The sequence below is a fragment of the Astatotilapia calliptera genome, chromosome 3, assembly GCF_964374335.1.
Source record: "Astatotilapia calliptera chromosome 3, fAstCal68.1, whole genome shotgun sequence".
NCBI lineage: Eukaryota > Metazoa > Chordata > Actinopteri > Cichliformes > Cichlidae > Astatotilapia > Astatotilapia calliptera.
Window position 1 is genome coordinate 27,854,581 of NC_137424.1, and position 524,650 is coordinate 28,379,230.

At 39.5% G+C, this 524,650-nt stretch overlaps 4 protein-coding genes and 3 long non-coding RNA genes across 12 annotated transcripts; 3 read left to right on the forward strand and 4 right to left on the reverse strand.

The window, feature by feature from the left end:
* Positions 1-55,199: 55,199 nt before the first annotated feature.
* Positions 55,200-416,230, reverse strand: sorcs2 (sortilin-related VPS10 domain containing receptor 2). 6 transcript variants are annotated; one of them, XM_026160578.2, is made up of 28 exons: positions 415,785-416,230; positions 330,759-330,826; positions 270,449-270,548; positions 143,512-143,676; positions 138,886-138,959; positions 128,615-128,679; positions 120,003-120,121; positions 115,658-115,747; positions 99,060-99,239; positions 92,331-92,477; positions 90,288-90,390; positions 84,032-84,108; positions 83,751-83,842; positions 73,930-74,037; positions 68,648-68,768; positions 68,318-68,451; positions 66,346-66,465; positions 66,026-66,197; positions 65,759-65,945; positions 65,227-65,360; positions 63,512-63,635; positions 60,662-60,774; positions 60,253-60,375; positions 60,013-60,112; positions 59,859-59,906; positions 59,562-59,664; positions 58,351-58,599; positions 55,200-57,191 (listed from the first exon to the last, which is right to left on the reverse strand). In XM_026160578.2, exons 1-27 carry the CDS (start codon positions 416,118-416,120, stop codon positions 58,389-58,391), a joined length of 3,414 nt encoding a protein of 1,137 aa, XP_026016363.1. In that variant the 5' UTR covers positions 416,121-416,230; the 3' UTR covers positions 55,200-57,191; positions 58,351-58,388. The 6 variants fall into 6 exon arrangements, with proteins under 6 accessions (XP_026016363.1, XP_026016352.1, XP_080155917.1 ...); XM_026160567.2 differs by having other exon boundaries at positions 58,454-58,644; XM_080299791.1 differs by having other exon boundaries at positions 58,442-58,644.
* Positions 257,366-302,960, forward strand: LOC145426215 (uncharacterized). Its single transcript, XR_013906941.1, has 3 exons — positions 257,366-259,413; positions 300,022-300,086; positions 301,671-302,960. It is a non-coding gene; the product is annotated as an uncharacterized LOC145426215 (long non-coding RNA).
* A 24,378-nt stretch (positions 416,231-440,608) lies between the features above and the next one.
* LOC145426216 (uncharacterized) lies at positions 440,609-446,423 on the reverse strand. Its single transcript, XR_013906942.1, has 3 exons — positions 446,348-446,423; positions 441,021-441,483; positions 440,609-440,733 (listed from the first exon to the last, which is right to left on the reverse strand). It is a non-coding gene; the product is annotated as an uncharacterized LOC145426216 (long non-coding RNA).
* A 6,661-nt stretch (positions 446,424-453,084) lies between these two features.
* On the forward strand, positions 453,085-456,628 carry grpel1 (GrpE-like 1, mitochondrial). The gene is made up of 4 exons (XM_026160554.2): positions 453,085-453,262; positions 454,248-454,395; positions 454,744-454,825; positions 455,516-456,628. Exons 1-4 carry the CDS (start codon positions 453,195-453,197, stop codon positions 455,860-455,862), a joined length of 645 nt encoding a protein of 214 aa, XP_026016339.1. The 5' UTR covers positions 453,085-453,194; the 3' UTR covers positions 455,863-456,628.
* Positions 456,629-460,766: 4,138 nt separating this feature from the next.
* Positions 460,767-463,912, reverse strand: tada2b (transcriptional adaptor 2B). Its single transcript, XM_026160535.2, has 2 exons — positions 463,643-463,912; positions 460,767-462,103 (listed from the first exon to the last, which is right to left on the reverse strand). Exons 1-2 carry the CDS (start codon positions 463,910-463,912, stop codon positions 460,892-460,894), a joined length of 1,482 nt encoding a protein of 493 aa, XP_026016320.1. The 3' UTR covers positions 460,767-460,891.
* A 25-nt stretch (positions 463,913-463,937) lies between these two features.
* Positions 463,938-468,703, forward strand: cfap184 (cilia and flagella associated protein 184). The gene is made up of 3 exons (XM_026160548.2): positions 463,938-464,869; positions 467,647-467,994; positions 468,084-468,703. The coding sequence occupies exons 1-3, from the start codon at positions 464,147-464,149 to the stop codon at positions 468,396-468,398; spliced, it is 1,386 nt and encodes a 461-aa protein (XP_026016333.2). The 5' UTR covers positions 463,938-464,146; the 3' UTR covers positions 468,399-468,703.
* A 5,302-nt stretch (positions 468,704-474,005) lies between these two features.
* LOC145426060 (uncharacterized) lies at positions 474,006-478,396 on the reverse strand. Its single transcript, XR_013906831.1, has 3 exons — positions 478,229-478,396; positions 474,504-474,597; positions 474,006-474,223 (listed from the first exon to the last, which is right to left on the reverse strand). It is a non-coding gene; the product is annotated as an uncharacterized LOC145426060 (long non-coding RNA).
* Between the last annotated feature and the right edge of the window lie 46,254 nt (positions 478,397-524,650).

The following is a 524,650-nucleotide window of genomic DNA, read 5'->3' on the forward strand; positions in this document are numbered from 1 at the left end:
GGGCGAGTTTCCCATTCAAATGCATGTAACAGTGAGAAACGCATTGTCTTGGCGAAAGAAAGAGGTTTTCAACAACTTCATATAAATCGCTGTAACTTTTGATAGAGGTCTCAGACAAACATGTTTATGGCTTTATCTTATAAAACTCAATATCTCCGTGCTGGGCAAACAGGTTTTGCAGCCGTTTGAGCTAAGATTTTAAAATTATTCACATAATGAAAACCTATACTTTGTTTCAGGCGAGTTTCCCATTCAAATGCATGTAACCGTGAGAAACACATGGTCTTGGCGAAAGAAAGCGTTTGTTAACAACTTCATATAAATCGCTGTAACTTTTGATAGAAGACTCAGACAAACATGTTTATGGCTTTATCTTATAGAACTCAATATCTCCGTGCTGGGCAAACAGGTTTTGCAGCCGTTTGAGCTAAGATTTTAAAATTATTCACATAATGAAAACCTATACTTTGTTTCAGGCGAGTTTCCCATTCAAATGCATGTAACAGTGAGAAACGCATTGTCTTGGCGAAAGAAAGCGTTTGTTAACAACTTCATATAAATCGCTGTAACTTTTGATAGAAGACTCAGACAAACATGTTTATGGCTTTATCTTATAAAACTCAATATCTCCTTGCTGGGCAAACAGGTTTTGCAGCCGTTTGAGCTAAGATTTTAAAATTATTCACATAATGAAAACCTATACTTTGTCTCGGGCGAGTTTCCCATTCAAATGCATGTAACAGTGAGAAACGCATTGTCTTGGCGAAAGAAAGCGTTTTTGAACAACTTCATATAAATCGCTGTAACTTTTGATAGAAGACTCAGACAAACATGTTCATGGCTTTATCTTATAAAACTCAATATCCCCGTGCTGGGCAAACAGGTTTTGCAGCCGTTTGAGCTAAGATTTTAAAATTATTCACATAATGAAAACCTATACTTTGTTTCAGGCGAGTTTCCCATTCAAATGCATGTAACCGTGAGAAACACACTGTCTTGGCGAAAGAAAGCGTTTTTCAACAACTTCATATAAATCGCTGTAACTTTTGATAGAGGTCTCAGACAAACATGTTTATGGCTTTATCTTATAAAACTCAATATCTCCGTGCTGGGCAAACAGGTTTTGCAGCCGTTTGAGCTAAGATTTTAAAATTATTCACATAATGAAAACCTATACTTTGTTTCAGGCGAGTTTCCCATTCAAATGCATGTAACCGTGAGAAACACATTGTCTTGGCGAAAGAAAGCGTTTTTCAACAACTTCATATAAATCGCTGTAACTTTTGATAGAAGACTCAGACAAACATGTTTATGGCTTTATCTTATAAAACTCAATATCTCCGTGCTGGGCAAACAGGTTTTTCAGCCGTTTGAGCTAAGATTTTAAAATTATTCACATAATGAAAACCTATACTTTGTTTCAGGCGAGTTTCCCATTCAAATGCATGTAACAGTGAGAAACGCATTGTCTTGGCGAAAGAAAGCGTTTGTTAACAACTTCATATAAATCGCTGTAACTTTTGATAGAAGACTCAGACAAACATGTTTATGGCTTTATCTTATAGAACTCAATATCTCCGTGCTGGGCAAACAGGTTTTGCAGCCGTTTGAGCTAAGATTTTAAAATTATTCACATAATGAAAACCTATACTTTGTTTCAGGCGAGTTTCCCATTCAAATGCATGTAACCGTGAGAAACACATTGTCTTGGCGAAAGAAAGCGTTTGTGAACAACTTCATATAAATCGCTGTAACTTTTGATAGAGGTCTCAGACAAACATGTTTATGGCTTTATCTTATAAAACTCAATATCTCCGTGCTGGGCAAACAGGTTTTGCAGCCGTTTGAGCTAAGATTTTAAAATTATTCACATAATGAAAACCTATACTTTGTTTCAGGCGAGTTTCCCATTCAAATGCATGTAACCGTGAGAAACGCATTGTCTTGGCGAAAGAAAGCGTTTTTGAACAACTTCATATAAATCGCTGTAACTTTTGATAGAGGTCTCAGACAAACATGTTTATGGCTTTATCTTATAAAACTCAATATCTCCGTGCTGGGCAAACAGGTTTTGCAGCCGTTTGAGCTAAGATTTTAAAATTATTCACATAATGAAAACCTATACTTTGTCTCGGGCGAGTTTCCCATTCAAATGCATGTAACAGTGAGAAACGCATTGTCTTGGCGAAAGAAAGCGTTTTTGAACAACTTCATATAAATCGCTGTAACTTTTGATAGAAGACTCAGACAAACATGTTTATGGCTTTATCTTATAGAACTCAATATCTCCGTGCTGGGCAAACAGGTTTTGCAGCCGTTTGAGCTAAGATTTTAAAATTATTCACATAATGAAAACCTATACTTTGTCTGAGGCGAGTTTCCCATTCAAATGCATGTAACAGTGAGAAACGCATTGTCTTGGCGAAAGAAAGCGTTTTTGAACAACTTCATATAAATCGCTGTAACTTTTGATAGAAGACTCAGACAAACATGTTTATGGCTTTATCTTATAAAACTCAATATCTCCGTGCTGGGCAAACAGGTTTTGCAGCCGTTTGAGCTAAGATTTTAAAATTATTCACATAATGAAAACCTATACTTTGTCTCGGGCGAGTTTCCCATTCAAATGCATGTAACCGTGAGAAACACATTGTATTGGCGAAAGAAAGCGTTTTTGAACAACTTCATATAAATCGCTGTAACTTTTGATAGAAGACTCAGACAAACATGTTCATGGCTTTATCTTATAAAACTCAATATCCCCGTGCTGGGCAAACAGGTTTTGCAGCCGTTTGAGCTAAGATTTTAAAATTATTCACATAATGAAAACCTATACTTTGTCTCGGGCGAGTTTCCCATTCAAATGCATGTAACAGTGAGAAACGCATTGTCTTGGCGAAAGAAAGCGTTTTTGAACAACTTCATATAAATCGCTGTAACTTTTGATAGAAGACTCAGACAAACATGTTCATGGCTTTATCTTATAAAACTCAATATCCCCGTGCTGGGCAAACAGGTTTTGCAGCCGTTTGAGCTAAGATTTTAAAATTATTCACATAATGAAAACCTATACTTTGTCTCGGGCGAGTTTCCCATTCAAATGCATGTAACAGTGAGAAACGCATTGTCTTGGCGAAAGAAAGAGGTTTTCAACAACTTCATATAAATCGCTGTAACTTTTGATAGAGGTCTCAGACAAACATGTTTATGGCTTTATCTTATAAAACTCAATATCTCCGTGCTGGGCAAACAGGTTTTGCAGCCGTTTGAGCTAAGATTTTAAAATTATTCACATAATGAAAACCTATACTTTGTTTCAGGCGAGTTTCCCATTCAAATGCATGTAACCGTGAGAAACACATGGTCTTGGCGAAAGAAAGCGTTTGTTAACAACTTCATATAAATCGCTGTAACTTTTGATAGAAGACTCAGACAAACATGTTTATGGCTTTATCTTATAGAACTCAATATCTCCGTGCTGGGCAAACAGGTTTTGCAGCCGTTTGAGCTAAGATTTTAAAATTATTCACATAATGAAAACCTATACTTTGTTTCAGGCGAGTTTCCCATTCAAATGCATGTAACAGTGAGAAACGCATTGTCTTGGCGAAAGAAAGCGTTTGTTAACAACTTCATATAAATCGCTGTAACTTTTGATAGAAGACTCAGACAAACATGTTTATGGCTTTATCTTATAAAACTCAATATCTCCTTGCTGGGCAAACAGGTTTTGCAGCCGTTTGAGCTAAGATTTTAAAATTATTCACATAATGAAAACCTATACTTTGTCTCGGGCGAGTTTCCCATTCAAATGCATGTAACAGTGAGAAACGCATTGTCTTGGCGAAAGAAAGCGTTTTTGAACAACTTCATATAAATCGCTGTAACTTTTGATAGAAGACTCAGACAAACATGTTCATGGCTTTATCTTATAAAACTCAATATCCCCGTGCTGGGCAAACAGGTTTTGCAGCCGTTTGAGCTAAGATTTTAAAATTATTCACATAATGAAAACCTATACTTTGTTTCAGGCGAGTTTCCCATTCAAATGCATGTAACCGTGAGAAACACACTGTCTTGGCGAAAGAAAGCGTTTTTCAACAACTTCATATAAATCGCTGTAACTTTTGATAGAGGTCTCAGACAAACATGTTTATGGCTTTATCTTATAAAACTCAATATCTCCGTGCTGGGCAAACAGGTTTTGCAGCCGTTTGAGCTAAGATTTTAAAATTATTCACATAATGAAAACCTATACTTTGTTTCAGGCGAGTTTCCCATTCAAATGCATGTAACCGTGAGAAACACATTGTCTTGGCGAAAGAAAGCGTTTTTGAACAACTTCATATAAATCGCTGTAACTTTTGATAGAAGACTCAGACAAACATGTTTATGGCTTTATCTTATAAAACTCAATATCTCCGTGCTGGGCAAACAGGTTTTTCAGCCGTTTGAGCTAAGATTTTAAAATTATTCACATAATGAAAACCTATACTTTGTTTCAGGCGAGTTTCCCATTCAAATGCATGTAACAGTGAGAAACGCATTGTCTTGGCGAAAGAAAGCGTTTGTTAACAACTTCATATAAATCGCTGTAACTTTTGATAGAAGACTCAGACAAACATGTTTATGGCTTTATCTTATAGAACTCAATATCTCCGTGCTGGGCAAACAGGTTTTGCAGCCGTTTGAGCTAAGATTTTAAAATTATTCACATAATGAAAACCTATACTTTGTCTCGGGCGAGTTTCCCATTCAAATGCATGTAACAGTGAGAAACGCATTGTCTTGGCGAAAGAAAGCGTTTTTCAACAACTTCATATAAATCGCTGTAACTTTTGATAGAAGACTCAGACAAATATGTTCATGGCTTTATCTTATAAAACTCAATATCTCCGTGCTGGGCAAACAGGTTTTGCAGCCGTTTGAGCTAAGATTTTAAAATTATTCACATAATGAAAACCTATACTTTGTTTCAGGCGAGTTTCCCATTCAAATGCATGTAACCGTGAGAAACGCATTGTATTGGCGAAAGAAAGCGTTTTTGAACAACTTCATATAAATCGCTGTAACTTTTGATAGAGGTCTCAGACAAACATGTTTATGGCTTTATCTTATAAAACTCAATATCTCCGTGCTGGGCAAACAGGTTTTGCAGCCGTTTGAGCTAAGATTTTAAAATTATTCACATAATGAAAACCTATACTTTGTCTCAGGCGAGTTTCCCATTCAAATGCATGTAACAGTGAGAAACGCATTGTCTTGGCGAAAGAAAGCGTTTTTCAACAACTTCATATAAATCGCTGTAACTTTTGATAGAAGACTCAGACAAATATGTTCATGGCTTTATCTTATAAAACTCAATATCTCCGTGCTGGGCAAACAGGTTTTGCAGCCGTTTGAGCTAAGATTTTAAAATTATTCACATAATGAAAACCTATACTTTGTTTCAGGCGAGTTTCCCATTCAAATGCATGTAACCGTGAGAAACGCATTGTCTTGGCGAAAGAAAGCGTTTTTGAACAACTTCATATAAATCGCTGTAACTTTTGATAGAAGACTCAGACAAACATGTTTATGGCTTTATCTTATAGAACTCATTATCCCCGTGCTGGGCAAACAGGTTTTGCAGCCGTTTGAGCTAAGATTTTAAAATTATTCACATAATGAAAACCTATACTTTGTTTCAGGCGAGTTTCCCATTCAAATGCATGTAACCGTGAGAAACGCATTGTCTTGGCGAAAGAAAGCGTTTTTCAACAACTTCATATAAATCGCTGTAACTTTTGATAGAAGACTCAGACAAATATGTTCATGGCTTTATCTTATAAAACTCAATATCTCCGTGCTGGGCAAACAGGTTTTGCAGCCGTTTGAGCTAAGATTTTAAAATTATTCACATAATGAAAACCTATACTTTGTTTCAGGCGAGTTTCCCATTCAAATGCATGTAACCGTGAGAAACGCATTGTCTTGGCGAAAGAAAGCGTTTTTGAACAACTTCATATAAATCGCTGTAACTTTTGATAGAAGACTCAGACAAACATGTTTATGGCTTTATCTTATAGAACTCATTATCCCCGTGCTGGGCAAACAGGTTTTGCAGCCGTTTGAGCTAAGATTTTAAAATTATTCACATAATGAAAACCTATACTTTGTTTCAGGCGAGTTTCCCATTCAAATGCATGTAACCGTGAGAAACGCATTGTCTTGGCGAAAGAAAGCGTTTTTGAACAACTTCATATAAATCGCTGTAACTTTTGATAGAAGACTCAGACAAACATGTTTATGGCTTTATCTTATAAAACTCAATATCTCCGTGCTGGGCAAACAGGTTTTGCAGCCGTTTGAGCTAAGATTTTAAAATTATTCACATAATGAAAACCTATACTTTGTCTCAGGCGAGTTTCCCATTCAAATGCATGTAACCGTGAGAAACGCATTGTATTGGCGAAAGAAAGCGTTTTTGAACAACTTCATATAAATCGCTGTAACTTTTGATAGAAGACTCAGACAAATATGTTCATGGCTTTATCTTATAAAACTCAATATCTCCGTGCTGGGCAAACAGGTTTTGCAGCCGTTTGAGCTAAGATTTTAAAATTATTCACATAATGAAAACCTATACTTTGTTTCAGGCGAGTTTCCCATTCAAATGCATGTAACAGTGAGAATCACACTGTCTTGGCCGTTTGAGCTAAGATTTTAAAATTATTCACATAATGAAAACCTATACTTTGTCTCGGGTGAGTTTCCCATTCAAATGCATGTAACAGTGAGAAACACACTGTCTTGGCGAAAGAAAGCGTTTTTCAACAACTTCATATAAATCGCTGTAACTTTTGATAGAAGACTCAGACAAACATGTTTATGGCTTTATCTTATAAAACTCAATATCTCCGTGCTGGGAAAACAGGTTTTGCAGCCGTTTGAGCTAAGATTTTAAAATTATTCACATAATGAAAACCTATACTTTGTTTCAGGCGAGTTTCCCATTCAAATGCATGTAACCGTGAGAAACACACTGTCTTGGCGAAAGAAAGCGTTTTTCAACAACTTCATATAAATCGCTGTAACTTTTGATAGAGGTCTCAGACAAACATGTTTATGACTTTATCTTATAAAACTCAATATCTCCGTGCTGGGCAAACAGGTTTTGCAGCCGTTTGAGCTAAGATTTTAAAATTATTCACATAATGAAAACCTATACTTTGTCTCGGGCGAGTTTCCCATTCAAATGCATGTAACAGTGAGAAACGCATTGTCTTGGCGAAAGAAAGCGTTTTTGAACAACTTCATATAAATCGCTGTAACTTTTGATAGAGGTCTCAGACAAACATGTTTATGGCTTTATCTTATAAAACTCAATATCTCCGTGCTGGGCAAACAGGTTTTGCAGCCGTTTGAGCTAAGATTTTAAAATTATTCACATAATGAAAACCTATACTTTGTTTCAGGCGAGTTTCCCATTCAAATGCATGTAACCGTGAGAAACGCATTGTCTTGGCGAAAGAAAGCGTTTTTGAACAACTTCATATAAATCGCTGTAACTTTTGATAGAAGACTCAGACAAACATGTTTATGGCTTTATCTTATAAAACTCAATATCTCCGTGCTGGGCAAACAGGTTTTGCAGCCGTTTGAGCTAAGATTTTAAAATTATTCACATAATGAAAACCTATACTTTGTCTCAGGCGAGTTTCCCATTCAAATGCATGTAACCGTGAGAAACGCATTGTATTGGCGAAAGAAAGCGTTTTTGAACAACTTCATATAAATCGCTGTAACTTTTGATAGAGGTCTCAGACAAACATGTTTATGGCTTTATCTTATAAAACTCAATATCTCCGTGCTGGGCAAACAGGTTTTGCAGCCGTTTGAGCTAAGATTTTAAAATTATTCACATAATGAAAACCTATACTTTGTCTCAGGCGAGTTTCCCATTCAAATGCATGTAACAGTGAGAAACGCATTGTCTTGGCGAAAGAAAGCGTTTTTCAACAACTTCATATAAATCGCTGTAACTTTTGATAGAAGACTCAGACAAATATGTTCATGGCTTTATCTTATAAAACTCAATATCTCCGTGCTGGGCAAACAGGTTTTGCAGCCGTTTGAGCTAAGATTTTAAAATTATTCACATAATGAAAACCTATACTTTGTCTCAGGCGAGTTTCCCATTCAAATGCATGTAACAGTGAGAAACGCATTGTCTTGGCGAAAGAAAGCGTTTTTCAACAACTTCATATAAATCGCTGTAACTTTTGATAGAAGACTCAGACAAATATGTTCATGGCTTTATCTTATAAAACTCAATATCTCCGTGCTGGGCAAACAGGTTTTGCAGCCGTTTGAGCTAAGATTTTAAAATTATTCACATAATGAAAACCTATACTTTGTCTCAGGCGAGTTTCCCATTCAAATGCATGTAACAGTGAGAAACGCATTGTCTTGGCGAAAGAAAGCGTTTTTCAACAACTTCATATAAATCGCTGTAACTTTTGATAGAAGACTCAGATAAATATGTTCATGGCTTTATCTTATAAAACTCAATATCTCCGTGCTGGGCAAACAGGTTTTGCAGCAGTTTGAGCTAAGATTTTAAAATTATTCACATAATGAAAACCTATACTTTGTTTCAGGCGAGTTTCCCATTCAAATGCATGTAACCGTGAGAAACACATTGTCTTGGCGAAAGAAAGCGTTTTTGAACAACTTCATATAAATCGCTGTAACTTTTGATAGAAGACTCAGACAAACATGTTTATGGCTTTATCTTATAAAACTCAATATCTCCGTGCTGGGCAAACAGGTTTTGCAGCCGTTTGAGCTAAGATTTTAAAATTATTCACATAATGAAAACCTATACTTTGTCTCAGGCGAGTTTCCCATTCAAATGCATGTAACCGTGAGAAACGCATTGTATTGGCGAAAGAAAGCGTTTTTGAACAACTTCATATAAATCGCTGTAACTTTTGATAGAAGACTCAGACAAATATGTTCATGGCTTTATCTTATAAAACTCAATATCTCCGTGCTGGGCAAACAGGTTTTGCAGCCGTTTGAGCTAAGATTTTAAAATTATTCACATAATGAAAACCTATACTTTGTTTCAGGCGAGTTTCCCATTCAAATGCATGTAACCGTGAGAAACGCATTGTCTTGGCGAAAGAAAGCGTTTTTGAACAACTTCATATAAATCGCTGTAACTTTTGATAGAAGACTCAGACAAACATGTTTATGGCTTTATCTTATAAAACTCAATATCTCCGTGCTGGGCAAACAGGTTTTGCAGCCGTTGAGCTAAGATTTTAAAATTATTCACATAATGAAAACCTATACTTTGTTTCAGGCGAGTTTCCCATTCAAATGCATGTAACAGTGAGAAACACACTGTCTTGGCGAAAGAAAGCGTTTTTCAACAACTTCATATAAATCGCTGTAACTTTTGATAGAAGACTCAGACAAACATGTTTATGGCTTTATCTTATAGAACTCAATATCTCCGTGCTGGGCAAACAGGTTTTGCAGCCGTTGAGCTAAGATTTTAAAATTATTCACATAATGAAAACCTATACTTTGTTTCAGGCGAGTTTCCCATTCAAATGCATGTAACAGTGAGAAACACACTGTCTTGGCGAAAGAAAGCGTTTTTCAACAACTTCATATAAATCGCTGTAACTTTTGATAGAGGTCTCAGACAAACATGTTTATGGCTTTGTCTTATAAAACTCAATATCTCCGTGCTGGGCAAACAGGTTTTGCAGCCGTTTGAGCTAAGATTTTAAAATTATTCACATAATGAAAACCTATACTTTGTTTCAGGCGAGTTTCCCATTCAAATGCATGTAACCGTGAGAAACACATTGTCTTGGCAAAAGAAAGCGTTTGTGAACAACTTCATATAAATCGCTGTAACTTTTGATAGAGGTCTCAGACAAACATGTTTATGGCTTTATCTTATAAAACTCAATATCTCCGTGCTGGGCAAACAGGTTTTGCAGCAGTTTGAGCTAAGATTTTAAAATTATTCACATAATGAAAACCTATACTTTGTTTCAGGCGAGTTTCCCATTCAAATGCATGTAACAGTGAGAAACACACTGTCTTGGCAAAAGAAAGCGTTTTTCAACAACTTCATATAAATCGCTGTAACTTTTGATAGAGGTCTCAGACAAACATGTTTATGGCTTTGTCTTATAAAACTCAATATCTCCGTGCTGGGCAAACAGGTTTTGCAGCCGTTTGAGCTAAGATTTTAAAATTATTCACATAATGAAAACCTATACTTTGTCTCGGGCGAGTTTCCCATTCAAATGCATGTAACAGTGAGAAACACATTGTCTTGGCGAAAGAAAGCGTTTTTGAACAACTTCATATAAATCGCTGTAACTTTTGATAGAGGTCTCAGACAAACATGTTTATGGCTTTATCTTATAAAACTCAATATCTCCGTGCTGGGCAAACAGGTTTTGCAGCCGTTTGAGCTAAGATTTTAAAATTATTCACATAATGAAAACCTATACTTTGTTTCAGGCGAGTTTCCCATTCAAATGCATGTAACCGTGAGAAACACATTGTCTTGGCAAAAGAAAGCGTTTGTGAACAACTTCATATAAATCGCTGTAACTTTTGATAGAGGTCTCAGACAAACATGTTTATGGCTTTATCTTATAAAACTCAATATCTCCGTGCTGGGCAAACAGGTTTTGCAGCCGTTTGAGCTAAGATTTTAAAATTATTCACATAATGAAAACCTATACTTTGTCTCAGGCGAGCTTCCCATTCAAATGCATGTAACAGTGAGAATCACACTGTCTTGGCCGTTTGAGCTAAGATTTTAAAATTATTCACATAATGAAAACCTATACTTTGTCTCGGGTGAGTTTCCCATTCAAATGCATGTAACAGTGAGAAACACACTGTCTTGGCGAAAGAAAGCGTTTTTCAACAACTTCATATAAATCGCTGTAACTTTTGATAGAAGACTCAGACAAACATGTTTATGGCTTTATCTTATAAAACTCAATATCTCCGTGCTGGGAAAACAGGTTTTGCAGCCGTTTGAGCTAAGATTTTAAAATTATTCACATAATGAAAACCTATACTTTGTCTCAGGCGAGTTTCCCATTCAAATGCATGTAACAGTGAGAAACACACTGTCTTGGCGAAAGAAAGCGTTTTTGAACAACTTCATATAAATCGCTGTAACTTTTGATAGAAGACTCAGACACACATGTTTATGGCTTTATCTTATAAAACTCAATATCCCCGTGCTGGGCAAACAGGTTTTGCAGCCGTTGAGCTAAGATTTTAAAATTATTCACATAATGAAAACCTATACTTTGTTTCAGGCGAGTTTCCCATTCAAATGCATGTAACAGTGAGAAACACACTGTCTTGGCGAAAGAAAGCGTTTTTCAACAACTTCATATAAATCGCTGTAACTTTTGATAGAAGACTCAGACAAACATGTTTATGGCTTTATCTTATAGAACTCAATATCTCCGTGCTGGGCAAACAGGTTTTGCAGCCGTTTGAGCTAAGATTTTAAAATTATTCACATAATGAAAACCTATACTTTGTTTCAGGCGAGTTTCCCATTCAAATGCATGTAACCGTGAGAAACACATTGTCTTGGCAAAAGAAAGCGTTTGTGAACAACTTCATATAAATCGCTGTAACTTTTGATAGAGGTCTCAGACAAACATGTTTATGGCTTTATCTTATAAAACTCAATATCTCCGTGCTGGACAAACAGGTTTTGCAGCAGTTTGAGCTAAGATTTTAAAATTATTCACATAATGAAAACCTATACTTTGTTTCAGGCGAGTTTCCCATTCAAATGCATGTAACCGTGAGAAACACATTGTCTTGGCGAAAGAAAGCGTTTGTTAACAACTTCATATAAATCGCTGTAACTTTTGATAGAAGACTCAGACAAACATGTTTATGGCTTTATCTTATAGAACTCAATATCCCCGTGCTGGGCAAACAGGTTTTGCAGCCGTTTGAGCTAAGATTTTAAAATTATTCACATAATGAAAACCTATACTTTGTCTGAGGCGAGTTTCCCATTCAAATGCATGTAACCGTGAGAAACGCATTGTCTTGGCGAAAGAAAGCGTTTTTGAACAACTTCATATAAATCGCTGTAACCTTTGATAGAGGTCTCAGACAAACATGTTTATGGCTTTATCTTATAAAACTCAATATCCCCGTGCTGGGCAAACAGGTTTTGCAGCCGTTTGAGCTAAGATTTTAAAATTATTCACATAATGAAAACCTATACTTTGTCTCGGGCGAGTTTCCCATTCAAATGCATGTAACAGTGAGAAACACACTGTCTTGGCGAAAGAAAGCGTTTTTGAACAACTTCATATAAATCGCTGTAACTTTTGATAGAAGACTCAGACAAACATGTTTATGGCTTTATCTTATAAAACTCAATATCCCCGTGCTGGGCAAACAGGTTTTGCAGCCGTTTGAGCTAAGATTTTAAAATTATTCACATAATGAAAACCTATACTTTGTCTCGGGTGAGTTTCCCATTCAAATGCATGTAACAGTGAGAAACGCATTGTATTTACGAAATAAAGCGTTTTTCAACAACTTCATATAAATCGCTGTAACTTTTGATAGAAGACTCAGACAAACATGTTTATGGCTTTATCTTATAAAACTCAATATCCCCGTGCTGGGCAAACAGGTTTTGCAGCCGTTTGAGCTAAGATTTTAAAATTATTCACATAATGAAAACCTATACTTTGTTTCAGGCGAGTTTCCCATTCAAATGCATGTAACCGTGAGAAACACATTGTCTTGGCAAAAGAAAGCGTTTGTGAACAACTTCATATAAATCGCTGTAACTTTTGATAGAGGTCTCAGACAAACATGTTTATGGCTTTATCTTATAAAACTCAATATCTCCGTGCTGGGCAAACAGGTTTTGCAGCAGTTTGAGCTAAGATTTTAAAATTATTCACATAATGAAAACCTATACTTTGTTTCAGGCGAGTTTCCCATTCAAATGCATGTAACAGTGAGAAACACACTGTCTTGGCGAAAGAAAGCGTTTTTCAACAACTTCATATAAATCGCTGTAACTTTTGATAGAGGTCTCAGACAAACATGTTTATGGCTTTGTCTTATAAAACTCAATATCTCCGTGCTGGGCAAACAGGTTTTGCAGCCGTTTGAGCTAAGATTTTAAAATTATTCACATAATGAAAACCTATACTTTGTCTCGGGCGAGTTTCCCATTCAAATGCATGTAACCGTGAGAAACACATTGTCTTGGCGAAAGAAAGCGTTTTTGAACAACTTCATATAAATCGCTGTAACTTTTGATAGAGGTCTCAGACAAACATGTTTATGGCTTTATCTTATAAAACTCAATATCTCCGTGCTGGGCAAACAGGTTTTGCAGCCGTTTGAGCTAAGATTTTAAAATTATTCACATAATGAAAACCTATACTTTGTCTGAGGCGAGTTTCCCATTCAAATGCATGTAACCGTGAGAAACACATTGTCTTGGCGAAAGAAAGCGTTTTTGTACAACTTCATATAAATCGCTGTAACTTTTGATAGAGGTCTCAGACAAACATGTTTATGGCTTTATCTTATAAAACTCAATATCTCCGTGCTGGGCAAACAGGTTTTGCAGCCGTTTGAGCTAAGATTTTAAAATTATTCACATAATGAAAACCTATACTTTGTCTCGGGCGAGTTTCCCATTCAAATGCATGTAACAGTGAGAAACGCATTGTCTTGGCGAAAGAAAGCGTTTTTGAACAACTTCATATAAATCGCTGTAACTTTTGATAGAAGACTCAGACAAACATGTTTATGGCTTTATCTTATAAAACTCAATATCTCCGTGCTGGGCAAACAGGTTTTGCAGCAGTTTGAGCTAAGATTTTAAAATTATTCACATAATGAAAACCTATACTTTGTTTCAGGCGAGTTTCCCATTCAAATGCATGTAACAGTGAGAAACACACTGTCTTGGCAAAAGAAAGCGTTTTTCAACAACTTCATATAAATCGCTGTAACTTTTGATAGAGGTCTCAGACAAACATGTTTATGGCTTTGTCTTATAAAACTCAATATCTCCGTGCTGGGCAAACAGGTTTTGCAGCCGTTTGAGCTAAGATTTTAAAATTATTCACATAATGAAAACCTATACTTTGTCTCGGGCGAGTTTCCCATTCAAATGCATGTAACAGTGAGAAACACATTGTCTTGGCGAAAGAAAGCGTTTTTGAACAACTTCATATAAATCGCTGTAACTTTTGATAGAGGTCTCAGACAAACATGTTTATGGCTTTATCTTATAAAACTCAATATCTCCGTGCTGGGCAAACAGGTTTTGCAGCCGTTTGAGCTAAGATTTTAAAATTATTCACATAATGAAAACCTATACTTTGTTTCAGGCGAGTTTCCCATTCAAATGCATGTAACCGTGAGAAACGCATTGTCTTGGCAAAAGAAAGCGTTTGTGAACAACTTCATATAAATCGCTGTAACTTTTGATAGAGGTCTCAGACAAACATGTTTATGGCTTTATCTTATAAAACTCAATATCTCCGTGCTGGGCAAACAGGTTTTGCAGCCGTTTGAGCTAAGATTTTAAAATTATTCACATAATGAAAACCTATACTTTGTCTCAGGCGAGTTTCCCATTCAAATGCATGTAACAGTGAGAATCACACTGTCTTGGCCGTTTGAGCTAAGATTTTAAAATTATTCACATAATGAAAACCTATACTTTGTCTCGGGTGAGTTTCCCATTCAAATGCATGTAACAGTGAGAAACACACTGTCTTGGCGAAAGAAAGCGTTTTTCAACAACTTCATATAAATCGCTGTAACTTTTGATAGAAGACTCAGACAAACATGTTTATGGCTTTATCTTATAAAACTCAATATCTCCGTGCTGGGAAAACAGGTTTTGCAGCCGTTTGAGCTAAGATTTTAAAATTATTCACATAATGAAAACCTATACTTTGTCTCAGGCGAGTTTCCCATTCAAATGCATGTAACAGTGAGAAACACACTGTCTTGGCGAAAGAAAGCGTTTTTGAACAACTTCATATAAATCGCTGTAACTTTTGATAGAAGACTCAGACACACATGTTTATGGCTTTATCTTATAAAACTCAATATCCCCGTGCTGGGCAAACAGGTTTTGCAGCCGTTGAGCTAAGATTTTAAAATTATTCACATAATGAAAACCTATACTTTGTTTCAGGCGAGTTTCCCATTCAAATGCATGTAACAGTGAGAAACACACTGTCTTGGCGAAAGAAAGCGTTTTTCAACAACTTCATATAAATCGCTGTAACTTTTGATAGAAGACTCAGACAAACATGTTTATGGCTTTATCTTATAGAACTCAATATCTCCGTGCTGGGCAAACAGGTTTTGCAGCCGTTTGAGCTAAGATTTTAAAATTATTCACATAATGAAAACCTATACTTTGTTTCAGGCGAGTTTCCCATTCAAATGCATGTAACCGTGAGAAACACATTGTCTTGGCAAAAGAAAGCGTTTGTGAACAACTTCATATAAATCGCTGTAACTTTTGATAGAGGTCTCAGACAAACATGTTTATGGCTTTATCTTATAAAACTCAATATCTCCGTGCTGGACAAACAGGTTTTGCAGCAGTTTGAGCTAAGATTTTAAAATTATTCACATAATGAAAACCTATACTTTGTTTCAGGCGAGTTTCCCATTCAAATGCATGTAACCGTGAGAAACACATTGTCTTGGCGAAAGAAAGCGTTTGTTAACAACTTCATATAAATCGCTGTAACTTTTGATAGAAGACTCAGACAAACATGTTTATGGCTTTATCTTATAGAACTCAATATCCCCGTGCTGGGCAAACAGGTTTTGCAGCCGTTTGAGCTAAGATTTTAAAATTATTCACATAATGAAAACCTATACTTTGTCTCGGGCGAGTTTCCCATTCAAATGCATGTAACAGTGAGAAACACACTGTCTTGGCGAAAGAAAGCGTTTTTGAACAACTTCATATAAATCGCTGTAACTTTTGATAGAAGACTCAGACAAACATGTTTATGGCTTTATCTTATAAAACTCAATATCCCCGTGCTGGGCAAACAGGTTTTGCAGCCGTTTGAGCTAAGATTTTAAAATTATTCACATAATGAAAACCTATACTTTGTCTCGGGTGAGTTTCCCATTCAAATGCATGTAACAGTGAGAAACGCATTGTATTTACGAAATAAAGCGTTTTTCAACAACTTCATATAAATCGCTGTAACTTTTGATAGAAGACTCAGACAAACATGTTTATGGCTTTATCTTATAAAACTCAATATCCCCGTGCTGGGCAAACAGGTTTTGCAGCCGTTTGAGCTAAGATTTTAAAATTATTCACATAATGAAAACCTATACTTTGTCTCGGGCGAGTTTCCCATTCAAATGCATGTAACAGTGAGAAACACACTGTCTTGGCGAAAGAAAGCGTTTTTGAACAACTTCATATAAATCGCTGTAACTTTTGATAGAAGACTCAGACAAACATGTTTATGGCTTTATCTTATAAAACTCAATATCTCCGTGCTGGGCAAACAGGTTTTGCAGCCGTTTGAGCTAAGATTTTAAAATTATTCACATAATGAAAACCTATACTTTGTTTCAGGCGAGTTTCCCATTCAAATGCATGTAACCGTGAGAAACACATTGTCTTGGCAAAAGAAAGCGTTTGTGAACAACTTCATATAAATCGCTGTAACTTTTGATAGAGGTCTCAGACAAACATGTTTATGGCTTTATCTTATAAAACTCAATATCTCCGTGCGGGGCAAACAGGTTTTGCAGCCGTTTGAGCTAAGATTTTAAAATTATTCACATAATGAAAACCTATACTTTGTCTCGGGCGAGTTTCCCATTCAAATGCATGTAACCGTGAGAAACACATTGTCTTGGCGAAAGAAAGCGTTTTTGAACAACTTCATATAAATCGCTGTAACTTTTGATAGAGGTCTCAGACAAACATGTTTATGGCTTTATCTTATAAAACTCAATATCTCCGTGCTGGGCAAACAGGTTTTGCAGCCGTTTGAGCTAAGATTTTAAAATTATTCACATAATGAAAACCTATACTTTGTCTGAGGCGAGTTTCCCATTCAAATGCATGTAACCGTGAGAAACACATTGTCTTGGCGAAAGAAAGCGTTTTTGTACAACTTCATATAAATCGCTGTAACTTTTGATAGAGGTCTCAGACAAACATGTTTATGGCTTTATCTTATAAAACTCAATATCTCCGTGCTGGGCAAACAGGTTTTGCAGCCGTTTGAGCTAAGATTTTAAAATTATTCACATAATGAAAACCTATACTTTGTCTCGGGCGAGTTTCCCATTCAAATGCATGTAACAGTGAGAAACGCATTGTCTTGGCGAAAGAAAGCGTTTTTGAACAACTTCATATAAATCGCTGTAACTTTTGATAGAAGACTCAGACAAACATGTTTATGGCTTTATCTTATAAAACTCAATATCTCCGTGCTGGGCAAACAGGTTTTGCAGCCGTTTGAGCTAAGATTTTAAAATTATTCACATAATGAAAACCTATACTTTGTCTCGGGCGAGTTTCCCATTCAAATGCATGTAACAGTGAGAAACGCATTGTCTTGGCGAAAGAAAGCGTTTTTGAACAACTTCATATAAATCGCTGTAACTTTTGATAGAAGACTCAGACAAACATGTTCATGGCTTTATCGTATAAAACTCAATATCCCCGTGCTGGGCAAACAGGTTTTGCAGCCGTTTGAGCTAAGATTTTAAAATTATTCACATAATGAAAACCTATACTTTGTTTCAGGCGAGTTTCCCATTCAAATGCATGTAACCGTGAGAAACACACTGTCTTGGCGAAAGAAAGCGTTTTTCAACAACTTCATATAAATCGCTGTAACTTTTGATAGAGGTCTCAGACAAACATGTTTATGGCTTTATCTTATAAAACTCAATATCTCCGTGCTGGGCAAACAGGTTTTGCAGCCGTTTGAGCTAAGATTTTAAAATTATTCACATAATGAAAACCTATACTTTGTCTCAGGCGAGTTTCCCATTCAAATGCATGTAACCGTGAGAAACACACTGTCTTGGCGAAAGAAAGCGTTTGTGAACAACTTCATATAAATCGCTGTAACTTTTGATAGAGGTCTCAGACAAACATGTTTATGGCTTTATCTTATAAAACTCAATATCTCCGTGCTGGGCAAACAGGTTTTGCAGCCGTTTGAGCTAAGATTTTAAAATTATTCACATAATGAAAACCTATACTTTGTTTCAGGCGAGTTTCCCATTCAAATGCATGTAACCGTGAGAAACGCATTGTCTTGGCGAAAGAAAACGTTTTTGAACAACTTCATATAAATCGCTGTAACTTTTGATAGAAGACTCAGACAAACATGTTTATGGCTTTATCTTATAAAACTCAATATCTCCGTGCTGGGCAAACAGGTTTTGCAGCCGTTTGAGCTAAGATTTTAAAATTATTCACATAATGAAAACCTATACTTTGTCTCAGGCGAGTTTCCCATTCAAATGCATGTAACCGTGAGAAACACATTGTCTTGGCGAAAGAAAGCGTTTTTGAACAACTTCATATAAATCGCTGTAACTTTTGATAGAGGTCTCAGACAAACATGTTTATGGCTTTATCTTATAAAACTCAATATCTCCGTGCTGGGCAAACAGGTTTTGCAGCCGTTTGAGCTAAGATTTTAAAATTATTCACATAATGAAAACCTATACTTTGTCTCAGGCGAGTTTCCCATTCAAATGCATGTAACAGTGAGAAACACACTATCTTGGCGAAAGAAAGCATTTTTCAACAACTTCATATAAATCGCTGTAACTTTTGATAGAAGACTCAGACAAACATGTTTATGGCTTTATCTTATAGAACTCAATATCTCCGTGCTGGGCAAACAGGTTTTGCAGCCGTTTGAGCTAAGATTTTAAAATTATTCACATAATGAAAACCTATACTTTGTTTCAGGCGAGTTTCCCATTCAAATGCATGTAACCGTGAGAAACGCATTGTCTTGGCGAAAGAAAACGTTTTTGAACAACTTCATATAAATCGCTGTAACTTTTGATAGAAGACTCAGACAAACATGTTTATGGCTTTATCTTATAAAACTCAATATCTCCGTGCTGGGCAAACAGGTTTTGCAGCCGTTTGAGCTAAGATTTTAAAATTATTCACATAATGAAAACCTATACTTTGTCTCAGGCGAGTTTCCCATTCAAATGCATGTAACCGTGAGAAACGCATTGTATTGGCGAAAGAAAGCGTTTTTGAACAACTTCATATAAATCGCTGTAACTTTTGATAGAGGTCTCAGACAAACATGTTTATGGCTTTATCTTATAAAACTCAATATCTCCGTGCTGGGCAAACAGGTTTTGCAGCCGTTTGAGCTAAGATTTTAAAATTATTCACATAATGAAAACCTATACTTTGTCTCAGGCGAGTTTCCCATTCAAATGCATGTAACAGTGAGAAACACACTATCTTGGCGAAAGAAAGCATTTTTCAACAACTTCATATAAATCGCTGTAACTTTTGATAGAAGACTCAGACAAACATGTTTATGGCTTTATCTTATAGAACTCAATATCTCCGTGCTGGGCAAACAGGTTTTGCAGCCGTTTGAGCTAAGATTTTAAAATTATTCACATAATGAAAACCTATACTTTGTTTCAGGCGAGTTTCCCATTCAAATGCATGTAACAGTGAGAAACGCATTGTCTTGGCAAAAGAAAGCGTTTGTGAACAACTTCATATAAATCGCTGTAACTTTTGATAGAGGTCTCAGACAAACATGTTTATGGCTTTATCTTATAAAACTCAATATCTCCGTGCTGGGCAAACAGGTTTTGCAGCAGTTTGAGCTAAGATTTTAAAATTATTCACATAATGAAAACCTATACTTTGTTTCAGGCGAGTTTCCCATTCAAATGCATGTAACAGTGAGAAACACACTGTCTTGGCGAAAGAAAGCGTTTTTGAACAACTTCATATAAATCGCTGTAACTTTTGATAGAAGACTCAGACAAACATGTTTATGGCTTTATCTTATAAAACTCAATATCCCCGTGCTGGGCAAACAGGTTTTGCAGCCGTTTGAGCTAAGATTTTAAAATTATTCACATAATGAAAACCTATACTTTGTCTGAGGCGAGTTTCCCATTCAAATGCATGTAACAGTGAGAAACGCATTGTATTTACGAAATAAAGCGTTTTTCAACAACTTCATATAAATCGCTGTAACTTTTGATAGAAGACTCAGACAAACATGTTTATGGCTTTATCTTATAAAACTCAATATCTCCGTGCTGGGCAAACAGGTTTTGCAGCCGTTTGAGCTAAGATTTTAAAATTATTCACATAATGAAAACCTATACTTTGTTTCAGGCGAGTTTCCCATTCAAATGCATGTAACAGTGAGAAACACACTGTCTTGGCGAAAGAAAGCGTTTTTCAACAACTTCATATAAATCGCTGTAACTTTTGATAGAAGACTCAGACAAACATGTTTATGGCTTTATCTTATAGAACTCAATATCTCCGTGCTGGGCAAACAGGTTTTGCAGCCGTTTGAGCTAAGATTTTAAAATTATTCACATAATGAAAACCTATACTTTGTTTCAGGCGAGTTTCCCATTCAAATGCATGTAACAGTGAGAAACACACTGTCTTGGCGAAAGAAAGCGTTTTTCAACAACTTCATATAAATCGCTGTAACTTTTGATAGAGGTCTCAGACAAACATGTTTATGGCTTTGTCTTATAAAACTCAATATCTCCGTGCTGGGCAAACAGGTTTTGCAGCCGTTTGAGCTAAGATTTTAAAATTATTCACATAATGAAAACCTATACTTTGTCTCGGGCGAGTTTCCCATTCAAATGCATGTAACCGTGAGAAACACATTGTCTTGGCGAAAGAAAGCGTTTTTGAACAACTTCATATAAATCGCTGTAACTTTTGATAGAGGTCTCAGACAAACATGTTTATGGCTTTATCTTATAAAACTCAATATCTCCGTGCTGGGCAAACAGGTTTTGCAGCCGTTTGAGCTAAGATTTTAAAATTATTCACATAATGAAAACCTATACTTTGTTTCAGGCGAGTTTCCCATTCAAATGCATGTAACCGTGAGAAACACATTGTCTTGGCAAAAGAAAGCGTTTGTGAACAACTTCATATAAATCGCTGTAACTTTTGATAGAGGTCTCAGACAAACATGTTTATGGCTTTATCTTATAAAACTCAATATCTCCGTGCTGGGCAAACAGGTTTTGCAGCAGTTTGAGCTAAGATTTTAAAATTATTCACATAATGAAAACCTATACTTTGTTTCAGGCGAGTTTCCCATTCAAATGCATGTAACCGTGAGAAACGCATTGTATTGGCGAAAGAAAGCGTTTTTGAACAACTTCATATAAATCGCTGTAACCTTTGATAGAGGTCTCAGACAAACATGTTTATGGCTTTATCTTATAAAACTCAATATCTCCGTGCTGGGCAAACAGGTTTTGCAGCCGTTTGAGCTAAGATTTTAAAATTATTCACATAATGAAAACCTATACTTTGTCTCGGGCGAGTTTCCCATTCAAATGCATGTAACCGTGAGAAACACATTGTCTTGGCGAAAGAAAGCGTTTTTGTACAACTTCATATAAATCGCTGTAACTTTTGATAGAGGTCTCAGACAAACATGTTTATGGCTTTATCTTATAAAACTCAATATCTCCGTGCTGGGCAAACAGGTTTTGCAGCCGTTTGAGCTAAGATTTTAAAATTATTCACATAATGAAAACCTATACTTTGTTTCAGGCGAGTTTCCCATTCAAATGCATGTAACCGTGAGAAACACACTGTCTTGGCGAAAGAAAGCGTTTTTCAACAACTTCATATAAATCGCTGTAACTTTTGATAGAGGTCTCAGACAAACATGTTTATGGCTTTATCTTATAAAACTCAATATCTCCGTGCTGGGCAAACAGGTTTTGCAGCCGTTTGAGCTAAGATTTTAAAATTATTCACATAATGAAAACCTATACTTTGTCTCGGGCGAGTTTCCCATTCAAATGCATGTAACAGTGAGAAACGCATTGTCTTGGCGAAAGAAAGCGTTTTTGAACAACTTCATATAAATCGCTGTAACTTTTGATAGAAGACTCAGACAAACATGTTTATGGCTTTATCTTATAGAACTCAATATCTCCGTGCTGGGCAAACAGGTTTTGCAGCCGTTTGAGCTAAGATTTTAAAATTATTCACATAATGAAAACCTATACTTTGTTTCAGGCGAGTTTCCCATTCAAATGCATGTAACCGTGAGAAACACACTGTCTTGGCGAAAGAAAGCGTTTGTGAACAACTTCATATAAATCGCTGTAACTTTTGATAGAGGTCTCAGACAAACATGTTTATGGCTTTATCTTATAAAACTCAATATCTCCGTGCTGGGCAAACAGGTTTTGCAGCCGTTTGAGCTAAGATTTTAAAATTATTCACATAATGAAAACCTATACTTTGTCTCGGGCGAGTTTCCCATTCAAATGCATGTAACAGTGAGAAACGCATTGTCTTGGCGAAAGAAAGCGTTTTTGAACAACTTCATATAAATCGCTGTAACTTTTGATAGAAGACTCAGACAAACATGTTTATGGCTTTATCTTATAGAACTCAATATCTCCGTGCTGGGCAAACAGGTTTTGCAGCCGTTTGAGCTAAGATTTTAAAATTATTCACATAATGAAAACCTATACTTTGTCTCGGGCGAGTTTCCCATTCAAATGCATGTAACCGTGAGAAACGCATTGTCTTGGCGAAAGAAAGCGTTTTTGAACAACTTCATATAAATCGCTGTAACTTTTGATAGAAGACTCAGACAAACATGTTTATGGCTTTATCTTATAGAACTCAATATCTCCGTGCTGGGCAAACAGGTTTTGCAGCCGTTTGAGCTAAGATTTTAAAATTATTCACATAATGAAAACCTATACTTTGTTTCAGGCGAGTTTCCCATTCAAATGCATGTAACCGTGAGAAACGCATTGTCTTGGCGAAAGAAAACGTTTTTGAACAACTTCATATAAATCGCTGTAACTTTTGATAGAAGACTCAGACAAACATGTTTATGGCTTTATCTTATAAAACTCAATATCTCCGTGCTGGGCAAACAGGTTTTGCAGCCGTTTGAGCTAAGATTTTAAAATTATTCACATAATGAAAACCTATACTTTGTCTCGGGCGAGTTTCCCATTCAAATGCATGTAACCGTGAGAAACACATTGTCTTGGCGAAAGAAAGCGTTTTTGAACAACTTCATATAAATCGCTGTAACTTTTGATAGAGGTCTCAGACAAACATGTTTATGGCTTTATCTTATAAAACTCAATATCTCCGTGCTGGGCAAACAGGTTTTGCAGCCGTTTGAGCTAAGATTTTAAAATTATTCACATAATGAAAACCTATACTTTGTTTCAGGCGAGTTTCCCATTCAAATGCATGTAACCGTGAGAAACACATTGTCTTGGCAAAAGAAAGCGTTTGTGAACAACTTCATATAAATCGCTGTAACTTTTGATAGAGGTCTCAGACAAACATGTTTATGGCTTTATCTTATAAAACTCAATATCTCCGTGCTGGGCAAACAGGTTTTGCAGCCGTTTGAGCTAAGATTTTAAAATTATTCACATAATGAAAACCTATACTTTGTCTCGGGCGAGTTTCCCATTCAAATGCATGTAACCGTGAGAAACACATTGTCTTGGCGAAAGAAAGCGTTTTTGTACAACTTCATATAAATCGCTGTAACTTTTGATAGAGGTCTCAGACAAACATGTTTATGGCTTTATCTTATAAAACTCAATATCTCCGTGCTGGGCAAACAGGTTTTGCAGCCGTTTGAGCTAAGATTTTAAAATTATTCACATAATGAAAACCTATACTTTGTTTCAGGCGAGTTTCCCATTCAAATGCATGTAACCGTGAGAAACACACTGTCTTGGCGAAAGAAAGCGTTTTTCAACAACTTCATATAAATCGCTGTAACTTTTGATAGAGGTCTCAGACAAACATGTTTATGGCTTTATCTTATAAAACTCAATATCTCCGTGCTGGGCAAACAGGTTTTGCAGCCGTTTGAGCTAAGATTTTAAAATTATTCACATAATGAAAACCTATACTTTGTCTCGGGCGAGTTTCCCATTCAAATGCATGTAACAGTGAGAAACGCATTGTCTTGGCGAAAGAAAGCGTTTTTGAACAACTTCATATAAATCGCTGTAACTTTTGATAGAAGACTCAGACAAACATGTTTATGGCTTTATCTTATAGAACTCAATATCTCCGTGCTGGGCAAACAGGTTTTGCAGCCGTTTGAGCTAAGATTTTAAAATTATTCACATAATGAAAACCTATACTTTGTTTCAGGCGAGTTTCCCATTCAAATGCATGTAACCGTGAGAAACGCATTGTCTTGGCGAAAGAAAACGTTTTTGAACAACTTCATATAAATCGCTGTAACTTTTGATAGAAGACTCAGACAAACATGTTTATGGCTTTATCTTATAAAACTCAATATCTCCGTGCTGGGCAAACAGGTTTTGCAGCCGTTTGAGCTAAGATTTTAAAATTATTCACATAATGAAAACCTATACTTTGTTTCAGGCGAGTTTCCCATTCAAATGCATGTAACCGTGAGAAACACACTGTCTTGGCGAAAGAAAGCGTTTGTGAACAACTTCATATAAATCGCTGTAACTTTTGATAGAGGTCTCAGACAAACATGTTTATGGCTTTATCTTATAAAACTCAATATCTCCGTGCTGGGCAAACAGGTTTTGCAGCCGTTTGAGCTAAGATTTCCAAGTTATTCACATAATGAAAACCTATACTTTGTCTCGGGCGAGTTTCCCATTCAAATGCATGTAACAGTGAGAAACGCATTGTCTTGGCGAAAGAAAGCGTTTTTGAACAACTTCATATAAATCGCTGTAACTTTTGATAGAAGACTCAGACAAACATGTTTATGGCTTTATCTTATAGAACTCAATATCTCCGTGCTGGGCAAACAGGTTTTGCAGCCGTTTGAGCTAAGATTTTAAAATTATTCACATAATGAAAACCTATACTTTGTCTCGGGCGAGTTTCCCATTCAAATGCATGTAACAGTGAGAAACGCATTGTCTTGGCGAAAGAAAGCGTTTTTGAACAACTTCATATAAATCGCTGTAACTTTTGATAGAAGACTCAGACAAACATGTTTATGGCTTTATCTTATAGAACTCAATATCTCCGTGCTGGGCAAACAGGTTTTGCAGCCGTTTGAGCTAAGATTTTAAAATTATTCACATAATGAAAACCTATACTTTGTTTCAGGCGAGTTTCCCATTCAAATGCATGTAACCGTGAGAAACGCATTGTCTTGGCGAAAGAAAACGTTTTTGAACAACTTCATATAAATCGCTGTAACTTTTGATAGAAGACTCAGACAAACATGTTTATGGCTTTATCTTATAAAACTCAATATCTCCGTGCTGGGCAAACAGGTTTTGCAGCCGTTTGAGCTAAGATTTTAAAATTATTCACATAATGAAAACCTATACTTTGTCTCGGGCGAGTTTCCCATTCAAATGCATGTAACCGTGAGAAACACATTGTCTTGGCGAAAGAAAGCGTTTTTGAACAACTTCATATAAATCGCTGTAACTTTTGATAGAGGTCTCAGACAAACATGTTTATGGCTTTATCTTATAAAACTCAATATCTCCGTGCTGGGCAAACAGGTTTTGCAGCCGTTTGAGCTAAGATTTTAAAATTATTCACATAATGAAAACCTATACTTTGTTTCAGGCGAGTTTCCCATTCAAATGCATGTAACCGTGAGAAACACATTGTCTTGGCAAAAGAAAGCGTTTGTGAACAACTTCATATAAATCGCTGTAACTTTTGATAGAGGTCTCAGACAAACATGTTTATGGCTTTATCTTATAAAACTCAATATCTCCGTGCTGGGCAAACAGGTTTTGCAGCCGTTTGAGCTAAGATTTTAAAATTATTCACATAATGAAAACCTATACTTTGTCTCGGGCGAGTTTCCCATTCAAATGCATGTAACCGTGAGAAACACATTGTCTTGGCGAAAGAAAGCGTTTTTGTACAACTTCATATAAATCGCTGTAACTTTTGATAGAGGTCTCAGACAAACATGTTTATGGCTTTATCTTATAAAACTCAATATCTCCGTGCTGGGCAAACAGGTTTTGCAGCCGTTTGAGCTAAGATTTTAAAATTATTCACATAATGAAAACCTATACTTTGTTTCAGGCGAGTTTCCCATTCAAATGCATGTAACCGTGAGAAACACACTGTCTTGGCGAAAGAAAGCGTTTTTCAACAACTTCATATAAATCGCTGTAACTTTTGATAGAGGTCTCAGACAAACATGTTTATGGCTTTATCTTATAAAACTCAATATCTCCGTGCTGGGCAAACAGGTTTTGCAGCCGTTTGAGCTAAGATTTTAAAATTATTCACATAATGAAAACCTATACTTTGTCTCGGGCGAGTTTCCCATTCAAATGCATGTAACCGTGAGAAACACACTGTCTTGGCGAAAGAAAGCGTTTGTGAACAACTTCATATAAATCGCTGTAACTTTTGATAGAGGTCTCAGACAAACATGTTTATGGCTTTATCTTATAAAACTCAATATCTCCGTGCTGGGCAAACAGGTTTTGCAGCCGTTTGAGCTAAGATTTTAAAATTATTCACATAATGAAAACCTATACTTTGTCTCGGGCGAGTTTCCCATTCAAATGCATGTAACAGTGAGAAACGCATTGTCTTGGCGAAAGAAAGCGTTTTTGAACAACTTCATATAAATCGCTGTAACTTTTGATAGAAGACTCAGACAAACATGTTTATGGCTTTATCTTATAGAACTCAATATCTCCGTGCTGGGCAAACAGGTTTTGCAGCCGTTTGAGCTAAGATTTTAAAATTATTCACATAATGAAAACCTATACTTTGTTTCAGGCGAGTTTCCCATTCAAATGCATGTAACCGTGAGAAACACACTGTCTTGGCGAAAGAAAGCGTTTGTGAACAACTTCATATAAATCGCTGTAACTTTTGATAGAGGTCTCAGACAAACATGTTTATGGCTTTATCTTATAAAACTCAATATCTCAGTGCTGGGCAAACAGGTTTTGCAGCCGTTTGAGCTAAGATTTTAAAATTATTCACATAATGAAAACCTATACTTTGTCTCGGGCGAGTTTCCCATTCAAATGCATGTAACAGTGAGAAACGCATTGTCTTGGCGAAAGAAAGCGTTTTTGAACAACTTCATATAAATCGCTGTAACTTTTGATAGAAGACTCAGACAAACATGTTTATGGCTTTATCTTATAGAACTCAATATCTCCGTGCTGGGCAAACAGGTTTTGCAGCCGTTTGAGCTAAGATTTTAAAATTATTCACATAATGAAAACCTATACTTTGTCTCGGGCGAGTTTCCCATTCAAATGCATGTAACAGTGAGAAACGCATTGTCTTGGCGAAAGAAAGCGTTTTTGAACAACTTCATATAAATCGCTGTAACTTTTGATAGAGGTCTCAGACAAACATGTTTATGGCTTTATCTTATAAAACTCAATATCTCCGTGCTGGGCAAACAGGTTTTGCAGCCGTTTGAGCTAAGATTTTAAAATTATTCACATAATGAAAACCTATACTTTGTCTCAGGCGAGTTTCCCATTCAAATGCATGTAACAGTGAGAAACACACTATCTTGGCGAAAGAAAGCATTTTTCAACAACTTCATATAAATCGCTGTAACTTTTGATAGAAGACTCAGACAAACATGTTTATGGCTTTATCTTATAAAACTCAATATCTCCGTGCTGGGCAAACAGGTTTTGCAGCCGTTTGAGCTAAGATTTTAAAATTATTCACATAATGAAAACCTATACTTTGTTTCAGGCGAGTTTCCCATTCAAATGCATGTAACCGTGAGAAACACATTGTCTTGGCAAAAGAAAGCGTTTGTGAACAACTTCATATAAATCGCTGTAACTTTTGATAGAGGTCTCAGACAAACATGTTTATGGCTTTATCTTATAAAACTCAATATCTCCGTGCTGGGCAAACAGGTTTTGCAGCAGTTTGAGCTAAGATTTTAAAATTATTCACATAATGAAAACCTATACTTTGTTTCAGGCGAGTTTCCCATTCAAATGCATGTAACCGTGAGAAACGCATTGTCTTGGCGAAAGAAAGCGTTTTTGAACAACTTCATATAAATCGCTGTAACCTTTGATAGAGGTCTCAGACAAACATGTTTATGGCTTTATCTTATAAAACTCAATATCCCCGTGCTGGGCAAACAGGTTTTGCAGCCGTTTGAGCTAAGATTTTAAAATTATTCACATAATGAAAACCTATACTTTGTCTCGGGCGAGTTTCCCATTCAAATGCATGTAACAGTGAGAAACACACTGTCTTGGCGAAAGAAAGCGTTTTTCAACAACTTCATATAAATCGCTGTAACTTTTGATAGAAGACTCAGACAAACATGTTTATGGCTTTATCTTATAGAACTCAATATCTCCGTGCTGGGCAAACAGGTTTTGCAGCCGTTTGAGCTAAGATTTTAAAATTATTCACATAATGAAAACCTATACTTTGTTTCAGGCGAGTTTCCCATTCAAATGCATGTAACCGTGAGAAACACATTGTCTTGGCAAAAGAAAGCGTTTGTGAACAACTTCATATAAATCGCTGTAACTTTTGATAGAGGTCTCAGACAAACATGTTTATGGCTTTATCTTATAAAACTCAATATCTCCGTGCTGGGCAAACAGGTTTTGCAGCAGTTTGAGCTAAGATTTTAAAATTATTCACATAATGAAAACCTATACTTTGTTTCAGGCGAGTTTCCCATTCAAATGCATGTAACAGTGAGAAACACACTGTCTTGGCGAAAGAAAGCGTTTTTCAACAACTTCATATAAATCGCTGTAACTTTTGATAGAGGTCTCAGACAAACATGTTTATGGCTTTGTCTTATAAAACTCAATATCTCCGTGCTGGGCAAACAGGTTTTGCAGCCGTTTGAGCTAAGATTTTAAAATTATTCACATAATGAAAACCTATACTTTGTCTCGGGCGAGTTTCCCATTCAAATGCATGTAACCGTGAGAAACACATTGTCTTGGCGAAAGAAAGCGTTTTTGAACAACTTCATATAAATCGCTGTAACTTTTGATAGAGGTCTCAGACAAACATGTTTATGGCTTTATCTTATAAAACTCAATATCTCCGTGCTGGGCAAACAGGTTTTGCAGCCGTTTGAGCTAAGATTTTAAAATTATTCACATAATGAAAACCTATACTTTGTTTCAGGCGAGTTTCCCATTCAAATGCATGTAACCGTGAGAAACACATTGTCTTGGCAAAAGAAAGCGTTTTTCAACAACTTCATATAAATCGCTGTAACTTTTGATAGAGGTCTCAGACAAACATGTTTATGGCTTTATCTTATAAAACTCAATATCTCCGTGCTGGGCAAACAGGTTTTGCAGCAGTTTGAGCTAAGATTTTAAAATTATTCACATAATGAAAACCTATACTTTGTTTCAGGCGAGTTTCCCATTCAAATGCATGTAACCGTGAGAAACGCATTGTATTGGCGAAAGAAAGCGTTTTTGAACAACTTCATATAAATCGCTGTAACCTTTGATAGAGGTCTCAGACAAACATGTTTATGGCTTTATCTTATAAAACTCAATATCTCCGTGCTGGGCAAACAGGTTTTGCAGCCGTTTGAGCTAAGATTTTAAAATTATTCACATAATGAAAACCTATACTTTGTCTCGGGCGAGTTTCCCATTCAAATGCATGTAACCGTGAGAAACACATTGTCTTGGCGAAAGAAAGCGTTTTTGTACAACTTCATATAAATCGCTGTAACTTTTGATAGAGGTCTCAGACAAACATGTTTATGGCTTTATCTTATAAAACTCAATATCTCCGTGCTGGGCAAACAGGTTTTGCAGCCGTTTGAGCTAAGATTTTAAAATTATTCACATAATGAAAACCTATACTTTGTCTCGGGCGAGTTTCCCATTCAAATGCATGTAACAGTGAGAAACGCATTGTCTTGGCGAAAGAAAGCGTTTTTGAACAACTTCATATAAATCGCTGTAACTTTTGATAGAAGACTCAGACAAACATGTTCATGGCTTTATCGTATAAAACTCAATATCCCCGTGCTGGGCAAACAGGTTTTGCAGCCGTTTGAGCTAAGATTTTAAAATTATTCACATAATGAAAACCTATACTTTGTTTCAGGCGAGTTTCCCATTCAAATGCATGTAACCGTGAGAAACACACTGTCTTGGCGAAAGAAAGCGTTTTTCAACAACTTCATATAAATCGCTGTAACTTTTGATAGAGGTCTCAGACAAACATGTTTATGGCTTTATCTTATAAAACTCAATATCTCCGTGCTGGGCAAACAGGTTTTGCAGCCGTTTGAGCTAAGATTTTAAAATTATTCACATAATGAAAACCTATACTTTGTCTCGGGCGAGTTTCCCATTCAAATGCATGTAACAGTGAGAAACGCATTGTCTTGGCGAAAGAAAGCGTTTTTGAACAACTTCATATAAATCGCTGTAACTTTTGATAGAAGACTCAGACAAACATGTTTATGGCTTTATCTTATAGAACTCAATATCTCCGTGCTGGGCAAACAGGTTTTGCAGCCGTTTGAGCTAAGATTTTAAAATTATTCACATAATGAAAACCTATACTTTGTTTCAGGCGAGTTTCCCATTCAAATGCATGTAACCGTGAGAAACACACTGTCTTGGCGAAAGAAAGCGTTTGTGAACAACTTCATATAAATCGCTGTAACTTTTGATAGAGGTCTCAGACAAACATGTTTATGGCTTTATCTTATAAAACTCAATATCTCCGTGCTGGGCAAACAGGTTTTGCAGCCGTTTGAGCTAAGATTTTAAAATTATTCACATAATGAAAACCTATACTTTGTCTCGGGCGAGTTTCCCATTCAAATGCATGTAACAGTGAGAAACGCATTGTCTTGGCGAAAGAAAGCGTTTTTGAACAACTTCATATAAATCGCTGTAACTTTTGATAGAAAACTCAGACAAACATGTTTATGGCTTTATCTTATAGAACTCAATATCTCCGTGCTGGGCAAACAGGTTTTGCAGCCGTTTGAGCTAAGATTTTAAAATTATTCACATAATGAAAACCTATACTTTGTCTCGGGCGAGTTTCCCATTCAAATGCATGTAACAGTGAGAAACGCATTGTCTTGGCGAAAGAAAGCGTTTTTGAACAACTTCATATAAATCGCTGTAACTTTTGATAGAAGACTCAGACAAACATGTTTATGGCTTTATCTTATAGAACTCAATATCTCCGTGCTGGGCAAACAGGTTTTGCAGCCGTTTGAGCTAAGATTTTAAAATTATTCACATAATGAAAACCTATACTTTGTTTCAGGCGAGTTTCCCATTCAAATGCATGTAACCGTGAGAAACACACTGTCTTGGCGAAAGAAACCGTTTGTGAACAACTTCATATAAATCGCTGTAACTTTTGATAGAGGTCTCAGACAAACATGTTTATGGCTTTATCTTATAAAACTCAATATCTCCGTGCTGGGCAAACAGGTTTTGCAGCAGTTTGAGCTAAGATTTTAAAATTATTCACATAATGAAAACCTATACTTTGTTTCAGGCGAGTTTCCCATTCAAATGCATGTAACAGTGAGAAACACACTGTCTTGGCGAAAGAAAGCGTTTTTCAACAACTTCATATAAATCGCTGTAACTTTTGATAGAGGTCTCAGACAAACATGTTTATGGCTTTATCTTATAAAACTCAATATCTCCGTGCTGGGCAAACAGGTTTTGCAGCCGTTTGAGCTAAGATTTTAAAATTATTCACATAATGAAAACCTATACTTTGTTTCAGGCGAGTTTCCCATTCAAATGCATGTAACCGTGAGAAACACATTGTCTTGGCAAAAGAAAGCGTTTGTGAACAACTTCATATAAATCGCTGTAACTTTTGATAGAGGTCTCAGACAAACATGTTTATGGCTTTATCTTATAAAACTCAATATCTCCGTGCTGGGCAAACAGGTTTTGCAGCAGTTTGAGCTAAGATTTTAAAATTATTCACATAATGAAAACCTATACTTTGTTTCAGGCGAGTTTCCCATTCAAATGCATGTAACCGTGAGAAACGCATTGTATTGGCGAAAGAAAGCGTTTTTCAACAACTTCATATAAATCGCTGTAACTTTTGATAGAGGTCTCAGACAAACATGTTTATGGCTTTATCTTATAAAACTCAATATCTCCGTGCTGGGCAAACAGGTTTTGCAGCAGTTTGAGCTAAGATTTTAAAATTATTCACATAATGAAAACCTATACTTTGTTTCAGGCGAGTTTCCCATTCAAATGCATGTAACCGTGAGAAACGCATTGTATTGGCGAAAGAAAGCGTTTTTGAACAACTTCATATAAATCGCTGTAACCTTTGATAGAGGTCTCATACAAACATGTTTATGGCTTTATCTTATAAAACTCAATATCTCCGTGCTGGGCAAACAGGTTTTGCAGCCGTTTGAGCTAAGATTTTAAAATTATTCACATAATGAAAACCTATACTTTGTCTCGGGCGAGTTTCCCATTCAAATGCATGTAACAGTGAGAAACGCATTGTCTTGGCGAAAGAAAGCGTTTTTGAACAACTTCATATAAATCGCTGTAACTTTTGATAGAAGACTCAGACAAACATGTTCATGGCTTTATCGTATAAAACTCAATATCCCCGTGCTGGGCAAACAGGTTTTGCAGCCGTTTGAGCTAAGATTTTAAAATTATTCACATAATGAAAACCTATACTTTGTTTCAGGCGAGTTTCCCATTCAAATGCATGTAACCGTGAGAAACACACTGTCTTGGCGAAAGAAAGCGTTTTTCAACAACTTCATATAAATCGCTGTAACTTTTGATAGAGGTCTCAGACAAACATGTTTATGGCTTTATCTTATAAAACTCAATATCTCCGTGCTGGGCAAACAGGTTTTGCAGCCGTTTGAGCTAAGATTTTAAAATTATTCACATAATGAAAACCTATACTTTGTCTCGGGCGAGTTTCCCATTCAAATGCATGTAACCGTGAGAAACACACTGTCTTGGCGAAAGAAACCGTTTGTGAACAACTTCATATAAATCGCTGTAACTTTTGATAGAGGTCTCAGACAAACATGTTTATGGCTTTATCTTATAAAACTCAATATCTCCGTGCTGGGCAAACAGGTTTTGCAGCCGTTTGAGCTAAGATTTTAAAATTATTCACATAATGAAAACCTATACTTTGTCTCGGGCGAGTTTCCCATTCAAATGCATGTAACAGTGAGAAACGCATTGTCTTGGCGAAAGAAAGCGTTTTTGAACAACTTCATATAAATCGCTGTAACTTTTGATAGAAGACTCAGACAAACATGTTTATGGCTTTATCTTATAGAACTCAATATCTCCGTGCTGGGCAAACAGGTTTTGCAGCCGTTTGAGCTAAGATTTTAAAATTATTCACATAATGAAAACCTATACTTTGTCTCGGGCGAGTTTCCCATTCAAATGCATGTAACAGTGAGAAACGCATTGTCTTGGCGAAAGAAAGCGTTTTTGAACAACTTCATATAAATCGCTGTAACTTTTGATAGAAGACTCAGACAAACATGTTTATGGCTTTATCTTATAAAACTCAATATCTCCGTGCTGGGCAAACAGGTTTTGCAGCCGTTTGAGCTAAGATTTTAAAATTATTCACATAATGAAAACCTATACTTTGTCTCGGGCGAGTTTCCCATTCAAATGCATGTAACCGTGAGAAACACACTGTCTTGGCGAAAGAAAACGTTTGTGAACAACTTCATATAAATCGCTGTAACTTTTGATAGAGGTCTCAGACAAACATGTTTATGGCTTTATCTTATAAAACTCAATATCTCCGTGCTGGGCAAACAGGTTTTGCAGCCGTTTGAGCTAAGATTTTAAAATTATTCACATAATGAAAACCTATACTTTGTCTCGGGCGAGTTTCCCATTCAAATGCATGTAACAGTGAGAAACGCATTGTCTTGGCGAAAGAAAGCGTTTTTGAACAACTTCATATAAATCGCTGTAACTTTTGATAGAAGACTCAGACAAACATGTTTATGGCTTTATCTTATAGAACTCAATATCTCCGTGCTGGGCAAACAGGTTTTGCAGCCGTTTGAGCTAAGATTTTAAAATTATTCACATAATGAAAACCTATACTTTGTTTCAGGCGAGTTTCCCATTCAAATGCATGTAACCGTGAGAAACACACTGTCTTGGCGAAAGAAAGCGTTTGTGAACAACTTCATATAAATCGCTGTAACTTTTGATAGAGGTCTCAGACAAACATGTTTATGGCTTTATCTTATAAAACTCAATATCTCCGTGCTGGGCAAACAGGTTTTGCAGCCGTTTGAGCTAAGATTTTAAAATTATTCACATAATGAAAACCTATACTTTGTCTCAGGCGAGTTTCCCATTCAAATGCATGTAACCGTGAGAAACGCATTGTATTGGCGAAAGAAAGCGTTTTTGAACAACTTCATATAAATCGCTGTAACTTTTGATAGAGGTCTCAGACAAACATGTTTATGGCTTTATCTTATAAAACTCAATATCTCCGTGCTGGGCAAACAGGTTTTGCAGCCGTTTGAGCTAAGATTTTAAAATTATTCACATAATGAAAACCTATACTTTGTCTCAGGCGAGTTTCCCATTCAAATGCATGTAACAGTGAGAATCACACTGTCTTGGCCGTTTGAGCTAAGATTTTAAAATTATTCACATAATGAAAACCTATACTTTGTCTCGGGTGAGTTTCCTATTCAAATGCATGTAACCGTGAGAAACGCATTGTCTTGGCGAAAGAAAGCGTTTTTGAACAACTTCATATAAATCGCTGTAACTTTTGATAGAGGTCTCAGACACACATGTTTATGGCTTTATCTTATAAAACTCAATATCTCCGTGCTGGGCAAACAGGTTTTGCAGCCGTTTGAGCTAAGATTTTAAAATTATTCACATAATGAAAACCTATACTTTGTCTCAGGCGAGTTTCCCATTCAAATGCATGTAACCGTGAGAAACGCATTGTATTGGCGAAAGAAAGCGTTTTTGAACAACTTCATATAAATCGCTGTAACTTTTGATAGAAGACTCAGACAAACATGTTTATGGCTTTATCTTATAGAACTCATTATCCCCGTGCTGGGCAAACAGGTTTTGCAGCCGTTGAGCTAAGATTTTAAAATTATTCACATAATGAAAACCTATACTTTGTTTCAGGCGAGTTTCCCATTCAAATGCATGTAACCGTGAGAAACGCATTGTCTTGGCGAAAGAAAGCGTTTTTGAACAACTTCATATAAATCGCTGTAACTTTTGATAGAAGACTCAGACAAACATGTTTATGGCTTTATCTTATAGAACTCAATATCTCCGTGCTGGGCAAACAGGTTTTGCAGCCGTTTGAGCTAAGATTTTAAAATTATTCACATAATGAAAACCTATACTTTGTTTCAGGCGAGTTTCCCATTCAAATGCATGTAACCGTGAGAAACACACTGTCTTGGCGAAAGAAAGCGTTTGTGAACAACTTCATATAAATCGCTGTAACTTTTGATAGAGGTCTCAGACAAACATGTTTATGGCTTTATCTTATAAAACTCAATATCTCAGTGCTGGGCAAACAGGTTTTGCAGCCGTTTGAGCTAAGATTTTAAAATTATTCACATAATGAAAACCTATACTTTGTCTCGGGCGAGTTTCCCATTCAAATGCATGTAACAGTGAGAAACGCATTGTCTTGGCGAAAGAAAGCGTTTTTGAACAACTTCATATAAATCGCTGTAACTTTTGATAGAAGACTCAGACAAACATGTTTATGGCTTTATCTTATAGAACTCAATATCTCCGTGCTGGGCAAACAGGTTTTGCAGCCGTTTGAGCTAAGATTTTAAAATTATTCACATAATGAAAACCTATACTTTGTCTCGGGCGAGTTTCCCATTCAAATGCATGTAACAGTGAGAAACGCATTGTCTTGGCGAAAGAAAGCGTTTTTCAACAACTTCATATAAATCGCTGTAACTTTTGATAGAAGACTCAGACAAACATGTTTATGGCTTTATCTTATAGAACTCAATATCTCCGTGCTGGGCAAACAGGTTTTGCAGCCGTTTGAGCTAAGATTTTAAAATTATTCACATAATGAAAACCTATACTTTGTTTCAGGCGAGTTTCCCATTCAAATGCATGTAACCGTGAGAAACGCATTGTCTTGGCGAAAGAAAACGTTTTTGAACAACTTCATATAAATCGCTGTAACTTTTGATAGAAGACTCAGACAAACATGTTTATGGCTTTATCTTATAAAACTCAATATCTCCGTGCTGGGCAAACAGGTTTTGCAGCCGTTTGAGCTAAGATTTTAAAATTATTCACATAATGAAAACCTATACTTTGTCTCAGGCGAGTTTCCAATTCAAATGCATGTAACCGTGAGAAACGCATTGTATTGGCGAAAGAAAGCGTTTTTGAACAACTTCATATAAATCGCTGTAACTTTTGATAGAGGTCTCAGACAAACATGTTTATGGCTTTATCTTATAAAACTCAATATCTCCGTGCTGGGCAAACAGGTTTTGCAGCCGTTTGAGCTAAGATTTTAAAATTATTCACATAATGAAAACCTATACTTTGTCTCAGGCGAGTTTCCCATTCAAATGCATGTAACAGTGAGAAACACACTATCTTGGCGAAAGAAAGCATTTTTCAACAACTTCATATAAATCGCTGTAACTTTTGATAGAAGACTCAGACAAACATGTTTATGGCTTTATCTTATAAAACTCAATATCTCCGTGCTGGGCAAACAGGTTTTGCAGCCGTTTGAGCTAAGATTTTAAAATTATTCACATAATGAAAACCTATACTTTGTTTCAGGCGAGTTTCCCATTCAAATGCATGTAACCGTGAGAAACACATTGTCTTGGCAAAAGAAAGCGTTTGTGAACAACTTCATATAAATCGCTGTAACTTTTGATAGAGGTCTCAGACAAACATGTTTATGGCTTTATCTTATAAAACTCAATATCTCCGTGCTGGGCAAACAGGTTTTGCAGCAGTTTGAGCTAAGATTTTAAAATTATTCACATAATGAAAACCTATACTTTGTTTCAGGCGAGTTTCCCATTCAAATGCATGTAACCGTGAGAAACGCATTGTCTTGGCGAAAGAAAGCGTTTTTGAACAACTTCATATAAATCGCTGTAACCTTTGATAGAGGTCTCAGACAAACATGTTTATGGCTTTATCTTATAAAACTCAATATCCCCGTGCTGGGCAAACAGGTTTTGCAGCCGTTTGAGCTAAGATTTTAAAATTATTCACATAATGAAAACCTATACTTTGTCTCGGGCGAGTTTCCCATTCAAATGCATGTAACAGTGAGAAACACACTGTCTTGGCGAAAGAAAGCGTTTTTGAACAACTTCATATAAATCGCTGTAACTTTTGATAGAAGACTCAGACAAACATGTTTATGGCTTTATCTTATAAAACTCAATATCCCCGTGCTGGGCAAACAGGTTTTGCAGCCGTTTGAGCTAAGATTTTAAAATTATTCACATAATGAAAACCTATACTTTGTTTCAGGCGAGTTTCCCATTCAAATGCATGTAACCGTGAGAAACACATTGTCTTGGCAAAAGAAAGCGTTTGTGAACAACTTCATATAAATCGCTGTAACTTTTGATAGAAGACTCAGACAAACATGTTTATGGCTTTATCTTATAGAACTCAATATCTCCGTGCTGGGCAAACAGGTTTTGCAGCCGTTTGAGCTAAGATTTTAAAATTATTCACATAATGAAAACCTATACTTTGTTTCAGGCGAGTTTCCCATTCAAATGCATGTAACCGTGAGAAACACATTGCCTTGGCAAAAGAAAGCGTTTGTGAACAACTTCATATAAATCGCTGTAACTTTTGATAGAGGTCTCAGACAAACATGTTTATGGCTTTATCTTATAAAACTCAATATCTCCGTGCTGGGCAAACAGGTTTTGCAGCAGTTTGAGCTAAGATTTTAAAATTATTCACATAATGAAAACCTATACTTTGTTTCAGGCGAGTTTCCCATTCAAATGCATGTAACAGTGAGAAACACACTGTCTTGGCGAAAGAAAGCGTTTTTCAACAACTTCATATAAATCGCTGTAACTTTTGATAGAGGTCTCAGACAAACATGTTTATGGCTTTGTCTTATAAAACTCAATATCTCCGTGCTGGGCAAACAGGTTTTGCAGCCGTTTGAGCTAAGATTTTAAAATTATTCACATAATGAAAACCTATACTTTGTCTCGGGCGAGTTTCCCATTCAAATGCATGTAACCGTGAGAAACACATTGTCTTGGCGAAAGAAAGCGTTTTTGAACAACTTCATATAAATCGCTGTAACTTTTGATAGAGGTCTCAGACAAACATGTTTATGGCTTTATCTTATAAAACTCAATATCTCCGTGCTGGGCAAACAGGTTTTGCAGCCGTTTGAGCTAAGATTTTAAAATTATTCACATAATGAAAACCTATACTTTGTTTCAGGCGAGTTTCCCATTCAAATGCATGTAACCGTGAGAAACACATTGTCTTGGCAAAAGAAAGCGTTTTTCAACAACTTCATATAAATCGCTGTAACTTTTGATAGAGGTCTCAGACAAACATGTTTATGGCTTTATCTTATAAAACTCAATATCTCCGTGCTGGGCAAACAGGTTTTGCAGCAGTTTGAGCTAAGATTTTAAAATTATTCACATAATGAAAACCTATACTTTGTTTCAGGCGAGTTTCCCATTCAAATGCATGTAACCGTGAGAAACGCATTGTATTGGCGAAAGAAAGCGTTTTTGAACAACTTCATATAAATCGCTGTAACCTTTGATAGAGGTCTCAGACAAACATGTTTATGGCTTTATCTTATAAAACTCAATATCTCCGTGCTGGGCAAACAGGTTTTGCAGCCGTTTGAGCTAAGATTTTAAAATTATTCACATAATGAAAACCTATACTTTGTCTCGGGCGAGTTTCCCATTCAAATGCATGTAACCGTGAGAAACGCATTGTATTGGCGAAAGAAAGCGTTTTTGAACAACTTCATATAAATCGCTGTAACCTTTGATAGAGGTCTCAGACAAACATGTTTATGGCTTTATCTTATAAAACTCAATATCTCCGTGCTGGGCAAACAGGTTTTGCAGCCGTTTGAGCTAAGATTTTAAAATTATTCACATAATGAAAACCTATACTTTGTCTCGGGCGAGTTTCCCATTCAAATGCATGTAACCGTGAGAAACACATTGTCTTGGCGAAAGAAAGCGTTTTTGTACAACTTCATATAAATCGCTGTAACTTTTGATAGAGGTCTCAGACAAACATGTTTATGGCTTTATCTTATAAAACTCAATATCTCCGTGCTGGGCAAACAGGTTTTGCAGCCGTTTGAGCTAAGATTTTAAAATTATTCACATAATGAAAACCTATACTTTGTCTCGGGCGAGTTTCCCATTCAAATGCATGTAACAGTGAGAAACGCATTGTCTTGGCGAAAGAAAGCGTTTTTGAACAACTTCATATAAATCGCTGTAACTTTTGATAGAAGACTCAGACAAACATGTTTATGGCTTTATCGTATAAAACTCAATATCTCCGTGCTGGGCAAACAGGTTTTGCAGCCGTTTGAGCTAAGATTTTAAAATTATTCACATAATGAAAACCTATACTTTGTCTCAGGCGAGTTTCCCATTCAAATGCATGTAACCGTGAGAAACACACTGTCTTGGCGAAAGAAAGCGTTTGTGAACAACTTCATATAAATCGCTGTAACTTTTGATAGAGGTCTCAGACAAACATGTTTATGGCTTTATCTTATAAAACTCAATATCTCCGTGCTGGGCAAACAGGTTTTGCAGCCGTTTGAGCTAAGATTTTAAAATTATTCACATAATGAAAACCTATACTTTGTCTCGGGCGAGTTTCCCATTCAAATGCATGTAACAGTGAGAAACACATTGTCTTGGCGAAAGAAAGCGTTTTTGAACAACTTCATATAAATCGCTGTAACTTTTGATAGAAGACTCAGACAAACATGTTTATGGCTTTATCTTATAGAACTCAATATCTCCGTGCTGGGCAAACAGGTTTTGCAGCCGTTTGAGCTAAGATTTTAAAATTATTCACATAATGAAAACCTATACTTTGTTTCAGGCGAGTTTCCCATTCAAATGCATGTAACCGTGAGAAACACACTGTCTTGGCGAAAGAAAGCGTTTGTGAACAACTTCATATAAATCGCTGTAACTTTTGATAGAGGTCTCAGACAAACATGTTTATGGCTTTATCTTATAAAACTCAATATCTCCGTGCTGGGCAAACAGGTTTTGCAGCCGTTTGAGCTAAGATTTTAAAATTATTCACATAATGAAAACCTATACTTTGTCTCGGGCGAGTTTCCCATTCAAATGCATGTAACAGTGAGAAACGCATTGTCTTGGCGAAAGAAAGCGTTTTTGAACAACTTCATATAAATCGCTGTAACTTTTGATAGAAAACTCAGACAAACATGTTTATGGCTTTATCTTATAGAACTCAATATCTCCGTGCTGGGCAAACAGGTTTTGCAGCCGTTTGAGCTAAGATTTTAAAATTATTCACATAATGAAAACCTATACTTTGTCTCGGGCGAGTTTCCCATTCAAATGCATGTAACAGTGAGAAACGCATTGTCTTGGCGAAAGAAAGCGTTTTTGAACAACTTCATATAAATCGCTGTAACTTTTGATAGAAGACTCAGACAAACATGTTTATGGCTTTATCTTATAGAACTCAATATCTCCGTGCTGGGCAAACAGGTTTTGCAGCCGTTTGAGCTAAGATTTTAAAATTATTCACATAATGAAAACCTATACTTTGTTTCAGGCGAGTTTCCCATTCAAATGCATGTAACCGTGAGAAACACACTGTCTTGGCGAAAGAAAGCGTTTGTGAACAACTTCATATAAATCGCTGTAACTTTTGATAGAGGTCTCAGACAAACATGTTTATGGCTTTATCTTATAAAACTCAATATCTCCGTGCTGGGCAAACAGGTTTTGCAGCAGTTTGAGCTAAGATTTTAAAATTATTCACATAATGAAAACCTATACTTTGTTTCAGGCGAGTTTCCCATTCAAATGCATGTAACAGTGAGAAACACACTGTCTTGGCGAAAGAAAGCGTTTTTCAACAACTTCATATAAATCGCTGTAACTTTTGATAGAGGTCTCAGACAAACATGTTTATGGCTTTATCTTATAAAACTCAATATCTCCGTGCTGGGCAAACAGGTTTTGCAGCCGTTTGAGCTAAGATTTTAAAATTATTCACATAATGAAAACCTATACTTTGTCTCGGGCGAGTTTCCCATTCAAATGCATGTAACAGTGAGAAACGCATTGTCTTGGCGAAAGAAAGCGTTTTTGAACAACTTCATATAAATCGCTGTAACTTTTGATAGAAGACTCAGACAAACATGTTTATGGCTTTATCTTATAGAACTCAATATCTCCGTGCTGGGCAAACAGGTTTTGCAGCCGTTTGAGCTAAGATTTTAAAATTATTCACATAATGAAAACCTATACTTTGTTTCAGGCGAGTTTCCCATTCAAATGCATGTAACCGTGAGAAACACACTGTCTTGGCGAAAGAAAGCGTTTGTGAACAACTTCATATAAATCGCTGTAACTTTTGATAGAGGTCTCAGACAAACATGTTTATGGCTTTATCTTATAAAACTCAATATCTCCGTGCTGGGCAAACAGGTTTTGCAGCCGTTTGAGCTAAGATTTTAAAATTATTCACATAATGAAAACCTATACTTTGTCTCGGGCGAGTTTCCCATTCAAATGCATGTAACAGTGAGAAACGCATTGTCTTGGCGAAAGAAAGCGTTTTTGAACAACTTCATATAAATCGCTGTAACTTTTGATAGAAAACTCAGACAAACATGTTTATGGCTTTATCTTATAGAACTCAATATCTCCGTGCTGGGCAAACAGGTTTTGCAGCCGTTTGAGCTAAGATTTTAAAATTATTCACATAATGAAAACCTATACTTTGTCTCGGGCGAGTTTCCCATTCAAATGCATGTAACAGTGAGAAACGCATTGTCTTGGCGAAAGAAAGCGTTTTTGAACAACTTCATATAAATCGCTGTAACTTTTGATAGAAGACTCAGACAAACATGTTTATGGCTTTATCTTATAGAACTCAATATCTCCGTGCTGGGCAAACAGGTTTTGCAGCCGTTTGAGCTAAGATTTTAAAATTATTCACATAATGAAAACCTATACTTTGTTTCAGGCGAGTTTCCCATTCAAATGCATGTAACCGTGAGAAACACACTGTCTTGGCGAAAGAAAGCGTTTGTGAACAACTTCATATAAATCGCTGTAACTTTTGATAGAGGTCTCAGACAAACATGTTTATGGCTTTATCTTATAAAACTCAATATCTCCGTGCTGGGCAAACAGGTTTTGCAGCAGTTTGAGCTAAGATTTTAAAATTATTCACATAATGAAAACCTATACTTTGTTTCAGGCGAGTTTCCCATTCAAATGCATGTAACAGTGAGAAACACACTGTCTTGGCGAAAGAAAGCGTTTTTCAACAACTTCATATAAATCGCTGTAACTTTTGATAGAGGTCTCAGACAAACATGTTTATGGCTTTATCTTATAAAACTCAATATCTCCGTGCTGGGCAAACAGGTTTTGCAGCCGTTTGAGCTAAGATTTTAAAATTATTCACATAATGAAAACCTATACTTTGTTTCAGGCGAGTTTCCCATTCAAATGCATGTAACCGTGAGAAACACACTGTCTTGGCGAAAGAAAGCGTTTGTGAACAACTTCATATAAATCGCTGTAACTTTTGATAGAGGTCTCAGACAAACATGTTTATGGCTTTATCTTATAAAACTCAATATCTCCGTGCTGGGCAAACAGGTTTTGCAGCAGTTTGAGCTAAGATTTTAAAATTATTCACATAATGAAAACCTATACTTTGTTTCAGGCGAGTTTCCCATTCAAATGCATGTAACAGTGAGAAACACACTGTCTTGGCGAAAGAAAGCGTTTTTCAACAACTTCATATAAATCGCTGTAACTTTTGATAGAGGTCTCAGACAAACATGTTTATGGCTTTATCTTATAAAACTCAATATCTCCGTGCTGGGCAAACAGGTTTTGCAGCAGTTTGAGCTAAGATTTTAAAATTATTCACATAATGAAAACCTATACTTTGTTTCAGGCGAGTTTCCCATTCAAATGCATGTAACCGTGAGAAACACATTGTCTTGGCAAAAGAAAGCGTTTGTGAACAACTTCATATAAATCGCTGTAACTTTTGATAGAGGTCTCAGACAAACATGTTTATGGCTTTATCTTATAAAACTCAATATCTCCGTGCTGGGCAAACAGGTTTTGCAGCAGTTTGAGCTAAGATTTTAAAATTATTCACATAATGAAAACCTATACTTTGTTTCAGGCGAGTTTCCCATTCAAATGCATGTAACCGTGAGAAACGCATTGTATTGGCGAAAGAAAGCGTTTTTCAACAACTTCATATAAATCGCTGTAACTTTTGATAGAGGTCTCAGACAAACATGTTTATGGCTTTATCTTATAAAACTCAATATCTCCGTGCTGGGCAAACAGGTTTTGCAGCCGTTTGAGCTAAGATTTTAAAATTATTCACATAATGAAAACCTATACTTTGTTTCAGGCGAGTTTCCCATTCAAATGCATGTAACCGTGAGAAACACATTGTCTTGGCAAAAGAAAGCGTTTGTGAACAACTTCATATAAATCGCTGTAACTTTTGATAGAGGTCTCAGACAAACATGTTTATGGCTTTATCTTATAAAACTCAATATCTCCGTGCTGGGCAAACAGGTTTTGCAGCAGTTTGAGCTAAGATTTTAAAATTATTCACATAATGAAAACCTATACTTTGTTTCAGGCGAGTTTCCCATTCAAATGCATGTAACCGTGAGAAACGCATTGTATTGGCGAAAGAAAGCGTTTTTGAACAACTTCATATAAATCGCTGTAACCTTTGATAGAGGTCTCAGACAAACATGTTTATGGCTTTATCTTATAAAACTCAATATCTCCGTGCTGGGCAAACAGGTTTTGCAGCCGTTTGAGCTAAGATTTTAAAATTATTCACATAATGAAAACCTATACTTTGTCTCGGGCGAGTTTCCCATTCAAATGCATGTAACAGTGAGAAACGCATTGTCTTGGCGAAAGAAAGCGTTTTTGAACAACTTCATATAAATCGCTGTAACTTTTGATAGAAGACTCAGACAAACATGTTCATGGCTTTATCGTATAAAACTCAATATCCCCGTGCTGGGCAAACAGGTTTTGCAGCCGTTTGAGCTAAGATTTTAAAATTATTCACATAATGAAAACCTATACTTTGTTTCAGGCGAGTTTCCCATTCAAATGCATGTAACCGTGAGAAACACACTGTCTTGGCGAAAGAAAGCGTTTTTCAACAACTTCATATAAATCGCTGTAACTTTTGATAGAGGTCTCAGACAAACATGTTTATGGCTTTATCTTATAAAACTCAATATCTCCGTGCTGGGCAAACAGGTTTTGCAGCCGTTTGAGCTAAGATTTTAAAATTATTCACATAATGAAAACCTATACTTTGTCTCGGGCGAGTTTCCCATTCAAATGCATGTAACCGTGAGAAACACACTGTCTTGGCGAAAGAAACCGTTTGTGAACAACTTCATATAAATCGCTGTAACTTTTGATAGAGGTCTCAGACAAACATGTTTATGGCTTTATCTTATAAAACTCAATATCTCCGTGCTGGGCAAACAGGTTTTGCAGCCGTTTGAGCTAAGATTTTAAAATTATTCACATAATGAAAACCTATACTTTGTCTCGGGCGAGTTTCCCATTCAAATGCATGTAACAGTGAGAAACGCATTGTCTTGGCGAAAGAAAGCGTTTTTGAACAACTTCATATAAATCGCTGTAACTTTTGATAGAAGACTCAGACAAACATGTTTATGGCTTTATCTTATAGAACTCAATATCTCCGTGCTGGGCAAACAGGTTTTGCAGCCGTTTGAGCTAAGATTTTAAAATTATTCACATAATGAAAACCTATACTTTGTCTCGGGCGAGTTTCCCATTCAAATGCATGTAACAGTGAGAAACGCATTGTCTTGGCGAAAGAAAGCGTTTTTGAACAACTTCATATAAATCGCTGTAACTTTTGATAGAAGACTCAGACAAACATGTTTATGGCTTTATCTTATAAAACTCAATATCTCCGTGCTGGGCAAACAGGTTTTGCAGCCGTTTGAGCTAAGATTTTAAAATTATTCACATAATGAAAACCTATACTTTGTCTCGGGCGAGTTTCCCATTCAAATGCATGTAACCGTGAGAAACACACTGTCTTGGCGAAAGAAAACGTTTGTGAACAACTTCATATAAATCGCTGTAACTTTTGATAGAGGTCTCAGACAAACATGTTTATGGCTTTATCTTATAAAACTCAATATCTCCGTGCTGGGCAAACAGGTTTTGCAGCCGTTTGAGCTAAGATTTTAAAATTATTCACATAATGAAAACCTATACTTTGTCTCGGGCGAGTTTCCCATTCAAATGCATGTAACAGTGAGAAACGCATTGTCTTGGCGAAAGAAAGCGTTTTTGAACAACTTCATATAAATCGCTGTAACTTTTGATAGAAGACTCAGACAAACATGTTTATGGCTTTATCTTATAGAACTCAATATCTCCGTGCTGGGCAAACAGGTTTTGCAGCCGTTTGAGCTAAGATTTTAAAATTATTCACATAATGAAAACCTATACTTTGTTTCAGGCGAGTTTCCCATTCAAATGCATGTAACCGTGAGAAACACACTGTCTTGGCGAAAGAAAGCGTTTGTGAACAACTTCATATAAATCGCTGTAACTTTTGATAGAGGTCTCAGACAAACATGTTTATGGCTTTATCTTATAAAACTCAATATCTCCGTGCTGGGCAAACAGGTTTTGCAGCCGTTTGAGCTAAGATTTTAAAATTATTCACATAATGAAAACCTATACTTTGTCTCAGGCGAGTTTCCCATTCAAATGCATGTAACCGTGAGAAACGCATTGTATTGGCGAAAGAAAGCGTTTTTGAACAACTTCATATAAATCGCTGTAACTTTTGATAGAGGTCTCAGACAAACATGTTTATGGCTTTATCTTATAAAACTCAATATCTCCGTGCTGGGCAAACAGGTTTTGCAGCCGTTTGAGCTAAGATTTTAAAATTATTCACATAATGAAAACCTATACTTTGTCTCAGGCGAGTTTCCCATTCAAATGCATGTAACAGTGAGAATCACACTGTCTTGGCCGTTTGAGCTAAGATTTTAAAATTATTCACATAATGAAAACCTATACTTTGTCTCGGGTGAGTTTCCTATTCAAATGCATGTAACCGTGAGAAACGCATTGTATTGGCGAAATAAAGCGTTTTTGAACAACTTCATATAAATCGCTGTAACTTTTGATAGAAGACTCAGACAAATATGTTCATGGCTTTATCTTATAAAACTCAATATCTCCGTGCTGGGCAAACAGGTTTTGCAGCCGTTTGAGCTAAGATTTTAAAATTATTCACATAATGAAAACCTATACTTTGTTTCAGGCGAGTTTCCCATTCAAATGCATGTAACCGTGAGAAACGCATTGTCTTGGCGAAAGAAAGCGTTTTTGAACAACTTCATATAAATCGCTGTAACTTTTGATAGAAGACTCAGACAAACATGTTTATGGCTTTATCTTATAAAACTCAATATCCCCGTGCTGGGCAAACAGGTTTTGCAGCCGTTTGAGCTAAGATTTTAAAATTATTCACATAATGAAAACCTATACTTTGTTTCAGGCGAGTTTCCCATTCAAATGCATGTAACCGTGAGAAACGCATTGTATTGGCGAAAGAAAGCGTTTTTGAACAACTTCATATAAATCGCTGTAATTTTTGATAGAAGACTCAGACAAACATGTTTATGGCTTTATCTTATAGAACTCATTATCCCCGTGCTTGGCAAACAGGTTTTGCAGCCGTTTGAGCTAAGATTTTAAAATTATTCACATAATGAAAACCTATACTTTGTTTCAGGCGAGTTTCCCATTCAAATGCATGTAACCGTGAGAAACGCATTGTCTTGGCGAAAGAAAGCGTTTTTGAACAACTTCATATAAATCGCTGTAACTTTTGATAGAAGACTCAGACAAACATGTTTATGGCTTTATCTTATAAAACTCAATATCTCCGTGCTGGGCAAACAGGTTTTGCAGCCGTTTGAGCTAAGATTTTAAAATTATTCACATAATGAAAACCTATACTTTGTTTCAGGCGAGTTTCCCATTCAAATGCATGTAACCGTGAGAAACGCATTGTCTTGGCGAAAGAAAGCGTTTTTGAACAACTTCATATAAATCGCTGTAACTTTTGATAGAGGTCTCAGACAAACATGTTTATGGCTTTATCTTATAGAACTCAATATCCCCGTGCTGGGCAAACAGATTTTAAAGCTGTATGAGCTAAGATTTTAAAATTATTCACATAATGAAAACCTATACTTTGTTTCAGGCGAGTTTCCCATTCAAATGCATGTAACCGTGAGAAACACACTGTCTTGGCGAAAGAAAGCGTTTTTCAACAACTTCATATAAATCGCTGTAACTTTTGATAGAGGTCTCAGACACACATGTTTATGGCTTTATCTTATAAAACTCAATATCTCCGTGCTGGGCAAACAGGTTTTGCAGCCGTTTGAGCTAAGATTTTAAAATTATTCACATAATGAAAACCTATACTTTGTCTCAGGCGAGTTTCCCATTCAAATGCATGTAACCGTGAGAAACGCATTGTATTGGCGAAAGAAAGCGTTTTTGAACAACTTCATATAAATCGCTGTAACTTTTGATAGAAGACTCAGACAAACATGTTTATGGCTTTATCTTATAGAACTCATTATCCCCGTGCTGGGCAAACAGGTTTTGCAGCCGTTGAGCTAAGATTTTAAAATTATTCACATAATGAAAACCTATACTTTGTTTCAGGCGAGTTTCCCATTCAAATGCATGTAACCGTGAGAAACGCATTGTCTTGGCGAAAGAAAGCGTTTTTGAACAACTTCATATAAATCGCTGTAACTTTTGATAGAAGACTCAGACAAACATGTTTATGGCTTTATCTTATAAAACTCAATATCTCCGTGCTGGGCAAACAGGTTTTGCAGCCGTTTGAGCTAAGATTTTAAAATTATTCACATAATGAAAACCTATACTTTGTTTCAGGCGAGTTTCCCATTCAAATGCATGTAACCGTGAGAAACGCATTGTCTTGGCGAAAGAAAGCGTTTTTGAACAACTTCATATAAATCGCTGTAACTTTTGATAGAGGTCTCAGACAAACATGTTTATGGCTTTATCTTATAGAACTCAATATCCCCGTGCTGGGCAAACAGATTTTAAAGCTGTATGAGCTAAGATTTTAAAATTATTCACATAATGAAAACCTATACTTTGTTTCAGGCGAGTTTCCCATTCAAATGCATGTAACCGTGAGAAACACACTGTCTTGGCCGTTTGAGCTAAGATTTTAAAATTATTCACATAATGAAAACCTATACTTTGTTTCAGGCGAGTTTCCCATTCAAATGCATGTAACCGTGAGAAACACACTGTCTTGGCGAAAGAAAGCGTTTTTCAACAACTTCATATAAATCGCTGTAACTTTTGATAGAGGTCTCAGACACACATGTTTATGGCTTTATCTTATAAAACTCAATATCTCCGTGCTGGGCAAACAGGTTTTGCAGCCGTTTGAGCTAAGATTTTAAAATTATTCACATAATGAAAACCTATACTTTGTCTCAGGCGAGTTTCCCATTCAAATGCATGTAACCGTGAGAAACGCATTGTATTGGCGAAAGAAAGCGTTTTTGAACAACTTCATATAAATCGCTGTAACTTTTGATAGAGGTCTCAGACAAACATGTTTATGGCTTTATCTTATAGAACTCAATATCCCCGTGCTGGGCAAACAGATTTTAAAGCTGTATGAGCTAAGATTTTAAAATTATTCACATAATGAAAACCTATACTTTGTTTCAGGCGAGTTTCCCATTCAAATGCATGTAACCGTGAGAAACACACTGTCTTGGCGAAAGAAAGCGTTTTTCAACAACTTCATATAAATCGCTGTAACTTTTGATAGAGGTCTCAGACACACATGTTTATGGCTTTATCTTATAAAACTCAATATCTCCGTGCTGGGCAAACAGGTTTTGCAGCCGTTTGAGCTAAGATTTTAAAATTATTCACATAATGAAAACCTATACTTTGTCTCAGGCGAGTTTCCCATTCAAATGCATGTAACCGTGAGAAACGCATTGTATTGGCGAAAGAAAGCGTTTTTGAACAACTTCATATAAATCGCTGTAACTTTTGATAGAAGACTCAGACAAACATGTTTATGGCTTTATCTTATAAAACTCAATATCTCCGTGCTGGGCAAACAGGTTTTGCAGCCGTTTGAGCTAAGATTTTAAAATTATTCACATAATGAAAACCTATACTTTGTTTCAGGCGAGTTTCCCATTCAAATGCATGTAACCGTGAGAAACGCATTGTCTTGGCGAAAGAAAGCGTTTTTGAACAACTTCATATAAATCGCTGTAACTTTTGATAGAGGTCTCAGACAAACATGTTTATGGCTTTATCTTATAGAACTCAATATCCCCGTGCTGGGCAAACAGATTTTAAAGCTGTATGAGCTAAGATTTTAAAATTATTCACATAATGAAAACCTATACTTTGTTTCAGGCGAGTTTCCCATTCAAATGCATGTAACCGTGAGAAACACACTGTCTTGGCCGTTTGAGCTAAGATTTTAAAATTATTCACATAATGAAAACCTATACTTTGTTTCAGGCGAGTTTCCCATTCAAATGCATGTAACCGTGAGAAACACACTGTCTTGGCGAAAGAAAGCGTTTTTCAACAACTTCATATAAATCGCTGTAACTTTTGATAGAGGTCTCAGACACACATGTTTATGGCTTTATCTTATAAAACTCAATATCTCCGTGCTGGGCAAACAGGTTTTGCAGCCGTTTGAGCTAAGATTTTAAAATTATTCACATAATGAAAACCTATACTTTGTCTCAGGCGAGTTTCCCATTCAAATGCATGTAACCGTGAGAAACGCATTGTATTGGCGAAAGAAAGCGTTTTTGAACAACTTCATATAAATCGCTGTAACTTTTGATAGAAGACTCAGACAAACATGTTTATGGCTTTATCTTATAGAACTCATTATCCCCGTGCTGGGCAAACAGGTTTTGCAGCCGTTGAGCTAAGATTTTAAAATTATTCACATAATGAAAACCTATACTTTGTTTCAGGCGAGTTTCCCATTCAAATGCATGTAACCGTGAGAAACGCATTGTCTTGGCGAAAGAAAGCGTTTTTGAACAACTTCATATAAATCGCTGTAACTTTTGATAGAAGACTCAGACAAACATGTTTATGGCTTTATCTTATAGAACTCATTATCCCCGTGCTGGGCAAACAGGTTTTGCAGCCGTTTGAGCTAAGATTTTAAAATTATTCACATAATGAAAACCTATACTTTGTCTCGGGTGAGTTTCCCATTCAAATGCATGTAACAGTGAGAAACGCATTGTATTTACGAAATAAAGCGTTTTTCAACAACTTCATATAAATCGCTGTAACTTTTGATAGAAGACTCAGACAAACATGTTTATGGCTTTATCTTATAAAACTCAATATCTCCGTGCTGGGCAAACAGGTTTTGCAGCCGTTGAGCTAAGATTTTAAAATTATTCACATAATGAAAACCTATACTTTGTCTCAGGCGAGTTTCCCATTCAAATGCATGTAACAGTGAGAATCACACTGTCTTGGCCGTTTGAGCTAAGATTTTAAAATTATTCACATAATGAAAACCTATACTTTGTCTCAGGCGAGTTTCCCATTCAAATGCATGTAACAGTGAGAAACACACTGTCTTGGCGAAAGAAAGCGTTTTTCAACAACTTCATATAAATCGCTGTAACTTTTGATAGAAGACTCAGACAAACATGTTTATGGCTTTATCTTATAAAACTCAATATCTCCGTGCTGGGAAAACAGGTTTTGCAGCCGTTTGAGCTAAGATTTTAAAATTATTCACATAATGAAAACCTATACTTTGTCTGAGGCGAGTTTCCCATTCAAATGCATGTAACCGTGAGAAACGCATTGTCTTGGCGAAAGAAAGCGTTTTTGAACAACTTCATATAAATCGCTGTAACTTTTGATAGAAGACTCAGACAAACATGTTTATGGCTTTATCTTATAAAACTCAATATCTCCGTGCTGGGCAAACAGGTTTTGCAGCCGTTGAGCTAAGATTTTAAAATTATTCACATAATGAAAACCTATACTTTGTTTCAGGCGAGTTTCCCATTCAAATGCATGTAACCGTGAGAATCACACTGTCTTGGCCGTTTGAGCTAAGATTTTAAAATTATTCACATAATGAAAACCTATACTTTGTCTCGGGTGAGTTTCCCATTCAAATGCATGTAACAGTGAGAAACGCATTGTATTGGCGAAAGAAAGCGTTTTTCAACAACTTCATATAAATCGCTGTAACTTTTGATAGAAGACTCAGACAAACATGTTTATGGCTTTATCTTATAAAACTCAATATCTCCGTGCTGGGCAAACAGGTTTTGCAGCCGTTTGAACTAAGATTTTAAAATTATTCACATAATGAAAACCTATACTTTGTTTCAGGCGAGTTTCCCATTCAAATGCATGTAACCGTGAGAAACGCATTGTCTTGGCGAAAGAAAGCGTTTTTGAACAACTTCATATAAATCGCTGTAACTTTTGATAGAAGACTCAGACAAACATGTTTATGGCTTTATCTTATAAAACTCAATATCTCCGTGCTGGGCAAACAGGTTTTGCAGCCGTTTGAGCTAAGATTTTAAAATTATTCACATAATGAAAACCTATACTTTGTCTCGGGTGAGTTTCCCATTCAAATGCATGTAACAGTGAGAAACACACTGTCTTGGCGAAAGAAAGCGTTTTTCAACAACTTCATATAAATCGCTGTAACTTTTGATAGAAGACTCAGACAAACATGTTTATGGCTTTATCTTATAAAACTCAATATCTCCGTGCTGGGAAAACAGGTTTTGCAGCCGTTTGAGCTAAGATTTTAAAATTATTCACATAATGAAAACCTATACTTTGTCTCAGGCGAGTTTCCCATTCAAATGCATGTAACCGTGAGAAACGCATTGTCTTGGCGAAAGAAAGCGTTTTTCAACAACTTCATATAAATCGCTGTAACTTGTGATAGAGGTCTCAGACAAACATGTTTATGGCTTTATCTTATAGAACTCAATATCTCCGTGCTGGGCAAACAGGTTTTGCAGCCGTTTGAGCTAAGATTTTAAAATTATTCACATAATGAAAACCTATACTTTGTCTCGGGTGAGTTTCCCATTCAAATGCATGTAACAGTGAGAAACACACTGTCTTGGCGAAAGAAAGCGTTTTTCAACAACTTCATATAAATCGCTGTAACTTTTGATAGAAGACTCAGACAAACATGTTTATGGCTTTATCTTATAAAACTCAATATCTCCGTGCTGGGCAAACAGGTTTTGCAGCCGTTTGAGCTAAGATTTTAAAATTATTCACATAATGAAAACCTATACTTTGTCTCGGGTGAGTTTCCCATTCAAATGCATGTAACAGTGAGAAACACACTGTCTTGGCGAAAGAAAGCGTTTTTCAACAACTTCATATAAATCGCTGTAACTTTTGATAGAAGACTCAGACAAACATGTTTATGGCTTTATCTTATAAAACTCAATATCCCCGTGCTGGGCAAACAGGTTTTGCAGCCGTTTGAACTAAGATTTTAAAATTATTCACATAATGAAAACCTATACTTTGTCTCAGGCGAGTTTCCCATTCAAATGCATGTAACAGTGAGAATCACACTGTCTTGGCCGTTTGAGCTAAGATTTTAAAATTATTCACATAATGAAAACCTATACTTTGTCTCAGGTGAGTTTCCCATTCAAATGCATGTAACAGTGAGAAACGCATTGTATTGGCGAAAGAAAGCGTTTTTCAACAACTTCATATAAATCGCTGTAACTTTTGATAGAAGACTCAGACAAACATGTTTATGGCTTTATCTTATAAAACTCAATATCTCCGTGCTGGGCAAACAGGTTTTGCAGCCGTTTGAACTAAGATTTTAAAATTATTCACATAATGAAAACCTATACTTTGTTTCAGGCGAGTTTCCCATTCAAATGCATGTAACCGTGAGAAACGCATTGTCTTGGCGAAAGAAAGCGTTTTTGAACAACTTCATATAAATCGCTGTAACTTTTGATAGAAGACTCAGACAAACATGTTTATGGCTTTATCTTATAAAACTCAATATCTCCGTGCTGGGCAAACAGGTTTTGCAGCCGTTTGAGCTAAGATTTTAAAATTATTCACATAATGAAAACCTATACTTTGTCTCAGGCGAGTTTCCCATTCAAATGCATGTAACAGTGAGAATCACACTGTCTTGGCCGTTTGAGCTAAGATTTTAAAATTATTCACATAATGAAAACCTATACTTTGTCTCGGGTGAGTTTCCCATTCAAATGCATGTAACAGTGAGAAACGCATTGTATTGGCGAAAGAAAGCGTTTTTCAACAACTTCATATAAATCGCTGTAACTTTTGATAGAAGACTCAGACAAACATGTTTATGGCTTTATCTTATAGACTTCAATATCCCCGTGCTGGGCAAACAGATTTTAAAGCTGTATGAGCTAAGATTTTAAAATTATTCACATAATGAAAACCTATACTTTGTTTCGGGCGAGTTTCCCATCCAAATGCATGTAACAGTGAGAAACGCACTGTCTTGATGAAAGAAAGCGTGTTTTGAAAACGTCATAAAGATAGCTGTAACTTTTGATAGACAGTCGCCACATATTTATGGATTTGCCTTATAGAATTCAACATACCCGTGTTGTGCAAACATGTTTTGCAGTTGTTTGAGCAAAGATTATGAAGTTATTCACAAAATTAAAACTCTGACACTGTAATCCAAAATCTGTTCCACTTAGAGGCATGCACACCTCGTTTTCCAACGATTTTACATTGGAGCGGCAAGATCCAAATTTCCTTTGACCATTTCATTCTTTGCAAGCACTCAGATGAAAATCCACCTGAAACTCTTCAAATAATCAGTATAATGTCCTTAACCACATAAAATCTGTCATAGGCACAATACAGGGCTTGCTTTGTGGCAGGTGAATCGGCAGTTATCTGGCTGGCATTCAAGCTCTAAAGCTTTTACCCAGGCCTTGCTTCCACCTCAAACTCCCAAGGTCAAGGTCCCAAGTACCTCTGGGAGCAGTCTGACCAGGCAGAGGAGGTAGAAGCTCAACATTATCTTAACTGACTTTGATTGCATGAACTTGGTCACCTCATTGTATTTTGTGTGATGCTCGAGCGGTCCAGGCTGATTTCCATCCTCTACATTGGCAGTATACACCTTATAGTAACTTTTTACTAGATGGCCACTGTGCAGCAGTCATACACTGCTCTTTACTTAGTAGCCATCAGTACTAACCTGTTTATCCTGTACTAACCTTCAGAGGATCTTCCTTTTAAATAATAAAGTCTACCTCAGTCTGCAGCCTTTTTCACAACATGAAAAAACAATGATTGACTTTTAGTTAGCAAAACACTGTGACAACAGTTGTACTGGATAATATTATACAAATTAAAGAGACATACACGTTATGGGAGTGATTTATTCCATGATGCAGGTTGAGTGCACTATGCTTCCTGAAAAGAACACAGTTGATTTTAATTGCAAAACCAAAAGATCGAACAGAACAGAGAAAAATGAAAGGATAGAGTCGTGGTTATAATTACACTGCTGTTTCACATATGCTGTGTACCATATGTGAAACTCCTTGACTACTACACTGGAACATCATAACTCCCATTTTCCCCTGTGTTTAAGGGGACATTGATACAAAGATGACACATCACTAGAAAACTAAACAAAAATATGAGCAGATTATGTACAAAGATGAATCAAACCAGGAGGAGTGAACACGATCTGCTGCATCGAATACAAGATGGACCAAAGGGTGGTGACAAGACCTCTTGACACATCTGTAGACTTGTTCAGCTGCTGTCTGGTGCATTGTGAACAGCAACTGCTCACATTAGTTCAATTAAAAAAAACATAAAATGACTGTCAAAAGGTAACAGAAACACTCATTTGTGTTTTACATGGGCTGGAAAAGAAAAACTGACAGTATATCAAAAATATCCATCTACATTGCTGTCACTGTGTAACTGTGAGCATCTTCATAAGACAAGAAAATTATTTCCAGTTAACAATAAAGACAGTGAAATATTCCATGACATTATAATGAAAATACCCAAAAATGTAAAGCAGGCAATGATGCTGAGGAAAGTGGAAACAGTGAGATGTTGTTCAAACCTGGGAAACTCTGTGGCAGGAAACTCCAGAAAAAGAGGGGTAAAAAAAGTGATGTATTTTGGTATTAGTGTAAAACACACACACAAAGGGATATTTACAAAGCGTAAATCACCGATCATATTTACACATTTAAAATGAACCAAACTTTTAAGGAGACGTGATTCCACCACAAGCTTTGCCTAATATAGGCTGATACAATAAAATATATCAACTACAGCTTCCCTCCAATGACGGCAACCTTTGTCTCCAGGGGGTCTGCTCTGACCCAGAAAGTGTTAGGACGGGGATGAGGACAAGGAGAAAGGGCTATACTGTTTCCAGAAATAACTAAATAACAGGAAATGTCACTGAGCAGATCTGCGTCTGCTGTTTCAGGCACCATGGGACAGACAAAGGTGAAACTGATCAGAAACATCACAGACCACACATCTGTAAATTTTGTTACTTTTAAACAGGAACACTTGGAGATGAATGTTTTTTTTCTTTTTCTTTTTGTTAAATAAACAAAGCTGTGTGTACATACAGTATATTCCAAAGAAGCTGAGCTGTAAGAGTACTTGTCAGTGGAGATTTCAAAAAGTGCAACACTGCCCTCTTGTGTTTGCATGTGTACACCCATCACATGCAAATTCACAAGGGTTTATATCACATCCTACATTCCATTGAGATTATTATTGCCATTGACGAGAGGAGCAGAATGATAACTGTGTGTGTGTGTGTGTGTGGGAGGGGGGGGGTGCAACAATAATGGAGGGGAACAATGCAAACTACGTTTAGTGCTCACAAATCATTTTAGCACACTAGTCTCTGGTGGTTTCAACTATCTCTCTGACTTTCAGTATCAGTGGAAACCAGTCTTGTGAGACATGCTTGCCGATTGTACCTGTGTTATCAGACAGACAGTGTACAGATGAGCCTTCAAACTGAGCCACTGGCCCTTGTGTCCAGGGTCTCCAGGGTTGGCACAAAAAAAGGGGTGATTACTGAATAGAGTCCCAACACCATGGTCAGCCACTTCCCCAAAATAATTAACACAATACCCAGAAGCAGGAGAGTGGAAGAGTCCATGGAAGAGTGAAGTGACCTGACAGAGGAGGAGGAGAGGGAAAATCTAAAGACGAGAGAAGGAAAAAGGCAGAGTGGAGTCCCTGTGCTCATTAGCCAGCTCGGCTCGCCTCAACTAGCTCTTCAGCATTGCCATGGTGGCCATCAGCTGGTCTGCTAACTGTGTAGCTCTCTGCAGTTCATGTTTAGGACCACACCCGAATGAGTGCCTGGTAAAAAAGAGATAAAAAACAATATGAGAGATGCTAAAGAGACATATAAAATATACATAAAACACATATGTAAGCCAGTTATGTAAAAGTGTTATATATGACATAAAGCAATGTATAGTATTAGACGGTGTCCTGTGACATACAGTTCTGGCTCACGCATAACACCAAAACTTCCAAAATGCACCATTTCACAAAAAAGCAGAAAAAATAGTAAAGCACATAATTATATAATTACAATGTAATAATTAATTTGCCTTCTTGGATAGTAAACTTGATTTAATTCTATGGTTGATTAATTGTTTGAATAATTCTGGACTTCATTAAGAATTCCAGCGTGCTGGCTCAAAATTGGGTATAAAAACACAAATTACGTTTAAGTTTTTCCTTCAAAAATCATTAGTTGTTCCACATGCTCTAATCAGTAAAATTCCTATATATATTTCTTTATATTGTTAAATAGAAGTCACAGGACCAAGTTGGCCAGTTGCAATTTGCTAATCTCAGTGTCTTTCTTAAGCACTCCTAGTAGACCAAACCCTCACAGGATCTACATGCTGACAGGGATTTTTATACAATTTGCTTTATTACATGAAACAGAGGTAAAAAAAAAAAATTTCTAATCTTATATAACAGAACACAATCAGGCTTTAAAATTAAGAATGATTTACTTTTGTCACAATGATAGTCGTGACAAAGATAGTTTAATATGTAAATATACAAAGAATGCACTTATTATTGTCAGGAAAGAAAAATGATTACTTTAATGGTGACCGCCATTAACAATCCACTATATCTATGATCACAAATCAATTCATTACCATCATAACCATAGCCATCATATTGTTTTGTTGTTGCACTGTATTTTATGAGAAACCTTGTCATAAAATTTATAGAAATTATTATATAGAGACATCAGGTCATGTATGATAAAATTAAAAGAATTTTGGCAAGTGTACAAGTATAACTCAGTAACACTAACATTTCAGATTCCTTAGGCATTATGTAGTGCAAAAATTACTGAATGTCATGCAATATGATTAGCTGTGCTTGTTGATGGCCATGAAATGCTATGTGACTACTTTAGAAGCAACGATAATAAACCTCAAAGAACTGCAATGGCAGTAAAAATAACAAAAAGGGGGAAGTCCTTCAGTACCTTGGTGTGTGTTAGCTGCTGGTGTTAGTGGCTTGGGTTTAGTAGCAGTGGTTAGTAGTAGTCCTTATTAGGGAACGGAAGGCGGGGCTACCTCCTGCGTTACCTAGAGTCTGTGAGTCCAGGTCGTCATCGATGTACTCCTCACCCTGGATGATTTGCTGGGTGTCCTCACTGTGATTGACAGGGCTGATCATCTCCTGCTCCTTTACACTGTGCATCTGGGCGTAGTTGTGGGTGCATGGAAGCTTCCTGAAAAACAATGGGGGATATGCATCCTCAGGCCTAAGCCAAGGACTGTGGGATTTGTTGTTTTTGTAAGACGGGGCTGTATAGTCTTCCATTGCGTTCTTTAAGTGACTTTTTGTGGATATTTGTGTTAGAGACACAAGGAGGTGCTGCTGGTGGGTTACTGATATGACAAGAAGCATGCACAATGTGAATTTGCATTCAACTGTTTAGGGTTGTATGACTTCAAACATCATGAGGTGTATGCAACCATCAGGGAATATGATATTTTTATTAAAATAGCTGGTGGTAGCTAAAGATACTGGACAGATGGATACATTTTAGTTCATGCACATCATTACAAAATTTCAATATTGTAGCAATCTAACTTAAGGGATGTTTCAATTTGTGTCACTTACTTTGGTATGGAACCTGAACATTTGATGGATTTCCACACTACCCACAATGGATTTTAAATAGTCAGGTTACAATTAAAATTCAGATTTTCAGCTTTAATTGAGGACGTTTAACAGAAGTATTACATTTATTGTGTAGGAGTTAAAGCCATGTTTAGACACAGTCCTTCATTTTCAGAGGCTTAGAAAATCCAGGGTGATTTCACCAGATGCTGTGTGGTGTATCTCTTGAGATACTCCACTTAGACTTTAGTTCAGCTGCCTTCAGTTACTGCTTGTAAGTGGGTCTCTCTGCATTCTGCTTAATTTATCATGGAATAATGAAAGAATAGCCCTCACCTAGCTTGTGAAGCTGAAAGTCTGCATTTCAATTACATCTTAATTGTTTCATTTACAATCCACTGCAGTGGTGCACAGAGGCAATATTACAAATATTATGTTACTGTACAAAACTACTGACTTTAGAGCTCACCTCATGAGTTTTTCTTTCAACGTTTGATTTCCATTCTTTGTCAGGTTTTTTTGTGCCTACGTCGTTAAGGTGACAGCACTGTAAAATACATGACTCACCTTTTGAACTTATAGAGGATAAAGGCGCCAGTAGCAATAAGACCAATGAGGAAAATGACAGCTAGAGTCCAAACACCGGCACTTCCAGCTGCTCCATGGTAGCCTGGATTGATGAGCACACAGTAAAGAATGCATCACATTTCTACAATCAAAGGACAAAAGGTGAAAACACAGCAGAGCACAACACCAACAGACCCGGATGCAGGAAAAAGAAAGGCCCAGGAGTCAAACCAAAGACTAAGCTGGTGATGCTAATTGCATTTATAGAGAAAGCAGGTATATTATTTATCAACGCACCATTCTCTGCCTCTGTAACTGTTGAGTCTTTAGTAATATAACCTAGTTCTTGGAAATAAACCAATAGGATGCAATTATCATTTAAAATACTGTATACATTTACAAACTTCACTTAATATGTACTGAAGTGCAAAATACATGTACCAAAATATACCTGCATTTGGGTCAGCTAGCATCACGAGCACCTGTAGGCCTCCTCGTATCACAAAGCTGACGTTGTTGTCGTTGAAGACCTGAATGATGGCTGGAATACGCTAAAGATGAGATTAAGTGTATTAAATGTAACTGATGTTACTTATAAAAAACAAACTTGCTAGTCTGTGTCTCCACAGAGTAAAACATGCCACCACCCGTGTTCAGGCATTGGATATGTTTATTATCAGTGATCACATACCTTATCTACAAACAAGCTTCTCTTGGCTGGTTTGGTGTCCAGTGGGAGAACATACAGGTTGGCAGAGGTGGGGAGACCTGGTTTGACCACAGTAACTAGGGAATTCTGAGGTACACCTGTAATCTGGGGCCACAAGATGAAAATGCCAGTCATGTCTTAAATCTGCACTAATCCAATAACTGTATAATTCATATCCTACAGTGTTTAGTGTTAATCAGCAAAGGTTAGCATGCTAACTATGATTATATTATTATTATGTGATTATAACATGGACTATCATTATCTAACAGTAATACTTTTATGTTTTGTATTTTTATAGGAGTACCAGACATTAGACTGGACTGTGCGCTATGAAAAGACAAGAAGTTAGGTTGCGTGACACTACCATCCATTCTCTTTAAAGACCTACCTTAGCCAGTATTTTGGTGACCACCTGGCCAATGTCATCTCTCCACTCTGGGATATTTGGATTGAATCTGTCTAGGTTTCTGCTGAAGCTCAGAGGGATGACTTGGAAGTTATCTGCAGGAGCAGTCAACAAGCATCATGGCTATGATTTAAATTGATCAAATAAAACCTAAAATATTATTTTAGCAAATAAATAAAATTAAAAAGAAATTGCAAATACCTACACATTACGCTGTTTGGACTGATGTGTAACACCTTGGTGGGAACATATGTGGTAAAGAAATCAGTCTGCCTATCCATATGTGTATTTTTTTGCATGAACTAATAGAAGTAGTGTAGCTTGTTGAGAAGCAGCATTTCAAATATGTATAAAACTGTGTACAAAAATCACAAAATAATTTGAGCAACATAATGAAACCAAAGCAAAAAGCTAGTTAAAATGTACTTGAGTTCAGACAGTAAAAAAATCCGAGTTAAACTAAAATAAACTCCCTCTATCTTCAAATATTAAAGCTTGCTTATAAATAAAACAAGCACATCTCTTTGTCAAATGAATTCTAACTTGCTAACTCTGATACACCAGCAATAAAATCATGAGATCATACAATATTTTCCAAAGATGGAAAAATGTCAATTCAATTTTATTTGTACAGCGCCAAATCTCAACAACAGTCACCTCAAGGCGTTTTATATTGTAAGGCAGACCCTACAATAACAGGCAGCAAATTTGTCTCTGTTTGTCTCAGTGACTCTTAGACCAGGAATAGCTTTTAAGTTTTGACTTTACTATCCGAACTCTGACTGAAAAATTTAAGAATGTTGAAAGCTCACTCTCAACAGTAGAAGCCGAGATGTGGTTGAAAGCTATGAGAAAAAGCCTACAGTAGGACAAAGATCTGAATTCAATTTTTTTCAGATTTTTCTTAACTACCTTATCCAAAAGAAAGAATGAACATGTGCATTAAATTTAAGCTAACAGCATTGTTTATGTTAGCAAGAATGAATGACCTCTCTGCACTGAAACATACTTGTTATTACAGTTTTTCTCGATTGCTTAAACACTATCTTTTGAACTCAAATTTCAAAACCATAATGCTATTTTTCAAAAAGCACACCCATTTCCCTGAACTATAAACACAGGGGAATTTAGTGCAGGGAAATACCCTGCTTTAATACATGAGTCAGATTTGGTGAACTGTTATTGGAAAACTGTACACACAAATCCCTTTGATTTTCAGTGCTTACGCCATGTAGTCATTTTGAAAGCACTAGCATTCAATGATGTTGACTTAAGTCAGCACAGCTTGAACTCAATTAGTGGAAACACTAAGAGTCAAAATGTATCACACACCAATCAGAAACTTTGAGGGCCAAAGTCAGCTCATCCGGGTCTGAAAGGTCGAGGAGGAGGAGGCGAAGGAGGTCTAGGACATCAGGGAAGAGGAGGTGGAGGAGGAGGAGGCAGAGGAGAAGGAGGTCTAGGACAACAGCGACAAGGAAGGGGAAGAGCTAGGGCAAGGAGACAAGCGGTCTTGGATGAATTTCGAGCCACTTTAGTTGACTGTGTCCTTGTTTATGGTATGACTATGAGGGAGGCTGGGCAACGAGTACAGCCAAATTTGAGTCGCTTCACTGTTGCCTCCATCATCAGAACCTTCAGGGAGGAAAACAGGTAGGTGTAAGACTGTTCTGTACAGTAACTTCAGTAACTTTTGAGTTACTGAACTCAAGTTTTTTGAGTTTCAGTATGTTTCCATTTTTGTCCTGAAAAAGGTTATTTGACAGTTACAGTAAATGAGTGCTTCTATTTTTTTGTAGGACACAGAGGGGACCACCTGGTGGAGGCCGGTTAAATTGTCAGAGGAGCAAGAGAGGGAGCTTGTAAACATGGAAGATGCCACTAATGTAATCCCCCTGCGAGGAGGAGATTGATTGAGGATGATCATAATTTTCGAGGGATAAATGCCATTAGCCTCTCCATATTGACCACATCCTCCGAAAGAACCAATTCCAGATGAAACTGGCATAGATTGGTTCTTTTGAATGATAGTCTGAAAGAGTGAAAAACCAACAAGTGAGTTCTGATATTGTATGAAGTATTGTGTTACATCACAGCATGATAGTTTATGCTGCCATTTGTGCACTCTTAAACTGTGGTTCAGGGTAACTCTATTGTGTTAGTCAGGTTTTAACCTGACCAAAAGGAGACGCATTGGTTGTGTCTTTTGTCTTCATCATGTGAAAAGGTTTTTGAGGGGAAGAACCACAAGCAACATGACTTGCCAGTTCTGGAAATATTGTTTTTAATTTATTGCACCAATGTGTAAGACTATGTTGTAGTGTGTGTGTTTGAGGCCTTGTGTGTTATGTCTGTGGGCAAAATTTATTTTTTCAGCAAGTGAATGGTTTTGAGTGTAGAGCTTCATTTTGACCTGAAAATACGATGTTTGGGAAATTGGGTGAGACGTTATGGATTTGTGTTTACTGTTTTGAGAATACGAGGCATAGTTTCGAGAAACCACTCGAAAAAAATACTGTAATCTCTGGCTCACTTCCACAACATGTCTTTGATCCTGTCCTCCTTCTCTCTCCCCAACCAATCGTGGCAGATAACCGCCCCACCCTGAGCTTGCTCGTAGGGGGTCATATGGGGTTGGGTTTTTCTGACAATAGTGCCTTGAAATGACTGTTGTTGTGATTTGCCGCTGTATAAATAAAATTGAATTGAAGAATTGAATTAAAATGAATATTGTAATTCTATTTTGGCCAACAGACAAATGTAACTTTCTCAGAACCTTTGATATAATAACCTCTTTCTCTTCACCTCTTAGCACATACAAACATACGTTACCGTAAACTCGGACAGTTCTTGTGTCCTGCACCATGGATCGGCTGTTTGTGGCCTGTACCGTGACTGAGACTTTGCCTGTTCCTGGGAAACGAGTCAGAAGGTTGTTCTGCAGAGTCAGGATGGGCTGCAGGAAAAATTCACAGTATTAGTGATAAAAACATGTGGAACATCTGGAAAAACAAAAAAATGGAGGTCTGGAGGTCAGAAATATTCAGAACATTTTTGGGTTTATTTAATAAACCTATGCAATATGAAACCTGCTGTGCATAATAAATTTTGAGACTATTTTAATTCATTGCTATAGTCACTGGGCCACAAATTTGCTCATAGCTTAAATTAAAATTGGTATTGCAATTGTTCCAAGCGAGGAACCCTAACAAGAAACCCCCCATATTGTACTCTGGGTCCAGCAACCTACTGCCTTCTTGCAAGAAGGCAGTGCACAATGTAACTAGTTAATACTTAGCAGCTACACAAATTTTGGTCTCTTTGTCACTGTAAAAAGAAACTGAAAAGTTTATACATATCAGAACATAATAAAAATCATCTGTTCTTTACCAGGTCTTAAAATTAAATAAATAAAACTTCAGGCAAAGTACAAAACATTTCCTATAATGCTGTGTCATTGTTTATTGAACAAAACCTTATCCAAAATGCACAATCAGAGTGTCAAATTTAAGTACACCCTTACTAGTTCCTTGGGAATTAAAAAGATAAGTAGCCACGGGGGGCTGCAAATTAAATGCACGTCATTAATTTAATTCGGGAACCCAACCACGGCCACAAAATCAGATTTTTTTGGCAGTTTTCTGGTCTGGAGGAAGAAGTGGAATAAATTCAAGACATTCTTCCTAGTAGTAGAGATCTTGGGAAATTCACCCCAAGGTTACAGTGCAATGCTCAGAGAAAGTGCAAAAACCACCAAAACAACCAACCAAGCAAAAAAACAATCCAAGAACTACATCTCAGACTCTACAGGCCTCAGCTACCATGTTAAATTCAAGATTTAGAAAAAGACTGAACAAGTACAGTGTGTCTGGAAGGGTTCCCAGGAGAAAGCCTCTTTCTAGAAAGAACACAGCAGCACTCATTATCTTTGCAAAATTTTATCTGAACAAACTACAACACTTCAGCAACTGTGTTTTTTGGACATATGTGACTAAAGTGCATATGTTTGGCCATAATGCATAATACATAAAAACCAAACATTTCAGCACAAACACCTCATACCAATTGTCAAACCCAGTTGACAATTAGGTGATTCTTTGGGCTCATTATACAGCAACTTGGCTTAGGCACCATGTAGTCTGCTGCTGCTATTATTTATTATTGTTTGCTGGGTTTTTTGTTGTTGCTACGGTATTTAAACGTAGAATGGGAGGCAGAGCCTTCAGCTTGCAGGTCCCTCTTCTATGGAACCAGCTTGCAGGTCCCTCTTCTATGGAACCAGCTCTCAGTTTAGATCAGTCTTAGAGATTTCTTTTTTTGATGAAGTTTTAGTTTAGTTTCCAGCATCAGGCCTAAAGTGCTGGGGAGTGCTTCTCATGACACACTGTTTCTTCCTCTTAATCACCACTTTTCACGTTTGTTTGTACACCACCCTGTATTCAATCCTTAGTTACTTAGCTGAACTAACGCAATTTTAATGGAATTCCACAGATTTTACAGTTAGAAATGAATTTATAAATGAATGACAATTGAAGTTTTTCCTTTACCTGCATGCTGTCTCCTATCCACCAGTAAAAGACAGTCAGGTTGGCCTCACTGGGAAGGACAGTAGCAGTGAGATTGACCTCATGGTTTCTCCCAGCAATGGGAACCACTTCTAGGTGTACTTCCTGTAGTGGGGCTACAAGAAATGAAATTCTATTAAAATAATAAGAAAGGGTCAGACTCTACAGGCCTCAGCTACCATGTTAAATATTAAAGTTCGTGTCAGTAGAATTAGAACATTTCTAACTGACAAATAAGAAGTGAAAAATGAAGTGAGATTCAGAACGGTCTCCACCATATTTGGCAAAGCTAGACAGATATGAGAGGAGCGAACCAACTGGCAAAAGATGATTTCATCACGTTTTTTCCCTGCTAGGTATTAATAGAAATTCAGGACAAATGAGTATAGATGTTTGTGACAGGCAGTGTGAGCTTCAGTGATGAGACATCAGCAAAAACTCCACCTCCAAGAAAGAAAATACATTTTAGAGGCTGTCTAATTAAAAGACAAGGAAGTTCACCAGGAAACCCAACCTGTGACCTGGATGTACATGGTAGCCTCATCGTGTCCAGCCATATTCTCAGCCTTCACTTTGACCTTGTAAATGCCTGGATTTTCATAACGGTGCTGGATGGGTTCATCAGTCACAGTCAGGTTCTGGTAAATTGTCCGTACCCCATCACCAAGATCCACCTGATACTTGGTGCTGCTGGTGTCACCCTGTTAAAGAAAGATAATGTTCAACAAACTGAAACTGAATAAATGAGGAAAAAGTAAAAAGAAAACAACTTTTGTCCTACCTGCTCCTGGTGGACAGTGAATGTGATGTCATCCCCAGGTGCCACAGCCAGCATCTGCCCTTTTATGCCAACTCGTAATCCTTTAGGCGCGAGCAGGGGGCAGCTGTGCTTTTTAGAGCTCTGCTGCTTGTTTGGCTCCCCTTCACATGAGTTAGATATCATCTTCCTGTAGCTGAAACACAGCAGAGGACAGAGTGTGAAGTCAGGCGTGCACTCTTACTGAAAGCAAGATTAGAGAGTGAATAACAATGCTGGTAGGTGTGAACTTGAGACAGAGCTGGAGCTGGGTTGGAGAAAACGTAAAATCAACAAGAACAGACCCAGTGCTGGACATGTAGGTCTGTCCTAGGTGGCAGTCTTCAGGTGGTGAATCTGGATCATACCAGAAGTCAGCAATGCAGCGGTCAGTTTCCATGTGTGATTGCTCGAATCCATAATCACTACAAAGACATTTCAGCATCATAAAAATTAATAACTGTTCACTAAGCAAGAAAGTTATGCTGGTCTGAGCAAATACTTGAAAAAGTAAAGGCCTCAAAGATAACACAGCATGAAGTACATTTATATGGATACACCATAATAACATGGGAATGGTTGGTGATATTAAAGTCCTGTTTGTGGCACATTAGTATATGTGAAGGGGCAAACTCCTCGAGGTGGGTGGTGACCATGGTGGCCATTTAGAAGTCGGCCATCTTGGATACAACTTTTGTTTTTTCAATAGGCCATGTGACACATCAAACTTATTGGTAATGTCACAAGAAAAACAATGGTGTGCTTGGTTTCCACGTAACTTTATTCTTTCATGAGTTATTTACAAGTTTCTCTTTGTTCACAGTCATTGACATGTCGAAGAGGTTAACACGTGAGGAGCGGATCGAAATTGTGTTGATATCTGGTGAACGCAGTAACCGGGTCATTGCAGCAGATTTCAATGCAAGACACCCTACGGGACCACCCATCTCCCATGCTACAGTCAGCAAACTGCTTGCTAAGTTTCGTGATTTTTGCCAAAATGTGGACGCAAGCAAACTGTTACTAATGAAGAAACATCAGTGGCTGTCCTAGCTTCATTCAGCAAGAGCCCACAGCGTAGCACTCACCGCATCTCACTGGAGAGTGGCATTAGTTGAACATCCCTTCGGCGGATATTAGCTTCTCACAAACGGCACCCTTACAAAATCCAGCTACTGCAGCATCTCAACGAGGATGACCCAGATCGGCGCACAGAATTTGCAGAATGGGCAAAACAAAAACTGGAACAGGACCCTCAGTTCACGCAGAAGATTTTGTTCAGAGATGAGGCAAACTTTTATGTGAATGGTGAAGTTAACAAACAAAACCACCGCTATTGGTCTGACACTAACCCATATTGGATGGATCCCTCCAAGACTGTTGGACCAACAAAAGTGATGGTTTGGTGTGGTATATGGGGTACAACGATAGTGGGTCCATTCTTCATCAATGGAAACCTCAAGGCCACTGGATATTTGAAATTGCTACATGATGATGTGTTTCCCTCTTTGTGCACTGAAGCTGGCATGTTCCCTGAGTTTTTCCAGCAAGATGGTGCTCCACCACATTATGGGTGCCAGGTCCGAGCATTCCTAGATGAACAGTTTCCTGGAAAGTGGATTGGTCGTGGTGGCCCGAAGGTCTCCCGATCTGACCCCCTTAGACTTTTATCTTTGGCGCCATCTGAAGGCAATTGTCTATGGTGTGAAGATACGAGATGTGAAGCACCTGAAACTACGGATACTGGATGCCTGTGCTGGCATTTCTCCTGTGGTGTTGCTATCAGTGTGTGAAAAGTGGGAGAAGAAGGTTGCATTGACAATCTAACACAATGCAGCACATTGAACACATTTTATAAGTGGTCAGAAACTTGTAAGTAACTCATGAAAGAATAAAGTTACATTGAAACCAAGCACACCATTGTTTTTCTTGTGACATTACCAATAAGTTTGATGTGTCACATGGCCCTCTTCCTATTGAAAAAACAAAAGTTGTATCCAAGATGGCCGACTTCTAAACGGCCACCATGGTCACCACCCACCTTGAGGAGTTTGCCACCTCACATATACTAATGTGCCACAAACAGGACTTTAATATCACCAACCATTCCCATGTTATTATGGTGTTTTCCATATAAATGGCCCACCCTGTAGTGTGCACAGTGTCCTTTATTTGCATTTATAAACAATACATTTGCTTTTGTTTCCGCATTCTACTTTCAGATACAATAATAGAGGAAATATGATGTAATCTGAAACCAGTTCAGTGCATATTTACCAGTTGTAGTCTTTCTCAGTACACTGGCAGGGTTTGTTGGTCAGAGCTGATGTGTAGCTTTTTCCTTTTATGCAGAATGCAGTGTCCTTCCTCTTCCTGAACGTCCGCTCCTGGCCCATAATGCACTTTTCCTCCTAAGGGTGATAAAATCCATGTGCACACTCTGTAGCCACTTATATGTTTGTACAATCTGATACAACCAAACACAGCTCGAGAGCCATGACCTTAGAAATAGATAATTTCCCTTGGAAACTTCAAAAAGCTAGAATCTATAACACAGCTTAAATCATGTGAATGTGCTGCATCTCTGTGTGAGTCCGTGTGCATTACCTTCTGATCTGTGAACTGCCAGGAGTCATAATCAGACTCAGTGCACTGACGGGGAAAAGACTGCCTAAAGTCCACTTTCACCAGCTCCCAGTCTGACCTATAGCTGATGTGGCCAAACACACTGCAAGAAAACACACACACACACACGCAGTATAACGAAAAAAGCCTTTTTTTGTCGGCACAAAGGAAAGTCTGAACATCAGGCTTTTTTCATTTTTTAGCATCAACACCTAAATGGTAAAGACAGGATATTTCCTTAATGTTCTGCTTGTTTGATAAAACATTAACAACGTTCTTGCTTCCAGCTGTTTGTTAGATTCTTTCCTCTGTGTTTCCTCAGAGTCACTGAGTTGCACTCACTTACACACCTGACACAAACAGCAGCAACTTCATTAATTATTCTAAGACTGGTAATTCACAACATGTGCTTTTCTAAAACACAGAGTGGCAGTTTTAAAATGTAAGTATTTATTTTACAGCATTATTGTGGCATTATTGTGTATGATGCAAGGGGCAACACTGAGATAATCTTTACCTAAACCATCTTGCAGCTTTACAAATGGATTGTATCTCTATTGGAAATGTAGCTCAAGTGATAAAGCCTTTTAGCAAAGTCACAGTTCCCCATCCTTTCCACTAGATGGTGGTGTTCTACAGGAAATCACAGGTGATGCGCCATATTCCCATTACTGAACTCAGCTGTTTAATCTGTGTGTGTCTGTTAGAACATTTTTAAGCATACTGATGTGACTCAAATCAGTCACTCTGACATATGTTATTGGTTTGCAATCACTTCGTTGGAGTGCCGCGCAAGCAAGACTAATGTTGTCTTTACCAGCGTCGTTAAAAGGTAGTGACAGATGTCTCGGCTGCAGATTCACATATGCTGATGTTCCACTTTTTACCTCTGTTGTTCTTCTTGCTCTTACTTGTTTGATTTGGTCAAATACGGATTATCCTGCTTCTTAAATTTGGTGGATTTTTAAAGCAATTATCTGATTTAAAATTATTCCATGCTGTGTGGTACAGACTGTCAAAAAAGTTTGGATTTCAGTTTTGCTAAGGTAAAATTTGAAGTCTTATTTAGTAACAATTAGCAGGATCTGTGCTAATATTAGCTGATAGCTTACGACATCACCCTCCTGATCAAATATGGTAACCTCTGACTCCAAAATAACGACATGGCAGCTGCCCAAAAATACTTATCTTGAGTCTTTAATCTAATAAGTAGCTACAAACTGTCTATCTTTGTATACAGTCTATGATCACAATACGCCAATTTCAAAATTCTGAAAACCACCTATGGAGGACAAGGAGAAGATCCTGCCTTAGTAATGTGGATGAACGCATGTTTAACATTTCCATCCGTGAGTCTTATCTAGATTTTGTAAACAACATTTTGCTGGGTCACTGCAAACCTTTCAGTGTACTTCAGTGTAAAAATGTTTATTGCTTTATTTGTGTATTAATTCCCACCAGCTGTGGAGTTAATTTAGTTATTTCTTTGTCTACTGTTGAATGGGCGCTCCAGAGCATTAACACTTCTGTTAGTGGACAAACAACAGTCCAATCAGCTCAGTGAACACAAATCAAAACTTATTACAGTTTTTTCTGATTGCTTAAGCACATTTTTTGTAACTATTGGCTAATTTTGCAAAACTCTTCACACAAATAAGAAAACCTGTCACCCAATAATCAAAACATTGTAGTTCTCTTGCAAAAGCAAACACAGCTGGATTAACTCTTCACACCTTCGTAAAAATGGTGTTTCCGTATCAAACAGTACACACAAGCCATCATCTACTAAGCACACAATGCGCCAACTGCACACTGATGGTATGAATACAAAACACATCTGGCCTTTGCTTTCTCTGCGCACAAGGTAGGCTATGTCAGTTTGAGCTCATACTTCTGTCATAGATCCATAAGCATAGAGGGATCCAAACTTCAAGTACTGGTGTTTATTCAAACACATCAAAACAAACACAAGTGTTCATTTCCAAGTATAGGATTATTTGCAATCGCCATAATGACTATATGGGTTACTTGGTCTGCAGTGAACATGCTTCCTCTGCCCCAGCATCTGGTCATCTAGCAATTCTGTAAAGTAACAATTTCAGTATTTTTACATCAATGGTATTGGTGTGTTTCTCATTGGCATATGGCAGTGCTACAAATCTTTGTGCGAAGTGACTGTACTAACCGATTCTCATTTCAAGATGTCCTTATGGTACTTGCTACAGTGTAGCGGCTCGAGTTAGGCTGGACCCGTTGGCCAGCTACCCTCAGGGTCATTCCACGGTTGATGACATGGTCCACTATTGTAACTCTGATGTCATCAGCAATTCTATTTCTTACTCTTCCTACCCTTCCTCTCCCCCTTCCTCGTCTTCCTCTTGCTCCTCCTTGTCCTTGCCGTCCTCTTCATCCTACTTCTTCACCTCCACGTCCTCTTCCTCGGCCTCCTCTACTTCTCACTCTTTCTGCTCCCTCCATTGTACTCCGCACACACAGCTTACCTGTATTATAGTGCTTAGGCTGATTGCAAAGTGAACTAATTATCTAAAAAAGTTTTCACATGTGAAAGTGTGCCAGACAGTTGGCAAATTAGTGTTAATGATAGCCATACATGTGTATACTTTTGCTAGGAGTGTGTTGGAAATTTGGTAATTGAGTGTTGTGCAGTGAATTGTGCCTACAGTTTTGCAAAGTGTGTGTTACAAAATTGCAAACTGAGTGCAAAGCAGTTTTTGTGCTTTTAGTTTTGCAAACTCAGTGAGTGGTTTTGCTATAAGTCTGAATAGTTTTAGAGATTGTGCTACAGGAATCACAGTTAGTGTTTAAGCATTCAGAAAAAACTGTAACAGCTCCCTTTGTTAAACAAACAGAGCTAAGTAGGAGAAAACACATGTTTGTACATTGTTTTCAGGAGAGTTTTGTTACAGAATGTGATTAGATACAAACCAGTGATGTGGTTTTCTATTATGTTTCTTACAAGTGGTTTAGAAGCAGCAGAATGAGGTGATTTCATGATCTCACAAAGCAGTATGTGCAGTAGAAACCCGCCTGTGCTGTCCTGATATTTGACTGGGTGTTATTAGTATGAGTGGTGGACGAGCTCTACTCCCCACCTGTCCTTGGTGCTAAGTCACTGTTCAAAGACTTCATTACGGGATGGCAGCCTCCGCCATCAAAAATCGAAACTCCGTGGCAAGGATATAGACCCTGGCTAATCTATCAGACATGAGCTGCCCTCAACACCCTTCCTTGGCCGCCGACCCTATCTCGCTGGAGTCAGTTGGATGGCACATATATATGTGTGTGTGTGTGTGTGTGTGTGCGTGTGTGCGTCTGAGTGTGTCTCAGCCCAGAGGCTGTGTGCCTGACATCTCTGATAATGGTGAGTGAGCTTGAATGTTCGATCTCTCCTCCTCATGTGTGTGTGCCTGCGCGTGTATCTGTGCGTGTGTGTGACAATCTCTTTGCCCTTCTCAGCAGATTACTGCTAGGAGTGAGTCTTATCTGTGTGCCAAGGTCTGGAGTCTAAGATGATGTGACAAGTGTCACTCCTGCTAACTTAGAGATGGAGAGATTTGGAGAGAGCGAGTGAGAGAGAGAGAGCAAGCAAGAGAAGACAGACTTTACGCCTAAAAAGATATGAACGCCTGACATCTGCACCTAAAGCTACCTGCAGTTGATATTCAGTACTCATAGAGTGAGAAGCCAAAGAAATCGAAAACTGTAGTGGTACCAGTTTTCAAGAACAAAAGAGTTATAGTAATTACAGACTGATGAAGATGATACCGATAAGCTATGAATCCGTTGATGGTAGATGTAATATTTTCTTTGAAAGTGCTGATCAGGAAGTACAGAAAAGGTCAGAAGGTTTTGCAAAATGCTTTTGAGGATTTCGAGAAACAATATGATAGGTTGCCAAACTCTATGCTACAGCATTAGGAAGTCAGGATTGGCAGAAATGTACGTGAGGCCAGGACATGAATGAGGACAGGGAGACAGGTGGAATTACAAACAGGTACTGGCTTTGACCCCCTTCTTGTTTACAACAGTGATAGACAAGCTGACAGATGCAATCAGGCAGGAGTCTTTGTGGATAAAGATGTTCACAGTTAACACTGTGATTGTGTAGGGAGGAGTAGGTGGGAGAGCCTGGAAAGGTGGAGGGATACGTTGGAGAGAAGAGGAGTGAAAGTCAGAAGAAGCAATGTGAATGAGAAAGAGTGACAATACAAGGAGCAGAGGTAGTGAAGATGGACAGTTTCAACTAATATGAGGCTGATGCTCAAATTTTTGTTGGGAGAGACCAAATGGACAGTATTAGAAATTAGTATATCAGAGAGACGGCTCAGGTTGAGTACTTTGAAGACAATGTTAGAGAGGCAAATAATGAGATAGTAAAGAGTTTGGACAAATAATGCTGTATATCAAGCTGCCAGGCAGAAGAAAATAAGAGCAATCACAGAGGAGGTCCATGGACCTAGTGAAGGAGGACAAGCAGAGCGTTAGTGTAAAAGATGAGGATGCAGGGGATATGGTGAGACAGAGGAAGGTGATTAGGCTGTGTTAGAGTGTAAAGGTTCTCAGGCCTTGGTTTAGCTCACTGGGATGAGCAGGCGCCCATAGGCCGTTTGGCTGAGAGTGGCAAATCCGAATCTGAATCCGACCCCTGTTCATACAATACTGTCTTTCAAGCTGTATATAAAGAAATGAGGGCTTATGGCTCAAGACTTATGCACAGCACCGTAGACGCTAACTAAGCTGCCTGTACTGCTGTACTAGTCTAAGCCTGCTCAGGATGCGTTCACAAATACTTAGCAGACTATGGGAGTAATATGTCAGCAGGTGAGTATGTAGGGGTCCTCTGCTCCCATCATTCTCTGCTTTAATGTGAAACTGAAGAGAAACTAGGTGCCACTCTCCAAAAAGGGGGACTGCTTTATTGGAAAAGAAAAATGAGCTCCTTTAAATGTACTCTATTACCCGGTAGACCTTTCAGACAACTTATTAAAAACGTATACGAGTACAGGAAGAGTTAAGGATACAATAAAAGGTAAATTGTAGGAGATGTAAGGTATTTAAATTCTTCTCCACAATGCTGAATAGATATGGAATATGAGAGAATATATTGTCAGCTACATAAAGGAAAGTTTGAATTTGTATTTTTTTAAAAGGCACCTAAAATTTCAGACCCTTTTCAGTTAATTTAACTGAACAGTGTGTTTTATCATTCTGGCAGAAGCACTGAAATTGAAATTTTCACTCACGTCATGACCAGGGTCTCATCTCCTGGCTCACTCAGAAGTCCATCGACGAACACGGAGGTGCTTGTAAAGTTGTGAATGTTCCACGTCCGTCCTTCATCAATACTGAACCTGTGGGAAAGGATGAAGTGTTCAGAATCACCAAGACAGAAGCAGAGTCTCATGAAACTGTCTTCAGATATAACAAAAGAGCCTTGCCCTGATGTCAGCAAATGAAATCTTAAATAACAATCAAAATACTAGAAATCAACATTAGACTTATCATTTGGTACTTCTAATGTTGATTTCATTTGGTACTTAATGAATTTAGATTATGTTGCCCTTTATACTGTCTGTCTAAAACCTGCGTGATTAGCACAACTAGCTAAATGCTGAATACCTAGTGCATCCTAGAAAACTGGTGTATCCACTTCATGGTGTAATTTCAGTTTATTTTCAGTACAGTTTCTCACATTGTCCCTCTGTTTGGTTCAGAAAGCTATCAGATGTTAAGGTAACTTTTTCAGCTCATAGCTAGCTTGTAGCTATTGTTTGCCATTGTTTACGGGCCTGGCAGACTCACTGAAATTATTAGTTCTTTAAACCAACTGCAATATGGATAAAATTATTTATCAGATACTAAATTTTATGTACCGTTAGAATCAATACAGAGCACATGTACTGTTTTATATTTGAAATGTAGCTCTGTTAAAACATTTCTGAATTAAAAGTATTATTGTCTTTTGAGATAAAAACAACTAAGATTTGTGTAATTCATTTTTGAAAGTAATCGCATAAAATTTTGGCAAAGCCATGGAAATATGGTTATGATCAACTACCTAACATTCATATTAGGTCAAACAATACTTTGTTTGCAGAGTCTTGACATGTTTTCTATGTGGGATAAATGGTAAATGGTAAATGGCCTGTATTTGTATAGCACTTTACTCGTCCCTAAGGACCCCAAAGCGCTTTACATATCCAGTCATCCACCCATTCACACACACATTCACACACTGGATACTGCACACATTCTTACCAACAAAATGCTTATTTTATCCCATTCTGTTGGTTTTTGTCTTTTGCCCTTCTCCCCCGTCCCTCTTCTCAGCTGTTTCTCTTTCCCTCTTTCTTTCTCCCCTTCTTTCCCCCAGTCAAGTCTGTCCCATATTCAGTAAGTGAAAATAAAATAAACAATAAAAGGTGAATCAAATGGACCATTACGGCAAGGCTGGGGTGGTTAATTTGGTAAAGTAAATCCGTTGGGCATCTTTCTTTGCCTTTAGACAACAATTCTGATGGCAAAAGAGCCAAACGGGACAGGCAAAAAAAAAAAAAACCATACAAAAAGTGATTGCAAAATGTTTGATATTCTAAACATGGGAGCAGCTAGGTGCTTTCCATAGCTATGGTCTTTCACCAGAATTATCTTAGTGAGATAATAAGGTGGCTGTAGCTTAGGAGGCAGAGCAGATCATCTGCTAGTCAGAAGGTTGGTTCTTTAATCCAAGGCTGCCAGACAAGATACTGAATCACACAATGAGTGAGGAGTTTGAACTTTAGATTAAAAAAAACCCCCAAAAGCTTATGCAGTAGAAAACTGTTCAATTTAAAACTGGTTAATATGAGATGAGGGTGTACCTTTTGATTTCCTTCATGTTCACTTCAATTCAATTTTATCTATATAGGGTTATAGACAACAATAGTTGCCTCAAGGCATGCCATGTTGTAAAAACCCTACAATAATAGATACCCCCTCATAAGCAAACTCTTGTGACAGTGGGACAGAAAACTCAATTTTTAACAGAATGAAATATACGTTTACAACAGATATTTTTAGTAGGTTAAATGAAACATCATTCGAAAGTCATGGAAATTCATTGGTAAAAATGTGTATAAGAACTGTGTAATTTGTTTTTTATAAGTAAAACTATGTAGTGCCAAAATGCACATACATAACAAAGTTGGATCACTGAAGTTGTCTATACATAGAAAATTGACAAAATATAATTCATTGCTAATTAAGTGCTTTTTATGCTTTTAGTCACAATGAGATCCTTTTTGTGAAACTCAAATGTCTGTTATTCAAGTTTTCTTTAGTCCTGTCTAAAATGAGGTTTGTGAAGCAAGCAAGAAGAGCCATCTGCCCAGCTTTATTTACTGTGCCGACAACTCATGCCATCAACAGTGGCAGCAGTACTGAATAAGTGTGACTGTGTGATGGAGAGGGATCAATGTTGAATCGAGCAGTGTGTGGCTCGCTCTGCGGGCTGTGTTTTAACGATGTCCTAACAAGGAGTGCAATAAGATAATCACTGGGTAAACAGGCACTGTGAAAGAAAAACAGAATGGATATACAAAGCCATCAAAGCTAGGCCTTGCTAGGCCTTTTTATGCGTCAAACAAAGGGTTCTCTAATCTAACAGTGTGTGAAGCCACTTTCCAAAGGCAGAATCAGTTACGTCTTGGGGCCTTTCAACTTTAATTCCTTAAAATTGATGAATCAAGGAGTACTGAGGTGTGAATGTAAGCAGGCTATGAATTTCACTCAGACTCTGTTCCTTCATTTCTACTCACTACTTCTTGTAACATCTGACGTGTACAACCAAGCGCAACATCATGAAAGACTTCTGACAGTTCAAGTTTTATTATCTACAGGACAAAGACACTAATGGGCACCACCAAGAGAGTTCTTGGCATTAGAACAAGAAAGCAGAATAAAACTGCCAAGGGGACGGTTCGTCCAAATTCCTTGCCTCTGAGTTTGGTCATTTGGATTAACTATAAAAACATTTGCCCTTCAAAGTGATCAGACAGCAGATCACAGGTAATTCGAGGCATGCTGAGACCCTAAAAGTCTTTCACCAGAATGATTTTGTTATTTATCAGTAATAATGGTATGAGTGATATGGATGAGTGAATAGTAAATGAGGCGCTAAAGGCTCTTTTAGACTTTGGTTCATTTGACCGAGGAAAGAAAAAAGACATTGCTATCTAACAAAACACATAGTTACATAAAATGAGGCATAACGCAGTGACTAGACAGGTTTAGTGCCATCATCCTGCATGATCAGTTCTTATCATAGTAACTAAATATGATATATATTTGAACTGCTTTTTGTCAGCTTTCTATACGTATAAATACGATCCCTAAAGACCATGGAAACTTTGACCAGATGGCAACTGATGATGGACTCGTTGAGCAATAATGCCTTTTTTCTCTTTTAGAGTTATTCTTTTTATAATAAAGAGCTTTATGTCTGTGAAGGTTCTCAGTCATCCAGGTCATTGTAGTCAAAGGAGCTTGCAAAGAAAAGCGTCCTAATTACTCCAAGTTTGTGTTCCAGAGGGTGATGGGAGTCAAAGAGGAGGTACTGGTCCGTGTGTGTGGGCTTCCGGTTCTATGTTAAGGTTGCCGTTCTCTTCAATGTGCACAGCACAGTCCAGGAAAGGCAAACAGTCGTCCTTTGTGTCTTCCCTGGTGAACTTGATGTTTTAATCCACAGCGTTAATGTGCACAGTGAAGGATTCCACTTCTTGTGTCTTGATTTTGACCCAGGTGTCGTCTACATATCTGTACCAGTGGCTGGGTACTCTTCCTTTGAAAGAGCCAAGAGCCTTCCTTTCCACTTCTTCCATGTAAAGGTTGGCTACAATAGGTGACACGGGGGAGTCCATGGCACAGCCATGTTTTTGTCTGTAGAAGCCTTCGTTGTATTTGAAGTATGTTGTGGTAAGGCAGAGGTCTAACAGTGTGCAAATCTGATCGGGTGTGAAGTTGGTCCTGTCTTCCAAGGAGCTGTCTTCTTGTAGTCGTTTTCTGACAATCTCCACTCAAAAGGAAGCACTCAAAACGTGCGGCAATCCTAAATGGGCGTTCTTAAAGTCAGCAAAGAGGCACAGAAAAGAAGATCAGACACCAGCGAGGGAGGATAAGAAGGACAGACGCAACAACATTGTCATCCTCTATGTAGCCGGTGTATCAGAAAAACTCAGGAGAGTTTTCTCCAAGCATGACATCCTGGTGCATTTCAGACCCAGCAACACACTCAGACAAAAACTGGTTCACCCGAAAGACAAAACGCCAAAACACAGACTTAACAATGTGGTGTATGCTGTACAGTGCAGCGAGGAATGCCCAGACCTCTACATTGGAGAGACCAAACAGCCACTTCACAAGCGCATGGCACAACACAGAAGAGCCACCTCCACAGGACAAGACTCAGCAGTCCATCTGCATCTTAAGGATAAAGGACACTCTTTTGAGGATGCCAATGTTCACATTTTGGACAGAGAGGACAGATGGTTTGAAAGAGGAGTGAAAGAAGCCATCTATGTCCACTGTGAGCGACCATCTTTGAACAGAGGCGGTGGTTTACGACACCAACTGTCTGCCATCTATAATCCAGTTTTGAGTTCCCTCCCCAGACGCCTTAACGCCCACTCACATCCTGGGCCATCTGACCTCAGGAATTCGCATGATAAGGTGGGGCCAGGTTTCACAATGAGCTCACCCGAAACCCTGGCTGATTGGGACCCACACCCATTTTCACACCTTGGCTCAGGCGATTAAAAGATCATCAATCAGGGGGTCCTTTTGTCCCTCTGTGGGGGGATACTCCCACTAGGTTTAAATCTGGGACTCTCCCCCATTTAACCTTAGAACTGAAGAAGCTTCTCGGATGAGAGGTGAAACGTCTTCAAGCAACTTAAAGAAGTCCAGACGCTTTTCTTTGCAAGCTCCTTTGACAATAAAGAGCTATAATTATATCTGTGTGGCCTGGCTTAACCTCACAGAGACAAAGAAGCAAAGCTGATAAAAAACAATGGGTAGAAAGGAGAAAGACCCTCCTACTCTCCTGGCAGAGGTCCGAAGGATCTTCTAGGAATCACTCAACCATCCATTATCTGTTGCTCTCTAAGGCTCTCAGTGTAAGTTACCACACCACCTTACCCCAGTAAGAAGAAAACCTCTTTTATTGTACAGAAAATCCAGGGTTAACCCTGAAGTGAAAATTCTGCTCCCTCATTCACCAAACTAATTAATTATCTCGTTTCCATCTTTTAGTAATATGAACTGAGAAAAGTCAAGCGTGCAGCTGCCAAGATGCCACTTGCCACCAGTTTGGCCATATTTCAGAGCTGCAATATCACTGGAGTGCCCAAAAGCACAAGGTGTGCAATACTCAGAGACATGGCCAAGACGACCACCACTGAACAAGACACACAAGCTGAAACGTCAAGACTGGGCCAAGAAATATCTCAAGACTGGTTTTTCTAAGGTTTTATGGACTGATGAAATGAGAGTGAGTCTTGATGGGCCAGATGGATGGGCCCGTGGCTGGATTGGTAAAGGGCAGAGAGCTCCAGTCCGACTCAGACGCCAGCAAGGTGGAGGTGGAGTACTGGTTTGGGCTGGTATCATCAAAGATGAGCTTGTGGGGCCTTTTCGGGTTGAGGATGGAGTCAAGCTCAACTCCCAGTCCTACTGCCAGTTTCTGGAAGACACCTTCTTCAAGCAGTGGTACAGGAAGAAGTCTGCATCCTTCAAGAAAAACATGATTTTCATGCAGGACAATGCTCCATCACACTCGTCCAAGTACTCCACAGCGTGGCTGGCAAGAAAGGGTATAAAAGAAGAAAAACTAATGACATGGCCTCCTTGTTCACCTGATCTGAACCCCATTGAGAACCTGTGGTCCATCATCAAATGTGAGTTTTACAAGGAGGGAAAACAGTACACCTCTCTGAACAGTGTCTGGGAGGCTGTGGATGCTGCTGCACGCAAGGTTGATGGTGAACAGATCAAAACACTGACAGAATCCATGGATGGCAGGCTTTTGAGTGTCCTTGCAAAGAAAGGTGGCTATGTTGGTCGCTGATTTGTTTTTGTTTTGTTTTTGAATGTCAGAAATGTATATTTGTGAATGTGGAGATGTTATATTGGTTTCACTGGTAAAAATAAATAATTGAAATGGGTATATATTTGTTTTTTGTTACGTGGCCTAATAATTATGCACAGTAATAGTCACCTGCACACACAGATATCCCCCTAAAATAGCTAAAACTAAAAACAAACTAAAAACTACTTCCAAAAACATTCAGCTTTGATATTAATGAGTTTTTTGGGTTCACTGAGAACATGGTTGTTGTTCAATAATAAAATTATTCCTCAAAAATACAACTTGCCTAATAATTCTGCACTCCCTGTATACAGGCAGTGTGCTAGGGAGTCTTCTCATTTCTCAGCCTGCTGCCTTTTCATAATTAGCTGATATGAATGCCTTGTGAGAGCTACAGAGTGTAAAAAAAAAACTCATTCAAGTTTGAGTGAGTGTATGAGGAGCTGGGGAATTATCGGAAATGATTTGAGGGAGTGTGTGTGTGTGTACAGTCACTTATAAAAGTCGAGATGCACTCTTCAAGTGTCTGTGAAATGGCATGGCTTTGATGCACACAGTTGTAGCTATCTTACCCCCGCTTGGGAACATGGTGTAATCATTTTGGAGAGTCAAAGGCACTACAGAATCTGGGAACAAGTCATATTTTCAGGATTTGGAAAGATAGTATGGAGTGTATAAATTTGGAGGACTTTATGAAGAAGCATTTCAGGTCAAGAACAGTTCTTAATATACAAGTACTGACAACCTACCCAGTCCTCCACCTATACTTGTTTACTAATATATTTTTCCTTTTCTTGCCATTATACACTTTTTTGTCATCTTTGCTTGCTGTGTGTGATAGGTTAAACCAGGCCACAGACTTACTGAAAGCTCTTTAATATAAAAGGAATACATTACCCCTAAAAGAAAAAAACAATCACATTACTTCCCTAATGTGAAGTAAAATAAAATATATTCCAGTTTTTACCACTAATGACTACCTTCTAAAGCAGTTAATAGGAGAAGTTCACATTAAACTATGAAGTATAATACCAAGGTTCAAAAGAAAACTTTCTAAGATTAAAAAAACAAACAATGGGACTGGACAAAATCATAATGTTGTCTCTCACATGTACACAGAAGAAATACTTATCCTCAAGAGTTTCACTTCTAGGTAAAAAAGGTTAATAATAAATCTTAATAGTGACGCTTATAAATACAACTTACACTTTCCAATACATTACTGTTCAGAAGTTCAGAAGTATGCCAGATGACATACAAAGCAGAAAAGACACCATTCAAAGGCTGACCATGAACTGCAGTGTCCCAGGTTTTAGGATCATTTTTCAGGGTGCACTGTATATGCAATTTATAGCACAGCAAAGTACTGTGGATATAGAGAAAGGCTGCATACTAATGTATAACGGATAAAAATGTGTTTTGTGTGTGGTATAAAAATGTTGTTGTTGATAATTCTTCATAATGCAATCAGTAATTTTGTTTATAAAGGGCAGTATTTTCCAACTTTTTGGAGCCACAGCACATATTTCACATTAGAAAAACCACACCACCAAACAAAAATGTAACAAAAAACATATTGATAATTTTCTTACGCGCACCAGGTATAGCGGAATTGGCTTGGTTTATCCTCAGTATACCTTTTTACGTTCTTCTGACGACTACTCAAACATTGATATATATGCAGCTAGCATGCTGAAAAGGCAAGTGTTTTTAGTTGTCTCTAGGTCTCTGTTCTCCATACCTCATGAACACCTAATATGCATTACATGCATTACACCAAGTCAGCAAAATATTCAGATTCTTCACATTTCCAGGGCATTGAAAAGTGGAATGCTGTCAAAGCTGTTTGCCTTTCTGAATAATGCACAATCACCCCTTTGATATCTGGGTTTAGGCTATAGGAACGTGGGCCTGTCACTCCAAACTCTCCAGATGTTTACACCTGAAAAGAACCCCTTGCTGTCACTTTTAAATACAGTAGCCAACTTTAATTTTCTAACTTGTAGGTTTAATCATTTGCAGGGGCAATATTTTTACTTCAACCACATAACAAAGTATTTTTCAGAGCCTAAACCTAACCAGGTGTAGTGTTACTTAGACTATCAACAAAACATGAATGAAAACCAAAGGAAGCAAAGTTTAAATACACAGCTACAAAAAGGATACAAAATAAGATGTACTGCACTAATCCACTAATGCCAGTGCTGCTTCATCTATTATTCATGTGCACGATATTTCAGCAGTCAAGGCGCATATGGAAAGGGTATATCTGGCACCTCTTTAAAGACATTCGTATCAGAATGTCAACAGGCTGGCAGTAACTGATGCTTTGGGAGGGATCACCTAAAATAATATAGGAATAAAACCAAACTTTCATGGAAACAAGTCTCAACTACAAAAAAGAAAGGAATAACCTTTAGACCTTTATTATAACATTGCTAGTTAATATGGTTAAGTGGCATGCATTATTTTTCCATTGAAGGTATGATTGATTATAATAAACTAGTTTGCAAAGAGTAAACTTTGATTTGGCTTTGGCATTTGTCTGGCAGATGCACATTACCCTGCCATGCCAGCTAAATTAAGCATGAAAATCAAGCTTGGATATAGAATTATAGCTTTAAAAAGGCTACATAAGGACTTGCAGGACTGAAAAATTATCCTTTTTTCTAAAAGTCTGTAAATGTGACCGGCAACTTAAAGAACAAAATTGTATTTTGTCATAATAATAATAATAATAATAATAATAATAATAATTATTATTATTATTATTATTGTTGTTGTTGTTGTTGTTGTTGTTGTTGTTGTTGTTGTTGTTGTTGTTGTTATTATTATAGGGTCTTTATGTTACAATATAAGGCATCCTTGAGGTGACTGTGTTTTTGATTTGGCACCATACGAATAAAACTTAAAATTGGAAAATTGAACAATAATGTTTAGTGTGTGGCTCTCACTCTTAGTGCTATAACATAGACGTGAAAGTGAGAATTTTGGGGGGGTCAAGGAATTCATTTCTGACTCCAGAACAAACTATACAAAAGGAGTGAGTCTTGGAAGTAAGAAATATCAGATTACATTATTTTGATTTTACATAATAAAGTGGTAATAATGAACATTCACACTTCTATTACTTAAGAAGTTCCCTTTTTACCCAAGCCAAAGTGAGGGAAGAATGTCAAGGATTCTGTTCCTATCCGAAAAGTCATTTGATTTAAATTTGTGATAAATGCTTTTCTTTTTTCTTTTTTTTCCTGAGCACTGTCTTATCTATGCGCCCTCATTATTTGATCCTTATTTATTAAGGTCAGTGAGATATTATCTTGCTGAGGTAGAAACTGTATTTGTGAACTAAGGGGAAGGAGAGAGAATCGTTTTTAAAAAATTCAAGGTACCGTACCAGAAATCGAAACTTTTTCAAAATCTACAAGTATGCAATTATACTAAGCAACATTTATATAAGAAATGCACCCAAAACATAATACTTTGCAGGGGTTGTTACATTTGCAAAAACGGTATAAACATCTCAATTCAACGTCTGCATAACAATGATCGCATGGCATTTTGAACATCCACTGACTGACTCTACATTGGAGTGAGTGTTTCTTTACTGTTAATCATTTTTACTTTTGTCTCCCGTTGATTTAACATCTCCTTGATTACTTCGTTTTTTTCCATTTTGTCAGTCATGCATATAAAACTAGGGCTACAATTAAAAGCATACTTATTGATTGACTGTCACAGGCTTCTAACGGATGATCACTGTTACCAGTGAATTTCAGAATAAATCATTCCATTAACTTTCATTATATTGATTATAACTGATTTTGGTGACACTAAAAGGCTTTAATAAGAAGCCAATCATGAAAAAAATCACACTCCATTAAACAATGTCTTATAGCAGCAGCAAGGAGTAAGCATTACTGTCTTTGTCTGTAATCTTACTTGAGTATCTTGAGGGGAATCGAGGTATCTTTGATGGCAACGATGACACCACCGTGGTCCAGATACAGGATATGATGCTCCTCCTCAAACACCTTTCAAAAGCAACATATTTAGAAATAACAAAAGGCATGACAGTCAAAGGCTAATAAACAATTTGAAATGATAGATATAATATACTTTTTTATCCTCTCAGATTCTCCTCAGTGGAAAGCTGAAATGGTGAGGTCAGAATGGGAAGAGTGAAGCAGTATAAAAGAAGAATTAAGATAGAGGATGTGTACCTGTCTCCACGTCTTTCCGCAGTCTGAAGAGATATACATTTCTTCCTTATACTCTACTAGCTTGGAGCCCAGGTTACCTGAAGGCACAATGAGGAATGGAGAATTTTATCAGGCATGAAGTGAGCCTTCATGTGGGGCAGGCAACAATAATGGATTCAAACTGTGTTAGGGATGCTAGAAAGGGAATAACTGAAGAGACAAAGTCACAAAGGTTGAGCGCTCCTCGAGAACTTTTTATTGCTGTGTGTGGGGTTTTTTTGTTTGTTTTTTTTACATTTGGCCAAAAGGAGAGAATATGTTTGAATTCTGAATCTGCCAAAATTAGCTAAGTTATAAAAAAGGATTTATCTCTTTCTCTGATCAAAGCTGGAGGCGTATATTTGAATATCGGAATAGATTTTCTGATTTAGTAAAGTTACGCTTTAAACCCGAATATCTTAAGGATTTAGAGTTTGTACTTCTTTTTTAAATTAAAATGTAGCTACAATGTGTGTGCTTCAGTAACACGTCACTAATTTTAATAACTTTTTTGGTAATGTTGTTGCTATAAAGTTTCCAGACAACCAGTGAAGACCCCAACAGGTTATACAGACGTATGATGTATGTTTTGTGAAAAATTAATTTAGCCAATGAAGATGTCACCCACTGGTTTCTGGACTAATTCGGAAGGTTAAAGGTTATTTTTTGGTTATTTTTTTCAGATATCAGTGGAAGAGTGCTGGAGAAGTGGGCAGCCCTGGTACCTCCTAAATAAGAGTCCACGTATTTAGGAGCCAGGTTAAGGCAGGTACTTAAGGGGCCAGGATGTCTCCTTCTCCAGGCCTCTGTCATCTTCCCCCAACCTATGAGGGTCATACACGATTCCAGTAAGGACTCGAGGTGGTATACCGTAGGCTATGGTTATAGGGCCATACACAGTCCAAAATCAACCAGAATCGGGTTTGCCTCGGGAATTTGGTTGAAGCATGGTGGGTGAGTATTAAGTGTGTGAATGGGAATGTGCAAATGTAGTACCACTTAAATTAAATATAAGTGCAAAACAATGACTACAACTATGCCTTACAGTATGCATCCACTGATTCTAAGTATAGATTGGACAGAATAATAAGTTAGTGGGGCAATATCTGACGGTGTGCTCTGAATGCTGATGTGAGGTCATGTGATACTGTAGAGAGGGACACTTGTGTTGGTGAAGAGAACACCAGTTGCTGGTGGTGAAGAGCTGCTGGGAAATGGCTTTTCAGGCAGCCCATTACAAACCCATACCTGGCCTGTAAACTATGAAAAGAATAGGCCTGATTTTACTGGCATTTGTGCTAGTGCAACACTAGCATTTGTGCTAGTGTTGCCTATCCTGTCCTGAATGCCAGCTGGTTAATCCAGTGTCTATGCCAAAATCACCTCGACACCTCCTAACCCTCATGGAAGTCCCAGTCAAGTGTATTATTATGAACTTACACAAGGTAAGAGCTTTATTACAGGGGACCAAGTCAATTCAAATGAACTTATTCTGCTCTACATAAATAGACAAGAGCCTATTTAGGTCACACATATTCCCAAGTGGGGATTGTTTATTATGAAGTTGTGTGAACTGACAGAGGCAGAGCAACTTAGATTTACCATTTCAACTTCCTAAAAGCATGGAAGAAGGCGAAGCTTGTGTCTCTGGTGAGCTAGGTGAACGTGCTTCCCTGTGATAACCATCTCTCACCGGCTGAGAGTGCATATATAGCTAAGTTGCAACTGAGCTATATCTGATGCGTTTTTTCACTGGGGCCAGGTTGCACTAACCTCATAAAGTATATTTTGGTAACTTTCCCAAGGCTGTCAGTTCAGTTACAACCCTATAGGCTGCAAAAACACCAAAGCAAAATGGTTCTCAAAGAATTGAAGGCAATGCTGGAGATGGGGCATATAAGAGTCACTCAGTTTCTGATATAGTCCCATTGTTCTTGTTGTGGTTGTCTAAGGGTGGGCCTAGCTTGGAGAGCATGGCACACCTTGATGCAGCTCAGTGTCCTGTGGTAACTGTGGGCAGGGATAGCTCAGTAGGTAGAGTGGTGGCCCCATGATCGGAAGGTCGGGGGTTCGATTCCCCTGAACAGCTACCCTGAGGTACCCCTGAGCAAGGTACCATCCCTACACACTGCTCCCTGGGCGGCCAATGGCTGCCCACTGCTTCACTGAATGAATGGGTTAAATGCAGAGAGGAATTTCCCCACGGGGATCAATAAAGTACACTTTCTTTCTTTTCTATATAAATAAAATTCAATTCAAAAACTATACTGTGTGTCTTTGTTTCTGTGAGAGTTTTTTTTTTTTAAGCAGAAATGGGCTTTAGTAGAAAATCAAAAGTGTGACTTAAATGGCTTGTTTTCTCTTTTTCACAAACAGACACAGGCAGCTTACTCACTGACTTAATTTCATTTTCAAGCCTTTTTTGCTTTCTGTCAGCAATGCCCCCACAAAGACAAATATAGTAAAGTATCCAATAAATAAAATTGCTGGCAGTTTAGTAAACTCCACCTTGTGTAAAAGTCCCCAGGCATGAAGCAGTGTGGCAGCAGTTTTATACTCCACCACTGCACAGACAGAAAGGAACAGCCAAAGCTTTTCCCTTGGTAAATTAACTGTATTTTTTCTCTGGAGGAAAGGGGTTTTCTTGCCTAACCATGCAAACTCTTTACATAAATACTGTGCAAAAATCTTGAGCCACACCTTATTTCTTTATATTTTGATAGGAAAATGGGAAATTGCTGGGAAATACAATATAAAAGAAAAAAAAACTCAAATTTGTTCAGTTGTAACAAACTTTATTCACCTTTATTCTTCAGCACAGCCTGAATTCTCTTAGGCAAGCTTTCTTTTTGTCATTCCTTTAAGTTGTCTTCAGGAATAGTTCTCCTTGATACTTGAAGGACATTCCAAAGATCCTTTTGAGATAGTGGCTGCTTTTTCTCTGTTCTCTGCTAAGATGACCCCACACTGATTCAGTTACATTGAGATCTTAGCACTGGGGAGGCCAATACATGACTGGTAACGTTTCATCGTGGTTTTTTTATAATTAGGTATGTTTTTACTGCATTGGCAGTTTGTTTGGAATACTTGTTACACTGAACAACAAACCATCTGTGATGGTTTGGTACTGAATTTCAGTCAGTGGTGTTGGAGATCTTGTCAAACCTGATGAACTTATGAATACAGAAAACACTGTCTGATTTTGATCTGGCTTGCAATATCAAAAGTGCCTGGAAAGCAATTGGCTAATGGCCAATCATTTTTCAGCCCGATAATTATCCCAAACCCACTTCCAATGCTGTAAAAATATACCTGGATAGAAAAACGCACAGTTGAACACTATCACACATGGAACCCAGAACTTAACATTACTGAAGCAGTGTGGGAAAGGAAAAAAAGGCAGCTAACATCCTTGGAGAGTTTAGGCTGTGCGGAAGAATAAAGGTAGTCATCTCGAATCTTGACTTTCAAGCTAGACAAAATTGTACAAACTCTGGGTTTTGCCTTTTAAATTATATTTACATGATATTGTATTTGTACAGGTTTCAATAGATCGCTACATTGGCAAATGAAGACTCAAGACTATTTCATTGGATGGATGGCATGGATAGACTTTTCCATCTCACTTTATATTAGGGGCTTGCTGCTGTACTGCTTCCATGTCACTCTACCCATCCTCCTCATTCACACCAGCCCTTTGCATGTCCTCCATCACAGCATCAGCAAATCTTCTCTTTGATCTTCTTCTCTTCCTCCTGCCTGGCAGAGCCATATTTAATATTCTTTGTCCAGTATATCCACTATCCCTCCTCTGCACATGTCCAAACCATCTCAGCCTTGGCTCTTTGTCAACCTGAGCTGTCCCTCTGATACACCGATCTACTCTGATATACTGTAAGTTTCGGGCTATAAGGCGCTACTTTTTGCACAAGCTTTGAACCCTGCGGCTTTTAGTCAGGTGCAGCTTTTCTATGGATCGTCCATGACTTTTGTGATATCGTAAGACGATTGTTTTGGTTGTTCCGCTGTTGTACGGCACTACGTTGCCTGGCGGAAGGGCATGTGATCAGACACACAAGAGTACAAGGGTACAAGAGTGGTAACACTGGTCACATGTCCGTCCGCCAGGCAACGTAGTGCCGTATGAAGTAGCGCGAAAAACAAACTTGATTAGCAAGGCTCTCAGCGAGGGAAATAGAGCTGCTGCACGTATAAACGAATCAATGGTGAGACGCTGGAGACGCCAGCGTAAAAAACTAGCTCAGTCCAAAAAGACGAAAAAAGCTTTCAGAGGAAATAAGAGCAGATGGTTTAAACTTGAAGACTGGATGAACACACAGAGAGCAAACGGGCGAGGTGTTTCAACTGTGCAGATCTGATTAAAAGCCAAAACAGTCGCCAACGAAATGAAGATAGAAAATTTCAGAGGTGGGCCATCCTGGTGTCACAGATTTATGAAACGAAAAGGACTGTCCATCAGGGCACGGACGACGGTGTGTCAGCAACTCCCTTCCGACTACGCAGAGAAAATAACAAACTTCCGCAAATTCACACTAAGAAATAAAAACAAATGTATTCCATCGGACCGGATGAGATCATAAACATGGATGAAGTGCCGTTGACGTTTGACCTGTTAATAAGCAAGGTGAATCAACCATCACGGTGAGAACCACTGGCCATGAGAGAACAAATTTCATTTGTGTGCTGGTCTGCACAGCATCAGGGTTTAAACTTCTGCCAATGGTGATTTTTAAGCGAATGACTATGCCAATAGAAAAGATCTCTGCTAAAGTCAACAAGAAAGGGTGGATGGTGGAAAGCGTAATGAAGGAGTGGCTGCAAGAGTGCTATGGGAAGCGACCTGGAGGATTCTTTCCCCCAAAAAAAGCGTTGCTTGTTTTGGACAGCATGAGGGCCCATATCACAGATTCTGTGAAAGCAGCCATTAAGAGCACAAACTCGATTCCAGCTGTGATTCCTGGAGGCACAATGAAGCACCTGCAGCCACTCGACATAAGTGTGAATTGTGCGTTCAAAGTAGCACTACGCGTTCAGTGGGAGGCGTGGATGATGAGCGGCGATAAATCATTCACCAAAACTGGTTGCATGCAAAGAGCAAGTTTTGCCCAAGGCTGTCAGTGGATTCTGACAGCATGGAGAAGTGTGAAAACATCCACGATCACCAACAGATTTTGAAGGGCTGGACTGCTGCGTGATGTAGAGGGGGACACCGCCATGGCCCTTCAGAGGGTGTTCAACTCCGACACTGACAACGAGGATTTCTTTGGTTTTGAAAGCGACAACGAAGGAGAGAAGCGGAGAGTGGATGACGAAGCCATCCTAAGCCTGTTTGTTTCCGACACTGGAGAAGAGGACTTTGGTGGTTTTAGTGCGCAGGAAGAAGAGAAAGATGGTGGTGAATGACTGACTTTTCTTCTTGTTAAAGCTGTGTCACTGCACCTGAGCCTAAAAGGTAGGCCGAATCTATTTTTCTGGTGTGCTGTAGGTCATTGTTATACACTACATTTGTTACTCGTTTATAAAGCACAGTACATGTTTCGTACTTGTAATTACCTGTACTTGTATATATTAATCAAAGGGATGTGTTCCCAAACAGCCATCTCTTTCCTGATAATCCCCTTTGTGCATATTCTCTTACATATGGTAAGTAAACATTAAAACACCTGCGCCTTTCAGTCAGGTGCGGCTAATGTATGTACAAAACAGAATTTTCCCCTGATTTTAGCTTGTGCAGCTAATATTCAGGTGCGCTTTGTAGTCCGGAAAATACGGTACTCATTTCTAATCTTGTTTATCCTGGTTACTCTCAATGAAAACCTGCTCCCTACTCTCACTATAGATCAAAATGTTGTCTGCAAACATCGTAGTCCACAGAGACTCCTGCCAGACCCCAACCTGACTCAGACCTCAATCACCACAGAAAACAAGAAGGGGCACACAGCTGATCCTGGATTTAATACCACAGCCACCTTGAACCCCTCTGTAATTCCTATGACACATTTTGCCATTGTTTTGCTGTCCTCATACATCTCCTGCACCACCCTCACATACTTCTCTGCAAATCCCAACTTCCTCTCAGCACCCTATCATACACTTCCTCTAAATCTACAAAGACACAGCCAACCCCTCTAGAACATTCAAGAAACAAGTTACATAAAGTGAAAACAAGTGGAGGAAGCTCATAAAAAATTACATAAATAAAAATAGGTTTACTTACCAGCACCCATAATAAGACCGGGAGCAGAGTCTTTGGTGTGGACAGTCCCAGACACATAGGGGTTGTCTGCCCAGCGCAAGTGGAGGTGGAGGTGACAGTCCGGCTGCAGAGGAGACACATGTAGAAAGAACTTAGGAAGCACTCAGATCCACCCACCAAAACAATGTTCAATGTGGCCCAAAGTACTTAGAGTAAAATAGTGGGTCTACTGAATACCGGAGCACTCGCTCAGCAATATTTAATGAGTCTTACGACAGATACCTGATTATCCCACTGCAAACTAATCGCAGTTCAAAAGGGTTTTAGTTCTGTTAATCAAACTGTATTTGTGACAGATATTTAATGAATGATAATTCATTTCAAATATGAGAATCAGAGTGGAGAGTCACCAGTGCAAACGTTAGGCATTTTATGAATTACATTTCCACTTGTTGCTTCAAACCCTAATGCCGAGGATGTTGACTGCAGTTTCAATAGAAATGTATTGTTTTGCACAAAAGATTGTCATGAACTGTTTCTGATAATATATCAAAAACCAGTGTTTGCAAATAGCTGGAAAGCAAGTTTGATCTATAAGAACCTGAAGACTTGTTGGTTGCATCAGATCATTACTCACCAAGATCCATCTCTGTTTTATGAATTACAAACAGTATATTACATCACTTTGGCTCATTCCAAAATAGGGTTTTCAGTATGCTTTCTCATAGATTCCAAAGCAGTGAAGACAAATTGTTGGTTAGGTAGCACAGGACATATTCTTCAGCAGTGTAAGTTAAGTACCATCAGAGGTGTAGTGCTGTTTGTCTAAACACTGTTTTAAAAAATGTTAGTGTGTCTGACTTTACCTGTACCAACTGTACCTACAACTAGCTGTTTTACAACTACTCTTTCAAGAATTTCTGAAATAAAAAGAAGGCTGGCGATTGGCCTATAATTAACTAAAACAGCAAGTGCTGGCTTTTTAAGTAATGGTTTAATTTTTGCCACCTTAAAAGCCTGTGGCATGTAGCATGTTACACTGATCACATTTAAGATCGACGCAATCATTAATGGTAGGAGTTTTATAGGAATGGGGTTTAAGAATGGGAACAAATTAACCTTTTATACCCTATGTAATTTTGCCAGTGTCTGGCTATATGTGCTTTGTGCAGAATTGCTCAGTAAATATATAAAAATCTTTTAGCATCTGCACATTTCTTTGTGGTGCTTCGTGGAGCACGCAAACTACAACACACCGCATTCCGAAACGATAAACTTCTCCTGTGTATAGAGGTCATTTCTCTTAACCAGTCTCTGTCAGGTAATGGCTACAGCTGACAGCACGTGCCTGTTACACTGACATATAGATAGTAGATAGTACATCTGCTATCTGGCTTTGTCTATCTCTGTGAGTTGTGATGTCAGTGAGGCAATACATGTGATGTCAGCTTTTGAAATAAAGCCGCCTCTCTGACTGATAGATGTAATAACTGGAATCCAGGCAAGGTAATTCTGTTGAGGTATGGAAGAGGCTAAAGGGAAGAGAGGTCAATATCAGAGCGACCAACCACGGCTCAGAGATGGTAAATGAGTCTCAAACTGATATCTGTGTCCTACCTCCAGATGTGTCAGCTGACTGAAGCGATGGTTCAAATAAAAGAACAGACTCACACCCCCTCTATCTCCCTGCGAGGTATGATGTATGGATATCAGACTGCGGGTGAATCATTGCTCTTTGCTGACTAGCCTACCCCTACAGCAGCAACTTTGACAAGATGGATGGCAAAGCTAGGAGGGCATCTCAAACACATCCTTCAATGTACAACACTCATCCTTCCTTCGCTTACTTTATGCTTACACTCTGAACAACCTAGTCAACAGGTCTGAACAGTCTGATTGATTGCTGCTTGTGCAAGATTGCATCTGCACTTCAGTTTATAGATACAAAGTCTAAGCCAAGTGTCTACTACTACTATGTACAATATGCATGACTATGTGCAGTACTAACGTACTCTGTAAAAATCTGTATTGAGTACAGACTAGTTTGGTTAGATGGATGCTTACCGCTTTGCAACTGACAGGTTTGCCATTCATGTCAGTGGTAGGTGGGGCCAAGGGTTCCCAGTCACGTCCTTTGTTGTAAGTTATTACAGTTGCCACTCTTCCATCAATTTTCTGGTTTGCCAAGAAGACTCCTTTGATTCCACGTACCTGACAGAATGAGATAGATTTTTCATAGCTTGGGTTAATTTTGCAAAAAGTTATTTCTGTTGCCCTTTTAAAGAAATCTTTGAACATGATGCAAGTCATTTTGAAAAAAAAATGTGGTATATATGTAACTACTGCTTAATCTTCTGTCAGCTGCTCCCTCTAGGGCAGGGGTGGGGGAACTCCAGGCCTCAAGGGCCGGTTCATTACTTGGCCTCTGGAGAACTTCAAGACATGTTGAGGAGGTAATTTAACCATTTAAATTAGCTGTGTTGGGTCAAGGACACATCTAAAACCTGCAGGACACTGGCTGTCGAAGCCTGGAGTTCCCCTACACCTGCTATAGGGGTTACCGCAGCAGATCATCTCATCCTATCCCTAGAAGGTCACCCCGAATGACAATCTTAATATATTCTACCATCTCTATCTCTGCCTCCTGTCTTTTTATTAATGTCACCATCTCCAAAACATACATCATACTAGGTCTCAGTACCCTCTTACAAATCTTTCCTTTCATTGTGTTGATGCATGCTCAATCATCCAGGTAAGGAAATCCCCCAAAACTGATTCTGGATGATCATGTTTACTGTAAACCAACACATACCAGTATGTAAGATTTGATCATTATCATCCACTGGAGCACAAACTGGGTGTCATCAGGGCTATACAACACAGAGTGAACACAATCCCCACGGATACAGCAGCCAGGGAAGCAAGAATCACTTGGATGTGCGAGGAAACATTTGTCCCACTGAAAAAATTACGTCCAGATGAACAGAATCAACTTTATGGGCTTTCCTTTTATTCTTGCTACCTCTCACAGAACAAGAATTTATGTTAACTACTAAAACAAAATGTGACACAGATGCTAAAATAAAGACAAAGTTGTAAATTCAATCAGCTGACTGACAGCAGCTTAACATTGGCTAATACTAAGCTAGAGGTCATGTAAAACAAATTAGGCTGTATTAGCCAAACCCTTGTATGTAGTTCAACAAGCAAAGGGAATGTTCTCTTCCAGCTGAGTCACTCAGTAGAACACATGTGGTATGGGATATCTCGCAGGATCTTTTTGGTGTAGTGGAAGTAGATCTTTTTTCTTTGCTCACTGCCCCTACTTCTCCATAACCAACTATTATTGCACCTCTGGGGATGAATGCGATAGCGCATGTTCCTTGACATGTTCCTGTATGCCTTTCCCCCAAAGGAAATGATACCAGTAATTCAAGAAAGAGTGTCTCAGCAGTGCCTCTCTCAGATTCTAGTGGCCCCTTGGTGACCAGCAAAGCTGTGGTATGCAGAGATAATCAGTGTGTTGGCAGTGAGGCCGTCCTCTCTGCAGGACCTCCTCTCTCAGGTGGGAGGGGAGGTGATTCATCCATGCTCAGAACTATGGCAGCTGCATACTTGCCTGTTGAGAGGTCAAACTTGGTAACCAGGTCTTCACCCACATGTGGCGGCAAAAATTTAGAGTGCTGGAGCTTCATATACTAGAGGCTTGTATGCATACAAACAACAGAACTTTGAGCAATGGAGCCAAAACCGACGCATTCTCCCATTCCAGTGCTCTATTGTGGATGTTTTAAAATTCCTGCAGGGACTGCTGGATAAAGGTCTTACCTTTTCTATCATTAAATTTTTTTGACATCTATATGTGCTAATCATAATTGCTTTAATGGGGGTCACAGCAGGTATACAGTGCACCAACTGAATCTTTAAGTCTGTATATATGAAGTTCCTTTCATATAAGACTACGTTGCTTCTTGCTTTGGGTTCTACAAAGCCAGTTGGTGACATTCATGCTTTGCCTTCTTGAACACAGTTTTCTGTTGGCCTCGGAGTTATACTATGTATGAATGTAACATTTACCTAAGGTTATTCCTGTGGCTTGTAGCTCTCTGAAATTTGAGCTTCTGAGTTTCTGCCTCCTTCCTTTGGCTTCTGAGGAGCAGAGGAGGCTGCTTTTTCTGTGTCTGGTGTGAGTACTGAATATATACATTGACTGCACTCAGAATGTGTGTTTATCTGACCAGTTGATTGCCTGCTTTGCTAATCCAGTCAATAGTAGAGCTCTTTCTAAACAGAAGCTCTCCCAGTGGATTATGAAGGCTTACTGGCATAACGCTCCAAGAGTCTCTCTTTGCCTCTGGGTGTGAGAGCACATTTTATTTATTATTATTGTATTATTTTAGGTATTTATTCTGTTATGTTGCCCGGTCTTATAATAGAATACACCTTGAGGCGACTGATGATTTGGGGCTAAATAAATAACGCTGAATTGAATATGAGGTAATGAATGAGAATTGGGAAATTCAGGGGCTCTTTTTAAAGGGGTCATTGTGGATGATATTTATGCTGCAAACATGTTCAATTCTATCACTTAGAAGTGATCGCTCCTTCATTACCTTATTTTGTCCTTTCTGCTTAGTCTACAATGCACTAGGTCCCACTTAGGTCTGGTGGCTGCTTTCCGGGGCCTGTATATATTTCCCACACTATATGTGTTGTACCAAGTAAAATGACTGAAAAGGAACAAAGTGTGATGTCTGTAACTTCTGTTCCCTCAAGGAGCAGAATGAGGTAGACTTTCAGGATACTCCTCTGTGTAGCATAGCTCAGTGAAGGGCAGCTACAAAACTGAGGGATGACTGCGATGACAGGGTTGTGTAAGTGTGGGAAGAGCTGCGCATATGTCATCACATCATCTGCCTTAAAGGTGTGAATACAGGTGTCTTTGGCCAGGGCATGCAGGGGTGTGATAACCCACAATATACAGTATGTGTTTTACCTCATTGATGTCCTACAAGGAACAGAAGCTATAGACATTAACACTTTGATTTATTGCTTTTTTATGTGTGCTAGTTCAGTTTTTAATATTACCGGTACTGGTTTTATGTTGTAATCTAGATAAAGGAATCTAAAACTGGAATTTAACGTAACTTTGAATTCCAGAGTCTGAGTCATAATATCAAATAGAATATGCCGTTTAACCATCATTAAGGTTTAAACCACTGGACTGTTAAAGTTTAATTCACAGAAATCAATATCTACTGCATAGTTTTTGTGGCTGTGATATTGTTAGCTTTAGGTTCTGAAGATAAAATATAAAAGACTGAAACAATAATGAACAAAAACATTTAGACCAAGCCAGGCAGCATATCAGATATGTCTGCTTCTATAGCCTTCCTCAGCTCTCAGTGGCACTGATGTCCACACAAGAGAAACAAATCGTTTAAATCAAAGTACATAAGCCTGCCTGTATTCTCTTTGTACGTCTGGCTTCAAACCTCTTCCTGTCTGTATTTTATAGTCCTTCTGCTTCAATCTGTCTTTATTCATCCCACATATATTGTTCACCTCTCTATCTATATCTACAGCCTGTGACGAAAGCGCAGCCCAGAGCAAGGGATGACACATGGGAAGGAGGAGATGATCCACTGCCTATTCTTTCCCCTCTAACGCTCCCTCTCTCTTTCTTCCTCCACCCTTTGTGTCACGTCTTCTGTGCCCATTTATCTGGAGAAATTGGCAAAAGACTCAGGACATACACAAATGAACAAATGCATAGCATAGCTGCCTTGTAATGTGAAAGTTTTCCTGGCATGCTTAATGTGGAGAAGAGTAAGGAATTAACGTTTAACTTGGGTTTATACAGGGAGTGCAGAATTATTAGGCAAATGAGTATTTTGTCCACATCATCCTCTTCATGCATGTTGTCTTACTCCAAGCTGTATAGGCTCGAAAGCCTACTACCAATTAAGCATATTAGGTGATGTGCAACTCTATAATGAGAAGGGGTGTGGTCTAATGACATCAACACCCTATATCAGGTGTGCATAATTATTAGGCAACGTCCTTTCCTTTGGCAAAATGGGTCAAAAGAAGGACTTGACAGGCTCAGAAAAGTCAAAAATAGTGAGATATCTTGCAGAGGGATGCAGCAGTCTCAAAATTGCAAAGCTTCTGAAGCGTGATCATCGAACAATCAAGCGTTTCATTCAAAATAGTCAACAGGGTCGCAAGAAGCGTGTGGAAAAACCAAGGCGCCAAATAACTGCCCTGCCCATGAACTGAGAAAAGTCAAGCGTGCAGCTGCCAAGATGCCACTTGCCACCAGTTTGGCCATATTTCAGAGCTGCAATATCACTGGAGTGCCCAAAAGCACAAGGTGTGCAATATTCAGAGACATGGCCAAGGTAAGAAAGGCTGAAAGATGACCACCACTGAACAAGACACACAAGCTGAAACGTCAAGACTGGGCCAAGAAATATCTCAAGACTGGTTTTTCTAAGGTTTTATGGACTGATGAAATGAGAGTGAGTCTTGATGGGCCAGATGGATGGGCCCGTGGCTGGATTGGTAAAGGGCAGAGAGCTCCAGTCCGACTCAGACGCCAGCAAGGTGGAGGTGGAGTACTGGTTTGGGCTGGTATCATCAAAGATGAGCTTGTGGGGCCTTTTCGGGTTGAGGATGGAGTCAAGCTCAACTCCCAGTCCTACTGCCAGTTTCTGGAAGACACCTTCTTCAAGCAGTGGTACAGGAAGAAGTCTGCATCCTTCAAGAAAAACATGATTTTCATGCAGGACAATGCTCCATCACACGCGTCCAAGTACTCCACAGCGTGGCTGGCAAGAAAGGGTATAAAAGAAGAAAAACTAATGACATGGCCTCCTTGTTCACCTGATCTGAACCCCATTGAGAACCTGTGGTCCATCATCAAATGTGAGCTTTACAAGGAGGGAAAGCAGTACACCTCTCTGAACAGTGTCTGGGAGGCTGTGGTTGCTGCTGCACGCAATGTTGATGGTGAACAGATCAAAACACTGACAGAATCCATGGATGGCAGGCTTTTGAGTGTCCTTGCAAAGAAAGGTGGCTATATTGGTCGCTGATTTGTTTTTGTTTTGTTTTTGAATGTCAGAAATGTATATTTGTGAACGTGGAGATGTTATATTGGTTTCACTGGTAAAAATAAATAAAGGCAGCACGGTGGCACGGTGGTTAGCACTGTTGCCGCACAGCAAGAAGGTCCTGAGTTCAATTCCAACTTCATTTCTGTGTGGAGTTTGCATGTTCTCCCCGTGTTTGCGTGGGTTCCCTCCGGGTACTCCGGCTTCCTCCCACCGTCCAAAGACATGAAGGTTGTGGGGATAGGTTAATTGATAAATCCAAATTGCCACTAGGTGTGAATGTGAGTGCGAATGGTTGTCTGTCCCTGTGTGTTGGCCCTGCGACAGACTGGCTATGACAGCTGGGATAGGCTCCAGCGCCCCCCGCGACCCTGAAAAGGATAAGCGGAAGCGAATGGATGGATGGATGGTAAAAATAAATAATTGAAATGGGTATATATTTGTTTTTGTTAAGTTGCCTAATAATTATGCACACACAAAATATCCCCCTAAAATAGCTAAAACTAAAAACTACTTCCAAAAACATTCAGCTTTGATATTAATGAGTTTTTTGGGTTCATTGAGAACATGGTTGTTGTTCAATAATAAAATCATTCCTCAAAAATACAACTTGCCTAATAATTCTGCACTCCCTGTATGTCCCCTGATCACTCAATATGGGTTAGAAGAGCTGTCCAGAAAAAATGACCCAGCTTCCTAAGCTTTGTAGCTTTGCCTGCCACCACCATGACCTGGGCTGGAAAACAGTTTGATTAAAAGATCCAAACGGGGTGCATTAATGGGTGGGTTATAAGGACACAGTGTACCCCTTCTGCAATCAACAGGAATTTTCTGTCATAAAAATAGTTTTTACATTTTGTCATTTTTTCTCCCTATTTCCCTCTTAAACCCACAGGTCTGCTTACAAAACTCTTTATTTTAATACTGTTTTGTGGAACTATAACAACTTTTTAGCCTGACTTCCTCATAAGGGACACATATAAAAACAGAAGACTTTAAAACATGTATTAAGATTCAGAGTCAAGAAACTGGTGTTTAGTTTAGAAAGAAAACATAGAGACGTTTGAAGTAAGAAACTACTTTGAAAATGGCCTGTATTTATATAGCGCTTTACTAGTCCCTTAAGGACCCCAAAGCGCTTTACACATCCAGTCATCCACCCATTCACACACATATTCACACACTGGTGATGGCAAGCTACATTGTAGCCACAGCCACCCTGGGGCGCACTGACAGAGGCAAGGCTGCCGGACACTGGCGCCACCGGGCCCTCTGACCACGACCAGTAGGCAACGGGTGAAGTGTCTTGCCCAAGGACACAACAACCGAGACTGTCCAAGCCGGGGCTCGAACCAGCAACCTTCCGATTACAAGGCGAACTCCCAACTCTTGAGCCACCATCGCCCCACTCGTTTCTCACAACAAAAAGTTAAAGTGCTTCCTAACATTCACATTACTCTTTTCTATTTTAAACTTTGCGCATGTTCAGGTCAATGAACATGCGCAAGGATATGGTTAACAATATTCTCTGTTTTTCTTGTACTGATTGTGTATTATAATACAGTTGCCCAGGCTTTGGATGTTATTTCATTAGAGAAATAATAGCAATTTGACAAGTAAATCACTTTTAAAGTGTTTTGAGTCTTTGTGCTTTAAAATTACAACCCCATCTTACCTCCAGAATGTCAATGAGAACATTCTCTTCTGGCTGCTTGGTGCTGCGAACATTTTCCAGGACGATGGAGTAGTAGATGCCTTCGGGATCTGACTGGTACAGGTTGTATGTGTCTGACTGGTACCACTCCTGGAGGGCGAGGAAGACCTGGTTCTCATCTGTGCTCACTATCTGAACATCCTAGAGAATGAAACAGAAAAATTAGTGCTCTTGGGAGTGAAACAAGAGAAAAGAAGCGTAAAAGAAGGAAACTGAATAAAGAGAATAAAGGGGATGGAATAACAAAGTAAGCTCAGAGAAAGAAAAGAGAAAATAAGGTAATAATGACAGATAATGAATACAAGAGAAATGACTGACAAAGAAAATGAAAGCAAGTAATGACAGATGGAGAGAAGACAGAAAAAAGAAACTGAATAAAGAAAAGAAAGGAGAGTGAGAATAGATAAATCAGTAACAGAAGCAAGTGTAATTCATAGAACTTTGACAGTGATTTGCAGCAAGCCAGGGAACATAATCGGATAAATACAAATGTAGAGAGTGAGGAAAAAACTCAACAGAAAACGGGGGAGATGACGAATAAGGGTTCTACCCACTGAACACTGTTTCCTGGAGTGTAGAATACCGTTAGGTGTATCTGACAAAGCTCTTGAGACTCTGATGAAAATGGTTTCATCACTCATGAAAGACTGTAATGAAGGATCAAAGAGCAATTCAGCACTTTCTCTCTATTAGTGATTACATTAACATAACATTTGGAGACGAAGCCAAGAAGGTGTGTCTATAATCACTGACACGCTTCCATCTTGTTTATGAAAAACACTCAAGCTCAATTACCCTTAGATTTATGGTGGTGGTTCCAAGTAATAGCAATATTGAAAGCCATATGCTGATCTTCATATTCATAAAGGTACTCTTTCTGAGTCACTCAGCAGCTTTCTGCAAATTGCCACAGTGCTGATTATGGACGGATGCTGTCTCAGGACCCATGGTGACACATTTGAAAGGACTGGGTACCTTTTAGCTTAATTTTTTTACTGTGCAGAATTAACATTGTGACCTGAAAACCACTAATGCTTCCCTGAAAGTAAAAAAAAAGTTCGATTTTTGAATCCAACAGAACTGTGAGCAATAAAAGACTTAACAACTTAAACACTTGTAAACACAAAGCTTTTAAACAGGACACATGGTATGGTCTTATAAGAGACTCTTGAGTCTTTTGCTATTTATGGCAATGCCAGCACACCTATTGTACCACAGTGTGAGATTGGTGCAAAAAGTGTTAAGCAGCTTATTAAATACAGCCGTATTTGTTACTCTGGGAATGGGAAGAGACAATGTTTGTATATAAAGAATTCTTCTTCTTTTATTTATTAAGGGACAAAGGTTAGCCAAGCCTGCCTGGCCAAGTGTGGAAAATGTAATTGTATTGCATTTGTATCCTTGAGCAACATACTGAATCCGTGTGTAAGTTCAAACAATAATGTAGACAGAACAATAGCAAACAAGGCAAGCAGTGCTTGTCTTGTGAAATCTAAAAATTGACATTAGTTCAAATGCAGCTGTTACGGTTGTTGATATGGCTAGGAGACGCTCCCTGTGGGAGAATGCTGTTGTTTCCCTTTCCCCCTTCCTGTCACGTCTTTCGGGTTCTGGGTGACGCAGCTGAGTAGCGTTACGGCTCGTTAGCCACGGGATCAAAACGGCCGTGTCTCACACGCTAGCCCCCCCTTCCCTGCGACACGCTACGGCAGCTCGGAAAGGTTGAGCGGACTTCTGGAGGCTCTGAGCGGCGTGTGTGATAGTGTTTCTGTGCCCCTCTGCTGTTTGGGATATTGAGATCGCGGGGGACTGCCGTGGAAGCAGGTAGGGGGTTCTCCGCCATTTTTGTTTGACCAGTTTTCTCCCGTTTCATGGAAAGCCAGGGAGGTCGGGGTATTACTTCCCTGATCAAGAAAAAGAAAATACGACACCTGACCTCCCTGGTGTTTTGTTACTAGAATGGAGGAGGGTTTTTGTTTGTTATTTTGGCCTCGGAGACTCCGAAGCTTTTAGCTTCCCGGCTCAGCTGTGTGCTGCAAGTATTTTGCTTGGCTTGGTGAAATAAACCCCGTGAGCCTTCCAGTGACTGGTTTATGCGCGGTTACACTCTTTTCCCGTGTTCTTCCACTATTCCGAGAAAAGGTTGCACCTCTGGCCAGTGGCTATCCCGGGCTAAAGGGGACGGGGCGTAACAGTAACACAGTCTCTCTCCTTTCATCTCAAACAGCATTCTGTCCCACAGCCCCTCACCTTTTTGCATCTATCCTTCAAATCATTGCCAACTTGGGTTGATCTGATATCCTCGTGTTGGTGTTGTTCCCAGATCATCATACTAAATGTTGTTCCAGGATCAACATTGCAAGTGACCAATCAGAATGTTGTGACGTCATAGTTTTGCGACTTCGGGAAAAACCGGCGTAAAACAAAAAACTGTACTTAAGCTGCGTGAAACCGCCTCTGTCCGCCGATCAACAGACCCTGACCCTAACCCTAACTGTAACCCTTTAATAAACAGGAAACAGAATTGATATTGTCCTTGCAACATTGGAATTTCATAAATGCACGAATGGCTTGGCGCGCAAAGGAATAATGTCACAACAATGTGATTGGTCACTTGCAATGTTGAACCTGGAACAACATTTTCATGATGGTCTGGGAACAACACCAACACGAGGATATCAGATCATCCGCCAACTTGTGGCTGCAGTTGACTATTGACAGTGCAAGCAGTCTCGACTCTGCTTTTGGCCAGATTCAGGTGCGTGTCCATATCCCGTTAAGAATGGCTTTAACTTTTCAAGTTCAAATGCAAACTGTGGCTGTTTGTGCATGGTGTGTGCATGGTGGACAAATCTCTGATCAATTCCCCTCTTTGATGGGGAATTAATGGGAAACTGAGATGATGCCTCTGCTTTCACTGTTCTGAGATCAGTTGCCAGAACAGAACTAGGACTAGCAATTAAACAAGCACACACTGATACCTCAGCTTTCTTTGTACTAACCATCTTGGTCAACATGTGTGATGAAGATGAGTTGGGAGTAGTGTGAAAGGCACATCAGCAAGAAAAGCCTTGATGGTGCAGGGAAACCATCAGCTCCTGCTAAATCCTTCTTTATAAAACAGTCAATTTAAACAAATAAGGTGGTTTCCAAATACAACATCTTGTATTTGTTTATAATTCCATATTCACACTTATCAATGTCACACAATGCTTAAACCTATTAATTCAGATGTGATTTTAAAAATGTTAGAAATACATTTATTCTTTTTAAAATTAAGATTTAGGTCTTTTTCTGAGCTAAATAGTCCTACCCTACTGAAGCTTAAAGAGAATATAAAGTATTTAAAATGGGCTCAGTTTCAAACTTCTGCAAATAGACTAATGTGACTAATGGGGAATATTTTTCTGCAGGAGTACTTTTACTTTTTGAACCCGACAACACAAACTTTTGTGTCTTGAGGGGTTGTCATAATGTTTTCCTACTTTTGCTTGATAAATGGCTCTGAAAGAAATTCCTCCAGCAATTTTCATTGTCAGCAAATGGAAAATATTTGGGTGACAAATACAAAAGTAATATTTTACAATTCTTCAGCCGGGAAGGAGTGCAAAGAGGTGAAGATGTACAGAAAGAGTCTATCAGCATTTATTAAAGAATATCAAACAGGCAGCACGAGACAGATTAATCTGGTCTAACGTCCCTTATTAAACAGGCAACTCATTCCAACTCTAAATTAATGAGGCATACAGCAAAGTACAAGCTCTTTTTTGAGACACATAAGATTGGTGTCTGTGTGAAATTGGCTGTATGTTAGTTGGACAGGGACTATCTACGAAGTGCAACATCAAACGGCACAATACCTAAATATTCAACTGTAACTTCACTTTTTCTGTATACAGCCCATCTCTGCTGGTTCCACCTGTCCCCAGTTACTTCCCCGTGTCCTTTTTAGTCCTGGCTTTGCCTCACAGTCCTCGTCTGGATTTCTGTTTCATTTGTCTATTGGACTTTGAGTTCTTCTGGACTGTCTTATATGCTTTTTCAGCTCAGTTAAGTTTGTTTTTGTGGTCATTCTTATTCCTGCCAGTGTCTGCTAACTCAAAACAAATTAGTCTTTATTAACATCTACAGACTTCTGGCACTGCTCATGCATTAACATGCAAGACTGCTGCTCAAATTACACAAGACTGTGACAATGGCAATCAGTAAGTTAAACATTTAACCATAAAACAATGTCAAAATGCCTAATCAGCAAATCAAGTTGCCAACACTCAACCACAAACCATCAAAGAATATAACTATTATATGATGAAAGTAGAACATCGTTTGTTATGCTGCACGTTCCAGGCAGATATATTGTCATTCCTGTATAACACATTACCATGCAACACTGCCTCTAAATGAAAAAATAAATGAGCAGTCTTCATAATGACACCATCATGTTTCAGTTCAAACACAAATATTCCACCTCATTTACTTCTCCTTGCATCTTCAACTCCATATACCTTTTCTTTCTTTCTTCTTTATTCCAGTCCTCCATTAAAGCCCTGCGCTGCAGCCTGTTTTTGGCTGACAGTTCATCTGAGGCAGCAGTATGGAGCTTGGGAGGAGTTGGAACTGAAAAATGTCTAAACTTTAGCTTCAGATGCCTTTTTAACATTCAGAGATAGTCCTCCACCTACCAGAGGGACTAAAAAAACAACACAAAAAGAAGAAAAAAAACAATCATACACCAACACCAAGGACTGTTGGGGTGACAATGTAAATATATGCAGACAGTATTCATGGAAATGCTTGGGTGGAAGACCTCAATTTAGTGGCCAAACAGAGTAGGAAGGAAAAGAATATCCTGTGACTCAACTCAGGAATCGGATGTGATAAAGATGGAAAAAAGCACTGTTGTCTCAATATAGGTAAGGGTTATTAAAAAGGGAAACACATGACCATATTTAATGGCCTGAGATACTACAGTGGGGCAAAAAAGTATTTAGTCAGCCACCGATTGTGCAAGTTCCCCCACTTAAAATGATGACAGAGGTCAGTAATTTGCACCAGAGGTACACTTCAACTGTGAGAGACAGAATGTGAAAAAAAAAATCCATGAATTCACATGGTAGGATTTGTAAAGAATTTATTCGTAAATCAGGGTGGAAAATAAGTATTTGGTCACCTCAAACAAGGAAAATCTCTGGCTCTCACAGACCTGTAACGTCTTCTGTAAGAAGCTTTTCTGTCCCCCACTCGTTACCTGTATGAATGGCACCTGTTTGAACTCATCATCTGTATAAAAGACACCTGTCCACAGCCTCAAACATTCAGACTCCAAACTCCGCCATGGCCAAGACCAAAGAGCTTTCGAAGGACACCAGGAAAAGTATTGTAGACCTGCACCAGACTGGGAAGAGTGAATCTACAATAGGCAAGCAGCTTGGTGTGAAAAAAATCAACTGTGGGAGCAATCATCAGAAAATGGAAGACATACAAGACCACTGATAATCTCCCTCGATCTGGGGCTCCACGCAAGATCTCATCCCGTGGGGTCAAAATGATCATGAGAACGGTGAGCAAAGATCCCAGAACCACACGGGGGGACCTGGTGAATGACCTGCAGAGAGCTGGGACCAAAGTAACAAAGGTCACCATCAGTAACACACTACAACGGCAGGGAATCAAATCCCGCAGTGCCAGACGTGTTCCGCTGCTGAAGCCAGTGCATGTCCAGGCCCGTCTGAAGTTTGCCAGAGAGCACATGGATGATACAGCAGAGGATTGGGAGAATGTCATGTGGTCAGATGAAACCAAAGTAGAACTTTTTGGTATAAACTCAACTCGTCGTGTTTGGAGGAAGAAGAATACTGAGTTGCATCCCAAGAACACCATACCTACTGTGAAGCATGGGGGTGGAAACATCATGCTATGGGGCTGTTTTTCTGCCAAGGGGACAGGACGACTGATCCGTGTTAAGGACAGAATGAATGGGGCCACGTATCGTGAGATTTTGAGCCAAAACCTCCTTCCATCAGTGAGAACTTTGAAGATGAAACGAGGCTGGGTCTTCCAACATGACAATGATCCAAAACACACCGCCCGGGCAACAAAGGAGTGGCTCCGTAAGAAGCATTTGAAAGTCCTGGAGTGGCCTAGCCAGTCTCCAGACCTCAACCCCATAGAAAATCTGTGGCGGGAGTTGAAAGTCCGTGTTGCTCGGCGACAGCCCCAAAACATCACTGCTCTCGAGAAGATCTGCATGGAGGAATGGGCCAAAATACCAGCTACTGTGTGTGCAAACCTGGTAAAGACCTATAGTAAACGTTTGACCTCTGTTATTGCCAACAAAGGTTATGTTACAAAGTATTGAGTTGTATTTTTGTTATTGACCAAATACTTATTTTCCACCCTGATTTACGAATAAATTCTTTACAAATTCTACCATGTGGATTCATGGATTTTTTTTTTCCACATTCTGTCTCTCACAGTTGAAGTGTACCTCTGGTGCAAATTACTGACCTCTGTCATCATTTTAAGTGGGGGAACTTGCACAATCGGTGGCTGACTAAATACTTTTTTGCCCCACTGTATGTCCCACATTTTTTTTCATCAATAAATCCTTATTGTAACAAGGATACATGCAATCTTAATTGTCTTTTAATTTTTAACACAAAAACAAAAAGCAGAATTGGTGAACAAAAAAAAGCCCAAAAGCGTTTTTGGTCGTTTCAATGTGGACACACAACTCTGTGAAAATGATTGAAAACACTAGTGTGGACGTGTACCGTTTTCAGACGAAAACGCTGTTTTCAAATCTATCTGGGCTAGTGTGGATGTAGCCTTAGTGGGTTACCATGTGGCTGTGAGTGTCCTTTCCACACTCACATGCTTGATTTGCCTGCCTGATTGCGTGAGGCTGATCTGCCAGTCAACGATCAAGAATTCTGGAAATTGGCAGATTCTGGTCCCTTGTGGTGGGTGAAACTCTTGAAGTGGCAACCACTAGTGCTGAAAAATGAAGCAATTACAGAACTGATAGTTTCTCAGGTTCCCACTTGAGGCTTGTACTCATACACTCCCATGTGTAAAAAAAAAAAAAAAAAAAAAAAAAAAACAACAAAAAAAAAAAAAAAAACAGCCCCATTTGCTTAATATATACAGTAAAACCTCTTTACTCTAAGCTAGTAAAATACCTGAAGATTTTCATGAAATTAAATCTGCCATACGCTATAATATTAAAGTTCATTTGATGATCTGAACATTTTAGAGTAATAAATATGAAAGGAAGGAAGAGGGAAAATATTCTTTCACAGCGGTGTATTTCACTGTGTACTTGATCCAAACTCAGCACAGTGCTAATAACACTAGAAAGGCAAAGGCAGAACACTATAATGAGACGGTGCAGAATGTAAAGCTCAATTTATATTTACACATGAAAGGAAACTGTCTGGGTGCACATCCTGAAAAATCTACCAATCCTGTGTGGAGCAAAAACAAACCACAAGAATGAGTGAAAATAAGGATCCCCTGACTTTAAATTGTACACACTAGCAGAAGGCGGCATAAAATAAAATGAGGAAATTGTGAAAGTGAAAGATGTTTTCGTACATCTTGTTTTACATTTAGGTGAAAGAGACAGCAGGTTTTAATAATGTTATCAGACAACATTCACTATTAAAGGCATACGTACAAGACTGACCATCAATCATCTCACCCTTGCATATCCTAACAATCCTTTGTTTTGGATTTTCACAGTGACTTATACATTGTGTGCTCTGACTGCCTTGCTTCAGCCGTGCCTCCTAAAAGTTTTGTTTCCATACGTTGATGTTTACAGTCTATATAGTAAAAGTATAGTAAGAGAAAAAGGTTTAACAGTAATCACTTATAATCATGTAGCCATGATTGGTGTACAAGCCTGTGACCACAGTGTCTACATGGATCACTGAGAACAATAGCTGAGAAGTCTTACAAAGGCAGGACAACCATGTTGGTCATGTTACCAAATACTTCATTCCTTGATTTTTTTTTTTTCCCTGTCTTACCTTTTCAGGCAGCCATTCAGAAACATACAACAGGAGCTCTAAATGGTTACCATTGTGATGAAGTACACTAAAGGATTCACTCAAATATCCAAATAATTGAATTCAGGTGTTTCAATTACTGCCATGGCCACAGTTGAATAAAACCAAGCAGCTATGGACTGATTCTTATATAGCGCTTTGCTATTCTCCCAGAGTAATCAAAGCGCTCTATACAACGTCCCACATTCACTTTCTTCTAAGCTTTTAGTGCCTCCTAGCTAACATTCATACTCCAATGGATGGATCGGAGAGCAACTTGGGGTTAGTATCTTGCACAAGAATACTTGGCATGGCCTGCTGTACTTCCTGAGCTACAGCCACCCTGCAGCTAGGCATACGCTCAGAAGCGTAGTGGTCACATACAATCACAGAGTGGGGTCAGCGGATGCTGAGACACAATCCCTCCTCTCACCTCATCTAACACCTCAGCTTGTTCCTTTCTCTTTGACCAACAGTACCACAGTTTCCACTGGCACCCTGCTGGCCATCAGGGTGGAAACTGAATTGAAAACACAAGTGTCTTAAATTGAATTTCAGGCCACGTGCTAAAAGCAAATGCTTGGTTGACATGTGAAGGAGATTTATAAACTTCTATTACTTATGCCCGTTCTCAATACTCCTGCCGGTGGCTCATGTACAATTATTTCAGACATCTTTCTGACAGATTATACTCCATCACTGTCCCATTTCCTACAGTAACATCACTGAGCCTTGGTCAGAATGGTGCGAGGAACGTCTTGCTCATTTAATTAATGGGGGAAAAAAAAAGAAAAAAAAAGGACAACATCTGATGCCAGATTTCCCCCGGCAGTCAGCTGGGACATAATAGCCTCTTCAGTGGGCTCACCCTCTCTCAGCAGCTTTGAGCTCATTTCCTTTCACACTCTAACAGATCACATTAATCACATTAAAATCCCCATCATGCCCCGTGGACATTACTGAATTCAGTAAAGAGGTCTTTGATACAGTCGGCCCACACATTTCAGCTTTCTAAAAGATTTAACTGCTTTAAGATCTCATCCAGCTGTCTTACACATACCTCTTAAAGATAAAATCAATTCTCTTAGTAATTATAAGCACTCACTCAAAATGCTTACAGGTCAAGCTTTTATTTCTAAATACTGAAAAATTAGCTGTCATGGGTCACAGAGTTTTGACTGTTGTCCTGATGTGAAAAAGTCAGATTATTTTTTAAGATATTATTTTTATTTCACATTTATTATGTACTGCTTCTTCACTGCAACATTCTGCCTCTGCAGCAGAACACACCCTTGCAATCCTGAAATGTGGTATTGACAGCCACAAGTGTTTCTTTGGACTTCTGGCTTCACAATGTCATTGACAGCTCCTGAGATTGTTTGGATTTTCATTTTATTCAACTCAGCTTGTACCTGGTAATACAGATGCACATAGGATTCTTATACATCCTATTCTGTCCCCTGCGTGCGTGGTTCTGTTGCACGAAGTGACAGATAGCTAAACATATGCAGCAGGCACTGAAAGCGTTAAATGATGAGTCAGATGTGGAAGTAAAGTTGAGGGCTGTTTACTTGTTTGTCTTCACCAATGTACATCTTACAGTGCTTTCCCAGAGCTTGTGAAACTACAAAAATACAAAACAGAAATATGCTCAATGAAAATAAAGAATTATGCACAAGCCAAGCCACAGAAAAATTCACTTGACGGTAGTCTCCAAGCTAACCACTAGGAGATGCTAAAATGCTTAATGTGCACATAACATTATACATCCCATTTAACAGACTTTAAGTCTCTCATATCTAAAGACATTAGAGTCATAATAAACTATTCATGTATCTTATAATGAGATTCCTTTTAGGATTACTTTCCAGTCGTGTTGTTAGAAATTTACAAGAAGAAAAACTGGAATAATGGAGCAGCAGCACGAGGACGTTTAGCCCACAGCTGACCTTGTGTTTGGAATGGGTGGTTCTGGAAAAACACTCCTTGCACACAAATAATCTCTGACTCAACATGTCACCAATTAAGGCAAATGGAGAGTGTTGTTTGTTGACAAATTCTTCAATTTCAATTTTATTTCTACAGCACCAAATCACAACAACAGTTGTCTCAAGGCGCTTTATGTTGTAAGGTAGACCCTACAAAAATACATACAGAGAAAAACCCAGCAATCACATGACCCCCTATGAGCAAGCACTTTGGCGACAGTGGGAAAGAAAAACTCCCTTTTTACAGGAATAAATCTCCAGCAGAACCAGGCTCAGGGAGGGGCGGCCATCTGCTGTGACCAGTTGGGGAGAGAATTCTCTTGCATATGTATAACTATTACACATGCAAGTCCAGAAAGTTTAAATAAAGTTGTTGTTTTTTTTGTGGTTTTTTTGTTTTTTTTAACATTTATGCATCCATTCCCTTCCACCTATCCAGTTCAGGGTCATGAGGGCTGCAGACTTTCCCAGCTATCATAGGGCAAGAGGCAGAGTACACCCTGGACAGGTCGCCAATCTGTCGCAGGGCTAACACAGAGAGACAGACATTCAGTCATTTTAAGTAACCTTAATACATCTACTTATATCAAAAGCCTGACATGTTCAACAGAAAACATCTGTTTTCTGGTAAAATGAGGCATTTAATAAAACCAAATATTCAGTTCCGTCATCTACAGTATGCCCTACAGCTATTACCTCATTTAGTTGTTTTTATTTTTATTTTGAGATTAAAGTAAAAAAATCTTTGATTTTGCCACTTACATACACCCTACAGCCTGTCTTTCTCCTATGAAATTGGCTGCACATAAAAATAAAGCCTCATTTTACTGCTTTATCACTCTTCAGAAATTCTGCTTTAGAGAAACTTATTGTGCTGTAGCTGCATGCCTCTATTCATTCAGATGGGTATCTGTTGTCTCGTAAGTCTTTACTGGCTTGTGGATTCAAATAACACAGGGTTTTTTTGTGTTTTTGGTTTTGTTTTGTTTTTTTTAAAAATAGAAAGTGTGTCATTGCAACTAATGTGTATATACATACAGTTAGGCCCATAAATATTTGGACAGAGCCAACATTTTTCTAATTTTGGTTCTGTATATTAGCACAATGAATTTTAACCAAACAACTGAACAAAAATATTAAAAATGTGATGAACTAAAGCATTTTTAACAATATCCCTTCATTTCAGGGGCTCAAAAGTAACTGGACAAATAAATGACAGTTATTTATTTGTCCAGTTTATTTGTCTAGAAAACCCTATGCTGGCAACAACAGCGTGAACTCTTAAACTCATGGACATCACCAGATGCTGGGTTTCCTCCTTTTTTATGTTCTGCCAGGCCTTTACTGCAGCTAGTTTCAGTTGCTCTTTGTTTGTTGGCCTTTGTCAGAATGTCTGTGAAGGTTCTCAGTCATCCAGGTCATCGTAGTCAAAGGAGCTTGCAAAGAAAAGCGTCTGGACTTCTTTAAGTTACTTGAAGACGTTTCACCTCTCATCCGAGAAGCTTCTTCAGTTCTGAGGTCAAATGGTGGAGAGTCCCAGATATAAACCTAGTGGGAGTTTCCCCCCACAGAGGGACAAAAGGACTCCCTGATGATCCTCTAATCGCCTGAGCCAAGGTGTGAAAATGGGTGTGGGTCCCAATCAGCCAGAGTTTCGGGTGTGTTCATTGTGAAACCTGGCCCCACCTTATCATGCGAATTCCTGAGATCAGCTGGCCCAGGATGTGAGTGGGCGTTAAGGCGTCTGGGGAGGGAACTCAAAACTGGATTATAGATGGCAGAGAGTTGGTGTCGTAAACCCCCGCCTCTGTTCAAAGATGGTCACTCACAGTGGACATAGATGGCTTCTTTCACTCCTCTTTCAAACCATCTGTCCTCTCTGTCCAAAATGTGAACATTGGCATCCTCGAAAGAGTGTCCTTTATCCTTAAGATGCAGATGGACTGCTGAGTCTTGTCCTGTGGAGGTGGCTCTTCTGTGTTGTGCCATGCGCTTGTGAAGTGGCTGTTTGGTCTCTCCAATGTAGAGGTCTGAGCATTCCTCGCTGCGTTGTACAGCATACACCACATTGTTAAGTCTGTGTTTTCGAGTTTTGTCTTTCGGGTGAACCAGTTTTTGTCTGAGTGTGTTGCTGGGTCTGAAATACACTGGGATGTCATGCTTGGAGAAAACTCTCCTGAGTTTTTCTGATACACCGGCTACATAGGGGATGACAATGTTGTTGCGTCTGTCCTTCTTATCTTCCCTCGCTGGTGTCTGATCTTCTTTTCTGTGCCTCTTTGCTGACTTTAAGAACGCCCATTTAGGATAGCTGCACGATTTGAGTGCTTCCTTTACATGTGTGTGTTCCTTCTTTTTTCCTTCCGGCTTAGAGGGAACATGTTCTGCACAGTGGTGTAGGGTCCTAATTACTCCAAGTTTGTGTTCCAGAGGGTGATGGGAGTCAAAGAGGAGGTACTGGTCCGTGTGTGTGGGCTTCCGGTAAACTTCGATGTTGAGGTTGCCGTTCTCTTCAATGTGCATGGCGCAGTCCAGGAAAGGCAAACAGTCGTCCTTTGTGTCTTCCCTGGTGAACTTGATGTTTTTATCCACAGCGTTAATGTGCACAGTGAAGGATTCCACTTCTTGTGTCTTGATTTTGACCCAGGTGTCGTCTACATATCTGTATCAGTGGCTGGGTACTCTTCCTTTGAAAGAGCCAAGAGCCTTCCTTTCCACTTCCTCCATGTAAAGGTTGGCTACAATAGGTGACACGGGGGAGCCCATGGCACAGCCATGTTTTTGTCTGTAAAAGCCTTCGTTGTATTTGAAATATGTAGTGGTGAGTCAGCAAAGAGGCACTGAAAAGAAGATCAGACACCAGCGAGGGAGGATAAGAAAGACAGGCGCAACAACATTGTCATCCCCTATGTAGCCGGTGTATCAGAAAAACTCAGGAGAGTTTTCTCCAAGCATGACATCCCGGTGCATTTCAGACCCAGCAACACGCTCAGACAAAAACTGGTTCACCCGAAAGACAAAACGCCAAAACACAGACTTAACAATGTGGTGTATGCTGTACAGTGCAGCGAGGAATGCTCAGACCTCTACATTGGAGAGACCAAACAGCCACTTCACAAGCGCATGGCACAACACAGAAGAGCCACCTCCACAGGACAAGACTCAGCAGTCCATCTGCATCTTAAGGATAAAGGACACTCTTTTGAGGATGCCAATGTTCACATTTTGGACAGAGAGGACAGATGGTTTGAAAGAGGAGTGAAAGAAGCCATCTATGTCCACTGTGAGTGACCATCTTTGAACAGAGGCGGGGGTTTACGACACCAACTCTCTGCCATCTATAATCCAGTTTTGAGTTCCCTCCCCAGACGCCTTAACGCCCACTCACATCCTGGGCCAGCTGATCTCAGGAATTCGCATGATAAGGTGGGGCCAGGTTTCACAATGAACACACCCGAAACTCTGGCTGATTGGAACCCACACCCAGTTTCACACCTTGGCTCAGGCGATTAGAGGATCATCAGGGGGTCCTTTTGTCCCTCTGTGGGGGGATACTCCCACTAGGTTTATATCTGGGACTCTCCACCATTTGACCTCAGAACTGAAGAAGCTTCTCGGATGAGAGGTGAAACGTCTTCAAGCAACTTAAAGAAGTCCAGACGCTTTTCTTTGCTTTCTGTCAGAAGTTTAGTCTTCAACAAGTGAAATACATAGTTGGGTTGACTGACCTAGGGGTGACCTAGCCAATCAAGACATTTCCACTTCTTTGCTTTAATAAACTCCTGGGATGCTTTGGCCGTATATTTTAGGTCATTGTCCATCTGTATTATAAAACACTGCCCAATCAATTTGACTGCACTTAGCTGGATTTGAGCAGACAGTTTGTCTCTGAACACTTCAGAATCCACTCAGCTCCTTCTGTCCTGTGTTACATCATCAATAAACACTAGTGTCCCAGTGCCACTGGCAGCCATGCACACCCAAGTCAGCAGACTGCTTCCGTAGGACCTACTAGGCACCAACAAGACACTGTCTGGTCAATGATACACTGATAGTTAAACAAAGTGTTAAAAACCCCAGAAACATGATCACATTCCGAGTGGCCAGAGGAGATGGAAGCAGAGCAAAAAGGAACAATTATTACTTGTGATTTCACACCTGTGTGGGTGTGTGTGGGTGGGTGTGTGGTTAATCCATCACTTGGGTCAGGTCTCACAGGACACAGTAAAACTGCTTTCTCTCATGGCCTCTGCATTTTTTATCTGCCAACCTTTCAATTATTAACAGTGGAAAAACATGGAACCCCTTACTCACACACACACTTTCTCCTCATCTTCCCCCTTCAGTCTCTCTCTCACCATCCCTCTCGCCTGTCTCTGTTTCTTTGCCCTGACACCCCACCCCATGTCGCTCGACCTAAAAGCTTCGCAAAGCGTGACCTATCTGCTCACCCAAGTAAGAGGACACATGTAGAGAGACAGAGGGAGCGATGAGCATGAGAGTAACTAGGGCATATTTTATCTAAACACATACTTACACACAAACTAATTTATCCACTGGCTTCCCATTACAGCAGATCCCCAGATGTGTGTTTGTCTGTGTAATTCAATTCCTTTCACCTTAAGGATCACGGAAATTGTGGAGCTCTTGGTGCTGAAGTAGCCAGACAATTCAGGTTATAAGATTTCTGTAAGTGGTGGGGTTAGTATTTTACGTATTCGTGTTGCTAAACACCTTGCATAAGATTATCAGTGACAGACTAACGATCGCAGTGTCTGGCTAAAAGGGCTTAGTTTAAAGCCAAGAAAAATAAATAAATAAAAACAAAAATCTTGAAAGATTTCCTCAGGCTTACCATGCAATCAGATGAGTTCAATAGCACTCTGGCAAGTGTCACACTAAAATGGTTCCCTGTGCAGCTGATGCTGACAGCAAAGGTTCCAATACTGGCCTGTATTGAAGTGGAGCTCATTTATCCTCTCTGGCTATGTGAGTGACATAAGATGCTGCTGGATCAATGCTGAGGTGTGAATATTTTATGGAGGTTATCATGTATCAGGGCAGTTCCAGGATTAATTTGAGTGCAGGTAGTGTACTAACACTTGAGACCAACAAAGAAGTGGAACATATTGGAACAAGGGGTTTGATTTTAAAAGTTTTGAATCCATAGAGTTAGGAACATGAAATTTCACACTAAACCCTTTGTATGGGGAATGGGACACATTTACAGTATATCATTCTAGCATGCCTTCCTGTGTCTGAACAGATAATAACAGAACTTTGAAATAATGGACCTTCCATGATTCTCAGTTACCTGCAACAGTCTGTGGACTGTGGACTTTCTATTTCAAGGATACACAATGGATTTCAGCAAAAAATCCAAAGAATGTGATGGTTCAAATGCATTGCTTGTCTACTCCTGGCATCAGTGAGAATATTATTAGCTTAGAAATTTAGTGCAGCGCAGCATGATACAGACTTGAACATAAATTATACATTAAGATATAAAAAAAATAAAAATACACACATATAGTGTTTTGATAGTGAAAGGATTACCAAGCAGTAGATGAGGTCAATGAGACTGACCTAGTTAGTCACATGGCTGTTTTCAAATCCTCAGTTATAGGATAAAACATAGTAACGTATGTGTAATGTGAAAGGGTACTTCAAGAGTACTTCCACCAGGGCAGGGATAGCTCAGTAGGTAGAGCGGTGGCCCCATGATCGGAAGGTCGGAGGTTCGACTCCACTGAACGGCTACCCTGAGGTACCCCTGAGCAAGGTACCGTCCCTACACACTGCTCCCCGGGCGCTGCATTGGTGGCTGCCCACTGCTTCACTGGGTGAATGGGTTAAATGCAGAGGAACTATTTCCCTATGGGGACTAACACGCACACTTTACTTTACACTTTTTACACACTTTACACTTCACCAGTAAATCAAGTAATCACACAGCAAATATGTATAAGTAATGTGGTGTGTACAAGGAGTGGTAGGCCAGTCTGGTCTAATTTAATGAACTCACATAGGTGAGTATCCCAAACTTTTCTGGTACTGTCTTATTTAAATTCATCATTTCCAAGTAAATGTTGTAACCGTGTGTGCTGATACACGGGTATATATGGTGTACGCTAGTCCCTCAAATATTGTACAAGATACAATAGTGCGGGGCTCTAGCGATGGAGTATCATGAAATACTGTTGTGAACCTGGTCACACATGGAATGTGAGCATAAGTGTGTGCAAATATCAGAATACAAACTGCAGTTCACTTAATGGTGTGGGTTTCATCAGTAATGACTTTACAGAACCTACACATTTAATGTCAAAAGTAAAAATAAATCTGATTCCACTGAATTCTTGTAATTATTCTTAGCTAAACAACTATAAATGAAAGTGTTCAAAACACTGATCCCTGAGGGATGCGTGCATAATTCAGACTGAGAAGTCTTTCAGGGAGCAAACTGTGTCAACCTTAAATCAATATTAGCAAAAGATGCACCAATTTTCTCGTCCATTACCTTTGGTAAGGCATACTTAGGAAACCTCATCTGGACAAATTCATTCCGTCGGTAGGACACATAGTGCTTGGTCCGATTGCCTGTGGTGACCTGGGAAATAAGCAAAAACAACAGCAACAGCATGAATAACAGTCTAACAGTTCTACAGTTATAATATAGTCAAACAGTTTTAAATTTTTTATAGACATACAACCCATAAGTATATTACTTTAAAGGGAAAGCTGCTGAATGCGCTGAGATTAAAAACGAGGCAAGAGTGAAACAGAAAACAATTTGAGTGACACAGCATCAAGAGACATATTAAGGCTGAATTCATCCAGTCATTTAAATATTGTCCTGCAGAAAAACAATCAAATGTTCAACATCTGCAAATGTCCAGCTGACTAATTGTGGAGGTGGAGGTGCACAGTTCACCATCTGTTGCCGGTGACTCAGTCTGTGCTGATAGGTAAATGCAAAGAAACTCCTGCGCATTGCACAGACCTTGGCATTCAACTCACAAATGGGTAAAAGGCTGAATCATGCCGTCGTCCTGCTGAGTGCTCAGACGATGAAAAAGCTCACATAGCACGAACCAGAATACTCAAACAGGTGATTCTACAGTTTAGCAGAGGAAGTTGGGAGAAAAGAGACCGCACTGGTGACTGACAGTGGATTGGAACAAGAGCTGAATGTGTCATATCCCAAGTGACAGGCTCAGAAATGAGTTAACCATGTTCTGAAACAGGTGAGCAGCACTGAAACTCCTTTTTTTTTTTTGTGTTAAAAAAACCCCATTTTTTCTTTTGTCAAAATAAAAAGGAAAGGTTTATAACTTTGCATTCAGTGCTTCTATTTTTGACTTTGCCTTTTTTCCCTTCATGGAGATGTCAGTCTCTGTCATCTGAGTTCAGACTGAGCTGTGATTATTGCCATTGCTTGTGATTGAAAGGAGCAGGTAAGTTCCACTTTTCTTTAATGATAAGCATTGCAGAGGGATCAAACAAAAAAAGCCATTTTTAAAAAATGAGAGCTACTGAAGAAAGTGTCATGGACTGAGGTTTCAAAAGGAATCACTTTCTAAAGGACGGCTGGCAGAGTGGGATGAGAGCTGCATTCTCAGCTCTGACTCTGCATATTTATGTAGTGCCTTAATGTTGGAAAAGTACCCCGAAGATCTGTTTATACCATTAAGATTTTTTTTTTTTTTTTTGGACAAAATTTATACAAAGAGCCAGAGTTTCTTGTGTTTGTGAAACTTGTGTGAATAGCTGAATGTCAGAGGTTCAGTACTTCATTGCAAATCAATAAACTTGTCAGTTTCAGAAAGAAATGTTTTGGGTGAACCCCCAGCAGCTGAAAGGATTAGGACTGCAGGCTGCCAGTTGTTGAAAACGCCTTCACTTAAAATAACAAACAGGAAACCAGCAAACTAAATGAAACCCAAAATCATAATAAAAGAACAGAGCACAGTAAGGAACATGTGAACAAGAAGTTACTAGACAACAACCAACCAACTGAAGGAAGGGTTAAAACAAACAGGTGAACTTAATGAACAATGAAGGGCTTTAAAAAACTGAAAACCTCACGGGAAATGTTCACCACATAACAGCACACTGAAAGGAGAAAAAATAAAAAAAAGACTGACAAAGCACATGAAAAGCTGGCAATGCAAGTGACAAGATGTATTTGGTCTATCATCACCTCCATTTTTTTTCTTTGTCTATATGTACCTTGTTTTAGTTTCTGTACTCAGTATAGAGACTTGTGTTTAGGTATCATAATCCACAACACACTTTTTACATTAATTCTCAAAGTGTGGAGCTCTGAAAACTAATTTTCCAAAAGGTATTCCATTATTTGCTGTTCTGGACGCTTTCAAATCTACATAGTTATTCAGTTAGGTTTGAGATTATTCTAATTAGGACCTCATAGATTAAAGGTGACCAGTCAGAGCACTTTGTATCGTACTGTATTGTATTGTACTTGATGCATGCTCAATCATCCAGGTAAGTCGATCACAAAAGGTTGATTCTGTTCATCTGGACGTAGCGTTTTCAGTGGAAGAAACGTTTCATCACTCATCCAAGTGACTTCTTCAGTCTCAGTTGACTGCAGGTTTCCCCAGCCGTATAAACACTACATTTGCACAATAACTGAAACCATCTTTTGCCATCTTACAAAGCTGTGATTGCAGCCATTCCCCAACTCTCTCTGTTAATGGTATTCATGGCCTTTGATCAATGGGTTTTGATCAGTTGTTGATCAATGGTTATGATAATTTTCATATTAATGATCAAGGAACAGACCTCACCTTATAAAGTTGGGGATGAAAGTATCAACAATTACTTTAAAGGGAAAGTGACACATGCAGTAAATGTTCGCACACATACATCACTCACAGAACTGCCAGGTGTTGGGTTTCATTATAGGTAAACACGTAAGAACTGCTAGTAAAGATTGTTTGAGGTGTTGTTCTTCAAACCTGATATCTGTATGTAATGCTTGAAATATTAGGAGGATTATCCCTTAAGGATAATGGGCCAGTCTACAGTGACCTGATGAGTTTTCATTCTTCTCACAGATGCAAACACTCATGCACACATAACTTTACACATAGGGGGACAACACCCAGAGAGAGCAACTTTGTCCTACTGTGGAGATTGTCCTCTAGCATACCAGCTCATGTCTATTCTCCATGCAAATAGAATTGAACTATTGGCCACTGCAGAGTGTGCAGTACTGTACTGCATGGCAAATCAATTATAGACAAGATTAATTCCGCACACTATCACGAATAGAAATTCTTTTTCCATTTCAAGTGACAGCACTGTATGTTATCTGGGCAGCAAGAGTTTATCAGTAAAACAGACATAAAGCTGCAAATTCAGCTGTAAGCGCAAACACAGCTGCAACTGAATAGATACACTGACAGATACAACATATACACAAATGCTGAAAGAGAAATAACTGGGGAGATGCAGGTTAAAAAAAAAAAAAACTTGCTCAGTTTTTCCTTACTAGTATTATGTATATAGAACTATCTCATAGTATAAGACTTTAACTTTGTTGTTTATTGCTTTTTTATTGTAGACTGTAGTAATTTTATTCTTTTATTCTGCTGATTTAATGCAACAGTTTCTCTCGTGGGATCATTAAAGTATCTATCTACAGAGTGCTGGAAAGTAAATGCAACAAAAGCCACAGTATAGGTGCCTCTGCCTCGACCCTTGGAGGCTGCCTAGATTTTGGGTCCACTTTAGAGACGTACAGTACAAAGAATGTATTAGTCAGGAGACAAGTTTTGTTTCTGGCAAAAAAGAGGAAGAAAATAGAAGTTTTCACTATTTCACTAAGCTCGGGAAAAGATCATAATATCAATCATAATTTTTTCCTGAGACCTATGCATAACCTGAAATCTCAATTTGACTGTAATGCAGACTATATGATTATAATTCTGATAACACTCTAGCTTAAAATAATGTTTAAGCTTGGCTAAGCTATGCAATTTATCAGTATCACATCTTGAACACCCTGTGATAAGAAAAATACTAGCTTGAGAAAAATGTATTGTTCAATTTTTAATCCATCTATAAAATGATGGCCTCTACGGTTGAGTGACCAACGGATAATCCTCCTTTTGAAGTTCAGTTACTGTTTTCTAGCTCACCCCTGCATTTCCTGTCTCATGTTTTCCATATCATATAGCTTAGTGGTCAGGTTGCTGTTTGCATGTTCTTCCCATGTCTTTGTGGGTTCTCTCCAGGTACTCTGGCTTCCTTCCACAGTTCAAAGGGTTATTGAGTGATTCTAAATTGCCCATAAGTGTGAATGTGAATCAACATGGTTGTCTGTCTCTCTGTGTTAGCCCTGAAACCTGTTTGCGGTTGCAGGGCTGGAATAGGGTCCAGACTTCCTGAATTGGACAGGCAGAGGAGAACAGATGGACTATATGATCATGCAAATGCATAGGTGTACACATTTCCTCTCCCACAACACAAATAGTATTTATTAAATGTGTACAAAAATGCTGTCTACTGTGTGAAAAGCTGAACGAGTTCAAATGGAACAAAGACAAAACAATAACCTGCAACACGAGACATTAAAATAGAATTTGAAACCATCAGAGGAGCAATTCCTGTCTTCTCATTAATGCAGCAGTCAGATGTAATGTTGAGAATATTAGGTGCTGTGGAATCTAACAAATGCATCAGACAAAATGGAGTGGATACGTGACAGGATTTAAAATTTAGTTTGAATAGAATGGCAGTAGTCTGGAATATGAGAGAAGATAAGTGACATTTATATAGCACAGTGTTTCAAAGTGTAAAATAAAAACATTCATGCACATGTATTCCTCTTTTACCTTGACAAATACGTAGTCATCCTGCACCAGCAGCGAGTTGTGATCAATTTTTCCAAGGAACTGTGCCGTCACCATTTTGTCCGAGCAGTTCTGAATGAGGCAGGTGACATACAAGTAGCCTGGAGTGACATGGACAGCAACAGGACAGGAAACAGTGACACAGTCAGGAAACAGGAAGGGATAATTACTGCTGGAAATTTTAAACAAAACACATTGGCATTCTAGAATATCTTGTTAATAATTGCAATGCATCTTTGTAATTTCTGCCCCCACACCCTTGAACAGGTCCAGGCAGATCATGGATCCTCTCTGTGCCTTGCTCTGCCTGACGTCTCTTCCTGTTAAAAGTTCTTCCTTCCCACTGTCACCAAGGGCTTGCTTACCAGATGGTTGGTTTTCACTTTTGTTGGCCCATAAAGTCCCTCAACTGGACTATTTTGAAAACACATTATAAAACTGAATAAAATATAGTGTAAAATATATTTTTTATTATGTCTCAGCTACTTAATATCTGATGTGTTTAAATGTGTTGTAAAAATAAAGTAACTTAACTTGAGTAGGTTGAATATTCACAGAGATTTATGATTATTCAAACAGCATTCACAGTAATGGTACTTATACTGTACATGGAAGCTAAATACAACTATAGCTTTTAGCTGACATAATAAAAACTGTGTAATCTATGTTAAGTAGAGAAAGTAAAAGAGAAAAGGCTCAAGAATGGGGAAAAAATAGGATAGAATACAATAGAAATAAGCATAAGCTGAAGACTGCAGCTTCTGCTTTTCTGTGGCTGGCTGTTAGAGGGAGTGGAAGAAAATGTATGAGAGGAAAAACTAGGCGAAAAGAAAAATGGAGACATCATTTTCCAGACTCTATAAGATATGACAGCTTCCCCATAGACATACAGTCGTTCTAGGATCCAAATGGCCAGGAGGGATTACCCTCACACAGGCACACAGAGAGGCTAGCGCATGGTGCAAAGCTCAACCACTATTGAATTTCAACCAGCAGCTGCATCAGCAGCATCGACTCCTGAAATGCAGCCGCTATGTTCCCCCCAAAGGTGACAAGCTGGCAATAGAGAAAATACTCACACACACACACACACACACACACAACTTCACACTCTCAAGCCTGCATCCACACATGTGCGAGGTTAGCAGTTCAGATGCACTGGCTGAATCCACATTTATGGTTTGACCTTCAATTGATTACATCAGACACTCGGAAATAAGTTAAAAGTATCAGCTCAGATATAACTTAGAGCTTAACAGCATCTGAAGTGAATTAGACATTCATCAAACTGACCTTGATCTTTCAAAAATACAGGTTCTTACAGGACTCACTGAAACTTCAAATCACCATATGGCAAACAGAATCTATGCTTACTTCTCACACATGTTTAACATAAAAAAATAGATGATAGAAAATAGACTCAAAGAATTTCACACATAACTTTGGAAGTACTAACAATTACTACGACCAGATAATGAAACAAAGGGCTTCAAGCTACGTCACGGAGGGCAACTTAAACTGTGTGTCACATATATCAGTGCTGCTTCTGCCCTGCATCAGTGCCTTCTGTTTCAATTCATCCACCAACCTCCACCAAAGCTCAAGAAGAATCACTCCCTCGTTTCTGCGAGAGGCCTGGGAGCCTGAAGGTCTTGCACAGTATCTTTCCATTTCCCAAGACTGTGCGGTTCTGCACAGATATCTCAGATGTCATTCCTGGAATCTGCTGATCTGCTGGGTCACTGCTCCAAGTGTTCCAGTTACTATGTGGACCACTGTTGCCTAAACTTTCCAAATTGTCTCTCAGCCCTGGTATTTGCATTGTTTTTCATTCTTCTTGTGTTTCTTGTTCCTGATGTTGCTATCACTTGGTATCGCTACATCGAACACTACGACTGTCTTCCTCTGCTTGTCCACCACTACTATTTCTTGGTTGGTTGCCCATCACCCGTTTGTCTGTCTGTATGTGGAAGTTCCACAGAATATTACCATGGTCATTCTCAGGGCATATCTCATTTTGACTGTGTGTATGTGTGTGTGTGTGTGTGTGTGTGTATATATATACATATATACATATATATATATATACATATTATATATACTGTATATATATATACATACACATACACACACAAAGTCAAAATGAGATATGCCCTGAGAATGACCATGGTCTCTGTATATATATATATATGACAGAGAGGATGACTCTTTCTCCATGTCCTTTGCTAAACAGAATGGATATTAATCTACCTGGTTTAAAAATTCATAAAAGACAGTTTTACAGATGTCTGTGTTATAATGCACCATATCAAGTCACCTTCATTCACATGTGGTACATCCTATCTTCTTTATATTGATGTCTTTTACTACTTTTTTCTAAAGTATTATCTTAGTAGAATAAAATCAACATACAACTACATAAAAGAAAATTCAAATCGGTTCAGCCTCAGGATGACGCAACTTCATATCGCATGACTGAGTCAATTCTTTTCATCAGCACTGTACTTTTCCTCCTCTGCTTTGTCTTTGTTCAGGAGGTGTGTGGTCTAATAAATGGAGTGGCTAATTTATTGAAAAGCTCAGACATTTAATCAAAGCAGCATACGGTGGAGAACTCATTAAAAAACTATTAGATTGGACTAAGTGTTCAATTCCAGCTTGTGGCACACTCATTTCTTCATGCCACTTGCTGTCCTCACATACCTGCAACCACACTCACATGGTGAAATTGGGTAGTATGACGAGGAAAACAGCAACAGGGAAACAAGGCATAGCTAAAGGGATATTATTGAGACTGTGACTATTTAAAAAATACAGAAAGCAATACATGTAATACTTGTAGAGACATGTACACATTTACAGTACTCCTAACATTACAGCGTCAATATGTGCATGAACAAGATACTCTCATGCTTTCTTCCCCTTCAATCTCCCTAATGACAAACTAATATACAAAGACACACTACCAGCTAGCATCTCTGTGCACACATGGCTCATCCATCAATCGACCACCCCATCTCCTAGGAGACTTTCCTCCCACCCCTCCAGCCCTTCTCAAACATCAGACAGCAGTCCTGGGAGCTGAGGGCAGGGCCACAGTTCCTCATCTCTCCTGTGTCCTTTTTGGTAGCATGCCACTGTTTAACCTTGGCCATGCTACGCATGACAGGGTTGGAGCAGAGGATTTGGGGGAACAGGGTGAACAGATTGGTTTAGCATGCCTGGTCGCTCCCGCCTTCCTCAACTATCTATCTGGGCACAGAAGCAAGGAGAGGAAGAGGGAGGAGAATGAGAAAGATGAGGCCATGTGCCCCAGGAAGAGCTCCCCTAACTGGGCAGTCAGCCCAGACAGACAGCCTCTCATCTTCACTATCCACAAACACAGGGAGCTTTGTTCAGCCCGACAGATTTCACAATGCAGGCAGCATCTTTCTGTGTGTGGGTTAAAAGATTGCTCGTCTCCTCCTCAAGAGGTTCAGATTTTAATGGCCATTTATAATAGGGAGGTTTATTGAGAATGGAACAGCAAATATAATAAACACATCCTTCATTGTGCCCTTCAGAGTCTGCCACTCCTATCTGACTTTGCCTGCTCAGGTTTATTTAGAGGTTATAGTTTAGAATTTAGGATTATAGTTTGGGAGACTGAGAGAAGATGAAGTCAAGATGTGAATAAAGAGTCTGAACATTTGCCACCTTCATTGACAAATGCACAATCTCAAATACACATTTCTATTACCCTCTTGGCCCTCTGTGTGGAGGTGTTCGTCTGTCACTCAGGAGATATGATAATCCAAATTCACTGGTGTGAGTATTTAGCTTATCCATTAATTCCCCACTGACCCCTCACACATAAACACTACCAACACTCCCACACCAAGGTCATTCGGTAATCTCTTCTTTTACTTGCTTTTACATTGTAGTGCTAGCGCTGCCTGGATAGGTAAAACACATTATCCTCTACCTCAAGAATTCTTAAAGAGAAGTTGATCCTCATGTCATAGTTGAACTGAATGAGGCATCAGTCATATCTGGCAAGGATATTTCAAGAAACAAAATTCATTACCATCAATCCGGCATAGGGCCATATTGGCCTGTGCAAATCCAAATCACTCCTTACAGATTTACTAAAAAGGCACAGTGACGGTTTTGCTTTGATTGTCATGTGACCTAAGATTGGTTACGTCTTTGACTTTGAATCCTTAGTTAACATATCTGAGGTTGAGTTTCTGTTTAGGTATTTCTGTACTCTATTGCATGAAGTTTTAATTCTTATTTTTTGAGGTTTAGATTTTTGAGGGGTTTTTTTTAGGATCTCTGCCTGGGTTTTATTACTCTCATAAAGCTTTTCAATTTTCTAATATTATTTCTAGTGCTGTCAATAGATTAAAAATATTTAACTAATTAATCTCACAATTTTCTGTAATTAATCACAATTAATAGCAATTACTTGATCAATAGCCTGGTTTCAATTACTTTTTTTTTTCAACTTAATATTTACGCTTGTAACTGACATTTATGCAATATAATGAAGTAAATGCAGAATAACCACAAAGAATGTATGCTTAAATTCAAAGAGAATTTAAATAGTTTTCTTGCATCTTTTAACACAGGTTATTTTCTGTGAAACTTTTTTAAAAACCTATATACTAATAGGTAAGTATACACCAATATATAATATATATTAGTGCTGTCAAACAATTAAAATGTTTAATCAGATTCATCACAGGGTTACAGTGGATTAATTTTGATTAATCACAATTAAATATCATTCATTTTTATTCTATATTAATCGCATTTCATTTTGCATGAGCAAACAGACTCAAGAAAAAAGGGAGAATGTACGCACTTTCATGTTGCAATCCACTTGGCAATTGTGTCAGTCAACATGTCTGAGGCAGTGTTGCCAACTCCTCAGTAAGGAAAATCGCTATTGGTTGTCCTAAAAGTCGCTAAATGACATCATAACCTAATTTGCATAATTGGTCATGCTAATATAATTGTAACCTACGCTGTTGGAGACAGAAATAACATCGTGGAAGAAACATAAAGTGAGCAAAAAACGTCCTAAATGCATTTAGAATTTATTTAGAACTACAAATTAAATTTCGTTTAACAATTATTGTTTTTTAATGTCACAATTCCAACCCTGCTCCTTTATCCGGGCTTCGACTGGCAAAAGTGACCCGAAATAGGCACTCTGGTGGAGTTACTTTATGTGTGTGTGTGTTTATAAGTAGTTTTAAACCTTGTGATCCACAAAACAGCATGAGAGTAAAAGAAGAACTGACTGCATTACAGTCAGTGCGGGAGCAGCGGCTTCGCTCATGCGCGGTTCATTTGCAGTTTGGACGCATAGGTGTGAACATCTCCTGCAGCTGGGGGAGGACTATCCTCCGCCCGTGAGCGCTTTAGCACGGGTGAGGTGCCCACGGCAGCACTGCTGCTTGTTGAGAGTAAGAGCAATACGCCCTTTCACGTTAAAAAGTCGTCATAAGTAAGTCTCCAATAACACCAGAAAAAGTCGCCAGATTTGTCGCTAGAAGCTTTTTAGAAAAAAGTCGCTAAGGGGGTCTGAAAACCCGCCAAATATAGCGACAAAGTCGCTAAGTTGGCAACACTGGTCTGAGGTAGACTTACTGAGTCCCCGATTCTCCGTGAGTGGTTTGTCGCAAGCTTGGTGACGCGTTAGCCAAAGTCCTAGCAGCATCCCCGGCTAACGTATGCTTCACGTCAGTGTGATATTTTAAGCTGGAAGTGCTTCGGTAAAAAGAAAATTCCTTCTTGCATAATTTGCATAATACTTTATGTCGGTTGACTGCAGAGGTGTGGACTCGAGTCACATGACTTGGACTCGAGTCAGACTCGAGTCATTAATTTTATGACTTTAGACTTGACTTGAAAAAATGTTCTAAGACTTGTGACTTGACTTGGACTTTTACACCAATGACTTGGGACTTGAATTGGACTTGAACCGGTTTACTTGAAAAGACTTGATATTTCACCCCAAATATAAAATTTAACATGCATATTATATAGAGATTGAAAATGTGACGTCATTCACGGGTAGAACCGCAAAGGATTCTGGGAACTCGTGGCAAGCGGTACTAGCGCGCGCAGGCTTTCAATTAAAATCAGTTATACAGCGATAAAAAGAAACACAAAAATGTCAAGAAGCTGTTGTATTATTAACTGCAATAGCCGGTCACATGACAGCCACGGGAAGCCGACGGGTAAAGAGATCGGTTGTTATCGGATTACGTCGTTGAAGAGAAATTGTTCGAGCCATGTTTCCGAAGTAACAAAGACCCGACGGATGGCCTGGATTGCAGCCATTCAAAGATCAAATATAACGTCCCAGAACACTCCAGCTCACAGGTTAGTCTGCTCCAAGCATTTCCACAAAGGTCAGTCTGCTGTTGTAGTTAATGCGTCATTTTCATAACATAATTAGTGATATAGGTTACAAGCAAGTCTGGCGCTGAACAGAAATTGTCGCGCTATGCTCCTTTATTTATTGTGCATAAATAGTGAATTGTCCTGACACAATATTGCGTTTCGCTTCTGTTATTATGGTACATTGACAAAAACATATACTTTTATTCACAGGATAAAACAGGTTTTTTGTATCACTAATTGCCCAGTACGATTACAGCATACAGTATTATTGTCACTGCTACATTTCTGTGATGCTACCAGAAATTATTTCCACTACTAATTAATTACCGTTGAGCTCAAAGGTCCTATTAATAAACGGTTAACGAATGTGTATTTATGACGACAATTTGTGAGACTGGTAAACTTATGATACGTACGATGGTCTTTCGTTCTACACGGTGCATTTCAAGGTCCTGTACCCATCCGTCGGTAAACGGTACCTGGGCTTGTTGCAGTGACCTGAAGTTACTAAACTTCATGAGTGTATGCACTCACTCCAAGAACCGTATGATTATAAATATGCATATAAATATGCTACGATGAGATAGCTGACTTCATCTAACTAGCAAATGTTGTCCAGGCTACGTTGGTGATACAGTTTTTTTTTAATGTGTATGATATTTTTGTCATGCGATTTTAAAGCCGGTCCTACAACCGCATCCAAGAATAACATGCAGCTTATCTCAGAACTGTCGGTGAAAATTATTCTTGGAGCTAGGTTTAATTGAGCTGCATTTTAAAGAGGTGCAATTTCACAATTTGTGTATATTTTCTAAGTTCACTATTTTGTCATGTGTTGAGAAAAACACAGATTTTAAAATTACATGGTCTAATATTTACATTTAGCATAACTGCAACATTATTTTTTCGTTGTTTTTTTTTTAAAGACTCGAAAGGACTTGAAATTCAAAGTTTCAGACTTGTGACTTGACTCGGACTTTTACACCAGTGACTTGAGACTCGACTCTGACTTGCCTGACATTACTTGGGACTTGACTTGAGACTTGAGGATAAAGACTTGAGACTTACTTGAGACTTGCAAAACAATGACTTGGTCCCACCTCTGGTTGACTGTTCCGTCTTGTTATTTCTTTAATACTCAAATTTCCATTGAGAGGGCCAATGTGCATCTTCCATATTGAGTTGATTGGTTCAGCTGCCCATCACTACCAGATCAGCTGCCCATTTGCGCATGTGCAAAGGTAACTCTATTTGGACAAACTACCCGAAATGCATTGACAGAAACATTTTAGGGATTTTGAGTCATTCTGCACTCCAGATGCGTTAATTGCGCTAAAAAAAAGTATCACATTGACCGTGATGGCAGATGAATTTGCATTAACATGTTAATTTTCACAGCACTAATTATTTCCTTTTGGTTTTGCCTTAAGGCTATTATTAATTCTGTCCTTCCCTGAATTCAGAGTGAGTTCTCTTGTGCCTTTAGTTGGGTTCTTTGTTATTTTAACAGTTTAAAATTAGTTGTCTCTTGTGTCTTCCTTTAAGCTTTTTTTTTTTTTTTTTTGCCTGTCCCGTTTGGCTCTTTTGCCATCAGAATTGTTGTCTAAAGGCAAAGAAAGATGCCCAACGGATTTACTTTACCGGATTTACTTCCTTTAAGCTTGACTTCATCCCCTGTGATTGTCTTGATTACTGTCACCTATGTCTCATTACCCTCCTGTTTCTAGTTAAAGTGTATATATAGTCCTGTGCTTCTCCTTAGACTTGTCTGTAGTTTTTATCTTCCTCTGTTTGCTCTTAGTTTTGCCTGTTTCCCTGCAAAGACCTTAAAGTTCTGCTTGTATTCGGATTTGGCTGTAGGCATTGCATTCAACCTAATAAAGGTTCACCTTTTTGTTTAAAATCCTGTATTTTGGTCCTCTACCCATCAGCTTGTGATAGTGCCAGTTAATGTATTTTAATAACATGCTTTTAAACCCAAGAAAGAATACACCTGGTAGCATTTCAAATTTCAAGTCTCTTTGCTGATTAGCTGTTTGCTATTAGTAGTATAAAATTGGACCAAAGCTAAACCTTGTGCTTTATTTTACCTCTAGATTTATATCAACTTATAGAAATTCTAATAAACTTTGATCTTCTCTGACCAAGTGCTAACATTATAACAAGATGAGTGGGCTAGTGGAAGATCACTGCACCTCCACTTGTATCTTGCATCTCCATGTGCACCAGATCAGGATCCACATCCACACCAGATACAGACCTGGAACACAGAAGACAATCATGTCAGATGTAGATCAGACTTCAAGCTTAAAACCACATATGACTAGTCCAAGCAACACAACAGTAAAGCACAGTCAATACAATATGTTTTTTTAATAATAACAATTTGTCACTTTAATGTTTTTAGAATTTTACTTCTATATTTCCCTTTTTTACATTTTCTAATTTTAATATTGGAGCAAGACAGAAAATATGGAGAAATAAAACATGGAACAAATGGCATGACCGCACAAATTCGCTGCATTCTGTCAAATGATGTGTGTTTTAGATGTTCACATAACATGGTGAACCCAGGAAAACGTTTTTATTCATGACTCAAACCTGTTAGGGTGGTGGATGGATGTAAATGTAGAAACATTTAAGTTTGAGTGTATCATTTTAATCTTTTAAATTCAAAATCAAAGGTTAAGAAATGCTTTCCACTGTTTTTATGGAATTACCAATGTTATATGTCTAAGTTTGCAGGGGAAGACCATCTAGAACTAAACCATTCAATCATAATTTTAGACAACTTGTACACGTTGATTTCTACGCTAATTTTATTTTAGCCAATCCAGACAAAGCCCCTCCCACTACCCTGAATTCGATAGGCAGAAAATGTATGGCTGGATGGATAATATGTTATAATGTACAGTCACTGTCCACAACCCCTTTTTTCACTGGTCAGCACTTCCTGGAAAATGCACTTATCCTAACTCATGTTAACGTAGTATACTTTAAAACCATCAAAATGTTCATATGCTCCTTTTTAAAAGCACACGGATGTATACAAAAGTGCATTTGCTCTGTCTGCCCTTCAGTGACTGGTAAACTAAACAGTTCATCTGAGTAGAACTGCATAATGTAGTCTGTAAAATATCCCCCTGGCCAGTAAAGACACAGTGGAGATTTAAAACCTTGTTACTTTTCCTATAAAGAGATTTTACAAGCAATTAGCAGACTGTGAGGGGAAGGGGAAGCAAGGTAGGAAAAGAGTTATGAGGGGTAAGGAATATCAGTCATATTGTAGGTAAAGAGAGAGCTCATAGAGGACGCTTCAGAAAAAACACTACCCACGTGAAACAGTTTACTTAAAAAATCTTATGTATTACTTTAAATAAGTTACACATTAATAAGTAATAAATAAGTCACATTTCTTTCAGCATTAGAATAATTATCACTCACTGCTTGTTTTTCATTGCTGGGATGATACACATACGTCTCATACTCTATACATGGTGCAGGTAAAATATATATTTCTTATTAAAAACATTATTAAAAGTATTCTAAAAATTATTTGGTCGTACTAAATGCAAATGACATTTCAAAATTTTGCCAATGGTACGTTATTGTTTGTACAATACATAAAACTTAACTTGATTGAATGGAATAAAGTGGTCATTAATAGCCAATTCAAAATCAAGTCTATTATCCAGAAAGTCTTTTCTGTTTAACAAAAACAGCTGCCAACAAATGTGGTTCATCTACAAAACCAAGTTTGCTTCTGGGCTCAGTCCAGTTACTGCTAGTCAGATGTCTATGGAATGGGTACATCGTACAAATATAAGAGGTCACCACAATTTAAACAGTGGATGATGAAAAGCGACTGCAGAAACAAGAAGAAGAGAACTCATTATCCATCTGTTAGCCTGATATCAGAAAGAATGTTCAGCTTGTTAAGGGGCATATGAAGGAATGACTGGCAGCAGAGACTATGATGAAATGTCAGTGATGTATAGTGATTTATACCAATGACAGTTAAACTTTTCTAATAGAGCGACTGAAGTGAGCACAGCTTAGAGTAGGGGGTCCATTTCAGCTTATCACAGCGGTAAAGAGAATATAGGAGAACTACTTATGTAAGCCTTAGAATGGGACTAGGGACCAGCTATCAGCTACAAAACAGCACGTCCATATTTACCTTCAGTATGGTATTGTGTCCACTTTAACAGATTTCTTTTTAAAGACTGACTTTTACCCTGGACAGCAGAGTATCCAAGAAAGGAGGGACAGAGCGCAATAACATGGAATAACATGTCCAGAAGCAGAATCAAACCTGGATCTCTGGAGTAGCCTTTCAGCATATAGTTCACCTGTTTAATCCACTCTAATAGATTTCCATTGGCATGTACCTCAATGTAATTTATTTTGCGTTGACACTAATGCACAGCAATGCCGAAATACTCCTTTTGCCAGGTTTTAGGATGTTCCTCTTCTTGTTAGTCGCCAATCAGGCTTTAAGCAAACACTGGGCATTTGAAATGTCCTTATCAATAGCTAAATCTTTGTCTGCCTGACATTTGCAGTTTTCTTTTCTTTTCTTTTTTTTTAACTTTCTGTATTTATTTTTACTGTATATATACTTTAAGGTTCTGGACCTGATCAAGAGTCTTGCTGCTTGTTCCCATCTATTAGAAAACCCATGAGCAAACGTCCCATGTCCTCCTTGACCTATCTTGGAAACTTGCATGTTTCTTTGGATAGAAGTGTCAGCTCCAAGCATGCAATGTGAATTCAGACTGAAGGTGAATTTGCACTTTGAGAAATGTTACCCCTCGGCCATCTAGTGAATGATTTCAATGGACTGAATGGCTTTAATGGAATCTTCTACCACTGCCGTGCAGATGACACCCAGTGACACTTTTCTGTCAAGCCCAAAACCTTGACAGCCTCTTGACATTGTTGTACCCAAACTGTGGAACAGCCTTCCTCAGACTATTAAAACAGCAGATTCTGTTATTTGTTTTAAAACAACTGCTGAAAACTCATTTTTTATAGGTTAGTGTTTCCTTAATCTTTTCACCTTCATTTTTTGGCCATAGTTTGCAACCATGCATGCATGTATGTGTGTATGATGGAACAAAAGAGCATGTCTGTTTTTGTGTCTGTATGTTCAAACATGTACACTTATCTCCTGTACATATATATCTCTGTTTTGAAAAGTGCTATACAAATAAATTCTTCTTCTTCTTCTCGTTATTATTATTATTATACAAGCTGTTTTCTTCACCTATTCTTAAACATTTTACTTTTGTTTTTAGTTGTCAGCCTTGCAATGTCAGTTTAATTTCAATAAACAGCTTTTTCATTTTATTGAGAATGACAAACAAAACGTTTACAACCTAGCATCACAAAAACAAGGTCCACTGGAACACATTTAGCTAGACCAGCCTAAAGGCAGATTGATTTTAATGTGATATTTTTTGTGTGATTTATGTGCACTTGCAGGAAGACTTCTGGTCTCTGCTATTCCTGTTACAGCTGATATGACTGGCTAAATTCAGATCCCAAAACTCTAACAACATGCATTTACAGTGTGTATGTATGTAAAACCTTAGCCACATATATAAACTTTTGAATGGAGGACCACAATCTTTATGATATTAGTGGTATGGAGCTCAGTTTCCTATAATCAATAGTTATATAGAAAACAAAAACAAAACAAAACAAATCAAATAAACTAAAAAAATAAAACCACCAAAACAATTCTTGGTATTTAGTTAAACATAGACAATTCACAGGCAGTCACACAGACAGACAAAATTGCACAGGAACCATTTATTGGAAAAACAATAGTCAGTAAAGTCAGTAATTCATCCATTCCATATAGACAATTAGGACCAAGCTTTGTAAAGATCAAAGTAAAAGTTTTGTAAAGACCAACTGAAGCAATAGGCCACTGGCTATATGATGGCACTTGGCGAGGGGTATTAAGTCAAGCGGTCAGCAATTTTTGCCAGTTTAATCTGCTCTTATATTGTATGGTTAAATGGTCACTCTGTTTTCCAGGTGTTTCTGAGTAAATATTGGATGGGTAGCCAATATTTAAAGGTTAAGATTTTGGAGCCATTTTTCATGGTTTCCAAAATATGAATTTTGAAAACAAGTCCATAACTTTTAATCTTGTGCCACTATTAAGTCAAAACCAAATGTTATTCACAGAAAAACAAAAAAAAATGTTTAATCCACAAGTTACAGTAAGAATTACATAATATAGCTCTCATTGCAGGGGTCTAAAACCCAGAGCCAACTCTTACTTGAGTATGTAACTTAAGTCTAAAAAAGGAAGCACTTAGGGTGTTTCTCTTCCTATATGGCACCCTTCCACAATCTCTCAATTTTTACATTGCAGAGAGGATGATTTGTGAGTTAGCACTGGTGGTATAAATCATAGTTGCTTGGGTGTGTGAACCAGCTCATTTAATATTTGCAAAGAGAGGACAGGAACTCCTTCAGAAATGCCTTTCTGACCTTTAAAAGATGGGAAAGAGGGACTCAATAGTATTTGAATGCTGCACATTTGAACTTATAATTTTACAATAATGCCTATTTTACATGAATGAGTAACATGAAGCTTAATTCAAATGGGAGAAAATGGTAAAAGAAAACAGATGAATAGAAGAATGAAAAAGGAGATAAAATATGAAGACTAGAGTTAGGAGGAGACATACTGGAAGATATATGATCGTGAAAGCTGTGAAATATTACATGTGACAATAAGAGCCATTTACTTTCTTCTGCTTTCTGTTTCTCTCTGGGATGAGATGACAGCCTTATTATAAAACACTCTGCAGTAATTTCCCACAATTTTGACCCCTGTGCATTACAACCAACGTGAGCATTGAAAGGATAGGAAACACCTGACCTCGAAAAGATTCCTATCCAAGCAGGTTTTTCAGGTTTGCTTCTGAGCAAAGTTTCTTTTTTTTTTTTAAAGTATATTGCCTCACATCAGCTCTACCAATCTATTGAAGGTTGTTTACCTTGGTTAACTTTAATAGATTAATGATTGTTAAGATAGAAATCCACAGTTTTCATGCAAAATGCAATGCATAGTTGTACTTGGGATGTAAATTACCCCTCTCGTCTAAGTTGTTGCATTTGCTAAAAAGTTTGTTTTATCCCTGGTGGGAGTCATTTTCACATATTTATTAACTCTTAAAAGAAAAATCTGCTGCTCTTAGTAAATGAAACAGGATGCCTCCTTCCTGCCATCTGGAGATTTATGTATAAAAGACAATGGTGCTTTGCAGGAAAACCGAAAAATCTACCATCACAGCAACCTCTCTCTCTCTACCTCTTGGTGTGTTTGCTTGTTGCTCTGTGTATATGTGTCTGCTTACTCCACGTTACCTTAGGGGGGCAGGATCCTCCTGGGATCTCAGCCCTCGCCCTGATGTGCCTCAAGCAATCAATCACCTGTGAATCAGCTGGCAATCAGCTGACTGCTATTTAAACTGGGACCTGACCTTCAGTCTCTGTCTGAGTGTTGTCCAACTGTCGTAGTGATTGCCTTGCCCATCTGTAAGTCTCTTTCATTATTGTTAGCACAAAGATTTCAAATGTTAGCTGTGGTTACCTGTGGAGAGTGTTTTGCATGGCTGAGAGAAGAGATTCTGTCCTGGGAACACTGGAGATCAGATGCTGGATTTTGTAAATACAAGACTTTTGAACTAAGAACTGCTGAAAGACTTTATAAATAGCACAACTCTCCTGCACTGTAAATAAAGCCACTGCAATGTCATTGATTTCATAATAAATATTAAAGCTGGTCAAATAATGCCAGTGAAAGCCATTTAAAACTATTTATATTGTTCTATGAGAGAGAGCGAGAGAGAGAGAAACACACACACACACACCTGGTCTTGCCCCCCCCCTCTCTCTCCACCACTTGGCAATGGCCAATTTTTTTTTTATGTTTGTGTAATGTTAATCCACCAATGTTGTTGGTTGTTCAAGCTCTTTAAATGAAATTATATTATTAATGTTAGAATATAATTTTGTTGTTTTTCATTCATATTTTGTTTCATTTTCATCAAATTTAATGTTTTACAATATAAAACAGAAGAAAATTTTAAAGCATATTAATTTTCTTTGATTAAGTTGGCAAATTACTGAAAATTTTCTGAACAGAACATTTTGTGCTTGAATGCTTGATTAATTTCTGATAAATCCAGTCTGCCAGCTCAAATGTGGGTATAAAATGTGAATTCAGTTTGAAATTCCTCCTCATTTTAAAATGGGAACATGCAGAGAGCTCTTTGAAAAGGGAATAGTCTACATTGAAGCACTTTGTGATGCTGTGATGGTCTTTGAGACAAATAGAGCAAGACTTCAAGTGTTCTCACAGTGTGGTCAAGTGTGCTTTGGAGTCTGGCCCTTACAGAATGCACCAAGGAAGAGGAAGAAATGAAAGCTGACTGAAGCAGATCTCAGGCACCTTAAGACTTTAAGTAGTATAGACAGAAGGAGGACCACTGCTGCTTCAGGCAGCAAAAAAGGTAAATGTTTTTAGATCATATTATAAGAAAGTCTCCAGACTGACCATAAGCAAATGACTGAATGAACAAGGCTGAAGGGAAACTTAACTTCTAAGAAGCCATTATCTGTGCAATGTCACAAATTGCACAGATTGCAAACATCCACAAAAATTTTGATGCTAGCATAATATAATGAACAAAAAATTCTAGCAAATCACCTTGGTTCATCAAGATGTAGACTGAAATGGATTGCTCATGGGTTTATATACCAACAAGAGAATGACCCAAAACATATTTCAAAACTGTGCACAAACTATGTGAAAAAGGAATCTAGAGAACTAGAACTGTTGGACTGGCCAAGTCTAAGTCCAAACTTGAAAAATATTGAGCAGATTTGAGATTTGGTGGATTCGAAGACAGGTTGGACAAAAGTTCCATTGGGAAACTTTGTGGGACAAACCAAAAACTATTTGTTTTTGACAGATTTTTAAAATATGTATTTTCCTGTTTTTATGACAGGTGGTTATCTATCCATCCAGCACATAACAGCAGGGTGCAAGATGCTAGCAGGCAGGGCATACATGGAACGCCATAACCAAGTGATTTGGATAGTATACAGGAACACCTGTGCCAGGTATAGCAAGGATGTTCCAAAGTCAAAACGGGATTTGCATTCTCAACGACCAAGGTAAGTTTCTGTGGAACTTCCAGATACAGACGGAAAAACCGGACATGGTAGTGGTGGACAATCAGAGGAAGACAGTAATAGTGATAGATGTAGCGATACCGAATGACAGCAACATCAAGAAGAAGGAACACGAGAAGTTGGAGAAGTACTAAGGGCTCAGAGAAGAGCTCGAGAAGATGTGGAGGGCAAAGGTAACAGTGGTCCCAGTGGTAAACGGGACCCCAAGCTGGGCAAGTGGCTCCAGCAGATCCAGGAACAACTGAGATCTCTGTCTAGAAGAGCAAAGTCCTACACTGTAAAAAAAATCCTAATATAAAAGTATTTTACTGTGTATTTTACAGTTTTGTTCTGTTCTTCTAGAATATCATTAAATTTACATAAATGGACTGTGATTTCACATTTTAAATGTAAATTAACGTAAAATCACTGTAATGTAATAAAACATAATTTTCTTGTTGTCTAAATGTATCTGTCTGTACATATATGCATATTTAGATTGTTAAAATACATTCACAAATGTATCATGATTTCACAAATATTTGTCCGTTATTTGAAAGATTGAACTGTTAAATTCAAATGTAATGCTATGGAAAAATATATAAAATCATCATTGATCACAATCTTTTTCTACAGAATACAGAGTAAGTATGTATCTGTCAAGGTAAACAGGATAAGGTTCATCACAATCACCATCTTATGTTGGCATATTTAAATTATACATAAACTGATGTGGATGTCATTTCTTCTTCAACTGAAGGGCAAAATATAAAATTAAGGGAACAATTGTAATAATTCATATACTTAACGTTTTCTAATCTAGTATTTGACTTCTGTGGAGCAGCTGTAGCCCATTAGAGTTAGTTAGTGAGTTTTAAAAATGTTAGTAAGTGTAATTTTTTACGAAGCCCCATCTTCTCATTTTTATACTAATGTAACCCCCAGTTCTGCGCTTAATGAGTATTACTACTTTCAAAGAGACCTTTCTATTCTGGCGCCATAGGTTCTTATTGGATTGTGTATAATTTAAAACCTGAAATGAATGAAATTCTCATGGACTCAAACAAAGGACATGTCTTTGTGCTTGTCCTGTTAGGTCACTCTGTAGCATTTGATACTGTTGTTCACAATATTTTTCAACATAAATTTAGATTAAACTGTTAATCTCTGTTAAAATTGTTAAAGAAAATACATTCCAATGGTTTAAATTGTATGTACCTGATAGATTTTGTTCATGTAAGCTGATAGTCTTCTCCACAAAGTTTGTCATGGAGTTCCACAGGGTTCTGTGGTGGGATCCATACTTTTTTATATTATACATGCGTCCCTTAGAGATATTATCAGAAAACACTGCATACATTTTTATTGCTACGTAGATAATACCCAGTATGATTCATTTTCGAAGCCAGATGACACAAGTCATATACTTTGGCTACTGGCATATTTTAAAGACATAAGGATGTCCCATAATTTCCTTCCAATATTCAGACAAAACTGAGGTTATTATATGTTTAATTGCATTCTGAATCTGGTTGGCATTACCATACCAGGATAAGTCATATATAATGCACATTATATGCACATTATGACTAATGTGCATATTAAACAATTATGTAGAACTTGTTTCTTTCTTCTGCACGATATCTCTGTCTTATATCTGCATTCATTATTTTTATGCTGGACTATTGTTTTTTATCGTTATCAGGTCATTCTTAAAGTTCACTAAGCCCCCAGTTAATCCAAAATGCTGTTGCCAGAGTACTGACAGGGATAAAGCGAGTTCATTCTTGTCCAATATTAGCTTCTCTTCAGTGGCACCCAGTTAAATCCTTCAAATAGAGCCTTCAACTTTCAGCAGGCCTCCTTCCTGTGGAACCAGCTTCCAGTTTGTTTTCATGAGACATACAGCCTCTCTACTTTTAAGAAAACTTTCCTTTTTGATAAAGCTAACAGTTAAGGCTAGACATATGACCCGTTATGTAGCTATAGGATCAAAGTCCTAAGAGACTTGATGCGATGAACTAAGCAGTTCTTCACCATTCAGCTCTCACTCTCCCCACATATTTATATACCAGTGGAGCCATATAACTACTTTTGAACTTTTTTTGATAGATAACCTGGCATTCCCTGAGCCCTGGCTCTGCCAGAGGTTGTCCTTTCTACAACTGCAAACTTGTCTAGGGGTTGCTTGATTGTTGAGGTTTTCTCCAGAATAATGTAGGCTTCTTACCTTACAATGTGACTGTTATTGTGATTTGGTACTAAATTGAACTTAAGTGAACTGAAATAACCTTAAGCAGTTCAAATTTTCTTTTCGTCTGTGTTTATTATAGCCTTCAACACCCATCTCAAAGTAAATTCAAAATAAAGTCCTTGTACTTGTATTTTCATTCCTCTCTTCCTTAACTTATCGGGATCCTTGCAAAACACTGACATATGTTCAAGAACCAGTATTAATCATCTTTGCATAAAGAAACAGAAAATTTTCTGTTTGGTTGCAACCTTAGTTCTCACAGTTTCTAAAACTATATATCAGTGAAGAAGTTATCAGAGGCCTGTAGAGCAAACCTAGAGACTGAGTCAGGCAAGTGTGGTACTGTCAGGTTTATCCTTTGGTTTTCAGGGTAAACACAAAGGTTATCTTCTTAATGGGTACACCGCCATGGTAAGATATGCTGCAGGCCTAATATGCTCTGGTGCATGTTATCCTTTAGAAAAGACACGAACATGTACAAAACCACAACATAATTACCAATCAGTTCTTTCCAACAAAATCCCTAGAACTTCAGTATTTAGGTAGTAGAAAGGAGTGTAGTTCTAGAGATAGTATTTGTCTTTATCTGACAAGCATCAATAAGAAATGGAGATTCTTAGGGAACAACGGCATTCCCTTCTTTTTAAATCACACATTCTTATGTACCAACTTGCAGATGTATTATCTGTTTAACATCTTTCAATATTTTTAATATAGTCTCTTCATTTGTAAATTATACTGCTTTGCTGCAAGTAGACTAGTCCGTGTCTATGATTAATCAAATTGCACAGTTTTATGTGACCAGACTCATAAAAAGAAGAATCTGGGTTGACTGATCCACCTTCAGTTACTGATGTTGCTGTTGTTTGAATAAGTGACTCGAAATAAGAAAAAGATATCCTGGGTATCATGAACTTGCTTAGTAATGCTGGCCCCAGCTGTGATACAAACACAGCTGCATTCTTGGCATCTTATCCATCAAATGTTATAAAATTAAGTTAGACTGACCAGAAAACTCTGTCCTTTGTCACTCTCTCCTGCAGTAATGTCCACTTGCGGCCCAGATCTGCTGAAGCAAAGAGCTGGACAAAAAAAACAAAAAACCCCACACAATTAGACAGAAAAAAGCACAATTTCCATGTAGCATAATGTATCTCCAGATTATTGCCAGCTGTTTATTTTACAATGGAGGTCACTATAGAAAATTATTCATCCAATCAATTTACTACATTTCATACATTAAAACTGAGCTCACATATTAATCATAACAGGTTTGGCAGCCGTGTGTGTCAGCGTGACAAGGTGTGTGCATTGAGTGTGTATTAGCTGACACACACACACACAAACAACACTTGCACCTTCTCATTCTGCTCAGCTCCTGCCTATCTCACTCATGGTCATCGGAAAATAAATGTAATCAGTGACAACAAGCTAATCCTAAAGCACATTCTTTTGTCGCTGTGAAAAAGAGAAATGAAGGTTGACCTTGATGTAAATATGTGTCTGCCCTCACAAACCGTAATTTGAAAATGATCCTCACATCATTCTCCAGCTAAATGATTTTTTTTTGTTCTGTTTGAATGGATTCCTCGTTTCCATCTGCAGCCTGCCCATATGGAACAGATTAAAACCTAATTGAATTTCTTGCTTAATTATGTGTAAATTATTGAAGTGGAGGAGGAGTTGAGCCAATTCAAGCTTATTAACTATTCAAACTTATGTCTCACCTACTTAAATATCTTGAGCTTCATTTCCATTTTGGTTTTCAGGGTCTTTTTATTTAAGCCCAAACACCACTTTTTACATTGGGTTTTAATTACTTAATTAAATGTACAGCACTTTGTGTCAGCTGTGGTTGTTTTAAAGTGCTTTATAAATAAAGTTGATGATGATGATGATGATGTTAATTCAGTCGGTGCAAAAAATAAGGACTTTGATGAATACAAGTAGTTGTTTGGTGGTTTGTGCAACAAAACAAAATGAAATTACATTTTGTTGATCTTGATAGATTGTTAAAGTGTTAATTTATTAGTTTTTAAAAAGGTATTATCCAAAAAAATGAATTCATAATATACAGATAAGTACAAAGACTGTGGCAGATAAACTAAACTAAACCATACTGATACCATATGAAAACAAACTGCCCTTTAATTCAATATTTTTAGTGTATGATTGGTGAATTACCCAGGTGTGGTGGTAGACAACAACGTGAAATATAGCTGCGCTGTCTCCAAAAGTACCTGGATGATTACCTGGATGAATACCTTACCTGTATGATTGAGTATGCATCAAGACATAGCTGTGCTGTTTCCACATAGGCGACTATAGTCAGCTAACATAATAACATAAAATAAAATACTTTGCTCTCTACGACAAAAATATCGCTATCTGCACTTTGGGCTTCCGACCTTTGTATATCACTGCCAGATCAGATATACTACCTTTGCACTACCTTTGTGTTATCACCATATCAGCTGTTAACATTAGCTTTGCTCAGAATTGGCCATTCCACATGTATCCCCAAGTGATACATCTTTAAATTCCTTGGCTCTGCTTTGATCCCCTAACTAAAGCTACTGCTATAAAACAGTCAAATGCAGTGAGATGAACATCTCTCATTGCTTATTAATAAATCTGTTGATTGAGTGTTTCTAACCTACATGAGAAAGCAGCATTTTTGACCAACACTATTTTCATCTTGCAGGTTCTCTACACTGCTGCAGGCTTGAATGTCTTATCCACTGAATGATCTCATCTCTCAGCAAAAAGACATAAGTAATTCATTGGACAGCAATACGATGCCCTGGCTTTCGTGTTGGCTCAGACTGGAGTGACATGTTACAACTATGAAAGCAATTAACTTAAGCAGGATTAAAAACAACATAAAAAGCCATGCAGCTGAATTATTATGTGCTCTACAAGTGTGCATTGACGGTCATTAACCAGCACCTCAGGATCCTCCATCATAGTTTAATTGTTTCTGTCTACTGTTAGTGCTTTTAATGATAGTGAAACTAAAAAAATATATAATGAAAAGGTTTTACATAAAATCGATATTAATCTATATTAATTGCACATGAAGTGAAATGTTTGTCTTTATATGCCTGTTTTGTTTTAATTTGGGTGATTATGGGTTTTGCTGTTCAAAATTAAAAAGTATGTGAGATAATGGATTATCTCGACTTAATATTTCCTTCTAAATTTGAGTAAATTATGTGTGTATCTCAGTCTAGTCGAGTGCAAGCAACTACATTCGAGGCTGCTGACTTGACAATTGTCCAGATGACCTTCACTGGGCAATCCACAAGGACAGTAAGCCCCATAAGGTCATTGCTGAATGTCTAGTCATTCGCTGAGTGCTGCATAGAATGTATGGAAAATTGGAACGCTTTGAAAGGATGAGTGGGGTAGGGAGAGGTGGACAAGAAACAGGGATAACTGCAGCCATTAGATGTTTGCTGAGAAAAGTCAGTGCAAGATCTGACAGCAACGTAATAAATATACATATTTAAACTTTTACCTTAAAAATAAAATTTAAAGCAAAAGTTTTACATTCAGATTTCTATATACAAATAGATTTGTGGGTTATTTATAATTAAAAACATTGTTTTATGATATACGTTTTTATTTCTTCTTAGAACTTGCCAAAGGGTTTCCAACTAGAAGCCAAGTGTGACTACACTACAGAGGTGTGGACTCGAGTCACATGACTTGGACTCGAGTCAGACTCGAGTCATTAATTTTATGACTTTAGACTTGACTTGAAAAAATGTTCTAAGACTTGTGACTTGACTTGGACTTTTACACCAATGACCTGGGACTTGAATTGGACTTGAACCGGTTTACTTGAAAAGACTTGATATTTCACCCCAAATATAAAATTTAACATGCATATTATATAGAGATTGAAAATGTGACGTCATTCAGGGGTAAACCGCAAAGGATTCTGGGAACTCGTGGCAAGCGGTACTAGCACACGCAGGCTTTCAATTGAAATCAGTCACACAGCGATAAAAAGAAACACAAAAAATGGCAAGAAGCTGTTGTATTATTAACTGCAATAGCCGGTCGCATGACAGCCACGGGAAGCCGACGGGTAAAGAGATCGGTTGTTATCGGATTACGTCGTTGAAAAGAAATTGTTCGAGCCATGTTTCCGAAGTAACAAAGACGTGACGGATGGCCTGGATTGCAGCCATTCAAAGACCAAATATAACGTCCCAGAACCCTCCAGCTCACAGGTTAGTCTGCTCCAAGCATTTACACGAAGGCAAGTCTTCTGTTGTAGTTAATACGTCATTTTCATAACATAATTGGTGATATAGGTTACAAGCAAGTCTGGCGCTGAACAGAAATTGTCCCGCTATGCTCCTTTATTTATTGTGTTTATTGTGCATAAACAGTGAATTGTCCTGACACAATATTGCGTTTCGCCTCTGTTATTATGGTACATTGACAAAAATACATACTTTTATTCACAGGATAAAACAGGTTTTTGTATCACTAATTGCCCAGTACGATTACAGCATACAATATTGTTGTCACTGCTACATTTCTGTGATGCGTACCAGAAATTATTTCCACTACTAATTAATTACCATTGAGCTCAAAGGTCCTATTAATAAACGGTTAAGGAATGTGTATTTATGAAGACAATTTGTGAGACTGGTAAACTTATGATACGTACGATGGTCTTTCGTTCTACACGGTGCATTTCAAGGTCCTGTACCCATCCGGCGGTAAACTGTACCTGGGCTTGTTGCAGTGACCTGAAGTTACTAAACTTCATGAGTGTGTGCACTCACTCCAAGAACCGTATGATTATAAATATGCATATAAATATGCTACGATGAGATAGCTGACTTCATCTAACTAGCAAATGTTGTCCAGGCTACGTTGGTGATACAGTTTTTTTTAATGTGTATGATATTTTTGTCATGCGATTTTAAAGCTGGTCCTACAACCGCATCCAAGAATAACATGCAGCTTATCTTAGAACTGTCGGTGAAAATTATTCTTGGAGCTAGGTTTAATTGAGCTGCATTTTAAAGAGGTGCAATTTCACAATTTGTGTATATTTTCTAAGTTCACTATTTTGTCATGTGTTGAGAAAAACACAGATTTTAAAATTACATGGTCTAATATTTACATTTAACATATAACTGCAACATGCTTTTTTCATTTTTTTTTTAAAGACTCGAAAGGACTTGAAATTCAAAGTTTCAGACTTGTGACTTGACTTGGACTTTTACACCAGTGACTTGAGACTCGACTCTGACTTGCCTGACATTACTTGAGACTTGACTTGAGACTTGAGGATAAAGACTTGAGACTTACTTGAGACTTGCAAAACAATGACTTGGTCCCACCTCTGCTACACTATATCGTCACTGTGTTTGGATATGGTTATTGTTTAATTCATTTCACTTTAATTCAAGAATTACAGAACAGCATTACTGTGGTATGAAAAAACAACATATGACGTTTTTTTTCTGAGTTTAGTCGTAAATCTTGAGATATAATGCGCTGCTGCACGACAAAAGATTTGGTAACGTAACACCAACGATAACTCCTTGTGCATTTATTTCAGCTACAGAATCAAAAGTTTCTTTTATGTTTGTGTCTACAACCCACCCTGCCCTCCTTGCAATAGGCCAGCAGCTTGTCTTCTTCCTTGGGGTGGAAGATGAGCGTGTCAGGTGTGAAGTCGATGGACTGCCGCTGGAAGGAGGAACCTTCATCTGTGCTGATAAACAGCATTTGATCTCGTTCATTTATAGAGGAACCCACCAGAATTACCTGTAAGAGATGATAGAGAGAACAGCGAAGAAGAAAAGAAAGAAAAAGAAGAAAAAAGAAGGTCACAGGTGATACGGTCCAAAGCATCCTGCAACATATTTGGTGCTAAGTCAGCAGTCTGTTGAAAATATCCTCCTCATATCAGTACTTGTCCATGTTAATTCACCTGCATGCACTGAAAACCTGATAAATATGAATGCATTCACTTCCATGCATGCACATTCATTCAAGGCCATCCTCTGGAACAGAAAAACTTTCCATCAACCTTACAGGCGGCTTAAACCATGGCAACACTCTATTGATTATCTATTCAGACTTTTATAGCTCATAAAGTGAAAACATTAAATACAGGGGACACCAGGAACTGCCAACCCACCAATCACAATTATGTCCCAGACACTTGCAATAAGTGTCTCAATAGGGGAAATCGATAGGAACTAATGAACCAGTCATGTTCATTAACAGTGTGTGAGAGGTGGGAAGCTATCCCATGAGGGTTTTTGGTTGTTTACAGCAACTCCTTATAAAAAGTGTCCTCAGTCAGAGAAATGCAATAAAGTAACTAGCTGTATTGTTACTTAACAAATGTTTCAGCAAAGATTAATGGATGCAAACTAGAGATATAATTTTAATGAAAGGGATATTCAACATGTAATGGCTATTTAAAAAAATAAGTATTATGTGTGGGCAGAAACAATTGAGCAAACAAATAAATCAACTCATAGGAAATTGTCAAGGTACTTCCAATGCTTTTAATTCTTATTTTAAGACTGTATGCTTTTGTCCACGTACAAAGAAAGAAAAAAATCCCTTTTTAATGCCTATATTCCTCCTTCACTTCCAAAATAACCTTAATATTCAACCTTGCCGAAAGCAATTTGTATTCAATGGTATATTTAATAGTGTTTTCAAAGGTTACAGTAGCTCCTTCTAGAGGGAGTTCAGTACTTTAGTATTAGAAAAGAAAAGCTTCATATTTGTATGCTTATACTTGGGTAAATTTATTACACAAACCTGTAATAAATGCCTCTTACACAGCATGTTTGGCTCATCAAAGCGGGGAAAGCACAGTTTTAATAATGTTCACTTCAGTGTCCCAGTAGGCCAAGAAACTTATGGGTTATCTGCCTGATCTGGATTTATTTCAGGGCCTTGTGTTACAGAAGATACTTTTAGTAATTTTTGAATAACCAGTCCATCGATCTCTTTGGTCAAAAATCAGTCACACCTGCTGGAGAGCATCCACACACTTGATGCTTTGACAACTAGACCTAAACTCAGAAATCGAATGGTTCCTTTAAATCGCCAGAAAACAAAAAACAGCAGGAAGGATGGGTTTTTTTCAGCAGGAAGCCAAAAAACCCCCAAAAAGATCAAATAAAATAAAAAAGTATACTGTACAAGTTTAAAGCTCTTTAGGGCAGTGATTACACAAAATCTTGAGAGAGTACTTGAGAGATTTCTGTCTCCCTATCAAAGCAGGTAGGGAATAACCTGGAAATTTCAGGTTACATATTTGCTTCTAGAAGAGCATTGCTCATGTTCACAGAAATCTACTCCAGTAGTATTTCCTCTTTGTCCTTGCTGTCGATCTTTTCTTTTATTATCCTTTAATCCAACCTCTGTTTTGTTTTTATCTAAAGAAACACAAAGCTGGTGTAAAACCAGTGGCTATGTCCATCTTTTATACTGTCCGTTTCTAGAAAAAGAAAAAAATCATTACTACTTTTATAGCTAAACTAACACTGTGCTATTTTATTTTTTGTCCATATTTAATGTGTTCAGTGATTTGTATTATGTATGCCTATTTTCTGAACACATTTCTGGCAAATCTTCACCTGTCATTTCTTTTTATAGTCATCAGAACAGCTTCAATATCACAAAAGCCCTTACCCTAAACCTATAACTTCTTGATGCATGCTCAACTTTTCTCCCACAAAAACGCTAGGTCCGGATGAACAGAATCAACTTTTGGAGACTAAACCTATAACCATAACCTAATTGTAAACCTGACGCTAAAACTTGAGGGGACTGAGATTTTGGTCCCCTTCAGGGCTGTTGGTCCCCAGAAAAATGTCTAAACAGGTACACACGCACACACACACAACCCCTATTAGGATTCTCATCATGACTTCAATTAAGGAGTGTGTGTAGAATAACACATCTTTCTGGGTTGATACTTGAGAACTGTGTGTGAGTTGGGTGTAACTTCCGTTAGCACCACAGTCAATTAAAAGCTTGGTGTTTGTTTTGCAGGCAGAGCATGGTCAACAAGGAAGAGGAGTAGAATGATGATGTTAGAACAGCAGGAAAGAAGACTTTATTTCTTATAATACAGTTAATTTAGAAAATGTCAGCTGGGATTTGCTCAGTGTATTTGTTGTTTACAGCTAAAAAGCTCCACTGAAAAGCTCAAGTTCACCCTGTGGATGTAGGAAGTCAGCAAACAATTACTATCCTTAATTTCTACCAAAATGACCACTCCCAATCTCATATTTACATGTGTTTACAAAGTCTTTTGGCTTCTATGGTATAAAGCCTGATGACAGCTGTTTTGGCACACACTTTTGCCTCATGTCCCTGTGGGGCAGGTCCATCAATCGGTCAGCCCTCCTGTGCCAACATGTCATCATTTAAAGGATATCACTCGGTTTAACCTAGTTAAGCTAAGACAAACACTGAACATCCTCAGGACACACACGTACACAGTCCCACCTCACATATAGACATCATATCAACAAATGGAGACAAATGAGATGACAAATGCTTGAAAAAGAAGCATAAAGGTGCACCGGATCTTATGAATATGATTGTGTCAGTTGGTGAAGTTGCATAGTCTCACCCAAAACAACCTGAAACTCGCTACTCAGAGGTACTGAGTACTATAAGCTTAGCAAAAAACAAAAAAAAGTTACAAATAAATAAACAATAAAAATCTGTACTACCACAAAGGTTATGCTCTTGATGTGTTTGCATTTGTAACTAGATTTCTGTAGTTTTAGCAACAGTGAAACACAGATCATCATGCAACGAAGCTAAACACAATTATACTTTTAGATAGTATTTTTAATTATTCGTTTTTTATGAAATGCTTTTCATTCAGTCTTTAAATTTGTTTGCTTGCTTTGTCACAATGTCCACTACTAAGCCTATGGAAGCTTTTGACTAACCTTGATGCCATCAGATTATCTTTTTTTTTGTCATCAGAGATTTAAATGAAAACACACTGTTTAACTGAAAGTATCTGTTTGCACAGGAGGTGTGGGCTGTTAGTAGTCAGGCTGAGGAGGGGAAATGCTGCTCAATTGCATCATGGGACTAGAAACAGAATGAGAGCGTTTTTGAAATCTAGTAGGAGACACACACAGCGCTTTGAGTGCTCAGACAGAGTAGAAAAGCGCTATATAAGAACAAGTCCATTTACCATTACCATTTACACACTGAGGACTCCAAGTTGAGATATTTCTAAGCTTAAAGTGTATTACTAAATCACTTGAGAAATCTTTGCAGTTCCATTTGATTGTACTGGTCTTTTTGAGACCTTAGGTGAAAGGAGTTTAAAATTAAATTCAAAACCTTAGCCAAAAAAATAAACCTTTTCTATTCTATGCACTATTGTGAGTTGTGCATTTTATGTGGTACTTAAACGTCTTGTAACCCCTCCATATTCATGCATTGTTCCCTTATTGGGTTTCAACCTGGGAAACTCAAAATGGGACAAAATTGCTAAAACGAATCTTAAAATTGTTTTATCTTTTATTATTCACCACAGAAACCACAGAAAATAATGTAGGAGTTTGTAAAAGATGAGTGTGCCACTGATGCACTCATCCTCATGGCGCAGTAACCTGACTTACCAACAAGTGGCAGTCTTGTCAAACTGTAGGCTCGGAGGAATGCCTTCAAATCTTTACAGAGTTGAAACTGAGCTTGACTAACCAACTGACAGATAAGAAGGTGAACTTTTCAGTGAGGCTTCAAAAAAATGGGATCGGGGGAGGGCAGACAGACAATTCCTTTCGCACAAGTTATGATCCTCCACAATCAAAGGACTTTGATACATTCTTCCTTCATAACGATTTCCTCCGAGTAATAGCTCAAGCTTAGCAAAGCACAGTGCTCCTATTGTGCATGGCAGATAAAAGCAGACTCTAAACTTCCTGTGTCTGCTGTGGAGACTTCTGGGGTGTGACACATTAAGGGGACTTATAGGAACAAAACTCAGCTCTTTTTAATCTGCAAAACGGCTTAAACACCAGTGTGGCTTTGGGAAGAGCTTGCGTAATCTATGCGATGTTTGATAATCTTTCGATCACAGTTGCTCAGATTATAGAGCTGATACTCTCTGATGTGTGTCAACAATGATCAGTTCCTGCTGTCAATTATAAAGCAGCACAATCTTCTTGGCAGCTTAAAACAGCTTATAAAAGAGTGCTGGTGTGCAGTTGGAACATGAACAACATGAAGGTCTATGCCCAGAGAAGAATGAGAATGTGCATTTGTTTTGCATGACACATCTTTGAACAGCTGAAGGGTTTTATGGCTGCAGGCTGATATGGCTGATGAAAACCTCAAGTCTTGAGAATGGAGAAAGCTTTTGCACGATACAAGCACACCGGCACAAATGCACACCTATGCAAATGAATTGTGTACTTACTGTACATGTGCACAGAAAAATGAGAGAAGTCGATGAAGGATACCGTTTGAATTGTTATTTTGCAAATATTATTTGTGAAAGTAATAAATCAATGAAGAACTCCACGCCATGTTCAAGGTAATTATCTCAAAAATAGCTTTCAGTAGTCTTGTTATCCTTATATTCAGCCTGCTATCTATAATTCACAATACATTTTTGTTTCTCGTAACTTTGTTATGAACTCGTAGGAAAGATTCAATGGCCTGCCATGTAGCCATGTTTTGGAAAACTGTAAGTGAACCTTCCCAGATTTCAGCAATGAGTGACAGACAGATATAAAAGAAGATAAACCTAATTAGTTAGGACCTAGTCGTATAAATCAGAATGTTTCTTTGTTATTGACATCTGGGTCAACACACATAAACATACCCGTGCAGTTCCTGGTACAGTTCCTTTCCACTCAATTACATATATAAATTGCTTGAGTTCTAGCTTCCACTGGGAGAGAGGGCCCCATGTGACCACAGCTTACTGAGCCATGGTCTGTTAGGAAGACCTGGGAGGGGAACGCAGCATGGGAGGCAAGAGGATATCACCAGACAGCATAACAAGTTTCAGAAGATGCTCAGTTAGTCCCTCCCTTTAGTCTTGTGGTGGTTATTAAACTAAACAAGGATGGATGGAAGTTTTGATCAGACAACCACCTTTTATTTATGACATGAGTCTCCCTCGTGCCCTACCTGAAGTACTGCACATCTCTGTTGTACCATCTTAGTTTAAGATTTGTTTGCAGTGTATTTCAGGATTGTTTCATATCACCAATGAAACAAATCCTCTTCAGGTAGTTCTTGTCATATCAAAATATAGTCATGCTATTTGGACAGAGTGTGAAATCAAGGTCATCTTGCTGAAGTGGTTTGCATAAGGACCAAACAGCCATTTCATTTGAATGAATTAGCAGGGCATATAGTGCCTGAATACCTATAATAATGTTCTTTTTGTGGAGGATTAGGACAAAGAATATGAGAGGCTCATTTTAAAGCCTAGAGTAGTTTGAAAGTTTGAGAGTATTGTATGTCTGTTTGATCATTTCGAACATTTTTAACTTTCTAGAAGACTGAAAAAGCAATGTTACCTTAAAAAACTGTTTTTGACTCCAATCTCAGTTACTCAGCAACAAGCTATGAAATGACCTTGAGTTGAGACTGTTTTGCCCAAGGTCAAGATTGTAGCATCAAACTCCACTTCTGTCTAAACCCAATAACAACTATGACATTTCTTATTGAGTTAGAGGAGCAAAAACGATTTTTATGATACTATTTGGTCTTATATTCACTTTTATAATATCTTCCACTGTGGTAATTCCACTAGTTTAAGTGTGGTTTCAACTTTGTCAATATTTTCAATCAATCCTCAAGCAGGTTAATCCATAATGTTGAATGGATATTGTATCACTTCAATATTCATTCCCAGTACAATCAGTTTCAAATTTAAAGACTTAGCAAAAGCCTCTTGCTCAGAAGCCAGTCCTGACTCTTTCCAGCATTTTTGTCCCTGCACTTCTCTAAGGTGAGGTGAGAAGTGGTTAGAATGGGGAATCAGAAAGCCAAACATGAACAACACATTGTCAGAGGTGTCAGAGATAGAGGTGTGAGAGGTCTGGCAGTGTGTTTTTTGGCCAGCTTTGCGACAGTGTGACAGTCCGACAGTCCATTAGCTTCCTCCCAGGCAGCTCCATTTGTGTTACAATGGAGGTGACCAGTTTCAGCAAAGTCCCACATCTTGGCTTGAGTTTAGATGAAAACACACACACACACACACACACACACACACACACACACACACACACACACACACACACACACACACACTGAGGGTGTGGAAAATCACCAGTCTGAGAGGACCAGTAGTTGAAGAGCATGAAGTTCAAATGCATATTCTTTATACCAAACTTTACAACCTAATGCACTGAAAAAATAATATTGAGAGGCTGGCAGGGGCTGTAAATGTGACAGGAAACACACCCACGTTTTTTTTTAATACAGTGACAAATAATGTGATTAAAGTAATGCATTAGTAAGTAATGCATTACTTTAATCACAATACATTTTTTAGTAACGCAGTAATGTAACGTGTTTTTGCTGAACACTAGCCCTATCTTCAGTCCTTTTCAGTTCATGTGCTGGAGGGAGGACAGTGGTGCAACAGTCTACATCTTTTAAGTGGAGTGGAGATGAACATTACTTTTATTTTTATTGTGCAAAAACATCTGTACAGTCTCAAGCTAATGCAAAGCTATCCAAGAACCCAGAATGATGTTAAAGTTAAGTGTATGCTAACACTAGCCAAGCAGCTTGGCCTACTCTTCAGCAGCTAACAAAGATAGTAATGAGTAGTCATGCTGGGAACATTGTAGCCTCCATTTCTCTCTGTACATGATTCAAGAGCAGAATAACTGTGGCGATCACTTTGAAGTCTCCTTGGGCTTTTTCAGCTGTGTTGTGTTGGTGGTTTTGTATGTCTGTCCTCTGTCCAATGCAGGGATGTGCATTGGTGTGTGGAACAAGTAAAGTGTACTATAGTAATTTCTTTCCAGTGATGACCTGAACACTGGTGATAATTAGTAAAAGAGACATCAGATTTATATTAATTGATTTTCTCATCATGCAAATGTACTTAAAGTCTACTGTCTCATGCTACAGTTTGTAATGCTAGTCCTTGTGAGTTCAGCATTCAGACACTTGAACCTGTTGCTGCAGGTTCCAGTTAGGGTGCTGACCCACCAACTCACAGTATTGGTGGGTCAGACAAGAACAAGGACTACCGTCTGAAGCTGCTGTCCAACACTGTGGATTCCCAGTCTGTCAGATTCATGATGCAGGTCAATACTGATTTTACTCCTTATGGGGAGTTGATTTATGATTTTACTTATGGGGTGGCTGTGGCTCAGGTGGTAGAGCAGATCAGCTACCGACTGGAAGGTTGGTGGTTCGATCCTTGGCTTCCCCAGTCTGCATGCCAAGTACTCTTGGGCAAGATACTAACCCCAAGTTGCTCTCCGATGCATCCACTGGAGTGTGAATGTGTGTGAATGCTTAGATTGCACTTAAGTACAGTTCCTTCTGTACATTGTATGAGTGGGTGTGAATGAGGCATGTTGTATACAGCACTTTGAATGCTCCGGGAGAGTAGAAAAGCAGAAGAAGCAGTTCTTTTCCATTTAACCCACATTTGCTCATAATTTATGTATATTTCTCTCTATTCATTCATTGATGCAGACATGCATTAATATATAAAAATATTTTTAAAAAAGAAGTTTTAGAGACAAGCTTACTGTCATATATACCATAATTCATGGATGTTAACACAGTTAAAACTATGTTTCTATTTGATTTGATCAATGTGTACTTTATCAGTGTGCCCACCTAAGAAAACATTTGATCCACTCACTGCTGGCTTAAATAACCACTGTTTATACTTTATAATACTGTCTATTTAATTATGTGCAAACTGTGTGAAATGCACACCAAAAGTTTAAACTGACATGACGTGAGATGTAATTTTCATGCAGAACCAGGTGTAATCCTACCTCTAACCATTTTAAAAAGATTTTTTGAAATGGCTGTCAAAGATACATTTTTTTAATTGCTCAGCTTTGCTTGCTTGTTGTCATGTCATTAAATAATATTTCACAATTAAAACGAAAAAGAAAGTGGCAATTCCAGTAAGTGTGTGGTAACTCTGAGATTGACACGGGTAGATACAGTGCAGAATGATGTGGGTTTGTTTCGTGTGGGGCCTGTCCCAGATTCAGCCCTGTAGCTTCTCCCTCCATTTGAAGCCTCCCAGAGCACAGAGATTGGGACTGACATAGGCCTTGATATACTCTTCTCCCTTTTTGTGTGATTTTTTTTTTTTTTTCTGTTCTACAGCAGCTTTTGCTAGCAGGGCTGGACTGGGACAAAAAACTTTGACTAGAGACCGGCCCACCAGGTATTATAGGAAAAATCATAAAGCCTTTGAATGAAAACAAACACTGTTGTGACAGTGATGTACACTGTTTTGATGGTATATGTATGATTTCTATACGTTGTACATCAGATAAAAACTTTGGTTGTAAGATTCAGATAATTATTTAATAAAAGCTAGATATTTTAAATGAGAATAAGAAAGAAAAGTATGTCTTTGCTGTTGTTTAGCACGACAAACGCTGGTTTCCTCTTTGTGGCGCAAAGTGGGATAAACAAACACGAGAGAAAAGCCGATCAGCTGATCATTGATCAGTTTCACGAATGACTGAGAGAAGAAGAGACAGCTGACAACGTAAAGACAGAGAAAAACTCCAGCTTTGTGTCTTTTTCCATTCTAGCTGAAGCACGGGACAAACTGCGTTCCTTTTCAGCCTCAATACGAAACGCGTAATATTTTCTCTGAATACGGGACGATTCCGTTTTTTAGGGGTCGGTTGGCAACTCTACTAACTAACCTTATCAATAAAATAAAGTTCACTATCAGTAACATAGCACCCACCCAGCTGTAGAAACTCAAATTCAAATTCAAATTTTATTTGTCACGTACACAGTCATACACAGTACGATATGTAGTGAAATGCTTGGACAACTGCTCGTGACTCCGTCATGCTAGCTAGTACGCAGTACGAGTTATTGTAACTGACGGCAAAAAGTCAGCACAACGAAAATAAACTCCACCTAAACTTGGTTTATATCTGACCCAGATAGACTGCAGGCCATAACTTCTTACCTGAAGTTCAGCTCACCTGACACTCGGACTGGCGGCTGCCTCGGGTCTCTCCTCCTGCCTCACCTTTCCCTCATCCACCTGGCCTCTTGTGGCAGCTCCGCCATAGCGACCAAACAACTGAGTTATTTTTACACATCTGCCAGCATCAGGCCAATCCACCACCTTTCATTGTTTATACTGTTATAAAAATAAATAAATAAAAAAAATCATCGGCCCATAAAAACGAAAAATCACCTTGCCCGGTATGCCCGATGGCCAGTCCAGCTATGTTTGCTAGTATGAATATGTCTGAAAATTTACCTACAAATTAGATGCATAATAGGTGTGAATCATTAGTTTGGCTATATTAAAAAACATCGTTTTCCAAAACAATAGGCAAAGACTCAGTATTCTGCCTCCTACTCCCTCATAGCCATCATTGTCTCAGAATGCAGGATCTATATTTGCCTTTATCTTTGTACAGCTCTGAAGTGAACACATATTATCTAAAAAACATTTAAATAGGCTGACTCCAGCAACTGAATCTTAAAGCAAGAGAGAAACTTCAGTGTTGGGCATGGAAACAGTAGTTTCACATCCTTCAAATCCCCACTCAAGACCAATATAATATCATTCAAGGTTTTGTAGACAACATACAAGACATTTTCATTTGGTCAAATTATAGGTAGACTGTGTAAAATCTCATCAACAGATGTCAGGAGATTGCAGATTCCAGTCATATGAATTTTGTTTTCTTAGTTCTCCCAATTGAAGACATAATCCTAGCAGCACTGGCTGCTGTACTACAAACAACTCTGGCGACCTTCATCTGTAATGAGTGTAGGATGTCAGCCTGTTGTTTAACTCAGCTGGTGTCCATGTGTATTTACTCTGGAGTGAGCTGTACAACTTAATGAAAGCAGTCTGATATGAGTTGATGAGTCAGCGAAGCTCACTTCTGTCCGATGGCGGCGATACTGAGGGGAGTTGTTGAGGATATATATTATATAACCTGCATGGATACATTTATTCCTTCAATTTGCAAAAAGTCCCCCTTCATAAAGGATTTCAAACATGACTAATTGCTTTATAATGGTTTACTCATTCTTTATCAATCAGTTATCAAAGAACAAGTTCTGCATTGGCAGATTGAGGTAAATCCCTGACATTTATCATTTTCCTTCAGAAACTCACTTCAGACTACATCAGAGTGAAAAAAGAAGCCTAACTTAAAAAGGCATTCATTGTTAGAAATTTTAACTGATTTGAAAACACCATTGTCTCAGCGCCATTACATTTCTCTTCTTTTTATATTTTCTCTGACTGCATGATGCTCTTTTTACCTCAGCTGTTTCCTGTCTTTCTATGTAATTTTCCTCCTCACTTTTGGATTCGTGTACCTTTAGTGTTCTCCCCGTATCGCCTTCTTCTCCCTGACTCACTGTTGATGATAGACAGCAGGTCTAAGCTCTCCATTAGAAGTTGGAGACAATGATCAAACCTCAGGAAAGCTCTCTCTCCTTTTTTAATTACATTCCTCTGTCAAGTAAAAAGAAGAAAAGAGAGCGAGAGGGAGGAGAGGAACCTCTGAGCAATTATTCTAGACTTAATTACATAAAGTGAAAAAACTCCTTCCTGCCTGAAGCTGTGAGAGAGAGAGAGGTCTTCACTGTATTCCACACCTGAAAGACTTCTGTTACTGATGACTGCCATTCAGATGCCAACCACCTACACACGCATAGAGTCCTGTCAAAAGTATTTTCCTGATTTCTTTATTTTTTGCATTTTTGTTACACTTTAAATATTTCATATCATCAAACAACTTGTAATATTAGAAGCTTGAGGAAGGCTGTTCCACAGGGTGCTACAGCCTCACGAGCACGATCACCTCTAGTTTTAAAATCAGAGCGACAGTCAGTTAGGAGACCCTGGTTAGAAAATCAGAAACAGACTGCATGAATAAGGTCTCAGAAGCTCTGCTATATAAGCAGGGAACTGTCCATGTAGAGCCTTATATGTCAATAATAATAGAATTTTATAGAATAAAAAAGTAAAATAATAAAGTGTATTCTGAATTTCAATGGAATGAAACATGTCAGCACACTCTCAACTGTAACGGGGTAAAAAGGTCACCCGCAACCTCTCTTCCAGCTTATTCTTCCTTATAACCATCAAGAATTGGAGGCGGTGCTGAGCCTTTTCCACCACAGATGTTGTATTAGCTAACCAACGACCCTCAGAGATATGACTCCATCATAAGTTGATGTGGAGAGGGGTTGGGCTAACTCTGTGCCTCCATGATGACATTTTGGTTTGTTTGGTATTGAGAGTAAGGTTTTTACACAATGCTGCCAGCCACTGCCCCTCATTCCTATAGATACTCCAGTTAAGAGCCCCAATAAATTGGTGCCATTCACAAATTTTATTTTTGCATTGAATTAATGAATGGCAGCATGGTGGCACGGTGGGTAGCACTGTTGCTGCACAGCATGCTCTGGGTACTCCGGCTTCCTCGTACAGTCTAAAGACTTGCAGTTAGTGGGGATAGGTTAATTAATCAATCCAAATTGCCCATAGGTGTGAATGCGGGACTGAATGTGAGTGCGAATGGTCGTCTGTCTCTGTGTGTTAGCCCTGCGACAGACTGGTGACCTGTCCAGGGTGTACATAAGAAGTGAACTTTGAGTAATTTCTGAGCCACTGCTTTGTTAGAAACTATTACACAGAGCGGCCAAAGCACTTGGCAAAGCAGACCTGGCTAAAACGATCCTTTTCGCATGCGGAATAAATCATTTCCATATGGTTTAATTAAATCCTTGAGTACATCGAATAAAATGTCAGATTTAGCTGTTTCTCTGCTCAAAATACAATATCATATGAATACATACTGCACGCAGAAATACAATATACATGTTTTAAACTTTGAAAACATTCGGAGCAGATTATAACTATTACATTACTGTTTGCTGCTTTTCAACCATCAAGCCATTCAACAGTTTTGATTGTTTCCATATAAGAAAACTGGACTCTGGCACCGCTATAGATAGAAAATAATCAACTCAGTCATTTAACCATTTTCTTGCTTCCTATTTCTAGTATTGTGGAATGTTTTCTAGAATTTCTGTTTAAAACCACACTGATAAAAACAGTTTTTCTATGATCAATTAATACAATCTAAAAAAAACTGCTGTAATCTGCTCAAGGTTCAGACTAGAGCCTGTCCCAGGACACTTTCGGCAAAAAGTGGCATGAAAAGCTTCTATGTCTATCACACAAATGCATAAACAGACAAACACTTTCACACTCTGCCTCAGACAGGCATTAAATTCAACCTTCTGGCTGTCAGGTGACTTTGCAAAACCACTGAGCCACTCTGAGCAAATTCCCTCCTGTTTAATTCCAGCGATGCTGAAAACAAACCCCACAACCTCATCATCAAAAGTAATGCAGCCACAAGAAATAATTCTGCTCTCTATTTTTCATTACTGCAATCATTTGCGAACACAGCAAGACCTGTGACAAGATTGAAAGAGGGCATCTCATTTCCAGTTTCAGTTGGTTCGTCTTGAAAAGTTAGTTTTGAAAACAGTTTTCTGTAGTAATTTTTGTAGGATGTGTTAATGTAAGTCCTGGAGACTCAAGACTTTAGCTGAGAGACAACTTAAAGCCGGACATCTCCACCAGGTTAAACTGTGAAATTGCTCCCTTTATTTACTAATATTAAAATGATAATGTGAAAACATTGCCTTATGAACTTAAAATGCATCTACTTTGCATTTTCTCTAAAGAAAAATTGTCATATATATATATATATATTTCAACAGCATGTTATTGATGTTTGCTTCCAGGCAGCAGTGTTAAATTTTCCAACTTGCTTTTGAAATAAGCTACTGTCATTGATCACACACTACCTAATTTGAAGTGTGCATCTACTGAAACAAGGTGCCAGCAGCAGCATTAGAGTACAATAGTTGTGACACAGCATTCTATTCAATGACACAACATAAGTCAAATATAAGCACAAAAGTAGACTAACTAGTCTTGATGCATTCTCAATCATCCAGGAAAGTAAATCTCCAAAAAGTTGATTCTGTTCATCTGGACGTAGCGTTTTGTGGGAGAAACGTTTTGTCACTCATCCAAGTGACTTCTTCAGTCTCAGCTGACTGCAGGTTTCCCCAAATCTTATAAACAGTAAATTTGCACAATGACAGAGTAACATAGTGTACGCTGTTAAGTGCCCGGAGTATTGCCAGGATTTATACATCAGGGAAACCAAACAACCTCTGGCAAAGCGGATGGCACAACACAGAAGAGCCACCTCGTCGGGCCAGGACTCTGCAGTCTATTTACACCTACAGGCCAGTGGACACTCTTTCAATGATGAGGATGTACACATCCTGGACAGGGAGGAACGCTGGTTTGAGCGCGGAGTCAAGGAGGCCATTTACGCGAAAAGGGAAAGACCATCTCTGAATCGAGGAGGGGGCCTAAGAGTACATCTTTCGCCGTCTTACAATGCTGTGATTGCAGCCATTCCCCAACTCTCTGTGAATGGTACTCATGGCCATTGATCAGTCATCTTTGATCAGTGGGTATTGGTCAGTGGTTGTTGATCAATGGTCATGAGAATTTGCATAATTATGAATAAAGAACTGACCTCCCAGCCCAGGGCTGGTTTCAGTCATTATGCAAATTTACTGTTTATAAGATTTGGGGAAACCTGCAGTCAGCTGAGACTGAAGAAGTCACTTGGATGAGTGACAAAACGTTTCTCCCACAAAACGCTACGACCAGATGAACAGAATCAACTTTTGGAGATAGACTAACTAGTGTTTTCCCTGAAGATTTTAAGTAAAAATAGTTATTATTATTATTGTTAAAGGGTTAAGCAGTCATTTTGTAAAGTACAAAAAATAATAAAATAGTCCAAAAAAATGTATTTCAACTTTCTGCTAAAGCAACAGTTCTAAAAAAAATCCTCCACCCTTCATGATTGTCAACTTATAGTAAATAGTTGAAGCAATAGACTGTTGGAGTAGTCACAGCAGAGATGTAATCTGGTCCAGTTCATCTTGTTAAAATGTAAAAGCCCAGACCTCCTTCTCCCCATCCTGCTCCTCCAGCTTGTCCAAGGGAACAGGGCACAGCACAAAAAAGGGACACGGACCCATCTTCCTGCAGGCCCACCACTCGCAGGAGGTGTGCATTGTAAGCCGGACGGCGGCTCTGGCGGACCAATCACCCGGCTACCAAGACTGTATTTTATTTTACTTTAATTTATTTTGGTTAAGTAATGGTTAGGTAATACTCTCTGCTTGCCTTTTCATAAAACTAACCACTTGCCACTGCACTAAACATGAAACAAAGGAACACGAATAATAAGATAATCATAAATAAATACAAAAAATAAAAATACAATTCCTAAAATATATAAACTATGGAGAAAAAACATTTAAAAATCAAATTTAAATATATTAAATAAGAACATAATGAATCCAAGGGATCATGACAATAACAGTGTGAACTAAGTCATTATTGCAAAGAGGGGTTAAGGATTATATTGCTGCTGAGGGACACATAAAAAACAAGAAATGCCCCAGGTGCATTAAATGCAAACACTGGAGTGATAACAGAGAGCTGTATGAAGGGGGGGGAAAGGTTACCAAGTCAGTTTTGGGTATTGACATTAAAAGTGGCCAGTTTGTCAGCTGCTGCACCACTGAGGTCAACTGGCTAACCATCACCGCCTGGAACTGCCACAAACACTTAGGATTGTGTCCAGAACAGAGGGTTAGAGACACTCACCGAGAAAACAACAGAAAGGGTTGCCTTGACCTTGCAACCTTGTGGTGGCAGCAGTAGAAAATATTACAGAGCAGCACAACTTTGGAAAGTGACTATCAGGTAGTAATATGGAGATTAAGAAAAACTTGTTATAAAGACCATAGAGAAGAGATGTAACTACCTGAGACTTGATTCTCGATTCATTGTATTCTTGAATGCTGACGTCAGTGAGCTGGAATCCACACGTGGTTAAGTTATGCAAGCTCTACAGAATATTTATGCCTTTTTGGTGAGGGTGCAAAGGCCAAGCATGTACACGTTGCAATCAATAAATTTCTTTCAATTTTTTTTAAATTCAGCATGTAGATATTCCTGTTCTGTGGTCATTGCTGTAATAAATTATTTGCATCTTTTATAATTTAGGACATTGTCAGTAGATCACCCACAGACATTTTCACTCCAATTGGCGCATGTTTGCAATTGCGACAACACGCTTATTAGCCACACTTGGTAAATCTCTAGCTATAAACCCTAGCAGTGCTCAGGAGAACTAAAGTTTAATGATCACTCTCTGTGGGCAGATCACTTCTTTTTATAATCAAGTGAACTTTGATGCCGACCTCAAGATTAATTTACTATTTAGCTTGATTGATGCTAGAGAAGCAGAAAAGATTCAGTTACAAAGATGAAGGGAGATGAATGGAAGCCGAAAGACCGAGAGACAGCCGATAGGTTACAGCAGACAGACCTCTGCACTGCCCTGACCGACACAATTAAAAACATTATGCTGCCAAGACCCTCTCACGCGACACACACACTAGTCTGCCAGACCTGCCCTGACAGCTTCGCCTGGCAAAATTCAATTACCACTTATCACCAGTGACAGGGGGCATCACTCTGACTGGCATACATATATTCCTGGTGCTGGACACACAAGAGAAGTGTAGCTTGGTGAAAGCAGGGTCAGTAAATCACAACATGGCAATGTACAGCACAGAGTGGAATAACAGTCAACACAGTGGTAAATGAAGTAACACAACAATGACTTCTGAATATTCTGAATATCATTTTAGTACACGTTTGCCAAGGCCTAAATAACTTTCCTCAGAACTGGATGACAGTTATGTTCAGGTTTAGACGTGTGTAAGGTGTGGCCCTTTTGAACACTCTTGAATGCATGGTTAGTTAAAAACCTGGGAGACTGTTACAGAAGCCAAGTTATTACAGCCATTCATAAACACCTACCAACAAGGACTCAAGGTAGTCTATGTGTATGCCAGTGCTTCCTGGCAACATAGACTTTATCTTTGTGGGCTACCCACATATATTTGCAGCCATATAGTATAATTTTCTATTTATTGTTCTTTTTCCCCCTCACCTCAGTAATGGACACTTTACTTTCAGTTGCTGCTAACCGGCTGGATCTGTCCTTTCTTGTGCTTTCCAACATAAAGGCTGATCAGGTCACTGTTGTGCTAATCTCCAATGCCTCCCATCACACAGACTCCAACTGCACCATTGTGGATGGTGACAGAAGTCCACTGAAGATCCAGCTCTCATGGCACATAATATATTGATGCCTACTTATAGGTGTCTTTTAGTGGTGATATCGACTGGTGAGTGGGTTTGATTTTAGAGACTTAAAAAGTCTGGCTTGGGAGGTTGAAAAGGTGATGATGGGTTGTTGTTGTGTTTCATTTGCTGCAGAAGTCAGGTGGTGAAGCTGGGAGTGACATCACTCAGAGATCATCACTGCTACGTTGGGCAGAAAAGACCTTCTGGATCTCAAGGGAATAAAAAAGTAGAGTTTAAAGTATAGTAATAGTATTTCTTAATAATACAACTCAAGACGTTTTCAGTGTGATGTCATTAAATCTGGTTCAATTTGTCCTGTTGAAGACTGAAAGACGCTGCATTTATTTTTGCTTTCTTTCCTATTTTTTTCTTTGTGTGTGTGTGTGTGTGTGTGTGTGTGTGTGTGTAGGGGGTAGTTTCTGCTTGTATTTCTGTAAAAGTCACCACACACCAGTGGGCACTCCTCCACAGAAAGAGCCCTTGGTAAACCACTAAATATGCAAATATTCCCTGCTGAGGAGGCTGGTATCGTGAATTATCCATATTTGCATCATATTTCTATCACCATCCATCACTTATTGCTACATTCTAAGATGAAGCATAAGTTCAGTCAACTGTGCTCTCTGCATAAATTTGAAAGCAAAGCAAAAAAAAAAACCCCAAAACAAAACAATAAGCAGGTGTGTGAGTTTTTTGTAATAAATACCTAGTTTTGCTAAAAGGTTAAATTGCAGTGGCTGAAGGTTTTCCAAAGCAGTTAATTTTGTAAGAACCTCAACAATATCTCAGCTACTTAAAGTACAAATTGCTCTTTTCTACCACAAGGTCAATTATCCATGCTATAAGAGCTCTCAGGATGAAATGGCCACAGCTCTCAATAAGTGGAGTACTCTTGTGGTCACCTGACGTGTTTTAACAGGGTGGAAAGTACACAGTAGGTTCTGAGCTTTAAATTCAATCTGATCTCAACCCGTGAGTTAGCGAAATGGACCCGAAATGTGCTTAAACAAGAACACAAGGGCGGATAATGATCTTAATTGCTGGAGAGAGGTTTGATACCATATGCGTGGGAACAAAAACCCATTAGCTCAATTATTTCACAACAGTGTTGCAGGGCACTTGCGTGGTGGAGATAATTGATTTGAACAGATATGGAGTATTTAATTGACAGTGTTTTGGGAAATTTGACAAGAACTGTTTTTTAAAAGAGAAAATAAGTGATTTCACAGCAGAATCAAGACATTTATTTTATGTGATTTACCCCCTTTAGACAGCTGAAACACAAGGGGAAAAGTGCACTAAGAAGTGCAAGGCATCCACTGAACACTTTATTCCAGGAAGAGCCCCAGATATTTTACTATCATTGCTTTCCATGCTTTCACTTTTCTCTCCTCCTTTCAATGCTCCTTTTTCCTTAATAAACACTTAATAACCCAACTAAACCTAACTTAAGCACTTAAAAAGGAAACATCACAATGCCCTTTCCCCTAAATCTGCTTTACATAAGCAGTAGCAGTACAATGCTCACATCAAGCAGCGCTTGTTACCAAGCTTAAATTCTTGGCCCTGATCACTCAGGGCAGCAATCTCCCTGTTCCCCTTCTGATTGCACTGGGCACCGGGCTGAATGTTCATACCTCAACATCCAAGGAAGAGCTTTAGAATTTTTTTGTTGAATTAATTGTAATTGTTAGGTTCTCAAAATAAACCTTAGACTCCAACGTTAGAACAGGCTTCCCCCCGCGGTGTGCCATGTAATAAATACTCACAAACAAACTGGTGGCTGTTGCAACTTATATCTAAAAATCTATAGTTTCAAAACACACGACGCTCAGCTAAAAACACTTCACACGAGTTGAGTTTCCTGAGATTTACAGAATTTACAGAAAATGCACTATTTTGGAATATATATCGTTATCGTGGTGTGAAATATCTTATATCAGGATATGAGATCCTGGTGATATCGCACAGCCCTAGTAGTATAAGCAGTGTGTTGGTCAATGGTAATTATCATCTGTTAAAACATCTTGTGAGGTTCCAACAGTGTGTAAGGACAGGCACCATGAGAACACCAGGGTAGCCCAGGACATGTTGCAAAGACAACTCACTTGACAATAAATAGTGTAAAAGTGTTTTTGGTTTTTTTAATTGAATGTGCTGAAAGGAAAATGAATAATGTAAAGCAGAACAGCTTTCTTCATATTAGTAAATAATAAGATTTATTGGATCACTGGAGCGTTTGCAGCATGCATTTCCATTTCTGTTCAAATCTTCACAATTAATAGGACATTCTGCTATTTTTCTCTTTGCATACATCTATATGCTTTTTCCCCTCAACAGGCTGAAATAAAAAGGATAAAGGCATGCAAAATGCACTATCCTGACAGCTTCTGGAAAATATTCCACATACTCTTCACCTCAGTTTATACCATTATTTCTAATATCCTGAACAGACTGGAACTTAGAATCGATTTTATGAATAAGCAGTTGGAAAAAGTGAGCTTGACATCCTGTAGAGTAAATTTAACAGGCAGCAAAGAAGCAGCTGGTCAGGTCTATCTAACTGTGCAGTTTACTTTCTTTTAAAATTTCCAAAAAGTTTAGACGAGGAGGCATATCTGCACATACCACAGTTATTAAATAAAATAAGACAGAATGTTAGATTTCCAAGGTTTTGCTTTCACTCTCTGGCAGGATACACTGTAAATAAAAAAACAAACAAAAAAAAAGGAAAAGAGAAAGAAAATAAATAACTTCTTGCAAAAAACAAAAATCATGGATTTGCTACAAAGCCATTTATTATTATGGGTTATGGTCTAAGGTAGCATTTTACAAACCTATAAATGTCAACTGCTCTCCAGAGTACACCTCTGTAAAAGAGGAAAAGTAGCCTCATATTTAATTGCAAACAAGCAGAACTAACATTTTATTATGTACAGTATACCTGTTCAAATCTAAAAGCAGGTTGTATGGCACTTCATATTGTGTTGGATGAAGTTTCATTGCTGAAATAAAAAAGAAAACTAAACAAAAAATAACCAGGACTAAAAACTGAAAGGACTCTCAGACTGTCTGTAGGAAGACATAATGAATAAGAAGATGTGCAGAATCCTAACCACACAATATGACCACATTTGTAGTAAGCATTTTGCCACAGATAAGTCAAGTGTGCATATGTTAGTTTAAGATGAAGATATTGCTGTAAGTTAAGTGTTTGGAGAGTATAAAACATGTGCTATATTAACACAGTCTGGGAGAGTGCAGCGGATTGCTACCACAGTTTCCACAACCTTTCTTACAGCTAACTCAAAACGGTGTGGTAAATACGTAAATCTCTTGTGGTAAAATGATATCTCTTGCAAAATCTAATATGTTTAGACAGCTAAATGCATTTTGTTAGCACTTCAGATCTCAGCTGGATGTTTTCACCTCCAGTGCTGTGGTTTTTAAAGGATTAGGGCAGAGCAGGAGCGCTCTGCCTTCATGGTTGATGACAGAAAAATCTTGGTTGCCGGTAACTCATCTGCACTGGTTTGATGAAACACACGGAGGGTTGATCTGAATCAGTGTGCTTGCATGCTAGCAAAGCATGTGGAATGAAGAGACGAAAATGAAGATGAAAAATATGCTTCTTGTTGCAGTCACGCCACAAGCTGTTACTGAGCTATACTGTAGACTGAGGTATTGATTCAGACTTCATTAAGCTGTAAAGGAGACAGATCTGGTAAAAACACATCTGAAATCTGTCAACTGTAGGCTTTGATGCAGTTAATAAATGTGGGGGGTTTTTTTTTTGCATGTTGAAAAACTGTTAACCCAGGGTACAGAAACAAAATAAAAGACAAGAGATCTTTTTTTAGCAGTTGACATACCACTGAAGAGAAACCAGATCTATATGAATATGAACCAAAGTGCATTGGAGAAGGCTATGACAGTGAGAAGATGGAGATTCATTCCCAGCCACAAATGGCCTGTATTAAGAGGTGTATCAGTAAGGAAAGGGTGGCTTGGTTGGGACATTAATGTCTGCAGGAGTGCAAAAATAAACACAGACAGGAAGAGAACTGACCAAGCATTTAGGAAACCATCCCTTCATAGAAAAACCACAAAACATCTTCCACTGAGAATCTGGTACATGTGTATAGATGTGCTGCAATCTGTGGGCATTAAGACATTATAAGAAGATATTTCACCCCTCTGTCCAATAGAAGAACTTCAGTTTTAAGACAGAAGTATCTTAAAACTGCTAACTACTGCGGCTCTCTTCTCTTGTTAACTCAACTCCAGCAATTTAGCTCTGCCACACAAAAAAAAAATCCCAAAACCACTGCTGAAGTGAGTAGTGACCAAATACCAGCTACATTGGGCTCAAATACCACTGTTTACATAAATACAAGCATTCTTGCTGAAAGCAATTGCAGACTTTCCCCATCAAAAATAATTTCTTTTCAGTAAGCAGAGACTCTGATGTGCTCAGTGAGTGTTTGGTGACTAATCTTCACTTGGGAAGAGAAATTATTTCCAAAATTTCCATTGAAAGACTGGAATTTTAGCCAAAGTAAGATTAGTCATCATCGGTTTGTCTGTCAAAGTTAAACATGTCCCTTGAGGACTATGTACTGTAAATGAACTGGTTCTTATATAGGACTTTTCTACTGTGCTGGAACACTGAAAACATATCATGAAACCATTCATGAAAATTCACACTCTGATGACTGCATCAGAGAGCACACATGGACAGAATATAGAAATATATGGAAATAAACTTTTACTTTAAACAGTGTACAGTACATAGTTTTCTAGAGTAAATATAGTTGGACAGTAACGTGTAAACACTGAATTTTGTAAATTCCACTTCTCTTTGATTTGCCACAATCAAACAAAACACACACATACACACATTCTCATTTTGATATCTTAGTGAGGACATCTAATTTGCATTATGCTTTCCCTAGCCCAGGGGTCCCCAACTCCCGGGCCTCAGACCGGTACCGGTCAGTGAGTCGTTTGGTACTGGGCCGCGAGAGCTGAGGCTCAGGTGTGCAATGTATAGTTTTCAGGGTTTTTATCGGTTTTCAGCGTTATTTTGTTATCGTTTTTATCGTTTACTCGATTTTCCTGGGTCTTTTCACGTGTGTTATGAAAATGTTTTTCTTTTTTTCGGTACCAGTACTAGTTTTATTTTGTTGTATTTATCCGCGACACCTTAAAGGCCAGTCCATGAAAATATTGTCGGGCATAAACCGGTCCGGGCATAAATGTTTGGGGACCGCTGCCCCAGCCGATTACCCTAACCCTAGGCAATACAAATGAATGCTTAACCCTTACCCTGAACCTAACGGTTGTTCTGATATCCTCGTGTTGGTGTTGTTCCCAGATCATCATACTAAATGTTGTTCCAGGATCAACATGGCAAGTGACCAATCAGAATGTTGTGACGTCATACTTTTGCGACTTCGGGAAAAACCAGCGTAAAACAAAAAACTGTACTAAAGCTGCGTGAAACCGCCTCTGTCCGCCGATCAACGGACCCTGACCCTAACCCTAACCGTAACCGTAACCCTTTAATAAACGGTAAGCAGAATTGATATTGTCCTTGCAACATTGGAATTTCATAAATGCACGAATGGCTTGGCGCACAAAAGAATAACGTCACAACAATGTGATTGGTCACTTGTAATGTTGAACCTGGAACAAGATTTTCATGATGGTCTGGGAACAACACCAACACGAGGATATCAGATCATCCTGAACCTAACTATAACCCAATTGTAACTCTGACACTAAAACCACATTTTGAGTGTCAAAAATGCCTTCGAACTCGTGAGGACAGGCACTTTTATCCTCATAAGTGACTGTTGGTCCCCAACAAAGATGTCTAAACATTTTTTCACTTTGAGTGACTATAAAAATGCTACATAATCATCTGGTCTGGTCCATTTATCTCCCTCTTTTCACCAACTGTCATTTAAATGCCTCTGAGTGACTTTTTGCCAGGTGAGAGTGAGCACAGCCTACAACATTTTTTAGCTCATCTTTGTTTACCAAACTTTGTTTTAACCAACCACCTTTTTGCAGTTCTTATTTGTTATGTGTCATCGGCAACTCTGACATGAGTCACTGACCACACTGCTGAAATCCAAAGTTTGGATGGCATGCTGTCTTCACTCCTTCCTTTTCTTAGTACCACTTTTTGGCTGTGGTTTATTTGGTAATTAATAATTCGCTACACTGATGGACTACTAATAGGATCAAAGAGAAAGAAATTGGTGCATAGTTAATGGTTAACAGATTGGCAGTCATTTTCGACAAATGACAGAGAGGCAAAGAGCAAGGTTAGGATACAAGTTTTTCCATCATGCTCCACTGGCATCAAGATTTTAATTTATAAATTCAAGAGGAAAATGTATACTGTATTAGATTTTAGTTCACAAGATAGAGCTATGACGTAAACATACAGTGGAACATTTGGTAATTTGGAGGGGTGCTGCTACCTTCTGAGCCTCAGGGCATTTCCCCAGCACTGTCAGGGGATGTCATACATTTCATTTATGAACAGTTATTATTAAATTAATTACAGTTATAAGGAGCAGATTCATGTAAATTTGTTTATGACAGACATTGAGGAGTTCATATCCTCAAACAGTGTAAGCCAGGCTAATATTTGTCTGGTCTTGACTGCAGCCACAAAGGTGAAATTCTGCAGTATTGCTGTTGCGACTACTCCTGCTCCTGACCGTATTTAACCTATCATTGTTGTTTTCCTTGTCCTGCTCTTCTCACTCAATGACTTTGAGCTGCATTTCTCCTTCTGCAACTGGCCTGTGAGCCACCCATGCCATGTTACCAGTTCAAACCTCTGGACAACGAGACAAAAAACTGTTTTTTCTGGGCCAGTTAAAGCAAAAGTAGCCTGGCTGAGAATAAATTGAAGCTATGAGCAGATGTGAGAGATAAAAGAACAATGCACCTTTGCCTTAAAGTTTAAATTTAGATGCTGAAGTGACTGCATGCAACAGTAAGTCAAGACTTAAAAGATCAGAATTATTAGAAATATCTGCAGAAACTGGGCTTTCCAGTAAAGACCCTGTTGAGACCGAACAATAAAATTCAAATTTTTCTTTCCTCCACACGTAGAACTTTACAAGAACAGGCTTGCTGCAAGACCATCAGTGTATGAAACGCTCCTCCACAGACCTCCACATGTGCTTGCACTCTAATCTGGCACACTCTGATAAAACACTCCATTTTGCCAGGTTTTATCCAGCAGCAGACAAAAACTCCTGGCATCACTATGAGGCAGCCAGACAAAGAGGAGAGCGAGTGGGAGTCAATGAAGTGATATTTAGTCTGGGTGTTTGTTTTGTGTTGGCTCTGACCGGAGCTCGGATGACTTACTGGAACCCAACCACACAGTGAGTTTATTACAAAGGTGAAGGGACAGTATGAGGGAAAGAGAGGTAAAGTGAGAGGGCGAAGGAGACAGAGACAGACTGGTAACACTTTATAATAAGAATGTCAGACCTAATCAGAATTCATACACTGACCTAAGCTAAATTAACACAGCTCTCGATCGCTGTTACTGCATGCAAAAGTAGATAAGTGTCTATTTATATAACGACGTGTATAGCACAAAGAATATATACTGTGAAAAATGCCTTTCTGCTTTATTGATGGTGTGGCACAAATTAACAATCATGTATCATCCATCAAAAAGTATCAGTTGACTTAAATGGATTTTTCCTGTGCAGGGCAGATCATTAAAAATATAAAAAAAGAGATTTCTTACAATTTCTTGTGATTGGTAAATGGTCCGAACTCTAAACAAAGCAATATCAACGTTTTCACCTTATTGCAGATTCAGGCAAAATAAGATAAAAAAACAACAACAACAACATAAAAGCCCTACAACCTATTAGGTTGTTTATAGGAAACTGTAGGTTATGATTTCTAAGACTGCGAACAAGAATTGGTATGCACAAGTATGCATGAACAGCCTATGGTCCATTCTGTTGCTAGCCAACAGCAGCTCCTCGGAAACTCTTGCCACACAACTTTAGGCTGTCATCATGCCTTATGCTGAAGACTTTTTCTTTCCCTTCAATATACACACAACAAAACTGCATCAGGATGTTGACCAGTGCTTAATATTCCAGGTAAAACTAAAACACAGGGAATGGTTGCAGAATTAGAAATCGAGGGATTATGGGAAATGTTAATTCATAGCCATATGTATGTATATTTATATAAAACCTTTATTTCTAAATATTATTCTGGTACCATTTTCTTGCCAATTTAAGTTGTTGAAACCCATGAAATGAATATGATTGATTTCTGTTATTAATTGATTAAAAACTGATGTGCCAAAGTAAATAAAACACAAAATGTGTAGAGAAAACTTGTGGCTACAACCTCATGCTGCCAGAAAGAATTATTCTCCTTCATTTAGTGTGATACAGGATCTTAATGCTACTGCACTGTCACCCAGTTGTGCAATAAAGTTTGGATGTTACATTTATGGTATGGTTTGTTGCCATCACATTTCTGTTTCATTAGTATGAGTTGTTCTAAGTCTGTAGGATGCAGTATCAGTATCTGATCTACCCTGTGTGTGGGCTCCTGGCATGTGGGTGCTGTGGCTTTGAAAAGTGCTGTTCCTTGCAAGACTACTGTGTTAATATTCATGCTTCTTAGAGCATGTATGAGACCTTTGAAAGTTAGTGTGCTGAATTGATAACCTCTAAAACACAGGAGAAATGAAAATCTTGAAAATCCAAGCTAAAAAACACCATTCATTTAATCTAACTGTCATCCAACTGTACGTATACAGTACGTACAATTTACATACACTCTTTATTGGTATAAATCTCATCATAATTTTGGGCTTTTGATTATTTTTTTAACTATTATTTTTCCAGGGTGCGACAACCTCAGGCAAAATAATACATTTTAAAAACAAAACGTAGGTGCACAAATTTGAATTCATTTTAGGTTTTCTCTAATCCAGAAAAGATCTAAATTATACATCCATCCATCCATCCATTCGCTACCGCTTATCCTTTTCAGGGTCGCGGGGGGCGCTAGAGCCAATCCCAGCCGTCATGGGGCGAGAGGCGGGGTACACCCTGGAGAGGTCGCCAGTCTGTCGCAGGGCTAACACACAAGGACAGACAACCATTCGCACTCACATTCACTCGCACATTCACACCTAATGGCAATTCGAATTATCCAATTAACCTATCCCCACAAACTGCATGTCTTTGGACGGTGGGCGGAAGCCGGAGTACCCAGAGGGAACCCACGCAGACACGGGGAGAACATGCAAACTCCACACAGAAAGACCCCGGCCTGATGGTAGAATTGAACTCAGGACCTTCTTGCTGTACGGCAACAGTGCTAACCACGGTGCCACCCTCCTAAATTATACATACATGCTCAAATGTTTCAACAGATTCACTTTACAAGACATGCTGACATTTCAAAAATATACTTTAATGTGACTATGTCCAATACCTATAAACTTTTCAGTAATGATCAGAATTGACTACAACTGGTAGTTTCTCGTTGCCAAAATAAAAGGGAATTATTTGACTGCACTCGTTGAACTGACCACTTTGCTAAGGTCTGAAAAAAGACTCGAGCTGTCACTCTCAGTCAAGAAAATTGGTTTGGATATACACAAACAACCCATGAACCACCAGGGCTCAAGCCTACGAAGAACTGGAAACTGCTGGAACACCAGCGTCACTGACTCTTCTACATTCAGATTTAAATGTATCAACCAAGAAAAAAAACCTCTTGTTCCACAACTGACAGCTTAAAGCCTGAGATTTGCAGATACCCAAATGGGAAAGCCACAATGTTTTATGATCAGATGTAACAACGGCCCAACTGTTTGGCCACAAAGACAAGAGGACAGTTTTGAACAAAGGCAAAAATATTGCTGAGTCAAGGAGTTGATAGAAATAAAACAAATAAATATCTCATTGATGTGAATAGTTAACACATGCACATTTTAACAGGACCCCAAAGAACAGACACAAAGGCAGATGAAACTGTCAACTTGTTGTACTGTGACTCTCACATCTGAATTAACACAAACAAATGAAATAAATGAAAATGCTGAGGATATTTTTTAATAACAACACACAATATCTCAGAGGCTCACTGCTCCTTATTCTGTTATATGTTTTGCTGTAAGCAGGTGCCTTGTTGTTGTATTTTACTTTTGATAAACAGACAATTAGACCATACACTGATGCAGCTTCTACTTTCTAAAGGTTTGTGAGACAAGAATGGAAAACTGGAAGGCGATGGGAGGTAAAACTGACATCTCTGCTTTCCTTTCAAAGGGCACCAGTGCAGGCTTTCCAAAGTGGTTTTTCAGGACCATCTGTTTTTATTGACCCTTCATCCTTGACTTTGATAATGCTCCTCTGTCTCTCCTCTATATCTCCTGCTGCTGTTTCTCTATTTGTCCGCTTGTCCGGAATAATGAGGTAACAGTGACAATATTAAGACAGCAGACAAGCAAAGCTGCCAATGTGACCAAATTGCCTTTGCACTGCTAATTTTATTCACTCACAAGTTGCCCCATGGGAAAGGAGAATATCTGTAGCTTACTTCAACTTTTCCATTAGTAATCAGTTTGTGTCTCAGGCTCAGTGGCATCAAAGCTCAAAGCTATAGGTAGTGGCTGAGCAGGGGCTAATTTATGTATCCACTTCAAAGTCCAGGGTGTAATTAGGTTTAATAAACGTGGTTTCTAAACAAAAGGAGGAGAACGCAGAGCAGAGCAGTGTTGTCGGAGGGTGCCGTCAAAAAAGTTTGTGAACAATGAATGGATTTAAACCAAAAGGCTCGACACACTACAGCCTCACCGTTTAAGTCAAGCAATTCAGGATTACACTGCGAAAAATTATCTTTTTAATGATATCTTTAATCAATTCATTATACTTTAAAGGGACGGCATATTCAAAGAACAAAAAATTCTTGAATTCTTTCATTTCATTTATCACAGTTTGCTATAGACACTTCGGTCTACGTATTCTTGGTCTCCTTGAATGTGGAAAATATCATATAAATGCAAAGTTTACGATAGCAGTGCTTTTTTCATATATAACTAAAGTGGAAGTTTGTCTGAGCTCACCTAAATGTACATTTTGTAGACAAGGAGCAGGACTTGTGACATCACAGTTACATGAGAATGAAACCTGGTGGCAAATGCTAAATTACACAAGTGTTACATACAACACTGAGTTTGGTATATGTGACCAGAATAAGGCACGGCGGGACCACAGATCTTGAATTTGAGCCATCTTTATTCAGCACTTCTCACCACAACACACACCAACCCCTGAGTCCCCGTCTTTTAACATGGCGGGCGTGATTGCGGATGCCATCCGCACGGCACCGCAGACCACACCCCACCAAGTTTGGGTAGATTAACATTGTTTTAATAGAAAATAGATTGAACATCAAGTTTTCAATACATGTTATGTGTGGATTGCATTGTGTAATGACTTGTCCGTTTGTTTGGAAGCTCTTGTTTGCAGAGCTCTTATCTGGATTTTACAGAAATGTTTTTCTCTTGGCTGGGGAATAGATCTAAACGAAATCATTAGAACAAAGGACAGTTGTGCATTTTTATTTTAACAAAATGTAAAATATGCAAAACACTGTGCAAAATAAGAATGCACTGACATTTTTTTTCACATGTACATGCACTATAAAGTGAAAGCAACAAGTTTATGATGCCTTTCCGAGTTCTGTGAAAAGGTACCAGTGGAACAATATAAGGGAAGGTGAGCATTTGAAAATCAATTTTCGGCAAAAACATTTCAGGAAACTGAAATGACATCAATGCGTTACTAATATTTCGAAGACTTACTAGATGTTTCTCTCCACCTACTACAGTGGTTCCCAAATGTTATGTTGAGATACACGGGTGTGACAACCATCACAATATGCAACTGTGAAGAATGAATTGTACTGGATTAGTACTTTTTACTGCATTTCAAAAGGTGGTACCATAAGCTACCAGTCTTATGATCTTTAGCTGAATAATCCTAACACAGCACCAAGGAAGCTAGATATGCACTTGGTAAATCAGCATCACTTCTGACAGAATTTAGCACTGGATCTGAACCAGAGGCTGCAAGACTGTTGGATTGTGTGAAATTACCCAATAAGGCATGTGGAATGGCAACACTTGAGGTGTCATGTTTGTTCAGATGCTGCAGAAGGTTTTTTCTGACCTAATACATGTAAGTTATCCCCCAGGATCATGTCTAAATTGAACTCAAGATAATGAAAGTTCTGAACTCAGTTTTTATTGATAAAGGATATAGAGGAGTTGGTATCTGTCTCAGTATTTCTAGTTCGTTGTTCTGTGACTTCTAGTTCTTAGGTTTTGTTCCTGTGTCTCTATGTTCAGTGTCAAGTCTGTGCCTCTGTGCCTGTTGTGTGCTTCCTGTTTTATTTCCATAGTCCCTGTCCAGTGTGCAGTGTGTCTGGTTTTGCTTCCCCTTGTCTGGTTAGCTCTGATATCTCCCAGCTGTTTCCCTCCTGTCCCCCATTCCCTGATTGAGCAAGTGTAATTTAACCCCTGTGTTTTCCTTGCTCTTTGCTGTGTTGTACCCTCACTTTGCTGTGTGTTCTCTTATCGTGGTCCTGGTTGGTTTTCCTATCTCAATTTCCTTAGTTTTTAGTTTCTTGAGTCCACTGTAGTTTCTATTTCATGTTTAAGGTTTATGATTTGTTTTGTAAAGTTAACTTCTTGAAAAGTGTTTCCAACGAATAAAGTTTTGAGTTTAAGTCCCGTGTCTGAGAGTCCTGCGTTTGGGTCCTGCCTCCTTCCTGCTACACAGCACTCGACACGACACATCTGTCACACACACTTTGTAAATAAGTTAACTCTAGCTTCCTCACACAGTCCAAAGGCAAGCACATGGAGTTAGGTTAACTGGAGATCTTAAACTGCACATAGGTGTGGCCCTGCAACAGGCTGGCGACCTGTGTGCGGCTCGATAGATGTATGGAACTAAGATTGTTCGTCAAATATGTTCACTGATTCTTTGCATATTTTACATTTTAGCTCAAACATATATAGCTGTAGTTTAGTGTGTTTCCAGTGCAAATCTAACAGGGTGCAGTCTCAGAAAAATTACATATTAGTAGAAGCTCATGGAGGAGGTGTTTTGAAATAGGAGTCTGGAGGTAAAATGGCCGGTTTCATAGAGAACCTGAACTAATGGGCTGCATACGGGGCTAGTAGATAGGAGGAAGCTGGGATAACAATAAGTTATCTAACACTATGCCAGAAGAGAAGAAAGAAATGAAACATTTTTTTTCCCATTTCAGTCCTTTTGCTGTGCTTCCCAGGGCTATCACTACTGCTTTTTAAAATTTTCTACCATTTTATTTGTGGTTTAAGTCGGCTACACAGTTATATTTAGATCTGTTTTATGAAACTATTGCCACTGCATCACATTTTGTTGTCATCTCTATTGGCACTCAAAGATCAAGGGAGCTGTACTATTTAACTCAGTGTACCAGAGGCAACAGGCAATGTGAACAAGTTCCCATACACCATATAAACAGTCTCAAAGCCCATTTAATCATCCCCGGGACTGCATGCTTCAGAATATGACTATAATAGACTGTGTACAATATTTTTCTGGTTTAGCTTTTCAATACCCTATAAGCAAAAAATAAATAGTATAAAAATAATAAATAAAACAGTGATTCTGACTGACTTGTGTATAACACTGTGTGCAGTGCGGCACATCCAAGCGTGGGCTAACACAATTAAAGCCTCTAGCACTCTGCCACAATAAACAGTTGTTAGTGGATTACTGGGAATCAATAGCAAGTAGTCGTAAAAAAAAAACAAAAAAAAACAGCATGCGTGTGAGAGGAAAACCTACAGGACTGCATCTAACTGCACTAGCATTATAAATAGCAACATACAGAAACAAAAATGGAAAAAGCCCTAGGTATTTTAAACAACAGGGCGTTTATTTGTTGTTGCTCCTCATCCCACCTCAGATGAGGAGCCTGGAGGAAAGCCACTTCTCTTTTGCCTCAAAAACAGCCAACTATGGTGGTTCTCAGATTAGAATTCCTTTTAGTGGTATTCTTTGGAGAACTTCCACGCACATCCAGCTAGTGGGAGACTCCAAAGTATGCCATGCCCAGCTCTTGCTATAGGGATAAGGGATAAGCGTCGGAAGGAACTGGAAAATCCTTCCTCAGAGAGGGATGCTCTGAATATCCTTCCTAACCTGCTGCGACCACAAACGGTCCTCATATGTATGAAAGAACAAAAATAAATGAGCATGCTTTTTGATGTGTTAAAAAAAAGCATGGATAGAGATAATTAAATTCTCTGCTGCAGTGGGTAGGTGGCCCCAAATTGGAAAAGTAACACAATCAGTCTTAGAGCCCCAACTCCTATTGTGTGATTTCATGTGGACTTTTTCTGAAGATTTCGTGTGCACTGGTTTTGGACCTTCTACCATTATAACAAGGCCTGCATGTGCTTTTTGTTTTGCACAAGCATTGTAGTTCATTCGAAAGATGTTTAGTGAATGGTTTGTATGGCTCACAGCCGCTATTTAGAACTATATAGAACTCTATAGATAATGACTTTGTGTCCTTATTTGAACGTAGCTGTGAAAGGAACTCGAGTCTCATCTCTAATTCCAGCAGATTATTAAAAGTATGCTTTGTACAAACCCAAGCACTGTTGCATTTACGTGCTGTACTAGTAAGGCCTTATAAGTGCAGTGTGAATTGTGCATAGCGTTCTAGTAAAGCATTACTGTAATAGAGAGGGACGGCGGCTGTTTGTCGCAGGAAATGTTTGCGACAGGCTGCCAACTCTTGGCCTTAAGGCAATATCTTCTTTTTGTCTTTTACTTGCACCTTGCATGTACCTTGGAGGGCTTGTTTTGTTGATACTGTTCCAGTTACCTTAAGTCACAAAAAGCAATCCCATTTTCTTGAATTTATTTCAAAGTCAGGGTGAAGCTCCCGGCATCCAGACAGTTCATAAGACTTGAGTGCTTGGATGTGTTTTCACAGTGTTGGTTCTGCCGCTTTTTATGTCCAATCCAATAAAGGCACTTCAAGCTGCTCATGGCTACAGCCAATACTAGTCCAAAATGTTTTTCATCTGGACTTTGACAGTTTAGTCACTGTATAAAAGTATGAGGAACTGCCTTCTGCAAGGAGATAAAGGACCTACTACGATGCTCTCTCTCCTCGGTCTATTAGGAAAGAAAACTAAAATAAAAAACCGTCATTAAGACCTCTTAGCTGTAGGCCATATCAGGTTGCAGACGTGAGATTAAGTGGGTGCTCTTCATGTGCGACAAAACGCTCACTCTGTGTGTGTGTGTGTGTGTTTGTGTGCGTGCTGCTTGGAGTCTTTTGTTACCCTCTCAGGCATGTTAGTAAGCTAAGCAGAGTGTAGTAAATTAGGTGAATGATGAGCGTGAACAGTTGCACTGTGCCACTTCTTTAATCAGTCTAATTATTATAATCACACTCAGACACTCTGCCAGTTTTGTTTGGCATTTTTTGTGGTCTATTGTTCTTTCTGTTATCGATTTTATTTTTGTACATTTTCTATTTGCTTCTTTTTCTTTTAAACTGACTTTGTATACCTTCTTCCAGATCTCATCTTTTCTTTGTATGCTTTTCTGTCTTTTTTTGTTCTGTCTCCTCTTCTGAGTCGTGTGCTTTTCTGTTCTTTTCTGTCCTTTTTTCCCACCGTGTGTCTTTTGCTAGCCTATGTTCTCTCCTCATGTCTTTGATTCCTCACCTCTCCTCTCTCATTATCTCCATCCCCATCTGTTTTCTTTCTCTCTTCTCACCTTCTTCTTCTTAAAACTTCTACTCTTCCGAACAATCTCCTGTCTTTTATCTTCTCTTCTCTTCTCATTTCCTCCTCTCATCTTTTGCACTATCCCATCTTCTTTCCTCCTCTTTCCTTTCTTTCATCTTTTGTCTTTCTCACCCTTTTTCCTTTCATTTCTCCTTTGTTCTTCTTTGTCTTCCCATTGCCCCTTGTCCACCCCCGCCCCTTTCTAACTCCTCTCATAAGTTCCTCTCGAAACCTGTCTGATTACCTCCGTGGGATCCATAAAGGGAATGGGGATGTGTGCTCAAGCTAATGATAATTAAATAGACTCATCATCAAACAGTCATTATGGCAGCTTGCCCCACCTGCCCTTGCTCAAAATGGCAGCTGACTGCCTGACACCAACCGTCTGTTGCAAATTTTAACAAAGAAGCACTCTTTCATCCTGCAAGTCTACTTTATTTGCACATGAAACTAGTGCACCGGGTCAGTTGCGTGTGGTAACTTTTACAGAAGGAGAGAAAATATAGCTTTATCAAAGAATGCTGTTTGAGATAAAAGAAAAGAGATTTCCTTACTTTGCTACATTTACATGTACAGTAAGCCATCTCATTTACAAATGTCACTGAACCCATTTGTTCTTTGGGCAGTAAATTACTGTGTCTCCTGTGTTATAAAGGGGTTTTGGAATTATGGTGAGAAAACGACTGATACTGATGGCAAATTTTGTAAATTCTGCTCTTTAAGTCAAAGTCTTGGCGTTAGAAAGCGGTGCTAAAACTAAATTTCTACTATGTTTATTAATGACATTTAAGCCCATTAATTCACCTAAACCATCTATTTGATACTTCTTTACCAAGAGAAAGTTTGAACCCAGCGGTGTGTTTCTCCCTTAAGTTGTTCAGCTAAGTCGAATAAACCTGCATGCTGTAAAAAAAAAAAAAATCAAACCAATTACGCCAAATAAGTCTGCGCAATCAAGTCCATTCAATTAACTAGAAAAATACAGGTTGGAAGCCGTTGAGGAAGTTAAATTAAGCAATGGTTTTACTTTCATTAAACTGTAGGCAAAGCAGTGACAGTGTGTTAATTAATTTGCTTTCATGAATTATGGAATTATGTGCACGACTGAATGAAAACAAAAGTGGAAAGAATAGGAATAAGAGAAAATAAGAAAATGTCTTGCATGGGTTTAATTGCATTTGCATACACTATCATCATAAGTTTTATAGAAAGCTAAGCAGAAACTATACCCCTCCAATCAATCAATCAATCAATCAATCTGCAGCCATTCTTTACTGTAGAATTGTAAAATTTGGTCACTACTAAAGTTATCTTATTATTTACTATTAGCTGACTATCACAAGAAGCTGAAGAAGTTTTGGGAACCACTTTAACAAAAGTAGCAATAAATACTATGAAAATACCTCATTACACATGAATCTCCATCACTGCCAATTTCTACAGCAAGTATCAAAAATGAAAAGATTCATTCTACAGAAAAAATGTTTCTATGGATCAGTATTACTGCTGCAGACAACTGTTTAAAGTTGAGCTTGTTTGAAACACTATATATTCTGTTTAATCTACAGTAAAGCATTATATTCATAATTCATAGTTTTGTAGTGTCTGTTAATTCCACAGCAGATATTAATCAGCTTAGAAGTATTATATATATATATATATATATATATATATATATATATATATATATATATATATATATATATATATATTTTTTTTTTTTTTTAATCACAGCTGAATTAAAAGCCTTGATCACTGTGTGATGTGTTTAGTATCAGCAAAAGAACTGGTTAATATTTGGTACACCAAATGATTTTTAGGGCGATCGTGGCTCAAGAGTTGGGAGTTCGCCTTGTAATCGGAAGGTTGCCGGTTCGAGCCCCGGCTTGGACAGTCTCGGTCGTTGTGTCCTTGGGCAAGACACTTCACCCGTTGCCTACTGGTGGTGCTCAGAGGGCCCGGTGGCGCCAGTGTCCAAATTTGCTGAATCTCTCATTGGTCTCCATGTCAAAAGCCAGAGATTTTTCCACCGTCTACATAGGCAAACAACCAGCTCCAAGCTGCTTGCCTCTTAGCTTAAAAAGCCATTGTTAATGGGACACAGACACAACCATCAGAATCAAATACATATGTTATTGGCTTGATAATCAAGCAGCATTAATTCTGCTTCCAGAGACAACTAAAGCCGCAAAATGGCAGTGATGTAAAGGATGGATGCAAACAAGCACGACAGAGGCCGCTTACGGCCATACCACCCCAAGGACTTAACAGCTTAGAAAGAGTGCTTGTCTGAATGGGTGTAAATGAATTAGTTGTATAAAGCGCTTTGAGTGCTCAGAGTAGAAAAGCACTATATAAGAACCACTCATTTATGACAGAACATTGTTATAGTTAAAAGCAAAAATCTGCTTTACGTTGGTATTTTAATTTTTGTCTATTTTTAGATTCCACAACATACTCACTGCTAGCCCTCCTTGCCCTTGCTTGATGGAAAACTGTTCCCATAACCTTTTGTTCCCCTAGTCTTGATTTTTCAGGGTTTTTAAAAATCATTTTTCTCTTAACCATTATTCCTTTTATTTCTCAGACCTCATCACTTCCTTGTATTCCACCTCAGCGTCTCCTTGCCCTTTTCTTTCTTTATTATATTCCTCTACTCCTGCACTTTCATTGTGATTTGGACTACAGATTAATAGACACCCGTGTTTTAATAAAGTCAGCCATGACCTCCTATCGGCCCCCTCCTATCTGCTGGACCTCAAGGCTTATTGGAGAAGCGATAATAGGAAGATGAGAGAATGTGAGACAAGGTTTGAAAAGAGACGGGTGGTGATGGTGTGGGGGTGTCATTGTCATCTTGGAGGATCGTGACGGCTGCATAATGGAAGGGGAGGGAGGGCAAACAGACCAGACAAGGAGAGCAGGATGTGGTGCGCAATATGCAGGTTGGACACTGTATCTGTGTCAGGGTCAGCTCTCATTACAGCGCTGACCATAAGATGGCAAGCTCTGACCGTGTGTCCGTGTCAGTGAGGATGTCATTCAGGGAGTATCTGACACCTGCAACAATGAAGTTAGATTGTTATTACAGAAGTGGGGGTGGGAATTATGAGGAGAACAGTGTGTTGTGGATTATAAAAACAACCCTATGGTATACACAAGCAGCTCACATGAGCCCACAATATCAAACCTTAACAGGCTCCATTCTTTACTGTTATTAGTGAACAAATGATTTCTAATAAGGGAACTACATCATATTTTCTCATCTCATTTCCTCCTCATGTGCTGCTCGCATGGCTTTCTACAAAAACAACACAAGGAAAAAGACAATAAATGTAGACCCAGAGATAATGGTGGCACCAGGAGAAAGCACAAAGATCATAACAAGATATGTAAAAAAAATCTAAAATATGTAAAGACTGTCCAACATTCACAAAGAGGTTTAGAATTCACCAAGAATATTGGTTCTGAATTTGCTGAGATTTCCATCGCAACAGTGTAGTTTATTCATAAAAGTGTCAGTGATAAAGGTCAGTGGTTCTTTACAGAGCAGGATATCATCTGACCCATTCCCACCTTGATGGGTTACAAAGTGGGGACGGTGTCAGCAAAACAAAAGAACTGACAAATAAAAAAATACATGGAGTGATAAATTCCCATTTCTATTGAAGCTCTGAGTCTGATGTTAACAGTACGAATCCACTGAGCCAATATCTCTTTAGTAATCAACCTAATAATCAGCCTTTGATGGCGGTAGTGGTGCAATTTCTTGAGAATATTTTCTTGGTGCAAATTTTGTTCTTAATATCAAACACTTCAAACAATCATAACGTGCAACCTCCTACATTGTTGTTATTCGTGGACGTCTCTCAATGGCTACAAATTAAAATTATATTTGTCACATACACAGTACAGCATGTTGTGAAATGCTTTTGTCCGAGCTGTGGACAGGCTGCAGACGTAGCCACACCATTCCAGTGCTTGGTTTTAGCATAAAATTATTTTTAATCATATAAATACACCACACAGATCTATAACCAACCCTTTACCACAGAAGAGACACCAAAAAGGTTTAGAATCACTATCTACACAGCATCAAGCAATGCTTATACTGAAAACGCTAATGCTAGGTTGGCCATGAAAGAACTTTCTGCAGCCATTAACAAACACCAGAATAAACACCCCGAGGCTGCTTTTATTGTTGCTGGCGACTTCAACCACACCAACTTAAAGACAGTCCTCCCCAGATTCCACCAACATGTCTCCTGCCACACCAGAGGAGACAAGACTTTAGACCATGTGTATTCCAACCTGGCTGGAGCCTACAAAGCCACACCCCTCCCCCACATTGGACAATCGGACCATCTCTCCCTGTTCCTCACACCTAGGTATTCACCACTCATCCAACGTGTGAAACCTGCTGTGAGGACAATTAAAGTGTGGCCAGAGGGGACAGACGCAGTGCTCCAGGACAGATTTAAAAACACAGACTGGAATATGTTCACCCACACAGACCTGGACCAGTACGCCTCATCTGTACTGGATTACATCTCCGAAACCACAGACAGTGTCACCACCCAGAAACGGATCACCATGTACCCCAACCAGAAGCCTTGGATGAACCGGGATGTTCGTCTCCTCCCGAAGGCCCGCAACACCGCCTTTAGGTCAGGGGATGCACACGCCTACAGTACAGCCAGGGCTAATCTAAAGAAGGGCATCAAAAAAGCCAAACACCATTACAAAAAGAAGGTAGAAGAACACTTCCCCAACTCCAACCCCCGACGCATGTGGCAAGGACTCCAGACCATCACAGACTACAGGACCACCAAACCCTCCCCCGCATCCTCTGATGTCTCCTTCCTCAACGAGCTCAACAACTTTTATGCTCGTTTTGAGCGAGGGAACCCCACAACCACAACCAAAGCAGATGTGACGCCAGACCACCAACCTCTGACTCTCTCCCCCACCGATGTAGGAGCGGTGCTGAGCAGGATCAATGTCCACAAGGCTGCAGGCCCTGATGGCATCCCCGGGCGTGTTCTCAGAGCGTGTTCTGGGGAGCTTGCAGGAGTGCTCACAGACATATTCAACCTGTCCTTGGCCCACGCTGTGGTACCGGCCTGCTTCAAATCCACCTCCATCGTCCCGATACCCAAAAACTCCAACCCATCTTGCCTCAATGATTACCGCCCAGTAGCACTCACCCCCATCATCACTAAGTGCTTAGAGCAGCTGGTCCTAGCACACTTCAAATCCTGTCTCCCCCCCCACCCTGGACCCCCACCAATTCGCATACCGCCAGAACAGGAGCACAGAGGATGCAGTCTCCATCGCACTGCACTCTGTCCTCTCACACCTGGACAACAACAACACCTACGCCAGAATGCTGTTTATAGACTTCAGTTCAGCGTTCAATACAATCCACCCCTCACAACTCATCAGGAAACTGACAGACCTGGGCATCAGTTCCCTCATCTGCAAATGGTTACTGGACTTCCTGACCAACCGCCCCCACATGTCCGGCTGGATAACCACTGCTCATCTACAATCACAATGAACACCGGTGTACCACAAGGCTGTGTGATGAGCCCTTTCCTCTACTCCCTCTTCACCCACGACTGCAGACCTGCTGATGGTTCCAACACCATCATTAAGTTTGCAGATGACACCACGGTGATTGGCCTCATCAGTGACAACGATGAGGCCGCCTACAGGGAGGAGGTGGATCGTCTGGCTGAGTGGTGCGACACAAACAACCTGCTGCTTAACACCGAGAAGACCAAGGAGCTCATCGACTACAGGAGGAATGCTGACCCACATCCACCCATCCACATTAAGGGGACGGCTGTGGAGCGTGTGAGCAGCTTCAAGTTCCTGGGAGTCCACATCTCCGAGGATCTCACCTGGACGACCAACTGCTCCAAGCTGGTCAAGAAGGCTCACCAGCGCCTCTTCTTCTTGAGGACTCTGAGGAAGAACCACCTGTCCTCAGACATCCTGGTGAACTTCTATTGTTGCACCATCGAGAGCATCCTGACTAGGGATGGGTACCGGTGTCTGGTTCTGACATAAACGGTAGTAACCAGACCAAAAAGCAGCGCACATTTCGGTGCTTTTTTTTCCTGAGCTGTGATACACTTCTAGCCAATCATTTTACGTTTCTGAGGATAGTAGGCGGGTCCAGGTACGTACGTTCTTTTAGAGCAGAGCTACAGATTAAAATGCCCAAGGCGAAGCGGTCAAAAGTCTGGCTGTACTTCACAGCAAAATATGCAAACTCAGCAGCCTGCAACAAGTGCTTTAAGCTGATACTGTGATACTGTCAAAGGAGGTAACACCTCAAATCCGATGAAACACCTGGCGATGCATAGCGTTTTTTTAAAAAGCCGAAAAATGCGCCGTATTTGATAGCTTGCTGCGAGACCTCACACCGAGCACATCTACTGCAGGTGGGTTGCCTGTTATCGGACCCGGAGTTAGCAACATCCCCCAAAAACACGAAGAGGAGAGTCCTGGCCCCTAGCCCTGCCAGTGTAGTGATGTAGTGATGACGGATGATGATGGCAGCAGCAGCCGTTCTTCTCTGCGTGAGTAGCTTAATGTTGTTTGGGTGCAATTTACGTTGAGTAGGCTAACCACGTTATTACATTAATGCATGTAAGGTGAACTAGCAAACATCATCATAGCTACATGCGGCTGTCTTCTTGTTTGATGGCAGATGCTCCCTTCACCCTGGCCAAAAAGGCTAAAATGACCAAAGAAAAAGAGGGAAACAGCTAAACATGAGAGGTTTTTGGACAAAGTTTGTGTTTTTTCCATTGTTTAAGCACTGCTTCCAGTCAAGAGTGATACCATATATGCCCCACAGCTGCAGAAAAGGCTAACATTGTTATCTTTTTACAAAAAAACAGCTGAACATGAGAGGTTTTTGGACCAATTTTGTGTTCTCCATTCTTTAAGCACCGGTTTGAGCACCATTTAAGCACCGGCACCGTTTCAAAAGTACCGATTTGGCACCGGTATCGGATAAAACCTAAACAATACCCATCCCTAATCCTGACCAACTGTATAACAGTCTGGTACGGGAACTGCTCTGCCTCGGACCGGAAGGCGTTGCAGAGGGTCGTGAAAACTGCCCAGCGCATCGCCGGAGCACCACTTCCTGCCATAAAAGACATCTACAGGAAGCGGTGTCTGAAAAGGGCTGGGAAAATCATCAAAGACCCCAGTCACCCATCACATGGACTCTTCACCCTCCTGCCCTCTGGGAGGCGCTACAGGAGCCTCCGGACTAAGACCACCAGGTACCGGAACAGCTTCTTCCCCACAGCTGTCAGACTCCTGAACTCTGCCTCCTGACATCTGACCCATGTTAAACTCATGGACTGAACATACACACACCCACAATGGACAACTGTACCCTCAAACACACAATAATAACATGGACTGAACCACCACTCACAACCACTAGCACTTTATATAGCCTCTGTAGAATTATCCACATATCTCACTTATCTTAACTGCACTACTGTATAGCTCTGTGTAAATAATACATTCAATAATTTTTAATCCTACAACTGTTTACAACTTGCATAGTTCCCATTTCTGTATAGCTGTATATCTCAGATTTCTGTAAAGTTATTTATCTCATATTCTGTATAGTTTTTCATATTTATATCCTGTTCATATCCTGTACATAGCTTGTACTCACTACAGCCTGTACATACTTATAGTTATAGAATATTCACAACATACAGTACTTCATACCGTGTACATTATAACATACCATAATAGACCCATTTCTGTAATATACTTACATATCTATATTATTGCTATTATATATTGTAATATATCTATATCACTAAAGCACTTCTGGATGGATGCAAACTGCATTTCGTTGCCCTGTACCTGTGCATGTGCAATGACAATAAAGTTGAATTCTATTTTCTATTCTATTCTAAAAGGAAAAGGTTTGACATAGCTAACAGGATCATTAAGGTAATGTTAAAACCTAGTACAATTTGTACTAATACACCGTAAAATTAATAGTATTTTTTAATGTAGAATCTCCACAGCCTAAACTATTACATTATTTAAGTTAGTTGTTAGTAGCTGGTGTGTCACCTTTAAACAGAAGTTCACATTTACTACTAGGATGGCAATTTAATGGCAAAATGACATAGATGCTCCTCATCCTTGCTTTTATAGGAAACAACCAGCATACAAGCAGTCGACAATCTGCTTAGCCAGAGTTTCCTATTTCAAAGAGACACATCGTAGACAAGTTGCACTCACTGGTGCAGATGGGCTCAGATTAACTCCAACATGTTGCCAATCTGTCTGCATTTATAGCTTGGATGGAAATTATTGGCAAACCTTTCCAGATTTGACTGAGAGTGATTACAATGAGTCCATGTTGGACCACAGTTGTTTGGAGACAGGTTGCCTCCTGTCATCCCAGCATCTGTATGTGAGAGGCTGGAGGTAGAAATGAGTTTAGAATGAAGCAGCTTGGTAATAAAACATTCCTCAAATTAATAACAGATTTCTCATGGCATTTTTCCCACCTTGATTTCAGACTTGAACAGACTGTATCACTTATTTATTTCCTGTCAAAAAGAAAAACAAACCACCAACTTGCCGAATCAACTCCATGTTTCTTTTCATCTCCTTTTATCCACTCCCTCTTCTCGTGTCATTCATTCTCCTTCAACCAACATTTAGTCTATAAATACGAATTCCACTACATCTGTGTTGATCCCACAGTGAAGGCAATGTCAAGTTATCATTAAGTCACCCCTATATCCCAACACGCACGCACACACACACACACACACACACACACACACACACACACACACACACACACACACACACACACACACACACACACACACACACACACACACACAAAACAACAACAACAACCACTCTACCATCACAGGCTGCTGTTACTGATACTGCTTGTTTTCAACTAAACGGAACAGTAGGGGGTAGGTGGTGAGGCATCCATGTGGGTTCAGACAAACACTCACCTATGTCTGGGAGTAGATACACAAGCCGACACCTTGACACATACTTGAAAACAGAGGACACAAGTACATTTGCATAAACAGACACATGGACTAACCACTAGCTGCCAGAACAGAGCAAAACTACACATACAAGCTCATAGAATGCACACGAACACTGTGGGGAAATCACAGTGATCAAAGGAAGCATCCCATGGAGATTTCTTCAAAATGTGCATCAAGATGGCAGTCGGCTCCGCCTTCCTCTGATTGCAGTGAGCTCCTTAATGGCAGACCCGTTCTGCCATCCCCTTCAATGTTTTAAACCCCGGTCTACTTCACTCTATCATCCTCACCCTATTACTATGCTGTTAAAGATTTAAACTTGTGTTCAAAACCAGAGTGTGTGAGGGTAATGGTGAGGGATTTTAGGGGTCGGCATATGCAAGCAAATCTTCCAGGGTTACATTTGGGGACAGATGATTTGAATAATGCCAAGATGTGTCGGTGAGAAAGACATCCACACATTTTCAGCTAATGAAAAATCTAGAGGTATGTGACAGCGGGGAACATGCAAGAACTTATATGAGCATGGGCGGGACAGTGACTGGCGGCAACGCAAAGGGCTGTGTGTGACAGAACTATCTCACTGTTTGCTTGGGGGGCTTTTGATAATCAAATGATTTTTAAAAATGCATGAAGCGTGTAAATAAACATGTTTTCAGTTGCTTAAACTGCAGAGATTCTGTTAGAATTGCCATGACTACATCAGACCAGTGTTTCCCAAGATTATCTGGCTCCACCTGATTAGTACTCTTAGCGATCAGCGTGAGTAACGGGCAGAACAATTACATTCTCTTCCACTAGAGGGCAGTACAACTACCTGCTCTAATTTAATAGGTTGCCAACTGCCAGTAAAACGGAAGAAGATGAAGAAGGAATTACATAATAGTCATGCTGTTAGTGAGACAACGCAGTGCGTAATAGCAATAAATAAATATCTGAAAAGAAAAAGTAGTCAGTCTGACCTGGTTCCTGGAGAAAATTCCAACCCAGATAAAGGCCCAGCTTGAGTAGTGGTCAAAAGAATGCAAAAAAGGTATACTGGGGACAAACCGAGCCAAGTCCGCTATGCTTGGTGCGTGGAAAATCATCAGTCTGCTTTTTGTAACATTTTTGTTTGTTGGTGTGCCATGTAATTTTTCTAATGTCAAGTGTGTGCCGTGGAAAACACTGGATACGACTACCATGAATTTCAAAGTTCCACTATTCAGTATATCTATATAAACACTGACTACGCACAAAAGATTGATTTGTCCACATCTACTTAAGGAAAAAATGTCATGAAAATGCCCCAAAAAAATGTATGTCTTCTTAATTTACCATTTTGAGGTCTGCAGAAACATACTGGAATTTGGTAAATAGATTGGCAACAAAATTAGCAGGCTAATAAGGCCACAACAGCAAATTAATGCCACTATCTTATCTCAAACTTGATATACTAATCAAAAATGACTTTACTGATGGTAATCATTCCTTTCAAACATCCATAGGTACGAGTTAAAATACAAAAGTCAACAAACATTTGGTGCCTTGAATACATAGCTTGTAGTTGTTCTTAACAGATATTTTTTTATTTGTTTAAACACTGTGCAATCCAACAAAAACAAAAGTGTTAAACTCATAAAACATTAAACTGTGAACTTGAATTTGTCTTCCTGCAACAATAATTTACATTGAAATCCTTTCCCCTCAGGCATCAAGCAAAGACACCTACACTAGGCAACAACCTTTAATAAAATCAAAACTGATGTCAAGTTTTATATTTACTTCACAGCTATTTGGCTGTCACTTTCATATCAAGAGCAGTGAGTGTAGCAGTAGGTGACAGCTCTGTTACAGCGCTCCTGTAACAGATTGAGAATGTATTATATAACGGTGAAGGATAAATAAAGATCAAGTAGAAATAGAGAAAAAAAATCCTTATATTTCCATAAGCATTAAAGATTAGCTGTTAGCTTCTTCTGGTTGAAAAGATGCCCATGTGTATCGACAGGAGAAAAAAACAAACACACTATCTAAATGGATTTTTTAGAACTAAAATGAAACTCAATCTGAGAAGATTTTTTAAGCTTGCTGCTGTATATCTCTTTAGCCTGTTCACTAGAGGCTGGATCAACGTGATATACGATCATAAATATTTCTGTAAGAGATACAGATGATAAAAGAATGAAAATCTTTCAGTGTTTACTGCTTAGTTCAACTGACCCGCCAATCATTTATATGGGGATGTTTGCCTTCGGACACTGCTTACTCCATGTCTCCTAACCAAAGAGAAGATAAAATAACACTGTTCCATCAAGCTTAGCTAAAGCTATAAGGTGAGGAACTGAATCAGTTTGTAATTGCTCTTCCAAGTGGCAGGTACAATATACGTGATTGCTTCACCTAAAAAAAAAATGCATTAAAAACCACATTGTAACTCTGGTCTACTTCTTGTCCACACATATTGCAAACAAATTACAAAGGTGACAATCTCAAGTCATTTGTACTGACTCCTTTATTAGGCAGTTTTGTCGACTTTCACCATGACTCATGAGGCCAATATGCACATGGGAAATAAATCAAAGCACACTTATTCAAGTACCTGACTGTACCACTCTACAGCAGCATAATGCTCTTTAAAATATTGATTTTCATAGTTGAGATCATGTAATGAAATGAGTGCCTGCCAGCTGGAATTTCCTATTGAAGTCCCACTTTGTAAAAGGACTACAGACACGTCAGCAAACTCTTGGCAGAATGGCTACAAATCCATCACTGCTGACTGTTTACGTCAAGTTAAAATTCTTGTGAAAAGTCCATACTGTATCAGTGTTCCAGTTTCTGATGACACGATTAACTCAGTGTTAACTTAATTGGAAGAATGCATGAATTCTAACAGGTATAATGTGTTTTCCTGTTTAATGAGAAGTGTCATATTTGGCATAAGTATGTGACTGGTCTAGTTAATTACAGGAAAACAAAAATATAAAATATAGGTAAGGGGTAATGTCAGATAATGATAGAAGGCAAATATTTACCTATCATTAGTCATCTAGTCATCCTCAAACTTGTCAGGTGAAACAGATTGCAGTACTTCAGCATCATTGATTTACCCGTACAAGTTTATTCATCTTTCTTTGTAAACTTGCCCTGTGTGAACAATATTATTATAATTTTGAATACTTCTCCAGCCGCCTTCTTTTGGGAAGAAGAATACTTACTTTAATTACTTACTTTAATTAAGTATGTAACTTTTTCATTAGCTTAGAGATCAGACTGCACAAAACCCTTGGTGTTTCTCAGCAGTTCACGCACACAGTGCTCTGTAAGATCACAAATTAACTTTAACTTTTTTGGATATATGAGTTAGAATACTGAAATATCTTTCAAAATAATGCCAATAATCTAATTTACAGAGTGTTGAAGTAGGTCAGATAACCGTCCAAATTATTGTTACCCATCCCTTTGTTTTACATGCCTCATATGTCGAACAGAAAAAATATGTGTATGATATATGAATTATGCTTGTGGCACAATAATAGTAACCTCTCAGGGTCATATGCTAAAAAACATTTTTCTACTTAAACCTGCCACCCTATGAAACTAGGACTGGATCAACCATCAGAGCAATGCAGTTCTCCATTGTCCTTTTTAAAATATCATAAATTTGGCAGACTATATTTACTTAGTGAGCTGGCACAAGCTGTCATGACAGAAATACTTTAATAAAACATCATAATAAACTAGGTTTTCCCCAGATCAACACTACACCATAAATAAATGGTATTTACTGTTAATGACATTTTCAAATTCAGGCTCATCAACATATATACTAAAAGTTCCTGGTTGGTGGATGTTGCTGAAAGTAAGCAGAGTACGTGTATTACATCCTGCATGCTTGAAACATCATGGATCACTTCATTTAAAGGGATTTGCAGAGATTAAGGCAACATCAGCGGAGAATAAGACGTTTATATATTTTACAGGCAGATGTGAACAAAATGACATGGTTTGTGTGCCGATATGCTAATTCAAATTATCCTCTGCTTGCCTGCTGTGAGGAGTACAATCATATTCGACACGCGTGTGAGTGAATCACAGGTTTGCAAACACGCACACAAACACACCTCACCAGCTGCACTGATACACACAGAAACATGAACACAAATGCACAAACACGACTAAATTCATGTCATTTTTGCTGCACCTGTGTTGTTGTATCACAACAATAATTGAAATAACAAACAAAACCAGCACATTTTGACTTTTTGTTCTACAAAAGACGGCCACACAGCGGCAGATTGTAGCTCTATTTGCCTTGAGGAACTGGATATGTTCTAACACATTCTGAATGCTGCTCAAAGGGTGGCGATGTCATAAAATCTAGGTTTATCTGCAAGATAACAATTGATTGCAAGACATATGGACATTATCTGCTTTTTCCTTCATGTTCAGTCCAGTCCTTGTACCTGTACATTTTCAGAGGAATGACTGATTTTGCGTTTTAAGTCACTTAACACTGATCTATGAATCATTCAAGCTTAAAAAGCAACCAAACTCAAACTAGGACAAATAACTATTCATCACATGGCAGATACCTTAATTTAAACTGCGTCTTTTGGCACTTCATAACTAGCAAATATATAATTTTTACCAATTTCTTTAGTGACAAATGTTCACAATAACATAGAGAGGCATATCATAGTATTTTTGCACCAACAAGTTGATTCACAAAGGTCTATATGGTGTATCTGGACATCGTATGCAGTCTCTCTTTATATTCCAAACATTTTTGGTTTGAATCATTATCAATATATAGAGAGGAGGTCAGGAAAGAGCGAGTGTCTCCAGTCATCTGTAAAACATAATGTGAGGTCTGTCAAGGTTTGGGGCTACATTTTGGCCAGTGCTAAATTGCTGCACTAACTAAGTTTTTAACTTAAACCAAGACATTAGTGGAGTTTTTTATATATGTCTTTATGCACGTTAATCCATAATAATATGGTGCTGCTAAATTACCAGAACTAAGACAGGTCAGCCGTTCTGTAAGGCACTTTTATAACATACATTACTGCATAGCTACAGAATATACTCACTGCTTTATTGTTTTGTTTGTGTGATGCACATGAAAGGATCTAACATGGCATTCACTTTTGAATCTATAGAATTAATTGGTGTAATTATTAATTCACTAAGTCTCTAATAAACTAACAGCTGCAGTGCCTTTACATTCCTTATATTTTTCCAGGGTGGTATTTTTTCCACATTCTTCTTTGCTCTGTGCCTCTTTTCTCCTCCAATATAATTGCCCTAATTCGCTGGTGCATCTTCAGTCCTGGTGTAAAATGTCAGCAATTGATTACTGTGGTAACAGGTCACAGCCATGGTGAGTGGCTGAGATTGGATGAAAGAAACAGACATCGATCGGGAGCTAAACAGCAGCACTGTCGAGAGCAAAAAGCTATTACAGTTAATCTGGTTTTACACACATGATGGTCTAGAAAAAAAACTTAAAAAGGAGGAGAAGTTATATTAGAGTTCATAACTATTAATTCTTTAAAAATGAGCCTGTTTTTAAGTAGGATTCATAAACAGTATTTGTAGCTCAACAGCTAAATTGGTTATTTGTCAACAAAAAAATATTTTGTTAAACTTTATGGAAGTTAAAACAGTTGAACTGTACTCAAAATAAGTTGATAAGCTATTTGTAAGCCCGACCTTCCAACAGGGCCTCCAGGGATAAGCTCTGATAGCCAGTTTAACTTTGTAGTCATTTCAATCAGACTTATGACTATTTGTCAGCCTGTAAAATTTAATGAGGCAAGCTCCAAAGAATGTTCTAACAGACTGGTGTGAAAAATAAAAATATCAGAAGGAAATAAAAAGCTTAAATCTAAAAAAAATGTAAATAAAATAAGAGAATTCTAAATATTCTGATAGCAGGCGTCTCAATTTTAATTAGCAAACCCAGAGATAATTTTGTTGATTGCAGATGCTGAAAGAATTTTGTTTGTTAAGTAACAAATAAAATGCTCCAGGCAGCAGCTTATTACAAATCTGGCTAATTAAAATTAATTATGTCATTTAGCTAATGGCAATGATGCCTAAAATACTCTTATGCCTGTGCTGAGTGGAGATCAAATGAAACACCACTTTAAAACTTGCCATTTCTACATCTTTAATATATGAGAGACATATTGTTGACAAGTGACTTTTAAATGATTTAGCTGATTATTTTATATTGGTTTTATTGGTTACTATTTATTGGCATTACATTTTTCAAAATCTCAAATTTTAGATTTAACTGCTTATTTTCAGTTAAATAACAAAAGACTTCAAGCTTTAAAGTATCTTTTATGTCATTATTTTTATCAGATGTTAGAGGGTATTGACAGAACGTCTAGTTCTCTAACAATGCTGTTTTTTGTTGCAATTTTAGTAGTACCATAAATCACACTGACCTACTGTGCTCCATGTTTCAGAGATTAGTCACCTGCCAATGCTAGGTCTGTTAGTCTCCTGCCCATTTTTAACACATTTAAATTTGTCTGTGACAAAGTGTCAAGGTTTTTAAACACACAATCTTTAGAATAATTCATCTTTGGGTCAAAAAAGAGAAAGAAAAGACTTGCATTTAGCTAGGAGAAGGTAGCAATTTAGAAGTGGAGCTGAGAGAATGATTTATCCTCCTTTAGTGGGAAAACTGTAACAAAACGCTACTTGCTGGTAGAAACAAACTGCCCCCTGGGTTAGTAAGGGAATAGCAAAAACCCCTTGGCTCAACAAGGCTTTAATATAACAACTCTCCCTTTCTGTTGTCTCTTTTGGAGTGCAGCAGAGTGTTCAAGGGCAATGATGGTTGATTCACCCTCCTGTTCTGCTCTAGTTGGGATGTGGTCAGAACAGATAGGCAACAGATAAAGGACGAAGCTTGAAGAGAAGGGAAACAGTGGTGGAGATTGTGGCTTTCTCCTTGACTGACCTGATCTATCTGTGTTAAAGCAAAGGACGCCAAACGGGCCCTCCCAGAATGTGGGCCAAACACTGTTCTGTATGAATACTGCTGAGGTTTTCTGTCATAACCTCCAGCAGACCAACAGAGCAAAAGGGAAAGGACACTGAGGATTTAGTGGATGTGCTTGTGAAGAAAGAAAAGTGAATGAAAATGGGCAGAATTGATATCTGTTAATAAACTACTGTCTTACTGTCAGCAACAGCTTGCTAACTTTGATATAACCTACCACCAACCATTAACACCACAGCTTCTCTATAATGATCAAGCATGGGTGCACATATCACATTACAATTTATTTTGGATTTTCTCTAATCGATATAGGGTCAAACTATACATACATCCCCACTAATATTTGGTTAAATGACCCTGAGCGAGTTGCACATTGAGCAGAAACTTTTGGTAGCTATCAACATGATTCTGGCATAATTCTGGCTATGGATTCTGGCTATGATGATGCTTGGAGAGGACCATTCCAGAAGTTTCATGTTAGCCTGCCTTATACATTCCAAAATCAGTTTTGATGGATCACTGTACTTTTGGAACACCCAATTGTGGCTAAGTTTCACATGTCTAGCTGCTAATTTTTAAGGTGAAGTTGAAGAATTTGGAGGTAGTCCTCCTTCCAAATCATTCCACTCAATTTGTGCAGTGTACTACTACCGCTGGCAGCAAAACATCCCCGCTTTAATCTCCATTGTCTGTGGTTCAGGAAAATGTGTGCGGTAGACAGGAGATGGGGGTTGGTGACTTTAGAGTGCCCTTTTGGTCTTACAGCAGGGAGCAAAATTTAAAAAAAAGCAAGACAGCAGTGGAGGATGGATGAGCAGTTGGACAGATAGATGGGGGGAGGGATGGAATGAAGGGCCGAACGAATGAAGGATTACCAGCTAAGCGTTCAAACACCTGCTGAGTATGTAATTGGTGGGGAGGAAAAAGCACAGCCTTTTGCCTCGTTCAAGTCTGCCTAGATCCACTCTGTTTCCACTGCTGTGTACTCTCATCAAACCTGTCCTCTGGGGGGTTTATAGGTTTCTCAGTTGGGGCCAGACACATGGACCTTAAACTGCTCTAAAATAACAGGTACTCCTTTAAACTTACCTTTACAGACTTTGAGTCTTTGTCTCCTGTATTTTTGTTGTTGTCGTTGTTGTTTTTTAGCCTTCAGTGAATACCAGAGTACATGATGAAATATCTGGTGTTGTTTGCAAGGTTTTCTTCCACAGAAAAATTGAATTAATGTTCATATACCATTTCCTTCCACAGAAATGGGCTGTCGTGACCGGCTGTGTCTTGCACTGTGGAAATAACATAACCTAAGCTGGAAGCATTCCCTTATTTCTGACATGAGTTTGAATTATCGTTTTACATTTTAGTGTTATTATTATCATTAATGGTAGTAATAGTAGTAGTAGAAGTAGTAGTCCCCATAGTACTGCTAAAGAGATTTCTTGCAATCTGTAATACAATCTCAGTAAATAGTATTTTGGTCCTGTGATTTATGAAACATGGATGTCATTAGCACTCTGTTTTGAGGCCTCTTTAGCTTTTTTATTCTCTCTCTTTTTTAAAACATGATAGTTTTGCTTTATGTTTGTGAAAGAGACATATTTGAGACAGCATGTTTTGTTGCTTGATCAACAGGAAGAAAGAAAGGAGAAAAAGTGGTACACAGTCTTTGGAGAGATCTTTAACTCTGACTCGTAACAGCTACTTTAAAAGGCTGTAATGGACCATTTCTAGGCCCACCAAGAAAGACTCGTCCATGACAGCTCTAAAAGGATAAATAGTGAAATAGAATGGATGAAAGAGATATCCTTTATCTTCTTACTTTCCAAACAAATGTTAATTATGCTTCTGCGTCAGATCTATAACGTAACTTATGCCATAACTGGAACCCCATTTTAAACATAGGGGCCACCTTCTATGAAATGCAACTACATGTCGGGCTGGGCAGGCCTTGAATGATGGTACTTAGGCAGTTTGTAGGGTCAGTGGAAGCAAGATGGAATACATGTGTATGAATGACAGAGAGACAGATGGAAAGGGGGAGGAGTAGAGGAAGGGTGTGGGCAGATTTTACATAGGTAGAGTTTGAATACTTGGGGTCAACCATTCAAAGCGATGGACAGTGCACAAGCAAACGAAGAAGACAGTGCAAGGAGGGTGGGTTGGATGGAGTTGAGAATGAGGGGTGATTTATGCCAGAAGGATAGCAGCAAAAGTAAAAGGGAAGGTTTACAAGATGGCAGTGAGACCTGAGACAGAAGGCAGAGCTGGATGTGGTAGAAGAGAAGATATTCAGATTTTCATTGGAAGTGACCAGGAGAGGCAAGATTAGAAATGGTTTATCAAGAGGGGCAGATCAGCTTTGGAGACAAAGTTAAAAAAGCAAGGTTGAGGTGATGTGGACATGTGCAGAAGAGTGGATAAAGGATGTTGAAGATAGAGCTGACAGGCAGGAGGAAAAGAGAAAGACCACAGAGAAGATTCATAGATATAGTTCAGGACGATAGGCAGAGGTTTGTCTTGATGATTCTAGAGACAGGGTGACATGGAAGCAGATAATCTGCTATGGCAATACCAAATCGAAAAGAAGAAGAAGGAGAAGAAGCAGAAAGCTTTGTCAACTGTTGGAGCAGGTATTATGGATATGTCTGAAAAACCAGTATGTCTCTACACCTGGGATCAAATTCATAGATGTCCACTTATCATACAGGGCAACAAAGCCTAAAAGTAAAATAAAATTATGCACATGCACACTATCACACAGGTTTATTCCAACTAAACAAACAGCATTATTTGTTGTCCTGTGGTGAGCATTAGTATTCTCTGCAGCGCACACCGAGCAGGACACATCATCTGACAAATCCCCCTACACATTTCCGTCCCAGGAGGAGCTGGTGTCTAAATAAACATTACAACAGTCTCCATGGGGATTAGCCTAATGTGCAGCGATGTAGCACCAGTGATATGTCGCTTTAATTGTCCCCTAAATTAAACACGCAGCGGTTTATCTTCAAATCTCATAAATCTTATAATCCTTCCTCACTCTCCATTGCATTTTATCAATCAATGATGAAAAGCCCCCCTTAAATAATACTTCCTTCTTGTGAATTTTCAAAGAGCTCTCTTCTCCTGCTTGCACCTATGCTCTCAACTTGAGCTAGTTTGTAAGACAAAGTGTATCTGATCACAAGTTTGCACACATGCCATTTTTCATCAGTGGAGGTAATTTATTAGCCAATTAGGAATGATGAAAGCACACAGTTCTGGAGTCAGTGATTACTGCCTCAGTGTAATAATGAAATTTATCATTCTTACTGAAAAGCCGAGAGGAAATGTTTCCTCTCATAAGCTACAAAGAAAATGCTAGAGGCTGGTAGGGGGGAATTGAAGCGACAATTATAACCATTAATTCCTTTCCTCCTACCCTGTAGACAGTATAATATTCAGTCTACATCACCTCAAAGGTGTTTCCCTTGCTGGGGACATGTGGCCAGACACAGGACCAGGAAAACAAATGACTCACGATCAGGAAAACAAATGAGAATCCATTTGTGGGATTACTGATTAAAGGGCTCACCCTCATAGCTGGCAAAGATGTGAGGCCTCAGGGCCAGACTTTAGCCACTTCTTTACACTTTGTAACCAAGAAGATGTCCGGAAATTGGCAACAAAGGGTACCATAACCAGTGAACGATTGGGACAAGTTTCTGAAATATCAAGACAGGATGACACGATGAACACTGAAAAATTGCCTGTGTCATGGCCTTTTCCAGATAACTAAAATTGAGAGTCTGCCTGGTGTTACTATGACCAGAATGGAATGGTTATGATCCAACACGCTCTCATCCCAAAATGTTACATACTGACGCTATGTGACAAATCTGTGCTATGTTACGCTTCCGGGCACCCAAACCATCTGTATATTACACGTTCCGAGGCATGAGAGTGGGTTGGAATGAATCTATAAATGTAAGGTTATGGTTAAGGTTAGGCGTGGATAAGCTTAGGGTTTAGGTTCGGGTTAGGGCTGCAATAGAAAGCCACGAAGCAAATAACAAGGGAAGCGCATAGAAAGCCACGCTTAAATTAAGAATCCGGAGCACTCCATAAGGACGTGGAGGGGTACCTTTCACGTTAATGTGCACCTCAGGCCGTTACATGTTGTGAACTACAATACTCAGATCAGAACAACAGTTTCTTCAATGTGTTTTCTTTTATAAGATAAAGATTCTACAATAATACATAGAATATCCCAACAATCAGATGTCCCGCTATGAGGAAGCATTTGGCGACAGTGGGAAAATAAAAAGCAAAAATGAACTTCCTTTGAACAGGAAGAAATCTCGGACAGAACAAAGCTCCAAGGGCCATCTGCCATGGCCAGCTGAAGGAAGGGAGTCAGGACAAAAGATAGACGATAAATAGAAGAGAGCTTAAAAGTTAATTTATTCTTACACCTTTGCCGCTATTACAAATTGGGGATATGGGGGTACCTCCGTTGAGAATAGGGATGGGTATCGTTTAGGTTTTATCCGATACCGGTGCAAAACCGGTACTTTGGAAACGGTGCCGGTGCTTAAACGGTGCTCAAACCGGTGCTTAAAGAATGGAGAACACAAAATTGGTCCAAAAACCTCTCATGTTCAGCTGTTTTTTTTTAAAAAGATAACAATGTTAGCCTTTTCTGCAGCTGTGGGGCATATATGGTATCACTCTTGGCTGGAAGCAGTGCTTAAACAATGGAAAAAACACAAACTTTGTCCAAAAACCTCTCATGTTTAACTGTTTTCCACTTTTTCTTTGGTCATTTTTTTGGCCAAGGTGAAGGGACTATCTGCCATCAAACAAGAAGACAGCTGCATGTAACTACGACGGTGTTTGCTAGTTCACCTTACGTGCATTAATTTAATAACATGGTTAGCCTACTCAATGTAAATTACACACGAACAACATTAAGCTACTCACGCAGAGAAGAATGGCTGCTGCTGCCATCATCATCCATCATCATTTCTGCTACACTGGCAGGGCTAGGGGCCAGGACTCTCCTCTTCGTGTTTTTGGGGATGTTGCTAAATCCGGGTCCGATAACAGGCACCACACCCGCAGTAGATGTGCTCGGTGTGAGGTCTCGCAGCAAGCTATCAAATACGGCGCATTTTTCGGCTTTTAAAAAAAACGCTATGCGTCGCCAGGTGTTTCATCGGATTTGAGGTGTTACCTCCTTTGCACAGTATCACCTTAAAGCACTTGTTGCAGGCTGCTGAGTTTGCATCTTTTGCTGTGAAGTACAGCCAGACTTTTGACCGCTTCGGCTTGGGCATTTTTAATCTGTAGCTCTGCTCTAAAAGAACGTACGTACCTGGACCCGCCTACTATCCTCGGAAACGTAAAATGATTGGCTAGAATTCAAAGTGTATCACAGCTCAGGAAAAAAAAAGCACCGAAATAAAGCACCGAAATGTGCGCTGCTTTTCGGTCTGGTTACTACCGTTTTGTCAGAACCGGTGCCATCATGGCACCGGACACCAGTACCCATCCCTAGTTGAGAATTCTGAAAAATGAAGTAGGATAAAGGTAGCAACATAGTATTTTTATACTGTACATCATTAATTGCATTTGCCACACAAATATCCACATTATTAGTTACGCAATATAATGTCATTGACATAACTGCGGTATCTGTAACTCTGTAACAGGCCCCAGGGCAGAGATTTTTTGGAGCCCTTGTACAGCATCTCTCTCTCTCTGTCACACACACACACACACACACACGCTTGCAAAAATAATAGCATATAGTAATAATTGACAGTATCAATAGCACCATGGACAATAACCACAGTCAGATGTAAGAGAAATGGATACATTTATCCAAGCGTGCGATATAGACACATTGTATTCTCCAATGAGGTTACAACAAGCTATTATGTTAAAGTAACATAAGACAAATGAAATGTCTATGTATGAAACCAAATACAGAAGCATTAACAACAGGTCCTCACAAACTGCCTGTGGTCACTATACCAAAAAGACACACTCGTTTATAAAATTCAACATTCAAGCAGCTTCTAGGTCAATTACACACGAAGATATTGCAGTATAGATACATATTTTCAACATATAATTGCCAACAATCTTTCAGTCCTTTGCATAAATACATCTTTATTTTTAGGTCTTCTGCTCAGCAAAGTCATTCACAAGACTGCTCAGATACTCACTCAGCTCTCTTCTCTCCTTCCTCATTTGAGCACCACTTTGCTGCTTTGGATTACTGAAAACAATTTAACATGCGGTGCAACAACTAAATACACTAAGAGAGATTTTCAGAAAAAAAAAGTTGCATGGTTTATGAACAAAAGGTTTGCAGCATTTTGCACAAATGACAAATGAGAGCAAGGTCAGGAAGTACAAGCAAAATATTTCTCAGCCTTGATCTTGATCTGCCATCAAGTCTTTTTTAAACAGTGGAGTATAAAATGATTGAGTGAATGTTTCCATAAAGAAAGTGTATAATGCATTAAAACAGTTAGGCTTTGGTTCACAAGATACGTAGAACCATGAATTAAAAATGTAGTGCAGGTCTTATTATCTGAAGTCAAACTTCTGGTGTATAAAAACTGTATATTCAGTATAAAGCTTTTTATGCATGCATTTCATATGCTTATTTTAGATACTCCAAATTTTCCATTTCTGCGTTTCAGATGCCATCTAGCTTACTTTGTTGTAATCATATTAATTTAAACATGTCAAAAGGAAAAAGCTCAGTTCAGTAGTACTACTGACCCACAACTGCAGGCCCAAACCCTGCCAGAACCTTTATCAAACTCTGGCATCTGCCATATTTATTTTTGACATCCAGGAATTTCCTATTTTTTCATGTTGCAGCATGAAATCAAACGCATATCAGCAGCTAAAAACATAAAGCAAAAAGATTTCCTTGAAACTCTTACCTGAGGAGAGTTGCAGAAGGTCAGGGACAGGGCAGACATGCAAGAAAGCAGAGAGAAGGGAAAGAAAATCATTAGTCAAAGGTCAAACTGTGTATGAAATCACCACAGGAGATGAAATCTTCCATTTAGAAGCCTCCCTGTGACTTTAACACAGCACCTGTCACCCCGGTAGGAATGAATAGTATTTAGTAGGCAGACACGCAGATGCTGAAGGGCCTCACTTGAGCCCAATGAGCCTTGCATCACGAGTCAGCCCGCCTCAGTCATTAGCCACTACTCCCATTTGTGAAAGGTCAATGAAGCAGCAATCCGTCCATCACGCATGATATTTTGCCACACGTCCTTCACAGGCAGCCAACTTGATAGAACCCAAGATTTCACTGTGTATTTAAGCTAATGTCTTAAGTGGTGAGAGTGTAGAAGCATTGAGACTTGAACAAGCATTTCCTCTGCATTTTTTCTGAACTCTCATATTCATACGGCCCCTGGGTAGAAGCAGCTATAAGCCAAAGAGAGGAGCATAACGCTATTCATCAGTGTAAGTGCTGAACACTCATAAGATGAAATGAGATGAGATACAAAGTGTATGAATGACTGGTGTGTATGCGTGTCTCGCTGTGAATCACTCTTCTTTTTTCTCTGCAGTCAAGCTGTTTCTATTTAGATTCCTCTGTTTTTTTCCTGACAGCTTCTTTGCCACAGAGGGATGATATGACAAGGCAGGATTGAGAGGATAGACTCCTAAAGAGGTATGTGTCAAACAAAGAGATATGGGAAAGGAAGATTTGCCAACAGAGGGATATTATTTAATAAAAAAGAAAGAAAGAAAGAAAGAAATGGGTTGGATATCTAGGCAAAAAGAGAATTGCCAGTGCTCACTCAGACTGACAAGTCTTCCACATGGAAAATGAAGTGGAAATGTCGTGACTCATACTCAGAATAACTCGGAGTCAAATCTCTATCTGTTCAGTTTGGTAACAAAACCTATCAGGAACATTGTTGGAAAACAGATCTTTTTAGTTCCACCAAATTTGAATGTAGAATACTTTGAAATATTATTTAAGGACTTAGAGGTTCAATAATACAATTACAATCTAAACAAAGCTAAATTCCAGCACTCTAGAGAAGACATTTGTATTCATATTTATTTCCATTATATTTGAGAAAGGGATAGAATATGGGGAAAATACTCACATATGGCATAACCTTTTGAGTCACAACCCTGGATTTGTACATACTTTCTCATTGCCACAATACATGTTCACCCCTCCTTTGAACTGGAAGGTTTTTTCCCTATTATTTAATCAGACATGCCTAATACAGTTAGTATGAGGTTTACATTTACTCAGTTTTGTGTTCAAGCACTGTATAGAGAAATATAAAGCACATTGTAAAACCAGTTCATTAAATACAATATTGTTTACATGTGGTTCCTGTATAGATGAATACATTTGTTTTCTACTACCACACTTTTAAAAAGTTACATATTGAGTACTGGACTTAAATGTACAGCCGAGTGTGAAGTTGATGGGATGAGACTTAGTACCTCAAACTCAGGGGCCGTGGGTGTTGGTTAGAAATGGGTTGGGAATGAGTTACTTTTTCAAAATGCAAAGTTTAAATATTTCTGGATCTTGCTCATGAGTAGAGGAAACATGGAATGGGAGACTAACACATGGACTGGTGAAGCAGCTTCATCTATTATTCAAAAATGGCTCCGGTAGGCATTTTTGTTATCATTCTTTTGGTGTATTTGTTGACATAACAGCGGCATGGCAACAAACCCAAAAATGTGTATATAAAAAGAAGGAGGAAGCACTAAAAGTCCAATTGTTACTGGAACATTTTGATCCTACACATGGTCAAAGAATACATTTGTAAACAAGTTTTGATCCACATATTTGCTTTCTGCCACTGCATCACTGCTTCTAAATGCCAAAACATGCTGAAACATGATCTATCAGTAGTGCTCAGACTACCAGAGGATTCTAATGGCTAAAGCTTGATATTTAAACGAAGGACTTTGTTAGAGATTAAGCAACTTCATGGATATTTATTTTTAGCAATGTGTTTTGACTCCCAAACCCTTTCTCATCATTAAAGGAGTAATCCCCTTTGGTGTGTTTTGTTGATGTTAGGAAGTAGGCGGGGGGTCAAATGTAACAATCAAATGGCCTCCTAAATAAAAGAACTTCCAGCTCTTCTTTGAAACAACGTTTGTCTTAATATGTTTAATATTAAATAATAATATATTTTATTATTTGTTGTTTTTGGAAATTCTGTTACTGGTTGGTTTGAATACCAAACAAGTATTCCTAATATTCCTGACCAAGCATTAGTATGTCATGATGTGGGAGTAATACGAAAAACAAAGATACTGATAGAAGGGACATTAGTGAGTAGTAACAGTTTCATTTTACTGTAAGTTGTCATCCACACAATATTTAAAAGACTCAGTCAGATGTCATATGACAGTTATATAAATGGACATTTTTATGAAGCTAAAAAAATCGCTGGTGAAGGCAATAAGCCCCTGTTATTCACCCAGACTAAGTTCACTAGAAGTTCACCATCAGTAGTCGTCACCTCCCTCCATCATTCCTGCTACTGCTCCATTTCCCCTGGTCACATAACCTCTCACTAACAGCCTCATCCGTTCTGAAATATTTAACAAAACACAGCCACCACTTGCCCTCAAAAAGCCAAATGAAAAAAATATGGTCGTCTTTAGACGCATTTTATATCACAGTCACACGACAAAGTTTATATTCAAAGGCTTAAAATGACAATAAAAATATAGCATGTCCTTCTAAGGTTATGCATTGTTAAATAGCTCTCTCAGTTTAAATAACTGAATCAACACGCCAAGTGCTTCCTCATAGGGATCATTTAATTTTTTTATTATTTGTATTACTCTGTATTATTGTAGGGTCTTTACATTACAATATAAAGCACCATGAGGCAACTGCTGTTGTGATTTGGCGCTATATACACTCAATTCAATTGAATTGACTCAACAACCAAAGCTAAAGCTTCTCAGACCTTGATATTGTCTGGTTTATGCTAAATGTGGACTGGGAAGATTAATTCAACGTGCAACATAAACATATTCTCTTCAAGATGAAGCAGCAGAAAACTGAGAACATGAATATTTCACCTGATCACTTCTCCCACATTCTGTCTTTGTGCTAAGTGAGAAAACCCAATAACACTGCTTGGAAACATGTGCTTGGGGAGTACACAGGCGTGGAGAATGTGTGTACCCAACAAACAGCTCATTAATCTCTGGCCTGCCAGCCACGAGGGCAAATAAATTTCCCTCATATGAGGTATCCTCAAGCGTTGCCTGTCAACACAAAAACACAACACGTATGAGGCATCTGTCCCTGCATCTTCATTGAATATACATCTGAGTCCCAAAGCTTCTGCTGATTCAAATAGAAACCACATTGATAGAAAATGACTCAAACCAGGCTTAGCTACCTACACCTCAGAAAAAAGAAACAGACAATGTAAAAAGTGATGCCGAACATACACATATTTATTTCATGACGCAATCATAATTTACTTAACATTTGCAGAATACTGAAAGGTAAGCAGGACCAGAGTCTGAGTTTGTAGGAGGGCTTAAGAGAGAAAGAGACGCACTGAAAATTCTTCATTCAGTTCAATCAATATTATAAATTTTTTGCAAGGTATAGATGCTCCTCCTTTTAGATGAGGTCAAAATAATGAGCTAAAGACTAACTACCTGAATTAAGAATGGATTACAATATGAAATAAGTATTTATAAATCCTCTATTAACACACTAACTTACAACTAGCTCATTTCATAATGTATGTGTATAAATGTAGTTCTAAAAACATTATTAAAAATACCACAAACCATTAACAGCTCCTAAATATCTTGTTTGTACTTGATGTAATTCTTTATTTCGAAATAGTTTTTTTTTTTTTTTTTTTTCCGAAATAGTTAATCCAGCATTTATAAAGAAGAAAAATGCTGCCATTAAACATGTTATATATGAGCTTATTAAGGAAGACTAAACCATATATTTCTAAATGCCATGCTAAGGAGTTAGTAGCTTAGCTGATCCAGCGTGTGATGCAGAACAGCCCGGTGGCTTCTAGGCAGTTCTACTTTAATAAAAGCTTCATCTACCCAAATCCATCTTAAAGTATGTGACTCTGTCCAGCAGAGCAAAAGATTCAAATGGTTTGAGAATGAAAATTTAGTTTGTTCTTTGTGCTTTATTTCACCAGAAAGAAAAAAAAAAAGCTTTCTCAGGCCAGCATTAAAAGTCAATACAGAAGATCACTCTACCCTGGAGTAAGACAATGGCTATAAATTGGTTAGAAACCACCTCTAATGTTTCCAGTGGGCCCTGTGAAACCACAGCTAATGAATTCATGTTGATTTAATGAGCTATGGCCCAAGAGCTGAGCTGACTTTGCTAGATTAATGGGCACCTCAGCTAGCGCTAATGGCTAATTCTGCACACGGTAGTTGGCTTCTTTCTCTCAACAACTACCTGCTTCTTAGCCCATTCATCACAGCAGGGATCTCCATATGTGGAAACATATATGTAGCAGTTCATATAAACTAAATTATTAAATTAAATTTTTAATTTTCTTATCCAAAAAACAAAATAAAAAATAATTTCTTTGTGTTTTCCTCAAACTGCCTCATTGTCTATCTGACTTTAATTGCTAAGACTGGATTCCAAAGCAGGCAACTCTGTGGGAGGCCTAAAAGGCCTCAGAATTGCAGAGTTGGTTGTACATAGTTTTTGTAAATTAAAATGTGTTAGATACTTTCCACTACTTAAGTAAATTATTAACTCAGACTTTATTATTACTTAATGCTGTGGCTCATCTTTGCAGAAGAGCACTTAAGACCTTAAAGCTAAAGTGTCTTTTATTTCAACAGATTTCTCACTGTCAACAAATTCCATTAAAAGACAAGACACTGTAACATCTTAGCTGGTCTCTGCATAGTTTCCTTTTTATCCTACCATTTGTGGCACTTAAGGTACCAGTATACTTCATCATAAACGCAGTCTAACAGATACAATCCAATTTTTCTAAATCATTACATCGCAACCAAGGGACAATCTGCTTTGTCACTTCATAGTTATTGGCCAGGCCTGTGGAGGTCAGCACACAAGGAACAGGTAAAGTACAGGCAATAATACGAATAGCTTATGCCGAGACTCTGTGAAAATGTGTGCTTTCATCAGCTCAATCAGCTCAGAGGGAGCTGTTTGGTATAGGCAGAGCAAGCATCATTTTCTCAAACTTATCCAACTGAGGCTCACGGAGGAGGGCTGGAGTCTATCCCAGATGTCAAAGGGTGAGAGGTAAGGTGCACTCTGAATAGGTCATCAGCTAACACAGAGAGACAGACAACCATTCACACGCACATTCACACCTACTGCCAATTTAGAATCCTTAATTAACCTCGTGTGGATGTCTTCGGACTGTGTGAGGAAGCCAGAATACCTGGAATGAGCCCATGCAGGCACAGGGAGAACGTGCAAACTTCACACAGAAGGGCCTTAACAAGCTGGTGGATTAACACTCAGAACTCCTTGCTATGAGGTAACAGTGCTAACCACCACACTGCCATTCCTGAAATTCCTTTTTTTTCACATAAAACAGCAAATGAGCTATCTCAGGCTTTAGATACATAATGCTTGACAGTAGGATTAATAAATAGTTGGCTTGTATTTATTGGATATTCCTGCAAAAAGTAACATAGGTTTTTTTTTTAGATAATCTGCATTACCTTATAGATAAAGTTAATCAGCAAAAATGTTATAACAGTAACACTTTGCTTAAGCTTAGGGTTAGGATTGTAAATGATTAATGCGTCATTCTCAAATGGTGGTGGGCTCCCTCTAGTGGTACGTGGGAAGTCTCCCAAAAACATTTTATGTTTAAATAACATACCATATTCTGATTGAGGGATTGAAACGTACAGCCCTGTTATCACTTCCGACATAAATGAAGACAGAAAACTAAACAGCAGTGACGTTTGTAGGGTTACTGAAGTTGGGCTAGCTGGTATATAATGATGTGCTACATGGTGGCTAGCTACACAGCTATGGTTAGCATAACATAAACACAGGGTAGAGGGAGGGTGAACGCTAACTTGTTTCCATTTGATAAAAGCTAACGTGAGGGTTCCCGATGGTTAGGGACAAATGCAATCGCATGGCAGGATGCTGTAAACGGACCAAACTTCGGTCAGGAGAACAACTGCAATATAAGGTTAGTCATTAATACACTGCTGCATGGGCTGGGCTGTAGTTACATTGTAAGGTTTTAAAAACTGAGCTTTGAAATGAATAGTGGTAATAGAAAGTGAGAGAGGCCGACAGTGATCACTGACTGTTTTATGAGGTGGTACTCCTTGTGAAAAGTTTGAGAACCACTGGACATGCTACAGTGCCCATTCATTAACCTGCCTCCTTGTCTCTTCTGACTTGGAACTGTATGCGTCACATTGGATTTTGCATCAACACTGAACACTGAACTAATTTCTGTGTGTGGGATCACCCACTCAAGATATAGCTTCAAGAAATCCTATGTTGGAGTTTTAGTGCATATGTACTGTGTGAACTGGTCAACTGGTATGTGCACAGTGTTGTGAAGATTGGGCTTATGGAAGCCTCTTAACAAGTTGGTCTCAAAACCCACAGATGGAGCTGAAATATCATTACAGCAAGCTGCAGGTATAATTCAGCTGGAGCTCTGCGATCAAAAAACAAAGGAAAAAAAGTGTGCTCTGTGTTAGCACAGGTTGCATTGACAGAAATGTATCCCTCTCTTTGGTGAAATACAGCAACAAACAACAACAGTGAGCACAGAGGGAGAGAAATGTGAAATTGATCAAACAAACACTATTATCGCCTGCTTAGACGCAGCTATTCATTTTTCTTTCTATCGTCTGGCACCCACATTGAAACAAGGTTATTTGCAGCTTTAAAAAAGAACTAACAAAGGCAAAGCCTGCCATCAGCTAAAGGCAGGTGTGTTTCCTCTGATGATATGGCAACATCAAACTGATAGAGTCGGTAGCCTTTGTTTTAAAAGTAACTGGCAGAAACAGTGGCATGCACAATGGAAATTATGCCCACTATCTCCCTATTTCAAAAGAACGTTACATAAATGGGTAAAAAACAAGGTCAAAAAGAGGAGGAAGGCAGTAACCTGCCACTTCTACATCCTGCTAGAGTCCTACTTTGCGACGTTCACAAATAAAAACTTCAAAGCGATATCCCTTGACCTGTCTTTAAACATATCATCAAGTCCAGGTTGGCTTCAAACAATATGCAAAAAGAGGGCTCATATAATGAAGATACTGCTCTTAAACCAAATCCAATTCACCTTGCGCAAAGTTTATCTGAAGGAAAGGCAGATAATAAATTAGCTACAGAAGTGACATGACAGCTTCATCAGTTTGTGATGAGATCACATTTTTAATCATGTCCACTAATAAAACACCTTGAAAAGTGTGTTTCATTGCAAGAGTCAGAATGTGCAAATGAGGTGGAGGGTGTTATGATGAGTGTAATCAGCATTACAGAGCAATAAAGACTGTTGTATCAGATACTGGGTAATACAAAACAGCATCTACAGTATATTCATTCGCTAAATGCAGCATGAATTGAGGATAGAGCAGTAAAAACCTATTTGTGCTGCTTGTTTATAGCTTAGTATTAGTTTGACCTGTTTCACATGAAGGACATCAAAGCATTTACTATCATCTCTGTGTTCATTAAGACACTGATGCTGGGTTGGAAAACATTGCCAGTGCTGTTGATGACTTACTCGCCAAGCTGGGAGTTGTAGTGAGCTCATGCTAATGAAGACTTTGGAGGGTTTGATTAGTGCTGAATAATATTTAAAACCATTTTGTGCTGGTCTCTAATATGGGTTTGAAATGTTCGCACACCACAGCAGGTAATTTTGTTTTTATTCATTAAAACATGTACTGTGACGTCGCAGGTTGGAATGTGGCTAAATGTGTAACAAGTTTCAGAGAGGTCAGAGCAGCTTTACTCAAACCGTTTAGTAATTATCTTGTAAGATGAAAATGGATGACTAAATAATGTGTTGGTAATTGTGGTCACAATTTGACAGGATTGTGCTGTCTGGAATCGGACAGAGAAAGTGTTCACAAATAACTACTGTGGAATTTCACTGTTAGCTAGTGTGTATATATATATATATATATATATATATATACATATATATATATATTGAGTGCGAGAGGAACTGACCTGAAAAATAGGATCATGGCCAAGCTCGAAACCTGGATCCCCCGTAGCCGGTTACCAAGATTACGTGAAGTACCCTCAGAAGGTCTGCTAGATGATGTTAATGCAGCACTACGGGCAATACCTACAACCACGATTACCGACACTAACAAGCTGATCTACAATACGGCAGCAGTGATCAGTGAGATGCTTGGCTACAAGTTGAACAGCCACAAGGGGCAGTACCCTCCATGGAGAAGGAGGCTAGAGGGCAAGATCAAAGTAGCACGGAGGGAGGTTAGCCAACTAACGGAGTTGCAGAAAGGTGCGACAAATAAGGTGCCTAAGAAATACAGCAAGTTGTCCATACCTGAGGCCTTGGAAACTGCCAAGCAAAGACTCACAGCCTTGGCCAGCCGCTTGAGGAGGTACACCAGAGAGATAGAAGGCAGGAGAATAAACCAGCTGTTCTCCACAGAACCAGCAAAGGTGTACTCTCAGTGGCAAGGGAACAATAAGAGAACAGCACCACCAAGGCTGGAGACGGAGCAATACTGGAAGAGCATATGGGAGAAGGATGCAACCCATAACGGCAATGCTCAGTGGCTAGAGGATCTGAGGGCAGACCACAGCGACCTCCCTGAACAGGGTCCAGTAACCATCACAGTGGCAGATATCCAAGAAAGGGTCTCCAGTATGAAGAGTTGGACAGCACCAGGGCCCGACATGGTTCACGCCTACTGGCTGAAGAAGCTGACTGCACTCCACGAGCGTCTGGCAGCACAAATGAACCAGCTGCTAGTTAACGAAAGACACCCGGAATGGCTAACTGAAGGCCGGACGGTCCTGATCCCCAAGGACCCCAAGAAGGGACCGGTCCCCTCCAACTACCGACCAATAACCTGCCTCAGTACTACATGGAAGCTCCTGTCAAGCATCATATCGGCTAAGATGAACAGGCACATGGGTCAATACATGAGCGGGACACAGAAAGGAATTGGCAAGAATACCAGAGGTGCAAAACACCAGCTACTGGTAGACAGAACAATCAGCCGAGACTGCAAGACCAGACTGACCAACCTGTGCACTGCCTGGATTGATTACAAGAAGGCCTATGACTCAATGCCCCACAGCTGGATACTGGAATGCCTAGAATTGTACAAGATCAATGGGACCCTAAGAGCCTTCATCAGGAACTCAATGGGGATGTGGCGTACAACACTAGAGGCCAACTCCAAGCCCATAGCACAAGTTACCATCAAGTGCGGGATCTACCAAGGAGATGCTCTGTCCCCACTGCTGTTCTGCATAGGCCTGAACCCCCTCAGTGAGATCATTAACAAGACTGGCTACAAAGAGAGGGAAGGTAGTCAGAACTGAGGGGATTGAACTACCAGAAGGCAACATTGCAGACATAGAGGACAGTTACAAGTACCTGGGGATCCCGCAGGCAAATGGGAACCATGAAGAGGCCGCTAGAAAGGCTGCAACCACCAAGTACCTGCAGAGGGTCAGGCAAGTCCTGAGGAGTCAGCTGAATGGTAAGAACAAGATCCGGGCCATCAACACGTACGCCCTGCCCGTGATCAGGTACCCTGCTGGGGTAATAAGCTGGCCAAAGGAGGAGATAGAAGCCACTGACATAAAGACAAGAAAGCTCCTGACCATGCATGGAGGGTTTCACCCCAAGTCCAGCACCCTGAGGCTGTACGCTAAGCGGAAGGAAGGGGGCCGGGGACTGGTGAGTGTCAGCACCACAGTCCAGGATGAGACAAGGAACATCCAAGAATACATTGGGAAGATGGCCCCAACTGACCGAGTGCTCAGTGAATACCTCAGGCAGCAGAAACCCAAGAAAGAGGAGGGAGACGAGGAACCATCATGGAAGGACAGGCCCCTGCACGGTATGTACCACCGGCAGATAGAGGAGGTGGCTGATATCCAGAAATCCTACCAGTGGCTGGACAAAGCTGGACTGAAAGACAGCACAGAGGCACTAATCATGGCAGCACAAGAACAAGCTCTGAGTACAAGATCCATAGAGGCTGGGGTCTATCACACCAGGCAAGACCCCAGGTGCAGGCTGTGTAAAGATGCCCCAGAGACTATCCAGCACATAACAGCAGGGTGCAAGATGCTAGCAGGCAAGGCATACATGGAACGCCATAACCAAGTGGCCGGCATAGTGTACAGGAACATCTGTGCCGAGTATAACCTAGAAGTCCCGAGGTCAAAATGGGAGATGCCCCCAAGGGTGGTGGAGAATGACCGAGCTAAGATCCTGTGGGACTTCCAGATACAGACGGACAAAATGGTGGTGGCTAACCAACCGGACATAGTGGTGGTAGACAAACAGAAGAAGACGGCCGTAGTGATCGATGTAGCGGTTCCCAATGACAGCAATATCAGGAAGAAGGAACACGAGAAGCTGGAGAAATACCAAGGGCTCAGAGAAGAGCTCGAGAGGATGTGGAGGGTGAAGGTAACGGTGGTCCCCGTGGTAATCGGAGCACTAGGTGCGGTGACTCCCAAGCTAGGCGAGTGGCTCCAGCAGATCCCGGGAAAAACATCGGAGATCTCTGTCCAGAAGAGCGCAGTCCTGGGAACAGCTAAGATACTGCGCAGGACCCTCAAGCTCCCAGGCCTCTGGTAGAGGACCCGAGCTTGAAGGATAAACCGCCCGCAGGGGCGTGCTGGGTGTTTTTTTTTTTTATATATATATGTACACACATGTATGTATGTATGTATGTGTGTGTGTGTGTAAATTCCCCTCTTGCCCCTGCGGGCAGCCTACACTTCAAGTTAGTCCACTCTTCAAGTCCTACCAGAGTCTTACCAGAGGCCTGGGAGCTTAAGGGTCCTGCACACACTTGAAACATGACAGAGTTAATAAACCCATCAGAAAGTGTTTACAGAGGTCATTTTCCTAGAGACTTAAAACGGAAAGTCTTTTTGCAAACACAAGGGTTGGCCAGAATGAAAGTTTAAGGTACTTGTGCACTGGCTTTACATTTCAAAGCCAAAGCTAGTACCGTCTGTGATAATGTCTACAGTTCCACACGCAGTGTTTTGAAGATTGTGACTCGGCTACATCATCCTGTCATTTGTAGCATGTAGTCAAAACTGAAAATAGCTTGAAATAAAATAAATGAATTAAATATTTGTGGAATTGTTTGATTCCTATTATGTTTATAATAAAATATTTGAGACAAAGCTAATGTGCAATGAGAAATTAGCTAGTAATTAGCTTTGCAAAGGTTTTTAGCCTTTAGCTTTTTAGTTACTTGTTTTTTAGCAACTCAGGTACTATTAAAATCATCATCATCATCATCATTATCACTATTAACATTTTTTTTACATAGGTTGAGACCAAAAAGAGCTAGGACAAGAGTGACTATTCATACTTATGAAGAAGTTCAAATGACTGGTTATGGTGTTCTCATACAGCCAACCAGCTTTCATATGTTTTCTACTACCTGTAACAAAATAAAATAGTTGAATAGTAGGTTTAGTAAAATAAACCTGTCTGACGTGGATCAGGTTCATCTACAAAATATACAGATCCAAAGTAAATCTGAAGTCACATGTCTTTGAGTGGCATGATATGCTTTTTAATTCCAACTGAACCCGCACAATTTTAAAAAGCCTGTTGCCATTAGCAGCCCCTCTGCCAATCATCTTTAAGCATACCGTCAAATCCAATTAGCTTAAGAGTGTCCACCTGTCAATCAGTGCTGGCATGAAGGCTAACTGATGCGCTCCCAGCAGGGCAATGTTGTTAAATAGCTTCATCACATAGCACTGGATTATGAACTAAAGCTAAGGCTCAAAGGTTATTTCAATATTGAGGAGGTGCTCTTTCAAAATAGAGCCAAATAATATACAATGAAAAAGAGGATGACTGATGTTATAATCCTTCATGTTTGGAGAGTGATACACAGGGTGTTGATCTGACTGGAAAATTCAAACACAGGCAACCTGTTCAGCTTCACCCTTCACTTTCAGAGTGGCTTTTATAGATGTGTGTGCATCTGCCCATATGATCTCCCACACTGATATTCAGGCACCTTTAAACATATTTCAAATCATCTATGGATCTGTCATTTATTCTGAAATGGTGATAAGATACTGAGCTCTATGATAATCCCAGTAAATACATGCTGCAGTCTGTCCACCAGACAGACGCTTGACCACAGTCTGCACACATACACTCATCAAACATAATGGTTTCCCTGTCCCCTCTCTGTCTCCCTGTGTGGGACAGCGAAAGACAGCTTATCACACCCCCTTGCACTGTTGCATTTCTAAATACACATCCCGACAGTTTGACTTACATCTGCAAAGGGAGTTTCAGTTTTATGTGTGTGCGTCTGTGTGTCACATTACTCTCTCTCAGACACAAACGCACTGAAGTGCCACACTTGCGCACACTGTAGGATCATGCGCTCGCCTTTCAAGTAGCTTTGCCTCATCGCTTGCATGTTGAACAGAAGCTGCCACTGTTCTGTCATCTGTCAGGAGAAATCTACAGTCTTTTGATACATGAGAGAAGCATCAATCTGCATACGGAGAAGCTTTGCAATGTAATATGCACAAGCAATGCTCTGGTTTAACTTGCTATTGAACCACACATGGAAAATATTACATGGTGCATTGCAGCTGATAAACATTTCCACATTACCAGTCATCACGAAGAAGCTTTATTAATACTATACCACCCTAAAGATATTATTTCATTATGAGGAATCACATGTGATGCAGTCAGCTATGGTCATCATTATAGCGATGATCTTTAAACTGCCTTTTAACTCCTTTTAGTGTACATATATTGATTTACTGTACATGCTCTGTCACCGCTGGTTTTCTCTCTTAGGATTTGGCAGTATTTGTTAGGAGTTTATTATATTCCTTTCCTATGAAATTCACTTTGCATAGCTGTGTGGTACGTTTATGTCCAGTGTGTAGCAGATGGTTCACAGGTGGGATAAAAAGTGCATGCATGTGGGAGGTTCATGCAAATGAGGCAGCACAAAGTGAGAAGTTGTTTGGTGCAAACTAGGTCATGTTGAGCCAAGACAATCTGCTGCCACTTTGTTGATTTTATCACTAAGAGAAAACTAAATGTTCCAAGCCACTGTGCAGCACTAACTGAATAATGTTTTACATGTATGCAAATGGATTTAAATTGGCATAAAATTATGACTCAGGTAATTGAGTACATTGATCTGACTTTAGAAGTGCCACATTAAAGTTTGATGTTCTGTGCCGTTACCTTCATTACATGCTTCAAGATAACCACCCACCTCTACTCTGGTCACAGTGGTCTTAAACTTGGCATTCTATCATTTACTAGGATGGTAATTTCAGCCAAGTGGCGGAGGGCTTTCGCTTTGGTGGCCTCAGAATCTCATCTCTGATTTTTGCGGATGATGTGGTTCTGTTGGCTTCATCGGGTGGGGGCCTCCAGCTCGCACTGGAACGGTTCGCAGCCGAGTGTGAAGCAGCGGGAATGAGGATCAGCACCTCCAAATCTGAGGCCATGGTTCTCAGCCGGAAAAGGGTGGAGTGCCCACTCCGGGTCGGGGATGAGTTCCTGCCCCAAGTGGAGGAGTTCAAGTATCTCGGGGTCTTGTTCGCGAGTGATGGGAGAAGGGAGCCGGAGATCGACAGACAGATTGGGGCTGCAGCTGCAGTAATGCGGACGCTGCACCGGTCCGTCGTGGTGAAGAGGGAGCTGAGTGTAAAAGCGAAGCTCTCAATTTACCGATCGATCTACGTCCCTACCCTCACCTATGGCCACAAGCTGTGGGTAGTGACCGAAAGAACGAGATCGCGGATACAAGCAGCAGAAATGAGCTTCCTCCGAAGGGTGGCTGGCCTCTCCCTTAGAGATAGGGTGAGAAGTTCGGCCATCCGGGAGGGGCTCAGAGTAGAGCAGCTGCTGCTCCACATCGAAAGGAGCCAGCTGAGGTGGTTCGGGCATCTGACAAGGATGCCCCCTGGGCGCCTCCTGGGTGAGGTGTTCCAGGCATGTCCCACCGGGAGGAGGCCCCGGGACAGACCCAGGACACGCTGGAGAGATTATATCTCTCGGCTGGCCTGGGAACGCCTTGGTGTTCCCCCGGATAAGCTGGAGGAGGTGGCTGGGGAGAGGGAGGTCTGGGCCTCTTTGCTTAGGCTGCTGCCCCCACGACCCGGTCTCGGATAAAGCGGATGAAGATGGATGGATGGATGGATGGTAATTTCTTGATAATACATTTATTAATTGTGCATCACTGAAAATCCAGTCTGTCACATTTTGATGACAAAGGACATTTTAAACTTATGCTTCAGCAGGAAAACCCATCAGCTGATCAGAAACATTCAGTAATTAATGATCAATGATTGAAGTATATGATTAAACTAATATGACCTGGATGACTGAGAACCTTCACAGATATATGATTGGACATTGCTTTAGTCCAGAGGCAGAACAAAAAAGAAGAGAGTTTGGAGAACAGTAAGCACAATCAGAGTATATGATTATTTCCCTCTTCTCAGCCAGAGATCTGCCACCAGTTCCTTTTAAACGTGGTAATGGTAGGCAGTGTCTGCTCCTTGGGTTCAATTTGTGATTAAAAATGCCACTTTTAGATTAGGCCACTATGGCAACATGATGCTATACATTTACAAAGTTGTCAAAACTTTGGAAAATGTTCTACTTGATGCCACTTCACCAGTCCTTTAGAAAGGTTAATGGCTAAGTGCTGCACATGGGAGCAAAGAGACAGTTGCTTAAAGAGCTGTAAGAGCATTGCATAGTTTATTTATACATTTTTGCAGAAGAGCTTTCCTCATTTTATATTAAATTGTACAGCAACTATTTTAACTCAAATTCAAGCATATTTTCACTTTTCTATCCCTTCAGTTTCTCAGAAACTGTGAGACTGTACCCCTGTACCTCCGGGTGGCTTAGAAAACAAGAGCATAGGGAGGTGGGACTGTGTGAAGCAATTGGAGGGTCACACTGAGTTTTTCAGGACAGTGACATGTTTAGCTCTGAATCTGAACTCTCCTGGACAAAAACACGCACAACAATCAATAATTTAGAAGTGGCTTTTATGTCAGGCCTTCACTCTTCACTTCAGAGGATGTTGGGGATGGAGTAAGACTGATTTTAGAGGACAAAGCAAAGGATGAAAAAGACATTGTTGTGTCCAAACCGAAAAGACCTATAATAATATCAAAATATGCCATCCTCCATTGCTAATGTGGTTATAGTTAAATGCAATCAAAATACCAATACGCATGTAAGTGGGATCTTGCTGGTGTGGTAGACCGCTGCCTCTGTGAATCTTGTACCTGTGCTGCCATAATTAGTGCCTCTGTGCTGTCTTTCAGTACATCCTGGTAGGATTTCTGGATGTCAGCCACTTCCTCTATCTGCTGGTGAAATATATCATGCAGGCGGCTGTCTGTCCATGATGGTTCTTCTCCTCGCTCCTCTTCTTTCTCAGGTTTCTGCTGCCTGAGGTACTCACTGAGCACACGGTCAGTTGTGGCCATCTTCCTGTTGTACTCATGTATGTTTGTTGTCTTGTCTTGAACAGTGGAGCTGACACTCACCAGCCCTCAGCCCCCTTCTTTCTTTTTAGCGTACAGTCTCAGGGTGCTGGATTTAGAGTGAAACCCTCCCCATGCAAATCTCCTGCTTTGGCCAGATTATTATCCCATCTGAATACCCACACCAGCAGGGTATGGGTATTCAAAGCCTGCAATATATTTATGTATCTTGATAGGGTCAAAATATAGTGTGCAATCATGCGAATATGGCAACAGACGTTTTCTTCCAAGAAATTTGATTTTTTTAGTTGCCAATCAACCTTCCTACCCAAAATATCACGTACTGACTGGCGACAAAGACAGCTTAAAAAAAACAGCAAATTGAGTTATGTTGTTAGGGAAATGGACTGGAGACATGATGGATATTGCAGGCTTATGGGCTATCTATCCAGAGGGTCATGCTGGGAGCTGTGATCAGTGATCAGAACATCATATAAACAAAACTAGTGCATAGCTCTACACAAGTACTGAACTAAAACAAGAAATGAGACAATTGATCACTCTGGAAGAAACTCGGGAACTGTAGCAGCAAGTAAGAATACAGAAAAGTGATAGTGGTGAGCATACAATTTTACAATCTGATCTCTGTAGCGGAGTCTAAACAGCAGCAGGAACAAAGGGCCTTCCCCAGTACTTCCTAATACATAGATATAGCAGCCTGCGGCTGAAGGTGCTGCACAGAACACACAAGTTGTCTTGCAGAGGTGGGAGGTGTTGCCCTTAATGGCCAGCAGTTTGGCAATCATCCCCCTCTCTCTCACCACCTCCACTGGTTACTGAAAACACCTCCTCCAGATAGAGCTGTCTCTTCCTGTCTGCTGCTGTGATAACACTGCCCCAGCAGACCACTTCAAAGTCGCTGACTGATGCCACCAGAGACTCACGAAACACTCCCCTCAGAAAATACCAGAGTGTGCTCTCTGTACTCTGTGCTTTTGAGGTGGGCACCACATCTCAGCCCACTCTGTTCTCTCCCTGAATAATTAGTGGTCCGGTTAGGGAATACCTTTCCATAATAATTGGACTTGAACTTTAGTTGGTTATGAAACGGAGGATGTCAATATGATACTGATACAATACAGATTATATAATATTATATAATTACCTCTATGGAGGTTATGCTTTTGGTACTTTTTACATTCATGTCATTCTGTCTGTAAACACAACAACTTCAAGAGTTTTGATTGAATTCTGACGAATGGGCCATGTAAACACTCAAATCTGCCTTTCATCCACCAAGGTCTGCAAGGTAAACTCAATGGTTTATTGGTCGAAACTATGATTCTTAAAAGTGTGGTGTGTACATATAGAAAGTGCTTGTTACATTTGACCTCTGACCTCTAAATTGACCAAACTCAAATAAGGTCAACTTTCATAAAATGCTTTTTTACTTTAAAACTATGCTTAAAATCCATTTCCTTTGTTTGTATTGGCAGCATTTAGGAAATTATACAGGCATGCAGTGACTCTAAATATCACCTTATAGTTTGCATCCAAATATCAGGCCACACTTAACCTCTGATCCCAGTTTTACATTTGGCAAATCTGCAACAAATCTGCAAACTTTTTAAAGTGCATTTAAAAAGAACAAGGAATACAAAAATGAATTTATACAAAATACAGTCAAATGTAATTAGTGCCAAGAGCTGCCTTGGTGGAGGCTTGGGTTGCTGTAGCTCAGAAAGTTGGTGGTTCAGTCCCTGGCTGCTCCAGTATCCTGGGGCAAGAACGCGAACCCCAAATTGTTATCCATCAGAGTGGGGTGGCTGTAGCTCAGGAGGTAGAGCAGGTCACTTACTGATCAGAAGGTTGGTGGTTTGATCCTTGGCTCCTCTAGTCTGCATGTCAAGTATCCTTGGGCAAGATACTAACCCCAAGTTGCTCTCTGATGCATCCATCGGAGTGTGAATGTAGTTAGAAAGCACTAAGTACAGAGAGAGTGCTTGTGAGAATGGGTGTGATTGGGTGAACGTGGCATGTTGTATGGAGCGCTTTGAGTACTGCGGGAGAGTAGAAAAGCGCTATATAAGAATCAGTCCATTTACCATGAATATTAGATAAAAAGCACTTAAACATAGGGGGAAATGAGGCAAGTTGTATAAAGTGCTTTATGATATGTCTTGTTTACCAGACGTATCATAAGTGTACGTAATTATTAGGTCGGGTAAAAATATTAATTTACCTTAGCTTTGAATTACAGTTTGAATATAGTGATTAATGAGTAAAGGAGTGATCTCATTGTTATTATTAAACGAAATTATATGAGCACCTGCCAATTCTACAGTTCTCATTCACATCACTGAAATGATTTCTCACCTTGTGTTTTTGTTGGCACAAGCTTCCGTTAGATTATTATAGACTGACAGGAATTCCCAAGAACAAAAAGGAACAGTGACGCCACCTCAGTTCCAGAGTACTCAGAAGCGGTTACGTGCCTTAAGGCGTACGGCTGTGCGTCTGTAGATTGGGTTTAATTGGGAAGCAGTGACCTTTTCTACTAGAGAAAACACACACAAACACGTTCGCACAAGCTGTATAAATTCACATTATTAGTTGGAGCAAGGCCCTATTGAGCTGGGAAAGGCACTGAGTCACAGCCTCATGATTCAACGACAAAATTAATTAAGAGGACAGATACTGCTGTGTGGCTAATTCATGATTCATGTTAATAAGCATATAGGGCAAATCCCCCCAATATGTCTCTTTTACTGACACGTTATAAGATGCAAGATCTCTACGAAATTATATTTAAATAAAAGTAAAATATTTGAATAAATAATTTAGGGTAGTTGTCATGGCTGCTTGTTATATCACCACATTATGATTACTTTCAATTTGAGACTAGATGAAAGAAGACCTTTCTGGGACAGTTAGTGACTGATGGTGGATTACTTCTTTGTCTGACAAATGCTGTGTTACATTTTTTCTAAAATCATGGCTCTAAAGCTGTTCTAAAGTTAAATAGCAACATTCAATTATAAACACTCTTATGAATGCAAATTAAAACTTTTACTCACTGTGAGTCACATGCTTCTACTACAGTGATTTATTTCCATTGCACTTTGATAGACTTTGTTATCGATATTATTACAAAAACTTTTCTACCTCAGCGAAGTGTGTTAACGTTTTTTTAAAGACATTTAAATGTTAATGGAAATTCACATAAAAACAGAAGGCAGGAAACAAACAGCACTGGAATGTTAACACAGCAAAATTACAGGGTAGGCACTAATGATCCCTCCATATGGTTAAGGGACCGAATAGATTCCTATAAGGAAACTATAATGCTACTTATGTAAATAATATCAACATAAATTGATCAATTTCATTTAAATGTACCATGTTTGATATTTTTTAATGTATCTAAAATAATAACTAGCAAAGTATAATATGAAGAGCAGTCTCTTCAAGCCAGATATACAGTCACATAAAAAACAAACAAACATTAGAATATTCTGAATTGAACTCCGGACTTTCTTGCTGTGAGGCCACAGTGCTAAACACCGTGCCACTGTGCTGCTTTTCTTCTTCTTCTTTTTTTCTTTTTAACTGTAATTGCTCATATCACAAAAGGTTTGAGTAGCGTTTTAAAAACATGAGGTTTAAGCAAGCAGAATACTGCTTCAGTTTTATGACAAGTCCCTTTTGTTTATTTGAATAGCTCTTTGTATTTGAAGTTAGAGTCATGTAAATGTTAAAATATTTTTGATTTATATTACTTTTTTTTTTTAAAATGCAAAGAATTTTTCTCAGATAAACTCAATGACTGCAAGACCAACTCATAATGAGTTAAGAGTTGACATAGAATGAATTGTTCTTGAGTTTTGAATTTTTAATGGGATATTAAAGATGGGCAGAAAATCCCATCCAGCATCTTTATGATATAGAAAGAAGAAATGACACCCGCCTGGAACACAGTTGTGATTGTTTATAATGAGGATACAAAGTTATCCTAATTAACTTGATAGTTATATGTGCATTATATATGCTATACAGCCATTACAGTGAACATAGCCTCTCCCCCATTTGTCTTCCACTTTTTGTCATAGTCATTACCGACAGTAAGTACTGGAAATTCATTTACACACACGCACGCACGCACGCACGCACGCACGCACGCACGCACGCACGCACGCACACACACACACACACACACACACACACACACAAACAGCCACATTCATAACATTTACATATTCATAATATGAAAGCAAAGCTTTGTAATCATGCATTGTTTGCCAATGATGTTTACAACAGTGCAGACAGTCAGACATCATTACAGTCTAAATACTGTGAATTAAATTAAGCAAATGTGGTCGCCCAGCAAAATGGATTTTCAAATGAATGGTGGCTAACGAGCTGCAGTTCTGTTTAGTTAGTGGAGCGCTGAGCTGCTGTACCAACAGCAAATGTCTGCTTATGCACAAGCTGCTGATTCACTTGTTTATTCAGCAAGAAGGGTCATTTTATTTGATTTTTTAAGAAACACAGTGAAAAGTTAAGTTGTAAGAGCTACACAGCTAAAATAATTAACAGCAATATCTAACATCAACACTTGATTACCGGCCATACAGACCAAATGAGCCTCAAACAGCAAGACGATACTGAATTGATTTAGGGTCTGTTGTGTCATGATTTAAGAGAATGAATATGCTACTTCATATTTCAAACATACAAAGTACTGCTTTGATTTCAGGGCTCTAGACTAACTTTCTGCCACGGTTGCACCCTGAATTTACGCTTAACACCGCAGTTTTATATGTGCACCTTTTTTTTTCTTTTTTGGGGGGGGGGGGGGGGGGATTGCTGTCTATACAGACAATATTGATTTGTAAATGATTAACTAACAGTCTTGTCAACAGAAAGTTCTTTATTTGGAGCACATTTTTACAAGAAAGATAAGTTACTGAAAAAGTGCTTGTGCTTAAAGTGCGTTGGCACTCTTTGGCAACATTGTAGACAATGTTAAACTTCATCATCACATTGGCCTCCTCTGACGACCTGTTTGCTGCTGCCTGCTGCTGAAAGGCAGTGGGGAGAGGGGACACTTGGGCAGTGCAATTATTGCAGCATATAATGTGTTTTCTGGATACACTGTGCTTTTTCAGCGTTCAGAGATTGATGGCTCCATGTCAGACCACTGGCTATGAATTTGAGACGGATCAGGCCTTAACTTAACAAAATATTTATCAATAGTTCATCTTTTCTAATTACCCAGAGCTACATCCACTTCTGTCAGGCCTAGGCTACTCACCAGCATTGTCCGAGCACATTTAAGTTAAAAAAAAAAAAGACAGCGGCCGACAGCGCTGTAAACAACGGTAGACTGGTGGGTAATAAGCGAATGAATAATGCCGAAAACAGATTTGAGATGGGAAACTGTTCTTGAAGTAGACACAGAGAGAGAGAGAGAGCTGTGCATGAAGTGTGATTTTATCGTGGTGGAAGCAAAACAGCTAAAGTAAGACGGAATAAATGACGACATTGATCAAATATGAAGCGTAGTTTGGATCTTCTTTTGCTGCTGGTTCAGTGAATTTTGGTTGGAGAGACAAAACCTGAAAATCAGATTCTAGCGCAAAAAAGACGTAAACACAAAGCGCGGACCAGCCGACGCATCAGAATCTGCGAGCTCTCGGCTTTCAGCCCCAAGGGCGTGTCTGTGTATGTGCCGTCGGGAGAAAGCTTATTCTGATGCGTCGGCGGGACCGCACTCTGTGTTTACGTCTTTGTGGAATCCGTTTACCTGCTCTCATTTACTGTTTGGTGGTTGTTGAAATAGTTTTGTGAGCTTTAACCTGAGATTCTGGTGTTTCTGACAAAATACATTTATATTTAAAAGTCGATTCAGGAGTTAATGAATCGATATAGCTTTATTCAAGCTACTCACGTCTCTCTTCCACCTGCACTTTCAAACGTATATACAAAGGACTAAGGGACAACTACAGGACCACAGGCAATCATAGAGGTCCCGCCCATGACTATCTCTGATTGGGACACACCATAGGGGCATGATGTGTGTCAGTTGTTGACCATACAGAGACTTTCAGAGTTGCCGAGACTTTTTTTTTTTCCTTCTAGTGGAACAGTTGGTCGCACCGGTGCAACCAAGGAATTTTTTTAGTCGCACCATCAAAAAATTTGGTTGCACTCTAGAGCCCTGGACTTTATATACACTACCGGTCAAAAGTTTTAGAACACCCCAATTTTTCAAGTTCTTTATTGAAAATGATGCAGTTTATTGTCTCATTGCACTCTGAAATGAAAGCATAGTACAAATAAGCAATTGGAGTTAAAAAAGAAATCATGGAATCAATCAATGCCTTTGTACCATTTCAAGCTATTCACTGGACTTGAATGACTTGAATTGCAATAAATAACTGGAAAAATTGGGGTGTTCTAAAACTTTTGACCGATAGTGTATATGTATACCAACAGAGGGTCAATGAAAACCAATTTCTGAATGCAAAAGTAGAGGATTCAAAAATTTTCTTGAAGGAAAGTAATGTTTCTTAAGATTTACATAGGTTATTCAACATTTTGTTTGCTACAGCACAGAGAACAAGAAGATAAGTTAATTTCACGTTGGATGTTTCTGTGGCTCAGCAACTCATTTATCAATCCCCCAAACAATCTACCAAACCATTCAGCTCTGCTTATTTGTCCTCCAGCCTGAATAACAGACACCCCAAATTGAAGCCAGAATCTTCAGTTGCTTTTGATAAAGAGTTTGCCACACATGGGAGCACAAAGGCCGGCTGTCATTATGATGTAAACCCAAAACCTCGCAACATTCTCCACTCTCCCCCTCTTTCTGCCTTCTTTCACCTGCTTCTCTTTCCTTCTCATTTCCTTTCTCTCTAGCTCACCTCTGATCACCTTTCCCTAAATTTTGACACTGACTCAGAGGAATTAAGCTGGTTTAACGTGTGTCTGTCAAACTGACAGGGAATAAATAGGTTTTTTTTTAAGTGTCAGTGAAGAAGGCAAGGTCAAGATGTACGTCAGAGGACAGAACATCTGCTTTGCCCTGATTCCCATGAGTCTTCCTGCTGGCAAAGAGAAGCATCATGACAGCCGCAGCCAGAGGTTAAAGCACCAATTAGCTACAGTTAATGAAGCCTCATTAGCCTCTGATAAGTTACTCCCCCTCTTTTTCTCTCTCTCTTTCACACCTCTCCATTAGTGCTCAGATATAAACTCTGACTGACCTCACACAAGAAAAAGAAAGTGATATACAGGCATATAGAGAGACTGACCGACATTATTATTCCACAGGTTCACAATGCTGGGTGCACAGCTCATTTAAAACTTTAATCCGGAAAGATGTAATCTAAAAAATTGCAGTGAAACACTTATTTTCAACCTGGTAATAAGTTGCTCTTTCTGAAGGTGAAGCTCCTTGATTAGCAAAGACTTGTGAAGCCTTAAGCTTAATCTTAAGCATTGTCGCTGCCAGTATTTGGTTGTTTTGAACTCAAACGTTATGCCTACGACAGTGGACCATGTGTCATGGACACTGCCCCTCAAAAGTTGACAACTTGTCAGCAGAGTTTATGTTTAATTCCCCTTCTGGACAAAAAGTGGTGATTAATTTACAACATAAACTCAAATGAGCTAATTCCTATCAAGAAATATCATAAAAAGGTAAAACATCAAGTGAGTCAAGTGCTGTTTTACAATGGACTTACATACAACTGTATTTCTATTTGCATCTAGATGAGTTACCCCTCAGAGGTCATTAGAAAGAATGTAGGCATAAGCAAACTGCACACTGGCTTCAGTCTTCAGACTCAACGTCCATCTTTTATATATAGTCTATGCCAGGGCTGCCCAATCCCAGTCCTCAAGAGCTACTATCCTGCAGCTTTTAGATGCATCCCTACTCCAACACAGCTGAATCAAATGGTTTGATTACCTCTTCAGAATGCCATCATGTTTGGCAAAGGCCTGATAACAAGCCATTCATTTGATTCGGGTGTGTGGGAACAAGGATGCATCTAAAAGCTGCAGGATGGTAGTTCTCGAGGACCAGGATTGGGCACCCCTGGTCTATGCTCTATCCCATTAAACCTGAATAGAGGACTAACTAGACAGACTGAAAACAGCTGTATCAGAGGTCAGGTGCTTTCAGTGTGTCTTACATAAATATGTTCTTTATGGTTAAATTCTTATATTGAGACAGATCTTATGTCAACAGCAGTCGCATATATTACAGCCATTAACAATGTGTTTATGTGAAAGGACACCAACTTTAAGAAATAGGATACTCTGACCGTATTCTAATAGCCATGATGTTTTTCCTATTGCATTCTTCCTTTGGGAGTGTATGAAATTACAGCGATGAGTTATTGAAGCACCCACAAATTTTAGGTAAAAAGAAAATGCAGCCTTGATAGAAAACAGGTAACGTTGGTCAGTAGAATATTGTATTATAAAGTGCTAACATTATACTGCAGGGACTTTGTGGGTTACACTGATTGGAAAGTCAAGTACATTATCTATAATATGAGCTTGTTCATGACAACATGTGCTTAACTCAGGTTGTAGAAACAACCCCACCCCACTGCCTAGTGGATACAGAGCAGAGGGCAAGCAGAGACTAAGGGAGAGGTGGGAGCAGAAAAATAAAGCTTGTGTCTAAGCTTGTCCTTCTGCAAAGTACAGACACCACACACACACGTGCACACAGCCATGCATACACATAAGTCAGCATCATTAAATCGACCCCCTGCTAGTTTTTCCCAAACAGGGGAAAGCCCAGAGCAGTGAGAGGTAAAGAAGCTCACATCAATTAACATGGAGGCAGGCATGTAGGATGAACTGAGGGACAGAAACGTATTACTCGCATCAAAGGGCGAAAGAGTCATGACCGGTTACGTGTGCGATTCAAAGCACCCCTGCTGGAAGACATATTTTATGTGTGTACGGTACATCACTGCAGAATCTCTAATGATAAATGTTCTACATGCTTTAAAGTGCACTATATATTATTGCTTGTTATGAGTCAATACAGCAAACAGGCAGGAAATGTAGTGGTTTACAGTGTGGCAAGCTTCTTTATTTGTGCAGTTTAGGTGAAGGAATTCCTGGGTGTAGGAGGGAGATAATAAGACAAATAAGACAACATATATATATATATATATATATATATAAATAAAACCATATAAAGATGCAGTCTTTATATGGTTTAGATTTTTCCATGATTCTTCTATGACTGTCAGCCGTTGTCTTGTGTGCAAAGGAAGCAGACAGTATGTTAGCTATTTTTACTTTAGATATTTGTTAATTAGTATTTTGGCTACAGCTATCAGTGTTGGGCAAGTTACTTAGTTAGTAACTGAGTTACAAGACTCTAAAAGTAATTAATTACTTGAAAAGTAACTATTCCGTTACTTAAAAAAAATGTTTAACCATGGGGTCCAGGGTATAATTAGCCATTTTTAACTACTTTTGATTTGACTTCTACATTTCACCTTTAAAAACTATTTACTTTGCCTTGTTTGGTATCATTCTTTTCAGCACAACCTCACGTGTCTGAATTTACAGTTATGTTTTCATTTTGACATATTGTATTAACACAATTGATCTAAAATCAGTCAAAAAAATATAAACTGCGAGTAGAAAAAGTTATATTTTTTACTGCAACAACCACAAACATGTTTATTGAATCATATTTCATAACTTTAAATGCAAATATAAATTGTCAATTTTAAAAATCATGTGCACAAGTTTTGCAAACAACAAAGTTATTTGCACCCATTTACCTTTTACCCTTCTTTTATAACCATTTCAAACTATTTACATAACAATCAGGTGTTCTACATTCAGTATGATGCCACAAAAATGATTTGTGCCACTCCAAAGAAATAATTTCTGTCCACTATATATGACGAAATTATTCAGGGAAAAACACGCGTATATATTGTTTATCATGACTCTGGTTTTTACGTGGCCTATCAACACAATTTAAAAACTGGTGTATATCACCTTGTTGCTTTGCCATCTTGAAGTGGTCATGTGATTGGCTTACCACAACTACTTTAGTGTTCCTCAGTCAAACAGCAGCAGTCATGCGATTGTTTTGCCCCATAGCTCCAGGTGTTATGCCAAAAAGTGATCATCGGGGAGAAAGTGATTGTCGTCCGCGGGAGCGCGCGCAGCTGCTAAACGCTGTAGTGCCCAGATTACTTACGTAGTCAGCTACTTCCATGCAACTGATATAAGATGCAAGTAAGCTGAACACAGCTTCAGCCGTCTGTTTGTTGAAAAATAGTGACGTGACCGTACCGCATTTTCTTGTTAGTAATGGTAATGGTGTTGTAACGATGGAAATAGTAATTAGTTAGATTACTCGTTACTGAAAAAAGTAACGCCGTTAGTAACACACACATTCACGTGTGTGGATGACTGAACGTGTAAAGCGCTTTGGCGTCCTTAGGGACTAAATAAAGCACTATACAAATACAGGCCATTTACCATTTACCACTTGTAACGCTGTTATTCCCGTCACTGACTGCTATGTTGTGTTTTATGGCCAAAACTTCAATATTTACACAAAATAAGGAGTGCTTATTTCTCAGCTAGTGCTGGCAACTTGGTTAGCAAGATACATGCACTAACCAGCAAGGGTTAATGGATGTTAATGGATATCTATTGAAAAGTACTAAGTACGAGATTTCATTCACCAAAACTGAAACACAAACTTCTTTGCCAGCCTGTAACCACCATATTATTGATCCATTCTACTAAAATGCTAGCTACTGGCTACAAGCCGGTAAATCAGACAACTGTTTGCACCAGATTGTAGACAAATGTTTTAATGTTGTTTAGCCTTTTAACATGGTAGGGTAGATGGAGGCCTCAAGTGACCTCTGGAGGAACTACTGTTATTAACACGTCCAAATAGGTATGATTGGGTCTGGTGAAATAATATTTGTGTTGATGTGATACCTTGCATTTCTAAACCAAACTTCAATATGCTAGTGATCACACGTTCCTGCATTTAGGATGCCCCAGGGACCCAATGTGACCTTTGAATCTCTTGCAACCTCATGCAAATTGCTTTTGCCGAATCACTTTTGTTTTGCATTTTATGTTTATGATCTTGGATTTTTACCAGGCGCTTGCCTGAATTGCTTGGCTGTATAGAACTCATTATTAAAACTACAATTGTCGTACAGTGTTTTATGTGTAAACCAGTATGAAGGCATAAAAACGTATGTGTGGACACTGAATCAGAGGTCTGTAATAAAAGTGGTCTATTAGGGAGACAGCTCACTGGTGTCTTAATTGAAGGGGCATCGGGGATCTCTTGTAGTTGTTCATGTGTCGTTAAACTCAGATTACACGCTGCACCGTTGGGTTTTCTCACTTTACTGCCTTTGGTGATCAGACAACAAAAGCAGTTACTAAATGAACAAACATTAACACTATGTGTTGTTTGCAAAGCCTCGCCGACCACGAGATGAGCCCTAGAGAAGCTATCAGTGCTTCAGGCATTTAAAAAATGCCCTTAGAGGCATTTGGTGTTTCTGATAAAAAAAGCTGATTGATTTGATAGAGCCAGAATTGAGAATGAGTCTTTGGGGTGTACCAGTGATATTATGTAGAAAGGGAATGATGTGCCACACACATAAATACTCTGTTGCTTACCTAAGTAAGATTTATATGGTGCTATGCACAGTGGAATAAACAAAGCAAAAACATGCACAGTGCACCGGTGGGTATCTCTGCCTGAGAGAACTTGTTTTCCAGCAAAGAAAATAAAGTCCTGGAAGAATATCAAAGTGGAACTTTGTGCTGCTGAGCTGTGTGCTGGTGGAAGTTGTTTCAATGCTGCAAACCAGCAGGGACTGAAGTCTGGACAAAGACAGCAGCACATTGTTTATTTGCAGCAAGGCAGGTTGATAGCCCTAATCAACGGTCTCCTCTTTTTACGTGACACTTGTTGTTTTTCAGACATTGTAAAGTTACATGAACCTCAAGTGACCCAACACTTCCACTAGAGACAGCCAAAGAACAATAAGAAAGCCAGAAAGAAACCACAGAGAGCGCTTGTTATCAGTGTAAGCCAACCATCTGAGTTTACTTTAAACACAATTTTTTTTAAAATTCTGTAGAAATTTACATCAAAATAGAACAAAGCAGGAGCGCTATATTTGGTAGAGAAGTCTGTATAAAGATACACACCTTTAGTAATCAGGCATTCTGTTTAAATCAAGACGTTTATTTAATCCAACAGACTTTCTGAAGAGAAATAGCTGGATTAAAGCTTCTCTGTGCAAGGGCCATTACATGCCAAGCGAACCCACGAATCTGAACTTGTCGTGTGTAAGTGTTGCATTTTTTTGCCCTCAAAAAACATTGAAAAGAATGAAGCAGACAAGTTGACAAGCAATGACGAGTGGGTCCTGATGTTTTTTGGCAAGAAAAGGGAGAAATGGTAAAGCAGAAATATGTTACTATTTGGATATTTAATACCAGTGCACATTTTGAGCTATGAGCATGATTGTTGCCAGTCATCTGATTGGCTAAATCTATTTAATCCAAAAAATGATCTGACAAATTTGAAAAAAATCTAGCTTGATGTGAAAAATAAATGCAGCAAATCGGTGTGAACTGCAGCATAGGTAAGTCCAAAAGATATTTTAACAAGAGTGGCTGCACATGTTAAAAAGTTTCAAATAATTTCCAGAATCCTTTTTACAAGGGTTTTCCTTCTCTCTGTGATAATAGTTAGAGACAGACAATATTTTCAATATGGTTATCTGAGGTACATACAGTATATCTGGCACTGAGTGCACAGCAACACCAACTCTTGTTCAAACTTACAGTAAAAAGCATTTAGCATGTAGAAACTGATTCATATTCCTGATCACAGTGCCTTTAAGTTAATACATGTTCTGGAGGCCAATGCACTGTGCAGCCTGTACTGCAGAGTGTAAGTCAGCAAAATGTTCAGTTGCTGAATTTACTCGTTAAGTCAACAAATGCGTTCACCAATGCAAAACAGGCAGTCTCTCTGAAGACAGCCAAGCATTACTCTGACATGACCACATCTACACTGAAAGTAAGCTAATCAATCATCAAGTCACTTGCCTCGTGTTGCTACTGAGCAGACCAGCTCCCAAAGCCTTAAAATACGTGATTCCATAATCAAGGGAGCATTCTGATTAAACACATGAAACATTTTCTACTGGTACCCCTGTGTATCTTGTGGGGGTTTAAAATTTTCATAATTTTAGTTCATTCCCCAGAAACTGTCTTCAGTTATGAAAACTATTATATATATATTACAACTATTATAAAGCTATTTTTCAATTTGCCAAGCTGCGACATGTTCACTGAACAGAATTCCCAGTAATACCATGATTAAAATGGGTGTAGCATTTGTTGTGCTTCATTTAATGAGAATTTTCAGAACAAGTTCAATAGCATAACATCAGTGTCACTGACTCATTGTTACAGTGCAAAGTTATCATTTACTCTTTATTTTACAGCTGAGTAAAAATATCCAGTTTCCCTAAAGGTTATCAAATAGATTGGTGATGAGGATAATTATATTCTGTTTCAGTATTTCTTATCATTTCCAGGACTGTTCCTTTTAGCCTCACAGTTTTTCAGCTGTTATTGACTAAATTTTCAAATAATAGCCTAGGGGCTTTAGAGGTTAAGCCACTGCACTTTTTGTAGTCAGGCAGATAACTTCTCCTAAACAACAGATAAACCAGATCATAAAAAACTGTTATAGCTAAAGTAATGAACATTTAATGATACTTTTTTTAAAACAGTTTTAATAGGTATTCCATCCCTCTTCTCAGATATTATCAGAAGCTTACGCCTGTTATTTAACTGATGGAATCACTCATCTATTTAAGCTTCTTCATTATATCACTATAAAGTTGGGGTGCTCCTGGTGACAAATTTCCTACATGATTAAAGGCAGGTGGAAAAAGCAGACTAGTTAGCTAATCTGTGTCATGATTGGCTGTTTTGTGTTTGTTCTCCCTCCGTCCAAAGCCCCCGTCTCTGCCTCTTCTTGTGTGTGTGTGTGTGTGTGTGTGTGTGTGTGTGTGTGTGTGTGTGTGTGTGTGTGCATGGACATGTATTCTCATCTTTATGCCTATGCTGGGATCCCAGGAGAGCTCCCACACACACTTGCAGTTAATCACCTGCGGCTGAGCTTCAGTTGACCCTGGATTGTTGAGTGACTTGAGTTAGTGACAACCCCGCCTATCTGTGGGGACTTGGCTTTACAGGCAAACAATGGACCCTGTTCAGCACGTGGTGTCACTTCAAGGAGAGCAACTGGATCGGAATGCGAAAATGCTTCAGCACATGTCAAAGGAACAGGCGTCAGTGGTACAACATGTTGACAAAATCAAAGATATGCTTATTTTTCATAATCCTTATGTCACCCATGCTGTCTGCCCACTTCCTCTTTCGCCGTCGCTAGGACCCAGTATGAGAGTGTAAAAGCGGAGGTTTTTTCACTCAATGTGCTCTCAATGTGCTCTTGTTTTCCACCGACAAAGTCCGAGCTATTCAACTAACTGTGCTAAAAACTCCTTTATGACTGGGTTATTGAGAGAGGGATCTCTAGTGGGGCTAAGCGGTTGGACCCTGAGCTATCTTATGAGGAGTTTTTGGCAAAGTTCCACTGTGTGTTTGATAAAGGATCAAACCCCCCAAGCCTAAAGGAGAGGCTGTGGAGGAGTGCATTACGGATTCCCCTAGTCACTTCTACCAATGCTAATTTGTCCCTCCACGTTGCCTTTTGGAGCTGGATTTTCTTTGTTTAAAAGAAAAAGAAAGTCACTTCATCCCTAAATCAATTCTCAACAATATTATGGTAAATGGTAAATGGCCTGTATTTATATAGCGCTTTACTAGTCCCTAAGGACCCCAAAGCGCTTTACATATCCAGTCATCCACCCATTCACACACACATTCACACACTGGTGATGGCAAGCTACATTGTAGCCACAGCCACCCTGGGGCGCACTGACAGAGGCGAGGCTGCCTGACACTGGCGCCACCGGGCCCTCTGACCACCACCAGTAGGCAACGGGTGAAGTGTCATATTACCATAAAAATATACTCTTCCCCTTCTACTCTCTGAATTTGAGCTATTACAGCTCCAAACCTTCCTGGGGTTCAGAGACTTCTACGAACAGCTTATTCGGGATTTCAGCTGAGTGGCTTTACCTTTGACCCAACTGACCTCTCCCAAGGTTCCTTTTCAGTGGTGTCCCTCAGCTCAACAAGCTTTTGAGGCGCTGAATCAACGCTTTGCCTTGATATTGCAAAGATGTCCAGGAGTACGTGTCTGCTTGTTCTACCTGCACAAAACAAGGCTTCCAGTTAACCACCAACCAGCTTACTAAGACTTCTCCCCACACCCAGTCAAGTGTCGTTGGTCTGGGTTCCCTAAACAGACCAACAGCCAAGCGGAGAGGGCCAATCAGGAGCTACAGGCCACTCTCTGCAGTGTTCCTTCTTCTAATCAGTCTTTGTGGAGTTCACAGCTTGCCTGGTTGGATTATGCTCATAATTTACTGACCAGTGCGGCAACTGAAGCTTTAAGTGGGATTAATAATCTTGCGAATATGTTTTTCTGTGTACACTTTTTGGTCGGACAGAGGGGGAGGAGGTGTTTTCACCCATGTGAGATGCACTGCTGTGCAAGTCCTCTAAGATCCTGACTGCACGTTACTGGAAGCAGATGATGTATATGACTGCCTAATGTTGATTGGTTGATAAGTGGGTTGGAAAAGAGCAGGAAGTGACAGTGGAATTCACCAAACAGGCGAACAGCAAAAAAAACTTAAAAGACAAAAAAAATACAGCATTAAAAGGACAGACAGTGAATGCATTCACACTTTTCATTGTTTGTAACACTTGTTTCACTTCAGCTCTTTGTATGTTCTAACTTCACCCTCCTTCTTCCTCCTGGCTCACAGACCAACAACAACACAAGCAAGAGCAGCCCGTAGACCAACCCAACACATTGTACACTGCCTCCATCTGACAACAGAGCTCACTGCAGGCAGAGTGACAGTCCTTAGAGCAAACGCACTCGCTCTGCTCGATCATAAATGTACATTAATAAAATTTGAATAATTATTTTACCCCACTCATATTTCTAATCACAAGTAACAAGTGCAACTTCTACTAATCTAAACTTGAGTTGATAGACTTTAAAAGTGTGTTTTCATAATAGATGATACCATATAATATAAGTATTCTATGTATCTATCCTATGCACAGGACATGAGTTACACTGAAGACAGCATTAAATTGCCAAATCTTAAACACTTTACAATACAATACAATAAGCAGTACATGACTAAGCCAATTCTGATATTGTTCTGACTAAATATCAGTAAAGAGTTCCCAAATAACTTTATCCACAGATTGGGAAATATTTGAATTTCTTCAATGAACCTTTTTTGGTCTATTTAAAATCAACAATAGGAGGCAATTAAAAGGAATATGAAATGTGTGGGAGCTGATTGCTTTGAATTATTGATTTGTGTGGCTGTCAGGGAGCAGCTTGTGTTTGAGCTATGAGGTGCAGAGGATCAGAGAGCTGTCTCGCTTTGCTCTGTTGTTAGCACTGCCAGTCATCCTCATAGCATACATTCATCTCCATTCAATATGCTGTCATCGTTCTATTCTTGTTCACACAGCATATCCCATTACCCCTCCAACATACACGTTCACACAAGAAGCACGAGGCCTCAGTGCACCGATGCATTAAAAAAAAAGAAGCATACTTTTGTTTCATTATTAATTTGCTTATTTATTCCTATCATCAATAAAACATGGCGATGGGGCTAGAGACCGACGGAGCGATACAGAATTAAATGAGCGTAAACAAACAGGGTTTGAAGGAGATCACATCTCACACAAATTGCCTGCTGCTTTGTTCATGCCAGCTGCACTCACATAGCAGGTGATCATGTTGGGCAAAGTGAATCAGAGTATTTTTCAAATTATGATTTTTTTTTCTTATTTGCAGCAGAAACTCCTGCAAAATGGTAAGGCCATGGAAAGTGATAATTCAGCCTTTCACAACAAAATCTGGACATGTGTGAGGATAACTAAATTCAACTTAATTTAGCTAGAAAAGTGTTCAAAAGTGAAAGTGTAGCAGGCTGAATCAGATCTACAGGGTGGGCCATTTATATGGATACACCGTAATAACATGGGAATGGTTGGTGATATTAAAGTCTTGTTTGTGGCACATTAGTATATGTGAGGGGGCAAACTCCTCAAGGTGGGTGGTGACCATGGTGGCCATTTAGAAGTCGGCCATCTTGGATACAACTTTTGTTTTTTCAATAGGAAGACGGCCATGTGACACATCAAACTTATTGGTAATGTCACAAGAAAAACAATGGTGTGCTTGGTTTCAACGTAACTTTATTCTTTCATGAGTTATTTACAAGTTTCTGACCACTTTCTGACTAAAATGTGTTCAATGTGCTAGATTGTGTTAGATTGTCAATGCAACCCTCTTCTCCCACTCTTCACAGTCTTTATTCTTTCATGAGTTATGTACAAGTTTCTCTTTATTCACAGTCATTGACATGTCGAAGAGGTTAACACGTGAGGAGCAGATCGAAATTGTGTTGATATCTGGTGGACGCAGTAACCGGGTCATTGCAGCAGATTTCAGTGCAAGACACCCTACGAGACCACCCGTCTCCCATGCTACAGTTAGCAAACTGCTGATTTTTGCCAAAATGTGGACGCAAGCAAACTGTCACTAATGAAGAAACATCCGTGGCTGTCCTAGCTTCATTCAGCAAGAGCCCACAGCGTAGCACTCGCTGCATGTCACTGGAGAGTGGCATTAGTCGAACATCCCTTCGGCGGATATTAGCTACTCACAAATGGCACCCTTACAAACTCCAGCTACTTCAGCATCTTAACGAGGATGACCCAGATCGGCGCACAGAATTTGCAGAATGGGCAAAACAAAAATTGGAACAGGACCCTCAGTTCACGCAGAAGATTTTGTTCAGAGATGAGGCAAACTTTTATGTGAATGGTGAAGTTAACAAACAAAACCACCCCTATTGGTCTGACACTAACACACATTGCATGGATCCCTCCAAGACTGTTGGAACAACAAAAGTGATGGTTTGGTGTGGTATATGGGGTACAATGATAGTGGGTCCATTCTTCATCAATGGAAACCTCAAGGCCACTGGATATTTGAAATTGCTTCATGATGATGTGTTTCCCTCTTTGTGCACTGAAGCTGGCACGTTCCCTGAGTTTTTCCAGCAAGATGGTGCACCACCACATTATGGGTGCCAGGTCTGAGCATTCCTAGATGAACAGTTTCCTGGAAAGTAGATTGGTCGTCGTGGGCCAGTTGAATGGCCCCCAAGGTCTCCCGATCTGACCCCCTTAGACTTTTCTTTTTCTTTCCCTCCCCATCTCCAGCTGCCTCCCCCTTCCCGCTCCACCACAACCACCCACACATGCAGGGCCTTGGAGTAGGTGTATGTCACCAGCGTGCAGAGGAGGCTACCCCCCCCTCTGTCCCCTTCTGGCTGCCTCTGCCTCAATTTTATCCCACAACTTAGAGATTCACATTACTCACACTTTCATTACACATATATATAGGATCTTGGGGGTGGGCACGATACACGGAGTCCAAATTACCATCAGGGTGTACACCTCACCCCCGGCATCGTTGCCCACCTCTCAATTTTGAATACACGTAGACATTGAGGGCTAGCAGGAGGGACTATGCGCTTACCTGCTGCTCTCTGGCAGGTAGCTCCATGCCCTCCTGGGTTTTAATTGCACCTTAGAACACACATGCATCAACACTACAATGAGCGGGTGGAGGGAGGTTTGGAGTCTTCTCTCACCCCCGTTCTCTGCGGCCTGCTGGAGCGGGGGGGCTAGGAGGAGTTGGTCGTCCGACTGCGGTCTGGAGTGTGGGGCCTCCCTGCTGCTGCGGAGTCGGGGCGGTCTGCCTCTCCCCACCGCAGGGAAAAGGGTAACACCACCTGGGTCTGGGTGCAGTTCCCCCCTCCAGGGGCAAGGGTACCTAGACCCGGTTCGTAGAGTACGCTTGGGGAGTGTGATCGTGTGTACAGCGTCAGCGTCTCTTTATGTCTGTCTCCACGTTGGTTGAGTGTGGAGTAAGTGCATATGAGAGCATGAGGGAGGAAATGGATGTTTGCGTCTGTGTGTGCCTGTATGTCTGTGTCTATATGTCAGGTTGGGTATCACACGCCACCTCTCTGGGGACATCTCAGGCCCTCCAAGGTTTGGAGGCCTATCTCCACCCACCACCACTTCCCCTGCCAGTGGCGGACTCCCTCAGGTATCGGTGCGTTGGTGGTTCTTTGTGTGTGGGGGTGGGCGTACGGGTACACACCGGCTCACTCCTTGACGGCCGCTTATCGGGGCCTGGAGCCTGGGGCTCGCTCGGGCCACTTCGGAGGTGGGGTGCCCCCGGCCTCTCGGCCTGGGGCTCGGTCACTCAGGCACAGCTGGCTGCCGGCGGAGCTCACGGGCGCGTCACTGCAACTCCCCCTGGCTTCTGCTCCGCGGCTGCTGAGTGAGCCCTCATCTGGGACTCTCCTCAGCTCTTACTGGGACAGTGGTGCGGCTGCCCCTCTGTTGGTCTTCCTTGGTCTCTTGTGTTCTGGGGGCCTCTGGATGTCTGGAGTTTTGATCTCCTCCATACCTGCTTCATACCCTGGAGGACGGGGCTGTGGCTCCCCACACTCCCTAGCAGATCGTTACATGGAGAAACCTTTGGAATGCAAGCATGCTGATCCACACAGGTATGCACACAGGTGTACACACGGGTATTCACAGACGCGGACTACAGCTTTCTTGGCTGCTGCCTCAAAGCACATTGTGCGCTGTCTATCTTGCGTGCTGCACAATATCGTTTATTATTTAGTATCTACTGATATCTACTGCTAGCTAGTTTATTGTGATGGTGCCGTTTTTTTTTTTTACTATGTTGCTCTTTGTTGTTTGCTTTCTGTTCTGTTTTTTTTCTCCAAACAGGTGACCCAGGTTTGTTTTTTTTTCTTTCTTCCCCCCCTTCTCACCGTCTCTTCTCCCCTTTGGTTTTCTTTCTCTCCCTCTCTTTCTTTCATTCTTTCTCCCTGTCCTGTCCCCTTTGTAGCAACTGAAAATAAAATTAATTCATAATTATAATAAAGGTCAATCAAATGGACCAATATGGCAAGGCCATGATGATCCACTAGGTAAAATAAATCCGCTTGGCATCTTTCTTGGCCTTAAGACAACAATTCTGATGGCTAAAGATCCAAACGGGACAAAAAAAAAAAAAAGACTTTTCTTTGGGGTCATCTGAAGGCAATTGTCTATGGTGTGAAGATACGAGATGTGCAGCACCTAAAACTACGGATACTGGATGCCTGTGCTGGCATTTCTCCTGCGGTGTTGCTATCAGTGTGTGAAGGGTGGGAGAAGAGGGTTGCATTGACAGTCTAACACAATGGCAAGCACATTGAACACATTTTAGTCAGAAAGTGGTCAGAAACTTGTAAATAACTCATGAAAGAATAAAGTTACGTTGAAACCAAGCACACCATTGTTTTTCTTGTGACATTACCAATAAGTTTGATGTGTCACATGGCCGTCTTCCTATTGAAAAAACAAAAGTTGTATCCAAGATGGCCGACTTCTAAATGGCCACCATGGTCACCACCCACCTTGAGGAGTTTGCCCCCTCACTTATACTAATGTGCCACAAACAGGACTTTAGTATCACCAACCATTCCCATTTTATTACGGTGTATCCATATAAATGGCCCACCCTGTATATTTACCTACAGCCCTTCTCTATTGCAGGACATAACACAAGAGAACAAGGGGTCAAACTGACCCTTTAATCTGTTACAATAAAGGGACAAGGATTATCTAACTTACTACAATTAAACATTTGTTTTATAAAAGTAGGTATTCAGTTTTACACCTGGGGCGCTTGAAACTTCAAGGCACAGTAAAATTTGCAAAAGACATCTTCTTGACAAGTGTCTCCAGCAGTGTGATGTGCATGTCAGAATGACATTTCTCCTCCTCGCCAGAAGGCATATGTGACACAACCCTGAGCGGTTGGCAGTGTTCCTGATTTGCAATGTGTTTGCTATTTCTACTGACACTTAATAGTATTACAAATGTGATTTACACACTCCGTTTTGAATAACTGATTTATAGCAAAGAGGGTTTAGTTATGCTTTGTCATCGTTTCCATCCCGCTGTACTTAGTGGCATCCACATAAAATCCTACTAAACTAAACTAAACTCCTAAACTAGATACATTTCAAAATACTTCTGTTAGTAAAAAGAACAACACATTCATGTTTGAGGCAGAAACTGACAAATAACTGTTTGCAAGTTATCCAGTTACAGTTACAGTCACTGTGATATTATTCTTTCGTTTTAAATTCCACTTTTTAAAGCTTCAGTGTTTGGTTTTCTTCCAGGGTAGTTTCTTGTGGCCAGAGGTTCCCAAAAATCCAATTTACTCACAAGGACACCAGTTTAAAACATGTCACACATAATATTTATTGATATTGAAGAATTAATAATAATGTAGCAGTAAATGGAGACCAAAAATGAAAGCTAGGCAAGAGATGAGTATAGCAGGTAGGCTATGGACATGAGTCAATATGTGTGTGTGTCTTGAGAAAAGAATGAGACAACATCCTTCTACCAAAATTCCAGCAACTGGTCTTAAAGGTTAAACTGTGATGGTTAAACTGAGAAGCAAGATGCTTGGTGGTGCATTAATGTCCTCACAAAGCCAAAGATGACTGCATTTCTCCTCCTGCATGGAGAACTGAACAAGCAGCAACCTAGAAACACTGGTAACATGAACCTTTAGCCAAAATATTAAAAACCAGTCATCCAAACAACTGTCAAACTTGGGACTCGGCACCCAGCAATACACCGGCTGAGATGATAATGGATCAAGAGAGACGGAGAACAAATGGACAGACAAACAGATAAGGATTAACCAAATTAGTAGTAAGATGAACAAGTTTTCTTAAGGTTCATAAGTGAGTAAATAAACCATCAAAAGAAAATAATGGGTGGAATGTTCTCGCACTCTAATAAATTACATGCAAATGTTAATGCAACAGTTACATTTACTGGATATCACTTGTTTTTCTTCTTTTTTCCATTTGCATATTAAATAAACCAATTTGTGACTGAGCTGCAGACTTTCAGCTATAGTTCAGGGCTTTAACAAAAGCTTTCCATTAACTGTTTTGGAATTACAGCCTTTTTATACATAGTTAGTTTAAAGTAATTTGACTAACTAATTGGATGGAATGGACATTACCAAATGCTATATTTCCTCCCTTCAGGTTATATGTTTGGCCTTAATGCAGCCACCTTCAGTTACTGCTTATCTGAGGGTCTCTCAGTTTTGTCTCCAGTACAAAAAGATGCCAGTGGCAGCCATACACATCCATGCCATTACATAGCCTCCACCATGTCTGATAGATGATACTGCCATGCTACAACTCATGAGCGGTTCTGTCCTTCTCCATGTGGACTAGTTCGCACAGAGCACTTTTCTACTTTTCTAGAGCTGGGCGATAGAACGATAACGATATGTATCGCGATATAACTTTTTCTCGATAGAAAAATTAAACTATTGCGATAGACCTCGCCGCTCTTGTCCTCTTAAAAAGAAAAAAAGAAAAAAAAAGAACAGCCAATCCAAATTAAGTAGCGCAGAGCCGAACCAATCACAGCCGCAGCGTCACGTCACGTGACTTGTTACGTACAGCACAAGCGCCAAGCCGCACATGTGTATTTGTTTGGGAAGCAGCCAGCCACCGTACCACCCGGGTAATGGAGGAAATGAGTGTGCCGACTAGAAAAATCAACCGAGCGTGACCGAAGGTTACCGAAGAGAAAACAGATGATGGCTCCAATGCCGGAGAGATTGTTGAACGGAAGAGCCATAGAAGTTCCGTAGTGTGAAGGTATTTCGGCTATTTCAACTCTGACAAAAAACAGAGCAGCGCGCACTGTAAATTGTGCCGAAAGCAAGTCTGGAAATACAATAAACTGGTGCATGCGCTACGTCCACACGTACCTGGGTATTTTTGAAAACGCAGATTTTTCTATGCGTTTGCACCTTTCGTCCACACGTAAACGGCGTTTTTGGTCACTGAAAACTCAGTTTTTGCATTTACGTGTGGACTAGAAAAACGGAGAAAACGCAGCGTCAAAGGTGTGCGCATTTTTTGACGTCACACTGTGCGCCACGTTATTGTTTCGGTGAAATGAATTTCTACAATACTGTTACTGTTAATTCTACTCTCTGCAGTGTTTAAATGCTTACATATACACACAGTTACTGTCCCTCCACACATACGACTCAGTTCTGCTTCTATGCCCCAGCTTTGTTTACTTTTTCCCACCGAGGCTTCTAGACTTCTGATTGGCCAACATTTCTGCACGGTTAGGAATCTAGCGTCACCTGCTGCTTTGGCATGTTCATAGCAGCGTTTTCCTTCATTTCTGCCTTTATGTGTGGACGGGATTATTTTTTAAAACGAAAACGGAAAATCTCCGTTTTCAAAAACACCCGTGTACGTGTGGACGTAGCCTCAGTCTCTGACTGGAAGCGCTAATTCGTCATTCAGCTTTTGTCAGACTAAAGTAACTGTTAAAACTGTTTGAAAAGCTAAGCTATACAACAAGGAGAGATTGAGAATTTCCTTTTAGTTCTCAGTTTATTTGATATTGACAAAAGTTAGTCAATTTTGTCTGTTCTTCTGTAAAACAAACTAAGATTTATTTTTCTGAAAAAGTCTCATGTTCCTTAAGTACATCTACCCTGTTGAACTTATTATGGGAAATAAATATTTAAATAAAAACAAGCTGCTGATTATTTCACATTTTACTTGTGAGCAACGGCACATTTAAATCTTTTCCACTTTTCCCAGAATACGCGCTTCTTTAGCGGTTTGGACTCCTTCTGACATTTCTTTGGAGGTGGAGGAACACCAAAGTAACTGCTTAAAGGAACTGAAGAAGCTTCTCGGATGAGAGGTGAAACGTCTTCAAGCAACTTAAAGAAGTCCAGACGCTTTTCTTTGCAAGCTCCTTTGACTACGATGACCTGGATGACTGAGAACCTTCACAGACTTAAAGGAGCTTGCTTTTTCAACATCTTTAAGAGCTCTAAACAAATGTCTGTCCTCCTCCAGAAAATCTTATGTACGCAAACAAGCATTGCAGCTTCTTATCTGGTGCGCATTTTTTATTTTGACAGCGCATGCGCATCTGCGGATCACTTATGTGCACCCCTGCTTATAGACCTCACTGCATTGGCACACTGTATCACCAGCCAGTGAGACTGGCAGTGGGGTGTATTAAGACACACGCTTTGCACCCAAACACAAAAGAGACACGAGCACACTTACAGACAGATTTAGTACATCATCTTTATCTTTCCCTGCCAACAACCCCCACACACACTCACACTTGCAAATTAACACTCTTCTGCTGTTTATCATCTGATTCAATTAAAGCAGCGGAGGCGAAGGGATCAGAGCCCCTGGGACAGCATTTTAAATGGGCACAAAACAAATGAGCTGAGGTTCAGCCACTGACATTTAAATGAGAGTAATGAGGCTGCTTGTCATCAACACTCCTCTGCCAGCCAGAGTATCAGCTGCTGCTCTGTTGTCTTTTCTGTCTGATGCTCAACTTCATCTCTACAACTTTATATTTTATCTTTATTTCATCCTCCAATAACATATTCAGAGCAGTGTCATGATGATCTGGGTAACTGATAAAATGCTCACCTTCACTCCCCTGCTATGATATTTGTTCTTCTTTCACAGCACTGTTTATTATCTCTGAATCCTGGCCCTGTAAATGCAACACATTCAGTCTGGTTTGCAGTTATCATCTGAAGCCTTTGAGCCCAGAGTTTAGCATCGCTCCCTAAAAACATGAATCACTGGCTCTTATTTATTCCACAGTTGGAAAGCAAAGACTGTAGTGATGGTTCATTTTTAGAATATAGCACAGATGGGGCCAGATGATGCACTTAAAAGTCAGTTATACATTTTTGTGAGATTCGATCATAAAGCTCTTGACTGATAAGAGTTTGCTAAGGTATTATAAACAAGTTCACCCCCCTGAAACCAAACATAAAACTTAAGCTGACAGAATTTTTCTCACCCGTTCTGTTAAATAAAACATTCCAATGATTCCTAATTTCTTCCCAGGGACAGAAATGAGGGTATCAGTATACAGTAATAGTCTCTTTCCCTAATGGTCACTGTTTTGTCTTGATTTGATTCACATTACTTTGCAGACTGCAGCAAGCCACCAAGAAGGGTGGAGAAGGTCAAGCGTATGTTTTTTTCAGCAGCCAATCAGTTCTCGCCTAAGCCTGAATTTAAAGAGAAAAAAAAACTGTATGGCAAAATATCATGGGAGCTCATTACCAGTGTTGGGGGCGGTCACAGCAGTCGCTTGAGAGGTGACATGTTGTAAAATCATTTTAATGAAATGCTGAATCCAGGGGCGAACAAGACGTACATTCAGTTACTAGCTGGTGAAAGTCACTCAGACGTACACACAGGCCCAAAAAACTGTGATGAAGAGGAGATGCAGTTAAGCAAATGGTGACTCTCGAAGATGCACAAGGAAAGCTTGATTCTGACTAATTGGAGTGTCTGGCTCTAACCTCATTTCACTTCAGCAGCTTGTTTATCATGCAAAAAGGTTGGAAATTCCATGTTGTGGACCTTCAGTATTTAAATCATTGATAGTCTGTGTTGGTGGAGCAAAATTAACCAACTAGTTACTGCATTTAGTTTATTACTTGTTTTACCTAATAGTTTAACCTCGATTTTTCAAAAGTATAGAAACGAAGACACTATACTGCTACTGTTCTATCGAAATTTTAAACAAATATCCTCATATGTGGCTCTAATTTTTCTAAGAAACAAAAATTAGGTAAAAAAAAAATAAAAAAAATCTGGTAATTCTTTGTTTTTACATTCATCAGGTCCCAATCAGCCCAAATATCAAAGAGAAATTAAAAATGCATGCCGTGGAAGAGTTCAGGTCTTAGGAGGATAAAGTTAGCACACTACTGGAGAGCTAGAAGGATCGGATTGGCTGGAAGCCAAATCTTCTTTACATTTTAGATCTATTCTCTGTGATTTTTGTGCCTGGGTTATTTTTTATATCACCTTGCCGCATGTGACTTTCATCAGGGTGATCCTTGCTACAGCCTTTTTTTTCCTTGGAAGTTGAAAGTCTAGTTAACAGGCTTAATGTCTAGAAGCCTGTTGCTGAGCCTGTTGATGGAAAAAATACAAAAGAATGATCGAAGAAATTAAATATTACAATGCACCAAAATGATTGGATATGATGTTTCAGCATCCGCTTTGCATCTGCTGTCATGAACAATAAAATAATAATTCAGAGGTAACATTTTTAATCCCTGAGAGTAATATTTTCAAGAAGAAATGATGGAACAAATTTTCAGCTGAGACTGAAGGTGGGAATGATTCAGAAGCATCCAGCAGATTCCAGATTTCCTGCAGCTGACAAGTACAGCATATACAGGTTACCATGGGCACCATGGCTTACTTCCACAGTACAAAGACATGCAGGTTGATTGGTGATTTGAGACTGGCTGTAGGTGTTTACGTGAAATCATGTGGTTATGTGTCTCTCTGTTTTAGCCACGTATAGGTCAAACAATAGATTAGGCATACAGACAAAAAGCAAGACCCAGCACATAAAATGGAGCTGGGATGATGTTGGGTTGCAAAGTGGCAACTGTGGTTGAACAGTTGGAACACATCATCTACAGTGCTTCATTAATGGCAATCCACCACTCATTGCTTTGGATTCCTGCTGTTTTGTGTATTCAGGTCGAATGCAAAAAGATTAATTTCTTAGCTTCTCAGTTATCTTGTCGAAAATCTGTACATTGTAAGAAGAAGGCCTTGTTTTGATTTTATAAAACTGACATCAAAGGGTGTTGTTTCTAGCTTAAAAGATCTGTTGTATAACAGTGCTGTAAATATGCCTGTTTTATGAGCACATTCATGAATAGGAATGATTCCTAATACATTCTCCCTTTTCAGATATGGTTTACTTGATATCAGACATCATATTATAAATCCTATAACAACAATAATGTGATAAAACAGGTGAATGTAAAAACTTTTTTTTTTTTTTTTTAAAAAGGAAGGTTAAATCAAACAGAAAAAGGCCAGTGTACAGAATTTTAGCAGGAAAGGCTATTTAGCAGAGATCCTGCAAAAACACACTGAGAATGACAGGGAAGTATAGAGCTAAAGAGTAGACAAAAGGCAGCAACTATGGGAGAAGAGCTGTTGCAGCAGCAGAGCACAGTACCTCAGCTTCTCCCATTGATTTCAGCTCTACAACAAATTGGACCATTTTTCACATCATCCTGCAGCGGCACCACTTGCCTTTTTATTTATTCCCCCATTCAGCAGAGCCCCCAGCTCTACATGAAACCAGCAGCGCACATACACACACACTGTCTGGGGAATGCATGTGTACTGTAAAACATGACACAAATACATTTCTGTCACCGTTAACAGGATGTTAGTCTAATAACAAATAAGAGTGGAGTGTAGAAGAATTATGTTATAGATAAAGTATGTTGCATATGTTATGAACTAATCCCCTGTAGGAGTTTAAATGTGCATTTTCAAACTTACTGTTTTCCTTGTGACTGCAAATCATAAATTAGCAACCAAAGTTTTAGAAAACCTGTTGGTGTTAAACTGGTCCCTCATTCAATAATGAACCTGTAAGTTGTCCTTGGCATTTAATAGGATTTAATTGGATATTGCCCTCCTTCAAAGCTCCACAGTTTGTTTGAAAATGCAAGAGAGAAATGTTCTGCTAACAAAAACTTCAGCCTTCATATTGCTAAAGGGAATATGTGCTCTTAGGCCATTTAGAGAAGAGAATTCTCTCCCTTTTATTTAAATGTTTAGTACAGTACAATGCAGTAGAGGGGTGAAAGCTTGGAATGAGATTTCTTGATAAAAGCACATCTGGAGCTTCGAGTGCAGCTTTAAGATCCAGCCAATATATCCCTAGATTTTTATTTCACACATTTAATTTAATTATCCCAAGTCATAGCTGCACTACTCAGTGTTTTCTTATTACCTATGGATTTATTACTGCTCTTCAGCTTTTTCATAATCTTTCAGCTCATCATTTTGGTTTAATGGTCTAAACTTTGTGTTGCTAAATTTGTTTCTTGTCACAGGATGCAGCTGTATGCTCTGCTAAACCCACTAAACCTGTTCCACAATAAACGAGCAAATGAAATTTACTGACTAGCTTCTGAGCAGCACTGTAAGCTACTCCCATTTACCTGCCACTTTGGCTGCTTCATCCCACAGTCACTTCTATTTATGCTTGCTGTTATGCCTGCTTAGACGTAGAGAAGAAGTCAAAACTGGAAGCAAAGACATTGCAGAGGAGTTTTTTCCACAAAAATCTCATCTTTTGATACTGTTGCAATATCGCCAGCTGTATAAGTTTCTGTACAGATATATTATTAAAATGCAGGTAAGAACCGACACAATCATACACTTGTGTCTTCGACACGACTGCAAAATTAAGAGGTGGGCAGCTAACAAAAGTGGATGTAATGTTAATTTGATCAAATTTGGTGCCCAGTGCCGTTCACAAGGAAGAGCAAGTTCCTTGTGAAAAACTTAAATCTTTCCTTTTGGAGTTTTTCATGATCAAAAAAAGAGCTTAAAGTACAGTGAAAAAAAGTTTAGTGTAATGCTACTTTGCCCACTCATCAGGACTTGGTTGTTTTCATTGTCATTAAAAGATTCATAATTTATAATAAGCAATCTATCTGCTGTCCTTCTTCTGATTCATTACAGGCTGTATTTGTAGCAATGAAATTCTAGACTGCAGTCAGTTGATTTCAGTAGACACAACCAATGATACGTGCTGGTTCGCCACAAGCAATCACTATATCAGCAAGGTTCAGGTAGAGTAAGCTAATACTCACTTTATTTTTTTTATGCTTGTGCTTTCACATGTGGCAAAACTGCTGCTCCATATATGGAGTCTATGTGTTTAGTTCAGAACTCCCATTCATACAAATCTAAGCATTTTTAGGGCTTTAGGTTACTGAACTGAAATATAGCAAGTGGCAGATAAGTTCCAACTTTATCTTCCACTTCTGCACATCTTGATTCTGTTGAACACAACAATCCAAAAAAGAACTTCTCCAGTCTCTTTTTCACCTTTCTCCTCAATTCAAAGTCACCGTTGCTCCCGTTCTCTCTTTCTGCCTACTTCTACCTGCCATCTGTATCAATCTCTCTCTGCACTCAGACTGACAGATCGCCTCCTCAATGCTTTGTACCCCTGGCTCTGCCTGGGGAGGTGTCTTCACCACATCACCTTGGCATCACTCTACTTCCCAACTCCCACTCTTCATCTCTCTGCCTCCTCCTCCTCCTCCTCCTCACAACATCCTATTGTTCTGACTTTAAAAGCCAAAGAGTGATAGAAGACTTAATAGGAGCTAAAGCTGAAGTGACAGTTTGGTGTCATCGCTGGGCGTTTAGTCCGTTTGAGAAATGTCAAACTGTTGTATGTGAAGGTGGTTACTGAGTGTGAACATAATGGATGACTGGCTTCAGGCGCAGTCTGCGAGCTGTCGAGCTGTCCGGCTCAAGCGCTGCCCTGTGCATTGGCCTGCACTACATTGAAAAGTTGAGGCATCTCTGGATGTCTAAGAACTGTTATTTCAAGTTTCTGTTCTCATTTGATTGACCTGCACCTCTGAACTTAGCGTGAACCAGTATAAAGTACTGGCATAAAGATAAGGATGAAGACGATGATGGAAAGACACCTCTGCTCAGACATCTGGCAGAATAAGAAATTTAAATCTTAGAACAGATTTAGTAGAAGAATGGTCTTTTGTGAAAGTTGCAACTTTAAACAATAATGTACAACTTTCAAGTTGCCTTAACACCAAGACAGAACACACTAGGATAGGGATACAACAATACCAGAAATAAAGCAGCCATTATTAAGAATACTTGTAGGATCACACAGTTCTTGATACCAAGTTTGATACCAACTCCGACTCTGCTCCTCTTATCAATTAGCTGGAGCAGAGCAATTTCAGTATCTGCACTCGTCACCATCTTCCACATGCAGTTTTTCCAGTGGCTGTGGGCTTCTTTCTTTTTCTTCACCATGTAAAAACAGACTAGCACACCTCAGCTATAGAAGAATTGCTGCCTCTGTACATATGCTGTCTACGGTAACAAAGAAAAGCAAGTACTATTATTGAGACTTTTGTTATTAAATGGTACTATTGTTTCCACTCATCCCGATCAGCTATCAGGCTATCGCTTCTATCATATATCCCCTCCCAGCTAGAAGGTCCTGGGCTTGATTCCATGGCCTGCTGATGCCTTTAATACTTTAAAAAACTGCATTAGCAAGAATTCATGCCAAAAAGAAGAAGCTATTGATTAGCTCTGGTCAGGGAGGAATAAACCAGTGAGTAGGTGGTTTATTTTTAATAAAAGGCAAATATTGGCTTCATCTGTTGCAAGGCAATATATTGAATTGGCCTCCGCCTACGTCAGCGCAGGACAAATATTTGCCTTCACAACTCTAAAGATGCTGAAAAGACTGATATATGAGCAGAGGTGTCTTTACTTTTTTTGTGCCATCACCATGGTGACCACATCACTCTATCGCAGGTGTATGCTCACAGTGATTAAACTCTAAGTTGGTTTAACATTCACAGTCAACATCAGCTTACAGGTAACACTGTGTATATCATTAGACACAGACCCCATGGAGATGAACAGGGCCCTTTGGATGTTGGCCACTGAGCTGAGATAAGTTGTATTGTATTATATGGAGACAGTTTTATTCATTTCTGAGATCAAATTCTCTCCATACTGTACAAATCAATTTCTCTAAAACCACTCCTCCTGTTTTTGCATGTCTGATCATAATTATACCAAATTATATCTAATATTTGTGTGCCTCCTTCTAAACAGATTTTTCCAACCACAAACACACAGACACACACATATAGTCACCCATAATGTGATAATAAGTGTTTCTTTCCCCACATGGTAGACAGATAACTGGAAGCTAACAAGGGGCATGTGGGGAGCTGACAAACACACATGGACACACACACACATAGACAGGAAAACGGGGGAATAAAGAAGCATATGCTAGAAAGAAGTAACAGGGAGTGAAACGAAGGAGAAAGTGGTAAATTTGGAGCTTAAAAATTAAGAATGAGTGAGAAAAAGAAGGAAAGAGAGGGCAGTAGAGGGAGCAAAGAAAGAAAGTGAAGGAAGTTAGGAGCGAGAAGAGATGGAGAGGAATTCAGCCTGGAGCATTAATGCAAACGTCCCCGCATTTATCCTTAATGAACCACACTGCAGCTCTTTCAGTTGAACCCTATCGCTGTGGTTGTATGGCACTGTCCAAGTTGAAAATGTATTGTGCATTCGTAAGGGCCCCACTGAAACTTAATCTCCTATTGGATTCTCATCCACTACAAACCTACTGCTGGTGCTAAAACACAAGCATGCCTCCCACCAAGAGCTGGAATATTCAAAGGGGGAAAAATAAGATAATAAATAAGAAGTTTTAAAGTTCCAGGTGTGGATTTTTCTAAGGTGAACACACCAAAAGTTTGTAGATATAGACTGTTGTTTGCTCCAGGCTCTGGGAAGAGAAACCCCTGTCTGGTACACACACACAAACACACACACTCATATGTAGTAGCAGGAGTCTTAGCAAAACAAAACAAAAAAGTATTGATGTTAGACATGTGCATTACTGATGGGCATGCCTTTCTATTACTACCAAACTTTTATCTGTCATAGAAAAGATGTGAAATGTGTGCTTCAATAAAAAGTGGCAGTCCCACTTGAGTTTAAGATGTATGAAATTTAAACAAATTAAAATCCAGAAGTGAAATATTTAAAGAACCTTATTTTGCTCAGAATCACTGTAGCAAATGATCAAATAACTAAAGATCAAAGCTGATGACCCAGCAATTTTTAGTGTTCACAACTTTCAACAACTACCTCAAAAACTTTTCAACAGATGATCGAAACTTTGAAGTAAAAATTTATCATTCATAAAGTAGTGGACTTATATACAGTGGGGCAAAAAAGTATTTAGTCAGCCACCGATTGTGCAAGTTCCCCCACTTAAAATGATGACAGAGGTCAGTAATTTGCACCAGAGGTACACTTCAACTGTGAGAGACAGAATGTGAAAAAAAAAATCCATGAATTCACATGGTAGGATTTGTAAAGAATTTATTCGTAAATTAGGGTGGAAAATAAGTATTTGGTCACCTCAAACAAGGAAAATCTCTGGCTCTCACAGACCTGTAACGTCTTCTGTAAGAAGCTTTTCTGTCCCCCACTCGTTACCTGTATGAATGGCACCTGTTTGAACTCATCATCTGTATAAAAGACACCTGTCCACAGCCTCAAACAGTCAGACTCCAAACGCCGCCATGGCCAAGACCAAAGAGCTTTCGAAGGACACCAGGAAAAGTATTGTAGACCTGCACCAGACTGGGAAGAGTGAATCTACAATAGGCAAGCAGCTTGATGTGAAAAAATCAACTGTGGGAGCAATCATCAGAAAATGGAAGACATACAAGACCACTGATAATCTCCCTCGATCTGGGGCTCCACGCAAGATCTCATCCCGTGGGGTCAAAATGATCATGAGAACGGTGAGCAAAGATCCCAGAACCACACGGGGGGACCTGGTGAATGACCTGCAGAGAGCTGGGACCAAAGTAACAAAGGTCACCATCAGTAACACACTACAACGGCAGGGAATCAAATCCCGCAGTGCCAGACATGTTCCGCTGCTGAAGCCAGTGCATGTCCAGGCCCGTCTGAAGTTTGCCAGAGAGCACATGGATGATACAGCAGAGGATTGGGAGAATGTCATGTGGTCAGATGAAACCAAAGTAGAACTTTTTGGTATAAACTCAACTCGTCGTGTTTGGAGGAAGAAGAATACTGAGTTGCATCCCAAGAACACCATACCTACTGTGAAGCATGGGGGTGGAAACATCATGCTATGGGGCTGTTTTTCTGCCAAGGGGACAGGAGGACTGATCTGTGTTAAGGACAGAATGAATGGGGCCATGTATCGTGAGATTTTGAGCCAAAACCTCCTTCCATCAGTGAGAACTTTGAAGATGAAACGAGGCTGGGTCTTCCAACATGACAATGATCCAAAACACACCGCCCGGGCAACAAAGGAGTGGCTCCGTAAGAAGCATTTGAAAGTCCTGGAGTGGCCTAGCCAGTCTCCAGACCTCAACCCCATAGAAAATCTGTGGCGGGAGTTGAAAGCCCCAAAACATCACTGCTCTCGAGAAGATCTGCATGGAGGAATGGGCCAAAATACCAGCTACTGTGTGTGCAAACCTGGTAAAGACCTATAGTAAACGTTTGACCTCTGTTATTGCCAACAAAGGTTATGTTACAAAGTATTGAGTTGTATTTTTGTTATTGACCAAATACTTATTTTCCACCCTAATTTCCGAATAAATTCTTTACAAATCCTACCATGTGGATTCATGGATTTTTTTTTTTTCACATTCTGTCTCTCACAGTTGAAGTGTACCTCTGGTGCAAATTACTGACCTCTGTCATCATTTTAAGTGGGGGAACTTGCACAATCGGTGGCTGACTAAATACTTTTTTGCCCCACTGTATTTTAACCAGTTTCTACACTGAACACATAAATGCTGGTTTGCCTTGTATACAGTGTAGCCGGCAGTTTAGCATCTCTCAGATACAACAGTAGTCATTGCTATCTCTTCATCAGCACAGATTTCTTTTTCTGAATGGAAAACCCTTCCTGCTCAGCACCTTGCTGTTCTTTCTCCCATTATTTCCAAAAACAGGCAGCAATCTTTACTGGAATATAAACCAAACACTCCAACAATTTTTATATGGATCCAAATAAAACCAAAGATGTACATAACAAAAAAGCAAAGCAAGTTCAGTGCATTAAATATCCTATATATTTCTTAACGATTGGCGGCAGCCAGTAGTATTCGTATATTAAAATCCTGAAATAAACAATTCCTCTCATTCCTAAACACATCTTGCATGTTATGGCCCCTGCTAAGTGAAACTGAAAAGAACATACACATACAAGTCCTCTATATCAGGTACTGTATTTGAACCAAAACACCCTTTGTCACGCCCCATACCCTTACCCTCACCTTTATGAGAGCATCTGAGCTGGAACCACACAAGGACAAAATGACAAAGCTGAGGAGAATATGAAGTACCACTATGTGTGAAAATTGTCCATTTTCAAAGCTCCAATTCTGAAGACAAAGTGATGCATGTGGGTAGGGAATGCATTTTTTTCTAATACTGATCAAGACAGACAGGAGGAAATAAGCTGGGAAATCCTTTCCAATAGATGGAGAGTTCAGCAGAGCAGGTCTCAGTAATGTCTTTTGTTATCTAAGCCTGATACGATAGACTTTTTACTTCCACGAGGCTGCCACATTCACATGTTATCAAAGTAAAATAATCTGTTTTGTATTCCTGTTCATCTTTTTTCACTATTATTTATTTTGTTTTTCGATAGCCACCACCAGTTTACCTGAAAACAGCTTGACAGCTTGCTTGTCAGATGACAGAATGATCATGTTTTTTTGCTGTCAGTGTAGCATTTTCATCTAATGTGTTACTGATATTTGGAGGTAAACCAACTGGGACTGATGAGAGTTAAAGTCATCTTTAAAAGATTTTATGTCTTTGGTAAGTTCTTTGTCTCTTTCACAGCTTCCTTTGGTGGAACAAAATATAACAATAAAATAAATAAAATATAAATATAATAATATAATATAATTTGACAAATTCCCCCTATGTTACTTTGTGTTTATATTGTACTTATATTTATGTTACAGTCAATGCAGATTGCAGTGGATGGCTTGCTAAAGTTACTGCTAATTTTAACCCTGTATATAATGATGGGTATTATTCTTTGTGCCTTTATTTTTGTAGCTCACTTTTTACACGTCTTAATCCATCAGAAAGGGTGGTTGTAGGAGGTAGGGCAGGTCATCTGCTAATTAGAAGGTTGGTGGTTCGATCCTTGGATCTACATGCCAAATATCCTTGGGCAGGATACTAAACCCAAGATGCTCTGCACGAGTGTGTGACTAATAGCTAGTAGTGATGGGATTTCCAGCTCTTTTTAGAGAATCGGCTCACTAAAAAGAGCCGGCTCTTTCGGCTCCCAACCGGCTCTTCAGGTTGTTTTGTTGCTTCAATTAATTTATTATTAACAATATAAAAAAAATTATGGACGAAAGGAATTACTAATGTGAAAAAAATGTGGTTTTATATATATATGCTTATATATAAATATATACGGTGGCCCATAGAGACAAAGCACATACAAACTCCAAAACACATTTCTAGCATTAACTGAACTGCCAAAACAGAGCTACCTAGATCACTTAAATTACACAATTGAAAGCATATGTGTATTGTTTCTGTATTTATACACAAACACCCATATATATTAAAATAATTATAAACAAATGTTAATTTACCTGTTACTACCACACATCACTTCCTGGCTTATGTAGCCACTAGGTAAAAAAAGCTCAACACATAGCAACCTGGAGCACTTCTGTTGTGTTTTGTACGTGTTTTGGAGTTTGTACGTGCTTCGGAAATTGTACGTGCTATGGAGTTTGTACGTATTTTGGAGTTTGTACGTGCTTCGGAAGTTGTACATGCTTCGGAGTTTGTACGTGCTTCGGAAGTTGTACGTGCTATGGAGCTTGTACGTGTTTTGGAGTTTTTATGTGTTTTGGAGTTTTTACGTTTTTTGGAGTTTTTACGTGCTTCTGGGTTTGTACGTGCTTTCTCTCTAGGGGCCACCATAAATATACTTTTATTTATTCACTCCCATAAAATATAATAAATAAATCATATAATACAAAAACCAACTAGTCACAGTTCAACTTTTAACTATATAAATGTTCAGCTTTTTCCTTTTAAACAAATTTAAAGTGAAACAACACAAAACACTGCAAACCACAACACAATTAAATATAAATATGAAAAAATATGAAAACAAAAAGAAGATGCATGAATAAACTGCATTAGTGAGATAGCTAGAAAAAGTGCTTGTGTGGTTGGGTGTGAATTAGGGTTGCCAACCGTCCCTTAAAAAACAGAATCGTCCCGTATTTAGAAACAAAAGTACACGTCCTGTATTGAGCTAATAAGGGACGCACTTTGTCCCGTAATACAGTGAGAATCAAAAGTAGTCTATAACTTTTAATGGAATTAACGCTTTGTTGGGAAACATAATTCCCAGCCCCTCTCCTGCTTTGTGACCAATGAGCTGACAGCACACTTATGACAATTCGAGGATGACAAGTCAGATTACCGCTTATCTCATTGGTCGAGGAAAGGTCGCATACGGAGAAAATACCGGAAGACAACAGATGACCACAACAAGAAGCATGGCCAACAGGGAAACAAACGCCGACACTGCGGTGCAAGTCTCGGACGTCAGTACACCTAATGCTGGGCTTACACTGTGCGATTTTTGGCCCATTTTGAGCCGATTTTTGAGTCGTGCGACCGATTTGGTGATCGGCCCACTTTTGGCCTTCATCGTGCATCGTGTAGTATACGTGGGGTAACGAGAAGCGATTAACACCTCGAGCAGTATGGGCTCAAAATGTGGTCATAAATATTTTGTACTTGTAAAAAAGATTTGTATGTGTAAAAAAGATTTGTGTGTGGACTTAGAAAAAAAAACCCTGCAAGTTACAAGTACGGATTTTTGACCCTATTTTTCTTCCCTTCATCTGATTGGTCAATGTCATGTCAATCACAAATGTAACAATCCAATCAGAGAACAGATGGGTTTGGCTGTCGGAGGGGCGCTGTTTTGAACTGCAGGTCCTTGAAGGGTGATACCGTTTGAAGCTGGAGGATCGCTATATAAATATCCGATAGCAGCTAGGTCCCCTAACTTTCAGTAGCTGTTGAAAGGATAAAGTTGTGGTATATCAGTGGTTAGAAATAACATTATTACTTTAGGATTAGTTTAACACAAAGTCAGGGCTGACCCAGGACCATTGCTGTGAGTCACAGTGAAAAGCAGATATGGTATGTAAACACTGGTTTGTTTGTTTTTAACCCTCTGGTTAAGGTTAATATGGGCATGTGCAGTGAATATCAGCGCTATGTGGCCAGAAGTGTAATAATATAATTTATTTTGTGTAATAAACAACTGCAAGGATAGATGATTACAACAAATAGATGACTAATACATAAAAGTAATACATAGATGAATAATGATGATGAGTTAAGATGCGTAATCATGGGAACAAGTGGGTTTACAAACAGGAGCAGCTGATTAGCATTAGAAAAGCTGAAATAATACCTCAACTGAAGCCAATTGTACTAAATGCACAATATGTGCACTGTTACAAGAATGATTTTGTTCTATTGTTTTCTATTAATTTATATAATTTTAAGTTAAGCAGGACAGAGTTCTTTTAAAGAAAGATTTACTTATATTCTCAAAAGTTAAGCATGACAGGCTTCTGTTTAAGAAAGAGACCTGTTTTACTGTGTTAATGTTATTTTGAGCTAAAAATAAATGGCTAAATGATCATTTGTTTCCCATATGGTCATATCACAAAGAATATGCATCTGCTTAAATCAAATTCAAGTCAAATGGTTAAAAAATAATTTCACACACAAAAAAAAGAGCTACCACACTGGGAAGGGTGAAGACAACTGGGTTGCCCGGCCCTGGCCACAAGGTGTTCCTTATTTATTTTTCAGGGAGTTGGCAACCCTAGTGAGAATGGATGAATGAAGTTTAATGAAGATGCGGAGTGTGTATCTATCTATCTATCTATCATATATATATATATATATATATATCTTAAGTGGGAAATACTAAAGGCTTTAGGAAATCCATATTCAAGGGCTGAATGCATTCCACATTGATTCGTTGATGCTTTCAAAAAGTTATGTTTTTTGACAAAGTAAACATAAACACATTTTGTATTTTAATTATATATATATATATATATATATATATATATATATATATATATATATATATATATATATATATATATATCTTAAGTGGGAAATACTAAAGGCTTTAGGAAATCCATATTCAAGGGCTGAATGCATTCCACATTGATTCGTTGATGCTTTCAAAAAGTTATGTTTTTTGACAAAGTAAACATAAACACATTTTGTATTTTAATTATTTTAATTTAAGTTTGATTTTTATGACAAGCCCAAAGACTCCCCAGCCCTCTTTATAAATCCCGTATGAAAATAGATCTGATCCCAAGTGTTCAGCGCTGACATTGAGCTCTCCTATATCTTTGACATGGAGCCATATCTTACTCCTCACTTGCTGAGGGTGTCATGGCAAGTAAAGCCTGGCAAATTTATCAATTTATATTCAGTGCCACTTCAAATCCGAAGAAGAGTAGTCCCAGAGAAAAAGATCCGTTTTCCAGTTCTAGACCTTGGCTTTCATCACGTCTCTCCACCCCTCTCTGTCTCGCTCCCTTTCTCTTTCACTGTGGGTTGCTTTTCTATCCCTCTTTGCACAGACCTGAGAGAAGGTATGTGAAAAAAAAAACTGTGAAAGAGAAGCTGGAAAATAGCAAAAGTGTGCAGAGATGAGAGGTTGTGAATGAAGCGATGAGAGAATGTAAACATGGATATGTCTGAGAGAGGGTAAAACCAGAGGCATAATAAGATATTTTGGATGTATAGAAATAGAAATCACTGTAAAAGCACAGCAAGAGATCTACCAAGAGAAGACGGTAGATGCAGTATACAGTTCCTGATTTTACACTCAAAGCCAAACCAAAACTCATGGATTATTTACATGGTAGATGCTACTAGTTGGTATTGCTTATATAAAATATTCCTTGCAAATCAAGTTTTACTCTGGATACTGTTGCACATGTCCTGTGCGGAGTAGTTATTAATTTAGTTATTTTAGGTTGCTATTATTTTAGTTTTCATTCACTGTACATAATAAAATGCTAAATTGCTTCAATATGCTGTGACTAATCCTGTCCTGGTCTCCTGTAGAGTCAGGGCCCACTAGTCTAGTCAGACTTCTCCATGCTTTGAAAAATGATGCTAAATAAGTAGCTAGCACAGCATTTTAGGTCACATACACTCCATTTTGAGCGCAAGAGAACGAAATTACTAAATTCTTAAACTTGAAAAGAAAGAAAGAAAAAACATTTTTAAATAAGGGGAAAATATATTCTCTAAACATTTAATGAACTGATCTGATTTGCACCAATCATTAGTCTTAGCTATTTGATTAAGGTTAAGGAACTGCTATTGCCATGCTTACAAAAAGGAGGAAGACGTGCTAGCTAATCACAAAATTGTGTCATCCATACACACTCTGTTTCTGCCTTAGAACCTGTCATTATTCCTCCAGCCTGTCAAAGGTTCTGTCACTTGAACATAAACAGATGTCACTGTGGGGCATTTGATAAAATGATTGATGCTATTGTTCTCCTTCCAAGGGTAAAGCTTATGCAAGGTTGAGGTGTGAGGGCTCGGGTGATGGATGGATGTGTACTGTCTATGTATTGTGCTTTTGTGTCTTAGCGTTTGCAGGAGCAAGTAATGGACTTTCTTGTTTTTATATTTGTCTCGCATGTGTGCCTTAGACAAATGAACACAAATCGATAAAAGGTCAGTTTCAGGGATGTAGGGATGTTGCGTTAAATGCAAATAAAAACAAAATGCAAATATACAAAGAATCAGTGTATCAAAAACTAAAGGAGAAATTGCATCGATTTCCTCTTTTTTAAAAAAATATGTGCTCAACTTGAAATTGACAACAGTAACATGGTGCTGTTGCAGAATCAATACATGCCTGTGGTGTAAATTGCTGTAGTGCAATGGCCCATTAACTCAGCAGGATAGGATGTGGTGCTGGTAATGTTAGAGGTGTGAGTAAGTTCACTGTTTCTCTTATGCTTTTCCTTTCTAGTCTGCATTGAAAAAATCTCCAGGTGATGACTAACTTATGTTCCTGATATGTGTTAACAGACCTTTCTGCATTTAATCATACTTGTTATTAATCTCTGGCTCTCTTCCACAGCATGTATTTTGTCCTGTCTCCTTCTCTTTCCCCAACCGGTCGTAGCAGATAACCGCCCCTTCCTGAGCCTGGTTTTGCTGGAGGTTTCTTCCTGTTAAAAGGGAGTTTTTCATTCCCACTGTCGCTAAAGTGCTCGCTCATAGGGGGTCATATGATTGTTGGGTTTTTCTCTCTATGTACTATTGTAGGGTCTAGAGGCAACTATTGTTGTCATTTGGTGCTATACAAATAAAACTGAATTGAATTGAATACTGGCACAACGTTTACTTTGAAACTGCTTTATTTGAACCATGACAGAATGTCTCGATGGGACATTAAACCAACAGCCATTCAAAATCTTAATGCCTGATGGGAGAAATCCCAGTTTTTTCAGATGAGGACTTTTAAGAGCACTATCTAAAAGAATGCATTGCTTTTCAATATGAGACAGATCTGGATTACATTTTGGACAGTTTAGCAAATTGGCTTTTTTTTTTTTTTAATCCAGAGCTTTGCCACTGTAATACCTGGAGAAGGTGGTTAGATAAGACATGGTGACGTGATAATAGAATGACGTCCCTCTTTATGTCATTTAGGATTAATGGTAGCTTTACAAATACAAAGTCATCAATTCCATATTCAATAATGCCTCTCTATTATTGAACATGGAAGCTAGAGTTTGAATTGTGGCTAGGCTGTTTTTCACTTCACACTAGCCCATCTTAAATCAGCAACTATGCTGCTGAATCTTGTTTATGGGGGATTTTTTTCTTTTTTGTTTGTATTTTAGATTTTTAACTTATACTGTATTTACTCATAACAAAGTTTACTTTTTTCCACCAGCATCCAAAGCAGTAATATTGTCTAAAACCAATATTCTGGGTGGTAACAGATTTACTGGGTTTTGAAAACTGGTCCTGAAAACCACCAAACCTGAATATCTTCCATGCATAAAAGCTTATTTGCATGTTTCAGTTAAAGTCATACTTTAGTTTTAACACAAGTCCTTCTAAATGAATCCACTGTGACATGCATTGGTGTGCAAAATGGGAAAGCAAGGATGCAAAGTCAAAATACATGTCAGCTTCTTGACACAAAAAATGTGAAAAACATGCCAGTCCCAGTCTGAAATATAAAAATCCCACCAAAAATGTGACGGATATAGTTAATGAATAATGTACACGCCAGAGGACAAGGGATTAAAATTAGCTGCAGCTGAGTTTCTGCACGTTACTTCAACACTTGCATTTCCCTTTGAAGTTCATGGATTTATTCTACATGTTCTGTAAGAAGTGTGGTTTGACGTGAAGTGCCGAGAATAATCTTCAAAAAGACTATGAGACACAACAAACACTTGCACGCAAACACACAATTTTACAGCAGAGACAAGATATTTGTTGATGCGGGTAAGTTTTCCTTTTATTGTGTACGTATCACCCTGTGCCACTGTCTTATTATTCCACAGTAAATCTCAGCATTACATCATAAGCATGTACATCCACACGCATGCAAGAAAGGGACAATGGGATGTAACACCTGCCCCTCCTCCACCTCCTGCATAAATCAACCATTTCTGCCTCTTCTTGCTTATCATTCTTCACACATGCACATACGAGTGCATTCATTGCTCGTGGTCAATCAATCTGGAGCTTCTACTTCATGCTGTCATCTGCAGTTAGCGAGGAAGAGTAGGAAAGGAGGGGGAGGAAAGTCAGGAATGGATATCAAAGGAAATATAGTGGAAGAAGAAAATAGGAAGACGGCAACTCTGATATATTGTATCATTGTGGTGTTAATATTCGGGATAGTGCTGGTGTATGTCTATCTATCTATCTATCTATCTATCTATCTATCTATCTATCTATCTATCTATCTATCTATCTATCTATCTATCTATCTATCTAGACAGACAGACAGACAGACAGACAGACAGACAGACAGACAGACAGACAGACAGACAGACAGACAGACAGACAGACAGACAGACAGATAGATAGATAGATAGATAGATAGATAGATAGATAGATAGATAGATAGAGGAAGAATAACATCATATAGCAGTGGTGAAAAGGTGAAAAGTGATAAAGTATTTAAAAGTAAATGATATAATTAAATTAAAGATAGAAATAGCTATTACATTTGAGAATTGCTAAATGTAGGAAACTATTCTCTGATGGAGAATACATGAATTTTAATTCTTGGTGTAAATGAGGTCTTAAAGCCCATTTGGCACATTTTGCTTTTCACTGCCTTGAAAAACTTGAAAAAAAAATCTGCTAAAGGTTTTCAAAGCTGCTCAGTTTGTAAGTTAATTACTATTTATTACTGAAAAGTTCCAAAAATGCGAGAAAGTCAAGTTAGTTCATTTGAACAGCAAATATGTTGGCCAAAGTCGTACAGAGGAAGTATCTGAAACATATTTAAAAATAATAGTAATACATTTTATTTTAAAAAAAAACAACCCAATGCAAATATAAGTTAAAACCAATGCATGCACTTTCTTAATTACTTATCCAACTCAGGTAATGGAAGTTGGAGCCTATCCCTGGCCAAATTCCCAGTTCATTGCACAGACAAAGAGACAGGATGCAAACACTTAATCTGACTGTGATTTAGAATCTCAGTCATTTAGAATGACCAGCTAAACTAACATGCATGTCTTTGGATTGTGAAAGTGAGTAGCTACAGGAAACAAACTCCACACAGACCCCAGCAGGCCAGTGGATTTCTTTTGTGAGGTGACAGAGCTGCAGTCATTCTTAAATTATTTATAAAAGCTAAAAACAAGAATATTAAAAGCAAATAAAAAATAAAAGAAACAGTTAAAATAACACAGATGGTTATAAAACTAGCAATAAATTGGATAAGTGGAAGAAAAATGTATGTATGTATAGATGGATAGTAGTTATAAATTAACGGATGGCAGAGTTTGAATGATGTCTCAAGATTCAGACAGGCATGATGCCAAAAAACAGCCAAATTATTTTCTCTTCTAGTTTAACTAGAAACAGCAGACTTACAGGGTGATGCAACGAAGATAAAAAAGGAGAGGAAAAATTTACTTCCAAGTACAAACAATCAAAAAAGAGAAAAATAAAAAAATAAGTAAAAAAAAAAAAAAGACTGTGGAAAAGGTCAAAAATGTAATTCGGGAGGGGACATTATAAAAGGATTGGTGGCAAGCACATTTATTTTTAGATACCTCGTTGAAACAACTAGGCCAGTTGAAATACTATGTCAGAGCTGATAAGCTTTCTTTTTGGCAGCAATTGTCATAGTGCTGATTCATAAAATACTTCTCAAATGAAAAATGGCTGTATCAATAATACAGCGACTAACAAACGGCAAAAAAAATGCTGATTTTTGAATGTCTTCCTCTTGTTTTGTCTTCCCTTCAGTGCGCTTATATTCTGTGTTCTCTGCTCTTACGGTCTCTTCAGTCTACTTCAGCTGCATTGAAATATTAAGCGAGCCCCATTAAACTCCAGAGTACAGCAGAAACACACCACTCTAAAATTCAGAGACAAGCAGAGCATACAAGCCTGCAAAAGCAGCATAACAGAAAGCTCAGAGCCCAGACTCCCTCCAGGGTGAGCCAGCAGATAGCAGTATGAGTCAATGGATCTGGCTCACTGCCTATTGATCCAAATTGGTGGATCGAGGTCAGGTCAATCCATTTAGGCCCAGCAACTGAGGGGCTGACAGCAGCAGTGCTGATCCTCTTGGGCCTCTGCTGCACAAGAGACCAGCTGGACAGAGCATGCGGGTCAATAGCTACGATCAATGCTAGGTTAAAGATGATCACAGCTAATGTTATGCTATAATCTGAATAGACTGTGGAAATGTGATTCATCATGCTCTGCAGGGACCTGTAGCAGTAACACTTTGGATGAAATGTGAGACTGAACAACCAGACTGAATAGCAGCGCAAAACCAAAGAGGGGCTCATCAATCAAGGTCAGTGTAGAGACAGCGGCTGGATTAAGTTGCTGTGTGTTTAACAGATGCTGAATTTTAAATATATTTCAGAAAAAAGGGAGGAAGCAATAGAATGTAATCTTCATGGTCTTTTATTAGTTTATCTTCTACTTACTTCATGTTTCTTCATATTTAATTCCACTCAGAAAGAAAGTCTTACTTTGTATCCTGAGATATATGCAGGCTGAAAATAAAACAGAACACAGCACCTGGTGGGTTATAAGAGTCCGCTTAGCCTCAAATGCTGCCTGTTTCTCACACGTGTTTGATACTGGGTTTTACTTCAAAACGCCTACATGAACTGTGGCATTCTTCCATGTGCATACTTTCAAGTATAATCCAATACTCTATCTTTCTCTGTGGCACCAGATGATGTAAAGTATTCTTTCTCATTCAAAGTGACGTGCTACTCGCCTCTTTGACTGAGTTTCAGACCCTAGCCTTTTCTAAGGACTGAAAGGAATCGTGTAGAATATGAAATTGAACACTGCTGCGATACGATGGTGTGGGTGGACCAAAGGTCTGTAGTGGAATTTAGAGTCGATAACCCTCCAACAAGCATTAGCATTAGCTTCTGCGCATTGGCTAACCTTGCCTCCGACTGTCCTCGGTTCACATCATGCACTTCAGGCTGCTTATCAGCTTGTGCGCAGGTCTCAGATCTGCGTCTGGGCAGAGGATAAAGGAAAAACTGCTCTATGTTACACCTAACATGGCTGTTGGGAAAGAGGGGAGACGTGGGAAGAGGAAATAACAAGGTAAGGTCTGGTTATCACGGAGCTATGCTGTGGTTTGGCCAGGATAGCGTTCTGCAGAGTAACACACACATTTTTGGTTAAATAGTGTCAGCGGTTCACTTTGCACATCTTATTTTTGTGTTAAGAAACAGCAGAACCTTCAGTTTTTGCCACTTTGTCACAGCTCCGCTCTGCTGACAGCAACATTAGTATGGGAGCCATTTGCACAAGAGACTAGCTTAACTTTCTATTTCCAAGTCTTTTCACGTTGCCACTTTCTCAGAGAGAGGATGGACAAACAGTTGGTTAAAACCCCAGAGGCTGAGAGCAAAGTGCACCATCAAAGTATGTCTGTAAACCTACTGCATTATTGATGATTAATTACACAGAACGCAGACAGGGTGGGCACGTCATGGCTGTCATAACTGAAGTGTCAGCAGTTCTTAACCCTCTCGAGGCAGGCGTTGCCTATTTGCAACAGTTAAAAACTAACAACCTGATTACCCCACATGCATATTTTATGAGTTTTTTTTACTCAGAAGTACCACTGCAGGACTTGGTTGTGCATTAGCAACAAAAAGTTTAATTTGAGCCTGAGAGGGTTAAATTGTGCTGAAATAGGGAAAGTAACATGAATGACAAAAGGCTTTTAAAATAGAAGAGGGCTTTAAAAAAAAATCTGTGGATAAACATTCTAGTCACTGGACTTGGATTTATTGTAGGGGTTGTCTGACTGTCAAACTATTGCTTATATGAACTTACTTGTCAGTTTTTGCTCTGTCATTTGTTATAATCTAAATGGCAGTGAGACCAAAAACTCAATAAGAAATTGTTTACTGAGTAACTTTTGCACAGTCGGCACAATCCAACTTGTTTTTGCACTGAGAGGGAACAGACATTACCCTTTTCTAATCCCGCTGAACATTCAATGGCATAAACATTGGACTAATGTATCTAATATCTAAGCTATTAATATGCATTGGGCTGAGTTGAATCCCCTTACAAGGTTTTTGTCCAGATATAATCAACCTTTTAACTTCTCAAATAGATTTGAGGCACACAAAAACTCCTCTCACGCTTCCACATCCACAGCTTTAGGGCATTTTACATTACATTGCTGTTCAACAGCTTTTACCAGCATTTTGTTCATAATTTCTATGAAGTCCACTCCTCTTTAATAACACTCTACAAAGAAGCCAGTGATCCAGTTACTAAGATTTCTTTTTTTCTTATGAAAAGCAGAGTTGACACCCAGCAATATACTGTAGACAGACAACCAGACAGCTATTTCATGTTCAGTAAGAGCAAAGGAAGGCATGGTCTATCTGAAATTACAAATTGTTCCTCATCACAGATGTATCATCTGAACATAATGCGTCCACATCTGAATATCTTGATATTCTCTTTGAAGCTCTTTGAACTGCCAATCAGTGAAGTGCTCGCAGTAGTTCTGCAATATCATTTTCTTTTTTCCCTTTTTTTAAACTTATATCTGTGTTTACTCATCTTGATGTCTTTTTCTTCCTTACTTTGTTCTTTCTCAGTCTTTGTTCTTTTCTAGTCTTCTGCTTTCCTCAGTAGGTGACTAAAAGTATTTTCCAAGACTATTGTCAATTTGTTCTTTGTGTCAGACTAAGAAATTGTCTTGGTTTCTTTTTTTTCTTTTTTTTTTTTTGGGGGGGGGGGGGGGGGTGTCTATCCAATACTCCGTGTTGCATTTAAAACAACAAATGCAGTTTATCAATGAATGACTGCTTTGGGTTAGCTATTCCAGTAGAAAACATCCCACTGTGGCAATATCTGTACCACAGTGTGTTTAAACTATAAAGTTCAGGCCTTTGGTGACAGACCAGGAATTATTTCTTTCAACAGGGTCAATTTTGGTCAGATTTTCAAATAGTCGTGGTGGGAAATTGCTCTAGGGTGAACACTCCATATCAACTACTGTGGGTTAGAAAACGGCCCAAGAAACATCACTCACACATAAAAGGGGTGATGGAACCAAACAGGGTTTCTGACAAGACTACAGGATGAATCCTCTCTTTGCTGTGGATGGCCTAATGAAGCAATTAAAAGCACAACTCTATAAGTGCATGAAAAAAGTCTACATCAATCATTATATCATATCCCGAACCCCCATGCTGATCTTATAACTTCCTAAAACTTCAAAGACTGATAAAGATTTGCAGCGCTTGCATAAGGGCACCAAAAGGGCCAGTTAAAGCAAAGGAAGATGCCTTAAGCTGGTTTGCTAAGTCCTTATCTCTTCTTTTGACTTATCTCCTCTCTATATAAAGAAATGTTTAAACTCTTTGACCTCCAGACAGATTCTATCACCTGAAGCAATAGTTTTTGCTTCCAGCAGAAGTTCTGTCACTTATTAAGTGAATAATGGTTTATTTCACTTATTTAAATTTGCGAAAGTTTTTGTCTGGGGAGTGAACTCCACTGGAACCTTGCTTATTTCCAACTCACGCTCTGTATTCATCCATTAGGGTCAAATCAAGGTTCAGTATCTTGCCCAAGGATATGTTGGAGGAGGGCACAGAGCACAAAACTTCAACCTTCAGATTAGTAGACACCCCACACTTCCTCCTGAGCATCATCGTTTAGTGGATGATTTTAACGTGGAATGGTATGATGCAAAGGGGGAAATTTTAATATTATTGTTTCAACGTCACTTTGGACTACTGACTTAATGTTGCTCACATTTTATTATTTACTTAAATGCATCCTCAATTTTAGCAGAACAAATAGTTCAGCAAATAATCAGCTGCAGGCATGACCAGTCCAGCCACTAGAGTACCTTTCTCACTCTTTCAAATACTGTCAAAATAAAACAGCCCACTCTTATGGAGTAGAATACACTTTGCTGTTCATCATCATTGATGCTTGAGGTCAGAACAGAAAATTCTGAGGAGATTCCACACAGACTTTTGGATAACGACACTGGCTCAGGAGGTCGTTTGTCTTAAATACCCTCTGAGCTTGAAGGGATTCTTCCAGGTGATGCCTTGCTTCTCTGAGATTTATTGAGGTGGCAGTTTTATAATCTGCAAACGAATGGTATTGCAATGATGGTGTGTTTGAAAGCTGCTGTTTTCTGAGTGTAGGTTTTTAAAAAATATTCTTTGTCATCAGGAGGCACGCCATCTCAGCAGGGATCAGATTTAGCTAAGCCATTAATGGACCAGCAAATCACCTTCAGAATACACTGCGGTCTACAGGATTGTATTAATTTGTTCTCCCACCTTGCATGTCGTGTACCTCTCCTGCTCATTATTTGCTAGTTCCTTCATTCTGATTTTCTATATACAAATATGAACTACTTTAGTAGCCCAATTAATTTTTATGTATTTCTATAATTATGGACAAGAAGTTTGACAATTTGAGTCTGTTCAGTTATAAAATGCATAGTCAGTGAAGCAAGAGGGATGGTGACTTTTTAACTCTTTATTGGTTGTATTTCCTTTTTTCTTTATTTTTTCCCAAAATATAAATAAAATTTCTACATAATACTTCAGACTATTGCAGGATTAAATTGGCACCTGTGATTTTACTGGTCCCTACTAAACTATTCATATGCACTTAAACAGATAGGGCACCTAAACAAAACATAAATAAATTGTTCTGTGTGTTCTGTGCCTTTAAATGTCTTCCTTCCTGATTAGGGAGCTGGCAGCTGCTGATTGATTCTCCTAGTCAAGTGGCTGTTTTAAAAACCCTTTCCAGTAGTTGTCCCTCTGCAGCGACTGACAGCAGCAGCAGACCTGTCCTTGGCCTCCAAACCCTCTGTGACATTCGCCCTTTGTGTTTCCCACGAATTGCTACATTTTGTCTATAGTTTGCAGATACGTTTCACTTGTAGAATAGCATCTCCCTTTTTGGAATAAGCTGGTTTTGTTTGTTATGTTGGCCTGTGTTCACCCCGGAGTTAAACCTTTCAGTTTGGTAACAATAAAATCACCCTTAACTTGTAAATTGGGTTCTGGGTATGGCTTTGGGGACCAGGGCGGGCTCACCTTCCTTTTAACCCTTATGTTGCGCTCCTATACCCCAAGACCGGGACGTAACACTTAGTGTGACTTGTCCTGACAATCAGAGATAACTACAAATATTACTATATTTGTCTCTCTATGCACCTCTTTTCTGTCTTCTCTTTCCTCTCACCTTTAACTGCTCACAGCTGTTAGCTACCTGCCCCTGAGCCTTGTTCTGCCAAGGCCTATTCCTGCTAGAAGGGGATTTTTCCTCCCCACTATCAGTAAATCGCTGCTTGTAGAAGATTATCTAACTGTTGAGGGTTTTTCAACTCTAATCGAGCACTCTACAAGCCTCACTTGCCCAACCACACACACATTCATACACATGTTTTTTTTTTTGTAATCTGCACAGTGCAGGGGTGTGTGACTAATTTTTCAAAGGGGCCACTTGAGAAACTGGAACTTTTGTGTAGGGCCACACCAGTAAGCTAAATTCAGTTCTGCTCAATATTTTATCCCCCTATAAACTGCTACTGGTAAGAGCAGATTAGTAGTTATAATTAAGCAATGGAAATGTGAGATAGACTTGCTAAAAGCACCAACATTTTATCGCCATTTAATCAGTATTCCTAAAAACACAAGTGAACAAAATGTTAATGTGAACCTGACTTTAACGCACTTGTTCAAGCTCAAAACAGACTAAGTTCTGTCACTGTGCAAGTTAAAACAGAAAAAACTACAGATGAAATACTTACACTACAAGCCAAATAGCAATAGCAGTTTGCATAAAGTTAAAAGACAGAAATTCTGCAAAAACAATATCTTATGTTGTAATGCTAAGGGCACCAGAGAGGTGATCGAGACTGAAGATATGCGTCTGGATTTGTTGAACTTTATCACTGCAAATTTTTGTCCTTTGTGAGAGAAAAATAAAAATCCAGCAGTGATGTTAACTTTAAACTCTGATTTCCTTCAGTGTCCTCGATCTGTCTTATTAAGATTTGCCTGGAGAGAGAATAAGTCTATCAAACACATCATCGAACTGCTGACCATTTTTTTAAATTTTGTGGGAAAACTCAAAGCTGATCATAACTGTTCCATTCCTGGATGTGTAAAGCTTGGTAAAAAGTTCTTGTTGCTTTTGCAGCTTTGCTATCAAAGTCTGTTTCAGCAACATTTTCATGTATGTTTAGTCTCACAATGGTAATAAAAACTGTAATCCTTAAACACCGCAACCTGCTTTCCAGAAAGCAATGACACAGCTTAACCTCTGACCTCAGTAAACAGTCCATGTCGTATTCTGCACTACCAGCATTCTCTTGCACACATGTATGCATGTAAATTTGAAAAGGAAAGAGCAATCACCTTCAAAATAAAAGCAACAAAGCGATTTGTCTGATTCCCTTCATCATCGCATAAAACAGTAAGTGGTCTTAAGGTTATGATTAGCAGCTGAAATGGGACATACATGGTGTATACTTATTTACATCTGAAACCTAATTTTCCGATTTTCTAATTGGCCAGATGTGGCCTGCAGGCCATGCAATGCCCGAGTTGCCCCAGCAGATGCACAGGGGACAACTTCAGGTTTTAAGATCTTGCCCAAGGATACTTCAATATGTACAGTAGTGGAATCATTGATTGAACAACTTACCTTATGACTTGTGGATGGCTCTCTTTACCTCACGAAGCACAGCTGTGATAATCAACAGCTATAGTTGCTGGGCCAATACCACATAAATGTAAAAAAAAAAGAACGAGAGTTTCCCTCCTGGAGAATTATGACCTGACTGATGTTCATTTTTTTCTATTAAGCGTGTTTCAAGTAGGTCCTTGTTGGGATGTCTGTGAGTGCAGATTGAAAGGTATAGCAATGTGCCCACATTGCTGTGTATACAGGGCAAGAGTCAGAAAACTAATGCTCCTGAAAGCAGACTGGATGAATTATGAAGACAAATTATTCCACTGGTTTAACTACATAAAAAGTGCAAGTGTTATAGTTTTTGACCGAAGACTCTTTGAATAAAACTACACTAAACAGCGAGTGAGTTTGTTTTTAGATAAGGGGGGAAATGCAAAACTATAAATAACAGTATACCCAAGAGTTTTTATGGCAAACATTAAATAAAAAAAACAATAATTTTATCCCGTTTTGTTGTTTGTCGAAAGTGAAAATCGTAACTTACATTACAATTTTTACATATTAACTGGGCAGTCTTTTTTTTTTTTTTATTTAACCTCTATTTATACAGGTCTCTCTTGTAATTGAGACCCAATGTCTCATTCACAAGATAGACCTGTTTCAGACAAACATATTAAAATTACAATAATAATAATTACAAAAATAATTTAAAAAAATACATAAAACAATAAAATAGCAAAATATGTCTAATGTACACAGTCATATTAAAAACAAGTTGCCAGAGATGATTTTGAAGTCTGCAAGTAACATCCTTCTGCAATGTAAAGATGTGCTGGCAGGAATCCAGTTGATAAGTACCTCTAGAAAGAAGCTTTTGGGTTTAAATTTAGTGTTAGCTTATACTTGTAAGTGTAAGCTAATAGTCAACAACAAGGAAATGAACTTCTGCAAACACTTGAGTAGCTGACAGCCCCCTGGAGACGGCAGAAAATTGCTAAGGGATAGTGAGTTGAGCTTCTAGTCTCAAAGTTTATTTACAACTCTAGTGGTGTTGAAACGTGTCAGGGGTCTTTGGGAGCCCTCTTGTACAAAGGGCCTTGAGCGGATATTTAATGGAGCTCTCAATGAAGAGAGGGAAAGAGAGAAAGACAGGATGACATTGTCTCCGTCTGAAGACTCACCTCTTTCTAATTGCCTCAAGTCGTATTGATTACCCAAGACCCCTCACACACCTCTTCTATGTGATCCCTTCACTCTGTGTAATCCCCACACAGAGCTTACAGACCAGGTTGTTTGCTGTTTTCTGATGTGATTAGCAGTATTGATCAAAGTGTGTGTGTGTGTTTATTTGTGTTTGGGGGCACCTTGCGTGTTTGATCACTCAGTAATTGGATGCTAAAAAGATGGAAGGAAAGAAATCTGCTTAATAATATTCATCTGATGATCATGCATCAAACATCAAACTTTCTCTTGCAACAACACCACATATATACCCACACACACCGTTTCCAGAAACCAGCACTTAAGCTGGGCTTCTATCACCCCCTCGTCAGGCCTGGAGGTGTGTTTAAGCGGCAGTTTGAGCCCCTGCACATTACCAGACATCTTACTGTGACACCACACACTCTTACTGCCAGTCATTCTTATTCCCTCGTCTGTCTTTCTGTCCCTAAGGGAAATGAAGATGACTTCATCCCTGTGCAATTAAATGCTCTCATTCTGTCTGGCCCTCTTCTATTTTGTGTATGTGTGTATGTCTGTGTGTGTGTGTTAGTGAAATGGATGAGATGTCAGATCCTGTGCAGACAGTTGGAGTAAGGACTAGACCAGAAAGTGAGCTAATCTCCTTCCATCCCTTCACTGATTGGAAGAACCCTGGACCCCAGCAATAACGCCCACCAATTAGACAGGCCTCCACAGTTGGCAGTTGTATCTGAGTGTAAGTCACCTACTGGACCTTTTGGCTCTCACTTGAGCTTATTGGAGGTTTGGAAATTCACTTTCTAAGTTCTAAGCTGCCCGTGGACTGAAAAACTGTGTATTGAATACCAAAACAAGATTGGTCTCCATGCAATTTAAACTCATGTACTACATACATAACAGTATGTAGTAAATAAAGTTAGTCATGATTATAATGTGTGTATCATTATATCTCTCAAGTTTTTTGTCTGCTGGGTTTTATTTTATCTATTGAACACAATAATTCTCAGCATCCTAGGTGGATTTCTTCTGTATTTTGAATCATTTTTAAATTTTCTTAATGTATCTGCACTGTACAATGTATCCCAAAGTCTGATGCTAAACAGTGCATCACATATTGTATAACCAATTCTAAAAATAGACCACCTCGGTCTGAATGGTATATTGGTGTGAAGCAGGTACAGCTTCCATGCAATAAAATGAAATCATAATCACAATCCCTAAAGAATCGCACCACTTTCAGACACAAGGCTCAGTTTACTTCACATGAGAATCACTATGTAGTCTTCTGACGGTCTGAAGGAACAATAAAAATAACTCTAATGATGTCATCAGGGATTCAGCCTGAAAGTACAAACTTACGATTGGAAAGCTTCTGTTTTTGAACTGGGAATATGGAGCTTTATAAGAAAAGAAAGATCAAATAATAAACAAGGGTTCAACATGGGCTCAAAATGCCATCCATACCACAAGTTGAGTGCTTGGCTTCAGATGGATACCTAGCTCCGGATAGTTTGAGAACATCAGGAAAATGTTTCCCAGTTTCAATGTGTATTTGTGACAATATGATGCGCATCCAATTTAACTAATTATGTAGCCTCCAGATGAAAACAATCAATCCAATGCACACGTATCAAACACACTGATTGAGAGTTATGCTGACAAAGGCAAAATCAATCAAAGTTTCCAGGCTAACCTCACTGATTCAAGGCACATAACTGGACACCACCATGTTTGCTATGCTTGTGCTGTTAGTGCTTCTTGGAGCATTATAACAGACTTATCTGACAAATATCAAAGCCCGCTGTATGATATACACTGTACAAGAAGTTTGTGTTTAAGTCTTGGTGAGAAAAATCTAATTTTATGAGTCTGACACAGACCACTAATAAGCAGATATTTATGTTTTTGCTTTGTGTTGTAAGCTAATAATTTATCACCCCATCCTTTCATCCAAATATGATCCCCTCTGTAAAGGCTCTTTGCTTACATTCAGACAACTGAAGAATTGAGGTTCTAAGGGCATGACTCATACAATATAGGACAAATGTCATAGGCCAACTATGCATAACACCTACATGGGCTGCTCAGCCACAGAAACCCGAGCCATGAAGCTCCCAGTGCACAATTTGTGTGCTGATTATAATACAAGAGGAGGTTTGAAACTATTGTTATGGAGGCATTGTTATTGAGGGCGTTGACTACTTACAGGTGATTATAAAATAAGAGGAAAGAAATTTTACAAAGTGATTGTTGCATAAAATTAGATCCACAGTAGAAAATAGTGAGCTCTTTAAAATGACCCACTGGTTTCCTAGTTATGTGTCTTCATGCTGATGTGCTGAATCTCATTCCAAACATTAGATCACTAGTCAAACTCTGCACAGTGACCTACACCGTGTGTACACACCAAACTAAACCGAAATGAGCACTTCAACTCTACCTGCAAGCTCACAAGCTAGCTAACACAGAATGGCACAAAACAGGTAATTTTATGGTGAAAGTAGACAACTTCAAGAATGCTTTTACAGTCAGTGCTTCTTAACTTAGTGCAAAGAGAGGCCAGTGAATTCATCCACCACTTATATACCTTGCATTTTGAAACCACACAACATAAGAAATATGGAGCCATAAACAGGGAATTTAGTCTTTCAACAAGGTGTAAGCTGATAAGAAGCATGCAGCTTCAACAGGAACAGCAAAAAGTTGTTTCTGTGAGCAAACTCTCAAAGTGATGGAAATGTAAAAAGTTTCATTATAGACTAATTTGTGTGATTTTGTGTCCAGCACATTTAATATCTTTGGGATTAAAATAAACCCATGTCAACAAATTACACTATACTGCTAAAAATATTTGCTTGTCTACCGTCACATGGAACGAGGTCTTCTGGGAAGGCTTTCCACAAGGTTTAGGTGTGTGTTTATGGGGATTTTTGACCATTCTCCCAGAAGTCTATTGTGAGGTTGTGAGGTCAGACACTGATGTTGGACAAGAAGACCTAGCTCGGAGTCTCTCGGAGTCTAATTCATCCCAAAGGTGTTCTGTTAGTCAGGACTGTGCGCAGGCCATTCAAGTTCTTGACTCCAAATTCAGTCATACACGTCCCTATGGGCCTTGCTAGACCTAGCAGTCTGCAAGCCTAGGTGCTTGATTTTATACACCTGTGACATTTATTCAATAATTTGGATGGCTGAGTGATTGCTGAGTGACTGCACAAACATACATATACTATATTTATATATATACGTTATCGTGATCCTAAGTGATTCTTAGTAAAACTTAATCTGACAGCTCTGGATCTTAAATGAATAATTGTTTCAAATGACACATTTTTCACTAGATTTCTCCAATTTCTTACAATCTGGCTGTGCAGGTGTTCATTTAGACCTCCAACTCGTACTATTAACAATGGACAACATAACCGGGGGAAAAAATGCATGCAACTACCGACCTTTTTCTTGTTGGTTGGGCAAATGTAGAAACTTGTCACCACAATGGTTGTTCCTGGCATCAGGTTGAGTTTGGTGTAGGTGGTGCCATAGTCAGAAGACCTAACAAAATTGCAGGCGAAAAACAAGAACAGGTACAAGTTAGTCTGGAAACATTTAAGAGCATTTTTTTCATAGTTTTCCTTTTGCAGTAATCCCATGAGAGGTAGGCAAAGATGCCTGGGAAAGCAGCTGCTTATTCTCTCAAACTGTCCTAAAGGTATTGTATCAGTTCTGTTCACCATATCGCTACTTTGCAGTCTGTGGTCTGAGCCAAGTGACAAATCAGAAACGGCTGGGAAACCTGTCATTGCCACAGTGGTGTAAAAACACCCTTGGGCTAGCGATGAAGTCCTGACCAATCCTTAAATCTGGCAGCTTTAGCAGGAGGTAGGGAGTGCTATGTGCGGTCAAGAGTGATAGTTACAGTAGCTGGATCATTTCTCCAGCCCCGCTCAGACATACCCACAAAGCACAGTGAAAGTGATTGTTTGTGACAGGTTTTGACAAATGATGCAGGTTTCAACTTGACAAAGCTTAAGGGGGCTTAACTCTTTTATGGATAATTAATGTCTTAAATTTCTGTCAGGAAGGAAAAGATAAACAAAACTAATACAGGAGATTTTCCCCTCTACTTTATTATGTAGACAAGGTAAATTAAGGTTTAAGACACTGGTTTGAGTAAACAGAACACAAAACAAGTGTACATCAGACAACTTTCTAGGCTTCAAAAACAATGCAAAGCATACAGGAAGAAAGATGCTACAGCATTTAGCTGGAGGTTGAGGGTTCAACAGGAGGGAGCCTTGAAGAAGAGGACTTGATGAAAGAGAATGATGAGCTAGCACGTCAGCCTGGTTAAGGATGAGAGGATTTACTCCTTTGCGCAGTGGGACATCAACCACTGACAGACACTCACACACACAGTAAGACACATACACCCGAAGCTCTGCCAAGCCATTCAGCAATCAGCTCTCCCAGAGTGCTCTGATACAGCTGGAGAAAATGGAGTGGCATAGCAGGGGTGAGCTATTTCTCTGTGGTGAGCTGGCAAGTGTTTTCATCTTCCTCGTTGGCCCGTGTGCCATATTTAACCCTGGATCACTTGGAGGACATGAACAGATCTCGTGCTGATGGCTGTGCTAGCAGCAGAGCTCTGTGCTTATCACAAAAACCCAGTTGTAGATGGAGTAAAGGCCTGCTAGGCCTGGTGAGCAGAGGTCCTCTCAGAGGGTGGATAATTTGGGTGTAAGTGCAAAAACCACATTAACTAGTCACATTAAGTCCTAATTAGCAAGAAGGATGATGATCAGCACTTTATAAACAGTGCTCGGAGAATCTGTTTAAACCATTTGTTCACGCACATTCATTGCCCTCCTTTAAGGAAGACTCTAGATTCCATTTGTGCCTGTCAACATATGAAAATCTATTTACAAAGAATCAAAAGATGCTGCAGATCCAACTGCTAGGAAGGCATTCAGTAACATTTCCAAGTGCTTTGTATGTGACAGGTAAGAGATAGGTTGTTACCCAGCCTTTAGAGCTGGGTGAAAATATATCTGGTCACTCTTGATATTGAAGCTGAAATGAATGCTAGTGCATAAGAATTGGAATGTTATTCTTGTATTTCTGCAGGAGTGAAAACTCGGTCCCACAAGATTTCCTATGCTCTGTTGATAAACACATTAGCAAAATGTGTTGTGTTGTGTCTTTCTATAAAGACACAACACATTTTGCAACTCATTTAGACTGATGCTTCTTCTGTAAGAGATCTGTAAGAGATCTGTACTTCTGTTAGAGATCTGCAGAAATCCCCTTAGCTGCTGAACATTTGATAAGGATAACTTTAAAAACCTAAAATTGTCTCCTTAAAATGACATTACAATGCATCTACACTTTTTGCCAAGAGCACTTTGATTCAGTTCAATTCAGGTATATTTATATAGCACCAATGAGGGAAGCTTATCTGTTTACATACCACAAATCATAGCAAAAAATAATGTAAATCATAAAAAAAAATCAGCTTCATTTGGATAATCACCTTCTCCACAATAAGAGGAGAATACATCAACTCTATTACTGTACTGGGTATTACTTCTCCATTTAACACAGAGGCCTCCAAAACCTCCTTATTACACATTTATAGTGCTTCATTAGCCAGGGTGTAATGAAAGGCCAGAGCTGGGGTGGGCATTCTGCCCAGAAATACAACTCAACATATGGACCTTGACTGTCCCTTGTCCCCTAGCTTTTTTGTCCTCAATACCCTGTTTTGCCCAGCATCTGTTACAATGAACTTTTTTCTTTCCATATATCTTCCATCTGATGTTAAAGATTAAAGGTATGGACTAATTTTTGTCAAATGCTCAAATTACATGTGTTTATTAATTTAACATAAACACACGTCAAATGATCCAAGGAGTACAGCTCTCTCTAGCTGGAGTGCACTGACAAATCCTCCAATCACAATGAAACATTAAGACATTCTTATGAATTATGAAGTATAAACAGGTATATTTCACCTAGGTTTACATTCACAGATACCCTGAGCCAGTTAGGTTAGGGTACTGCATTTGAACTGGCTGCACCTCTAAGCAGTTATTTAAGAAGTTATTGAAATTCTGAAAGTCTAACAACAGGCCATAGAAACTATACATATAGAATCATAAGTAAAATATCACAAAAGTGCTTCAAAGTTTGGCTATTTTTAGTGCCAAAACAAAAAAGTAAGAAAAGGCAACTTAAAAACAAAAAAACTAATCTGAGGAGTCATGAGGCAAAGATATGTCACTTAGGCTACATTCACACTGCAGGCGAAAGCGCATCAAATCCGATTTTTTTGACCCTATGCGACCCATATCCGATCATGGTATGACAGTGTGAACGGCACAAATCTGATATTTTCAAATCCAATCTGGGTCACTTTCGTATTTGGTACTGAATCCGATACATATCCGATGTTTCAGAAAGCGACTGCTGTGTGAATGGTCATGTTGCATTAAATCCATCTTTTACGTCACTGACACAAGACAGACGCCAATTATCAGCGCCGGAGAAGCACCCGATAGGACATCGCGAACGCTTCCTGGCCATCCGGTGAAAGTGCTGGGAAGACAACGTTGGAGAAATGTTAACATTTTATTTGTACTGTATAACCTGCAGATTCTGACAGAAATCTGCAGCTATACTTTGAAGCACCGCTCCTCTCTAAAACAGCAATAAGGATAATTATTAGGTTATTATTAGGGGGGGCAGGGATAGCTCAGTAGGTAAAGTGGTCGCCCCATGATCGGAAGGTCGGCGGTTCGAATCCACTTAACGGCTACCCTGAGGTACCCCTGAGCAAGGTACCGTCCCTACACACTGCTCCCCGGGCGCCTGCTTAGTGGGCTGCCCACTGCTTCACTGAGTGAATGGGTCAAATGCAGAGAAAAACAAGTAATTTCCCCATGGGGATCAATAAAGTATCCATTATTATTATTATTATTATTATTTACATTATTATGTAATAACTTAAAGCAAAAATTGGGAAACGTGAAGTCCGAAGTCTTTATATTAAGGGCCATCAGTCAAACAATATTGTTTGCTCTGGGTCTAAACAGAGCGTGTTGTGTGTGACATCTTCTTTTGCGCATGCGGGCCGCTTTGAGCGTTCACACTGGAGCGCGTTTGCGGTCGCATTTTATTTGTAGTGTGAACGAGCAGACAAAAAGATCGGATTTGATCAAAATATCGGAATTGAGCATTAAGACCTGCAGTGTGAACGTAGCCTTATAAAGCTAATATAGAGGTTGGGTAGGGGTTAGAGTGTAAAGTCAGCTGTCTCAGCACCTTACATGCTGAGAATAATGATGTTGAGTTAATAGGAGAGCTCATTTTATACTGTCTACCACCAAGACCTCTGGATTAATAGACTAGTAGAGAGCTATTGTAGATTAATGAGGAATAATTACTTTTAAACAGAGTAGGAAGCTGATGAGAAGAGATATGGACGAGGACAGGGAGCAGGAGAGGGGAGAAGAGTTGAATGAGAAAATGAAAAAAGTTTAATCTGTGGTACTCAGTGTAGCCCTCAGTCCTGGCAATTTAATATTAACAGAAAAGTAGGATATCAAGGCACACGCTGACACAAAATAGTCATTAATATTACCCTTATGTTATTTCATGTCCAAGTCTTCATGTCAAACAGCATAACTGTGAGAAAACATTCATTTTTGATATGCAGTACAAAGGCTTAAACAAGTTGCCGCAGACACAAGACAATTGGTAGAAGGCAAATAGCTGAAATAATAACAGCAGAAAAACGGAAACTACTATAAAACAAGAGTGGAATATTAAAAAAAAACAAAAGGGGAGAGAAGGGAAATGTCTGCGAGAATGAATGTGACAGTGACAGACACTACGGGTGAAATTGTATTTTCCTTGATCTGCTTGAGAAAACAGAGAAATGTGGAAGCACTTTAGGGTGGCGACAGGTGCTGATTCAGATTTAATGTCCTAATATGTCAAGGTTGCTCCCAGCGCTTGACATCTCAGGAAAGAAAAATTGAGTGTGTCAAGAAAATGTCTGATGCAATGGAATACCAAAATATAGAGAGCACAGGAGAATGGATATAAGGAAATGGATTCATGATAAATCCATCTAAAGATCTTCAAAGTGTTAGCTGGTGAGGCGTTATGATGAATATGCGACAGAAGGAAATGCATCCTTCAAGGCTTTTCTCTTCTGAATTCACATGCATTTGGCGAAACATCTGCTGTCTAAGAAGAACTAAGCTAATAAATAGCTTCAAACAAAGCTAACGAAGAACAGAGCAGTGGGTTGGTGTATTAAAGGTTAGCTATAGACATATACAGTAGTTGGCTGAGTCTCATCATGCTGTTCAGTGTCTGATTTCTGCTAAGACAGACAGATACCGTCAGTCTGAATCAGGTCTGGAAAGCCTGATGGCCAGACTGTTAGGGCTGATGACACTCATCACTGATTGGCTGACATACAGATTTCCCAGAGAGGCTAACTGAGGGCAACGTCCTCTGACAAGAGGATAGGATTGAGCTGGATCTTAGTTTAGTATAGAATATGTCACAGTTTCAAGTCTTACACCACAGAAACACAAGAAAAACTCTGCAGTGCATTATGCAGTTGCTCTGTTGACAAATCTGATGAAGTATGAGGATAAATTTGCTTCCTTACCAGAGTATCACTAACTGACGCTATCAACTGCATCCTACTGTATGAGAATTTGTGCCAAATTTAATCTAGAGCAGGTTAAAGTTTGGGTCATGAGCGATCATTGTGATCGTAAGCGTTGCTATTTTTCTTTTTGAAAGAGTAGAGAATTCATGCGAGATGGGAGCTTTTGATTTATCGCACTAAAGGTAATTGCCATGAGTGGTGTCAAAGAATACAGCAGAGAGCGAGTCACCATTAGTGTTAAAACTGATTTACTGGTTTAAAGTAAGCCATCAAATACCAATGGGCAGATTGAGCTTTCAACAAGTGCAATCACATTTTATGCTTTCAGATGATAAATGGAAAAATTACTGTTTCATGACACAGCTTTATGGACGATAAAAGTAAGATGTATGAACAAGAAACGTAGTGGTGGAAGTCGGGGTTGGGGTTGTCAGCGTCACACATGGACAGGTCAGTAGTGTTATCGCCCATTCTACTTTAAAAAGGAACCGTCTACTCGACTGTCATTTGTCTGTTTATTTTCGCTTCTTTTTGCAGCAGTAGAATGGCTGAGGATGATAAAGCTCAGGGAGTCTCAGGTGTACCCTGGACAAAGGTTTTATGGCCATCTGCTATGGCCTGATTGTGTCAAAGCCTTGGTTTATTGACTGCAGAATAGACTGTAGAATGAAATAGCACGTCTTTCAGAGATCTACTCCGCTCAGATATACAGAAAATAGAGAAATTGAGTAGAGAAGTTGTGCTGTGGCAAAACTTTACATGTATAAAAGAATGGATTTTTTAAAAATATTTGTCTTTGAGTGTTTTTGGTGAGCTGCAAAGTCAGACAAATGCAATTTAACACTCAGTCTTTTGGTGTTACAGCTACCAGAAAGCCGGGGAAAGTGTGAACCTGTTTTGACAGGGAAAGCAAAAAGACAACTGGTCTTGTTATGACAGTGGCAGACGTGTCAACCAGACTGGCCACAAATCATAAAATCATAAAATGACAAGTTGAACTGTCTACAGAAAGGTGTTAACAGACACATAAAAACCCTAAAAGATCAATCAATCTTTAAACCACAGGCTTTTAAGATGGTGGTATTATGTTAAAAGAATCTGCTTGACGTTGCTGTATTTGCTACTTATACACTAATTTTTAACCTTCTTCTAATTTCCTACTTCTAAAAAGTGAGATTATTGTACTCATTGTAAAAAATCTTAGAAAAATGGTGATCAACCAAATATTTATTTGCTGAAATGCTAGTCTATGCATGTATTACTTATAGTTTAGACTGCTGTAATTCATTGTTATTATGTTTTTCTAAAAATTTCTTTAAAAAGCCCTTAGCTGGTCCAGAAGGATGTAGCAAGAGTACAGGGACTAGAAAGATATTTACTTTTCTCCAGTGGCTACCTATTAAATCCAAAATTAGATTTAAAACCCTTCACCTCTCATAAAATGTCTTGAATAACCAGGTCCCATTTTATCTTAAAGGCTGATAGTACCATATTGAGAGCACTAGAATGGGAGCCATTCAGATTTCAGCTGCCTCTTCTATGGAGCTAGCTTTCAGTTTAAGAAACACTCCCCTCTCTCCTTTTAGGTCTAGTCTTAAAGCATTCGTTTTTGCTAAAGCTTGTAGTCAGGGCTCGACAGGATGCCTTGAACCCATCCCTTAGTTACACTGCAATAGGCTAAGGCTGCTTCACTCCCTTCTTTAGCTCTCTCAATATTTATACACCACTATTACATTTAATCACTGGTAATTAATTTTAAAATCGTATGTGTGTCTGTTGTAATGTCTCCCACCGGTGTGCTTTCCCCTGAATCTAGTCTTCTCTTACATACATGAAGTTACACAAACACTGGGGTTGGAGAACTGGAAATGCAGGTGGTTGGGTCTGTGTTTCCACAAGCCCCGCTAGTTTAGAAACTTATTCTCATTAACAACAAAAACAAGACGGACATCTTTTACTTGCTAGCAAGGGAGGCCCCGGCCGGTGTCTCAGAAAGCACTCTGAATCCTACCGCAGACTGACCCCAACAACAGCCTCCGCTGCCTTTTATTGGGAAAACAGTTCACACAATACACATCACAGCAAAAGCACCTCCCACCGTAAACCCCCAAATGGTTCTAAGACAAGAAACAGAATCTTCACAAGGGATGTGTCTACAATAATCCTAAGTGGCTGGAGAGGTGGTCAGAGACAAAGGAACGTCTTGATCCTATAGATTGATCTAAGACCTTACAAATTTAAGAAACACAATGACAACATTCAACAATTAGACTTAACACAGGTTGCCTGGCACTAAATACCCCTTTGTGCAACCCAGTATCATAGCAAAACTTATAATAGATAAGCTAATCAACTGTCTTTATTTTATGCACCTGGGGAAAGAGATATTGTATTTCAAACCAACATGACAACAATCACAATAGTAACAATACACCTATATTCAATAATTGTACTACATTAAATGTACAACCTCAATTCCAATGAAGTTGGGACGTTGTATAAAATGTAAATAAAAACAGAATACAATGATTTGAAAATCCTTTTTAACCTATATTCAATCGAATACACTACAAAGACAAGCTAATGTTCAAACTGATAAACTGTATTGTTTTGCAAATTTTCACTCATTTTGAATTTGATGCCTGCAACACATTCCAAAGAAGCTGGGACAGGGGCATGTTTACCACTGTGTTATGTCACCTTTCCTTTTAACAATACTCAATAAGCGTTTGGGAACTGGAACTGGGGTTGTACTATCGACATGGCTAGATACCACAGGTTCATGACAGAGATTTTCCTTCTCTCATCCTTTACTTCCCAAAAACACCATGAAGAACATTTTGGATTTTAAGTTACACCTGTCTACATGCCGTCAAAGTGCCATTTGATGTCCCAGACGGTCATGTGGATTGCAGCAAAGAGAACATGGATGATAATGCACTGCTTTGTCCTGTTTTGGATAGAATATGAGTAGGCACTTGTAGATACATATCTGATCTGACAGTTGCGCACACTGCAAGATGAAGGCTCCATCTCGCAAGTTATTGTTTATGCTTTATGATGAGAGTAATTTAGCTCATTTGCATTAGAATCAAAACACATAGTAGCAGAAGTTTGTAAGATGTGGGTTACATTTGTGTTCAGGTTAGTTACTAATGCCTGAGCAGCAATTAGCAATTTCATTTGGAAGAGCCTCCTACACTGCAAGTAGTCTGAGCAGGCAGTTAGCCAGGATACAGTGATTCATGCTTAGTAAGGGCACTTCACAGTGGCGGATAGTCTCTTGAAGTGCACAAAATCACTGGAGCATAGATATCAGCAGCAGAGTACTGCTGCCACTTGAAAAGCTGCTTATGGAAGTCTCCTGACAGGCCACTCTGCATCTACTTTTCTTGTTTATATAGCGAAAATGACATAATATTATAACAAATACATCACCAACAGATTGCACTTAATTAGGCAGTTTTCTTAAGAGGCTACTTTTATATTACACCACTGAACCTGTTCTTTCCCAGGCTCTGTGGTGACTGAATCACTGGCCTTTCTCTGTCAGTTGTAATGAGTTTCTTTGCAGCCTTTTGAGTAAAACCCCTTGAATAAAATAATAATCAATCTGCTACTATCAACAAAGGCTGTGATAGCACATGATGAAAAAAATAAATCACAAAAAAAAGAATCCTTCATAAATTACTTTCAGGACACCCATATGGAAAAGATATATATAAATCTTATAAAGTTTGCATCTGTCTTGTATGAAAAGCATGAAAGAGTGAAAACAGATATAAGATCCCTTGAAAAAGTATAAATAAATAAAACTTGTATGTTTTGGATACTTACTAAAACAATATATGAAAGTGGCCACTTTCATGAGTAAAACATGAAAGCCTTATATGATTATATGAAGTAGGCCAAATCTGATGCAAGTTTTTTCTATTTCTTTTCCATATGGGCAGGCTTGAAATTTCTCTAGCAAGATATCTACAAGGATGCACATATTATATGCCCATATTTAGATCATTTCCCTTAAGAAAGGAGCTGAAATGGTTATAACACCCATAAAAAAGAAATATGTGTGTGTGTATATATAAAACACTGTACTATCAAGAGAAATAACCACACTCCCTGGATCCCATCGGCAAAACTCCTCTCCCAATGAGCATAATTAGCAAAAATGGAAACACACAAATCCTTAAAGAGCGTTCAATTCTCCAGCACACATTCGGGATTTCTGATGATGGATATGGACTATTATGCTTATCATAACAGTCCATATCAGGTTGCTATGGAGGTGCCTGTTATGGAAGACGACCAGTTAACTCCCTCAGTACGGCAGAAATAACATAGAAATTCAACCAAGATAAACAGCATTGTATTTGGATGGTGGTAATAACTTTTCATCTACACGCAATAAGTCCTCCAACATGAACATTAATATAGGTTTAAGCAGCAGAATATCGGCCAGTGGTTAAAGATGTCTAGAGTTTGTGGCTTTATAACTCTGTTGCAGAGTTGCAGGTGGAATACATCTGTACTATACTCATTTTTATTTATTTTATTTATTTTTGGGGTTGGTACTTAAGATTAGACATACATTACCTGCACCTTTAAAAAAAAGTCAAGTGTAACGTTTATATATGTATTCCCTGTAAAAGGGCGTTTCTCATTTTTTTAGGATTTAATGTTGCACCTTGGGCTGAGTTTGTTTTTTTCCTATGCAGATTTAGTTTGGATTGTGAAACCCTTAAATGCATTTTTATAATACCGTTAGCAGTTGTTAGAATACTGAATATTTTTACAGCCACGCTAGCAGTGTGCTTGTAGCATATTGGTCCATCATTTTGATCCAGGTATTTCATAATACTTTTTTACACAAAAAAGAGAGATATGTGAGCTTTTAGTAAACCTTATTACATGTGTATTGTGACTTTCCAATTTTCAAAATTTGAAAGTTGGTTATTGACTGCAGAACAGATTGTAGAGTTAAATAATTTAATGCCAGAAAAACATGCTTTTGTTCATTTGAAACTGTTTACACTTGGCATTGCTTTGACTTATTTTTTTTTAGGATGTATAAGGTGTTGTCAGGACAAGCAAGCGGATAACTCAAAGCTGTGAGAACAGTGCCAGCTGATAGATTATCTATATCTGAGTCTCACAGTAAAATCCTTGAAATAATTTGCCATTTTTCAGAAACAGTGCTACAACTTTGAATGTAAATCTTTCAATCTTGCAATTTGTTCCTAGCAGTTTCTCTGTGTCAGAATACTTCCTTTAAAACCTACTGAATGAGATGTGAGGAGTGCTGCTAGTAGCATGATCATTGCTCCCCCATCTCTCCTTCTCCTGGCTGAGATTAAACATTTCCTACAGGCCTCTCCTAAGCACATAACAGTGGAGGCACTGGAGATACCAAGCAACATTCCCAAGCTCCATCAATTCACTTTTTCTCTGAAGCATCCACCGCGTGCCCTTCTTTGCACTCAAGTCCCAGCTGAACTGAAGAAAGAAGAGTGATAAATGAAAACATTTATCTAGATGACATTCCCATCAGCACGCTTTGGGACAAGCACCCTGAACACCGCAGCACACTCTCCCAGAATTCACAAGCAGCACTGCTGTGTTGGCTTACTTTGGACCTGAGGTTTAATTTTTAAGATTTTTTTTGTTTTGTTTTGCTTTTATCAGCTTGTCTCCTGAAGTCAAAATAAGCAGCTAGGATCAACTCCTTTGAGTGAACTTGGCTGTGAATACTTAAACAGATGAGCTTGTTTACAGACATTCTCATCATTTTGCCATTTCAATCACTATTGTACAAATGATTAGATCAGCTTCTCTGCACTTTATTTTCTTGCTCCATACCCATCCAGAGCCACAGAGAAAGTGCAAAGGCAAATAACACTTTCTAGCTTAATTGCTTTTACTGAAAATGCTAAAATGTGCTCTTCCTCCGGCTTTTGGAAAATACTGATCGCTCCCACTCCCCAAAAGCCAGTTGCTAATCTCATCTATGTGATAAACATATGAGCATTTTGTTTCTCTTTACGGGGAAGATTCAGCTGTTAGATTGTTTTAGAGAACAATTAGGGTTTTACTAATTTCATTTGATAGATTTTCTTTTCTGTCTTCAAGCTTAAAGTTATTGAAGGAGTTATTGAGGATTTGATTACTCCTCGCATTGATTAAAAGTGTAAAAACTGATTTCTGTTTACAAAAATGACAAAGTTTATGATGTTCAGGCTTTTGCCTTCTTTTCAGAGGCATTTTAGACCTGAAGAATATATATTAATTAATCCATGCTTTACACCTTTCACCACTTGCCTGCAACCTATTTTGCTTCTCTCTCTCTGTCCTACTCAAAACTTTTCTTGTTACATTGGATGAAGCACAGTACTGGTCCACAGTCCAGACTGCGTTTTGTTGTTTGGACTCTATATCCTTCTAACTAAAGATGAGAGGGACCATCCAGCTTGTTATTAGCCCTCAGTTCAGTCTCTGGAAATGTACCATCAGTGCTGAAATGCGTGTACAGGTTTTACTGCATCTGCTACCATCCAGGTGACATCTTTTTCAGGGAAGACCTTGCATACTTTAGTAAGACAGTACTAAACCACATATTGCATCTATAACAACAGTAAAAGAGTCCAGGTCATGGACTGGGCTGCCTGTAGTCCAGACCTTACATGAACTGAAGATCTGGTACATTATGAAGCAGAAAAAGTAGAACAAAGAAGACCCAGGATTGTTCAGCAAGTAAAATCCGCTGTCAGGCAAAGCAGTCCTCTACCAAAAGTCCAGCAACTGATCTGCTCAGTTTCCAGATGTTTCCAGATGTTTATTGCCACACAATGGTAAACATGGCCCTGTTACAGGTTTTTCGAGATGTGCCATCAAATTCAAAATGCCTTTTTTTTCTTAAAATAATACATTTTCACAATTTACACATATGATATGTTGTCTGCATTCTATCATAGGTTTATGCGATTTGCAAGTCATTGCAACCTGTTTTTATTTACATTCTACACAACATCTAAGCTTTTGGGGGATTGGAGTTGGTGCTTTGTTTTTTATTTTTTCCGTGTGCATATATAGTGTATTATTTTTAATCAGTGCATTTATTTAAGTCTTACTTACCACCAGAATTTCCCAGAGGAACCCACCCGAGGGATTAATAATCTTATCTTATCTTATCTTACCTCTCTAACTGGAGGGCCAGTCTGTCACATACACATTTAGTGAGACTGAAGAATGAATACAGCTTCTAGAAAACACTACATCAAAGTCAGAAATATGAAGCTCAAACTGGGTTGAATGGTTATAATTACCATTGTACGCAATGCCCTATGTTTGAGATACGCACCTTCTGGATGCAATAAAAATGTGACTAATCTAAAACTGGAAGCAGTGCTGACATCAATAACACCCACAAGGAATTGATTCATTTCACCCATTTTTCCATTATGTGTTTTTCTAAGAATAAAAGCAGTCTTTGCCAACAGCAAGTCATTCATTTTATTACTGTACTGATGTTGTACTGACAGTGGTGGATTTGCCTGGAAAACCACTTTACAAATCCTGGTTTTGGTGGGATTGTGCACAAAGCTTCTGAAATTATATTTATTTTTGTTTAGTTTTTGCAACCCATAAATGGTTTATAGCAATTATGGCTCTTTATTTAATCTGAACCCCAAAGGATCTCTGTACTCATGCTGCAGAGTTCAGCTCACGCCACTGGAGAGTGACTATTTAAGAAGGACTTTTGCAAAAAAACAAAACAAAAAACACATTTAACAAGGGCAAATAAAACTTTTCTTTCAGCTTTATTGTTTTCTTTTAGTCTTTGGTGCTATAACTGAAACTATACAGTAGATTAAGTAAGAGCAGAAATGAGATTCAGGCTGTGTTCAAAATAAACAAATTAATGAATAAATAAATGTATAATTAAGGGATAATTAACTTTGCTATTGCACATGAGCAGGCTGGGTGATGCCATAATTATCTATTGGTATTTTTTTTTAGAAATAAGTTTGAGCTTGTGCTACTTTATTTAATCAGTTGTTAAACTTGAAGACAAAATTGTGACTTGTGATTCAATTGTCACAACCCGGCTCATAGGAAGTGACAAACAAATGGGAGACCACACACAGGCTTTTAAAGACTGTAAGACACATTTAATGAAAATAAGGTAAAGCAACTTAAACACAAGTTAAAGGACATAACAGCCATAACTGAAACTTCCAAATAAACATAACACGTGCCAGAGAGAGCCAAAAGCCAGCCACCCTGGTTCAGTCAAGGTGTCTTTATATACACTGGGACTGGCCTCTCAGGTGTGCTGCATCAATAATTGGGTCAGCTCCACCTACCTGCAAGAAACAGGAAAAGGAAAAAGAAAAACACAAGGCCAGCCCACTGGCCGTCACACTTCCCCCCAAAGAACAGCGTCTCACCCTGAATTGGCAAACACATTTACATTATGAATTTGCAGCTAGAAGAACTAACATATTTTAAATTCATAACATATACACACACACACACATGCACCCTCACTTTCAACACCTTTTGTATGCTCAAAAATCATCTTCAGTTCAACTCCAACCTCAGCAACCTTGGTACCTAGGAGCAATTTAAGAGGAAGGAAAACGATACTGGAGAGGACATACTTCAAGCATATGAGGAGTGAAGCTGCTGGTTACAAAGGGGCACGGGACAAAGCATCTGCCAAGACATTATCTTTGCCCTTAATGTGCTGGATATCCAAATTGTAAGGCTGCAGAAAGAGAGCCCACCGCATGAGCCTCTGATTTGGGTTCTGCAATGTGTTCAAGAAAGTGAGAGGGTTATGGTCAGAAAATACCTCAATTGGCCGAGCAGAATCTAAATATACCCTAAAATGCTGCAAGGCCAAGACTAATGTTACCGGAACAGGGAACTCTTTGATGGCCAACACCTTTGCATCAACTGGCCTCACATAACCTTGGCCCACAACCTTACCAAGATAGGTCACAGTTGCTTTTGCAAATTCACATTTTGCCAGGTTGATAGTCAGATTTCCCAGAACTAATCGTTCAAACAGAGTGCGAATGCGATCCAGATGATCCTCCCAGGTGTTACTATATACCACCACGTCATCTAGGTAAACAGCACAGCCTTCCAGCCCATTAACAACCATATTCATGAGTCGCTGAAATGTAGCTGGAGCATTGCGTAAACCAAAACCCATGACTGTATATGAATAAAGACCAGATGGCGTGATGAAAGCAGATATTTCCTGAGCTCTGGGAGTCAGCGGCACCTGCCAATATCCCTTCAACAGATCAAACTTGCTCACATATTCTGCTGCACCAACTTGGTCAATACAGTCGTCAATATGAGGCAAGGGGTAGGAATCGGGTTTGGTCACTGCATTTACCTTACGAAAGTCTGTGCAACAACGTGGTGATTTATCAGCTTTTTCAACCAACAAGCATGGGGAAGCCCAGCTTGATGACGACGGCACTGCAATGTTGTTTTCCAACATGTAATGAACTTCCTTATCGATTATTTTCCTCTTTTCCTCAGAGACCCTGTAGAACCTCTGCCGAATTGGTTTTGTATCACCCACATCAATATCATGCTCTATCAAAGTTGTTTTAGAAGGTGTGTCTCTAAACAAGGTTGGATACCTTGTAATTAATGCAGACAATTCTGCACATTTGTCAGCAGGCAAATGGCCCAATAGCACATCCAAGTTCTGAAGAGATTCTGAATTCTTCAGACGGCCAAGCAATAAGGGATCATCAGGTGCTGCCACATCCTCCCCCCCACAAACTGACTTCGCCACTGTACAAGCCGACAACCCTGGACTCGATGTAGAAGGAGAAACGAAAGAGCCCGACAGACCGACAGATAAGGGACGAACATGATAGGGTTTCAACAAATTAATATGGCAAAGTTGATTTCTTTTCCGGCGATCCGGGGTATCAATCAGATAATTCTGTTCAGACAGTTTTTGTACCACAGTGTAAGGCCCAGCAAACCGTGCCTGGAACGGTGACCCTGCAATCGGCAGTAAAGCCAAAACCTGGTCACCTGTACTAAACTGCTGCTCTCCCGAACGCCGGTCATAAAAATATTTCATCTTGACCTGAGCCTTTTTAAGGTTTTGTTTGGCCAACTGACCTGCCACATACAGTCTGTGCCGAAAACCATTAACATAATCTATCAAGTTCACTGGTGGTTCACCTGACAACCACTTATCGCACAGCGCTGTCAACGGTCCCCGAACTTTGTGGCCAAAGACCAAGTCATTTGGGCTAAACCCAGTACTCTCCTGGCACACTTCACGCGCTGCCAACAGAAGCCACGGTAAACCTTCCTCCCAGTCACTCCTCATTTCGGTGCAATAGGCACGTAACATGGACTTCAGTGTTTGGTGGAAGCGCTCTAAAGCACCTTGGCTCTGTGGATGATAAGGAGAGGCTTTATTATGCACAATATTCAACAGCTTAAGAACTTGTGCAAAAAGATGTGACGAAAAGTTTGATCCCTGGTCACTCTGAATAATCTTCGGTATGCCAAATACAGAAATAAACTGTGTCAAAGCCTTCACCACAGACTTAGCTGTGATGGTACGCAACGGATATGCAGCAGGATAACGCGTAACTTGGCACATTACAGTTAACAGATACTCCGAACCAGATTTTGATCGAGGAAGAGGGCCCACACAGTCAATGATCAAATGTTCAAATGGGTTACTCACAGCAGGGATGGGACAAAGTGGAACAGGTTTAATAGACTGATTTGGCTTACCTACAATTTGGCAAGTATGGCAGGTCTTAATGTAAGCTGAAACATCACGCTTAAGACGTGGCCAAAAGAAGTAGCGCAAGATGTAATTATAAGTCTTCGTCACACCCAAATGCCCAGATTTGTCATGAGAACACTTCAACACCTCGTCACGGTATTTAGTTGGAACCACAATCTGGACAACTGGACTCCCAACACAGTCCAACCCTTGCGGAATCCACCTACGGACTAGCACCTCCTTCTGCAGAAAATAACCAGAGGCCGCACTTCTAGCGTCATCACTAGGTTGCACTTTGTGAAACAGCTCAGTCAGTGAAGCATCAGCACGCTGTGCGTGAATTAACTCTTGCTGGGAAACTGACAAATGTTCAGGAACAATCAAATCTGGTTCAACCTGACACTCTTCTGCTTGAGTTACAGGCTCTGCATCCCTTTTAGCTGCAGCCCTCGTAACAGCACAAGCTGCAAAGTCAGAAAAACCCTGTTCACACTCATGGGACTCATTCAGAACTCTAGATTTAACAGGTAAAGAATTGTCAGCCCAGACTCGATTTCCAGCCAAATCATTCCCCAAAATCACATGTACACCCTCAAGTGGCAAAGCAGGACGAACACCAAGGCAGATATCATCATCCACAAAACTGCATGACAGCCTGACCTTATGCAATGGGGCACAGATAGTGGTTAAACCCATGCCTTGAACAAGCACACACTCACCAGTATCAGTAACCTGTGAAAATGGCAACACGGAGGCTAAGATAAAAGAATCCTTCGCGCCTGTGTCACGCAAAATCTTTACAGGAACTTTATGATCATCACCCGGGAGTGATACAAACCCATCTGACACAAAATCCTCAAACCCCGAATAGCTCTCTGAGTCAGACTTAGTCGAAACTGGCGTCTCCCGAGAGACTACTGAAATTTCCCGAGCAGGAATGGTAAGAGCCGCAGGCTTAACCTGTTTACCTGTACGTGCCAACTTGCTTTTCAACAAGGGACATTCTGCTTTCCAGTGTCCATCGCCATGGCAGTAGTTGCATGCTTGACCAAACTTACTGGGCTTCACACCACCAATGGCCTTCGCAGGGTCCGATGACATAAACTTAGTTTGACCAAAAGCTCTAGCGGGAGCACCAACTGAAAAACAGTTTCTACCAACCTGCCCCTTATGTGCCAAGATATATTCATCTGCCAATTTAGCAGCGTCAGAAACGGTTGTCACTTCCCGTTCGGCAATGTAAGTGGCAACCACAGGAGGAACACACTCTTTAAACTGCTCCAATACCATCAACTCACATAAATCCTGGAAAGTTGTCACTCCCAGTGCCGAACACCATCTGTTGAAGTGTTTAGTTAAATCCCTCGCAAACTCTATATGCGACTGCTTATCAGACTTCCTCCATGATCTGAAACGTTGACGGTAAGCTTCTGGTACCAACTCATATGCCTTCAGAACTGCATCTTTAACAGTAGCAAAACTCTGACAATCAACTGCACTGAGTGCTGAATAAGCTTCCTGAGCCTTTCCAGTCAACACAGACTGTAACATAATCACACAGTCAGCTTCTGGCCATCCTCTCAATTCAGCAATGCGTTCAAAAAGGGAGAAAAAGGCATCTGGCTCTCTTTCATCAAATTTCGGCACCAAGCGCAAATTACGCACGACATCAAAAGTTTCAACTCCTTGTGGAGAAGACTCTTTAGCCTCAACACCACCTGATAACTTGCCCGCTTTGATTAGGTCTAACCGATACTGCTCTAACTCCAACTTTTCCTTTTCTAAAGAATACCTTACACGGTCTTTCTCCATTTGTAAGAGTAACAACTCCTTTTGCTGCTCAAAAGACAAAGCAACGGCAGTTGAGACCACAGACTGATCAACCTCAGCCACTAAGGTCTGCATTTTACGTGACAACACGCCTTTCTTTACTAATGCAGCCTTCAACACTCCTTTAATCTCATCTTTCAACCGTTTATCTCCAATGTCGACATCGTAATGTTCAGCAAGTTTCAGGAGTTGTTCTTTAGTACAACTATTCAAGAGTTCCTCCGATGGAGACTGAACAAAAGCATCAACAGTAGCCATAACAGCAAAGTATTGATTCTCGACATGCAATTTAAAACAGCACTCTCCCACTAACTGCCTAACCAAAATCTACTTAACTAAAGCCTAGTCTTCATGCAGTTACTTACGGTGGGTACTTATGCACTAAAAACCACCAGGAAGAGAAAGGCAACTGCACAAACAGCGACCCCCTCAATCCTGGGGACGTGCTCCCGAGACAACTGCTCTAACCGTGTTCACCGCAACAGAAATTTCAATGAATGTTTCTCAAGGGAGAAACACTCCTTCAACCTAACAGGGAAAGCACTGATTTCAACTTTGCATATTCAATAATCAACACAGCTCATACGCTCCAAAGTTGACACAAGACAGCACATCAACACTAGCTCAAGTCTACAGTAAACAGTATTAACATGACTGCCTCCACTCAATCTGCCTAACCCAAATGGCCTCCCAAACACAATACACAGCAGACCCAAAATATCAAAGCACCACAAATAACCAAACTGATCAGCAATCAACTCAACAATTGCCTACAAGGCAAGACCTAGCCAAGACAAGCAGCTGCAAACAGACCAGCTCTCAATCAAATGTTAGAAAGCTTACCAAACCAGGACGATCCCGGACGAGCCCCCATTTGTCACAACCCGGCTCATAGGAAGTGACAAACAAATGGGAGACCACACACAGGCTTTTAAAGACTGTAAGACACATTTAATGAAAATAAGGTAAAGCAACTTAAACACAAGTTAAAGGACATAACAGCCATAACTGAAACTTCCAAATAAACATAACACGTGCCAGAGAGAGCCAAAAGCCAGCCACCCTGGTTCAGTCAAGGTGTCTTTATATACACTGGGACTGGCCTCTCAGGTGTGCTGCATCAATAATTGGGTCAGCTCCACCTACCTGCAAGAAACAGGAAAAGGAAAAAGAAAAACACAAGGCCAGCCCACTGGCCGTCACACAGAGTCTTTCCATTTGTAGTTAACGTGTGTGTAACATCAGTTCATTAGGAAGTGAGCAACCTTAGCATACTAGCTGTAATAGTAGCATGTGGGTGCATCTGCTGTGAAAAAAAATGCTGAAGGGGGTTAGGTTTAGGTACTGCAGTCAGTTAGATATGCCTAAATTTCAGTGTAAATTATTGAAATCTAATGAACTGCATTGGCTAATCTAAGAAAGGAAATGATGTTCAGCTTTTTTAACTTCTGACGCGTTTTTTCTTTTCATTTCTTTTTTACACTTAAGCCACTTCAATGGAAGAACAAACATACAGCTGTATAAAAATGAATATGTTTACTGAAAACAGTTAGGAAGAAGTAAGAAATAAGAAATCAGTGACTTGATTAGATGCCTTGTTTTTTTTATGTGTTTCATTCCATATTCTGTAAAGTGAAACTTTAAAGTTGAAAACTTCCATCTGGAACAAATGTCTGAATACAATATGACAAATACAGTTCTAACTTATGTATCCTAATGGTATTATTCTTTTACCGAGGACATCACTAGGTTGATATTAGCATTTAATTCAAAGCACTTCAGTGTCTTTACCATAACAAAGCTGCTAGCATGTAGTAAGTCTACACTAAGATCACTAATTTACGTAACTCTAGTACTGTTCTGGGGATGAAAGTAGATAGTTCAGTGGACAATTTTATGCTTCATATTTTTGGGGTTATCTGAAGATATAACGTGCTGAAGCAGTCAGACAAGCAGACAAAAGTAGGAAACAGTAGGAAAATTTTCAAAAAGAGGCGATGGTAATAAAAAAGCACACACCTGTGTAAAAAAAAAAACAACCACAATCACACACACTCTCATTCAGTCCTTTAATCTATGCTTAAGTGCTTTAGCGAACATTCACACACTCACGCGGATGCATTAGATCCAACTTAGAGTTCGGTATCTTGCTAAAGGATACTTTGACAAATGGAGTGGAGGAGCCAGGAATCAATATACCAACCTTCCAGTTGGTTGATGACTTCCTCTATCACCTGAGCAGCCCATATTGTTAAGTGACAAAATTCAGTTTAATTGTATTTATCCCATGCCAAATTGCAGCAACAAGGCAATTTATTTTAAGGTAAAGACCCTACAACAATACTGAGAGAACCTCAATAATTACACGACTTCTGATGAGCAAGCACTTGGTGACAGTGGGAAGGAAAAATTCAGGAAGAGCCAGGAATTAATAAAGTATTTCTGATTCTGAAGAAACTTCCGACAGAACCAGGCTCAGGGAGCTGAGAAAGGAGACTGTGTAAGAGAGCCAGAGATTAATACTAATTATTACACTAAATGCAGAGTGCTGTATGAGTGTGGTCATTTGATTCATCCTTGACAATAACCTTTAGTTAAAAAAAAACGGTTTTAAGGCTAAGCTAAGGCTTGGCATCTGATAGCAAAGTGCTCTATAATCTTTAAGATAAGATGGGGCCTGATTAAATTTGATTCTTGATTTAACAGGGAGCCAATGAAAAGAAGCTAATATAGGAGAAATAGTCAGAGTGCAATCTTCAGGTGTTGATGAGACGATGGATATTTCAAGAGAAAAAAAGGCTGAACATAATTAAAAGTAACTGTTTTGATCCACCATTCATCACCTGATATAGCTCAAAGATTCCTGACTTCAAAGACCAGCTGTTGCCTCCCTATTGATAACGGTGGCTTCACACTGGGAGCATGATTCTTGACTGCCTTTGGGCATCTCAGAGAAGTCCACATAAAGGCCAACACTACTGCCTTGCTGGCAGTGATCAAAGGCAAATAGACAGACAATAATAGACAAAAGATGCAGAAAAGGCGCCTTGATGAGGTGATGAATAGTGCCGTGTGTATAACTTATGACCACAAGACCCTTCACTGACTGTTTTGATATGAAGCCTTCCTTGGCAGGAAAATCATAAATGGAGAATCAGCAGGATTATCTGTGGCTCATCTTTATTTGTCTTTCCTTTCTTTTAAATATTTAAGCACTGTGACCTTTGAACTCTATAAGAGAAGCCTGACAAGATTGCCAGACGCCCACACATGCATGGGGGGTCGAGTTAAGGCCCCATGGGAGAGGGTCAAATACCAAAGGCAGGCAGGCCAGACACAAACCAATTTATCTCAGTAACTGACTCTGACGGGACTCTGAAACTAATCAGCCACTACTGATTACTGTTATATTGAATGTCGATAAGTGTTTAATGAAACAGTGACATTTTTGGAAATTTACTTTTTTCAGACAGTTAAATAAGAAAATAAATACTATGGAAGCGAAAAATAAAAATGTTGTACTCAGGACATGGCTTGTGCAGCTTGCCATACACACTATACCAACATATAGCAGTTATACTTGTTGTTTGGTAATCTAAATCAGTATAAAAATGCACATTATAGTTTTGGGTGACTCAGATAATATTGTGTATGTACGAAGAACATAGCTCTTTTAAGTTGTACAGTATAATTGTATGCAAAAATACATGGAATAGCTCATGACAGCACTGAGTAATTAGTGCAAATATTTAAAAGAAAACAAAAACACAAGATTGACACAAATCACATGAAGATATTTTTTACTTTTGGTTTGCCAAAAAAAGATCTGAATATTTTAATATTCTAATTTATTCTAATCTGCAGTAGAGAGCGCAGAGACAGTCTCGCGGAGACGCTCCTCGCACACTGGAACTATTTCAGTCTGCATCTTTTACCGGACTGAAAAGAAAGAGTGGGCCAGGCAGACTGTGCAGTAAGTGGGCTGATAACACAGAAAGCAAGTGGTTTCCCAGGGGGCCGTCTGAGCACACTGCAGTGCATTCACATCTAATCTTCTGTCACCCTCTAAGACACCCACCTACAGATCCCCCTCCCAACCCCCACATCCGCCCCCGCCCACACACACACACACACACACACACACACACACACACACACACAGATAGTATAGAGTACACTGGCTCAGCTATACAGTATTCTTAACCCAGACGTCATCTACATCTATTATAATGCATCATGTCTCAACACGGACCTATTTCAAGTTAAACGATTTGATTGGGTTCATCTCAAGGTTTCATGAACAGTCACCCCCGTGTGACATCTGTAATTGTAGTTCACAAAAACACTCCCATCTTGAGCAATAAAAACTAGCATGCATCACCGTGAAGGACATTCACCTCTTAATAAATAAAAGGCAACTGAGACGGCTCTTAAATGTCGTGAATGAGTTTACAGGTCTATAAAGCAATGCTAACTCGCGGGGTAATCTTTATTGCAGTCGCCTGCCTTCAGTGAGGTTCTGAGCGAGCAATCCACTAACCCCTACTATTAATATCTCTTCTGAGCACAAAGGAAGAAGAGACACCATTAAAACGCTGCTGGAAGGATTTGACCCAAAGCAAGCAGGGGCGGTGGTGGTGGCAGGAGCCTTACAGAAAAATATAAGAATAAAAAGCACACTTTTATATACGTGTGGAAAATAGAGGGAAAAGTCACTGCAGCAGAATAAAACTGGAGCGGTCACGCTTATCTATTTTCAAACCAAGAAACTGGGAGAATGGTTTTCTGGTGAGAATAGGTTATCATCAAAAATTTTCATCTTTGGTGCATCCTCGGGTCACCACATTTCTTTCTCTTTTTGACCTTTTTACAGAAACTGTTGGTGGAATCACTTAGCAAATCGAGGACTTTATCAGACAGGCTCCGCAGACTGAGCTGGACCACAGTGCAGTTCCCCCCACAACTGTCAGTTCGTGCCCTCCTCTGTCCTTCATGTTCTTGCATGTACAGTCCATGTAATAAGTAAATGTAGTTCTCAGTCTCTGTCTGGTCTACTTTAGGCATTTCCCACTCCCAGTAGTATCTGATGACATATTGCTTTACATTTTATCTCTGGTTCACCTCCATCACAAGGAAACACTATCGTCTTGACTCTCTAATGCAGTATATTTGTTTCTCTGTTTAAACTCCACATGACCTCTGAAACAGATGACATGAGGACCTCTGTCTTAGACATTTCTCAGGTCTGGAGGGCATTTTGTGAGAATTTAGGAGCTAAGGTTGGTTTAGGGTTTGGATTTCATTCCCAGTTTAATAATGTTCATAGTCAAAATGGTCCAGGCAGTTGTCTTCTTTTTCACTCTGTTTGTCTTATGTGTCATAATAATACCAAAAACGCCACTTAATGTGTATATTAAAGTCAAAATAAAGCAATATAGAAACACAACAGATAAAATAAAGCCCATAAAAACTCAATTTAAAGTTTATTCGAATAAAGAAAGAATTCTAAGAATGTGATGGTGCGTCACAGTGAATGTTTTTATGCTTTTTATGAAGCATTTCTTTGATGTTTTAGTTCCTGCAATTAGGGTGTACACCACATTTGATGCATTTTTTAGCAGCATATTCATTGTTGTCTAATTTTAGTAACTCTTCAGAGAACAATGTGTGTTAAATTGCTTCCACATCAGAAGTACTATTGTAAATATCGTCTAGTTGAATGAGAGATGCGTTGTTCCTTTCTTTTTGAGGAGCTGTCCATGGTGCTGAGATTTTCCACCACTGCCTCTCTTTTGACAACATCTTGGCTCCATTTACATAGTATGCTATCCTGGGTGGGCAAGCCAGTGCTGTTTTATCACCTTGCTTACTCATTGTAGTGGGAGAAGCAAATTTGAATTCAAATACAGCCATGTTTGGATGTCCCTGCCTAAATGTTTTGTCGCTGTTCACTGGATGCAAAATGTCAGGCCACTTCATTTGTGTAATTGCATCTAAAAGCATACTCGCCTCCTTATTGGATGAGTAGAAATAAAATTTTCAAATTTGCAGACAGCAAGCTTTTTTTCCCCTGTGTGAAGTAATAAGATAAGAGAGTTGCTGGCTCAAAATCAAAAGTGACATCACTTGATAGTAGAAGAATCGGTATTAGTCCTGGGAGCCATAAAGGAAAATCAGACAGCAACACAAAGAGGCTAAATAGTGCTGTTGCATGTCAAACTATCAGCAGAAATCAAAAACTTCAAGACACAGAGATAAAACCAGAGCCAAGGTGAGGGCATTATCACAGGGCAGAGCGGTATGCAGGGGCAGACAGAAAACCTAAGTCAAAGTGAATGTGAGACTGTGAGAGTAATATAGAGAGGTAGCGGAGGTAAGGCTGGGCAGGGAGGTTAAGTGAATTTCATCAGAGTGTTCTGTCTGAGGCAGAATCACAGACAAAGTGCAGTGGAGTATGACTGCACCGCCGTGCACCCGCACTAGACAGTACACCACAATTTGCTGTCCAACAGCCAGTTACAATCTATCAGTGGGTCCACACGGAAAATGGAAAAGGGAGGTGCTCCAAAGACAGCGTTACTGAAGGATCTGCAAAAGGACAAAAATGTTTAAAAAAAAGTTGAAGGGGACTTTAGCGTCATCATTTTTGAGGACTTACAGCAAACACAGTTTTGTGTGTTTGCAATCGTGGCTCAAGAGTTGGGAGTTCGCCTTGTAATCGGAAGGTTGCCAGTTCGAGCCCCGGCTCGGACAGTCTCGGTCGTTGTGTCCTTGGGCAAGACACTTCACCTACCGCCTGCTGGTGTTGGCCAGAAGGGCCGATGGCGCGATATGGCAGCCTCGCTTCTGTCAGTCTGCCCCAGGGCAGCTGTGGCTACAACTGTAGCTTGCCTCCACCAGTGTGTGAATGGGTGGATGACTGGGTGTGTAAAGCGCTTTGGGGTCCCTAGGGGGGACTAGTAAAAGCGCTATACAAATACAGGTCATTTACCATTTGTTTGATTTTAGTGAGAGACGCTCAAAAAACAGCAACAGCCTTTATCAGACATTCCTGACATTCCTACATTTCAAACTTCACTAAATCTTTTGTGTTAACGATTTCAACTACTGATCATATCGCATGTTAGGATTAAGATCATTTTTAACTGCAAAACCAAACTGATGTTCATGTGTAAATTCAGAGGCTTTTGTTGAGTGGCCAAGTACACACCTGTAAAAAACTGAAAGACCCGCATACAACTGAAAAAAATAAATAATTGTTCAAAAAAGACAATAATATTAAAGAAAACTTGAAGAAATGATGTGGGATAATAAAACCTAGAACCCAAACATTGTCTCACTGAGGAGAGAACCACCATCGTAGCTCCAGAAAGTTGTTTTATATTAGCACTGGCACACTGAGCCCAGGTGCTGTCTGAGTTGCTGATTGCCATCAATCAGGCCTCCTCTCAAGCGCTAACACATTCTCATTTTTGAGTTCTCACATAATGCAGTTTTGTCAGATGCCTTCTGTGACTCTTCATACGGTGTCCCCTGACGTCAGCGCCCTGATATCACAGTCTTTGGAGGGTGAAAGAAGTACTTTCAAAAAACACCAAGAAAATCTGGACAGTAAAGATTCAAAGATCATTTAGACCATTCAAAAACGTAGCAGACATAAGAGGGTAAAAGCAAAAAACTGAAAAACAGTTACATCACACGCATTCAGCATGACTGCAATAGAAAAGCTGCAGTTATTTGACATGCGAACATGTGCCATCCTCTGCTGCCCAATTACATCCATACAGTACATCCATTGCCCAGCTTTCTTTATTAAACATGACATGTTGGGTCTGTTGTTTAATCACCTCTCCTCACTCTGTGGCTGACTGCATGAGACAACAATCATCTTGTGGACGATCATCCTGGAGCCAATAAGGCGCAGTTAACCCAGTCAGTCTAACTCACACCTGACTGCTCCCCGTGCAGCTGACTGTAAGGAAACCAATTAATGCTGCTCTGCGTTTCTCCAGGGAAACAGGCAGTCAGGACCACCTGTGAAGCTGTGTGTGTGTGTGTCTGTGAAACAACAGGTGTACTTGTCTGTGAAGTCATGTACTTGTCTGTGAAGTAAAGGACTTTTTGAAAAGTAAGAAGAGATGATCTGCTCTGGCTAGAGCGGACTAATTGCCATGACTCATCAGCGGGAATCAGCTGACATTTCATTTAAGTGAAATTGTTGCATTTGCATTGGCTTCAGTCAGCTTGAGCTCTACATTTACTGCATTGGGCAGGGATAGCTCAGTAGGTAGAGTGGTTGCCCCATGATCGGAAGGTCGGGGGTTCGATTCCCCTTAACAGCTACCCTGAGGTACCCCTGAGCAAGGTACCGTCCCTACACACTGCTCCCCGGGCGCCCAATGGCTGCCCACTGCTTCACTAAGTGAATGGGTTAAATGCAGAGAGCAATTTCCCCACGGGGCACAATAAAGTATTAAATCAAGTCACAGGAGACTTGTGTTGGAAAGCTATTTGCATAAATGTATGTGTCTGTGTGTTTACATTACAAATCACAAAAGTGACTGTGAACATTAACATCAAGTTTACAGTTTTTTCTTATTAGGAATTAATGACTCCATAAACCAGAAATTCAAGTTTGAAGCTCTACAACAATTCTAGTTTACTACAGTTAGATGTTCATTTAAGAATTCGCTGTTGCAATGTTATTGTCTTCAACAAGAACAACAACAACAACAACAATAACAATAATAACAAACTGATTCTCTTACCATTAAAAAAGTAATTCAGTTGTTGAGTGCTGAGTTGTTGCAATAGCACATTGGGTAAAAACCCCCAACCCCCAAGGAAACAAAAGGAGCGAATAAAACCAAATACTATGGGATGGATAAGAGTTAAGGGGACATGGTTGTTGAAACATTATCTACCTTAAAGCCACCCTGCCAGCCCAGACAAGATTCCCAATCAAAGCCGTCACATAAGCCTGTGAGACTAAAAGTAGCAGCTAATCAAATCGATCCTTCATTTCCCTGCTGGGCTGCTGCTTCCAGAGCATGATGGATGCACACCTCGGTTTCATTAAAAAGCTGGTTCCTCCTTTTTCTCAACACAAAGGCAGAATAAATAGGAGCCAGAGCTGACTACAATACCTCAATCAGAACCCCTGTGTCATCAATAGTCATTCAAAATTAGGAAGAGCAGATGACAGCATGTGATACTGTTGTAAGACCTCAAGTACAGCTGTAGTGGGGCTTCAGAAATAGCCCCAGATTACATTTTTAAAAAAAATTATGGTATATACTTCCTTCTGACATTTAAATACTCAAAGGTGAGAGTTTGAAAAAGAAATTTGAATCAATTTAAGAGATAAAACCAAACATAGCCATAAAACAGAACACATGAAACAGGAAAATAGTGCTGAAGTTATGCTCAAATATTGTCACCTTCCAATGCAAATCTTTGTTTTTAAAGATAGTACTGTTTCAGGTCAACATTGTGCATCTTTGCAACACATCTCTTTAAAATTGTTGTTTTGAAAGGCTAGTCTAAATCTGTTCTAAACAAAAACAATCAAAAACACATACAGAAAACAAACTCATGTAGCACTAATGTCTTAATGTCTAATCTCTGTTGATCATACAAACAGCAGTAACAACACTTTAATAAAGTCAGTTAAATGCGATCCAGGATCTGATGGCTTGGAGGTTCTTTTAGATCAATCTGCCGTATACATCGATTTATACCCAACATTGCTAATTATTTCAACTGTCACACACAAGGCTGAAACCAAAGGATCAAAATGGGTTACATAGACTTCCTATCATCAAGTTATCATTGACTTATTTAGTAGAGACCTTCATTGGGTCTGCCTTTGATCCAGTTTGGACTTTGGGGAAGTCACTTTTAAATGTGATGCAGACTGATCAGAGCAGGTGCTTATTTAATCACTAAAAAGAATTGAGTCTTTAAAGTCTTTCCTTTGATTGGTTGCTACAGCTTTAGAGAACTTTTTCATTTTAGGCCCTTTTCTTAACATGCCTTTATGTTTTTGAAATGCCTTTAAAAATAGCTCATATTAGAAACTGTTTCACTTATGTTTTTATTATCATGAACAATTACAATTATCTGAATTTCACATTTACATCTAATGCCAGAGCTGGGAGTACTCAATTCTGATCATTTTTAATATCAGCTGTGCATTTTTAAACTGGTTTCCTGCACATGAACATTCTTTGAACAAAAGCTTTTGAACAAAGGTTTTATCTATGTTTTCTATGCCTTGTTGTGGTAAAGTATTTTTATATTTATATTTGAATAAAATTTTCTAATTTTTGCTCTCTTTACTGTGACAGTTGTCCCTGTGCTATCAAACATGGAACTAATTCTGACCATTTTTAAAGCACTGTATCAAAATTTAGAAATTTGCCACAATGGTTTCACTATCAAAAGTATTTTAGTATGTAATGCTAACACTACAGCACTGTAACTATATTTATCAGCCATACCTATAGTGTACACTTTACCTATACTAAAGATATAAAAAGTCTACGTGTAAAAATATAAGATTTCAAACACACTACTGAATAGAAACATTGTAGTTAAATATGTTTTCGCTCTTTATTCTGGTGATCGAGTTCCTAGATACAAGAAGTAAGCAAAGTGCTGCATAATCACAAATGTGTCAATACAGATGGACGGCTGTGGCCCAGGAGTTAGAAGTAGGGGTGTCTACCAGTCACAAAGTATTTGGTTTAATCCACAGTTACTCTGGTCTGCATACTAAGGAAATTCTGTCATCAGGAAATACTAATCCTTGAATTCCCCCTGATGTATTCATCAGCGTGTGACTGTATCCATGAAAGTTAGACAAGGTGCTTAGATAGAAAAAAGAAAAACACTTTTATGAACATGTATGTGATTGAGTGAATGAGGCTTGTAGTAAAAAGCACTCTGAGTGCTCATTTTCTAGTAGAAAAGTGCTATATAAGTACCAGTCCATTTACAGGTGTTCAGCATGGTGACACTTTTAAGCACTGACATATGGCCACTAAGGGCAGTAGTATATCCTTGCACCATATCAAGATACAATCAGTACCTGGCTTCAAAAACAGCATAAGCCCAAGTTTCCATATACACAACAAGCAGAACCTTAGACCAGATGGGCTACAGCATCAGAAGACCACTTTTGTCAGCTAAGAACACTAAACTAGAGATACAATTTGTATGGGTTAAGCAAAATGGACAATAAAAAATATTGCCTAGTCGGATGAGTCCTGAATTTTGCTACGACATTGAGATGGTAGAGGTGGAATTTGGTGGAAACAATATGAAATCATGAATCTGCCTTGCCTTGTATCAACAATTCGGACTGGGAGAGGTGGTCCACATTATATGTCCATCCATTTATGGCCACAGTGTACTTATCTTCTGATAGTTGCTTCCTGTAGGGTAATGACCCATGTTTCAAATGGCGTATTTAAGGTTAGAAAACATCATCTTTAATTAGATGTTTTGGTTGGTTTTTACTTAATTTCTGTCTACATGATTGCTTCTTCACCACTAACTGAAGCTTTTCCCATCGCTCCTGCTGCAGTCCTGTACATCGGAATGTTCATACCAATGTCTTCCTTATCTGTCTCTGATGGCAGCGTTTTGATTTCAGTATCAAAGCCGAGGGCTGTACGGAGTCTGACTCTGTCCCTGAACTCTGCTTCGTCTGCCTCTCTTAGCTCCCTGTGGATTGTCCGCTCCATTTCAAACACATCATGACCTGAGCTCACCCGCAACCACTCAGGTATACACACTTCTCTCCAGACACACACATTAAACAAATGAACTGATAAACGCAGACCATCGTGTCACCTTTTTGAGTATGCATATTTGTATAAGATCAACTTGTTATTGTTTGTCGACACTGTCCTCGAGTCAGCATTTCATGTTATGGAAACACACTCACACACACCTAGGCAGCCTCTCTCACCTTCTGAGTGCTCTGCCTCTCTTAGTTAGGGCTGAAGAGGCTTTTTGTAGCCTTGAAATAAGAAGCTTTTCACAGTGTGCCTGACAGAGAGCACCCATGAGGGAGGTTGGATAGGTCTGGGCTGAGTACAAGGTGAGAGGGCTTCGGGCTGACATGCCCACAGTGTCCAATTGGATTAGACTCTGGATAAAAGTGTGGTGGAGGGGGTCACCAAGAGGTGAGCACACTGGCTCTGGGGACCACAGACTGATGCAAAATAAGCAAGATGTCACAACAAGGCCAACCATGGCATGTAGCCAAACATGAAGAGGCATGGATGGATTAAATGTACATTTTGAATTGATGAAAAGTGCTTTTTGCTCCACTAGGAGTGGTGAGTTTGAAGAAATTGGCTTATTTTGTCTTTCCCACCAACATTTTGCTCCCAAGAAAGAGCCCTCTGTAGCAGTTTGCCAATTTTTCATAGTATTTGCTATGAATATTTATTGTATCTAAAGGGTTCACACATGTTAAAGAGAGCTTGATAATGGAGATAATGGAGATAATCGATATCTCCATTATCAAGCTCTCTTTTTCACAAAACAGTCCAGTCTTCATGTCCTGTGGTGATTGGTGATTTCCTAGCGCTGAAGCCACCATACTGGATCAATCAGTGTCTATCTAATAACTTTTTTAGCTACATGCTAGAATCCCGATATCTTAAATCCAGAAAGGTAAGTGTTATGTCAAATAAAAATATCATATTTTTAGCTTTTAGGGAGGGTAAATGGACTGGTTCTTTTAAAGTGCTTTTCTACTTGACCACTCAAAATGCTTTATATAACATGTCTCATTCACACAATCACTTATTTCTATGTCTAAGTGCTTTTTAGCTACCATTCACACTCCAGTGAATGCATCAGGAGCAACTCAGGGTTTAGTGTCTTGCCCAAGGATACTCTGGCATTCAGACAGGAGCAGTCAGGGATTAAACCACCAACCTTCCAATTAGTAGATGACCTGCTCTTTCACCTGAATCAGTCATGTTTAATATTTAAGGAGGTAAAGTAGTGCTTCTTAACCCTCTCAAGGCAGGCATTGCAGATTTGCAACAGTTAAAAGCTAACAACCTGATTACCCCACATACATATTTTATGAGATTTTTTTACTCAGAATTACCACTGCAGGTATTCTTTTGTGCATTAGCAACAAAAACTTAATTTGAGCCCGAGAGGGTTAAAGGAAGAACAAGGGTGTTCAATGTTTTTTTCCACAAGCCTTCTCTAACACCTTTAGGTAAAACTGCCACAGTTTTAAAAAAAAAGGCTGGGAGCTTGTTAACAGTGCTTACTGCGTTTGCTATTGTCTACTAAACAAACTTGTAAGAATGTTAGCTTATCTTCTTCCTCTTCTTCTCAGAGCACAAAACTCACCTGCGGCAGGTGGGATAGGAGATGGATTTGGAGATGCAAAGATTTTACTGTACCAGAACATGGATTTGAGTGGCTGCATTTCACATCTATAACAGGTGAAACACTGTTCCTTTTGCAGCAGAATATATAATAAATGAATTTTGCCAAATTAGAAAGGGACAATTTATATAATATCAGATCATTAATGAGGATTAATCTGTCACTGTTTGCATTTTCACGTTTGATCTACCCACATGGGTTGCTGTTTCAGCTCTACTGTCATCCATATGTTGACTTCACTGGATATTATATTCTTTTATCCTCCTTTTGTTTACCAACCAACCTCTAACCCACCCACCACCATCATCTCTACATTTAGTCATTGCATAGTTTAGTCTGGCTGTCAATGGTAAGAACTATGCTATAGGTAAAGGCCAGACGATTTAAAAAATATTAAAAAAGCATAGATTTATAGACCAAGGTGTAGAACTGAAGGTTTAATAGATTGCAGATGTAGTGAGGCAGAAGATGATGGTTTGACTCAGCGCACTTAAACAGACTTGAACTTTTGACTTGGGAAACATAATAACTGAAAATAAAGGTGGATAGTCAAGCGTTAATGCCCTCTAATACTGAGATTATGCCATTTTACATCCTGGTTATAAAACTGTTTTGCACTGCAGCTTTATTACTATACTACTTATTTCCTGGTGGTGATGCAGTTGTAGACAAATATCACTGTCCCCCACCCCCAACCAGGTGTCCATTGACTGTGCCCATTTTAAAATAAAAGACAAAAAAAGTGTGCAATTTTATTTTGTTCTGCTAGATCACACAGACCCAGGTTTAAAAGAACTTTAGCATATTACACAGAGGACAACAAGCTGCCAGAGCGTGGAGAGCTTCATTAATGCAGAGTAAAGAGCCAAGGGCTACAATAGCAAACACACAGAGAGACAGCATTTGTCATAATTATCTCCTTTTTTGTGCCATTTGAGCCAGCGTGCGGTAATTCATTATGGCTCTAGCTCTTCATACAGGGAAATGTTTGAAGAATAACGTCCGACATGAGGAGCTGTGATGGTCTGATGGGGGCAGAAAAAAGCTCATTACCATTATTATGTGTGCATACAAAGGTTAGACTGGTTATTGAGGTCCAGCAGCGGCCTTTTAAAAAAATCAAATAACAGAAAACGCATGTTTGTTCTGTCAGTTAACATATTATTCTGTAGTACATCATTTTTACTCCATTTGTGTAGCATAACTTGTTTTCACTAAACATTGTGTCAGAGCTGCTTTTGACCAACAACATTAAGGTAATGGTTGTCACATCTTAGTTTATTAGCATGTTTGATCAGCTCTGATTGGTGTTGTCTTTGAAAGAATGATAGACAAATGTCATATTGAGTAGGAATATGTCCTACTGACTGAGTTTGATTATGTTTCCAAGTTTATTTACGAGTTTTATTTACTTTGTCTTAAACAAACTGCTGTTGTTTTGAAGTCCAACTTTCTGTCTCCTCTTTATTTTTTATGCCTTCACCTCTTTCCATGATTGTATGACAACTATAGGCTCTGCAACTACAGGATGTCCAGGCTGTATAAAATGATGAAAAGACAACATTTTTCTGATAACTACAAAATGAATTAGCTGACACAGGCAGATGGGGTAAGCTAGGGTAGAAAGGGCTTGAAATGAGCAAAAAACAGAATAAAAAAGAGTAAAAGTAACAGAGATAATGTAAAACCAAAATAGAAAAGTAGGATATTGGAAAATTTGTCACAGCAAGAATGCTTCAAGGACTGGAAGACAGCAGGGAATGACTGGGCAGTTTGTAGTGACACTGTCTCTCAATAGTTGTCTTGGCTCAGACCTCGGGCAGGATCTCTAACCCGGCACGCCAATGGGAAAAGCAACTTCAGCCAACAAGTCACCAGGAAGCCACCGCTATCCATTTCACAATTAAAATATGCTGAGGGGGAGCTGGGCTTTCCTCAGCCGGTGGGTCCGAATGCCTGCGCTCACATTCGTCTTCCAGTCGGCAGGGGGAGAGAAAGCATCAGGCTAAGAGGATTACCCCAAATCCTTGCTGATTTTTCTTTTTCTGTGGGTTAAAGAGGAGCCAAATGTCCAAACCGGCCGCCAAATGAGCATTATGCAATCTCTCTCTGATTGTCTGCGGTTTTGGGGCTTTTTGTTTCCCTGAAAGGCTTCTTGTTCTAAGATGAAATCCTAATGATACGGGGTAGGCAATAATGTGCTTCAGATCACCTCAGCCATGCAAATGAGTGCTTTCAGTGAAAATCTGGAGTTTCTTTAAAGTGAGTCCTCCGTGACGTACAACAATCAATTCATTCATGTGGACATGCACTGTGTGGCCGCTTCTGGTGAAGCAGCAGAGCCCAGCCTCTTTCAGAGCAATCCCTGTCATCCACTTAGAAGTGAACAAGCTGTCCTCCCTCTTTATTTTGCCTTTCCTCTACTCTCTGAAGCATTAAGGATGCTGAGAGGGGAGAAGCATTAACCTTGATGTCTCTGAGTGCCTCTTTTTTTCTATGCAGGGCAAAAGGCAACCAGACAAGGAGAAATGTTCAAACCCAAACAAAAGCAGCATACAGTAAAACAACAATACTCTAAAATGACTGTTTTAGCACAGATAGTGTAACTGTTGCTTTTGCCTTGTGAGTCTGCACATCATAGAAAAAGGTATCTTTTTAAGGAGTCTTTACGAAAGTTGTGCATGTAGATCAAAGTGGAGATCTAAGCCTGCTGCATAGATAAAACAATTAAATGCCAGTACGGTCATGTAATGGCTGTGTGGTTTGCAGGAAAAAACAACCCCAAAACTAGGAAACGTGGTGCCAAACAGTACCATGAGGGACTCCACGGCGACGAACAGAGGGAGACTCAGACAATAAATACACGCCAGGTGATGAAGGGAGAGGAGACAGGTGGGAACACAGCGGGAACAAATGATGAGACAAAAAAGTTAAAATGAATATAAAGCACACAAGACATGATACTATCAAAATAAAACAGGAACTAATTAACACAGAGACACAGACTCGAGTATCCGAACTGACAGATGGGACTAGGAGAGAACGGTTATCAAAGGAGCTTGCAAAGAAAAGCGTCTGGACTTCTTTAAGTTGCTTGAAGACGTTTCACCTCTCATCCGAGAAGCTTCTTCAGTTCTAAGGTCAAATGGTGGAGAGTCCCAGATATAAACCTAGTGGGAGTGACCCCCCACAGAGGGACAAAAGGACCCCCTGATGATCCTCTAATCGCCTGAGCCAAGGTGGGAAACTGGGCGTGGGTCCCAATCAGCCAGAGTTTCGGGTGAGTTCATTGTGAAACCTGGCCCCACCTTATCATGCGAATTCCTGAGGTCAGATGGCCCAGGATGTGAGTGGGCGTTAAGGCGTCTGGGAAGGGATCTCAAAACTGGATTATAGATGGCAGAGAGTTGGTGTCGTAAACCCCCGCCTCTGTTCAAAGATGGTCGCTCACAGTGGACATAGATGGCTTCTTTCACTCCTCTTTCAAACCATCTGTCCTCTCTGTCCAAAATGTGAACATTGGCATCCTCGAAAGAGTGTCCTTTATCCTTAAGATGCAGATGGACTGCTGAGTCTTGTCCTGTGGAGGTGGCTCTTCTGTGTTGTGCCATGCGCTTGTGAAGTGGCTGTTTGGTCTCTCCAATGTAGAGGTCTGAGCATTCCTCGCTGCACTGTACAGCATACACCACATTGTTAAGTCTGTGTTTTGGCGTTTTGTCTTTCGGGTGAACCAGTTTCTGTCTGAGCGAATCAGACAGAATCAGTGCTTCATGCTCGTTTCATGTTCGTTTAGCCAAATATTTTTTTAGCATCTGCCTTATTCATCACAGAGATGCAGTCTTCCTGCAGTCTATTTTTTTCTTAATTTGCTTTGTTATAGTTTAATAATGGTTTACATTCCTCCTGTGTCAAGCATCTTGAGCCGCAAAAGCATCTTGCGCAAACAAAACTAATCAGGATTTTGATAGACAGACTTTTCTATCAATATTGCTTTTTAAAATGATTAATGTGAATTATTTTAGCCATGATAATAATGCTAGAAAAATAGAGATGGCAGATAGAGATTGCATATATTGATGATATATATTTAATGGAGCAAGAGTCTTCAGTAGGGACAAAGAAGTAAAGATTTGCTGTAGTTGCATATTTAACAGAAGCGTTAATAGCATATTTAAGCTTCTTACACTGTATAGTAATCACTTTTTTGTAATGTTACCATCAAAAACTGTTTTATTCAGACTTAGAAGGAAATAAATGAGTAGTGCCTGAACTGTAACGCTCTCATATCAGAGTTATCCTGCTCCTGAATATGTAAATATAGTTGTTGTTTTGTTTTTTTCATTTTAAAACAAGTACAAGGTAAGATAATTTCACTTGATCCCAATGCAAACAACTATGTTTCTAGTTCAAATATTCTTCCTTTCACCAGTTTCTTAACCAGCTGGCTTGGTGCTAATTGAGTAATATGCATATTCAAGATGTTCCTTTAGCACAAATCCTTTGATATTAAATGAAGTGTAAGATACACAGAGAAAAAGATTTGAGATTTATTTTAAAAAACATGCATTCATAATGGAACATTTTCTCTGCAGAAAAATATAAAAAGTCAGTGTAATTTTACAAATGCAGTTTGACCCGTAGTGCGGTAGGTCCACTGGATATTAAATTGTCTAAATGGCTCCCGATCAACACAAGTGTCTCTGATGTGGAGATTTCTGTCGTTGAAAAGCCTCTCTATCGGTTTAGTCAGTTCATTTTTAATGTTTTTTGGGGGAGAGCTGCTGATGGACAAAGAAAATAGCCTAATGCACCAGATATGCTGACATCAAGCAGTTACACAGACAGGCTGAGCATTACCCTGCAATACGGATGTAACAGAAATGATGATAATGACCTTTGTACAATAGTTGTCATTCATAATCACAACAATCCTGGTGAAACTCAATAACAGATAAACTTAATGAAGTGATCCGCTGTTATCATGGAAGCAATTTTAATCATAATATAGTAGATGAAAAGCATGATCATAGGCTAAAAGACAAAGATCAGGAGCGCTATATGTATAATATTAATCCTGTGTTAATTTCAGAAAAATGAATGAAAAAGAAAAAATGATAGAAGATAGTATTATTGCTAAAACTTTCTCACTATCTGCTACCACACACACACACACAACTGACCAGCCATGAAGCATACAAAATGCATATATATATATACACACATATATACATAATTTCACAAATACAGAAAAAATCCACCATGCTTAAAGCAGCCTACACATACTGTGCATACACTTGCCTCTACATGTGTAGGCAAAGATATTTATACCGGCAAGATACTTGTGCATTATGTGTCCATTATGTGCATTTTCACACTCCACATAATGTACATGTTATGTAGATTAGGATAATGAGATAAACACGCCCACACAGTTTATCACTGCATACAGAACACTATAGCACACGTACTTCTAAATATGCAGAATACAGACACGTACAGCTAGATACTGCTACCACAGAATCTGATTTGAGGAGGTTCTTATTTCACTGTGTGTTATACTTGTATAACTATGCATGTGACAAATAAAGAACCTTCTGAATCAGGTGTGACTTTTTCTCTGCTCTTTTTGCAGCTTTCAAAGGTAGCGCATCAAAGTGGACTTCAGTTAAAGTAATTGTTTCTTCTGTCAGAATTATGAGCATGTCTCTACAGTTGGGGTGAAAAGAAAGCAAAGCCATATGGAACAGGTCCAACTTTACTGACCCATAATGACCTCAAATTTACAAGCCCCCTCTGTAGAATACTAACAGTGTCTTAAGAGTATAACTCTGACATTTTCCATTTTGTTACTGTCAACAAAATCCAAGAAATAATTTTGCAGACTCTGTCACCTGCAGTTTGAAACCTTTTCGTTTCTACTTAAGAAAAAGTAGAATCTCATGGGAAAAGGTCAATAAGTGTTCCAGGTATAAATAATATTATAAATAATTCCCCAAGAGTTTGTTGTTTTTTTTTGAAAAATAACAAAAGAGTGCATTTGAGCTGATTTTCACTTTATTTTCCTTTGCTTGACGTGTGTTTTTTTTGTTTGTTTGTTTGTCTGATTTTAATAGCGTGTACTTGATGCTTAGTTCAAGTTGAGGCTCCAAAAAGTGCTTGGTCTGGAAAAAAATGATATTATATATTGATTGAGTTAAACTATTCCATGCCCCTGCTGCCCTCTGTATAAATGGTATGCCATGGGACCATCGCAAGCATCCATTTCTGACTAGTAGTGAGGGAGCTCAGTCTCTTTTGCCATATCAGGTGTCACAGCACTGACACCAAAGGACGTCTTGCAAGTATCTCTGAAGACGAGCAGTTTTGACAGAATGGTACTATTTGACCCTCCGAGAATGAGATATCTTCATTCCAGAACATGATTCCTCTTGAAGCACTAAGCAGAAAGGACACAAATTCAATAATGCCCTAATATAATGTATGGGGATCAATGGACCCTTGTCCTTGAACATAGACCCATCTAAGACATGGAAACATTTTGTGAGGAGGTCTTATATAACATCACATAAATCTGTCTTTAGTGCCATCCTATCTGACTGCTAGCTATTCTTTAAAGTTAAAACTTACTGATGGTGCCAGTGGTAAAACACAGGCCTTAATCCAGCTAATAAACATATATATTGGGATTTATACAGCAGGTAAAACCTGTATCGTTAGCAGGCATCATAATTGGCTTATCATTTGTCAGAGGCTAATCAATGCACTCTGATAATTTAGTCACATAAGCCTTTATCTTCTGTTTGGTATTCAGCCATCTAATGCAGTGTTATTCCCCTTGAAAGCCCACTTCATCTATCTCATCTCCCACAAACTGTCATTGGCTTATAAATGCAGGTTGAGATATGCAAAAAATGCGGAGGTGAGTCATACTTTGAGACACACTTTCAGTGAAAGCAATAAATATCAGTTCTTTAGGTTATGCAACATATTCTTAAAAAAATATGTGAAACACATGCATACTAGTGTGGATTCTTCTGTACTTTCAGATCATTGCAACCTCATTTCATCAATGTTAGATTATTCACTACACAAACTCTGACTCATTCCTTCATAAAGGCCTGAGCACAATAGGTAGAATCTATCTTTTGATGAGACAGAGTAGCAAAGTCCAAACACTAATACCTGATAAAAAGGCAGGTGTCCATTTTTGTTCATTTGTGAGTATAAGTCATGCACATTTAATTACCATGTTAGTTCAGCTCACACCTCAGAAGACTGCCGCACAATGCACTAATGAGACCAAATATTATAACTAGCCATAATAATGTGGCTCACACATTTATCCATTTTTCTCACATCTAGTTTGTTATTAAAAGAAGTCATTGTTCACTTGCTGTGCCTGCTGATTTTTTGCTTTTACAGACATTTAAACTAAATTGCAGAGAAGCTTTCTTTTGTGAGCCAGGATCTTTTTTGATACTTTTCTTGATCACACATTAAAGACACCAGCATGAATTTTGTGTCTGACTAGTAAATACAGTACTAGCATGTGTTTTACAAATGGAAGGCATTGTCAGAGTAGAGTACTAGGGAAATGCAGAGATTAACATGACTAAAACAGACAATTCAAAGGTAATTGGTTAATTTGTCAAGCCATCTCTCAAACCCCAGACCACTCTGCGGTACAACTTTTAAAATGCTTGACATGAATGCTTGATATGACATGAATTCCAGGAACATGATTCCTGGAATTCATGTCATCTCAAGTCTCGGTTTTCTCATGTTTATGTTTAACGTTTGTATGTAGAGTTTTCCAAGTCTAGCTTGGCTAGCCATCCAGTTTAGGTTATAATTTAGTTTTCGCCACTGCCATTTTGTTTCTCCGTTTTTCTAACAGCCAGAATAAAAGGCTCGCTTTTTGTTTAACTTCAGTTCTGTCCCTTATGATTTCTGCTTTTGGATCTGCTCCTCATAAACATCGGCCATCCTGGTCGTGACAAAATTAAACTCAAAGAGTCATGCTGACTGATTTCATCTATTAACTACAGCAGCATCTCTTTATTATGCAGAAAAACTGTGTTGTTAAAAAAGGACTTCTTTTTCCTTATGCTTATTCCATGTGTAGTTAAACCTTTTCTTACACTAACAGAAAGAGGGGTTTTGCTGGTCCAGTTAAGGTCAGAGTTGGCTGTATGTGGCCCACAGTATAAAATGAACTTGACATTCTTGATCTAGATCCTCATCAAGTAGATGAAGATTGGGCATGTATTGTTGTTTTCAAATTAGTTAGGCTTTGTACTTGGCTTTTCTACTCATTATGGTAATATTTAAAACATTTTAATATCATTGTCATTATTGTCACAGTTTTACTTACTTACTAATTAGTATTAAGTGCAACCCACCAAAAATGTCTGATCATAGGATAACTTTACAAAGTGAGAAACAGTTTTTCAGTATAACGTACCACTTCTGTGTAATCACAACAGAAGGAGATGAAATAAACTAGTGAAATATAGTAAAATGTTAATGATTAGTTCAAAATATGTGTTTATTTTCTTTTCTATATCTAATGTAAAAACTTTAAAAAAAAATGGAAGCATATGGAATTACTCTAGAATGACCAAATGTGGAAAATCTAACATACATGTATATCATTGAAACTGTAACAGTAACTGTAACAGTGGCTAACAGTGGTATGCCCATTCATATGAACACATGCTATATTGCTAAAAGACACTTAGGTGCATAAAAGCATAACTCTGCAAACTAGTATGTCACAAAACTAGTATGTCTGTTTTGTGACAATTGGAAAAATTTGCTATTAAGAGGAGTATTTTCTGCAAAGTGTCGTGGTCGGCATAAGAACAGAAGGGAAAATCACAGTGGGAGGATGAGGAGACCATCTCACGCCGTAAGCTGGGCCAAATGCAGCTTTAATTAAAACACCATTTAACCATTCAAAACTCTTCCCCCGCTTGGGTGCCAATGAGAAAAGCTGCTAAGAAGCTCCAGCTAGATTAAAAGCTCACTCCCTTCAGTGCAAAATCTTGTTAAGTTATCTTAGTCATTTTATGTAAGGTAGTGTGCTTTTTTTCCTCCCTGGTGAGCTTTTCACATTCTCAGGGTATGAGTCAAAGTCATGTGGTTTAATTTGCCCAGGAAAAACGGCAGGTGAGGTGAATGAACGTAAGCAGCAATCATAAGTCGCTTAGATTGTCTGGCCAAAAGAAGAATAAAAAACATGGCCCAGCAGTCAAATATAATTAAATCTCTTGTCAGATGCAATTTTGATTTCGCACTCTGTATTTACACAGCTGACGGCATTTAAATGAAAGTATTAAACATGGTATGCCGGAGCACTGCTGATGTTGTTGTTGTTGTTTTTCAGAGTTACTGTAGTAGTCATGGTGACAGCAATGACCAGGCACTTTGTCTACTACAAAGACAGCGGAGAGTGTTTGTAAAGGGGGTGGCAGCTATCAACTCAGGCTCCTGGGAAACAAAGTCTGTGTAGTCAGCGTTTGGCTAATTTCAGCCTCTGGTCCAGTCAGCCACCCTCTCCAGGCGCTATGCCCAGACCTCACAGCCTGTAGTGTGTATCTGAGTAGAGTGGGAGGATGCTGGCAACTTGAGCAGCCATCTTGAATACAGGCCATATACTGTATGTGTTCGTGTTTTATTGAGTCTTGCTTAGCTTTTCACCCTGCTTTCAAATCCAGCTATATGGTAGCATGTGTGAGCATGGCAGAGTGTGTGTGTCAAGGAGACTGACAAGTGGGCCCCAAGGGGTCAGTAGGAGGAGAAGGAAAGCATCTCTGACCACACTGCCCTCCTCCTGCCACTATCAAAGCCCTCATGCACCAGACCGGTCTCTTCGCCGCCCTCACACCTCTCTGAGCATTTTTTTTTTAAACTTTTTCACTCAATAATTCTTTCTCTCTATGCCAAAGCCTTGGGTTTTGAGCTTCTCACTTTATAATTCAATATCGAAGCACACTTCCTGCAGAATCCCAAGTTGCACAAGGTACGTTAAGTAAAACTCCATCTCCAAGCTGCAGATATTCTAAAAAAGCATTTTGCTACTCAGATGTATTCAGCTACTGTTATGTAGAATTAATTAAAGGTTTTATCAGTGCCACGGCTCTCTTAGTTTTAAAGTTCACTGCACAAGGATTACATTTTTTCTTATTTTACAATTAATGTCACAGAATCGACTGCATAATATACCATATATTAAATGTAGAAGGCAGTGAATATACATTAAAATAATAACACAAACTGCAAAACCTTAAAAGGTCAATATACAGACCATTATGTATTCACTAGAATCAAATACCGCTAAAAGAGGTTACCTGTCGTAAGGTTTTGAAACAAAAGGTTTTTGAGGTCTAAGTCATAGGTACTGGTGCTAATCCCAGCTCTATATTTTGCAGACATATGAAAAATGTGAGTACTTTTTAATGTGTGTTGTCAGAATGACTATTTCCTTTATTCAACTGCCACGACTTGTGAGAAAATTTGAATAAAAACCAAAAATCACATATTCTGCTTGCCTAGGATTAGAGTTAGGGTTAGGGTGAGAGCTAAGGCTGAGGCTGGGGTTCCCACCAATGATGACTTACTCCTTAGAGAGTTAAAGCAGGATGTGAGTTTGTGAGAATATATACTGTCTTTCTTTAAAATATGATTTTTGAATATCCATGGAGTGCAGTGAGCTGCCTTTAATTCAGTACATTCACAGCTGTCAATACTACATGCTTATAAGTAGGCATGGGAATTGATAAGAATTTAGCTATTGATTTGATTCTTTATCGATTCTCCTTTGGTTCCCATTGGCTTTGCTTTGAGAGTCACCACCGTTTGCATAAATCCAAAGACTTTGCATTTGTGCAAATTAACTGCATGCTGTGTGGTCACATGTTTGTGCATGTTGGCGGTATTTCCGTTCCCTTCTCTTGTGATCAGTGCTGGGGTCATTACTGAACAAAAGTAATTATTAGACATATTACTTTTCTTTAAAATAATGCAGTACGCTACTTAATTACTCCCAGGAGAACACATTTTTACACTACTGGTTACATTACATTTATGTGTTTTTCTGCAAAATGGCCTCATAATTACAATTTCACAATACAAACCTGAGGTTACGGTCTCACACACCAACACGAATCTCTATTCTCTATTCTTATATTTTACACCACCGTTGCTTGTGAAGCTTGCACACAAGAATTTCACTCACAGGTGTTGTACCAGTGAACCAGCAATGTGATGTGACAATAAAAGTGATTTGATTTCTACGTTAGAAACATGAACAGGTAGAAACGGAGGCTGCAACCTGACTGCTCCTCGATTTGCTACCACTTGCCTAGCTTAGCATGATGCTGTCTGTGCAGCTGCTTGCACAGACAGCATTATGCTGCTTGTTTTAGCAGCATAATACAGTTGTTTCGGCTCTGGATAAGCTAATCACGCTATGATCCTTCCCTATGATCCTTCCTACTTCGCACTCTAGTCCTTTTTGTGCAATAAAAATAAAACCAATGTCCATACCCACTGGGAACCGGTTCTTCTTTCCCATCAGTACTTATAATGTTATTTAACTATATTACATTTTCTTTAATTTATTTATAACCTTTGTATAACATTTCTGTGTTTTTACTTCCTTCAATTTGTCCCTTATATTAAGTTCATTTTAGCTTGTAATACCCATTCTGGGTTAGGATTGTGTTTATTTAGTCTGTGTTGTCCCTATTTTTTATGTTTTTCATCACAACTCACTCAGCTTCCCGAGCTGTCTTCTCCTGTTTGCTTTAGACTCACCAGCCTTTACTAGCCTTTAAGACACTTTACTACGGGTGTTGGCCAGAGGGGCCAATGGCGCGTTATGGCAGCCTCGCTTCTGTCAGTCTGCCCCAGGGCAGCTGCTTGGCAAGTCTTGGCAGGGCAGCTGTGGCTACAACTGTAGCTTGCTTCCACCAGCGTGTGAATGAATAGTGGCCTTGAAAAGCGCTATATAAATCCAATCTATTATTATTTAATTTCGATCTGTATGTGTGTGTTTTTTTAATTACATTTTTCCGAATAAAACGGTGGGAAAAGGGAACAGAAAAAGGATCCAAGAGATCCAAGCCTTTTAAAATTAACAAAAAGGGATAATTTTACACTTTTTATTTCAAATGTACCTAAACACCTTAATTACATCCAAAGAGACACATAGAGAAAATCAGAATAAAAAAACAAGTATAAGACTGATGAAGCATGATGAGATTCATCACATCGTAAAGTATCCTGCTGGTCATTTCAGCACCCTAACAGCCCTTACAAAGTTCTGTAACAATAGTAACACCCCACATTTGTTTCCACTGATTGCTCTCTCTTCCACTCTGTTCCTGGCCAAATGTAAAATTGGCCGCCAATCTGTTAATCTCTGAAGCCAGCTATGGATCTCACATAGAAGGCCCACTGCCTCAAAGTGTTCATGGGTAAATGAAACTTTTGTCCCTCTGTCCTCCACCTTCAACCGGCCCTCATCAGCAGGTCTTTACCTAAAAAGAACACGTGACTGTTATGGCCCTTGCCAGATTACTTAGTGGATCAGCCCCCTTTGCTTGGACACATTCCTGTATCCTTTCGCCTGCTCAGAAGCTCTGGATCAGAACTATCCACAGAGTTTAGGGAAGGTTTTACAGCTGCACTGTCTAACCAAATGCCACCTCTTTGGCACAGACAAATGTTGGCTCAGATTACGTAATAATGCTTTTCCCCTGAAGCACTTTCACAGAGAGATGCCCAGCATGCTAACTGTCTTCGGGAACAGAAGCTACATTTACTGCTCCAAGAACCTCAGAGCATGTTCCAAGGGCCCGAGCTGACTTGCTGTAAAACTTTACAGACATTTTAAAAACCTTCTGTACAGTTCAAATCCAATGGCAAGTTGTAACTTTGAATAGCAAAACATTTTTCACAAAAAAAACCTGAATTAAACTACAGAACAAATAAACTTTATTTTGCTACCTCCAATTAGCCAAAAAACCCAAAACAAAACTGTTATTGCAGATTTTAAGTTTTTAATTATGAAGTTGAAAAGGAAAACGAGCCGACATCTAGCTAGGGATTAGAATTGATTATAATTTTGTAATTCTTAGTCCATTTTCAACATCACATGAATTCTTATCGGGTTCTCATTGGATCCACTTTGAGACTCACCACCATTAATTGCATGCTGGTATTTTAATCTGATATTTTGCCTCTTAGTTGTAATCAATGTTGGGGACATTATTACAAAACAATTAATACATTACACATATTACACACAGAACACTGTCCGTAAAACCAATTCAGTATGTTACTTAATTACACCCAGAAGAAGAGCAAAGCTGTTTGTTTTACTCCTCGTTATATTACTTTTGCATTTCTGTGGAAGATGGGCTGAAAAGCATTGTCTCATAATTACCATCTCGCAATATAACCCTATATGCTACAGTCCCACACACCAACACAAATCCATATCGCACACATACACGCACTTTCTTAGCATTTAAGTAGGAGCACAAAGCCCACACAGAGAGACTTCAGGGTGAAGAAAAGGTAGAAGTTAATTTGTTACCTGTTGAAGTTCAGGGTCTGAATGCTGGGCTGGGATCAGGATTCACTCAGCTGTAGCATCATTCTGGGTCCTTGGCTAGCTTAGCGTTAGCATGCTGTTTGTGCAGATGTGTGCAATGAGCCACACAGGGTTGCGCTAGAACAGAGGTTCGCAAAGTGTGGAAAAAAGAAAAAAGAGTGCTTGGACACTGCTAGCATAATGGACAGGTTTTTGACAGGGCTCCCCCACGAAAGCCAAATATGGTTCCAAACCAACTCCCTTCCAAGCCAAAGACTAGAAAATATGATGAAGCATATCTTCCCTTTGGCTCCACCTGCACAGGTGCCACGGCAGGTATCTGCGCAACAGAATTAGTTTCCCCTGCATAGGGAGCACGCGCTGGGCTCTCCAAATCACGGACAAACAGCATCCCACATTCTTGATTTTTAGTTCACAAACACTTGTTGTAATGACTAACTACTCCTGACATTTTGGAGATGTTAGCTCTTTATACAGTAAAGTTACCGTGGGATACAAATAACATCAGGCTGATCCTGCCACAATTTGTTCCCCCTCCGTATTCCTCATCCACACGTACACGCAAAAACTGAGTTTTAAAAAACCCTCCGTGTGTGAAAGAAATCGCAATGGAGTTTGAAAACAAAATATGGGTGTTCGTGGTTGGAGGATGTATTTGTGCGGGGGGGCATTTTTCTTGTAAAACAAACGGGGGCCCAGCAAAAAAAGTTGGGAACCACTGTGCTAGAAGCTTAATATCGTTGTTTCTGCCTGGATGTCGTTTTCACTTTACTTTCACACTCTAGTCCTTTTTGTGCCATAGAAATAAAAGTAATGTCCATATCCAGCTGAAGTATGTCACACTATTTTCCTCCTGATATCAGCTGATTGTAGCAAGTGCAAGAACCATGAGTGGATGATAGGCCGGCAGACTAACAATTATGAACTGAAGTCTCGACCCTAGTGAATAAGTTGCTGGTTGTTCTCATCTGCAGTTAATACCAAATTGATCGTTTTTGTAGAACTTTTATACAAGCTATGGCAATCAGTCAATCAATCAAGGCTTTATTCCCCACATGCAGGTTGCCCTGCAGTGATGCAAGCAGTGCTGTGGTGACTAAATCAAAACAATGAACTAAAAAACAACACAAGCTTTATTTTTCTTTATTTGTACTAAAGCTTGTACGAAAAGGATACAAGAATAAAGCAAAAATACCCGAGATTCTAGCACCAGCTTTGCTGATTTAGTCTCCATATGTAAAAAGGAGTCACACTTATTTAATCCCACCCCTGGTCCATAAGTCATCATGTATTACTTATCCAGCTTACTTATAAATATAAACATGGACAACAATAACAATATTATCATATTCTTACAACTCCATGTTTTTACCTCAAAACATGAATAAATAAATACATTTTTAAACATTGTTTCCATGTGAATTTAATTTGCTATTTTCATATAACATTCGTTTTGTTCAATTTTAATGATAATTTGTTTTTATTAAGCCAAATTTTCAATTTCAATTCAACTATTCATTTGTGTAGTCATCTCTTCCAGTATATGTCTCAGCAGAGCAGAAAATATTACACAGTGTCAGTTTTAATACTGTTAACACGTATGTCGAGTTGATGTTATTTTCATTTTTTTTAATTAATACATAATGATCTATTGGATCAAACAGTCTACCACATTTTCTTTTTGTTGTTGTTGTTTGTTTTTATCTATTGAGTTTGTGATGTAATCTATTGAGTCTAATAATGATAATAGTGATTTAGAGTCAATCCTTTACTTACTGGCATACTTTTGCAAAACAGGTTTTCAAGGGTTTTTGAAAACTGAAGTATTAAAGAAACATGCTTGTAGTTTGTAAAGTGGTGTCTGTTGCCAGATTTGAGCTGTGGTATAATTTTTACTGTTTTCATTTTGTCAGGAAATACATAGGCTTGAAATAATAGATTAAAAATGTTTGTAAAGGTTTTTTTTAATGCCCTAAGTGACCTTTTTTAAGCATAGACATACAAATATCATTACAATTTTAAGATTTCTTATTATCAGATTTGAAAATTTCCTTTTCATTCATAGCCACACGGAACACAGAGAAAACATTTCTACCTATCAAAGTATCCAGATTTCCCTCTGTTAGCCCAGGATCAGTGATTTTTCTTGCTAAATTTGGTCAACAACAAGAAAGAATTATTTTAAGCTGTTGGCCACAACATCCATTTTATATTCCTCTTTGTCACTGTCAAGCAATTTGAAGGAAGTCAAGCGACTTTTTAATGTCCTTAACTTCCTCAGCCATCATTGGTTTTCACAGGTGAGTACCTTAGTCAGCTGATAACCGGCCAGCTATAAGTTCCAGCAGCTGTTAGTTTAGCAACTTGTTCGCTAGTTAGCAAATAGCTCTGAAATTGACAAGCGGAAGCGCGTGGATGGTTGGAACAGAAAAAGCTTTGATCAGTGGTTGTTGATCAATGGTCATGAGAATTTGCATATTGATGATCAAGGAACTGACCTCCCAGCTCATTGTTCCTTCAGTGAGCTGGTTTCAGTCATTATGCAAATGTACTGTTTATAAGATTGGCGAAACCTGCAGTCAGCTGAGACTGAAGAAGTCACTTGGATGAGTGATGAAATGTTTCTCTCACTGAAAACGCTACGTCCAGATGAACAGAATCAAACACTTGAAACACTTCCTTTATTTGAATAAATCAGGTGCCCTCTGAAGATGTTATGTAATTTCTTGACTCAGCACTCTTCTCATACTTCACAGAACCACCATTCAACATTTCACTTCATCATGCATGCTTAGAAAAAGTGCCTAACCCTCCTGCCTGCATCCTCGGTCAGGCCCGCAACTTCACATCAGAAGCTCATACAATGGTTGCAGTGCGCATATCTTAACAACATCATTAAGGCAGTAATGTCCATTGTTTTATGGTAATTATCCATGCCTTGTTATTGAAAGGCTCATTGTTCTGATGATGGCCAGGTCATAAATAAACTTTATGAAGAGCTCTGTGTGACCACTAAACTGCTACTGATGATGGAGAGATGGGGAATGCCAAGGCTATTCAGATAAAAGAGTTCGCCCACTCTGGTGTGACAGTGTGTGTGTGTGTGTGTGTGTGTGTGTGTGTGTGTGTGTGTGTGTGTGTGTGTGTGTGTGTGTGTGTGTGCCTGGTGAAAGAATTCCACCTCCTGTGGAATGTCAGGCTTTGTGAGGACACAGTCTTCAACTTCTCTTCTTTGTTCTCAGCTTCAGCTTTAGAGATTTGTTACAGGTGCCCAGGGTCCACTGCCTTCTGTACATAAATTGATGCTCTTATGATTCCAGAGAAAATAATTAGGACAAAAGGATATTAATACTGATTATTTATTACTTTATTTATTACTTAGAGTATGTTGTGGTTATAGTGAAAATTTACAACTTCTCTTAAAACAAACCCCAAACCTGAAGTCAGTATTAAGATAAGGCTTAGGAGGGTGCTAGCTTAAGTTTCTCGGCCAGGTTGGAAGCTTTTGTTTTGTACTGTGTTTTGTTTTGCTGACTTTAATTTCATTTTTATTTTTTGTCTTTGGTTTAGAAACCTAAAACAGCTAAGTTAAACTTATTGATTCAAATTAGGAAAAGATCGGGGTATGGGTTACAATATGTCTCTGAACAGTTATAACCCTGCATGTTGAAAACTGACTTTTTTAGCTAGCTAGTGTATTTAAATGTCCTCAATAACCATCTCTATATTTAAGAGGTTCTGAGGTAGAGCCTGCTGTTGCCATAACCTGGTGTATCACAACAATAATAAAAGCCATCTTGTGTGTCTCTCTGAGATGCTGACAGCACTGTTGCACCAGCAGTATTGGATGCTCTGGTACTGAGAATAGGCTGTTGTTTTACCGAGCATTCCTGTTGGTATTAAAACAATTTGATTAACTCCTAATTGCTAAGCTAAAAGGACAGGCTTGAAGCAGGTATTAAATGAACACTCTGAGAGGTGGAGATATGCACTGGAGAAGAGAAATGAAGTCAGTAAGTTTGTCAATGAGAGGGAAGCATGTGGAAAGGTGAACATGGAGTGAGTAGAGCTAGTGCAGGTAGATGAGTTTAAATACTTGGGTTAAAACATCCAAAACTATGGAGAGTGCACAAGAGAGGAGTGCAGGCAGGGTGGAGTGGATTGAGGTGAACATCAGGGGTGAATTGTGAGAGAAGGATACCAGCAGGAGTGAAAAGGACGTTTACAAGATGGTACTGAGACCTGCCATGATGTATGGTTTGCTGACAAAAAGACAGAGGTGGAGTAACTCACTGACGTTTGTCAGTGAGAACCTTAAAGATATTAAGATTTTCACAGGGACTGACCAGAACGGACAATGAGTATATCAGAGGGACAGCTCATGGTGAGCGGTTTGGAAACAAAGTTAGAGAGATAAGGTTGAAGAGGGAGCTGACAGGCAGGAGGATAACAGGAAGACCTCAGAAGAGGTCCATGTAGTGAAGCAGGACAAGTCGAGAGTTTGTGTGACAGAAGAGGACTGGTGATAGGGTGAGGAAAAGGCAGACCACTTGCTGTGGTGACCCCTAAATGGAGCAGCTGGAATAAGGAGAAGACTTTTTGAGTACCAAGTCTCTCTTACAATGCCTTTAGTATCGTCTAATTTGGCTACAAATGGACTACTTGATGTATTAGGGCAGGGGTGTCCAACTCCAGTCCTGGAGAGTGACTGTCCTGCAGCTTTTAGATGAATCCTTGTTCTGACACAAATCTTCTAAAAAAAGGTACTAAAACATGAAAACCTTTATGATGACAGTCTTATTTCACAGCTTGCAGCAATCCTAGCGAATACCCCTGTCAGTCACGTGTTTCATAACTGAGTAAACAGTTAAAGTGCATAGAATGACACTTGTTTAAAGTAGCTTGTAAGCAAAAACATGTTCCTTGAACCATTTTTTGAGCTTCAATAGGAAATATTATTTTGGACCTTATGTTGTCTTTTTATGCCAATAAAAGTAGAACAGTGCTGTTTCAACAGGAAATCTGGATTGTCCATAATAAATGAAACATTCAAGACCACAGTCCTTCCTCTAAAGTCCCAACTTTCTTCACCTTCATTCCCACTTAACCAAATCATTCACGCACCCTTGTATTGTACAGTAATTATGGTACAAGGTGTTGGTTTACAACACTCAAAGCTACTTAGCACTGACTACCATTGGCCAAATGGGCAGTTTCAGCTTTATAGTTACACAATCAAAACCCATCCAAGTACATCAACTGCTTTTATTAGATTAGAGCAAACCGCCAGCCATTCACACACACACCTGTCATTTCATTCCAGAAGCAGTTTTGGTGGGGAAAAATACCAAACTTGTAGGCTGTGTGATTGTTTTTCATTGCGGTGTCACTGTGTCTGTCGTCAGCTGAGAGAGCAAACCTGCTCCAGGTACAAACTAAAGGCTCAGTTTCTGTTTTCTGCTGTATACATCTTAGACTTTGTTTGTGTGTGTACATGTTTAAACAAGAGTGTGTACTTCCAGATAATTTCCAGCTAACTTCTCCACACCCTGCTGATCATGCAAAATAAAATATTTTTCAACTGAAACTTTGGCTTTACCCCGACACGCCTTGCTTGTGAGGATAAAGCCTTGCGTGCATGACACCCTGCTTGCATGTACTTTTCTTTAACAGCAGCCCCTGGATTTGCGTTTTAAGTGACTGAATACTTTTTTTCCCTCTAATGTCCGAACCAAGACGGGTACATTAAAAAGATAGGACAGTTACTTCATAAAGAGAATAAAAAGTAGACAAAGCTATCTATATTTTGAGCACCAAATGCAAAAGGTTAAACAGGTTTGATGTGCATTATTCTACCGTATGTGGTCCAGAATTCAGAGTGTCCTTTTAGCAGAAAGATAACAAATGGAAGGCAGATAGCGGTGACAAAGAAAGAATGATTGTATGACAGCCTTGAACTCTCTGGCTATGAACTCTCACATTTTCCCTCTCTCCTGCTCTCTTCCAGCTGTGTGCAGTTGTGGACATGTATTCATTGCAGGAAGAATGTTTGAGGAAATGGGAAACGTTTTCCAGATGGTTGGGCTCATGGCCCTGCTCAGCTGCAGCAGTGTGAAAATGATCTGACTGCTACCCATACATATGCCAAAAACATGTGGAAACGTGCTTAACATACATGTAATAGAGGCGTGGGCAGTTAATTTTCCCAAAGGGCCACATGAGAAACTGAAAGTGTTGGCACTGCACCAATAAATTAAAATCAGTTCTGCTCAGTAGTATTTTTATTTCTTCATTAAGTGCTACTTATTAGAGTAGATGTTACAATCAGACAATGAAAAACAAAACAGACATAGTTAAAAAAAACTAATTAATCAAAATTCCAAAAACCATTTGTGAACAAAAAATTGCATGTTTCTGCAAAACGTCATAGACTTTCAACTTTATACAAAGTGCTATTGCTAATGTTATTGTTGTTTAATTACTCCATTTGTAGTGTTTTTTGTATTCAGTGAAAAGAATCCTCTTTTTTTTTTTTACTTGAAAAAGTGAATTAACACTTTGAGAAAAGTTTACTTGTTATTGTGATTTTTGGGGAAATCACAAAGCTGGGATGACTGCTCCATCCCTGGATGTGTAATGCTTGCTAAGAAATCCTTGTTGCTTACGCAGCTTTGCTAGCAATAGTTCACATGTGCACATTTACTTTGGCTCAGTTAAGTTTTTGTTTTACTCTGCATGTTTAGTCACATAATGGTGGTTAAAATTAAAGTTTATAAACAGAACAATGTGCTCTCCCCAACTAATCACATTTACCTCTGATATCAGTAAAAAAAAACAACAACAACAAAACCAACTTTGAAATCCATGTCTTGTTAAAAGTTTTACATTCTGCAATTATATTTCATTTTTTAATGTCAGGTGACATCTTGCAGGGCTAGGAAACTCAGATCTTACATAAACATAATAAAACTGATAAAACTGTATCATGATGTAGACCTCTCTGCTTTGAATCATACTTGTTATTAATCTCTGTCTCTCTTCCACAGCATGTCTTTAATTCTATCTTCCTTCTCTCACCTCAACTGGTCGAAGCAGATGGCCCCGCCCCTCCCTGAGCCTGGTTCTGCTGGAGGTTTCTTCCTGTTAAAAGGAAGTTTTTCCTTCCCACTATCGCCAAAGTGCTTGCTTATAGGGGGTCATATGATTGGTGGGTTTTTCTCTCTATGCATTATTGTTTTTTCTCAAAGTGTTAATCCACTTATAATATAAAGCACCTTAAAGGTGACTGTTGTTGTTATTTGGCACTGTATAAATAAAATTGAATTGAATTGAATGATTTCCCACAAAAAAAGAGTCAGTCATTAAGCCCTTCTTTGATGGGGAGTTTGGTGGGTGAAAGGTGGAAAAACTGCATGATGTATATTTATTTCCCATTAACAAAGACTGTATGGTATAATGTGCTATACATGGCCACGTTGCAGGACCAATCAGATAGTGAGGTTTCCTCCACCATCCTTTACATCCATCTCCATCTACTAAGCCCCGCATCCATATTCTGCTTGTTTTGTAAGCATCGCACCCCAAACTTTAAATGTTATTTTACAGTGTATTTGTTGCTTATTACCAACAAATTTCAATAAATGGTAGAAAGAGTATGACCTTTTGTTTAAAGTGCTTAATATTACTTACTCTTACAATTATAATTTGTCTGATGATGTTTCATAAGCAAAACAAATGCTTATATGTTCACTTTTTAGGGGAAAATCACTGCTAACTTTGGAGAAGAAAGTTAGCAGTGATTGGTGCCTTTTGGTAATGGCTTGTGTTTTGGTTTCATATCAGAAGAGCATAAAAAAAATTACAGGTCGAATGAATGAGGGGGTCACACATGAGTATGTGTAAAACAAGAATGAGTTCCTAGAATATACTGTCTATCCATTCTCAGAGTATTTCAGTGAGATTCATTTGTAAGTGTTGCACTTGTGAAATGTTGCAGAAATGATTATGTGCTGAATAAAAACAGAACACAGTGCAATCAGTGCTCACTTTCTCATTGCTTTCCTATCCCACATTGCTAGCTGCTGTCATGAGTGTATTTTGTGTTTGGGTTTCAAAAATCTTCCAAATAATTGCTTTAATTGGTTCAGCCTGTTTCAGTGGTGCAAATTCCAACAGTACAGCAAGAGTCGCATTTAATATTTTTATTAAGACTATCCCCACGCTATCATGTGATCTACTAAGGTCAAATGACCCAAGAACTGAGTTAAAGCGTCTGGGAAGGGATCTCAAAACTTGATTTTAGATGGCAGACAGTTGGTGTCGTAAGCCACCACTTCTGTTCAAAGATGATTGTTCACAGTGGACATAGATGCCTTCTTTCACTCCTCTTTCAAACCATCTGTCTTCTCTGTCCAAAATGTGGACATTGGCATCCTCGAAAAAGTGACCTTTGTCCTTTAGATGCAGATGGGAGTCGAGTCTCGTCCTATAGAGATGGCTTTTCTATGTCATGCCATACCTTCTTTACACTCTTTCATCAAGTAATTTAATCAGAATGTTTCTAAATCTTTAGTATGGTTTAAGATTTCTTTGTTTATCTTAATGTTTCAATAAGTTTTATACAGATCTAGATCCTCTCAGGACATTGGTAAGACCCCAGAGAGCTGTTTTCTGGTCCGAACCACTTGTGTTTAGAGAACAGACTGCCTGCTTACCATCTTAAGTAACCAGCAGACCTCTGTCTTTTTCCTTCTCTCCCTCTCTTTGTCTTTCTCTCCAGGCTGTGAAATATTCATGAAAGAGGGAGGTGATGAGGTGGTGGAGGTGAAGTGTGTAGGGATGAAGGGAAGACGATGCTCTAGCCTCGATTAAGTATTTACACCACCCCTGACCATCTGGACGGAGGCAGAAACACAGAGAGAACAAAGAGACAGAAGAGAAAGAAATAAAATGTTCTGAATTAATCTAAAATAAATAAAGTTGAAGTGAGGGGAGGATGAGTTAAAGAAGGAAAGAGAAGGACAAGGGAAATGAAACACGCTGTCTTGATTAAGCCCAAAAGCGTGTGTTTCTACTTTGTGGCTCTCTCATGGTTTAGTTTGGGGAAATGTGATCTGGACCCCAGGGAGAGCTAATCATCAACACATTTGTAATGGTGGAATGACTGTGTGTGTGTGTAAGGTTGCACACACACACACACACACACACACACACACACACACACACACACACACACACACACACACACACACACACACACACTCCGCTTCTGAAACAAACTGATTAAGGAGGCATCAAAGTGGGAAGTGAGCTAGAGCTGTGATGCTACCCCTGGACTAAAAAAGCCTCAAAGCAACAACTTCAAAACACTGAGTCAAATTAAAGCAGATACACAATTAGCTGTATGGATTTATCGCTGGTTTCACTGCCTCTGTACTCTCTACTTGCCTCTCTATGTTACTGTTCACTGCTTTGATCAGCCACAACTTTAAAACCACCTGCTTGCATATCCAACAATACGAGCAGATGCTTCAGCACCTGTAGGATTTCCAATTCTTGCAAGACTTTCCCTGGTTATTCCAGGGTATTGACGGAGTGTATAAAAAAGATGGCTTCAGCCCATCTTGACATTACTGTTAGTCACAAGGTAGCTGTTTAAATTTATAGAAGTCCATAATTTGCTTCACTAACTTTGTCTCTAAACTGGTCACCCTGAGCTGTCCTTCTGATATACTCTTTTATAATCCTCTCCATCATGTTCACTCCTAGTGGAAATCTTAATATCTTCAGCGCTGCCACCTCGCTACAATTCACAATGTCATCTATGAACCTCATAGTCCACAGAGACTTCAGCCTGACCTCATCTGTTTATCTGCCAATCACCACTGCAAGCAGGAAGCAGCTCAGAGGTGTAATTGCACTCCCACCTTGAATCATTGCTACCGCACACCTCAAGACAGTGTTGCTGTCCTCTAGGTGTCTCCATCAACAGTCTTAAACCAAAAACATTGCATCTGTATTGTTCTGTAGTGCATGAAGCTATAATGCTGCTCACTGACTGTCACTACTCTTCTTAACCTTGCTTTCTCATAGCTTCATCATATGGCTCATCATTGTTATCCCTCTTTTACTTACAACACCACTGCACATCACTCTTGTTCTTAAGAACTGGCAGCAATACACTCCGTCTGCATTCCTCATGCATTCTTCTATTTCCTTTTCACTCCCCGATATTGTGTTAAAATGTGGTCAAAGAATCCATCGCCCTCTGTCCTAGACATCCCCATTCTTTCCAGCTCTGTAGCCAAGCTGACAAAGAGTCAGGGTTGTGTTTAACCATACCTTGTAATGACATCATGAATTTCATTACAAATAAAATTTGTTAATGTTTTAATCTTATCTTTTATCTTACCTTCATGATGAATCTATCACCATTATCTATCACAGGCCTTCAAGGTGTCAGTAATTAAACTATTACTTAAAAAGCCATCACTGTAGCTGTGAAGCTAATTATAGGCTAATCTCCATTTGTCTTTTATCTTAAAAATTTTTGTAACACTAACTGTAAAACAGCTAACTGATCATTTGCAAAGGTTAGTAAGGTAGTTTACTATAAGGTTGTTTATTAGCTCCTCTTACTTTTCTTTAAAGAGTACTGGAAACCACATACATTATAATATACTCTTAGAAGTGAAAATGAATAAAAAGAGAAACAAAGAAATCCATACACATCTATAATATTACACAAAAAAATTTAATTTTGGCTGAACTGATGTTTTCCATATTTATTTATTAATTTTAAAATTGAACATCATCTATTAAAACTGGCTCTGTGGTTATAGTTGATAAGACAGTTGTGCATATCTGACAACTGAGCAGTACATGATGCACATGCTGTCAGCAGTTGTGTTTGTGAAACCATGGTGTGCTTGATGTACTGTACATAGAAGTGCCAGGCTGTCAGACGATCTATTCATCCATAATGAAACAGTGAAGCCCCCCAGCACGATGGCTACCAGCCCTCTTCGCCTCTTCAAAAGATGTGTGAAGATGGCATGAATTATAAATACCCCCTCCACTCTAACACCAAAACCGTGTTTATGGGAGTGTGTGATGAGCATAGGAGGACATGGATTACATATTGGTATCCTGGGTTAGATCATTTTAGAGTAATGGATGAGAAAGTGAAAATGTGAGCAACATGGGTTTTTAAAGTGCAATTAAATATTTATTTTAGGAAATAAAGTAGTAAAAGTTTAGTTGGGGATAAATATATTTTAAAGCAAAACTGAGGGTAAAATGCTTGCATTTGACTAGTGTGAGCTGCAGTCCCATAAGCAGTAGCTCTAAGAGGTGAAGCTTTAAACAGCCAGTGTTTGAACCAGTGTGCAACAAGAGCAATTGTAGTATGTATCCTCCTTTTATTTGTTTTTGTATAAACATGAATTCACTCATAATCTGACCAAAATATCACATTGTAACACATACTCGCCACCAGATCGCAAACAGAGGACAGACTCTGCCCAACATGTGAAGTTCTACGTATCATCTAAAAATAAGAAACACTTGCACGGAGTATTCAAAGCCAAAAAAGTGAAGTGCACATCTGCTCCTTCAGTGTGAGGATCAAAAAGGTTTACTGAGTTTTTCATGGCTCCACTCAGAGCAACACAGAGTCTAAAGATGAGTTCTGTCAGCCTGCAGTCGTCACGTTGTTTGGTAATGCACTGGCAAAATCCTCACATCTTTGCCTAATCTCCAAGCGCCTTTCTTTCTGTTTGCTCTGAAGCTCTACCTGATGTAAAAAATAAATAAATGAATAAATAAATAAATAATACATGGTAGAAGACCTTACATATCCTGTTTTGGTGTCCTTGAGCAAGACTGAGTGGGAATATATCGTGGGTTTATGTATTGCTTGCATTCTCTACACTGTCCGCCATTGTCAAACGCTTTAGAGACCAGGACTGAAAAATATTAAAAGCTGAGTGATGGAGTAGAATTTTTTTTACATTATATAGGGTCATCGGTGCTTCCAGTAGCTAGCTATTTAATTCATGTTCATATCTTGAAATTAACGCACTAAACGTTTTGATTTGCGCCTGACTCCAAAGTGTTGTGGTTTCCACATTTGCCTTATGAGCAACAATCCATGGGTGAGTCCTGGGAAGAAACACAAATTCTTTTAGGGTTACAACAGGAAGGACCAACCCAAAATACCCTGCCAAATCAAGCACGCAACACTGTGATGTGCTGTGGCAAGCCTTTGTCAAATTAAGCAGCAGCCAAAAGTAGCTTTAAAGGTAATGGAATGAGTGTTTTACCAGAATTGACAATCTGATAATAATACATATTTTTGTTTGACTGGCTACTTTAAGTATTTTAAAAGAGCCAGAATGAGCAGGATTTAGAAATTATGTTACCCTTTCAGCAATGTTTCAACTAGTTTTTGTATGTAACACCAAGCATGTTTTCAAAAAGTCAAAGTGTGTCAAGACTACAAAGACAAACAAAGCTTCAGAGTTCTTGGAGGGAGATTAGAGCAGCGAGCAGGAGGCAAAGAAAACTGGTTTTATCTACAGGCTTGAAGGTGGACATTCAAAACACATGTTCAGACATCACATTTAGACCTTAGTTGCTTAGAGCTAAAACACCTAACCCACAGTAGTACAAAACTCTGACTGCAACTCTGGCGAATGGAAAAATATTATGACATTACTGCTGATACATAAGCAATTATTGGCCGAGGCCTAAACAAAATGAAAAGACAATGAATCAGGGAAAGACAACCTGTTGCCAAGAGGTATTCGCGTTGCCTTACACGGATGAATCTGAGTAATCTTTGTACAAGTAAATATTCTATTTTAACATGTGGACTTGTGGAAACACAAGTAAAAGATTCATGCCTGTTGCCACTTTTCCCTTCTCCCTTCACAAAGAGCCATTCTCATGAGTCAAGATGTTTGGAGCTGTTTTATCAGCCATGCTATAGCATGGGTCCTTGAGCCAGTCATACCAAAATGAAAGACAGACATGTAGAAATCCTCCAGTGTCTTCCAGAATAAATATAAAGATAAATATAAGGAATAAGACAAAGAAAAATAAGGATTTTTGTTAAACTACAAGATTACCACTTGTTTATCTGTTTGATTAAAAGAAAACAGTCTTGACTGTTAGAGAAAAACTGCAAGGCAGCTCAATGTGTGCAGTTAGCCAATGGCTTAGAGGCCTTTCCCATGTTTTCTCCAAGGTAACCACATCACGACATGTTTATGCCTTTGTTTTGGTAAGTCACGGTTACTCACGGATGATCTTTAGCATTCAGTGTACCAGGCTAGTCTCACAGAAACATTTGAACATATATTTTCAATTCAAGATTCAAGGCTCTTTACTGTCATTATGTAAGCACATATTAAGGCAATATAGCAATTCAGGCATCTTATACATCACTTTGTTTACCTGGAGAACAAGTCCCAGGTCTGTCACACAATGCCTTGTCACTCTGATATACACCTAACCAAGTAGTTTTGGTGACTAAAATTAACCGATCAGTAACAAAAACAGTAGCAAGTTGAATACAATGGGCACAAATCTAGCTTTGTGTCCACTGTCAAACCACTTTCGTGGATCAAAGACTTGACTTCAAGTTCCATCACACCAGACATCTCCATAATTAAAATGTCTGCCTTTCTGTGCAACAGGATTGAATGTGGATGTCATTCTTGATTTTTGTCAGCTGTCCCCCAAATCCAATTAAAAGCGTCTCAAAAAGTCAGTAAGCAGCGCTTGAGTTTAGGTCATTTTGTTAAACTGCTTTTTCTGACAGTCAAACAGTTATTCCTATATGAAAACGGTAAGTGTGTGAAGTGTCGGGGTCAAGCATTCAAGGCCATCATAGTACAATTAATCACTGTTACTAGTAAATACAGCAGAATCTTAATGCTAACTTTGGTCCTTTTTTTAAGAGTATACATGAATCTAATTTGTATCCAAGATTGTTGGGTCAGTCATAAATATTAAGTGAAAGTGTTCCACTAGGTACCAGTATATTTTGCTTATAGTCACAAGAAAAGCCTACTCAGGCGATAATACGACCTCAGTTCATTAACTCATCTGTCCTGGAAATTCTTTTCTCCTCTCACTGTTGTTAACTTTACCCCCGTGTGAAACCTGGCTTCTAGATGAACACCACCTGACAGGGTAAGACGGCAAACCCATTCATCCTCCCCCATCTTTCTCATTTGATCCTACAGCCTTGGGACTTCAAAGCCTATAGGCCGTAGAAATGTGGTTGTCTATGCACCATCCCAAACTAACAGCTACAAAGGATTTGAGTTACACCCCACAGATAATGCCTAACAAGACACGGTCAGATAGCTGTATGGATACTGCTAATTTCATGGAAATTCCTGTTTTTGGACAGTGATGGCAGCAGGCAGGAGGCCAGCTTCTCCTCTCTCTAAATTCAGTGTGAACTAGATCTAAACTGGCAGTGATTTGGAGGATTTTTTCTTTCTTGAATGAGCTGTCCAGTAGAGTCCCCAGCATTATTCATACAGTGCAACAATTAAATCATCAACAGGGGAAGGGGAAAAATATGTACATTATTCATATCAGTCCTCCAGGGGGACAAACAGTCAGAGCTAATGAGAGGCTGAAGCTTTGAAGTCATGGAGTCCTCGGTGAGGTGAATGGCATGAATTAAGTACAATCATCAGACACATTTTGCTCTATATGAATATCTTCTAGATGTCTAATTTTAGCTAATATTTTGTCTGTGTTCTAAGTTTTTATTAGGAAATTTGAATATAATTAAGTCCCTCTACCCCATTATCTACAAGGTCAGGCTCAGTTCCATTTCAGCACTCAGAAAGCTGTGGGAGAGGAAGTAAATTTAGTTGAAGGTTAATATTCTATGGGAATATATGTTTGCAAACAAGATGTACTTGTTGTCAAGTGGTGTGGAATGGATACATTGTATTTTCCACTGTTCAAATGTGAGAGAAGTGAGAAGGGTTTTTGGTGAGCAAGTGCTTTGCTAAATAGAGGAAGCAGTGCCAGCCAGACTTGACCCCTTTCCCTGGCACTGCTGTTGCCAGCCATCCTGCCCTGTGCCATGCTGATATGCTATCTGCCCAAACAGATGCCCGCTCTGGCCTCACAGCGCCACTCTCCGGTCCACCACTTTAGTTGTAGCTGCCTGCTGATGTTTTGTCCGCCCTAGCGCTCTGTTTCACCCTTGTCTCACCCTTGTCTCCTTGAAGAGGCACAGCGGAGAGATAACTAGACCAGTGCTGACCTTCCTGTTCAAGGGAAGCGATTTGCTGATGAAAGGTCTGCACGACAGTGGGGCCAGACATGACATAAAGACATCCAGCAAGAGCACACATGGTGTCTAAACGATCAGCTTACCGCCACAGTGAGCTTTCCAGGACCTTGGTGGAGTCAGCGTGGTAGTACTTGGTTAGGATAAGGATGACCTGCAAAAACACATGGTGGAGAGAGAGACATTTAGACAGTTATTTAGAGAACTTTTTAGTTAGTGAAATTAGAGCTAAGTTTTAGGTAGCTGCGATTAGACTTACAAGCAGCTGCCCAAAACCTCAACATGATGACAAGGCGAGGCTTTATCTGCACTACTTCAAGTCACTAAGGTGGACTTAGTGATTCTAGTTTTTTGTACTAGTAATGTTCGTCGTGACTAATAAACTAGCTGTTTAAAGGGGAAAAAATCTGATCTGAGCATAATCAAACAGATTAGGTTAAAGCTATTTGAAACTATTAATTACACTCATCTATAATCAATATAGATCACTTTCCACAAGCTATAACACTGCAAACAGCAACCACACCCCGTATCACATTAGTTAGCATTAGCTAGCAGTGTGGCCGACCTTAGCAGTGCTTTCACCTGCAGTCTTTGTTTCCTGAATGATAATGTCCATACCTTCATGCAGACTGTGGTTACACATGGTTTTGATTGCATGGTTATACGTGGGATTATTCTGACACCAGTGACATACATCATTTTTTTTACATCAAAGCAATGCAGAACCAGGCCTCTAATCGCATCAGTTTACTTTTCTTCACACTCATTTATAACTTGTCAGAGAGAGAGGGAGAGAGAGGCACAGTTGTATTTCAGGCTGCAGGTGGCAGGTTTGTGGCAAGTGGCATCACAATATCTTTGACCCAACGGGTAACTTCTACATGAACAAAATAAGAATAATGCATTTAATACACTAACAGGGTAACTAGGAATTTTAGCCTTTAGATTTGTGTGGTTAAATGGCAGTTATGAGACAATGATCATGTTATGGAGAAACGCAAAAGTAAAGCAATGAGTAAAGTGTAAAACAAATTGCTTTCTCCTGAGAGCAATTGAGGAATGTATTGCATTATTATTAAGAAACGTTTTCTGTGTAATTTGTGCAATACATTACCTACATTTTGAGTAATGATCCCAATACTGACCACAGCAAAGAGCGGAAATAATAGTAATGGATTGCATTTATATAGCACTTTTCGAGACCCTCAAAGTGCTTTACGATTCCACTATTCATTCACTCTCACACTGGTGGAGGCAGCTACAGTTGCAGCCACAACTGCCCTGGGGCAGACTGACAGAAGCGAGGCTGCCATATCGCACCATCAGCCCATCTCCAGTAGGTGGTAGGTGAAGTGTCTTGCCCAAGGACACGATGACCAAGAGAGACAGAGCCGGGGATTGAACCGGCAACCTTCCGGTTACAAGATGAACTAACCAACCCTCTGAAGCACCCTCGTCTGACCTTCAACATACAAATATTTAACCACACAGCATGCAATTCATTTGCATAAATGTAATTCAATTCAATTCTATTTATACAGCACCAAACCACAACAACAGTCACCTCAAGGCGACCTCACAATAATACACCCCAACAATCACATTACTCCATATGAGCAAGCACTTTGGCGACAGTGGGAAGGAACTTCCTTTTAACAGGAAGAAACTTTTAGCAGAACCAGGCTCATGGAGGGGCAGCCATCTGCCACGACTGGTTGGGGTGAGAGAAGGAAGACGGGACAAAAGACATGCTGTGGAAGGGAGCGAGAGATTAATAACAAGTGTGATTCAATGCAGAGAGGTCTATTAACACAGAGTGAGTGAGAAAGGTAACTGGAAAAAAATACTCATGCGAATGCTCCAGCAGCCTACACCTATTGTACCTCAGGGTCACCTGAATCTAATGCCTTTGATATGCTGCTTAGTGGTGGTGACTTAGAGTAACTGAGAACCCGATGAGAATTGATAAGGAATCAAATCCATAAATGACATCAGTATTGGAACTGCTAAATTCGTAATAATTCCCATCCCAAATTATATCGTGTGTAATTTTCTCCCTTGTTTTTTGTCACTTTTGTATTGAGGCTCAAACACTCTTTGAGGGAATGTTTTTAATCCATACTTATATTTGAAAGCACCGCTGGTCAGTCAATACAACTGCATAAATGTGACGAATGAGTGGCCACTATTGAAACTAATCTCTCATATTCCTTATTTCAAGCATATGCAACCGCAGGGGAACTCCATCTGCACTGCTGCTGATTTTTATGCTGAGTTCTGCTTGAAGCTGCTTGGAGAAACTATTACCCTGAACAAATAATAGCATTGCTTGCCACTTTGCTTCCAAAGAGAGCAAATACAAAGCTTTTCTCCTCCCCTCCTTCGTGCACGTATGAATTAGCTTAAGCAGATTTTTGGGAGGGATGATTTGAAGATGAAATGTTTATTTTAAGTTAAATATAGATTTATTTTGGGCTTAGGGGACAGTTATACTATGGTTCTGATATTTCTCATAAAATAAAAAAAAAGATTAATATATATATAATATATATAATATAAATTAATATATTACTCATATGGCCAAGACATTTTGATCCAGGGCATAATCTGTGTGTGTCTGCACTGGATCAGAGATGCTTGTCTTTCATATTTTTTAGAACTCCTGTTCTTGACATCAAAGTCTACTGGGATTTGTGTTGCCATGGCAAGAGTACCAGTGGGTCAGGGATCACAGGAGGGCCTGGAGTTGTGATTGACAGGCTGGCTTACATTTCGAGGAGCAAGTGAAAATCCCAAGCGTGTCCTTAGGCAGAGGGGACTTGATTGGCCAAGGGGTCCAACCCACAGTCAGCTGCCAACAGCAATTCGTGAATGTGGCTGCTCTCAGAGAATCAAGCTGCAAACTGTACGACAGACTTTCCTGATACATCTTAATGTAGAAAGAAAGCACAGTCTGTATCACCATATTTTCTGTGGTGACCATACATAATTTTGGGTTTTATTTTCAGGTTGAAGGTCCTTGAATTTTTAAAAAACAATGACTGAAAAGACTGGGTGGCCTCTAAAAAATGAAGCAAGTACAGGAGGCAAGCGTCTGGTTGATTTCTTAGTCAGATAGGATGAAAGCAGTACTGTCTTGCTTGGCTGACTTAATAAGATGCTTGGCTGCAGGCCAACCATTTTATCAAATATATTTTCATCCCTGTCAGAACATTTAGCCTCATAAAATACCCTCTAGCATAAAGTAATGCCCAGAGCTTTCATAATGCCCTCTTGTGTCAGGAACCTCTAGCATTTAGGCTATGGTTAATAAAAAAGAAACACTGAAAATTTTAAAAGTCCTTCCTCTGAGGCATGGCAGGTGTTTAACTGTGTCTTGAAAGACTTTTCGTTGGTTGGTTTAGCTGTGGAGCTCCACAGCTGGGGAGAAACAGAAGCTTTGACTGTTCTACACCAATTTCCACAATGCAGACTGCCATCAAAGCCTCTCAGTGGAATCTTGAGGTGCTTGGCTCAAAGCAACCCAAACTCACGAGTCTCAACCCCAGTGGGGCTTGGCTTCCAAAGATGTTGATGGATTCCAGAAAACTGGAACAGAGGACATCTCCTTGAGCTGCAGGCTGCTTCCTGGGACTGATAACAACCCTGGTAGCAGCTTCGGTGTCAACGCCCAAGCTGCTTTCTGACTTTCACAAAAACTTTCTTTCCTGATGAGGGATCAGCATCCATATCTGACTGAGCATTCGTGTGGCCCTCTGAGTCACACAGCATGTAGCAAGTGTTCTCCAATTGCTCGTTGGCCTACTGTGACTCAAGCGGTGTCTCTGGAAACAGGCTGTCCGCCTCTGCACAGCTGTCCTTGTCCTAATGAGACACTGGTGCAAAGCTTCACACTCTTACTATGCAGGCAGACAGTCCCTTGACACAAGGATTAGATCTATCGTGCAGTACACTTAGTACTTTTGCTCCCCAAGCCATTCTTGCTTTTTTTTTAATCATTCACGTTCAAGCCTCCGGCTCAAGCCTTTGTTTTTATTGTAATATTGATTAACTTTTTTATATTGTTCATTAGATTGCTGAGAATCAAGCTGAAAGCTCGGCCCAGAATCTAAGTTGTCATGGATACACATCCTAAGATGCAGCAGGCACGTTTGTGGGCACCATACAAAAAGGTACTTTTACCTCTGCTTTATTTTATATCGTCTCTTATCATGTCACTATCACTATATTGATTTGCAATACTGGAGATACAGCAGAACAGCTTAACAATACATAAAAGCACAGCGAATTGGTTTCGTGGTTCAGCCAAGCGTTGCAGCGTATTCTGTCAATACATGCAGAACAGACATCATCTCCCAGAGCTAAGTTGGAAAAGCAGATCCTCATGAAAATGCATACCTCTACAGCCTTTTGGATTCTTGCTCACACACAAAATACATTTTGCCTGCGGCTTCTGAGTAAGCCCTGTCTACATTATACATCTATAATTATAGCTTTCTAAGAGTGGTACACATCAATTCCATCCACTGTCATGTGCATGAAAAGGAGAAGTGAAAAGAAAAACATCTTAACATCAGACCTGTTAGTCTTAGGTTTTCATCATTCATCCACATGGCCGTGCCAACAAAATATTCCGTTTCTTGATCCCCCTGTAGTGTCAGTCCTCAAGGCCCACATTCTGTTCAATTGGAAAATGATTTTTCTTTGGGGATGAAGTGGACAGGGCAAGGATGTATTTGGCTATAAATCACTACTGGCAGGAGGCAGGGAGAGCGTTTATTTGGCAGTAGCGTAGCTAGCCACATTGACAAAACTGCAGAACAACACAGGAGCCAGATGCTTGTATTGCCTCTAGTGTATGGAGCAGTATGTTGACTATGACTACACTTGGCAGATACAGCGCATTGGACTAAAGGGCAAAATTGGCAAGGGCTAAGAATCCAACCAGAGCAGTATGAAAAAAAATCCTCGTCTTTTTAGAAAATACAGCACAATGCCTGCCAGTTGTAATTCTATTCAAATAAATCACAGAATCATTGTAAGAATCAACAAGTACTATAAAACACGTCAAGCTAAAATGAGCTGGGAGCCTATTTTCTTCATGAGTAATGACAGAAACGTGCCTCTGCATCCTCGACTTAATTCCATAATTAATTCCAAGGAAGTTTGGGGTGACCTCTGCAACCTACTGAAAGAAGCATTCCACTCTCGTAACCATTTTGTAATACCAGAACTACAGTGATCCACTACAGACAGTTTGTGTGGTTTTTTGTTTGTAAGCTAGCAGACAATGAGATAATAGCCTTTATTGGGAAAAAGTCAACAGGGTGGTCAAGACCCCGGGATGACTCCATGCAAAACAAGAGCTACAAGAGCCCCCATTGAGAGTCAAGCTCATAGCCGAGCTGACCGTGAACTCCAGCTTGACAGCTGCTGTTTGTCCATGCGACATTCCCATCACTATGTGACAGTAGAGTGTTATCAATCAGCTATTGAGGACAAAGTGGGAGAAAATGTTTAAGGCAAAAAAGGACTGAGGGGAAATAAAGAAAGACAGACTCTGGAGCTCAGGAGAAAGAATGCACTCATTCATTTTTAAAGTGAAAACAGTGAAATACAAGTGCTCCCTCTAAGTGTGCGACACCCCCCTCCCCACCTCATCCCTTCGGGGCGCTTCACATTTTCCAGAAACGGACCACACGCATAAACAATTCATCACAGTCTGGAATAAAAGGGAGGAACTCATATTTTAACCCCCCCCCCCCCCACACACACACACACACACATATGCATAATATGTTAACTTCACTTAAATTTCATTGAGGTTATTAGTAAAGTGGAGAATCAAACAGGATGACCTAATCATTATGACAGAGTTACAGGGACGTCTGAAGCAGGAAATTATAGTTGCACACTTTAGATTTTCCTAATTTTTGGATGATTCTGAATAACATTCAAGGCGAATGTTAGAGAGATGAAATGATTCCCCACTAGTCTTCCAAAGCATCTGGACCCAATGTTCAAGCACAGGTCAATCAGGACTGGACTAGCTCATTATAATACCCTGTCAAAGAAAACCCTAATCTTAGCCCAAATCCTAATCCCTAATTTATCCAATACAGGACATATGCCAGCTAGACTGTGACTTAATAAGCTTAGACTTGTATATTAACAAGAGATTAATTCTACTGTGGCAGTTGACACATAACATTGTCGTTCTGTGCTTCATCAGCACTAGCAAATAACATTGTAGCTTAACAACAATATCCTGGCATTTCCCAAACAAATTTGGGAAATAAATTCACAGACTCAGGCCTTTGTAGTCGACTGTCATCTAGCTAATCACTCAGATGTTCTGAGATGCACTTCTATATACTGGCAAAGTGTTGCCAGCCTCTCTGCCATAATAACAGAGACAAAGAATGTGAGTGTCCTTATAACTCTGGATAGTTCTATTACTCTGTTGGTAATTTCGGGGAAAATACCCTATAAGTGAAAGTCAGTTTGACAACCTACTTTTACACTCGGTTCAAAATTTAAGTAGGACATTTCATTGGCTTTACCATATCCTCTCCAACATGCTCTTCTATAGGATAAAGTGCTTCATTCATCCAAATACTTGCCCATTAGCCCCTTCCTTGATATTCAGCAGAACTAATAGGAGTGAGTGGGTACATCAGGCAGAAACTGTTTTTGACTTAGACCTCAGACACTTTTTATCTGAGGCCAGCCAGTGCCCCCCTCACTCGTTACCATTTTAAAAGTAGTCTGAGATTGCCTCCATCCATTAATCGGCTCAGGTGGAGGAGAAGAGGGGAGGGCAATTACATGGACCTTTGCTTCTGCTTTCCTTGTGCTCTGTCCACACAAAAGACTTTTGCTGATTTTACTCTAACAACTTGGCCCACTCAGGTGGAGTGGGAGCGCATCTGGAGGCCAGATGAACTGTGGGAGACAGTCGTGCAACTAATTTGATGTTGTTATTCTCGTCTCCTCTACATACGCTATGTGAAATGTTTTGAATGGTTAAAGAGGTTTCTGAAATTGTCTCTTATTCTTCAACTCCTTTATAATTATTGGTCATGTTTCAGAAATCACAATAATGGACCACCTCTACTATTAAAATGTGAAAAAGGCATTTTAAGAAAAGCATCTACTGAAGCAGAGAAGAAAACTTTACAGAGAGCTCCAGTTTAACAGAAATATTCTGGACACTGCAAAATGAAAAGGGCATGGCATTTACTTTGTCACTTGATTTTAGTTGTGGACTTATACAGATGCATTTGCTAATACAGGAAGCAGCTGCAGTACTTTTGTTTGTTTTTTTTAATTCACCATCTATAGAGTTTCAAAATGCACTCAAAGTGACACTTCTAAAAAACCTACTAGTTTCTCTCAGTTTTCTTTTCTTTCAGAGACCACGTTTCCTGAATCTTACTACCAACGATTAGGGTTTTGTCTCTGTAAAATAATAGCAAATTCAGTCAAACTTGTCCTTGATTTGCTTCATGTTGGATCTGAGAGTCATTTGTATATATCTTTTGGAATCAAAATCTTTTTATCACTTTACTTTCTCTTTCTACCTGTTCACCCATCATTTGGCATTTTCTTCTCTTTGATGTCTATTTTTTGTGGTTTCCATCTTCCCTTTTTGATCTCTAGTCTTGCTTAAGTCTCTGCAGTTTTCTTCTTCTTTTTAAGCCTCCTCCTCTTCCATATTTGAACAATTGCTATAATTGGGCGCTGATCAAATTGGCAGCCTGTTATCCAAGGAAGAGACTGGAACAGTTTAGGGTTGGCGATGTTCACACAAATGCACGTGCGCATCCTGCCCCAATTCTCTTAAATTATGGGGTGTACGCACAATAGTGGCTATCTTTGGTAACACATATTACTGTAATTCCACTGCAATCTCAAGAGGGTATCATCAAGACACATTTTAAAAATATATTCCCAAACAACAATTATTTGTCCATTCAAATAAATATTTCTGCACATGGAATTGTGAAAATAATGTTGCCAGTTAAGAACCTAAAAGACTGACTGACTGTGCTATCCCACAACTAATTGGAGCTAACAGCACAGAGTGAGCCCAGTTCCTTAGATGTGTGATAATCCACTGTTGGGAGCCCAAGGCCTTTGGGACTGAGACAGAAAGTAGCGGGGGTGGGAGAAGAAACGATAAGAGAAGTATAGGATATAGTGGGTGAAGGGAAGATAAAAGAAAATGGCACAAAACCAAAAGACAAAGAAAAGAGCTGAAAAGGGAAAACTGTTGAGAATGGGTAAGTAGGAAAAAGGGCATCACATGAAGCAAGAAAAGACAAGGTTTAGAGTCAGAGAACAACAAGATGGAGAGAAAGGGAACAGACTCACAATGGGTAGCACAGGGAAAAAAGGCTAAAGGGGCATTAGAAATAAAATAGGACACTGTCATTGGTTGTCTGAGGGCTCTAATGGTGACAGTAAGTGATGAAGCTGAGGGACTGAGATGAGCTTTCTGGCCCTAAAATCTGTTCAACAATTTGAGCAAGTTACTGGGGACGATGTGATTGGGACCAAGAACCTAGCTTAACTTGTCTCTAGGTAGTCAGCCCCTGTCCTGAAAGGTAAAACCAACTGGCCTCATCTAGCTGTGTACTGTCAATCTCTAAGGCAAGCAAAGAAACAAGAAGCTGGACATGTTCTCAGGCTTTTACTAACTACTAAGGATGGGAATAGTAGAAAATTCCTAAATTCCCAGTAGTTCAACTCCTTGGAACCGTTAGTCTGCTCGCCCATTGCTTCCACCACAGCTGATTTCAGTTTGGGTGCAGGAAAATGAAAATAGTGGCACAGTCGGTAGCATAGATATGGATTACTTTCATTTTTTTTTTACTGTACAAAAGGATGAGATGAAGTGCAGCACAGACTCATGGACAGAAACAACTGCTTTATGCTGCTAATACTATTTAGGTATTAGGTTTTTTTTTTTTTTTTTATCAATTCCCATCCTTACTAACTACCAAATAAGTATTAACACCTTTTATGTCTTCTGTTTTCTCTAATCTGATCCAGCATGGAAAAGGTCCTTTCTTTATTTCTGTATTTAGATTCAGACTGCAGTGTCACAAGTAGGTGTTTGTGTACAATAGCATCATGCCCTTTCGGTATCCTTTGAGTAAATGTCCAGCAGCTGCGCAGTGCAAGAGAGTTTGAAAGTTGTGCTGCTAAAATATCCCATCTGATTCCAGTGCCTGCAATATTACACAACGGTCAAACATAGCCTTTAAAATATGGTTTCTGAAACATGATTACAGCTTTTCTATGCCAGGCAGTTTGTCAAACTCATATGGCAAAGACTTTAATATTATTCACCTATTTAGCTCTATCAACTGAAAATAGTATCACTCTGGTCACATGGTGTTTGCCCATTGTTCTGATTGGTACTGTAAATAAGTACATTAGAGTGTGTTTGAATGTATATGATAGGAACATAGATGCAATCTAACATAAATAAATAACTGATTTATAGCAGGACTAGATTGGGATTTTATTTCTTGGATTTGTTATTGCAAGCAAATTCTTCCAAATATTTTTCAATTTTTCTTTTTATTTTGTAAACGAACAACATTAATTATAGAACATTTAGAAATCAATACAGAAGAAGACAGAGTTTTGCAAAATCTGCTCAAACTGCTAAAATACAAAAGCACTTAACAGCTACAAGTAGGAGAAATTAATTGTGTTTTTTTTCCCTGTTTGTTCTCCAGACTTCACTTTGTTCCCTTCTGCAGCTGTTACATGCCCACAATTTCAGCTTCTTCTTGCCAAACTGCATTTTATTAGGGTTTGAATCAGACTTTTCAGAACCAAAAGAGCAAATGATGTAGCAAACACAGTTTTATCCCACAATATTGGTGTGAAGCGAGCATTGTTCAGATAGATAGCCAGATAGGGCACAAAATGAGAAATCCATTTTCTATTAGCAGCTTCTACATTATAATAAGTGTTCTGCTGCAAACACTGGAAGCCTCAGAAATCCATATAAAATAAATGAATAACAATGTGTCTGACTAACACGAAGTGGACCAAATAATCACAAACTTGGGGTAAAGTTTTCCTTTAATATTGACAGTACATTACCATCATATTCACCTGACATGCAAGTACCTTTGAATATAGAAATAGCGATGATCTGTGATTTTTCTCTTTCGTGGAGAGTATTGCAGAAAGAGAAACTGGTGGTGTTCCATCTGAAAGAAGGACCAGTATGTTTGTGATGTTTCCTTATGAAGCCTTGAGTTGAGAGTTTTCTTGGTATGAGTGGGAATAATCTAGTGGTTAATGACTTCCCATTGGTATTAATGTCCATGGGTGTTGTTTAAACATTAATACAACCAGTTCCTGTCCTGTAACTATACAGTTTAAGGAAAGTCACATCTCCAAAACCAGAACTTAATAATTAATATAGTCACTGGGTAAAATGCTCAAAATCTTGTTTAATCATAGCAACATTTTCTGAGTTTATTTAATGTAAACTAAGGTTGTATTTAATTTAAATTAAACTAGCGCTCTTTTAATAAAAAACAGCGAACAATAAAACACATAATACATAAAAATAAAAAATTAAAACAGCCCTAAATTAAAAAACAAGATAAAACAGCATAGAATCGACTAAAACAACTAAAATAAGACTAAAACTAAAACCAACATCTCACAAGGTGTCAAAGGCCACAGTGAAACAGTCAGAGAAGAGATCGTTCCACAGTTTCTCCTCTATGTTTATGCTCAGTCCTGGGTACATTCAGGAACAGCTGATTAGCAGACCTGAGAGAGCAGGTAGGCGGCTCAGAGAGATAAGATGGGGCTAGGCCATGGAGGGCTTTAAAAGCAAATAAAAGAATTTTAAAATGAATCTTAAAAGGAATGGGCAGCCAGTGAAGTGAAGCTAAAATAGGGGAAATGTGCACAAACTTTCGAGTGCCAGTTAAAAGACGAGCTGCAGCATTTTGTACTCTCTGTAGATGAGCAATGTATGAAGCACTGACCCCTGCATAAAGTTACTTTATGGCAATCCAGCCGAGTGCTAACCTTAAGCTAACCTTACTTTCTGAGAGAATGACATTGCTAATGTTATCTTATCAAATGTTACTGCGCACAAAAATAAATACTCTTTAAAAACATTGAGAAACACTTAACATATCAAGATCTTTTATACTAAAATGTTTTTACTGATGTACATAATGTAATTTGGTCAACAAAATGTAACAAAAAAATTATCATTTTTTGAGGGATGGATTCAAAAGCACAGCTTTTGGGGCCGTATATTTTAATACTTAACCTTTCAGCCTATATTTGTGTGCGGCTGTGTGTTCTTTGTGTCTACCCTGGCTACCTTTGCTGTCATGGTGGGATCAACAGAGGCTCCCGTCCTGGCTCGGGCTTCTTCCCTTTCAGCTGATACAGCTGCTTGGCACAGCTGAACAGATGTCACTTCAGTATTATCATAATCCCCATCCCTCTCTCTCGTCCTATTCTGCCACGTTCTTCGTGTTGCTTTTTGGCAGTTGTTTTTGCTGTGTCATACACACCCATTACCAGCTCTTTTGTTCCACTCCTTTGCTTCGCTTTATACAAGTAAGCACATCTTGTATCCAACACTGAAGTCATCAGCCTAAAACCCCCGATCATTAACAAATTAAGCTATTAACGATTGACTGTTGCCTGAGATTGTTTTTTTAATGACAGTTAAAGTTGATCTGGGTTAGCGGTGCATTGTGGAACTCGTATTGAATGCAACATTAAACACAGTGGAAATACTTTCAGGGCCTAACTCGAGCAAATGTATTCTTGGAGCTACTCTAATTACATAAAGGAGATACATTATTAATCCATGCACATTATTATACGTAGTGTTTTCCCTGTTCCCAGCTACTGGGGTTCAAGCACAGTTTATCCTGAATAATTTGCGTAAACCTTCATGTGAAAATGAGCTTACAGAAATGGCAGCAATTTGTAACTTGGATGTTATTAAGCATGTTTACAGTTCTGCTGATTCTTGAGGAGGCTGCAGGCCTTTACTGCAACATTTTTCCACCTTGTCATTAGGTACCGTTAATGTTATTTCATAGGCCAGTGTTTACTCCCCTGGAAATGAACAGGGTTATTACCGTACCACCAGTCAAACCCAGAGGGATATATTATGGAAATTACAAAACTGAATAGAAATAGCTTATCAACATAAACAGTTGGCTGAGAAAAAGCACAGTTTAAAAAGAAGCAAATCTTGCCTGAACTGAAAAATAATCAGAGTTAACTGTAAACGTCTAAACCCAGACTTTCTCCAGACTGGTCACAAGGCTTTTGCCAAGCATTTGATGCAAGTCACCCAAATCAATATGGGAGTATGCTATTTACATTTAGCATGCATTACTAGAGATAGAACAGAAGCAAAGATATCAGTGAAGCTATAGATGTAACACAGGGGTTATATTTCACTATTATTACAATATTGATACAAGTAGCAACCATATCCGATCGTTCAGTCTGACATCACTAGCCGTGTCTGGGCCTAAACTCCGCTGCAGGTCCATATATCAAATGATCACTGTGGCATTACTGAGAGTTAAAACACTGTCTTAAGTCTTTCATCTTTAATAAAATGATCAGCGTTCTGCTCTACCAGGTGTAACAACTGAGTTTAACATCCAGGCATCCATGAAAAGGGAATTTATGACATTTAACGGAGTTAGAAGTTAGCAGGGAGTTAGCTCGCTAGCTTCCATCTAAATACAATATAGCACGTCCTGACTGCGGGGTTTTGGAAACAAATTAAAACGTACAGCTTTCTTATTACTTCCAACATAAATGAAGACAGAAAACTAAACAGCAGTGACGTTTGTAGGGTTACTGAAGTTTGGCTAGCTGGTATATAATGATGTGCTACGTGACCGCTAGCGACACAGCTATGTTAGCATAATATAAACAAGCTAACTTTTTTTCCACTCGATAAAAGTTAACGTGAGTGTTCTCGGTGGTCAGGAACAAATGTAATCGCATGTCAGGATGCTGTAAAAGGACCAAACTTCAGCCAGGAGAACAACTGAGATAATCCATCCACAATACGAGGTTAGTCATTCATATACTGCTGCATGGGCTGGGCTGTAGTTACATCCTAAGGTTTTAAAAACTGAGCTTAAATAAATGATTAGATTAAACATGTTAACAACACAAAAGCCATATTAAATGCAGACTACTTTAGACCCGGAAGTAGGATTCGTCACGTCATCACTTAATAATCGGATTGTCACATTTAAAATGCAATTTTTTTCACTACATTCCATACGTGTGTAGTCTTAACTATCTGACAGGAAATGATTCCACACAGACTGGACTACATGCGACATCTATGGAATATAATTCAACTGTAACTTGGCTCTTGACAACAATTTTAGTGAAAAATTCTAATAATGTTCAGATTAACAGACATTCAGGTGTGATGGTATTTACTTATTGATTCAAATAAGTTTACAAGTCTACAGCTTGTTTGCTTGTTAAAATCAGCAAGCAAGATTAGAAATGTTCACACCAGTGACTGTATAATCCCGCTGTATAGAAATGAAGCCAAATTTTCCCACTTGTGGGGGCTGCAGTCTTGCATTTTTGGAGCCAGAGTGTGTGCAGAAGTGACTTGGGGTGGAGTTGCTGCTTTGAGCTCCCGCCTACAAGCCTCCCTGCACTTTTTATGTAGTCCAACTGCTCCAGTTTTAATAATCTCTGCTGATGGTTTTAATCGTTAAATTAAGCTAAACACAACCGCACTGCTATATTTAAAAAAGAAAGGCAGCATTGTCTACAGTTATTGGTCCACGCATTTTACTCTCATGGTTGTATCAACAATATTTTCTGCTGAGGAGATGTCAGCCACTAAGAAGCCATACTTCACATTGTGAAGGAGCAGCTGCAAACCAAGTACAGCTCCACAACACTGGTAGCAAATCCCTATGAGAAGAGTGATGCTGGTGCAACAACTCACTTTTAGTTCAGCTAAAGCTGCCACTCCAAGGCAAAGCTTGCTGTTTGCTGTGTGGTGGAAAATGTGCTACCAGTATAAACGCACTATACAATAAGGTAACGCCAATATTCGAAGAGGTAAATGTGCAGTAGGTACCAGATCATCTAAAAATATATATATCTGTTATTTCTAGACTGATTATTCAAATTTTCTCCCTGAAAAGATTTCAGTTGATCCAAAATCCCAAAGGGAAGACAGGAACTAGGAAGAGAGATCATATTTCTCCCATATTAGCTTCTCTTCCTTATCCCCGTTAAGTGCCAAATGTTAAGGTCCCATCTTGAAGGCCTATTTTACCATACTACCTCAGAACTATGATCCTTTCAAAAGCAGAATGAGTGCTTCTCTTGTGTAATCAGTTCCCATTTGGTTTCAGGAGATAGACACCCCCTCTACTTGTAAGATTAAGCTTTGAAGTTTGCCTAGCTGTATAGTTAGGAATGGATCAGTTTAGTCTGTTACTAGATATAGGATAGTAGGAGATTTCTCATTATGCACACCTTCAAACACCCTTGTGTGCAAATGCCGCGATACTATATTGAGTTTCAAGTCTCTATGCTCCTTTTCCTGTCATCTCTTTCCCCCTGAACCCCCAACAAATAACTGCCCATCAGTGAGCCCTGTTTCACCTGAGATCTCTCATTAGAGAGATCCATGATTCTGAACTGGATAAACCATTAAGAAAATGAATGTCATGGATGTATCACAAGGCCATTTCTGCTCATAAGAAGTGCTTTCTTCTAGAATTTCTAATTGGATTTATTAATGTTAAGCAGTGGATTATACTATTGGCACCAAGGATGAATTTCAGTAATGGAGGATTTTGTCCAGATTTGACTGAATTATGAGATGAAGACAGTAAACATGGATCCCTGCCACATCTGGTACTAGCTGTACCAGCATGTGAGTGTAGTAACAGCAGTAACACTGGAAGTTTAAATAGTGTTTATGGCAGTGCAAATACAGCTATTCCTACTTGCTGCTTTTACACAATTTGAAATCCTTTTAATTTATGTGAATTTTTTTTTTGCATAGAATTGAAGTAATTGATTATTGGCATAAATAATGGATGCCAGATTCCCAAAACATTTGCCTTTACCTTAAAAAAGACCTGTTTTATTTTGGCACCAGAACAGGAAGCAAGCAGTAATATTTAAACAAGGAAACAGAACTAAACTAAACATAGCGGCATGACAGAAGGAGAAAACAGGAACGCTGAGCAAATGTATTATATGAGACTGAAAACACTGAGCAAACATAAAGTGGACATATTAACAATAACCACACTAAGAATCAAATAGAAGATATTTAATAATAAACAGAACTTGAAAAGGTAAAGACATAAACGCTGGGTCAAAGGCCCGGGGCCATGACAAGGGCTATGTAAATATAGTAGGACTAACACGCTTTGTGCAACCAAACAGCACATTAACATGGCTAATTGAGTTTGGTGCTTTTGGCCACAGAGCTTCATTACTCTTCAGCTGAAGCAAGACATGACGTCTCAACACTGATCTCAGTGAGATCATCCAGTCTTTCTCTCTCTCTGTCTCCCTCTCTGTAGCTCCATCATCACCGATGGCAGGGACATTAATTAGGTTTAGCTGGGGTTAAAACAGTACAATAATGAATTATTTCTTCCATTCTGCTGACCTGTATCTCTACCTTACAGATGCTTCTTAACTTGATTTCATTTAAAAGGCTGCCGTCTTTTTTTAAATTTCACTTTTTATTATGTAAAGATTTGAGGGTAGGTTTGACACAACCATGAAAGTGCTTGCTTTGGAAAAAATGCTGTGGCTTGGTTTTTAGTAAGAGACAGAACAGAGGAACAGAGGTCTTTTAAAATCAGGAAAAAGTTTGTGGATTTGTGAGCCCTCTAGTCACATGGAAGAGCAGTCTGGGACTTTCACAGGGCATTACATACAGTTTACAACAACAACAGTAAAGTAAAATTGAGGGAATAGGTAATGTGGTGACAGCTACTGCCATTAGCTATTATGGAAACAAACACACTCATTATCAGCAAAAAAAATCAGTAGTGGCTACATATTGTGTACCAAGACAAAAATGAAAGGGATGTCTGAATATGTCACCAGCTTTATTTTCCACACGCATTATGAATTACACTCACAATCTGAAATAGCAGAAGGCACCCTGTATTCTTACAGTCTTCTTGGAATAAGAAAAACACCCACAAAAAACACCTGCGAGGTTTTCTCTCTGTAGCCTCACTCACTCTTTTGCATTTAGGATGCTTCTCCATCCTTAAAAGAGTCTTAAAAGAGGTCATGTTTAGTCACAACCGCGCACCCTGGCTGCTGTCACATGCCATCACATGGCCATGTCACACACACATTCCATTCATCCTTTCCAGTCCCCTTCATCTCCATCTCCCCAAGGGGAAGACCCAGAGTTCTGGTCCTACTTCAATGTCCTGTCACACTTCATTTAGCCTCAAAGGAGAAGGAGGACTGGAGTGTGATGTGGGTGCAGCTTCTAATATATACATTACAGCAGCACACAAGTGTAGTAGTACACGTACTTTGTGCACCAGTATACGCAAACAAAGTCCGAAGCGCTTTCTGCTACTGTAAGCGCTTTACTAAACTGTTCAGACAGCTGAAATTCACTCACATGCTTCAGGTTTTCCGTGCTCTTCTGTTACTTACTGCCCTTTCTCATTGTTCAATCTTTTTCTTTTTCCAATTCAGGCCATGGCCACCCAGCTATAGAATGAGGTCAGAGCAAGTGTTAAAGTCTAAACAAGTAGAAACACCCTTGCTGCTTCACCCATTGAGGGGTGCAAATGTACTCTGACACATGGCTGAGCCATGCTGTCTGTCAAACCTCTGAAAGAGTTTTGAGGCCTTGCAAACCTTTGTTCACAGGCCAAGTCTGTGAAGTAAGCAAGAAAATCATTAGGAAAACCATATGAGATGTGTTGTAAACCAAGTCTTGGCCAAGGGCTGATACAAGCCACTGAAGCCACTGAATACTTTCCAGGTTATACTGTACACTATACAGTTGCCCACTTTTCAGCACACCCAAGGTGGCACTGCATCCCTGCCAACAAAAACCTGGACTCTCCTCTGGATGCCAAGTTTAAATGAAAACATTTTAGAAGGAATCTTTGTTGTGCTTAAAGCATGGAAATGTGGCTATGGAATCACCAGCATCACTGCTCATTCTGCAGCTTTTGTTTCTTAGGTTGTTTAGTGTGTTCTTGTTAATGAGAACAGATGTGATGAAGCAGATGTGGGAGCCCATTTTCATCCCCAGGGTATCAAAAACTGCTGTTTTGTCAGCGCTGCTGGCATCTAGCATTGCTTTGATATTGCTGTGTCAATATTGGAAATAACTAATTCACCCCTGAGTTTTCACACATAGAAGTTGCGTAAAGACCCATTACGCCAATGATTTGAAAACCTCATAAACACATATTTTATTCACAGTACAATACAGAAAACATATTAGATTATTAAACTGAGAAAATTGACAGCAACACAGACAGATGGATGTTTACCATTGTGTAGAATCTCTTTTTCTTTTAAGAGAAGAAATTTAAAGGCCAGTCACTTTCTTTCCAAGCTCCGTAGATTACTGGATGACTAAGAACCTGCACAGACATAAAGGGTATTTTGTTCATATTCGTGCATGAGTCATCCAAAGAATGAGAATGGATGTCCAAATAATGTATTGGGTGGATACACACAAAAGGTGATTTCACCCAGAAAAACACTGCTTTCATGACTTGAACTAGTTGAAGAGAGTGCACAGGCCAAAGAAGTTGCGAGAACTGTCCAATTTTATATAAGTATTTCACAGAGGCTGCTCTAGCTCTGGATCCTATGGAAGAGAATTAGTAAAAAAAAGTGGACACGTCTTTATTTTCTTTTCCAAAATTCTGACTTTAATGTCATAATTCTGAGAAAAAAGTCAGAATTCTGAGATTAAAGTCACAATTCTGAGATTAAAGTCAGAATTCTGAGAAAAACAAAGTTTGAAAAAAAAAAGGTCAGAATTCTGAGATTAAAGTCACAATTCTGAGATTAAAGTCAGAATTCTGAGAAAAACAAAGTTTGAAAAAAAAAAAGTCAGTGGAATTTTTTTTTTTCGGCGGCCCTAATCCTCTTCCGTAAGGTCAATGATGAGAATGCAACATCTATCCCAAATTTTCACATTTAAAAGACAAATCCAGTTTGGTGATTCCAAAATAAAGTCTTTCTATCCTGGCTGGGAAGCTGGAAAAAATAAGTATACAGTATGCAAACTGTGTGCAAATTGTGTCCAAACACAATCTCCAACAAACAGCAAGCCACAAGTGAAATGGCTCAGCTGCCTTAGTTTTCAGATAAGAGGAAAATCTCCCTGAAGAACTGAATGATTACCTGAAGCAAGCCAGTGAAAAGCAGGTAAAAGAAATTGGCAAAACAAACAGTATTTCCAAAGATTTTGAGTGCGCCCCCAAAATAAGTGTTAAAGAACACTCAACAGTTTGCTAAAGCCTTCATCCATGTTTCTATCCAAACACAAGTACAAAGAAGATAAAATGTCTCTTTAAGACAAATAATTTATTTGAATCTAACAGGCTTGCGTAGTCAGATAATTTAATTCATACCAAAAACACTCAATCGCTCAATTGTAATGCTGTTACCGTAAAATTTTTGCAGAGCAGAGTACACTCAACTCCTTGCCAATCATCTGTGAATGCTTAGTCTAGCCAGAGCTAAGATAGCAATATCAAGGCCACTGAAAAATAAAATGGAATGCAGCACAGGCAAGCACTCACACTCTCACACATACCAACAACTCAGTCCAACTGCATTCTACACATGTCATGTTGCTCTCACTGGTTCCTGCACACAAACCACATGGCTGCATGACATTACGACAACTTCAAACCCCACACGAGCCGAGAGGTGAACACCAGATGCTCGTGCTCTTTCACTGGTGTGGGAAATGTCAGCTGTGCAGATGGTGGAAGGTTTTTTATTTCTTGGGGTCCGGTTGTGACCTGTCCCCGTGGTGCGGTGCACAACATCTCATCCATAAACATAGCGGTAGGCGGTGGGTGTTGTGTTCAGCCTGCCAGACTGCAGATGAGATGCCAAGCTACTGTACAGTGCTTTTTATTATTCATCTCAGGAAGCACTCTTTGTTTTGAAGCCACACAGATGAAGAAAATAATAAAAAGTGGAAAATGAATCCATCCCTACAAAAAAAAAATGCCCTTCATTTAACAGCACATCATGTAAATGCATTCTTTATTGCACAAAATCTTTTTCCCCCATTCTTGATTAGTTTCACTTTTGTCTGTTCTTGGGGAAAAAAAACACCTGGAGTGGAAATATTCAAGGACGTCTCCCAGCACACATTTTCTCTCCTGTTTTTAGCTGCTCTTTGTTCTCACACAGGCTAGGAGATGTCACTGTGTGCATGCATTCAGTCGTCAGGACCAGCATGATGATTTAAACAAATTTAATGTAATAGAAGTTGTTGTGGTTAATAAAAAGGTGACTAAATTAAAAGGTCTGGGAGTATTATTTAGTCAACTAAACAAAGGAACACATAGAAAAAGCCTCCAACATTAATCACTGTGTGACTGTATCTATATTTCTTATGCTGCATTATACCTGCATGATAAGAATGACTGCCTGTCTTTGTGATAAATGACTGAATAATCACCCCGACTGAATCACAATCTACCCGAACACTGAAATTCCTTCTGCTATTGTCTTCTATTTAAACTCTAATTTTCTAATTTGACATTAGGCCTAAACGGTCTGAGCAGCACTACTTGCTGATATTGACGAAGGAACGTAATGAACAAACTAACAGCATAATAAAATAACAAAGCTGAGCTAAATAAAAACACTGAAAAGTAATGCAAGCAGATCAGAGAATAATGATGTAGTGGTGTTTTTAAAAAATAGAGTTCTTCCGTTAAGCATCACAAAACGGATAAGTGGAAAAACTATTATATAAAAGATTTTTAAAAAAGTTACTGTAATTCCAGAGTATTTTTTTTTTTATAATAAAGCATGATTGTGGCCGGCCAGTGAAAAGGTTTCTCATTAAAGGGCTATGAAGGAATGTATTTATATAGTATTATAGAGTAATATCTATATTAAGCTCTGACTCTCTCTCCCATAGTTTGCCTTTTGTTCTCTCTGTCTCTCCTCTCTTCCCTTTCCCCTCCCCCCTAACTGGGCTTGGCAGATGGATGCCCATTCCAGAGCCTGGTTATGCAGGAAGATGTCTGATAGTTGGGAATTATAGAATAGAAAAGAATAGAATAGCTCTTTATTGTCATTGTTACAAAAACAATGAAAGGCAGTTTGGCATCTCTCCACGTGTGTCAAGTACACGATAGCGTAAGTATTTACACAATAACACAGACAAATTCACATTTACACAAGAAAGAGATGTACAAGTTATACATACACCTGCATACATACAGATACACCCATGCATACATACACGCACATACATACATATATGCACGCGTACATACATACACACACATATTTTCACATGCACGCTTACATATATATACACACACATACATGCCACTGACGAGCAGGTGCATTGTGAGGTGCAGTGTGATCAGTGGTATTGCACATTGAGGGTGCGGTGCTGTTGCAACTATAATAAATAGTGGTATAATAAATACAGTTTAAAGAGGTAGGAATGTTGGTTGCATTAAAATATACGTAGAAATACAGTTTATAAATAAGGTGTAATGTCCATGGGTGTTGGCAGTGCAGTTATCCTCCAATCAGGGTGGAGCTAGGGCATGTTTGACAGCCTGTGGGTAAAAACTTCTATGGAGTCTGTTTGTCTTTGTCCTGGTGGACCTGTAGCGTTTACCTGAGGGAAGGGGGGGGGAAAGTGAGTGTCCAGGGTGTGAGGGGTCTTTGATGATGATGTTGGTCTTCTGCTAAGGTCTGCCAGTATAAATGTCTCTGAGGGGGGTTAGTGAGGTGCCAATTGCCTGCTCTGCTGCAGTTTCCTCTTGTCCTCCGCGGTGCAGCAGTTGAACCTGAGTGTGCAGCAGTAAGTCAGAAGGCTTTCGATGGTGGAGCGGTAGAAGTTCACTAGCAGTCTCTGGGGTAACTGGACCTGACGCAGTTTCCTGAGAAAGTACAGCCTTTGTTATGCTTTCCCTACCTGTTGTGGACCAGGTAAGGTCGGCCGAGATGTGGATTCCGAGAAACTTAAAGCTTTCTACCCTTTCTACCTCCTCCCCACCAATGTAGAGGGTAGAGTGTTCAGATCGCTTTGTTCTTCTGAAGTCGATTAGCATCTCCTTGGTCTTCGCAGTTCAGATGCAGGTTGTTGTTTTCACACCATTGCTTCAGATGCTGAACCTCCTCTCTGTAGGCTGATTCATTATTGTTCTCGATCAGTCCTATGACGGTGGTGTCATCAGCAAATTTTATAATGGTGTTATTGGTGTGGATTGGACAACAGTCATGGGTGAAAAGTGAGTATAAGAGGGGACTGAGGACACACCCCTGTGGGACACCTACATTCAGAATGAGGATAGAGGTGTGCACTCCCATTCTGACGTTCTGGGGTCTGTTGCTCAGGAAGTCCAACATCCAGCTGCACAGTGAGCTGCTGAGTCCTAAGTTGCTTAGTTTATTAATCAGTTTGTGGGGTTGAACTGTATTGAAAGATCTGTATTTCTAATATTGTAGGGTATAAAACACTTAGAGCACTTTGTTGTGAACTGGTGCTATATAAATTAAAAATAAATCAAGTGAATTGAATTTAGTTTAATTAAACTGATTAGATGATGAAGTGAAGTGATATGTTGCAAGAAAATATCCTTACAAGCTGCATTCACCCAATCCAACACACATTCATACAGTAATTTATTCTGTAGCTTTAAATGCATTTTGCCTATCACTCTCACAAGAATGAATGCGCTGGGGCAATATTGAGTACTTTGTCTTGACCAAAGACAGTTTGATGTGCGGACTAGAAGCTGGTGGATTGAATGGCTGCAGCATTTCACTTTGTCAATGTAAATGAAGCGAAACTGAATCCCAGCTCTGTGCGCTGGAATGACAATAAAACAAACCGGACCAGGCCGAATCACACTGTCCCCTGGGCAACAACATGTGGCGTGTCAAGAGAGGGCTAGTTTACTTCAGTGGGGTTTAGTTAAATTATGTGTTCCAAACCTGTGGAGTGGCAGTGAGCTTATTTTGTTGCCTTTTTCATAGCATAGAAGACCAAAAGACATGGTGGTGGTTTATTTAAGGACTGTATTTGAATACAACTACAATGTGAGGAGTGAAGGAGCTACAGCAGAATATTTATTAGTGACTTTGGAAAAGATGACTTTATAAAAAGCTGTGGTGGGATAAATTCATGACAGGCTCAAAAGGCTGTTATTAATGATGTTGCTGCTTCAGTAAAAAATGTTTTATTAGACGGCAATTTGTATTAGACTGACAACTATTGATTATCATCACACATTACAAGGTCAAACTTCTTGGGATTTACATAAGCTCTGAATTTACATTGATATCTGGAGTATATTCATGAGTTATTGTGGAAAAGTTTGAAGGAAACTAAAGAAGGAAGTCAAGCAAATCTTTTGATTTGGGATGGAATTGTTATGTGGGTTGCTATTTCATTAACACTGACCTAGACCTAGAATGCAAATCTTTTTAGCAAAACTGCCTCTGCCTTAATAATAGTCACATTTCAAAGGTATTGCAGAGCCTCTTTTTTGACCGGATAGTTGAGAAGATGGGAAAGCTGGGAGAGAATATAATGACACACAGGAAATGGCCCAGGCTTCTTCGGTAGCATTATAGAAAATTGGAGGCCTGCTCAACCAAGTGAGCTATCCGAGCGAACATACCCATGCAAGACCACAGTGGGTAGCGGTGGAAGAAGATAAAATGAACTGAACTGTGTTACACTGTGGAGCACAGCTGGGACCTGAGTAGGGCAGCCCACACATAGAGTGTGGACATGCTGTGGGCATACTGCAGCCCACAAATGGGCCCTACGTTCTAGGGGTTAGTGTTCGGATGCCACTCTGTGACTTTGGCGAGGAAGGAACGACTAGCAGGTCCAGCGGGCCTGTGGTGTAGAGGTTAGCCCGACAACTCGGAGGCCAGTCAGTTAAATAGAACAACATTTGGCGTTAACAGAACAAGCCAGGTCTCCACGGCTCTACCCTATTCCTACATACATGTGCCGGGGACAGGTAGTCACCAGCGCCAGCCTGTTACAATGGTAAGGCTGTAATGGCTGCCGCTGCACGCACACTTGGAGACTCTTCAACTACTACAATAATAGGATGACACCCCTTACACCCCTTAGCGGGGTTGTTACAAGCCGTGCAGCCGATCTGTGCTTAGCATGGACAGCCCACAGTCAGCTCACTCTATGGGTTACAACATTTCAGTACCAGGGCCCACATGCCTAAGAATTATATTTGATACTGGTACTCCCTCTTCTAATTTTTAATTCAATAAAATAAGAAAATCCAAATGTAAGGCATTGAAAAAACATGTTTTAGTGTCAGTGTTAAAAGTATTGTCGTATCAACCAAGAGTGCAGTGCAATACCACAAAAAGCAGTTTTAAAAAGCTGTTGAAAAAAAAAACCTCAAGAAAAAAGCTTATCAATTATGTCTGCTTCCCCTATTAAGAATTTCCAGTTGCAAGAACACATGGCCTTCATTACCACCATTCTAAAGAGGTTAGCTGTCAGCCCTCAAAGTAATTCAACAGAAGGTAGAAAGGTTTTGTGACAACCTATTTGTGTATACTGTAGACACCTTCATATTCATGAGATCAAATCAAGGACAGTGGGGATTACACATTGAATGCAAACATCAAGCTTTCTATGGACACCATGTCCCTGCAGTGCAACATGAAAAGGAATACATTTACATTTACAGCAACAAAGACTTCTGTCTGCATATAGTCTTATATTAACACCGAGACAAAGAAGGGTGAAAGAACAGAAGAGAAACCAAGGCAGAAATAACAGGATTTAAAAGATGCGGTGTGGGAGATCCATGACAAAGAGAAAACAATAATACGTAGAAGGAATAAGGAGTTATTGCTCGTTGTAATGTGAACACATAAACATTTTTGTATGCTGAAAAGCAATTTTACTTTTAAATGTTCATCTTTTATTGTTCTTTACCTCAACGCTGATGGAGCGTGGCTGACCGAGTTGAAATTGAATTGACAGAAGCAAAAAACTGTTGAGGATGAAAAAAGTAAACTGGCAAGCAGCTACAGAGGCAAATGAAAAGTGACTGTGAAATTCAGGGAGACAGAAGGATGCGCTAACAAGACATGACACAAATGACAGTGGCCAAATGCACAAGCGCAGAGTTTGATATAAACCCTTGTTTTCGCTGTAGCTTCTCAAACCTGTCACTTTAACTTCTCAGCAGCAAATTCTGTGTAATATGGGCACCAAAAGCAACAGCCACACTGGACTGTGTTTTCTGATATATCCACTCTCTGAGCAGAATAACAAAGAGGTAAACTCTGACTCTGCCTAGTTTGTAACCCAGTGCCCCATCGCCAGTCAGAGACAAGCCTCCCACAACATGCTCTGGTCCTGGTCCAGGTTCAGGTGATGCCCTCTGCCTGCAGAGTGCTGCTTGAGCTTCTTAACACTTCACCTCAACCGACTGGCTCCACACACAGCTTGTGATATTTAAGCTCACTGGTAGAGGTGAGGTTTGCTACAGGTGGTGGTGGAAGCAAAGAACACAATGCAGGTGCTTTGAGGTGCAGTTCGCATGATACTACACAGCGATTTGCTGCTCTACGAATCGTTTATAACAAGACCGCTGCACAGCATGATGTGCAACGGTCTCGCTGCTATGAAAGAGTATGTTGTGCCGGTACTAATGTCTATCAGGAGGAAGCCTACTGCTCTGACTGTACCACAGCTGCTGCCTGAGCTAACAGCACAGAACCTCTTTTATTTACCTTAAAATGGAAAGTACATCACTTCCTGTGTGCCAGTCACAGAAAAGACATCTGGTGTAAAAGCTTCATGAACTGGGACACCACTTTCATGTTATGTCATTGTAGCATAGAGAATGACGTAAAGGACTTCATTCAAATGAAAATGTCACAGATGATTACTTTAAAAAGCAGCTTTACAGGAGGAGACATTTGAAAAAAGATGACAGATTTGGTGCTGAAGTAATTAAATCAAATGAAAAAAAAAAGATTTTTCGATAGGGGGGAAAAAGGACAGTAATAAAATTTAAAACCATGGGAATAACAAATATGTAGAAAAGTAATGCCTAAAATATTTAGTTATCGCAAGTTTTTAGGGTACATAATAATCCTACACACTTTTAACATGAAGTCCAAATACTGTTTTGTATCACTTCCAATATGTGCACACACTGATTTGCATCTTCAAGAGTTTCTTGGCAGCACAGTGCACACTCTAGTTATAATAGATATGTGAAGACTTGTCTGAGCAGACTGTTGGCTGAATAACATGTGTAAATGACTACTGGTGATCAGACGATATTACTTTTAATACCACCTATTTGGATAGTATTGGGACTAAGAGCTTAACATTCAAGCCAAAGAGTTTCTCTCCTAAATGATAAAATGATATGCTGTTGTCAAACTGCCTGCTTGACAACAGTGTTGCATGGGAGCATGCAAAACTGTTTCAAGACTCCTGCCTCTGAGACATTGTTTCAGTTTAGCTGAAATGAGCTTGCAATTACAAATTATTGACCTGAGGTCAGGAGTGAGAGATGGTTTCATGGGCCGTCCAAAAGCAGCGACTCTCTGGCGTCAGCACAGCGGCACCAGTCCAAACCTCAGATGATTATTTCATCTCTCCTCGTGTTTTTTGGTTCTGCAAACATCCTGCCGTCCTGGCTTTGGGTGTCTTTCTTGTCAGAAAAGGGGAGTAGGAGGTTTTGAGATGGAAGGGGGGGAAGGGTAGCAACACACAGCAGGCGATGTGTGGGAGTAGGTGGAGGGCAATATCATGGTATACAAAGAAGTGATCATTGAGAAAACAGATCATAGATAAACAAGAGACAAAAAAATTAAACAGTGTCTTTGTGAAGCTTTAGGCTTCAGGATAAGATGGGAAAGTTTGATGGGGAGAGTTAAAATGGAATGGGGAGGAGGGGTATACTGGGAAAGTACCAGTGCATTTGCATGTCCCTTGGTGGAGGCCCTCTCCCCTCTAATCTGCTAATCTGACACTTCCAGAGGCCAGGCATGCACACGTTAGACACTCATATTGGTCTGTGCGCCTGAGTGTCAGCTCACACACACTCCAGACATACACACACTAGAGACTGAATGCCAACATTAGTCAAATAGATTGAAGGCACACACATAATTATACAGATAAACAAACACACACAAAGAAATGCTAAATTAACATCTACACCCCCACACAAACACAAAATGTAGATCGCTGTTTCAACACAAGCAGTCAAATGTGTGTGTTTGTGTGCGCATGCATAGCTGTGGCTATGCATTGTGGGTTAAATAAGACAAGCTGATCTGGAGTGTGTAATTTGCAACAAATGGCTCATTCTCAAATTACAGGTGACTGCAGTATTGAATGTAAGTCTAAGTGGGCCCATTAAGGCCAAATTGGACTAATTCAATCCACAGATCTAATTCAGTAATGCCATTGTAGGGTTGTTGGTCACAGTTGTGGAATTCAGTGGAGTTCATTTGGGGGCAAATTGAGCTTAAATTCATGAGTTCTTTTGTTTGTTTGTTTTTTAACTGCTTAGGGCTCTATGGGCCACCATAGTATACTTCAAACATTCAAAAGTTGTCTCCAGTTGGATCCACGACAAAAAAGAAAATGCCTAATGTTCGTGGCCGTTATCATAGCAACACGTCATCCTGTGACATAATTAATATGAGACACGAACGCTACAACAAAGATGGATATCGAGGCGATGATATACCTGCTCCTCGATCTGTGACTTTTCGTCTCGGGATCACGCCGTTATTTTTTTTTTTTTGCCATTTTCCTCGTTGCCGGTTTTGATTTTTGTGAACGAGATGCTCTTATGACTTATAGAGTGATGCTACTGATCAGTGAATCGGTGGCATGCAGTCTGACCACGTCACATTCTTGTACATGCTCTGATCGCTTGGAACATCAGCCGTGCAGGTACAGGTCATAGTACCCATGGAAAACCCTGAAAACCGTGCTGAGTTGATTCGAGTATGTACTAATGGAAAAGGCGCATAAGTGTTCTTTGATCTAAGAATATTGCAGTTATTGCAATAAAAAACCTAAAAGGAGTTCACAAAAGGAATTCTGCAAAGGAAATGGTGACAGATTCAATCTCATTGATTTGACTGCGATCTGAAGGGTAAATTCACTCTTCTAAAATTACCAGTAATTTGAGACAGAGGTTTAAAACTGTGTGAGATTTCACATATGTCTCCATGGAGACATGACATAGAGAGGAAATCCCACAATATGTGCTCCATCTGCAGAATTGAACTTCTGGATCTATGACCCTTAATGGCCACATATGATGGCCATAAAAACATGATGGAGGATTCTCTACGTTTGGTACTTAAAGTAGTGTCGAAACATGAAAGAGTAGCAGCACGCAAAAACGGGTAATGTGTCTCATCCGCATCGGTGCGTGAAGATTGTAGTTCTTTATATGAGCCCAGTGTGTTTATGTGTGAGTGAATGTCTCATCTGCATCCATGCATGTCTGAAAAGGTCATCTTTAATCAGGTGTTGCCCAGACAGGACCTGAGAGTAGCTCGCTACACTTCCTCCCTGTATTAGTGAAACAACAAAGGAACCCACACACTGATCTGCTGCGCTTACTACAGTAATCACTTATTTACCTCCCTCCTCTGGGCTGTTTGATGACCTTGAACACAGCTGTATACCCGTGTGTTTATGTGTCTTTGAATTAAAATCATGCACAAGTGTGTTTCTTTTTCCCTAGTGTTTCTGCACTACTCCAAGGTAACCAAACATTCAACCCTGCACCACACAAGCTGCCATCACAGCATAGCAACTCTTCACCTAACCCACGTACACACATACACACACACACAGACATAGACGCCGCATACATTTGGGAAAACAAGTGAAAGAAAAAAAGAACATGCTAGAAATGAGGGAGCCGGCACGTCTGGCCTGTTCCGACTGGCTGAGCAGCAGTTGAAAGTTATCCCATCTAACAAACATATCACACCAGCCATGGAAAACACACAAACATACACAAAGGTATACACACCCATACAACCTTTTGTGGCTGGACAATAGAGTGTAACCTTCAATCTATGGCAGTGAAACACATGGTGCAGCAAATAAAGTGAGTTCCTTACATCGACTGTGTCACTGAGGCAGCCAAGGAAGTCAAAGTGGTGTAACACACGGAACAAAAGGAAATGTTGAATAGCTTAAAATGTAACACGAGCAGGAGAGTTTTGCTTAGGCATCCATTTTTATAAGTCTGTTGGTTTGGATTTGTTATATCTTCCTTAAATAAGCCATTACAGCAGTGGCTTTTATTTTCTTATCAAGCTGCAATTTGCAGTTTTTTGTATTAAAAGCAATCTTGGGTATAATTTCGACAGGGGAGGGAGGAAATGATGCTCCACAGCCCACACCTTTGAAACATCTGAAATTTGAAAGCTTTCATGAGACAAACCTAATTAATTTGCAAATTGGCAATCCAACATTTTCACATAGTTTGGCCAGGTGTGTGCAGGGAGAAACAATTTAATTTGTATTCTTCTCAGAACTGTTTCAATCAGTTTCTTGTGCAAGAAAAAAAGCCTTACATTGTTCATATGAGCTAGTCTTAATACTCTGATGCTTTAAACTCATTTATATGTGTGGTCAACATGCAAATGCTGTTGTTGGTATTATAGGCTTTGACAAGTAAAAACGACACATGGACATAAAAAATTACATCATTGTAAATCCAACAACTGTCCATAAACGGAGTAGGCTTCAAACTTCTTAACATACACCACCTTTTTAGCAGTCCATCCTTCTGTAGTTAGGGTATTGTTTAAATGCCAAAGAAATTAGAGGCTGTTACATGTCAGATGAAGCTATCATTTGCAGGTTTCCTGTCATAATGTTTTCCATTTGTTTATCCAAACAGGAAAATAAAACAAAAGGAATAAAAGGAAAATTGAAACCCAGGTTCTTATTCTTGTGTGAAGAGCAACAAGTCAACTATGATATATGCGTTACAAAATAAGTAACACCTTGACAGCTGATGGAAGGCAGCTTACTATTCACAAGTATGCTGACAGTAGAGCTTTTATTCATGTCAGTTATACATCTTTTGTATTTCTCTCCTTCCAGGTAGCCTGAATAGTCAGCATCCCTGCCACAAGAGAACAACACGAAATCTGATTGGATGCTGTAGGAATTATGGAAAACTATCAGTAAAACTTAAGCTTGTTGCATAAAGGGGATTTCTTCAATTTACATGCTATTGTTCTTTGTTTGCCAGAGAGACAGACAATAGGGCAGGATCATTAGACATTTATGAATGCCTCCCTCTTGCTCTCTCTTCCTCTCTCTCTCTTGCTCTCTCTCGCTTTCTGATCACATGTCAAGTTCAAGCATTTCATCTCACACTTGACTGAAGCCAGCAGTCACAATGAATTAGGGAAAGACGGGCAGATTTTGGTGTTAGCTGAGGGCAGCATTGGGATAATGTCTACCTATCGTGACCTAACTTGATCTACCATCCTGGCAACAATGCTGCTATGAATGATTTAAACTGTGTATGAAAGAGCGCAAAGCTTTTGTTTGGCTCTCCCACAGGACCCATCCTCCATTTCACCCTTCCAAAAACAAAATGCTGAGTGTAACTGACTGTAAAAAGGGTGTGGCTCAGTAAATGCATCAACCCGTTTTTGTTTCACCCAAGCATCTTCCAAGAAAATCTGGAGCTAATATATTAACCAAGACCAATACAAGAAAATGCCCAAGGTGCACAAAACAAGGACAGCCATGGGGTGATTAATTGGAATACCTTTGGCCATGATTTGAGATCAATATGAGCTTTTTTCCTCAATAGAACTCAGGGAAAGATGTCAGTGCTTAAGGGCGGGAATAGATTGCACACAATAACATTTCACTCCTGTGTGCTAGGCAAAATGAAATATCTAAGCAATTAGTCAATTAAAGTCCAGAGCAAACAAGGTGATTTCACGCCAGCTTGAGGCCAGTCATTGGATTTTAATCATTACAAGGCATTCTGGGAAAGTCTCCAGATTTGGTGGTTTGTTGTTTAAAAAAAGTCTGTCTTTCCTTTTTTTTTTTTTTTTAACACGTCTCATTTAAAATACACTGAATTGACATGTTAACTAAAGCAGTCACTTACTAACACAAAGTATATGAAGGCAGTGGCAGACTGTTCTCATATTCTGCAAGGTAAAATTTATGTATTTGAAAAGGTGCCTGGTGGAATTGAGCAGAGCAATAGAACAGCCTCACATTACGCTTCCCACTAGAAAGGTCAACAAGGTAAAAAGGTGCTATTCTAAAGAGAGAGAATACAGGCATAAAACTGTATTTTACCACTAACCCTGTCATCAGAGGTACATCATTTAAGTTCCATCCTTGATCCTCTTTCTCCTCCTACAAACCATGGCTTTCCACCATTTGCTGTAGTTAATACACTTAAAATTACGGTGTGTCAAATTTTCACTGCTATATGTCAGTAGATTCCAGTCAACTGAGTTCTGCTTTTTTTTTTTCCTGCTCAAGTGTAAAATCCTAGCCAGCTGGTGTAAGACAAATATGTTTTAGTCCACCAAAAAAGATCAAAAACATTCAATTTAGACTGCACCCCATTATGGCCATGGCCAGGCAACCTGTTTTCGCCACTGTTTGGACAGGATCCGACCCAGAGTATTTTCCCTATTTGTGGAAGCCTCAGTCTACTGTTTACCTCAGCTTTCAATGCCAGGGGAGAAGTATCCACTCTATTTACTGGATACTGAGGTGGGTTGTTTTTGATATAGTCAACTTTTCTATGGATAAGACTGCTGTTTTTGCCAATAATAGCCTCTGTTCACTATCCAGTGTTAGTGAAACAGTCTTTGAACTTGATGTAACTTTGTTGGACTCTACTACTCTGGCGGAGTGAATAAAATGCCATACAATGTGACATTGTAATCAAAGGACACTCAAGCCTAACATTAGCTGGCTAACAATGATATGAACCTTCATATCTAGAGTCTGAAAGTTCAGACACAAACTGAGATGTCCCTGCACAGAAGGCAAAAGCCTACAATTTCATTTCTGCTATGCAGAGGATAAGTCAGAAGGGAAATGTTCTTCTCATCCACTGTATTTAAATGTTGCGGTGGGTAGACACAAACCACAAACCCATTCATATGTGTTTTTTAACAGATTAATTATAGGTTTATGAGAACAATTTGTTGGAAGTCATATTTACACACTCATCTCTGAATATTTATGAGTACAATGTTCTTTTTTTCTATTACATAAGCTCAAAAAACTGCTGACTGCACACTGAAAAAACAAAATTTAAAAGACTGTTGTGATCAGAAGTCAACAGCATTTGTAGAGATCTGATAATAGTTTACTTTCAACTGAACCAGTTATAGATCAGAATAACAAGCATTTTTTTAGCTTGGGTAAAAAACATTACAATCTATGTGGACAGATACTACAGAGATGAAAGCAGTGGTTCAATTACAATTTTCACACTTTCACATTTTCACAAAACAGTAATCAGAAAACATTTCCTAATGTTTCAAATGTGGGATTAAATTATTGCAAGTGTGTCAAATCTTAATGTTATTGTGGAACTAGCAACTTTAGGCGAACAGTATACTAGCCAGTGATGACTGATGGTTAGAGCTGCTAAGTTATGGAACAAATACTGAATTTATTTGTGTTCAATAACACACTAACTACACTGAGAGGTATCACTCATTTCCTACCTTTAACACTAATCCTTACTATTAACTTACACCTAGGTGGCCAATAAAGAATCTTATATTACAGGCAGAGTCTGCTCCACATGCAACTGAGATTTTTGATCCACCAGCATTTTGATTTCATTTCAATTTTTTGTTCCATTGGCTCCTAGCTTCATCGAGGACTCTGCTCTATGATGTTGCTTTTGATTGGAGTATGATGAGCATGAAATCATTGTTATTTGCTGATGTAACAAAAAATTAAGCATTGGTTAGAGAATGTTTTAATCTGTCTCCTGTTAATGCAGCAGCTTCATGAATTACTTGAGCTGAATACTTTGATTATACTAACCTAAGCTTTTAATTAATAAAAATAAGAATAGGTTGATTATTTTTTTCTATAAGTGCAGAACCCCTGCTAATTTTCTCTTTTACCATAATGTCCTTTTACGATTCTTTAATTTCCTCTACACCACTCTCACTCTGTCTGCCTTCCCCTGCCTTTATTTTCGCTCAACTTGCCTCTCCATCATTCACCTGCCTCCCTCAGTCTGTCTCCCAGTGAGCAGGTGAAGAAATCAATCACTGATTTATTGATTCTCTCTGCAACAGCTCACACCCAGTCAAGAGAGTTTTTAACATCGACCGGTGCTTCCATGCCTGCATACGAAGGTTTGTAGGAAGACTGTGCAGAATGAGTGTGTGTCTGTGCTTGTGCAAATATGTGAATGCAATTTCAAATAAGAGTTCAAACAAGGAGGAGACGCAAATATCTTCCATCCTCTTTTCCTGTGGTTCGACTTGTGCTTATTCTTTCAGCCTCTCTTTGTTTCCTCTCTATCTCTCAATCACACGTACTGCTTCTGCTGCCCATGTCATTATTTAGTGAGTCATTGTGACTATAGAGATTTCTAATGATAGGGCAGTTGGTTGCAATGCTGTTATTAAGATTTTACAGTATGCAAAAACACATGCGCACACACATGCAAACACACACACACAAGCCCATCATTGTCCTGTCACAGCCACAAGCTATTTTGGGAAGCTTTGCCCACAGCTTTCTCTGCAAATGCCTGCCCTCCCTCTCCTCCCACAGCACCCGTCAGGCCTCTGTCACCCTCTGTCACCATGCCAGCCAATCAGAGCTTTCTGTGAACGGCTTCAACAGGAAGCAAAGCTGACAGCCCACCAATCAACTAATAACCACTCTCTGCAGCAAGACGTTGACAAGGCTCTTTGTGGATATGGATGCAGTACTTATGGCTATTTATGGTATAATTACAGTTTGATTACATGAAAACACTTTGCTTTGATAAGAGACCAGGCTAGTTGGCAAGGTACACACAGCAGGGATGGGGGAAGAATCAGACATTTATGCATTCCGATTGTCTTTTGAAAGATAGCACTGATGCACAAAACTACTTAATTGGAATTTTAATAATGGCCTCGTGAATAGATTTTTTTTTCTGTGAATAGTGTGCACAGCACAATTATTGTGAGGCAAATAATTTAATACAGCCGAGGTGTGTAAACCAGCTGGACTGTAAAATGTAAAGAAAACAGGACAATTACACCTGCTGTATGAGAAGAATTACTCAAGACTAAGACAAACTAAGCAATACAACTACTGCAGAAACTTACCCTTTGTTGAGGTGTTGTTATCTTTAACAGCAACAGTAAAATCTTTTAAATTACTGGTTGTGCTCCAAATTTTAATGATCTTTGGGCATCACCAGTCATTACGCAGTTTGGATGCATACAGCATGACTGACATATTCCTCACTCTGTCTCTCCATGCTATCTTTCTGTCAGTGGCCCAAAACCTCATGCATGCATGATTCAAACAACACTGACTGTCTTATGACAGTGGTGCATGTGAGAGGTCTGAGGATTGAAATTAGCAGCAAGTTGCTCTAGTTTACATGTTGTATGCAAGAGGAATTCCAGATGCAAAGATTTAAATACACAAAGGGCAAGGGTTAGGAGTTTGCCAACAGCATCCCCAGAGCATTAAATGATTTAATACAGTATTGCTTTGAAGTCAAGCTCAGCCCCCATCCCTGAAGATCAACTAACCTCAGTGACAGCCCACAATACATGATGCCTCAGCTGATACCCTTCTACACATCCAAGTTGCAAGTCTATTGCATGGCATATTATTAAAGCTTATTTTGCTTGCCCACAGTTATTCCACATCTGCAAACTGCTTTGCAAACCACCTTCATTCCTGGGTGAAAGGGACACGGTCTGGTTGCCTTTATTTTCTATCTTGTATTGCTATGGTGATGTTCAATACAGAGAGTAAACCCTGCGCTTATTTTGAAAGGGTAAGAAAGTTTGTATGAGAAGGAAATCTATGCTCCTACATGAGCTTAAAGACCTGAGTGAGTCAGGGCTATTTGGGCAGTATATGGATGACCTCATATTAGGCAGCAAATGTCAGAATGATTTTGCTGATTATTATTATATGTAAGTCCATTACAAAAGCTGTAACAAAGACCACAAAGTCCCTGATGAGGCCATCAGTCGAGTTCTTAATGACTATTAAATAATTTAGTTAGTGCAAGTTGTGTGGGGAAAACGTCTATAGATAAAAAACAAGCAATCCTGTCACGTACCCTGATAGTCCAATTGCCCTAGTAAAGTTTCAAAGTTCACTTCACATACCCAGACTCTACTCCAAAACGTACTTGAGAATTCGTATGGTTAACTGCTGCTGAAAAACACTGACACTTAATTCTTAGGACTCATTGGTGAACACGGCCACTTCCTGCAGCTCTGTAATTGCCTCTGCTCCTGCAGAAAGGACACCTGTAATCATTATGGCAGCCTCACCAGTACAAGCCACAACAAAAACAATTCATAAACAGATTAAATGAAAGAGGCAGTGCAGAGGAATGAGGTGGAATTGAGGTTAGGTTAGGCGAGAAGACAGAAGACTGAGCAGAATGAAAATGTGAAAACTCAGTTAGGGAACACAATTCTGAAGCCAACTGTTGATAAATGAACTAACACCTTTTATAAATCTGCTCTGCTTTAGAGACGTGTGCTTATTCCAGGCCGCCTCAAAGCACCCTCCTGCTTCCTCTTCCAAACACAAATAACATCCACTTGTATGAGGCCTCTTCTTCTGATGTTGTCTCCCAAATACTCGGCAGACAAAGCCGTCTGGAGGAACTGTTTGTCCCTGATGTTGTTATTTCCGTGTAAATCATTAACCAGCTTTTTGAATCAAAGAAGCTCGGAGGACAGCGTCTGCTGAGGCTGGCTGTCAAGCAAGCTGCTTCACGCTACTATTGCAAGCTTCATTTCTGCCATCGTCATCTGGCTGTGGAGTGTGTACCTGACAACATTGCAAAATAGGACACAGTGGAGCTGCTTTGATGGTATTTGCTGCCGTTTCCCACTTGATGTTCTGATTGAAAAAGGAAAATTGGTGGTGCAAAGGAACTGGGGCTTCAAATAAAATGGCTCAGTCAATGGGGAAAGGTTATTGTCATTGTCATTTTAAATATTTAGGAAGCATTTCTGATCACCGTATTTCAGTTATTCTTTTGTCTTTTTGATTTTTCTTTTGTGCAAAAGCTTCTGAACTACTTGTAAACATATTTCTACTACATGGACTTCTGAGCTACACCTGGGCTCACGCACACAGCGTAAAGAACGGTCATTCTAGCTGCTGCCTCTTGTGATATCACTCTTCTGTCTGTGGAATCCTAGTTTTAGTGGTTGCTGTGCTGGTTTGCTGGATCTAGAAGCGACCATATTCAGACTAGAGAGTGACGTGCCATATCAAAAACGAAGGCTTTTGAGCTTTTTTGTCCACCTGCATTGACAAACTCTAGCGCTCAGTCACAGAATAATAAAATATTCAAATTTCACACACGTACACCAGTAAGATAACCTTCTTGGATGGGCTGGATCACACAGTAAGCTATAATAATTGGCAAGTAATTTCCTTAAAATGTTCCAAAAAGGCACAAATAGGCTGAAGAGGTCCAGTTCAGTGAGTTCCTAACTTTAACCTTAAAAAATTCCAAATGGATGAGTTTAAAAAAATCACCTACATCTGTAGAAATTAAAACTTTCATATATTATAGTTCAGTTAGATCTCAAAGGCTGCTGGTATTGAACAGATTTCATCTAATGGCTACACAGCCCATCAGTAGATTGGTGTTGCTCATTCAAATTCTGTAATGAGGTTTTTTTTCCCATATATATATATCGAGCTTATCACCAAATTTAAAAAGAAGGCCAGCGGATAACAACAAAGGCGAGAGCAAAGACCATCCTGATTTCTCCCATAGTGATGTCATATGCAGCAATCTATATACAGGCTGCAACTGATCAAGATCAATTAGATAAAAAAGACGAGAAATGGGAGAAAGATGAAAACATGGGGGGAGGTGCACAGAACTACAGAAATAGGTAAAGAAATGGAGGCAAAGAAGGAAGAAGAGGGAATTGAAAATATCTATGGAAAGCAGCATGTAATTACTGTGCTGTTCCATTATTAATAGTCCCCAGTCCAGATAGGACTTGCATGATAGTTGTATACATAATTAATAATGGGGAGTGGAGCATCCATTGCTTTCTATTTGGTGGCGGATGGGTGAATGACAGAGAACGATCGAGGGTGGTAGAAAAATTACAAACCCAAATTAACCACGAAACATTTCACTTAGATTTGTGTTGGTTTTGAAAGATATTTTCTTTCATTAAGTGCTCAAAAGTCGAAAATAAAGAATACATTAAGTGTGAAAATTAAGAGGAATAAAATTCTATTGCTGGATGTAGTTTCATGCAATATTGTTGACCATATAGCTCCCTGTAACTTCATGAATAATTCAGTGAGATCTGATGAATTGAACTCATCAAGCAAATCTTTTTTTCAGTAGTTTATGATTCCAATCCCTTTTGTTTTCGTGGTTTCGTACTAAGATAAGATTATAATTGCCTTTATTATTATTTTATATTCTTACTGTTCTACTTGGTGTATTGAACCAGGGAGGTGCGTTCTCAGGTCAAAAGTGAATGCATTAATAACAAGTGATGTAGCTTTTTAGAATTTCATGATCTCAAAAGAAAGGTATTCATTCAGGGTTTTTTTCTCATTTGTTTCTGTTTTGCAGCTTGAGACAGGCACCGGCAAGGACATCCAAACAGAAGCTCATGCTGCTCTTCTTTATCTGTTTAAATCATAACAAGATAGAGAAAGCATTACCATGGTGTCCCCTGACCTCGTCTTGTCCAAGTTATTGAGTTAGAAGCGCAGAGAGGATTAGAGGAGAGCAAAAAGCCTGGGGTGGGTGGCATAGCTTAGATCTACACCAGCACAACTCTGCTGCCTTTTACATACAGCTTGTAATCTTTTGCACTAATGCCTATTACGCCTCCTATTGTTATCATCAGCTAACAGCCTGTAACTGATGTAGGGAGAAATAATCTTGTAATACTATCTGTGTGCTGTTTTCTAGGTTCTACCAGGCCATTTGTTTTTGCTAAGTCAAAATGGCCTTGGTGGTACAATAGCATCCTTTAGAGATTACTGTAAAAAAGGGTTTGTAAGGATGTTGAAAGACCTCCTAGTTCTTTCTAAGGCTTTCCAGAAGACCGTTAAGCATCATGGCTAACGACTCCATGTCAATAACCATTGTCAAACTACAGCTCATAAATACAAGAATAAACTTATCTAAAGTAACCGAAGCCTAACGTTTGAATCTGGAAACTTTCTAGGACGCCATCAAGCCATTACTTAACATCAGTCCATATTGAAATCTCCAGTGTCTCCATGATAATCAGTGATAAGTAACAGACGAATAAAATGATAGAATTTCAAGCACCAAAGCTGAAGCACAAATTTCTTTGACAGGCTTTAACAAACAGTCGCCAAAGTAGCTGACAGATAATTCTATTTATAAAATGCTCCAAAAGACACCAACAGCACGAGCACAGTGGAGCGAAGTCTAATTTAGTGAGGGAAATTAGCAGAGATGAGGCCTGGCAGACAGCTATTGGCTATTTTTGCCTGTTTTGGCAACCATGCTCCAAACTTTAAGCATTACCAGTATAACTCCAGAAACAATTAGCATACAGCTGCTGGCCTGAGAGTATAAAATCACTGCAGATGGGGTGGACCAGTGCTGGCAGCAGTTCAAGCAGTGAGAATTTCTCAACAACCACAAAAACATTTCTAACCTTTAGGCTACCACATAATCACTTAAAACTGCATTTGGTCTCCAGTTATGTGCACCAAAGTTGGATGAATAAGTTCAATAAGAGCATTAGAAGAATTAAGGGAGAGGTGAAGAGTGGGTCTTTGAAGCTGCATTGTTGCAGGGCTGAATATGTATACACCAGGCAGTAATGCTGAGTTGTGGGATTTCATCGAGAGGGTTATGTGACCCTCAGGGAGTAAGACTTCGTATCTAGGTTGATAAGACTCTGCTTTAGCCTGAAGCCAACAAAGTGAAAGCTTCTTCAGTAAGTGGTTGAGGAAAGCAAGATAACTGGGCAGTGGGTGAGGGTGCAGCCATCTATAAATGCAAAGGCATGAAAATATATGCATATTCCCACATACAGTGCACTTCAAACTGCATATGCAAAATGAAGACAGCAAAATGAAGTAATGGCTTTGAGAAAGAGGTCATAAGCTAGTGCAGATACCCTCAGAATGGTTGTGTAATGGGCTGCGACAATTTCAGGGTTAGGATGTTTGTTGATATAATGTCATCACTTAACAAGCTAGTGAGAATATGCTAGTGCATTATCTTGCGTTTGCCACATTAGCAGCCTTTATTGCATATTTACGCGTTCGGAGAATATTTAGCCGCAGTCTGAAGGACTTATTATACCCGCAGACACTACATCAAGTCAGTTAGATGCACATGCTCTCATAATCAGTTCCCATTTCCCCATAATCATACACATGTTGTACACCTCATCCTCCACCACCAACCTTCTCCTTTCATGTGGCGCTAATTAAGTAACAGTGTTGCTAATAATTAATTCCTAGCCCACGCTAAAGCCCCCCACTCATTTGGGCAAATTAACAATATCCTCATTATTGTTGCTGTCTAAGTAGCACCCAGGATTTAGGAAATGTGTGTGTGTGTGTGTCACATCTGTTTGTCTGTTTATGTTGCAGGTACTAAGTATAGGACCAACGGGGTAAAAGATGGAATTGATGCGGTAAAGGTAGAATGTAAGTCTGGAAAGGAGAAACGGCAGGAAGGCTGATGAAGCCTTAGATATTTTCTGTCTGAAACTGTATCAGCACAGAAGCTGTAAAATTGTTCAACGTCCACGCCCTGCCCATGTGTTCTGAAGTTGTGTCCAACCATTTACAATCCCTTCCCCCAACCCCACCATCCCCCATTTCTCACACCCACCCTTCTATCACTTCATCCAACTAGCCATCCGTGTCCAAAAATAAAGATCTAAGACAAAGCACAAAGAGACCTCCTGTGCGCTCAGCCTGGTGGGTGTATTTTGGTGAAAGCTTTTCTTTTTTTTTTCATGTGCCCAAACAGTGAAGTCTGGCAGTGCCAAATGGGGCTAATTGAAGCTGTATACAATAAACCCACCCACCACACCATCCAGACAGTCTGAGCACCAGCCCTTTCTAACCTTTCTATCACTTGCACAATCTGGAATCTCTCCTGACTTACGGAACAAGGCACAGACGTAGTATTTGGGTCTAGTCTATACACTGAATTTCAAGATTATTTTACTGGTGTGTACTTTACCAGTGTATAGCTTATAGTTCACTTCCCCACTTAAAATGTAGAGTAAACATTTTATTGATGTGTGGCAGTAGTTCCTAACTTATGACCATGTAATGGGCTATAATTTAATGAGCTCCAAAGCTGAAGGGTTTAGCCTGGAGCTCTGCTGACACATCTCTAAACCCATTGTCAGACTTCACAATATGACTAAACTGTGAGCCTGTGATTCCTCTTAGACATCACATGTGAGTAACCTTATGAGCCTCTATGTGTAATCCTTGAAATCTCTTGCACAGTGTCCTTAGCTGTTCTCGTGTGCATAGAGATGTGGTCTCATCACTACAAACACACTTATATTGTGTGTGCTATGGAAAAATCCTCAGCAGACACATTTTGCACCCATCGATTCACTACTCTGTGCTGAACACATTATCTAACATGTTATTCAGATAGATGGAGCAATCAGGCTCTAGTGAAGAATAAATGAATAGACCCCACCACATAAAATTATCCATAATTGATTTAATTTTAATCAGCCCTTTAAAATTGTTTCATTGTGCGAATTTGGACTGCTAGCATTGTTTTTGATTCAAGGTTTACAAACACCTTTAATTTAATCTGATGAGAGCTGGAAGAGTCCATAGTGCTCAAGTCTAAAGGTGGCGCATCATGTCAGGAGTGCATTCAGAAGTATCCATGTAGGAGCGGATCTAGAAGGGTGGCATGGGTGCCACCCTAAGAAAATTTCTCTAGATCCGCCCCTGCATGCATGTCATTTTTATGGGATCGATGGTTTGTGCACAGTGAATTATTTTAAGGTGTTTTTTACACCTATAGTTCGTTACTTTGGTCCAGATCAGTTAGTGAGTTTGTAAACTTGTAGCTTGTCGCTTGAACTTCAATGCTGACTATTGCACTTTGATCTTGAATGTTTGTGTAAACAGCAAGGTTCTCAAGGTTCTGGTATGCTTTAGCCAATGCAGCACACATTTGGGAGCTTTTATTCTGGATTCCCTCTTTTTAAAAGATCTCTGCACTGCAACAAAATACTCTTAACAGGTACAACAACCTGTCTGTTATGTCACTGGTCCGACCATTCAGCACTGCGGCACAAGTGTACTATGATATTCTGTTTCTCTGCATGGGAACAAGCTGATACTCTGAATGCATGCATGTCGGCAAACAAGTTAGATTTGATTTGCTGTTTTTTTTTTCTATGAGAATAAGTAACTAGATTAGTACAGACATGACTAATTGTTCACCAGACATTCAGCCCTCTTATATAGTCACATTTGATGTCCTAACGACTTTGGTGTCCTTGTCACCGTGCTATCTTAGTCATTTGTTTCTCATGAGCGTGATGGTTAAATCGCAAAATATTTCCATATGATATGTATCAGCATGGTTGGCAGGTTTTGTTTCATCTTAGGAGTCTGTGACAACACTGTGCTTTCATGTGTTAATGTGATGCCAAATGTCCAACACTGATGCAAGTCATTCCTCGAGGTTTGGCACTAGCACACACCTGGCTGAGAAGAAGGAGTGTTGCCATGTTATGCTTAAGCTAATGTGATCTCTTCTCCTCACTACTTTCAAAAGCCTAGGGAAGTGCTTTGCAAATAAAACATGACATAACTCACCTGCTGTTTTTTCTGTCTTGCTGAGGCTTGATGTGTGATTCTTGGCCATTGTGTGCTGGGAAAATATTTTCTCAGGGTGAATGCTTTTAAGCACCACCCATGCTCCTAAAATCCCTGATTCATTATAGCAGAAATCATAATTGCCTGTGACGCGCCAGCGTTGAGAAGATCAATATAATCATTGTGCTTTTGCATGAATTGAATTAGTAACCCTTGTAGGCTCACACAAAGATGGAGACAGTGCACACTGCACTGGTTTATTCATGGTGACAGTGAAATTCAATCACAGAACAGCAAAAGTGCGTGTTAACAGTTTGACTTGAATAAGACTTTAACAGCGATATGGCAAAATGCTGCGCTACTTCATGCATATAAATATTGCCAGCGGGTGAACTGAACCAAGAAAGCGGAGGTGATGTTTGGAAACAGCCACACTCTCCACCTGTGACTTTACAGACTCCATTATTCTTTTTCTTTTGACTGATGAGTCTCATTCGGGCTCACGAGTGGGTCAATTTATCCCTCATTCATGTTTGAATGATTGCATTATGTACGAGCAGTTGAGGATATGACAGACAGAAGAGTGGAATAAAATACAAGGGGAAATATTGGACATAGCCAAAAACCCTAATAAATGTCATGTGGCTGTCAGTGGTAGAGCTACACAAGGTTTTATATCTACCCCAGGGCACTGTGGCATGGCAGAAAAGTGGTTAACTGAATAATAACAAAGGAAATAGTTTTTTACAGGGAAAACTGTTTTTCTATACACAGAATTATACTGTTTTTTTGTTACTGTTTTTATTGGTCATAACATTTTTATGTAACTTGCTGAACTTATATTTTGATTTTGCTACAATGCACACTGTTCCACTTAAATGGGTATATGCCTTTCACTAGGTTAGACAGAGCGCACTTGTGTATATGGGTGTTTATATGTGTGTATACAGTATTATACGACAGTGATAAATTCTGCTGCTTAGCTTGCCTGCGGGGAAATGCAGTTTTAGACTGTGAAGAGGTCATTCAGTGATTACATTCTGTATCAAGGGGTCGTCAGATGCTTACTACACAGGAATCGACGCCCTTGCCGCTGGAACTGGGGGTCGGGGGAAGGGCTGGCGAGGGGCCACTGGGAGCATGACAACGGGCCTCAGAATAAGGAGCAAGGCACTTGTCGCAGCTGATAGCAAGAACTCATTACCCCGACCCAAATTAACTGCATCAACAACAGAGAGGAAAGATGGAGGGGGGTATTAATGGAGAAAGAGTGAGTAAAAGCTCCATTAGAGGTCCGCTGAGTGTCGTTTTCATCCGAGCTGTAAATAAACATGGCGGGGTAAAGACTTCACTCCCCAGTTGCACCCTATAATTATGCCCCCATCGTTTGTTTGCGCCCCTGCGCTGTGTTACTAAATTAAAACATAAAGTCTAGGGGAGAGGGGTTAAAGTAGGAAGCTCAAGCAGTTTATCTATTAAGATACATGTGAGCTTATATGATTTATTGAGCGTTTTAACTGCTCACTTCCTCAGTAATATCCTGTTGAGTGCTGCGTTAGTGGCTGTTCAAAGGAAACTCTAAAATAAGGATCCAAGTCATCCCTGCAGGTAGTACCCATTGTTCAGGTAAAAAGGCTGAGCATGTATACAGAGTTTGCGGCGGCGGCGGTGGTGGTGGTGGTGGTGGTGGTGTGTGTGTGTGTGTGTGTGTGTGTGTGTGTGTGTGTGTGTGTGTGTGTGTGTGTGTGTGTGTGTGAGTATGCTCCTATTGGCAAACAAGGCCCTGGGTGTTTCAGTGCGCTCATACTCTATGCTTAGGGGCAACATTATACTCCAACCCAGAAGGCTCAAGGTGTCATCATTTCTCTAACTACTCATGATGTTTATCACAACTCACTGAAAATATGCACGTTATGTATCGTCCGTTTGTTACAAGCACTGAAAACACAGTAGTAAAAAACATCCATGACACTCAGTCTTGAGTAAACATAACCTTTTCATGCTCAATCCTTCTGTCAGTGCCTGAGGGAAACTTTTCTCTTTCTAACGGTGCCGTAGCTCAAATCTTGATGACAGTCCAGTATCAGTACCAGAGCCCAGTGTGAATTTTCCAAACAGTCCCCTGCTTGCGCACAAACAGCTGTGTGTCTGTCAGGTCTAACACATCCACATGCATCATTTAACATATTGCACTCTTTTAATAACCCATTTAACACACACAGTAACCAGAAATTCAATTAAGTGTCACTTCCTGTTACTTCGCATCGTGCGAAGTCAAACACATCTGCTGTTCAGTCAGCTGAACACAATGCAGCCCAGGCTCTCTATCACCACACCTTGATGCACACTGTCTGTGTACATTAGCATGTCAAACATGGCTGTATGCTTCCTGAAAACCACAATAAAGACTGTGAGAGCTAGCCGTGCAGTCTGTTCACAGGAATACATAATGTTGATAACAAGGTGTGTTAATGGTGTCATGGACTTTGCAGTGATTTACCTTTTCTGGAATAAATCTCTGAATTTTTTTATGTTTTTCCTATTTTCCAACCATGTATTTCCTCTGTCTCACTGTTTGTCTCCCTTTCAGCTGACTTCCTGTTTAATTTTGAAGGTTAATGCTTTCCATGGTCGGTTTCTGTGTTTCCCTGCCCTTCTTTTTGTCTGTCTAAGAGAGAGGATCCTATAATCTCACTGGTCTTTGTTCTCTCCTTGTATGGTGTGTACCTTCTCTTTGCTGTTTTCTGGTTTATCCTAGAGTAGTTACCCTGTTTGCTTATTTGTCCTTGAATTGAATTGAACCAACTTCATTTTATATAGCGACAAATTGCAATAACAGCCACCTCGAGGCGCTTTATATTGTAAGGTAAAGGTCCTACAATAATAAGTGTTCCCGAGCATCCTTGAGCATCCTCCCTCAGCAGCAGCCTTTGTTTCCTAATATAATTTTAAAAATTACACTTCTTTGTTGCCTTGGCGTGTCTGCTCTGTTGTCTGCAACATGGTCCTTTTTAAGTACTTTGCCACCAAATATGAAAAGTTGACTGCTCAGAAGCTCTTGGAAAATGGAACCCTGATAGGAAGAAGCTTTAGTTTTTCCTCGTATCTATCAGGAACTTCCCCAGATGCTTCAGCAGTGAAAGCTGAAACATCTGGAGTAACTGTGGAAATTGTAACAGGAAAAAAAGGAACAATGAAAGGAAAGATCAAATTAAAGATCAAAATATTTTTGTTAAAGGAGCCGTCAGTTTTTTCTTTTGTTTATATTGTCTGTCAGTTTCCTTAACTAGATATCCAGTTCAGGGTTACTTGGTGGCTGGAGCCTAAACATAGGGCAAGAGGTGGGAATAAGTCACCAGTCTATCACAGAGAGACAGACACATGCATCATTCACAGTAATTTAAATTAATCTTCAGCTAACCTCAACTAACTGAGAGAACAGGTGAACTCCACCAGCCTGGATTCAAAGCCAGGAGCTTTTGCTGTGAATTGAATATACTAACCACCACACCACTGCACTGCCTGTTCACACATGCATGATGCATGTCATGTTCTTTATTCACACTGAACAAGTGCTCTTAAAACTTACTGCCACTAGACATTTGTATATTTTACATTTTTTAGAACTTCAGAAGTCCTAAGAAGATATTTTCATTTATGCAGGCTAGGTCTTCTTTCTGTTTTCTGTCTTGGATATTTCAATTACACTGCATACTGCAAGAACTGTGGGCATACATGATTCCTTGCTAATCCTTTAGCAAAACCACATCCACTGAATGTAGATGAGAATGCATGTGCTCAGCTGCTGAAGCTTGAATGCTCTGCATCTTTTATCAATATTGTTTTTGAAGAGTGACGAACAAGATATCATAATCCGTTGTCTGGCAGAGCATATATCATACTGGATACCACATATCACGCTGATCCATTTACTTATTAGATGATATACACAGGGGCTTAGACACTACAGCATCACATGCTAACATTACTACAGATCCCACAGGCTTGCTTTCTAAATAATAATAAGTCTTTTAGCTGTGATAAAGAAAAATGTGTGTCGTTTGTATGTGTAAGCTATGTTTTGGTGAATGAACGTCCAGCTGTGTCCAGCTGAAACTCCCTTGTGGGATTGTTCCAGGTGACGAATGGTGGAAAGGAAGACTGTGTGTTTAGTGCCACATACCCAGCATGCCTTTTGGTTTAGGACTCCCCCTAGAAGCGGCCACCACTGAACCGCCTGTTGGTATGTGTGGTTTGGAATCACAACAGCGATCCAGGGAATCAGTATAACCACAGAAAGTGGGAGGAGGTAATAAAGAGGACAGCTAGAACTTGGAAACATTCATTTTGATGCTTTTCCTGATCTAAGCTTTTCCTGTAACCACTAGCCTGCTGTTTGCTGCTGAGTTTCACAAACAGCATCTTTCAACATTCTGATCCTTATTTAAGGGATTTAATCATCTTGAAACATTAAAAGGATGTTAAACAGGAAATTATTAGACATACACTAGCCTTATCGCCTAAGATGCTCTACTATCAACTTCCTATTGTCTTGCACACACAATAGACAGCGTAATGCCTTCCCGCACAGAGTCCAGACGTAGCAGGCAAACATGCCAAAGATGCGGCAGAAGACAGATTGAAGATCACATATAGTTTTGCTCTGGGCAGGCTGTGCAGAGAAAAGACAACTGGGAGGAAAGACAGTCATCAAAGCCAAGTAGCCCTGAGCAGGAAGTGAGCTAGTTGGCACTCGTCAAGTCTTCTCTGTGTTTTTGGAAGATAAATGACTTGGTATTAAAAGTAGTTCTGCTTGCTCTGTGGTTCCAAAGTGACAGTTCATGAGTGCTATGTATCGTTTGTCTGCCATTTGGCACCAGGCAGGCATACTTCACCAATAATGTATTATAATAACAAATAACAGGGTAAGGATCTGACAAAACATTTTGCTGAATAAGAACATTTTCAGAATATAGGAGATATTACATTTCTAACAAATTGCTATAAATACTACAGTGTTTCTAGTAAAAGATTTTGCAGTTAGAATTTCAAAAGTGATAAAAATTCTATAAAAAGGGTGAATGTGTGATGTAACACTATCCCTACCTGATGTTAACAGATTAATAGGAAACATTTTTAGGTTTTCGAATAATGGCTTTGAATTAGTAAATTGCTAAGCTAACTGAGGTCAGACTGTGGAGTGATTAAAATGAAAATAAGACTGAAACAATTAACTAATTTTATTCTCAAGAGAGAATAAAGAATAAACAAAACAGAATTTTTGTGGTTTAAACTGTTGGTCACATGAAACGTGAAAACTATACTTTCCTCAAGTCTGTTAAGCTAAAGGAACAAAAAACTGAATGCAGTCCAATTGCATTAAGCATTGATTGAATACTTTAAAATATGTGCATACTGTTTCAGACACCTGAACTCTAGCCACTCACTCTATAATAATCGAGTAATCACAGTTACCTATGCAAAGCTTTGAGAGTTGATACAGACAGACACAGTGAGCTGGCAGCTACCCACGCCCAGGATGTGCTGTTCCTCCAGGCTCTGTAGGATTGGACCACTGCCACCTGCCAAGGCTTCCTCTGGAGAATGGATGTTTTTCAGCTACGAGGATGATTTTGGCAGCTCACACTTTGATGAACACCCAAGTATTATGCTTTTGTACGGCCGGTAGCGTTGTATTGTTCAAGAAACATGCCAAGCAGACAAAGAAAATCAGAGCACTTAATTACCCACAATGCCCACAAAGGTTAAGCTGTATTATTCTACACAATTGTAAGCACAGAATAAATAGAAATAAGTAAAATTGTGTTCTGGCTTGCTGCCCTAATGCAGCAAAATGAAAAGACAAGAAAATCTCCTGCCGGACGAGTCCACTGCTTAGCAAAGTAGGTTTGGCAATTCCTACATTGTGAGTGGGTGGCAGCTAATGAATAAAGCTGTAAAACCGATGCGATATTTGTCGTAGCTTAACAACGTGGTTTAGTACAGTTGTAGATGCTGCTCCAAAACACCAACCTACACTGAGCGACCTCTGTGCCACTGTGAGCCTGAAAACAGAGATGTGCATCGATCCACAGCTGAGTGAGCCGTGGCTGGGAGAGACAATCACAACAACAAGGTGGTGAGATACACAGGTGAAATTCTTACATGCTGATGTGTCTGGGGGAAGCAGGAGGTAATATGTGGAGAACATGGCGAGAGCAGAAAATTGGGTGTGGAGCTGTTCAACAGAAGGTGACCTTGAGATGACTCATGGCAGCAGCCGAAGTGCTGACCAAAACCCAGAATATCTCAATCAGCTCTGCTGCTCATGTGCCGAGCTGCGAAATATACGATATGTGTCCTGGTTGTTATCAAATAAGAGATAAATGGAAAAAAATGTGGGGTGGGAAAATTGAAAACAAAACTTGTGTTATTTAGTAAATTCTTCTTCCTTAGCAAAGGTAACAATGTTGTGCTTTTATAGCAGCTGAAAACATCTGGTTTCAACCAGAGGTGAGACACGTGCTTCAGGAGTGAACTTCTTAATAAATTCTGATTCCAGATTCTTCTCGTTTTTAAACCCCTACACACTGCAGCTCCTTTTGACTTTGGCATTTGGTATTAAACACTTTTGTACTTTTCAACACAAATGGCAGATCATGGCCCAAATTCTTAACCAGGTTAAATGTGCTTAAAGCTGATTTATTGAAGTCGGGATGATTCGTGTGAAGGTAACGCTGAAATAAGAAAGCAATAATGTCTTAATTAGCATGCTTTCAAGAATTCAAGATTTTTTTTATTCCTTATGTCACATTGAACACCAACATTTATGAGAAATTTGATTCCAGTTGCACTCAGTTCAGGTCTTGTTATGAGTCATGCTTCATTTGACCATTTATGATTATTTCTCTTCAAACACACCTCAAGGTCCAAATAAAATTATGAAGACTGAATGGTTCTTTTTCTTAATGTCAATGCATTCTTTACGTTAGTCCTATAAATTAAAACAACTAATACACAGTGTTCTCAGACTAGCTTAGCTAAAAAAAACAGATTATAAGCTGCACTGGCATTGTTTACAGTAAACTGCCTCTCAGTGAATAGAACTCTTCACGTGATTGGTATCAAAGGAAATAGTCTAACATGAATTGTTACACAATAACCACTTCTTCGTCCCCTTGATAGGACTGAATGCTGAAAAATAAAACTGTGCTTTTAAAGGATTTGTTTGTTTTGTTTTGTATTTTTTTTACTGAAGATTTGTGCCCAGTGATACAGTCAACACCAGTGGGATCACAATAATGCCTTATCTAAAATATTATGATGGTGTCTGCTGTCAACATATGGGTACCAGCAAAGGCGTACATAAACTATGTTAGCTCTGTATTCTCTTTCATATTGGCCTGCTTAAGACAACACATCCCTAATCTTCACATGACCCTTATCTACGTGTGGCAGACTGTCTTTGGGTTTTTGGGTTACATGTATTTTTGTGGATGACTTTGGATGTGTGTGTGTGTGATCAACGTGTATCAGTCCCGTGGAGAAAGAAAAGCAGAGATCATAGTGAGGCCATGGGGAGGATAAGAAAAGAGAGGAAAACAGTACAAGAGGCAAACAGGAGAGGACTTGCGAGGCAGAGGGAAAAGAACTGGATAATAAGAAAAGTACAATGAAGAAATACAGAGAAAAGGAAAAAATGAAAAGAAAAGAAAAGAAAAGAAAAAAGAAAAGGAAAGGAAAGGAAAGATATCTAAGGGAAGGGGAGGATGGTTTAGCTGAAATAGAAAGAGGAAGAAAGCAAGAGGATGAGCATGAGAGAGATTTACGGTAGACTGAACAGGGACAATCGGTCTATATGATTGGAGGAAGCCATTGTAGAGAGCTCAGATTTTAATGGTACTCTGTGGATTGAGTTTGCAAGTGAATTCAGTATAATAGCTCACAGTATAGTTTCTCTTCATTTGAAATGCTCACTCCATTTTCTGCCTATTTCCCTTACTGCCAAAAAGACATCAATATAACCATCAGAAAAGCCAGAAATCAGTGGGATCATTTCTTTCACTGCCCAGGAATGAACAGAGTTTTCTTTGAATATGCTAAAGCTAGTTTGACTGAGGTAAACTAAATTGGAGATTTAGCCTTTGCCCCTTGGCTCGTTTCTCGTGCTGACGTTGTCATCCTGATCTGAACATAAGCAGCTCCTGAGCATCTAGCTGCTCTTCCTGGTGTCTGTGAGCAAGAAAGCAGGTATCGTTGCTGCAAATAATGTCAAGTCATTTAGACTTGAATTGAGTCTTTAAAAGAGCTGCTTGTTTCGCACAAAACTTGTCAGTGGGGGCAAGATAATTTCACGCTTCATGTGAATGAAATGAGGTATAATTCTCTAAGAGCATCATGATGTCACCTGATTTAACAAAATGTTTGAAACCAGTCGCACTGCATTGAAGACATGCTGCCTGTTGGGGACGGAAAGACACAGACTCCACCCCTGGTTCTGATGTTAACCATGGCTGAAGAATCTTCCAGAAGAGAGCCAAAAATAATTCTAGACTTCCACAGTGCAAACTATGTCAAAGTATGAAAGAATTCATCAGGCTGGAATCTGAAGGCATTCCTTTTTGTCAGACTTGCTGTGTAGGACTGTGACATAGCTCATTCCATCTCTTCTAACAAGGGCTTTTTTTATCCTCTGGGGCATCCTTATCCTCCTCCAGCTCCTCTGTAAATTAATTATCATGTGTTAATTATAGCGAGTACACCTGAGCCCCTGGGCTGCTAGGGCAGAGGCTTAATCAAACACTAGTGACAGTCATTAGCTGTATTATTAAGCCTTGAAGAGCCAAAAGCCACTGGAGAGTCTGTGGAAACCATCAGAATGTGGAGAACCCAAAGCCTTGTAACACCCCTATGTACATCCCTCATGCAGTGTTTTAAAGGGGGAGAACAGCCCCGCATATTGCTTAACTCTGCCCTCATTGCCTTGGATATCACATAGAAAGAGCTCATCTAAAAGGCTTTTAGTAAAAGACTTTCTCCTTTTTCCTCATTAATAAGTCATTCCTCTATACTTCCATGTTTGGCAGCTCTTATATCTCTTTAGCTAACTGATGTGACAGTGCTCTTACATGGTTTTATATGTTGTTGTTTCACACAGAATAGCATATTTAACATCCACGCAGTACCTGCAAATGCATTGGCCTAATTCCTATTAGCATATTCATCCAGTTCAAGTGTCAGCAGGGCTGTCTAGGCAGGCTGAGGTGCCTCTTTTGAAATAGAGGAGTTTTATTCATGTCAGATATTCCCCCTCTTCCCACAATCTCCATTTGTTTTGCTCTTCCTCTCATCTTTCTCAATTTTTTCAATTGTCACAGTTGGCTGCTGCTATATACCAGTTTCTTTTTCCTTCCAGCAAGCATGCTGAACAACTAAACAATTTCTCCATTTACATGCATGGGGGGATGGAGTATCAGTCATGTGCATTTAGACACAAATGCACACTGAGGGCACGGCGCTACACAAATGACCTGCGGTTCGATCCACACTCGTGCCGAAGCTCTGTCTGCGACAATGTGTTATCACTATCAGGATCTGGAAGGAGGGATTCAAACACTTCCACACTCCCGTGGGTACATTTGCTTTTTTGTTCTTCTGCTGCTGCATGACAGGAGAGACCGTACCCACAGAAAGAAGAAATTCCATGTATAATGTCTGGAATTGCACTGTAATTCCAATGATAATGCCCTCCATAAAAAGTAAAGGCATTCCTTTTCTTTAAGGTACTATAAGTGAACATAACTCTACATGGGTGTGAACGGGTCCTTTTTCTGCTCAAGTGTGAAATTAGAAGAGAAGTGTGATGACACTCCTGAGAGTTGCAGGTTGGTGTGTGAGGAGGAAGAAGTACCCAGAAGACTAAAGGAGATGCAAGAAAAGCTTCCACCCACACAGACAGGCTGCGCTGAGGATACAACAAAGTAGTGTTGCTAAGTTGTGCTGTTTTCACAGCTTACAGTTTTTGTCCTTCGGGTGTTTTCTCATGTAATAGGCAGAGAGAAATTTATGTCCCCAATGCATGACTAAAACAGTCCTTTCACAGAAGTTCCCTTTACACAACTGGTAAGTGAGAAGTTTTTAGCATCAAGGAATTCCTCACAAAGTTCTGCAAAGAAGTGTTCCCCCTCAGGTGCTATCATCACAGCTCAGCTTAGTTATAATTACCAGTGGCCCCTAAGGTCACCCATACTAATTACAGGTGCTACTGGACAGGTAGGCTTTTAAAGGCAGTCTTGCTTAAGCTTCTACAGAGCGCCATTGTCCAATGTGCAGCCCGTCACAGAGGATTGAAGGTGACTTGTTTTAGGAGATGACAGCTGCTGCCACCTCCTCTTTCTTCAACTAAACCCACTGTCACTCCAGTCAACACTACATTGACCTCTGCTTGAACCAGGTTGCCTCCTTTGAAATATAGAGAAGCAGATTATAAACTTGATGGTACATCCCGTGTGAGCCAAATCCTATGTAGGACACAGAGTTCTAGCCTGGGTGACTGTCAGCCAACCAAACAGACGAGGATGACCCAAAAGTACTAACAAAGCTGCTCTGTTGGACGGTTCCTTAAACAACAAGGGTAGCTAATTGTGTTGTGATCAACTAGATGCTGTAAAACAACTCTAATCCAAACTATCTTCATTTTTCTCTGCTAAGAAGTATTTGAAAGAAAAGGATTTAGTTGCCAGAGAAACCTAACATTTAGCAAACGTTAATCCAGTACAACTATTCTACGCTTTGATGCCGCTCTTCCTGTATTCCTGTTTTTCAGTTTTTTCTTTTTTAAAGTTTTTTTTTACTTGCCAAAGGCACAACTAAATTACATTTGTAGGAAGAACTTCATTTGTACGAGTATGCACGAGGGATCAATGTTATGATGAAACCAAAGTCCTGTCTTGTTTCTGGGTTACTTAAAGATTAGACATGAGAGAAGAGGCTGATGGATGGTGGAACAATATTAACAGATGTGTTGTTAGGACTCTGCAGACACTGCTGGTCCTGAGTGTTTGTTACTTTAATATGATTCATTCCTGTCACAATATTAGCAATATATTTTTAGCATCCTAGAGGACTAGCTATGAGAGCAGAGCATATGAGGATGACTCTTGAATGTGGCCCTGTTAGTGACCCAGAACTACTATAAAGTATAAGTAAAGTCTACGTGAATTAAAGTCAGTGTGTGTTCATATTCTTGAACTTAAATGCAGGGAAAAGGCAAGCCCAGACATTTGACAGGCTTTTGATGGTCAGTGACTAAGATCCAGCTGTGTCTGTTTATGCCGCTGATAAACCTGATGACCATCCGCATAGCTGCTCTGTCAGGCACATATGCAAATGTATGCATTTTTAGTAACTAAATGATAGTATAGATAGTAGTCATAATAATGCAAAGAGAGTGCTTTAGTTGCACAAAAAGACTGCTCTGTCATATATAATATTGGGCACTGCTCAACTGGCTTTCCATATACTGCTTGTTGCAACAATTTTAACAGTTGTCTTTAACTGACTTTTTAATAGACAAATAGACTGTTTATATGCAAAAAAAAACAAAACCTTTAGACTTTACATTGTATTTAATATAGCAACCTGCTCCTCTAGTTTTTTTCTATTCATTATGATTTTCATTCATTGGAATGCACTAGCTACACTGGCTACACACACAGACAGTAAATGTCACAGACAGTGTTAAGTTTCCAAGCCATTGTGAAAGAGCTAGTCCAATCGCCACCAAAGGTCAAGACTGATCCTTTTACTTCCTCTCTTCTGTTCACCAACGACAGCTGCTTTTCAGCCCGACCTAGGCCATGACTCACTGAAGGACTAAGGCCTGTGTCTGCCTTTGATCTTATCGTGTCACCAAGCAAAAGGTTCACAACAGTGGTGAAAGCAACAATGTCTTGACTCTGAAGAAGGGAGTGGTGAAAATATCTGAAGAGTTTAAAGGACAAGGAAAAGTGTGCAAATGTGCTGTCAGACTGAAGGATAGTTTCCATTCAAAGCCAGTATGGAAACTTTTGCAAGCACATTTGTCAGGTGAGGTAATTCAAGCAACACACCTGGATGAGGTGAGGACAGTCAGCAGATGTCCATGCACAGTTTCCTCTTCTCTCTCCACTCTGACTCACAAAGGCTTGACACCACATCGCATAAACCTCCACAGCTGCTCAGCTACTCGGGAGAGCAACTATTCTGTCTGCTTGCAAATATCTTTTTCAATTCAGAACAAAGCAAGCGGAGGACAAATTGCTTACTGAGCCTGCAAGAAATTCCTGAAAAAGAAATGCAAAAAAAGTAGTATTTATGCTGTTTTTAATACACTGCTGTTTTATTTGACACAACGATACATTCAGTCTCATCGCTTGCAACTTTCTGAGGACTTGTTTTGAATGATGTGACTATTATTACTTTCTCAAATCAAACCAGTCCATCACATCTTCACTTCCAAGAAGTGAATGGTTCAGAAACAGAACAACAGCCTGTTTTTTCTGGTTTTGCAGCCTGTTGGTCTGAATCTGACATCTGTGGACAAGTTCACGAAGTAAAGTCTTCTCCAGGATGTGCGTCCATTTAGGGCTCAAAACAAACCACTCGGCACAGCAGGTCATGATGTGAAAAAGTCTAGAGCTGGAAAGTCGACAAACACGGGCCGATTGAAAAGGATTACATTAAAGTCACAATCTGAACAACATTTGGTAAATGGTGATGGCAAGCTACAGTGTAGCCACAGCCGCCCTGGGGCGCACTTACAGAGGCGAGGCTGCCAGACACTGGCGCCACCGGGCCCTCTGACCACCACCAGTAGGCTATGGGTAAAGTGTCCTACCCATGGACACAACGACCGAGACTGTCGGAGCCGGGGCTCGAACCGGCAACCTTTCGATTACAAGACGATCGCCCCATTTGAAGAAAAGGGTTGGAGCAAAGAGTACAATTTGATCAGAGGACGTTTTCCCTGTCTGACCTGGACTCCACAATGGTTTGGAAGGGCATCACCGTCCATGATAGCTTGTGATATATTGCACAGAGTATAAAATACATGGGCAAATTTTACACAGTATGGAACCCATCTTATTTTCCTAGACAAACAAGCTCTGGAGGCCTTTATATGATACACCTTACCATATGAGATGGGGTAGGACAGCGGTACCAATGAGTGCTATCGTATTCAGCACTCCCCCATCTGGTCTATATATGTAATCGATGCAGTCAACTGAATGGGGCTTTTATTGTTCATCTCCGTTTGACTGAGTAAAAGGTGAAGATGATCTGAAATTTGCGTTGTTCAGTTGTGTCTTTGACCGAATGTGGTAGGACTTGACCTTAGCTGCTAAAGAAGTGCAGGTGACAGATGCTGTCCAGTGTAGCAAGTGATTTATTCACCATTTTGTGACCAACCAATATTTACAAAAATAAATAAAAAACTCAACTCCATAATTAACTCAGTTCAAATAAACATAACTGAACTTAAATCAACAGAAACTAAGGTCAAACTGCACACAGCTACACTGACCTGGTCCTTTTTTTTTCATCTGCTTAAATACTCCACTCACCCCTGGACTATTCCATTAGGTAGGTGAGACAAACATTTCAATACTCAAACCTATACTGCTACTCCTTCCTAGCAATAAAACTCTACGGTGTACTCAATACATATTGCACCAATAAATCCATATCTGTATAAACACAGTCTAAAATCAACTTTATTAAATTACAAAAATTCTCCCCCTTCTTCACCTGGTCTCTTCCTGTGACCTCAGATTAACCAGGAAGCTATAAATACAGGAAGTAAAACTATATTTCCTCCTTTTGCTCCTGGAACACAGGTAGATAAGGTGAGTTCTAATTAAACCAATTAACAATTGAAATAAATAACATGTTAACTTAACAAACTTGTCAGAATTGATTTAAATCAAGATGTTATGTTACATAATCCGTGAAAGTGCAAAACATAAACAAACCCAGGATAGTAGATGTTTGCCTATTGCAGATTACATATGAAATATGGTTAAATCAAAACAAGAATGTTAACTAAGAATATGGACAAGTGGTGCTCTCACCCACTTTGTCACACTGGAGTTGAACAAACCCACAGGGCCTTATAGAGAGAAGCAGTAACTCATAAAGGTAGAACAGAGAATGAAGTACTGCGAACTGAATGTGATACTAAGAAAGCTTAATAAACTGAGCATGGGTAACATTATCTGAGCTGGTTCAGTGGAACCAGCTTCAGTGCATCTACAAGCTACTTTGCAACCCACCTTCACTCCAGCATCTCCCTTGATGCTTTATTTGACTTCATCGCTTTACTATCTTCTGGGTATAACCTGGAGTCCTAGAGTCTTTGCCTATCCGTATATACTCACAGAAATATGGGTCTAGCCAAACTACTTCAGGAAGTAGAAAGAAGTAAAAAGCAACAAATTCTGGAAAATGAAAGGAGGAGCTCATTGTATATTTACAATGAAACAATCACAGATTGTGTAAGCACATCAGAGAACAAATTTGCACAGGTAAAATCTAAGGAACTGCCTGTGTCTAGACTGCTGCAGACAAAGTCAAATAGAATGAATGTATACATCACAACACAAAATGGCAAAAAGCCCTCTGAAATACTGTCCTGTTTTATCTCAGAGTGAACACAACAGGCTGGATAACAACAGTACCAACTTCACTGTACAAATCTGTACCAAACTGTCTCTCCCTCTCATATCTGGGTGCCGTCAAAGAAAATGACCCTCTTTTGAGTCTCTTTTCAGTTATCAAACGCCTCAGTAAACTGACCTGTCCTGTACGCTCTGAGGCCCAGACTGTATCTATATGAAGAATAATTACAAGATTCATTCTGCTCAGGGGCCATTGTGAGATTACCATCAGATTAAGAATCTTCTTCTGGGTTTGGGTGTCATTGCAGTCTTTTTTTTTTTTTTTTGCTGGCTTATTGTTTCTTTCTCTATATGTCTCTCTGTCTGCCTGTTTTTTTCCCCCTCTGGTCTCCCAAACGTGCCAAGTTGCATGTTCCTGTCTAACTACGTGCAAGATACGCTGCACACTATAGAAAAAAAGATGTAGCTTGAAGGACAGAACTGAAGAAGGGATGCCATCTGAAAGCCATATGTGCTAGATAATTTCTGCAAAATCTCAAACATCCTGCTTGTATTTTGTGCTACTAATATTTTAAAATGCTTCTGGAACGATAATGACAGGATATTATGTGGGTTTGTGAAGTTTATTTTCGATGTAATGCTTGCTTTTGGCAACTACTTACAAACCCAGAGTTCAGAGGCTCTGGATAGTTTCCTTTGACTGTCCACTCAGCCAATTAAATCTAATTACTCCTGAACAGTAAGAACACTAATACAATGACACAAAGTTTTTCAAAATTCTTTATAACCTCCTTCTGGTAATATACTGGGGTTCACCCTGGCAGAGGCTCACCTCACATTATGGAAATGGAGGGGGGAACCCCTGCAACTAATTGTCAGGACTGTGAGGTTTTCTTTAGCAAAAGTGGCCTGAAAATTAACATCAGTGCCCAGATTTAAAGACAGCAAGGGAGCACAAGGGCAGGGGTGTCAAGCTCCAGGCCTCAAGGGCTGGTGTCCTGCAGGTTTTAGATCTCACCCTGGTCCAACACACCTGGTTCAAATGATTGGTTCATTACCAGGACTCTGGAGAACTTAAAACAACTTGAGGAGGTCATTTAGCCATTTAAATCAGCTCTGTTGGATCAAGGACACATCTACACCTACAGGACACCGGCCCTCGAGGCCTGGAGTTCAACACCCCTGCACAAGGGGGAAAGGGGGGGGGGGGGGGGGGGTAACAAAGAATATGCAGAAGTCTCTAATTTCTAGGAAAATTAATATGGAAAAACAGCAAAATCTGTAAATTCCATTTTTAAATACACCTGATAATTTATATCAGTATTCATACATTTCTATATTTCTTGCTGCATGTCAACCATGATGAAAGGTCTTTAAATCTTAAGATGCACATGATGTAGCAGAGAGAGGTGCAATAATGTGGAGGACTGCTTTCTTCACACATATTAAGTCTGCTTTAATCTCCAAAGAAGACCAATCAAAAGCACTGCTTATACAGAAGAGATCGACCAAGAGATCACAAACGCTATCATTAATGATTGGGAGAAATGTTACAGTTTTTATATCATTTTTTCTGCCCAGTGACACGAATGTATGATGAAGAGTACAGTTCTACTAATATGAGTTTGCTGAATTACACCTGGTTTAATTTCATAACTATGTCCTGCTCTGGATAAATCGCACAACACATTCTCATACCTTAATGACAGAACAGGTCACCAGTGACTTCCAGAACGTATAGGGGTGTTTTTGTATTTGCCTCTTCAATTTAATAAAGTTCAATTTCAATTAGTGTAGACCCTACAATAATACAAAGAAAACAGATTTGAGACATACGAGTTCTTGATCATTTAACAATTTCAGGGTCTTCCAGGGTGAAGTCTCTCTATCCCAGACACTAGACAAGAGGTTTGGTGTACCATGCGCTAAGGCCCCACTTGCCTAAAGATTAGTTGGTGATGTCTGGTAACCTCTGTTCCCTCCAGAAAATGTCTAGTTTGATTGGCTGGGTGAAATCTGCCACAATGACGATGTTGCACCAAAGACTTCCTAGTGGAAGAAGTGTTAAAAAAAGATGGTTTTATATTACATTTGCTGCCCAGTAAGTTCTGACTTGGCACCAAAGCCAGCATCTTTCAGCAGCTGCCGCTTTGACTTTGAACTGAGAGCAAACAAAGCAATCGCAAAGATGTTTTCAGTGTCACCAAGCAACTTCACCCAATCACTCACCAACTGGTTGCGAAATATATATTGTTCCTTAGTGACCAGTGGTTACAATTGGTGAATTCAACAATCTTGGGTGTCTGCGTGACTAACATCTGATAGCTTCACACAGAACTGCCAACAACCTCCAGCAAACTCTGACAATCAGTCAGGAAATACTTATTTTTCCTCAGCAGTCTAGGCCAGCTGGAATGGAATCAAACAAGACTAGTATGCTTGCTTAGCAAGCTGCATGTATAACCTGTATGGATCCAACACAACAGACAGATACCTGCTAACTAGTAACAAACCTGTAAAATCCAAGAATTGAATCTTTTAGCCCTGAATACTGATATCAGAAGCACTTAAAGACTGACAAAATCCAGATTCAGAGCTAGAGGATGTGGTACAGGATGTGAAGAAAGCAAACTACTTTCAATCAGAAGATCAAAGGGTGTATTTCATGTAGGAAAGCTATTTTTAGACACAGTTCACTACAGATATTATCTCCGCAGGCTGCCACACTGCTTAGATAGGTCTAGGAGAAGATAACAGTTTGGCATAAAATACACACCTTGACAACATGTTCTTTACCTCTACCATTCACTAGAAAAAAGAGTGGATTCAGATCTACCTTTTGTCAGCTCCATTACCTCACATTAATCTCGAATCTTGTGCAGATTTCCTAATGCATGTTGATAGGATTCTACAATAAAAAGCATTATAACTGATACATTTTCAGCCACCTTTCAAGTGGTTTGGTGTTTTTTTCCTGACAGATTTTTTCTGGTTTTCCATTGGCTGTCCAACTGGTTCTTGTGCCTCACTGTGCCACCCCCATTTAAAAACATCCTGAAAATGTCCCTGTCAGGCAAACATATTTCACCTGCATAGCTCACCTCAAGGCAACAGTGGAAAAATTACATATTTGTGAGTGAACTGCAGTGAAATGAAGGCTGTGGATGACATCTCTTCTTTCTCTTCATCAGGGTGGCTATGGCTCATGAGATAGACCATGTCAGCTACTAATCACAAGATTGGTGGTTCAATCCCTGGCTTCTCCAGCCTGCATGCTAAAGTGTCCTTAGGCAAGCTATTGAACTCCAATGCATTCATCAAACTGAATGTGTATCAATGTTAGATGGAATACACTCTCCTCATATCCTTTTTTACTATATCCATAAATCTTCTCTGAGGGCTTCCTCTTTTCCTTCTGCCTGGCAGCTCCATATTCAAAATCTTTTGCTCAGTATAGCCATGATCCCTCCTCTACACACTGAATTTAAATACTTTATTTATATAATGTCAAATCACACAACACTCACCTCAAGGTGAGCCTTGCATCTTAAGCTCTCCAAAACCGAGCTCAGTCCGAGCTGTTCCTCATTTTAAATATCATTTTAATGCACTCACTTTGAATCCTGTCCATTCTGGTCACTCCCGATGAAAATCCTAACTCTGCCACCTCCTTTTGTATTTCTTGCTAATTACACTGTTTCTATAAATCATACATCATAACAGGTCCCACTACCATCTTCATCACAAATGATGTAAACGGTAGTGTCAAGGGTTACCATAAATTACCCCTGACACCTCCACTCACTCCACCCTGTCTGCACTGTCTTTTTCACATCTCTTGTGCAGTGTTGCTTTGGATGGTTGACCTAGGCATTTAAACTGATCTACTGACACTAACTCTACTACTTGCATATTCACCTTTCCAATTGTCTTTCTCTCATTCATATGTATTCAGTCTTCAGTCTTTTGCTGACTTTCATTCCCTGTCAATGCATACCTCCACCTCTTCAGACTAGTATAATTACTGATGACAGTGTTTGTGCAAACATTGTAGTCCACACAGACTCCTGCCTGACCTCATCTGTCAGCATGTCCATCACCCTCCCAAACAAGAAGGCACCCAGAGCCATTCCCGATGTAATCTGTTACTTGTATCACACACCTCACTACTATCTCTCTGTCCTTATGTATGTCCTGCAACACCCTCTTCTGATTTCCTTATGCAGATCCATAGTTCCTCTCTATTAAAGCCTTTCTAAAGATCTCAAAAAACACATTGCAACTCATTCTGACCTCCTCTATATTTCTCCATCAGCACTCTGAAAGCAAATATCGCATCTGTTGTGCTGTCTGGGCATGAAGCCATACTGCTGCTCACTGATCATCGCCTGTACTCTAACTTCAACAATTCCTTCCCATGTCTTCATGTGACGGCTCATCAGCTTTACCCTTCTGTAGTTCCTACTGCTCTGCACACCACCCTTGTTCTTGAAATCTTCTCAGCACACTCTCTTCATTCGTTAGTAGATTTCCATCTCTATACTTAAACAATCTAACTGCTTCCTTCTCCTCCAACCTCCTTTCCAGCTCAATCTTCCTGTCTACCCAATCGACACAAGTACTTTTCTTCTTCCTTATTGTCCAACAACACATGCATCTCACTATAACCCTTTTCTTTTGGCTTTGCCAGCTTTATCTGCTATGTGCCTAGCCTCTCAATAGGCCAGTCTACATTCTTCATCTCCCTGATTTTGAATAATTACTGTATTTTCATTCCATCACCAAGTCTCCTTGTCTAATTTCCTATGTCCAGAAGATACACCAAACACCTTCTTAAGAGTTTCTCTCACTTCTGCAAAGTTGTTCTGCAAAGTTGTTCCTTCTTCACCTTCTGTACAAGATGTAGCATACCTCTGTATACCTTCCTCCATTCCTATACCCTATGTTAGTCCTTCTTGAATGTATTCATCATGGCCATTTAAAAAATTTTCACAAAATCCACTGTAGCTCAGGTGGCAGAGCAGGTCAGCCACTAATCTGAAGGTCGGTGATTCGATCCCAGGCTGCCTCCTGGCGGCATGCCAAATATCCTTGGGCAAGATACTAACCCCATGTTTGCCTACTGGTGGTGGTCAGAGGGCCCGGTGGCGCCAGTGTCCGGCAGCCTTACCTCTGTCAGTGCGCCCCAGGGCAGCTGTGACTACAATGTAGCTTGCCATCGCCAGTGTGTGAATGTGTGGGTGAATGACTGAATGTAGTGTGAAGCGCTTTGGGGTCCTTAGGGACTAGAAAAGCGCTATACAAATGCAGGCCATTTACCAATTCAATTTTATTTATATAGCGCCAAATCACAACATAAGTCGCCTCAAGGCGCTTCATAGATACAGAGAAAAACCCAACAATCATATGACCCCCTATGAGCAAGCACTTTGGCAACAGTGGGAAGGAAAAACTCCCTTTTAACAGGAAGAAACCTCCGGCAGAACCAGGCTCAGGGAGGGGCGGCCATCTGCTGCGACCGGTTGGGGTGAGCATCTGTCTTTCTCAATTTCTCTCGTCATTACCCCTTTTGGCTTCACCTACACGTCCACTGAAGTCTGCTCCAATCACCACCCTCTACCCCCAGGGGATGCTATCTTCTCGTTACCGCTTTATCCAATATCCTCCAGAATTTTCTTTCTCTTCTAAATGACATCAAACAACTTTGTCTGTTACACTCTTCACCTTCAACATTGGATAGATCATGTCTATTTTGGGTCAGTTGTTCCATGTCCAATTCTGAACATCTAAACAATGTCCGAACTTGGTCCACAATTTGGATGTCTGACCATCACCCAACCTGGACGTAAATATGACGTTCAACATTTGAACTTTGGATTGGATGTCTTTGACGGGTGCATGAAATCTACATGATTAACAAATATTTTCTTATTTACAAATATCAACATTGTTTTTAACAACATGATATGTATGAATATGGATTATTTATAAACAAACACAATTTATTATGTGTTAGTCTATTGATTTATTCAGCACATGTGTCACTCTGCTTTCCCTCACACATAACAGTTTGTTTTTTTTTTTACAGAAAACATGGCCTCCACCCCCTGGAAACATGGGACTACGACCACATTTGGACTATAAATCCAAATTTACTGAACTAGAAGTTCAGTAGAGGTAAAACAACAACAACAAAAAAAGACGTGTTGCCTGGCGATACAAAGCAAACCCTTCAGTGGAAAAAAATTTAGGTCCAAATATGACCAATAAAGGACATCATCCTGACGTCACTTTGGGCAGTGGGATGCTCTTTCTTCATCTCCTGCTCAATCCACCTATCTTCCACCTGGTCTCCTGCACACTATATCTGTCCCTTTACTAGTCATAGTCCATCTATTTAAAGTCCACACTCTCCTCCAGACTCCTGCCTTTCCTTCTCTCTCGCTGCCTCCTTACATGACTTCCCCCTTTTCTTTTCCTGTTTTTTTTCTCCCTGGCCAACAGAAGCACAGGTTCCAACAGCACTCTGTTTGCTAACAGCACCAGAGACGATAGTTTTTAACCCAAGCCCTAAGCCCTGAATGGCCCAGTAAAATCTCGTTTTGATTTTATGGTGGATGCCCTTCCGGATACCACTCTCCCCATTCATGCAGGCTTGGATCCAGCACTAGGAGTAAAGTAGCTTGTGCCCCTCCCACATGGCTGGGTTCACTTATGCAGACATAATAATAATAATAATAATAATAATAATAATAATAATAATAATAATAATAAATGTAGACAAATATACTTGGAACCTGCCAGAACCTTTAAAACTATGCTGATACAAATTCTTGGTCATACTACCCAGCCCTAATACAGCTACCATAAAGCTGTCACTAAAACTAGCAATGCGTGAAGATGTCTAAATGTCTGAATTGATCACAAACCAACTTGACAGCTTCTTGAGTGAAAGGAGATCCTTGGAGCACGACTGTGCAGGTGCTATTCTAAAGTGAAAACCTAGTGCGCGTGTGTGTGATTTTATTGTTAAAAGTAAAGTCGGTGTGTAACTGTATGCACAATCATCTGCACTTGTGTGTGAATGACTCATCCACAAGCCATTGTCTGACATGGGAGACGAGCCCATAGACATTAGCTCGCCTGGATATACACTCATTACTGTTTCCTGAAATACATGGGAAAATTATATCAGCTTGCCACATGGAGCTTGGGCGACAAAGGAAATGATGGCGTCCTTTGTGTGAAAGACAGAAGGGGCTGAATTCAAGAGGCTCTTAGCATGAGGGCTGATGACAGGTGTGATACGAGAATTTTGTGATGGCACACTACAGGAGCCCACGAGTGGTCTGTAAATGTGGCGTGGAGAGGGGGCAGACCAGACTGGAACACTCATAAACACAGCACACACATATCTCCACACACGCGCAGCAGGTTGGAATCACTGCAGCATGTGTGCACAGCATGGTCTGCAGACACACACAAATACGCAGCTGCTGGCAGCCCACAGCGAGTGTGTGATTGTAACTCTCTGGGGTTCCGTATCTCATATGCGCGTTGTCAACTAGGTGTGTCTCTGTGTGTGTGTGTGCGCAAGTGATGGTATGTGTGCATACTCGCCCGCGCAGCTGTCGTGACCCCATGCCACTGTTTTGGGCTCACCCACCACCACCACTATGGGAGGATTAGCCACCCCACATGCTGGGGAGCACATCACGGCCAATCACATATTCATGGGAAATTCAATTTCTCCGACACACTGGGATGATTTGTGGCATGACATTGAGGCAGTACCGCACCCACTGGATTGTGTCACAAATTGAAAAAGCAAGCGGAGGACGTCTGTTACAATAGGCCAAAATACTGGAGTGTGAGGTGGGTTTATGATGGAGAAAAATAGTTAATGTGTGAGTGTTTCCAGTCCACAGCAGCGGAGCACAGCCAGAATTTGTTATATCCTTTCTTATGGCCTGAGGGAAATTCATCTGCATATCAACAGCATTGTACGTCTCTGCCAGCGGACAACAAGGAGGCAATCAGCTTGCTTATTCACACCCTCTGTCTGCATGCCCTATTCCACTTTCCATTCCGGTGCAGATGTTTTCACAGCCCCCACTATTACACAGTAACATGGATTTGTACCAGGTGTTCCCTACCACCCCGACACCACCCCTTTAGCATCATTAAAATCATGCATCCCATCTATCTAAAGATAAGCTCATCTGCCAGACAGATAAGGAATCTTCTCAGCAGTAATGGTGATGGTACCATGGGGACCCACATGTTGTGCATGCGCTAACTGAAGCCAATCAGCATTTCACACAGTTAGCATCACCTGTATAATAAGGTCACAAACTCCTAAATTCCCCACAGTGCAATGCTCATTTCACTTTCTTCCATTTTCACACTTTCCAGCAGCATTTGCCTGAAACGGTGTTGCTGTGTTTAACAGTACAAATGTATGGCACAGATCAGGAGGAAGTGGGGGAATGGTGAGAGTTCATTTTGTCTTCACTTTCTATCAGGGTGGATCTCAGTGTGCGGTAAAGCTTCTTTTGTGCGGCACAAAATTAGAAGAGACCAATACAAAAAGTAGCAACACAAAGAAAAAAACGACAGAAAGACAGAAAATTAGGAGCTTTTTAAAGATGAAGATATTTCCTGTGAGATAATCCTCTCTCTGGGTAGAGATTTTGAGAAGGGGAACCTTATTATTGTCTTTTATTTTGTTACTTTATCGTCTCTCTACCCAGCAGCATGTCTTCTGGGTAGAGAGAATGCCTCCTTAGGTTAGAAAGACAGTGATGTAAGAAGATTTTAGCTACTAATGCAGCGATTAAGCATAAAGGAAATACTGTAAATAACAGGGATAGTCGAAATATTGTGGACATCATCATGATGGCAGATTGCCCTGCCTCTGAAAGGTCTAATTTATTTATTTTTATTTCTAACTATATATCAGTCTTATCTAAGAGTGTTTTCCAAATGAATAAAAGGTCTGAAAGGAAGAATAACATGCGACACATTTATCTACCTATTAAATTGGCTGCAAACCTTGACTAAATATCCCTGCTGTCAGCCTCTAGCAACAACTTATTAATTAGAATGGCAAATTGCCGTTAAAAACATTCCACACGGCTGCTTTTCTCCGAGGTCTACCACTTCTCAAATTTGGTGCGAGAGTCCACTGCTCGACTTAATTAATTTGCGAGACCTTTGAGGACTCCTGCAGCTCACGCTAAGACGACAGACCTGCTTGCATAATTATCCACCATGTTTACACACCAGCAGACTTTGTGCGTACTTTCTGTGGTGACGAGCAAATATCCAACCCTTTTTAGAAATGCAGCAGGAGTCATCATTCAGGGCCAGTGCACCTCACCCAGGAGCTTCAACCTGGCTCTATGTATTGGAGGCAGTGCTAATGAGAATGAGGTCATGGGGAATTTGGCAGCCATTGTGACGGATGTGGAGAGAGACACAAGCCAGAGCTTTTCTCCCCTTTCTCCCCACCCAGTGTGTCAAAACATGCTGAGTGTTGGGCCAGTGGCAACAGCTGATGGGGAAATAAGGGCAGCTTCTTGGCAACTGGCAGCCATGTTGGAGGCCAGCTCCAGTAAAAGGATTTATGAGGGAAGTGGGAAGAAAGGGAAAAAAAAGGTTCGCTTTATCTTTTCCATTTGACTAACAACCAAACTGATGCAGCGATAAAGGATGCAAACAGAATCAATTAAAATAGCCCCAGTACTTTTCATTTACACCAATCAGACACTGTGTTCTTTTGCCAGTGAATAGCCAGTGACTGACCGCCTTTCACTGGCAGGAGAATTGGAGGAGGAGGAGTGGATTGAGAAAAGAGGCTGTGAGAAAGATGAGGTTTAACGGGGGGAAATGGGTTTAACAAGACTGTAGCAGTGCAGAAAAGAATGTCCACCTTCCATGGGCCACTGGAATGGAACAGATACAGAGACAGCAACCCACATGCATGCATGCATAAAAGTTGAAAAGCAATCCAGTGTCGTGTTTCATCAAGGACACAGTTTTTCATCGTAAAGAACTTCCTGTTCTGATGTTACTCAGACTAAGCTATTCTTCACAGTGCTGTGTGGGTAGAGAAACAAGGCCAGGTCCAACAGTGACCACATATCTGCAAATGACGTCATTCAGAAAGCAGCTTTGCAGACTTTCCTTAGAGAAAGATTTACTTCAAAAGAATCTAGGCTTAGTTTCAATTAATGACTTTCATTAGAAACCACTGGAGTGATGTGAGCAACTTGCAGAAGCCTCAAAAAGCTAGTTCCAAAATGATGCTTTACTTAGTGCAGCTTGCTCTAATCATTTTTTACATCACGATACACCAGTTCTCCTTTCATTTGATAAATGAAAATCTAGCTGAGGTAAATGTACCTGATTTGGTCAAAATACATCTGGATATATGAGAAGAGATAAACTTGATTTAGTTCAGATCATTCAAGAATGTTTCAACTTAATAAAAAGCTGGTGACACTGGAAGAACAATGGCTACTTTTAACATGGAAGTCAGTTTTAATTTTTTTTTTCAATATTCAATATTAGTCAAAATGAAAAAACTAATCCCAACTAAAGGTTTTTAATTTAATATCTGGTCTTTAAGCTTGACCTCATTAGCCGTCCAAACTCTACTTCAGGTCCCAAAGTCAAAGGAACACTGCAGCATCACTGAGAGTTAAAAACTTTCTAAATTCTTTCATCTTTAATAAAATGATCAGTGTGTCTGCTCTACCAGGTGTAACAATGAAGTTTAACATCCAGGCATCCATGAAAACGGAATTTATAAAGTTCGAATAGGGATTTCTGAAAAAATTAAAACATACAGGTCTGCTATTACTTTCGACATAAATGAAGACAGAAAATTAAACAGCAGTGACTTTTGTAGGGTTACTGAACTTGGGCTAGATGGTATATAATGATGTGCTATGTGGTGGCTAGCTACACAGCTATGGTTAGCATATTATAAACAGTGAAGCTGATGAACACTAACATTTTCCACTCGATAAAAGTAAACGTGATTGTCTGATGGTTAGGGACAAATGCAATTCCATGGCAGTTGTAGTAAACGGTCCAAACTTCAGTCAGGAGAACAACTGAGATAATCCATCCACAATACGAGGTTAGTCATTAATATACTGCTGCATGGGCTGGGCTGTAGTTACGTCGTAGGGTTTTAAAAACTGAGCTTTAAAATCAACAGTGGTGATAAAAACTGAGAGAGGCTGACGGTGATCACTGCCTTTTTTAGGGGCTTGTTCAAATTAAACAGAACACGATACAAAGCATTAAAACATGTTAAAAACACAACAGCCTTAATAAACGCGGAGCAGTTTGGACCCGGATGCAGGGTTCATACTTCATCACATAAAGACTGGATTCATTCATTCATCATTTACAGGCTTTATAAAATGACCTATCCCCTTCAAATTACATCCATACTGATTGTCCACAAGAAACAGCCCAGATTCATTTGAATTTATTGAACCACTTCTGAAACTTCTGGGCAGCACCAAATCTGATGCAACAAAGCACCTTGACTGAATGTTGCACAACGGTTGACATTCAAAATTGAAATGCACAGCATTGGTTCAGGTAGGCTGTCAAGTCAAGCTCAGCTGCCATCCCATCAGATCAATTGATCTCAGTGCCAGCTTATATCATCTAATGGCTCAGCTAATACCCTTCAAATCTTATCCCACAGCTGCTCCACACTGCAAGCCGCTTTGCAGGCTGCTTTCACCCGTGCTCCCCCCGTGACGCTGTATCTGACTCAAACAGTGTTATATGTTTTGCTGCTAATGCCTGCTCTGTTCTATGTTGATTCATGCTGCTGCTGTCCTTGCCTCTGGCTTTCCACGTGTGCACATGGAAGGGCGGGAAGTTGTGCTCTCTCCCACTTATGGAAGACAGGGAGGTCCCTGAACAGAGCCCTGCTGCCAAATATAAATTACTGCAGATGGAAATAATCTTCCTTTTACTATAGTCACTGTAGTGCTCCAGACTAAATGGTGGCAGGTTGACCTTTTATAACAGATGCAACCTGGTCCCAGTAAAAGGCAAAAAACTGTGCTGTACCAGCAGCTGTAGAAAATTCACCTTATATTAGGTTTTTCAAGATAAAGATTTTTTTTCCTTGGTCTACATTACTACCCAGATGTCCATGTGTCCTATGAACTTGCAAATGGTCAAAACTACATTTTCAAGTAGTTGTCAAAGTTTTGAGACTGTAATAATGGAAACTGTTGAGGAAAGTGACTTCACATTGGCATTTACAAGCTGGCACCCGATTTCTACAGGCTAGGTGTATCATTAGAAACCCTTTTTTGACTTTGATGAGTAATTCTGTAAAAACCACACAGTCCAGAAGCATACACGCATCTGGCAATGACCTACACAATGATCCCACAAATCAACACGGACTTCTCTACAAAAGCAGCTTCACAGATCTCTCCCAGAGAAAGAAAAAGGCACCACACGCCAGATATCGCCTGGTGGTTTGAGCTGCATTTGGCCCTAAGCTGTTTTTCAGAGGCAAATGGAAAGAAAAAGATGACAATGAAAGAGGGGATTAACCACAGCAAGAGAGGAGATAACTAGTTGGGCCTGTTGCTGAATACACACAATAATTTCTTTTTCTAAAGTGGGGGCCGGGGGAAAGCAAGATTTCTTTTGCCAGCCACTGCTGCCCTGCTGGAGTGTTGTTCACCTCAGCACGCCAGCGTGTGTGCGTTTGTGTGTGTGTGTGGGCAGGGGGTCATCCAAACAATATATTTGCATACAAACAGCCTGTCCAGATTCACAAGTGGGGAGAAGTAGACGAGGAGGGAAAGGGGCAGGAGAAGAGGCAAATGTGGCATTTTGCATTTTTCTGAAAGAGAAGGTTGGAAAGGGGGATTGTTTGTTCTCCTTGGGTGCTGGGGGGCTTTCAAATTTAAGCAGAGAGGAGAATCTCATTACCTGAGTGATGCACCGCCTGTGTTTACACACATAATTCCAAAGAGGCTTCAACATTCCTTCATTCACTCACCTCGCTTTTTCTTTCTTGGTCAGAAGAAAACAAGTTCCAATTGTAATAATAAACAGACCTTCTCAAGCACAGAGAGAGCGTTCAAATGTCTCTTTTTCCCAGAGCAGGGCTGTCACAGAGAGGGTGCTTCAGTAGAATTACTTCTCTGAAGTTTGTCCCCAACGAGAGCACTTGAGAAGGTAAGAACAATAAGGTAAGCCACGAGGAAGAAAACTGTCTCTCTATATTGTGGAGTAGCATGGGCCAGTAAATAATTGTGTGTGTATGTGTGTGTGTGTTGTTACTGCTTTTGATTTGTTTTATTGTTGTTGTTGTTGTTTTTTGTTTGGGGGTGGGGTGAGGTGGGGTGGGGGGGCATGTATGTAGAAAAGTCATCTACATGCTGCAGCTGTTTACTGTCACCAGGGGGCAGTGTCACAAACCCTGTGAACTCTTCTTGGTTATGCTGTTGTTGGTCGTTCCCAGCCAGGAAAAGATCAGACTTATACCAAATTAAGAGCTGAAAAGTTAGCAGCCGTTTTTTTAATATCTTTAAATATTTCCGCGCTTTTCCCACTCATGCTGAACTCTACAATCACCTCCTTTCTGGTTGCAGCTCATTTTTCAACCAGTCAGCATTCAACTTATGCACAGTATCATCTACATCAGGCTACAAGCTGTGGGGATTTTGGAGGACTACACACAAGCATGTTTGCAAAGGCTGCATGAAGGCAAATACCAATGAAAATTGGCAAAATTGCTATGACATAAATTTGCCAAAAGGTCATAAAGTATTGTTAAAGTTTTGTACACAATGATATTTATTTATTCATTAAATAAATCAAGCAATGTGTGCACCACAGATAGAGCAGCGGCTCTACTCTGAGCCCCTCCCAAATGGCAGAGCTTCTCACCCTATCTCTAAGGGAAAGGCCAGCCACCCTTCGGAGGAAGCCCATTTCTGCCGCTTGTATTCGCGATCTCGTTCTTTTGGTCACTACCCACAGCGGCGTAGATCGACCGGTAAATTGAGAGCTTCGCTTTTACACTCAGCTCTCTCTTTACCACAACAGACCAGTACAGCATCCGCATCACTGCAGCCACTGCACCAATCAGTCTGTCGATCTCCCGCTCCCTTCTCCCATTATTCGTGAACAAGACCCCGAGGTACTTAAACTCCTCCACTTGGGGAAGAGTCTCGTTCCTGACCCGGAGTGGGCACTCCACCCTTTTCAGGCTGAGGACCATGGCCTCAGATTTGGAGGTGCTGATTCTCATTCCCACCGCTTCACACTCGGCTGCGAACCGTTCCAAAGCGAGCTGGAGGCCATCACCTGATGAAGCCAACATGACCACATCATCTGCAAAAAGCAGAGATGAGATCCTGAGACCACCGAAGTGAAAGCCTTCCGCCACTTGGCTGCGCCTAGAAATTCTGTCCATAAAAATTATGAACAGAATTGGTGACAAAGGGCAGCCCTGGCGGAGCCCATCACCCACCGGGAACAAGTCCGACTTATTGCCGGACCAAGGTCTTGTAACGGTCGTATAAGGACTGAATGGCCCGTAGCAAAGGGCCAGACACCCCATACTCCCGGAGCACCCCGACAGGACCGCCGTGGGACACGGTCGAATGCCTTCTCCAAGTCCACAAAACACATGTAGACTGGTTGGGGCAAACTCCCATGCGCTCAAGTATCCTCGAGAGGATAAAGAGCTGGTCCAGTGTTCCATGACCAGGACGAAAACCGCATTGTTCCTCCTGTATCCGAGGTTCGACTAACGGACAGACTCTCCTCTCCAGCACCCTGACATAGACTTTCCCAGGGAGGCTGAGGAATGTGATTCCCCTGTAGTTGGAACACACGCTCCGGTCCCCTTTCTTAAAGATGGGGACCACCACCCCGGTCTGCCACCACCTCGGTCTTTTTTGCAGTTAGTGGGAAAAAAAATGAGTCAACAAGAAAACATCAATGCATCATCATCATGCGAGAATTAGAGGTCATCCAGGCCTTTGTCTTTAAGACATCCTTGTAATTTAAGTAGTTGATTTATGTTATGTAACTTCATGGAAAAATAAAGCTTGGTATCATCTGCATAATGATGAAAATGCATGGTTTTCTAATAATACTGCCAAAGTTAAGGATGTATAATGTAAAAAGTATTGGTCCCAGCATGTAAGCCTTTGAAGCTCCATGACTAACTGTAGAGAGTGAGCAAGACTCCCAATTTGCCTGCACAAATTGGAATTTATGCAGCGCAGTTCCTTTACCAATGGTCTGTTGTAATCTCTGTAGTAAAATATTGAATTGAATGCTGTGCTGAGATGTAACAGGACAAGCAAAAAAAAAAATGTCAGAGGCCATAACAAGATTGTTTCTGTGCTACGATTTACTCTAAATCCTGACTGAAACTCTTCATATAAACCAGTCATCAGAAAGGATCAGGTGATGGTTTAATAACTACTCTTAAAAATTTGTCTAAAATTAGCCAAGACAGCTGAATCAAGCAATTACGTAATAGTTTCATCACCTGTTAGCATAGAAAAAGAGTAAATTTGTGTTTGGTCAATTATTTCTTTGTTGTAACAATGCTTCTTGGCAATAAATCTGTTTGGCATTGGCAGAGAAGATTTGGCAAGTTTGTCATTGGCACAACTCACATACTCAACTCTGCTGCTCAACCTGCAAATGCATTTTCTGTACAAATGTGGCAGACGTGTAGGAATGGGGTCTAAAATGCAAAGAAATCTGAGTGATCAAAAAAACTCCCTGCCAACTAATTTTGCCAGGGAGTGACAAGATAAAATATCACTCGTGTACATATTCTGCACTTATAATAATTTATTCCATATGACTCACATGTAGCCTGTGGCGTTATTGTCAGCTTTTATGCTGATAGAGAAGAGGATTATCATGCAGTAATAAGTGCCTGAAGGTGGATACAGCGCTGCACCTCTGCTCTTTTTTAGTTTTAGGATTTTGGAACTTTTTGCAGACACCATGATATCAAGGTTGCATTTTGGTGTTTCTTCGTAGGATTTCTTGTAATAGTTTAGCTTTTTTTCTGCATTTCAGGCCTTTTAACAGTTCCTTTTTTGTTTGCTTTATTTGGAATATATGTGCTATCTTCTGCTTCCTAACCAGAACTGCAGAACTGTGTTAGAAAGAAGGAAAAAGAAGAAATACTTGTGCTTATTGGTGCATCCATAGATGGATACCTCACACTAAAACATCTCACCTCCATTTTAAAAGCCACATAATCACCCCTGGTTTGTATTTAAGACTATTTTTAGAATCTTGCCAACTTCTTCTTTTACAATGCAGACTGGAATCACCTGATGCCACTGTAGTGACAAGCTGCACTCCAAACATTAAGTGAATTTGTCGCTGCTTTGCATCTTTACTTTGACTCACTGGCACACATCTCCTTTCAATCAACCAAAAGTAAACCACACAGAGAGGACGAGAGCCACAGGGAGAGCGCAAGCTGCAAGTAGCAGCCTGGGAGCCCGTTATATTGTTGCCAGCGTCAGATCACAGCGCATGGCCTTGTCTTTTTCATGTAAAACAACCACTGTTTTTGACAGCACATTTGTTAAAAACCAACCGAGGAGTATGCAGAGTTTAGATAAAAGAAGCCTCAGTGCACAGTTACTGGTTGCCTGTTCTCCTTTTTTCCCTTCTTTCATTTCCTTTCCTCCCACACATGCTCGCCACCAACACCACACCTCCCATGATACACCGGTGTGCTAATTGCTATCAACATGAGTCACAAACATTCAGCCCACTTTTTTTTTTTTCAGGGAAAGAGAATTATTACTGGCAAGTTTCATGTCCATCAACACATGGATAATTCCTGTTTTCACTGCTTCAAATCGACTTGTGTGTAGGTGTGTGTCAGTGTGCGAGCACAGCTAGAGAGAACATCACTCCTGAACATGGGAGGCAAGGTTGCTTTGAATTGCACTGAGTTCAAACCTGGACATTAGCATTAAGGTAAATTTTCACCCAATCAGGAAAGCAGCAAAACTATGAAACTACATCAACTATAAAATAATTTCTCTAAAAACGCAAAATTGGGTTCCTTGGATGTAAACCTGAAGAAGCTCCCTTGCAATTTTCTGAAATCCATTTACACAGATTCTCACAATGATAAAAAGAGCATTTCAGAGAATCCTCAGAATTCCCAGTTTGAAAAGTATGTCGTTCATCCACAAGGAATTACCAGAGAACCTTTAATTAATGCTGTTTTAAGTAAAAAGAAAGGGTGTGAAAAATCGAATTAACTGCTAATTAACTTGATTCGCTTCAAGGAAAGTCTGAGTGAATATTAGCCAGAAGGAGTGCATGACTGGGCCTCATAGAGCCTTTAAAAATGAAGGAGAAAACTTTCATGATGCGAGGTGCTCCTAAACAATTAAATATAAGTAGATGAATCCACATTACCCAGGCAAGACTAGTGTATTTAAAAAAAACTAAATATTGTCAAGAAGTTATAATTTATTTGAATTAAGTACATTTTCATATATTCTATATTCATTACACATAAATTCAAATATTTTAGAGTGTTTTTGTGTAAATTTAATTACATTTATAATTCAAATTTTAATTTAATTTGTAATTTTGATGATTATGGCTCATGAAAATCAGAAAGCCTAAGATCATTCGTTAAAAACCCCAATTCATTTAAAAATAATTGTTTTTATTTCTTTTGATAAGCACATTAAGTTTACATGGAATGAAATGTGCAATACACATAAACTTTATATTGACATCAGTGCAGCATGACGGGTATGGAATGCCAGGACTGACATAATGAATTAATTAAATACACCATTAAATAATTAATTATGTGGCAATAATTAAATAAAATTGGAAATAATTAATAAAAATGGGAAATAAACAATTAAATAAATATTTTTGACACATTTAATTAATTAATTATTTATTTCACATTTTAATTAATTATTGACACATTTAAATTATTTAATGTTGTATTTAATTAATTCATTTTGGCACACTTGACTCCTTCAGGTCTCACCATGAAATAATTTTATCTGTCAACCTCACCCATCAAACTCAGGGGGCGGGGCTAACGCTGATCGAGTCAAAACCATTGCTTTGGCCTGGTGGCCATTGTTTTTAGAAGGTGTTTCTGCACACCAACAACCGGCATGTGGAAACTGACAGAACTGTACTTTAAAAAGCCCTATTTGTGTGTCAACAAATACACTTTTAATATTTTTTAGCCGAGAATGTAGTGGTTTAATCTTCAGATATCTGGTTGGTTTGTCAAGATAGAGCCTCTTTGCAAAAGTGAAAACATCTGAACAAAAGTGCTCAGATGTTTTCAGAGACGTATTTAATTAATTCATTACATCAGCCCTGGTGTTCCATAGATGTGGAGGCAATCAGCTTGTGGCACAACTAAGGCGTCACTGAAGCCCAAGTTGAGTGTTTCTCTGCTTCCACTTCATTTGTCAGCATATGGAAGTATGACACACCCTAAATTCTTCTTGTAGATGGCTGCATCGCCTGTGTTTGATGGGGGTTTGTCCACTGTGGTTGTCCACTGTGTTTCATGTGGTTTGTCCACATGAACCACAGTGGACAAACCCCCATCAACACTAGCAAATGACATGGCATCCAAGTCTCAGACTGGGGAATTCATGTTTTCTTTTTTTTTTTTTTTAAGATTTCTAGTGGACTCCGAGGTAAGGTGCAAAAAAAAAAATTTGAACTTAAAAAAATTAATAAATAAAAATCAAACATAATGGTGAAGTTTTAAACTTTGAGCATTTACTATGTATTTTTGTACTTGCCTTCAGCAATTGCCACCCAAAACAAGGACAATTCTTCTTGATGCCTGGCTTGTGTGAAAAGCTTCATGCTGTTGTTGTACAAATGGCTTACAAAAGAAAATGAAAATAAACCCGGTCCACAGGGAGAGGTGGGATTCAGATTCTGAGGGGGGCTGATAGAAAGGCAAAGGCTTAGCACAAAGGAGAGAAGATCCAATCTCTAAGTGTGTTACTGTGAACGCGAAATACTGGAGAAACCCTGCTGGACTGCATTTCACAATTCTCAGAGGGGCGCTATAGGGAGAGCTTTCCCACTAGTCCTCCAGTGGCTGGAGGCAGGCAGACATTTCCCACCACCCCTCACGCACACAACATACAACAAACCTACAGAAATACAGCAAGCGTTATATATCTATGCATTGTAATTTCCATAAAACTGTGTGAAAAGTTAACTGGTCTTTTTAAGACTTCATTTTCAATAATCTGTTGACAGTTTTTTTTTTAAATTTACACCCAAAAGGATAACACTCATGAAGAGGCCAATGAATATAATATAATATAATATAATATAATATAATATAATATAATATAATATAATATAATATAATATAATATAATATAATATAATACAGTATATGTAAGTGGCTGTCCTTGGGACACAAATAAAATTCATATTTGTGAACTTTATCTGCTTTAGATCACAAGACACTGGTTATAACACTGCGTGTAACACTTATATTTTTGCCTAAGTAACCAGTAACCAAGTGACAGTAAAAGTGTGCAAAGTGCTCAATGAAGCATCCAGTGGGGAACGTGCTTGTGCTCTAATCTACTCGAAATGCTTTCATGATAAATCTAATTTATCATGAAAGCATTTATCCTCTGGACACTGTGAATACAAAGGTTTAGTCCCATAAAGTCTTTGGTAATGAATCTTGATCTAATATGGTGTTTGTCCTAATTGTGAGAGAGGTCAGCAGACCACTAAACTTATAATGAAATCACGCAAAGAGAACCATAAATCCAAAAATGGGAAATTTCATGCTGGTCGTCCAGATATCTGACTTGGCTGAGACAAAGACTAACAAATATTGTCAGAATCCAATACGATGGTTGCCACAAAGCCAAAGGTCACATTCCTTTGTTACTGAAAAGTTCACGTTTGGAGGTACAAGGGTTTCACCTGACAATCTCAATATGACTGGCATATATTTATGCCAGAGCTCTACATAAAATATGCAGGACCTCAGAGACGTGCATGGTGAGGGGCCATTCTAAATTCATATCAGGAACCAAACCACTGGAAGACCCTGACAGGATTCCAATGTGGGTTACCAGGGCAACACGAACAGGAACGTTCGACCATGACAGCTGAGCTGCAGAAGATGTTGAGAGGAGCACAAAACAACAGGGGAACGAAGCAGAAAAGAAAGTCCTCTGTTTACAGGGACAAATCTGGAAAAACAATGAGCACATGCTGAGAATATTTTTGCACCGTAACAAAGGGCTGAAAATTTGAATGTTCAAGCAGACGAGGGGCTTTCTTGTGTCCTGCAGTTTGCCAACTAGCTGTTTTGGCAGCCGCTCTGGTAACCAGTATCCCTCTGATCCATTGCATGTACAAATATACAAGTAAACACACATCTTTAATAACTTTAAAGTCTTTGAAGGTTTCCAGCCAGAAAACAAGTTAAAGAGCATACAGGAAAAGAGAATAATTGTATAACAATGCACCTCACATACAGAGCAAGCAGTCTGTGAGCACTGACGCCAGCAGCCTCAGAATAGCCTCCAACTCAAAGGTGATTCGATGCTTTTATTTAGCTCCTGGGCAACCAGCATCTGCCTGGTGTCACTGAACACTTAATTAGACAGTAACACTACAGTAGCATGCTGCCTCATGTACTTTTCCAAGGTCTTGTTAGCAAGTTAACCATAGCATTGAACTGGCAAACACTACCTACCGCCAAGTGGCAAAGAGCAGCCATGTGCCAACACTGATGAAGGCTTCGGATAAATATCTTATTGAACAATGAGCTTGATGGTCTGCTGTGCTTTTATTTTTCAGATAATTAACTTGCACTTGTAGTCTGTGTTAATTGTGCCAATAGATATATGCACATCGTGCTTCAAACTCAGGACTATTACCATCTCTGCAGTGTTAGATAGCCAGATTAGATTTAAGTGATGTGGTCGTGAGTAGCTAAACCTGACACTGGTTTAAGTTACATATTTATGCTGGTATGTTTTTGACTTCAACCACTTAAATGGTTATAATATTCAGAAAGTAACAAAAAGGCAAGTTTACTTAGAATGTTTGCCTTATCATGTATTTTCACTTAGTATAAAGATCTTTATTTCACCAATATAAAGATCTCCACTGGCACCAAGAGTAATGAAGCACCTCAGTCAACTTCTGAAGGGAATTCTGAAAAATTATAATCTTACTCCTTCACTGTGATTAATGGATTTGGTCACAATAGCAATCTATTTTCATGATAAAGAACATAAATCATCAAAATGTCAACTGTCATGTTGTAGATGGAATTAGTATGAAACAATAATAGTGTAGTCACAGACAATTCCCGTGTTTTGCATGCTGGAATATAGCTGGATATCCCAAAGAAATTCTGGTCATAATCCACTGAGAAAATATTGAACTAACATTATTATTCTGCAAAAGTGGCTTAGACTTTTTGTAATTCAAAATATAGCTTTTGGAACATTTAATATTTTAAAGCAGTCCTGGGATGACATAAGATGACAGAGATATATCGTCCAAACCCTTACAGTAGCATTATGCACAGCAAGCATGACAATGAAGCCCGGAGCCATTCAATACTGTGGAGTGACACTGTGACATGCTTAGATGTGTCCTGAAGGCCTTGCTGGTTGGCAAGCGTGTTGTGGTGATAGTGCACTTTATAATTTGGAGACAGTGTGCGATTCATTTTAAACAGAGATAGAGGAGAAGTGAGCAAACAGCTCTGATGATTTACAGTCTGGGGTTTGGAGTATCTTTTTAAGCAGGACCAATGAGGACAGACAAGATAAATGACGAGAAAGGCTCTCCTCACATGTGCAAACAATTTTCCACCGCAGAACGACCAGGGGCCAAATAACCTGTCTGTTCAGTATGTGAAGCGTGAACAAATGCCTTTCACATTAAGTCAGGACCCAAGAGACCCAAATGTGTGTGTGCACATGCATGTTAAGAATATGGCCACGTATTGTTACAGCTTGGACGTGTGTGTGTCCATGTGTACACACCTGCATGAGCCATGATTTTGCATGCAAATAAAGGAAAGCAACCTTATTATGAAACCGGCTCCCTCTAAATACTCTATTTAAATTCAACCAATATGATGTTTAGATAAGACGTATGCAGCAGACAGATAATCCCCAGACCCAACTGACTGAAATGATGCATGCAATCTGAAGATGGTGTAAGCAAGGTATCCAATGGGGATGGTGTATTAAAGGTGGTATTACCTACAATTCTGTAATATGCAACGCAAAGACAACAGTTAATGTGGACGATAACATTGACATTAATACTATCAATTGAGGAATAGACTGAAAATGGTGAAAAGAAGGATGAGTATACTTAGGTAGTTATTCTATGTGCAATGACAAGGAGCATAACAGAGGTAAGTAGAAACAGCTATTCACTGCTATGAGCTTCTCACTTTGGGGAGCTGTGCATCACTTAGACTTAACTTTGACTCCTGATCTAGAGCCATCTTTAGGTTGACATTAGGACTTTTGGTTGTGCTACTACATATTCGCTACGGTTGCCGGTTCAATTCCAGCCAGAGGTACAAATCCCCCTTTGGGTTTGCTTTGGGAAGGGCATCTGGTGTAGAACTGTGCCAATTCAAACATGCAGCGCCAACTGCTGTGGGACCCTTGTGACAAGGAAGCAGCTGAAAATAGCTTTTAGTCATGCTACTGAAAGTGGTACATCAGCTTTGGGCAGAGGAATGTAAAATGTAATTAAATAGATTGTGACAGATTTCCACTCAGTCACTTTGAGTCAATATCTGACCGATATTCTATTTAAGAAATTATTTGGTTGCACCCCTAGTTAGTAATGTGGTTTGCATCCAAATTCAGTGTTGGGACGGTTACTTTTAAAATGCATTCCACTACAGATGCCCCAACTACATTCATGTAGTTGGGGCATGAATGTAGTTGGGGCATCTGTAGTGGAATGCATTTTAAAAGTAACCTGCTCTGTGCTTTATTACTATTACTGAAGGTTACTCGCCATACCAATACCAACTAGATTTTTAAATCTTAATATAAAACGAGTAACAGGAGGAGGGTGGACATTAGGTAAGGCTGCACTTTTTGCAGCGATCTCGTATAGCAAACTATTCTGCGCGTATATAAAACAGATCCGCGGCTCCGAACCGTAGTAAAGGGATCTCTGGCTAATAAGTTGGGTTCCGTGTCATGCTTGTAGCCGAAAACTGCCTATTGCCTTCATATTAAATCATTTGTAAAATATTTTTTCATGTCATTATGCGTTAGAGCCTCGGCGTGGAATTACCAAAAATAGAAAGAGCATAGCCTAACATACGAAACAGGAAAAGACCGCCGTGTAATCAATTTATTTCAACAAAGTAACTGTATTCTGAATACCAACTTTTTAAATAGTGGAATTAAATGGAATACAGTTACTCATATTTTGTATCTTAAATACATAAAGCTGGTACATGTATTCCATTACTCCCCAACACTGTCCAAATTGTTCCATACGTACATTGTGGACAGCTTTCCAGTCAGTCACAGATTAGCATAGAGAAACCGACAACCATTTAAACTTAAGAGCAACTTCGAATCACCAGTTTACCTAACCCTACTAACTGCAAGCTGTGGGAGGAAGCTGGGGTACCAATGTATACAGGGGAGTGCAGGCAAAGCCCACATAGTCCACCCAGGACAAATGGCGGAATTGAACCTACAAGTTTATTGCTACAAATCAAAAGTGCTAATCACTGCCCAACATTCAGCATACAACAAAAAATATATAAATTCTGCTTTACTCCAAAATGTGGCCTTAGGATTAGGGTTAGGTTTAAAGACAGAGTGAGCAGGAGTTTTCAGACCACAGTGGTCTTCAAAGTGGTCTTCTCTCCTGAGCCTGGTTCTGCTGGAGGTTTCTTCCTGGTAAAAGGGAATTTTTCCTTCCCACTGTTGCCAAAGTGCTGTCTCATAGGGGGTCACATGATTGTTGGAGTTTTTTTCTTTATGTATTATTGTAGGGTCTACCTTACAATATAAAATGCCTTGAGGCGACTGTTGTTGTGATTTGTATAAATTTAAAAAAAATCAACAACAGCACACATAGGCTTGCAAATTTAAAAGCAGTGTGACTGACATGCCAATGTTATTGCCACAAAACAATCAATCCACAAAAAATGTATAGAGAAACTCCACTAAATATTGAGGGCTGTTTCCCAGCCAGTACAGATCCGCACATCAGGGACACACATGTAGACATTAATGCTTCACATCACCACAGAGAGGACCTAGAAATAAAGGGAGAGAAATAAACACAGAATTCCCCCAGGCTAGTCGACAAGTCAAGGAGAGAGATCCGAGGGAGAGAATCACAAGGAGAGTGCTTTCAATAACGGCGGTTTCCATCATTCAGAAGTCTGGTATAACCACTCCATCCAAAGTGACTCCAGTTCAGAGCTTCCCTAAACCTGCATTCTTTTAATAATCCGCAGGGAGCAGATCCTCTGGCTTCTAGAAGAACTTCAGTTGTATAAAATTCAGATACCTTAACCTGTGACTCAGGCAAACACTTTCCTGATGTATCTGTGATCTTTATTGTTAGTCTGAAGTCTTATTGGTTAAAACATAATATTAATTTAGTACATTTTTCAACTTGATCAACATCATGAGTTAAATGCTGTCTCATTTTCAGTTTATGGAAGAACTAAAGCAATTTAATGGACTATACATCATTAGTAGTGTCATATAGCAATCACTCCATATCCAATATAATAGTAATATAATAGTGAGATATGTGAATATACTTTTCTTTGAACATTTCTCTGAATATGAGCAGTATTTGGGAAAAACACAATCAGTCACTGGGTAAATAAATGTATGTGGTGCCATTGCAAATAATTTGGTGAGTTCTCTTGTATACTTGAAAGGGGAGAATTTTCTTATCATTAATAACAACTTGATTTCCATGAAAAGCAATTAAGAATTTCATCACAATGGTTACTTTAGCAGCAGGAGCAGGTTTAAATAGTGAATTTTAACATTGAGAAATAACTCAATGTTAGTGCAGATAAAAGAATTCAATCAACCTGAAAGAGTGCGATATAACAAGCCTGCTGCTTTGTTTTCTCTTTCATACAGTTGGGTCCATAAATAGTTGGACAGTGAACTTTTTGAACTTTTTTTTTATCTTGGTTCTGTACATTAGCACTATGAATTTTAAATGAAACAACTCAGATGCAGATGAAGTGAAGACTTTAAGCTTTAATTTAGTAGGCTGAACTAAAAAAAAAGAGGAACTAAACCCTTCCTCCAATTTGAATGTGGGCGATCGTGGCTCAAGAGTTGGCAGTTTGTCTTGTAATCGGAAGGTTGCCAGTTCGAGCTCGGGATCGGACAGTCTCAGGTGTTGTGTCCTTGGGCAAGATACTTCACCCGTTACCTACTGGTGGTGGTCAGAGGGCCCGGTGGCGCCAGTGTCCGGCAGCCTCACCCCTGTCAGTGCGCCCCAGGGTGGCTGTGGCTACAATGTAGCTTGCAATCACCAGTGTGTGAATGGGTGAATGACTGAATGTAGTGTGAAGCGCTTTGGAGTCCTTAGGGACTAAGTAAAGCGCTATACAAGTACAGGCCGTTTACCATATCCTCAAATGAAAGCTCGCATTTTACACATTATATCCAAGTCCGTTATATAACTATAATTGGAATACGTGTATGTGTCAGTAAACAGGTAAAAAACTACACTTGTACACTGTATTTACTTAATGAGAGATGCAGACATATAATACACTGGATAATCAGCTAAGTAGTACTGGTTAATTTATTTCTTTATTTTGGTATTATTTTATCTTCTCAGTCTTTTGTGGTTCATGAATATTTTCAAGGAGCTGTGACCTTTAACATGTTCTGTTTTGGATTATTAAATACCAATTAGGTAGAACTTGGACTGAAAATAATTTTTACTGCTTCACTGATTCTGTCTGGATCTAAATTCCACCTCTTCTCACTGCTCTGTTGTTCTAAAGCAGCCTCTCTCACACACATATAACTGTGTTCTCTGTTCTTCAAAGACACCTCTGGAGGTAGCCTGAGGGAAGGCTCTTTTATGCTTTAAGCCATCAATTGACCAATCAAGGATTGCCCAAGAAAAGTGACAGTTGCCACGGGGACAGAAGAGAGTACACAGAGCAAACTATTTTTAATGACAGCACTTTTACTATAAAGGTACCTGAATAAGTCTAAAAAACACTTTGTAGTCTGGCCAGAAGTTGACGGGGCCCAGAACAGCATATACACATTACATGCAATAATTAGCCTGAATAACTAAAGGAAGGCGTGCATGTTATCCTTTTTTTAACTGCTAGGTGGTCTCTATTACATCTCTGACAAGCCATCATCAAGACCGATGCGACATCTGAAGTCTTCTGCACTCCTGACCCTTTCATCAAGGAATTACATTTGGAACATCAAAGATGCAAAAATGACATCATGAAACATGAAGAGAGGCAGAAATTCCTTTTTCCCTTCCATCAATCTGCTTGCTGTTCATAAATGTCAGCCTTAGGGAAATTGAATGGCACCATTTTTCTGTGTTTATTAGGCTGGGATGAACTCAGTCTCATCGACCTTTCAGAGTACATACCCACACCAAGTTAATTGAAGATAAGTCAAACTTGGAGTTCCAAAGGCTGGCAGAGTCTGAGCGCTAAGATCCCCGAGGATACATTGCCTCGATTAAAAGAAAAGAAGAAGAAGAAGAGATGAAGACAGGAAGTTCATTGCAAGATAGGCTTGAGTCCACTGGGAGAATGTCAATTTTTTATTACTTAAATGCCCCGTCTTAAATGCCAAAGTAGTATAATCCCACAAGTCATTACTGATTTGTGGCGAGTTGCTCTCAATAGTGATTTTGGGCTGTTTGTTTGAGCACATTCATTATTTCAAACCAGACTCTGATCTCAAACGGAAATTAAGAACTATATTTACTAAAGAATCAGTAAAATGTAATGTTGTCTGAATAAATTAATTAATTTTTGCTTTGATTTGTTGTGTTATTGATTTTAGGAAAAAAAGATAAAAAAAAAGATATATTAATTATCTTATATATATTATTTATCAGGGCTTTGATAATCTTGTCAAAAGAGTGACATCTAGCTGCTTTAATGCCACCATTAAGTTAAGCTAATTAGTGCTAAAATTCCCAATGAAATCAAGCCTAGCGTGTTAGTTCATCCTTTCCAATTAGAATAAAACCATCAAAAGCAGATCTCACAAGCACGTACCATTAGAATTTTTAAAGAAACCATTTAAAACCAACCATTTTCAACCTGCTAAAAAAAAGAACAGAAAAACATCATTGCAGGCTGAATTTAGCCAACCACTGCAACTGGAAAAACCCATATGGAAGCTTAAGGCTTAGACTTGGTTTCCACAAGTAATCCTTTAGAAAAGTTAAAAAACAACAACAACAACACAGCTGGAGACAAAGTATAGATTAAACTACTTAAAAATTTAGAACACTTGCATTCAAATCATGATTCCATCTCTCTCCCGCAGCAAACACCAGTATACTGTGCTTTCAAGAGCTCTAGCTACTGGCACTGACCTTAAATTCTACTTGCATTTCTACCCACCAACAAGCAGAGCTGCCTGCATCACCTTTAAATTCTCCTTAGCCTCCATAATCCTACATTTGTTACATTATGTTATTTAGCAATCAATTTGTTATGAAAGTTCAGGAAATTCCTCCTTCACATTATTTTTCCACCCCCAGGAGTGGTTACAGCTACTTCTAGGGACACATTTAATGTGATAGTCTGACAAAAAGGCTCTCATTCCAAGTGATGTCCCCACCAGACACCATTTTCCACCTCCCCACCCAGCCTCTGTCAATATACATCACAAAGACTACTCTTGTTTAGTGTAGCTGCTGTGATTAAAGTGAAGGCTAAGAAAAAACACAGTATGTTCTTAGAATAGCTGTATCATACTTCGGGCTGTTTCACCCACAACACAGATAATCTAAAAAATATGTCTATGTAGGCTATGGGTTTTGCTATTTTGACCCCTCTGACAGCATTTAATAATGCTGTCAGAGGGATCTATATCATATATATGCCACAAATGTCTGAAATCTGTCCTACATGTGCTTTATTTAAACGGCAGTGGCTGTGAAGGTGTAAAAAAGTTGCCTAGACCAAGACATCCATTTTCGTTTAAGCCAAACTGGGTTCCAAACCACAAATAAACAAGGCACTGCAAAATTCATGAATAAAAGGCTCCATCAATATTTCAGTCATGGCTTCATGTAACTAAATTAAGTACCCAGCTGTCTGTTTAGCGCGCACCCCTTGTCTCCACACTGGCTCCGTGCTCTCGGTGCGTCCTTGGACTTCCTAATGTCATGGTACACAATGGCACAGGAGGTTGTAATTCAAATTGGGGTCAGGGGACCCGGGGCACTAAGTGAACATTAAACCGCCTCCCATCCGGTTGGCCTCTGCCCCAAATTAAAATGAGCCATTTCTTCTTTTTACTTCAATTACGTTGCGTACGAAAAAAGGGGGTTCATAGTAAGGAATCCGGTAATAATACGTTCCATTATGAATGTTTGACTTTCTCTGAGCAGAATAAACAGACAATAACAAGATGTTCGTGACCCTGAGCCACCCCCACCCCCTGCACGAAGCCATTAAAAAGTCCCGATGCTTCAACAAAGCCCGGAGCCTTTAAACATCCACGGCGCCTCCAGGTGGACCACCTGGGTGCATAAAAACCACACCGTGCCTCTTCTCCCTGAGAGGCGCGCAGTGTGCGTCTGCAGCAGCCGCAGCAGCAGCCTACTGCGAGAACAATAACTTGTTTTTAGTGATGTGCGCTGACGCTGGAGTGACGGATGGTGGAAGGTGACAAAGAAGGGGCTATAGGGATGGTGCATGAACCAGTGGCTCGAGACGGGACAGGATGAGGAGAGAGGCTACTTACGCTGCTGTTCTCTCCTGTCCAGTGGACCATCGCCTGGTTGTGGGTCGCATCCCCTTTGAGCACGAACGAGCTGCTGAGCAGGGACATTTGTTTATCCCAGGACAGGGCTCTTCTGAAGCGGGGTGTGCTCCCCGCCCCGACTGCTTTCTGGCCCGGCAGGAAGCCTCTTTCTCCGCCGTTCAAGTCAAACGTGCGATCCTCCCAGCCTCGCCGGTTTAAAGCCACGCTGCCACAGCGCACGGGTCCCGGTAGTGCCATCCAGGCCGAGACGGTCAACAGAAAGACGCAGAGGTACGCAGCAGCTGAACCCGGTTCTTCGGGACGGAGAGGTGCCATGCTTTACGCCGTACTAGCGCCCGTAACGCGGAGACTGATGAAGAGACTGCTGATGCTTGTGGGAGATAGATAGGTGTATACTGTAAACCGAGGAAGAGAGAGTGAGGGAGGGATAGAGGGAGGGGAACTGGAGCGAAGTCAGACAGTGAGAACAACGTGGACGAGTCTCGGTGCCAAGTACGAACCACAGGACGATGCAGCGGTGCCATCTGCTGTCCTGCAGCTGTACTGAGCTCGCATCACTCCATCCATCTAAATAAAGAGTTCCAACATGACGGCAGCACTGCCTAAAATCACTGCCGTTATTTTTAACAACATTGTGTGTTTCTTGTTGGTTTCAAACTGAATTCGACCGTGATCAGTGTCACAGTGATCCACAACTGACGTAGTGGTGCAGTGGTTTAGTCTTCGCGACCTTCGTATGCTTATCTGCTGATGTCAGGGCATAGACTGATAATCAGCAACTCCTGATGGTCACTTAGTAACATGCTTAACCACTGTTGAGTCTATAGCTTTTTTGTTCGGGTGGGAAATATGCTGAAAATACATTTATGTATTAAACTTACATACACACTGACATTTTCTGAGTTAGATTTAGTTGCTTATTGCTTATCTGTTTTATTCTATTTGTTATATTTATGAGTACCATGGACATGTTTAGTAACTTTGTGTCAGATAAAGTGAGGGTTGAATGAGTTGGTCATGTTCTAATTTATATTTATTTCTTTAACTTATCTTTTTCTTTAATTTAACTGATAGAAACAATAAAATGACCTTAAAAAAAGCATGCGTGACATCAGTCCCTCTGTGTATTGGTTGCCAGCTGGCCAAAGGGTCAGAGTTCACATTTGATCTCACAAAGTAATAGCTCCACTCCCTGCATCTGTTCTCGTATCCAATTACACTTGGAGGCAGAATTAAACTATGACTCGGTGGTTTTGTAGTATTTGGGGTTATATGTAAACAAGAGTTCACCTTTACTTTCAGATTACATGTTTTTCTAATATAGCAGGTATTATTTTTGCTCATATTAGAGATAAATCCATAAAAACACTGTACAAAATCAAAAAGCTTAACATGTTTTTATTAGTCTCAGGGTTTGCTTATAAAACTGAAGGGTTTAACTATGGTAACCTTAGTAACTGCCATTTCAGTGCGGATTGATGTAATGCGGAAAACATGGAACATTTTGAGAGTGATTATAGTTCCATGAGAATTACCGTCCCAATTTCTTTACAAAACTGTGGGCCTATAAAACCCTGGGTCTACTGGTTTGCGGCTCTAGGTATATAAAAATGAAACTCCATTGAATATCAGTTTTGCCTGTGGATTTCTTCCTTCAAATCAGGCTTTCCATGATCAAAAGGGGCGTTCACCTGTAATTGTAAAGCATCCAATATGAATCCTTGCTATTTAAAAATATCTGTCATTTGTCAAAGTCTCTTTCATATGATAGATGCCACAAGGAGGGAAAGTCCAGTTTGCGCCCAGAATTACAAAGTGGGAACAAGAACTCAATTTTAACAGTAAAAGGCCTAATCAGAAAGATGCTAAAGGAGGGGAAGTCATCTTCTGTGACTGGTTGTGGGGTGCGTGGAAAGACAAGAAAGAAAAGGAGAGCATAGAGACAGCAGGAACAAGAAATATGATTATATTACAAAAACAAAAAAAAAGTTCAATAAGTAGCGATAATTAGAGGGAATTTAATGTGATTTATTGATGTACAGAATTCAGTTTGAAGTTTTTGGCAATTAGACTCCGATGGCCCATCACAGCAGAACAGAATCCCAGCGGTGATTGGAATTAGAACAAGACTCCCTGGAGTCTAGACGCTGGTGATAGAGATGACGATGGAAGTTTGAATGGAGCCTGAGTGACCAGTGAGAGATGGTAATGGGGAAGAGGTGGATTGCACGAAGGCAACTGCAAGGGAGAGTGACAAATGTGCAGTGAGATTTAAAGGTCTAGATTGGACTAGACCCGTGATGTCACTATCAGCTTGACAGCATGGGAAAGTACAAGTGATGTAAAGCTTAGATTAGCCACCAACATTAGCCACCTTATTGCTCGTCTATCCCAGTTTGTATGTTTCTGTGTGTGCATGTGTATCTGAGTATGTTGGTTATTGTGTAGCAGCGGGACTCAGTTAAGATTTCCCAACTTTTGGTTCTGGATACTTGCTGGCAATCATGTACCTGTGTTGATCTTGTTAAGAGCCGCAACTTAGGGGAGTGGCTGAGCTTCAGTCAGTGCTGGATTGTTGAAGGACTACTGTCAGTGTAAATATGGTTGTGGTATTAATTTATGGTACTGCATGTGTACAGGAACATGTAGCGAGAGTGGAGAGAAAATTGTAAATACTGAGTAAGCTGAAGTGGAAAGCAGCCTTGTGAGAGGAATCACTTGCACCTGGGATTGGGATCTTGTGGACCTTTTCACGGTACTGAAGGATTCCTGCGCTTGGGTCCCTGCTTTGCCTCACAGCAATTCTGACACTTTACTTTCTTTAAGAACAGACCTTTAACATTTTTAGGTTTTATTGTTACACACAGAATTGATTTGCTTTATATAAGCTTTCCTACACAATTTAACAAATATTCACTTTATACATAATCATTACACATTTCATGTCCTTTCCATTGCTTTGTTAATAAGCAATAATCATATATTTACAGTCGTATGAAAGAAAGTTTTCCCAGAACTCTGTGCAGTCCTGTGAAAAACTAGCTACAGGCTGCTTCCACACTGGAAGTTGTTGCTGCTTCCATAGGAATTGAGATGGTGAATAGCAGCCAAGTGCTGTTAATGAAATGCGCTTGATTAACTGATCATCAGCAAGTGTGATAATCTCTATAAAGGAGCAGGTTTTTTTGGCAGGTTGCTGGCCTGGTGCATTTGGGTGCATGTTAATGCCACAGTGTTCCCAATCAGAGAATTTGCAAAAATCCCAAATTGTAAGACACTGGTAGAGTCACACAGCTCTACTTCCTGGCTGCGGCTCAGAAGGTAGAGCAGGTCACCTACTAATTGGAAGGCTGGCGGTTTGATCCCCATCTGCTGTGGTCCGCATTGGACAAGCATAGAAAAAAATGCTTGTGTGAATGAGGCAAGTTGTAAAAGTGCACTTTTAAGAGTAGAAAAGCATTATATAAGAACCAGTCTGTTTACCCTTTACAAAAATAATTACTTTGAGTTAATACTGCTGGTGGGTCAACAAGCTAATGAATTTTGGGCTTTAGTTACAACTATAAATATAGTTATAGTTGGTGTCATGTATCATGTATGGTTTGCATACATGATATAAATCTGTATAAGCATTCTTGCTTATTCAGATGTTTTATCTGTAATTGTGTTTTCATGTTTGTAAGATGTCTAGCAATATATTGTTCTTACCAGAGACTCAGGGATGTTTAGATTTAGGAGGAAACAGACAAGATTATGTTTACCGGGGGCAACTGTGGTTGCATAAAGGATTTCTGCATGTGCAGAATTCAGGAGGGAAACTGGCTTCGTGTTCTTCTGGTGGATCACCGGCATCAAGTTTTATATACGGTCTTTCTCTCTGGAATTTGAATTTTCTTAGATATTTCTCGGATGTGCTGGTGTACTCTCACAGTCCAGTGACATGAATGTTAAAATATTTTAGTGGTTCTCTACAGATTTTTAGGCACATTCCAGTTAAGAAGCCAAAAACAGTTCATGCTACACCCCATAACTTTTGTCAAATCAATTCAACTTTGTTAATATAAGCTCGAAATCTCAACAACAGTCATCTCAGTTTTATTTGACCTCATCACTTCATTTTTCACCACGTTCTCTGCACTGTAGTGGACATGTGGACGCTGCACTGAGGCTCACTGGGTTAATCTGTGGTTCTGAACAGTTCTTAAACTGGTTGTTTTGCTACGACTCGCAGCTTGTCATGGTTCAACCTGACTCTCACCCAGTGTCAGCTTGGTTAGACATAAGCATCACCAAAAAGATACTGAAAAACAAACAAGGTATTTCAAAGATCTAACACCAGTCAATCACAAGGCTTAATTTTTGTAAACCATACCTTGTTGTTCTTTTTGTAAGGTATAAAAGATCCAATGAGCAAATCACTTTTTCTATAGTTTTGAAGATTTACATATACAGGAGACCCCAAAAAGAATGTGATGTGATACCTTAAGAGTCTGATCATAAATAAGATAGTCACATCAGTGTAAACATACTTGATATGAGCTCTGTCTTTTAAACATCTGCAAAATCACATAGAAATTTCAAACAGCATCTCTGTGACCTCTTAGCAAACTCAGTTTGGTAAATATTTCACGGCCTTCGTTGATAGTTGTCTGTGGCATCTCTGTGTGTATGTGATCACAGATGAGGAGTATGGATTAGTGAGGCAGGTCTTGCATCATTTGAGCACAGAGACAGCTCAAGGGGAGAAGAACCTTGGACTGCAGAAGCCCAGCTTGTTAGCATGCTCCTGAGCTGCTCCTGAATGTAGCTTTGTTCATCATGAAATTTTCATGGATAATTGGATGTTATGAAGATTAATGTGCTTTAGTTTCACAGGGCTGCAGGAGAACTTTGAAAGACTTTGACACTCAACACCTTCCAGGGGATGTCTCTGGCCTTTTTAGGAGATACGTGATATGGTCTTACCTTGATAACTCAGCTTGATGCACTAGGTCCTTTCACTCACATCATGGCAATTTGAGCCAGCGGTTCGACAGCGTCTGCATTGTGCTGTGCTCTCCACATGCCCCGGAGGATCTGCAGTCTAACTTCATTGTAATTTATTGCAATTAAGGAAGGCACAGAAGCAAAACTAATTGTACATTTCACTCTCATTACTAACATTTCCTTCTGTTCACTGTAGACTGTAATATATTTAATCATAAATCAACCAGAAAAACATTCCACATATGAGGCTCCTTGGAGTAAAATCTCGTGTGTTTCAAATTATGTTTGGGAGTTAAAGAGGTTAGGAGGAAATGCGGGAGAAAATATTAGATGTAAGGATGAAAAATGCTTTCTCTTGAATTTAGTTTTTCTTTACTGATTGTGCATTCTCCGGCACATCACAACTGTTTAAATTCTGTCTACGTGTATTTTAAATTGAAGGAGTTTTTATTTGAACACATTTCAAGGTCTCTTTTGAAATTTTGTGGGTGAAAAAAGATTTATATTTTATGAAAATATTGGCAGTGCTGCAAACTTTTTGGTATTCTTGGGAAAATTTTGCTTCTATTCAAAAAGTTTAACAGAGTTTTTTTCTCCATTTATAATTGCAAAAAGCTTCGTATTGTTTTACAAAAAAATCAAAATGTTGCTCCTTTTATTTATCACAATTTCAATCATTGTGTTGCATGATTATATACAACCAGAATGTTCCTCCCATAAAGGTGTTTGTTTGAAAAACAAAATGAAATGAAAAAAGTTTCACTGTCCATCAACTACTTGAAAATAAATCACTTTAAACTTCTATTTAATCTTCTTGGTATTTTCCACATTCTGTTATATTGTTTTAATAGTGGATATGGATCAAAGGCTACTTGGGTTTAAGTATGTCACTGCCCACGTGTTTTCATCACATATAAACAGTGTTGGGACTAACTAGGTTATTATTGTAGTAACGAGCACGGTAACTAGTTATTATGCCAAAATCAGGAACGTGTTAATAGTTACTGGGATTTAGATAGGGTCGTTATTTGTTACTTTGTGTGGTGGCTATCACGGAGCTTCCACAGATTCATTACATTAGCAAGTGGTGGAGGCCAGCAGGTGGATGAGGGAAAGGGGAGGCAGGAGGAGCAGAGACCTGAGGCGGCCGCCGGTCCGAGTGTCAGGTGAACTGAACTTCAGGTAAGAAGTTATGACCTGCAGTCTATCTGGGTCAGATATGAATCAAGTTTAGGGGTAGTTTATTTTCGTTATACTATAGCTATAGCTAGCATGACGGAGTTTTTATACAGCTGGGTGGGTGCTATGATGTTACTGATGTTGAACTTTATTTTGTTCATAAGGTTAATTATTAGAGTTGCCAACCGTCCCCTAAAAAACGGAATCGTCTCGTATTTAGAGAAAATATTACGCGTTTCGTATTGAGGTGAAAAGAAACACATTTTGTCCCGGACTTCAGCTACAATGAAAAAGGCACAAAGCTGGAGTTATTCTGTGTCTTTGCAGCACAGCTGCCTCTTCTTCTTTCATTCTCCCCTCTCCTGTTTCTACTTCAATCATGAAACTGATCAATGATCAGCTGATCGGCTTTTCTCTCTTGTTTGTTTATCGCTCACTTTGCGCCAGAAAGAGGAAATCAGTGGATGTCGCGCTAAATGACAGCAGCACGTTTAAGCTTGATCAGCTGTTGTTAGAATTTATTTAATATTACTTTCTAGTATCAGCTAATGTTTGCTGGAACCACAGCTGTAAACTTGCTGGTCATGATATGGTTTGGTTATCTGGTGAGAGGGAAACATGAAGATGAAACCAGGAGATGTCCTTACTGAACCATCAGAGCTGAAAAGGTGATGGAGAAACAGGTTTACCTTTTAGGTGACATGAATGAGTTGAAGGGAAGTTATGAACTGTTTCTGAGAGACAAATAACACCAGGATCCTTTTTTACATAGCTGACAGCTGGTAACTGTGCAGGAACGGATCTAGCAAAGTTTTGCCAGGGGGCCAGGTAGGGCATTAATGGGGAAAGGGGGGCACAAGGAAATACTTTTCTTTCTTATTCTCATTTAAAATGTCTAGCTTTTTAAAAAAATAATTATCTGAATCTTAAAACAAACAATTGATAGATTGATACATTGATACATTGATACCACGAAAACTGTGTACATCACTGTCACAACAGCTTTTGTTTTCATTCAAAGGCTTTATGATTTTTCCTATAATGGTGCAAAAATGGTGCCGATTTTCTGTCCCAGTCCAGCCCTGTAAGCAGCTCATCTGCAGTCTGGTGTTACCTACATCTTCCTATTCAGAAGGCAGAATTTCTGAGTTCTGAGTACAATCGAAAGCACCACGACTGCAGTTTTTGTGTTGGATGTAAAAAGCGCACGTGACGCTGTGACGTAGGCTAGAATCATGCGGCGATCAACGACGATCCAGGCGTGGGATTTCTCTCGTGGAAATATGCACATTATCTTTTCCTTTCTATTGGTAGGTGGCACAGTGCACTTGTGGCAAGTAAGCAAGCAAGAAGACTGGCAAAGTTATGGAAGCAACACATTAACAAGAGAATTCTGAGTAAAACCAAAGTTACTTTCCCTAGTAACTAGTTGCTTTGAAAGTAACGAGTAACTTGAAGTAACTGAGTTACTTTTGATAGAACTAGTAATGTAACTAAGTTACTAATTTAAAGTAACTTACCCAACACTGCATATAAAAACAGCCAAGCTTCACAAAAACATGGATACGCAAAAGGCAGTTTTGAATTTGAGAATGAATTCTTGAAAAATAATGAAACCTAGCCAATTATCATATTCAGCACACTGCTCCTTCAGTGCTAATCACAATAGCCCGTGTGTTGACTATTTATTTGTTGGTAAGAGAACAGAAGGTCAACATTTTGTAAGCTATGAATAGGGTATTAATAGCATGATCATAAGTTTCACAGATCGCTGAGCAACCTGGAGAAAGAGTGAGCTACATGAGGATGCTCTTTGTGGACTACAGCTCAGTTCAACACCTTAATCACAATGACAATTTGGTGGTAATCCTCACCAGCAAACTGGCCACCTTCAGATCCTCCCTGCCACCTGCTCCTGGATCAAAGGCTTCCTCGCTAAGCGGTCTCAACCAGTCTGACTTGCTAACTGAACATCCTTAAAACAAAAGAACTCATAATGGTTTTCAGGAGACACAGACAGGTCCACTCTCTTCTCATTACTGGGTGAAATCTGTCTCCATCTTCAGGTTTCTGGGCACCCACATCTCCACGTGTGGACCCACAACACCAACACCCAGGTAAAGAAGGCCCAACAGCTGCACTTCCTCCATGCCCTGAGGAAGAATAACGTGAACCAGAAGCTGCTGCTCACCTTCTACTGCTCCTCAGTGGAGAGCGTGCTCCCCTACTGCCTGGGTATTTGGTACACAGGGGCCACGACTGAGAACAGGAAGGCTGTGCCCAAAAAAATAATTGGCTGCCCTCTGCCACCCCTGGAGGCCACCGTCAGCTCCTCCTGTCTCAGGGAAACCAAGGCCATCACAGGTGACCTTGCACCCTGCCCACCTGTTTGACCCGCTGCTCTCTGGTCAGTGTATCAGGTCATTCAGGTCTCACACCTCCAGACTCACAAACAGCTTCTTCCCCTGGTCCATTCAAACTGTCAACAAACACTATCAACCCACACCCCACCCCTGCCCACCCACCTCACCAATCTGAGCCATGGTCTGAGTAACCCACTCAGGCCACTCACACTCTATTCAGAACAAGTCTTTTCTTTGCACTACTTTCAAGAACTTTGCATCTATTTTGTTCTCTTATTTCTCTAGATTCCTCTTGTTTTGTATATTTCTCTCTTGATTGTATATATTTATCCTGTTTGTTATTTATTCTATTCGGTCTACTATTTATATCTACTATTTATATTTTACCCACAGGAAAGTACCAAAATTGTGTCATCGTACATTGACTATAAAGAGCGATTCTATTCTATTCAGGGTAACTCCTGAAAACATAGCCTGCTTTTTGGAGTATCAGCAGTAGGTCAGGCCAGTTTTAATGCTGTGCCATTACAGACCTATAGACAGCACAAATTACCACTAGCCTGTTATTAGTTGTTGGTTGATGATCTGAAGACTTTGCCCTCATTTGAAACTTTGATCATCAAGATATTTTTTAAATTTAGTTTTTATAACAGTCAGTACTAATTTAGCTTTAGTTATAAGGGTGCTGGTCCTGAGTGGTCTGAGGGACAATCAGGAAATGAACCACCTCATTTTTGTAAGCGCACCAGATTTGCCTCGTTGCAGTTTTGGTCAAGAAAATGAAATATAAATACAGGAAATAAAGTTTTGACACACTGGAGCAGGCAAATGGCCATAACAGAAGCACAAGTACAAGGGGGCAAAACTGAACTTAAACTGAAAGAAAAAAAACAGTCATTAAGTGCATCAGTCTGAATTTAAATCAGTGCATGTTTTTTATTTTTCTCTTTGTATTCACTATGTGATCTGAACTGAGAGAATAACAATGAGGATCCTAAAAAGGGCCACCATGCCTCAAGCCAGTGATCAAATAAAATATTAGGGACCCAACAGTGGTCACTTGGTTTAAAGTAGATTGTATGAACTGTTAGTATGTGAAGCAAACAACTGCAAAGAGATATTCCTTTATTTATTAGTTTTCCCCGTGTCTATAATATATTTTTTACAAAAATTTCCTGCTGGGGTTCCATAGGAAGTTTCTAATATATGGTGGTAAAGGAAGTTCTGAGTGGAGTAACTCACTAGGACTCAAAAACAAAACTTTTTGTGTAGTTTCTCCAGGTGAGTTCAAATTTGCAATTCACATATTTTATTTCCACATTCACTGGCTTTCATATTGGGCCTGTCATATGGAGTCAGGTCATCTGCAGGCTGTGATCTGTATTCTTGCTGCCTTACCTACTCTCCCTCTCTCTCTCACACCCACACACACACACACACACACATTTCCACAGTACTATGAAATATTTAAGCTTACACTCCAGTTTAGGGGGTGCAGTTGCAGGCAGTATACTGACAGAGGTCTTGGAGGGGGCACACTGTGTTACCCACTCCTATCCATGTGTGTGTGTGTGCGCGCGTGTGTGCACGTGTGAATAAAGTAAGGCTGCCTACAAGTTTGTTTCTTAGATCACAAGTAAATTTTTAATTCAAAGTCCTGCCACATCAACTCGACAACTTGACTTTTGTTATGATCAGTGAATTCGTAACACATCACACTGAGGTAAGGTTTTCATGCTGAAATATATTATTAATGCTAAGTAAATTATTCATCATTATCCAGGCATGTATTATTTACAATGTTGTCTTCTGAATTATTTTGTTAAAATGACTAAATAAGTAAAAATAGTTGCTAATAAATACATTGGAAGATACTGGAAAATCCTTGATTCTGAGCCCCTCCCATAGCTGTCCTGCAATACTTGCTCAGAGGCAGTTATTCAACTTTGCCCACTAGGGCTTTGACTTGTGAAAAAGCTTGTGGATTTTCAAGGCGGGTGTAGAAAAAGTGAAACTAGAAAAGTCAGAGAAGGGAGTGTCGTGTACCCAGAATCTGTTTGGTACTGTGATAATGTAAAAAATGTGTTTGATGTAATGCTGATGCACCTCCTGCCCTCAAAACCATCAAATATTCAAACTGTGTGCTCCCGTTCTGCCACTCAGGCAGCCGATCTCAGATCTCATTTTTGGTGTTGTCCTCATTTAGAATAACAGCACTCTCTCCATTTATTCCCAGACATCAGTAACACCAGAAAGATGCTGACATGTAAATAATCAACTAAGATCACCTTTTCAACAGTGATGCTGCTCACGGGTCACTAAAGCCTGCATCTTTCTGTTAAGATGCAGGTTTCTGTCCCCTAAAAGAAACATATTCAAGTCTTTATCAAGTAACTACATTCTGTTTGCAGCAGAGCTCTTTAGTTTTGAATATCATAGTAATATCACTAATTTGACTTAAGTTGATGAGCCATAATTAAATACTCATCAGCATTTTGCTCATTTTTGAGTTGTTTCAGTTATCATTATCATCAGTTTTTATTTATGTGGTGTTAAATCAACAACTACAGTTGCCTCAAGGTGTTTTATGTCGTAAAGACTCAATAATAAAAAGAAAACAGAGCGGCCAACAATCTTATGACCTCCTCTGAGAAAGCGTTTGGGCAACACTGGGAAGGAAAAACTACCTTTTAACAGGTAGAACATGTCTCTGGGAGGGGCAACCATCTGCTGCCACTTGTTTGGGCAAGAGCAGTAAGACAGGACGAGGACAAGCTGTGAAAGAGAGCCAGAGAAATAATGAATGAACGATTAAATACAGAGTGGTAAATATACAATAGACAGTGGAAAAGAAACACTCAGTGCATCATGGGAAGCCCCTAGCAGCCGCGAGAGCGAGGATAAAGGGAGGATTCATGCCATTTGATCCGATCCTAACTATATGCTTTATCAAAAAGGAAAGTTTTGAGCCTAACCTTAAAAGTAGAGAGGATGTCTGTATACAGAATCCAGGCTAGGAGCTGCTTCCATGGAAAAGATGCCTAGAAGCTGAAGGCTGTGCCTCCCATTCTAATTTTAAAAACTCTAGGGACCACAAAAAGCCTGCAGTCTGAGAGCAAAGTGCTCTAATGGGGTGATATAGTACTATATGATGGGGCCTGGTAATTTAAGACCTTGTTTGGGATGAGAAGGATTCTGGATTTAACAGGGAGCCAATGAAGAGAAGCCAATATAGGTGCTCCAGCACTTTGGATTAGCTGAAGGCTCTTCAAGGAGTTTTCAGGACATCCTGATAATAACAAATTACAGTAGTCCAGCCCTTAGCAATCTGATGCAGACCTTACCATAGAGTCCTGTTCTTCTTTGATTTGGCTGCAGTTCTGTAATGATTTTGCCTTCTGTCATTTTAAATGGATTTCATTTAATAAGATGACATGAAAGGAGAAAAAAAGACAGGAATCAGAACCTCCTTACTATTTTTCTTAAACCTTAAAAATTTGCTGTTTGTGCCATGAAAGCAAAGCAAACTGCAGAGTTTAGGGAACTCTTTAACAATCGGTCACTAGATGTAACACTTTTCATGCTATAGCCAGTTTTCTGACTTGAATGTAACTTTTACAAAAAGTGATTAGTGCAGCCTTAATGTTAAATTCATTCAGCTGAAATCAAAAACAGATAAAGTGGATGCTTTAAAAAGTAGACAATTACCAAAATGTCTACATTAACATTTAAACATTGCTAGTCCCTATAGCACAAACACACATTTTGATGCGGTGAATGTCAAACTTCCATTTTAAAGGGATCTCATTTTAATGACGCACAGGGCAATTGATCTTACTGAACTCCTGAGAAGTAATTATCTCAGTTCAGGGAACATAAAGCACATATAAATGCAAATATACTCACACACACACCTTTTTCCACACACTCACACAGCAGCAGTCACCCACTAAGTATTTCATATCTCATCTTGCATGGTCTAAAAGGCGTGACCATCTATTAAGGACCACACAGGACTGTGTCCCCCCCTCCACCTCGTGCAGTCACACTCTGTCATCATAGATTAAAAGCAGCGAGGTTGATAACTCAGCCTACCTTGTGGATCGAATGCCTCCATGGTCGTTGGCGCCACTAGTGCATGAACAGGAACGTTTGTACTAGATGAATATACATGAGTGTTTTCATGTTAATGCAGCCATGCATAGTCGCGTTTACATCTTGGGCTGTACTTTTTATACTCACACTGAATACACCAAGTCGTACATTATTGCAGAAACCTCAGCAGCAAACAACAAACAGCAAAAGCACGATTTTAGGGTGAAACGTTAACAGATAATAAGTATAACAGGTGGAAAATCTACTTGCAAGATTGACTGATTAGAACTCTGTGAAAATGTGTGTGCAGGGTGTTTCTCATGTTGGATAATGAAGTTTTCAGGCACTATTTAACATACAGTTTTTCCTTTTTCCCCTGTGCTGACCCATTTGAGAAATGCTGTGTTATGCTGTTATGCTGAAGCTGAGTTCTGATGAATGATGTGCAAAGCTCCATCACAGGATGGTGTAATTCTCCGAGCAATCACACTGACCTACATTAAACCTTCAAGGATGATGGACTAATCAGAGTGGCGCTATCTATGAGGACAGTATATGTTCCTCTTATTAACAGAACTGTATGACTAATGGAATCTGACTGGTTTGAAGACTTATACCAATATTAAAACTTGAAAATTATTTAGAGCAAGGTACATATAACCTTGCTCTAAATAATACAGAGCAAGTTATCAAATTTCTGAGTCACGCAGAAATTTGATAACTTTGCTTGTCACTTTTTATCTAGGCCTTAAACCCCATGTATGAGGGGCCTGGGGCATATTGTATAAAGTGCCTTGAGTGCTCTGTGCAGACAAATAAGCCTTTTATAAAAGCACTGAATTAGAAAAAAATGGTGCCCAACATACAAACCATTCATATTTGCTAAATTAGCCTAAAATAGAAGGCTGCAAGGGAGCTGAGCCAAAAGAGACAAATGTTTGAAAAGGGTCGGACTTCCCTTCACTTCAGACAAATGGCTTGGAAGTTTAATTAAAATCTCACTTAATAACAGTGTTCTTGGAGTAGCTGGGTGAATGCTCGAGGGTACTCTACTTGTTGACCACATGCTGCTGGGAGACTTCAGCACTTAAGTGGGGAACAACGGTGTAACCCAAAGTGATGTGATGGCAAAGAACAGTCTGCCTCATCTGGACCCAAGTGGTGTTTGCTTTTGGACATCTGTGGAAACCACACTTTATCCATAACAAACACCATGTTAAAACATAAGGCTGTCCATAAGTGCACGTGGCACCAGGACACTGTAGGCCACAAGCTGAATATTAATTTCATAATCATTACAATTGATCTGTGGTTGTATGTTCTAGCATTCAAGTAGAGTGAGGAGCTGAGTTGTGAGCGAGCTGGTGGTGAGTTGGATCAGGTGAAGCAAAATATCAGCTGTGGCAGGAGTTTGGTGAGGCCATGAAAAAAGATTGCGACTTCAATGGTAGATATCGTTGGATGGTGGAGGGAATACTTTAAGGAACTCCCATCACTGGGGGCAAGGTAACTGAGGTTGTTAGGGCTGTCTTCGCTGACACACCTATTTAACATCACATGAAGATCTGGGGTGGTGCCTTTGGATTGGCAGACTAGGGTGGTAGTTCCTATTTTTAAGAAAGTCGATACCAGGATACCAGAAAGGAGATTTCATCCTTTAACTGAACCTCAGAGTTGAGGGCTGTACTCTGCGCCTCGGCTGCAGAGGAGGGGTGGTGCAGTGGGTTTGGTGCAGTGCGAGGCAGGCTGGTAAGACAGCTGGGACCAATTCCCTAATCATGCTCTCCCTATTTCTTAACGCCAGGACCTGGAGGAAGTAGAGGAACTGAGCTGGAGACATAACAGCTGGAAAGCTGTCTCATGACAAGAGCAAGAGCACAAGCATGAGTTTTTGTAGTGCAATCACACTGAAAAATAAACTATCACTACTCTGCAAACACAGGCTATGTGTGAGTGTATGTTGTACTGGGTCCATAACACCCTGATATTATAGTGTTGAAACCCAGGAAGACGCTTGAAAGCCACAGGCTGCAAATTATGGCAGAGGTGACAGGTCCTAGATCAGCTGGTAGGTCACTCTGAGACATCTGTCGGTAACGCTGCACTGCATGGAGACGGAAGACTTTTTCAACATGTCCAGGACACAGCAGAAGTGTGCCAACTGGCCTACAGTGGAATGGTTTCTACAGTTGTTACTGCTGTTGTTGGGTGAGGCCCAAACGGCTACTTGCTGCCAACTTTGAGGGGAAGTTTCCATCATGTGTCCAGAGCCATTGTGTACCGGCTCCTCTGAGGATCACTAGCGACAGTTCCATGGCAGCAAAGTGACAGCAGAGGATCAGCCCTTCACATTTGAACAAAGTCTCCAGCATGTGCAGCAAGGTGGTTTCAGCCCAAGTCATGGAGGGAAAAGGCGCAGCTGATGAGTTAGAGGTCTTCGACCACCGAGGATCACCAAGTGGCACAGTCGGAAGAGGCCTGGGCTCCTGGTCAGCTGACCAGGGAGGAGTCCTAAGCTCCACCCCGGCACTGGGGCCCAGTAACTCCTTTTTTCTTTGATCTTCCTGCCCAGGGTCTGGCGAACACAGGTGCTGCTCCTGAGTCAAAGGAGGCCACACAAACACTGCAACAAGAGTGCAGGAAGGAGGGACATACAGTAAGGTCCAAGCAGGTATACGCTAGGTCAGGGATGGGAAAATCCAGGCCTCAAGGGCGGGTGTCCTGCAGGTTTTAGATGTGTCCTTGATCCAGCACAGCTGATTTTTAATGGTTTAATTACCTCCTCAACATGTCTTGAAGTTCCAGAGGCCTAGTAATGAACTAATCATTTGATTCAGGTGTGTTGACCTAGGGTATCTAAAACCTGCAGGACACCGGCCCTTGATACCTTTAGTTCAACACCCCTGCGCTAGGCTATAGTGGACTGGGCTGTTTGCATCCTGCCCACACCCCAGCCCAGCAGCTTGTGCAAATAATGCCAGAGCTCACAGGTCCCGGATAGGCTGGAAAGGTATAGTGAACCTGATTTTTGTGGTACAATCAGACTGAAAAATAAACCTTCACTTCAATGCAAACACAGGCTTTGCATGTGTGTGTGTGTGTGTGTGTGTGTGTGTGTGTGTGTGTGTGTGTGTTGTACTTAGGGTTGCCAACCGTCCCTTAAAATACGGAATCGTCCCGTATTTCGAAACAAAAGTACACGTCCCGTATTGAGCTAATAAGGGACGCACTCTGTCCCGTAATACAGTGAGAATCAAAAGTAGTCTATAACTTTTAATGGAATTAACGCTTTGTTTGAAAACATAATTCCCAGCCCCTCTCCTGCTTTGTGACCAATGAGCTGACAGCACACTTACGAGTATGACAATTCAGATTACCACTCATCTCATTGGTCGAGGAAAGGTCGCTTACGGAGAAAATACCGGAAGACAACAAATGACCACAACAAGAAGCATGGCCAACAGGGAAACAAACGCAGACACTGCGGTGCAAGTCTCGGACGACAGTAAACCTAAAGCTGGGCAGACACTGTGCAATTTTTTTCAGTCACGTTATTCAGCTCCTGCTCAAACTGCACGATTGACTCGCAGTTGGTAGGTCACGATGCAGTTCTCACACTATACCGCCCGATGCTCTGATGCGACCTGAGTGCTCACACTGTGCCTCCATAAAATGAAGGTTATAACAGAAAATCTGTCGCGCTCTCTCTCTCCGTCTTACACTCACACAGACACACACACCACCACCATCAACTTTGCTAAATTGCTAATGAAAAACACTGATCGGGCAGCTGTGACTGAGCAGCAATGTAAATCCAACTATTTTCACGGTTGTTGCGGTCGTGATCATTTTGTGATGCCACATCGAAAAGGCTCTGATGAGCTTTCCATAGTTCTACAAGTTGTGCCTCCATCGCTTGTGTCCAGATCACACGCTGCACAGCCGTGCTGCTCCATCTTTTACACCAACGTTTACGTGTTTGCGCGCGAGCAGTGTGAGCGGCTGTGGTGAGACCCTCACGAGCGATTGATGATCGGGAGCTGGTCGTGAGGTGTTAATCACTTCTCGTTACCCCACGTATACTACACGATGCACGATGAAGGCCAAAATCGGCTCAAAATGGGCCTAAAACCGCACAGTGTAAGCCCAGCATTAGAGCAGCAATGTTTGTTTCCCTCAGAGAAAGGGAAGAATGGGAAAAGGAAAACACCTGGCTGGAAAAAGTTAATATGGGCATGTGCAGTGAATATCAGCGCTATGTGGCCAGAAGTGTGATAATATAATTTATTTTGTGTAATAAACAACTGCAAGGATAGATGATTACAAATAGATGACTAATACATAAAAGTAATACATAGATGAATAATGATGATGAGTTAAGATGCGTAATCATGGGAGCAAGTGGGTTTACAAACAGGAGCAGCTGATTAGCATTAGAAAAGCTGAAATAATACCTCAACTGAAGCCAATTGTACTAAATGCACTAAATGTGCACTGTTACAAGAATGTTTTTCTTTCTATTGTTTTCTATTATTTTAAGTTAAGCAGGACAGAGTTCTTTTAAAGAAAGATTTACTTATATTCTCAAAAGTTAAGCATGACAAGCTTCTGTTTAAGAAGGAGACCTGTTTTATCGTGTTAATGTTGTCATTTTGAGCTAAAAATAAATGGCTAAATGATCATTTGTTTCACATGTGTTCATATCACAAAGAATACACATCTACTTAAATCAAATTCAAGTCAAATGGTTAAAAAAATAATTTCACACACAAAAAAAGAGCTAGAAAATTCACCACACTGGGAAGGGTGAAGACAATTGGGTCGCCCGGCCCTGGCCACGAGGTGTCCCTTATTTATTTTTCAGGGAGTTGGCAACCCTAGTTGTACTGGGTCCATAACACCCTCATGTTAGACTCAAATTCAGGAGGAACAATGTGGGTTTCATTCTGATAACAAAACGCTGGACCAACTTAGGATGAGTTTGGACATTCAGTAAACAGTTTAGTGGATTTAGAGAAGGCTGCGTCTCTTTAGGGTTTTATGTTGCAGGATGGGGGGAATCTAAATCAATTTAAGACATGTATTTGCAGCATTAAACTAGAATTTCACATTTAAAACAAATAAACACTGCCTATTTGTGTAATTATGTTACATTTGTGACTATAATTTTACAGTCTTTTTATGTGGAAAAATTAAATACATTTTCCATTAAAAAATAATGTTATTCATATCTACAGGGCCTAGCCAGTCCTTAAATGCCACATGTTGAGTCGACATTGTGGCAATCCTTCACAGACTACATCTAAGGAAAAGGTGAGTTTTCCCTTTCCACTATCACCAAAGTGCTTGCTCATATGGGGTTATATGATTGTTGGGTTTCTCTCATAGAGTAATTGGGCATAAAGGGGCATTTTCCCCCAAAAGCTTCAATCCAGCCTGATGTCTTTTTACAACCAGAGAAGCCATTGGAAAGAAGTTTAAGGCACTTCTGCATTGGCGTCACGTGGGTGGGATTAGACTTTGATTTTTAGCCCTTATTAAAAATAAATACACATGAAACACAGAAGAAAAGGCCTAACCCATTTATTAGTCTCATGGTATCCCTTTAACACCGATAGCTTACAAATGATTTTAATGGATATTGAAGGGATAGTAGGTGATTTATCAACAATTAATTAGGGCTAAGCTTCCACTAATAAACCTTTTCAACTGGTACCTTGTTAGAAAAACGATACAGTCGTAGGGGAATACAACCCTTCTTTCAGACTATTCTGTATTGTTATTGCCAAATCATTTGTAATGATAAAAGGCCTGTAACACAGTGTTTAGGTCACAACAGCACCATATAATTCTACAATAAGAATAAGTTCTATTGCCATATAACGATAAATGTCCTCCAGCTCCATCAGTGTAAAACATTGTTAAAAACTCTTCACTGCAGCAATAAACACATTGGAGCAGCTTTATTCTGCCAGTGCTTGATGTCAATTTTTGCTTTGGGAATTCTCACATTTCCATTTGTCAGATTTTCCCACAGAGCTTGGCCACTTTCCACCGGCCTTCCTACCCACAACTCCCACTCAGTCAAACTCACCCTTCCCCTGGGCTTTTATTTTCAGGAGAGCTACACAGACACAAAAGCATCCCTGTAACCCCCCCCCCCTCCCCCACACACGCATACACACACCATCCTGCTGCACCCTGCTGTAACAACGCTAATTGTGTGTGATTTGTTTACTGTGCAAGGCAAATGTCTTAATTGTTGTCAGAGGAAAGGTGGGACAAAGAAAAGGGATGAAAAGCATTTACGTGTGCGTGTTAGTGTGGATAGTGTGCACAGGCTGGTACGCTTGTGTGTGGAGATAAGAGGTAATAATGCACTGTCATATCAAGAAATCAAGCAGCACATATATAATATTAAATACATAAGGTTTTCAGCCAGATCTGTCTATCCAGATGTATGCATACAACAACATATTGCATCATGAAATTACATAAGTGGGAAGGACTGCCTGGGACAGATTGGTGAGCTGTCCATGGCACATTAGAATAGAATAGAATTCAACTCAGTGCTTAGCAATAATATAGATATATTACAAAATGGGTCTATTATAGGTATGAGGGTACAAAATATGGGTCTATTATGGGTATGTTACAATGTACACGGTATGAAGGTGTGTTATGAATATCCTATAATTATAAGTATGTACAGGCTGTAGTGAGTGTAAAAGCTATGTACAGGATATAAATATGAAAACTATACAGAAATACAAATATGAACTGTACAAGTTATAAACAGTTGTCAACAGATCAGCCATCTTGAAAATTCATGATTTCTACTATTTTCAAGATCCCGCAAGAAGATATAATTTTCTGAGATAAAGATTAGGTTTGCAATTGTGTAACTCATTTAACTTCAGTTTTAAACTTATTAATTTGCACAATGTAAAAATACACAAAAAATGTCAAAGATAATAAATAACAGTTGTCTAGTGAACTTATCTTGAAGCCTCCTCCTAATTAATCATACAAAAGTAAGACAAAAATAATATCAAATTTAGTTTCAAATCACACATGTATGACAATGTTTTTGGAACATAATATACAAACTTTTTTTGTTAGACATACTTTTCAAACAGACGCATGGCGCTGTAGTTTGAATGGATGAATTTGGTAGCCTAAAAATTGCCCTAAGTAAAGGTAGAAAAGTGCATTATAAATTCCACAGTATGTTAGATCTTACGACTCTCACTCCTATTACAAGTGGTACGTGTGATTCTCTTTAAGCAAACCTAATGAGAACAACAAAGTCGTTCAGGTGAAAGTGAAGAGGAGTTATGTTTGTGAAAGTTGACAGAGGAGAAAAGACACAAGAGTGTAGTGAGTGGAGCAGATAATAACTATTAAATATAGGGAGTGCAGAATTATTAGGCAAATGAGTATTTTGTCCACATCATCCTCTTCATGCATGTTGTCTTACTCCAAGCTGTATAGGCTCGAAAGCCAACTACCAATTAAGCATATTAGGTGATGTGCATCGCTGTAATGAGAAGGGGTGTGGTCTAATGACATCAACACCCTATATCAGGTGTGTATAATTATTAGGCAACGTCCTTTCCTTTGGCAAAATGGGTCAAAAGAAGGACTTGACAGGCTCAGAAAAGTCAAAAATAGTGAGATATCTTGCAGAGGGATGCAGCAGTCTCAAAATTGCAAAGCTTCTGAAGCGTGATCATCGAACAATCAAGCGTTTCATTCAAAATAGTCAACAGGGTCGCAAGAAGCGTGTGGAAAAACCAAGGCGCAAAATAACTGCCCATGAACTGAGAAAAGTCAAGCGTGCAGCTGCCAAGATGCCACTTGCCACCAGTTTGGCCATATTTCAGAGCTGCAACATCACTGGAGTGCCCAAAAGCACAAGGTGTGCAATACTCAGAGACATGGCCAAGGTAAGAAAGGCTGAAAGACGACCACCACTGAACAAGACACACAAGCTGAAACGTCAAGACTGGGCCAAGAAATATCTCGAGACTGATTTTTCTAAGGTTTTATGGACTGATGAAATGAGAGTGAGTCTTGATGGGCCAGATGGATGGGCCCGTGGCTGGATTGGTAAAGGGCAGAGAGCTCCAGTCCGACTCAGACGCCAGCAAGGTGGAGGTGGAGTACTGGTTTGGGCTGGTATCATCAAAGATGAGCTTGTGGGGCCTTTTCGGATTGAGGATGGAGTCAAGCTCAACTCCCAGTCCTACTGCCAGTTTCTGGAAGACACCTTCTTCAAGCAGTGGTACAGGAAGAAGTCTGCATCATTCAAGAAAAACATGATTTTCATGCAGGACAGTGCTCCATCACACGCGTCCAAGTACTCCACAGCGTGGCTGGCAAGAAAGGGTATAAAAGAAGAAAAACTAATGACATGCCCTCCTTGTTCACCTGATCTGAACCCCATTGAGAACCTGTGGTCCATCATCAAATGTGAGATTTACAAGGAGGGAAAACAGTACACCTCTCTGAACAGTGTCTGGGAGGCTGTGGTTGCTGCTGCACGCAATGTTGATGGTGAACAGATCAAAACACTGACAGGATCCATGGATGGCAGGCTTTTGAGTGTCCTTGCAAAGAAAGGTGGCTATGTTGGTCGCTGATTTGTTTTTGTTTTGTTTTTGAATGTCAGAAATGTATATTTGTGAATGTGGAGATGTTATATTGGTTTCACTGGTAAAAATAAATAATTGAAATGGGTATATATTTGTTTTTTGTTAAGTTGCCTAATAATTATGCACAGTAATAGTCACCTGCACACACAGATATCCCCCTAAAATAGCTAAAACTAAAAACAAACTAAAAACTACTTCCAAAAACATTCAACTTTGATATTAATGAGTTTTTTGGGTTCATTGAGAACATGGTTGTTGTTCAATAATAAAATTATTCCTCAAAAATACAACTTGCCTAATAATTCTGCACTCCCTATAAAGCCACATAACTGCCACTATTCTAGGCTTTACTGTGGGAAGAGGCTAATGGATAATGTAACCACTAAGAATGGTTTCTTTTGTTTAACTTGACTTTCAACATTTCAACAAGGTAGCTAGCAGAGCAGCTTACTGTGTCGAGCTCTGCAACCATGACATGACTGAGTCAAGTGTTATTGGCTGTAAGTCAGAGCTGGAACACCAACAGTCAATTTGTTAGCGAAGCTAGCAGGCTGAAAGAACACAGAGTCTAGTTTTTGTTACAGTATAAATATTTCATGACCAGTCTATGATATATACTTATTCAAGTATACTAATCAGAATAATATCAAAAATAAAATGTTAGCTTAATATGTTTGGCTTGCTGTTTGTCAAAATCAAGAGCCAAACATGAAATTCTGTGATGAAACAGTTGTTTTCTTGGCTGAACTGGAATCTTGGAAAAGTGGGGTCATTTTGAAAGTTCAAGTGGCTAATAGGTGTTTTCAAATTAATGCCTCAAGTGGGACAAACAATGAAATGTTTGTGCTTCAGTTTTCTGCTGCAGTACTTATGTTGCTGTTGTGACACTGAAGTGCTTGTCTGATGGTCACATAGCTTCGATTTGGAAAGTGTCCACCCTCCACTGCTGTGTTCATCCTCTTCACACATGAAAAATGAAGCCAACACTTCAACAAGAACAGAGCAAGAAGTTGAACAGACACAACTTAGCAGACTAACAGTCCACAGGTGAGAAATTATTTTAAGGTAGTCAATATTTTAAATGTGATATATCACATTTACTACCAATAATATTCAATGATCATCGTTTAAGTCAAATAAATGTCAAGGGGTAATTTCTAAACCAAACTACACTGGACATTCAGGCAGCTCCATGTAACTAACTGATATATTAATGAGTCCAGACAAACACGGATGTAATTTGCAACTTGGTTCATTGGTGAAGGCACTAAATAACATAGTATTTCTACTTTAACTGATGTTTTCTGTACATTTTAAACCTAATTTTACCTTATTTGTGTTTTTATTGTTTTATTTGAGACAAAAGATCAGCAAAGACAATACAAAAGACGTAAATCACCAGAAATTATAAAACAGATGGGCATTTCTTTCAGTGATTCCAGAAAGAGGAATCTCTTATTTCACTTGGAGCAGACTTGGTTAATGTTACCATTCAGTGTTTTGTTGAATGAGTAAGTGAAACCCAGCATACACAGAACAATACAGCGAATGTGACAAAGAGGTGACAGGACTATTTATACACAGGAAACTGATTGAAGATGAGACACAGGAGAGGAAGGAGATGTAGGTTAAAAAACACTGAAGACAGCCAGACAACCAGGAAGTCACAACTAAAACAAGATGCCTGAAAAACTATCAGAATCAAGAAACAATCCAAAAGGCACTAACAAAACACAGAGACAAGAAACCTCAAGATAAACACAATACACTCAGGAGGCAATACTGACGGAAAACAAGATATCACTGAAGTGAGATGTGTCACAAGATTAGTAAACCCAAGGCAGGAACCTAAAGCTAAGACACAAAAATTGAAGCTCCAAACATTAAAGCAACAATAAAACTACACTGAAACCAATAATCAGTAATATTAACCAAGAGGCCAGACCTCAAAAACATGACCAGTCCCTTACCTAGAGTCCTTTCCTTTATTGTTTATTCCCTTATAAACAATAAAGGAAGGATTCTGGATCAGCACCATGATGCAAACGTGTGGCCATAGTATATATATAGTATTCTGGAGAAGGTATAAAGTGTCACTGTATGTGCATGTGTGTGCATGTGTTTTATGTGTACAGATTTTTTTGTTATATTCTTACAGCACCACAACAAGACCTTTCTTTTGCCCTTCTGGTTCTAGTTTATTAGGACGGATATTAGACCCCGAGTGATTTATGATTTATGACCTAGGAAATAATAAAGGAAGTAATAAAACATAGGGTAGCCATAGAAATATGATATTAATAAACAATATAATATTAATATAATTATGATATTTCATAACTTTTTAATTTTAAATTTTTTCAAAAAATATGATCAAGCAAAAATATACATTTTTTATCATCAAAACCAATTTTCTCATTTCAAGCCAAAAAATAAGTTTTTACTTTTTTTATGGCCAAAAAATGCCATCTGTTCGACCCATGCTGTGTGTGAAAATGTGTTAAACCATAGTAAAAGTGCTTTTTTGAACTTGTGCTTTTGTAACAGTGAGGATGGCGACAGTTACAGGCTGCATGCCCCGAGGGAAAAGTTTATTACATTTTATTTGCATTTGTTTGAATCAAACTAGGAAATTCAGAGTCTGATTCACAAACTCTCGTGATCCCAAACAACCCCCAAGCATAAGCTCACCGCGGCTCCCACCTAACCCAGAGGATTTGCATCTTCTTTTTGTTTTCATATTTTCATTTGTATTTAATTGTGTTGTGGTTTGCAGTTTTTTGTGTTGTTTCACTTTAAATTTGTTTAAAAGGAAAAAGCTGAACATTTATATAGTTAAAAGTTGAACTGTGACTAGTTGGTTTTTGTATTATATGATTTATTTATTACATTTGATGTGGAGTGAATAAATAAAAGTATATTTACGGTGGCCCCTAGAGACAAAGCGCGTACAAACTTCAAAACACGTACGAACTCGGAAGCACGTACAAAACACAACAGAAGTGCTCCAGGATGCTATGCTAGGCGCAGTGTTGAGCTTTTGTTACCTAGTGGCTACACAAGCCAGCAAGTACCAACGACCTGATTTGGTGTGTGGTAGTAACATTTAAATGAACATTGATTTTTTAATTATTTGAATATATATGAGTGCTTGTGTATAAATACACAAACCATACACATAGGCTTTCAATTGTGTAATTTAAGTGATCTAGGTAGCTCTGTTTTGGAAGTTCAGTTAACTCTAGGAATGTGTTTTGGAGTTTGTACGTGTTTTGTCTCTAGGGGCCTCCACATATATTTATATATAAACATATATAAATATAACCACTTTTTTTACATTAGTAATTCTTTTTGTGCATAATTTTATATTATTGTTAATAATAAATTAATTAAAGCAACAAAACAACCTGAAGATCCGGTTCGGAGCCGAAAGAGTCGGCTCTTTTTAGTGAGGTGAGCCTAAAGAGCTGTTCTCTAAAAAGAGCATCCCATCACTACTAGCAAAATGCTGCCTACCTCTTTTCGAAACTTTGCGCCCGAGAGCAACTCGCCTACCTTCAGCGGCTACCAATCACATATCACGGGGGCGGGCCCGGTGGGTCCGACACAGCCAATCGGCAACAGGTCCGATTTTGATGAAGAAGGTGTCTATAAAAATTACACATGGTGCAAGAAAAACATCATCTTAAAAACCTATTTGTATGTTATAATCTGACATAGTTTTAAAAGCATACGAATAAAAGTTTTAAAAAAAAGAAAAAAAAATCATGTTCTTTGACGATCACATTACATATATCACATTTTCAAAGCATAACGTAGGGAGCAAAGCGTTCACAAAACAGTTTTAGAGAACTTACACACGTTTACTTTTTCCACAGTGCTTGTATTCCACTTGCAAAACTATGTACTTTTCACCATAAGACACAATAACTCACAATGATCTAAGACCAGCCATGAAATGTCCGTCGCTTCTTCACAATCATTTGTCCCCGCTGCTGCCCTCAGATCCAAATGCAGTCTTCTGTACTGGTGGTTAAAATGGGTCTTTTGGTGGTTCATGAAAAATATCTCAAAAGCGATGTTGGTGAGGGGACCACAAACACTGGGTTGCAGAGCAGTTGGTAAGGACTTGTATATTTCTGGAGAGTTTGCAAAATCTCAAAAGCTGTCTTGGTCGTGCTCCTGATTGGATATGTGGAGCCCGGCTCTGATATCTCACTGATGAAAGTAGGCACGCCTCAGAGGCGGAGTTTGTCTTGGGCGCAATCTTTCGAACGAGACTCGCAGCATTTCAGGCAAAATCAGGCTGGAAACAACATGTGGTCACTCGGGGTCAAAATCCAAGCAGAGCTGGTGTTCCGCAGGGATCAGGTTAACACATCTGGCTTAAATCAGAGTCTAAATATAAAGAAAAACAAAAATAGTTTTAAACACGCAAACTAGTGAAATATCAAAGGAGCATAACATAACAATAACAAGATGATATGAGATACCTGATGAGGCCATGATAGGTGATGTAGACATGTAATGTATAAACTGTCACGGGAGTTAAACTAGAGTTTTTAGATATTTTTTAAAAAAGTGTATTGTATGTGTTACAAACCATTGTGATATTTTTTGAAATGAAAGGATTGACAGAATGGTCAAAAGGAAAATGCAAAAATGTAGTTAGACAGGAAGATTAACGCTTACCGATTGATATGCACAGAGGGAAAGCGACGCCAGTTTTTGATCTGGCTGGAGACTAGTGATGTGCGGATCGATACTGAAATATCAATTCCTCCGATACCAGTCATTTATGTTCTAGAATTGATTCTCACATTAAAATATGGATATTTTAGTAACTTAGGGTAAATTTGTAGTTTATCATTAACAGGAACACAGTGGAAATAACCTATTTCATTCGGATTGTCTACAATTGGAAGGAACTACTTCCTCTTCCGCCTTTCATAGTCATGTGCGAAATATGGCTGTATAAATGTGGCAGACCCTTGGCGTGCGCACTCACAACAATGGCTGAGCGTAATTGGAGTTATGTGCGAACGTATTTTACATCCACAAACAGCCGAGACGTGGTTTGCGATACATGTGGCAAGAAAGTGAGGTGCTGTGGCAACACCACAAATTTGTCAATTTGAGAACCGGCTCTTTCGGCTCGCCTGACTAAAAAGATGAGTCGGCTCGACTCTTTCGACTCCGAACCGGATCTTCAGGTTGTTTTGTTGCTTTAATTATTTTATTATTAACAATAATATAAAATTATGCACCAAAGGAATTACTAGTGTAAAAAAAAAAAAAAGTGGTTTTATTTATATATGGCTTGAAATGAGAAAATTGCTTTTGATGATAAAAAATGTATATTTTTGCATGATCATATTTTTTGAAAAAATTGAAAATTAAAGAGTTATTAAATATCATAATTATATTAATATTATATTGTTTATTAATATCATATTTTGTATGGCCACCCTATGTATTATTACTTCTTTTATTACTTCCTAGGTCATAAATCACTGGGTTTGGGTCTAATATCCATTCTTTTATTTCCCACTGTTGTTTTTTTTTAAATTGGTTGCCTTATGGTTCCAAGCATTGTCGCCATTCTTTGCATTTTATTATTATCTCATAACACTTCTTTAATCAGCCACCATCTCTCCTATGGCGATTCCATATTGGATTCTTGATGAACGTGGGTTGTTGTTATTCAGCCTGGTCCCCCTTTTAACTTTGAGCACCTGCCCCCTCAAACATCACTGCATAGCCGTGCCTTGAGGTAACTCTTGTAAAATGATGCAATATAAATAAAACTGAGTAAATTGAACAGTGGGGAGGAAGAACTCCCTTCTAAAAGCAAAAGACCTTAAGTGGAAACAGGCTCAGGGAGGGCCTACTATGTACCGTGACTATTGTGGTTGATCAGGTGAGAAAAGAGGAACATAGAGACTATGACCAGTAAACAGGGCTAAACACACGCTACCGGAGAGTGTATAATAAGGTGCATCAGCTTTGCAGTGATATTTTTTGCCTGCTATCCAAAGCATGAAATTAAACATTATAATGTAATGTAAATGACTACGGCAGACCCAGTGGCATTTTGATCACTTTCATTAATACTTTGAGGGTGGCTGTCCACAATACACACAGAGCTCTCCCGCTGCCAGCTCTACATAACAACCACAACAACAACATTCGCCAAAAACTCAGAACTTTTAAGCCGGCGAGGCGTGATTGCAGATGCCGCTCAGGTGGGTCAATCGCACCTGCAGCAGCACCGGAAAACCACGCCCCGCCACATGTAACTTATACTGAAACATCCTATTTACATCACTGAATGCTTTCTGCTTTGTAACTGATTTGTACATTACTGAAGGCTTTACAAACTAAGACATCTCTTATTACTGCCTAATTCAGATCCCTAGTTTGAAACTAGCAGTTATGAGAATTTAAGTGGGTGATGCAATTCACTGCTAGTACATTACTAAGCTTAAAGACCCCGGGATCTTCTGAGAACAAATTCTTTTCATTTGACTGAAGTTTTGCATTTAGCAGTTATGCAGCACCAGAGCACTCTCCCTCTCCATTACACAAAGTGATGGGCTGTACAAATAGTGCTGTTGACAGGGTCCCTCTCCCTCTTTCTGCGCGTTCAGCGCTCACTGTATGAGCTGCTCTCAGAGAAATACCAAAAAAAAGAATGAAAGTGCTCCTCCGAGAACCCGGCTGTCCTGCAAGTGTCACTAACACTGTGAAAGAGTCCCTCCAGGCTTTGTTGTCCATAGCATGCACTCTCCTCGCTGATTCTCATGTCACCGAAACTGCTCCCAGGCCATTCATTAAAATATGTACTTGATTGCCCCCTGCTGGTGGCCTACACACTATGCCCATCAAACTCTGTGGCAATCATCTGACCCAAGCGAACTATTTTCCTGCCCTCGATCTGATCTGTGTAAACAAACATCCCCTTGGTAATACTGTGAAGGTCTTGTTAGTCTTGTTGGATGGGAAGTAAAAGGGCTTGGAGTGAATCCCCACACATGAATAATTGAACAACCTTGAATATGTTGTCTTCCAGTTTGCGCAAAAAACAAAAAAAACAACAAACTTTCAATCTGTATCCACCCACCGGCTCTCGACCTTTCTTCCAGTATGAGCAACTTTGAAGTGAGGTTTATTTTCCTCTGTGCCCTTGTGTTCATGCTCTCCTTCAGTGCCTAGGCCCCTCATTTGTGCCTGACTACCATCAGCCGCCTCCAATTCCTTTTTCTGCTATTTTGGCACATTAGGTTTAGAGGCGAGTTGCTGCAACATCACTGGTAAACAAACAGTCTGTCTGCTGCACTATCCCCAAGGCTGGGGGCTCATCATGATTATTCATGAGGACTAAAGCCTTAACCCAAATAGGCGCCTGACAAACACACTCATCGTGTCGCCTCTATCAAACTTTGGAAAAGAAGAAAGATTGAAGAGCGGCAAGAATGAGGGTCAACAAAATAGATGAGACCTATCAAAAAAATCAGTTAGGAGCCTGTGTGAATACATGAAAAATTAACCTTACAATATAAAGTCCCTTGAAGCAATTGCTGTTGTGAACTGAATCTGTTCTGCTTGTCCATCTCAGAGTCGTGGCTGTGCTGGACCCTATCCCAGCTGTGACTGAGCGAAAAGGTGGGGTACACCCTGGAAAGGTCACCATTGTGTTGCATTATAGAGTTATAATTCTCTATGTGAATGGAGACTGGGACATAAAACTCCATGCATAGACCTGTCAAATCTGAAAGTGCTTTAAATGGGTCAGTGACTTTGTAGCAAAATAAAATTTAGTAGTATGTCCACCAAAGTTCAAACTGCATGCATATGTGCTTGACAGTGCGTTCATGCTCACCTCGAGTTTCCTTTTACGGGGTGTTTAGAGTGCTTTTTAATGCACTTAAGTTTGTAAGCCAGCTTCAAGTTGTAGTTAGTTGCACCAAATTAAAAGTTGTTCATTATGAAAAAAGAGCTCACTTAATAATAATGTATTTTTTAATAGATATAACTGTCGAAAAGAAATGTTTTCCTTCTGAAATATAAATAAAAGTATGCTTTGGTTTTTCCAACAATGCTTAACAGCCTCAGGGTGTAATAACTCCCTGTTGTAAACTTCAGATTACTGAGATTGTGCCTCGGATAACATCTCAATAGCTTGAGGAGAAGCAGCCCTCTCTGGCTGACTGTACTCTGCACCAAGTGCTAAACTTAACTCAGCTTAAATTCAGATGTCTCAACAAAAGCTGCTAGAATGCGAGAACATCTTGGTGAAAAGCCTTGAACATGCTTTTACACATGAAAAAAGAAACTGGGTTAAAGCTTCTGTCTGATGGTTTTAGTCAGTGAGAGTAGCTGCTGCTAAGCTTTCAGCAGCACCAAGCTGCCTGAGTCAAAAATGTTTAAAGAGGTTCATTAATGACAGACATCAAAGTCTGACACTGAGCAGCCTCATCAAAGCAGAAACAAGAAGGATCTGTGCTCCACCTCATGAAACAAACCCCCTCCTAATGAGGAAGAGCCAACATGTCTGCTCCGCTTACTGCAAAATGGAGTCATTTCCCTCCTCACTTTTCCAGCCCTTTAAGGCAGTGACAGAGAAATGTGAACAGGTGGAGTCACAGGGCTGGGGGGGGGCAGAGAAAATGGCAGGCTGATCAATTAGCTCCACCTTGTCAGATGTGCTCTGAAAGAAGAGGAGGACGACAGAGGAAATGAAAAGGAACTTGAATTGTGTGTGTGACATAAAGAGACAGAAAAATGATGCAAGGTTTAATTTCATGTAGAATGAAGCTGATTCGCTGATGGGAAGCAGACAGAGTGACAACACATCTTCAAATACCAGGCTGTAAGTGGAAATGTCATTCACAGGAGCACGGTGGAAGATATAGGCAATTTGACTGTCACAACTCTCATAATGGAGCCACATTTCACCTATAACTGCTCACAAGTTTGTGTGTGCATGTGTTTGTCTGCTCAAATAAATGAAAAAGGAACGCGTTTTAATCAGAGTATAGCATCAGGTCGATTAAACTTCTGAGACCCGGTCAGTCACTTTCAGCTGACTGCAACAGGTGCAGTAAAGGGGCAACAATGAGCAGGGCCGTGCAGAGAGGTTTAAAGGGGCGGGTGCTCAAAGTTAAAAAGGGGCACATTGAACCAGGCTGAATAACAACAACACATTCATCAAGAATCTAATATGGGCAACAAGGCAAAGCAAACGTAGCCGATGTTTTACCTGATGGGTACAATGTTGCTGTTGAGGGGTTGCTGTGGATAGTGCTGGAGGGCAGGGCTGTGCTGATCTGAGACTGTAAACATTAAAAAGTCCACAGGAGAGATGGTAGCTGATTAAACAAGTGTCATGAGATAATAACAAAATGCAAAGATTGGTGACAGCGCTTGGAACCATAAGGCAACAAAAAACTGTGAGAAATAATTTAGGCTCTGCCTGTGAATCACTCTTTGCTTCTCTTCTACCTTCCATCCCATCATTTCATATATATCTCTCCACTTGCTATGTGAGAACAAGGCACAACTTGCTATTGCAATAAACTATAATTTAATTATCCACAGCTAACAACTCTTGCACTTAATCTAAATGATGACAGAAAAATGTTATAGCCCTGCCTTTAGTAGCCTCACACAGCTCCTACTGTTTCCTCCTCATGTCCTTACCAGCCATGTCTGGACAATGTTATATCATGAGTAATATTTTTTTTAAAAATCCATCTAAATAAAACACACACATGCACGCACACACAGTGACATTTTTAGACCTTCTTCAGAATACTGAATATACTGTGGGCATCATGGTGCTGATCCAGAATCCTTACATTATTATTTATTACTAGAGCTACAATAATAAAGCAATGAGGAGGGGGAAGTAATAAATATGAAATAATGTATTTATGATGATTCCATTTCTTTCACTATCCACTCTGTGCAGGGGCAAAGCTTATTACTTTTTTAAACTGTAGTGATACAATCATTTTACTGCTGTAAAATCCAAATTTTGTCTTATTTAAAATATAAATCTGATATAATCTGCTTCTTAATGTATGTTCTTTAAAATACAGCGTGTGTTTTTTAATATATTATAATTATAATAATGCATAATTATGTGGACATGCATATTAGATCGTTTTTTAGTGAAATATAATCCCCCCAGAAGGGCAGGAAAAGCTCTGTAACTTACTTTAACCCTTGGATGCACAACCTACCAATACCTACACTCTTCCACGAGTGGGGTCAAAAATGACCCCAAATAGAATTAATGCATTTTGCTACAAACTCGGTTGTTATTCTTCAAAAGCTTTAAAATGAAGAGTTGTAACATTCTCATATTTGAGGTATTCCTCATAAAACATGTTTGTGACATGAGGCACTTTACATTTTTATTTCTTTTTTCATTAATTTTAAGAAATTGCAGTTTTTCTATCGCTTGTATCACTTTTGTATGCTTGCTCTGCATATACTGCAGAAGCTGGGTCTTCCCTCTGAAAGGCACAAGTTGTTCATCCACTGTAACACAATCACTGAGGATGAATTTCTGCCTGCAGTTGACCAGCAACAGGCCCCATATGTAGCAGAAAGCTGCCATGTGGTTTGTTTTCAGTCAGTAGGCTCTGGTCCTCTTGTCATCAAAGTGCAAGAAACGGTCAATATCTTTAAATCTTTGAATTGACATAGTGGCCTTGTACAATGGGTTATGCAGAGGACTCCCAAAAAACACACCAACTTGTACATCCCAGTTCTTCTCACTTCCTGCAAAAATGGTCAATCAAATGAAGGCCAGGAGCTTTTGTTTGATTACATTTTTCCACTCTTTTCCCCTGTCTGTGGCTACTCTTTGTGCCTCCATGTTTGTGCATGTCAGCACCTCTTCTATTATATTATCAGACATGAACATCTTCCATGCACTTACTGGGGAGAAAGTACTAAACCCAGGTGCAAGCCCTGGCTGACTAATTCAGAATATTGTGGCCAGAGCAGTAAGAGGGGCTCATTCTGTTAGACTCAATATCCATTTCCTCTTCAGAGGACTCCTCTGTACCTGACTAGTCTTGTTCGGGGGGAGGGGGACGACAATAGTCTGGGTCCTCTATATCTGAGATGTCAAATTCTGAGTCAATGCCTCAGATGGGCTCTTCATCCCATCCGTCCTGGATCATTTGTAGGGCAAGGTCCACAGCTGGCCTCGTAGCAGCCATGTTACTTTAAATATTAAAAAAAAAAAACCAAACATCAGAAAGGTCAATGTTTGAAATGCACAGGAAACTATAAACAGGGCTGCACATAAATAGTCCGCAGGTGCGCATTTGTTGTCAAAATAAAAGACGCGCACCAGATAAGAAGTTGGAACGTTCGTTTGCGTACATTAGATGTTCTGGAGGAGGACAGACATTTGTTCAGAACTCCTAAAGATGTCGAAGAAGCAAGCTCCGTAAGCAATTACTTTGGTGTTCCTCCACCGCAAAAGAAGCGCGTAGTCTCTGAATTTCCGGGAATACTTTTATTTTGACAGCGAATGCACACCTGCGGACCACTTATGTGCAGCCCTGACTTTAAATCGTGTATGTTACTGTGTAAAAATTAATTCTTGATCCATCAGAAGTATAAGTGGGACAGTCAGAGTTGCTAAGAATGAAAGTTTCATAGAAAATCCATAGGAACTGCTTGGGGTCCTTTTTGACCCCACTTGTGGAAGAGTGGGGTAGTGATACAAAAACTGCATTTTTTTAAAAATTAATGAAAAAATAAATAAAAATGCAAATGGCCTCATGTTACAAACATGTTTTATGAGGAATACCAGGAATATGAATATATTACAACTTTGCATTTTAAAGATTTTGAAGAAAAATGACCCCACGGGTGCATCTAAGGGTTAAAACTAAATATGTTCCCTAAAACGGTGACAGAGCTACAGACCCATGACAGCCTTACACAGGTAGCCAGTAGCTATGACCAGCACTACTTGTGCAGTTAATAAAAGGACAGGTAATGTTTGTCGCGCTGTTGCACACACAGCACGCTCGTTTGTTTCAGTTCGTCAGTTGCCACAAGACAGCTTACCAACGTGTACGTAATAAGCCAATACTCCTGGGTGCTACACACTACAGTGTACGCTGTACACCTACTTACTGGTTTTGTGGCATCAGTCTGTGTCTCTGAGTTAACTTGTGTTTCTCCTACAGCTCCGGACCGCAACAAATGCGCGTGCGCTCTGTGAGCTCGTTCCCGGCTCGTAACCAGCGCGTTCTGCCATCAAGGGCGATCATTGGTTAAATGTGATCATGTGACTGATGCAAGCCAGATCCTTTTATTTAGCAAAACTGTGTTAAATATTATTGTTGAGGGGCACAGACAGGACTCCGCACGCACACACACATAAAAAAATAAATAAAGTTGCCTCAACAAAAGGGCACTTTGGGCACCCATCAGGAAAGGGGCGGGTGCTCAAGTTTGCAGGGTAGTGTATGCTTATATGAGAAAGTATAAAAATGAACCACATGTCAGGCTGGACCACTTTACTCAAAAAACTTTTATTTTTGCAGCAATTTATATTTGGCAGTATATAGTTTGACGTGGGACCTTCCTGCCTGCTGGAAACAGGAGAACAGAGCAACAGCAGAACAGAGCAAGCACACAAGAAAAAATATCACATAAATTAGCAGAGTTAGAAGACCTGGTGGCTAGCTAAAGCAACTTAAGCTTGACTTTATGGCCTTTTTCAAAAAAAAACATTGCATTGCCAACCATTTTTATGGATTTTACGGATGACCCCAAATTTATATGTCTATAAAAAGAAATGTTGTCTCCTCTAAGGCACTACTGGAGAGTCTGAATGATATCAAAGTGTGTATGCTGCATCTCTCTTGGACCTGGGCCCTCTGTTATGTTAAACCAACAGTGACTAAACTTGGTGTAAAACTGAATGGTTTTTATATATACTAGATTAACAAAAATTGTGCTATTAAAGCTAGTTACTTGAGGCTTTTATCCAAGATCAAATCCACCTCATCTTTTCAAAATTTTGAACATCTCATTCATGCTTTTATCACAACACAGGCTAATGTGTTTGCCTTAGCAAAGCACGCCTTGCTTGCCTACAGTTAGTCTAAAATGCTCCGGCTCATCTTGTAATTGGAAACAGAAGCACATTTCCTCTGACCTTGCCTCCCCCCGCTGGCTCCCTGTTTGTTTTTAGGATTAATAATTTGGTTTTAAAACCTTTAATGGATCAGCACCACCATACATATCTGAGCTACGAATGATAGCTTTGCCCATGTTAGAGGGCCCCATCATTGTCAGTTTTTAAAGTGCGACATAAAAAGAATTTTTATTCCGAAGCTTTTAACTCAAATGTAAGTGGTGTGTTTTTACCGTCTAATTATTAGCGTCATTATTGTTGTTGTTGTTGTTGTTATTGTATGATGTTTTGGTGCCTTGTACAGCACTTTGCTAAACTTGGTTAAAAAAGTGCTTTATAAATAAAATTGATTTGGATTACCTGACTTAGTAATAAGCCCACTGATTTCCTTACATAAGAGGTTTATGTCTGGCTTATGGGACTACTTTTTTTTTTATGTTTGGTAATGTTTCTGCACTACAAGACTTTATTCAGTTCAGAAATAACACTCTTCGCACTGACTTTAAACAGCTCACAATCACAATTTTATATTTGTTGAATTGTTGAAACATAATCCAGCATTAAAACTTGGTTCAACCTAAATAAGGGCTTTCAGCCCTCCAAACTGCCATCCTATATAGTAGTGATGGGATTTCCCGCTCTTTTTAGAGGCTCTTTCGGCTCTGAACCGGCTCTTCAGGTTGTTTTGTTGCTTTAATTTATTATTAACAATAACATAAAATTATGCACAAAAGGAATTACTAATGTAAAAAAAAGTGGTTATATTTATATATGTTTATATATAAATATATGTGGTGGCCCCTAGAGACAAAACACGTACAAACTCCAAAACACATTTCTAGCGTTAACTGAACTGCCAAAACAGAGCTACCTAGATCACTTAAATTACACAATTGAAAGCCTATGTGTATGGCTTGTGTATTTATACACAAACACTCATATATATTCAAATAATTTAAAAATCAATGTTCATTTACCTGTTACTACCACACACCAAATCCGGTCGTTGGTACTTCCTGGCTGGTGTAGCCACTAGGTAACAAAAGCTCAACACTGCGCCCAGCATCCTGGAGCACTTCTGTTGTGTTTTGTACGTGCTATGGAGTTTTTAAGTGTTTTGGAGTTTTTACATGTTTTGGAGTTTGTATGTGCTTTGTCTCTAGGGGCCATCGTAAATATACTTTTATTTATTCACTCCACAAAAAATTTAATAAATAAATCATATATTACAAAAACCAACTAGTCACAGTTCAGCTTTTAACTATTTAAATTTTCAGCTTTTTCCTTTTAAACAAATTTAAAGTGAAACAACACAAAACACTGCAAACCACAACACAATTAAATATAAATTAAAATATGAAAACAAAAAGAAGATGCATATTCTCTGTCATATGGGCCTGCATGAATAAACTTTCTGAATCCTTTATCATCCGCAACTGAAAATAGTTGTGGATGATTACTATACCTTTCTAATGTGAAGTTGTTGTCCCTGGCTCTCTTTCTCTGTCTCTCCCTCCTGCTCTGCTCCTGTGCTACTGCGTGTAACTACCGCCCCTCCCCCCTCTTCCCAGGCAAAGCACAAGGCTCCTGTGTGGAGTCAAGCGGAAAAAAGTGCGAGAGACGGTGAGAGAAAGAAAAAAAAAAAAAAACCACAGCTCGCAATAAGCAAGAGCCATTTCCTTCACAACCGACAAATCACTACTATATAGGATTTACGTATAAACGACTTTAAGCTCTAAATCTGTTTTGATGGTTCTGGTTAATTTACTGAGCTGCATGCACTGTTGAGACAAAAAAAAAGAACCTCGGTGATCAGTGACTATAATCTGTCTTTTGATTTTCAAATTAAGAACAAAATCTGAAGTACATTTTACAATCTTAGGTCTCCCATATGCATCCTTTCTTATATATATATATTTTTTTTTATCAGGCTGGCTTGATCATTGTAATACTTTGCTCTTAGACCTCCACAAGAACTTTAAATTAACCATTTAAAAATTGCTCTTATTATTCTGCTAATGCTGTTCTTTTTGTTGAAAAACTCAGAATTTTGACTGTATAAACTATCCAAGACATTTTTATTAGTAGTAGACGCCTTAACGCCCACTCACATCCTGGGCCATCTGACCTCAGGAATTCGCATGATAAGGTGGGGCCAGGTTTCACAAAGAGCTCACCCGAAACTCTGGCTGATTGGGACCCACACCCAGTGTCACACCTTGGCTCAGGCGATTAGAGGATCATCAGGGGGTCCTTTTGTCCCTCTGTGGGGGGAAACTCCCACTAGGTTTATATCTGGGACTCTCCACCATTTGACCTTAGAACTGAAGAAGCTTCTCGGATGAGAGGTGAAACGTCTTCAAGCAAGTTAAAGAAGTCCAGACGCTTTTCTTTGCAAGCTCCTTTGACTACAATGACCTGGATGACCTTCACAGACAGACTGAATTAGTACTTTTTTGGTATTAGAGTCTCATTCAGGTCTGTCAGTAACTCTTTAGAAGGATCAGGCTTCCTAGCTGCCTTTCCTCACCAACATGCTCTGCCGTGTTGTACTATTTGATTCTGATACTACTACTACCACTACTACTAATTCAATCGCGTTTTATACACTACAAAATAAATAAAATATACGACTGTGTTTGCTACTTAAACGGTTACGGTTGAATAACCAAGCGATGAGTAACCTTCTGTTTGATAGGGGTTTAAAAAAAACTGTCCTTGCTCTCCTATGCATTTTTCACCTTTAACTTCAACTCAACCGAACTATATTATGTCGTCAAACGCTTTAATAAACACGATTGGCCATCTGCGAGAGTGGGTCTTTTTACTTGTCAGTGATTGGTGCGAATTCCACGCTGCTGACAGCAGGGTTGTACGTCCCGTCAGCGTGTTTTACAAGGAGGTTTGAACTGCACAGCTAATTATTCTGAAAATGGCGAGCTGGTGTGTACGAGCAGTTAGACAGAGCTACTCTTTTGTAGCTTCGCCTGCGCTAACAAGGTAAGGAGTATTTATTGGTGAGTTACGTCCCCTAACATGGGCGTTTTTACAGTAACGACAGGCTTTCATTGGTCAGGTGATGGCTAGCAGAGTTAGCTTTTGTAGGGTTAAATAGTCCCCACAGTTATCATTAACGTGAAAATCCAGATCAAAGAAACGCTTAAATACGTATGTTTGGTAATATAGTGGGTCAAACTGAAGCCCAATCACCGTATAGGTGTGTAATCCCTAGAAACTGGAGGATGATGACATAACCTGACGTATCCTGAAAGTAGTCCATGCTACAGTAAATATCCAGGGGTCTGTTACACACGCTGTTGTGGACGTGGGATTTTTAAAGTTGTATTTATTTGATCTCTTTAATGTACTACACCGTCTTCTGTGTTTCTATGTGGGACTTGACGCAATGCGTATGGACCAAACTAATTTCATATATGTAGATACCTTCCTTACACAAGCCCCTCTTGTGTAACTATAACTTCGTGTTACATTAAATAATGTAATGTCAAGATTAGCGTCAGGTCTCCAAACTTTCCTCGTGGCTAGAGAAAGATGCACATATCCCGCGAAATGGGCTGTTGCAATGAGTTTAACAAAATAAGGCTGACATATATGACATACTAGGCATTTATCATTGAGTGGCAGAAATTCTAAGTTGATCCTCTACCAGTTGAATTGATATTTAATGTCTTATGTATTTAGTACACCTATACAATGACTTTAAATGGCTTGCTGAAGAATATTAAAATTGTGTTCATATGGGGACACTGAATGTGTCATTTTCACACCCTTGTATGCTATGAGGAAACATTTGTATTAGCTCTTTTTCAGGTTTCTGTTATCAAAGTGCTTAGAGTAACACAAGTTATGGACTAAGAAATATTTTAGCACTGTACATCAAAGTGCTTTGGCCACGTCCAATAAAGTCTCTGTGGTGCATATATGGTGTAAATCTTGCTAAAATTTAAGTGTCCTTGCCACCCAGGGGGTCTCCACGATTGTTGTGCATGGCCACCCAGCAGAAGAATGGCCACGGGTCAGAGGAGGAGGCTGAGAAGCCAGAACCAAGCCCAACAGAGAAATCCCTAATGGAGGAGAAAACCCAGCTGGAGGATCAGCTCAAGGACATGACAGTAAGTCAGTGTGGGCTGCAGATCAGCCTCCAGTTCAGTGGTTACCAAAGTTACACTGACCTGGTATAAACATTACCATGTCGATACCTTTTTCTGTACTTCAGCTTTTGTCAAGTTAGCTGTTCTTTGTGAAGTTACTGTTCTTCACAGAGCAGCACATACATTTATAATCTATCACTCAAAATAAAAGGCTTGGATTCTCCAGTGGGCATGTGATTAAAGTATTTGGCCCTTTTGAGTTCAAATGAGTTTTAGTCTTAGTGATAGAACATTATAGCCTTTATAAAGGGGCTTAACAAATGTAAGTGCAGTTTTTAATCAGCAGTTTGTTTCCACCTTTGTTTCCAGGAAAAGTACAAGAGGGCATTGGCAGACACAGAGAACCTCAGGACGAGAACTCAGAAGATGATAGAGGACGCTAAATTATATGGTAAGGCCTTGTTTCCATTTAGGCTTTGAGTTTGCACCTGTGGACGCTGGATCTGTTGGTGCAAGCCACTGCCTCGATGTCGTTTCAGCTGGTTCAATACCCTTTGGCTTTGGTTTTTGTAACCTCACACACTTTGTTGCTGCTGTTGCAGCCAGGTTGAAGACATGAGCACATGAACATAGCAATAGTTTGAGACTTTCTATGAGCGGAAAAAGGGATTTCTCTGCTTCTGGTTTTGACAACTTCTCTTCCTTCACCAATGCTGATGTGGAGGTTTTGTCTAAATGGAGATTCTTATCAGTCATCACTGCAGCACCTATTTACACCCTTATCACTAGTATAAACCATCAATGTGCAATGCGGTGAGTAAACAGGTGCACATGATGCACTGTTAGGTTGTAAGGCTAAAATGATCTGCTGTTGCATGTTCCTACCACAAGATGTCAGAAGAGGTCAACTTTAGCCTTGTTAGAAAAAGGATTTTCTTATGTGGTTTAATCCAGTTGTTTTTGTATAGTGACATCATATCTTTTAGACTTTGGTATATGTTGCTAGGTTATACTCAAAATGACTCAAGAAAATGCTGAGTAGTTTAAAAATGATACAAGGTTAGAGTTGATTGTTGATAGAAAAATGCAATATAATTGAAGGTGTAACCTGAATAATTATCCAACATCTTACCCTCACTAGGGATCCAGAGCTTCTGCAAGGACCTGCTGGAAGTTGCAGACATTTTAGAGAAGGCCACAGAGAGCGTGCCCAAGGAGGAGGTGACAAGCCAGAACCCTCACCTGAAGAACCTGTACGACGGCCTGGTGATGACCGAGGTCCAGATCCAGAAGGTGTTCACCAAGCACGGCCTCATCAAGCTCAACCCAGATGGCCAGAAATTTGACCCCTATGAGCATGAGGCCCTATTCCACGCCCCTGTCGAGGGTAAAGAGCCTGGCACTGTTGCTGTAGTGACCAAAGTGGGCTACAAGCTTCATGGTCGTACCCTCAGACCAGCTTTGGTGGGTGTAGCCAAAGCTCTCTAGAACTGACACTGTAAGTCTGTAACAGAGCGGGATTAGTATTTCTTTCCTGACTGTTGGTTGACCTCAGGCTCAGCAGACTGCTCAAGGCACCCTACCATCATCTTCTCACGTCTGTCCACACTTCCCCTTCCTAAGGTGCCTCAAAGAGAAGGGGAGCCCAGCTGAACTTTGTATCTGGACAGTGTCCAACAGTTTTTAACAGATACACCATGTATCGCACAGGATTTTTTTTTTCTTCATTAGTCATGCAAGTTGTGATCTTTGTCTTTTGATCAAGGAAACAAGGACAGGTATTCATATACATAGTTTTCAGAACTATAAATGATAAGAAAAAGTATGAAGTGAGATCGTGAACCCCTGCTTGCAAGACTTTTTGGGCAGAGATGAGGTATAAAATATGTTCACAAAGTGGTTAATGTTGTTATCATTCCAGACTTCATTGTAAAATGCTCATATTAATAACCATATATTAGAATAATAATTAGTTTCATTTTGTGAGAAAGTGAAAGAACAGCACAACAGGAAATGATAGGAAGGTTGACATTTGCACTGTGCTGATAGCGGCTTTCTATCAGCCCTGTTAAAGTAATCCTGGTATTGTGGATGTGATCAGGTGGGGTAAGCCAACTTCAGCCAGTGTAACATCTCTCCCAGAGTTGTGGTGGACTGTGATGTGAGAGCTTTATCTGTCCAGTAGAAGAATTCTGTATATGGACCTTTTTGTCCAAATTGTCATTGCATCCAAATAAACTGGTCAATTTTGAAATCCTTATTGTGGTAGTGTTTGGCTTTTACACACATCTTTAATGGACTGCATTTTAATGAAAGGTGCAGGTAGCTCATGCAACCAGTTCAGAGTCCCTAATCAGTTTACATCTGTAATTAATTAATTATTATTATTTTCTCTCAAGGATATAATTAGCAGTTGTGTCCATTCTAATATCTAATGCATTTATAACTCCAGAACTGACCTTAGGTTTCTTTAATACCAGAGTAAGCTTGTAAAGCTGTCTGTACTTTTATTTGTTCCATAAACTAACTAAAAGATGTATATGCTTCCCAGATCTGAAAAGTAGGTCACTGTGGAAGTCCCTTAAAGCTTTGTTTCCCGTGGCCAGCAGGGGGAAGTTCTGGTTCCACAAAGCACTGTAAAGAAGTCATGCTTGTGACTTACTTTAGTTACAAAATTCAAGGTTTCAGCTGCTAATTTCTCATATGATTAAATATCACTTCATTTTTTTTAAATGTGCAAAATAAACATCATGTATGCAGACATAGCAAGATGTGCTTCATTGTGGGAATGACAGTCTTCCCCAGCTTCTGAGTCAGAGCCACCCTTTTTCTCATTGTGTGTACATTTTCAGATCACCAGAATGGCAATGCCCTAGGGCAGGGGTATCCAACTCCAGGCCTCAAAGGCTGCTGTCCTGCAGGTTTTACATCTCACCCTGGGTCAACACACCTGAATCAAATGATTAGTTCATTACCAGGCCTCTGGAGGACTTCAAGACATGTTGAGGAGGTCATTTAGTCATTTAAATCAGCAGGACAGGATGATTACAGTAAAAAATAAAAAAAAATTTCCTTAAGAAACTTATTTTTCTTCCTTTTCAGTTTAATAATAATATTAATAATGGATTGCATTTATATAGCGCGTTTAGTTTTAATTCTTACATTTTTTATGGCATGGTTGACACGTTACTACAGTTGTCCATTCTATTCTTGCTTTCTCATATCAAGTCTTCTTTTCCAGTGAAAGGGATCATTGAAACTTCTGTCACCTCATTTATATTCTGCCCTGGTGTGGACGTTCGGTCAGCTATACAAGTAACAAACCCTCTCTTTGTGACTCAAACAATTCTGGCATTTTGTGCTAGTTTTTGAAAGATCACATTTACACTGAAACACGACCACTTAGAATGATAAAGTATTTGCACTTTTAATACATCTCCACAGATACTTTGTCATTTTCAACAACAAAGTAACAGAACAGCAAAACAACTCAACATAATGAGACGGGCAACAAGATTTAGGACAGCTCGACAGCATGCCACGACTAGAACCAAAACCTCTTCTTCTTTGCGATTCCAAAAACTTTTTTTTTTTAATTACAAAAAGCTATAAAAATTTCATGACATAAAATACTGTACATTTCACAGGTCAGCATAGTTCTCCCCTCCCCTAAAATTTATCTTATAAAGATATTTACATTTGGTAATGTAAAGTCAGCAAATCCCCCTTACAAAAAGTATTTTCCCCAATGAGAACAAAAATTCTTCAGTTTCCACATTTTCGATGGAGACTTTAATATCAAAACACACCATTTTGGAACAATCTAGAACAGTTAGTTGCACGTGCAAACCTGAAAAAAAGAAAAAGTGACAATTAAAGAAAAATGACCAGTTGGTTTCAGCATCACCTTCGAAAAACATTCTGGGCCAGAGGCTCTGAAAAATGCTTATTATATCATTTTGCAAAATCAACAGAACACTCATCTAACGTTCAACCAGCATCTTCTGGAAACCCACTACAGCCAATGAACACATTCAAATCCAGTAGGAACATGTTAGCTAAGGGTTACAACAATGTACAGGAGTGGACCCGAAAACAATATCCATGACCTAAAGAAATCTGCTTGAATGAAAAATTTTCAGTGTTTTCTGCATACTTTAAATAAGAGGGACTATTTCCTGCTGCAGATCGATACACATTTGGTACTCTAGCTGGTTACAGGCGGACAATGTACGTTGGACTGTTTGTACTCATCAGTGCAACAGACACACTATTTGTGTGATACACTGACTGATTGTCAGGGTCTTTTCATAAGACTTTGTTGACAATCAAAAAAATCAGCTGTAGCATTTAGCATAATGAAGCTCCTTTGGCCACGAATGTTGTTAACATGTAAGTGAAATTTAACACCCTGCACAAATGATCCTCAAGCTTAGACCGGAACCTTACAATCTTAGACGCTACATTGTAATAAACAAAACAACGCAACGCTCCACGTTTAAAGCGACACTACAAAAACAATGCCCTGCATGACTTTCCCCACTCCATCCAGGAAGCTAAATTTTAGTCAGCTACAGACAAAGAAAAGAAGAGAATGTGAATCTAGACATTTTCCAGCACAGGTAACACCCACACTACCTCTTGTCCTTCTAATTCTTTTGTTTTTAAACGTACTCCTGCTTCAGCTGTGAGACAACTAATTTTCAGCTTGGGTCGCCAAAAAAAGTAATACAAAAGAAAATAATGCCACACAGTGCCACTGTTATGCTTCTACTTTTAGCCAATGTAAAAAGTGAAGTGAAAGCATATTGATAGGCTGCACATCAGCCTTGTTGGGCAGCTGTAAATGTGGTCAGCTATAAGACTATTGAACCTTAAACCTTAAGTTGCAACGTTGTGATGATGTATTAGCTCTGTGTACTCACTCGGTAAACAGCAGTCTTGTACTTTTAAAGTCCTATCATCTGTAGTACAGCACGTGGACTGTAAAATATTTAAAGTTTTAAAGCTGAACCCACACTTTCCTCAGGACAAACTAAAAGGAATACAACAGTTATTGGTGGGCTGCTGACGCAGTCAATCAAATCGCTCCACTTACCTTTTCTACAACATAGAAGGTTGAATGAAAATATTCTTTTTAAATATAGAAAATACTTCACGCTGAGACTTTAGGGGCTTTAAAACAAATGTAAGCCATACATAATTTTAACTTAAATTTGTTTAAAAAAAATATTTAAACAGGATCTTTTTAAATTAGCTATCAAACAAAAATACATTCTGAGTTGGACTTTTTACAGGTTAAAAATAAGCCTGGCAGTGCCCTCTGGTGGACAGAGTGTGACTGGCGTTGACTATGATCTCTTCTTTGGCATTTCTTGTCATTTTTTTCAAACCTGCGGTGACACTGCTGATATTAGCCTTAGTGGATTTTTAAGGGTCATGTTTAGGAATAAGAAAAGATTCCAATATTGATATACTGGTCAATATTTGTTTAATATAAATATACACATATAAATTCTTTATGTTAGTTACATTACAAAAGGGACAATAACGGGTGTCGTTTTTTGTTTTGCTTCGCTTTAATTATCCAGCAATGTATTCCTCAAACTAGTTTCTACTCTGCTACATGTACTGGGAGTATTGTATGGGATGGATGTTGGAGCACACTCTCCTGCAAAAACTCTAAATTAAATTTCTGCATCGATATTTGGTAAAATAAATTTGGGGGAAGATATACAGCAATCAGCCACCTGCAGCAGGTCAAGCTCTAGCTAATCTAAGTAAGCAGTGATAGGCTAGCAATGACATCCACCGAAAGGTATGGGTAGGAATGAAGTCGAAGGGACCTGTGGAAACTTATCTTTTTGTATTCATTATTGTACTCGGCATTTGGTGCAAACTGCAAACTCTGATAGGCCGATAATGACTGTAAACTTCAGCGAGCCCGCTCTAACTAATATTAGGCTATCTAATTAAGTTTGCGCTAAAACCAGCCAGGTTATGGGCAAACCCTGGTTTTTGGAGCTTTTTTCTTTGTGTTTTTTCCCCAATCACCTTATTTTGCAGCCACCAATGGGATAAGAGTTTATCATCAAATCCAATTTTGTTATTTACTTTTTTTTTCAGCATGAAGGTTGTTTGTCCTGTCGCCAGTTGCATTCATTACATTATTTCTACCTTCAGTGTACCTGCTGTAACAACACCAAAAACAGCTCTGTAATACCTGCAAGTGTTAACACTGCAGTTATTATTTTGTCAAAACATTTAGAATAGAAAGTACTGTAACCCACACAGCTGTATTAATCCCCTGTTCCTTTCCAAATGCAAAAATATAGGCAGTTTTGTTCCTTGCCCTTATATGAAAATATTTTTTTCTCCAGTTGGGAATCTTATTTCTTTTCAATGTACATATTTACAAGGTCACTCCTGAAAAAAAAAATGGTGAAAACCAGTAGTTTTTCCTGCCTCCAGCGCTTATAGCTTATCTGTTTATAATTTCCTGAGCAACGATGGACTGCTAAGAGGTGTCTCGGGATATCCAGCCACTTTCTGTGAGGAAGGTGAGAATGCGCTTCTTAAGAACCTTATCCAGGTAGCTGGGCATTCGGCTCTTGGCGGGAATGCCCTGCCTTTTCTGCAGGTGATCTTTGATGATGATGGTTTTGACAGTCAGGTAGCGTGCCGGGCTGAGGTTGAGAGAGTTGCACAGCACCTTCTCCCTGTCTGACAGCAGCTCGAAGCCTGTCAGATTCTCAATGGCAGCGAACTCACCATCTTTGCCCTCTTCTTTGATCCCACCTCCAACCCCTAGTCCTCCAGCAACGCCTCCTCCTCCTCCAGCTCCACCCCCGAGCCCCATCCCAGAACCAAGCCCTCCTCCTCCCGAGCTGCCCCGCTTTGAGGTGACCACACTTTTGTTCTCCTTGCGTTTCTCCCGTTTGTGGCGTGCTGCTTCGTATTCCGCAGACTCCTCCAGGCGTGTGATGCCGTTTCGGCGGTAGCGCTGGAGCTCGCGCACCTTGGCCCTCAGCACTCGCTCTTTATGCATGTTCTCAAAGAACTCTTCAAACTCCCGATGGGCCATGAACTGGCAAAGCGCTCGCAGCCTCACCCGCTGCTCCTTCTCTTCCTTGGTGATTTTTCTTTTAGGTGTACTTGGGAGAGGACCTGCTCCCGATGCCGTCATGGATCCTGATCCGACTGCACCACCACCAGCCCCTGTCCCACTCACACCAGCTGCACTTCCTACGACTCCCAACATCCCTGTTTTGTCCTTCTCCTTGTCCTTCTTATCTCGGCCCAAAAATGAAGGCACCAGGTTGTAGTCACGAGCGATGTTCTTACGCCGCTGGCGTTCTCTGAGCTTACGCACATACATGTCCACATGGGCGCGCTTCATTTCAATTTCCACGTCCTCATCATCGTAGTTGACACACAGTCCACTGATGAGCTTCTCCGCGTCCTGGTCATACTCAATCTCATAGTCGTCACGTAGTGGCATGTAGCCCAGCTGCTGTTGCTCCACCAAGCTGATATCCAGCGGAGGGAGCGGAGTGGTCAGGCTGGGCGACAGGGGCCCTCCGCTCGGGCAGGTGTGGTCGGTCACCCGGTTTGGAATACTGTCAGGGATACAGGCCTTCCCCAGGTTTCCATGGATGTACATGGTGACATAATGTTCCATGACTTCCTGAGGAGTCCGGGATGCTCCAACATGATCGGCCATGTCCTCCTGAAAGGTCACAAAAAGGAAGTTGTTACTAAGAGGACACCTACACCATTATATTTTTCTATGTTATACTAGAAGATGAAAAAGTGATGCTCAAACAATCTGCTTAGCTGTTCAAGAGAAAATGGTTTAGAATTCTCATCATTGATATTTAAATATTCATATTTTCTGCTTTTCAATTTTGGGTTATTTCACCATGAAATATTTGAAAATGTACATTTTCTGATGCATTATAGGGGTGCATAATTTTATCTAAAAACTTCCAAGTAAGTCAAACTTAATATAATTTATTTTACACAGACAAATATTCTAATATGCTACACATAAGCCATATGCACTTTGTAATTGACTGTAAATGGGGCTTTGGAGGTGAAGTGTAACTGGTCCACATATACTTAAGAGGAGTCTGTACATTAACAGATGTCTGTGCATTTTTTCTGATTTTACACTTGAGTAAATTAAACATCACTTGGTGGTGGTTGGTTTGTACAACAAGATAACTGCATATCTGTAACATGTCCAGCAAACCTTTCGTGACACTATTCCACTCTTAAATGTTAGCCTTGGTTTTTGGCCCTTTGACCCCTGGGATAGGCTTCAACCCTCTCCTGACCTTGAGATGGATAAGTTGATAACAAAATAGATTGATACGCTTTTGCATTATGAAAAATGAGATTTAATTACAGTTACATTACTTTGCCTTTTGTGTTTACACAGAACTATTCTTTATTTTCCCTTTCCTTGTCTTCTGACTTTGTTTCAGGGGGCGCTAAAGCAGATCTTCCGCCTCCATCTCCCCCTCTCCCTATAGTCACACCAACCCTCTGCATACCCTCCATCACTACATCCACAAGCATCTCTGTGGTCTTTCTTGTGCTGTTTTCTTTTTTTTTGTGCTAATAGAGTAGGCACTAAAAAGCACTGTGACTCAAGGATTCGTGGGATATTATGGAAAAAATGTAACATTTGTGTATATTCCATTAGTCCGATATCAAAATAGTTGGTCTTTGGTACACATTTAATTCAGAGGTTGATACACTTTACATGTTTCTTTAATATGCTGCATTGTAACACAAGTTTCAGGTTAGGTTTCAGTTAATAAGGAGTTAATTACTACTTACTACATAACAATATAGTTTTTCCTTACTTATTTGCTTCCTGTTTTGCCCCTTGTTGTTTTGTGACTCGGAGCAATACAATTATTGAGTGATAATTACGATTATTTTTCCTTTTTATGCGACGTGTTGTTGACATTCCACGTTTCTTAAAGTAAATTGTAACACTATTCTCAAATCTATTTTATTCAGGCTTTTCTTCTGTTTTTAACGTCTCGAAAATTATGTAAAACGATAACAACGAAAATAAGAAGAAAAAAAATCTTTTTTTTATCTTAAAGGTCATTAGCGTTATTCTTATATTACCGCTACAAGCCCACTGCTCTTGTTTTTTCTTTTCTTTTCTAAGCACTAGACACAACGCAACTCCTATGAATTTGTATAGAAAGCTCTAAAGGTCAGAAAAATAACTTAAAAAGTGATGTACCCAGTTTCCAAATCCATACTGCTCGATAGCATCGAGTAGCGACTGCTCTTCCCTGCTGGTCCACCCTCCTTCTGCCTCTGTACCCCAGAGAGAGAACCGACCGCCGTCGACCTGCTGGTAGCCGTGCCATCTCCGGTGATTACCGATTTCGGCGCCCGCTGAGAAGCACTCTGGGCACAGCTCGATATCAGGGCACTCGGTGCAGCGAAGCCGCAGGTTTGTAACATCTGCAAGGCAGTTAACGCAGTACTTCTTCCCCAAGTCGGCCATCTTGCCTGGCGTCTGCTTCTTGTTGTTGGAGGCAAACCTTCGCGCCTGCGTACAGCGAGCCTCGCAGCGCGAGCTACTCACATCCTGCTTATAAATATTAATGAGAATGGGTCAGGGCTCCTGTGATTGGCTCTTCTGCTTAGTTTCCAGGACAACCGAAACAAAACGAACAGTTTCATTGACCACAGAACTGCACGAGCCTTACCTCTGTATACAAAGTAAATATTATTAAAAATGGACAAAGAGGCGGGAGAGGGAGAAAATAAGGTAAGAATTCACAGTGACAGAGACACAGAGGAGAATTTTATTTCTGTTAGTGGGGATAAAAATGAAGCTGTCTCAGCTGAAATGCCCACATCAGACCCTGAAGAAAAGCACTGTGACAGCAGGAAAGTCACAGAAGAGTTCTCTGCTGAAGAGGCCGCCGCTTTTGAACCAGAAGCCAAAAGTGAAGATGAGCTCTGCACTGAGTTTGATGTGATGACTAAAGTCAAAGAACAGCCACTGTGCCACGAAGAAAGTGTGGTGTCTGAGATGAACAGCACTTACCACGATGACGCTCTGAAGCTACATCCTGAGACTCAGGACACGGAGATCTCCAGCCCTCCACACCACGAAGATGAAGAGGCTGAAAAAGAGGGAGCCACATCTGCATGTGCACAAAAACTAAACATAAAGTACAAAGAATATAGACAGCTCCTCCAGGAGGTGTGCAACGAGCGAGATAAGGCCAGGCATAACAGCAGCCAGCTGCAGATGAAACTGGCACAATACTTCAAGAAGGCTGGGGACAGTGTCCAGCTGGAGGGTGAGAAGCCTGTGTCAGAGCACCTGCAGGAGTACGAGAGGTACATCAACACCCTGACTGACCTGAAGCAGCAGCTCCGTGCTGAATCAGAGGCAGCCCAGCGTCAGGCAGAGGACCTGAGGCTACAGTCCCAGGAGCAGCTGGGCAAGGTTGGTGTTGTTTTAAGGGATTGTGTTTTTTACATTAAAGCACAGTTTTACATCCCATATTCACATCTGCAGTAGCACAATAACAATTAAACTTCCAGTCTATTAAAGCTTCAGTCTCTCTCGGTATCTGGTAGGTCATAGATGATGTGATTTATTGTTGTTTGGTTTAACTCCAATGTTCATAAAAACTGAAAGAAATCAGATGGGTCTGATTTCATTAAAAATTCTGTCTCTGTTTTTTTATGCTTTCAGACAGAATCCTTTTCGACTACTATTCAACAGGTCAAGTGTCGTTTACTAATCAGTAGTTGTTTCACACTTCATTGTTCCCCACTCAATCTTTATCTGCATCCCACTTCTGTTACCAGCGTTGGGCCTGGAGGGGGCAAATACTGGCTATAATTTAGTGGAAATTTACTGAAAGCCCCAATCAGAACCTTTAGATACATCTGCATCTAAAGGACAAAGGTCACTCGTTCAAGGATGCTAATGTTTACATTTTGATTCTAAAGAGGAGTGAAAGAAATCATCTGTGTCCAACTGTTATTAACGACCCTCTTTGAACAGAGGAGGTGGCTTACGACTCCAACTGTTTGCCATCTATAATCCATTTTTGAGATACCTTCCCAAGCACCACATGATAGTTTGAGGTAATATCTCCCAATGGTTTCATCCAAACCTCTGCAGATATCACACACACCCGTTTTCACACCTTAGCTCATGTGGTGAGCCACATAATCAAGGGCTTAAATACTTCTGACTCTCCATCTTTGATCTTAGAACTCAAGAAGCTTATCGAATGAGAGCTGAATCATCTTCAACAAACTTAAAGAAGTCCAGTCGCTTTTTTAGTCGCAAGCACTTGACAGTTGGAAAGAAACACACTCTGCCCTAAAGCGGGTTTTATAACTTCTGCCTTCATGACTCTACTGGTGTTGCTGTGGCATAACTTTTGTCATCGGACAGGACGCACAGGTAACCTTGACTCCGAATCTTAACCCTTAAACAAGCCAGAAGGATTGTAAAAAACTGAAACCTTTAACCTTTCATCAATCAGATGGTCTAAAAATTGCTAAGACTTTAATCACTCACTCCTGTTGCTTGTAAGTTGGATTTTCCAGAAAGCTGGATTCTGTCTGTTCTGCAAAGACACATTTTCAACAGGCACATTTAGGTCCACTTTTAAAAATAACAACAATGTGATATAAAGTGTTTATGTGACTAAATACATTGTAGATTTAAAAGAAAAAGAAAAAAACTTTAGTTAACTGAAGAAAGCCACAGTTTCTGTCAGGAACTGGAGTTTCATTTTACACTTTAAATGTAAATCCTAAAAAAATCAAAAAACAAAAAACGCTGATGCTGATTGCCCTGGAGGCATTATTTTACATGTCTTTGAACCTACTTTAGGCTCCATCACTGACTTGATGACTTGTTTAACAGCTTCACACTTCTTTGTTTGGACACCAAACCCACAACACCTTTTAGGAAGAAACTTGTTATGTAAATTATGATTCACAGTCTACACCATAAGGCCTCTTCTTACAGGCCAAACAGAACAATAGCTGCACTTATTACAGTCCCGAGAGATCAAAGTCATTTATTTTCCATGAGATTAGATTTGCTACAACTTTACTGCCATTGTTGAGAGTAGATGTGCAGAGAAAGCTGCTTCTTTCTGAAATCTTCAGTCATTCCTCAGCCTGTATTTAAAAAGGAGCCTAAATTACAACAACAGAGGATTAATTAAATCGATGATCTTTTGTCACCTGAAATTGATGCACTTAAGGTACAAGAAAGAAGAGCCAAAAACATTTTCAGTTGCTCACAAATATGAGCACAGTTCTGCCCCCGTTCTTGCTGTTCACAGTAACACCCACTGAAATGTATCTGCAAGATAGGCGGACAAATGAGGAAAAGAGAGCAGCTTTGATTCTGTCTTCACAGGGGCACACTTATCTTTTCTTGAGACTGTTTTTAATGTAGCCTATACAGGCTCCTGTTCATTAGTGTTGTCCTTAATTTTAAATATGAATTCAATGTTAAAAGCACAAACAAAAGTAAGTAGATTTTAAAATCACAGTTTTGATATGGCAAAATTTTCCAGTTTCCAGTCATTGTGGATCAAAATGATTGAAAGACTTACAACCCTAATTAAGTTGATAACACTTACAATTGTGTTATTTTTGTAATTGTGTGTGTTGGAGAATTCTGTCCACAACAAAAATACGACTTTAATGGAATGAGTACAGTGCTCTGTAAGGGCAAAAGGTGATATATTTCAGTTCAGCAGTCCGATTAGCTGCATTTGAACCTGAAATCCATCTATTTGTTTGTTTGTGTTTGTTGGCTTCAATTTCACTTCAAACATGGGTGAACTAGACACACAGACGTTAGCATAGTACATGCATGAAACAGTAAATCATTTTTTATGTATTCATTTTCTTATCATTATTTTTGCATGTTTAGAAAAAGGGAAAAGCTTTTATATGATACCTCAGTCTCTGCAGGGAAAATTGGCACAAGTGAGCCACACATTCACACTTGCAGGGAAGCTGGATGGATGTGCAGTGCATACTGAACTGTGCAGACACAGTGGAAGCTGTGGAAGATGCACAAAGACCGTTTGTTAAATATAACTTGAAACTAAGTAAAAATCTGCTGTCATTTTAATAAAAAATACACTGAAAATACAGTGACTGTACATATAGCCCTGTTATTAAAATTATTTAGCAAACTGTTAATGCACTCAAAAACGGTCTCATCTTCATCCTCAGGTGGAAGATGAATGGCGAGCACTGATGGCACTGAAACAGGATACAGCTGTGAAGATGCTAAGCAGACGCCAGGGTAAAGAAGCAGCTCGGGCCAAAGTGGAGGCGTCTCTGCGAGCTGAACAGCTTCGGCAGGATGAGCTGATCAAACTGCGGCTGAAGCACATCAAGTTGAATATGAAGATTTGCAAGCTGGAGGCAGAGCTCCGCCGTGGGGAGGAACATGACAGGGACCCCATACAGATCCAGTTTGAGCAGCTGCAGGCTGAGAAGCTAGAGCAGAAAAAACAAGCCGAAAAGCAGCACGAGGGATCAGTAAAGCTGCAGAAGAAGATCAGCAGTAGCTTGGAGGTATGCTGACAAATCCATGGATACAGATTGCTTCTAATTTCTTTCATTATGAGCAATAGCAGTGATATTTGTTGTCTCTCTTGTATCAGTGCCTGTCACATATAAAGGAGAAGCTGCGCTGGTGCCAGATGGAGGTCAAGGTGAAGAGAGAGCAACTGACTGAGGTGGAGGCCGTGGTGGCTGGGAAGAGGGACCACCTAACCAGGATCAAGCAAGAAAACAGTCGCCTGCACAGACAAAACCTGAGGTTGAAGGAGCAGCGTGGGCTGCTGGGCAACAGGGTCCTGCTGCAGGACTTTGAGGATACTGTGAATGCCTCTGACCAACTGGAGGAACAACTAGAACATCTGAAGTGCCGGCAAGCCGAGATCCTCTTCAGCTGTGGCGGGTGGAAGAGTCAATAATGACTAAAACTTTATCTCAGGTTTCAAAAAGCTATGAAAAAAATGAGAAAAGAACACATGTAGCTGACAAGGAGCTACCAGGAATGAGAACGAGCACTAGCCTTTACAGTTTGATTCAGTGTAGTGTCTCACTGTAAACTAAGCCTGCGTGCAGTAAAACTTGGAAAACCATAATCTGGATAAGAAGTCATGGTCGGAATTCCATGCATCCTCTCATACAAGATTATCATCTTAGATAAGGTGACTCAGACATGTTGAATGCAATCTTAAAAACATTGATAGAAATAAAGATACATTTTTGTGCAGTTTTTGTATTTTAATATGAAAATGTACTTTTTTTTTACCAGAAGGTTTTAGTGTATTTGTCCTGTAGTAAAAAGAAAAATAATTAAATTTAATTTTACAAAGAAAACGTAGTAGCGGTTAATACTGTCACCTCACAACTAGAAGGTTGTATATTTATAGTTCATGGCTGGCTTCAGCTTCTGTGTGAGAATAACTGGTGATTTTGAATTGCCTGTAGGTGAAGATGTGAGAGCGACTGGTTGTCTGTCTCCGGGTCTTCTCTGCCACATGTGGAACGGGCTCTGCTGAATCAAAGTTTCATACTTCTTAAACGTTACCTTGACATCTTTGATAAACTTTCTAGCCAGAAAGTTTGTGTTCAGCAATATTTAATCCAATTATTTATGGATTAAAAAGACAAAAAGACTTTGACAGCAATTGTATGAAATCCATAAATTATATATATATTCATATATATATATATATATATATATATATATATATATATATATATATATATATATATATATATATATATATATATATATATATATATATATATAACTTCAGGCACAGAACCTTCTTTGGTTCAGTCTTTTTTTAAGACAGAAGCATCCTAGTGAATGCACATCTCTATAGGGTAAACCTTAAAACTGTAACCTAACACAAAATACATTTCAGTAACGACCACATTTATTTAATTCCATATACATGTAAAAACCATCAGCACATATCTCCACCCTTTCTGCATACATTGAGAATCTGAAACATGGAAAACTGCACCAAGACCCAGTGCAGAAAAGAGTAGGCTTCACAGATAAGACAATGATTAAATCAGACACAGTATAAACCGAGGACCTGGAGTGGAAGTGGATTGCTAGGTGGCATGCAGGTGCATGGCAACTGTGGGCAGGCTAAAGCAGCTTAAATAACACACCCTATAGACAACTGCATAGAGACATCAGTTCTTGTGTGAATGGCAGCTTATAACAACCAATGTCTTTTAGTTTTGAAAAAATGTATACACATCATACACATGCTGTAGTGTACCTTGTGAAAGGTACAGAGACACGGTGTTTAGAGAAAATGTGTTTTAGCTGTTCCAATACTCCTGACACATAAGCATCACTGAGTGTTTTCACTTAGGCAGCAGTTGTCCTTCTTTCTTGCATGGGCTGAAGTTTTCTTTAGGTGCCTTTCCAGCTTTGACACATGTCCAGCTGGGATAGCCTCCATTATCATTAATGGAGCTCCAGTGGAGAGCGTGCAGTCCTTCAAGTATCTCGGTGTCAACATCTCCTCAGACCTGACATGGTCTGCCCACATTCAGGTCCAGACCAAAAAGGCTAGGCAGTGCCTGTACAACCTACGACAACTGAGGAAGTTCAGGGTCTCTCCAAAGATCCTCAGGACTTTCTATACAGGTGCTATGGAGAGATGTGAGAGATTTTGAAGGACCCGTCCCATCTGTTGCTGGGATGGGACAGGTCGCCCCCTCCCCCCCATTATCCTTAAGTGACTGAGACAGGACTCATTACCATATTCTCATATCATCCTGATCCTTCTGGCCTCGCTATAGCACATGACATTTTAACACCCTTCCCACACAATGTGCACAAGATGTAATTTTCCATATTGTTTTATTTTATTTTATTTCTATTTATATAATGTACATAACTCACCCACTTGCAACACATAATGTCCTCTTTGTATATACTCATTCACTGTATATAAAGTTCTGTCTTTCTCTTTTTTTCGTTGCACAGTCGAGGAGTGTATCAGGTCACATTTCACTGTGTGTTATACCTGTATAGCCATGCATGTGACAAATAAAGAATCTTGAATCTTAAATCACATTTACTCTGGGCCTTCTTGATGTGATGTGATGTTCTTCTGCTTCCCTGGCCACTGTGTCTGTAGGGATGGTGTTCACTCTATGTTGCAGCGTCCTGGTGACACCCAGTATATGCTTCAGTGGATGATGAGAGTCAAACATTAAATCCTGATCTGTATGCATAGGTTTACGGTACACATCAACTTTTAAATGTCCCAGATTACTGATGAAAATCTCACAATCTGAGAAGACTAACCTGTCATGTGTTGGTCCACTGAATTAATGTGATCATTGAATTGTGATATGTGGAATCGTTTCTCCCACTGAAAATGCTACACCCAGATGAACAGAATCAACTTTTTAGGAGTGTGGATAAAAGTTTGTTAGGTTGCCAGCTGTGCCACGTTTTGATCTAGTTGCCAAACCTGGAAACCTACAATCCATCAGCCCAAGTGTTTCCTGTATAATCTGTTTATACAGAATAAATATTACAGAAAGACAGTATTTTAGAATAGAATAGAATAGAATTCAACTTTATTGTCATTGCACATGCACAGGTACAGGGCAACAAAATGCAGTTTGCATCCATCCAGAAGTGCTTTAGTGATATAGATATATTACAATATATATTAGCAATAATATAGATATGTGAGTATATTACAGAAATGGGTCTATTATGGAATGTTATAATGTACACGGTATGAAGTATGTTGTGAATATTCTATAACTATAAGTATGTACAGGCTGTAGTGAGTACAAGCTATGTACAGGCTATGAACAGGATATGAACAGGATATAAATATGAAAAACTATACAGAATATGAAATAAATAACTTTACAGAATCTGAGATATACAGCTATACAGAAATGGGAACTATGCAAGTTGTAGGATTAAAGATTATCGAATGTACAGAATGATTATTTACACAGAGCTATACAGTAGTGCAGTTAAGATAAGTGAGGGTGTAGATAGTTTCTACAGAGGCTATATAAAGTGCTAGTGGTTGTGAGTGGTGGTTCAGTCCATGTTATTATTGTGTGTTTGAGGGTACAGTTGTCCATTGTGGGTGTGTGTATGTTCAGTCCATGAGTTTAACGTGGGTCAGATGTCAGGAGGCAGAGTTCAGGAGTCTGACAGCTGTGGGGAAGAAGCTGTTCCGGTACCTGGTGGTCTTAGTCCGGAGGCTCCTGTAGCGCCTCCCAGAGGGCAGGAGGGTGAAGAGTCCATGTGATGGGTGACTGGGGTCTTTGATGATTTTCCCAGCCCTTTTCAGACACCGCTTCCTGTAGATGTCTTTTATGGCAGGAAGTGGTGCTCCGGCGATGCGCTGGGCAGTTTTCACGACCCTCTGCAACGCCTTCCGGTCCGAGGCAGAGCAGTTCCCGTACCAGACTGTTATACAGTTGGTCAGGATGCTCTCGATGGTGCAACGATAGAAGTTCACCAGGATGTCTGAGGACAGGTGGTTGTTCCTCAGAGTCCTCAAGAAGAAGAGGCGCTGGTGAGCCTTCTTGACCAGCTTGGAGCAGTTGGTCGTCCAGGTGAGATCCTCGGAGATGTGGACTCCCAGGAACTTGAAGCTGCTCACACGCTCCACAGCCGTCCCCTTAATGTGGATGGGTGGATGTGGGTCAGCATTCCTCCTGTAGTCCACGATGAGCTCCTTGGTCTTCTCAATGTTAAGCAGCAGGTTGTTTCTGTCGCACCACTCAGCCAGACGATCCACCTCCTCCCTGTAGGCGGCCTCATCGTTGTCACTGATGAGGCCAATCACCGTGGTGTCATCTGCAAACTTAATGATGGTGTTGGAACCATCAGCAGGTCTGCAGTCGTGGGTGAAGAGGGAGTAGAGGAAAGGGCTCATCACACAGCCTTGTGGTACACCGGTGTTCATCGTGATTGTAGATGAGCAGCGGTTATCCAGCCGGACATGTTGGGGGCGGTTGGTCAGGAAGTCCAGTAACCATTTGCAGATGAGGGAACTGATGCCCAGGTCTGTCAGTTTCCTGATGAGTTGTGAGGGGTGGATTGTATTGAATGCTGAACTGAAGTCTATAAACAGCATTCTGGCGTAGGTGTTGTTGTTGTCCAGGTGTGAGAGGACAGAGTGCAGTGCGATGGAGACTGCATCCTCTGTGCTCCTGTTCTGGCGGTATGCGAATTGGTGGGGGTCCAGGGTGGGGGGGAGACAGGATTTGAAGTGTGCTAGGACCAGCTGCTCTAAGCACTTAGTGATGATGGGGGTGAGTGCTACTGGGCGGTAATCATTGAGGCAAGATGGGTTGGAGTTTTTGGGTATCGGGACGATGGAGGTGGATTTGAAGCAGGCATTTTCTGTTCATCAGAACATTTTGTCTCATCAAAATATTATTTGTCAGAAAAATGAAATAAATCCAATGAGTGAAATGGTCTAAAAATTATTTTAGACCATTTTAAATTCATCCATTTGCTTCAGCTTATCCTTTTCAGGGTTGCGGGGGGCACTGGAGCCTATCCCAGCTATCTTAGGGCAAGAGGCAGGGTACACCCTGGACAGGTTGCCAGTCTGTCGCAGGGCTACCACACAGAGACAAACAACCATCCGTACTTACATTCACTCATTCACACTTATGGGCAATTTAGATTTTTCAATTGACCTATCCCCTCTAACTGCATGTCTTTGGACGGTGGGAGGAAGCCGGAGTACCCGGAGAGAACCCACACAAACATGGGGAGAACATGCAAACTCCACACAGAAAGATCCTGGCTTGATAGTAGAATTGAACTCAGGACCTTCTTGCAGTGAGGTAACCGTGCTACCCCATTTTAAATCACACTAAAATACTATTAGTGTATTTGAGTGCACTGCTGATGAGGGGTCGTTAATCATGTGTCATGTCATAACATGAGCCAAGGTGTGAAAAAAAGTGTGGGTCATTATCACCAGAGGTTGTGGGTGAAACCACTGTGGGATCTTGCCTAACCCTATCAAGTGACCAATTGATACCATCTGATGCAAGGTGTAAATGGGGGTTCAGGTGACTGGGAAAGGATCTCAAGACTGCATTGTAGGTGGGAGTGGCTTACGACACCAACTGTCTTTCACGTCTGAAACATCTGCAAGAAATTTAAAGAAGTCCAGTTGCTTTTATTTCCAAGCTCCTTTCCATGACCTGGATGACTGAGAAGCTACACGGACATCTAACAAATGGTGTCACTCCGATGTAAAGTTGATATTATCATAGCTAAGTGTCTTTCAAACAGACTACAGTTTTTCACACCAGCAACATTTTGTACCAAAAGTCAGAAGAGGCTCACAAATAATTTTAAATAATTTGTAGAGGAGCACTTTATTTGTCCCATCACTGTTCAGTCTCAGCACCCAGACATGTCTGAACCATTCCTCCCTACTAATCATTTACACACTATATATATGCATACATACATATATATGGACACACACATACATCTCAAATCTGAACAATGAATAACCTCTGGTACACACTTCTGATCATAAATTCACTGACTGAGCAGGAGCTTTATTTAAAATAATGCAGGATTTTTACATTTTATATTTCAGAACAAACTTTATAGATGAGTAGGAGAGTAATAGTTTAAGGATGGTTATGCTTCCTGGAGAGTAATGCTTCCTGAATTATAATATCATTGCGGACCAAGGGCGAAGAGGGATCAATACAGATTTCACGAGACTTTTTGATAACGAAACTGAAACAAAGAAAAAGGATTATTATTACTAAAATGTATTGTTTTATTTATTTTACAAAATAAAAACAGCTGCAAAATAAAGATGTGCATGAGACAAAATTTAGATGACAGGTGAGAGCAAATACTAAGACCAGATAAAAGCTTATATGTTAAAACTCTCATTGTCCCTGAATTCTACTTTATTTCCTAAGCAATGGTCATCCTTAGAATGATTTATGACACTTGCATGTGTAATAAATATGTATTGAAATGTAAGTAAACTTGCTGTAAAGGAACTTACATGACTGCAGTCATTGGACACCGTTGATCCGTAATGTAATATGAGCTGATATCAACCTGCCTAATTCTTATATGAGAGAAGCTGCGGCAACATCCTGGACAATAAACAATAAGAAATGTATTAGACTGTTTTAAAAAGTACGACAGAAAAGAAATCTCTATAAACCAATAGTAACAGTAAGAATAAGGAACATTTTTGTATGTTACACAGGGCTCTAGAGTGCGACCAATTTGGTCCAATTTGGTCCTAATTTCTCAACGGTGCAACTAAAAAGAATTCTAGGTCGCACCGGTGCGGCTCTATGGAAGCCTGTTTCTGCCACACACAAAAAAGTAGCCATCGAAATTTCGACTTATTAACCCGAAATTTTGAGTAAATTAACTCGAAAGTTTGACTTACTAACTCATAATTTTGAGAAAAGTAACTTAAAAGTTTGAGTTGCATTGTCAGTCAGTAATCTACGTGAATGATGTCATTTCCTTGTTACCCGGAAACTGAAGTCCTTGGCTACAAATGCTACAGCTAAGCTACCAGTATTAGAGCCAGTCATGAATGTACAAATAGCTGAGTATTTTCTCCGTGGCTTCAGAAAGGATGAAATCCTTGTGTTATTACCTGAATCACATGGCGTTACAATCAGCAAACGTACTCTAGAAAGCGCCAATTTGTTGCGCAAGAAAATGACCTCATTCACATACATTACTAATTGGCAGAGCTAACTCGAAATTTTGAGAAAGATAACTAAAAATTTTGAGAAAAGTAACTCAAAATTTTGAGAAAAGTAACTCAAAATTTTGAGAAAAGTAACTCAAAAATTTGAGGAAGATAACTCGAAATTTCGAGTTTTTGATTTTTTTTTTTAATGGTGGAAACAGGCTTCCATAGAGACCAGCTGTTCAGTGCAGAAAACCCCAAAACAAAACAAACAGAGATAGGTGGGAACTCTCTGACTGGCCGTAGTCCAGTCCAGATATTCCTGTAGTCCTTCGCGTGTCTATGTTTGAAAGTGCATTTGGATAGAGGGAGGTGAGTAGCTTGAATAAAGCAATATCGATTCATGAAATTCTGAATGTACTTTTAAATATAAGTGTATTTTTACCAGAAACGCCAGAATCTCAGGTTAAAGCTCACACAATTATTTTAACAACCTCCAAACAACTAAAACATGATGAGAGCAGGTGAAAGGATTCCAAACAAAGGAGTAAACACAGAGCGCGGACCCGATACATCAGTGAGATGTCAGCGTGTCCACGTACGTGCCATCGGGGCTGGAAGCCGACAGCTCACATATTATGCATGAGGTCCGAACTCTGTGTTTATGTCTTTTTTGCGCTAGATTCTGATGCTGCAAATTTTTTCACTCTACAACCAAAATTGACTGAACCAGCAGCAAAAGAAGATTTAAAATTAAAAGTTTTAAAAATCTCATTTCCAAGAGAGACCTGGCATCATTTTTTGAAAAATTTGGGTGCACCTAACTTTTGTCCTGGTGCACCTAAGAAAAAAGTTAGGCGCACCAGTGCAACTGTGGCAAAAAGTTAGTCTAGAGCCCTGCTACAAATTTTTTAAAGTGTAAAATGTAATTGTATATAAAAAATATGTCCTAATTTGCACACCTTTCATTTCAGAAATCTGAACACTGAATAAAACCAGCTCCAAAATTCTATATCAATAAATATATATTCATTTGCTTAAAATGTCAACTAGGCTGTCATATGTGAACCTAAATGTGAAACAAAGAAGTTTGTTCATTTTGTTGATCACTTCCAGGCAAGGTGTAGTAGAGGTGATGTCGTCTCTGAATGTTTGTTAAATTTGTGACCAACGCTAAAGTAATGAAAATAGTACTGATGTGAGGATTCTGAGCAATTTACAATGAATCAATTTTGTGAAAGGATTCACAAAATTTTCATCCATGTTTTTGGATACAAAAAGGGAAAGCAGAAGCATACTAACTCACCATAACCAGAAACATATAATATTTGGTAGGTTAGGTTAAGTAGGTTAAAGATATCTTTGGCTAGCGTTGTAGTTCCCTTAATAAATTATGACTGCAAAATGCATTTTCATTTCTTCTACTATGTAGGATAAAATACTTTTTAAAGCCATCTTAAAAATTCTACCTTAATAAGTGTGTACTTATGATTATAGAGGCTCAGTAGACAAGCCATTATAATACACTGAACAAAAATATAAACGCAACACCTTTGTTACTGCTCCCATTCCCCATGGGATGGACGTAGAGACCTAAAATTCATTCCAGATACACAATATAACCATCCCTCCCAAACAGTGGTCACAAATCAGTCCAAATGTGTGGTAGTGGGCACATCTGCTATGTTGAGATAATCCATCCCACCTCACAGGTGTGCCACATCAGGATGCTGATCTGACATCATGAGTAGTGCACAGGTGTACCTCAGACTGCCCACAACAAAAGGCCACCCTGGAATGTGCAGTTTTGTCTCACAGCAAAATGCCACAGATGCCACAAGCAATGAGGGAGCGTGCAATTGGCATGCTGACAGCAGGAATGTCAACCAGATCTGTCGCCCGTGCATTGAATGTTCATTTCTCAACCATAAGCCGTCTCCACAGGCGTTTCAGAGAATATGGCAGCACATCCAACCGGCCTCACAACCAGCCCAGGACCTCCACATCCAGCAGGTTCACCTCCAAGATCGTCTGAGACCAGCCACCCAGACAGCTGCTGGAACAATTGGTTTGCACAACCAAACAATTTCTGCACAAACTGTCAGAAACCGTCTCAGGGACGCTCAACTGCATGCCCGTCGTCCTCATCGGGGTCTTGACCTGACTCCAGCTCGTCGCCGTAACAGACTTGTGTGGGCAAATGCTCACATTCGATGGCGTCTGGCACGTTGGAGAGGTGTGCGCTTCACGGATGAATCATGGTTCACATTGTTCAGGGCAGATGGCAGCTGAGAATGTCCCAGTTCTTGCATGGCCAGCATACTCACCGGACATGTCACCCATTGAGCATGTTTGGGATGTGCTTGACCGGCGTATACGACAGCGTGTACCAGTTCCCACGAATATCCAACAACCTCGCACAGCCATTGAAGTGGAGTGGACCAACATTCCACAGGCCACAATTGACAATCTGATAGACTCCATGCAACGATGTGTTGCACTGCATGAGGCAAATGGTGGTCACACTAGATACTGACCGGTTCTGGGACCCCAGACCCCCAATAGCGCAAAAAACTGCACATTCCTGGGTGGCCTTTTGTTGTGGGCAGTCTGAGGTACACCTGTGCACTACTCATGATGTCAGATCAGCATCCTGATGTGGCACACCTGTGAGCTGGGATGGATTATCTCAATATAGCAGATGTGCCCACTACCACACATTTGGACTGATTTGTGACCACTGTTTGGGAGGGATGGTTATATTGTGTATCTGGAATGAATTTTAGGTCTCTACGTCCATCCCATGGGGAATGGGAGCAAAAACAAAAGTGTTGCGTTTATATTTTTGTTCAGTGTATAAACATATAAATGAGTATTTTATATCATTTCCCTCCAGCAGAATGTGTGAAGGTTCAAAATAACTCAGGACTTCTGCTAAACTTTGCCTAAATATTTTGTGGTACAAGTTTGAACATATACAATGACTGATTAGTGCTGGTGCAAAAAATTTGGCAAGTTGTTCATCCACATTTTCAGAAACAAATAATGAAAGTAACATCACACTAACTCACGTAAACCGGAAGCATAATTTGCTTGGAAAGGAGAGTTCGGTTGTTGTTTCACTCTACGCTGAGGAGCTGCAGAGCTGCTGGGAGAAACTGTCTCTGAGGGTGTGGTGACTCCTGGGACCTTCAGCTCCACTACAGGAGAAGTAGTTGCTTTTGTCCCATCAAGGTCTCCTAAGGGTTGAAATACAGGACAAAACTATTTAGCTGTATACAAAGAAAATAATGCAAAAACAACTTTCTATACAGGAAAATCTGAAACTGTTGATTTAATGAGATAATTACGTAACTACATAATTTAAGAAGTGGGTATGCAAATTATTAATTCACAAAGATTCAGTGGCACCATTTTCTATAGAACTCAATAGTCAGTAGTTATTGGTTTGGTACATGTTAAACTCCTTGTTATGTAGAGTCTTGATTCTATTTTGAGCAGAGATGAAAGCAGAAGGGAAGCTTACTTTTTAAGCTTGTGTTGGTGGAGTTGGTTTTATTATCAGGGATGTAGACTGCTGGTACACTTGATATCCAGTTTATGTCAGGTGGAGGCTGAATACAAAACTCTCTCAGCAGGATTTCCTCATCAGAGATGCTCGTGCTTCTTCTCTGCACAAACACTGCAAATGACATCACCTCAAAACAATGGATCTACACTGAGTGATTATATTTGAAACATGAGCTATTATTGGAGGCATAATTTTACACGAACATTTTCTATTTAAAACACCAAAAGCAAAGCTCTTACCTGGGACAAGATGTGGAGGTAAAAAGAAAGCAATCCACATGATGTTCATTAGAGCTACGATAACATGAGTCCACTGCATGTTTCTGTGTGCTGCACATGCACCTGGCACTGTGAGCACAGCAACAGATGGTGTGCAATAAAGACATGCTGAAGGATGCACAGCAGCCCTCAGATATTTTAAAATAACTTCATCTCTCTCTGCGGGTGTTTGTGGGTTTCTGATTGAGCAATTTCTCATTTAACCACAAAGAACCAACAGCACATGATGTTCAGAGTGTCTGGTCCCCAAAGCACAAAATGTACCATCAGTGCAATTAACCCGAGTGACATTTGGACATCTTGAACATCACAGTGAGTTCACTGTTCTTAAGCTGCCCGAACACTCATTTGATCTATTGATACTGTTTAATCCATGCTTCCCCCTCCACAATGCGATGCCCTTTATCACAGGTGATAATTTTTTTTTCACTCATTGTGTCTTATACAGTACGCGAAAAAGGGCGATTGTGGTTCAAGAGTTGGGAGTTTGCCTTGTAATTGGAAGGTTGCCGGTTTGAGCCCCGGCTTGGACAGTCTCGTTGTGTCCTTGGGCAGCCTCGCCTCTCAGTGCACCCCAGGGTGGCTGTGGCTGCAATGTAGCTTGCCATCACCAGTATGTGAATGTGTGTGTAGATGACTGGATGTGTAAAGCGCTTTGGGGTCTTTAGGGACTAGTAAAGCACTATACAAATACAGGCCATTTACCATTTATATGAAAAAAGTGTGATGATCCTCTGCTCTCCATTACATTATTTAAATACAGTTCTTACAATATCATGTAAGAACACGTGATGATCACTCTCATTGAATCTACACAATACTAGATTTAAATACATTAAATAGAAACAAAGAATAGTGCTGCGGAAACGACACACTCTTCACTAATCGGGATAATTTCAGAGTTTTCTTCAAAGTTTTCTTCTTTATCAATGAGTGATACACGTTTTTATTAAACATTTGAACATAATACAAGACAAACTCTCGTACAGGATATAACGTCGGAGAGCTACACGTTTTGAAATAAGGAGCAGGCGCATCTATACACGCAGACATACCAAGACATTTTTGACAGTTTCATGCTCCCAATTTTGTGGAAACAGTTTGGAGATGACCCCTTCCTGTTCCAACATGACTGTGCAGCAGCGCACAAAGAAGGGTCTAGAAGGACATGTATGAGCGAGTTTGGTATAGAAGAACTTGACCAGTCTAAAATTGGGGTTGATAAAAATCCAAATGAACTCCTTTTGTGTAGTACATTCATATGTAAATTTTTTAAGTACTAACCCCTGACAGTTTGCAAGCAGATCAAGCAGAATATTTTGAGGTTGTTTATGATTATTTATTTAATCTTTTCTAAATTTATTTAAAGGATTTAAAGTGATTAAGAAACATTCATAGAGTTCTTTATCTACACAAACACTGTAGAGTACAAGAGGTTCAAGGTGGTATTTATCTTACTTAATGTTATATTAGGAGTTGCTGTAGCTCAAGAGGGAGAGCAGGTCACTTTGGTCAACAGCTACAGAAATACATTTTACTTTGGCTTTGAATATGGGATGACTTGATCCACTTTCAAGGAAATAAACATTCCATACAATTTTTTCCTGTCATTACAGAACCTCAGTGACAATTTGCAGTATAAAATTTGTAGAGGGTAATTTTGAAATTTCAAGTTTGACCTGATGATGGCAGTGTTTTTTCACTTCTACCTGTGTAGATCAGCGTGCTTGTATTCAAAAGGTTTCCCCATGTAATGATCTGCTAGAGGATGTAGAGAGCCATAGCCCTGTCTCCCAGGGCATGAAGCAGGCATGTAGGAGATCCAGGCTCCAGACATCCAGAGGCCCCAGAGTGCGAGAGCCCAAGGAGGACCACCGGAGGGGCATCCGTGCCACCGTCCTGGGAAGAGCTGAGGAGAGCCCCAGATGAGGGGTCACCCAGCAGCCACGGAGCAGAAGCCAGAGGGGGTTGCAGTGGCGTGCCTGCCGGCTCTGCCGGCAGCCAGTTGTGCCAGAGTGAACCGAGCCGCAGGCCCAGAGGCCGGAGGCCCGAGGGCCCCCTTTGCCCCGGAAGAGGCCTGACCAGGCAACAGGCACCAGGCCCTGCCAAGTAGTCACCAGGAGTGAGCTGGTACATACCTGAGCGCCCAGCCCCGGACACCAAGAACCACGAACCCACCGACCCCTGAGGGCATCAGTTACCGGCAGGGAGTGTGGTGAGGGGAGATAGGCCTTTGTCTGCACTTGTATGGTTTCTCTCCTGTGTGGACTCGTTTGTGTGTTTTAAGGTCACCTGCAGTGGTGAAGGATGACCCACACTGATCACAGAGATGCTTTTTGACCCCACTGTGAAAGAGTTCATGTCGTTTTAAGTCACCTGAAGTGGGGAAGCTTCTCCCACATTCTTTGCCGTATTTCAGTTTGTCGCCAGTGTGTTTACGTTGATGTATTTTTAGGCCGGCTTGCTGACTGAAAGTCTAAAATACTTAGTCATTTGTTTAATTGTAATTTAGCATTATATAACTCACATATAAAACTATCAATTGTAATTTTAAATGGTTTAAAAGCATGTAGAAGAGCATATTTAGGCAAGTACATTTCTCCTTTTGTTATCAAGAAGCACAGACAAAAAGGAAAAAAAAAACTGAATCATTGGTCATTGGTCCCCACCAATGCCAAAACGAAATCTACGCCCACTGTCTCTTCCATTGCCGTTTCACTCCAAACGTAACAAATGTCCAACTCAGACAGTGTTCTCAATTTGCATTCACACACAGTGAAGTTGCAGCTTGTTGGAAACGCATCTCCATCCATCCAGTCATGATGATGGTGTTTTCTCCTTGCTGATGCCTTTTGCACATACTGCTGTTGCTGCTGGACCCCTCGCTGCTCAGGATACTGCTGTTGTCTCTTGACCTGCCACGTTGTTGCTTTTGGATCTGCATTTCGCGACAGTCAAGTGGAGGGTGCGTCTGTCCTCTCAGTAAGTGAGTGAGACAGTAGACAGTGGTGAGGAGGGCTGTGCGAAAGCAAAAACACATAAATATGCCTGACACCCGTAAACGAAGCAGCATCTGGCTGCAGTTTAAAGACTTTTTTTTCTGTCTTGGTCTTGGTCTTGGTCTCGTCTCGACTTCGTCTCATCTTGGTCTTGGTCTCGGTCTCGGTCTTGGTCTCGTCTCGACTTCATCTCGACTTGGTCTTGGTCTCGATACCCTCTGGTCTTGGTCTTGGTTTAGGCGGTCTTGACTGCAAGTCTAGTTGCACCAGTGGTGCCATGAGCAGTATCTATCTGCTGCTCATCAGCTGCTATGCCGTGGTTATTGTCAAAATGTGGTGTATTTGGAACACTCAATCCTAAGTGGATATGATCCAGGATTGGATGTTTTGTATAAAATGTGAAAGGAACAATTGTTCCTTTCCCCTTTGCTGTGTACTCTGCTGATGCTGTTTTCAAAACCTACCACACTCATGTACAGTATCAGTGTCACACTGAGATATTTCAAAGATAATAATAATACATTTTATTTGAAAGCGCCTTTCAAAACACTCAATGTCACTGGAATAAAACAAGGTCACAAGGTCATTAGAATAAAAAGCAAGATAAAAGCAAGCAGTTCACACAATGGTAAAAGCATAAGACATAAACTAATAAAAGAGCAGAGTGGGAGGTTATGCTATTTTGAACAACTGAGTTTTGAGTTGGGACTTAAAGAGAGAGAAGGAAGAGATGTTTCTTAAATCAGGAGGTCGGGTATTCCAGAGTCGTGGAGCAGAGCAGCTGAAAGCCCTGCTCCCCATGGTGGCAAGACGGGGGGAGGGGACGGAGAGTGAAAGGGAAGAAGTAGATCTGAGACAACGAGATGGGGCGGTGATCTTAACCAGATCAGAGAGATAAGGAGGGGAGAGATGATGAATAGCCTTAAATGTATGCAAGAGTATTTTGAAATTGATGCGATATTTGACCGGGAGCCAGTGAAGCTGCTGCAGGACAGGAGTGATGTGGTGGATAGAAGGGGTCCTGGTGATGATACAGGCAGCAGAGTTCTGGACACGTTGGAGCTTGTGGATGGATTTTTGAGTATAAAAATAACCTGAATAAATACAAATAAAGGGAAAGAGCTGTCCAAACCTCTGTCTCTGACCATCTGTGTTAACACTTGAAATCGGAATCATGTAAATGTAACAAACATGTTAAAACATAAGAAATCAGGAAGGGGCAAAAAAAGCATTTTGCTAAAAAAAGATTTAGAGCAGAAGTTTTTTGCACTGCATTTTAAAATGAAGATATATTGCATTTATTTATAATTAAAAACACACAGAGCAGAAAGTGTGTTACTGTTTTACATCCACAGACACACAAGAAAAGAAGCAGGCAACATGAGGTCAAGTTATGGCAATTTTATTTTTGTATGTCAGTACATGCATTCAGAATAGAGTTTTTAAAAAACAAACAAACGTCCCAAGTAAAGTTTGGGGGGATTTTTGTGAAAGAAAGGTTGAGAGAGGGGGAAGGAGGAAGATGCTGCTGGGTCAGTTCTTTCTCAGCAGTCTGCTCCAGAATCCCCTCCTGTCCTCGGCTTGCTTTTCTTTTGCCTTCAGCTCTTTTAAGGTTTTGTTGAGCTGCTCCTCGGCATCTTTAAATGTTTCTTTCAGCTGCTGTTTGGCCAGTTTCCCTTTGTGTTTGAGGAGCTCTTTAGCTTCCTTTTTGTGCTTTTGTATTTCTTTAAGTTCATCTTTGCAGCCTTTCTTGGTCACCGTCGTTTCTTTCTTGAATACCTTCAACTCAATTTTCCCTTCTGCAAGTTCCTCTTGCACTTTCATCAGTTCCTCCTTCATGTTTTGAGTGTAACTCTTTGTATCTTCCATTTCTTTCTTTGCTTCCTGTATTTTAATTTTCTCTTCCTCCAACACTTTTTGAGCTTCCAACAATTCTTTCTTCATATTTTCAATCTCATTTTCTGTCTCGTGTTTACATTTTTTCTCCTCTTCAAGTTGTTGCTTCACATGCAGTAATTCCTTCCTTAGTGTTTCAGCTTCAGCCATTACATTTGCAGCGTCTTGTGTTGCCAACTGCATTTTGCTTTTTTCCTCTTCAAAAGCTTCCTGCACCTCCTGTAATTCCTGCATCACATTTCCTGCCTCCTTCTTTGCAGTTTGATATTTATTTTTGGCTTCTTGTGCTGTGCTTTTCTCTTCCTCCAATGCTTTTTGAGCTTGCAACAGTTCTTTCTTCATGTTTTCATTCTCGTTTTCTGCCTGTTGTTTTCTTATCTTCTCTCCTTTAAGTTTGAGACCCACATCCAGTAATTCCTGCAATACTACTTCAGTTTCAAACTTTGAATTTTTAGCTTCTCCTCTTGATTTTTCTGCCTCTTCTTTTAATTTGACATTTTCAGCCTGTATCATTTGAAATTTAAAATGAATCAGCTGTACTGTATTGTGAGGTGAAGCACTCGCCGATCCTCTTCTCGATCTCCCTTGATTCATTTTGGCCTTTTAAACAAAGGAACCAACGTTTTGTAGAGGAGTGAAGTGAAGTTTTCGATGTTTCTTCGTCAACTGTCGTTTGTCCTGCACAGAGATGCTGCTGTAGATGTGTCTCTAGCTGTGTCTGGATACAATGAAACATGTTGGAACTAAGTGCTTGTGTTGCACAGTTCTACTAAACATTCCATTTCATGCATGCTCCGCCCACATGGTCAGGAATGTCAGGTGCTGCATCTCCAAATGCTGCTCCCGTTGCCTAGCAATAACAGCTGTTTACTTTTTGGGGTCTGGTTCATTGTTTAATAAAGAAAACATGTCCAAGTATTGGGTGCTGAGGCTCAGCGCATATTCTAGCCTGCTGTGTGGGTGGGCAGCTAGAAATCACTGGTGGGCAACATGAGTGAGGAGAAAACTGGAGCAGCCAAGCAGGGAGCTGCAGGTTGCTGGTTTGAGTCTCTGTTCAGATGCTGGTGTCTCCTCTCTCTGAGATGTCTGCAAACAGTCCCAGATAAAACAATAAGGATAATAAACAAACACGTGACTAAAATAACAATTATGACTCTGATGTGTTTCATGTGTAGCAGGATGGCCTCTATACAGCAGTCGCTGCAAGCATCCACATCGCCACACTTACTATTCTTTAAGCAGGCGTGCTGGGCTCCTCCTAAGGAAAGTTTGAAACTTCATTTCCTTCATGCTGGTGAACTTTTTACCAAATATTTTCATCAAAGCTTCTCCATCACTGACAGGGATTGTTTGGATCTTCACACTCATCTCCACCAACCCTAAAAAATGAGTCTCACTTTGCTCATATAATGCCAGGAGTGTCTCCATATTCCACAAAAGTCTATGCAAACATGTAACAGTATCCCATATTCATAGAAATATTATTGATATTATAACAAAAGCTGTCACCAACACAATTGTCCCAAGTGCTTTTTTTTTTATTAGTTATTGCAAATGCTTGACTGCAGTTCTTGCTAGATGACAAAACCACTTATTAGGTTTAGAAGGAAATGACTTTTTCTACATGAGGTAAAGTTGGAGAGCTGTTTCCCCAAACTAAATGAAATCATCATTTGAAAAACTACAATCTGTATTTACTCTGAACATCTGTGTTAACATTTGAAATTGGAAACATGTAAGTGTAACAAACATGTTAAAACATAAGAAATCAGGAAGGGGCATGTATAGGAATTTCTTTTACTTATGCATTAATCACATTATTTTATTGTATGATACCTTGGTGCCACTGGATTTTAACATGTCTCACACTCATACAGTAAGACAAATGCTGGGGTTCTAGTAAGGAAGTTGGGGGAAGCAGACAACTCCACAGGAAGAGTCTTTTGTGTCTTTGAGGACTCTGGTAGGAAGCAAGGGAGTGTGAACCTTAAGGTGTGAAACAGCTGTGTACTGCCTTTTGTTCCTGGAGAAGGTATTTAACTGAGAGCCATGCTAGGCTCAGGGAGACTCTGCTGACCGTCTGTCCCGCGGTCATGCAGGGACTTCATCAAGCTTGCTTGTCTGTTCTTTGTGTGTTTTGATTAAAGAATGTTAGCTACCGCTCACCGCTCGTCTGCAGGCTTTATTTAAATGGAAAACTTCCACAACAGGCAAAAAAAAAAGCTTTTTGCTAAAAAAAAAAAAAAAGATTTAAAGCAGAAGTTTTTTGCACTGCATTTTAAAATGAAAACATATTGCATTTATTTGCAATTAAAAACACACAGAGCAGAAAGTGTGTTACTGTTTTACATCCACAGACACACAAGAAAAGAAGCAGGCAACATGAGGTCAAGTTATGGCAATTTTATTTTTGTATGTCAGTACATGCATTCAGAATAGAGTTTTTAAAAAACAAACAAACGTCCCAAGTAAAGTTTGGGGGGATTTTTGTGAAAGAAAGGTTGAGAGAGGGGGAAGGAGGAAGATGCTGCTGGGTCAGTTCTTTCTCAGCAGTCTGCTCCAGAATCCCCTCCTGTCCTCGGCTTGCTTTTCTTTTGCCTTCAGCTCTTTTAAGGTTTTGTTGAGCTGCTCCTCGGCATCTTTAAATGTTTCTTTCAGCTGCTGTTTGGCCAGTTTCCCTTTGTGTTTGAGGAGCTCTTTAGCTTCCTTTTTGTGCTTTTGTATTTCTTTAAGTTCATCTTTGCAGCCTTTCTTGGTCACCGTCGTTTCTTTCTTGAATACCTTCAACTCAATTTTCCCTTCTGCAAGTTCCTCTTGCACTTTCATCAGTTCCTCCTTCATGTTTTGAGTGTAACTCTTTGTATCTTCCATTTCTTTCTTTGCTTCCTGTATTTTAATTTTCTCTTCCTCCAACACTTTTTGAGCTTCCAACAATTCTTTCTTCATATTTTCAATCTCATTTTCTGTCTCGTGGTTACATTTTTTCTCCTCTTCAAGTTGTTGCTTCACATGCAGTAATTCCTTCCTTAGTGTTTCAGCTTCAGCCATTACATTTGCAGCGTCTTGTGTTGCCAACTGCATTTTGCTTTTTTCCTCTTCAAAAGCTTCCTGCACCTCCTGTAATTCCTGCATCACATTTCCTGCCTCCTTCTTTGCAGTTTGATATTTATTTTTGGCTTCTTGTGCTGTGCTTTTCTCTTCCTCCAATGCTTTTTGAGCTTGCAACAGTTCTTTCTTCATGTTTTCATTCTCGTTTTCTGCCTGTTGTTTTCTTATCTTCTCTCCTTTAAGTTTGAGACCCACATCCTGTAATTCCTGCAATACTACTTCAGTTTCAAACTTTGAATTTTTAGCTTCTCCTCTTGATTTTTCTGCCTCTTCTTTTAATTTGACATTTTCAGCCTGTATCATTTGAAATTTAAAATGAATCAGCTGTACTGTATTGTGAGGTGAAGCACTCGCCGATCCTCTTCTCGATCTCCCTTGATTCATTTTGGCCTTTTAAACAAAGGAACCAACGTTTTGTAGAGGAGTGAAGTGAAGTTTTCGATGTTTCTTCGTCAACTGTCGTTTGTCCTGCACAGAGATGCTGCTGTAGATGTGTCTCTAGCTGTGTCTGGATACAATGAAACATGTTGGAACTAAGTGCTTGTGTTGCACAGTTCTACTAAACATTCCATTTCATGCATGCTCCGCCCACATGGTCAGGAATGTCAGGTGCTGCATCTCCAAATGCTGCTCCCGTTGCCTAGCAATAACAGCTGTTTACTTTTTGGGGTCTGGTTCATTGTTTAATAAAGAAAACATGTCCAAGTATTGGGTGCTGAGGCTCAGCGCATATTCTAGCCTGCTGTGTGGGTGGGCAGCTAGAAATCACTGGTGGGCAACATGAGTGAGGAGAAAACTGGAGCAGCCAAGCAGGGAGCTGCAGGTTGCTGGTTTGAGTCTCTGTTCAGATGCTTGTGTCTCCTCTCTCTGAGATGTCTGCAAACAGTCCCAGATAAAACAATAAGGATAATAAACAAACACGTGACTAAAATAACAATTATGACTCTGATGTGTTTCATGTGTAGCAGGATGGCCTCTATACAGCAGTCGCTGCAAGCATCCACATCGCCACACTTACTATTCTTTAAGCAGGCGTGCTGGGCTCCTCCTAAGGAAAGTTTGAAACTTCATTTCCTTCATGCTGGTGAACTTTTTACCAAATATTTTCATCAAAGCTTCTCCATCACTGACAGGGATTGTTTGGATCTTCACACTCATCTCCACCAACCCTAAAAAATGAGTCTCACTTTGCTCATATAATGCCAGGAGTGTCTCCATATTCCACAAAAGTCTATGCAAACATGTAACAGTATCCCATATTCATAGAAATATTATTGATATTATAACAAAAGCTGTCACCAACACAATTGTCCCAAGTGCTTTTTTTTATTAGTTATTGCAAATGCTTGACTGCAGTTCTTGCTAGATGACAAAACCACTTATTAGGTTTAGAAGGAAATGACTTTTTCTACATGAGGTAAAGTTGGAGAGCTGTTTCCCCAAACTAAATGAAATCATCATTTGAAAAACTACAATCTGTATTTACTCTGAACATCTGTGTTAACATTTGAAATTGGAAACATGTAAGTGTAACAAACATGTTAAAACATAAGAAATCAGGAAGGGGCATGTATAGGAATTTCTTTTACTTATGCATTAATCACATTATTTTATTGTATGATACCTTGGTGCCACTGGATTTTAACATGTCTCACACTCATACAGTAAGACAAATGCTGGGGGTCTAGTAAGGAAGTTGGGGGAAGCAGACAACTCCACAGGAAGAGTCTTTTGTGTCTTTGAGGACTCTGGTAGGAAGCAAGGGAGTGTGAACCTTAAGGTGTGAAACAGCTGTGTACTGCCTTTTGTTCCTGGAGAAGGTATTTAACTGAGAGCCATGCTAGGCTAAGGGAGACTCTGCTGACCGTCTGTCCCGCGGTCATGCAGGGACTTCATCAAGCTTGCTTGTCTGTTCTTTGTGTGTTTTGATTAAAGAATGTTAGCTACCGCTCACCGCTCGTCTGCAGGCTTTATTTAAATGGAAAACTTCCACAACAGGCAAAAAAAAAAGCTTTTTGCTAAAAAAAAAAAAAAGATTTAAAGCAGAAGTTTTTTGCACTGCATTTTAAAATGAAAACATATTGCATTTATTTGCAATTAAAAACACACAGAGCAGAAAGTGTGTTACTGTTTTACATCCACAGACACACAAGAAAAGAAGCAGGCAACATGAGGTCAAGTTATGGCAATTTTATTTTTGTATGTCAGTACATGCATTCAGAATAGAGTTTTTAAAAAACAAACAAACGTCCCAAGTAAAGTTTGGGGGGATTTTTGTGAAAGAAAGGTTGAGAGAGGGGGAAGGAGGAAGATGCTGCTGGGTCAGTTCTTTCTCAGCAGTCTGCTCCAGAATCCCCTCCTGTCCTCGGCTTGCTTTTCTTTTGCCTTCAGCTCTTTTAAGGTTTTGTTGAGCTGCTCCTCGGCATCTTTAAATGTTTCTTTCAGCTGCTGTTTGGCCAGTTTCCCTTTGTGTTTGAGGAGCTCTTTAGCTTCCTTTTTGTGCTTTTGTATTTCTTTAAGTTCATCTTTGCAGCCTTTCTTGGTCACCGTCGTTTCTTTCTTGAATACCTTCAACTCAATTTTCCCTTCTGCAAGTTCCTCTTGCACTTTCATCAGTTCCTCCTTCATGTTTTGAGTGTAACTCTTTGTATCTTCCATTTCTTTCTTTGCTTCCTGTATTTTAATTTTCTCTTCCTCCAACACTTTTTGAGCTTCCAACAATTCTTTCTTCATATTTTCAATCTCATTTTCTGTCTCGTGGTTACATTTTTTCTCCTCTTCAAGTTGTTGCTTCACATGCAGTAATTCCTTCCTTAGTGTTTCAGCTTCAGCCATTACATTTGCAGCGTCTTGTGTTGCCAACTGCATTTTGCTTTTTTCCTCTTCAAAAGCTTCCTGCACCTCCTGTAATTCCTGCATCACATTTCCTGCCTCCTTCTTTGCAGTTTGATATTTATTTTTGGCTTCTTGTGCTGTGCTTTTCTCTTCCTCCAATGCTTTTTGAGCTTGCAACAGTTCTTTCTTCATGTTTTCATTCTCGTTTTCTGCCTGTTGTTTTCTTATCTTCTCTCCTTTAAGTTTGAGACCCACATCCTGTAATTCCTGCAATACTACTTCAGTTTCAAACTTTGAATTTTTAGCTTCTCCTCTTGATTTTTCTGCCTCTTCTTTTAATTTGACATTTTCAGCCTGTATCATTTGAAATTTAAAATGAATCAGCTGTACTGTATTGTGAGGTGAAGCACTCGCCGATCCTCTTCTCGATCTCCCTTGATTCATTTTGGCCTTTTAAACAAAGGAACCAACGTTTTGTAGAGGAGTGAAGTGAAGTTTTCGATGTTTCTTCGTCAACTGTCGTTTGTCCTGCACAGAGATGCTGCTGTAGATGTGTCTCTAGCTGTGTCTGGATACAATGAAACATGTTGGAACTAAGTGCTTGTGTTGCACAGTTCTACTAAACATTCCATTTCATGCATGCTCCGCCCACATGGTCAGGAATGTCAGGTGCTGCATCTCCAAATGCTGCTCCCGTTGCCTAGCAATAACAGCTGTTTACTTTTTGGGGTCTGGTTCATTGTTTAATAAAGAAAACATGTCCAAGTATTGGGTGCTGAGGCTCAGCGCATATTCTAGCCTGCTGTGTGGGTGGGCAGCTAGAAATCACTGGTGGGCAACATGAGTGAGGAGAAAACTGGAGCAGCCAAGCAGGGAGCTGCAGGTTGCTGGTTTGAGTCTCTGTTCAGATGCTTGTGTCTCCTCTCTCTGAGATGTCTGCAAACAGTCCCAGATAAAACAATAAGGATAATAAACAAACACGTGACTAAAATAACAATTATGACTCTGATGTGTTTCATGTGTAGCAGGATGGCCTCTATACAGCAGTCGCTGCAAGCATCCACATCGCCACACTTACTATTCTTTAAGCAGGCGTGCTGGGCTCCTCCTAAGGAAAGTTTGAAACTTCATTTCCTTCATGCTGGTGAACTTTTTACCAAATATTTTCATCAAAGCTTCTCCATCACTGACAGGGATTGTTTGGATCTTCACACTCATCTCCACCAACCCTAAAAAATGAGTCTCACTTTGCTCATATAATGCCAGGAGTGTCTCCATATTCCACAAAAGTCTATGCAAACATGTAACAGTATCCCATATTCATAGAAATATTATTGATATTATAACAAAAGCTGTCACCAACACAATTGTCCCAAGTGCTTTTTTTTATTAGTTATTGCAAATGCTTGACTGCAGTTCTTGCTAGATGACAAAACCACTTATTAGGTTTAGAAGGAAATGACTTTTTCTACATGAGGTAAAGTTGGAGAGCTGTTTCCCCAAACTAAATGAAATCATCATTTGAAAAACTACAATCTGTATTTACTCTGAACATCTGTGTTAACATTTGAAATTGGAAACATGTAAGTGTAACAAACATGTTAAAACATAAGAAATCAGGAAGGGGCATGTATAGGAATTTCTTTTACTTATGCATTAATCACATTATTTTATTGTATGATACCTTGGTGCCACTGGATTTTAACATGTCTCACACTCATACAGTAAGACAAATGCTGGGGGTCTAGTAAGGAAGTTGGGGGAAGCAGACAACTCCACAGGAAGAGTCTTTTGTGTCTTTGAGGACTCTGGTAGGAAGCAAGGGAGTGTGAACCTTAAGGTGTGAAACAGCTGTGTACTGCCTTTTGTTCCTGGAGAAGGTATTTAACTGAGAGCCATGCTAGGCTAAGGGAGACTCTGCTGACCGTCTGTCCCGCGGTCATGCAGGGACTTCATCAAGCTTGCTTGTCTGTTCTTTGTGTGTTTTGATTAAAGAATGTTAGCTACCGCTCACCGCTCGTCTGCAGGCTTTATTTAAATGGAAAACTTCCACAACAGGCAAAAAAAAAAGCTTTTTGCTAAAAAAAAAAAAAAAGATTTAAAGCAGAAGTTTTTTGCACTGCATTTTAAAATGAAAACATATTGCATTTATTTGCAATTAAAAACACACAGAGCAGAAAGTGTGTTACTGTTTTACATCCACAGACACACAAGAAAAGAAGCAGGCAACATGAGGTCAAGTTATGGCAATTTTATTTTTGTATGTCAGTACATGCATTCAGAATAGAGTTTTTAAAAAACAAACAAACGTCCCAAGTAAAGTTTGGGGGGATTTTTGTGAAAGAAAGGTTGAGAGAGGGGGAAGGAGGAAGATGCTGCTGGGTCAGTTCTTTCTCAGCAGTCTGCTCCAGAATCCCCTCTTGTCCTCGGCTTGCTTTTCTTTTGCCTTCAGCTCTTTTAAGGTTTTGTTGAGCTGCTCCTCGGCATCTTTAAATGTTTCTTTCAGCTGCTGTTTGGCCAGTTTCCCTTTGTGTTTGAGGAGCTCTTTAGCTTCCTTTTTGTGCTTTTGTATTTCTTTAAGTTCATCTTTGCAGCCTTTCTTGGTCACCGTCGTTTCTTTCTTGAATACCTTCAACTCAATTTTCCCTTCTGCAAGTTCCTCTTGCACTTTCATCAGTTCCTCCTTCATGTTTTGAGTGTAACTCTTTGTATCTTCCATTTCTTTCTTTGCTTCCTGTATTTTAATTTTCTCTTCCTCCAACACTTTTTGAGCTTCCAACAATTCTTTCTTCATATTTTCAATCTCATTTTCTGTCTCGTGTTTACATTTTTTCTCCTCTTCAAGTTGTTGCTTCACATGCAGTAATTCCTTCCTTAGTGTTTCAGCTTCAGCCATTACATTTGCAGCGTCTTGTGTTGCCAACTGCATTTTGCTTTTTTCCTCTTCAAAAGCTTCCTGCACCTCCTGTAATTCCTGCATCACATTTCCTGCCTCCTTCTTTGCAGTTTGATATTTATTTTTGGCTTCTTGTGCTGTGCTTTTCTCTTCCTCCAATGCTTTTTGAGCTTGCAACAGTTCTTTCTTCATGTTTTCATTCTCGTTTTCTGCCTGTTGTTTTCTTATCTTCTCTCCTTTAAGTTTGAGACCCACATCCAGTAATTCCTGCAATACTACTTCAGTTTCAAACTTTGAATTTTTAGCTTCTCCTCTTGATTTTTCTGCCTCTTCTTTTAATTTGACATTTTCAGCCTGTATCATTTGAAATTTAAAATGAATCAGCTGTACTGTATTGTGAGGTGAAGCACTCGCCGATCCTCTTCTCGATCTCCCTTGATTCATTTTGGCCTTTTAAACAAAGGAACCAACGTTTTGTAGAGGAGTGAAGTGAAGTTTTCGATGTTTCTTCGTCAACTGTCGTTTGTCCTGCACAGAGATGCTGCTGTAGATGTGTCTCTAGCTGTGTCTGGATACAATGAAACATGTTGGAACTAAGTGCTTGTGTTGCACAGTTCTACTAAACATTCCATTTCATGCATGCTCCGCCCACATGGTCAGGAATGTCAGGTGCTGCATCTCCAAATGCTGCTCCCGTTGCCTAGCAATAACAGCTGTTTACTTTTTGGGGTCTGGTTCATTGTTTAATAAAGAAAACATGTCCAAGTATTGGGTGCTGAGGCTCAGCGCATATTCTAGCCTGCTGTGTGGGTGGGCAGCTAGAAATCACTGGTGGGCAACATGAGTGAGGAGAAAACTGGAGCAGCCAAGCAGGGAGCTGCAGGTTGCTGGTTTGAGTCTCTGTTCAGATGCTGGTGTCTCCTCTCTCTGAGATGTCTGCAAACAGTCCCAGATAAAACAATAAGGATAATAAACAAACACGTGACTAAAATAACAATTATGACTCTGATGTGTTTCATGTGTAGCAGGATGGCCTCTATACAGCAGTCGCTGCAAGCATCCACATCGCCACACTTACTATTCTTTAAGCAGGCGTGCTGGGCTCCTCCTAAGGAAAGTTTGAAACTTCATTTCCTTCATGCTGGTGAACTTTTTACCAAATATTTTCATCAAAGCTTCTCCATCACTGACAGGGATTGTTTGGATCTTCACACTCATCTCCACCAACCCTAAAAAATGAGTCTCACTTTGCTCATATAATGCCAGGAGTGTCTCCATATTCCACAAAAGTCTATGCAAACATGTAACAGTATCCCATATTCATAGAAATATTATTGATATTATAACAAAAGCTGTCACCAACACAATTGTCCCAAGTGCTTTTTTTTATTAGTTATTGCAAATGCTTGACTGCAGTTCTTGCTAGATGACAAAACCACTTATTAGGTTTAGAAGGAAATGACTTTTTCTACATGAGGTAAAGTTGGAGAGCTGTTTCCCCAAACTAAATGAAATCATCATTTGAAAAACTACAATCTGTATTTACTCTGAACATCTGTGTTAACATTTGAAATTGGAAACATGTAAGTGTAACAAACATGTTAAAACATAAGAAATCAGGAAGGGGCATGTATAGGAATTTCTTTTACTTATGCATTAATCACATTATTTTATTGTATGATACCTTGGTGCCACTGGATTTTAACATGTCTCACACTCATACAGTAAGACAAATGCTGGGGGTCTAGTAAGGAAGTTGGGGGAAGCAGACAACTCCACAGGAAGAGTCTTTTGTGTCTTTGAGGACTCTGGTAGGAAGCAAGGGAGTGTGAACCTTAAGGTGTGAAACAGCTGTGTACTGCCTTTTGTTCCTGGAGAAGGTATTTAACTGAGAGCCATGCTAGGCTAAGGGAGACTCTGCTGACCGTCTGTCCCGCGGTCATGCAGGGACTTCATCAAGCTTGCTTGTCTGTTCTTTGTGTGTTTTGATTAAAGAATGTTAGCTACCGCTCACCGCTCGTCTGCAGGCTTTATTTAAATGGAAAACTTCCACAACAGGCAAAAAAAAAAGCTTTTTGCTAAAAAAAAAAAAAAGATTTAAAGCAGAAGTTTTTTGCACTGCATTTTAAAATGAAAACATATTGCATTTATTTGCAATTAAAAACACACAGAGCAGAAAGTGTGTTACTGTTTTACATCCACAGACACACAAGAAAAGAAGCAGGCAACATGAGGTCAAGTTATGGCAATTTTATTTTTGTATGTCAGTACATGCATTCAGAATAGAGTTTTTAAAAAACAAACAAACGTCCCAAGTAAAGTTTGGGGGGATTTTTGTGAAAGAAAGGTTGAGAGAGGGGGAAGGAGGAAGATGCTGCTGGGTCAGTTCTTTCTCAGCAGTCTGCTCCAGAATCCCCTCTTGTCCTCGGCTTGCTTTTCTTTTGCCTTCAGCTCTTTTAAGGTTTTGTTGAGCTGCTCCTCGGCATCTTTAAATGTTTCTTTCAGCTGCTGTTTGGCCAGTTTCCCTTTGTGTTTGAGGAGCTCTTTAGCTTCCTTTTTGTGCTTTTGTATTTCTTTAAGTTCATCTTTGCAGCCTTTCTTGGTCACCGTCGTTTCTTTCTTGAATACCTTCAACTCAATTTTCCCTTCTGCAAGTTCCTCTTGCACTTTCATCAGTTCCTCCTTCATGTTTTGAGTGTAACTCTTTGTATCTTCCATTTCTTTCTTTGCTTCCTGTATTTTAATTTTCTCTTCCTCCAACACTTTTTGAGCTTCCAACAATTCTTTCTTCATATTTTCAATCTCATTTTCTGTCTCGTGTTTACATTTTTTCTCCTCTTCAAGTTGTTGCTTCACATGCAGTAATTCCTTCCTTAGTGTTTCAGCTTCAGCCATTACATTTGCAGCGTCTTGTGTTGCCAACTGCATTTTGCTTTTTTCCTCTTCAAAAGCTTCCTGCACCTCCTGTAATTCCTGCATCACATTTCCTGCCTCCTTCTTTGCAGTTTGATATTTATTTTTGGCTTCTTGTGCTGTGCTTTTCTCTTCCTCCAATGCTTTTTGAGCTTGCAACAGTTCTTTCTTCATGTTTTCATTCTCGTTTTCTGCCTGTTGTTTTCTTATCTTCTCTCCTTTAAGTTTGAGACCCACATCCAGTAATTCCTGCAATACTACTTCAGTTTCAAACTTTGAATTTTTAGCTTCTCCTCTTGATTTTTCTGCCTCTTCTTTTAATTTGACATTTTCAGCCTGTATCATTTGAAATTTAAAATGAATCAGCTGTACTGTATTGTGAGGTGAAGCACTCGCCGATCCTCTTCTCGATCTCCCTTGATTCATTTTGGCCTTTTAAACAAAGGAACCAACGTTTTGTAGAGGAGTGAAGTGAAGTGTTTGATGTTTCTTCGTCAACTGTCGTTTGTCCTGCACAGAGATGCTGCTGTAGATGTGTCTCTAGCTGTGTCTGGATACAATGAAACATGTTGGAACTAAGTGCTTGTGTTGCACAGTTCTACTAAACATTCCATTTCATGCATGCTCCGCCCACATGGTCAGGAATGTCAGGTGCTGCATCTCCAAATGCTGCTCCCGTTGCCTAGCAATAACAGCTGTTTACTTTTTGGGGTCTGGTTCATTGTTTAATAAAGAAAACATGTCCAAGTATTGGGTGCTGAGGCTCAGCGCATATTCTAGCCTGCTGTGTGGGTGGGCAGCTAGAAATCACTGGTGGGCAACATGAGTGAGGAGAAAACTGGAGCAGCCAAGCAGGGAGCTGCAGGTTGCTGGTTTGAGTCTCTGTTCAGATGCTGGTGTCTCCTCTCTCTGAGATGTCTGCAAACAGTCCCAGATAAAACAATAAGGATAATAAACAAACACGTGACTAAAATAACAATTATGACTCTGATGTGTTTCATGTGTAGCAGGATGGCCTCTATACAGCAGTCGCTGCAAGCATCCACATCGCCACACTTACTATTCTTTAAGCAGGCGTGCTGGGCTCCTCCTAAGGAAAGTTTGAAACTTCATTTCCTTCATGCTGGTGAACTTTTTACCAAATATTTTCATCAAAGCTTCTCCATCACTGACAGGGATTGTTTGGATCTTCACACTCATCTCCACCAACCCTAAAAAATGAGTCTCACTTTGCTCATATAATGCCAGGAGTGTCTCCATATTCCACAAAAGTCTATGCAAACATGTAACAGTATCCCATATTCATAGAAATATTATTGATATTATAACAAAAGCTGTCACCAACACAATTGTCCCAAGTGCTTTTTTTTTTATTAGTTATTGCAAATGCTTGACTGCAGTTCTTGCTAGATGACAAAACCACTTATTAGGTTTAGAAGGAAATGACTTTTTCTACATGAGGTAAAGTTGGAGAGCTGTTTCCCCAAACTAAATGAAATCATCATTTGAAAAACTACAATCTGTATTTACTCTGAACATCTGTGTTAACATTTGAAATTGGAAACATGTAAGTGTAACAAACATGTTAAAACATAAGAAATCAGGAAGGGGCATGTATAGGAATTTCTTTTACTTATGCATTAATCACATTATTTTATTGTATGATACCTTGGTGCCACTGGATTTTAACATGTCTCACACTCATACAGTAAGACAAATGCTGGGGTTCTAGTAAGGAAGTTGGGGGAAGCAGACAACTCCACAGGAAGAGTCTTTTGTGTCTTTGAGGACTCTGGTAGGAAGCAAGGGAGTGTGAACCTTAAGGTGTGAAACAGCTGTGTACTGCCTTTTGTTCCTGGAGAAGGTATTTAACTGAGAGCCATGCTAGGCTCAGGGAGACTCTGCTGACCGTCTGTCCCGCGGTCATGCAGGGACTTCATCAAGCTTGCTTGTCTGTTCTTTGTGTGTTTTGATTAAAGAATGTTAGCTACCGCTCACCGCTCGTCTGCAGGCTTTATTTAAATGGAAAACTTCCACAACAGGCAAAAAAAAAAGCTTTTTGCTAAAAAAAAAAAAAAAGATTTAAAGCAGAAGTTTTTTGCACTGCATTTTAAAATGAAAACATATTGCATTTATTTGCAATTAAAAACACACAGAGCAGAAAGTGTGTTACTGTTTTACATCCACAGACACACAAGAAAAGAAGCAGGCAACATGAGGTCAAGTTATGGCAATTTTATTTTTGTATGTCAGTACATGCATTCAGAATAGAGTTTTTAAAAAACAAACAAACGTCCCAAGTAAAGTTTGGGGGGATTTTTGTGAAAGAAAGGTTGAGAGAGGGGGAAGGAGGAAGATGCTGCTGGGTCAGTTCTTTCTCAGCAGTCTGCTCCAGAATCCCCTCCTGTCCTCGGCTTGCTTTTCTTTTGCCTTCAGCTCTTTTAAGGTTTTGTTGAGCTGCTCCTCGGCATCTTTAAATGTTTCTTTCAGCTGCTGTTTGGCCAGTTTCCCTTTGTGTTTGAGGAGCTCTTTAGCTTCCTTTTTGTGCTTTTGTATTTCTTTAAGTTCATCTTTGCAGCCTTTCTTGGTCACCGTCGTTTCTTTCTTGAATACCTTCAACTCAATTTTCCCTTCTGCAAGTTCCTCTTGCACTTTCATCAGTTCCTCCTTCATGTTTTGAGTGTAACTCTTTGTATCTTCCATTTCTTTCTTTGCTTCCTGTATTTTAATTTTCTCTTCCTCCAACACTTTTTGAGCTTCCAACAATTCTTTCTTCATATTTTCAATCTCATTTTCTGTCTCGTGGTTACATTTTTTCTCCTCTTCAAGTTGTTGCTTCACATGCAGTAATTCCTTCCTTAGTGTTTCAGCTTCAGCCATTACATTTGCAGCGTCTTGTGTTGCCAACTGCATTTTGCTTTTTTCCTCTTCAAAAGCTTCCTGCACCTCCTGTAATTCCTGCATCACATTTCCTGCCTCCTTCTTTGCAGTTTGATATTTATTTTTGGCTTCTTGTGCTGTGCTTTTCTCTTCCTCCAATGCTTTTTGAGCTTGCAACAGTTCTTTCTTCATGTTTTCATTCTCGTTTTCTGCCTGTTGTTTTCTTATCTTCTCTCCTTTAAGTTTGAGACCCACATCCTGTAATTCCTGCAATACTACTTCAGTTTCAAACTTTGAATTTTTAGCTTCTCCTCTTGATTTTTCTGCCTCTTCTTTTAATTTGACATTTTCAGCCTGTATCATTTGAAATTTAAAATGAATCAGCTGTACTGTATTGTGAGGTGAAGCACTCGCCGATCCTCTTCTCGATCTCCCTTGATTCATTTTGGCCTTTTAAACAAAGGAACCAACGTTTTGTAGAGGAGTGAAGTGAAGTTTTCGATGTTTCTTCGTCAACTGTCGTTTGTCCTGCACAGAGATGCTGCTGTAGATGTGTCTCTAGCTGTGTCTGGATACAATGAAACATGTTGGAACTAAGTGCTTGTGTTGCACAGTTCTACTAAACATTCCATTTCATGCATGCTCCGCCCACATGGTCAGGAATGTCAGGTGCTGCATCTCCAAATGCTGCTCCCGTTGCCTAGCAATAACAGCTGTTTACTTTTTGGGGTCTGGTTCATTGTTTAATAAAGAAAACATGTCCAAGTATTGGGTGCTGAGGCTCAGCGCATATTCTAGCCTGCTGTGTGGGTGGGCAGCTAGAAATCACTGGTGGGCAACATGAGTGAGGAGAAAACTGGAGCAGCCAAGCAGGGAGCTGCAGGTTGCTGGTTTGAGTCTCTGTTCAGATGCTTGTGTCTCCTCTCTCTGAGATGTCTGCAAACAGTCCCAGATAAAACAATAAGGATAATAAACAAACACGTGACTAAAATAACAATTATGACTCTGATGTGTTTCATGTGTAGCAGGATGGCCTCTATACAGCAGTCGCTGCAAGCATCCACATCGCCACACTTACTATTCTTTAAGCAGGCGTGCTGGGCTCCTCCTAAGGAAAGTTTGAAACTTCATTTCCTTCATGCTGGTGAACTTTTTACCAAATATTTTCATCAAAGCTTCTCCATCACTGACAGGGATTGTTTGGATCTTCACACTCATCTCCACCAACCCTAAAAAATGAGTCTCACTTTGCTCATATAATGCCAGGAGTGTCTCCATATTCCACAAAAGTCTATGCAAACATGTAACAGTATCCCATATTCATAGAAATATTATTGATATTATAACAAAAGCTGTCACCAACACAATTGTCCCAAGTGCTTTTTTTTATTAGTTATTGCAAATGCTTGACTGCAGTTCTTGCTAGATGACAAAACCACTTATTAGGTTTAGAAGGAAATGACTTTTTCTACATGAGGTAAAGTTGGAGAGCTGTTTCCCCAAACTAAATGAAATCATCATTTGAAAAACTACAATCTGTATTTACTCTGAACATCTGTGTTAACATTTGAAATTGGAAACATGTAAGTGTAACAAACATGTTAAAACATAAGAAATCAGGAAGGGGCATGTATAGGAATTTCTTTTACTTATGCATTAATCACATTATTTTATTGTATGATACCTTGGTGCCACTGGATTTTAACATGTCTCACACTCATACAGTAAGACAAATGCTGGGGGTCTAGTAAGGAAGTTGGGGGAAGCAGACAACTCCACAGGAAGAGTCTTTTGTGTCTTTGAGGACTCTGGTAGGAAGCAAGGGAGTGTGAACCTTAAGGTGTGAAACAGCTGTGTACTGCCTTTTGTTCCTGGAGAAGGTATTTAACTGAGAGCCATGCTAGGCTAAGGGAGACTCTGCTGACCGTCTGTCCCGCGGTCATGCAGGGACTTCATCAAGCTTGCTTGTCTGTTCTTTGTGTGTTTTGATTAAAGAATGTTAGCTACCGCTCACCGCTCGTCTGCAGGCTTTATTTAAATGGAAAACTTCCACAACAGGCAAAAAAAAAAAGCTTTTTGCTAAAAAAAAAAAAAAGATTTAAAGCAGAAGTTTTTTGCACTGCATTTTAAAATGAAAACATATTGCATTTATTTGCAATTAAAAACACACAGAGCAGAAAGTGTGTTACTGTTTTACATCCACAGACACACAAGAAAAGAAGCAGGCAACATGAGGTCAAGTTATGGCAATTTTATTTTTGTATGTCAGTACATGCATTCAGAATAGAGTTTTTAAAAAACAAACAAACGTCCCAAGTAAAGTTTGGGGGGATTTTTGTGAAAGAAAGGTTGAGAGAGGGGGAAGGAGGAAGATGCTGCTGGGTCAGTTCTTTCTCAGCAGTCTGCTCCAGAATCCCCTCTTGTCCTCGGCTTGCTTTTCTTTTGCCTTCAGCTCTTTTAAGGTTTTGTTGAGCTGCTCCTCGGCATCTTTAAATGTTTCTTTCAGCTGCTGTTTGGCCAGTTTCCCTTTGTGTTTGAGGAGCTCTTTAGCTTCCTTTTTGTGCTTTTGTATTTCTTTAAGTTCATCTTTGCAGCCTTTCTTGGTCACCGTCGTTTCTTTCTTGAATACCTTCAACTCAATTTTCCCTTCTGCAAGTTCCTCTTGCACTTTCATCAGTTCCTCCTTCATGTTTTGAGTGTAACTCTTTGTATCTTCCATTTCTTTCTTTGCTTCCTGTATTTTAATTTTCTCTTCCTCCAACACTTTTTGAGCTTCCAACAATTCTTTCTTCATATTTTCAATCTCATTTTCTGTCTCGTGTTTACATTTTTTCTCCTCTTCAAGTTGTTGCTTCACATGCAGTAATTCCTTCCTTAGTGTTTCAGCTTCAGCCATTACATTTGCAGCGTCTTGTGTTGCCAACTGCATTTTGCTTTTTTCCTCTTCAAAAGCTTCCTGCACCTCCTGTAATTCCTGCATCACATTTCCTGCCTCCTTCTTTGCAGTTTGATATTTATTTTTGGCTTCTTGTGCTGTGCTTTTCTCTTCCTCCAATGCTTTTTGAGCTTGCAACAGTTCTTTCTTCATGTTTTCATTCTCGTTTTCTGCCTGTTGTTTTCTCATCTTCTCTCCTTTAAGTTTGAGACCCACATCCAGTAATTCCTGCAATACTACTTCAGTTTCAAACTTTGAATTTTTAGCTTCTCCTCTTGATTTTTCTGCCTCTTCTTTTAATTTGACATTTTCAGCCTGTATCATTTGAAATTTAAAATGAATCAGCTGTACTGTATTGTGAGGTGAAGCACTCGCCGATCCTCTTCTCGATCTCCCTTGATTCATTTTGGCCTTTTAAACAAAGGAACCAACGTTTTGTAGAGGAGTGAAGTGAAGTGTTTGATGTTTTCTTCGTCAACTGTCGTTTGTCCTGCACAGAGATGCTGCTGTAGATGTGTCTCTAGCTGTGTCTGGATACAATGAAACATGCTGGAACTAAGTGCTTGTGTTGCACAGTTCTACTAAACATTCCATTTCATGCATGCTCCGCCCACATGGTCAGGAATGTCAGGTGCTGCATCTCCAAATGCTGCTCCCGTTGCCTAGCAATAACAGCTGTTTACTTTTTGGGGTCTGGTTCATTGTTTAATAAAGAAAACATGTCCAAGTATTGGGTGCTGAGGCTCAGCGCATATTCTAGCCTGCTGTGTGGGTGGGCAGCTAGAAATCACTGGTGGGCAACATGAGTGAGGAGAAAACTGGAGCAGCCAAGCAGGGAGCTGCAGGTTGCTGGTTTGAGTCTCTGTTCAGATGCTGGTGTCTCCTCTCTCTGAGATGTCTGCAAACAGTCCCAGATAAAACAATAAGGATAATAAACAAACACGTGACTAAAATAACAATTATGACTCTGATGTGTTTCATGTGTAGCAGGATGGCCTCTATACAGCAGTCGCTGCAAGCATCCACATCGCCACACTTACTATTCTTTAAGCAGGCGTGCTGGGCTCCTCCTAAGGAAAGTTTGAAACTTCATTTCCTTCATGCTGGTGAACTTTTTACCAAATATTTTCATCAAAGCTTCTCCATCACTGACAGGGATTGTTTGGATCTTCACACTCATCTCCACCAACCCTAAAAAATGAGTCTCACTTTGCTCATATAATGCCAGGAGTGTCTCCATATTCCACAAAAGTCTATGCAAACATGTAACAGTATCCCATATTCATAGAAATATTATTGATATTATAACAAAAGCTGTCACCAACACAATTGTCCCAAGTGCTTTTTTTTATTAGTTATTGCAAATGCTTGACTGCAGTTCTTGCTAGATGACAAAACCACTTATTAGGTTTAGAAGGAAATGACTTTTTCTACATGAGGTAAAGTTGGAGAGCTGTTTCCCCAAACTAAATGAAATCATCATTTGAAAAACTACAATCTGTATTTACTCTGAACATCTGTGTTAACATTTGAAATTGGAAACATGTAAGTGTAACAAACATGTTAAAACATAAGAAATCAGGAAGGGGCATGTATAGGAATTTCTTTTACTTATGCATTAATCACATTATTTTATTGTATGATACCTTGGTGCCACTGGATTTTAACATGTCTCACACTCATACAGTAAGACAAATGCTGGGGGTCTAGTAAGGAAGTTGGGGGAAGCAGACAACTCCACAGGAAGAGTCTTTTGTGTCTTTGAGGACTCTGGTAGGAAGCAAGGGAGTGTGAACCTTAAGGTGTGAAACAGCTGTGTACTGCCTTTTGTTCCTGGAGAAGGTATTTAACTGAGAGCCATGCTAGGCTAAGGGAGACTCTGCTGACCGTCTGTCCCGCGGTCATGCAGGGACTTCATCAAGCTTGCTTGTCTGTTCTTTGTGTGTTTTGATTAAAGAATGTTAGCTACCGCTCACCGCTCGTCTGCAGGCTTTATTTAAATGGAAAACTTCCACAACAGGCAAAAAAAAAAGCTTTTTGCTAAAAAAAAAAAAAAAGATTTAAAGCAGAAGTTTTTTGCACTGCATTTTAAAATGAAAACATATTGCATTTATTTGCAATTAAAAACACACAGAGCAGAAAGTGTGTTACTGTTTTACATCCACAGACACACAAGAAAAGAAGCAGGCAACATGAGGTCAAGTTATGGCAATTTTATTTTTGTATGTCAGTACATGCATTCAGAATAGAGTTTTTAAAAAACAAACAAACGTCCCAAGTAAAGTTTGGGGGGATTTTTGTGAAAGAAAGGTTGAGAGAGGGGGAAGGAGGAAGATGCTGCTGGGTCAGTTCTTTCTCAGCAGTCTGCTCCAGAATCCCCTCTTGTCCTCGGCTTGCTTTTCTTTTGCCTTCAGCTCTTTTAAGGTTTTGTTGAGCTGCTCCTCGGCATCTTTAAATGTTTCTTTCAGCTGCTGTTTGGCCAGTTTCCCTTTGTGTTTGAGGAGCTCTTTAGCTTCCTTTTTGTGCTTTTGTATTTCTTTAAGTTCATCTTTGCAGCCTTTCTTGGTCACCGTCGTTTCTTTCTTGAATACCTTCAACTCAATTTTCCCTTCTGCAAGTTCCTCTTGCACTTTCATCAGTTCCTCCTTCATGTTTTGAGTGTAACTCTTTGTATCTTCCATTTCTTTCTTTGCTTCCTGTATTTTAATTTTCTCTTCCTCCAACACTTTTTGAGCTTCCAACAATTCTTTCTTCATATTTTCAATCTCATTTTCTGTCTCGTGTTTACATTTTTTCTCCTCTTCAAGTTGTTGCTTCACATGCAGTAATTCCTTCCTTAGTGTTTCAGCTTCAGCCATTACATTTGCAGCGTCTTGTGTTGCCAACTGCATTTTGCTTTTTTCCTCTTCAAAAGCTTCCTGCACCTCCTGTAATTCCTGCATCACATTTCCTGCCTCCTTCTTTGCAGTTTGATATTTATTTTTGGCTTCTTGTGCTGTGCTTTTCTCTTCCTCCAATGCTTTTTGAGCTTGCAACAGTTCTTTCTTCATGTTTTCATTCTCGTTTTCTGCCTGTTGTTTTCTCATCTTCTCTCCTTTAAGTTTGAGACCCACATCCAGTAATTCCTGCAATACTACTTCAGTTTCAAACTTTGAATTTTTAGCTTCTCCTCTTGATTTTTCTGCCTCTTCTTTTAATTTGACATTTTCAGCCTGTATCATTTGAAATTTAAAATGAATCAGCTGTACTGTATTGTGAGGTGAAGCACTCGCCGATCCTCTTCTCGATCTCCCTTGATTCATTTTGGCCTTTTAAACAAAGGAACCAACGTTTTGTAGAGGAGTGAAGTGAAGTGTTTGATGTTTTCTTCGTCAACTGTCGTTTGTCCTGCACAGAGATGCTGCTGTAGATGTGTCTCTAGCTGTGTCTGGATACAATGAAACATGCTGGAACTAAGTGCTTGTGTTGCACAGTTCTACTAAACATTCCATTTCATGCATGCTCCGCCCACATGGTCAGGAATGTCAGGTGCTGCATCTCCAAATGCTGCTCCCGTTGCCTAGCAATAACAGCTGTTTACTTTTTGGGGTCTGGTTCATTGTTTAATAAAGAAAACATGTCCAAGTATTGGGTGCTGAGGCTCAGCGCATATTCTAGCCTGCTGTGTGGGTGGGCAGCTAGAAATCACTGGTGGGCAACATGAGTGAGGAGAAAACTGGAGCAGCCAAGCAGGGAGCTGCAGGTTGCTGGTTTGAGTCTCTGTTCAGATGCTGGTGTCTCCTCTCTCTGAGATGTCTGCAAACAGTCCCAGATAAAACAATAAGGATAATAAACAAACACGTGACTAAAATAACAATTATGACTCTGATGTGTTTCATGTGTAGCAGGATGGCCTCTATACAGCAGTCGCTGCAAGCATCCACATCGCCACACTTACTATTCTTTAAGCAGGCGTGCTGGGCTCCTCCTAAGGAAAGTTTGAAACTTCATTTCCTTCATGCTGGTGAACTTTTTACCAAATATTTTCATCAAAGCTTCTCCATCACTGACAGGGATTGTTTGGATCTTCACACTCATCTCCACCAACCCTAAAAAATGAGTCTCACTTTGCTCATATAATGCCAGGAGTGTCTCCATATTCCACAAAAGTCTATGCAAACATGTAACAGTATCCCATATTCATAGAAATATTATTGATATTATAACAAAAGCTGTCACCAACACAATTGTCCCAAGTGCTTTTTTTTATTAGTTATTGCAAATGCTTGACTGCAGTTCTTGCTAGATGACAAAACCACTTATTAGGTTTAGAAGGAAATGACTTTTTCTACATGAGGTAAAGTTGGAGAGCTGTTTCCCCAAACTAAATGAAATCATCATTTGAAAAACTACAATCTGTATTTACTCTGAACATCTGTGTTAACATTTGAAATTGGAAACATGTAAGTGTAACAAACATGTTAAAACATAAGAAATCAGGAAGGGGCATGTATAGGAATTTCTTTTACTTATGCATTAATCACATTATTTTATTGTATGATACCTTGGTGCCACTGGATTTTAACATGTCTCACACTCATACAGTAAGACAAATGCTGGGGGTCTAGTAAGGAAGTTGGGGGAAGCAGACAACTCCACAGGAAGAGTCTTTTGTGTCTTTGAGGACTCTGGTAGGAAGCAAGGGAGTGTGAACCTTAAGGTGTGAAACAGCTGTGTACTGCCTTTTGTTCCTGGAGAAGGTATTTAACTGAGAGCCATGCTAGGCTAAGGGAGACTCTGCTGACCGTCTGTCCCGCGGTCATGCAGGGACTTCATCAAGCTTGCTTGTCTGTTCTTTGTGTGTTTTGATTAAAGAATGTTAGCTACCGCTCACCGCTCGTCTGCAGGCTTTATTTAAATGGAAAACTTCCACAACAGGCAAAAAAAAAAGCTTTTTGCTAAAAAAAAAAAAAAAGATTTAAAGCAGAAGTTTTTTGCACTGCATTTTAAAATGAAAACATATTGCATTTATTTGCAATTAAAAACACACAGAGCAGAAAGTGTGTTACTGTTTTACATCCACAGACACACAAGAAAAGAAGCAGGCAACATGAGGTCAAGTTATGGCAATTTTATTTTTGTATGTCAGTACATGCATTCAGAATAGAGTTTTTAAAAAACAAACAAACGTCCCAAGTAAAGTTTGGGGGGATTTTTGTGAAAGAAAGGTTGAGAGAGGGGGAAGGAGGAAGATGCTGCTGGGTCAGTTCTTTCTCAGCAGTCTGCTCCAGAATCCCCTCTTGTCCTCGGCTTGCTTTTCTTTTGCCTTCAGCTCTTTTAAGGTTTTGTTGAGCTGCTCCTCGGCATCTTTAAATGTTTCTTTCAGCTGCTGTTTGGCCAGTTTCCCTTTGTGTTTGAGGAGCTCTTTAGCTTCCTTTTTGTGCTTTTGTATTTCTTTAAGTTCATCTTTGCAGCCTTTCTTGGTCACCGTCGTTTCTTTCTTGAATACCTTCAACTCAATTTTCCCTTCTGCAAGTTCCTCTTGCACTTTCATCAGTTCCTCCTTCATGTTTTGAGTGTAACTCTTTGTATCTTCCATTTCTTTCTTTGCTTCCTGTATTTTAATTTTCTCTTCCTCCAACACTTTTTGAGCTTCCAACAATTCTTTCTTCATATTTTCAATCTCATTTTCTGTCTCGTGTTTACATTTTTTCTCCTCTTCAAGTTGTTGCTTCACATGCAGTAATTCCTTCCTTAGTGTTTCAGCTTCAGCCATTACATTTGCAGCGTCTTGTGTTGCCAACTGCATTTTGCTTTTTTCCTCTTCAAAAGCTTCCTGCACCTCCTGTAATTCCTGCATCACATTTCCTGCCTCCTTCTTTGCAGTTTGATATTTATTTTTGGCTTCTTGTGCTGTGCTTTTCTCTTCCTCCAATGCTTTTTGAGCTTGCAACAGTTCTTTCTTCATGTTTTCATTCTCGTTTTCTGCCTGTTGTTTTCTTATCTTCTCTCCTTTAAGTTTGAGACCCACATCCAGTAATTCCTGCAATACTACTTCAGTTTCAAACTTTGAATTTTTAGCTTCTCCTCTTGATTTTTCTGCCTCTTCTTTTAATTTGACATTTTCAGCCTGTATCATTTGAAATTTAAAATGAATCAGCTGTACTGTATTGTGAGGTGAAGCACTCGCCGATCCTCTTCTCGATCTCCCTTGATTCATTTTGGCCTTTTAAACAAAGGAACCAACGTTTTGTAGAGGAGTGAAGTGAAGTGTTTGATGTTTCTTCGTCAACTGTCGTTTGTCCTGCACAGAGATGCTGCTGTAGATGTGTCTCTAGCTGTGTCTGGATACAATGAAACATGTTGGAACTAAGTGCTTGTGTTGCACAGTTCTACTAAACATTCCATTTCATGCATGCTCCGCCCACATGGTCAGGAATGTCAGGTGCTGCATCTCCAAATGCTGCTCCCGTTGCCTAGCAATAACAGCTGTTTACTTTTTGGGGTCTGGTTCATTGTTTAATAAAGAAAACATGTCCAAGTATTGGGTGCTGAGGCTCAGCGCATATTCTAGCCTGCTGTGTGGGTGGGCAGCTAGAAATCACTGGTGGGCAACATGAGTGAGGAGAAAACTGGAGCAGCCAAGCAGGGAGCTGCAGGTTGCTGGTTTGAGTCTCTGTTCAGATGCTGGTGTCTCCTCTCTCTGAGATGTCTGCAAACAGTCCCAGATAAAACAATAAGGATAATAAACAAACACGTGACTAAAATAACAATTATGACTCTGATGTGTTTCATGTGTAGCAGGATGGCCTCTATACAGCAGTCGCTGCAAGCATCCACATCGCCACACTTACTATTCTTTAAGCAGGCGTGCTGGGCTCCTCCTAAGGAAAGTTTGAAACTTCATTTCCTTCATGCTGGTGAACTTTTTACCAAATATTTTCATCAAAGCTTCTCCATCACTGACAGGGATTGTTTGGATCTTCACACTCATCTCCACCAACCCTAAAAAATGAGTCTCACTTTGCTCATATAATGCCAGGAGTGTCTCCATATTCCACAAAAGTCTATGCAAACATGTAACAGTATCCCATATTCATAGAAATATTATTGATATTATAACAAAAGCTGTCACCAACACAATTGTCCCAAGTGCTTTTTTTTTATTAGTTATTGCAAATGCTTGACTGCAGTTCTTGCTAGATGACAAAACCACTTATTAGGTTTAGAAGGAAATGACTTTTTCTACATGAGGTAAAGTTGGAGAGCTGTTTCCCCAAACTAAATGAAATCATCATTTGAAAAACTACAATCTGTATTTACTCTGAACATCTGTGTTAACATTTGAAATTGGAAACATGTAAGTGTAACAAACATGTTAAAACATAAGAAATCAGGAAGGGGCATGTATAGGAATTTCTTTTACTTATGCATTAATCACATTATTTTATTGTATGATACCTTGGTGCCACTGGATTTTAACATGTCTCACACTCATACAGTAAGACAAATGCTGGGGGTCTAGTAAGGAAGTTGGGGGAAGCAGACAACTCCACAGGAAGAGTCTTTTGTGTCTTTGAGGACTCTGGTAGGAAGCAAGGGAGTGTGAACCTTAAGGTGTGAAACAGCTGTGTACTGCCTTTTGTTCCTGGAGAAGGTATTTAACTGAGAGCCATGCTAGGCTCAGGGAGACTCTGCTGACCGTCTGTCCCGCGGTCATGCAGGGACTTCATCAAGCTTGCTTGTCTGTTCTTTGTGTGTTTTGATTAAAGAATGTTAGCTACCGCTCACCGCTCGTCTGCAGGCTTTATTTAAATGGAAAACTTCCACAACAGGCAAAAAAAAAAGCTTTTTGCTAAAAAAAAAAAAAAGATTTAAAGCAGAAGTTTTTTGCACTGCATTTTAAAATGAAAACATATTGCATTTATTTGCAATTAAAAACACACAGAGCAGAAAGTGTGTTACTGTTTTACATCCACAGACACACAAGAAAAGAAGCAGGCAACATGAGGTCAAGTTATGGCAATTTTATTTTTGTATGTCAGTACATGCATTCAGAATAGAGTTTTTAAAAAACAAACAAACGTCCCAAGTAAAGTTTGGGGGGATTTTTGTGAAAGAAAGGTTGAGAGAGGGGGAAGGAGGAAGATGCTGCTGGGTCAGTTCTTTCTCAGCAGTCTGCTCCAGAATCCCCTCCTGTCCTCGGCTTGCTTTTCTTTTGCCTTCAGCTCTTTTAAGGTTTTGTTGAGCTGCTCCTCGGCATCTTTGAATGTTTCTTTCAGCTGCTGTTTGGCCAGTTTCCCTTTGTGTTTGAGGAGCTCTTTAGCTTCCTTTTTGTGCTTTTGTATTTCTTTAAGTTCATCTTTGCAGCCTTTCTTGGTCACCGTCGTTTCTTTCTTGAATACCTTCAACTCAATTTTCCCTTCTGCAAGTTCCTCTTGCACTTTCATCAGTTCCTCCTTCATGTTTTGAGTGTAACTCTTTGTATCTTCCATTTCTTTCTTTGCTTCCTGTATTTTAATTTTCTCTTCCTCCAACACTTTTTGAGCTTCCAACAATTCTTTCTTCATATTTTCAATCTCATTTTCTGTCTCGTGTTTACATTTTTTCTCCTCTTCAAGTTGTTGCTTCACATGCAGTAATTCCTTCCTTAGTGTTTCAGCTTCAGCCATTACATTTGCAGCGTCTTGTGTTGCCAACTGCATTTTGCTTTTTTCCTCTTCAAAAGCTTCCTGCACCTCCTGTAATTCCTGCATCACATTTCCTGCCTCCTTCTTTGCAGTTTGATATTTATTTTTGGCTTCTTGTGCTGTGCTTTTCTCTTCCTCCAATGCTTTTTGAGCTTGCAACAGTTCTTTCTTCATGTTTTCATTCTCGTTTTCTGCCTGTTGTTTTCTTATCTTCTCTCCTTTAAGTTTGAGACCCACATCCTGTAATTCCTGCAATACTACTTCAGTTTCAAACTTTGAATTTTTAGCTTCTCCTCTTGATTTTTCTGCCTCTTCTTTTAATTTGACATTTTCAGCCTGTATCATTTGAAATTTAAAATGAATCAGCTGTACTGTATTGTGAGGTGAAGCACTCGCCGATCCTCTTCTCGATCTCCCTTGATTCATTTTGGCCTTTTAAACAAAGGAACCAACGTTTTGTAGAGGAGTGAAGTGAAGTTTTCGATGTTTCTTCGTCAACTGTCGTTTGTCCTGCACAGAGATGCTGCTGTAGATGTGTCTCTACCTGTGTCTGGATACAATGAAACATGCTGGAACTAAGTGCTTGTGTTGCACAGTTCTACTAAACATTCCATTTCATGCATGCTCCGCCCACATGGTCAGGAATGTCAGGTGCTGCATCTCCAAATGCTGCTCCCGTTGCCTAGCGATAACAGCTGTTTACTTTTTGGGGTCTGGTTCATTGTTTAATAAAGAAAACATGTCCAAGTATTGGGTGCTGAGGCTCAGCGCATATTCTAGCCTGCTGTGTGGGTGGGCAGCTAGAAATCACTGGTGGGCAACATGAGAGGAGAAAACTGGAGCAGCCAAGCAGGGAGCTGCAGGTTGCTGGTTTGAGTCTCTGTTCAGATGCTGGTGTCTCCTCTCTCTGAGATGTCTGCAAACTGTCCCAGATAAAACAATAAGGATAATAAACAAACACGTGACTAAAATAACAATTATGACTCTGATGTGTTTCATGTGTAGCAGGATGGCCTCTATACAGCAGTCGCTGCAAGCATCCACATCGCCACACTTACTATTCTTTAAGCAGGCGTGCTGGGCTCCTCCTAAGGAAAGTTTGAAACTTCATTTCCTTCATGCTGGTGAACTTTTTACCAAATATTTTCATCAAACCTTCTCCATCACTGACAGGGATTGTTTGGATCTTCACACTCATCTCCACCAACCCTAAAAAATGAGTCTCACTTTGCTCATATAATGCCAGGAGTGTCTCCATATTCCACAAAAGTCTATGCAAACATGTAACAGTATCCCATATTCATAGAAATATTATTGATATTATAACAAAAGCTGTCACCAACACAATTGTCTCAAGTGCTTTTTTTTTTATTAGTTATTGCAAATGCTTGACTGCAGTTCTTGCTAGATGACAAAACCACTTATTAGGTTTAGAAGGAAATGACTTTTTCTACATGAGGTAAAGTTGGAGAGCTGTTTCCCCAAACTAAATGAAATCATCATTTGAAAAACTACAATCTGTATTTACTCTGAACATCTGTGTTAACATTTGAAATTGGAAACATGTAAGTGTAACAAACATGTTAAAACATAAGAAATCAGGAAGGGGCATGTATAGGAATTTCTTTTACTTATGCATTAATCACATTATTTTATTGTATGATACCTTGGTGCCACTGGATTTTAACATGTCTCACACTCATACAGTAAGACAAATGCTGGGGGTCTAGTAAGGAAGTTGGGGGAAGCAGACAACTCCACAGGAAGAGTCTTTTGTGTCTTTGAGGACTCTGGTAGGAAGCAAGGGAGTGTGAACCTTAAGGTGTGAAACAGCTGTGTACTGCCTTTTGTTCCTGGAGAAGGTATTTAACTGAGAGCCATGCTAGGCTCAGGGAGACTCTGCTGACCGTCTGTCCCGCGGTCATGCAGGGACTTCATCAAGCTTGCTTGTCTGTTCTTTGTGTGTTTTGATTAAAGAATGTTAGCTACCGCTCACCGCTCGTCTGCAGGCTTTATTTAAATGGAAAACTTCCACAACAGGCAAAAAAAAAAGCTTTTTGCTAAAAAAAAAAAAAAGATTTAAAGCAGAAGTTTTTTGCACTGCATTTTAAAATGAAAACATATTGCATTTATTTGCAATTAAAAACACACAGAGCAGAAAGTGTGTTACTGTTTTACATCCACAGACACACAAGAAAAGAAGCAGGCAACATGAGGTCAAGTTATGGCAATTTTATTTTTGTATGTCAGTACATGCATTCAGAATAGAGTTTTTAAAAAACAAACAAACGTCCCAAGTAAAGTTTGGGGGGATTTTTGTGAAAGAAAGGTTGAGAGAGGGGGAAGGAGGAAGATGCTGCTGGGTCAGTTCTTTCTCAGCAGTCTGCTCCAGAATCCCCTCCTGTCCTCGGCTTGCTTTTCTTTTGCCTTCAGCTCTTTTAAGGTTTTGTTGAGCTGCTCCTCGGCATCTTTAAATGTTTCTTTCAGCTGCTGTTTGGCCAGTTTCCCTTTGTGTTTGAGGAGCTCTTTAGCTTCCTTTTTGTGCTTTTGTATTTCTTTAAGTTCATCTTTGCAGCCTTTCTTGGTCACCGTCGTTTCTTTCTTGAATACCTTCAACTCAATTTTCCCTTCTGCAAGTTCCTCTTGCACTTTCATCAGTTCCTCCTTCATGTTTTGAGTGTAACTCTTTGTATCTTCCATTTCTTTCTTTGCTTCCTGTATTTTAATTTTCTCTTCCTCCAACACTTTTTGAGCTTCCAACAATTCTTTCTTCATATTTTCAATCTCATTTTCTGTCTCGTGTTTACATTTTTTCTCCTCTTCAAGTTGTTGCTTCACATGCAGTAATTCCTTCCTTAGTGTTTCAGCTTCAGCCATTACATTTGCAGCGTCTTGTGTTGCCAACTGCATTTTGCTTTTTTCCTCTTCAAAAGCTTCCTGCACCTCCTGTAATTCCTGCATCACATTTCCTGCCTCCTTCTTTGCAGTTTGATATTTATTTTTGGCTTCTTGTGCTGTGCTTTTCTCTTCCTCCAATGCTTTTTGAGCTTGCAACAGTTCTTTCTTCATGTTTTCATTCTCGTTTTCTGCCTGTTGTTTTCTCATCTTCTCTCCTTTAAGTTTGAGACCCACATCCAGTAATTCCTGCAATACTACTTCAGTTTCAAACTTTGAATTTTTAGCTTCTCCTCTTGATTTTTCTGCCTCTTCTTTTAATTTGACATTTTCAGCCTGTATCATTTGAAATTTAAAATGAATCAGCTGTACTGTATTGTGAGGTGAAGCACTCGCCGATCCTCTTCTCGATCTCCCTTGATTCATTTTGGCCTTTTAAACAAAGGAACCAACGTTTTGTAGAGGAGTGAAGTGAAGTGTTTGATGTTTCTTCGTCAACTGTCGTTTGTCCTGCACAGAGATGCTGCTGTAGATGTGTCTCTAGCTGTGTCTGGATACAATGAAACATGCTGGAACTAAGTGCTTGTGTTGCACAGTTCTACTAAACATTCCATTTCATGCATGCTCCGCCCACATGGTCAGGAATGTCAGGTGCTGCATCTCCAAATGCTGCTCCCGTTGCCTAGCAATAACAGCTGTTTACTTTTTGGGGTCTGGTTCATTGTTTAATAAAGAAAACATGTCCAAGTATTGGGTGCTGAGGCTCAGCGCATATTCTAGCCTGCTGTGTGGGTGGGCAGCTAGAAATCACTGGTGGGCAACATGAGTGAGGAGAAAACTGGAGCAGCCAAGCAGGGAGCTGCAGGTTGCTGGTTTGAGTCTCTGTTCAGATGCTGGTGTCTCCTCTCTCTGAGATGTCTGCAAACAGTCCCAGATAAAACAATAAGGATAATAAACAAACACGTGACTAAAATAACAATTATGACTCTGATGTGTTTCATGTGTAGCAGGATGGCCTCTATACAGCAGTCGCTGCAAGCATCCACATCGCCACACTTACTATTCTTTAAGCAGGCGTGCTGGGCTCCTCCTAAGGAAAGTTTGAAACTTCATTTCCTTCATGCTGGTGAACTTTTTACCAAATATTTTCATCAAACCTTCTCCATCACTGACAGGGATTGTTTGGATCTTCACACTCATCTCCACCAACCCTAAAAAATGAGTCTCACTTTGCTCATATAATGCCAGGAGTGTCTCCATATTCCACAAAAGTCTATGCAAACATGTAACAGTATCCCATATTCATAGAAATATTATTGATATTATAACAAAAGCTGTCACCAACACAATTGTCCCAAGTGCTTTTTTTTTATTAGTTATTGCAAATGCTTGACTGCAGTTCTTGCTAGATGACAAAACCACTTATTAGGTTTAGAAGGAAATGACTTTTTCTACATGAGGTAAAGTTGGAGAGCTGTTTCCCCAAACTAAATGAAATCATCATTTGAAAAACTACAATCTGTATTTACTCTGAACATCTGTGTTAACATTTGAAATTGGAAACATGTAAGTGTAACAAACATGTTAAAACATAAGAAATCAGGAAGGGGCATGTATAGGAATTTCTTTTACTTATGCATTAATCACATTATTTTATTGTATGATACCTTGGTGCCACTGGATTTTAACATGTCTCACACTCATACAGTAAGACAAATGCTGGGGGTCTAGTAAGGAAGTTGGGGGAAGCAGACAACTCCACAGGAAGAGTCTTTTGTGTCTTTGAGGACTCTGGTAGGAAGCAAGGGAGTGTGAACCTTAAGGTGTGAAACAGCTGTGTACTGCCTTTTGTTCCTGGAGAAGGTATTTAACTGAGAGCCATGCTAGGCCCATATATCATTGTGATGTTGTTTATTCTATTACTCTTGTTCTCTTCTGCTTGCTTTCTTTTTTCTTTCTCAGCAGGTGATCCAGGTGATTGATATATGCATTTTTTTTCTCTGCCCGTTCTGTTGGTTTTTGTCTTTTGCCCTTCTCCCCCGTCCCTCTTCTCAGCTGTTTCTCTTTCCCTCTTTTTTTCTCCCCTTCTTTCCCCCAGTCAAGTCTGTCTCGTATTCAGTAAGTGAAAATAAAATAAACAATAAAAGGTGAATCAAATGGACCATTACGGCAAGGCTGGGATGGTCAGTTTGGTAAAGTAAATCCATTGGGCATCTTTCTTTGCCTTTAGACAACAATTCTGATGGCAAAAGAGCCAAACGGGACAGGCCAAAAAAAAAAGCTTTTTGCTAAAAAAAAAGAAAAAAAAGATTTAAAGCAGAAGTTTTTTGCACTGCATTTTAAAATGAAAACATATTGCATTTATTTGCAATTAAAAACACACAGAGCAGAAAGTGTGTTACTGTTTTACATCCACAGACACACAAGAAAAGAAGCAGGCAACATGAGGTCAAGTTATGGCAATTTTATTTGTGTATTTCAGTACAGATTCGAGTTTTTAAAAAACAAACAAACATCCCAAGAAGAAGGATGGGGTGAAAGAAAGGTGGAGAGAGGGGGAAGGAGGAAGAAACTATTGATCTCCTCAAACCTGATTCTGCTGGATCAGTTCTTTCTCAGCAGTCGGCTCCAGAATCCCCTCCTGTCCTCGGCTTGCTTTTCTTTTGCCTTCAGCTCTTTTAAGGTTTTGTTGAGCTGCTCCTCGGCATCTTTAAATGTTTCTTTCAGCTGCTGTTTGGCCAGTTTCCCTTTGTGTTTGAGGAGCTCTTTAGCTTCCTTTTTGTGCTTTCGTATTTCTTTAAGTGCGTCTTTGCAGTCTTTCTTGGTCACTGCAGAGCCGGTCATCAACATGAACTATAGTTTGGTGTCTTAGACCACTTCTGACTTGCAGCATGTTGTACAGAACAAAGAGGAAGGTGAAATTACAGCTAGAGAAAGATATTTGGTGGGTGAACATCTCGTCTGGCTACTATACTGAAGCTTACTACCATCTAGATAGCAGCAGCTTCACATTTTTGATATATGCCTCCCATTAAAACTAGCCAAAGAAAAATATGTGCTCTTGAGGTGTGGTTTTAAATCCTACTCTCCCCAAAAATGTAATCAACAATTGTACCTATAACCAGCTCTTATATGGTGTAATTAAAATTTTACATTGCCTGTAGCTTGGCTAACCCAGGTGATAAGGTGATAAGGATTAGTTCGAGTCTGAGCAACCTCGTATGATTTTCTCAAGTTTCACTACCAACCAGTTCTTGGAGACAAGTTGGCATCTTCCATGCAATTTCCATGAAATTCTTGTGAGGGGTCAGATTTGAAGCTACGCTGTTTTTATAGTCAGATGTCCTTTAGTTAGCAATGAATCTGCCCTTGAGTCTGGCACCTTTGTGTCACTTGGTAATGATTTTTATAACCTGCTTGCTTTTGACTTTTATGGTTTTAACTTTGGAAACCTGTTTTAGAATACAGGATTGCATATGGCACAAATGTTTATGAAAGACCTCACCTATAAAAGACTTAAGCACTTGAGTTGATGTCAACTGGATTGAATCTTGAACCCGGTATCATCCACAGATGAAAAATGGGTCTAAACTTGCCAACAGGCATTTGTAACATCTAAAAGGACTTTTGATGTTTTTTAGATGGGACTTTGTTATGGTTAGCTTTCTGGTAGGCAGATGTGCTCTAAGATACTAGACTATAAAATGTACCTCCACTTTCCAAGTGACTTTGGTTGTCTTTGGTAAATACCTGTCATCAGAATGCACCACTGTCACTTTTGTATTCTAAGTAAAGGTGTGGGTTCAAATCCCCCCCTTGACAAAGCTTTTGTCTTTAGATTTCATTCAGCACATCTTCCTGTGAAGAACCCTGAGGGTCTTAATCAGCAGTTAGAACTTGTCCGTCCTATTATCCACAGACCTCACATTATATATGCAAAGAGCATACAATTGAAAGTCTTGAAACTTGTGCTCTGAAGTGGGTAAAGACTAGTCTTCAGCAACTTCATCACATGTATATGAGGTTACTGTTCATTGAGCTCTGATGGTGAGGACTTCTTCAGTATAGTAGCCAGACGAGATGTTCACCCACCAAATATCTTTCTCTAGCTGTAATTTCACCTTCCTCTTTGCTCTGTACAACATGCTGCAAGTCAGAAGTGGTCTAAGACACCAAACTGCTTCAGTGCAAATAACTATAGTTCATGTTGATGAACTATCTCTCACTGAGACACTTATAGACTTGTTCTTCACATTTGGTTGCATGTACAGTGACATTGTCTTTTGTTTTCTGCTAATCAGAAGTGGTATTAGAACCTAGACTGAAGCTTGGCTACCCAAGTGGCTTTGGTTCACTTTGATGTGCTGTTTTTAACAAAGTGTTATCCTCATCCACTTTTTCGTTCAACATTTTATAAGTATAGGTTCAAATCCCACACCTGACAAATAGCTTTTCTTACATGTTGTACACTTGCATTCATGCATTCATTCATATGTCCAATAGACTGTTTAGCACAGGTTTAGCTGTGATGTCTCTTTAAATTAAAGTACAAAACACAAGTATATTCAGAAATAGATCACTTGCAAGCAGCTTTCTAAGCAAATTTAAGGTTCATATGGAGTTGTAGGAGCTTTGCTTTCTGTTTGTCTGGATAGCTAAGTGGTTTAAGGCATGAAAAATCTGTTTTTTCCTGACCAAAGTGACATATAGCATCCAAATAGAGACACTGGTTCAACCCCAACCCCTGCCAAAGATTTTATCCAAGCTGTTTGATGAAACTTTACCTTCTGCTCAACACAAAACATAATCAGTTACTTTTGATTTCAATTACTTTTAAATTGATGGGCTCAAGAGTTCATTGCAACTTTAAATCTGGAGACAAAAGCTTGCCAGGCATGTTTTGATGTGTTCAACTCCCAGGCATGGGAGTTGAACACAGAATTTTATTAAAAGTCTGTAGGACCCTTTTAACAGGAAGGACTAAAGCCTTGGTTTGGGCTTCTTAGCATACTCACGCATACTGCCAATCTGAAAACGATGTTATCTATCTGGACCTTACAGTCACATAGAAAGCAATGACTCCTTGACGTTGCTAACTGTGGACGAGTTATATAAGCTCTTGCCGGTCTGCATTATATATTCCTTATCTTTTGCATATTTCAGACAAGGGTGTTTTCCGCCTATATCATTTAGTTAGTTATTGTTAAGTAAGTCCTTGATGTCAGGAGGTTAAGACTTCCACATGGTGGATGACTGAGAAACCTTACACCTATAAAGGTGTAAGATACTGGACTCAAGAACGGACCTTTGTTTTCCAAGTGACTTTGGTTGACTTTGATAAATGTCATCCATCAATTTTAGCTAGCGGCACTTACATGTTTGGGTGGAGGTTCAAATCCTCTGGACAACGTTTCTTTATTGAGATTTCATGTCTAGAGTTCCACACAAGAAAAAAAGAATCACAACCAAATAATTTCATTTCAAGTGTTTATTGCCATGTGCATTTAGTAAGATTAGTAAGTATTTGCAGACAAGCTGGTCTCCATGCAATCTGCTTAGAACCAATTAAAAGATTTTCAGTGCAGCAGTCACTCATTCAAAGGCAGTCCACAGATGAAAAAAAGGTGTAAACTTTTTCATCTAAACATCTAAAGTGTATTTGTGGCTTCTGATCTGTTAGTCAAAGGTAGTCAAAGATACTGGACTGGAAAATGGACCTTTCCTTCCCAAGTGACTTTGGCGAACTTTGAGAAACGCTTTCCGTCAAATCTAGCCACTGGAACTTATGCTTTTCAAATACAGGTTTCAAATCTTACTCTGGACAAAGCTGTAGTCTTTAGATTTCATTCAAACTGCTTGATTAAAGTTTGTTTTAAACTCATGACATGAACTTTGCGCTGAAATCATACTTCTTATAAAGATTTACACACACTACATGTAAATCTTTAGACTGCCTAGAACATAGACTAGGCAGCCTACTGTCTAGAATTAGGGAAGTGAACTAATTCAACGCTTTACATTATTGTAGGAATATTTGTGCTTTGTCATTGTGTGTTGTGAGAAGAATGGCACCTGGCTTGTTCAGTTGGAAGACTATGGACCTCATGGATGTGTGTTCAAGCTCCTTGGTGAGTGAAGGTTTTGTCATTTAACAGAAAGATTTAGTGCAGGGGTCTCCAAGTTCAGTCCTCGACAGTTCCTGTCCTGCAGCAAACACAGAATGGTTGAATTACCTCTTCATTATGCCATCACATTTGGCAAAGGCCTGGTTACAATCAGATGTGCTGGAACAATGATGCATCTAAAAGCAGCAGGATATTGGCCCTCCAGGATTGGAGTGGAGACCCCTGATTTAGTGGAAAAGAAAACTGGCTTTCAATTGCGATAAGGACTCTTACACACTTAACACAAATAGTACTAGATCAGTGACATGAGTGGATAATAAGAGCATCTTAGAGAAGCAGAGCTTCTGAGAAGATGACCATGCAGTATTTTAGAGGAATCCAGTGAAACTGCGGAAAGACTGGAATCATTTGTTCTATGGAAGAGATTCTGGCAATGACATGAGCCTCTGCATTGTAAACCAGATGAAGTAAATGGATATGTTGTTCATAAGTCAGAGGTGGACTACGGTACTTCATTACACAATGGACCCCAGCTTTCCAAGTGGCTTTGGTCAGCTTTGGTAAATGCACCAGAACTGCCAACGGTCACTTATGTGTTTTAAAGAAAGGTGTGGGTTCAAATCCCATTTTTGACAAAGATTTTGTCTTTAGATTTCATTAAAGTTTCCTGATGAAAGTTTGAAACTCATAACATGAAGTGCAGTTTGAAATCCTACATTTTATGATTTCATCTTGCATGTGCTACCGTCTTGCCTGATGATCAACATTTAAAGAACTTAATCAAAAACTTTTTTAAATGACAGTGAGAGACTTTTATGTGGAGGACTTTTAGACTGTCAGAATGGAAGGAGGCACTCCTTCCTGACCAAAGCAACTTCTGCTCTGCTAATGGTCTTCAAATTTTATTCAAGTTCTGTAAATTTATTTTGTAAGACATATGAGGTCTATGTCCACATGAACAGAATCAACTTTTGGGGATTTAAAACATGCTTATTTCTTTACTTTGAATGTTTGACTTGGATTTTATCTTGACTTAGATATCGTCCACAAATTACAAATACAGCTAAACTTGTGAACAGGCATTACTTTGTGATTAATGTTCTACTAGTCAGAGGTGGTCTAAGATACTGGACTCAAGTATGGATTTGCACTTCCCAAGTGACTTTGGCTGGCTTTGGTAAATCACTCCGCAAACAACTGCTGATGTCACTTATGCTTTTTAAATAGAGTAGTGAGTTCAAATCCCATTCCTGACAACCATTTTTTATTTTGATTTAGTTCACGTTGCTTAATGAAAATTTGTTTGAAATTCATGACATGAAGTTTGGGTTTAATGATAAAGGTTTGAGCTTTTACACGCTGCTGTCTTACAGCTCTAGATTGGTCAGCAGTAAGGGAAGTAAAATAATTGGATGCTTAGAGTCTTGGAATCTTTCTGTTTTCTGGTTGTTTCCAGCGTCTACCCCGACTCTCATCCTATGGTAGCTAGAATATGCTCCAGTCCCCATGAATCAGAATTGGATAAATGAAAGAGGATGGTTGGATGAATGAATGGATGGATGGATGGATGAATGGATGGATTCTGTATCTTCTGGACTAAAGATGAGACAGACCATCTCAACTGTTGTAAGCGTTCAGTTCAAAAGGTTGCATGTCTGATGGTATGGGAGTTCATCAGTGCTCATGGAATTGTCAGCTTGCGCATTTGGAAAGGGACCATCAATGCATTACGAACATTGCATCCTATACTCCAAACAGACGGGGTGCTGTGGGGTAGTAGTCAAAGCAGGGAAGCCTAGACCTCTTTACTTTACTGATAAACATAAAACAGTACAATCAAATATACAGCACAAGTCTAATTAAAAGGTAGTCTAAATTAAGGAGTCTTAAGATGACGTTTAAGAGAATAAATACAATCCAGGCAACGTAGAGATGGAGGGAGAGAATTCCACAACCTGGGGGCCACTGCTCTAAAAGATCTAATACCTCTCTCTCACCAGTCACCTCACCCATCTTTTTTGGAGAAACCTCAAGGAGTTCCCACATCGGTCGATAGATGTAACCTCTCCAGTATGTCCTGGGTCTACCCCAGGCCTTCTCCTGATTGGACATGCCCGGCCGAAACCCCTTAACATTATGCCTCAAGTGGCTCCTTTCAAAGTGTAAGAGGGAGGATAAGAAGGACAGACGCAACAACATTGTCATCCCCTGTGTAGCCGGTGTATCAGAAAAACTCAGGAGAGTTTTCTCCAAGCATGACATCCCGGTGCATTTCAGACCCAGCAACACGCTCAGACAAAAACTGGTTCACCCGAAAGACAAAACGCCAAAACACAGACTTAACAATGTGGTGTATGCTGTACAGTGCAGCGAGGAATGCCCAGACCTCTACATTGGAGAGACCAAACAGCCACTTCACAAGCGCATGGCACAACACAGAAGAGCCACCTCCACAGGACAAGACTCAGCAGTCCATCTGCATCTTAAGGATAAAGGTCACTCTTTCGAGGATGCCAATGTTCACATTTTGGACAGAGAGGAAAGATGGTTTGAAAGAGGAGTAAAAGAAGCAATATTTAGAAGCAAGGGCTTCTAAATATTAGGTGGTGTGCTGTTACATTTATCAAGATCAATACTTTTTTTTAAAGGTACATAGGGTGTCATTGGTGTGAAAGAGGGAGGGTGGATGTGGTTTCAAAAATTGCTGAAAATGCCTCTGACAGAACTTTCCATTCGGTTACACTGAAAGAAAATGAAGCTGCGGTTTAGCCCAGAGATGCAGCTCAAAGCATGACACTGTTAACAAAACCAACTTCTACAACCCCCTCGCCCAAAAGTTTAAAAAAATATATGTCACAAAATATTATGACCACAAAAAAAACGCTAAAACAATCATTGAGCAGTCCATATGACTCCATGAGTTTTGCTTTAATTCTTCTTGGTACAACTTTCAGCAGCAGTTGTTGGGACTATTTCCATCTGAGTAAAGAGGATTAAGATCAAACTGTTTAGAAAGTATAACAATATAAAAAATATCGATGACCACCAGAGCTAGTCCTACTTGTAGATAATCAAATGGTATAAATTTCTAAATTCACCGCGCCTTGTTCTCAAATTATTGCATTCCCAAGACTTACAATTCAATTCAATTTTATTTATATAGCGCCAAATCACAACAAAAGTCGCCTCAAGCTGCTTTATATTGTACAGTAGATACAGAGAAAAACCCAACAATCATATGACCCCCTATGAGCAAGCACTTTGGCGACAGTGGGAAGGAAAAACTCCCTTATAACAGGAAGAAACCTCCCGCAGAACCAGGCTCAGGGAGGGGCGGGGCCATCTGCTGCGACCGGTTGGGGTGAGAGAAGGAAGACAGGATAAAGACATGCTGTGGAAGAGAGACAGAGATTAATAACAGATATGATTCAATGCAGAGAGGTCTATTGATCATATTTAAGACTGAAGCATTAATTAATGGCAGGACTTCTTTGAGCAGTTTTGTAGGAATGGGGTCTAAAAGACACGTTGATGGTTTGGAGGAAGTAATTATTGAAGTTAACTCAGAAAGATCAATTGGAGAAAAAGAGTCTAACGTAACATCAATGGTACTAAGAGTAGCTGTAGATAATATTACATCTGTGGGATGATTATTGGTAATTTTTTCTCTAATGATAAAATTGTTATTTGTGAAGAAGTTCATGAAGTCATTACTAGTTAACGTTAAAGGGATGGTTGGATCAACAGTACTCTGACTTTATGTCAGCCGGGCTACAGTGCTGAAGAGAAACCTGGGGTTGTTCTTATTTTACAGAAAACCTGACCTCTGACCTTGAGATCACCTTGACTTGAGAAGGTCACAGGACTCAGACTTATACACTATTTTAAGTAGCTGCACCTGTGGTATCAATTTCAGAATCCTACACAAGTTATCTGATTCACAAACTTGGGTGTTGATGCTGCCCGCCCGACTGGCAGCGTAGCCCCAAAATGATGAGGAAGATAAGGAACATTTCTTTGAATTAAAATTTTTCTAAAGTGTTATACTTTATAGGGAAATTGGTGAATTTAACATGGAAAAAGGTCTTTATTTGCATAGTTTTCAGCTTAGAAATCTGAACTTTGAGGCACCAGACAAAGAGCGATTCAGAAGACCCCTATGAGCAGAACACCAAGGGAACAGTTCACCCTGCCCGGGATAGGGTCACTGGGGCCCTGCCCTGGAGCCAGGCCTGGGGAGGGTGCCCGCGGGAGAGTGTCTGGTGGCCAGACCTTAGTCCATGGTGCCCGTCCGGTCACAGCCCAAAAAGTGACATGGGCCCATCATCCTGTAGACCAACCAACTCCACGGCTTGGGCTCTGGAACCAGTCCCCTGGAGAGGGCTTGAACTCTGTCTCAGTCTAGTTGTCCCTGGTGAGAGGCGGGCTGGAGTGGGTATCCTAGTATTCCCTCAGGTTGCTGCCTGTACGTGGTGAAGAGAGAGCTGAGTGTAAAAGCAAAGCTTTTAATTTACCGGTCGATCTACGTCCCTACCCTCACCTATGGGTATGAGATGTGGGTAGGGACTAAATCCTTGGCTCCTAGGTGAGGTGTACCGGGCACGTCCCACCAGGAGGAGGCCCCAGGAGAGACCAAGACCACTGGAGGGATTATATCTCTTGGCTGGCCTGGGAACACCTTGGTGTTCCCCTGGGCAAGCTGGAGGAGATGGCAGTAAATGGTTCTTAACAGTGCTTTTCTACTCTTCTGAGCACTCAAAGCGCTTTACACAACTTGTGCATTCACCCATTCACACAAACACATTTCCTTAGTGCTTTCTAACTAACATTCACACAATTCAATTCATCCATCCATCCATCCATCTTCATCCGCTTTGTCCGGGGCCGGGTCGCGGGGGCAGCAGCCTAAGCAAAGAGGCCCAGACCTCCCTCTCCCCAGCCACCTCCTCCAGCTTATCCGGGGGAATACCAAGGCGTTCCCAGGCCAGCCGAGAGATATAATCTCTCCAGCGTGTCCTGGGTCTGCCCCGGGGCCTCCTGCCTGGAACACCTCACCCAGGAGGCGCCCAGGGGGCATCCTTGTCAGATGCCCGAACCACCTCAGCTGGCTCCTTTCGATGTGGAGCAGCAGCTGCTCTACTCTGAGCCCCTCCCGGATGGCCGAACTTCTCACCCTATCTCTAAGGGAGAGGCCAGCCACCCTTCGGAGGAAGCTCATTTCTGCCGCTTGTATCCGCGATCTCGTTCTTTCGGTCACTACCCACAGCTCGTGGCCATAGGTGAGGGTAGGGACGTAGATCGACCGGTAAATTGAGAGCTTCGCTTTTACACTCAGCTCCCTCTTCACCACGACGGACCGGTGCAGCGTCCGCATTACTGCAGCTGCAGCCCCAATCCGTCTGTCGATCTCCGGCTCCCTTCTCCCATCACTCGCGAACAAGACCCCGAGATACTTGAACTCCTCCACTTGTGGCAGGAACTCATCCCCGACCC

Coding starts and splice junctions, on each gene's coding strand:
- cfap184 (XM_026160548.2), top strand. CDS start 464,147: ATGGACAAAGAGGCGGGAGAGGGAGAAAATAAGGTAAGAATTCACAGT. Junction 464,870..467,646: donor CCCAGGAGCAGCTGGGCAAG/GTTGGTGTTGTT, acceptor CTTCATCCTCAG/GTGGAAGATGAATGGCGAGC. Junction 467,995..468,083: donor AGATCAGCAGTAGCTTGGAG/GTATGCTGACAA, acceptor CTCTTGTATCAG/TGCCTGTCACATATAAAGGA.
- grpel1 (XM_026160554.2), top strand. CDS start 453,195: ATGGCGAGCTGGTGTGTACGAGCAGTTAGACAGAGCTACTCTTTTGTA. Junction 453,263..454,247: donor GCTTCGCCTGCGCTAACAAG/GTAAGGAGTATT, acceptor CTTGCCACCCAG/GGGGTCTCCACGATTGTTGT. Junction 454,826..455,515: donor AGAGGACGCTAAATTATATG/GTAAGGCCTTGT, acceptor TACCCTCACTAG/GGATCCAGAGCTTCTGCAAG.
- tada2b (XM_026160535.2), bottom strand. CDS start 463,912: ATGGCCGACTTGGGGAAGAAGTACTGCGTTAACTGCCTTGCAGATGTT. Junction 462,104..463,642: donor AGTATGGATTTGGAAACTGG/GTACATCACTTT, acceptor GTGACCTTTCAG/GAGGACATGGCCGATCATGT.
- sorcs2 (XM_080299791.1), bottom strand. CDS start 416,120: ATGGCACCTCTCCGTCCCGAAGAACCGGGTTCAGCTGCTGCGTACCTC. Junction 138,960..143,511: donor CCTATTGCAAGGAGGGCAGG/GTGGGTTGTAGA, acceptor TTTTTTGTCCAG/CTCTTTGCTTCAGCAGATCT. Junction 57,192..58,441: donor GACTCTAGGTAACGCAGGAG/GTAGCCCCGCCT, acceptor CTTTTTTACCAG/GCACTCATTCGGGTGTGGTC.